Source organism: Rhineura floridana, chromosome 13, assembly GCF_030035675.1.
Source record: "Rhineura floridana isolate rRhiFlo1 chromosome 13, rRhiFlo1.hap2, whole genome shotgun sequence".
Classification (NCBI taxonomy): Eukaryota; Metazoa; Chordata; class Lepidosauria; order Squamata; family Rhineuridae; genus Rhineura; species Rhineura floridana.
The window spans coordinates 4,618,911-5,195,626 of record NC_084492.1 but is presented as its reverse complement, the minus strand read 5'-3'; the positions used below and the strand labels follow the sequence as shown (position 1 = coordinate 5,195,626).

The following is a 576,716-nucleotide window of genomic DNA, read 5'->3' as shown; positions in this document are numbered from 1 at the left end:
AGCCAAAGTAGGAATTGAGCACTTCTGCCTTTGTCATCTGTTATCATTTTGCCATCCCCATTGAGTAGCTGTGCCACCATTTTTTTTCTCTGTCTTTTACTATGGACATACCTGAAGAAAGTTTTTTTTTTGCTTTTAGCATCCCTCGCTAACCTCAGCTCATTCTCAGCTTTAGCCTTTTGGAGATGGTTAGGCTGTGCTGGCTGGGGCTGGCTGGAGAGTGTCAGCTCTATCTCTGCTTCCGGGGCCAGGAGTCCTCAGGGCTCCAGGTAGACTCTTGTGCTTTGAGCACTGCCTGGTGGGGAACTTACTCAATGGATTCCATCGCCCCCTTTCATTGTAGGTAGGGATGAGAAGATCTGTCGGTTTTGCTTCTCTCAGTTTCTCATTTTTCTAGTCTTAAATTCAGTTCTCATTTCTGCAGCAATTTGCGGATTTTTAAAAAAAATTCTCATGAAATTCTTCAGCATTTCAGTGTGAATTTCTCCTAATAAATACATGCTTGTATGCAGTTTTGACTAATGTACACATTTCTCCAAGCAATTTCTCCGAATATAAGCATTTTATATGTAATTTTCACTAATATATTCATTTTTATGAACACTTTCTCAATATACATGATTTTTTAAAAACTTTGGTTGGAGAACTGCATCTCAAAAATTGGATAAATTTTGAAGGATAGCTGCTGTGTTTCGGTTCTGATAGTGTTTAGGAAAGTGTGAATTTGGTAAATTTGGCTTTAAATCCAAGCCAAATCAAATTTCTCCCCCAACCCTGCACAGACTCCAGTGTATTTATTTTGTTCATATACACTGTGTTCTCTCCTGTCTTCCATTATCCGGTTCTTCTCCTGGTTCCCTTGTATAGGATCCCCTCCTGCCTACCTTTTCACCCTTCTCCCTCTTTCTGGTTCACCACTGTAGATGACTTCTCTCTCCTATTCCCCTTTCCCTTCTTTGTTGTCCTCGATAAGGCAGCCCAAATTCCTTTTGTAGCTCATCTCTTTTCCCTCCACCTCCTCCTCTTTATTTCCTTATTAATCTCTCTTTCCAGTCTCTAAGCAATCCTGGTTTCCTTGTGTTTCTCATCTGTCATCACTCCAGTCCCCTTCCTCCTTCTCCTCCCTGCTGGGACTCTCCATGACTGTTCCCAGACAGTGCCTTTTTCTCTCTCAGCATCCTTATCTACCGCCACGTCCCACTCTCACTCAGCTGTGTGTCACTCAGGGAGTGCCAGCATCTGTCAGAGTCCTTTCATGGAGATATAGTCCAAGACACATCTGGCAGGCATCAGGTTGGTGCAGATGATAATCAGCTAGATAGATCAATGGTCTGACTTGGAATAAGGCAGCTTCTTACATTCCTAACTTTTTCTGGTGAGGCTGCAAGAGCTCGAATAATCTGACCTCTAATAGAAAATAGAGCAACAAGGCTATTACCTGGTGCATGTTATACAGAACACATTCTGTTAGGGCTTAAGAAACTGCACTGTGTACCAGTTTGATTTGGGGCATAAGCCAAAGTGCTGGTTGTGGCTTTGAAAGTGCTAAAAGTCTTGGGTCCAAGGCATTTGAAGGACCTGCTGCTCCCATATACAGTATGAATCTGCATGACCCTGCTCAGGCTGCCCCCATCTTTTAAGCAGAGCTTGGAAAAGTTACTTTTTTGAACTACAACTCCCATCAGCCCAATCCAGTGGCCATGCTGGCTGGGGCTGATGGGAGTTGTAGTTCAAAAAAGTAACTTTTCCAAGCTCTGCTTTTAAGGTATGCCAGGCAGGTAGCAATGTATAAGAGGTCCTTTGCAATGGTGGTGGCAGCTCTCATCAGATCATGAAAAGAGCCTGCTGGATCAGGCCAGTGGCCTATCTAATCCAGCATCCTATTCTCATAGTGGCCAACCAGATGCCTATGGGAAGCCCACAAGCAGGACCTGAGCACAACAGCACGCTATGCCCTTGTGGTTCCCAGCAACTGGTATGCAGAGGCATACTGCCTCCAACAGTAGAGGCAGAGAATATAGACATTTTGGCTAATAGCCATTAACAGCATCCTCCATGAATTTGTCCAATAAAGATATCCAACTTGGTGGCCATCGTTACTTCTTGCAGGGAATGAATTCCATCGATGAACTCTGCACTGTGTTAAGAATAATAGAATAATAGAGTTAGAAGAGGCCTATAAGGCTATTGAGTCCAACCCCTCTCTTAATGCAGGTATCCAAGTTAAAGCATCCCCGACAGGTGGCTGTCCAGCTGTCTCTTGAAGGCCTCCAGTATTGGAGAGCCCACCACCTCCCTAGGTCATTGATTCCATTGTTGTATCGCTCTAACAGTTAGGAAGTTTTTCCTGACACGCAGTTGAAATCTGGCTTCCTGTAACATGAACCCATTATTCCATGTCCTGCACTCTGGGATGATCAAGAAGAGATTCTGGCCCTCTTTTGTGTGGCAATGTTTAAATTACTCAAAGAGTGTTATCATATCTCCCCTCCTCTTCTCCAGGCTAAACGCGCCCAGTTCTTTCAGTCTCTCCTCATAGGACTTTGTTTCCAGCCCCCTGATCATCCGTATTGCCCTCCTCTGAACCTGTTTCAGTTGAAGATGAAGTCTAACTGGTGCTGAATAGAGAGACTAGTACTTCATGCAATTTGGAAACTATTCTTCTGTTAATGCAGCCTAAACTTTTTATAGCCACATCGCACTGTTGACTTGTGATCAGCAACATTGCTGAATATTGCTGAGCCAAGTATCCCCCATCTTATAACTGTGCATTTGATTTCTTTTTCCTAGGTGTAGAACTTTGCACTTATCCCTGTCAGATTTCATTTTCTTGTTTTCAGCCCAATGCTCCAACCTATCAAGATTCCTTTGAATGTTGTTTCTGTCTTCCAAGGTATTAGCTATCCCTCCCAATTTGGTATCACCTGCAAGTTTGATAAGCATTCCCTGCACCTTCTCATCCAAGTCATTAATAAAAAAGTTGAAGTATTTTCTTTTGTCTGTTCTGAATTTTCCAGCATTGAGCTTTATTGGATGTCCCCGAGTCCGAATTCTAGTGGGAGAAAAAGAGAAATCTTTTCTCAATCCACTGTCTCCATCTCCTGCATAATCTTCTTTGGAACTCCTTTCTCCTAATCCTCTGCAGGGTACCCACTCTCACTGCATTTAGGGAACAAGTAAATACATTATTTTTAAAAAAGTTTCTCAAGTTTTTCATGGTATTCATCTTTATTGCTGTTGATTAAGTCTGTTCTAGTATTGTATTGTTTATTTTCATTTGAGTAGGCGATATTCAACTGAGTTGTATTCAACTGAATTGTACTCAGAGACTTGACCCACTAAAATCAATGGACAAGTTATTTAGAAAAAAAACAATAAACAAAGAATGCAGTTTTGGGAAGGTAACCAGTTGCTCCTTCAAGCCAATGTTAAATAAACAGGCCCCAACAACATCTCACACCATGCTAGTAATGATCTGCTCAACCTGAAATAAAGCTTCCATATATTTCAAGAAGAGAGAGAGAGAGCAAGAGAGAGCAGAAAATTCTGGTTTCTTTCAAGAAAGGCAAAAGAATCCACAAGGTATTTGTGAACTAGATGTGTGAACTTTTGAACTGCATTCTTGGTTGAAGTATGTATATATAAAACTGATACATATGGTACTAGCTTTGAAAGATACATTTCAAAATTTGTAGATGAGATCAAATTACAGCAAATCAACCCCCATGTCTCAGAGTCTGGAGGTGTTAGATGGATTATTATGCTCTGGGACTAATAGTTGGCAATTGGAGATAAATGAAGACTTTAAAGTCTCAAGAGCAGGCAAGCAACAGAAGAAATAGCTATTATATGAAAAGCTGTGGCAGCAGTTCTTCTCAGGGAAGATGAATGAGAATCACAATGGGAATATTGTGCAGGTTTTGTGGGCGTGCATTCACAAATGAAAAATGCAAACAAGATCAGATTGCTGAAGGGCATGGTAAATAGAGATAAGCACACTGGCAATTTTACTGGAGGCCACTGGCTCGGTATCATAGATACGTCAAGAGTTGTATATGTGTGGGCAGGGAATATTTCCAAGGTGGGTGTTAGTGGAAGAAGACTGGACTGAATTTATATGGCTGTGCATATATCTCCAGAACATGCAGGGGAAGGCCGGAGCAGGTCTGAGCAAGAAAGAAAGGTTTTCCTAAACAGATAAAGGCCTGTTTTTAAAAACCCATACCATTAAAGAAAATGGCAGAAATCCCATTCTGGTGAAAATTGACTTCCTTAAGCTCTACTGAAATTAAGAGAGCCCGTATCTGGAATGCCCTCCCTCGGGTAATTCGTGAGACAGAGAGAGTAATGTCATTTAAACACCTTTAACATTTAATTTTTGTTTTATATACTCCTGAGTTTCATTTGTGATATACAATTGCATTTTATTTTATATTTCTTACTCTAGTTTTCAGGAATTTTTATTGAATGTTGTTCCACTTTTAATGTTTTTATATGAACCACTTACATCTTCATTATATTAAGCATATACTTTTTAAGACATAAATAATTGTGCACACCACTCACCCTACCTGGTTTGCACATAACACTAAGCCATGGTTTACTGAACTATAGTTTGTTGTTATACTCCAATTCCTATCAGCCCCAGCCAGCATGGCCTTGGTCAGAGGTGATGGGAGTTGAGGTTCAACAACTTCTGGAAGGTACAACTCCTCCCTGGCATAGCTTTATGTGTGAACCTCGCTCAGCTGCTTAACTGTGATTTGTTTACTGCCAACAAACCACAAACCATGGTTTGTTGTTGACTTATGAACCTCTGTTTATTTTAACTATGTCTTGGTATTGTGTACCAGCACCCTTCTTTAATTGTGGTTTTTTTGGTACTCACCTCACCCTAGGTGTTTTCCAAGCTACAGAGGATTGAGCTAAGAGCAGGGCCACCAACAAAAGGTACATGTATACTGGGTCCCAATTATGGATGGGGGAGAAATTCAATTCGGTTTGCATTTAAAGACAAACATCAAATTTGCACATTCAGCAACGATATGAGAACCAAAACACAGCAATCCTTTGAAATTTGCACTTATGCAAATTTTGCAATGCAGTTCTCCAATGCAGCAGTGTTGACAGAAATGCATATATTAGGAGAAAGTGTGCACAACATGAATATATTGGTGAAAATAATATACAAAAATGCACTCTTCAAGTACTTGAAAGGTTATCACACAGATGAGGGCCAGGTTCTCTTCTTGATCGTCCCAGAGCACAGGACACTCTGTTTAATAATGGGCTCAAGTTACAGGAAGCCAGATTTCAACTGAACATCAGGAAAACCTAACTGTTAGAATGGTACAACAATGGAACCAATGCTCTAGGGAGGTGGTAGGAGCTCCAACACTGGAGGCCTTCAAGAGGCAGCTGGACAGCCACCTGTCGGGGATGCTTTAATTTGGATTCCTGCATTGAGCAGGGGGTTGGACTCGATGGCCTTATAGGCCCCTTCCAGCTCTACTATTTTATGATTCTATTAGGATGGATTGTTTGCAAAAAATGTGCACATTAGTCAAAACTGCATACAAAAATGTATTCAGAAATTTGCACTAAAATGCTGAAGAATTTTCATGAGGATTTTTTTTAAAATCCAGAAATTGGTGCAGAAATGTGGAGAATGGGATTTAAGATTGGAAACATTAGAAACTGAGAGAACTGAAATTGACATATCCTTCCATCTCTAGCCCCAAGAGAGCGGGGGGGCCAGACTCTCAGCTTTCACGTTTTTTAAAAATACCTCAATTAGACATTTCTAAAGAATGTTAGAAAGCAAAATGCAAAGGCAGCAGTAAGGCTTCAGCACTTGGAGATAGCAACATTGCTAAGGATGCTTAATCCCAGAGCAGCAGAAAAATCAGGAGAAGCTCATTGCTGTTGCTGGTAACCTGGCACTGGAGGAAACAGGAGAATCTGCAGTACAGGCATACCCCGCTTTAACATTCGCAATGGGACCGGAGAGTATACTTTAAGTGAAAATCTACTTTAAGTGAAGCAATTGTCTTCACTTGTACTGCACGCAATCAACACTAGATGGCAGCAGCGTCATGCCAATAAAATGTACTTTATTGCAAAGCGAGCAACATTAAGCGGGGTGTGGGGACGTATGGAGCATGTATGTTATAGCGAGGCAACGTTAAGTGGGGCAACGTTAAGCGGGGTATGCCTGTATTTTTTTAAACAGATTCTTCCACATGGACATTATGTCATTCACTCCTCAAGTGTGTGCGTTTACAGAATAAAACACAATTGGCTGGCTTTGGTATGTTTTACTCAAAAGTAACTCCCTTGAAATAAACAAGGCTTCCTTCCTACTGAGAAAAAAGTATGATATTGCAATCATCCCTCCAATTTTCCATGTCCCCACACAGCCACTCCTGATCTGCTTGCCAACACTGGGCTGTTATTTATTAATATACAGTAACTATAAAACAAAAATATAAAATACAAATACAAAATGAATCACCAACCACCTACAGCTTCAGCAAGTTAAAATTCCTACAGACTGTACTTTAACATGAGGATTTTGTTGTTGTTTATCTAGGCTGGCAAAATGTTTTGGGTATGTGCATGTGTTTTGCTGAGAGTTGCGTAACTGCACACATTTCTTCCTTGTTGTATATTTTTATCATGATTTGTATCTTGATTTTCCTCCCAGGAGCTCAAGGCTGTGTGTTTTGTCTTCCGCTTTTATCTTCACAACAGCCCTGTGAGGTAGACTAGGCTGAGAGTTGGTAGTTCAGACACCAAAGTTGTGAATCAGCACATATATAAGAGTATTTTTATTGTTATTTATCAAGGTTGGTAAACTCTGGGGGAGGGTTCTATATTTTGTGGCAAATAACAGGACTATGAAATGTTGCAGTTAGAGCAAGGGAGCTGCTGTGAATGACATATATATTTGTATCTTGCTTTTACACTCAGGAGCTCAAGGTTGTGTACATTATCCTCCCCTCTCCACCCCACTTTACCTCTGCAAAAGGACCCACCCTATTCCTGTTACTGTAATTTATTTTTAACTGTTTTTAATAATGAATTTTATATTGTTGCAACCCATAATAATAATAATATTAACAACAACAACAGCCCTGTGAGGTAGGCTAGGCTAAGTTAATATATCATAAAATCATAGAATAGTAGTTGGAAGTGGCCTATAATGCAGGAATCCAAATCAAAACATTCCCGACAGATGGCTGTCCAGCTGCCTCTTGAATGCCAGCAGTTCTTGCCAATAGATTGCATGGGGTGGGAATGCAGGGGGCCCAATCCACCTGCAGGCCCAGGAAATCCTGTTGGCATTCCTGGTTAAGAGCAGCTGGAAAACAAACAACATTTTTGAGAAAGAAGCCATTCTTTGTGTGTGAGACAACTCATGGCTTGTTAAACAAACCATTGCTTAGCATTATGTGTAAACCAGGCCTTTGAGTCATAGTTGGAAAAATATTGCTTTTGATGGGGTTGTTTGCCTTAGAAAGGCTTATTACAGCAGTGGTTGCTATCCGGTAGCCACCATACCTGTTCCATCAAGAGGCCACTTGCATCTAGGCAGCTGTGCCCTTTGCAAACTCAGACTCAGCAGGTTCGCAGTTTGGGTGTGCTGCTGGACTCAGCTTTAAATTTGGAGGCCCAGGTTTCTGCGGTGGCCAGGAGTGCTTTTGCACAATTAAGATTAGTGCGCCAACTGCGCCCATTCCTTGAGTCGTCTGATCTGGCCACGGTGACACATGCCTTAGTTACATCCTGCTTAGATTACTGTAACGCGCTCTACATGGGGCTGCCTCTGAAGACTGTTCGGAAACTTCAGTTGGTGCAACGTGCTGCAGCCAGAATGTTAACTGAAGCTGGTTACAGGGACCATACGACTCCCCTGTTACAAATGCTCCACTGGTTGCCACTCTGTTTCCGGACACAATTCAAAGTGCTGGTGATGACCTATAAAGCCCTATATGGCTTAGGTCGAGGCTATCTGTCAGACCATATCTCCTTATATGAGCCTGCCCGGGCCCTGAGATCCTCAGGAGAGGCCCTTCTCTCAATACCTACGTCCTCACAAGCACGACTAGTGGGGATGCAAGATAGGGCCTTTTCAGTGGCTGCCCCGAGGCTTTGGAACTCCCTTCCTAGGGAAGCAAGAATGGCCCCCTCCTTGCAGTCCTTCCGTCTGCAAGCAAAGACTTTTTTATTTCAACAAGCCTTTGGAACTGAAAGCTGTTAAGGACAGGACTTGAAGGGTGCTGCATTGCTATTGTCTAATTGTATTATTTTAAACTGAGTTTGAATTATTTTAACTGTATGTATGAATGGCTTTAATACTGTAAATTGTTTAGTTTGATTTTAATCTAGACTTTTGTATGTTTTTAATTATATGTGTGCTTTTACCTGGAAGCCACCGTGAGTTCCAGTTTTGGAAAAAGGGCAGGGTAAAAATAATGATAATAAAATAAATAAATAAATAAATAAATATTGAACTGTTGTTTTTCATTGTTCAAGCGGATTTTAAAAACAATATTTTAATTTCTTTTTGTTCCATTCTAAGCCATGTAGAGGGTTATGTGACAGAAATGTGACCTGTCAATCCGAAATAAATCAGCCATCCTTGGAAGGTTGCTCATACAAGTTGCACTAAAATGTTAGGCTGTAGTTTGAGGTGCATTTACTGAGGAATGAACCTTAGTGAACTTATGCATGAGACTGGGCTCTTAGATATTTGTGCTTGCATTCATATTCCACCCTTCCGCCAGGTAGTGTTTCCTCCCCCCACCCCCCTTTTATCCTAAGTTCTGTAAGTAAAGTTTGGGTGAGTCTTGTAAGGTTTGGTTGACAAGGTCATGGAGTGGAGACTGAAACCCAGCTCTTCCCAGTCTATGGCTGACACGTGGCTCCCCTGGACTTTTCAGTTCAAGGAAAAGCATACAGCACCACAAGGTATAGTTCCAAGTCAGATAACCACCATGCATCTTGACTTTATTGGCAAGGCTCTGGATACTAGGGCTGCGTCCCATGTTCAGCCAAGACCCGAGCCAAATCAGGCCTCTTCAAAGGCATTTGGGCCTTGGCCGAGTTGGGTTCAGACAACCAGAGATCGCTACAGGTTGGGTTGGATGACCCAGAGCAAGGTCTCTTTTCCCCACTCTTCTCTCTGCTACATGCTTAATTAGGGTTTTAAAACCCTAATGAAACTTTAGCCCTGCCCCAAAACTTATTTGGGAGTGAATCCAAGGTGTGGCAGGGGGGTGGTCCTGAGGTCAGCCTAGAGCCGGTTGGTCTGATGACACCCCCCCAGGGTGGGTAGAGGGGGCTGTGCACAGCCCTATTGGATACCATCAAATCCTGCCTGGAGATAAAGGCTTAGTTGGATCTAGTAAGGACTCTTCCTTAGATCAACCCCTGGTAGGGATGGAAGGATCGGTTCATTCCAGCTCTTTCAGTTTCTCATTTTTTCAGTCTTAAATTCAGTTCTCCACATTTCCCCAGCAATTTTGCATTAAAAAAAAATCCCCATGAAAATTCTCCAATGTTTTAGCATGAATTTCTCCTAATAAACACATTTTTGTATGCAGTTTGACTAATGACATATTTTCGCAAGCAATTCCTCATAAGAACATATGAAAAGCCTGCTGGATCAGGTCAAGGGCCCAACCTTTTCTCACAGTGGCCAACCAGATGCCCATGGGAAGCCTGCAAGGAGGAAGTGAGTGCAAAGAGCACTCTCCCATCCTGCGGTTTCCTGCAACTGGTATTCGGAAACATACTGCCTCCGGTTGTGGAGACAGAGCATAGCCATCGTGGCTAGTAGCCATTGATAGCCTTATCTGCCATGAATGTGTCTAATCCTCTTTTAAAGCCATCTAAGTTGGGGGCCATCACTGCCTCTTGTGGGAGTGAATTCCATAGTTTAATTGCACACTGTTTAGGGATGGGTGAGAAATCAAATTCAGTTTGCATTTCAAGCCGAATATCTATCAAATCCACACTTTCCAACACAATACGAGAACCAAAACACAGCTGTCCTTTGAAATTTGCACTTATACAAATTTTGCAATGCAGTTCACCAGCCAAACAAGGTTTACAAAAATTAGGGGAAAGTGTGCATAAAAATGAATATGAGTGAAAATAACATACAAAAATGCATTATAGAATGAGAATTTGCTTGCACAAATGTGTACATTAGTTAAAACTGCCTACAAAAAAGTGTTTTTAGAAGAAATTCACAATGAAATGCTGGCAAATTTTCATTAGGATTTTTTTTAATTTGCAAATTGCTGCTGAAATGTGGAGAACTGAATTTAAGTGTAGAATAATTAGGAACTGCAAGAACCAAAATTGACAGATCTTTCTATACCTAGTGCTGGGTGAAGTTCTTTTTTTGTCTATCCTGAACCTTCCAATATCCAGCTTCATTGGATGTCCATGAGTTTATGTTAAAGGCTTAGATCTGCTCTGTGGCATTCTGATTTGATTCACTTCCAAATCTGATCTGTTAAATCCAAAGCCCTGTTTTGTCCCTGTTGACTATCATAATTATTCTAAAAATGACTATACCTTTTTTCTTTTTCACCTAACTAGGTGAATTTTGCAGATAAAGGAGCCCCTGCAGAATGGATTAAGCCTGCCAGATTTCAGGAAGATCTATCCAGAAGTTTTTATGCAGGGAACTTTTAATATTTGGTTTTAAAAAAATGAAGAAAAAAGTTTCTAACTTTTCTATTTTCTGCCAGAATTGGATGAAAATGGCAAGCATGATTTGCCTCATTATTCGGGGTACACACATAGCTGATATGTACCCCTTTTTACCCAGCAAATCAAAATGCATTTTAGAATGGCTGTATGCAATGACACTATAGCCGAAATGACTTTTACAATAAAAGGTTATCCTCATTAAATCATAAACTCTGCCACAAGTCATGGTTTCCCCAAGAGTGTTGCTCTCTTCACTGGTGATTATGCCCTGCATGTTAGCTGGAAGCAGTATAACAACAGCAATCAAAATATTTCCTCCTTAATTGAGACCTGTCTGCATTCCCTCACAAAAGTGAAAATGTTTTTGCTACAGAGTTAATTGCAAAAGAAATAACACACACATATGGAGGTATGAATCGGAGGTTATGTGTATGAGACATAGAAAGTTTTCAAATAGGAGCCAGGAGCAGTATTGACATGGGAGGGGCCCATCTGTTAAGGCTACAAATATGTGCCCACATTAAAAAGTGCTTCTTTCCATTATTGGACCACAAATGCAAAATTGGATAAAATGCATAGCTCTGTCCAATCACTCTGCAAACTCTGGAAGAGGTCACAAAACAGGGAATAAGTTGTTTACCCCGAAATGATTAAGAAACTTTCACTACAGCGAGACAGCGGAAAACTCACAATACATAACCTCATAATTGTTTATTAGCTAGAACAGGGAAGAGGAACCTGGTGGCCTCCAGATGTTGCTGAACTGCAACTCCCATCATCCCTGACCATTGGCCATGCTGGCTGCTGGACCGAATGGAGATGGAGCACAGCAACGACTGGAGAACCAAAGATCACCCATCCCGTTAGAACCTCATATAGTTTAGTACCTCACAATAGTAGTCCAAGGGACAAAAGGCTGGAGGAGGGGAGGTGGCTGACTAGTGTAGCCATCGGGCGGGATAGAAATATTTTAAATAAATATAAATAAATAAATCAATAGATGAGGAGAGACAATAAGAAGTGGTAGCCCCCAAAGGCATGCTCTAACACCTTTGGGTTTGGGGATTTTTACTTTAGAAAAAAAATTGGAAAGGATGGACGTAATAAAGTTATATAAAATTATGCATGGTGTGAAGAAAGTGGAGAAGTTATTTTCCCTCATAATTATTAGAACCCAACAGGGACTATCCAATGAATGTTGGAAGATTCAGGATGCAACATAGTTAAACTCTGTACGTCACTCCCACAGGATGCAGTGATGACCACCAGCTTGGATGGCTTCAAAGGGGAATTAAACAAATTCATGGAGGATAAGGCTACTAGCCATGATGGCTATGCTCTGCCTCCATAGTTGAAGGCACAGTTTCTGAATACCAGTTGCTGAAAACTGCAGGAGGGGAGAGTGTTCTTGCACTCGGGTCCACTTGTGGGCTTCCCATAAGCATCTGAACAGGATGCTGGACTAGATGGGCCATTGGCCTGACGCAGCACAGCTTATCTGTTCTTAGACAATACAAAGGTGATTATCCTTCATAACAGTGACCATTATTATTGTTATTGTTATTATAAATGTAATAATAATAATAATAAATTGTGTAGCTTTCTACCCAAGACAACTTTCCCAATAAACAAATGCATACTGAAAACAAACAACAACAATAACTAAAAGTGACCAGCACAGAACAAACCAAGTTATACGGCCATCACAATTTTCCAAGCCCTTAGCTATTGGCCAAGCTACTGTGATGATGTCCTGTCCTCATCTTGAGGATACTACACAGCATGATAGGAAGCTGCTAGTGAGCAACTTGCTCCCAGTGGATAGCTTGGCTTCAGTGACTCATGTTTTAATAGCCTCCTGATTGAATTAGGAGTTTGCTCTCCATGAGGCTTCACTTGAAAATGGTCCAGAAGCTGCAACTGGTGCAAAATGTGGCTGCCACCATAGTGTTATGTTGAGCAGCTAGATGGGACTATGCACCACTAGCCCTGAAAGCATTGCCATAGAATAGTAGAGTTGGAAGCATGCCCGACAGGTGGCTGTCCAGTTGCCTTTTGAAGGCCTTCAGTGTTGGAAAGCCCACCACCTCCCTAGGGCATTGGTTCCATTGTTTCACTGCTCCAACAGTTGGAAGCTTTTCCTGATGCTCAGCCAAAATCTGGTTTCCTGTCACTTGAGTCCAGGGTGATCAAGAAGATCACTTGCGCTCTAGGGTGATCAAGAAGAGATCCTGGCCCTCCTCTGTATGACAACCTTTCAAGTACTTGAAGAGTGCTATCATATCTTCCCTCAGTCTTCTCTTCTCGAGGCTCAATGATCAACTGGTTTGACAATAAACTATTATATGGGGTGTATTTTTACACCTGCAAGTGTGTCTGTGTGTGTATATGGACCCTTTCCAACAACCCTGTGAGGTAGGGTTGGTGATTGGAAAGCAAGGCAGCTCACAATAAGAAATAAATCCCTTTAAAAACCAATAACCATAAAACAAGTATAAACAGTTGCAAAACAGCTTAAAGTGGCATGATTCCAAATTTTGGGTTGGGTGAATGAAGTTTATTTATTTATTTTTATTTATTTATTATTTGATTTATATCCCACCCTTCCTCCCAGTGGGAGCCCAGGGCGGCAAACAAAAGCACTAAAAACACTTTAAAAATAATAAAAACAGACTTTAAAATATATTAAAACAAAACATCTTTAAAAACATTTTTAAAGCTTTAAAAACTTTTTTTTAAAAAGAAAAGGTTTACAAACATATTAAAAAGCAATTCCAACACAGACACAGCCTGGGATAAGGTCTCAACTTAAAAGGCTTGTTAAAAGAACAAGTTCCTTATCACTTGAGGGTACAGTTTTCCCTGGTTGAGTAAGCCCCATTGAATACATTGGGACTTGCTTCTGAGTAAACAAACATAGGATTGCACTATAAATATCTTTAAAGATTGTGTAAATAATGAACATATTTGATAGTCATGCTTATATAAATATTTTGTCATACTGTGTCCCAATAAGTATCCGATTTCACACTATGGTTGTACAATACTTCCTCTACATTTTAAGTATGCCTTCGGGTAGTCATGGTTCTCCATTGTTTTCATCCTGAGGGACAGATAGGCTTAGAGATGGTGAGTAGCCCATGGTCACCTACTACAGTTTATAGCTCATTTCCATTTTGAAAAATTAATTAAAAAATTTACATGCAGGCAAAATTTATTAAGTGGATTCACACAATATGTTTAAAGCACATCCAACTCGAATTTAAAGCACACGACTTCCCCTAAAGAATCCTGGGAAGTGTCGTTTCCCCCTCACAGCTATAGTTCTCACCACTCTTAACAAACTGCAGTTCCCATGATTCTGTGGTGGGATACATGTGCTTCAAATAGGTGTTGAATGTGCTTTAAATGAATGGTGTGGATCTGCCCTAGGAATGATGTGCATTCAAGAGTGAATTGAAAAGAACAATCTTAAAAGATACTTCTTACTCTTACTCATTTCTCAGGCCTCTTTCTGAAGTGAAGGGTCAAATCTGTAAAGAAGTTTAGAGCAGCCACATTAAACGATCAGGGCAGGGCATTCCAGGCAGGGGGTTGCCAACCGTGCTTGGAGATGGATGTCTTTGCAGAGGATCCCTAGTCAAGCTTTACCAACAGCACAATCCAGACTACATCTACTCAGAAGTAAATCCTGTTGAGTTCTATGGGGCTTAATCCCTTAGTAAGTGTGTTTAGAATTGCAGCCTTTTATTTTATTATTTATTTTATTTTATTTAATTTATATACCGCCCTAAGCCCGAAGGCTCTCTTGGCGGTGTACAAAAAGATAAAACAAGCAATGTATAAATACAATAAATACAATAAATCAAAAAACAAAACAAACAAATAATACTCCCGAATGCTCCCATCTAACATCTCCACAACACTAGGCTCCTTTCTTCCTACAGTGGCCTTCTGGTGACTGGCCTGGCCTGAAGGCACTTAAACCCTTCTTGCCGAAAGCAAGTAGGCTAGATTAAATGTTCCCTACCCAGGCTCCATCTTTTAGCTAAGATGTCTAGCTTAATTTTCAGTCAGATTTCTTTTTTAATTGTATGCTCCAAGCAACTGTGATTGATGCTTAATGTATCATGCTTAATGACATCACTTGGGCCCGCCCTGCGACATCACTCGGGCCCGCCTCCATGACATCACTCGGGCCCGCCCCTCAAACCTCAGGGTTTGGGATGCTTCTGACCTGGCAACCCTAAGGCACAGTTATGAGGTTTTACTCATGCCCGATCAGCCTCACAGCATGTCTTTCACCACTGGCGCTCTAGCCATAATTCAGCCTGTTTTATTGCCCTTAGCTCACTGGTATAGCAAGGTGCAAACTGGGCTCTCAATGCTTGAGAGGGCACTCGGGGCAACCATGTCAAGAGCCTGATGTGCCTCTCTGTTCCACAGCATGATAAGATCTTCAACAGGATCACCTGCTCTATCTACTGGGAACTCCTCCAGGGCTTTCAGGAATCTAGTGGATTCCATTAGTCTCCAGGGGCGGACCATCTTAATCTGTCCACCACCCCTGCAAAGAAGGATCGGAGCATGGATCCCCAAGATTTTAACAACTTTCGCCCAATCTCAAACTTACCATTCGTGGGCAAGGCGGTTGAGCGGGTGGTGGCAAAGCAGTTGCAAGTGCAATTGGAGGAAGCGGATTATCTGGATCCATTTCAGTCGGGTTTCAGGCCTGGACATGGGGCTGAAACAGCCTTGGTCGCCTTGGTGGATGATATGAGGAGAGCGTTGGATAGAGGTGAGTGCACCTTCCTCGTCCTCCTAGACCTCTCAGCGGCTTTTGATACCGTTGACCACGGTATCCTTCTGGATCGCCTGGAGGGGTTAGGCATAGGGGGTACTGTATTGCAGTGGTTCCATTCCTTCCTTTCTGATAGGCACCAAAGAGGGGGATGAGGTTTCGGATCCTTGGCCTCTCACTTGTGGGGTGCCACAGGGCTCCATCCTCTCCCCGATGCTATTTAACATCTATATAAAGCCGCTGGGGACTATCATCAGGAGATTTGGGCTGCAGTGTCACCAATATGCGGATGACACGCAGCTCTATCTCTCATTTAAATCCTCACCAAGGTTGGCTGTAGAAACCCTATCCAAGTGCCTGGAATCGGTGAGTGGCTAGATGGGAAGGAATAAGCTGAAGCTGAACCCTGACAAAACCAAGGTACTGTTTGTGCGAGACAAGGGAAAGTTAGGGGATTTGGACCTGGTGCTCAATGGGGTACAATTGCCCCTGAAAGACGGGTCCATAGCCTCGGGGTCATTCTTGACTCCCAACTGTCCATGGAAGCTCAGGTTTCGGCTGTGAGCTGGGCAGCGCTGTACCAACTCCATCTGATACGGAGGCTACGCCCCTACCTTCCCAATCATCTGCTCCCATTGGTGGTACATGCCCTGGTCTCCTCTCGCCTAGGCTACTGTAATGCGCTCTACATGGGGCTACCCTTGAAAACGGTCCGGAAGCTGCAACTGGTACAGAATGCGGTGGCGCACCTGATTAAAGGCAGCCGCCGGCGAGATCATATCACTCCAGTGCTAAAAGAGTTGCACTAGTTACCAGTTGCTTTCCGGGCCCAATTCAAGGTGCTGGTTTTGACCTTTAAATCCCTATACGGTTTCGGCCCAGTCTATCTAAAGGAGCGCCTCCAGCATCATCAGCTATGTCGCCCAACAAGATCAGCCTCAAAAGACCTCTCCATCCCATCAGTCAAAACAGCCAAACTGGTGAGGACTAGAAAGAGGGCTTTTTCATTTGTGGCCCCCACCCTGTGGAACTCCCTCCCAAATGACCTCCGCCATGCCCCTGCCATGATGAGTTTCCTCCAGGCCTTGAAGACCTGGCTCTTCAGGCAGGCTTCTGGGGTTGGCTAGATTTTATCTTCATTGTTTTTAGATTTTTAATGTCTAGGTATTGTATGCCTATTTTATACGTCGCCCAGAGTGGCTGGACAGCCAGCCAGATGGGTGACTAAGAAATTCAATAAATAATAAATAATAATAATAACTCCTCCCCGCCCCCGTCCCTGCAGCCTGTGCTGAGGTTGCACCGAGTATCCAGGTGGGCAAAGCTGGGTCAGATCAACTCTTCCCAGCTCACCCACCCAGGTCTCAGTAATGCACACCAAATTGGCACCTCCAGCCATGACCAAATCATGAATGTGTGTAGTCTTATTGTTTATTGATCTGGTTTTAAACAACACACACAGGCCAGCGGGCACAGCAGATGAGCAATGAGGAACCCATCCATGAGATGAGTGGGAGCGAGGAACAAGGCACAGATAGCCTTGACCTTGTCTTCTATGGTAGTCCACCACCTCCCCACAGCTATACTTCCCTCTACCCATGATCACTGAAATTGGGGTGGCATCACCCATGTTCCTCCTTAGACTCCTCCTAAACACCTGATATGGACCCAACAAGAGCCCACTAACAAAATCTACCTGAACCAGCTATCCCAGTAGGCCTCTGAGAGAATTGGGAACAGTCAGACCCACTCAATATGTTTTACACTGGGAACATCTACTCCCCCCCATCTCACACCCAGGGAGGGCCAGCCTTCTGCCAGTTGCAGACTCTCACTCTGAAGGCATCTGGCGACTTTCTCCTATCATTCAGTTCACTGCACAGGCTCTCACCCTGCACAGGAACTACACATGTGCCATATGCAATCCTCACTACGAATCTCCTCTAGATTGGTTAAAAAAAAGAAATACAAGGGGTAGCTCTCTCGCCCTCAGGACTTCCCAAGGGGTGACCCCCTTTGGTGGTGACCCTACCAACAGCAGACCCACCATGCAAGGGCCCTCAGCCACGGCCCAGCCTGGCTGCCCTTTGGCGCCAGCCCTGGCCAAAAGCAATTAAATTGCACACGTCAACCTGGGAAAGGGGGTCTCTCATGTGGTATGGGTCAGTTCCTTGGGGGTTGGCTGTAGGCTCTTGGGGTACAAACTGCAGAGGTCCTGATGCTGGAGTCCCTTGCTCAAAAGCTTCTGATTCAGTGGGCTCAGACGTGGTCATGGAAACTTGGATTTTGAGCACCCTGCCTCCGGTGCCACAGTTCTTATGGGTCTGGCTGGCTCCAAGTCAGAGTCCAGGCTGCCTACAAAGGATGGGAGTCCTGAGGGATTTCATAGAACGCTGACACCTTGTGAGGGGGAGGGCTGGGATGTTGCCATCAGGGCTCCCTGAGGGATGGAAAGCCTGTTTTTTTGTAAGGGCGCTGTGGTGAGATGAGACCATGAAGGTGATGATGACACAATTCAGGAACAGGAGGGCTTCATTTTGTGAGTAGAATGGTTGCAGAGATGTGTGAATGGTTAGTATTCACATTTTAATTCAAAATCAGTACCCAGATCTTTGTAGGCAGGTATCTACTTCAGGATAATTTTGGTTATGTATCTGACTATGCCATTTTTTCTGTGATATTATTCCTGCCTCCATTTTTTTTATTGCATCAAAACCTGGAGAGGGTGGCTCCATGTCTACCAAATACTCCAGAGTGGATCCCTGATTGCATCAAAATCTGTGTTTGAGGATAAAAATCTGGATGTCTAATATATTTGATGGCTGCTGCACACCTGGAAAATGGAAAATGCTAGATGGTTTGGACTTGGACCTATGCTATTGCAATGTTTGGATCATAGCGATGGCTGAAAGATTGACCCACCTTCTAAGAGCACTTAGGGGCAAGTTTTACAGTATATGACATAGGTTTATTGAATCTTTTTTATTATTTGGATCTGTATCATGCCCCCTCTGCAATGCAACGCCAAGTTTGGTTAACAGCTTGATGGGCGTTCCTCGATTGTGACTCCGGATGGAATGGCAGGGTCTCTTTCTGGTTAGTGGATCCTTGGCCTGAAAGGCAGTGGAGGAACAGAGACTTATAGTGACATTTTAGCAGTTGGGATCCATGTTGTTCTTTTCCCCCCTCTTTATTGCAATACTATGGGTTGGGTTTTTGTATATGTAAAAGCTGCCCACCACTTTTTAAATATATTTTATCTTAATTTGTTCTTTTTTAAAATAAAAAAATGAAGTTATTTAAAACTTTAAAAAATCTGGGCAGGTAGCAGCAACAATGTAATAATGTTGTAAGCACTTGTTCTGTAAGCCTACTTCCCGTTTTAATGAAAATGAAGATTATTTCATTCCTTTAATAAGAACTTCAAAGATACAATATGCACAACAGAATACAAGTTGGAATCTCAGAATATTGGCTTCATATTTTTGCAAAGAGAGAAAGGTAAGTAAGATAGGACATATACATGCTGCACATAATTGACTCATACATTATGTTATCCAGACTAATGTAAATGGAAGAGCATCCTCTCCAACCTTGTATTGTGCCTTGTCCAATTCGTACTGCCATTTCTGCAGTGTCTTTCGAAAGGTGCTGTGATGCGGTAATTACTAGGCCAATCAAATGGATAGGAAAGACTTTTTATATCCCCAGAAGAAACTGGCTAAAATCTGTTCATTGCTTGTATATATTATCAGCTAGCAGAATGCCATGCTCTGCACACACAGATTGCACTCCTTGTGAGATCCCAACAGGGCCAGCCCATTGCATATTGATGTCAGAGGCAGAAAAGGAAATAATGTGCTCCCCCCAGCTCAGCTGGCCAGCCATTCTCTTGTCAAGGTGTAGAATACTTAACGCTAGCCAAGATACTTTTGCACCTGAGACAGAAATCTCTCCTCCCTCGGAGTAAATATTTACAGAATATATTTAAAAAGCATATATTAAAACAATAACTCAAAATAGCAATATGACAAATCACTGAGGAAAACTACGAAATAACTAAAAGCTAGATGTAAAAATCAGCAAATCCTTGATGAGAAAGATAATAGAATCATAGAATCATAGAGTTGGAAGGGGCCTATAAGGCCACTGAGTTCAATCCCCTGCTCAGTGCAGGAATCCAACTTAGGATAAGTCTATTAGATGCTGGAACACTATTAAGGATGGTGCCTGTTATACTTCAGCTGAGGGAGAGAATTTGAAAGGCTGGGCACCACAACTGAGAAGGCCCTCCCCCTTGTTTGCCACAAGATGCACAGGTATGCAGGTGATGGAACAACCAGGTAGGTCTGATCTGTAGATCCTGATGAATAAGCAGGTCAGTTACAGGAGGAGGTGCTCCCTCACGTAACCAGGAAGCCTTGTTGAGGGCCTTGAACATCAACAACATTACCTTGAACCTGGCTTGGTAACATATTGGCAGCAGGGTTGCCAGGTCAGAAGCATCCCAAACCCTGAGATTTCAGGGGCAGATCTTAGTGATGTCATAGGGGGATGTGCCCTAGTGATCTCATAGGAGGCAGGCCCTAGTGATGTCATAGGAGGTGGGCCCTAGTGATGCCATAGGAGGTGGGCCCTAGTGATGTCATTAAGCATGATACATTAAGCATCAACCACAGTTGCTTGGAGCATACCACTCAAACAAAAAAAATCTGTGATAGGAAATTAAGATAGAAATCTTAGCTAAATGAGGGTGTTCCCAGGTGCAGCTGAAGTGACAGGATCATTCCTTCTCACCTGCTTATGGAGCCTGGGTAGGGAACATTTAATCTAGCCTACTTGCTTCTGAGTGCCCTTGGGCTAGACCAGTTACCAGAAGGCTGTTGTAAGAAGAAAGCCTAGTGTTGTGGACAGAGCTCAGAAAAGTTACTTTTTTGAACTACAATTCCCATCAGTCCAATCCAGTGGTCATGTTGGCTGGGGCTGATGGGAGTTGTAGTTTTAAAAAGTAACTTGTCCAAGCTCTGGTTGTGGAGATGTTAGATGGGAGCACTCAGGAGTAAAGATGGATGCCCCTGAAGGCTGCAATTCTAAACACACTTACTAAGGAACTAAGCCCCATAGAACTCAACAAGACTTACTTCTGTGTAGATATTGTTAGGATTGTGCTGTTGGTAAGGCTTGACTAGAAATCCTCTGCAACAATATCCATATCAAAGCAGGGTTGGCAACCCCCTGCCTGGAATGCCCTGCCTGCCTTTTAACGTGGCTGCTGCAAACTTCTTTACAGACTTGACCACAAGAGAGAGGTTTGAGAAATGAGTAAGATTCTCTACTCTTTCCTGCCTACTTGGTGGGCTGCTATAAACTCACTTTGACAGCCAACCCAATTCCAGTGACTAATAATTGACAGAGGAAAAACACACATGGTTTGGTCTACCTTCACAGCTAGTAGATTGGGAACAACAGCAATTGAAGCCACACTTCCCAGCATGTAAATTCTCTTTTACCACTATTAGGCAAGAAACAAACCATCATGTAACCAACAAGGTGCATCATCAGTTGGTTGAGCTGGCCACATGGAACCACTGTTGTTGCTTCTATGAATGTAAAGGAGTAAGGTCAGAGGTAAATGAAATGCAAATAGAAAAAGAAAAACAAAAGACAGTGATGATTTCCTAAATGCAATACCATACCAACCACAACAAGATTCCTATGAGCAAGGTAGAAAACTCAGGATCCCACAACCAGTCAGGATTCCTAACCAAAAACCAAAACTGAAAAAATCCTGGCAGCCAGTCAGCCAAGGTCACAGAAATCCCCATACAGCACAACCTGACCACAGGGGTGCAGTTAGTACAGAATGCTGTGGCACGATTGCTGACATGAGTGAGACCCTATCAGCACATAATATCTCTGCTCTGAAATCTGCACTGGTTACTGATTTGCTACCAGGCCAAGTTCAAGATGTGCTTTCCATGTTACATGGAACTGTGGCCCTTGCATCTCTTTCCTCTTTTATACTGAGTCAGGCAATTTGGTACTATCTAGCTCAGTACTGCTGACATGGATTAGCATTGGCTAACCAGGGTTCCAGGCAATAGTCTCTTCCAGAGATTGAATTTTGAACCTTTGCGTGCAAAGTATATGCCCTACCACTAAGCTACACCCCTGTTTTAAAAAGTATCTTTTAAAATTGTTCTTTTCAGGTCACTACCAGGGCAGATCCACAGCATGCATTTAAAGCACATTTAACATACATTTGAAACACATGAATCCCATCACAGAATCCTGGGAACTGTAGTTTGTTAAGGGTGGTGGGAACTATAACTGTGAAGGGGAAACTTCACACGGGAGAGAAAGATTTACAACACAATCCTTTCCTATGTTCGCTCAAAAGTCCCACTGATTTTCAGCACAGTCTTAACCATATCTACTCAAAATTAAGTCCTACTAAATTCAGTGGGGTTAATTCCCAGGTATGTGGAATTAGTATTGCAGCTTTACCCCCAGAAAAGCTTCATATTGGGAATGTTTTCAAACAAGTTATGAATAAGACAAATAAACTGCCCCCTTCAACATTCCAGTAAAATTTAATTATGTTTGACTCCTTAATTAGAAAAGTATAAGACTGCAGCATGTACACTTTTTAAACTTCTGCTCAAAAATTATTTGAAAGACAAAATATATATGCCATTTTTGCAAGTAATTAAAAACCCCCTGCATGTACACTTTTATGCCTACCAAGACCCTTCTGTGATCTTCTGTTGTAGTGCAATCCTATGCATGCTTACTCAGAGGCAAGTCCCAATCCTATACAGGGAAAGTACTCTTTATGCTGCTGAAAGCTATATATTTACTGAATTCCTGATGTGAGACAAGCAGAAAAGGAAACTGTTCTCAGGACTTGGAATGGGGTTTAGGGATGTGTGTGTGTGAACAAATCTTGTCAATCACAACCCCGATTTCTCTTCTTGGCTAAAAACCTAAAAGGGCAGGGATTAGAGCAGCTGGGACTAAGAGAAATTGGGGTGGGGTGCTGCTGCAGCTGACATTTTGGTTTATATATTTTGAACCAGACCACCTAGAAACTTAACTTTTTAAAAAAGAAATGAAAGCTAAGAGTCCAGAGATTAAATCGACTCACCCGGAGACCTGGAGAGGACCCGCAAAAACCAGAGTCTCTGTGTGAAAACTGGACACCTGGCAACCCTAATCCCAGTCCATGAGGGTTGAATTAATCAATGCCAAGAGTGGAGGGTAAGTTTCCTTCTCATTGTTACAGAGTTCCTGAATATGCACTCTTTAATTTTCTCTCTTTGACAGCAAAACTGACAACAATTCCTTTATGTGGGAGAAAATGAAAGGGTATGTTAGTGTGGGATGCGGGGTGGGGGAGAGTGTCATCCAGCTCCCTCTCTCTGGTCACCCCAACCATCAGTTATCAAGCTTGTTCAGTTATTCACTGCAGAGGACTTCCGCCATCTCTCGGAAGAAAGAGACTGAAGAATAAGAGCGTCACCAAAAACTTAGGCTGTGCACACGCAATACATTTAAAGCACACAGGCTCCCAAGTATTGTGGGAACTCTAGTTTACACCTCACAGAGCTACCCTTAACAAACTACCCCTTTAACAACCCTTAGTAACCCTTAACAAGCTACAGTTCCCAGGATTCTTTTTGGGGGGTGTACTTTAAATGTATTGTGTGTCTATGCATAGACAGCCACAGAGGGAACTTACAGGTTGCTCCCATCTTTTCTTGTCATCACTGTTCCTCCTCCCCCCTTGAAATGTAAATTTGGGGATGTAAGGAGAGAAGCAAACTTGGCAGCAGGGAAGACTGGAGATGGCGAGGGCCAATGCAAACTAGTTACAAGCTGAAATTACCTTCAAAGGGAAGGATATTCCAGAGTTTGTGAGCTTGTTTTATACGCAGACAGTTCAGATGCTGCCAACCTCCCTTTGCCCTCTAGCAAATGAGGAAGAGAGCATGTATCCACATTAGCAGCATTTATTTAGCCAGGAGCTAAATGTTCCCTTTGATATACATGGTTACCCAGGTTGACATTTGCTGAGGTAATGTGAACATTTCTGTCTTGCATCTGTACTACAACTTTCTATAAAAATAATAAAAGTGAGTGGTGTACAATCAGTAAAACAACTGTAATACTGTAAATTCAAAACCAATGACCTAAAACACATCAGCAACATAAAACAACCTAAAACACATCAGCAAAAATGGTAAACGCAGCAGCAAAGGAACCCTTGTTGAAAGCAGCAGAATGCTGGGAAAATGTGCTTAAATAAAGTTGCCTTTGTTATTTGTGGAAAAGTGAGTTCCAATGGGGCTAGGCAGAAATCTCTTGGAGGTTGGGGGTGCTCCAACTGTAAAGGCCCTGTTGCTGGTGCTCACTGCCCTCACACTCCAACAGTGGGGCCTCTGGAGTGGAACAAAGAGCTTTTATAGGGAGAGGCAATTATTAAGATAATCGGGAGCATACTTAATTTGCAAACACCTTCTCACCTTGGATGTCAATAGGATTTCTTTTTTCTGGGAGGAGGTGGGCAAAGTATAAAACACTGATAGGAGGAGCAGGCTAATTTCTCACAAACAAATTAGAACTATAGAGCCTGAACATCTTAGCTTATCTCTCAAATTCTACAAATGCTACCCCCCCCTTTTAAAAAAAAGTTGGGAATCTGAGGATTATGGTTCGTTGAGGGGTGGGAATGGACTCTCTTGCCCCCACCCCTCATGTAGGTGTCCATATTCCCACTTTCACATTAGTTTGGAGTCGCAGAATGTGTTTGCCTCCTAGGAACACAGCGGAGTGTTGCAGCAATAGAATGCTCAGCCTGTAACCCAGAGGTCAATAGATTGAAAGGGGTGGGGGAAATAGATGAATAGTATTATTTATTTATTTAGTCTATTTCTGTACTGCTTAATATATAAAAAGATCTCTAAGCAGTGTACAAAAAAAATAAAGCACCTACAAGTATTATAAAAAAATGCACAATAAAACCATAATATTAGGACTTTGTTAGTTTGATTTTTTTTCTTTTGTAAAGTGTATTGTTTTTATTTGTATTTTGTATTTGTATGTTTATTTGTGTGTAAGCTGCCTTGGGGGCCTATTTGGCCGAAAGGCGGCCTAGAAATAAAACGTAACATAACATAACATAACATAACAACATAATACAAATAATACATACATAGCACATATTATTAATAAATAAATACCAACACAAATTCCTTCACACTTCCCCACTCAACATCGCTCACTGTCCTGGCTCCCACCCAGGATCTGATCCATCCATCCTGGCTCTCAGGGCTGCCGCCAGAGGGCGGCCAGGTCGGGTCCTGGCCAAGGGCCCCTGAAGGGCCCCTCCTTAGGGTGGGTGGGTAGCCCTCCCTTCCACAATCCACGGCAGCATCGGCTCCCAACCTTGCCACCGATCACAGAGAGGGAGCTCCCAGGCACCCCTCTACTACTGCGCAGGCCTGGCCCGCACACCCCACCTACCTTTCCTTTGAAGGAAATGCTGGCTGTGGTGTGAGCACATGTCTGCCATCAACCAGGATGGTGCCTGAGGCTTCCCTAAGGGGCTAATGCCCCTGCCACCAACTTGGTTGATGGCAGGCATGCACACACAGCATTGACTTCAAAGGAAAGATAGGTGGGGAGTGCGGGCAGGTGCTGGGACCTGGAGCAGGCTGGTGCCCAAGGGTCCTGGCATGCTTGGCACTGGTGCTGCTGGCTCTCACCCAGAGCCCAAAGACACACAAATCTCCTCAATGTCTCACAAGAAAGCAGGTTCCCAGGGGATCCCAAAGGTGGCATTCGGGACCCAAGTTTGATAAGCCTGGGAACCGCAGCATAGTAGAGCATATGCTTTGCATGAGGAAGGCTGAAGATTCAGCCCCTTAGCAAAGATCCTGGATACCAGACGTGCAAAAGACCCTGGAAAGCTGCTAAAGGTCAAAGGAAACAAAACTGCGCCAGATGACAGGTTTGGCCTGGCAGATTCTTATTCATGCTGTTACACAGAATTTTGCTGAGGAACACAGCCCTTGAGTAGGCTTTGCCCATATGTGTATTTCAGATTTGTAGATGTTTTTTCCTTTGTAATTGTGCTCTTTGAATAAGTTTTAAGTGCCCATGACAACAAACTACACACAGATGTTTGTATGGAGTGTGTGTGTATGTGTGTATAGTAGCATAGAATATTCACACAATGGAAAAACCTTTCAAATGCTGGATGACAAAGCACCTGGGCCTGCAGCACAAAAGATATAACCTTGCCATTTCACTCTGTACAGTCAATCCCCTTCGCTAAAGTGACATTCCATTTGTCCTGTAAATAAAACATTGAAACTCACAAGACTCTCATCCAATAAAATGAAGAAGGTGGCAAGGAAGTGGGAGACTATCAATTTTTGTGGTGGCCAATAATACTACAGATCTAGCAGTCCAATCTTACCTATGCTTTGTTGTCTAGCGGCAGGAGGAGGAGATGTCATCTGGCACAAGGCTTCCAACACTGACACCAAGCACTTAGGGATAGGGTGGGGTGGGGTGTGGAGAAATGTGGTTCCGTTCATAACTGAACCCCTAATTCACTCTTCCCGGAACAGTATGTGAACGGAATGCAGCAGCCCTTCAAAACGCACAATTTTGAGTTTTGTAAGGCAGTTCCCCCATTCAAATAATATGCACAAAAATTTGTATATTAGTCAAAATAACATACAAAACGGCATTATACTAGGCAAAATTACTGGCAGAAGTCTCTATATTACACAAAGCTATTAGACAAAATAACATATACAAATGTGCAATTAATATACAAAAAGACTGAAGAATTCTTGTGAGTTTTATTTTTGAAGTCCAGACTACTACAGAATTGTGGAGAACTGAATTTAAGACTGAAAAAATGATTGATAGATTTGTTCATCCCCAACTCAGGTGCTGTAGCAGAGAGTCACAGGACTTCTCTGGTTTCCAGTAAGAGCAGATACTGCTCCTTACTTATAGAGCATAACTGTTATCTGGTAAAGAACATCTTTTGCATGCAAAAGGTCAAATGGTGTCTCCAGGCGGGGCTGGGAATGTCCCCTGCCTGAAACCCTGAAGAGCCATTGTCAGTCATTGTTGATAATACTGAGCTGGAAGGACCAATGGTCTGACTCGGAATAAGGCAATTTCTGTGTCTCTGTGTTTATTTTAATATAAAACATGACTGAGGCCTTTGCAGGGATGTGGGGAACCTCTGGCTTGCAAGTCTAATTAGGCTCAATGGATTTCCCCATTAGGCCACGCCACACCCACCTGCTTTACATATATGACATCAGATGTGGGTCAGGTAAAGCCAGGACTTTGATGAAAGGGACTTTGCAGGCACCACCAATCTGCTGATGGATGGGACCTGCAAAGCCCCTTGTGCAGCACACCCCAAGCTGACATGTCAGTGCTTGGGAAGGATTGCACACACTTTTTAAAACTACAATCAGTGTGGGCCAAAATCGGTCGCCTGATGCCACTATGATGACTGGTGAATGACTGGTGGACAGCCCCCCCCCGTTAAACCTGAGCCATGGGGGTGTTATGGAGATACGGATCTGGACTGCTGGCCATATGGAGTTCCTTACCGCTGGCTTTAGCAGGACTCTCCGGAAGACCCATAATAATTTTGAGGAAATATGGTGTACACAATTATTCCCTTAAGGACCTATCTCTCATTCTAGCTTCCTGCATATCTCCCATGAGAAAGTTTACCGTGTACAGGACAGCCAGGTGCAATGGATAAACTAATTAGAGATAGTCAACCAAAACTGAGAATGTAGCCAAAGCATGTAGCTGATAGCTTGATGTAGGCATGAGTTGGCAAAATGTATTGAAATTGATGTCAGACATATAGTACCCAATAGGGTTTCTAGGTCTCTAGTTTTCACCCAGAGACTCTGATTTTTGGGGGACATCTCCAGATCTCTGGGTGAATCACCCCAATCTCTGGACTCTTAGATTTCATTTTTTTAAAATTAAGTTTCTAGATGGTCTGGTTCAAAAGATATATACCAAAATGTCAGCTGCCCCCCACAAACTCTGTTAGAAGTTTTGGGCTTTTAGCCAATAAGTGAAGTCAGAGTGGTGATTGACAAGAGATTTGCTGACCTCCAGGCAACAGCTAGAACCCACTGCAAATCTTGAAAATAGTTTTCTTTTCCTGCTTGTGTGCACATCAGAAGTTGAGTAAGTGTACAACTTTCAGCAGCAGAAAGACTGCCTTTCTACAATTATATAGCAGGAAATCTAGAACTGAAGATTACAGCAGCATCTTGGTAGGCATGCACAGTAAACAGTTTCAGTTATGATTATAATAAGCGTTCGTGCAGTTTTTTAAATTACTTGCAAACGTAGCATATTATACCCATTATACAAATAATTTTTGAAAAGAAATTTGAAAACGTGTACATGCTAAAGCTTATGATGCCATTGTTATACTTTTTATAACAATTGTTATGAGTCAAACAAGTTTAAATTTTTGTGGGCTGTTTAATAGAGCAGTTTATTTGTCTAATTCATAGCCTATTATGAAAACCTTCCCAATATGAAGATTTAATCCTATACTCACTTTTCTGGGAGTAAAGCTGCAATGCTAATCCCACATTCCTGGGAGTAAGCCTCATTGAATTCAGTAGGACTTACTTTTGAGTAGTCATGATTAAGATTGTGTTGTAAATCAGTGGGACTTTTGAGTGAACATAATAATTTATTTAAAAGCAATTAGGCAGAGAGTAGCTGCTTTTTTGTTGGAAACTAATACCAATTTTTTTTTAAAAAAGTTCTGCAATGGCCAACTGGTTTTGACACTAAACTATTATATGGGGGTATGCCCTTTTATATCTCCAGTGTGTGTATATGGAATCTTTCCAACAACAGTGTGAGGTAGGGTTGGAAACCAAGGCAGCTCACAACAAGAAATAAACCCATTTAAAATCCAACAGCCATAAAACAAGTATAAAACAGTTGCAAAACAGCTTAACGTGGCATGATTCTGAATGCTGGGCTGGGTGAATGAAGTTCCTTATCACTTGAGCTTGCAGTCCTTGCACGCTTCCCTGTTTGAGTAAGCCCCAATGAATACATTGGGACTTGGTTCTGAGTATTCATGCATAGGATTATAAATATCTTTACAGGCTGTGTAAATAATAAATATCTTTGACAGTCGTGTTTATAGAAATATTTCTTCACACTGTGTCCTGATAAGTATCTGATTTCACGCTATGCTTGTACATTATTATTTCCTCTACATTTTAAGTGTGCCCTTCTTCCTTAGCATGGTCATGGTCCCCCTCGGTTGTTTTCACTCTGAGAAGCAGATTAGGTGGGATTCATGTGCTTCAAATGTGTGTTGAATATGCTTTAAATGCATGGTGTGGATCTGCTCTAAGTATGCTGTGCATTCATTAGTGAATTAAAAAGAACAATGTTAAAAGATACTTTTTTAAACAGGGGAAGGGCTGTAGCTCAGTGGTAGGGAACATGCTTTGCATGCAAAGGTCCAAAATACGATCTCTGGAAAAGACTATTGCCTAGAAACCTGAAGAGCCAATTGTAGTCCATGTCATCAGTACTGAGCTAGATGGTACCAAATACCTTTGATCCTAAAATAGCCTTTGATCCTAAAAGAGGAAAGAGACCCAAGGGCCATAGTGACTCTGAAATTTATTTATGTATTTTACTTACAACATATACATCACTCTCTTACATCCACAGAAGCAACGACAGTGGTTCCTCCAACCCCCTTAAAGCCATAAAGCCTTGTTGTTTGAATGATGCTTCTTGGGATGGGAGATACTTGGCTCAGCAACATGTGAGAAGGATCTTGGAATTGTTATTGATCACAAGTTGAATATAAGCCAATAGTGCAATGTAGCTATAAAAAAGGCAAGTGCTATTTAAACTGCATTAACAGAGGTATGATTCCAAATCGTGTGAAGTACTAGTTGTTCTCTATTTGTTACTGGTTAGGCCTCATCTTGAGTACTGTGTCCAGTTCTGGTCTCCACACTTCAGGAAGGATGCAGACAAACTGGAACTTGTTCAGGGGAGGACAAGAAGGATGATCAGGGGACTGGAAACAAAGCCCTGTGAGGAGAGGCTGAAAGAGCTGGGAATGTTTAGCCTGGAGAAGAGAAGACTGAGGGGAGATATGATAGCACTCTTCAAGTACAAGAAAGGTTGTCACACAGAGGAGGACCGGGATTTCTTCTCAGTCATCCCAGAATGCAGGACATGGAATAATGGGCTCAAGTACGGGAAGCTAGATTTCAAATGAACATCAGAAAAACCTCCTAACTGTTAGAGCCATAACACAATGGAACCAATTACTTAGGGAGGTGGTGGGCTGTCCAACACTAGAGGCCTTCAAGAGGCAGCTGGACAGCCACCAGATGGGTATATTTTAACCTGGATTCCTGCACTGAGCAGAGGTTGGACTCGATGGCATAGGCCCCTTCCGACTTTGCTATATTTCTATGATTTCATGGGATCATACAACTGACCGTCCCATTCCTCTGGCTTTGTAGTGAAACTATAAGCTTCTGAGCAAGTTCAATGTCTGCAAGATAGGCAAGGAATTTGTCAATGTGCTCAAGATGACGCAGCCATCCACTTTGCTGGATCACACTTTTCAGATGTTTGTGGAAAAGAATGTTTTCTTTAGCACTGCCCCAACACTTCTTTCTCTGTCTTCAAAATTTTGCATTGTAATTAGAGTATTGATTGTATGTTCCAAAACTGCCCTTCTGGTTCATCAGCCTTGGGTTTCTTCTGCTAAGCCAGTGTCACCATGGTGCAATGAACTGGAAGAAGAGGTCTATAAGCAACCCACTACCAAAAGTCAGCTAAGCCAGCCTTCCTGAACCTGGTGCTCTCTGGATGTTTTGACTACAACTCCCATCAGGGAGAGTGAGGCGGTCTCCTCAGGCGTTTGGTTCTGGATGTCTTAAAAGGGCAGCAAATACTGTAGTGAGTTGTAGGAAGTGATTTTTATGGGATTTTCTGCAAAACTGGGCCAATCTTTTGACTATGCACCTGGACAGAACATTTCTCTGCTGTCTGAGGCAACCAAATGTCTGAGGCTGGCCCTGACTCCAGCCTGCAAGGCACCTGACAAACCCACAGTTTTTGCTGGGGATGGGAGAGAAATTTGATTCAGCTCACACTCAAAGCCGAATCTATCAAATTCATGCTTTCCAAAACAGTATGAGAACCAAAACTCAGCCATCCTTCAAAATTCACACTTCTTCAAATTTTGTGATACAGTTCTCCAACCAGCCAATGTTTACAAAAGTGCATATATCTGGAGAAAATGGGTGTAAAAATGAATATATCCGTGAAAATAACATAAAAAGGTATTATATTAGGATACATTGCATGCAGAAGTGTGTACATTAGACAAAACTGCCTACAAAATGTATTTGTTATGAGAAACTCACACTAAAGTGCTGGAGAATTTTCATGAGGATTTTTTAAACAAATTGCTGCACAAATGTAGAGAATTGAATTTAAGAGTGGAGAAATGAGAAACGGAGAGAACCAAGGTGGACAGAGCCTTCCATCCCTAGCTTTTGCCATCCTGCATGGAGGAGAGCAAATGTGGTCAGTTTATCACGCTCCTTAGAGAGCCTTCACGTGTTGTTCATGGCATGGATTTAGTTTGAAAAGTCACACGTCAGAAAGGCCAGGGGCAGAGCATCACCAGAAGAGCCATCAAAGTTACAAAATCACTTTTCCTGAAGATTTTGAAGAGGAGACTGGCTGATGGACATGGGCATCTGACAGTAGTGATGACAATGAAAGCGAGCAGAATGTTCCCATTGCAGAGAGATGAGTGTGGCGTCTCTTTCAGTTTATGGCTTCCACATTCCAAAACTCACTCATGCACAAAATATATGTACAACATGAACACATGCTGCAAACATATACATTTATACATCTCATGCAGGAATACATTGTGAGTGATGAGAAGTTTCATAAGAGATGTCCTTTATTCAAACTTAGGATCACAGAGTTTTAGGAACCAGCTCTGAAATGAGCTCCTCATATGGGGTAAGTATATAATTTCAAGCATATTCTTCACCGAGTGGTTATAAAGCACAACAGTTTACTTTCTTTGCCTCATAAAGCCCAGAAGCCCTTCATGACACAACAATGACCAATAATACCATCCTAGGCATATTTAGTCATGTTGTTCAGCTTGTCCTACTCATAGCCCCTCCCACTCCTCACATAGTCAGTGAATACACAAGGAGAGGACTGAAGATGTTTGCAAATCTCTTCCTAGAAACAGATGGCCAGAAATATACCTTCTGAATGGTTTTGACACTTCCGGAATGCTAAGATTTTGAGTGAATATAGCTAAAGATGCATTGATACAAAGCAACTCTGAAAACTGGTGAGGAAGCATGGCCTTGAGCTTCCTCAGGGAATCCAGGGAAGCACTGTATTCATGACGAGGGGTGATATGCTTTGCATTTATTGCCTGCAGATAAACCTGTCTGTGACATTCGGGGAAAAGGGTAGAACATCATGACAAACAATGACTGTGTACCCAGAAAGCAGAAGTGGTTAAAGAAATTTTTGTAAGAATGTAACAGTTTTCAGAAATAAGTGGAGTCATCAAGAGAAGGTGGTAAACATGTTTATGTGCTAAGAAGAGTACCCCAACCCAACTGTTAAAGACCCTCTGAGTTTCCTGGATGTCCTTGTAGAGTAGGAATTATACTGTATAATCCTGCTTCCATATATTATAATCTGTTTATGAAATGCTATGAATGTGTATGTAATGGGTCAAAAAGTAGAGAGAGAATGGGAAGTCAACATTTTATTTTTTTTGTTTAATCATTTTTGTTTTGTTTTGTTTTTTGTCTTTGAATGTTTTATGATTTTGTTTTGTATGTTTTATGAAAATTTGAATAAAAATTATTGTAAAAAAAAAAAAAGTAGAGAGAGATTTTCCACTAGGTGCTCTCTCTCTTGATGGCCATCAGTATTATTTTCTTGCAATAAACATCTGTCCAATTGAGTTTCTCCTAAATTCATTGTGAAGAGTTTTTCTTCGACACTGGATAATCCTGGATTTAACCATCTTGTTTTCACAGAAAGTATGGAACTTCTCCCAATTATATAATCTCCTGCTACCAATTATATAATCAATTGGATTCCTATATTGACCATTTGGTGATGTCCACGTGTACAGTTGTCTTTTTGGTTGCTCAAAAATGTGTTTGCAATGAACAAATGATTGGCTTCACAGAATTCAATAAGTCTTTATCCTGCTTCATTTCTGTCTCCTAGGCCCCATTTCCCCACAATTCCTAATTCTTCTGTGTTCCCTGCTTTTTCATTCCAATCCCCCATGATTTTCAGCACATCTTGTTTTGGTGTGTGATCAATTTCTTCCTGTACTTCTGCGTAAAATCTCTCCAATTCTTCTTCTTCTGCATTTGCCATCAGAGCATAGACTTAGATGATGGTTATGTTGATAGGTTTCCCATTTAATCTCATTGATATAACTCGCTCAGACCTTGCGTTGTAGCTCCTAATAGCTTCTGCTACATCACTTCTCACTATTAAAGCAACCCCTTTTCTTGATTTCTCATTTCCTGCATAAAATATTTTGTAGTTGCCTGACTGAGTATGTCCCATTCCAGTCCATTGTAATTCACTCATGCCAAGTGTTGTAATGTTGATACACTCCAATTCTTGCTTGACAATTTCTAACTTTCCCTGGTTCATGCTTCTCACATTCTATGTTCCTATTGTGTGCATCGTACAACTCTGGACTCTCCTTTTGCATCTGTGCACATCAGCCTCTGGGCTTCCTTTCAGCTTTGACCCAGTTGCGTCATTAGTCACAGCGCTACTCGTACTTGTCCTTTGTTCTTCCCCAGTAGCTTGGTGAGTGCCTTCTGACCTGGGGGGCTCATCTTCCAGCACTATCTCGTGTTGCATTTTGGATACTCTGTTCACAGGGTTTTCGTGGTAAGAGATATTCAGAGGTGGTTTACCATTGCCTTCCTCTGAGTTTGGATGCTTAGTCTGGTGTTTCAGCTTTGACCATTCCGCCTTGGGTGTCCCTGCTAGGAGTCTAGCCTCTTGGTCTAGACTCCTGATGGCATTGCTCTCAGCTTCTTCAACACTCTCAAACCCCTCACCACATTAAGGTGTGCATCCTAGAGGGGGATTTGACATAGGCAGCACAATTCTATACATGTCTATTCAGAAGTAAGCCCCACTGGGATCAACTGAACATGCTCCCATGTATAGGATTGCCAGGAACCTGCCGGCTCAGAAGTCCACCTCTGTGTAGTAGCCTCACCATTTTCTGGGTAGCCTGCCCTGTTCAAGCCTATATTCCACAACAGTCAAGCCTATGCTGTTTTGCACTGGGCATGGCGTTTGGCGGGTGGGGAGGAGAAGTGTCCTGCCTGGGATTTGCTCTTCTCTTGTGTTCAGTGGCTATGAAATAACTTGTGTTTACACCAGGTTTGGTATAACTGTGCATGCCTAGTGTAGCTCTGGCAGTGGGCTTAGGTTCTGGTGGGGGTGGGCACCCTCACGGTACATCCATTTGCTGTGCCAGCAGAAGGTCCCTGGCTCAGTCCCTGTGTGTCATCTCCTGGCAGGATTGGGAAAGAACGCCGGCCTGAAACCCTGTGTTCCCCTTTTGATTATTCAATATCCCTACTCTTGGTTTAAATTTCCCTTTAATTTCTCTAATCTTTTGGAATAGGGCTCTTGTTCTATCCTTTTTGTTGTCCTCTTCTATTTGTATACAATAACTATTGTAATAGTTCTCCTTGTCCCTACGTACTAGTCGCTGTGTTGTTGCATTTAGGGTTCTAACCATGTTTCTGTCTCCTTTTGCTTTCCTTGTCTTTTTAAGCATTTTAAGAGTTTCTTCAGTCATACATTGAGGTCTTTCTCTCTTTTTAACTGGAGGTATTGTCTTTGCTCTTAAATATATGAAGGGTGGTGGACATGGTAGTACACATCAGTGGAGACAGAGCTAGCACACGTTCCCTTGCTCTCCCTCATGTGATTCCAATGTGTAAGGCCCAAAGGGGGCTTATATGTGATCCCTATAACAGTGGTACAGTGGAGCAAGGACAAAGTACCATCACTTTGTTACTGCCTGGACATCTATCTAGTGGACGCACAGGGATGAGGGTTCTGCATGTACTTCCTAGGCTTATGTCTACCCAGAGTCTTATATATCAAATGTTGTCCTCACCTAAATAAGTCCTGTTATCAACAGTGGGTGACTGGGGTAGATAACTCCAGAAAAAAAATCCTACCCAAGTTCCTCTTGGGGCTGAGGATGTATCAGGAAATAAAGGTAGGATTCCTCAGTGGAAAATATAAATATAATATTTTTATTCCTATTTTAAGGACTGGTTCAGACTAGACGTACAAGTATCTGGCTATAGCCAGTGTGTAAAGTGTCCGTACAGACTTAAAGAATATATGGCCTTAGCCAGGGCATAATGCATAGACAGATGTAAAGCTGGCCGCAGCCAGGGCATAATATTTAAATAGACATACAGTATATAAGTTCACTATTCAGTGCTAAGCTTTAAGGCAAATAACAGTGTGTTCATATACATAAGCCTCTTACTCATAACAACCTTAAACGCTATACAGCATCCACTTTATCTCTTTAAGGTATCCAAAAATTCAACAAGGAATGTTTACTTACAATAAATTATGCCTTTCTGTTTCCAACCTTCCAATAGGACCAGATCCCAAGTACTGGTCTCAAACAGCTCCATTCCATCTCTTTTATAGGAAACGCTCAAGGCTGCACCCAGGGTGGGGGCTTCCCCAAAGCTTGACAAGGCTGGTTCCTGTCAACCTCTAGAGGGTGACTAGAGGCTGTACACTCTCAGAGGCTCAATGCTTTTGTATACCGTTGCTCCCTGAAAGCACCACACAAATGCTTATCTTTCCGCTTGGCGGTCTTCCCAGACTTTCTAGTGGTCATCCTAGATAGCTTCATAAACAAAGACTGTTATCAGAGTGGCAGGAGAGAGAGTGGGAGAAGAAGAAAAAATAGGACTCTCAGCATTCTCTTCTCAGGCAGTTGATCTGTTCAGCTTCAACACACATTTGCAGGAGAAATAATGCTGCTTTTACAGGAAAATAGACACCAATAAGGGCTAACCCACAACAACTTATTCACAGCAGGGACGATGATGTGATCTCCTGAAGTGCTATTTGTCAATCCTCTGCATCCCAAACATATTTTTTTCTCAAAGAGAAACCCACCAAATAAGTTAAGCAGAGGAAGGTTGCACTAGCATCCATGGCAAAGGGTTAAACTGCCACTTTTTGTTTTGAAAACATCCAAAATCCCTTTCTTGTAGCCAACCAGATACCACAAATTGAGAGCAAGCATCTGAGACCACCAGAACTCTTCATCGGGCTGGATGTTAAGCCTAGCGGGAAGGAGGGGGATGTTGAGGAAACTCTGGCTTGGTATTGAAGCTATAATGTCTGCATTGGTCAAAAAATTATTTCTGTTGTATCATCTCAGAAGGGGTGTGGCTATGGGGGTTGTCATGAAGAACACTTGCATTTCAGAATTTACCACTCCAGCACAGTCCTGTAATGTTTAGTTCCTGAAATATGCAACATGTGTTTTCCTGTCCTACATGAATGGCTCCATGGCATTATGATGTCACACATTTCGGGGAGAAATATTACAGGCAGAACAGAACTCAGGTCTCCTGAGCCAAATCTATCCAGTACATTGCACCATTGCAGTCTATCCTCCTTAAAGCTGCCTTTGAGTTCTTCCTCTCTTGGTTTGGGGTGTTTTCACATCTCCTCATTAGACCCTTTAGTGTTACTTACTGGCAATCGCTCCTACATCTTTCTAAGATTTATGCTTTGCTCCAATATCTGTCAGGTAGTCTCAGCCTCTATCACAATCTTAGGAATGTAGGAAGCTGCCTTATACTGAAATCAGACCATTGGTCCATCTAGTTCAGTATTGTCTGCACTGACTGGCAGTGGCTTTCCAGGGTTTTAGACAGAGGAAATTCCCAGCGCCACCTGGAGACGCCAGGGATTGAACCTGGAACCTTCTGCATGCAAAGCAGGTGCTCTACCGCTGCATTGTGGCCCTTCCCCAATCTTGCCTGGCTCCCATTTATTGTAGCTAATCCATGTAATAGAATCAGTGGTGCCTGCTGCTCATTGAAACTGGTGGGGCGTAAGGCAGGGAGCCCAAACAGTAGGCAGAGCCAGAACCAATGACAAGCGGAGCCAACTTAATCCAGTTTTGCCACCATCCTCTGCTCTGCTGTGTTTATTTATTTATTACATTTATACCCCACCTTTCTTTTCATGATTGAAACCCAAGGTGGCTTACATATGGTTCCCATCCAGGCACTGACCAGACCTGATCCTGCTTAGCTTCAGCAGGGAGCTGGCCTGATGTGCCTTCAGTCCATAGCCTGTGTTCGTCACGGGCAACACTGAGACTAAACAGACAGTAAGTGCCACACTCCAGAATGGTTATAAGTAAGAAGGCGGGCAGGTGGTGGCTGGCTGAGGGCAGACTGAGGTTGGTGGGGGAGTGCCATCAATTCACCCAAACAGACTAGCCTCCACTGGTTAGAACACTTTCCCCCTCCATTTAATTTTCCACTGTATTTTTTTGACACCTTCCTACTCAACATCTCCTCACATTATTTCATCACTCATCTTTCCAAAGACCCATGTACTTCAGCTCAACAGTACTTTCAACAAAGGGGGGTCATCAAACAACACCTATAGCTGATTGCAAAGTATCAGCAAAGCAGACAATGTTGCACTCTTGAGATGTTGCTGGGCTCCAGCCCCATCATCCCTGAATACTGGCCAAGCTGGCTGGCTCTGCTGGGAATTGTTGTCTAGAATATCTGGAGGGCACCACATTGGCAACCCTTGTTCTAGGGTTTTTGTTCTTGTTCTGCCTTTTTGGCAGCTGGTCAGAGGCTTTGGATCAGGTAGTACCATCATAGTATTTCTTCCCACAATTAGCTATGAACTTGCCGCTGAGCTCCTACTGGGAGGAAGGGTGGGATATAAATCTAATCATTAATAACAACTTTTGCATGGATGCTATCCCAAAAGTGAACAGTATGAAACCCCTGGAGCTTTTCAAGACTGCTTCTTCCCAGCTTATTCCAAAACTCAGATTTTACACTCCTTTCCAAGTCCAAAGTTTCTTTCCAGGCATCACCCCATCAGGCTGTTAGTACATTACTGCTCACTATATAAAAATGGCTACCTACTAATTAGTTAGTGATGTTTTAACTTGACACAACAACACAAAACACAACACAACAGTTACAATGAGTTAAAAAGTGTTCTTAGGACACAAATGTTTACTTCCACAGTATTTTCAACACTAGCTATTGTTTAAATCTCATATTTTCCCCTTTTAAATTGCAAATGAGTCCTTTTGAAATTCTTGCCATACCTTGCCCTGGCTTCAGTGACTCATGTTCTAATAGCCTCCTGATTGAATTAGGAGTTTGCTGTCTATGGGATTCCTTGAAAATGGTCCAGAAGCTGCAACTGGTGCAAAATGTGCCTGCCATAGTGTTATGTTGGGCAGCGAGATGGGACCAGTTACCACCGGCCCTGAAAGCATTGCCATAGAATAGTAGAGTTGGAAACATACCCGAAAAGTGGCTGTCCAGCTGCCTCCTGAAGGCCTCTAGTGTTGGAGAGCCCACCACCTCCTTATGTAATTGCTTCCGTTGTTGCACTGCTCTAACTGTTTGGAGGTTTTGGAGGATGTTCAGCCAAAATCTGGTTTCCTGTCACTTGAGTCTATTATTCCATGTCCTGCACTCTGGGATGACCAATAAGAGTTCCTGGCCCTCCTCTGTGTGACAACCTTTCAATTACTTGAAGAGTGTGATCATTTCTCCCCTCAGTCTTCTCAAGGCTCAACATGCCCAGTTCTTTCTGTCTCTCCTCATAGTACTTTGTTTCCAGTCCCCTGATCATCCTTGTTGCCCTCCTCTGAACCAGTTTGTCTGCATCCCTCTTAAAGTGCAGGGTTCAGAACTGGACACAGTGCTCAAGATGAGGCCTAACCCGTACCGAATAGAGGGGAACTAGAACTTCATACAGTTTGGAAACTATACCTCTGCTAATGCAGCCTAAAATAGCATTTGCCTTTCTTGTAGCCATATCACACCATTGACTCATATTCAGCTTGTGATCAACAACAATTCCAAGATCCTTCTTGCATGTAGTATTGCTGAGCCAAGTATCCCCCATCTTATTACTGTGCATTTGGTTTCTTTTTCCTAGGTGTAGAACTTTGCACTTATCCCTGTTAAATTTCATTCTGTTGTTTTCAGCCCAGTGCTCCAGCCTATCAAGATCATTTCAATTTTGTTTCTGTCCTCCAGGGTATTAGCTATCCTTCCAAATTTTGTAGCATCTGCAAATTTGATAAGCATTCCCTGCACCTCCTCATCCAAGTCATTAATAAAAGAAGCAACCATTGGTAAACACTCTTTGATTGAGTGATTCTGTAGCCAACTGTGGATCCACCGGATAGTTGTTCCATTCAGCCCACATTTAGCTAGCTTGCCAATCAGAATATCATGGGGCATTTTGTCAAAAGCTTTGCTGAAGTCAAGATATATTATGTCCACAGTATTCCCACAGTCTACAAGGGAGGTTACCCAATCAAAAAATGAGATAAGATTAGTCTGACCAGATTTGTTCTTGATAAAGTCAGGTTGGTTTCTAGTAATCACTGCATTGTTTTCAAGGTAGTTACAGATTGACTGGTTTATAATCTGCTCCAGAACTTTCCCAGGGGTTGGTATCAGGCTGACTGGTCTGTAGTTCCCAGATTTCTCTTTTTTGTCCTTTTTGAAGTTAGGGACAACATTAGCCCACCTCTCATCATCCAGAACTTCACCCATTCTCCACAATTTTTCAAAGGTAATAGACAGTGTTTTAAAGAGTTTTTCAGCCACTTCCTTCATTACTCTAGGATGCAGTTCATAGAAACCTGGAGATTTGAAGTAATAAGGTATTCCTTGACCATTTGTCTATCAGTTTCAAGCTACAATCGTGCCCTTTCAGCTTCACATTTCCCAGGAGGGTCATAGACCCTCTGTTGGGAGAAGACTGAGCCAAAGTAGGAATTGATCACTTCTGCCTTTTTTTTGTCATCTGTTATTTTGCCATCCTCCTTGAGAAGCTGTACCACCATTTCTTTTCTCTGCTTTTACTATGGACGTACCTGAAGAAAGCTTTTTTGTTGCTTATAGCATCTCTCGCTAACCTCAGCTCATTCTCAGCTTTAGCTGTCCTGATGCCATCCCTGCAATTCCATTCTACCTATCTGTACTCTTCATTTGTGGCCTGGCCTTCCTTCCACTTCCTGTATGCTTCCTTTTTTGTTTTCAGGTCATCTTTAAGCTTTCTGTGACATCTTCTGATGTCTTCCACCTTTTCCCCTTGTTTGCAATTGTTCCTTTAGAATTTCCTTTTTTAGAAACTCCCACCCATCTTGGACTCCTTTTTTCACTAGGGTTGCTTGCTATGGGACCTTACTTACCATTGTTCTGAGTTTATGGCTGCTTGTGAGCTATGAGGCCCAATTCAAGGCTTTGGTACTAGGGCACACAGCCCTGAATGGGCTGATGCCTTGGTTCTTAAAGGAGCTCCACCTCCAATATCTACCAATCTGCAATTTTAGATCAGTGGTGAGGCCCTGCTGGTGGCATTACCAGTTGGTATGGTCATGGGGTGGTGGCTTGAAGCTGGGCCTCTCTGTGACAGCACCTCAGTTGTGGAACTCAGTCCAGGGAACCGTGGACCATACCCTGCACTGATGACATTTAGGCACAAATAAAAGATGTTATTTTAAGGAATATTTTTATGATGTAGCATTACTGCAATAATATTGTTGTGTTAGTAGGGGAGGAAGGGCGGGTTAGAAATAATAATAATAATAATAATAATAATAATTCAAAATTTTAATTAGAATTTCAAATATGAGTTTGAAGTGGAAATGCTTTAAACGTATTGGCATTCCTTGATTGCCTGTGAAACCTCCAAAAATTGAAACAAAATCTCATAAGCTGTCAGCTACCAAAAACAGATCAGTAATCAGATAGTGACAAATATGACATAGCACTGGTTTTCAAAGTGAAATGAAATGAAATGAAATGAATCTTTATTGCTCAGAGCCATAGGCTATCACAATTGGTGTTCAAAGTGTTTTGGGAGGAATCTGTGTGTCACGGAAAGTAAGAATTGCAACATGCTAAATTTTAGATAATTTATAAGTCTGCATTTGACTTCCTTTGTTTTGCATAGAGTCCCATCATTTCTAAGAGGCAGAAGTGAATGTTGCAACCAGGTGTTGTACCTTGATTTTGAACTGCAGTTCATGCCACTGTGTCACTTTCATCAGCAAAGTCCAGAAGTATATCTCCTGTCGAGGGCCTTCAGTTGGAGTTAGCAAGAGACTGTGCTCCCTGGATTTCACAGGAGGGCAGAGGGAAGGGCTATTTATTTTTTACCTACAATCTGATGCTATGGCTGTTATGTAAGGTATAACCTACTTGCCCCTTTTAACTACTAGGGATATGGTCAGAAGTTAGAGAACCAACATTTTCTATGTTTATGTCTTTGGCTACACTTCTAGGTCTGGTGTGGTTTGTTAATTAACCTGATTTATTGGTTAATTAATTAAGCTGGTGTGTTCTGATCTGGGCAGAATCTGATTGATCATATGTCACCCCATGTCAGTGCCAACTTACAGAGACAGAATGCTAACCGTCAGCAAATGTTCAGGTGCATAGAGATTGGAAACTGGCAGACACCCCAATTAGATGTCTCCACCAGAAGGATCCAACTGCTCTTTAAGGCAGTCTTTGGTGGCAGCTATTGATACTTTGGATGTTTTAGAGGTGATAAAGCCTCAGTGGTGCAGGTGGAGCAAATTATGCACCCATCTAATTTGGCTTACCTAGTCTGTGGCCCCCACCCCCTGGGTGCCAGAGTAAGGAGAGGTGAACAGATACTCCCAATTAGCCCAGGGACATCATATAATAGCTCTTTTGGAAGTTTATAAGAGTTTCCTTAATGGTAAGATGAGTTATGGTGGACAGTGCTCCCTAAAAGGTAGCTCCCCCTCCCCCTCCTTTGCAGGAGAATGTTTGGGCTGTGATTGAGGGTGCACTTTTTGTTCACAGTGGGTAATGAGCCCTGGGTGAACTGTGTGTGCACCCCAGAATGTGCCCCAGAGTCCTATGCACAGACCTTGGCAGCTAAGTGCCCATGTTCCCTGAAGATAGATATTTCAACGCAATAACATAAGATTCCAGAGGAGTAAATGCGTTGGTTTCATATTGCAAAAACACAAGAAACTTGAAGGCAGATGCTCAATCCAGTGATGGCTGGTGCCCATTGAGACTGGTGGGACGGAAGGCAGGGAGCTCAAATGGCAGGTGGAGCCAGAGCCAATCGGAGGTGGAGCCAATGATTTCTGGTTGTGTCCCCATCCTCCCCCCCCCCGCTGAGTCCTACAAGGGCAACCCTGAGACCGAAGAGGAAGAAGCCAAGAGTCAGGGCTACCCCCTGGACTGGTTGTAAGTAGGAAGGCAGGCAGGTGAGGGCTGGATGAGGGCAGAATGAGGTTGGTGGGCAGCACCATATTTGCCCAACTGGGCCAGCCTCCACTGGCTGTACCACTGGTCTACAGTGAGACCATGGAAGTCCATATCCCCAAATCTTTCTCCTGGGCTTCCTTGAAAGACTCATCTCTCTTTTCTCTCCATGTGCCTCCTGCCCTGCCCCCCCTGCAGCTATCCAGCCCTTGTATCCCACTATTTTGCCCTTGATCTGGGCAAAGCTATGCTGAGCAAACTCTGTTGCAGGAAGCAGTCCGGACTGGCAGAGGGAAGGCCACATTGGACTTTCAGAAAGTGTGAATTTGATAAATGTGGCTTGAAATGCAAACTGAGTTGAATTTCTCACCCATGCCTAGTCAGAGCAGACCAATACTGGACTCATGGGATGACTTCTTATCTTCCTATCTGAATAAGTGCCTTCTGGCTCATAAAATCTAAAGCCACAATCTATTTATGTGTGGTTCCAAACAGGGACTTAATCTGGAAACAGGTCACTGAAACTGAGATATTACAAATGGGCCATTGGCAACAGTTTCTTTTTTAACTTTTAGAGGTTTCACTGGAAATGGTAAATTCGGAATTAATTTGGAGGTGGATGGGCTGGCACATTTATGTCAACAGCATTGTACGGATGCTGCAAAAAATATTGCATGTATGAGGAACACCAATCTCACAATAAACACCTGTCTGGAAGTGCTCTTAATCTTTAAGCATTTTAGTTGTCTTCGATAAGGCATTGTGATTCAACTGTCAGTATCACAACCACATACTAAATAATACAGTTGCAGTCCAAATACCAAACACTGAAATCAAACATAAATGCAGATAGGAATGGGAGAGAAATTAATTTAGGTTCTCATTTAAAGGCAAACTTATCTAATTCACATAATCTGAAACAAGGTGTGGACCAAAACACAGCCATCTTCTCCAAATTTTGCAATGGAGTTTTCCAGCCAAATAATGTTACAAAAATGCATATAGTTGTGTAAAGTATGCATATGAATGCCTATATTGGTGACAATAACATACAAAAAGGCATTATATTAGGGGGAAATGTTTTGCAAAAATGTATATTAGGGAAAATTGCATACGAAAATTTGTATGATAGGACAAAGATGCACTAAAATGTTGATGAATTTTCATGAGGACTTTTTTTTTTAAAAAAAATTGCAAGCTGATATGGAAATGCAGACAACTGAATCTGAGATTGGTAAAATGAGAAACAGAGAGAAACCAAAACTGATGTATTCTCCCATCCCTATATGCAGATTATATATAAACAGGCAGGGAGAATCAGGAGAACATTCAAGATTGAATTTCCACGATTGGGCATTTGGACTTTAAAGAGGCAATTTGTTTCAGCTTCTGCCAACTGTGAAAGAGTTAATGTGTTTGCCAGCCCATAATTCCTGGTCCTGTTGAATGTGGGAGGGAGAGAGAAAAAGAGCAAGAAGCAGCAATCACACCATGGCAGAGGCCATCACATTGAATATGCAGAGAATGCCTCAGGCAAGGCTTAACTGATCTCCAAGAAGTCTCTCATTGCCCGGCAATAGAATTTTATTATTCCCCAATCAAACTTTAGAATCATGGAAACTGTGAGCATTTAAAAAGGCCTCCCTGCCAGGAGCCAGCCTAGCTTACTCTCATCCTAGCACGGCTGGCCCTGCCATTAGACACAGTGAGGTGGCTGCCTCAGGCAGTGGATGCCGATCCCTCTGCAGGGAGCATCAGCAACTTGTTGGAGGGCAGTGCTGTGTGCCATGGGGCTTGCCTCTCAGCTAGCCGGCTGCCCTCAGATGTGGTGGTGGGCACTGTCTTGCCATTGCCAAAGATGAAGTAAAAAAAAAAAAAAGATTCCACTGCCCATCTGGTTGGCTTCTGTGTCCATGGGATAGGAGGAGGGACGGGGTGCCATTTTTTCCTGTCTTTTCAGGCAGCAACGTGGTTTTGTCCAGTCTTGCATCCCAGTCTGTGCTTTCTGGATTTGTGAGCATAGGAGGAGCTGGAGGACCAGCTCATTTTCAGGCAGAGGGAGTTGTGATATTTCGTGATCCATGATTCCACCCTTCCCTGACCCGGTGCCCTCCAACTATTTTGGACTATGGCTCCCATCTGGGGCTGGCAGGGCCAATTGGCACTTTAGTCCAAAAGTTCTGGAGGGCACTGGATCAGGGAAAGCTGCCTTGATGGATACTTGCTTTTCAAACTTTCTTCATTTAGGAAATTCTTTCCACGTTGACTTCTCTGTTAATGCAGATGATTCTAAAGCACACACTCGGGGTCAAACTAGATGATAGATTAGATCCCATAAGAGTAGATTATTTCTTTACTTGTTTGTTTACACATATTGCAAACATGAGTCCCCCAATTTTTATTGGAACCTTAACGTAGAAGGCTTTTACCCTTTACTCCCTGCTAGGGTCCTGATTCAGACCAGTAGGTGCTGCATCAGCAAACTGCATAGGGGGCAAAGCTTCAGCTGAAGTGAATGGGAGCCCCCCATGCAAATTGCTGGCACAGAGCCCGTGTTACAAACTGGGACCACAGGAGGAGCAAATGGATACAGCCTTCATGCCCCACTAGAGTTCCAATCTACATATGTATTCTTAGCCTCCCCCACATTGTCAATTTCTATAAAAAACCAAAACCAAAGCCACGCACTCAAGGGCACCGACATGGAATTAATGTCTTGTGTAGTCTGGCTCAGAGTTCATAGAGGGCACTGTTAAGGATGTGCCATGGGAGACAATTGGCATGGATGAGCTTGCCTGCCATTATTTACCTTCTCACAGATAAAGCCATGTTAAGCTCCCAAGGAACCCTAGGATTCAGTGTCAAGACTGCTGGGTAAAAAGCTCTCAAAGCAAGGAAGTGGGAAACTGAGCTAGCCCTGTCTTCAGGTTGTGAAGGCTTGAAGGCCTATCTCAGAGGACAGAACCAACCACTGGAAACTAAGGCGGGTGTGAAGCTGCAAAGTTTTTAAAAATGTGCAAGCAAAAATACATACACTTAGCCACTTCTTAATTGTTTTAAGGCAAGAAAGAGCAAGAGGCAAACCCTGCTCCCCATTCCCTCACATGGGATTGTGGAGGAAGTGAATCCCTTTCCTTCTCTCAGAAAAAGCCCCTGGACCTATTTCTTTGAAATTTGGCAGGCTTAATCCACTCTGAAGGGCTCCTGAGCCTGTAAATGCCATCCACTTTGGCCAAAAGGGGGGAAAAGTTATAGTCATTTTCAGATTCCTAAAAATAATGAATGGAGAACACAGATTCCGTTTATACAGAGCAGCTCAGAGCAGAGCAGAGAGCAAATCAAAAACAGATGGGATTTTTTTTTTTTTAAAAAAAGCATAGATAAAGTTAGAAAGTGAATCTTGGGGCAGATTCATACTCCTAGTTTCTGACACTAACATCTGAAGCCACTGGTTTGCTATTGCAGGGTGCCAGCTTACATTGCTCAAGAGATGAATCTTAAATTCAGCTTAATTTTGCAAGCAGCTGTGGTACTAGTACCTGTTTCCTCTGCCCTGCCGCCTTTTGGGGCAGTTTTGCAATAACTTTTCAGAAACCTGTTGCTATTTGGGGGGACAGCCTTCCATAACTATGGATATGCCATTTAACTTTCAGAAGTAAAGCTAGAAGGTATTTGCTACACAAATGAGTGTGCAGAAGACTCTTGTTAAAGAAATTAACACCTCCAATAACAATGTACAAGCTGGGAAAAAGGGAAAAGCTGAAGTGCGGAGCCTCTCACTTGACGACCCAGTTACATTCTCCTCGTGCTCTATCATATGCATATTAATGCATATGATTAAAAATAGTGTTTTCATTTAGTTTCAAAGGGAAATGGATGTTGGCAAGACTGCCTATGCTGTGTGCCAAAAATCAGATGTCTATGCTCCAAACATATTATGCAAACTTGCATGCATTGACTTGATTTGCATAATGCCTTCTGATTACAGTCTTGTTTTTATTTTGGAAGAATTCCAAATATATCAACGACTGATGTATCCTGAAGAGGTCTGCAGCATGCTGTTGTCATGTTCTCTAGCCTTAATCTTCCCTCTGGCTCAGTGGAAGAAGAGGAGGACATATCACATGAGGGGCCATTATCCCCCACTCCAGGACTGTCCACGCTTTAACTGACTCCTCAGATTCGGAAGGCACCTTCCTGCAGTTCTCACCGCTCCCACAGCCATAGGAGCCAGAAGTGGTAGAAGCAGGCAATAGCCTTTAAAAAGCAGACAGCTCCTCTGAGTGAGTGGAGGTAACAGGAGGTCCAGACCTGACATCCTTCATAAGTTCTCAGCAGAGCTTGGAAAAGTTACTTTTTTGAACTACAACTCCCATCAGCCCACTCCAGTGGCCATGGTGGCTGGGGCTGATGGGAGCTGTAGTTTAAAAAAGTAACTTTTCCAAGCTCTGGTTCTCAGTAAGCTACCGAGACAACAGCACTCCTTGGGAGAGTTCCAACCAGTTCCTGCCACAGTGACCTGTCCAAGTTCTGACAGATCCTTCCCTTCCCTTTCCTGTTCCGAATGTGCATCAGTAAGTGCCACTGCTTCAACTTAGCCTCGCTTTGGTGCCTTGAGCCAACCTAGGACACAACAGCAGCCTCTAATGGTTGTGGCAGTCTGATGGCATGAGGCTAATGGTGAGCAGGTCTCCCCCTCCCTTAGTACTTCTGCTGTCACTCTCAACTTTACATTAAATGTCTGGGACAGAAGGGAGGCCACAGAGTTCTTCCTCAAAAGGCCCAGACCTTTTCACCCCTCTCCAGCATGGCTACAGTAGTCTGAATGGAGTGATGCTGGGTGGGAGGAGACACTCAGGTGGAGCCGCCGTCTATGAACCAAAACCTTCCCTTCGCTACTTAAGCCAGTGTCTCCCAAGGCACAACTGCTGAGTCAACTCTCCTCAAACGCTGCAGAGACTGCTTAGCTAGGATAGTTAGGGAAGTAATGAGTCAGAGTAGACAGGTATATGAAGCGCACCACTTTGGATGTATCTATAACTTTAATAAAAAGAGAAAAAGACATCACCACGCCTCAGTCTGAATCCATCACCTCTGGGCAGGACAAGGATGGGAGTTGAGGCCTAAGGCCATATACTCAAGGTTATTTAGCATGCATATGATCCCCTGGTGATTGTGGACTGGTGAAGTGATCTATACCTGTTCCATGCCACTTTTGCATACTTTCACCCTTACGCAGCTGTCCCTAGCTTGATGCCGTCCAACTGTTTTGGATTGCAGCTCCCATCAGGCTCAACAGCATGGCCATATGGGGCTGGGACTAAAAGGATCACGGCCATGCTGGCTGGAGCTGATCAAAGTTGTAGTCTAAAACAGCTGGAAGGCACAAGGTTTGGGAAGGTTGATGTACAGTATCTGCTAACTAGAGAAGGATAAACTGCCACTTGCAGGATGGACATTGATTCTAAACTCTGTCTTCTTGCCCCACAGTTTCAAAATCCACCCAGCATTCTGTTACGCAGTCTGATCCTATAAATGTTTACTCACAAGTAAGTCATGCTTATCTCAATAAGTAATTGCATGGGATTGCAGCCTTAGAAACTACTTTCTACTAAACATTTGTAGAAATTGGCAAAGAAAGACAATAGCAGGAGAGACTGTGGTACAGGCTAGGAAACTGGATCAACTGTTCAAATATCAAGAGGACACTGTGACACTGTGCAAGCAGGTATCAGCTGAGCTGCTTTAAAATAGCGTTATTAAACACGTTAACCTTGGGGACTTGCCTTTGTTTCTTAGGGTGCTAAGCAAATAATAATTTGAAGATTGAACCATAATGGTTTGCATTACACCAAAGGTGGTATTAGAAGGGCTAATATGGCCTGCCCTAAAATTGAAGTTGTGACTTTCAGAAACAAGGACATTATGAGCACTTCATCTGGTGGTGGTTGTGGTTGTTGTTGGTATGTGTCTTCAAGTCCATCACAATTTATGGTGACCCTATGAATCAGTGACCTCTAATATCAATAGTACCCTGTTCAGATCTTGTAAGTTCAGGTCGGTGGCTTCCTTTATGGAATCAATCCATCTCTTGTTTGGCCTTCCTCTTTTTCTACTCCCTTCTGTTTTTCCCAGCATTATTGTCTCTTCTAGTGAATCATGTCTTCTCATTATACGTCCAAAGGATGATAAACTCAGTTTCATCATTTTACCTTCTAGTGATAGTGCTGGTTTAATTTGTTCTAACACCCAATTGTTTGTCTTTTTCACAGTCCATGGTATCCGCAAAGCTCTCCTCCAACACCACATTACAAATGAGTTGATTTTTCTCTTATCTGCTTTTTTCACTGTCCAACTTTCATATCCATATATAGAGATCAAGAATACCATGGTCTGAATGATCCTGACTTTAGTGTTCAGTGATACGTCTTTGCATTTGAGGACCTTTTCTAGTTCTCTCATAGCTGCCCTCCCCAGTCCTAGCCTTCTTCTGATTTCTTGACTATTGTCTCCATTTTGGTTAATGACTGTGCTGAGGTATTCATAAATCCCTGACAAGTTCAATGTCCTTGTTGTCAACTTTAAAGTTACATAAATCTTCTGTTGTCATTACTTTCGTCTTCTTGACATTTAGCTGTAGTCCTGCTTTTGTGTTTTCCTCTTTAATCAGCATTCATTTCAAATCATTACTGGTTTCTGCTAACAGTATGGTATCGTCTGCATATTTTAAACTATTGATATTTCTCCCTCCAATTTTCACACCTCCTCCATTTTGGTCCAATCCCGCTTTCTGTATGATATGTTCTCCGTATAGATTAAACAAATAGGGTGATAAAATACACCCCTGTCTCACACCCTTTCCAATGGGGAACCAATCGGTTTCTCCATATTCTGTCTTTACAGTAACCTCTTAGCCAGACTATAGGTTGCACATCAGGACAATCAGATGCTGTGGCACCCCCATTTCTTTTAAAGCATTCCATAGTTTTTCATGATCTACACAATCAAAGGCTTTGCTGTAATCTATAAAGCACAGGATGGTTTCCTTCTGAAACTCCTTGGTCCATTCCATTATCCAACATATGTTTGCAATATAATCTCTGGTGCCTCTTCCCTTTCTAAATCCAGCTTGGATGTCTGGCATTTCTCGCTCCATATCTGGTAAAAGCCTTTGTTGTAGAATCTTGAGCATTACTTTACTTGCATGGAATATTAAGGCAATAGTTCGATAATTACTGCATTCCCTGGGATCCCCTTTCTTTGGAATTGGGATATATATTGAATGCTTCCAGTTTGTGGGCCATTGTTTAGTTTTCCATATTTCTTGACAGATTTTAGTCAAAATTTGGACAGATTCAGTCTTAGTAGCTTGTAGCAACTCTATTGGTATGCCATCTCTTCCTGGTGATTTGTTTCTTCCAAGTATTTTAAGAGCAGCTTTCACCTCACATTCTAAAATTCTTGGTTCTTCATCATACAGTTCCTCCATGAATGAATCTGTCATCCTTGCATCTCTTTTATAGAGTTCTTCAGTGTATTGCTTCCATCTTCCTTTTATTTCATCTCGGTCAGTCAGTGTGTTCCCCTGTTGATTATTCCACATCTCTATTCTTGGTTTAAATTTCCCATTAATTTCTCTAAACTTTTGGAATAGAGCTCTTGTTCTACCTTTTTTGTTGTCCTCTTCTATACAATAACCACTGTAATAGTTCTCTTTGTCCCTACGTACTAGTCGCTGTATTGTTGCATTTAGGGTTCTAACCATGTTTCTATCTCCTTTTGCTTTCCTTCTCTCTTTAACCATTTTAAGAGTTTCTTCAGACATCCATTGTGGTCTTTCTCTCTTTTTAACTAGAGGTATTGTCTTTTTGCATTCTTCCCTGATAATGTCTCTGACTTCACTCCATAGTTCTTCTGGTTCTCTATCAGTTTAAAGCCTCAAATCTGTTCCTTATTTGGTCTTTATATTATCTGGGGATATTATTTAAATCATATTTTGGCATTATGATTGTTTTGTTGTTCTTTAGCTTTACTCTGATTTTTGATATGACCAGTTCATGATCTGTACTGTAGTCTGCTCCTGGTCCTGTTTTCGCAGAAAGTATGGAACTTCTCCGTCTTCTGCTTCCAATTATATAATCAATTTGATCCCTACATTGACCATTTGGTGATGTCCATGTGTACAGTCATCTTTTTGGTTGCTAAAAAAATGCGCTGACAAGAAACAAATTATTGGCTTCACAGAATTCAATAAGTCCTGCTTCCTTTCAATCTCCTAAGCCCCATTTCCCCACAGTTCCTAGTTCTTCTCTGTTCCCTTCTTTTGCATTCCAGTCCCCCATGATTATCAGCAGGTCTTGTTTTGGTGTGTGATCAATTTCCTCCTTTAGGTCTGCATAGAAATTGATCATCTGGCAGAGCTCAGTAATTGCTTAATATTTTTACATGGATCTGTGCTCTGAGAGGTTTCTGTAATCCTACTGAGCTATAAATGAATGAAACCTCAAAAGCACCAACTAGAGCAAAATGGCTAGGATCTTATTCACCGAAGATGAAGGTGGCAAGAAAGAAGGTAAGATTGTACAGTTAAGGAATGCAAACACACACATCACCTAACCATGAGACATCATGAGAAGATGATTTGACTAAGACAAAGCAAAGTTCTGCTACTGCTGTATGGAGGATCCAGTGCAGTTTCTGATTCTATCACATTTTGAACAGGTTGTAACATCCTCCCCCAGCTTCATCTGCAAATAAGGCTCATGTGCCAAGTGCAGGCAAGACCTCAAATAGATGGCCCTTGTGCTGAAAAAGATTCCCCATCCTTGGTTTAAGGTCTGATACTGCTTCTACCTGATACTGACTCTCCTTTGGTTACTCATTTTGTCTTGTTAGTTCACAGATGGTGGTGAATTTTAAGGAAACCAAACTTCAGAGATTAAGATCGTGACAAGAAAACTGAATATATTTGGTGATTATGATAGCACAGATATAGCAACCAACTCTTCATGTGGTTTATTAATTCATTTGCAAATGCCAATCTTATGAATGCAAATGCTCTAATAATACAATGGTTCACAGCCATCAAATGTGGAACATTTGTTGGTGCTCACTCTAGCCATCAGACATGGCAGAGCTTCCTTTTCCATCATTAAGGCAGTCTTCCCCAAACCTAGTGCCTTCCCTCCAGGTGTTTTGGATTGCAGTTCTCAAACATCTGGAGGGCACCACTTTGGGGATGTCTGAGCTAAGGGTTGGATCATAAAAGCATACACATGACTTAATTTTACAACATGCAACAAAATGCAGATGAATGTGTAATCGGTTGGGGTCATAGCTCGGTAGAGCAACTGCTTTGCATTCAGGTCCCAGGCCATTCCCCAACATCTCCAGGTAGAGTTGGGGCAGAAACTGGCTCGAAACCTTGGAGAGCTGCTGTGAGTCAGTGTAGACCAGGAGTGGGATCCTGTTTGGTTCTATAGGCCAGATCCCTATCAGCATCTAGCCTCATAGGACAAATTTGACAGGTGGGCAAGGCTGTCTACCAAGTGGGTTCTTTGAAGTTCCAAAGTTAGGATTTCACAGCACCACACACAGTCCAGGCATCTCTGCCATCAACTAAGATGGCAGCAGCGGCTTCAGTACCTTAGGGAAGCTGCGGCCACCATCTTCATTAAGGGCAATGCTAAAAAGCCGGCTGACAGGTAAATGGGGGGCGTGGGGGGGTGCGGATTGTGGAAGGGGAGCGGAGGGCCCCTCAGGGGCTCCTGTAGCTCCGGGGCCCTCGGGCCAGTGCCCAACCTGGCCACCGTTTAGAAACGGCCCTGGGTACAGACCTCAGAATAAGACAGCTCCACAGCCATCATTTTCTCAGTAATGGGTAAAGTAAAACAATATCCTTCTTAATTATCAAGGCTGCTGGTTTGCACAGTAGTGCAAAAACTAAAGTCCATGCCGTACATTTAAAGCACTGTTACACCACTTTCAAGTCATGGAGAAATCTGGGAAGTGTAGTTTGTTAAGGGTGCTGGGAATTATATATATGTGAGGTTAACACTCTTCACAAATTACAGTTCCCAGGATTCTTTGGGGGGGAGCCATGACTATTCAAGTGGTATAAGCGTGCTTTAAATGTATGGTGTAGAGGTGACTTAAGGTGGCAGCTAAAGAGGCCCAGACCTTCTGCTATCAGAGATTAGGTAGTGTTGACTGGAGAAAGGGACTTGGATGGTGTCACCCTGTTCATCACAGAGCTAGAAAATGCCTTGAGGGTCATTCTGAGGCCCTGCTCAGAACATTATCTGCAATGCAGGATGCAACTCTATCATCCCTGAATGAAGGCTATCCAGCCTTGGCTTAAATATCTCAATTCAAGGACAGCCCACCACCTCTTGAGTAGGGGTGCTCAAGGAATTTGTTTGCTCTGCATTTCACAATGAGTAGACCTGACCTGCAGCTCCCTGACTAATGTGAAGATTGGAACACTTTTATTTTCTGGATTTTGTACTTCCCCAAATTTCTGCTGTGTTTTGTTGAAGTACTTACATTTACAAGGTGGTCCAAAGGCTGCCTTAAAAAATAGAAAAGAACAGGTAAAATAGCCACTTCCAAGAAGCCAACAAGCACAGTTTCTGCCACATGTGATGAAAATGGGGCTACAAATGCAAGTGATGGGATGAGATGCAATGACTGGCCATCTCTCCCAGGGATAAATTATAGAAAAAAAGAAAACTGGCGCCATGGACACACAGGGGAAGCCATCCCTTTTCTGTATAATGTCCCTGGGAGATGGCCCTTCATCACTTATCATAATTTCCAGGGGTATTTGCCACCCTCTTTTCAAAACAGTCATGGCGGAAAGCCAGGATGTAAGCTGCTTGGAGAGACTATTCTGACTGTGTTTTTAATAAATAAATAAGCAATAATTAAAAAGACATGAAAATTTAAAATGTGGCCCTCAGACCATCTTGAATCAACATAAGTACCATATTTAAATGTGAATTTTAGTGCAGGTTTGTTCTCTCCCTTTCTAACCATGGAAATTTTTGTTATAAATGTAGGCAACAAAACACACACAATGTTAACAACAAGGATCACTAAAGCAATATTAGAGACTTGCTGATAATCCTTATCATATCATGCTTTTGGAGTAACTAGCTCACTGACCGTACAATATATGCTATACATGATGTATGATGTTCAGAAAAAGAAAAATAGGCACCTGTATGAAACTGGAATTTGATCAGGAGCAGGCAGAGCTTTCACACAGGAAATAAACAAAAACATGGAGGCATGAAACTTTCTTCAAAAAGAGGATTCCTTTGCTTATTTTGCTTGCTGAGTAAATTTGCACATAATCATAGACAGTTGCCTTTAGTTGGCTGCATTTGACGCTGTTTACTTGTTTTGATGGTTGCTTTGGAGACTTCCAATTACAAGCTATACACAACTTTGCCCCTGTGTACTCTTGCTTAAGAAGGTCTTTCTTTAGGAATCCATGGTCATTAGGTTCAAAATGATAGAAAAGATGTAGAGATTAGCTGCAGTCTAATGTGTAGAAATTCCTGGCAGTAATAATCAGCAACAGGTTCCAAGATTTCTGCACCATGGGGTGTTCTCAGCAAACATGAAAGTGTGAACCAATCTAACCACACCCTTTTGAACAAAACTGACTACAGTTTGGAAAGACAATCTGAAGGCTTGAATGTGGCATCTACAGAGAATTTATATTGTGCTTTCTTTATATTAGTGTTGATCAATAATTGTGAAAGAGCTCCAGATATGCCACCACCAATCATTTTGTTCCAAAGACTCCCCTAAGCCTGTTGGTGAGGCTCATTTAACATCGACATGAAATCAAGCCTTCCATGTCGTTGGTCCAGTTCTCTGGGATGCTCTGCCAACAGAGATTCAGCAGACACCTTCTGTTTTCACTTTTAAGCGCCAGCTGAAAACCTTTGTTTCACCAGCCTTATGCAGGCAATTAAGAAAATGCTCTTTCTTCACAACAATTGACCTTTGTTTTTATTGTATTTTTAATAGGTTTTTTAAGATTCTATGGTGGTGGTGGTGGTTTTAAACATGTTGTAAACCATGTTGATGTTTTTGAGGAAATAGCAGTATACAAATTTGTTATTTATTTATTCTATTTATTTATTAAATTTCTATACCGCCCCATAGCCGAAGCTCTCTGGGCGGTTCACAACAGTCAAACATCAAATACAATAAGCTACATATTGTTATTGTTTTGTTATTGTTGCTATTGTTATTGTTGTTAATGTTAATGTTAATCTTAATGTTAATAATAATAATAATAATAATAATAATAATAATAATAATAATAATAATGCTGTCCACAAACTATGAATGAATGAATGAAACTTTATTTTTACCCCGCCCTTTTTCCAAACTGGAACTCAGGGCGGCTTACAAATAAAACTACATGTAATTAAAAACATAGAAAAACATACAATTAAAATACAATTAAACTGTGCACAACCTTAAAACCGTAAAAGGCACTTAAAAATCTAAAAACAATTTAAAATAATACAGATAATAATGTAAAACAATAAAACAAGCCTTGTAAAGCCCAATTCTAAACACCTTCTATCCCAAAGTCCTGTCGGAATAAAAAAGTCTTTACTTGCCGACAGAAGGATGGCAAGGAGGGGGCCATTCGTGCCTCCCTAGGAAGGGAGTTCCAGAACTTAGGAGCAGCCACCGAGAAGGCCCTATCTCACGTCCCCACCAATCGTACTTGTGAGGGTGTTGGGACTGAGAGAAGGGCCTCTCCTGAAGATCTCAGGGCCTGGGCAGGCTCGTATAGGGAGATACGGTCTGACAGATAGCCTGGACTTGGGCCATATAGGGCTTTAAAGGTCAAAACCAGCACTTTGAATTGTGACCGGAAACAAACTGGCAGCCAGTGGAGCTGTTGTAACAAGGGAGTTGTATGGTCCCTGTAACCAGCCCCTGTTAATACTCTGGCTGCAGCTCTTTGTACCAGTTTAAGTTTCTGAACAGTCTTCAAAGGCAGCCCCACATAGAGCACGTTACAGTAGTCTAAACGGGATGTAACTAAGGCATGCATCACCATAGTCAAATCAGGCATTTCCAGGAACGGGCGCAGCTGGCGCACTGGTCTTAAATGGGCAAAGGCACTCCTGGCCACGGCCAAGACCTGGGCCTCCAAGTTCAGAGCTGAGTCCAGGAGCACACCCAAACTGTGAACCTGTGTCTTCAGGGGCAGTGTAACCCCATCCAGCACAGGCTGAATCCCTATTCCCTGATCTGCCCTTCGACTAACCAGGAGCACCTCTGTCTTGTCTGGATTTAATTTCAATTTGTTCGCCCTCATCCAGTCCATCACTGATGCCAGGCACTGGTTCAGGACCAGGACAGCTTCCTTGGCTTTAGATGGAAAGGAGAAATAGAGTTGGGTGTCATCCGTATACTGATGGCACCGAACTCCAAACCCCCGGACAACCTCTCCCAGCGGTTTCATATAGATGTTAAACAACATGGGGGACAAAACTGAACCCTGAGGGACCCCATAGATCAATGGCCAAGGAGTAGAACAGGAGTCCCCCAGCACCACCTTCTGAGTTCGTCCCTCCAGAAAGGAATGGAGCCATCGTAACACAGTGCCCCCAAGTCCCATCCCAGCAAGGCGGTCCAGAAGGATACCATGGTCGATGGTATCAAAAGCCGCTGAGAGGTCCAGTTGAACTATCAGGGACACACTCCCCCTGTCCAGCTCTCTGCGAAGATCATCCACCAAGGCGACCAAAGCTGTCTCTGTCCCGTAACCAGGCCTGAAACCAGACTGAAATGGATCCAAACTATGATGGCTATATTGTATCTCACTGTTCTTCAATCTTGGATTCTCAGATTTTGTTGGACTACAGCCCCCATCAACCCCCAGCCAACCTAAGCCGATGGCCAAAGACGATGGGAGTTGTAGTCCAAACAACTATCTGGGGATCCAAGGTTGAAGAACAGTGTTTATCTCCAGTACTGAGAGTACTCAAACCACTATACCACACTGGCTCTCTTCATTTTTCACGGAGAGTGGTATGCCTCTTAATACCTATTGCTGGGAAATAACACAAAGGGCGAGTGCTCTTGTGCTCAGGTCCTGTTTGTGGGCTTTCCATTGCCATCATGTTGGCCACTGTACAAACAGGATGCTGGACTTGATGGGTATTTGGTCTGATCCAGTATCAGGGCTCATCTTATGTTCAAAGATTCTCTCCTATGCTCATACAAGAGTGGGTTCTCTTCCAATTAGGAAAAAGCACATCTGCCTTGCATGCAGAAGGTCCCAGGTTCAGTCCCCAATAGCTGCAGGTAGGGTTGGCAGAGACTCCTGCCTGAAACCCGGATAGCTGCTGTCAGTCAGTGTTGACTATACTGAGCTAGATGGACCAGTGATCTGACTCAGTATAAGGCAGCTCCCTGTGTTCCTAATTGGGATGGGGGGAGGGATTTGATTCAGTTTGCATTTAAGGGCACAATCAATCAAATTTGCACTTTCCAAAACAATGTGAGAACTGAAACACAGCCAGCCTTTGAAATTTGCACGTATCAGAATTTTGCGATGCAATTCTCCGGCTAAACAAAATGCATATATTCAGGGAAAGTGTGCATAAAAATGAACATATTAGTGAAAATAAAGTATGAAAATACATTTATATTGGGAAAAAATTGCTTGTAAATGTATACCTTAGTCAAAACTGAATACAGAAATATGTTTATAAGGAGAAATTCACACCAAAAGCTGATGCGTTTCCTTGAGGATTAAAAAAATTGGCAAATTGCTGCATAAATGTGGAAAACTGAATTTAAGGTTGGAAAAATGAGAAACTGAGAGAATCAAAATGAACAGATACTTCCATCCCTACTTCCAATAATGACATTTTAAAATAGATAAGTAAATCACAAACTGAAATGTAAACAGAATGGAGTGGAGCAGGCTTGGGAAATGACATAGACTAGGAGTATCTATACATCCTGATTTCTAAGGAAGTCTGCTTTGTGCTACCACTCTAACAGGTCCCTTCTCAAAATGGGGGGAGGTAACAAGGGGGGTACTGCAGGGCTTGGTCCTGGGCCAAGTGTTCTTCAGCATTTTTATTAATGACTTGGATGAGGAGGTGCAGGGAATGCTTATCCAATTTGCAGATGATACAAAATTGGGAGGGATAGCCAATACCTTGGAAGACACAAACAAAATTCAAAGGGATCTTGATAGGCTGGAGCACTGGGCTGTAAAGAAGCCAATGAAATTTAACAGGGTTAAGTGCAAAGTTCTACACTTAGGAAAAAGAAACCAAATGCAGTTATAAGATGGGGGATACTTAGCTCAGCAATATTATATGCAAGAAGGATCTTTGGATTGTTGTTGATCACAAGCTGAATATGAGCCAACAATGTGATGTGGCCGCATGCTATTTTAGGGTGCATTAACAGTAGTTTCCAAATCATGTGAAGTATTGGTTCTCCTCTATTCAGTACTAGTTAGGCCTCATCTTGAGTACTGCATCCAGTTCTGGACACCACACTTTCAGAAGGATGAAGACAAAGTGGAATAGTTTCAGAGGAGGGCAATAAGGATGATCGGGGACTGGAAAGCTCTATGAGAAGAGACTGAAAGAACTGGGCATGTTTAGCCTTGAGAAGAGGACTGAGGGGATATATGATAGCGCTCTTCAAGTATTTGAAAGGTTACCACACAGAAGAGGGCCGGGATCTCTTCTCGATCGTCCCAGAGTGCAGAACATGGAATAACGGGCTCAAGTGACAGGAAGCCAGACTTTGACTGAACATCAAGAAAAACTTCCCAACTGTTAGAGCAGTACGACAATGGAACCCATGACCTACGGAGGTGGTGGGCTCTCTGACACTGGAGGCATCCAAGAGGCAGCTGGGCAGCCACCTGTCCAGGATGCTTTAAACTGGATTCCTGCACCGAGCGAGGAGCTGGATTTGATGGGCTTATAAGCCCCTTCCAACTTCTATGATTTAGGAAGACCTTCCTCATATTTAGCCCAAATATGCTTGCCTGCAATTTTGACCCACAAGTCGCAAGTGCTACATCCACACAATCTCAGGTGCTGGCTGAGGCTGAGGAACAGCATATGCAGCGCCACTTTGCATGCATAAATCCCCATCCAGATAGGCATGTAGGCATAGAAGCCTCTGTCTTTCTGCACGTGTCCCCTGGCTCCATTGGTGCTCTGATGCAGCAAAATGCCAGCATTCAGAATTGACTTTTTGAAGCATGAAAGTGCTCAAATGTTGCCTTTCAAATCAAACCTTTATATATTTATTAAAATTTACATCCCACGATTCATTGCAAGCAGTCCCAGGGCAGGCCATATTAAAATAAAACTATATAAAGCCACATAACAATGAAGCCAGTCTTGGAATGATAAAAGCATCTCATACCTAAATCGTGCAGTCATAGAATCATAGAGTTGGAAGGGGCCTTGTAGGCCATCGAGTCCAACCCCCTGCTCACAGCAGGAAATCCACAGTCTGCTTCCCACAGTACTACCAGTTGGGATCACTTGGTTTAGACAATCGGTTTATGTGATTTAGGCATGAAATGGCTTTATTGTTTTGAGGGATGTTTTGTACACCTGTGTAGTAACCATATACAGGGTGTGCCATAGGTGTACAGTCCACACTGATGGGTAGCCAGCTCTCCAGGGTTTCAGGCCGGCGTTCTTTCCCAATCCTGCCAGGAGATGACACACAGGGACTGAGCCAGGGACCTTCTGCTGGGAAAGCAAATGGATGTACCGTGAGGGTGCCCACCCCCACCAGAACCTAAGCCCACTGCCAGAGCTACACTAGGCATGCACAGTTATACCAAACCTGGTGCAAACACAAGTTATTTCATAGCCACTGAGCACAAGAGGAGAGCAAATCCCAGGCAGGACACTTTCCTCCCCACCCGTCAAACGCCATGCCCAGTGCAAAACAGCATAGGCTTGACTATTGTGGAATATAGGCTTGAACAGGGCAAGCTACCCAGAAAATGGTGAGGCTACTACGCAGAGGCGGACTTCTGAGGTTCCTGGCAATCCTATACATGGGAGCATGTTCAGTTGATCCCAGTGGGGCTTACTTCTGAATAGACATGTATAGAATTGTGCTGCCTATGTCAAATCCCCCTCTAGGATGCACACCTTAATATGGTGAGGGGGGTTGAGAGTGTTGAAGAAGCTGAGAGCAATGCTGTCAGGAGTCTCGACCAAGAGGCTAGACTCCTAGCAGGGGCACCCAAGGTGGAATGGTCAAAGCTGAGACACCAGACTAAGATGCATCCAAACTCAGAGGAAGGCAATGGTAAACCACCTCTGAATAACTCTTACCACGAAAACCCTATGAACAGAGTATCCAAAATGCAACATGAGATAGTGCTGGAAGAGGAGACCCCCAGGTCAGAAGGCACTCACCAAGCTACTGGGGAAGAACAAAGGACAAGTACGAGTAGCGCTGTGACGCAGCTGGGTCAAAGCCAAAAGGAAGCCCAGAGGCTGATGTGCACAGATGCAAAAGGAGAGTCCAGAGTTGTACGATGCACACAATAGGAACATAGAATGTGAGAAGCATGAACCAGGGAAAGTTAGAAATTGTCAAGCAAAAATTGGAATGTATCAACATTACAACACTTGACATGTGTGAATTACAATGGACTGGAATGGGACATATTCAGTCAGGCAACTACAAAATATTTTATGCAGGAAATGAGAAATCAAGAAGAAACGGGGTTGCTTTAATAGTGAGAAGTGATGTAGCAGAAGCTATTAGGAGCTACAACGCAAGGTCTGAGCAAGTTATATCAATGAGATTAAATGGGAAACCTATCAACATAACCATCATCTAAGTCTATGCTCCAACGGCAAATGCAGAAGAAGAGGAATTGGAGAGATTTTACACAGAAGTACAGGAAGAAATTGATCACGCACCAAAACAAGATGTGCTGAAAATCATGGGGGATTGGAATGAAAAAGTAGGGAACAGAGAAGAATTAGGAATTGTGGGGAAATGGGGCCTAGGAGACAGAAATGAAGCAGGAGAAAGACTTATTGAATTCTGTGAAGCCAATCATTTGTTCATTGCAAACACATTTTTTGAGCAACCAAAAAGACAACTGTACATGTGGACATCACCAAATGGTCAATATAGGAATCAAATTGATTATATAATTGGTAGCAGAAGATTATATAATTGGGAGAAGTTCCATACTTTCTGTGAAAACAAGACTAGGAGCAGACTGCGGTACAGATCATGAACTGGTAATATTGAAAATCAGAGTAAAGCTAAAGAACAAAAAGCAATCATAATGCCCGAATACAATTTAAATAACATCACAGAAGCATATAAAGATCAAATAAAGAACAGGTTTGAGGTTTTAAACTTAGTTGACAGAGAACCAGAAGAACTATGGAATGAAGTCAGAGACATTATCAGGGAAGAATGCAAAAAGACAATACCTCTAGTGAAAAAGAGAGAAAGACCTCAATGGATGACTGAAGAAACTCTTAAAATGGTTAAAGAGAGAAGGAAAGCAAAAGGAGACAGAAACACAGTCAGAACCCTAAATGCAACAATCCAGCGACTAGTATGTAGGGACAAAGAGAACTATTACAATAGTTACTGTATAGAAATGGAAGAGGACAACAAAAAGGGTAGAACAAGAGCCAAAAGATTAGAGAAATGAAAGGGAAATTTAAACCAAGAGTAGGGATGTTTAATAATCAATAAGGGAACACACTGACTGACTGAGATGAAATAAAAGGAAGATGGAAGCAATACAATGAAGAACTCTATAAAAGAGATGCAAGGATGTCAGATTCATTCATGGAGGAACTGTATGATGAAGAACCAAGAATTTTAGAATGTGAGGTGAAAGCTGTTCTTAAAATACTTGGAAGAAACAAATCACCAGAAACAGATGGCATACCAATAGAGTTGCTACAAGCTACTGAGACTGAATCTGTCCAAATTTTGACAAAATCTGTCAAGAAATATGGAAAACTAAACAATGGCCCACAAACTGGAAGCATTCAATATATATCCCAATTCCAAAGAAAGGGGATCCAAGGGAATGCAGTAATTATCGAACTATTGCCTTAATATCCCATGCAAGTAAAGTAATGCTCAAGATTCTACAACAAAGGCTCTTACCAGATATGGAGCGAGAAATGCCAGACGTCCAAGCTGGATTTAGAAAGGGAAGAGGCACCAGAGATTATATTGCAAACATATGTTGGATAATGGAATGGACCAAGGAATTTCAGAAGGAAATCACTCTGTGCTTTATAGATTACAGCAAAGCCTTTGATTGTGTAGATCATGAAAAACTATGGAATGCTTTAAAAGAAATGGGGGTGCCACAGCATCTGATTGTCCTGATGCGCAACCTATACTCTGCACAAGAGGCTACAGTAAGGACAGAATATGGAGAAACCGATTGGTTCCCCATTAGAAAAGGTGTGAGACAGGGGTGTACTCTATCACACTATTTATTTAATCTATACGCAGAACATATCATACGGAAAGCAGGATTGGATCGAGATGAAGGAGGTGTGAAAATTGGAGGGAGAAATATCAATAATTTAAGATATGCAGATGACACCATACTACTAGCAGAAACCAGTAATGATTTGAAACGAAGGTTGATGAAAGTTAAAGAGGAAAGCACAAAAGCAGGACTACAGCTGAACGTCAAAAAGACTAAAGAAATGACAACAGAAGATTTATGTGCTTTACAGTTGACAACGAGGACATTGAACTTGTCGAGGATTATCAATACCTCGACACAGTCATTAACCAAAATGAAGAGAATAGTCAAGAAATCAGAAGAAGGCTAGGACTGGGGAAGGCAGCTATGAGAGAACTAGAAAAGGTCCTCAAATGCAAAGATGTATCACTGAACACTAAAGTCAGGATCATTCAGACCATGGTATTCTTGATCTCTATATATGGATATGAAAGTTGGACAGTGAAAAAAGCGGATAAGAGAAATATCAACTAATTTGAAATGTGGTGTTGGAGGAGAGCTTTGCGGATACCATGGACTATGAAAAAGACAAACAATTGGGTGTTAGAACAAATTAAACCAGCACTATCACTAGAAGCTAAAATGATGAAACTGAGGTTATCATCCTTTGGACACATAATGAGAAGACATGATTCACTAGAAAAGACAATAATGCTGGGGAAAACAGAAGGGAGTAGAAAAAGAGGAAGACCAAACAAGAGATGGATTGATTCCATAAAGGAAGCCACAGACCTGAACTTACAAGATCTGAACAGGGTGGTTCATGACAGATGCTCTTGGAGGTCACTGATTCATAGGGTCGCCATAAGTCACAGTCGACTTGGAGGCACATAACAACATGTCAAATCCAGCCAGTGAATATTTAAACACATAGCAATTACATAGCAATTTTCAGATGTAGAGCTTGTTCTTTTTCCTAATACCCCGTTCAACACCATTCATAATTCAAAATATGAAAATAACAATGAATGAAATGGCTGCAAGACTGATGTATCTGGGGTGCAGTTTGGAAGCTGACAATTAGGAGGGCTGCTGAATTTGTTGGGTCCCATGAGGTGGGTCTTGTTGTTTTGCTGGGTTTTTTAAATTGTTTCTTGTCTGTTCTTGCTTTATAGTTTTAATTTTTATCATATTTTTATGTAAGCCCCTGAGTCTGGGAAAGATGATATAAAAAAAATTTTTTTTTAAAGCAATCAAATTTGGATTTTTGCAAATACATTTTGGACTTTGAGAACTCCCTTCCACCAGATTTTCCTTTCAATTCTTCCCCTCTTACTGGCTAACCATACTCTAAGCAGATCATGTGCATGTTTAATTTATTATTTCTCCATGGAGACAAGCAACACAGCAGACCTTTCAAGCTTCAATAAAAGTGGATTCTGCTGCAAGTCTCCTGTCCCCTACTGCAATAAGCAGCAAGGTGTTTATTGGAAAAAACTGTACCCCACTAAACAATGTTGAAAAAAATCATTTTGGGGAGACCAAGTGCGGGACCTGGGCATGAAATCATTTTTCGGCAGTGGCAGATCAGTCGATAGTTAAATAATGTGCAACATGCAAATTCACAAAGGGAAATTAGCCCTAATCAGGTATTAGCCTAATCTGGAAATAGCACGTGGGGATGGTGAGAGTGAGGGATGAGTGCGCTGGCTCTGTCCTACCACTTTCCATAATTTGGAAGGTGGATGTCTGCAACAGGGAACCTCCGGCACTTCTGGGTCCCCTCACCTGATGTAGAACCATGAACAATGGAGTTCTGCATCACCCAAGAGTCTGCTGGAGTCAAATTGGCTCCTCGTTGCAGACAGTGGTTTGGATTACATGTCAACAAGCGTGCTTGTAGTCTACTCATTTTAATGACGATTTTTATTTGTTGCTGCTAGTGACGGAGGGATCTGTCAGTTTTCGTTCTCCAAGTGTCTCATTCTTCCACTCTTGAATTCATTGCTCTACATTTCTGCAGGAATGTGTGGATTTATTTTTTAAAAAATCCTCAGGAAAATTCTTCAACATTTTAGGGCAAATTTCTCCCGATAAATAAATTTTTGTAGGCAGTTTTGACTAATTGAAAGTGGGACTGGACCAAGATGATGGAGGTGTGAAAATTGGAGGGAGAAATATCAATAATTTAAGTTATGCAGGCGATACCATACTACTAGCAGAAACCAGTAATGATTTGAAACGAAGGTTGATGAAAGTTAAAGAGGAAAGCACAAAAGCAGGACTACAGCTGAACATCAAGAAGACTAAAGTAATGACAACAGAAGATTTATGTAACTTTAAAGCTGACAACGAGGACATTGAACTTGTCAAGGATTATCAATACCTTGGCACAATCATTAACCAAAACGGAGACAATAGTCAAGAAATCAGAAAAAGGCTAGGACTGAGGAGGGCAGCTATGCGAGAACTAGAAATGGTCCTCAAATGCAAAGATGTATCACTGAACACTAAAGTCAGGATCATCCAGACCATGGTATTCTCGATCTCTATGTATGGATGTGAAAGTTGGACAGTGAAAAAAGCAGATTAGAGAAAAATCAACTAATTTGAAATGTGGTGGTGAAGAGCTTTGTGGATACCATGGACTGTGAAAAAGAAAAACAATTGGGTGTTTAGAACAAATTAAACCAGCACTATCACTAGAAGCTAAAATGATGAAACTGAGGTTATCATCCTTTGGACACATAATGAGAAGACATGATTCACTAGAAAAGACAATCATGCTGGGAAAAACAGAAGGGAGTAGAAAAAGAGGAAGGCCAAAGAAGAGATGGATTGATTCCATAAAGGAAGCCACCGACCTGAACTTACAAGATCTGAACAGAGTGGATCATGACAGATGCTCTTGGAGGCCGCTGATTCATAGGGTCACCATAAGTCATAACCGACTTGAAGGCACATAACAACCCATTTTTTGCAAGCAATTTCCTCTAGAGTAATACATTTTTGTATGCTATTTATACCAATATATGCATTTTTATGCACACTTTCTTCTACTATATGCATTTTGTACACATGATTGGGCTAGAGAATGCCACTGCAAAATTTGGAGAAGTGTGAATTCTGAAGGAATATATATTGGTATATTCTCTTGAAGTGTGATCTGAGTAGAATTTCTCACCCATGCCTAGTTGCTGCTGCTGTGAGAATTGCCTTAATTTCTTCCCACTTGAGCTCTTTTTATTGGAATGTACGTCTTATTCTGCAGCTTTTAACTTTAAATCAGGAGTGGTGGTGGGGAACCTGGTGCCCATCTCTTGCCCTCTGGATATTGCTGGACTACAACTCCCATCATCCCTGGCCATTGGCCATGTTCATCGAAGGTACATAGGAACATCAGAAGCTCCCATTGGCCCATCTAGCTCAGTACTGTCTTTTTCTGAGGGGGGTGAGACAGAATGCCGATTATACAGCCATGGGAGTGGCTGAATACTATAGTCAGCATAAATACCCCCCATGCCATTCTGATGCTTCCCATAAGGTCATTTCAAAATAATACCTTACATAACTTATAGTCCTGAACTCAGAAACGCTTGCTTAACACCCTCTAAATTTTCATGGCGATACACAAAACAGTCAGAGAGAATAGAGAGTTCAAAGTGTAAAAAGAGAGAGAGAGAAAACAGAGCCCTTTTGGACTTTTTTCTGTCAGAGTTCTCATAATCTGTTGAAATTCATTAAAAATCAGCCATGTTCACAGAGTACCTGTAATCCTATTACTGACCTTGCCCCATACTCTGACATTCATCTTCTGCAGTTTAAAAGTAAAAAAAATGCCTGACTGATTTTTAATGAAAGAAATGTAGCAAACTGTCAGTGTTCTAAAAGCCAGACTCACAGCTGTTTGGCTTGCCTAATCAGGGATCCACACCCACACCAGACTTTCATTTCATGTGAGACAGTCCTGGCTTCCCCCAAAGAATCCTGGGAAATGTAGTTTGTGGAGGGTGCTGAGAGGAGACAGAGCTCCAGTGGCCAGAGGAGTCAGTCGCTCTGATTGAAGGTCTGTGAGGGGAACAGGGCCGTTTCCAGAAATTCTCAGCATCCTTCACTAACTCCACTTCCCAGGATTCTTTGGGAGAAGCCATGACTGCCTAAAGTGAAATAATGGTCTGGGGTGGATGTGGCCAGGGACAGCTTTGGTTTAAATTGGGTGGGAGGCTATATGTGCCTGCTGTAGAATAAAAAGGTGGGGGAAACACTGAAAAAGAATGATACTGTTCCCAATGTTTTCCTTTTGGAAAGGAAAGGGGCCTAGTGCCCACCCATCCAATCCCCTCCCCCTCTTTCCTTGCCCCTTCCCCAAGTCAGTTTCACCTATCTTTAAGCATCATTGTACAGGAGTAAATCCCACTGAACTCATGCAAATGATCAAACCTGCCCTCCTGTCTTCCTCCCTCCTATCTCCTCCCTCTTGCCCCTTCCCTCCCCCTTCCTTCCCCCTCCCTTCCCCCCTCTGCCCTCTGCTCTCCCCTTCCCCCATGGTCAGTTTTACATATCCTAGGACTGCGATCCGGGAGACCAGGATTCGAATCCCCACACACCCATGAAGCTCACTGGGTGACCTTGGGCAGTCACTGCCTCTTAGCCTCAGAGGAAGGCAATGGTAAAACCACCTCTGAATACTGTTTACCATGAAAACCCTATTTATAGGGTAGCTATAAGTCGGAATCTACTTGAAGACAGTCCATTTCATTTTCAAGCATGATGGCGCAGGAGTAAATCCCATTCAACTCAATAAGCAGGCAAATGATCAAACCTACCCTACCCTCCTTCTCCCTCCCATCACCTCCCTTTAGCTCCTTCCCTCCCCCTTCCTTCACTCCTATCCCCTCCCACTCCTGCTGCTCTCCTCTCCCCCTTCTTCCCTCTACTCTCCCCTCCCATGTTCAGTTTTATCTATCCTATCCGCAAGACTTGCACAGGAGTAAATCCCATGGAACTCAATAAGCATGCAAATGATCAGACCTTCCTTTCCCCTCCTTCCTCTCCTCCCCTCTTCCTTCTTCCTCCTCCCCTGCCCACTCCAGGTCTCACTCCCCATGGTCAGTTTTACCTATCCTAAGCATGATTGCAGGGGAGTAAATCCCACTGAACTCAATAAACATGCAAATGATCAAACCTGCTCCCCTCTTCCCCCTCCTGCCTGCTCCCCTCCCCCTCCTCCCTTCCCCATCCCCTGTGTTCAGTTTCACCTATCCTAAGCATGACTGCAGGGGAGTAAATCCCACTGAACCCAATAAGCATGCAAATGATTAATCCATTCTCAGCAAACTTGCACGGGATCCCATTTCTTACCTCCCCGGTTAAAAAGCAGAGAAATTCACTAATAGGTGAAAAAAACCTTGCAGTTTAAGAATGTACCTATAGTCAACAGATATTTTTATCAAACTTTAAAAGGCAGGGAAATTGGACAGCTATAGTGAATGCACCAGGGGAGCAGGAGATCTGACCTCTTCTCTGAGATATTGTACTGCCCTACCAATTGGTCAAAATGCAAACACAATTTGGGTTGGTCTTTCACAGTCCAATCCACTTCCTGTGTAACATGTGCCTCTGAGCATATGGTGAGTGAAATATCTGTTGGCTATAAGTACATTCTTAAACCGCAAGTTTTTTTGCCTATTAGTGAATCAATAAATACTTCTGACAATTCATTAGACAACCAAATGTCTTTCCATTCATGGGGAGATCTCATTGTACCAATATCTGATGAAATGGAGAATGTTTTGTATGGTAACAAAGTCTTTCCTTCTTTCACAGGACTGAATTACACCACACAAAGGCATGTCTCTGTGGCAGCAACCTTCCAGATTCTGGACTATTCATAAGCTCAGTATTGTCTACACTGACTGGCAGCAGCTCTCCAAGACTCCAGACTGGACACATTCCCAGCCATACCTGCATATGTGGTGGACTGAATCTGGGACAGTCTGCACGTGACGCATGTGTTCTACCATTGCGCTACGGCCCTTCCCTAATGATTGGATGGCAGTTGGAAATCCAACAACTTCTGGAAGGCACCAGGTGCTTTAAACTCTACTTTTAATCATATTAATTTTTATAGTGTTGTTTACTGTTTTTATTTATTTTATATAAAATATCTTATACCACCTTTCATCAAAATATCTCATATATATATATATAAAATATCAGTACCAAAATCAGATAAATCAACATGCTGGCATTAATGCCCAGCAAAGGCTGCCGTGGGATTTTTCAGAAAAGATGAGAAATAGAAGTTTTAAATTAAAAACAGCTACATACACTCACTCACGTACATATACACCACCTGTTATAATGCTGGACACATTGGTAACAGCAAGAAGGAGAACAATGTATAGCAAGAGCTGAAGTGGAGAATATTTGCACATCCAACTTTCGAAAAACAGAGAAATGCTTACAGATTGGTCTCTGTGTTAAGATGCTGTCTTTGGCAACTTGAGAAAAGGCGAAGGTTCAGTGTGCTACATATTCTAATGGCTAATGGTGGGAGGAAACCTGGGAAGGGTATAGCTGTATTAGCTTCCCGGATACCCTGAGACGGCTGGTGGCTCCATGTCAGTGGGGCAATGGAATCAGTTCTGGGTTGTAGTCTGAACTTTCAAGCAGATGTCCAAGGTTTGTCAGCCAAAGGTGTGCTAAAAGAGCGAAAGGAGCCTGCAGAGAAGATGACTGGATTATTTTCATCTGTCTAAATATGGGAGGAGATAGGACAGATCTGTGTGCCAGAACTAACTGGAAATTCTAGGCCTTTTTGGAGAAATTAAAAAAGGACAAATCACCAGGTTTGGAGGCATCCACCTGAGAGTTCTTAAAGAACTCAAATGTAAAATTGCTGATTGTCTGTGATAGCACCCAAGCCATCAGGTGTTCTTGTGGAGACACAGGAAAGAGTTTTTGTTTTGTTTTGTTTTGTTTAGACTGATTGATAAAGGGCAGCCTTGTAGATCCTCCCCCCTTTCATCTGGTGGCAGCAAGTTCTTGATAAGGGAAGGATGGGCTGAGCAGAGAGGTACACTCTGTGTTAGCCAGGAGCTCCTTTTCCTCTGATGGCACACACAACCCATGGTGCCTGGGGTGCCATAACAAGAAGATGTAACTTGTGCCTAAGATCAGCCTCCATGGAATACCTGAGGATTAGAAATTGGCCAATGGCATCCCAATTTTTAAAAAAGGGGTCCATGGGAGTTCTGACAAAGTACAGGCTGGCCAGTTTAAAATCTGTTCTGGGGAAACTGGTGGAAAGTATTATTAAAGAGAATTGCCATGGATATAGAAGAAAAAATCTTGCTGAAGTACAACCAGCATGGCTTCTGTAAGGGTGAGTCCTGTCTCATTGACCTTTTATCATTCTTTGAGAGGGTCACTATAAGGGTAATGACCCAGTGAACACTGTGTATGTAGACTTTCAAAAAGCTTTCAGCAGAGTTCCTCATCAAAGACTCATAAGTAACCTTAATTATGGGATATGAGGACAGGAATCAAAGAGTGGGAAGACAGAAGCAGGCAGCAGAGAATGGGAACAAACAGCCAGTTATCTCAATGGAGGGATGCAGGAAGTGAAGTTCCCTATGGATCAATATTGGGACTTTTATTAACTTGTTAATAAACAACCTAGAATTAAGAGTGAGCAGTGAGGTGGCCAGGTTTGCTGATGACACAATATTTTCAGGGTGAAAGCAAAAAGTAATTGTCAGCAGCTCCAAAAGGATCTCTCGTCATTGGGTGAATGGGCATTACAATGGCAAATGCATTTCAATGTAAGCAAGAATAAAGTGATGCACATTGGGGCAAACAAATCTTAATTTCACATGTATGCTGATAGGGTCTGAACGGCTGGTGACTCACCAGAGAAGAGACCAATGAAGAAGTGGCCCCTATGTGCAGCAGCTGTGGAAAAAAGGCAAAGTCCACCTTAGGGATCACTAGGAAAGGACTGAAAATGAAACTGTCAATATCATGAGGATGTTATAAAAACCTATGGTGTGACCACAGGCCCGCCCTTAGCATGTGCGGGGCCCGGGGCAAAAGCATAGTTGCCCCCACACACATTCTTTCTCTATATATATTTACACACACACACACACACACACACAGAGAGAGAGAGAGAGAGAGAGAGAGAGAGAGAGAGAGAGAGAGAGAGAGATGGCCCCTCCCCAGCTAGCAACAGTGTTGGACATTCAAGGGGTGGAGGGGAGAAAAACATACATAATACCTCCTATCCCCCCATTTTTTTGCTAAACATTTGTAGTCAGCTGCAGGGAACTCTTCCATTTCTCAAAACACCAAAGGCCTTAAACAAAAATCTGCTTCCACATCCCATCCCAGAGAAACAACACAACACAAGCTGGGAAGAAGGGGGGAGGTCAGGGTTCTCCCCCCCAAAAAAACCCCTTAAGTTAAAAAAAAACCTTTATCCAACTACAATCTTTTTCATATATTTTTTTTAAAAAGATTTTTTAAAAAGGAAGAGAAAACAACAGGGGGGGCTTATAGATTTGTGGAGAGGGGAGAAGACCTGGAAAGGGCCCCCCACCCTCTATAGCAGCCTTTCCCAACCAGTGTGCCTCCAGATGTTATTGGACCACAATTCTCATCTTTCCTGGCCATTGGCAATGCTGGCTGAGGCTGATGGGAGTTGTGGTCCAACAGGCACCCTGGTTGGGAAAGGCTGCTCTATAGTATAGGATTTCTGAGAAACAGCATCAAAAGGGAGGGAAAGTAACGATTATTACTCTAATTTTCTAAGAGAAGAAAATGAACACCAGTGTTGTTTCTGCAGCAATGAATCAGATCCGTGGGGAAGTGGGGGGGACCCCCCCAAAATCTCCTTATAAAAATTAGTCAGGGCAGGAAATGCACAGCTCAAGGAACACACCGGGCCTCAAAGTAAGTTTAGCTATTAAAAGCAGCCTGCCCAGAGCTTCATGGCCACGATCCCATGCACCTTTACTTGGAAGTAACCACCCTTTAACACAGCGGGGCTTCCTTCCGAGTAGGCTGCAAAATCCTAAGTGTCTGGGGCAGGGGATCCCACTTACCTCCGAGTAAATGCACAGAGGGCTGGGCTGCTAATGGGATGAGCCGATGCAGAAAGTTCACCTTGGGAGGCGAGGGGGGGCTTCTTTATTTCCGATTTCTGCTGGGATTTGCTTGGGAGTGAAGAAGCCCCCACGCCACGGGACTTACTTTAGAGTAACGATGCAGCAGATCCGGGTGGCGCAAAACTCTTTCGAGCATAAATTTCCTGGGGAAAATAACGCCTAAGCGCTTCATGCAGTCAAAAGCAGGACTGGACCCAACCTTGGCCAGAGTAGGCCTGCTGAAATCAACAGGCACGACTAGGCTCTGTTAGTTTCAGTGGGTCTCCTCTGGAGTAGAACTTTCCTGGAGGCCAGCCAGTGGCCAATCACACATTTCCCAACTCTAATTCGAGGGAGACTGCGCCACCCCAACCGTGCCTACTTGGAAGTAAGCCCTCTTGACTTCCACTGGGCTTACTCCCAGGTAAGCGAGGTCACAAGCGCCGCCCCAGTCAGGCTCAGAAGGGACAAACACACACACACACCATTTGAAACCAAACTCACTCTATATACCCTGATCACCAAGCGCAGGCCCCCCAAAGCGTGGGGCCTGGGGCAACTGACCCGCTTCCTGGTGCCTAGGGGCGGTACTGTGCAACCACACTTGGAACCCTGTACTGTATACCATTTTGGTCACCTCACTCAAAAAGAATATTGTACAGCTGGAAAAGTTTCAGAAAAGGGCAACCAGTTCCTTCAATACTCTAGGATGCAGTTTATCGGGCCCTGGAGATTTGAACTCGTTCAAAGTGATTAGGTATTCCTTGACCATTTGTCTCTCAATCTCAAGCTCCAATCCTGCCCCTTCTACTTCATGTTTCCCGGGAGGGTCACAGATCCTTATTTGGGAGAAGACTGAGCCAAAGTAGGAATTCCCTCTGCTCTGAGGAGTCAGGAAGCAGACATATGAGCTATAATATGGGGAGCAGCTTCACAGAAAGTTTTTTTAGAATCAAAAGCTTCCACTTTTAGCTATTGCCTTGCAAAACATTGTAAAACAGTGGAATTATACAGCCACAACAGTGGCTGTATACTATAGCCATAGATTTTTCACATCCCCCATGTTAAATTGAAGATACCCCCATGCCATTTTGTGCTTCCCATACCCTCATTTGAATGAATGAATCATAGAATCATAGAGTTGGAAGGGGCCTTGTAGGCCATCGAGTCCAACCCCCTGCTCACAGCAGGAAATCCACAGCTAAAGCATCTCCCGCAGATAGCTGTCCAGCCTCTGCTTGAAGACATCCAGCGAAGGGGATCCCACCACCTCCCTAGGCAGTCGGTTCCATTGCCGAACTGCCCTTACTGTCAAGAAGTTCCTTCTAATTTCCAATCTGAATCTACGCTCCTGCAACTTAAAACCATTAGACCTAGTCCTACCCTCTGGGGCAGCAGAGAACAAGTCTGTACCCTCCTCCATGTGACAGCCCTTCAGGTACTTAAAGAGTGCAATCATGTCACCTCTCAGCCTTCTCTTCACCAGACTGAACATGCCAAGTTTCTTCAACCTTCAAAATAAATAATAATTTATTTCGGTCAAAGACCAGCATATATACCCTCATTTCAAAACAAAATCTTACTAGTCCTAAACTCAGAAACACTTGCTTTACAATCATGTAAGTTTTCATAGTGATACACAAAACATAGAGAGAATCTAGAGTTCAAAGTATAAAATAAGAGAAAAAAAATCTAGACTCCTGTTGGACCTTTCTGTCAGTGGTCTCATAATTTGTTGAAATTAATTAAATATCAGCCATGTTCACAGAGTACCTGTAATCCTATTACTGACCTTGCCCCATACTCTGACCTTCATCTTTTGCATTTAAAAAATGCATGGCTGATTTATAATTAATTTAAGAAATTTAACATTGGAGTCTATGATAGCACAGGCATATTCAGTAAGAACCAACTGTCATTTTTCTAAAAGCCAGACTCAGCTGTTTCGCTTGGCTAATCAGGGGACCACACCCATGCCAGACATTTATTCCACTTTAAATAATCATGGCTTCCCTGAAAGAATCCTGGGAAATGTAGTTTGTGAAGCATGCTGAGAGTTGTTAGGAGATTCCTATTCCCCTGACAGAGCTCCAGTGGCCAGAGTGGTTTAACAGTCAGCCCCTCTTCTGGGGATTGTATCTCTGTGAGGGGAATAGGGCATCTTCTAGCAACTCTTAGCACCCTTCACAAACTACATTTCCCTGGATTCATTGGGGGAAGCTATGGCTTTTAAAGTGGAATAAATGTCTGGTATGGACATGGCCAAGGACACCTTTGGTTTATATTTGGGTGGGAGACTACATGTGTCTGCTCTAGAATAAAAAGGTGGGAACCCCCCCAAATAATAATGCATTTAACAATGTTTTCCTTTTGAAAAGGAAAGGAGCTTTTCCTCTGCCCAGTGCCCACCTACCCAACATTAATTGGTTTATAAATGCTTTTAAATAAAATCAATCAATGCACACTGTTGTGTGCCACCGCAATCTCTCGCAGGCTAGCTTAACAAAGGGAATTAGTCTGAGCAGTAGACCAGTTTCTTGCTTGCATATCCCAACTTCAGATACAAGATCACAGGCTTGAAGAGGACCCAAAGAAATCATTTATCTCAATCTTCAGTCCCATAACAATATTTAGAAAGGCCTTCCTGGCTGGGGCTGGTGGAAGCTATAGTCCAAAACAGCTGAAGGGAAGCAGTTTGGGGAAGGCTGGCGCGGGCAATGCTGAACTAATGAACCATTGGTCTGACTCAGCAAAAGGCAGCTTGCACACCACAAAATCCTGGTAAAAATGTCACACATTGAAATTGGCAAATGTGTTCAGAGACTAACCAGGAGAAGGCATGACATGAAAGTTTCCAAAAGGAGACATTTTGAGAGCAAAGTTGTATCAGCATTGCTGGCAAGGGTTCTCCTCCTGAGGTCTTGAAACAACATCCCGCTAGCCCTTTTGCCCTCTGCAGACCTTCTAATGAGCTAGCTACCACCACCATCAGCCCCCTTCTCTGATGCATGTTCATTATCTGCAGATACCCTGTGTCTAACAAGGGCTCCCTCATGGCACATCCGCTTAACTATTCTTCATGGCAAAAAAGAAGGTTAAAAAGCAGACAGAATAAAACAGACCTTCAATGGAGTCCACTCAAATATTGTGCTAGTGGACTGGAAAGATTTTCAGACACCAGCTGGATGGAAGCTGAGTTGAGCACCAGCAGCCACGAATCCATCAGCCTTTAATCAGTCACCAGGAAGAGGACAAAGGCCTGAATGCTAAGTGTTGCCTTTAAAAAGACTCAGACATTAAATAAATAATTAAACCAGGGATGAGCCTCACCTGAAAGGAGAAAATGGGGAGCAAATGAAATGGAGAGAAAGGGAGATGAATTCCAGCAACGGGTGAAATCATTTTACCAGAGCCATTGTCTCTTTGCCCAGGAATCAGACAAAGAAGGCATGGGGGGGAATTATTGAGCCTAACATACTTAGATGCCTCCCTCTGGTGCTGAGACCTCATTCTCCTCTATCTCCAAACCACTCCATTGAAGTTGGCTTGATCATGGCAAGCAAGCGCATAATTGCTCAGCCAGCATCCCTGACGAGTCTGAGCAGTGAAGTCACAAAGCAAGAAAGAGGCAGCCAGGTTATGCAGCTGGGAGATTGAATTTGTCACGCTTCACATCTCCGGACACCCAGCTTCCTGATTTTGCTCTAAAATGAAAAATTGCTAGGATGAGGGGCTGGAAGTGGATGCCTCATGATCTCTGTCCCATTTTTTAAAAAGTGGATTTGTTGTGCTGAGGCAACATTGCCCTTTAATCCACTTTAATTGCATGAACTGAAAGGGTTGTATTCAACTAAATCCTACTCAGAGCAGACCCATTGAAATTAGTGAACATAAGTTAGCTTCGTCCATTAACTTCAGTGGCTCAACTCTGAGTAATACGTTTGTTGAATACCTCCCAAAGTTCTGGTATGCACTGGAATACCTTCCTGCAAAATACTGAAAGTCTGGCAGCATCCAATGCCACTGGAGAAAGTGCCTGAGCCAGGTCCAAGACTCACCAACAGCAAAAGCTTCATAGAATCAATTGCAGAGGTGCTAATAAGAGTAATGAAGAGTTAACAGCTAATAAATCGTAATTAATATTTTAAAGTGAAGCGTCACCCAGTGTGGGAGGCATCAATTAACACATAGCGGTGTGCCATTCAGGCCTGCTAAGAACTTTTGTATACACGAGGCAGACAGAAAGCTCAGCCTGTTAAATTTAGAAAATGCTGGACAGGATCCAAACATGACTTTAGGCCTTCCCTGAGGAGCTTTCAACTTCTTTTGGTAGGGGAGCAGCAACCTCAAGTGCCATCCTGCTTTTTAGTACTTTCCTGTCTCAATAATGCTTGTCCATGTGGCTCTCGTGGGAATTGCTGTTTGAGAAACATAAACCCCGTCCACCCTCTCCCTCATGTCTTAGGCTGCAATCCTTAACACACTTTCCTGGGAGTAAGTCCCATTGAACTCAGTGGTGCTTGTTCCTGAGTTCTCAGTGCAGAGGGCTGCACTCCTAGCCGCATGTTTCTCTGGACCTAGCCAATTATCTTAGCCATGTGACCATGAAGGATGGGTGAATTTGCAAATTTCAGTTTCTCTCAGTTTCTCATATTTCAAATTTAAGTTCAGTACATCAGATCTCTGCATTAGTTTGTGATTTTTTAAAAAAAGATTCTCATGAAAACTCATCAGCATTTTACTACATGTCTATATATAGATATTTTTGTATGCCATTTTGCCTCGTATACGTTTGAAATGGAGAAGTGAGATATAGAAATATTTTGTATAAGCATTTCTATTGGCCTGAATTCAGGTAATGCTTTTAGTCTCAACAGTGTTTGAACCTGGATCATAAACATCCCGCCCTTTTTAAAAATGCGGCATCAAATCTAACTTTCACTCTGGGAAGAAGCCACATTAACTTCTCCTGCACATGCTGGGGCTTCTGATCTTGCCTTCCCAGTGCAAGAAGATGAGCAGTTTCCATGCTGTCAAGATGCAATGAATAAAGGGCCCTGGAGGCTAATGAAGAGTCCTGGGTCTTCTGGAGTCCCAACATGGTACAACCCACCAACTGTTGGCTTCTTGGCTCAACAGTGGCCACTCAAGCCCAATAATCTTTCAGTGGAATTTACATTGGATGCAAACAATTTTGAAAACAAAAATATTAAATAGGTCTGATTAACAATTCATTATTATAATATAACCTGCCCTTACATCTAGGCATTGTGGCTGAACAGATAGCAGGAGAAGGAAGGATGTTAGAGGGGTGGGATGTAGCTGAAGCCCATCCAGGCCAGACTCCCACTTTGCAGGATCCATCACACGTCAGGCAATTGCAAAGCAGAGGGGAGCAAAGGAAATCTGGGCTGCTGGTGTGTGCCTGGCAAGTTCTGCACAAGCAGGCAATAAGCAAGAAAAACAACCGCAAAGATACACTGAACACCCGAATGTAAATTGCTTCCTGAGGAAGAGCTTACACAATCACGTTCTACAAGACTGCATGGTGTTATGTACCCATCCTCCTTGTGTGGTTGATTTTCTTTTCTTTTCTTTGGAAGGTGACCTCATGTGGCCAGATTTATATTTCAATGTGATTTTAACTGCTTTAAAAATAAGCTACTAAAGACCACATGGGAAAAGATCCATCTGATTCACCTTCTTCCTCTCTCTGACATCTTCCCAAGGAAGCCTAACGATGGATCTCAGAAGCAGGACGTACATATGTGTTTATTTGTGTTAAGGTGTGTGTACCCTCTCAAATACTGCACCCTGAAGCCCTCCCTGCAGTTAATAATATAGTATGGAACAGTTTGAATTAGACACATCAACAGCAGCAGAATGACAGAAAAACCTGCCTTAAGTTAAAGAAATATTAAAAGGAAGGAAAGAAGGAAGGAAGAATATTTTTAACAGTATTAAAACCTATGGCAGCTGGGATTACACATTGTCCAACAAGAAGACAATACATTGCCAAAAAAGGGCACTGATTTGCATCAAATCTACATATGCTAATTTGCTCTTCTGCTGCTGTTTTTATGGCTGCCTGGTTTTAATCTGTGGTTTTTGTGATATTGTGTATTCCATTTTAATGTATTGTTGTTTTTCTCCCTTGTAAGTTACTTTAAATGGTCAGCAAGCAAAAGAGTGGAGTAGAAATAATGTATTATTATTGTTATATATTATTAATACTGGACTCAAGCAAATACAAAACTGCCAGGTCATCAAGCTGTGAAGCAAGCAAGATCAGGTAGACTAAAATTATTTATCTGTTTCATTTTTTTAATCCCCTCCTTTTCCCAAGGAGCTCAAGGTGGTGTTCATGCCCCCCCTTTTATCCTGACAACAACCCTGTGTGGTGGGCTAGGTTGAGAAATATTTATTTATTTATTTATTGCATTTGAATACTGCCCAATAGCCGAAGTTCTCTGGGCAGTTTACAACAATTAAGACCATTTTTAAAAAGATACTGATTGGTTCAGGTCACCCAGTGGGCTAAGTGGGGATTTGAACCTGGAGGTTGTATTCAACTAAATCCTACTCAGAGCAGACTTATTAAAAATAATGGCCCTCAATTAGTCATGTCTATTAATTTCAGTGGGTTTACTCTGAGTAGGACTAGCACTTAATGCCACCCTGGGTTTCCTTGGTTTTGATCCAGCACTCTTACCACTTCACCATCCTGGCTCTCAGGCTGAAAACCCAGGAACAGGTGGGATCCTGTAGTGCCTTGATGTCTCCTTACCCCTGCAGAGCGGGTGTCTTCAATGCCAGTTGTTAGCCATTGGCAATGGGCTGTGGGCTGAAGTCAAGATGAGGGCTGCCCATCAGCTCTCTTATAGCATGTGGGCAAGGGGGGTTGGCTGCAGCTGCTCCCAGAGTTCTTTGTGTCTTTCAGCTTTACAGCTAATCCTTTTTTAAAAGCGTACACCTTAATGTGACAAATACCATTTGGAAACATCAGCATCACTCAGGTAAACTGATCAGAGATTGCCTGTGACTCCCTCTAAATGGTGCCTCCCCTTCTGTAGAATATTGTCCCCAGTGAGGTCCACCTTCACTGACATATTTTCAGTGCCAGGTGAAGACTTGCCTCCCTCCCCTCCCCAGGCTTTTGATGGACTGAGATGATGCCTTTTTCCTATTAGCATGTTGCCAAAGCTTCCTGTGGCTGTTCTGGGGTGGGGTGGGGGTTGTTTATGCATTTGTATTTCCCCCCCCACACACACACACACAAATTGTAGGTGTTTTGTATGATTTCTTCTAATGGTATAAGGTATTCAGGTTTTTAAATGTGTTGTAAGCAATGTGTGAAGCTGTTCTACTTTGAAAACCCGGAGTACCATTGTTGTTGTTATATAATGATATACCACTTAATGCCAAAATGGGCTTTTAAGTGGTTTACAAATTATAAAACCACTTACACAAACATTAAAATATAAACATCCATAATTAAAACATGCAATAAGACAGTTCAATTAAAACAGCACAGCAATGACTTCAGTACCTTAGTCCTTGTGCTAAAGGTAGCCAGCATGATACCCGCCAGATGTTGTTGGTCTAAAACTTCCATTATCTCTGACTATTGGCCATGCCGGCTAGGGATGATGGGAGTTGAGAATCCAACAGGGTAGGGCACCATGTTGGCTACCTTGGCAAAGAGGCTAAGAGACCGAAGTCACTTATCAAAAAGAATCTATACTATGTATTCACTAGGTAGCCTGAGCTCACTTGCAATATGGCAATAATGATACTTTTCCAGAATATCAGACATGAGATCAACATCTACCTTACCGCTCCTAGGGGCCTTTGGAGACATGGCAGCGTTTATATCGTCTTCTCTCTGGCGTTTCAGGCCTCCTGCTAGATCCTGGTGAGGGTTTGCTTGAGGTTCCAAATTTTTAGCACACTGTACGCTCTCAATCATCAGAAAGGCAAAACACCTCTTTGTGAAATTCGGTTGAAGGCTTGGGTGGTTTAAAAGCTTGAGAATTAGTCCCGAGAGTAGCGGAGAGCAGACCTAAGGCGCCATCCTTGTTGGGTGACGTCACCACCCCCTGGCAATAATAATAATGACATACCTACCTCACAGGCTTGTTGTAAGGATTACAAGAAGACAATGTATATCAAGCACCAAGTTAATACAAAAACAGAAACAGACTTGTACCATGGACAGCGACAGATTTTAGGTACCTTTGTTCTTACAGGCAGGCTCTGTGAGCAGAACACGAATTTACTAGCACTTGGAATATGAATAGTGAAATGTCCTGCAGGTAGTAATGACAGCCTGTTTCCCACATTGATCCCTTTTCTTGTGAGACAGCCAACAGTTTGTGGGCCCCTTCAAGGACTTTGTTTTCGTGCTCAGAGCCTGACATTTCCCTTCTGCTTATGAAACCAGCATACCAAGATGAAATTAAATGCTTCCATAGATGTAAGAGAATAGTTAAAATTGTACTTCCTCTGTGCAATATTATTTCCAGGGAAAGATGGTCCCAAATGCTTTATTTATTTATTTATTTATTTATTAAAAATACTGTATTACTTTCCTTCTTGCATCTTTCCTGCTCCTGTGAAAGGAAACATGAGTGTTTATGCCAGGGATGGAGCAAATGAGGATGCACATTTTGTCAGCTTATGCACCCAAAGCACAGGAACCACATAGTGGCATCCCTCCCCAGCCCCAGTTCCCTAGTAATGTGTAGTTGGGAAGAAAATGACATGATAGAACCCTTTCACATATTTAGACCTGTAGGAACATCAGAAGACCCCTGCTGAGGATCAGAACAGCGGCCTAGCGGCCTAGCTAGTCCAACATCCTGGCCAACCAGACACTCAATATGGAAACTTCAAGCAGGACCTGAGCACTACAGGACTCATTCCACTTGTGATTCCCAGCAACTGGTATGCAGAGTAGGATTTAGTTTGCATTTAAGGTTGGATTTATCAGATTTGCACTTTCTGAAACCAAGTGGGAACCAAAACACAGCTGTCCTTTGAAATTTGCACTTATCCAATTTTGCAGTGCAGTTCTTCAATGAAACAATGTTTTGGGGGGAAAGTATTTATTAAGGAAAAATATGAATAAAATGAATATATTAGTGAAAATAACATACAAAATAGATTATATTAGGAGAAATTCCTTGCAAAAATGTGTGCGTTAGTCGAACCTGCAGACAAAATATTTATTAGGATAAAGTCTCACTAAAATGCTGAAGAATTTTAATGAGGATTTTTTAAAAACAAAAATTGCAAATTGGTGCAGGAATTGGAGAACCAAATTTAAGATTGTAAAAATGAGAAACTGGGAGAAACTGAAATGGACAGATCCTTCCATCTCTAATTCAGAGGCATCCTGCCTCTGACAGTGGAGGTGGAACATCGCCATCATGGCTAGTAGCCATTGATAGTCATTTCCTCCAGGAATTTGTCTAATCCTCTTTTCAAGCCATCCAAGTGAGTGGTCATCCTTACCTCTTGGAGTGAGTGGAGTGAGTTCCATTAACTATGCACTTTGTGATGAAGTACTTTCTTTCATCTGTCCTCAGTCTTCCAACAGTCAGCTTTACTGAATGAACTTTTCTGTTTCCACTTTCTCCTCACCTGACATAATTTTATATATCTCTATCATACCTTCTCTTACTCACCTTTATTTTATTTTATTTTATTTTTTAAAAGCCTCAAGTATTGTAACTTTTCATCATAGTCAGTTGCTCTAACTGCTTTGGAAAATATTTCTATAATTTTAATAAATAAATAAATAAATAAATAAATAAATAAATAAAGAAAGAAAGAAAGAAAGAAAGAAAGAAAGAAAGAAAGAAAGAAAGAAAGAAAGAAAGAAAGAAATACGGCTCAGCAGTGAAAAATGCAATGTCACTGACCTTGAACTTGTCCCAAAGACTGGGTGAACAAATACAGATACGATGCTTGCAGGAGGCTGTGTTCGCCCGGTCCTGGTCTCTTCAGCAGCTGGAGAAAACATATTTCAAAAGGATCCAAGTCATCCATGTGACAAACCCATCACCTTATAAGAACATAAGAAGAGCCTGCTGGATCAGGCCAGTGACCCATCTAGTCCAGCATCCTGTTCTCACAGTGGCCAACCAGGTGCCTGGGGGAAGCCCACAAGCAGGACCCGAGTGCAAGAACACTCTCCCCTCCTGAGGCTTCCGGCAACTGGTTTTCAGAAGCATGCTGCCTCTGACTAGGGTGGCACAGCACAGCCATCACGGCTAGCAGCCACTGATAGCCCTGTCCTCCATGAATTTGTCTAATCTTCTTTTAAAGCCGTCCAAGCTGGTGGCCATTACTGCGTCTTGTGGGAGCAAATTCCATAGTTTGACTATGAGCTGAGTAAAGAAGTACTTCCTTTTGTCTGTCCTGAATTTTCCAACATTCAGCTTCTTTGAATGTCCACGAGTTCTAGTATTATGAGAGAAGGAGAAGAACTTTTCTCTATCCACTTTCTCAATGCCATGCATAATTTTATACACTTCTATCATGTCTCCTCTGAAGATGGACAACTGCCACCTGGTTTCTTTATGTGTATGGGCTTACAGTTACTGTGTATTTATGTGGACCTTTACATTACTGACTTATACGTTGGACATGTGAAGAAACACTGCTGAAAATGATATGGGATTTTCGAGGGAAAGAAACACAACATCTCCCATTGACTTGCGTGGATGAGATGGACTTAAAAAGCCATTTTTCTTGCAATCCCCAGAATCTGTTGCCTGCATGCTGAGCCTCCGCTCCCCCAAGAGGGCCAGGGAGGGGGAAGACATGAGTTTCAGGTTTCCCAGCTGTCAGAAGGCGCGGAAGATCCAGGAGTTGTTGAGTCTTAGCAAGACCTTGGGAGGGGGAGTGAGGTTGAGTTTGGGCCAGTTCCCACAGATGGTGCGGTCTCCGAAGAGGAGACTGCGCCGCCCCCAGACAGGTCAGATGAGCCGTTGGAAGTTGTTTCAGAGCGCGCGTTGACTCCCCTTTTACCAAGCAGCTCTCGAGATGCCCCGAGCGCGTCACCGCCCCCTGACCTCGAGCCGGTTGCTAAGGTGACGGTTCTTTCGGACGAGCCATTGGAAGCACGCCCCCTGTCACCCCGCTCTCGACACCGCAAGAAATAGACAGGACAGAGGCAGGACTTGCGAAGAAGTCAGAGATTATGATCTAAAACTTTCCCTACTTAAGACTGCAGCTCTCTGGTTGGAGCTGCTGAGTCAACTTTCTTCACACGTTGCAGAGCATGTCTAGAGTGCAGTTAGGGAATTCTAGGGAGCTAGCTTAGAGGTTTCCCTGAAGCGCACTGCTTTTGATGTATCCATTACTTTAATAAAACAAGATTTAATTGCACCTGCGTCTCAGCCTCATGAATCCCACTCTGAACAGGACACTGCCTTCTCTTGATATGATTATTTCCATTCAGAAGAATTATATTTTCTAATGAAATACAGGTTTCTCAGAGGGAACAGACTTTCACAACGTTAAAAGAAAAGCTCATTTTTCTCTGGCAATTGTGTGAAAGGTGGGCAGGCATTTCTTCCTCTATGAATCAGAGCCTTCTATTCTTATCGGAATGCAGTTTCTATCAATATTTGATGCAATAAGATAACACCTATCTTCGCAAAAGGACTACACTTTGGGCAGATGGCTGCATCAAAGGAGATGACATTGGGCATCAGCATGTCTTTGCTTGTTCCATGGCTTGAAGTTTGCTGACGTTAACCATGGTTGACCACCCTTTTGTTGCTTCATGTTCTCTAACAGTGGATGGTGTAGATAGATCAGGTCTCCACAATTTGTGATGCACCAAGCTAAATGCATCTTTCAGCCCTATCTTATGGCCTGCCCCAAGGACTGGCACACACTGCCCCTCCTCTGCTGTTTCCAAAGCCTCACACAGGCAGGAATACCAAGAGGCTTACCACGATCCTGTTCTAGCCCGGAGGAGGAGCCCACAGGGCACAGTGTAGCAAGGTCATCACAGCCACGAGGAGAGCTCCAAGTGAGCAACTTGCTCTGACAACATCTGCCACACAGCTTGGAAAAGTTACTTTTTTGAACTACAAGTCTCATCAGCCCAATCCAGTGGCCATGCTGGCTGGGGCTGATGGGAGTTGTAGTTCAAAAAAGTAACTTTTCCAAGCTCTGATCTGCCATCATACTGAAGCTTTTCCATGACTTCCCAGAATGCAACCCTCTCTCACATTTTGCCACATCCTTGAGAAGTGGAAGGCCTTAAAGGGGCACTGCTCTGGCCTGGAGCCTAGCATTCTGGCATCTCTTTGGCATACTGCTGCTTTGGTTTACTGGCTCTATGGAACATGAGGCTCTTGGAGGCAAGTAGTCTGACCCCTTGTGGGACCTGGGCTTGTGATTTGCAGTCTCTAATCCAGGAGTCTCTGGCTCAAGGGCCTCCAGCTTCTGGTCATGGAGGCCTTTGGCATTTTGACTTGGGGGTTTCTGGTTCAGTGCTGGTGCTTGGCCCCAGTGCCCCTTCCAGTGCCTCTTCAATTGACACCATTGGTCTCTGAGCCCCAGAGTCTGTGTATGGGTCACTGCTAGACTTTGAGTCATCAGGACAGGTCACCATCCATGGGTGGTGGGCTACATTCAGGATGGTGCATAACAACTTATGTAAACTTAGATTCAAGAGAATTTGTAGAAGAAAGGACCTACTGGAATGTTTTTCTGAATGTTATTGTAGATTGTTTTGTGACATAAAACGTCAAAGGAAGATAGTGACTAAATGGTCAGATGGCTGCCTAGTTCTAAAAGCATCAAGCTGAACCACCATCTCATCTTGTTCTTCTTGTGATAATGGTCCATGCCCCATGAGCTGGGATCTAGTTCATGGGCATTCAACAGAAATTACACTAGAAATTATTCAGTCTGGAAAGATGAGCTTCAGCTGTGCTGAACATTTCAAACATTTCCTTTTGTTGAGGGAAAGATCATGGGGTGGGAGGAGGGATTCCCCCCCAACATTTTTGCAACTGGGTTGCTGCTTAACTTACTCAATTTACCTTACTTAACCTTAGGAAGTGCCCAAGATTTTTCCATTTCCTTTTTGTTTTTTAACTTTTAAACAAAGCCCACCGCTGTTCATAGCTTCCCACCAGCTGAACTTTCTGGAATGCATTAAGTGAGACACCATGCCCCATTGCATCATGGCACTTCAAAGGCATTGTGGGAAGAGTAGACAGCAGGAAGGGAAATGGGACTCGCTCCACAGCTTGCCACCATCCTCACTTCCTAGTGAGACACATAGTAAAGTAAATGGCAACCCTCTCCTGAACAATTTGGATAAATCTCCCAGCCCCACCTCATAGCAGAGGCCTGGCCCTTGTTTCCGTAGGGGGAGAATATAGTCAGGTACTGGGGGAGAGGAAAGGATTAAGGATTTCAGTCCTTCTAGGTTTCAGCACATATATTGCAAATTTGATAAGACCTCCAGTTCAGTTCCAGAAGCATTTTACCGAAAAACACATTTCCTGGTTCCAAAAAAGGAGCCTTTATTTAACACTGCATTGGGGTAGATGCAGAGCTTGGAAGATTACTTTTAAAAAGTAATAAATTACAGTTACAATTACTTGGCCCAAAAAAGTAGTAATTACCGTTACAATTACAATTGCTCTGAAAGTAACTGATAACTTTTTCTCAGAATTAATCACTACAATTACATTTCAGTTACTTTAAAAAAAAAACTCCTACAAGGTGCTGGCCTTGGCTGCTGCTCATCTAAGAAGCCTAAAACAATATTAAAAATAAACACACACACACAGGGGGTAGTAGAATAAAAAATTTTATCCATAAGATTAACATAATGGCATAACAGAATCTCACATCCCCCCAAGCAATGAAGATACCCCAACTCTTGAAATCAAATTTTACACTTGAAATGCTTTTATAATATGTTTCTGTTATGTCTCAAAAGAACAAGATGCTCAAAGAGCATGTCAGACAAGGAATGTCTTTTTACAGTCATTACGTTGCCACCAGTACTGAACAGGCGTTCTACTGCGGCGCTTGAAGGCATGCCTGTGTTGTGCTGCAAAAAACACTGCAGCACACGTGGAAAGCCATGGAGTGATGACACTTCCCTGCTGGGAGACCTCAGGTACCTCACCAGTTCCTCCTCAGCAGTGTCCACTGCTGACTTCTTGCCCTGGGGCAGAAAGTTAAAGAAGTCATCTTCTAAGTCATCTCCTTCCTGGTCTTTATCTGAAGACTGATCACTGTCCTCATTAAGTACACCCATCTTTATTTCAGCTTTCAACAAGGCTTCCATTGTGTATCTAAGAAAGAGAGAGGATATGTTAACACATATATGTTAGGAAACCATCATCTGCTCTTCATTTCCTGATGCTTGTCATGTCCCCTGGTTCAGGGTCCAGCCTGAGCCTGTGGATGATGACATGGAAGGTAGGAAGGTGACCAAGTCACCACACTCATGGGGCAGCACAGCACACCCTTAAGGATTACCTGCAGCAACCCAAGGTTGTGATGAGGAGCCCCAGGAAGAAAAGGCCCAGCCCCTGCCTACCACCTTAAGCCCTCTGATGCCTCCCTTGAGACAACATTTCCCTTGGAGTAATCCACCCAAAGGGCTTCCCTAATGTTCTTACTTGTTGGTATGGGTGGCGGCCTGACACGATTCCAGCCAATTTAGTTTGAAGCGAGGGTGTAGGCAGGCTGCCAGAAGAAGCCTCTTGTCCTCCCAGATAGCTGCAAACCGCTTTCTTAGGGCTTCGCGCACACCTCTCAGCAGCTGAAAACAGTATGTGTACCTTTCAGGTTTGTTTTCCAGTCCTTCTAACTTGCGGTCCAGATTGCAGAGCATTGGTAGCAAATACCCCATGAACATGCCGTTCTCCCGTTGCAGAATATCTAGGGACTGGGCTAGTGGCTCCACAATCTCTGTGTATTCCTGTACCACTTCAATCTCAGCAGCTGTGATCCTGGACAAGGAGCAGCGGTCCATTATGGCATGCATTTTTAGTGGCACAGTTGACAGGAGCTCATGTAGTTGCTTCAACGCATCAAAGGTGGAATTCCACCTGGTCTTATTCAGTACCTTCAGATACACACCACATTGCGCATGGATATACTCAGCAATCTGTGCTGACTGGTTCTGCTTGGACCACAACTTGCTGCACTTTCCCATCAAGGAACGAAACTGTTTCTTGAAAGGACCAAGAAGACTACTTTTGGAGGAGTCAGAAAGCATGGCCTCTATGTCTTGCGTTGCCACAAGGTTGAGGGTGTGGCTAGCACATCTCTGGTGTGGTGGTAAAACAAAATCCTCTCCTGAGTCTGCAGCTTCTTCCTCTGCCTCAGGTCCTGTGTCCAGGATCTCACAGATAGGCACAAACTCCACCTCAGCCTCCTCCTCCTCCTGGTTATCACCATCATCGTCACTGGTGCCTGCAGCTTCCACTGGTTCTTTGGCCATGAAAACTCTGAATGCTTTCACAAAGTTGGAGCCATTGTCTGTAGTAGTGCACATAACTTTGTTGTGGATCCTGTACTGCACATGTACATCATGCAGTGCTTTTGAAAGGACATCGTATGTATGGCGCCCCTTCAGACGCTTACAAGCCAAGGCCCCGACCTCACGTTTCAGGGTAGTTGGGTTGATCCAGTGGGCTGTTACCCCAAAGTAACTCTTCTTGCCATTGGTCCAACAATCTGCAGTGGTTGCTATATATGCCACAGCACCCATTCGGTTTGCAAGAGTTTCTTTCATGTGGCATGCTCTCTTCTCAATTCTGTCTCTCAGAGTCTTGGCACATATGATGGTGAGATCTTTGGGGATTCCAATGCGAACCAGATTAATGAATGATGGTTTGTCCACAGTCTGAAGTGGTAAGGTCTCCTCTACAATGAAATCAATGATTCTCCTGTCGTGATTGCTCTGGGTGACAGGCTCCCTGCCAGATCCCCACCTCTCAAGGGTTGTCTGCTGCTGCTTCAGCATTTTGGGAGGAGGGGTATGCATTGGTTCAGGAAGGCCACGTCTCCTTGCCTTTATTGCTTCTTCAATTGCTCTCAGCTTCTCAGGGTGTGCCCTCTGAGGAAGAAGAACAAAGCATGAATCCAAGAAAAAATGGAAGAGGAACTTCACAATTTAAACATAAATAGACAATGGACACTCTTTGAGGACCAGCATGACAAAGGCTTACCTCAAAATGTTTCTTCACATTGGATGAGGAGGAAACAGCTGATCTCAGATTTTTGATCCTTGGAAGGCAGTAATTGCATCGTACAACATTTTCCCCACTCTGGCTCACAAATGTACAAGCTTTCTCAAAGCCAAACCATGGTACTTGCTGTTCTGCAGATGTGGCTGTGGGCAACTGGCACTGCTTCATGCCCTCCTCCTCCTCATGCACAGGGCCTCCTTTCTGAACCTCACTTTCTAGTTTTGCCTCCTCAGGATCAACAAGCTGTGACTCAAGTGGCTGCACTAACTGACTGCTGCTCTCAGCAGCAAAACCTGCAACAGGCGTCTCTGTAATAAACAAGAGATAATGCTCCTATATGGGTGAACTTCAGCTGTGATGTGCCCCCATCTCTTCCCCATGCTGCAAGATGCCCCAGTCAGAGTGGAAGTAAGCAGATCGATAGCACAATTAAAAGAGATCCTATTTGCATCATTTTTGCTCACTGAATAACCCTGCCTGGGCCAGTCTAACCTACTATCTCACAGGGTTGTTGTGAGAACAAAATGAGACTAGGGTTCAAATCCCCACATAGCCATGAAGCTCACTGGGTGACCTTGGGCCAGTCACTGCCTCTCAGCCTCATGAAAACCCTATTCATAGGGTCACCATAAGTTGGAATCAACTTGAAGGCGGTACATATATTTTTTATTTATAATATGATGATTATGATAATAAATATGCAGCATTTCAAATTAATTCTGTATGAGAAGCATTCCATGCCAAGCTTGGAAAACCAAGGATGAGGTATAAAATGTAGACAAAAATACTTTTGACAAAATGCCGTTTATCTTTTATATCTATATCTATAATTAGCAATACAGCTGAATGATGTATGTAAAGTATTTTTTCTTTCCCTTTTCTTTTTTATTAATATTTTAGTACTACTGCTAAAGTTCTGATGAAAGAATAAAGCATTCATTAGCCAAATTCAAATGATTAGAACACATCACATAAATTCCACTGAAGTTGGAGTTTTTGCCATAGAAAATGAAAAAACATATAACCTATGATAGCCCAATAGACAATCAGAACTAATATAAAACCCTATTGCTTCTCATTTGCAAATCTTGCAAGATCTAAGGTAACTCTAGATCATGTGAGTTCAGGTGATGCATGTTATGTACATATGTATAGATATTAGCAGAGATTGTCAACAGTCTATCTCTCTCTGGGACTGGGAATCTCTCTCTTTCTCACAGAACATGAGTTTGAGAGCTGGGGGACTGAGAGGAGGAGCTGCAAGGACCCTACTTCTCACCTCATCTCTGCCAAGAACAAAAAAATCAGCCTTAAGCCATTTATTATACGCCTAATGATTTTTTTATTATTATTATTATTACTGAGACAGTTTTTGTCCCACATACAATTCAGTCTTGTGATTAAACAGGACAAAAATACAAATAAAAAGAAAGATGGAGTTCAAATAAATATACAATAAAAAGCTAGCCGGCATTTTAAAAGGCAGGAGTGCTCTGTCTGGATAAATACAGCACACAGGTAGGCATGGGAACAAGGGGGAGAGTTCAAAAAGGGGGGGGAAGGAAGAGAAGTAGGCCAGAGCTTGGAAAAGTTAATTTTTTGAACTACAGCTCCCATCAGCCTAATCCAGTGGCCATGTTGCCTAGGGCTGATGGGAGTTGTAGTTCCAAAAAGTAACTTTTCCAAGCTCTGGCCTACTTCTCTTCCTTCCCCCCCCTTTTTGAACTCTCCCCCTTGTTCCCATGCATACCTAGGCAAGGAGAGGCAGTGGGGGGGGCAGAAGGGGCCACGGGGGTGCGCGCGCGCGCGCGCACACACACACACACACACACACATCATCGTCACCTCCACAGCTCTTCGCCATTCTGCTGCTGCCTTCTCCTCTGTTGTCCTTGCCCTGGCTTTTTCCTCCGGCGTCCATTTTTTCCTCTCAGACGCTAGCAGGCCCTGCCTATTCACCTCTTCCCTCGTGCCTCCTAACACAGATCACGAGCGAAGAGACAGTCTGCGCAGAGGTCCAATCAGTGTGAGGCACATGTCTTGTGTTAACCAATCACTTCCAGGAGCTGACTTCCCCTTGTTCCCGCCCCCAAGTATCGTCCAACCTAACGTGGAAACGTTAAAGTTGCAGCTGAAAAGTAGGGAAATTACTAGTCATTCCGTTACTTGCCAAATGTAATGGAATTACCCACTCATTATTTAAAATTGTAACTAATTACAAGTAACTCGTTAAAAATAACGAGTTACTTCCAAGCTCTGGGTAGATGAAAGAGTGTTCCTAACATATGGCAGAGGGAGGGAGACTAGGTGGCCCTTTGATTCTTCCAGTTTCTGTGATCCTACAAAGGGTGCCATTGAACAAAGATAGTGTTCACATAATGATAGGTTGGCTGGGCTGAATACATCTGAACGTTGGAGAAGAAGACACTTTACTAGGCACATTATGAGATCGGGGAAACAGGAGCACTAACATTGGTGAATTTGAAAGACTGCTAAGCTCTATTCAGAATGTGACCGAAGCAAGGCATTTTTAAGTAATAGTTGGGTGTTCAAATGGACACCCAGTCCTAGCTTTTGGACACATAAAATTTAATGAATGAGCCAAGTATCCAAGTCACTTGTATTTGAATGCTTCATATTGTCAATATTGTTCTTTAGATGCAGAATGCACTTGCAACCTTATGAGCTATGGCCATCTGGAGGATTCTTGGGAGTAAATGGATATTTGTCCCAGAGGGAGCCATAGAAGAGAAGAGTCAATACCTGTTTCACTAGAGGCAAAATCCCCCTTTGTACAGTGCAATAGAGCTATTGGTGCCATCTTTTGGCCACTACGGGACCACTCAGTCAAGAGACTTAACTTGGCTGGTTAAGCAGCAGCAGCAGATTGGGCCTATGCCTCTTTTATGGAGTGGGTCTCTTGGTTGTAAGTCTCTTTGATGGTCACCCTCCCAAGTTGTAAGGTATTGTTTGTTTGACTAATGAGTGATTATCTGATCTATAAGAAGTGAACCAGAAGAAAAGCATTCCACCCCATCCCCTTCTTGCTTTTTCCTTTTTGGTTAAGGTTACTTTCTATGATATGGGAAGGGAATTCTGTATGTGCTCTGAGGCCAGGCCTTAATTCCTAAGGGCTCAAAATTTAAAGCTCCCTGAAGACCATGCCATCTGCCCTGGAAACCCTGCTGCTTAATTTGCTCTAATGTATAGGTCTGTGGCTGTTAACTTGGGTGGTGGGGGGAAGCTTGGCTTCTGAATATGCATAGAGGGTCCAGAGGGATTTTATTGTTAGTCAGTCAATTTGGTATTGAAATCGCATTGCTCCAGGACTAAAATCTGTCATGAATTAAGCCCATACAAGTTCTGAGAGAAATGATATACTCTGTGTGCATCTGTGTGTCCAGCTTCAACTGCAAAGCCTTGCTCTTCTAAATAGATATGGAGGGGGGCAGAAAGAGAAAGGTAAAGTATTGCTCTTTTACAAAACATAATAATAAAATAAATATTTTCTTTTCAGTCCTGTCCAATCGCAGGACTCTCACAAGTCTTCTTTGATCTTAAAGTTCTGGCATTAGAGGATTCAGTGTTTTTAGCTTTTATTGTGTGCTGTGTAGTTTTTTAAAAAATACCTTCCTTAAGTTATTGGAAAACAAAAATAAACAATCCCTAAATATATTTTTGTAATACCAGAACAGTTGTGTTTTTAATCAGTTTTTCTAACTTCTGAGATTAGAGTTTTAGAAATGGTGATGGTTTTTATTTTGCTTTTTGATTCATGTATTTACTGGTGAGTTTAATTCATGTACTTACTTACAGGCTAGTAAGACTTTTGCTAGGCTAGTAACTTGTGTAAATGCATTTGCAAGGCTGTATTCCCCCCCCTTTTTTCAGTTTGAACTACTTTCACCTCAAGCCAAATGTCAGGAGTTATACATGGTAGAGAATTTTCCATGTGCAAGCCATTTGAATGAAAAAAATAGAAACCCACTAACAATTCCTTAAAAATGCTCTGAGCTGAAGCATAGTGACCGCATTCAGATGTAATAACGAATTGTGGTTTGTTGTTATGAGAATGAGTTGTGGTGAGCCTTGGGCTTGTGTGTTCTCCCCTCCTCCTCTTCTCCTCTCCTTTCAGCAAAGATTAGAAACTTCATATCTAATTTGGAGGAAAGCATAGTTGTCCTTGTCTGAATGCACCAAGTTCTGCTTTGTGCAAACTATAGTTCGCAATCAAAGTAGGATGTGAAGTGACAGGGTTGTATTAGACTAAGTCCTACTCAGAGCAGACCCATTGAAATTAATGAGCCTAAGTTAGTAAAGTTCATTAACTTAACGAGTCTACCCTGAGTAGGACTTAGATGAATACAACCCACAGTTTCAGATTCTGGTTTGATTGCAAATTATGGTTTGTGCAATCCAAAGTTTTTCACATTTGTGATGAAACTGCATACAAACATTTGCTACAAATAAGAAGCAGAAGCATCTACTCTTCTGGGAGTAAGTGCATGAGCCCAAGGCTTGTCATTATGTATGAACAGAGCTGGTGACTTGCTCCTTCACTTTTCCTTTTCTTCCTCCTCAGAATGAAACAATTCATATAGAGCTGTTCATAAAAAAGATTTCCCTGTTGAGGAACCTTGATCAACAAATCCAGCTGGCTGAAAGTGATGCAACCTAGCAGGTCCTAGGAAATGATCTTGAAGATAGGGCTAATCAAAAATGGACTCTCAAAATACTCCGCCATGGGCAGTGACAACTGGGTGTGTGCATATAGGTGGGGATTTTGCCAAATATTGTCCGGAGGTGGTGCAGACTTCTCCAACAGTTAAGGGCCCTGAAAAATAAAAATAATCTGAGAAATTTCAGCTCATTTAATACTGAATGAAACTATAATTGTTAGTTCAAGAAGGAAGGGGAGGGAGTCCAAGGCTGCAATCTTAACCCCACTTACCTGAGAGTAAGCCCCACTGAATTCAGTAGTACTTCTGAGCAGACTTGGTTAGGATTGCAGCCTAAGAAACGACAGCTGGAAGGAATGGGGGCCAAGCCCACTGCTTTCTTCAACAATATTAAAATGATAGTAAACAATACTAAAACTAAATCCACAGTTGTGCCCAAACGTCTCTGACATATTTTTAAGCAGAGAAGTTAGGAGGGGGCATTTTGTCAAATATTGTCCAAGGGGAAATGAAATTCTCCAGAGCGGACTCAAACAAGGAATTTCTAAGAATTCTTCTTCTTTTTTGCCTGGTTCTGCTTGGAGATGTGCCTGCTGTCATCATAGAAGGAAGAGCAGGGATGTCATTGTGGAGGGTTCCTTGCTGTAATACAGCCTTTGCCAACCTGGTGCCCTCCAAACATTGTGGCTGGGGCTGATGGGAGTTGTGCACAAAACATCTAGATGGCATTGTCATTGACTTCTGAACCTGGCCCCTCACTCACACTATACTGAGGAAGATACAGTTGAGGAAGAAATATAGGATGCTCCGTGTGTGGGTAGGGGGGGTCCTCTTCACCTCACCTTGGGCCCTCCTAGCCTGTAGTCATAGCTCTCCTGTCTTCCTCAAACTCAGAGGACACGTCCCCAATGACATCCACCTCCCTTCCACAGTGTAGAGGTCAACGCCTGCAAAATTGAACAAGGGCCCTGTTGGTCAGCATAGCCAGCTCCTCAAGGAGGAAAGGTCAACTGCATTATAGGCTTTGGCAGCCTACAGAAGGCCTCAGATGGCCCTAGCTCAGGGGCAGTCACTTTTTGGGCCTAGGGCATATTTGGAGTTTTGAGAGAGTGCTCTGGGTTGTTTCTCCCTACCTCCTTAAAAGAGGGGGGCTTGTGCATTCTTTGCTTTTCCAAAATCTGAGACAAAAAAGAGGGAAGGGAGACAGTTCAGATGCTGTAAATGAGCCTATATTGTGAGCCCAACATGTTTTGTAAAAAATCCTTTCTCAAGGGCACATTTTTAGAAATACTTCTAACATACCAAGGGTGCCACAATAACTCCTGTAACAGGATTTACAAGTTTGGTTCACTATAAATGCTAATTTGTGGCACCTGGACTTCTTTCCCTCCCCTTATTTTGCTTGCTAGTGGTGCCGCCCCATTTTTGTGGTTGGTTTTGCAAGGTCTGAGTAGTAGTCAGGTCCAGATGGATCCAGGGGTGCATGATTTTACACAGGGTTCCCCCAAGCCACCATCAAAGGAGAGTTTACAGTGGTAGATTGCACAGTAAAAAAAAGAGAAAAAACACAGATCCAGTGCTTCTCTGCACCACAGAAATGTTGATCCACAATGTGGATCCCAACAAATTCTCATAATTTTTATACATTATGGCTCAGGACACATTGGTATGCACAGAAGTGATCTATGACTTGATGGTAGTTTTGAGCTGATCCTTTATAAAGATGATGAGTCTCCATAAGGATCTGTGCCTCAGATCCATAATTTTGTGCCATTGCAGAATTGGAAAGCATTGGATCCATGATTTTTACAGTTTAGCCAATGGAGACAGATATATTTGTAATTTTTTGGTGGCCAGGGTTATGTAATTTCAAGAGGTTTCATGTTACTGGATTCAACTTGTGTGTGTCTGTGTGTGTGTGCGCTCACGCACATGCCTTCTCGCTCCTGATTCCTGTGACACCTCACTTTCTTCACTCCCAGTTGCTACCCTGGTCTCACAGTTCACTCCCCTTCCCCTCCAATCCTCTCAGTTGCTCATTTTCTATTTAGATATTTAGATGCTGATCTGAGCCTAGAAAAGCACACCGAGATGTAAGAGGAAATGTGAGAGAGACATGCTTTCCACTTCTTCTTCAGCTATGTTTAACTTGCCTATGTGCTTTTCAAGGCTCAGATCAGCAGCTCAGGCGCCAATCTGAGCCTTGGAAAGTATGGAAAGATGGAAGAGGAAGTGGGGGAAAGTGTCACTCTTCCAACTTCCTCCTTTAACTTTGTACTTTTCAAGGGGCAAAAGGTAACCCTCGCTACCTCATGATGACAGGGACATTAAGTGTGGGTGCATGTGGAGATGTGGATGGGTGGATGGGGATCCCCATGGAATGTCCCCAAGGGTGCCATTACATCCAAGGGCATCATGCTAGTGACCTCAGCCCTATCTCTCTGCTGAGACAACTCCTTCCTAAGCTCAGCCAGCAGGGCTGTCCAGGGTCCTGATCTGCTTAGAGAGACTTGCTTTAACCTGCTTGCCTCACCAGACTTGACCTGTGACCTGTTTGACTTGTTTCTTGCTTCTGCTTCCCCTGCGAGCCCCAAGCACCAGCAGAACAGGATAGGCACCGTATTAGGGGAAACTGTTTTAATGCTAACCACAGAAGTGTGTTCAGTTCAGGCAAAAAAAACCCTACACCAGCTCTTCTCCACCCATCAGTAAGGTTTCTGCCACAATTGCCCATTGACAGTCAGTCTGAGCTGCTGCAACACACTTTATTTTTATTTTGCTCACCAGTCACTTTTCATTACATTTCTTCGTGTTGGATCATGATGAGTGACACAGAACTGTTGATGTAATAATGTAGAGATGTATGGGGGAGAAAAACACCAAACTTTTACCTTCTAACACCTGAATATTCCAAGGAAAGAGAAAGGGTAAAATGACATTCCAAGCACCTCTAGCTTAAGCTATTTGTGTTGTTAAATTGCTTTCACATATTATAAATGGTTCAAGGATATTAACACAAAGTGGCATGGATGGCCATATGACTAGGCAAACCACTCCTTAACTAGTCCAGCCTCATGTTCTATGCAGGATCTGCAATGCAGGATGCAACTACAGCATCCCTTACATGTGGAGGAGGTAAAGATCTATCTTATAACAGGGTGCAGCTTTCCAAACTGTGGAAATTCATACCCTGAACTCCCTCAATTCAGAATTCACCACTATTACAGAGAGACAATATCTTTGTTTCCTACCTTCTTTTAGTCAGATTCAGAAGAACAGGTGAACCAAACTGGCATTTGTTTTGGTGATTGAATGAAACAGTTGGACAATCCAGGAAAGATGAATAGAAAAACCAGCAAGATTTATTTCTTTTTACATGCACCACACATTAGGCAAACCTAAAAAAGTTTATGAAATATAGTCTCTTTTCCGATTTGTTATAGAATTATAAAATTATAGAGTTGAAAGGTATCTCATAAGAGCCTGCTGGATCAGACGAAAGGGGGCCCATCTAGTCCAGTACACTGTTCTCACCGTGGCCCAACAGATGCCCATTATGGGAAGCCTGCAAGCAGGACCCGAGTGCAAAAGCACCTCTCCCCACTTGTGATTCCCTGCAACTGGCATTCAGGGGCATCGTGCCTCTGACCATGGAGGTAGAACATAGGCATGGTAGCTTGTAGGATAGCCTTATCCTCCATGAATATGTCTAACCCTTTTTGAAAGCCATCCACGTTGATGGCCACTACTACTTTTTGTGGGAGCCAATTCCATAGTTTAACTATGTGCAGTGTGAAGAACTTTCTTTTGTCTGTCCTGAATCATCCAATGTTCAGTTTCATTGGATATCCAGAGTTCTAGTGTTGTGAGAGAGAAAAAAGCTTTTCTCTATCCACTTTCTCCACACCATGCATAATTTTGTACACTTCTATCATGCCTCCTCTCGCTTGCCTTTTCTCTAAAGTGAAAAGCCCGAAATGTTGTAATAGAGGAGCTGCTCTGTCCCCTAGATCATTTTGGTTGCCTATCCCAAACCTTTCCCAGCTCTACAGTATCCTCTTTTAGGTGAGGTGACCAGAACTGTATGCAGTTTTCCAAGTGGGGTCACACTATAGATTTCTATAATGCCATTAGCAGATTTCTTTTCAATCACTTTCCTAAAGTTCCCTAGCATGGAATTTGCCTTTTTCACAGCTGCCACACACTGGGTTGACATCTTCTTCAAGTTATCCACTATGGCCCCAAGGTCTTGGTCCTTCTCAGTCACTGCCAGTTTAGACCCCATAAATGTATACATGAAATTAATATACTTTTGCCCCAATGTGCATCACTTTACACTTGCTTACATTGAACTGTATTTGCCATTTTACTGCCCATTCACTCAGTTTGGAGAGATCCTTTTGGAGCTCTTCACAATCTCTTCTTGCTTTAACCACCCTGAACAATTTGGTATCACCAGCAAATTTGTCACCCCTAACTCTAGATCATTTATGAACAAGTTAAGAAGCCCAGGTCCCAATACTGATCATTGAGGGACTTTATTTTCTACATCCCTCCTTTGGGAGAACTGTTAATTTATTCTTATTCTCTGCTTTCTGTTTCTTAACCAGTTACGCATCCTCTTATTCCTTTATTGCTAAGCTTACTCAGGAGCTGTTGGTGACATACTTTGTCAAAATCTTTTTGAAAATCCAATTACGCAATTTCAACTGAGTCTCTTCTATATACATGGTTGTTGACTCACAGAACTCTAATAGGTTAGTGAGACAGGACCTACCCTTGCAGAAGCCATGCTGGCTCTACTTCACCAAGCCTTGTTTTTCCATGTGCTTTGTAATTGTATGCTTTCCATCGGTTTCCTGGATCAGATATTAAGCTAACTGGCCTGTAGCTTCCAGGATCCCCTTTTTAAAAATTGGTGTTACGTTGGCCACTTTCCATCCCTCAGGTACAGGGGCTGATTTTAGGGACAGTTTTGTCAGCAGATCAGCAAATTCACATTTGAGTTCTTTAAGGACTCTTGGATGGATACCATCTGGATCCAGCAATTTGTCCATTTTTATGTTGTCTCTGAGGCCTTCATCTCTCATCACTACTTCATCTCTCATCACTACTATCTATCTGAAACTCCCTTCCTGCAATAGTTAGCTCAGGCATAGGGATCTACCCTGTATCTTCTGCTGTAAAGACTGATGTGAAGAATTCATTCAGCTTCTCTGCAATCTCCTTATCCTGCTTTAGCACACCTTTGACTCCCTGGTCATCCAAGGGTCCAACCCTCTCCTTAAATGGCCTCCTGCTTTTCATGTATTTAAATATTTTTTTGTTGTTGGTCTTTAGATTTTTAGCTGTGTGCTCCTCAAATTCTTTTTTAGCATCCCTTATTCTCTGCTTGCATTTCTTTTGCCAAATATTGTGTTCATTTTTGTTCTCTTCATTTGGACAAGACTTCCATTTTCTAAAAGAAAACCTCTTGGCTGTAATAGCTTATTTGACTCTGATCATTAACCACACTGGCATCCTCTTGGCCCTGGTGGTACCTTTCCTGATTTGCAGTATACATTCCAGCCGAAAACGTCTAATATTGTGTTTTTAAACAACTCCCAAGCATTTTGGAAAGATTTGACCCTCTTAACTTCCCTTTCAGCTTCTCTCCCTTTCAGCTTCTTTTTTACCAGTCTCCTTATCATGGGAAAGTTTCCTCTTTTGAAGTCAAAGGTGACCATGTTGGATTTTCTTTGCAATTGTCCATTGACATATATATATTGAATTTGATAGCACTATGGTCGCTGTTCTCAGTTGGTGCAACAACATGTATATCTCACACCAGATCCTGAACACCGCTTAAGATTATGTCCAGAGTCGCAGTCCCTCTGGTCGGTTCCATGACCAACTGTTCTAGGGTGCAGTCATTTAGGGTGTCTAGTATTTTACCTCTTTGTTGTGACTGGAACACACCTGTAGCCAGTCAATGTACGGGTAGTTGAAATCACCCTATTCTCTTTCTTGGGTGCCTCTTTGATCTCATTCTCCATGTCAAGGTCTCCCTGAGCATTTTTATCAAGAGGACAATAATTTGTTCCCAATACTAAATTACTCTTGGGGTGCAGGATCACCTCCCACAATGATACTGTGGTGGAGTCTGCCTCTTTTGGAACTTCTGCCTTGTTGGAATTGATGCCGTGACCGACATACAGAGAGATACCACCTCCAGTATGCCCTCCCCTGCCTTTCCTATCAAGTTCATATCTAGATTTAACCACGTCCCACTGGTTCTCTCCATTCCACTAGATTTTCTTGATGTCCACTATATCAATGCTGTCCTCTAAGACTCAGCAGCTTGCCCATCATGGCTCGGAGGCTTCTACCACTTATATACAGCATCACTCTCCAAGTGTCTTTCTTTGGCACTTGCATTTTAATTTGCATTGCTTTGGCCTCTCTGAATTGCTATCATGTGCCTCTGCACTTTCAGTGTCTAGTTTTACCCCTCCCCCTATTTAAATTATCATTTTTCCACCTTACTCTTTATCCCAGAGGATTATTCTGAAATGGATCCTCCTCAGCTCTTGTTGGCTTTCCAACTGCAATCAGTTTAAAAGCTGCTCTGACACCTTTTCTCTTTTAAGTGCCAGCAGTCTGGTTCCATCCTGGTTCAAGCCATTTGTATAGGCCCAGCTTGCCCAAACTGTTGCCTAACAAATCCAAACTCCTCCTTCTGACACCACTGTCTCATCCATGAATTGAGACTTCACAGCTGTGTCTGTCTCATTGGCCCTGCACATGGAACCGGTAGCATTTCAGAGAAAATTATCTTTACATTCTTCGCTTTCAGCATTCTATCTAGCAGCCTAAATTTCACTTCCAGAACCTCATTACTACATTTCCCTGTGTCATTGGTGCCAACATGCACCGTGTCCACTGACTGGTCCTCAGTGCTATCTCCTAGATCTCACAAGCTGTCTGGTTCAACTTTATGCTAATGTAGGACACCCACCACAACAGCATCCCTGATAAGCAGCCATCCAGGCTCTGCTTGAAAATCTCTCACAAGAAGGAAAAGTCCACACCTCCTTCTGAGGCAGTCTGCCCCACTGCTGACCAGCTTGCACCATCAGGACATTCTTCCTAACATGTAGTCTAAATCCTTCTTTTTGTAATTTGAACCCACTGGTTCGGGTCCGGTTTTCTGGAGCAACAGAAAATAAGTCTGGTCCATCATCTGTGGGCCAGTCCTTCACATGTTTGAAGGTGGCTATCATATCACCTCTTAATCATCTCCTCCAGGCTAAACATATCCAGATTCTACAACATTTCCTCCTAGGACTCTCCAGGCCCCTCAATATCTTTGTTGGACACATTCCAGTTTGTCAATATCTTCCATAAACTGTGGTGCTGAGAACTCGGCTCCCTTTGGGAGGAAGGGTGGGATATACATTTAATAATAAAAAAGTAAATAAACTGGGCACAGTACTCCAAATGGGCAAATTTTCTTCACTTCTGAGTCCACCCCCCCCCCCGAATTTCTTCTCTTTCTGGCAATGCGATAACCTGCTGTTTCTAAGGCCAACTAATATAACCTTCCTCTTTGTTTACTTTCTTGTTTCTATTTTCAATTTTTATTTTATTTTTCCCCACTTGCCAACTGGCAAAAAATATGTTTAGGTTCCTCAGGGTGAAAAGCTTGCAGCTCCATCTCTAATACTGGGTATATTTCAAATTATTGTTTGAAAAGTTTAGTTTGTTAACCTCATAAACAGTACCATGGTATGTGCTAGTTGCTAACAAAGTTATATCATATAACCTTAGAACCATAGAATAGTAGAGTTGGAAGGGGCCTATAAGGCCATCAAGTCCAACCCCCTGCTCAATGCAGGAATACAAATCAAAGCATTCCCGAAAGATGGCTATCCAGCTGCCTCTTGAAGGCCTCCAGTGTCGGAGAGCCCACTACCTCTCTAGGTCATTGGTTCCATTGTCATATGGCTCTAACAGTTAGGAAGTTTTTCCTGATGTCCAGTCGAAATCTGGCTTGAGCCCATTATTCCATGTCCTGCACTCTGGGATGATTGAGAAGAGATCCCGGCCCTCCTCTGTGTGGCAACCTTTCATGTACTTGAAGAGTGCTATCATATCTCCCCTCAGTCTTCTCTTCTCCACGCTAAACATGCCCAGTTCTTTCATTCTCTCCTCATAGTGCTTGGTTTCTAGTCCCCTGATCCTCCTTGTTGCCCTCCTCTGAACCTGTTCCAGTTTGTCTGCATCCTTCTTGAAGTGCGGAGACCAGAACTGTACGCAGTATTCAAGATGAGGTCTAACCAGTGCTGAATAGCGTGGAACTAATACTTCACACGATTTGGGAACGATACTTCTGTTAATGCAGCCCAATATAGCTTTTGCCTTTTTTGCAGCCACCTCACACTGTTGGCTCATATTCAGCTTGTGATCAATGACAATTCCAAGATCCTTGGACTTGCACTTTATGTTCCATTGCACTTTATGTTCCTAAAGTGGAAAATGAAACTTAGGGCACCAATCCCATGCACAATGACTTGTTAGGAAAAAACCTCATTGAATTCCATGGGACTTACTATTTTTTTGCTGATATCAATATTTCACATTGAGGAACAGTGGACAGTGGAACCATGTGAGGAGGGCTTAATAAATCAGGAAGTGTGATAAATAACATCTTGCCACGAGATTAACTTAACCTTTGAAAATTACTTGAAAACAGTCACTGTTACAGAATGTAGCTGCTAAATTATTATTACCTGGAGTTTATTATTTTTTTATTACCTTTAAGTCCCACCTTTCCTCCAAGGAGCTCAAGGCAGGGTATATAGTTTCACCAGTTCTCCCCATTTCTATCCTCACAAGTGAGGTAGGGCAAACGGCCCAAGATCATTTAGTGCGCTTCATGGCTGATGTTGGTATTTAAACTTGGATGTTGGAATTTAAACCTGTTCTGACTAAGTCAGCAACCAAACTGAGCAACCACACTGGTTTCACCTGAAGAACATTTCACCAATTGTGCCGCAGTTCCACTGTCTTCCAAAGGGGTTTCAAGTTCAGTTCAAAGTGCAGTCTTGACTTATAAATCTCTAAATCAGCCTTTCCCAATCTGGGGTTCCCAGATGTTATTTTATTACAAGTCCCATCAATCCCAGCCCCAGGGGTGATAAGAGTTGTTAATGTGACAACACTGGGGAAGGCTGCCTTAAATTGTTTGGGCCCTGTATATTTGAAGGACAGTAAGATTCAGTAACCCTTTTCCATATGCCATTCGTTTATTTCTGTCTTTCAAGTTGGTGCCCAAGATTGTCTTGTAATTGTTCCATCAAGTGTTTGGGGATACAACAACAACAACAACAGTTTTTGCTGATGTTGACATTTCTGGTGTTTTGAAGTGTTGCTCCACATTTTATGTTGCTTGGATTATTTCTCAGTGTTTTCTGTTGGATGTTAGAGATTGGCATATTGCTTGATTTCTTGATTTGTTTGTTTATTTAGATATGTTTAGGCTTTCTTTCAGGGCAAAACTCTTCCCAAGGCAGCTCACCTAAATATGTAAAAATCAGATACCATCACTGATAGCCAACTAAGTCATTCTCATAGAACCATAGAATAGTAGAGTTGGAAGGGGCCTATAAGGGAATCTAGTCCAATCCCTTGTTCAATAGTCATACTGTATGGTGCATAGTATGTCCCACTGAATCTGAATATGACACACTGAAATCAAGGGGTTGTATTCAACCAAGTTTTATGCAGAATAGCTCCACTGAAATTAATAGATCCAAGAACAGGCGGGTCTTCAAAGTTCATTTCAAAGCCAGAGCAGACAAGGCTAGCTGTATATATCCTTTGAGAAACAGTGTCCGAATAAGAAGCCACTACTGAAAAGGCTCTGTCTCTGGTGTCTACTTTGTTGTTGTTATATGCCTTCAAGTTGATTATGACTTATGGTGACCATATCAATCAGTGACCTCCAATAGCATCTGCTTTAAGCCACCCTGTTCAGATCTTGTAAGTTCAGGTCTGTGGCTTCCTTTATGGAATCAATCCATCTCTTGTTTGGTCTTCCTCTTTTTCTACTCCCTTCTGTTTTTCCCAGCTTATTGTCTTTTCTAGTGAATTATGTCTTCTCATTATGTGTCCAAAGTATGATAACCTCAGTTTCATCATTTTAGCTTCTAGTGATAGTGCTGGTTTAATTTGTTCTAGCACCCAATTATTTGTCTTTTTCGCTGTCCATGGTATCCGCAAAGTTCTCCTCCACCATCACATTTCAAAGGAGTTGATTTTTCTCTTATCCGCTTTTTTCACTGTCCAACTTTCACATCCATACATAGAGATCGAGAATACCATGGTCTGGATGATCCCGACTTTACTGTTCAGTGATACATCTTTGCATTTGAGGATCTTTTCTAGTTCTCTCATAGCTGACCTCCCCAGTCCTAGCCTTCTTCTGATTTCTTGACTATTGTCTCCATTTGGGTTAATGACTGTGCCAAGGTATTGATAATCCTTGACAAGTTCAATGTCCTCGTTGTCAACTTTAAAGTTACATCAATCTTCTGTTGTCATTACTTTAGTTTTCTTTACTTTCAGCTGTAGTCCTTCCTTTCTGCTTTCCTCTTTAACTTTCATTAGTATTCATTTCAAACTGGTTTCTACTAACAGTATGGTATTGTCTGCATCAGTGGCGTCACTAGGGTTGGTGTCACCCGGTGCGGTAACTCATGGTGTCAGCCCCATGGACCTCCTCCCGTACCAGACCATACAGAATCCTTAGTAATGTTTTTTGTACTAATGTTACTCGTAAATTGTAATTCCCGTATATCACTGAATGTAATAGCACACACGCACACAGAGCCAGCTGTGGGTTCGTCACACAAACAACCTAGAACATTTTTCCCTTTCACAAGGACATGCAAAAGATTGAACCCAGGACCTTCTGCATGCAAAGCACATGCTCAGCCTACCACTAAGATATAGGGTAGAAAAGCACTCACTGTTCTGCTGGCCTGGGGATAATTCTGAGGGCCAGTGGGAACCACAGATGTGATGGGAGGCAGGGAGAAGTGAGTGGGCAAAGAGTGCAGGTGCAATGCCGAGGTGCCGTCTCAGCAAAACTGACGCCAGTCCTAGTGGGTAAGCCCCATTCAACAGGGTGGGATTTTCTTCTGAGTAAACATGCAAATCCCCCCTCCCTCAGCCCCAACTTAGCCCTTCCCTACTTTAAAGTTGACAATGAGGACACTGAACTTGTCAAGGATTATCAATACCTTGGCACAGTCATTAACCAAAAGGGAGACAATAGTCAAGAAATTAAGCTAGGACTGGGGAGGGCAGCTATTGGAGAACTCACATGCAAATATGACGCCCCTGGTCTGCATATCTTAAATCAGTGGTTCCCAACCTTTATGAGCACAGGACCCCCTTTATAAGCTGAACAAAAATTGTGACCGCCTCCCCCCAGGGAGGCAGGCTGGCTGCCAGGAAGGAAGGGGGAAAGCAGCCTTTCTTTGCAGGCTTGCTTCTTTTTGCTTCACAAGAAGCCCTCTCCTCTCATTCTAAGCAAGGGCGTTGCCAGTAGCGGCAGTGCAAGGAGACGGGCATCAGTGATAGTAATCCCCTCTTCTTCCTGGTAGCTCCACCCTCAGCCTCCTTTGGCATCTGCCATGTATTTTATAGGCAGATGCCTGCCCTTAGTGCACCTGACAGACGCTCTGGTGCTTCAGCAAAAGGCCTCCCCTCTCGTTTGGAGCAAGGGGGAGGTGTCATCTGCAGCGGCAATGGGGAGCAGACAGTGTCCAAGGAGTGAAGACTTCTTTAAAAAATAATAATAAACAATTCATTTCTTTACTGTTCACGGCCCCCTCTGGATTACTTCGCGGCCCCCTTGGGGGTCCTGGTCCCCAGGTTAGGATCCACTGTCTTAAATTACTGATATTTCTCCCTCCAGTTTTCACACCTGCTTCATCTTGGTCCAATCCCACTTTCCGTATATGTTCTGCATATAGATTAAACAATTAGGGTGATAAAATACACCCCTGTCTCATACCCTTTCCGATGGGGAACCAATCGGTTTCTCCATATTCTGTCTTTACAGTAGCCTCCTGTCCAGAGTATAGGTTGAGCATCAGGGCAATCAGATGCTGTGGCACCCCCATTTCTTTTAAAGCATTCCATAGCTTTTCATGATCTACACAATCAAAGGCTTTGCTGTAATCTATAAAGCACAGGGTGATTTTCTTCTGAAATTCCTTCGTCCATTCCATTATCCAACGTATGTTTGCGATATGATCTCTGGTACCTCTTCCCTTTCTAAATCCATCTTGAACAGCTGGCATTTCTTGTTCCATATCTGGTAAGAGCCTTTGTTGTAGAATCTTGAGCATTACTTTACTTGCATGGGATATTAAGGCAATAGTTTGATAATTACTGCATTCCCTGGGATCCCCTTTCTTTGGAATTGGGGTGTATATTGAATGCTTCCAGTTTGTGAGCCATTGTTTTCTTTTCCATATTTGTTGAAAAACTTTTGTCAAATTTTGGACAGATTCGGTCTCAGTAGCTTGTAGCAACTCTATTGGTATGCCATCTGTCCTGGTGATTTGTTTCTTCCAAGCATTTTAAGAACAGCTTTCACCTCACATTCTAAAATTTCTGGTTCTTCATCATACAGTTCCTCCATGAATGAATCTGTCATCCTTGCATCTCTTTTATAGAGTTCTTCAGTGTATAGCTTCCATCTTCCTTTTATTTTATCTCGGTCAGTCAGTGTGTTCCCCTGTTGATTATTCAACACCCCTAGCAAAATACATTAAAGAAACAGAGGTACACAATGGGTCATCTGACAAGAAGCATGGCATTGGATCCCATGTTCCATTGTTGTCTCTGATATTGGAGGGGTAGAGCTGATCTACCAGCCTCTGGGATGCTGTTCCCAGGGATTATTATACAGCCACGAGAGCTGGAAGAATTTGGTAACATGTGCCTCTGAGCATATGATGAGTGGTGGCAACCTAGCAACCTAGCAACTTGTGAACCATGCATTCCAGGTTCCAAATTCCAAATTCTTCCAACCTACACAGGAAGTGGATCGGAATGTGAAAGACCAACCCAAATTGTGTTTGCATTTTGACAAATTTGTAGGGCAGTACAATATCTCAGAGAGGAGGTCAGGTCTCCTGCTCCCTCTGTGCTTTTTAATTTCCCTGCTTTTTAAAGTTTGATAGAAATATCTGTTGGCTACAGGCACATTCTTAAACTGCAAGGGTTTTTGCCTATTAGTGAATAGAATTCTCATGTTAGAAGAATAAAGAGGAAGCATCAGTTTTCCTGATTTATCAAATCCTCCTCTCCTCATTTCCCTGCTGAATAGATATCTTTCCGTGAATTAGTCAGTTCTGATTTTTTGAAAAAAGTTTTTAGGTAATGTGAAAAATTAAAAATAGTATAAATGTGGCTCACCAATGGCCCTCCAGATGTTGATGCATTCCAGTTCCTTTTAGTCCCACCAAGCATGGCCAATGGCCAGGGGTGATAGGAGATGTAGTTCAGCAACATCTGGAGGGCCACCAATTAACCACACAAGAATTAGAGGAAAGAAGCGAGGAAAGAAAAAGAAAGTATAGTGTTAAAAGGATTAAATTGGGTGGAAAGAGAAAAAAAGCACAGTTTCCAACAAAGTGTTAATATTCAGTTAAAGAAAATTTCTAGGAAAAACATCCCAATTGCACTGAATGTCTCTTATTTATCCTCCCTGCAATGCATGGTTCACAAGTCACTAGGTCTTCAACCCAATTTTCAGCTAGAGGTGAAGAATGAGGCATCCAGAACAGAAGAATAATATGCTACTCTTCAAATAAGTCTCTGAAAATCCAGGATATTGTAGACTTGGGGAGCTTCTAGGTCACAGGGATTTATATCTGTCTAAGGTGATTAAATGAAACTTCTTCAGCCAAAAAAGGCTCCCAGAGGGGCTTATGAATGTCCAAACCCTGAGGCTTCCAATCTAAATGACACAACAGAAAAGGAAAAGGGATTGTGTGGGAGGAGGAAGGAAACTCATGCATTATTTCTTAGTTATGGAGATCTTGTAATGACTTGCTAGAAGGGAAATATTTCAAAGAGGAGGAGCTACAAGTTGCTGATGCCTCAGCAGAACTGATGGAGGGGCCCTTCAGTCCCAGCTCTCTTCCTCCACTGTAGCCTGATAGAATGGCTGCTGTAGATGATGTCAGCCAAGGGCAGGGTATGATGGAGCTGATCTTTTGACATAGCTAGGTGGAATGGCTGCTGATGTTCCCTCTCCTCATCTGCTTCCTTCTTTCTTTTGGCAACTCCCACATCTAATCTATTTTTCCTTCTGCCTTGTTCCAGCACACCTTTCCCCTTATATGCTCCGCCTATTGACTCCACTCCCCACCCTGGCTTCTCTGAGTGCTACACTTATCCCCATCCCAGCTCCTTCACTGAGGTTCCCATCTCCATGCTTTCCTGCTGTGCCTTGAGCTGCCTCTGGGCCCTTCCTGTGGCCACCTCCCACAGCTTGTACTCCTTACTGGCCTTAAGAGGGAGAGAGAAATTATTTGGTATTTCTGGCTGTCAAGAGGCTGTTGACACAAGCAGAGCCAAACATCTGGCATATGTATTTGAGAATCTGTTGAATCAAGCAGCAAATCTGCACAGAAGGGTGCCTCATTAGCCCTAAGCAGGTGAGACGAATAGCTGAAATCCCACCATCACCCCACTTTTTCAGCCAGACTTTGCATTTGCATGGCACACGTCTGGACTTTTCCCCAAGGTTACAGCTGTGTGCAAGTATAGACCCAAAAGATGACATGAGATGTGCAAGCCCACCTGGCCTTTAAGACTGCTTTGATTATGGGACTGTGCACGACTGGAATGGGATAATTTAATTTAAGTGAGCTTAATCTGCCCAGTCATGGAAAGGAAGCAACTTTACCATGTAACCGAGTAAGCAACATGCACAAACTCAGGCTGCTCAGTAGTAAAACAAACCTGCATTGCCATGAAGCTCACTGACGACCTTGAGCCATTCACCTCTCCCAGTCTCACCTACCTCACAGGGTAGTTGTGAGGGTAAAACGCTGCTGCTGCTACTGCTGGGGTAATGAGCTATGGGCACGGGGTACTGCCCTTTGGAGGAAGGGTGGGATAAATATTTCATGTGTACATACATACATACATATGGAGCAACCAGTTGCGAAGCACTTCAGTTCAGATTATCACAGCTGCCCTGATTTGTCAGTTATTGCAATTAGGGATGGAAAGATCTGCCCATTTAGGTTCTCCCAGTTTCTCATTTTTTCCACTCTTAAATTCAGTCCTCCACTTTTCTGCATCAATTTGCATTTTCAAAAAATAAAAAACCTCCTGAAAATTTTCTAGCACTTATATGCAGATTTCTTCTAATAAACACATTTCTGTAGGCAGTTTTGACTAATGCACAGATTTTTGCAAGCCATTTCTCATCATGTAATGCAAAATTTGAATAAGTGCAGATTTTGAAGGATGGCTGTGTTTTGGTTCTCATATTGTTTTGGAAATTGTGACTTGCATGCATTCGGCTTCAAATGTGAACTGAATTGAAATTCTCACCCAGTCCTGATTGCAATAAAGATGCCATCTGATCCAATAACATTGAAAACTTCGAGGTATATAAGCAGAAGTGACTCGCTTGGTCAGGTGGAGCCATGATGCAGGTGTGTCGCAGCTGGTTACTGGGAGGGAGAAGAGAAGGGGTGAGGTGGCAGAGAAGTTGGCACGGTGTGGTCACACCAGCTGAGCTAATCCAGTACTCCTGTGCTGACCAGAGTTGATGGAAGATGTAGTCCCAAACATCTGGAGGCACTAGGCCAGTGAAGTCTGGGTAGGTGATACTGAGTTGATGGGCCTGTGGAAGCCTCCGGTGGACCTGTGTCTCTCAGCTGCTCAGCCACAGCCATCCTATCTTGACCCCAGAGCCTGGGCCAGTTGCAGAGCTACATTTCCAGTTGTGGATCTTCAGTTAAATTAAAGTCTGTCCCCCACCCGCAATGTCTGCCTAAAAGGAGATCCAGGCTTTCATAGATGCTCCTGTGACTAACAATTACATTCCACTCCTCATTTTCTGCTTGAGCATTTTCTGTCTGAGTTCCGTAAATAGCACGGAATCGTTCATAAGGAGTGGGCAGGAGGTTGCGTCCCATCAATATTTCAAGCATAGTTATCAAAATCAGAGGAACCCATGACTTTCTGCTCCAGCTTTGTGTTTTTAGGTTTCAGATTTTATTTTGACACTTTAGCCTTTTTCTGGGCATTTCTGAGTGCCTAATGTTTTATTAAGTGTTCCATCAGACGGACAGGTACTTTAATATTTATTAATTTTATGAAGAACGAAGCAGTTTCCCCCTTTTCCCCCCATTTAGAATAAAGAGTCACACTTCTCTTCTATTTGTGGGCTGCTGACGTAATGTGTGAAGATGATGATGGAAGGCACCATCTGTTCCATCCCCCTTTTTCTCTCTGCTCTGTTGTCTAGAGGTGAATAAAGACACAAGATAAGATGAACGTCTCTGCCATTCACACACAAAAAAGGGGTTGTGATTTGTTTTATTCATATCATGCAGGAAGAACAAAATATCTCAAGAGTATTGATGCTTCTTAGCCTTTATTTGTGTCCGTGTGTGTCATTTTTATGGTTTTGTCTTTCAAGATTTCAACATCCTTGGACAGGTATGGGGAACCTGTGGCCCTCCAGATGCTGTTGGGTGTGATGGGAATTGTAGTCTAGCAACATCTGGAGCGCCACAGGTTCCCCATTCTGGTGCTAGCTCTCCTTTTCATGTTTACCACTTGATCAAAGCCATTCCCGTCCCTAGGTCAGGGGCAAATTTGCCCCACCCTTATACTTCCCTCCAGTGGACCAATCAGCAGGGATCTGGTGTGCTTCCTTTAAAGGGCTGGCACTCCCACCCCAGCTGCTTCCTCTTCCTTCAACACATTGCCCCACCCCACACCCCACCCTTGGGCAGTGTGGACTTCGCCAGTGGGGATGTGCCTCAGTTTCCTCTTCCACACTGTCCTTATCTGTTTGGTTCCTGGTAGGTTCAGGTTCTTTGATCTGGCTGATTGGCAGTTAATTTCCATTTGGCATTTAGTGTGAGCAGGCAAGTAGATTAGTCTGGATACCACCAGTAAGCACCCAGAGGCACTCTTCAGTGAAGGCCATTTCTCCAACCACCTTCCATTGTTGACCACCTTGGTCTGGTGCTTGGTCTGGCGCTTTGGGGGCCTGAGGTATCTCTCCTGCTGAATGATGCACAGCAGTGGTGGGGTGCACACATCAGGTCCTGCACACTCACTGTGGAGATGGAAGCTCATGATGATGCGGCACTGAGCTGAGATGGTTTTGCCCTGGGTGCTAGAACATCTGGTTTCCCCCTTTTTGTCTACGCAAAGCCCACCCATCCGCACTGAAATACTTTGGTTTATTTGCTGCTAGAGAGGGGGGCAGGGGAGAAATTCGATTCAGTTCACATTTAAAGCCGAATTTGCACTTTCCAAAACAATACTTATTTATTTATTTATTTATCTATGTATTACATTTATATGCCACCTTTCCTCCAACAAGCTTCCTGTTTTATCCTCACAGCAACCCTGTGAGGTATGCTAGGCTGAGAGACAGTGAGTGGCCAAAGGTCACCCAGTGAGTTTCTTGGCTGAGTGAGGATTCAAACCCTGGTCTCCCAGGCCACAGTCCAACACCCACCCTGGCTGAGAACCAAAACACAGCCATCTGTCAAATTTCACACTTATCTGAATGGATTTCCACAAAAAAAGTCCATCTATCCAGATGAAAGCTGTTGCAGTAGCTCAAGGGGAGAAGGGAGGGCTTGATGTACTCAGTAAACCCATAGAGGTCTTCTGTGCACAGTTTCCACGATGCAACACAATTGTGAATCAAATGTCCATAGCTGAAGTATCCAGGCCCTCTCTGTCGAGACTACAGCTCCCATCAGCATTGGTGGAGGCTAAGGCACTGGTGAGAAGCTGCTTCTTCCTACTGCAGGCCACGCCAGACACCATGATGATTAGGATCTTGTACAGTGTTTGTCTTGCTAATTTGCACCCCCAACGAGTTTTTTTGAAGATGAAAAAGAAGCGATCAGGGATGTCCTCAGTGTAAACCCCTCCTCCACCCCAGCTCTGCAAGGGGAAAAAAAGGCAAGAGAAGTGTCTGCCCTGTTCTTTCTTTCTTTCTTTCTTTCTTTCCCCTGTAGGCATTTTGCAGTTAGGATGTAATTCTTCTGTCTGTCTCTACAAAAGATTTGCACTTGGAGGGGAGGTGCATTAAGAGGTTCGCATGCTACTTAAATTCAAGCAGTCCCATTGATTTTAATAAAAGGATTGTGGACAGCAGCCAGTTTTCGTATGTGATCTGACAATAATTCTATTCCCCACCTGCCCCGCCCCATTGCTCTTTGCCCTGCGCTTGATTCCTTCTAAAGGAAGCTTCATTCTGCACCTCTTATAGAAGCAAATGTGGACATAGCAGTGGTGGAATGAGGGGAACATCAACAGGAAGCAAACTAGGGATCGATCTACAATTCCCGCTGGGTCTGGCAACAGTCAGTGGAAGCAAGGCTAAAAATGGCAAGGAGGAAGAGGGGAAAATCCAGCTTTGGCAGAGAATAAATAAGAGAAAGCGCAGCAGCATCTCTTGAAAGAAGGAGTGGGTTTGGGAGACAGCAGGGTTTGGCTGAGCGTTGGAAAAAGGACAAATCAAGGGAGGCCACCTAGTTCAACCCCCCACACACAAACACTAGAAATATTAATGATTTCCTAACAGTTCTCCACCAATTATGTAAGATTGCCAAGGCATGATCCTGAAAGGGCTCTTACACTTTTAAGAGTTGCAGAGAAGTAAATATTCTACCTGGCATGGCTTCTCCCACTGTAATGGGGAAAATTCAAAAATGGCACAATTTGGCCTTTTATGCATGGGGGGGGAGGATTGCAAAGTTTTATAGAGGATATGCTTTTAACTTTAATAGCTAAACTTGGAATCTCCTTGTTCAAATGCAGCATATCCCTGATTACTAGGCACTGGAGACAAATGGGTATCTTCCATCACACCTTGCCTGTGAGTTTCCCAGGGGCATCTTGCTGGTTAATGTTGGAGGCAGAGTGGTAGACTGGATGGGCCCCTGTCTGATCCAGCAGAGGCGTTCCAGTGAAGGAGTGCTCCCTCTTGCTCTGGACTTTGGGTGACACAGACTTACAGAAAAGGGAGGGAACCAACAGCTTGCATAGCAGAAGGAACCCAAAATAGTAAGAGGCCATTTCAATTTCATCCAAGCATTGCGAGCAGAAGACTGCACGCAGCTCACATGCCACTCACAGCTGCATCTTGGGCAAGGAGGAGCCATTGCTCAGAGGAAGAGCACATTCCTTGCAGGCAGAAGGTCCCAGCTTCAATCCCGGCATCTCCAGGTAAAACCCCTTGTTTGAAGACCTGGAGAGCCACTGCCAGTCAGTGTTGGACCATACTGAGCTAGATGCATCCAGTAGTGGCTGGCTGGCAGGGCCGCACGGGCAGAGCAGCTTTGGTCACTTGGCTTCCCAATGCTGCACAATGCTACTGGTTATTGAGAAGGGCAAGGAAGTGGGGGTCCTGGCAGGCTATGGTTGGTGCGCCAGAGCCAAATGCTCTCCGAAACCGCAGGAGCACACAGTGGTGGGAAGCCAGATGAGCAATGCCACTGCACCTGTGCTGCCCGGCCAGCCACTGCTCGGTGGACCAATGATCTTTATAAGGCACCTTCCTGCAAGTTAATTTATTATAAAGATGTTTTGCGTAAAGTTTGCTAAATACACATAAGCTGATTGGGCAATAGTTGGGTCAGATTTGGATCCTTTTTTAAAAATAGGAACAATTATGGCAATACCCCAATCTTCGGGCAATAGCCCTGTAGAGTTAATAAATGAGAATGCAGCTGCCAGCAGAGGAGCCCACCAATCACTATTAGATTTTAAAAGTTCCGGAGGTAAAAATCGATGCCTGGTACTTTGTTATTCTTTAGCTGTAAGATAAGGTTCTTAACTTCAATTACAGAAACTGGCAGCTAGTCCGGTAATTTTTCTGGGACATCCAGTGTTTGGTTCTCCTTAATTCTATGGTCAAAGAATAGTGATTGATAGTGCTGCTTCCATTCGTTAGGACTGATAACACACAGTGGAGTTATACAACTATTCTCTAAGAAACCCGATATTGTGCGCCAAAAAATGCAAGTGTCCCTGTCATTAGAAGCCTTTATTAGGGTTTGCCAGGCATGTTTTTCAAATTGCTGTTTTTTCCCTTTTATCAATAGTTTGTACTTTTGCCTGTATGCACCTTTCTGTATTTGTAACAACTCTACTGGTGTGTGGCTTGGCTAAAATGCCACTCTAAGCCCTCTTGCCAGAAGATACAACCCTAACAGACAGACATCAAGGCAACAGGGGTTTTAAAAGTGCATTTTACAGGGCTTTGCATGGTTTTATTATATTTTTAAAATCTGAACTCTACACCGAAGTGAATTTACACAGAGAAGTGATTGAAAAATATGATCATAGCACACACATGCTAAGTAAAATGCCACTTCATACCAAACCAAATTAATATGGATTATTAATAGGAATGTAGGAAGGCAGCTTTTACTGAGTTGGACCTGTGGTCCATCTAGCTCAATACCATCTACACTGACTGGTAGGAGCTCTCCAGGATTTCAGACAAGGCTTCTCTTCTAGCTCTACCAGGAGTTGCTAGGGATGAAACCTGGGACCTTCGGCATGCAGAACAGATGCTCTACCACTGAGCTATATTATTGCAATCTAATTAAGCTACGCTATTGCTAAACATTTTACCAATGTTAAATAGCAGGTACCTGCTACTATCAACCTTTGCAAGGAAGATTCTCAAGAGAGTACAGGAGAGCAGCTCTGCCCTAGAGACTACCTGTAGCCCCAGCTCCTGTCAGAGCTTTGGTGGGTCACCTGTCCTGTGTGAGGCTCAGGAGGGGGCTCCAGGACCGGCTTGTGCCGTGACATCAAGGCAGGATTCCAGCTCCAGTGGGAGCAGCTGGCAGTGGCCACTGGCCACTTCATGCAAGCGTATTGCCATGTTGTGAACTGTGGGCTGTGTGGCTTTAGATACTGTCCAGTGTGTGCTGGATGAAACTGTCCTGTGATTGCTTCGGCATGCATGCCAATATTTACCATACCCACTTCCAGCAGCTTTGCAGAGGCAACGTTAATTGTGGTGTAGTGGTTAAGGTGTTGGACTACATTTGAATCCCCACACAGCCATGGGGCTCACTGGGTGACCTTGGGCCAGTCACTGCCTCTCAGCCTCAGAGGGAGGCAATGGAAAACCCAATTCATAGGGTCGCCGTAAGTCAGAATCTACTTGAAGGCAGTCCATTTTAATTTCCATTTTTGGCTTTTGACACCACTGACCACATTATCCTCCTTGACCGGCTCTGTGGGATGGATATTGAGGGCACTGTGTTAAATTTGTGGCTCCTACCTGCAGGGCTGTGTCCAGAGAGAAGCACTGAGGGATTGTGTCTTGGCCTCACATCTTTGTGCTATGCTGTGCTCCAGGGCACAATCCTGCTGCAAGTACTGTTTAACATCTGTATGAAGCCACTGGGAGCAGTCACTGGGAGTTTGGGAGCAAAGAGACATCAGTATGCTGCAGCTGTTATTTCTCAATAACGTATGAAAGGAGAGGCTGGGCATGGTCTGGAGGGTTGTCTGGATGCAGATGTAGAATGGATGAGGGCTAATAAATTGAACCCTTGAACCCTGGGAAGATGGAGGCACTGTGCATGGGTGGTTTCAGTGTCTGGGAGATTGGCTGTTTGCCATTTCTCGATGGGGTTACTCTTCCTCTGAAAAAACAGGATTGCAGTTTGGGGGTGCTCCTGAATGCATCTTTGTCACTTAAGGTTCAGGTTGCCTCAGTGGCTAGAACTGCCTCTCACCAGATGCAGCTGGTGTGCCCAATCTGGCCATTCTTGGACAGGCATAGCCTGGCTAGGGTGATTCATGCTTTGGTAACCTCAGTACTTGATTATTACAATGCGCTCTATGTGAGGCTACCCTTGTGCCTGGTCTGGACGCTCCAGCTGGTGCAAAATGCTGTGGCCAGGCTGTTGATGGGGACAGACAACTGCTAGCACATAACTACCTGATCCCTTATATGCCAGCCCAATCACTGACATCTTAGGGGGGATCTCTGTGGTTAGTGCCCCATGGCTCAGATGTGCTGCTTGTAACGACTAGAAGCCATGCTTTCCATGTAGTGGACTGAGCCTGTGGAACTCCCTCCCAACTGAGATTAGACAGGCACCCTCCTTGTTGAATTTCAGGTGCATGATAGACTTTTGTTGTTCTGGCAGGCATTTAAAGGTAGTGCTTAATTTTAGAATGATGTTATTGTTTTATTGTTTCATTCTATGTATCACTTGTTATGTACACTGCTTAAAATGCAAATGATTAAGTGGGATATAAATGGTTAAAAAAAACAAAACCTAACTTCTGCTACACAGGCTGAACAGTTTACCAAACTGCTCAACCCCCATTTACCTGATGCACCTGTTTCATTGTATGTACCAACCTCAAGTTTTGTAAGTAAAATGCACTGTAGGATATAGATAATTCATTTATTTGGCATACCAAGAATAATCAACCAGTTTACTCCTCGCTGAATTGATCCCATAAGGCATATTTCACTGTGTGAGGCCTTGTATTAAAGATGAGACATGAATCAAAGTCTCCTTTAAACAAACACATTTACTTTATGGCATGTTTTCCTAAAGCAGCTCCTGCAGTAGAACTGATAGAATCCTCCATAATCCAAAGACCAGTTAAGAGAGAGTTCTATTGTTTCATCCAGGCCGTGCTGAATGCAAAGGAAAAGGGCCATAGCTCAGGTGCAGAGCATCTGCTTTGCACACAGAAGGTCCAAGGCTGAATCCCCAATGGCATCTCCAGGTAGGGCTGGGAATGTCCACAGTCTGAAATCCTGGAGAGCTACTGCCAGTCAGAGTAGACAGTACTATGCTATGTGGACCGAGCTTCTGATTTCAGAGACATTTTCCTATAAGAATGTAGCACTGATGGATGCAAAATTATGTCCTCTAGAGTGGACAGATTTGCTCATGCATGATATCATTGTACTCCATTGCCACCTGTCCCAGAACTTTTGTTTATAATTACGTTTCTATCCTGCCTTCCTCCCAAACGTGATAAAACATCTTAAAAACAATTCCAATACAGATGCAGGCAGCAGATAATGATAGATAGATCGATAGATCAATAGATCGATCTACACACAGAAAAGGAAAAAGGATCTAGACCAAGGGTGGGGAACCTGTGGCCCTCCTCATACCACATAGCCATCAGTGTCTAGTAGCCCCTGATAGCCTAACCCTCCATGAATTTGACTTACCCCCTTTTAAACTCATACAAGTTGGTGGCCATCACTACAATCTTGTGGGAGTGAATTCCATAAGTTAGAATAATAGAATCATAGAGTTGAAAGGGACATATAAGACCATCAAGTCCAACCTCCTGCTCATTGCAAGAATCCAAATTAAAGCATACCCAACAGGTGGCTGTCCAGCTGCCTCTTGAATGCTTCCAGGCTTGGAGAGCCCACTACCTCCCTAGGCCATTGGTTCCATTGTCATACTGCTCTAACAGTTAGGAAGTTTCCTGATTTTCAGCCAAAATCTGGCTTCCTGCAACTTGAACCCATTATTCTGCACTCTGTGATGATCGAGAAGAGATCCCGGCCCTGCTCTGTTAAACTATGCAGTGTGATAAGAAGTACTTCCTTTTGTCTGTCCTGAATTTTCTAACAATCAGCTTCACTGAATACAGGACAGGATGGTCGGGGGGGGGGGGTGTTGGTGGAGAAATTATTCCAAACAGGTTATCAGATGAAAATTTGTCACAAAGTGTTTGCATATCCATCCATCCCTCTCTCTGCATGCCCTTATTAATATGGGTCACAACAATCCATTGTGCCCACTGATGGGTGAAATTTCTCTGACCTTCCATTTTGTTCCACACAATGGCAACCCAAACCTGGTACCTGAACAAGCTGCCTCCCTCCTGCCCCCCCCCCAGGCAGAGCCACCTCTCTCAGTAGTGAATTAATTTGCATTGAGGGATGTTAAGCCTGACCACACCAGCTGACCACAAATCCTGCCCTTAATCCCCACACTTTGGGGGCTGGCTGTGGCCATGCAGGGGTGTGAGAAGGCTGCTCTGTCCATGGTCAGAAGTAAGAACATAAGAAGAGCCTGCTGGATCAGACCAGTGGCCCATCTAGTACAACATCCTGTTCTCATAGTGGCCAACCAGGTGCCTGGGGGAAGCCCACAAGCAGGACCCGAGTGCAAGAACACTCTCCCCTCCTGAGGCTTCCGGCAACTGGTTTTCAGAAGCATGCTGCCTCTGACTAGGGTGGCAGAGCACAGCCATCACGGCTAGTAGCCATTGATAGCCCTGTCCTCCATGAATTTGTCTAATCTTCTTTTAAAGCCGTCCAAGCTGGTGGCCATTCCTGCATCTTGTGGGAGCAAATTCCATAGTTTAACTATGCGCTGAGTAAAGAAGTACTTCCTTTCGTCTGTCCTGAATCTTCCAACATTCAGCTTCTTTGAATGTCCACGAGTTCTAGTATTATGAGAGAGGGAGAAGAACTTTTCTCTATCCACTTTCTCAATGCCATGCATAATTTTATACACTTCTATCATGTCTCCTCTGACCCGCCTTTTCTCTAAACTAAAAAGCCCCAAATGCTGCAACCTTTCCTCGTAAGGGAGTCGCTCCATCCCCTTGATCATTCTGGTTGCCCTCTTCTGAACCTTTTCCAATTCTATAATATCCTTTTTGAGATGAGGCGACCAGAACTGTACACAGTATTCCAAATGCAGCCACGTAGCTGCTATTATTTTTTTCACAAGCTGCAGGGCTGAGCGTTTACCCCGTCCCCTTCCCCCAATTATCCCAAGCTCCCCCAAATGCAGTTTATTTATTATTACTTAGTTAAAGCATTTGTTACTCCACCTTTCAGACAAAATAAGACAGTCCCTACCCTCAGACGTGCAATCCAAAAGGCCTGTCACAAAAGGGAAAAGGAAGGGGGGGCATCTCAGGCATTATTTTTTCATTCTTGAAATGACCAGCTAGAATGGCAAGATTCCAAGACAGGGGGAGGAGTCAAGAGTAGCTGCAAGAGAGCACGGTTGTTGACAGTGGTGAAAACACCAGGCTCTAATGCTTGGCAATAGTGGGATAGTACACCAGCATATATGACCCCCACCCCTCACGGCCATTTTCCTTGACTCCAGGGCTTGGGAACTTGCCGCTCTCCAGAGGCTGTTGGACTCTGAATCCCATCATGCCCCTGCGGGCTGGGGCTGGTGGCAGGGGGAGTTCAACAGCATCTGGAGGGTCCCCAGAGGACTGCCATCCCTCCTTTCCTCCAAGGCCTGGGGTCAGGCGTCTGCGAGCAACAGCCATCCAGGGCTGGCGAGGGACATGTGCTCTCTGGGGTTCCAACTTCTGTCAGGTGCCTTGAGGTGGACACCGTTCTCTCTGTAGTTTGGGGTAAGTTTTTATTAGTGGGGCTAAATGGAGGGGGAGGGTCAAGGGGGTTAATTAGGCAAGGTTAAGGATGGGTTACCACGGCCACAATGCCCACCAGAGCCCCCTCCCCCCTGGACATCCCCCTCTGGTGATCTGACTGCCTGAGAAAGGAAGTGGCTGTTCTGCTCAAGGGAGTGGTCAGCTGTCCATCTCCTCTGCAGGCCCCTCAGGCCCAGCTGGCCGCCCCGCTTCTTGGTGCTGACTTTGCCTTTCCATTTCATGCCGGCTGCGTCAGGCATTTGCCCTTTGGGCTTCTACTCACAATCACGCCCCCTCAGGGAGACCGATCTGGGCTTCTTTGCTTTCATAACAGTAAATCAAAATTTAGTTAACTGTTAAACTGGGAGGTGGCGTTGCGAGGAGAGTTATGTCTGGAATAAAGTACAACCAATTCGCTGAGCTTTTTCTGCTCCCAGCTAAGACATATTTTTCTGCCCAGGTAACCAGAAACAAACTGCAAATCCCCTTGGGATTGCCTTTCTTGGGATTTTAAAAAGTTTCTTCCGTCAGTGCATTCTGGGTTATTTTATCCTGAAGCTGAATGGCAAGTCAGGCAGGTACTGCTAGAGATTTTTCAATATATATATATATATATGCATTTTGACGGGAAACACGTATATCTATGAAACTACCTCCCATCAAAATTAATTTCTTTTATAGGGAATGATTTAATTATTATTATTCAGCAGTTTCTTATATACTGGGGGGATGCTACATTTATATAAAGAGTATTTCATATTTTACATGTATTTTTAATAAACAACCCCCTTTGATCAAAATTAATTTCCTTGGTATCCAAAATATAAAAACAGTTCAAGCCATGTTAGTATTTTTGTAAAAAAACCCAAAAACCCTTCCTCCTTTAATCAAAATCCATTTAGTTTCTTCTGCAGTCAGAGGGCGAGATGTTTCCCCTTAAATACTGACATGGAGATGGTCAGAGGCAATCTGATGATCGCGCCGCAGATCCCAGACCGAGCGCCTTGCGCCTGCCTCCGGGGTGGAGAGGGCGGAACGGGCCCAGAAGACAAACTTTGCCGGGGTTTGAATTTGCCGGCGGCTCCTCCTGCTCCGAAATGAAGGGCTTGTCTCCATCCAGCCGGTTCTTGGCAACTTTGGGGCGAACAAGATCTGGACTGTGCGTGTAAAAGTTGAGAAGAAAGGCGTGGGGCCGTTCGCCCGCCTCCCCTCCCCTCGTCGCCGGGCGCTGCCCCGGCTCTTTCCCTCGCTGGGAAGAAGCCCCAGCCAGGGTCCGGCGCCGCGTCTCCGGTCCGCCGTCGGAGGGCCGCCTTGCCCCGCTGGGTCCCCGCACCTGCTCCTCGCAGGCTCGGCGTCGCCAGGTTTGTAGGGACGGGAAAGAGGGAGCGGCGCGGCACCACCTCCCGCCGCATCCCGGCCCGGAGGACCGGCCGGAGCACCCCGCCCTCCACAGAGGAGAGGCGTGTATTTTTCCGGGGGGCTCCCAGCCTCAGTCCCCCCTTTTCCTCCCTCCCTGCCTCCCCTGCCGGGGGGGGGGGTTGGCAGCTTTCCTGCCATGTTGCTATGGCGGAGACGAGGAGGCGGCGGAAGAAGCCTCGGCTGGGCTCGGCTCGGCTCTGCCCTGCAGGCGGGGGGAGCATCACTTCGCCGGGAGCCGAGGAGGAGAAGGAGGAGACGGGGCGGGCTCAGCGGCGGCGAGGAAGGCAGGGACGCAGCGCAGCCCAGCCCGGCTCCGCTCCGCGCGTGCCGGGCTCGCCCGCGGAGTTTTCCCCCTTGCCGAGTGCCCGGAGGCCGGAAAGGAGGAGAGAGGCTCGTCCAGGTTGCTGCCGCTCCGCACGAGGAGGTCCCTGCGCCGGCCCGGGCTGCGCGGCTGAGCGCTGGACTTGCGCGGCGGCGGAGACGCTCCGCTCAGGTCAGTGGCAGCTCCGTCTCGGCGAAGGGGATGGGCGGGGAGGGGCGCCGGCCGGGACTTGGGACTTGCAGCCCGACTGTCTCTGCTGCGGCCGCCCACTCAGCCGGGCCACGGAGCTTGGTCCCACGAAGCGCGCATGGGGGGGGGACTATTAAGTCGCATCCTCTCCCCCCGAGGCACGCGCCCAGCCCCACCTCTCGTTTGTAAGGGAGTCGGGCTGTGCATTCCCGCTTAGCTGGGACCAAGACCCGCTGGAATTCAGGGGCTCACGTCTGATGGGCAAGGCTGCATTGTAAGCCCCGCGGACCTCCGTGGAACGCACGCACAGGATCTAGCCGTGAAAAGAGAGGTCCCGGGGCTCGTGCTCAGGTGGGAGTCAAACCTTCCTGATGGGGGGAGGCAACTCTGCACGCGCCCAGAGGCTGCGCTCTCTCTTCGCCCTCTCCTCTCAGAAAGGGGCTTTCTCGGCTGGACTAGGCGCGGGGACTCGGGCGCTTCCGGGACTCGGGCGCGGGGCTCCCGTTGTGCCCCCGCGGCTCCCTCGCCCGGTGTTTTGCCCGACGGCAGAATCGGGCCAAGGGCGCGCGAGGTGAGCCACTGGGCGCCTGGCCTGCGGGGATGGGGGGCTCCCCACTTGCGTTTCTGACCGGAGCTGGCGGGGGGCAGCAGAGGGAGAAGCGGGGGGGCTGCACGTGTGGAAAGAAGCCCGACGGGGCAGGGATATTGTGCAAAGAAAGTTTGCAAGGGCAGCTGGAAAGGTCGGAAAGGCTCAGGGGCTTCCTGGCCACCCCCATTCATTCCCCCCCCAAAAGTGCCCAACCACTTGTCCCGGAGGGCCCCATCCTAGCCCGACCCGAGCGCGTTCGTGGCAGGGTGTGTGTGCTGTTGTTTGGCTACCGGAGAATCCTCAGAGAAGGCGAGGAAACCTTGATGCCCACGACGCCCTGTTATCCTTCCAGGGCCGGAGGAGAAGTCTTCCGCTCCGGAGTGTGCCCTCCTAGGGCAGAATTGCATCCCCTTCCCGCCACCTGGGGAGGCAATGTCCCCCAATGCTGTCGATTAGGCATCTTTTGGAGGGTTGCCTCACTGGCGCTTATCCCCAGCCCCCAAGCAACATCTACACAAGGCATCACAGGTGGCTGCTTTGGTCCTTTAGGGTCCGTGTGCGGTGGGGGGGGGGAGCCAAAAGTTACGGTTCCACCACCCCATGGTTAGGAAAGCAATGACATTTCGATACAGAGGTTTAGAATGTGCCATTATTTTGTCATCCTTAAGACAACCCTGCAAGGGAAGGTCAATATCATTATCCCCATATTGCCTCTGAGGGGCTGAGGATGGCTTGCTCAAGACTTTCCCAACTTGGTGCCTTCCAGATGTTTGGGACTCCCATCAGCCCCAGGCAACATTGTCATGTTGGCTGGCAGAAACATCTGGGGAGTGCCAGTTGAGGAAGGGTGCATTCGTGAATTCTTGGCACTGAGAAAGATATTTGAACCTGATACATTCCTCAGTCTTTACTCAAAAGTAAGACTCGCTATATCCCTCCATCCCCGCATCACACACACAATTTTCTTAGTTTTTCATTCTGAAGTAGGCGCTCCATTGCAACATTTCCCCTTTCTAAATGCATAGCATGTACTAGTAAATTCAGAAGTGCAGGGTCCCTTCATGTTGATCACAGCAATGTCCCCTCCCCGCATTTGTTGCTGCAGGGTTGAGAATGAAATCCTTGTTAATGCTTACGAACCAGTAAGCATGAAAGAGGAGAGAGTTAGCACTGAGAAGAGTCTTCTCAGTGGTTGACTCGCCTCCTTTCACTAGGGTTGGCTCCAATGAGTGGGAAAGGACAAGGAAGCATGTTAGAAGACTCTTTTCAGTGGCTAATACACTCCTCTTTCTTGCTGATTGGCTTGTAGGGTGCTAGAAACATAGGGGCCCTTCAGGGACCCTGCTCTCAAAAAAGTAAAGGGTCTAAGACACCCCCCCGAGACCCCGTGTGTCTACACCCTTGCATATATCAATGCAACATTTCAAAGTTAATGTACATTGGAACTTCAAGGGGTTGGGGCCAAGGGAGGCTGGTCCATTTGGGCACATGGGGCCACCAACCTCAGTCTGCCCTCGCCCAGCCCCCACCAGCCTGCCTTCGTCTTACTTACAACCACCCTGGGCTCCTGCTGGGAGGAAGGGCGGAATATAAATCAAATAATAAATAAATAAATAAAAACCAATCAGGGGGTGACTGCCTGTCATGTTATGGAAATATGGAGAATAACTCAGCAGTCGGATCTGCATGTGTGCCAGTGTGTGTATTTACCTAAGAAGCAGGCTTTTACCCTGCATTTAGATTACTGAGACTAAAGACGTAGTAAAATAAGAAAAAGCTACTTTATTTACAGAAATACATAGTAGATAGGAAAGACATACCTAGTTCTAACTAACTAGCTAAGTTGGAGTCACAATACCCAGACGTGGGTCTTGCCTTCATGGCTCAGGAGAGAGCAAAGATGGAGATTTCTCCTCTCTTCTCGGACAGTCAAAGAAGACAAAGGAAGGAGGGGCAGGTCCGTTTACAAAGGAAGGAAGTTAGGTAGAGAAGAGCACAGGTAAAGGCAGGCAAGCCTAGCCAGCTGGAGGATTCCATCTGGAATACAATAGGGTCCCTCTCATATGGGCCCTCGACGCCCAAAAAACACCATAAAAATGGAACAAGCACTGTATGAGAGGGGCCTTACTCTAATTGAAAGCCACCATATTAGCGGAACACTGCAAAGCAGACTGCCAAAAAGCGGGGCCCTACTGTACAAACAAAAGAACCCAAACAGGAGTTGCTCTTGCCCCACTTCCAACATGTCATCGGTTCTGGCTCCACCTACTGTTGATTTTCCTGCCTTCTGTCCTACCAGTTCCAATGGGCCCCAGTCACCACTGGTTAGGGCAAGTGGTGTAGTGGTGAATTCAGAAGTGCAGGGTCCCTTCATCTTAGCCACAGTCCTGCTCCTTCCCCACTTTTGTTTTGCTGCAGGGTTGAGAATGAGATCCTTGTTAATGCCTAGGAACCAGTAAACATGAAAGAGGAAAGTGTTAGCACTGAGCAGAATCAACAGGACAGGACAGGACAGGACAAAGAAGCATGTTAGAAGACTCTTCTCCGTGGCTAACGCACTCCCCTTTCATGCTGATTGGTTTGTAGGATGCTGAAACATAGGGACTCTGCTGGGATCCTGCTTCCCCAAAATATTAAGGGTCTAAGAACTCGTGAGACCCCCCACGACAAACATCCCTGGTTAGGGCACAATGGCACATCTGTGAAGGGGAGTGTTCCTGCTCCAGCCCCATGGAAATGAATGGGGTTTGGGCAATGAGTTCTTGTGTGCTCTCATTCATTTCCATGGGGCTGGTGTGGGAGTCATCTGGGGTCATCTGACATTATGCTTCCTTGTAATTTCCCCCAATTGTGTGTGTGTGTGTCTATCTGCATGCTGCAGCCTCTCATGTCTGATTGGTAGTGTGAATATTTTCACCAAAAATTTGAACCTCAGCAAACATTTTTTGCAAATACATGTAACTGAATTCCAGCTGATTGTTCCTTTTCCCCTCCAAGAAAAGGTGCTTTGGGAATGGATCTGTTTGGAGCAAAGAAATGTTGTCAAGAGAAGAATTGCTTAACCCCCCCCCCCGCGCTTTCTGTGGAACCGTGTGTTTGGCCTGCATGTAGATTTGGAGCAGAGCAGTGGTGGCTGGAAAAGGGTTATGGCACTCCCTCCCTTTGAGGCTTCCATATTCCCAAAACCTTTTTGTGTGCATTTAATAAGGAACTGGCTCTTCATTGGCTAACTAGAGGAGAGTTTAGTGGGTTGATTTCACAAAGGTTTCTCACCATCAGACGTTAAAAGGGCATAAATAGTTTCTTTAAAGAACAAAGTAATGGAAGAATTTAAAGGTATTGTTGGAGTAGAATGCAGTCTCCTGTATGTGTGTAGCACTGGGGTTGATGAGAGTTGTGATCCAAAACAACCAGAGAGCATCAGGCTGGCGAAGGCTGTGATTAGGGATGGACTGATCTGTTCATTTTGGCACTCTTTCTCATTTTTTTCAGTCTTAAATTCAATTCCACATTTCCTCAGCAATTAGTTTTTTTTAAAAAAAAATCCACATGAAAATTCATCAGCATTTTAATGGTAATTTCTCCTTATAAATACATTTTTGTATGTGGCTTTCACCAATATACACATTTTGAAGCAATTTCCCCTAATGTAATAATTTTTGAATGCTATTTTAAATAATATATTCATTTTTATGCACACTGTCCCTTAATATATGCATTTTTGCCAACATTGTTTGGTTGGAAAACTATACTGCAAACCAGATAAGTACCAAAGGATAGCTATATTTTGGTTTGCATATTGCTTCAGAAAGCACAAATCTGGTAGGTTTAAATGAGAACTGAATCAATTTTTTCCCTGGACCCTACCTGTGATAGCCCAGGCTCAGTGTTGCTGCAACAAGCAATGTTCAACACTAGAATTGGAAGGGGCCTATAAGGCCATCAAGTGCAACCCCTGCTCAGTGCAGGACTCCAACTTAAAGCAATATCTGACAGATGGCTGTCCAGCTTCCTCTTGAAGGCCTCCAGTGTCGGAGAGCCCACCACCTCTCTCGGGAATTGGTTCCATTGTCATACTGCTCTAGTAGTTAGGAAGTTTTTCCTGATGTTCAGCTGAAATCTGGCTTCCTGAGCCAATTTTTCCGTGTCCTGCGCTCTGGGATGATCGAGAAGAGATCCCTACCCTCCTCTGTGTGGCAACCTTCCATGTACTTGAAGAGTGCTATCATATCATACCTCAGTCTTCTCTTCTCAAGGCTAAACATACCCAGTTCTTTCAGCCTCTCCTCATAGGGCTTTGTTTTCAGTCCCCTGATCATCCTCATTGCCCTCCTCTGAACCTGTTCCAGTCTGTCTGCATCCTTCTTGAAGTGCAGTGTCAGAACTGGATGTAGTACTCAAGATGAGGCCTAACCAGTGCTGAATAGAGGGGAACTAGTACCTCACACAATTTGGAAGCTATACTTCTGTTAATGCAGCCTAATATAGCATTTGCCTTTTTTGCAGTCATATCACACTGTTGGCTCATATGCAGCTTGTGATCAACTACAATCTCAAGATCCTTCTAACCTGTAGTATTGCTGAGCCAAGTATCCCCCATCTTATAACTGTGCATTTGGTTTCTTTTTCCTAGTTGTAGAACTTTTCAGCTATCCCTGTTGAATTTCATTCTGTTGTTGTCAGCCCAATGCTCCAGCTTATCAAGGTCCCTTTGAATGTTGTTTCTGTCTTCCATGGTATTAGCTATGCCCCCCAATTTTGTATCATCTGCAGATTTGATAAGCATGCTCTGTACCTCCTCATCCAAGTCGTTAATAAACATGTTGAAGAGCACTGGGCCCAGAACCGAGCCCTGTGGTACCCCACTCGTTACTTCCGCCTTTTTGAGAAGGAACCATTGATAAGCACTCTTTGAGTATGATTCTGGATCCAACTGTGGATCCACCTGATAGTTGTTCCATCCAGCCCACATTTATCTAGCTTGCTAATCAGAATATCATGGGGCACTTTTGTCAAAAGCTGTGCTGAAGTTGAGATATATTATGTCCACAGCATTCCCAGTCTACCAGGGAGGTTATCTAATAAAAAAGTGAGGTAAAGTTAGTCTGCCAGGATTTGTTCTTCATAAATCCATGTTGGCTTCTAGTAAGCACTGTATTGTTGTCAAGGTGCTTACAGACTGTCCGCTTTATAATCAGAATTTTCCCAGGGATCGATGTCGGGCTGACTGGTCTGTAGTTCCCTGGTTCCTCTTTTTTGCCCTTTTTGAAGATAGGGACAACATTAGCCCTCCTCCAGTCATCCTCCATGATTTCTCAAAGATAATAGACAGTGGTTCTGAGAGTTCTGGCCTTGAGTAGCTGTACCACCATTTCTTTTCTTTGTCTTTTACTATGGATGTATCTGAAGAAAGCTTTTTTTGTTGCTTTTAGCATCTCTCGCTAACCTCAGCTCATTCTCAGCTTTAGCCTTCCTGATGCCATCCCTGCAATTCTGTACTCTTGCTTTGTGGCCTGGTCTTCCTTCGACTTCCTGTATGTGTCCTTTTTCATTTTCGGGTCATCTCTAAGCTTTTTGTGAAGCCACATTGGCTTCTTCTGTTGTCTTCACCATTTTTTCTTGATGGAATTATTTGCCATTGTGCCTTTAGAATTTCCTCTTTTAGAAAATCCCACCCATCTTGGACTCCTTTTCTCATTAGGGTCACTTGCCATGGAACTTTACTTACCATTGTTCTGAGTTCATTAAAATTGGCTTCCCTGAAGTCCAGGGTGCACGTATGGCTGCTCTCAGCTTTTGCTTCCTTTAAAATCAAGAACACAAGTATAGTGTGGTCACTTTCTCCCAGAGTTCCTGTAACTGCCACTTCATCCACCAAGTTATCTCGGGGCCAGTGCCAGAAGGCAGCTAGGTTGGGCCCTGGCTGAGGGCCCCTTGGGCCCAGAGGGGTCCCTGAATAGGCCCTCCTTAGGGTGTGTGGGTGGTGCTCCCTTTTGCGATCTGAGGCAGTGTTGGCTCCCAACCCTGCCACGGATCACAAAGAGGGAGCTCCCAGACACCTCCCCTACAACCATGCAGGTGCACGACATCCACCTGCACGCCCCAACTAACTGTCCAGTTGGGGTGAATGCTGGCTTCACTGCACATATGCCTGCCTTCAACCAAGATGGTGGTCGAGGCTTCCCTAAGGGGCTGATGTCTCTGCTGCCCTTGTGGTTGATAACAGGCATGCACGTGAGCGTATGTGCATGCGTACCATCAACCAAGATGGCAGTGGAGGCATCAGCCCCTTAGGGAAACCTCGGCCGCCATCTTGGTTGATGGCAGGCATTTGCATGCAGCGTACCCAGAATTTACCACAGCAGGAGACGTAGGTGTGGGTAAGTGCCATGGGCCCAGGGCAGGCTGGTGTCCAAGGGCCCAGTCATGCCTGGCACCGGCCCTGAGTCATCTCTGTTGGTTAGATTCAAGTCAAGGGTAGCTGAACCTCTAGTTGCTTCCTCCACATTCTGTAGAAGAAAGTGATCTCCAGCGCAAACCAGGAATTTCTTGAAGGGGCCGTATTTGGCAGCATTTGACTTCCAATAGATATTGGGATAATTGAAGTCCCCCATTACTGCTACATCATCCCTCCTTGAAACTTTGGCAGTTTGGTTTGCAAAAGTTTCATCCTTGTCTTCTCCATGATTGGGTGGTCGGTAGTAGCCTCCAACCACCATGTTCATTTATTCCTTGCCCCATTAATTTTAATCCAGATACTCTCAGTGGAGCTACCAAGCTCATCCTCCTGTATTTCTGTGCAGGGATATTCTTGTTGGTCCATGGAATTTTGCTGCTTGGAGTACAGCTGAAATATCCTCCCATCTTGCTGTCCCATTCAGACACCAGTTCATCCCCCCCCCTTCCCCCAAGTGCTGCTTTCACCCTGATAGATGGCATGGCTGGCTCTACAAAAACATCTCATGTAAGTGGAACTTGAGTCCTTTTTGCATCTTTGGGATTGTCTTCTGTGTGTTCAGTGAGCACATGCTTGGGATCAGGGCTGGATTTAAACTTCTTGTGGCCGTAAGCTAAAAAATGAGTGATGCCCTTCCCTCTTCAACAAATAATAAAAATTTTACATGCAAAATACGGGCTGTACAATTAAACAAAATTTGATAGCCATGTAATATAGGTATTAAAAATGCAAGTTATATGTGTGAACATTCTTTATTTAGGAGTTTGTCAAACACATAACACAATTAAACAATATAATTTAAGGTTATAATATATAAATTAGACATAATATAATTTATATATATACGCGGGCTGTTTTCTGCAAGAAGCCAATAGGCCGCATGTGTACGATGTTCTATAGAATTGTGTACTGTTTACTGTTGTCAGCAAGCGAGCCACAACATTGATATTCAATACCTACCAAAAATGATCTTCATTTTGTATGATGTTTATAGTTTCCCGGTGGCAATGTTGTAAACGTCTTTCTTGCTTGCTTGCTTGCTTGCTTGCTTGCTAACGTGAGGCCCCTCGTAATGCGAAGCCCTAAGCTGTAGCTTATTTAGCTTGTACGTAAATCCAATCCTGCTTGGGATGGATGGAAGAGAAATTTGGTTCATACCTAATTCACATTTGCCAATCTGAAATGCAGCTGTCCTTTGAAGCTCACACTTATCTGAACATTGTGATGCAGTTCTCCAACCAAACGATGTATACTAAAATGTACATATTAGGGGAAAATGTGAATAAAATGCATATATTAATGAAAATAACATAAAATGCACTAAGGGAAAATTATTGTAAAAATGTGTTTATGAGGCAAAATTGCATATAAAAATGTGTGTATTAGGAGAAATGTGCATTAACATACTGATGAACTTTCATGTGGACTTAAAAATGAACACAAAATAAGGCAAAGTGAACTAGAGATTGGAAAAACGAGAAGCCAAAATTAACAGGCTTGTCTGTGCCTAGGTGCAGCCTGCAGCCACAATGATGCCTCCACTCAAGATACATAAGGGCAGCTCAAATATAGAGATGACTCAGATCATAAAAAGGGAGCATTATTGCAGTGTGAGCTTTTATACAAAAGTGCCTACTTTCATCTGATGCATGAAGTGGCATTAGTTTTAAATAAAAAGTATTGTTATAATGCATTTTTTAAAAACATACACATACACACACAAACAAATAGTTCGCTATCTGGATGTGCTGATTTCATGAATTCTTCCAAGAGCCAGTATGGTGTAGTGGTTAAGGTGTTGGACTACGACTTGGGAGACCAGGGTTCGAATCCCCACACAGCCATGAAGCTCATTGGGTGACCTGCCTCTCTTCCTCAGAGGAAGGCAATGGTAGACCCCCTCTGAATCCCGCTTACCATGAAAACCCTATTCATGGGGTTGCCATAAGTCAGGATCAACTTGAAGGCAGTCCATTATAGTATTATTATAGTCCCAGAGATGGAGATGGATAGTGGGCAAATTGGGCTGATACTGAAAACACTAGGATATTTGTTTTTCAAGGATCTTGATGGAGAGATTCTGTATTTATAGTTGAACATCTCCTCATAGTTTCCTTGCTTGAGTCATGTGGGGTCCATCTCGTCTAATCACCCCAATGGCATTTTTACATTTTACATTTTTACCCTTACATTTATGTTTCATTTAGTTATTCTGTCGTGCGAGTATATTTGACATCTCTTTTGTGTTTTATCCAGCATGAACTATATTTAAGCATGACACAGATAATAGAGGAGAGGCACAGCATTGTTGCAACCTTAGTCTGCTGAGATAAGAAACAGTCAGAGACAAGAGGGCTGCTCTGATTCAACACCAAAGGTGTGATGGAAAATATGTGTCTGTGTTAGAAAGTCCGGTGTGGTTCAGAGTATTTTTTTCCTTTTACTCTCAAACTACGTCTTACCTTGAACAGTGTCAACTCTTCTAAAAAACAAAACAAAATTATTTTATGCAGCAGGGGCATCCAGTACATCTCCTGGCAGCCTCAGCTAGCATGGCCCAAGATTAGGGATGATGATGGGGGGTGTAGTTCAACAGCATCGGTGGGGGGGCACACTGGGCATCCCTGTCCTGTAGTATCTTTGGATATAACTCCTCTTTGCATCACGAGAGATACAATGCTGATGGATCAGTTTGAAGTGTCTGCTTATACTGACGATCAGATCTTTCATTCTCTGCCTCTTCCATGTGAGACTTGAACCATTTGGAGCTGCCTGAAACAGTAAAAAGTGTGTTTAATAGATATGTAAGAAGTGGAGTGTTTCATTTCACTAAAAAGGTCCAACTGCAAGTGATGTTAAGCATGTAGTTTCAATGTTAGACACATCTTTTATTTACTGGAAAAAGCAGCCACTGGCACCCCCAATCAGGGACAGTCAGGAGTCAGGACTGTGATGTACAAGTATGGTCCTGATGAAAGTCACCCCTCCTAAATGGCTATTTGCATTTAAAAGGAAACTTCAGGGACTGCAGTGGAACTCCTTTCCTGTGTCACACAGGTAGAGATGGGGAAGAAATGATGGGAATTGTAGTCCTGCAACATCTAGGGACCCAAAAGTTGGGAAAGGCTGGTGTAGAGAATACTGAACTAGATGGACAAAATAGTCTGAGCTGGTACAAGGCAGTTTCCTAAAGCTGCTTTGGTGCGTGTGTGTGTCTCAGTCTAGTTAAGCAGCTGAGAGGGAAGGCACTTGCCATCACATCTGGAACTATGTGGGGTGCAGGGGGGAAGTGGGAGGAGCTTTGTGGCAGAGAATGGTGGGTGGCTAAAGGGCTGAGCATTTCCGCCCTCTGCTGTTTATCCCTTCCCGCATAAAAAGGCACTTCTGTGCCATTACCTGTATTTGTATGGAATGTGGACGGAGACTCTTGAGCTTCTTGCGTGCTCTTTCCCTTTGCCACATACGTGAGGCCTGTGGATGTAGGGGCCTTTGGATGCGCTTCCTCTCCTTAAATAAATAAAATAAAAATAAAATAAAACAGTCTCCCACACTTCTGAGACCTAAGGCAAAGTGTTTTTCTTTTTCTTTTTTGAAATAAAATTTGGGGCAAGAATCCATTGTGAACATAAAAAAGCTTATGCGTTTTTGTGTGAGTCATTAATCTGGGCATGAATCCCGATTGGATGGAGGCAAGTCCAGAGCAGTGATTCAGTCAGAGGCACAGCGGACAGCCTTCTCTGAGGGCAGGTACTTATTCAGATGTGGCTGTGCAACATAATCATCTGAATAATATAATCCCAAAGATTTGGCAGAATTGTCTTCTCCCAGAGAAGCCTGTCTGGAAAGCCTCCGGGGTACAGTTCAAAGAGGCTGTGTGCAATCCCGTGTGTGTGTGCGCGCGCCCGTGCGTGCGTGCATGCTCACAAGATGATTTAACTATTAAATCTCTTTATTTCTCATGGCACGCAAGCAGCTCTCCTATGCCACACTAGAGCATGCACTTGGCACACAGTTGGGGAAATCACTGACCTAAGCAAAGCTCTCCCAAATTAGAACAGTCCTGGCCAAATCCTTGTTATTTATTAGTGACGCTGCCATTTGATGAAAGGATCTCATTTTGTTCGACAAGCACCTTCTCATCAATTCCCTTCATGTCTGTGGGATTTGCTCTTTATTCCGGGAGAAGGCCTTGAAAAGCTCTCTGTGCTGGAGAATAAGCTCTTTTGAATTCATGGTTTTCCAAATTAAACTTTGGCTGACACCTGCCGCCTAGCCCAGGAGAGGAGATTGTCACTGCAAGAGTTATGGACTGTGTTTCGCTTGCATGGCAAAGTGCATTTTTTAAAAAAATCAGATAATTATGCAAAGCAAAATGCATAGACAAAATGTTTGAGTCGTAGAAATCATACACAGGCTTTAACAGCTGCTTCAAGAAAAAGGGGGGGAAAGCTTGGAACAAGCTTGGAACTCCTAGGAGGCCTTATGAAGAGCTGCCTAATCAATAGTAATCCAATAAACTAAGTAAAATCAAACTTATTACAGCATATGTATAAACAAATATTGGCAGCCCTTTGCTTTGTCCTGCCTTCCCGCAATGTGAAAATTTAGTATATGTTAGTTCCCACTAGATTTTAAAGAATTTAGACAAGACAATAACATAAAGTTGAAGCTTAATTATTTACGGGAGGACATCAGTCAACATGTGTAGATGATTTATTTATAAATTGCCAGGACTGTAATGTGAATGGTGATTTTGCTTTCCTTTTTGGTTGAAGCAGGTTGTGTAACGGCGACATGGGCTACAAGTTACTCGCCCTTTGGAAAGTTCTCTACGGGCTGAGGTGTGTGTGTGTGCATGCACACATGCATGACATCTCCTAGCCATGATGATGATACTTTGGTAAATGTTTTGTCTGCTGTGGAACTGAATACTTGCTTGTAGGGATGTGGGAGGCATCCACCCTACGTGGATTCCAAAGCAGACTCACCTGATCCAATCGGGGAACATCATGATTCGAATTGGATCAGTGGCCCACTTCGGGATTCCATTACAAGGGCACAAGAGTTGCGCACTGCCTCCATTGCCCTCAAAGCAAATCTCGAAAACAACTTAGGAGGCATTTATATCCAAGCTGTAGTCCAGCCCTCATTCCCAGGGGGACTTGCTCTATGTTCATTCAAGTGTGTGGTGGCAACAAGCCTCAAATGCTAGCCACTCAGCAAAGAACAAAAAGCTAAAAACATGGGTGGTCGGGAGGAGGCAGGCAGGCAACCCTTGGACCACCTCAGAAGGTTTTTTTTTTAATCAATTATGAGTTGTTTTTAAGGTGGGCTTCTGGTTTGATTTTAAAAGATTTCTCCATAAAAAACCCCCTGGAAATGGGATGAGGCAGACTTGTTCCATCTGTTCTGAGGACATGGATGGACCAGACTTCAGTGGGACCGTCCATCCCTAGCTGCTTGTCACAACGTTCCTGGAAATATTTAATTTTAAACACTTCTACCATTCTTATTCTTATTATTCTTAAAGTTTCCTGTACAAAGATTAAAAACAACAACACGGTAGGCCTACAGTTTAAAAGGCATGACACAAAAGGAAAGAGGCTTGGGGAGGAAAGAAGAAAGCAAGTGAACCCTAATTCTTCAAGTTGCACAATTGTTCTTGTAATGGCCAGCCTGAATGGAAGGGGAGGAGCTGAATGACAGCTGGTCTCTCAGCCATGCTGATGGAATGAGCCCCATTTTTTCATCTCTCCATTTGGTCAGGTTGAATTTTTTACATTTACCCCAAAATAGTTCTGATATTTATTGATTTATTTAAAAACTTGCTGTATGGCATTAGTAGGTGATATCCAGAGTTCAGGGTGATGGCCACTCCAAGGTTGCTTGGGCTTGTATTACAGTCTAACAGCTATTCACTTCCAGTTAGGAAAACAAGTTTCTAGCCCTTTTGAGGCTGAAGTAGACTTCACAGGGATAGCCACTTTTTTTAAAAAAAATAATCTGTCTTTGTGTTAAGATTTGCTTTTAACACGAGGGAAGGAAATGAAAGGGGGAGGAACAGAACCTTTCTCTGGCTAACCTCCCCACAGTCTGTCACTTCACACACTTTTATCCCAGTATTGGAGCTGGGCTGGGCAACACATGCCTGGAGCTGATAAAGTATGCCTTTAGATATTAACATGGAGACTGCTCCCCATTTTATATGCGAATGGGGCAGACACATGAACAGCAGATGGGGGTGAGGTGACTGGCAGCCCAACAACATCACTTTCCCCACTGGGGACCCATAGATTGTCCTTGTCCTGCCCAGGGTGCAAATCACAAAATGGAGGTGAGACTGGAATTAATTCCTGTTTTATTAGAGTAACATCAAAGGCAAGGCGTTCCATAGACTTAGCTGTGCTAACTCACTACAGTCTCTCACTAAGCTACCTAGGGATACTCTGCAGCGTGTGAAGAGTGTTGACTCAGCAGCCGGGTCAGGGGGGCACCGCCTTAAGTAGGGAAGGTCTTCGCCTGCAATCTCTGACTCCTAGGAAGTCCCACCTTCTTGTGATGTCTCGTGCGGGGCGAAGGAGGGCGAGCCTCCACTGGCTCATCTGACAGTACAGGCTCGATAGATGCCTCAGGAGACGGGAAAGCATTTGAAGTGCCAGGCGGGGAATCCTGGGGGGGGTGGAGCTGGCGCGCCCGCCTGGTCATCCCTCAATGGCTCTGTTGGGGCGTCTGTTGGAGGCGCGAAGTCTGCTTCGGCGGGAGAACTGTCTGTGGGAACTGGCAGGCTGTCAACTACTCCCCCTCCCTCATTGTCCTCGAAAGTCTCATCTACCTCTGATTTCTCCCCCTGCTCTATCTGAGGAGGCTGGGGCTCGGCTGGCTGCCCACCCTGATCCCCTTGGGAGATCTGGGACTCAACATCCCTTCTCCAACCTGGTGCCCTCCAGTTGTTGTTGAGATACAACTCCCATCATCCTTAACCTTTGGCCATGCTGGCTGGGGCTGATGGGAGTTGGAGTACAAGGTCTCTGGAGAGATACCACTTCAGGGAAGGGTGATCTAGATGTTACAAAGAAGAGAGGAAGAGGAGAGCCAGGGGATGCTGTGTTTGGTGCAGCACCCTGTATTTGCCAGCATGTGTAGTTGTTTCACCCAAAGCAGGAAAAAAGGGGGGCAGAAACCAAGATGCTAGAAAGGTAGAAATTTATTGTTTGTAAAAACCCAACTCATTTCAGGCTGTTGATTTTCAGGCCTTCGTCAGGGGCTATAAATAAATGAAACAACAGGGACAAATTACTTACATTACTTTGTCCCTGTTGTTTCATTTATTTATAGCCCCAGACGAAGGCCTGAAAATCAACAGGCTGAAACGCGTTGGGTTTTTACAAACAATAAATTTCTACCTTTCTAGCATCTTGGTTTCTGCCCCCCTTTTTTCCTGCTTTGGATGCTAGCCACTTTCTGTTGTCATTTCGCCCAAAGCACCAGGACATCCCCAAACAGCTGCAACACAGTGACAAAAATGTTATGCAAATCCTTTAAGAAACTGAAGAAGCTGCTCTGTAAAGAACCTCTGAGCATTGCTGGAAATCAGCTCCAAAAGACCATCCTCGGGTTTTCTTACTTGGGAAGTGAAGACAGCCAGCCTTTTCCATCTCACAATTAATCCCCCCAATCAGTGGCCAACATGCTGAACTGATCACAAGCAGGAAGGCTCTGCAAAACCATTTATAGCTATCTGGTGAGAAAACGGCATCAAATAAGCTGGCTCTAGTCTAGCGCTTTCTGGGCAGACAAGGGCACAGGACTATCTTTTGTGCAGGGAAGGTTAATCAAACCAGTCCCCATCACAATTTGCCGAGTACTTGGGAGGAAGTGTAGTCACATCACATATTTTCCAATTTTGACTTTGGGGTCAAAATTAGCAATTTTGATGAGGTAGCTGCAGGAAGCTGTCTTCTACCAAGTCAGACCATTAGTCTTCTAGCTCACTTACACAGACCTGGGCAGAAGCTCTCTAGGGGTGCAGATGGGGGACATTCTCAGGACTACTTGGTGCTCCACTGCTGAGCTACAACCCTTTTGCCCTTAACATGGAATCTAATAATCAAAAGACATTTCACCCAATAAACACCATGCAAATATTGACTTTCCCCAATCCCACTAAGCACCATTGTTGCTGCTGCTGGTATGTTGGTGTGATTTCTTCTGTGGCTGCTGCTCTTTCCTGCTTTAGTCTGCAGTCCTGTTCACATGTCCCTGGGAGGAAGCCCCATGATATACCTATGAGTAGGCATGCATAGGCTTGCACTGGCAGCTTCATAGGTGATCCCACCCAATCGAGAGACCACCCAGTAGGGATGGGCAAATATGTCTGTTTTGATTTCTCATTTTTTCAATCTTAAGCCTGGTTCTCCACATTTCCCCATCAGTTTGCAATTTATTTTGAAAGTTCTCATGACAGTTCATTAGCATTTTGTGCAGATTTCTCCTGCTATGCACATTTTTGCATAGTATCTTCCTCTAATATAATGCCGTTTGTATGTTATCTTCACTAATGTGTACATTTACATGCTCACTGTACCCTAATATATGCATGTGTGGCTGGAGTGCATTGCAAAATTTGAAGATGTGTGCATTTTGATAGATGGCTTTGTTTCGGTTTGCACACTGCTTCAGAAAGTGTGGATTAGTTATGTTTGCCTTTCAATGTGAACTGAATCGAATATCTCCCACATAGCGAATGGCATGATATCACAATGCTATATATCCAATCCGGTTTGGCTAGATGATGATGTCACTGAGGGCCAGTGAAGGCAGCAAAGAATGAGTGAGCAAACAGAGCAAGTGAGAGCAATGCAAATGAATAGATGCACGTGCTTACAAGGATGCAGAAAAATGATTTGAAAAGGGAGGGGCTTTATTGGCAGTGCCAAAATGTGCACAAAAATCGTCCCTGAAGAGTTCAAGCCCTCAAACCTTCCAAGGGTCTGGTGGTAAGATATCAAGAGTTACTTCCCTTCTCCCTGAAATGTTTTCTTGAAGGAGCATCACTGGGTGTAATTACAGAGCAGGATTCACCCAACCATCCTCAGTCAATTCGAAATGTGAACTGCATCTTGTTTGTTTCCTTGAGCTCTAGAAATGTCAAGATTAAATTAGCTGTGGAGGAGAATGAAACGTGAAGAAGGGGCAGGAAAAAGGGGGAGACAGCAAAGAGGAAAGATAGGGAGGGAAGACAATCTGCAGAGAAAAATGCATGACAAGTAGCCTTGGGTCTCTCTCTTATTTTTAAAAACTAATAGAATTGAAAGGGACCTTGCATGTCATTTAGTCCAGCCCCCTGCTCACTGCAAGATCATCATACATTTCTTTATTTCAGGGATGGCCAATATTTGCATTCTCTAAGCTCCACACCAGACCACCATCTGCAGGGGACCCCTGGGACCATATTTGCAACATAAATTGCCCCGTTTCTCAAATGGTCAAGCTTTAGAATATAGTTGGCACCATTTAGAAAAAATGGCTTCATGGTTCATTACTGATCCATTATCTTATTTGTGAAACTTTATTAAGATTTTTTTAAAACAAAACAAAATCTCTGCTGCCTTATTTCCCAAGGGAACACAAGGCAGCTAACAGATGATTATGATTCCCCACTTTAACAAGAATAATATTGTATACATACAATAAAACACCAATTTAGAGTCATCCTTCCAGCCCAGACCAGGTGCTCAAATCAAAGTGACATGCAGTAATGGAACAGTAGAAGATACATAACAACACAAGACAGGCAGCTGAAGAAAGAGCCCACTTTCCAGCTTCAGACAAAGAAAAGATGGCACAAACTGGAATGAACTGAGTTGTCAGCAGAAGGAAAGCAGCCTTTGCTACTCTGGTGCCCTCCAGGTAGTTTGAACAACAACTCCCATAATCCCTGACCATTGGGCATGCTGGCTGGGGTTTCTGTGAGTTGTAATCAACAACATCTAGAGGGCACCAAATTGGTGAAGGCTGGTATAAAGGAAGGAGCCAATCAGAACTCTCTTGAAAGTGAATGCCAAGTAAGTGCAGCCACCACCTAAAAAGCCCTGCTGCACATTCTAACAGAGCTTACTGAGCTGACAGATGGAAAGTGCAGCAGAGTAACACCTGTTGAACTTGGAATGGGGGGGGCATAAAGGAGAAGGTGCTCCTTTCAGGTATGGAGGACCCATGTAAATAATGTGCTCAATCAAGGCTTGGAGGCATTATGTAAAAACTCAAAGGACAGAACAAAGCCCTATGAGAAGAGAGTGAAAGAACTGGGCATGTTTAGCCTGGAGAACAGAAGACTGAGGGGAGATAAGAACATAAGAACATAAGAAGAGCCTGCTGGATCAGGCCAGTGGCCCATCTAGTCCAGCATCCTGTTCTCACAGTGGCCAACCAGGTGCCTGGGGGAAGCCCGCAAGCAGGACCCGAGTGCAAGAACACTCTCCCCTCCTGAGGCTTCCGGCAACTGGTTTTCAGAAGCATGCTGCCTCTGACTAGGGTGGCAGAGCACAGCCATCATGGCTAGTAGCCATTGATAGCCCTGTCCTCCATGAATTTGTCTAATCTTCTTTTAAAGCCATCCAAGCTGGTGGCCATTACTGCATCTTGTGGGAGCAAATTCCATAGTTTAACTATGCGCTGAGTAAAGAAGTACTTCCTTTTGTCTGTCCTGAATCTTCCAACATTCAGCTTCTTTGAATGTCCACGAGTTCTAGTATTATGAGAGAGGGAGAAGAACTTTTCTGTATCCACTTTCTCAATGCCATGCATAATTTTATACACTTCTATCATGTCTCCTCTGACCCGCCTTTTCTCTAAACTAAAAAGCCCCAAATGCTGCAACCTTTCCTCATAAGGGAGTCGCTCCATCCCCTTGATCATTCTGGTTGCCCTCGTCTGAACCTTTTCCAACTCTATAATATCCTTTTTGAGATGAGGCGACCAGAACTGTACACAGTATTCCAAATGCGGCTGCACCATAGATTTATACAACGGCATTATGATATCGGCTGTTTTATTTTCAATACCTTTCCTAATTATTGCTAGCATGGAATTTGCCTTTTTCACAGCTGCCGCACACTGGGTCGACATTTTCATCGTGCTGTCCACTACAACCCCGAGGTCTCTCTCCTGGTCGGTCACCGCCAGTTCAGACCCCATGAGCGTATATGTGAAATTAAGATTGTTTGCTCCAATATGCATAATTTTACACTTGTTTATATTGAATTGCATTTGCCATTTTTCTGCCCATTCACTCAGTTTGGAGAGGTCTTTTTGGAGCTCTTCGCAATCCCTTTTTGTTTTAACAACCCTGAACAATTTAGTGTCGTCAGCAAACTTGGCCACTTCACTGCTCACTCCTAATTCTAGGTCATTAATGAACAAGTTGAAAAGTACAGGTCCCAATACTGATCCTTGAGGGACTCCACTTTCTACAGCCCTCCATTGGGAGAACTGTCCGTTTATTCCTACTCTCTGCTTTCTGCTTCTTAACCAATTCCTTATCCACAAGAGGACCTCTCCTCTTATTCCATGACTGCTAAGCTTCCTCAGAAGCCTTTGGTGAGGTACCTTGTCAAACGCTTTTTGAAAGTCTAAGTACACTATGTCCACTGGATCACCTCTATCTATATGCTTGTTGACACTCTCAAAGAATTCTAATAGGTTACTGAGACAGGACTTTCCCTTGCAGAAGCCATGCTGGCTCTGCTTCAGCAAGGCTTGTTCTTCTATGTGCTTAGTTAATCTAGCTTTAATAATACTTTCTACCAGTTTTCCAGGGACAGAAGTTAAGCTAACTGGCCTGTAATTTCCGGGATCCCCTCTGGATCCCTTTTTGAAGATTGGCGTTACATTTGCCACTTTCCAGTCCTCAGGCACGGAGGAGGACCCGAGGGACAAGTTACATACTTTAGTTAGCAGATCAGCAATTTCACCTTTGAGTTCTTTGAGAACTCTCAGGTGGATGCCATCCGGGCCCGGTGATTTGTCAGTTTTTATATTGTCCATTAAGCTTAGAACTTCCTCTCTCGTTACCACTATTTGTCTCAGTTCCTCAGAATCCCTTCCTGCAAATGTTAGTTCAGGTTCAGGGATCTGCCCTATATCTTCCACTGTGAAGACAGATGCAAAGAATTCATTTAGCTTCTCTGCAATCTCCTTATCGTTCTTTAGTACACCTTTGACTCCAAGGGTCCAATCGCCTCCCTAGATGGTCTCCTGCTTTGAATGTATTTATAGAATTTTTTGTTGTTGGTTTTTATGTTCTTAGCAATGTGCTCCTCAAATTCTTTTTTAGCATGCCTTATTGTCTTCTTGCATTTCTTTTGCCAGAGTTTGTGTTCTTTTTTATTTTCTTCATTCGGACAAGACTTCCATTTTCTGAAGGAAGACTTTTTGCCTCTAAGAGCTTCCTTGACTTTGCTCGTTAACCATGCTGGCATCTTCTTGGCCCTGGTGGTACCTTTTCTGATCTGCGGTATGCACTCCAGTTGAGCTTCTAATATAGTGCTTTTAAACAACTTCCAAGCTGAAAGGTTGCCACACAGAGGAGGGCCGGGATCTCTTCTCAATCATCCCAGAGTGCAGGACACGGAATAATGGGCTCAAGCCAGATTTCGACTGGACATCAGGAAAAGCTTCCTAACTGTTAGAGCCATATGACAATGGAAGCAATTCCCTAGAGAGGTAGTGGGCTCTCCGACACTGGAGACATTCAAGAGGCAGTTGGACAGCCATCTGTTGGGAATGCTTTGATCTGGATTCCTGCATTGAGCAAGGGGTTGGACTTGATGGCCCCTTCCAACTCTACTATTTTATGATTCTAACATCAAAAATGGAATATTTATTTCTTAGAATGTTTGAAAGGCATGTTCTTTCTCTCCTGAACAGAAATATGTTTTATACACATATTTTCACACATATTTAGGTGGAATTTTTCAAATAGATTTTTTTTTAAAAGAATTGTGAGCACTTTTATATATAGTCAAGAAGAAGAAGAGAATATTTTGTTAGGGGCAGGATCTGGCCCAATGGGGACCGATAGGCCATCGCTGCCTTTTTCTAGGCAAGTTCCTCTTATTGGAAGGTCAGCAGTTGCCACAAATCAGCCTGTTAAGACCACTATGAAGGTGACAAAGAAAAGTTAAGTTTTATTCACTGAGAACATATTGTACATAGCCCTCTCTCTGAGTAAGAGAGCTCAGAGAAAGCACATCCTCACAAAATGGAGAGAAAACAAAGGAAGGATGTGTGGTCAAACAAATAAACAAGTTATAAGGTGATCAGTGAGAGGAACACAAAACCTTTATGTCTAGCACCCCCCCCCTGGTTCAGGTGACTAACTGCAAGTGTTGTTGCTTCATTCCAACACCTCTGTTGTTCATCTGAGTCAGGTGTGGGGCAGGTAGATGCGAAGAACTTGGACAAAAGGGGCTTTGCAGGCACTGATGATCAGTTGATGCCTGCAAGTCCCCTTGCAAGTCATTTGTGATGTCATTGTGACATCGGGTTGTTGGCAGGTGGGCAGTCCCACCCACCTGTCAAATGTGACCTGACTGAGAGGGTGTGTGGAGATAAGGATCTGGCCCATCAGCTGGATCCAGTTCCCCATCCCTGAGCTAAATTAATCTAATTTTGCCTCTTCTTCCTGCAGCCCCCTCTCCTGTGCCTGGAATAAGGATGGAGGGAGAGTTCATTTGATCTGCATTTCTCTGTAAACCAACATGATCTGATGCTTGCAGATCAGAATGCAATGCCCAGTTGGATTATGTGGTTCTTTGGATTTTGTGGTGTAGTTTCACTGCATAAAAAGTGTAGACAAAAATTGGTATTTTACATACATAGGATGCATATTTTATGGAGAAATACTGTATATTGAAAAGCATGGGGGCGGCATTGATTTCCTCCCTCCTCTTCCATGGACTACACCTCCCTTGAACAAGGCAACAGATCAAAAAGACTGATCTGCACCTTCCTTCACCTGTCCGTGTAATGGCATTGAGATGAAGGACACCAGAGAGCTGCGTTCCTCACCTTGTTGTCTAGTGTTGGGCGGGATGCACTTGCCAGTGCTCCAGACGTACTCTCTTCCCCATTTCTGCCCCTCAAGTTGGCCAGCAATGAGTGGTAGGTTGGGGAACGTCACCCTACCATGTAGGTGCTCTTGAGTGCTCACCAGGGCAGCTAAACTACCACCCCCACTTCTGCTCCCATTCCCTATCAGTGTGACAAATTAGTCCAATCAGGTAAAGAGCAATGCTCTTTCATTCCCGGATTGATCAATAGTCTAGAGTAGGCAAAAAGGTTGTCCTTGAGGCCAATCAGAAAACACCCCACAAAATTCTTATTCAGCCCTGAGATAAAAAGGCGTCCAGCTAGCCCCATGCTGCAAAGCAAATGGATGCCATCTCAGCAAGTGAAGAGGCAGAAGCCAGGGGCAGGTCATAGAGCCAGAATCACATCAACTCACTGACATGGCTTCTGTCTACATGCAAGACTCTCAGATCTCACGAGACTCCATTTGAAGGCAAGGCACATATAGTTCTCAGTTCTAAAAAATGCATCAAAATGCATTTAAAAAGCCATATTAGTACTGCTCATTTTGAGCAGAAATGTGTTTTTAAATAATTTTAATGCATATCTGAGTGTACATTTCCAAATGGATATATAAATATAGCCCTAGCTAGAGATGCCGGCGATCAAACCTGGGGACCTTCAACATGCAAAGCAGGTGCTCTTCCCCTGAGCTATGCTCCTTCCCCCAAACAGAGGGGCGTAGCATCCATAACTGCAAGAAACAAAGGCTGCATTTCCCTTTTTGTCTCGTTCAGCTGGTGACGTGATGACAAAGCAGGTGTCAGGCAAACCAAGGCACAAGATGGCAGATTCCATGGATTAGTCATGGCCCAAGTTGAGGATTTCACACCTCCTGCTGAACAGGCGTTAAGGGATGAAACACCACCAAGTGATTAGTGCTCTTCTAATTGAGTGGAATAATAAATGTGTGAGAATTAGTCACCAGGCAGGAACTGGCATTTCTCTCTGCCTTCAGATGAAAACACACACACACACAGAGAGAGAGAGAGAGAGAGAAATATGTTCCAATCAAGCTGATTTTCTAGCATCCATAAAGATTTTGGCAAGGGAAGCCCACTGAGAGGAGGTTGATGCAATATCACACACCCATATGAAATTGGCTCCATTTGTGGGTTTAGGACGCAACTCCACTTTGCCAAAGCCTCTAGACTCAGGAGCAGAGACCTTGAGGAGGGGAGGGAGAGAGTTGTGGGGGCGGAAAGCAGCAACCCTGCCATAGTGGGAGTGAGTGGCTAGTTCTCCCAGGCAAGCAAAACACTCCTGCTGCAACAGCCTGCACTCTTTGTGAGTTGCAGCCAACTCGTGAATCAAAGGCTGCTTAAAAGTAAGGGCCTACTACTATTGAACAAGGCAAGAGAGACAAGAAATGGGCATGGCTGGGGAGCAGAGTAGAAAAAGGTGGTCTGTGAATTCTTCTAGTGCAGCCTTCCCCAACCTGGTGCCCTCTAGATGTCTTGGATGACCACTTTCATCACCTCTGTCCATAGGACATGCTGGCTGGGGTGGATAGAAGTCACACTCCAAAACATCTGGAGAGCACCAGGTTGGGGAAGGCTGCTCTGGTCAGAGAGGGAGCCTCAGAAGAGAAGGAGCTGGGTGACAATTCCCCCCTTCCTTCTGATTGCTGTTAAAGGAGCTCAAGGCAGCCCTGCACTCTTTCCTTGCACATTTTGCTTGCAAACCCTGAAGCTCCAGTAGGTAGAGCTGTGCATGGGTGGCGGGAGCATTGTCTTCCATATGCAGCAGCGACATGTTACATGTTTACCAAGCTAGGAGACTTGCTTTTCACCGGTGATGCTTTTGCATTGGAGTTCCTCATAAAACATGAAGCTATAGATCCAGGATACAGACTGAGAGATCCTGCAAGAAAGTGACAACACAAGTGGTAGTTCTGGACCTCCAACAAATGTGGTACTGCTCCAGAGAAACAAGCCCCACAGAACAAAGAGGAACTCCCTCCCAAGGAGACATGCCGCGAATTCTCAAACTGCGGCTGGTGGCATGAATTATTAGAAATTAAATGGCAGAGGGAAAGGAAACAACGTATGTGTAGGAGTGTATCAAAGGAAGTCAAAGATAACTCTAGTTCTGTACATTAGGGCAGTGATCCCTAGCGTGGTGCTCTCCAGCTGTTTTGGACTACAACTCCTATTCGCCTCAGCCAGTGTGGCCATGCTGACCATGTGAATGACCAACCTGTAGATAGGGGAAGGGCTGCACATAACCCCACCCCAATATCCCCAGGCATGGAGGCTGAAATGTGTGAAGGTCTGAAGGGGGGCATTTCCAAGCACATTATGTTCAACACACTTAGAAATCTCTGCAACCAGGAATCCTGGTAAGAGAGACTCCCTATCAACTGAACATGACTAGGGAAATTGGGGTTAGGGCTTGTACACTTGCCCATGCCCCCAACCGCAGTTGTTGGACAATAATGTTTATACTGATGGTTGAAAGAAGCAGGGAGAGGCTAAGCAGCTGATGCCGACCTCTTTCAGTCTTGCTGGTGCTCAGTCATAGGTCCATCCCATCCTGTTCTGTGTTCTCTTTTAAAACACACACACACACAAGTCAGCATTTAAATTGTGCCTATTTTGTTTGCATAAACATAAAATACACATTTTCAGTGCATTCATCTGTAAAATATACATCTTGTATGCATCTTTTACATGCAATATTTATTTTTGCACACACTCTTTTTGCATGGAAGCTGAATTGCAAAATTTGGAACAGTGCACAATCCAACTGGAAGTTCCATTCCAATATGCAACTAAGTTTGGAGCCTCAGGTCAGGTTGGTCCTCTGTGAAAAGTGGACCAACTGTGAGCTCCTTCCTATCTCTAGCAGGAAGATAGTGGGGTTGGAAGAAGTTGGGAGCAACCTTATGTCTTCCTTCAACACTATTAAAATAATATTTGTTATAGTTTTAAGTTATTTTGTATCTGAATAGTTTTTTTAAAAAAAGTACTTTAAGTTGCCCAGAGAAATTTATTTTGAAGGGCAGTAGACAAATGGCACTAATGAAATAATATAAAAATTATTCAGTATTAAAACTGGATCCATAGTTGTGTCCAAAGTTCATGGATGATGAAATTGGATCTTCATGGAATATTCTCCAATGTATTCTCCAGTGACTGAAATATTATCCAGTAGTTCAAAAGGAGCTCAGAAAAGGGGGAAAGGGAATAAAATTTGTCAGACAGTTACACTCTGAAAATCTCAGCTCAGCCTTGGGCTTCCCATGGGCATCTGGTTGGCCACTGTGAGGACAGGATGCTAGACAACATGGACCTTTGGTCTGATCAAGCAGGGCTTTTCTTATGTCAGGGGAGAACTTCTTCTGGACCCCATCCAGATGATAATCCTTTTTTTTTTTTTTACAATAATTTTTATTCAGATTTTCATAAAACATACATAACAAAACCATAAAACATTCAAAGACAAAAAACAAAATCAAAAATAGTTAGACAAAAAAAAATAAAAAGTAAAATATTGACTTCCCATTTGTCACAGATCAAATCAGTTATAGGTCTACAATGTATAACAATCCTGTCTCTTAAATCATATTATAAAATCACTTTCCTCCAGTAGTTATCTTACTTAATCATCAAATCTCATAAACATTACTTTATTCTTTCCACAAAAAGTCAAAGAGAGGTTTCAATTCTTTAAGAAATATATCTATCAATTTTTCTCCAGAAAAGCATGTCGATTAATCCATCTCATTAATAATTATAATAATCTTATTGTCATAACCATAGTCAAAATAAACATTTCGATTAATCCATCTCATCAGAATCTGTTAGGTTCAATAATTTCAATAGCCATTATTCTATTATCCCTATTAGTTCCATCTTCCATCTTCCATCTTCAATAGTCTTGTTAAGTCCAGTAATTTCAGTGTCCAATCTTCCATTATCAGTATTCCGTAATAATCTTGCTGTCATAACCATAGAAATATTAACTTCCCATTTGTCACAGATCAAATCAATTATAGGTCTACAATGTATAACAATCCTGTCTCTTAAATCATATTATAAAATCACTTTCCTCCAGTAGTTATCTTACTTAATCATCAAATCTCATAAACATTACTTTATTCTTTCCACAAAAAGTCAAAGAGAGGTTTCAATTCTTTAAGAAATATATCTATCAATTTTTCTCCAGATAAGCATGTCGATTAATCCATCTTCCATCTTCAATAGTCTTGTTAACTCCAGTAATTTCAGTGTCCAATCTTCCATTATCAGTATTCCGTAATAATCTTGCTGTCATAACCATAGTCATATAGTAAGAGTCTAATGGGAATTTCCTCTATCCCAAATATTTTCTTGCCATCCATTCTGAATAGGTTGCTGGAATACTGCAGTAAAATCATATCTCTGTTCTTTTTTACAAAATGTACTGGCTCATCTCTTGAAAGTTTTTCCCTTGTCACATGGCTGCAGTTAATTCCATAGGTTTTCTCTATATTAGGCTCCATCACATCATTCCAGTCCAGAAGATTGTCCATGCCATTGATAACTTTATCTCTAATATCTTCATTAATTTCTTCAGAGATAACATTGAATTCCAAACAGTAGATTTTATTTCTAAAATCCATAAATTCCAAATCTCTTTCCTGTTCCACGTTTGTTCCAGGCTCCAGGGTCTCCTCTCTCACAGGGACCCCTATTTCTTTAAACTCCTGGATCATTTTGCACAATTCAATTTTCAGCTCCTTACAACCCTGTCGCAGGGTTCGTTTCGTTATCTCAATCTCATCCATTATTTTCTGAAACCTAGTTACTTCCAGATTCTCAGCCACTTTCTTGATTGCCATTTTAAAAGAAAAATATAAGAGAACCACTTCTTATTTCAGCAACAATTGGGTTAATACTCCAAACTTGATGACATCACAGTATAAACAGAGCAGCCAGCCTTATCTCACTATGCTTAGGAAAACAAAATGTAGTTCCCAGGATCGAAACAATTAATGGCGTCGTCAGGAAACAGATTCGTCAAAATAAAATAAACCAAAAAGAGAGTAGTCTCAGACAATATAATATTCTTCAGAATAGAAATCAGGAATAGAAATCTCTCTTCTGTGTATATCTTTAGAATGCAAATCCAGGACAGCTTTTTGCAACAAAAACAGAGATAAGCTGTTAATTAGTGCATAGCAGAGAAGAGTTATAGCTCACCGGAAAGATGTCCAAAGCCGATCAATCTGGCAAATCTCCTTTTACTGCAACAGTTTAAGTCAAGTAAAAAAATATAGAAAGAAGGGTGCTTGCCTGTTAGTCCGTTCTCTCTCTAAAGAAAAGATGAACGTGTCGCTTTATCAGATAGAGCTTGTTGAAAATCCGTCCTCCTTTGTCGGCTGGACCACGTCTCATAAATCAATGAAATCTAGTCCTCCCAACAAAAATAGGCTTTGAGGTTAATCTCTTCGTTTCTCCCTGCCCGGGAGAAGTTTCATCAGTCAAAAAAAAAAAAGTTTTGACTGATTTATATCTGAATAAGCTTCTTTTGCGGCGGGAGCCCGTCCCAAAAGCAGGCACAGGCTAAGTCACCCTTCCCGGAAGTCTCCATCCAGATGATAATCCTGATGATAATTGACACTTTCCCAAGCAAACATGCCCACAGTCCTGCCTTTTCAAGATTTCACCACCAGTGGCCTCCAGAACATCCTGCTACACAACTCTTCAGACTCTGCCTCCAGGCCAGACTGATTTGCTAGGAGTTTCACAGACTTTCAATTTGCCGGATCTGGTATCTGCTGGATCTCACACACACACACACACACAGAGGGGGGGAGTCTTATGCACATGTATAGCTTATGGGACACCTCTTCTCAAGACTGCTCAACACAGGGCTGCTGGGGGTGGAGACTGTATTCTTAATCTGGAGCCAATGGGCAAATTTAAGTAGTCCTGCAATAAAGTGATTATTACAAACTCTGTCCCCACTCTCTGAGGAAAACTGTTTGGCCTGCGCCTTACTTTGCAGGCCCCGGTTCTGGTGAGGCTGTGAAAACTATGTGAAGTGATAGCGGAATGTCAGCTCCAACTTTTGGAGTTTGGCAAGATCCCTTTTGTGGGCTCCCTCATATATTCATTTTTATGCACCCTTTCTCTAACATATGCATTTTTGTAAACATTGGTTGGTTGGTTGGCAAACTGCATTTCAAAATCCAGCTAAGTGCAAATATCAAAGGATGGCTGTGTTTCGTTCTCACATGGTTTTGGAAAGTGCATCCTGAACTGCAAAAGAAATGGAATTTCTCGTTCATCTCTAATATACATATTTATTATGGGTCATATTTTTTTATATTGGGGGAAAATATTTTTGAAGGTTGGTGTGTAAACACTATTAGAAGGAAATAAGATTTTCAGTTAGACTAGAGAAACATCTTCGGGATGTCTCACCTTTCCATATAAGTCTTGCCAGTTTTGCAGGTCCTGAAGCTCCAGAAAATACAGAGGTTTCCCTCTTCCAGCTGGGATTGGCTGCACAAAGCTCCTTGGCCCCACCTGACTTTCTCTTCCCACTGCTTCAAAGCAAATTGGCATATTTGATTTGATCTGCAGGAACTCCCAAGAAATAAAAAGGTTTGTCTCCATGTATATAAAAAGATAAGCTCTAGACTGATGTGAGAATTTGTCATATTTATCAAACCTTTCAGTGCCGTTTTTCAGATCAGTAATAATTTGATGTCCTGGATAGGTGCTTGGTATCAAGTTCATGTCAAAATCTTATTAGCCAAACACATTTCTGACAATGTTTATAGCCAAAAAGGCCATTGAGTATGCCAAACTGTTAACTGATACACCTTTCAAAACACTTCATTTGAAATGTGTATCTCAGGCCTAGTTCTCAGGGAAGCAATACACTTTTCTCTAGGGATCCTTGAGGAATTTGATTGTTGCCACTTCAGATGCAAGTAGACCTAATCCATACATTTTAGACACATGCGCAAATCAGCACTGATCTCTCCCACCAAATTTTGCATTTCTCCAAATGTACTCAGCACTCGTTCAAATGCATCAAAATACATATATTTAAAAGTTAATATTCTGAGAGAGAAAAACATTTAGAAATGTGTATTTTGAAATAATGTTGGAGATATATATTTAATATAGAAATGGGGTGGAGGATAATGACAAATATAACCAGGGTTGTTGTGTTATGCTTAATCTTCATACAGTAATATGGAGCAGTCTAAACAAACTGTAATTCTGACATGCATTAGAAGGAAAAAGAGGAAGAGAAGGAGTAATATTATTATTATTATTAAATTTATTTATATACCGCATTTTCCACAAATACACATGTGCTCAAAGCGGTTCACACAAATAGTATAGATATATATATACACATCAAAGCATAAATGAGCATAAAGGTCAACAACAAAGCCAAAGCAAAAATATTTAAAAACTAACCCCCAAATTGATACAAAAATCTCTTCCATTTCCCAAACCCCCATAGCTCAACCCAAAGGGCCAGAAAGTCTTCTGAAAGAAGCTGCATTTGAAGGCTTCCAGGGCTGGAGGGTGGGGCAAGACAGGTGGAAATAGCCTCCCCTGATGACAAACTGAGTCTCTCCTCTCATAGTACTTCTCCTGAAGGCAGCTGTCTCAGTTGGTCTACAGGTGAGGAGATATAAGCAAGCCAGCTTTCCATGATCGAGCAAAAAGAGCGAGTGAACAGGGAGAGCAAACAGGAGTTTGACAAAGGAGCTGTAGCAAGGAAAGGAAAAAGGTTAAGAGGGCTGTGAAACCATGTGCTCTAAGCCGTGTGCTCTGAAGGGCTCCATAGCAGCTTGATTGGAAGGGGTGTGGCCAAATACCTATTGGCTTAAGGGCATGGCCTGAGAACTGCTGATGGCAACAAGCAGCAGCTATGTGTGCGGGGACTCTCTTTTTGCTTCCTGACTCCTAACAGAGCAGAGCAGAGGGAGCTGTCTCAGCTGGTCTACAGGTGAGGAGATATAAGCAAGCCAGCATTCAGAGAGTGAGCAAACAGGCAGAGCGAACAGGAGTTCGAGAAAGGAATTCAACAGGGGAGGTCAAGGGGGAGGTCCCTGAAAGAAAGAAAGAAAGAAAGAAAGAAAGAAAGAAAGAAAGAAAGAAAGAAAGAAAGAAAGAAAGAAAGAAAGAAAGAAAGAAAGAAAGAAAGAAAGAGAAAGATTACTAATTCCCCTTGTGCAGTGCAGCACACACCAGTGGGACTCTGAAGTTTACCCTGAAGTAGGACAGGACAAAGCACAGGCCACTCCGAAAAAGCAGTTAGAAAGAAACAAAAGGTAGAAGAGAGAATGAATGGGAAGGATGCTCCAGTGGTTGTGACCTGCAAGGTGTGTGCCATGTTTGTTTCCTTGCCTGAGAACAACATGGCATACATGTGCAACAAGTGTAAGCTCGTGGCATTGTTGGAAGCAAAAAATTGAGAGGCCTGGAACAGCGGGTGGCCACACTGAAGACTATAAGAGAAGATGAAGAGTTCATAGACAGAACGCTGGAACAACAGCAGCAAAGAGAAGTGGAGGTGGAAGAGCAACAGCATGTGGTAGCAGAAGAGGAGGCTACTTTGGAGAGGAGCAACAAAGTGGAGGAAACTCCATGGGAAAGGGTGACAGGAGCGGAAGAGCTAGAAGACACCCTTCACCAGTGGAACTATGGAACTGCTTTTAACCACTTGAGGATGAGACTGGAAGACAGCCAGTGGTGGAAGAATTACAGGAGACCCCATGGGACAACGAGCAAGAGGCTGGAGCTCAATCAAGCAGGGGCAATGAAACCACACCCCACAACAAGAGAAGGAGTACTACTAGTGGGAGACTCCTTACTGTGTGGGATCGAAACCCAAGTATGCCGAGAAGATCCGTGGACTCGCCAGGTATGCTGTCTACCAGGAGGACGGATTAGAGACGTGACAGAAGGGTTGCCATCACTCATCAAGCCCACTGACAGGTATCCCTTTCTCCTCATCCATGTGGCAACAAATGATACTGCCAAACAGAGCTATGAAGAAATCACATCAGACTATGAAGCTCTAGGAAGGAAACTCAAGGACTTTGGGGCCCAGATTGTTTTTTCATCCATCCTTCCAGTACTTAGAAGAGGAGTAGAAAGGGAAAGAAAAATACTCCACGTGAATGAATGGCTACGAAGGTGGTGCCGACGTGAGAGATTTGGATTCTGGGACCACGGGCTATGCTTCCTGGAAGATGGACTGCTGGCAAGTGATGGGCTGCATTTCACAAGGACTGGGAAGAATGTGTTTGGCCACAGCATGGAGAAGTTCATCAGGAGGGCTTTAAACTGAATCCTAAAGGGGAGGGAAACGTAAACTTGGTGGTAACGACTGATGAAGGCTTGTGTATAGTAATGGGAACAGAGAGATTGGCTCTAATAGGGCCCAGTAACAGTCCTCAGAAAAATGTAGTAAGGAAGCCAAGCCATAAATTACATGGTCTTCAATGTCTGTATACTAAAGCGCAGAGCACGGGAAACAAGCAGGGCGAACTTGAACTCTTAATACAGGAGGGCAATTACGACTTGATAGGTATAACTGAAACTTGGTGGGATGACTCCCATGACTGGAATACAGCAACTGAAGGATATAACCTGTTCAAAAAGAACAGAAGGAATAAAAAGGGACGTGGAGTCATGCTATATGTTAAAAATATATATCCCTGCACAGATAATTCAGGAAGATCAGTTTGGTAACTCCACCGAGAATATCTGGATTAAAATTAATGGGGCAAGTAACAAAAGGAATGTGGTGCTTGGAGTCTACTACTGACCACCCAATCAAAGAGAAGATGAGAATGTAACTTTTGAAATGCAAATTGCCAGTGTTTCGAGGAGGCATGATGTAGTAGTAATGGGGGACTTCAATTATCCCGATATCTGTTGGGAGACAAATTCTGCCAAACACTGCCCCTCCAAGAAATTTCTGACTTGTGTTGAAGATAACTTTCTCCTCCAGAAAGTGGAGGAAGCAACCAGAGGATCAGCTATCCTGGACTTGATTCTAACCAATAGAGATGATTTGGTGGATGAAGTGGCAGTTACGGGAACTCTGGGGGAAAGTGACCACACCATACTTGAATTCTTGCTTTTAACAGAAGCAAAAGCTGAGAGTAACCATATGCACACCCTGGACTTCAGGAAAGCTGATTTTAATAAACTCAGAACAATTGTAAGTACGGTTCAATGGCAAGCGACCCTAATGAGAAAAGGAGTCCAAGATGGGTGGGAGTTTCTAAAAAAGGAAATTCTAAAAGCACAATCGATGTTTTGATGTTTTATATGTTTTTGCTTTGTACGTCGCTCAGAGTGGCTGGGTAACCAGCCAGATGGGCGACTAATAAATAAATAAATAAATAAATGGCAAACAATTCCAACAAGGAAAAAAGGGGGGAAACAGCAGAAGAAGCCAATGTGGCTTCACAAAAAGCTTAGAGAGGACCTGAAAATAAAAAAAGACACATACAGGAAGTGGAAAGAAGGCCAGGCCACAAAGGAAGAGTACAGGCAGGTAGCACGGAATTGCCAGGATGGTGTCAGGAAGGCTAAAGCTGAGAATGAGCTGAGGTTAGCGAGGGATGCTAAAAGCAACAAAAAAGCTTTCTTCAGGTACATCCATAGTAAAAGACAGAGAAAAGAAACGGTGGCACAGCTACTCAATGAGGATGGCAAAATGATAACAGATGACAAAGAAAAGGCAGAAGTGCTCAATTCCTACTTTGGCTCAGTCTTCTCCCAAAAAAGGGTCTATGACCCTCCCGGGAAACATGAAGTAGAAGGGGTAGGATTGGAGCTTGAGATTGACAGAAAAATGGTCCAGGAATACCTAATCACTTTGAACGAGTTCAAATTGGCAGGGCCCAATGAACTGCATCCTAGAGTATTGATGGAACTGGCTGAAGAACTCTCAGAACTGCTGTCTATTATCTTTATGAAATCGTGGAGGACTGGTGAAGTGCTGGATGACTGGAGGAGAGCTAATATTGTCCCTATCTTCAAAAAGGGCAAAAAGGAGGAACTGGGAAACTACAGACCAGTTAGCCTAACATCAATCCCTGGAAAAACTCTGGAGCAGATTATAAAGCAGTCAATCTGTGAGCACCTTGAAAACAATGCAGTGATTACTAGGAGCCAACATGGATTTATGAAGAACAAATCCTGCCAAACTAATCTCAACTCATTTTTTGATCGGGTAACCTCCCTTGTAGACTGTGGGAATGCTGTGGACATAATATATCTCGACTTCAGCAATGTTTTTGACAAAGTGCCCCATGATATTCTGATTAGCAAGCTAAATAAATGTGGGCTGGATGGAACAACTATCAGGTGGATCCAAGGTTGGATTCAGAATCGTACTCAAAGAGTGCTTATAAATGGTTCCTTCTCAAATTGAGCGGAAGTACCGAGTGGGGTACCACAGGGCTCGGTCCTGGGCCCAGTGCTCTTCAACATTTTTATCAACGACTTGGATGAGAAGGTGCAGAGCATGCTTGTCAGATTTGCAGATGATAGAAAGTTGGGGGGCATAGCTAATACCGTGGAAGACAGAAACAAAATTCAAAGGGACCTTGATAAGCTGGAGCATTGGGCTGAAAACAACAGAATGAAATTCAACAGGGATAACTGAAAAGTCCTATACTTAGGAAAAAGATACCAAATGCACAGTTATAAGATGAGGATACTTGGCTCAGCCATACGACATGTGAGAACGATCTTGGAATTGTCGTTGATCACAAGGTAAATATGAGCCAACAGTGTGATGTGGCTGCAAAAAAGGCAAACGTTATACTAGGCTGCATTAACAGAAGTATAGTTTCCCTCTATTCAGCACTGGTTAGGCCTCATCTTGAATACTGTGTCCAGTTCTGGTCTCTGCACTTCAAGAAGGATGCAGACAAACTGGAACAGGTTCAGAGGAGAGCAACAAGGATGATCAGGGGACTAGAAACCAAGCCCTATGAGGAGAGACTGAAAGAACTGGGCATGTTTAGCCTGAAGAAGAGAAGACTGAGGGGAGATATGATAGCACTCTTCAAGTACATGAAAGGTTGTCACACAGAGGAGGGCCAGGATCTCTTCTCGATCATCTCAGAGTGCAGGACACGGAATAATGGGCTCAAGTTGCAGGAAGCCAGATTTCGACTGGACATCAGGAAAAACTTCCTAACTGTTAGAGCCATATGACAATGGAACCAATGACCTAGAGAGGTAGCGGGCTCTCCGATACTGGAGGCCTTCAAGAGGCAGCTGGACAGCCATCTGTCTGGAATACTTTGATTTGGATTCCTGTATTGAGCAGGGGTTGGACTTGATGGCCTTATAGGCCCCTTCCAACTCTACTGTTCTATGATTCTATTCTATGATATAGCCCTTCCCAGATGACAAACCGAGTCTCTTTCCCCTCATACAATATCTTATGTACATGCTGCTGTTGGTATAAAACTGTATTCACTGACTTTGCAGAGAGATGAAGAACAGTCATGCGAATAAGTAAGATTAAAAAAATCTGCTAAATTAAATAATTTAATTTCACTTGATACAAGAAGGGACAAAGATGGCAATGCTCAACAACTCCTGTTTTTCTTCCATGGGAAGGATATTTGCTTCAGCTACCTTCACCATCCTGTTGCCCTCCACCTGTTTTTAAAATTGGCAAATACGTTGTGTCCAAGAGGCAAGGCAAGGAGCAGGTAATAAAAGAACTTTATTCTAAGTACAAAGCAACACAAGCATAACGAGTCTACAGTACCTAGGCCTAGACATAATTCACTGTTGCTTCCCACCTCTTTTTAATAGGCTACATCCCTTCAGCTGACCTTCAGCTGGCCATTACTCTCAGCTGTCTCTGAGAAGTCTTAAAGGGGAACTCACATTTCTCCTTTTCATAAGAAACCTACATACTCTCACATCCGCATAATATAATCCTTAGTCCAAGTAGGTGGTCGCCTAACTCGGACAGGCTGTCTTTCTGGTTCACTCTGTGGTGATGCATGAGTTATTGCTGTCCATCCCTGGCCCCCAATACAAATCTCTCAGTCTCTGTTTAGTTCTAACAGTTCCTTGAAAATAAATAAAAGGCCACCAGACTGGCAAAGGCTGCGACAGCAGAGCACTTCCAAAATGTAAAGGAAGGAAGCATTTTTTTCTTTTTAAATGTCTCCATTCTCTCTCTGCCATCATTGCTACAGCTTCTGCCTTTGAACAGATCGGCTTCTGGTCTTAAACACATACTCAGTGCCACAGAATTCAAGGAAAGATAAGAAAAGAGTACTTGGACCTGCTGTCTTGTTCTCCACATAGATGTAGATATATTGATATGCTGCCCAGCTGCCCAACAGCAGGCCACTCACAAAGATAAAATGATAATACGATATGAAACATTAAAAATACAACTGAACCATAACATTTCATAGAAGCAGTGGGATAAAAACAGCACACACACACACATTTATATTCATGCATAACACATTAACCATAAGAAAGGTACATAGTTATTTGGTATGTAGAGTTCTGATATTCCTTTTCAAGATCTGGTAGATTTGCAAATCCAGAAACCAGCCTAATGTCATTCCAAAATGTCTCACCCAGAATTCCCAGGATTATTTGGGGGAAGTCATGTGCTTTAAATGTGCTTGAAATGTATAGTGTGGTTCAAGCTGGTTGGACAGGGTTCTAGCTTAATTGGGGACTTGTACTAAGCAAAGCATCCAAGGACAGCAAGTCACAGACCCCTGGTACCTGTTCCAGATCTGGGAAGAAAGTCAGGTCAAGTTCCAGAAAGGCAAGGTCAGACAAAGCAGTAAAACAAAGCCCTGTGAGGAGAGAATGAAAGAACTGGGCATGCTTAACCTTGAGAAGAAAAAACTGAGGGGAGATATGATAGCGCTCTTCAAGTACTTGAAAGGTTGCCACATAGAGGAGGGCCAGGATCTCTTATCGACAGTCCCAGGGTGCAGATGTGAAATAATACACTCAAGTTTCAGGAAGCCAAATTTTGACTGAACATCAGGAAAATCTTCCTAACTGTTAGAGCAGTACAGCAATGGAACCAATAACCTAGGGAGATGGTGGGCTCTCCACCACTGGAGGTTTTCAAGAGGCACCTGGATAACCACCTGTCAGGTATGCTTTAGCTCAGATTCCTGCATCGAGCAGCTGGTTGGACTCGGTGGCCTTATAGGCCCCTTCCAACTTTGCCATTCTATGGTTTTATGATTCTATTCTATGATTTTATTAAATAAGCCCAGTGGGTAGCACCTTGGATAGCTCCAAGTGTTGCCTCTGATAGCATTCAGACAGGGCAGGCTTGAACTTTGCTCTAACAACCAGCAAGCCCAGACTGGCCCTTAAATAAGACTGCAGCTTCCTTTGAGCAGCTAGCCCCACTCCTGACGAGCAGATCCCCTTTGCTTAAAGGGGCTCAGTCTGTTTTAGGGGCCATGGGACTCCAGTGGTACAGGAGAGGCTGTGGCTGTCGGAGTCTGAAGATGTCTATACCACCACTTCAAGATGGATTGGTGCTGGCACCACAGACTCCCTGGTGTTGAATGTCTGAGGAGGGAGAGAAATCACAGGCTAGTTTAAAGAGCACATTCTCCTGCTTGTCAGCTGTATCCTCTGAATCCATGGCCTCTTCCCCTGAGGATGGGAAGTCAGACCATTATTTATTTAAAAGCATTTCTAAACTGCTTAATATTTTAAAAAATCTCTAAGCAGTATACAAAAATAACATAAAAACAATAAAAGGGCATCATAAAATGGTAAACTGCATTATAAAAACAGGAACAGTAATCCAGAAGTAACACTGTCAGATCTTATCAGTCAGGGTAAACCTGGGTAAAAAGATATGTCTTTACAAGCCTTCTGATCTGAACCAATTCATAGATGATGCTTCATATGCAGCAGAGGGAAGGGCATCCTACAGGGCAGGAGCGCCTTTTCAGGTCACTAAAACATGTGCCGTACTATGTGTTTATCCAAGGGGCTCAGAATGGCACGTGTAGTTTCCTCCCCTCATTTAATTTTGTTCCCAGAAATGTGGCTAAGCAAGAAGATAATTTTAGCCCAGGGTCACCCACCAACCTTCTGGCTGAGCTGGTGTTAGAATCCAGATCTCCTTAGTCCAAGCTAATACATTGCACTGGTTAGACCCCACAGAGGTTCAAATGATTTATAAGCGAAGGGGGGTAAATGTAAGGTTGCTTGGGAGCAGGTGCATTCCTGGCTTGATTTCCTTTGGCAGGAAGCAGAGTGTTGATTTGCTGAGGATTTGCCATTTCTTAGGAGTTACAAAATAATTAATTTTGGAAAGGATAATAATTTAACACAACAAAAGGGAGGAACAGGAAGGTAGAATCCAGGCCAATAAAACATTTGTGCCTTGAGGCACCACCAAAGCCAGAACATCATGGGCCCATCCTTTGTGCTGGGATTTAGAAGTGTAATTACATTTTTCATTTAGCCAGGTGCTAGGAATGAAAACAAAAGACTTTTTCATAACACGGCTGCTTGGATTCCAGGGAGCAAAAGAGTGTTGACTTGGTTGTTCAAGAGATGGATTGAAGATTCCTTTAGAACTAAGTCTGGGGCTGTCACAAGACAGGACCCACAGAAAAAAAGGGGAAGAGCTGGGGGTGAAGAATTGATAAGAGTACTGACTGTAGGCAGATTGAACCCCTGAATGAGAAGGGTCTGGGTAGGACTGGGTTTGTCAGGAGTCTGGCAAGGAGGAGAGAAAGGGCTGCAAGGAGTGAATGAAGAGACCCAATGGATAGAGTAAGGTGGCCATGGGCCTGACTTTACAGAGGGCAGACCTCTCCCTTGGAAGAGCTGTCACAATTCTCCTGTTTCCTGTTCTCTACCCTGACCCAGTGATTAAAGGTCTGGCCCCTAAAAGGGTCGTCCTCCCCTCCCCTCCCATTTTTCTTTTCTGATGCTTCTCAGAGAAAACTGTGAGCAAGATTTCAATCAAGATGCACCCTGTAACAGATTCCATTCAAATTCCATTCAAAAGTGAGTTAAGGTTTCATGGTACTGCTCCTAGAATATGTTGAATGTAGCTTCACCAGGGCTTGGCTGCTGTCCAGTCTTTTGCAATTTATAGCTCTCCTAGCTAATTCTGGCAGCGACCTTGGCACCTCAGCGTCGCTGTCTAGGCTTCTTTGAGAGTTCACATACTGTTCTTGTTCTTTAATGAAAATTTCAGCAGAGAATCCCCTCTTGATTAGGCAGCCTGCAACTAATAATATGATCTCCCCCCTTAAATAAACAGCAAACTCCTCAGGCTACAAGAACAGAGAACAAGACTGAGGAATTATTCATATTTCTTTTACAAGCGCACACGCACGCACACACACACACAGAGCAAAGTCTTATGTCAAGTAATAAAATAACAAAGCATGGTGGTTAAGTGACAAAAATTACAGCCTATCTTTGAGTTATGAAGCGTCTCTGTTAAAGAGTTTAAATTAAACCAGCATCTCCTACTGAGAGCGCTGCAATGGAGCTATAATTTTGACCTCCCATCAAGTGCTGTGGCTAAATTTGATGGAAATACAATAAATGAAGAGGTTTTTTTTTTAAAAAAATGATAAGTCATACTGTATTATTTGTCTTATTTATTTACCTGATGCTGTAGGCCCTGTGGAGCACTGGAGTCAACATGATTTTTTTAAAACTCCAGACTAGACAGTAAAATTAAGTGAGCTGGCTGGGGCTGTCGGGAATTGTAGTCCAAGAGTTCTGGAGGGCACCAGGTTGGCAAAGGCTCTTCAGTAACAGTGTCCAAGAAGGGAGAGAGTGTGTGAGTGACCACATCTGTTTATCTTCCTCTAAACTGCAGAAACACCAGTCACCAGCACAGGAGGACAGTCGTCAGGAAGTAGAGAGGGCAAGTAATGGGATTTTTCAGTGGTGGTGTGCAGCGTGTGCCCGTTTACTTGGAAAATAGCCCCTTGGGTGCTCCATCTCCATCTTCTGGGAACAGCAGCATAGAAAAGACTCTCACTGCACAGTTAAAGGTAACTGTGACATTAGCAGCCAGTACACCAATCCTCTGTCTCTCCCCTCTCCCCTCTTTGCATATTTGAATATTTTTCTGCTCATTTATTTATCTATCTATTTATTCATTATTTGATTTATATCCCACCCTTCCTCCCAGCAGGAGCCCAGGGCAGCAAACAGAAGTGCTAAAAACACTTTAAAACATAATACAGACCTTAAAATACAGTAAAACAAATCAATGTTAAAAACATTTTTTTAAAAAAGCTTTAAAAACATATTTTAAAAAGGGTTAAAAACATTATTTTTTAAAAAATGCTGATAATGTCAAGCACAGTTTAGGGTCAGCCCTGCCATCAGTAGCAGTGTGGGGAGGGGGTGATCATATGACCTCTTGGTGCCTCTGTCACTGCTGCTGCACACCAGGACAGCAAAGGGGAGGGGAGAGGCAGTGCCAAAGTCAGTGCGGTGCAAACACACCAGCGCAGCCAATCTGTTGCTGCCACCTCGGGTGCACTTGCACTACACTGACCTCGCCAGCTCCTCCCTCTTCCCACCCCAGAATGCAGCAGCAAGGTGGGCAACCAGAGGTCAGGTGAGCACTGCTGCCCCACCCTGCCATCCGCTAATGCCTGCCATACAACTAGATGAAGCAACATGATTTGTGCAGCACCACAAGATGGGCAGATGGGCAGGAATTGCTAATTTGAATGATACAGCAAGACTTTTAAGAAAGCGAGTCCTATCTGGGCTCTGCTTCAGGCAGCAAAATGTCTCGATGACAGGAACTGCTTACTTTTGCCCCATGCAGCTACTATGTGAAATATCAAGAACTACTAACCACTGCCCCATGTGGGAAACTATGTCACTGCGGTTGCTTACTGAAGAACCTTCTGGACTATCTCCTCCTGGGCTGGCTATTGACTCCTCCTGGGGAAGGAGCATGAAGGACCTTCCTGTCTCAAAGGAACTTTGTTTGAGCACTAAGGTCTACCTGAACTCTGGTATGCTTGGCCTTTGTTCTTTGGGCCTGGCTTGCCCTCTGAACTGGGTTATTCCTAACTCACTCCACACTGCTGCCCTGGCCCAGTCCAGGCACGTAGAGTAGAAGTGGCAAGGTCATGCTTTGGATCTCAAAATGGTGCCTCATCAACCCAGCTGACAGTGACGATTGAAGTAGCATATAAACAGAAGCCACAGTCCGATCTTCACCTGCAGTTTGAGCCCAGTTTTGACACAATACCAACAAGTCAAATACTTGTTATGCCATTAGTTGGTCCCAATCTTCATGCATCAGATGGGATGTCTGCCTGTCTGATATTTTAAAGTGGCACATATGCATTTGGATTTGTTTTCATATTCACCTTGTTAAAAACAAAATAAAACGTTGCAAATATTTTTTTACAACATTGCAACACTGCTCTAGAGATTGTGCATGCAAATGTTGATGACATCACAAGCACTTGCAGCATTGTGCATTACATTTCCCACAGCTGGTTTTCTCTGGTCCAGGTGCATCAACCTTGTCAAATTGCCCCCCCCAGCTTGCTTCAAGAGAGGAAAAGATACGTCTGAACTGAACATGTTGAGAGCAATTTCAATTTGATCTTTCAAGGATCAGAAATGCTGGGTTGAACTTGAATCAGAGAGATCAAGGTTCAAAGCCCCATTCAGCCATGAAGCTCACTGGGTCTGCATTTCTCAGCCTAACCAAGGGGTAGGGACCCTGGGACCCTCCAGATCCTGTTGGGCTACAACTCCCATCATCCCTGACAATTGGCCATGCTGCTATGATTATTGTTATTATCAAGCATATGTTATCCACCCTCCCTCACAAAGAGCCCAGGGCACAATAAAACAAGACTAAAATACATGATCTCACCAAGATAGTAATACAAATAAAGATGCCCATAATGAGAATATAACACGAAAATTCACAGAAACAAATTATTATTGTTAGTGTTATTTACATATCTATCCTGTTCTTCCTCCTAAAGGAGCCACGGGGGTTCCACAATCAGGGTACATAGCAGAGAAGGCTCTTTGACAGGTTACTCCATTGCAGGTGTTAACAGCCATGTTACTGTATAACTAAGAAGGTCTCCTCCAATGATCTTAATCGCAGGCAGGGTTGGTAGGGTGTTCCCTTAAGTATTTAGGTGCCATGCTGTTTAGGTCTCTGTAAACCATCACAAGGACCTTGAATCTAGCCCAGAAGCGTGCTGGCAGCCAAAGCAGTTCTTTCAGGACCAGTGGTAGACAGTCGAAATAAGAAGAGCCACTTAACAACCAAGCAACTGTATTCTGCACTAGCTGTAGCTTTTGGACCGTCTTTGAGGGTAGCCCCATATAGATGGGAGTTGTCTAACAACATTGGGAGGTCAGAGGTTCCCCTCCCCTGACCTATTTCACAGGGTTGTTGTGAAGATAAAATTAGGGTGGGACTGTATCTACTTCTCTGAGATCCTTAGAGAGAGAGAAATGTGGGATAAAGATGTGAATAACAATGCTTTTGTGTTTAGTGCCCTCTGAGAAATGTGATCTGAATGGATATGTCCTCCCTGGATTCCTTGACATTACAATATTAATCACAGATCAAGTCTCAGAATGAGGGGGCCTGACAATGGGGAGTGACTTGCTAGACCTGCCCTAGGAACAGAGCTCATCCTACTGTTCTTGGAAGGCACACAGGAAGAAGAATGAGGTTTTATTCAGTGCGGCAAAGCACTTGAATTTGGCACCATCTGCATAATCCCTGCTCTATATCACTTCAAATAGAGCGGATTTTGGGACTATGCCAGCGACCGAGTGTCTGTGATTGGCTGACTTTATAGCATCAGCTGCACAGCGGGGAGTTGTAGCCTCCCGAAGGTAGCAACAGGATTCCCCAAGTGATACCCACATGTGTTCAAGCCAACTGGATTGCTGCTCAGTGGTACCTTGAGGAATATGAGCAAATTGTTATTTGCTGTTGATATACCAGGCAGTCTGCTCTGTGCTTCCTTGCAGCTGTCCAGCAGGCAAAGGGATTCTGCTGTGGGGTTGGCTGGATTCCACTCCATTTCCAAGGAGACCAAGGGATGTTGTGTGTGGCAGGGAGGGGGTGGGAGGTTGCATCCAAAGAGATTCTGGAATCCAGGTTCCAAACACATTAGTCACTTATCCTACAGAGATAGCAAATGTCCTCAACAGGAAGGAGGGCTCCATCTGCTGCTACGTTACTGGTGTAAAAGACTGGATATTTTCAGAAGACAAAGTTCAATTGGCTTTTGTATGTCATTCAGCTGTCATTCATCTCAGTGACTCCTCCCTACTCCACCATTGTTTGGGCCCAGAAGTTAAGTTTTTCTAGACAAACCAGGCCCACTGTTTTCATGTGTGTGTGTGTGTGTGTGTGTGTGTGTGTGAGAGAGAGAGAGAGAGAGAGAGAGAGATTTCCTGCATTGAGCAGGGGGTTGGACTCGATGGCCTTGTAGGCCCCTTCCAACTCTACCATTCTATGAGAGAGAGAGAGAGATTCATGCCCTAAAAGGAGATCCTAGATCCAATGGGGCAGCCACTTTGTCACAAAAGTGTGGCAACTTTTCAGGTTCTTCATACCCTTCATCACAAATGTTGTTTGTAGGGTCAGTTCCAAGATGGAGACTGCAGGCTGAAACAGATTGCAGATTGAGTCAGCGCATTCTGGAGATGACCTTCCCTCATCTTATACCATAGCAGCAGAGGAGGGTGAGCTATGCAGGATCTACAGACCTGCTGCCAAAGAGACCAGCTAGCTGCCCATAGGTTTACTTGGGAGGGAAGTGCATGGACACGCTTGTGTGGGTCAGGGCCTGATTGACAACCAGGAAGGGGTGGAACCCCACACCATCCTCCAGCCTTCCTGACCTGGGGAAATAGACGGGTTACCCAGTATATTCAGTAAAGCCTTCTTAGTCTGCAAGTTGCACATCAAGAAAACATGTAGACTTGGCACTGGAGTTCCTGTCCACTTCCACTGTACACAATTAGCTATAAGAAGCAGACATTGGCACAGAGTAGTCATTAGGATTTGAGTTGGGTGGCTCATGTCAGTGACTTGCATGGCATACCTAATCATGGCCAGAGTAGAAGGTTTCTGATAAGAATGGGCTATGAGTATACTCAAGGCTGCATCCTCTTCTACAGGAACAGCGGTAAGACTTCTTTAGTTTGCATATTTGATATTCAAAGATCAATTTGGTGCTATGATTTATTCCATACTTTCCATTCATGCCAGACACCTTGGATCTCCATGTCATACTGGGATAACTGCAATTGTCATCAGAGGTCCTTCTCTATGTGCCTTTTCTGAGGAAGGCCCAGAGGGTCCAAATGCAAGAAGGGGCTTTTTCAATGGTGGCTCCTTGTTTGTGGAAACACAGCTGGCACCATCAGTGTCAGCTTTTAGGCACCAGGCTAAGACCTTTCTCTTTCCCCAGACTTTTGGTTATTAATTTGGATCTAACTTTGGTATGACTTCCGGCCTGTTTTATGGTGTTCATCTTTTAGTAGCGCGGGCTAGGATTTGTCCTGTTTAGAGTTATTGTTGGATGAGCACTTTTAGGAATTTTGTTCTATTTTGTCTGTGTATTTAGTTTTTAAATAATTGCCCAGCTCTTTTGTATTTTATGGACTCCTAAGACGCTTTGGAACATCTTCTTGTGGAAAAAGATGTAGTAGTAGTGGTGGTGGTGGTGGTGGTGGTGGTAGTGGTGGTGGTAGTGATGACGATGATGATGACAGATGACACAGGGATACTAGGATCATGCTAAGGACGATATGAAAGACCAATACTCAGCATTGCATGCTTTTAGCCATCATAATAATCATAACTCTTTTAACCTACCTGACTCTATGAATCATCTCAAGGCAAAGTCCTGCCAGTCTTCCTGGTATTTGATTCATGTTGGGAGACAGAGAGCATAAATTGTGGATATTGAAAAGAGGATGGCAGAAAGAGAAGGATCCAGCCTTGGGTAGCAAAATGGATCTGCCACATAATCCCTCTTTAATATTTGCGTTAACATTGAATTGATTATTGATTAGAAGGCCATGGAAGTGCATTTCTTTAATTCAGGTGGTGGTTCTTCCATTTCCTCCCATCTCTTCTATATTTTCTCTCTTTCCTCCAGTTCTATATGTCAAGAATTAAAGCTGCTTCATATTTTATAACTGGGGGGGGGAATCCTGAGTATAAAATGCACAACATGGAATAGCACAAATTATTAATCTTATGTTAATTTGGTTAATGTCACATCCAAGAACTTGGATATGCCCAATGGAATTTTTAACTTTCCCTCTTTAAACAGCAGACATATGTGCCATGTTGCAAACTGCTTTTGAAACTCCCTGTTTGAAACTCCCTGTTTAATAGATCATAGAATCATAGAGTTGGAAGGGGCCTATAAGGCCATCAAGTCCAACACCCTGCTCAATGCAGGAATCTGAATTAAAGCATACCTGACAGATGCCTGTCCAGCTGCCTATTGAAGATCTCCCGTGTTGTAGAGCCCACCACCTCCCTAGGTCATTGGTCCCATTGTCATACTGCTCTGACAGTTAGGAAGATTTTCCTGATGTTCAGTCAAAATCTGACTTCCTGAAACTTGAGCGCATTATTCCACATCTGCACTCTGGGATGATCAAGAAGAGATCTTTGTGACAACCTTTCAAGTACTTGAAGAGTGCTATCGTATCTCCCCTCAGTCTTCTCTTCTCAAGGCTAAGCATGCCCAGTTCTTTCAGTCTCTCCTCACAGGGCTTGGTTTCTAGTCCCCTGATCATCTTAGTTGCCCTCCTCTGAACATGTTCCGTTTTGTCTGCATCCTTTTTAAGGTGTGGTGTCTAGAACTGGATTCAGTACTCAAGATGAGGACTAACCATTGCTGAATAGGGTGGAACTAATACTTCACGCAATGTGGAAACTATACTTCTTTTAATGCAGCCTAAAATAGCATTTGCCTTTTTTGCAGCCACATCACACTGTTGACTCATATTCATCTTGTGATCAGCAATAATTCCAATATCCTTCTTGCATGTAGTATTACTGAGCCAAGTATCCCCCATCTTGTAACTGTACATTTGGTTTCCTTTTCCTTGGTGTAGAACTTTGCACTTATGTCTGTGAAATTTCATTCTGTTGTTTTCAGCCCAATGCTCTAGACTATCAAGATCTCTTTGAATTTTGTTTCTGACCTCCAGGGTATTAGCTATCCCTCCCAATTTGTATCATCTGCAAATCTGATAAGTATGCCCTGCACCTTCTCATTCAAGTCATTAATAAAAATGTTGAAGAGCACAGGGCCCAGGACTGAGCCCTGTGGTACCTCACTTGTTATCTCCTTCCAATGTGAGAAGGAACCATTGATAAGCACTCTTTGAGTACAGTTCTGTAGCCAACTGTGGATCCACCTGATAGTTTCAAATAGACAAAGCCTTCAAATATTGTCCTCTGAAAACCCCTCAAATAGAGGACTGCCCTCTGTAAAGTCGGACACATGACCGCTCTATCAGGCAGCTTTCTATGTTCCATTTTACATCAGCACAAAACCTGGAGCAGTCTGGATGTGGCCTGGATCAGATCTGGGAGGCAGACTCCAGAAATGCAGTCCCCATTCCTCTAATATTCAGATTTCATTCCATCACACTATTTCGCACTCCAGTCTTTAATTCTATTGTATTTGCACAAGAATGAGCTAAGGCCAGTCTCTGCTCTGTGCTCCTTCTCACGGCCTTGTCAGTATCCTTGCCCCCTGACACGGAAGTCATTTTTATGTTTTCATCTGATGGTTAACTGCATTTTTTAAAAGAATCCCATATATATATATACACACACACACACACACACACAGAGAGAGAGAGAGAGAGAGAGAGAAAAGACAGAGAGAGAGAGAGAGAGAGAGAGAAAAGACAGAGAGAGAGAGAGAGAGAGAGAGAGAAAAGACAGAGAGAGAGAGAGAGAGAGAGAGAGAGAGAGAGAGAGAGAGAGAGAGAGAGAAAGACAGAGAGAGAGAGAGAGAGAGAGAGAGAGAGAGAGAAAAGACAGAGAGAGAGAGAGAGGCAGTTCTTCCACTCAATATTTTGTGCCTGTGTGAGAATTAAGGGTTGAGTTGTGCCAAATTGTTCCTCAGGCTTGTTCTGTACTCTTTACATTTCCTCCGTGTTTTTCAGTAAAATGAAATCATTAAATACGCCACACAAATTACTAAACCTGTTCCATAATCACACACACAAATAATTGACAGCGTAAGAAGCTCAGATCACAGCAGTGCATGTGGTGTAATGCTTCTGGCTCATTCTTCTCCTCCTCCTCAAGTTTAAAGGTCAACAAGAATATTTTTCTATAATTTGACAGGCACACGAGAAGTAACGCGGCTCATTTGTGGTCAGGTAATTCACAAAGAAATCTATAAATCAAGCTAAGAGGAATATTAGATCATGCTCATATCTGAACCCATCTGGCTTGGTTCACAAAAGAAATCAATAAGAGACAGGACATTTGGAATGGCCAATGATTTATGCCCTTGTATCTTGGGAAAGGAACACTTGCAGTTTTAAAGGCTCATCTGCTGAGGGATGGCCTGATTGCCCAAGTAGTCACTGGGGGGAAAGGAAGCATTTTTAAAGGTGCCAATGGCAACTGTGCAAAGTCCCAGCTGGTGTGCCCCAGGACCTCTTACAGTGCTCCCAAGGATGTTCAGGCACTCCTCTCAGATCATGTGGCATAGCTGCCTGAGCGGCATAATGCCATCCCTGCACTGAGCAGGAACTCAATGAGATCTCACAGGTTGTGGAGGGGTATCAGCTTTCCATCCCCCTGTCTACTGTATTTATTTAATCATTTTAATCCTACTCTTCAGACAAAAAATGTTCTGAGTGGCTTACTAAAAGCCACTAAAAATAAAAGAAAAATGAGGCAGTCCCTTCTCTCATGCTTATAATTTAAAAAGACATGACACAAAAGGAAAATGAATTGGGAGGGAGGAGGAAATATGTAATCTCAGTTTCATTTTCTTAGTGCCCAGTTCTTCTATTGACCAGCTTGAGTGGAAAAGTTCAAGGAGATGAGGTGTCAAAAGTTGTTGATCTCTCAGCTGCACTGATGGAGTTGCCCTGTTTCCCTTCCCTGTGGGTGAGGCTGGTCCCACTCAGCATTGTAGGATGGTGTATTGTGGTGCAGTGGCAGCTGTGGGTCGGGGAGCAGTAGGGCAAAATGCACTGCCTTCAAGTCGTTTCCGGCTTATGGCGACCCTATGAATAGGGTTTTCATGAGGCTGAGAGGCAGTGACTGGCCCAAGGTCACCCAGTGAGCTTCGTGGCTATGTGGGGATTCGAACCCTGGTCTCCCAGGTCGTAGTCGAACACCTTAACCACTACACCACACTGGCAGTAGGGCAAGGACTTAGAAATGGTTTAGAAATTGTTTAGGCTCTGATTTGTGTAAATGTCCCAAAATGTCAAAAATGATATGTGGTATCAGTGTGTGTATATGTGGCTCTAATTTTGTGCCAGGGTTAGAAAATTCTGTTGCCTGCATCCTGAAATGAGATGTTTTTACAACATATTCACAGGGAACTAAATTTAAAGAACAGTTTTTGATTACAGCTGCTGGTGGAGAGACCGTTTGTGCTGTGCTATTCTTCTCTGAATGACTCAGTGCTCTTGGGACCAAACAAAATGTGATCTGGGAGTTCTATGACTGGAATCCATTCCATCGTCATTTAATGCAAGCATATCAGATTTGCCCTTCTTGAACCAATACACAAACTGAAACACAGATTTCCTTTTAAATTCACCCTTCTTCAAATTTTGTTAATCAGTTCTCTATAGAATGCTTACAAATATGTGTGCCATAATACCTCAGTTAATGAAGTAGATGCATTCCTGGACATTTGGTATCAGAGGTAGGAATCACATGGATAGAATAGGGATGGGTTCCTACACCACAAAAAAGAAGAGCAGTTCAATTTCAGCAAACTTTTTGTTCCAAACTAACAATATGCATGTTGGAATATGTGGTTCAACTCCAACTTGTGGGTTGAGGCTGCATGAGGTTAAAAAGGGTAGTTAGAGAGGAGACCTCCTGACTGCTAGGCTAATACCTATCCTTTGATCTCCTGCTGTCTCTCCCTTCCTGCTAGACTGATATGCAGAGGATGTTGACCACATCTTCTTCCTTTTTCTTCTTTCTCTTGAGAGGGAAAGCAGACATATTCTCTTTGTCTCTCCCTCTCCTCCAAGCGTGAGGGCAAACACTACGCTTAGTGTTTGCATCTCCAACTTAGCTAGATGTAGAACTCTTTCCTATCAAGTATGTACTTCCAGAATAAAGTAGTTATTTCTTATTTTAAAGCTTAAAGACTCTGTCTGACTAATTTGCAGGGAAGGTGTAATCTTTAGCAAAGATTCAAAACACATAAATGCTCGCTCAGTCTCTCCATTCCCAATTTCGCCACTCTGCGACAATGCATGTCTGAAATGAAAGAACCAGGTCGCATACAGACCACTTGAGGGCTTCTTCCAAAATGCTTCCAGGAATGCCTGCCTTGCCTTTTTTCTTTTATCATGTAGTATCTTGCTATAGCTGTAGCTCTGAGCACAGTTCTCCTCTCTGTACACTCAAGCAGGCAGACAAGGGGCAGCTACCACCCTGTACTTGCGCTCTCTCGCTCTCGCTCTCTCTGCCATCCTCCCCTACACTCGAGCAGACATGTCTACAGACTACAATAAACAGTGCTTCCAGGATACCCAAAGCACTATTTACAGCAGAGGCACCACCTGACAAGGAGCACCATTCCAGCCATGTGTGAGAGAGCTGCCTGCAGCAGTTGCAATCCAGCAGACAAGGAGCCACATTCTGACTTTGTCAGAGTGTGCACCCCCCACTTCCCCCACACTCAGAACAGACTTTGCTAAAAGGAGTTTCTTTCCTGGAGGATTTGTTAACTGAGGTATTACTGTATATTAGTGAAAAGTGCATGTAAAAAGTGCATGTATATATTAGTGTAGATAATGCACAGAAATGCATTCTATTGGGGGAAATGTTTGCAAAAAAATGATGAGTGAAGTCTAAAATTGTGCATGGTATGGAGAAAGTGAAATAGGGATATGTTTCCTCTTTCTCCACTAATACTCAGGGACATCCAGTGAAGATAAAAGAAGGTTCAGGACAGACAAAGGAAAGTCCTTCACGCAGCGCATAGTTAAACTGTGGAATTTGCTCCCACAAGAGGCAGCGATGGCCACCAACCTGGATGGCTTTAAAAGAGGATAACAGAAATTCATGGAGTAAAGATCATAGAATCATAGAATCATAGAGTTGGAAGGGGCCTTGTAGGCCATCGAGTCCAACCCCCTGCTCACAGCAGGAAATCCACAGCTAGAGCATCTCCCGCAGATAGCTGTCCAGCCTCTGCTTGAAGACATCCAGCGAAGGGGATCCCACCACCTCCCTAGGCAGTCGGTTCCATTGCCGAACTGCCCTTACTGTCAAGAAGTTCCTTCTAATGTCCAGTCTGAATCTACGCTCCTGCAACTTAAAACCATTAGACCTAGTCCTACCCTCTGGGGCAGCAGTGAACAAATCTGTACCCTCCTCTATGTGACAGCCCTTCAGGTACTTAAAGAGTGTAATCATGTCACCCCTCAGCCTTCTCTTCACCAGACTGAACATGCCAAGTTCCTTCAACCTTTCGTCATAAGACTTGTTCTCCATACCGGCTATCATCCTCGTCGCCCTCTTCTGAACCCGCTCTAACTTGTCTATATCTTTCTTAAAATGAGGCGCCCAGAACTGAACACAGTATTCCAGATGAGGCCTGACTAATGCAGAATATAGTGGGACTATTACTTCCCTCGACCTGGAAACTATAGCTCTGTTTATGCAGCCCAAAACCGTGTTTGCCTTTTTTGCCGCAGCATCACACTGCTGGGTCATGTTCAACTTGCGATCCACTACAATTCCAAGGTCCTTCTCACATGCACTACTGCTAAGCCGGGTATTTCCCATCCTGTACCCGTGCATTTTGGTTTTGTGGCCTAATTGCAGAATCCTGCATTTGTCTTTATTGAATGTCATTTTATTAATTTCAGCCCAATTTTCTAGTCTATCCAGGTCCCTTTGGATTTTATTCCTGTCTTCCATTGTGTTAGCTATCCCTCCCAGTTTCGTATCATCCGCAAACTTCATAAGGCTTCCCTCCACCCCATCATCTAAGTCATTGATAAAAATGTTGAAGAGTATTGGCCCCAGGACAGAACCCTGTGGCACTCCACTTGAAACCTCCTTCCAGTCCGAAGCAGAGCCACCGACGACCACTCCTTGGGTATGGTTTTCCAACCAGTTGTGAATCCATCTGACAGTATTTCCATCTAGTCCGCATTTGACCAGTTAGCTAATCAAAAGGTCTTGGGGGACTTTGTCAAACGCTTTGCTGAAATCTAGATAGATGACATCTACAGCATTTCCACCATCTACTAGGCTAGTGACCTGATCAAAAAAAGAGATGAGATTAGTTTGACAGGATTTTTTCTTGACAAACCCATGCTGGCTCCTACTAATCACAGCATTGTCATCTAGATAGTTGCCAATGGACTCTTTTATTATCCGTTCTAATATCTTTCCCGGTATTTTATTTTATTTATTTATTTATTTTATTACATTTCTAGACCGCCCTATAGCAGAAAGCTCTCAGGGCGGTGTACAACAAATAAAATCAGAAGTCAGACTGACCGGCCTGTAATTCCCTGGATCTTCTTTTTTACCCTTTTTAAAGAGCGGGACGACGTTTGTCCTTCTCCAATCCTCCTGCACCTCTCCCGTTCTCCAGGATTTCTCAAAGATGATGGCAAGAGGTTCCGAGAGTACATCAGCAAGTTCCTTCAATACTCTGGGATGCAGTTCGTCAGGCCCTGGAGATATGAACTCATTTAGGTTAACTAGGTATTTCCTGACTATCTCCTTATCAATCTTGAACTGCAATCCCGACCCCTTACTGAGATTGCTACCGATGCAAGGTTGCACACTGGTGCACACATGGCTATCAGGTTGCACACATGGCTATCAGTGGTTGCTAGCCATGGTGGCTAGGTTCTGCCTCTACTGTTGAAGGCCATAAGCCTTAGCATACTAGTTTCTGGGAACTGGAAGTGGGGAGCGTTGCTGCTGCACTTGGGTCTTATTTCCTGGCTTCCCATAGGCCTCTGGTCAGTCACTGTGAGAACAGAATACGGGTCCAGATGACCATGATTTTGTTATGATGTAGAGGAAGTAGATTCAATGGCTACTAGCCATCATGGCTATGTTCTGCCTTCGTGGTCAGCAGTATGCTTTTGAATACCAGCTGTTAAAAACCACAGGAGAAGAGAGTGCTGTGCACTCAAGTCCTGCTTGCAGACTTCCCAGAGGCATCTGGTTGGCCACTTTGTGAACAGCCTGCTGGACTAGATAGGCTGCTGGCCTGATCCAGCAGGCTCTTCTTATGTTCTTACCAGAACCTAGAGTCAGGATAGGCAAAAGGAAATTCTTCACACATTACATAGTTAAAACTATGGAATTTGCTATCACAAGTTGTGGTGATGGCCACCAGTTTGGATGGATTTTAAAAGGAATTAGAAAAAATCATGGTCACTAGTCATGATGGCTATATACCACTTCCAGTATGAGCCAACGTTCCTCATTTTGGGATCACAAGTTAGAATGGGTTGTTGCACTCATGTCCTGCTTGTGGGCATCCCATGGCGCAGGAGTGGAGAAAGTCAGACCCACAGATCACATGTGACTCTCCAGGCTTTCTGTGTGCCCCTCACCAGACCTGGTCTAAGCCCATCTCTGGTACTTGAACTGTGATAATGCTTTGCCTGGGTGGAGGATGGAGAGATGTGCCCATGTGTCTCTGTAATATGTAGAAACCTTCTACTTGTGTGTGGTCTTCTGTACAAAGCAACACCTGTTGCTCTGCCCGCTTTTGTGCCTCTGGAACAACTTGCCATTGGCATGTGGCCAGTGATGGCGGCTGGTAGACTCTGGGCTTGGTAAGGCTGTGTGGAGGTATGGCCAAATAGGTTTCAGAGGTGTGGCCAACTGTTCTGGATTTCTCCCTGTCCTCCCATTCAAAGAAACTGTATTGTAGACACTTAACATTGCAGTCATACAAATACTTGCACCTAACTTTAACTGAAAAGTATTTTAGAATAGGTCTCTGCTGTCACAATTTCTGGTGTGGGTTCATGTCAGAAGTAAGCTCCACTTAATCCCATGGGGACTGCTCCCCGAGAAGTATGTACAGGAATGCGCAGTCCGAACTGGTTAGCCTTAAAAATGCCACTACCATTCTCACTTGTAGTTGCAGAGTGCCTTGAAAGATGAGAGGCAGCATCAGCACATTTCTGGTTTTCATGTCTCACTTACTCCAGGTTGAAAAGGAACCACTGAAGGTGTCGTGTTTGAGGTAGGATGGTTTTTTTCTAACCTTATGTTCCATTCACATTTCTGCATTGGTTTGCAATTTAAAAAAAAATAAATCAACATTTTAGGTACACATCCCAACAGACACATTTGTGTCTGCAATTTTGCTTAATATAATCATTTCCCCTAATTTAATGTGTTTTAGATGGTGTTTTCATTAATATGTTTATTTTATTTTTATTTATTATTGCGTTTACAATCTACATTTCCTGCAAGGAGCTCAAGGTGGAGTACGTGATTCTCCCCCTTCTCATTTAAACCCCACAACAACCCTTTGAGGTAGGTTAGGCTGAGACAATGACTTACCCAAATTCACCCAGTGAGCTTTAAGGCTGAGTGGAGACTTGAACCTGGTCTCCCAGGTCCTAGTCCAGCACTCTAATAACTTCACCATACTAGCATATGCATTTTTTGCACACTTTCCCGTAATATAAGCATTTTTACACATGTTTTGGTAGGAGAACTGTATTGCAACATTCAGAGAAGTGTAGATTTTGAAGAAAAGCCGGGTATCTGTTCACATACTCTTTTGGCAAACTGAACTAAATTTTTCTCCCAGCTCTACTCGAGACCCCCCAGATCCTGAAGTTAGCACTGCATTGAATTCATTCAGTCTAAATTGCCACATGCCTGTTTATTGTGCCACGGGACTTTGGGCTGGGTTTTTTCCAAACACAGGACTAACAGTGTAAATACGGCAATTACAGAAGGCCTTCCTTTCTTTAAAGTTTGCCATTATGAGTTTCCCTAATCCCCACAGCTGAAAAATGTACAATCCAAATTTAATCCTACCCCATGTCTTATCAGACACTGAAGCTTTTGATCCACTTCAGAATATACAGGATTTATTTGAAAGCTTTTTGATGTACACCTCACATCTCTCAACTTAATAAAAATCTCCAGCTGGCCTCAGGTTTAGCCTTCCCAAGAGGCAAAAAGAGAAGTGCCAAATTGTCTTGGTGTATTCTTGGTCATGCTCAGGAGACAGAAGCAGAAATTGGGTGGAGGAGGGTGAGAAATTCTTCCAAGCAATCAGTGTATAGAGAAGGAGGGTCTCTATGAGCTACAGGTGGGTGTAGACAGACAGAAAGACACATGGGAAGAGAGAAGAGAGGGAGTGGAGACTGAGAGAGAGAGAGCTGTCGAGAAGAAAGGTAGGTTGAAAAGGGAATTAATTTTGATGTGAAAATGTTAGAACTGGTATGGGAGCCAAGGTGCTTCATTTGCTTAACAACCATGTTATAACTGAGAAATAATGCCCAAATTTGCTTTTTTCCTCCTCTCTCCAAATCCTGTTTTCTTTTGTGACATGTCTCTTAGACTGTAAGCTCTTTTTTCACTGACATTTGTTAGCTACTCTGGGAGACCTTGGGGAGTGAATAACAGGATAAAAAGTAGGACTGTGCACAGACCCTCCCCTTGACCTGGGCTGACTAGGGGACCACCTGTCTCACCCCAGATCCAGTCCCAAATCAATTCAGGGATGGAGGCTAATGTTTAATGAGGAAACCACCACAACACCTCATTAAACATATGGTCAGAAGAAGGGGGGCAGGAAGTTCCATCCTTTGGGGCGCTCTTTTGTAAGAGGCTTCCTTGTGGGAGCACCCTGAAAGATTGAGTCCTTTGCATGAGCCTCCTCTCCTTTATCCTGCCCAATGCCCACCTCATTTCCTGCCTCAAGCAGCACCCTGCAGGATCAAATCTTCCACTCAACATCTGCAGGGTGCTGCTTCAGGGGGCGGCGTGTGGGGCAGAAAGAAGAGTCAGGCATCGGACAGGAAGAAGAAGAGGTTGGGTGGGAAAGCCGCCGGTGAAAGATCACCCTGCACTCTGCATCCAAAAGCATCCACCCCCTCCAGACGCCTAACTTCTCCCAGAAAGAAGCAGCCAGCCTGGTAGGTCCCTCCGACTCTCCTCGGCCTTTTCTTTCACTGCTTCTCCTTCTTCCTGCCCAACATCCCCCCTCGGCTGCCCCAGATTGCTCTGGGCGGCATAACCCAACCCACGGGGATCTGGGACTGTCTCCATCTGACTCAGGCGAAGCCTAGAAATACCCCCCCCCAATTGACCCAATTTGGTTAGGGAGTCAGGCTTCGGCTGAATCTGGTGCACCGCCCTAATAAAAATATTTTAAATAAATAAATAAATGTCGTTCAGTGGCAGAGTGCCTGCTCTGGATGCAGAAGGTCCTGGGTTCAGTCCTTAGTGGCATCTACAGAGAGGACTGAGAAGAGCAACACTGAACTGGATGGACCCATAGTCTGACATGAGGCTGTGTTGGATCAGTGTGCCAAGTGGATTATAGCAATAGAGACTCTGGCTACATGTTATAGATCCTCAAGTGGGAAGCAGCCAGCTCTGACTGTTTAGAATACCCAAAGTCTCTGGCTCAGTTCAGAAGTAATGCTAAGCCATAATTTGACCATTTGTGAATGAGCCCTGTGCTCACACTCACGTCTTCCTCCTCTTTTCGTGTGCTTGGATTTCCTCTCTCACTTGCAACTTAGCAGCAGACAAGAGGTGGGTTTGCAATACCGCTTTGCACAGCCCACCATTTGCCTGCTTCAGATATAATGGTAAGCTATAGTTTGCTGCTACATCATCAGAACCTAAAGAGGTTCTGAGCTGACCCTCCCATGACTATTGTGACAGGAAGAGAACAGTGAAGTGGCTTAAAGCATTGGCTCCAAACTTGCCTTTCCTTGAACTCCCAGGACATAAAAAGAGCTCTGGAGAGCCAAAGGAGTTTGCTACGTGTGGAGCTGTTAATTCCTGTATTCAGGGCTGGCACCAGATTGTAGAAGGCCCTTGCCCAACCTGGCTGCCCTCTGGCACTGGGCCTGTTCAGATCCCTGTCTCAAAGAGCTGTTTCAGGTGATGCTCAGGCTGTTTAGTTCAGCCTGTCCCTACTTAAAGAAAGAGTCATCTGCAACCTGTTGATTAATTTGCTAGGTATCTTATAAAGTTAAATGTATTTGGGTTGACATGGAGACTTGGTGCTTGATAGCAGTAGCTGAATGGATGAAGTTCAGCAGGGCTGGCACCAGGCATGCCAGGGCCCTTGGGCACCAGCCTGACCTGGGCCTTGGCACCTGCACACATGACCCACCTACCTTTCCTCAACCAAGATGGCAGTAGGGGCATCAGCCCCTTAGGAAAACCTTGGCCACTATCTTGGTTGATGGCAGGCATGTGCCCGTAGCGCAGCAACCATTTACTTCAAGGGAAAGGTAGTTGGGGCAGGCAGGCAGGCACTGCAGGCCTGTGTGGTAGTGGGGTGTGTGTGCCTGGGAGCTCCCTCTCTGGAATCTGCAAAAGGGTCGGGAGCTGATTCTGCCATGGATCGCGGAAGCGCGTGCTACCCACCCATCCTAAGCAGGGGCCCTTCAGGGGCCCTCGGCCAGGGCCTGACCTGGCCGCTCTCTGGCGCTGGCCCTGCCTGAATTGCAAGTCTTTCCTGATCCTTCCCCCTATAAACTCTGGAAAGTTTAACCACAACAACAGACAAGAAGGGGCAACACAACACCATGACCCCTTTTCCATAGGCAAGTTGCTATTCATCCTCCTTGAATTGGGTGGGGGGCAGGTATGAGCCTCATACAAATCCAGCTTCCTCTGTAGGATTCTAACCTGAACATGGGAGCAGCTGTATCCCATCAAATGAATGTGTAAGGGGGTTGCAATCCATGCAATGCTGTTTTGCCTCTCCGCCTCCTGCCCCCCAGTAGTCCTGTGCTCAGCGACCTTGTGAAGGGGTGTCATATGTGTATCTAACATGTGTGCATAATGTTGGGGCCAACCAGATCCAGCAGCAGATTGAAGGTTTGTGAGACAGACTTCCTTGGCAAATAATCCTGGCTTGCATGCAGAGTCTGAAGAGTTGCATGGCATGAAGTTCTGGAGGCCACTGGTGATGAAATCTTGAAAAGGAAGGACCATGGGAATATTTGCTTGGAAAGGTATAAACTGTCATCAGGACAGAGGTCAAGAAGTAGTTCACCCCAGAGACATAAGAATTGCCCTACCGGGTCAGGCCAGTAGACCATCTAGTCCAGCTTTTGTCCTGTTCTCAGTGGCCAACCAGATGCCCATGGGAAGCCCACAAGCAGAACCCAACATCACTCTCCCCAGCAACTGATATTCAAGGGCATATTGCATCCAACACAACTGATACCCATTTTGCAGTTACTCAGATCCAGACAGACAGCAAGGTTTTTATTGCACATGGATCAAGTGTGCTTGTCAAATACATATTTGTAAAATTAGGTGAGTAGTGAAAATGTGGGGAAAGAGTATGATTTTCCAATGGATCCATGTCAGGAGCTTCCAGAGGTGGATGATTTAGCAACAAGCAGACATTGCTATTCTGTTTAAGCTAAAAGCAGAATGGCAGTTCTGCTTCCAGATGTTTGGAATTGAAATGACATTCTCCTGTCAGGTGGGCAGTCCCCATTTCCCCAGCGCCAATTGTGAGGGTGAATGGCTTTCATTGGTACCTCTCTCTCTCTCTCTCTCTCTCTCTCTCTCTCTGTGTGTGTGTGTGTGTGTGTAAAGAGTTAAAGCCCTCCCTGCACACACAGTCATGACTGCCCCCTTCATTGCAATTTGTGGGGGAGAAAAGAAAAGGCAGGACTGTTTGGAAAAGGAAGACTTAAAGTGATAGAGTTGATTTCTTGAGAAGAGAGATGTATCACAGAGAAGAAAGGGGTTAGGGCAAACTGCTACAGGTCACAACCAGCAAAAACAAAACCCCACTACCAAACAAGTGCCAGCTACACCAGGGAAATTGTGCAGCAATTCCATTGCTGAAGACGTCGGATTTTCTGAGTTCTAAAAATAAACTGAAGCTGAAGAGGGAAAACATGGGAGGAGGATGTTTTGTTCACGGTGCCATGCAGATGAGCCATAAAAAGTAAGCAAATGAAGCCAGGCTATTCCACAGTCAATGCCCACTGTGGAAGCAGGAGATTATTCTAGAGTAAGAACAACATGCAATTAAGGACTCAGTTGAATTTTTGCTGCATTATGAGGGCTTCTCACAGGCATCTGGATGTTGGACTAGACAGGCCTTTGGTCGCATCCAGCAGGGCTGCTTATGTTCATGAGATACTTAACTCATGAAGAAGCACATATTCTGAGGGTTGCTCTTAGTAAACTTTTCAGGTGTAAGAATGAAGTATGCCACCAGGTGTGTGTGTGTGTGAGTGAGTGAGTGGGGGGGGGATACCTCAACTTTCAGGTGTTTGGGTAATAATGGTCAGGTGCCCTTTTTATTCCTCTTTGGATCAAGAAATACTTTCAAGAAAAGTCAGCATGAATACAAATGTAAGTCATCTAGATTTTTTTTTTTTAAAAAAAAGTGATTCCATCACTTTCGACTCTTGTGATACTACCAAAATACTTTGTCGAACATGGAAGCTCCAAATCTCTCTTTCCTCAGAGTTTATACACTGTTTCCAGCTGGCTGACTATCGAAACAACACTCAGTTCTCTGGGACAAGAGAAGGGCAAGAAAAATGAAAACTTCCATTTCATTTCCTGTAGAGGAGAAGATTATCTAGGAAATGAATTGTACACTTTTCCTCTAGCCAATCTGTGCATTATGTAGATTAGACAGACAGACAGACAGACAGACAGATAGATAGATGTCAGCTCGGTATAAATTTTTATGAGACTTCTTAGGAATATACTATGGGATTTGCTTAATCCTATTATTATGAACCCTATAAGAACAGTATCATAAAGAGGTGACATAGTTCTCCTTGTCCCTCTTCTGTCAGTTCACACCAAGGACACCATCCATCACAAGATTTTCCTGCACAGTCCCCACTGAAATGAATGGAGTTCTGCAAGAGCTGTGCAGATCACATTTGTTTCAAGGGAGATTGTGCAGAAAAGCGATCTAGAGCAATGTGCATTAATGTCATAGTGCGCTAATGTCATCGCTGTTTTCTTATTTTAGAGGAGATCATTTCTGCCCAGAGAATTGTGGATTTAGGAAACTGGTATGACTGTAGAATTGTTTTGGATCTGAGATGGATCAGCTGTGCATGCAAGCCTACCCAGGCATGCAAAATTGAAGTATATTTTAATCTGTAATTTTAGCTGAGAGAGTATACTTTTAACTGTTGATTTTATTCATTTTGCTTTTTAAAAAAAATTGTTTCTAACTTTGATTTTTATTGACAATTTAATTATATTTTATATTCTCTGTAAACCACTTAGAGCAGGTCTACAGAAACTTTGGCTCCCCAAATGTTGTTAGATTCCAACTCCCATCAGCCCTGGCTAGGGATGGGTGAGAAATTAGATGCACTTTGCATTTCAAGCTGAATCTATCAAATTTGCACTTTCCGAAACAATCTGAGAACTGAAACACAGCCATCCTTTGAAATTCACACTTATTAGAATTTTGGGATGCAGCTCGCCAACTAAACTATATTTACAAAAATGCATATATTAGGGAAAGCGTGCATAAAAATGAATATATGAGTGAAAATCGCATGCAAAAATGCATTAGATGATGAGAAAAGGCTTGCAATAATGTGTACACTAGTCAAAACTGCCTACAAAAATGTGTTATTGGAAGAAGTATGCACCAAAGTGCTGAAGAATTTTCATGAAGGTTTTTTTTAAAAAAATTACAAATTGGTACAAAAATGTGAAGAACTGAATTTAAGATTAAAAAGTAAAGGTAAAAGTGTCCCCACACTTGTAGTGTGAGTCGTTTCCGACTCTTAGAGTGACGTCTTGCGCCGTTTCCTAGGCAGACCGTATACATGGGGTGGGATTGCCAGTTCCTTCCCCTGCCTTTCTTTACCCCCCAGCGTATGCCGGGTACTCATTTTACCGACCATGGATGGATGGAAGGCTGAGTGGACCTTGACCCCTTTTACCGGAGATTCAGCTTCCTCCTTCCATTAATAGACAAACGTTTCACTTTCTAGCCCTGGCCATGGGTCATGCTTGCTAGGGCTGATGGAAGTTGTAGTTCAGCAACATCTGGAGTGCCAGTGGTCTCCTACTTCTGAGGTTTTATTTACAGTTAAATGGTATCCATTTTTCAAAATATATCAATAAATAAATAGGATACCTCTGTATTGCTTGTATGTTTCATGCAAATACCTATAGCTTATTTAACCAGGTGGCATAAACTTTTCAAAATGCTCCAAATTTAAAGGTGCCTGGCATCAAAACTGTTGGACTCATTCACCAGAAATTTAGCAGACTTTGTCTCTTCAGATGGGGTTACCATCTCAGTAAATTTCATCCAATTCTGTTTTTCTGAAATGTAACCGTTGTAAATGCACTGTGATTCCCTCCCCCCCAATTTAAATAATTGAATCATCCATATAGATTTCCCAGCCCCCGTTTTTGGGAAGAAAACATCCTTTTAGTTATGAGGATTTGGTGGGGTCATTAGAAATGGAAAGCTTTCTTTTCACTGAAATGCAGCAAAATGTATCATATCAAAATTTCCATAACTGACATCCTCCTGCATTGTGTAGACATGTCCTCTATATTCTTTGTTCTGTTTTCTCATCTTCATCATATATTACAGGTGTCACTTTGGGGAAGGAAAGCAGTGTAATACAAATTAACATTTTTGGAGTGAGGGGAGCTTTCAAGTTCTGTTCCCTCAAATATCCTTGATTGTATTTTTTTTCTATAGCTGTTTATACAGGAGTGTAGTGGTCCAGGGTCTCGGGGGGGTGTCTTAGACCCCTTACTTTTTTGAGAGCAGGGTCCCAGCAGGTCCCTATGTCTCCAGCATCCCATGAGCCAATCAGAATAAAAGGGGAGTGTGTTAGCCACTGAGAAGAGTCTTCTAACATGCTTCTTGTCCTTTCCTGCTGATTGGAACCAATCAGAGTGAAAGGAGGTGAGCCAGCCACACAGAAGAATCTTCTCAGTAGCTAACACTCTCATGGTTTTTGGCTCCTAGGGATGTCTGTTGTTGTGGGAGAAGGCATTAAGAAGGATCTCATTCTCAACCCCACAACAAAAAAGGTGGCTGTGACTATCATGAAGGGACCCTGTACTTCTTAATTTGCTGTTGTGCTTCTGGTTTTATAATAGTTATTTTCCCAACCTGTTGCTGTTTGAGCATATTTTTTTAGACTTTCTCCATCTCCAAGTAATTCCTGCCAATCAGGGATCATGTAATTAATGTGATGCTGTCAAGATGCTACAGACAATGAGGGCTCATCTACACAGGGTTTTGTACACAGGCATCCCCTTTTAATTTGCATGGTTCACATGACTTTACTGGCAAACAGAAGCAATCACAGTTTCCCCCCTATAAATCTGTACAAACCCAATCCTCTGATAATCCGAAAAGGGAAGGAAAAAAGTCTCCACTCTGTATCTCTAGGGCTTGCAGACTCTGTGCTCTGATGCTTTTAGGTGGGTGTGTCAATCGTTCCCTTCTCCACGCCTACTCCTTCCTCCTCCCTTCATTCATTTTATTTCCTGCAATTTACAGCTGCTCTCCCCTGCTCTGCAATGCTTTTTTATGTTGCTGCAAATGGTACCTTTATTTTCTTTCCCCCTCTAACTTGTGCACAAAAGCATAACACTGCTCGTACAAAAATCTGTATTTCAGTTGTATTGTACTAGAGAAAATACAAATAATCACACTTTAAAAAAAATGAAACTTACTGGTAGAACAAACTGAGCATGCTTGGTTGCCAGGTAACAAGAGGGAGTGGGAATGTTAAATTAGAGGGCGTGGTCTTTAGGAAACTCTGCGATTGATGCTTCCCCTCAAGTGTGACTAGAAAACACCATGTTTGCAGCTGTTATTGAGCCCTTACTGTGGACAGTGCAAACAGAAAATGGAGGTAAAAACAGCATCTTTAGCACGAAGTTATGCTCCCATGTGGTAAGCCCTAAGATCTGGCTATATAATGACTTCACTAATCCCACTGAGAGTGAGGGCAGGAAAACACTTGCATTTCTTCTTGCAGCTTCTCCAAAATCACTAAAATGTGACCTGCCTACATTGAATGGATGGCCGCATAGGCAGTGCTTTTTGTGGTAAAAAATGAGGTGCCAGTACTCATATCTTTATAAAAGAGCCATGGGTGCCAGCACAAAATGGCTGCTTTGGACAGCAAAAAATAGGTGATAGCACTCTGTGTACCACACTGCTCATAGGCATTCAAATGTGGCTAGGTGTTGGCATCCCAAACCCAATTCAGAGTGGGGGTGATGCTTTCTGTCCTCCCTTTGGGCAAACATTTTGGCCAATATCTTTTTTGTCCAGGCCCCTTTAACACTGTCACCAAAAATAGGGTTACCAGGTATCCGGTTTTCACCTGGAGACTCTGGATTCTGGGGGGCCTCCCCAGGTCTCCAGATGAGTCACCTTAATCTCTAGACTCTCAGCTTTAATTTAAAAAGAAATATTAAGTTTCTGGGTGGTCTGGTTCACGAGATATACACCAAAACATCAGCCGCCCCCTCCCACAACTTCTGTTAAATCAGCTTGAGGAATGCTGCTCTATCCCTGCTCTTTCAGGTTTGTAGTCAACGAGTGAAGTCAGAGTTTTGATTTGTTGACCTCCAGGCAGTGCCTAGACCCCATTATAATGCCAGAAAATGGTTGTTTTTTCCTGTTTATCTGAAAATCTCATAAATTGAGTAAGTATATAGCTGTCAGTCTTTTCCTCTCTTGTGTGCAGAAGTCAAACAAGTTTAAATTTTCCTGGCCTGTTGAAGAGGGCAGTGTTTTGAAAACCTTCCCAATATGAAGCTTTAATCCAGTACTCACATTTCTGGGAGGAAAGCTGCAATGCTAATCCCACATACCTGGAGTAAACCCCATTGAATTCAATAGGTCTTACTTTTGAGTAGACATGATTAGGATTGTGCTGTAAATTAATGGGACTTTTGAGTGAACATAGCAAAGAATTGTGTTTGTGTTGTAAATCTTTCTCTCCCCCTGCAATCCTATTTTTAAAGCAATTAGGCAGGGCTTACTTAGGTTTCACTGTTTTTATTACGTAGGAAACTAATACTGATTTTTTAAAAATGTTCTGCAATGACGAACTGGTTTGAAAATAAACTATTATATGGGTGTATGTATTTTTACATCTTCAGTATGTTTGTGTATATGGAGTCTTTCCAACAACCTTGTGAGGTAGGGTTGGTGATTGGAAACCAAGGCAGCTCACAATAAGAAATAAATCCCTTTAAAATCCAGTAACAATAAAAACAAGTATAAACAGTTGCAAAACAGCTCAAAGTGGTATATAAATTAAATTAAATAAAATAAATTAATAAAATAAATTAAATATAAATATTTCTTCATGCTGTGTCCCAATAAGTATTTGATGTGTCACACTATGGTTGTAGATTATTATTTCCTCTACATTTTAAGTCTGCCCTTCTTCCTTGGTGTAGTCATGGTTCCCCTCTGTTGTTTTCATCCTGAGGGGCAGATTAGGCTGAGAGATGGTGAGTAGCCCATGGTCACCCAGTACACTTTATAACTCATTTCCATTTTGAAAAAATAATTAAAATTATTTACATGCAGGCAAAGTTTATGAAGTAGATCCACACAATACATTTAAAGCATATCCAACTTGCATTCAAAGTGCCTGACATCCCCTAAAGAATCCTGGGAAGTGTAGTTTACCCCTCACAGTTATAGTTCTCACCACCCTTAATAAACTATAGTTCCCATGATTCTGTGGTGGGATTCATGTGCTTCAAATGTGTGTTGAATGTGCTTTAAATGAATGGTGTGGATCTGTCCTAGGTATGATGTTCATTCATTAGTGAATTGTAAAGAACAATTTTAAAATATACTTTTTTAAACAGGGGAAGGGTTGTAGCTCAGTGGCAGGGCATATGCCTTGCATGCAAAGGTCCAAAATTCAATATCTGGAAAAGACTATTGCCTGGAATCCTGGAGAGCCAATGCTTGTCCATGTCATCAGTACTGAGCTAGATGGTACCAAATGTGGGAAGAGACTCAAGGGCTACAGTGACTCCAAAATGTATTTATGTATTTTATTTACAACATTTATATACCGCTTTATTGTAAAAAATCTGAAAGTGGTTTACAGAAGGAATTAAAACAATGAAATTATTGGCAAAAGCAGTTAAAGACAGGTATTAAAAACATTCAAAATAATAAAACCAACAAAGACTTAAAAACAGATAAAAATCACGCAGGCCTGGATAGGCTTGCGTGAACAAAAATAATTTTAGCAGGTGCTGAAAAGAGTACGATGAAGAGTATAATGTCAATAGGCAGGGAGTTCCATAGCGTAGGTACTGCCACAATAAAGGACTGATTTCTTACAAGAGCAGAACAAGTACTATGTGGAACCCATAACGTGGAAAGCACACCTTGAACTTGTCCTGGCAGCAAATCAGCAACCACTTCAGATTTCAGAGAGGTATTATGTGCTGAGAGGGTCTCACTCATGTCAGCAATTGTGCCACAGCATTCTGCACTAACTGCAGCCCCCCGGTCAGGTTGTGCTGCATGGGGATTTCTGTGACCTTGATTGGCTGGCTGGCTGCCAGGATTTTTTTAGTTTTGGTTTTTGGTTATGAATCCTGACTGGGTGTGGGATGCTGAGTTGTCTGCCTTACCCATAGGAATCTTGTTGTGGTTGGTATGGTATTGCATTTAGGAAATCATCACTGTCTTTTATTTTTCTTTTCTATTTGCATTTCATTTACATTTAACCTCACTCCCTTACTTCTATAAAAGCAACAACAGTGGTTCCATGCACTCAGCTCAACCCCCTTAAACCCACTGATGATGCACCTTGTTGGTTGCATGATGGTTTGTTTCTTGCCTGATGTAAAAGGGAATTCACATATTTGGAAGTGTGGGTGCAATTGTTGCTGTTCCCAATCTACTACCTGTGAAGGTAGACCAAACCATGTGTGTTTTCTCTCTGTCAATTATTACTCACTGGAATTGGGTTGGCTGTCAAAGTGAGTTTATAGCAGCCCACAAGGTAGACAGAAAAGGGTAGAGAATCATCTTACTCTTACTCATTTCTCAGACCTCTTTCTGAAGTGAAGGATCAAATTTGTAAAGATGTTTGGAGCAGCCATGTTAAAAGAGGAGTTGCCAACCCTGCTTGGATATGGATATCTTTGCAGAGGATCCCTAGTCAAGCTTTACCAACAGCACAATCCAAACTATATCTACTCAGAAGTAAGTCCTGTTGAGTTCTATGGGGCTTAGTCCCTTAGTAAGTGTGTTTAGAATTGCAGCCTTCAGGGGCATACATCTTTACTTCTGTTTGCTCCCATCTAACATCTCTACAACACTAGGCTCCCTTCTTCCTACATTGGCCTTCTGGTGACTGGCCTGGCCTGAGGGCACTTAAACCCTTCTTGCCAGAAGCAAGTAGGCTAGATTAAATGTTCCCTACCCAGGCTCCACCTTTTAGCTAAGATTTCTGTCTAAATGTAATTTAATGAATGGATGCATGAATCTTTATTGCTCAGAGCCATAGGCTACCACAATTCAACACATGTAAAAGGAAAATACAAAATACATATTAAAAATACATATTAAAATACAAGTCATATTTTAACAAAATACTGTTCAACATACAGTAAAGGAACAACAATACATTTCAAATAAAATTTCCTGTCCCAAGCTAAAGATACACTGACCCACCCCATGACTTAGTGTATATAGGCACTAATAGGCAAAAAACCTTGCGGTTTAAGAAGGTAGCTATTCTGAGGCACATATTACCAAATTGTTCCAAGCTACACAGAAAATGGATTAGACTGTGAAAGACCAACCCAAATTGTGTTTGCATTTTGGCAGATTTGTAGGGCAGTACAATATTTCAGAGAGGAGGTCAAGTTTCCTGCTCTTCTGGTGCATTCACTATGGCTGCCCAATTTCCCTGCTTTTTAAAGTTTGATAGAAATATCTGTTGGCTATAGGTACATTCTTAAAATGCAAGGGTTTTTTTGCCTATTAGTGAATTTCTCTGCTTTTTAATGCAGGAGGTAAGAAATTGGATCCTGTGCAAGTTTGTTGAGAATGGATTGGTCATTTGCATGCTTATTGAGTTCAGTGGGATTTACTCCCCTGCAATCATGCTTAGGAAAGATGAAACTTACCACAGGGGATGGGGAGGGGAGGACAGAGAGGGGAGCAGGTAGGAGGGGAAGGAGAGCAGCTTTGATCATTTCCAGGTCTGATGATAATAATAATAATAATAATAATAATAATAATAATAAAATTTTATTTCTAGGCCGCCTATCTGGCCGAATTAACGGCCACTCTAGGCGGCGTACATAGACTAAAATATAACATAGAGTAAAATATAACATATAATACAAAACAACAATAGAGTTCAATGGGATTCACTCCTGTGCAATCATGCTTAGGATAGGTAAAACTGACCATGGGGGAGGAGGAGGGGGAGGGGAGAGTAGAGAGAAGGAAGAAGGGGAGAGGGGAGCAGGAATGGGAGGGGAAGGAGGGGATTAGAAGGGGAGGGGGAGGAGTGAAGGAAGGGGCAGGGAAGGGGCAAAAGGGATGTGATGGGAGGGAGGAGGAGGGAGGGAGGGCAGGTTTCATCATTTGTATGCTTATTGAGTTCAGTGGGATTTACTCCCCTGCAATCATGCTTGAAAATGAATTGGACTGCCTTCAACTCAGTTCCGACTTATGGCAACCTTATGAATATGGTTTTCATGGTAAGCGGTATTCAAAGGTGGTTTACTATTGCCTTCCTCTGAGGCTGAGAGGCATTGTGGCCCAAGGTCACCCAGTGAGCTTCATGGCTGTGTGGAGATTCGAACCCTGGTCTCCCATGTCATCCTAGGATAAGTAAAACTGACCATGGGGGAGGAGGAGGAGGAGGGGAGGGCAGAGAGGAGGGGAAGGAGGGGGTTGGAAGGGGATGTGGAGGGGAAGAGAGGGATGAAGGAAGGGGGAGGGAAGGGGCAAGAGCGAGGGGATAGGAAGACAGGAGGGCAGGTTTGATCATTTGCATGCTTTTTGACTTCAGTGGAGCTTACTCTTGTGCAATCATGCTTAGGATAGGTGAAATTCACCTGGGAGAGGGGCAGGGAGGGGAGGGGGAGGGCAGGAAGGGGAGGGGAAGGGCAGGAAGGGGGAGGGAAGTGGGAGGGAAGTGGGAGAGGAGGAGATTGGGTGTGTGGGCACTGGGCAGAGGGGAAGCCCTTTTCCTTTCCAAAAAGAAAATATTGTGAACAGTATGATTCTTGTTCAGCGTTTCCCCCACCTTTTTATTCTACAGCAGGCACATGCAACGTCCCATCCAAATTTAAACCAAAGCTGTCCCTGGCCACATCCACACCAGACCTTTATTTTACTTTAGACAGTCATGGCTTCTCCCAAAGAATTCCGGGAAGTGAAGGGTGCTCAGAGATGCAAGGAGAGACCCTGTTCCCCTCACAGAGCTTCAATCAGAGCGGCTAACTGTTCAACCCCTCTGGTCACTGGAGCTCTGTCAGGGGCATAGGAGACTCCTCTCAGCACCCTTCACAAACTACACTTCCCAAGATTCTTTGGGGGAAGCCGTGACTGTCTAAAGTGAAATAAAGGTATGGTGTGGGTGTGGCCTCCTGATTAGGCAAGCCCAGCAGCTGTGAGTCTGGCTTTTAGAACACTGACACTTGGTTCTTACTGAGCATGCCCGACATTATCATTCAGTTCAAGCCACAATTTCTTAAATTAATTAAAAATCAGCCAGGCATTTTTTAAACTCTCAAACTGCAGAAGATGAAGGTCAGAGTATGGGGCAAGGTCAGTAACAGGATTACAGGGACTCTGTAAACATGGCTGATTTTTAATGAATTTCAACAGATTATGAGAACTCTTACAGAAAAAGTCCAAAAGGGGTCTGGTTTTTCTCTCCCTCTTTTTACACTTTGAACTCTCTGTTCTCTCTGGCTGTTGAAAACTGGCCATGAAAATTGAGAGGGTTGTTAAGCAAGCACTTCTGAATTCAGGACTATACATTTTGTAAGGTTTTGCTTTGAAATGAGCTTATGGGAAGGATCAGAATGGCATGAGGGGTATTTTCAAATTAACATTGTAGAATGTGAAAAATCCATGCTGACTATGGTGTACAGCCACTATCATGGCTGTATAAAACTATAGTCATAACAGCTTCAGGACACATATTAATTTCCCATCAGAGAAATATATTTGTTTGAATTGTATGCTCCAAGCAACTGTGGTTGATGCTTAATGTATCATGCTTAATGACATCACTTGGGCCCACCCCTGAAATCTCAGGATTTGAGATGCTTCTGACCTGGCAACCCTAAAAGATGGGGTGATGTGTTTCACAGCTGATGAAAGCTTTCATGAAAAATATTCCCTCTCCTTTTGGCTCTACATTAGATAAAATAACATTTTAAAAGGTTTGTTCTGAAATCCCAGATAAATAGTTCAAATCTTTCTGTCAAAAATACTCTTTTCCCATGCCATCAGATCTGCAGGACTAGTTTTATGTTTGTCGATTTATTTCCCCTTTTCTAGCACATATTTAAACTCATGAGGAGTCCTTAATACAGTGAACAGCTTCATAATCAGGAAATTATGACAGAGGAACTAGTCACTTCAGGAAGCGATTTCTGGAAAATATAATTGGAAAATAAAACATATTTGGAAAATATTTGAGATTCAGACTGCAATCCTACACATCCTGCTGCTAGGAAGTCCCATTGAACTCAGTAAAAATTAGAAGTAATGTCTACTCAGAAGTGACATGAATAGGATTGTGCTGTTGGAGAATATAATATTGTACTTGTGGCAGTCAAGCCTCTGGCAGTGATTGGCTAAGCTAATGTGTGGCATGGATGTTCCTTTGCTGACGGAACTGAACAGCTGCAGTCCAGCTTCTTCAAAGGCAGGAAAAGCTGTCAGTTTGGCTTGGGACAATATCTTTACACAAAGAGATAATAATAATAATAATAATAATAATAATAATAATAAACTTTATTTCTACCCCGCCCTTTTTCCAATAGGACTCAGAGCAGCTTACAACTAAAAACAACACCATTAAAACATACAGAGTATATTATTAAAAAAGAATTAAACTATGAGAAAAATTAAAACCATAAAATATAGGTTAAAAACAGCGGACAATTTAAAATAATAAAATCATATAATGTAATCGCCAAACCTATGACACTTAATCCTGGTCGTTCTCTATCCCAAATGCCCGGTGAAATAAAACAGTCTTTACTTGTCGCTGGAAAGACGGCAAGGAGGGAGCTGATCGCACCTCACTCGGAAGGGAGTTCCACAGCCTAGGGGCGGCCACCGAAAAGGCCCTATCTCGTGTCCGCGTCATATGTGCTTGCGAAGGTGTGGGGAACACAAGAAGCGCCTCAACTGAAGATTTCAAATCCCAGACAGGTTCATGTAGGGAGATACGATCTGTCAAATAGTCTGGACCTGAGCCGTATAGGGCTTTGTAGGTCAAAACCAGCACTTTGAATTGTGACTGGAAACAAATTGGCAGCCAGTGGAGCTGTTGTAACAGGGGAGTTGTATGGTCATAAGAACATAAGAAGAGCCTGCTGGATCAGGCCAGTGGCCCATCTAGTCCAGCATCCTGTTCTCACAGTGGCCAACCAGGTGCCTGGGGGAAGCCCGCAAGCAGGACCCGAGTGCAAGAACACTCTCCCCTCCTGAGGATTCTGGCAACTGGTTTTCAGAAGCATGCTGCCTCTGACTAGGGTGGCAGAGCACAGCCATCATGGCTAGTAGCCATTGATAGCCCTGTCCTCCATGAATTTGTCTAATCTTCTTTTAAAGCCATCCAAGCTGGTGGCCATTACTGCATCTTGTGGGAGCAAATTCCATAGTTTAACTATGCGCTGAGTAAAGAAGTACTTCCTTTTGTCTGTCCTGAATCTTCCAACATTCAGCTTCTTTGAATGTCCACGAGTTCTAGTATTATGAGAGAGGGAGAAGAACTTTTCTCTATCCACTTTCTCAATGTCATGCATAATTTTATACACTTCTATCATGTCTCCTCTGACCCGCCTTTTCTCTAAACTAAAAAGCCCCAAATGCTGCAACCTTTCCTCGTAAGGGAGTCGCTCCATCCCCTTGATCATTCTGGTTGCCCTCTTCTGAACCTTTTCCAACTCTAGAATATTCTTTTTGAGATGAGGCGACCAGAACTGTACACAGTATTCCAAATGCGGCCGCACCATAGATTTATACAACAGCATTATGATATTGGCTGTTTTATTTTCAATACCTTTCCTAATTATCGCTAGCATGGAATTTGCCTTTTTCACAGCTGCTGCACACTGGGTCGACATTTTCATCGTGCTGTCCACTACAACCCCGAGGTCCCTTTCCTGTGGTCCCTGTAACCAGCCCCGGTTAGCACTCTGGCTGCAGCTCTTTGTACCAATTTAAGTTTCCGAACCTTGTAGGTAAAGTAAGTATACATTGCTTAAATGAAAATATAAATCATTTCCCAAGCATCCTGAGAAAAAGGCAGGAGAAAAAAATGCTATCCTTTTTCACATAAGTGAAGATTACCTAAACATTTGTGGGCAGGATTTGGAAGAATGCAAGCTGAACGCAGGAAGGACAGTTTGATGTGGAGGGGGAGGGAGGGAGGGGGAGAGACTGATTGGAACAGGGTGACTTGAGCAAGTGGTTGCCAGGGTTAGACCCTATAGGTGGATTCGGCCAGTTATCGCTTCCAGCATTGTGGCAGAAGTGTGAGCTGGAATCCTGGCAACCCAAAGGGGCTAGCAGGGCTAAAAAGCAGGCATGGGTAGTGTTGGTGAATGTCGCCTCTTGATTTGAGCCAACCAATCAGTTCAAATATGGGGAATACTTCATATCATTCACAGAAGAGAATTTTGAGAGGGATTTTTAGGAGAGCGCTTGCTTGCTTTAGTTCTGCCACTGCAGATATAGTTGCTGTGATGAGCTCTCACAGCTGTCACATTCAAGGAAGAATGATTTAGTGACCCTCAACTGGAGTGGGATGCTTATTCCCCCAGTGGAGAGGTCATCATTTCCACCTTGTTCAGCCAGTGGCATGTGCTCATAGTGCTGAGATTGGCAGGCTCTTTCCTAATGACAAGGTCTTTCTGCCCTGGAGGTCAGCATCATTATGTCTTCATCAGGCAGCTCTTCTACAAAGATCTGCTTGTTTTAAGGGTAGCCAGAAAAGAAACTATCCACTATTAAAAGGAACCAATGGCATTTGGTTTTTCCAGTGGCAAAACAAATTTAAGTGGTGCAAGGGGGCAGGAGTGTGAGATGAAGAGGGAGACCTTTTTCTCCATAGAGTTAATTGGTTTATACTTTCATCAGTATGTTCATTAACTAACACTTGAATGAGAGCTCTGCAAGAGCTTATGCAGGAGAACTTCCCACTAGATTGGAGATGGGGAGACTCTGAGGGCCTCCATATGTTCCTGGACTAACACCCATCAGTCCAGCCAGCATGGCAAACGGTCAGGGATGATGGGAGTTGTCCAGCAATTTTTGGAGGAATACTGATGCTTCCCCATGCATACACTAGATTGTGCCTTTGAGCTGATTTAAATAATTAAATAATCAGCGACCAATTTAAATACCTATGAGCTAAATTTCATTGATGGGCCCATGCGTTAAGAGCGTCGCTTTTTATTCTTGAAGTCTTGGTGTGTTGCAGTAATAGGGAACTGTATTCAAGATGGATTTTCTTTCTTAACAACAACTCTGTTCAGACAGCATGCTGAGTGAGCAAACCTATAATAGTAAACCAGCCGCTTGTCTGTTTTTGTTTTCCATCCTTTCTGTTTACTCCTATCTCTGTAATGCAACAGCCTCCAGATGTGACACAATGACCACAACTGTGTTTTGCCAATTCAGATACGATGCAAACCATGATTAAGCTGCTCTGACAATGGTTTGTCATGACATACAGTGAGCCAAAGAGCTTTTTAAATTGCAAGTTATCTGAGAAAGGCACTGATATTGAGGTTTTGGTAAGAAATACATGCATGTAAATTTATCAAATAAGCCACTTGATTAATCAGCTAAAAGGCAGGTGATCAAAACTAAAGCCCCAATTTTTCTAAGTACTCTTGCAATTCTGGGAGGCTCATTAATAAAATATGAAAACTGGTGTTTGGAGGACTATGGCTAGTTTATTCTGGATTGTGGATAAAAATTCCCACTCTTCAAAAGCTGGTAATTCTGTTTGCTAGTTTTGACCATCTGTTCCCGGAAAGGTGTTGCTGTCATTGCTGTGCATGTATAGTGATGACAGTTTCCAGATTGTTTCCTTGGCAAGCTGTGGTTGAATTTCCTGCAGGGCTTCCTCCCCATCCTGGGTAGCTGTCAGGACTTTGGAGGGGCTTGACAGCTTTGGCTTGATGGGGACCAAATGGCCTTCATGATGTTACCCTCACACTTGGTTCTTTTGGAGAAGCCACTAAGGAAGGAAGGGCCAAGGATCCAACCCTCACCCCTCAAGGTAGTCTTCTTCCCAAGACACCATTCCCCGACCCCTTGAATGTGCCCCTAGGTTAGCAATTTGTGTTGCAGAGAGCAACTGGGGACCCCTATTTCCTGAAGCTTGCCATCAGAGGAGGGCACAAACAGCTAGCAAATTCCAAAGGAAAGTTTGCAATCCAAAATCCAAACAGTATCCACGTCTGAGGAAGCAAAGCATGAGTTCTGCAGCTCAGGGACTTGAAGCCGGAGGTCAAAGTGCAGCAGATAGACTGTGCAGCTCTGTTGACCAGGCAAGATCAGAAAACCAGGCAGGCTTCTACCCTTGATACTAGGCCTGGCTAATCTAGGGGATTTATACTGTCTGCCAATCACAGACACTGTGCCTGAAGAATTCTCTTTGAAGCCTGTGCATACACAGTCCATGATCACCCAAAATCCCAAGCCAGGGACCCAAGTCTATGTTTCACTATGAGTTTGCCAGAGAAGGAAGCTTCTGGCCTACTCCTCACCATGCTGGAGTACCACCACTGCACCAGAGGTGACATTACAGCTACCAGGTGTACCAGGGGGTCAGGTGATACAAGGATCAAAGAGACCTCTCCCATGATGGCTGCATGACTTGGACATGGCTCAGGCACAGACTGAGCTGCTCTTAGATTGTCTCTGCCCACCTGGCTGACTGACAGCTGCTTCCTCTCTCAGCTTTTGGGTCTCCCTCAGAAGGCAAAGCCTTGCCTCGTGCTAGCTCAATTGACCTGTTCCCAGCTGAAGAGGTTTCTGGCTCATACTCCAGAGCTCTTGAAAAGAGGCAAAGTAGAAGAGGTTGAGGGAAATGGTGTAACATAATTTTGTTTCCAAACTACTGGTTACCTTCCCTCCAACAGCCCTGATCCAGAGACACATGCTGCTGTTGCAGCTGCTTTAAAAAACTCCTCTAAGCCAAATAGAATCATGTATGCACAAAACCAGCTTTATTGCAGGCCACGAGTTGCGCAGAGCAAAGAGGAGGAATTTGGTCAGTTTGTTTTTTGATGTGAACCTACCAAATTCATGCTCCCCCCCCCATAAAAATACACAAAGAAAAATGCAGCTACCCTTTGAAACCCACCCTTCTCCAAATTTTGCCACTCAGTTCTCCAACCAAAAAATGTGCCCAAAAATGCATATATTAGTGGGAAAATGCATCATGTTAAGGAACACTGCTTTCAAAAATATTAAACAAAATGGCAAACAAAAGGCATCTATTAGGTAAAATGCATAAAAATGCATCTGAATTTTTGTGGTGACTTTTTTTTTTTTAAAGGAACAGCTTGTAAACAGATGCAGAAATGAATTGAAGTTTAGAAAAATGAGACACTGAGAGAAACTGTAATGGACAAATTGGTCTGTCCTTAGTTATGAGTGCAGCTGGTTGCCCCCGTTGTGCAGGTGCACTCCCCCACCCACAGCACATCAGACAATGCAGCCATCCAGTTTGGGAGAGAAAATTAACATTGCAGTGTGCATCTCCAGTCACCAGTGGCTGCATGTGTGGCAATATTCCACACATGGATCTTCCTTGGAAGAAAGGGCAAGGTGGATTGTGACCAATTTGTCCTGCAGTTCTCATCTGACTGCCAATCCCACCATGTAGCTGGGAGTCTTTGGAACTGAGTTGATGTTTGCTCAGTTGCTCAGTATTTGCATGCGGCTGTGACTTTGCATCCCATCGCTAAGCCAACTATATGCAGAGTCACACGGCTTCTTGGGCGCCCAGCTGTAAAGTGAATGTTCAGTTCACCTTCTTTTCTTTGTCCTCCACCATTAATTAAATCTGCTCTTTTCTCCTGGGTGACAATTAAACATCTGCAGGATGAGGGGAGTTTTAGCACTGGGCAGGGAAGAAGCACTCTTTGCCTTTTTCTGTTCTTAGGATAATTGCTTGGTTTTTAATGAGGAAGGTATTTTTTAAAAAAACCTGAATGCTTAACTATTGCTGCTTTGGCTTGCAGGATTATTTGCATATCACTTCATCAAATGAAAAAGGGTGTGAAAATGCCACACTCTTTTTCTATCCCTCTGCTTGGTTTTAATGAAGGATAAAGTTTCTTGCTAATGATGGCAGGGAAATTAGTTTCAAATCCCTGAGGAGTCATGAAAGAAGCACCAAGGATAGCAAAAGGACAAAGAGAAGAGGAGGAAAAACCTGAGGCACGACAGATGTCATGAAGGCATTTGGGCGTTGCCACCCAAGAGCCTGCTTAGTTTTTTCTGATCAGGTAACTGTCAGGCTGCTCTGAAAGGAATACTGATGATGATCTGACCGATAACTAATGCTAAAAAGTACACTGATGTAATTAATCTCTAGCCTTTCTAATATAAAAAACGACTGTGTTTTTCTTCACTACTTCCTATTATACTTGTAATCACAAGAAGCAGGAGTTCTGATTAGTGTGCCTTTTGGCAGCCTCAAATTTATTTTATGTCTATGTTTTGCATCAGGGTCTGGTCTAACTTAACTATCCAAGTTCAGGTAGCCAGTAGGAGCAATACTGGTGGAGGCGGATCTGGTGGGAGGGGGCACCACATCCAGCTGCCGCTTGGAGGCCTCTGGGCAGGGAGGATGCTAGCTGCACCAGTGGGGTGCAATGGAAAGAAACAAAATACATGTTTCCTGCCACTACCCATTTTCCTGGCATACTGGCTGCCCCGACGGAGAGCCACAGGAGGAAGCCAAATGGGACCTGGATATCGTGCAAGTCCACCCCCCTCAGCCCCTCCTCTGGCATGCCCCTGGAACGCCCCTTCTGCAGGCCTTTCACCAGCTTCCATCAGCTCCCCTTCTGTGAGGCTGGGTTTCCCTGGTGGACCTTTGGCTCAGGGTTGAGGGGCTTATGCCAGTGTAGCCCGGCTGAGCCAAGGCCCAGCCAACTCAGCTGGAGGTCCGCCATATCCCATTTGCCTCAGCCCAGAATACTCTAAGGGACAAACCTGACATGACCCCATTCATATAATTAGCATTTTTTAAATAAGTAAATTGCAAGCGTTGGGCCTCTCTGATCCAGAGCAGGACCCTGACAAGGTAGGGGGGAATAGAGGATCTTTAACCTTTTGCACCAAGTTGTGATTTCTGCTTGGTCCTCATCAATGTATTGTTTTAATATTTCTTTATGGTTTTTTAAATGGATCAATATAGATTATACAGCCACGAGAGTGGCTGTATACTATAGCCAGCATGCATTTTTCACATTCTGCAATGTTAAATTGAAAATACCCCCGCATGCCATTCTGATGCTTCCCATAAGCTCATTTCAAAACAAAACCTTACAAAACTTATAGTTCTGAACTCAGAAACGCTTGCTTAACAACCCTCTCAATTTTCATGGCGATACACAAAACAGTCAGAGAGAATCGAGAGTTCAAAGTCTAAAAAGAGAGAGAAAAACCCCAGAGCCCTTTTGGACTTTTTTCACTGAGAGCTCTCATAATCTGTTGAAATTCATTAAAAATCAGCCATGTTCACAGAGGACCTGTAATCCTAATACTGACCCTGCCCCACACTCTGACCTTCATCTTCTGCAGTTTAAAAGTTAAAAAAATGCCAGGCTGATTTTGAATTAATTTATTAAATTTTGGCTGGAACCCTATGATAGCATCGGGCATGCTCAATGAGAACCAACTGTCAGAGTTCTAAAAGCCAGACTCACAGCTGCTGGGCTTGTCTAATCAGTGGGCCACACCCACACCATATTTTGATTTCACTTGAGACAGTCATGGCTTCCCTCAAAGAATCCTGGAAAATGTAGTTTGTGAAGGGTGTTGAGAGGAGACTCCTGTTCCACTGAGGGAGCTTCAGTGGCCAGACTAGTTTAACAGTCAGCCACTCTGATTGAAGTCTGTGAGGGGAACAGGGTGTCTCCTAGCACCTCTTAGCACCCTTCACTAACTACACTTCCCAGGATTCTTTCAGAGAAGCCATGACTGTTCAAAGTGAAATAAAGGCCTGGTGTGGATGTGGCCAGGGACAGCTTTGGTCTAAATTTGTGCCTGCTGTAGAATAAAAAGGTGGGGGAAACGCTTAAAAGCAATGATACTGTTCACAATGTTTTCCTTTTGCTCTTTGCTATCTTTTTGGCGCCTTTTGAAGACTTTTCCTCTTTTAACAAGCCTTTTAAGTTGAGACCTATCACAGTCTGCATCTGTGTTAGAATTGCTTTTAATATGTTTTCTTTAAAGATCTTTTTAAAGCTTTAAAAAAATGTTTTTAACTTTGTGTTGTTTTAATGTATTTTAAGGTCTTTTTATGGTGTTTTAAAGTGTTTTTATCATTTCTGTTTGCTGCCCTGGGCTACTGCTGGGAGGAAGGGCAGGATATAAATCAAATAATAAATAAAGAAAAGGGGCTTCCCTTCTGCGCAGTACCCACCCACCCAATCTCCTCCCCCTCCCCTCCCTGCCCCCCAGGTCAGTGTTGGACTACGACCTGGGAGACCAGGGTTCGAATCCACACACAGCCATGAAGCTCACTGGGCGACCTTAGGCCAGTCACTGCGTCTCAGCCGCAGAGGAAAAAAGGTAAAGGTGTCCCCGCACTTATAGTGCGAGTCATTTCCGACTCTTAGGGTGACGTCTTGCAATGTTTACTAGGCAGACCATATATATGGGGTGGGATTGCCAGTTCCTTCCCCGGCCTTTCTTTACCCCCCAGCATATGCCGGGTACTCATTTTACTGAAGGCAATGGTAAAACCACCTCTGAATACCGTTTACCATGAAACCCCTCGTCATAGGGTCAATGTAAGTCAGGATTGACTTGAAGGCAGTCCATTTCCATTTTCAAACATGATTGCACAGAAATAAATCCCATTGAACTCAAAATGTATGCAAACAATCAAACCCACCCTCCCTTCTGCTCCCTCCTATTCCCTCCCTCTTGGCTCTTTCCTCCCCCTTCCTTTGCCCCTCCCTCCCCATCCCCAACCTCTTCCAATCCCCTGCTCCCCCTCCCCCCTCCTCCCCCTCCCCTTCCTCCTCCCCATGGTCAGTTTTACCTATCTTGATGCAAGCTACACAGCAAGTGGATTGGACTGTGAAAGACCAACCCAAATTGTCTTTGCATTCTGACAAATTTGTAGGGCAGTCCAATATCTCAGAGGGGAGGTCAGGTCTCCTGCTCCCCTGGTGCATTCATTATAGCTGCTCAATTTACCTACTTCTTAAAGTTTGATAGAAATATCTGTGGGCTGTAGGTATGTTCTTAAACTGCAAGGTTTTTTGCCTATTAGTAAATAATTCTATGTTCTCTTTAATGCTACTATTTTATTATTTATTTATTTATTAAATTTATATACCGCCCGACTAGCAATAGCTCTCTGGGCAGTGAACATAGAAATACAAAGCATAAAAAATACAATAAATAACACAATATGATACAAAATAACACAATCTAAATCAATGCAGTAACATTTTAAATTTAAATCAATTTAGATTAAAATGCTTCAGAGAATAAAAAGGTTTTAACCTGGCGCCGAAATGAAAGCAGCGTCGGCGCCAGGCGCACTTCCTCAGGGAGACCATTCCACAGGTCAGGGGCCACCACCGAGAAGGCCCTAGATCTTGTCATCACCCTCCGGGCATCCCTATGGGTTGGAACCCGGAGGAGGGCCTTCGTAGCTGAACGTAGTGTACGGGCGGGTTCATATTGGAAGAGGCGTTCCGCAAGGTAACGTGGTCCCGCACCGTATAAGGCTTTGTAGGTTAATACCAACACTTTGAATCTAGCCCGGAAACATATGGGCAGCCAGTGCAGGCGGGCCAGGACAGGTGTTATATGCTCAGACCGCTTTGTTCTTGTTAGCAGTCTGGCTGCCGCTTTTTGCACTAGCTGTAGCCCCACCCAGGACAGGGCATATATCCACCATCCGATCAGAGAACCTGTCCACCAACAGCATCTCAGTCTTATCTGGATTGAGATTCAGTTTGTTAACTCTCATCCAGTCCATTATCGCAGCCAGGCAGCGGTTCAGCACATCGACAGCCTCACCTGAAGAAGATGAAAAGGAGAAGTAGAGCTGCGTGTCATCAGCATACTGATGACAACGCACTCCAAAGCTCCTGATGACCTCACCCAACGGCTTCATGTAGATATTAAAAAGCAAGGGGGATAGAACTGACCCCTGCAGGACCCCATATTGGAGAACCCACGGTGTCGAGCAATGTTCCCCGAGCACTACCTTCTGGAGACGGCCCGCCAAGTAGGAGCGGAACCACTGCCAAGCAGTACCTCCAACTCCCAACTCCCCGAGCCTCTCCAGAAGGATACCATGGTCGATGGTATCAAAAGCCGCTGAGAGATCAAGGAGAATCAACAGAGTCACACTCCCTCTGTCTCTCTCCCGACATAGGTCATCATACAGGGCGACCAAGGCTGTCTCGGTGCCAAAACCGGCCTAAAACCCGATTGAAATGGATCTAGATAATCGGTTTCATCCAATAGCGCCTGGAGCTGGCCAGCAACCACTCGTTCCAAGACCTTGCCCAGGAATGGAACATTCGCTACTGGCCTGTAGCTGTTAAGATTGTCTGGGTCCAAGGAAGGCTTTTTCAGAAGTGGTCTCACCACTGCCTCTTTAAGACAGCTAGGGACCACTCCCTCTCGTAAAGAGGCATTTATCACTTCCTTGGCCCAGCTACCTGTTCCATCCCTGCTAGTTTTTATTAGCCAAGAGGGGCAAGGATCCAGTACCAAAGTGGTTGCACGTACCTGTCCAAGCACCTTGTCCACGTCCTCGAGCTGAACCAACTGGAACTCATCCAACAAAACATGACAAGACTGTGTTCCAGACACCTCACTAGGATCAACTGCTATAACTTGAGAGTCTAAGTCCCGGCAGATGCATGAGATCTTATTCTGGAAGTGATCGGCAAACTGGTTACAGAGGGTCTCCGATGATTCCACCATGTCCGGAGGGTTTGCATGAAGAAGCCCCCGGACAACTCGAAAGAGCTCCGCTGGGCGGCAGAGAGATGATTTAATAGTGGCAGCAAAATGATGTTTTTTAGCTGCCTTCACCGCTCCTACATACAGCTTTGTCGAAGCACTAACCAGCGCATAATTGTATCCGTCGGGAGTTCGCCTCCATTTCCGCTCAAGCCGCCTCCTCTCTTGCTTCATCGCTCTCAGCTCCGGAGTATACCATGGAGCTGTATGAGCTCTACATAGGAGAGGGCGTGCAGGAGCGATCGTGTTTATAGCCCGGGTCATCTCCGTATTCCACAGAGCGGCCAGGGCTTCAACAGGAGCGCCAGTCCTATCAGCCGGAAAATCCCCCAGAGCCCTTTGAAAACCTTCAGGATCCATTAGTCTCCGGGGGCGGACTGTGATGCCCTTCCCTGGCTCTCCGTCAGGTTCCTACCTTCGCGTGGCTACTGCCTGTCACTAGGCACCACCAGGGACTCCACCAGTCCAGACTGTCCTTTTTTATTGTTTCTCTCCCTGCTCTAGCACAGATCTCAACAGATCCCCCTGCTATGCTGTACACCGCCCTGAGAGCTTATTGCTATAGGGCGGTCTAAAAATGTAATAAAATAAAATAAATAAAATAGGCAACCACCAGTCACATCCTAATACTAGTATTCCCAGAGACTCTGAATACTGGTATTGTTATTCTCTTCACCGTTGCCACCATTTGTTACAGTTTCCCTTCAGCCTTGGTCATTACCTTACCCTCCCTTCTGGTCTGTGAAACCCCAGCCAAGGATCATGCCTTTGGTAAACCAAATTAAGTATTTATTAAAGATAACAAAGCTAACAAGATTAACAAGATTTCTTCTTAAGGCACATAAGCATATGGTTTTACTCAATACTAATCCGAACTCCACCCCCCTCCTCCACTCTCTCCTGGCAAACAACTCTCTAAACCCCACCAAGCACCCCACTCAGTTCACCTCATCCACCACCACCACCTCCCAGATTCCACTGTCTCTCTTCCTTTTATACGTTCAGCCATTTTAAACACTCAGTCAATCATCTAGCATTCTACTGCCCATTCAATCCCCCTCCTCTTTCACTCCACTTACCATGTATCTTCTAAACAACCAACACTTACCATATATACATTAATATAGGAACATCACACGGACCAATTTAATAGGTCCCCCACCCTTGCAGAGGGAAGAGGTTACTGAAAGTCTAAACTTCAGCAAGCAGTGATCTGTCCATGACAAAGGGAGTGTTTTGAGACTCCCCACATCCAGATCACTATCCCCATGTCCAGTAGCAAAAACAAGGTCTAGAGTGTACCCCGATGCATGTGTTGGACCACTAACATATTGAGACAGCCCCATGGCTGTCATGGAAGCCATGAAGTCCTGAGCCGCGCCAGACAAAGTAGTCTCGGCATGAATGTTGAAATCCCCCAGTACTAATAGTCTGGGGGATTTCAGCAATATATCCGAGACCACTTCTGCCAGCTCAGTTAGGGAAGCCGTTGGGCAGCAAGGTGGGCGGTACACCAAAAGGATTCCCAGCCTGTCCCTCTGGCCCAGCATAAGGTGCAAACACTCCAGGCCAGTAGTTGCATGAACATGGTGCTTGGTGAGTGAGATGGAACTCTTATAGACGACAGTAACCCCACCTCCCCGACCCTCAGATCTACCATGATGCTGAACCAAGTACCCCGGTGGGCAGAGCTGAGAGAGACCAACTCCTCCCTGCTCGCCCACCCAGGTCTCGGTTATACATGCCAGATTGGCTGCCTCGTCCACAATCAGATCGTGGACAAGGGAGATTTTATTATATACCGATCTGGCATTTAAGAGCAGCAACTGGAGATCTGAGAGTTGGCTGAGAGGACTACTAATGATCTTGCGGGTGTGGGAAGGACCGGAACATGTCTAGAGACTCAGTGACCCAGGCTGTTGCTCTCTGCTCTTCTCTTCCCACATTAAGGACAAGGTGACTGACCCTAAGAAAGTCAGAATGCATTTAGTGACAAAGAATTTAGCCATGGGGTTGTAGAGGGGCAGAAAAGCAGTTGTTAATTGCCTCTTAAGGGATGTCCTCCCAGACAGTCACCCACAGTCTTAGGGTCAGGAGTGACAACTATACATGTAATGTGGAATTGCAACATTCTGCCCTGATTACTCATACCATCTGGGAGATTCTGTTGCAGGGACACATTTGCAAAAAAAGGAATATAAGTATATAGGTAGCACATCTGTCAAATTCTGTTCTCTCAGTTTCTCATTTTTCCAGTCTTAAATTCAGTTCTCCACATTTCTGCAGCAATCTGCATTAAAAGAAATTTCATGAAAATTTGTCAGTATTCTAGTGCAAATTTCTCATAATAAACTCATTTTTTACAGTATGCAGTTTTGACTGATGTACACATTTTGCAATTTCCCCTAATATAATGCATAATATAATGCACTATGTCCCTGTTTAGTCACTGAGATTATCCAAAGGAGCTCTATTAGTTGTTCCCGAGACCTCACTGGCCTCACCTAGAAGTCAGGCATTTAATATTGCCAGTCGCATGCTGTGGAACACTCTTCCAGCACAGATTCAGCAGACATCCTTACTTTTGACTTTCAGTCATCTCTTGAAGACCTTTTTACAGCTGTTTAAAAGTTTTGATTAGCCAGTCATCTTAATGATTATTTAGTACTGTTCTTAATGGTGTTTTATATTTTACTGAATACATATACCGCTGTACGCTGCCCTGATATTTTATGAGATGGCGGCATATAAATATTTTTATAAAGAAACAACAAGCAAATATATACATTATTTTCACTAATACGCATTTTATGCACATTTTCCTCTAATATATGCATTTTGTACATATTGTTTAGTTGGACCACTACATTGCAAAATTCAGAAAAGTGAATTTCACAGAATAATTGTTTCTGTTCATGTATTGGTTTGAGAAGTACGAAGTAGGTAGCTTCTCATTAAATGCAAACAAAATTCAATTTTGCCTCCATCCTACTTGTATATGTGTGTGTTGCAGGGACAGCGGTATAGCTATAGTTTTCCATTTTGAAACTTGATAAATGGGAGCCTAAGCAATGAACAAAATGTTGGTGGAGAAGCCACCATCCCTGTTGTCCGGTTCTGGTTCTGCAGAGTTCATGGGACATGGCGGCCAGGCTTGCCAGTTGTTGTAGCACCAAAGAGAATTCTTTGTGAGCTACTTGCTCCAGCAAACACTGGAGGTGAACTAAGGCATTTTGAACCTCTGCCTCCAGCTCACCTCTCCTAGACTCTGCCCCCTTTTGGAGAACTAGAATCTCTTCAAGGCCGACACTCTGGCCTGAAGATGGGCACTCCTGGCTGGTGCTCTCCTTGTGCTGTTGGACGGGTGGTGTAGTTAGGGGGCACAGCTCCTTGGGCACAGGAAAAGGCACCCATGAGGATCCTGGTTCTATGATCCCTGGTGCTGTGGTATCTGTTTAAATGGGTTCCTGCTCCCAAGCCTTGGGTTTAGTGTATCCTGAGCGCACTAATGTTCCTGAGCATTAGGCTAGAGCCAGGAGCTCACTCTGTCTCCTTAGCCAGTGATACTGTATTCTTTGTCTCAGTATCCTGATCATCCTTGCACACCATGGTCACGATGCATATGTCCACATTGCACAAGTGTGAATATAGGAAGCCATCTGTTTGGCCCAGGTGCATCAGCTCTCCAGAGTCTTGCAAAAGGCCTCTTAAGATAAATAAAGGGACAGATTCTAAAGCAAAACACACCAACACACACTCCAACTGTGCTCAATAAGAAAATTATACCTAGTTATTTGGGGGAATCTCAGCATGATACTCCAGACACTCCCAGATGTATGCAGTAAGCAATCTTCAGGACAAAGCTGTAATTTCCACCCCAGGCTGTGTGCCTAACTTCAGTCATTGTCACTCCCTGAAAAAGGCTATTGAGCTCCAACATGGCTATCTGAAGCCATGGGAGCTCCTGTAATAGCTTCTCTGGCTTGTGGCATTAAGTATGTGCAACAATTCACACTTCCCGTTTGCTCGGCATCCAAGTTGGGCCACTCAAACTCAAACTTAGGCCCCCTGCTCACAGTGGAGATTGCCATTTATTCAATTTATTAGTCACTTGGCACCCAAATGTCTCCAAGCAACTTACAACACTTAAGAACAAAAACAAATACACCACTCCATAAAAAACCAATTAAACAGCAACAACAACAACCTCCATACAGCCACAGAAATCTTTGGCAGCACACTAACTCTACTGCTATTAACAATAGTATCATCCTAGTCTATGAAAAGCCTGGGAGGAAAGATTAGTCTTTACCTGATGCCGAAAAAATGTCAAAGAAGGTGCCAGACTGGGGAGTGCATTCCACAGGTGGGGAGCCACAGTGCCAGCTCCAAGTTCATGGGTCCCCCCCTCTTTCACTGAATCCACCTCCCTTGTATCATAAATATATAAGAAAATCAGGCCCATTCAGTCCAGCATCCTGTTCGCACAATAGCCAACCAGATGCCTATGGAAAGCCAGGAAGCAAGGCCTGAGTGCAACAGCAACTCTCCCCACTTCCAGTTCCCAGCAACTGGTATGCTAACACATACTGCCTGCAACAGTACAGGCAGAACCGAGCCATTAATGATAGTCTCATTCTCCATGGATTTGTCTAATCCTCTTTTGAAGCCATCCAAGTTGGTGGCCATCACTGCCTCTTGTGGGAGCGGATTCCGTAGTTTCATTACGGGCTGCGTGAGGAAGGCCTTTCTTGTGTCTGCCCTGAACCTTCCAACATTCAGCTTCACTGAGCTTCATCATCCCCAACTGTTGTTACTCCTCCTCTTCCTCCTCACCATTGTGAACTACCTGCTTGCTTGCCAGGCAGAGAGCCAATGAGCAAGGCGGCAGTGGCATCTCCTCCTCTTCCCTCTCACCACCACTTTTGTCTGGACCAGAGCAGAACAAGCAAGTAGGATGCAATGGAGAAGAAGAGGGGCAGGTCTAGCAGCCTTTTGCTGGTATGCCCCCAGCCGAGGTGCGGGCCCTCGGAACCATGCTGATCCTTGATGCCAGGCCAGGAAGATGGTGTCAAGAAGAACCCAGTGAGCTAATTTGCCCTGCAAAGCCATATGTTGGGTGTGGCCAAGGAGACAAAAGAGAGTACCTTGAAGTATAGGCAGGGCAGTGGCACCCCTTGGAGGACAGAGAAGGAGGGAATCTGTCTCTTGAGAGTGGTAAGGATAGTTCCTGTCTTCTTTTAGATGTTTTCTGAAAACTGTATTGTTCAGACAGGCCTTTGCAATATGATTTTTTTTCCTTTGATCCAGTGCTTTGGAGCAACTTGGATCAGGACTCCAGACTATTTGGAAGCCTTGCACAGTCATAGGATTGGGAGGAGAAGAAAGCATGCCTCTCCTCCCCTTCCCCAAATGGTGTTTTTAATCAGGGTTTTAAATCTTGTAGGGGTGAGTGGGATATGTGTACAGGCTGCCTGTGCATGTCCTCCCTCCTTCCCTTGTGTCACCAGACCCCCTCCCCCATTTGACAGCCCTGGATCAGCTCCAGGTAGACCTGTTCCAACCCATAATGATCCAGGACTGCCTCAACTCAATCCGGCCAAATCCCAGATCAAATTGAATTGGCCTGATTCAGTTTAGGATGTGGGATTTGGCCAGATCTGGCATACAGCGCTATTGCAAACCCCCACCCATCCCCGATGAGAAGGCATCCAAGGCCAGCAACTATACTTTGGCACCTGAAGCAGAAAATACCACAAGTGCCTCTCTCTCTCCTTAGCTGAGAAAATGAAATAGTAATAACAATTTGCTGCCCTTTCATGACACCCCAAATCAGCAGTTGTTGCCTCACTCTGTCAAATGGTAGAGCTGGCCTTTTTTGATGTTGTTGTTGCATGCACACATTTTGACTGAGTATGATCAGCAACAGGGTGTGAATGAAACGATGTTGGATTCCCTGTTAACTGAAGACAACAGCAGTTAGCATCATATGATTCATGGGAAGCAGAAGTTTGAGAGAATGAAGCGGGAGAGATGTAGTGGGAGGAGCTGAAAATCATACAGTGACTTTAAAAATAACCTTTGGCTGTAGATCACAATTATAGAATCATGCATTGAAAGGCTTAAATTTAGCATCTCCAATGAACTTTACAGCTTGTGTAGCGTCAGAATATGATAAAGTCATGCAAGCTCAACTCACATCCAGATTTTTTATTAGCGCCAAATTCGCAGTCAGATTAGAAGGACCTCACACCACAAAAAACATTGTGATAGCAAATGTTGCTATTCTGTTACAACTTACATTTTTTTACTTGCAGGAGGACCAAGATGATGTGGCATTAGTTTTGAAAACATGTTAATGACATACCCAGTTAATTATGAGGATAACTCTGTGGGCATCACATGGAGGGGTCAATATAAAATCAGGCATACAATTACTGGACTGGAAGCATGTTCCAGGATTGGACAAAATGTGCACTGAACTACAGAACACATGACGTCAAACTTACTTTGTGTCCATCCAACATTCATAGGGAGTAGAGTGTGGAGCACTGCCAACAAGGCTCCAATTAGAAACCCTTCTGGGTCCCCACCCACCAAGCTGCCAAAAGGATGGAAGGATCTGTCAGTTTCAGTTTTCTGTTTCTCATTTTTCCAATCTTAAATTCAGTTCTCAGTTCTGCAGCAATTTGTGATTTTCTTTTTAAAAAAAAACTTAGGAAATTACTCCAGCATTTTAGTGCTAATTTCTCCTAATAAACACATTTTTGTGTGCAGTTTTGACCAATGTACACATTTTTGTAAGCAATTTCTCCTAATATAATTTATTTTTGTATTTTGTCTTCACTAATATTTTATACATACTTTCTCAAGATTCAAGTTTTAGTATATAAAGCCCTATGCAGCTTGAGATCAAGTTACCCAAAAGATTACCTTACCCCTTATATACCCAGTCATTCACTGCGCTCTGCAGTGAGGGCCTCCTGCAGATACCATCTTACCAGGAGGTCCATTCCACACAACATAGGAAGTGGACCTTTAGTGTTATGGCACCTACCGTTTGGAATTCCCTCCCCTTAAATATTAAACAGGCGCCATCTCTGTTATCTTTTCAGCGCCTTCTGAAGACCTTCCTCTTTCAAGAAGCCTTTTAAGTATAGACCTTATCCCAGTCTGTAGTTTTGTTGGAATTGCTTTTTAAGATGTCTTTGCAGTTTTTTTAAAAAAAATATGTTTTCAAAGATGTTTTGTTTTAATATGTTTTTAAATATGTTTTGTTTTAACATATTTTAAGGTCTGTTTTTAAGATGTTTTTGAGTGTTTCTAGTGTCTTTGTTCACTTCCCTGGACTCTTGCTGGGAGGAAGGGTGGGATATATTATTATTATTATTATTATTATTATTAATATTAATAATAATAATAATAATAATAATGCATTTTTGTAAACATTGTTTTGTTGGGAAACTGCTTTGCAAAATTCAAATAACTGCACATTTTGAAGGTTGGCTATGTTTCTGTTCTTTTATTGTTTCAGAAAGTGTGAATTTGATTCAGCTTTAAATGTGAACTGAAACTAATTTGTCTTCCATCCTCAGCTACTACCAAGTGTGGTAAGCTGTTGATCTTCCAAGCACCTTGTGAGTGACTTAGTGCAGTCATTCATTTGCAGCTGGAACTTCCATTCATCTTGTCATTAGCCTCAAGCAGCTTGTCGTTCCTGGGATGCCAGTGGACAGGCTACTCCCAGGAGCCTGGGAAACAGTTGGCAGCAAGTTATAGTGTCTGTGTGTCTTTGCATCCAGGAGGGGGGATCTGCTGAGCTGTGGAGTGCTGGGAAGAGGGGTGGTGCACTGTGCATAAAGAGGATGGAGAAACTGAGTTCAATTTACATTTTAATGTGTACTTACCTAACTTGCACTTCCAAAAACAATACACAGACCAAACTGCAGCTATCTTTTGAAATGTGCACATCTCCAACTTTTGTGATACTGCTCAAACTAAAAAAATGTACAAAAATGTGTATACTAGGAGCATGTGTGTGTAAAATTAGTGAAAATGGCATATAAAATGTGCTAGAGGCAATTCACTGCAAATATTATATATTGGGAAAATGCATTTAAAAATGATTAGAAGAAATGCATACTAAAAGGCTGACAACTTTTGTTTGTGAAAAAGATGCACACTGATGCAGAAATGACACAAACTGAACTTAGGATATGAAAAGATAAACTGAGAGAGACCAAAATTGACAGATTTCTTTATCCTTGAACCTATGCATGAAGACAGTTGATGAGAGAGAGGAGAGGTCTGTAGGCAATGCTACATATCCCAATTCCTGTGACCCAAGGGTGGATTTCAATACTAGTCCTACTCAGAGAAGACCCATTTAACTTAATGGACATGATTAACCCTGGTTCATTAATTTCAAGGGGTCTACTCTGAGTGGGCTTCGTTGAATACCATCCAAAGGGTGCAGAGTTGTGCCCTTTATCATTAGAGCTGATTCAAACCCCAAGCCACAGATTCATTGCAGACCTATCTATCAGATCTGAAAGTTCAACTTGCTAAAAAGGTAGTTCTTGTGGCAAGGTACATGGATAATATATACTGGATAAAAATATTTTTTAATGCCTCATCTCAGAACATCTAAAATGTTTCTTCATTATTATTCTGTGGGCTTAGTATTGTCAGCAGAGCCATAACCAGCAGCTCCCTGCCACGCTTCTTGCTGAAAAGAAATTGAGTGTGCAAATAGTCTTTCATCATAATCACCTTGGCGGTGCAAAGTAATTCATAAAAGAAGTAGGAATATATTGAGATCCCAATATTGCTTTAGTCCCAATCAATATTAATAATTGTTTTGCATTTTGAGTGCAATATACAATTGAAAAATGTTCAAAGATCAGCCAGTAGTTTCCAGCACAATAAATTCCCTTATTATACTTAAAGGCACCATAATTTAACTTTCAAATGTTCCTCTAAAACAAAAAATTGCAAAATATGCCATTGATTTGTAGAAGAAAATTATATTTTATGTATTTGAAAAATGTTAGGTCCTGTTTTAATTATACATGAGCTAAAAAGGTCAGTAACTATTTTATTAAGATCTGCAAGTGTAGAATTCAACAGTTCCATATGAGTTTTATATCTACAGTGCCAGCCTGCAAAGATCTGCCAAACCTTCAACTGCTTATGAAGGCAGAAGGTTATGCACACATTAGCAAAGGTTAACTCTGAAGTATCAAGGGGAGTGAGACCTTTTGCGTCCTCGACAACAGAAATTGCTTTAGAGTTTTCAGATGGGGATTTTTCTATTTGCAATTACGGAAAAATTCTTAACAGAGATGGCCTTTACTTGAAAATACATGAGGAGAAAGCGTACTCCAAAGGTTAAGATTCAGAAACTTTCAGTAGTGCTACAAACTTTCGACAGGTTATATTTGGGGCTATTTTCTAACACTTTGCATTTAAGCGATGTCAGTTGATAGTTTGTAAAAGGACAAAGGGAAGAGTGAACCCAAGCTGACAAAAGTTAGCCACACCTATACCCCACTGAAATTTACTAGTAGGAAATGTTATGATTAGTGTTTGGTCTTGTTTTCAGTTTCAGTGAGTGGGGTGAAAATGACCCCAATAATCTTTGGGGCCTTGCCAAATTCTAATACTTTTGTGAGGGAGTGATGTAAAACTACTGATGATACAAAAAGCAAAGGTAGCTGGGTTGGCCCATAATGAAAATTTCAAAATCCATAGCAGAGCAATACCTTTCTTAGGCTGACCAAATGCCACAAGAGTGTCCATAAGAGTAAGAGTTTGTTGTTTGATGCCCCATGGCAGCTACGACTCTGTCTCTCAGCTGCTGTTGTCGTTTCTGTGGCTGTGTTTGTATTCTTCCATCGCTGCTGCTGCGGTTGTTGCTCCTTATTGGTGGCCTATGCTTTTTGCAACCATTGTCATCTGGCCGTCTCAGGGTGGTATCCCCTGTGAAGAAGAGAGATCTTGGAGCTGGCTTATATGCGCACAGAGTGCGAGACTATGCTGGTGTGTCGATGTGATTTGAGGTGAATGGGTGGTTGGCTATATGAATGTATGTGTGAGTGAGTGCGTATGTTTATATGTTGTATGTATGGTTGTTTTTACATGTATAATTGTTGTATATTTTAGTTTTATTATGTGCTTCGGAGAGAGTTTCATCTATCAGGTGGGGAGACTTGAGGGGGCCCCAATTACCGTAGTGACGGGCAAAGGAAGGTATGGCGCTGTGAGAAGGATGTGCCAGTTAAGGGGAACGCGGTCCAGACATATTGTGGCTGTGCCTTGTTCCGGTCCTTCCCACACCCGCAAGGTCGTTGGTAGTCCTCTCAGCCAACTCTCAGATCTCCAGTTGCTGTTATTAAATGCCAGATCGGTATATAATAAAACCTCCCTCGTACATGATTTGATTGTGGATGAGGCAGCCGATCTGGCATGTATAACCGAGACCTGGGTGGGTGAGCAGGGAGGAGTTGGTCTCTCTCAGCTCTGCCCACCGGGGTACTTGGTTCAGCATCATGGTAGATCTGAGGGTCGGGGAGGTGAGGTTGCTGTCGTCTATAAGAGTTCCATCTCACTCACCAAGCACCATGTTCATGCAGTTACTGGCCTGGAGTGTTTGCACCTTGTGTTGGGCCAGAGGGACAGGCTGGGAATCCTTTTGGTGTACCGCCCACCCTGCTGCCCAACGGCTTCCCTAACTGAGTTGGCGGAAGTGGTCTTGGATATATTGTTGAGATCCCCCAGGCTATTAGTACTGGGGGATTTCAACATTCATGTCGAGACTACTTTGTCTGGCGCGGCTCAGGACTTCATGGCTTCCATGACAGCCATGGGGCTGTCTCAATATGTTAGTGGTCCAATGCATGTATCGGGTTACACTCTAGACCTTGCTTTTGCTACTGAGCATGGGGATAGTGATCTGGATGTGGGGAGTCTTACAACACTCCCTTTGTCATGGACAGACCACTGCTTGCCGAAGTTTAGACTTTCAGTAACCTCTTCCCTCTGCAAGGGTGGGGGACCTATTAAAATGGTCCGCCCCCGGAGACTAATGGATCCTGAAGGTTTTCAAAGGGCTCTGGGGGATTTTCCGGCTGATAGGACTGGCGCTCCTGCTGAAGCCCTGGTCGCTCTGTGGAATGCGGAGATGACCCGGGCTGTTGAAAAGATCGCTCCTGCACGCCCTCTCCTATGTAGAGCTCATACAGCTCCATGGTATACTCCGGAGCTGAGAGCGATGAAGCAAGATAGGAGGCGGCTTGAGTGGAAATGGAGGCGAACTCCCAACGGATACAATTATGCGCTGGTTAGTGCTTCGACTAAGCTTTATGTAGGAGCGGTGAAGGCAGCTAAAAAACATCATTTTGCTGCCACTATTAAATCATCTCTCTGCCGCCCAGCGGAGCTCTTTCGAGTTGTCCGGGGACTTCTTCATTCAAACCCTCCGGACACGGTGGAATCATCGGAGGCCCGCTGCAATCACCTCGCCGATCACTTCCAGAATAAGATCTCATGTATCCATCGGGACCTAGACTCTCAAGTTATAGCAGTTGATCCTAGTGAGATGCCTGGAGCACAGTCTTGTCATGTTTTGTTGGATGAGCTCCAGTTGGTTCAGCTCGAGGACATGGACAAGGTGCTTGGACAGGTACGTGCAACCACTTCGGTACTGGATCCTTGCCCCTCCTGGCTGATAAAAATGAGCAGGAATGGAACAGCTGGCTGGGCCAAGGAAGTGATAAATGCCTCTTTACGAGAGGGAGTGGTCCCGGGCTGTCTGAAAGAGGCAGTGGTGAGACCACTCCTGAAAAAGCCTTCCTTGGACCCAGAAAATTTTAACAGTTACAGGCCAGTGGCGAATGTTCCATTCCTGGGCAAGGTCTTGGAACGAGTGGTTGCTGGCCAGCTCCAGACGCTATTGGATGAAACCGATTATCTAGATCCATTTCAATTGGGTTTTAGGCCGGTTTTGGCACCGAGACAGCCTTGGTCACCCTGTACGATGACCTATGTCGGAAGAGAGACAGAGGGAGTGTAACTCTGTTGATCCTCCTTGATCTCTCAGCGGCTTTTGATACCATCGACCATGGTATCCTTCTGGAGAGGCTTGCGGAGTTGGGAGTGGGAGGTACTGCTTGGCAGTGGTTCTGCTCCTACTAGGTGGGTCGACTCCAGAAGGTAGTGCTTGGGGAACATTGCTCGACACCGCGGGTTCTCCAATATGGGGTCCCGCAGGGGTCAGTTCTATCCCCCTTGCTTTTTAATATCTACATGAAGCCGTTGGGTGAGGTCATCAGGAGCTTTGGAGTGCGTTGTCATCAGTATGCTGATGACACGCAGCTCTACTTCTCCTTTTCATCTTCTTCAGGTGAGGCTGTCGATGTGCTGAACCGTTGCCTGGCCGCGACAATGGACTGGATGAGAGTTAACAAACTGAAGCTCAATCCAGACAAGACTGAGATGCTGTTGGTGGACGGGTTCTCTGATCGGATAGTGGATATGCACCCTGTCCTGGATGGGGTTACACTCCCCCTAAAGGACCGGGTTCGTAGTCTGGGAGTCTTTTTAGACTCTTCCCTTTCACTTGAGGCTCAAGTAGCCTCGGTGGCTAGGAATGTGTTTTACCAACTTCGGTTGGTAGCCCAGCTACGTCCCTATTTGAGTAAAGAGGACCTTACATCAGTGGTACATGCTCTGGTAACCTCACGGTTGGATTACTGTAATGCGCTTTACGTAGGGCTACCTTTGAAGACAGTTCGGAAGCTACAGCTAGTGCAAAATGCGGCGGCCAGATTGCTGACAAGGACCAAGCGGTCCGAGCATATAACACCTGTTCTGGCCCGCTTGCACTGGTTGCCAATATGTTTCCGGGCCAGATTCAAAGTGTTGGTATTGACCTATAAAGCCTTATACGGTGCGGGACCACGATACCTGGTGGAACGCCTCTTCCGATATGAACCCGCCCGTACACTACGTTCTGCTACGAAGGCCCTCCTCCGGGTTCCAACTCACAGGGAGGCCCGGAGGGTGGTGACAAGATCTAGGGCCTTCTCAGTGGTGGCCCCCGAACTATGGAACAGTCTCCCCGAGGAAGTACGCCTGGCACCGACTCTGCTCTCCTTCCGGCGCCAGGTCAAAACCTTCCTATTCTCTGAAGCATTTTAAGCTAAATTGATTTACTTTAAAAATGTTATTGTATTTGATTTTTGACTGTATTACTAGTATTATTCTGTTATTTATTGTATTTTTATGCTATTTTTATGTTCACCGCCCAGAGAGCTATCGCTAGTCGGGCGGTATATAAATCTAATAAATAATAAAATTAATAATAATAATAATAATAATAACAAAAAGGATCCCCCCAACAAAAAACAAGCTGTTAGAATCCCTGCTATATAGTAGTTCAGATACAGATGTGCATATGCAAATCATTCCAATATAGGTCCTGTGGGGTACAGTAAGTATTTGGCTCTTGCCCCCGGCCTTAAAATTTATTTTATTTTTCACATTCTTATTGAAAAGCATTTCTAAACCACTTAATGTTTTTAAAATCTCTAAGTTGTGTACAGTATGTACCATATCCATTAAAACAAAAATACAACCAAAAACCAATAAAACAGTATAAATATATATAGAACCAAATAAAACAGAGATTCAGGGGACTCATACACATAAATTATAGGTCAGAGAAAGCCTGGGCAAAATAATAAGTCTTCACAAGATGTCTGAAGCAATTGATGGTTTGGGGGTCATCATGCCAAAGGTCTATTCAGGAGCAGCAGACCTTTTTTTCAGGTAACCTGGTCCAGAGCTGTTTGGGGCTTTTTATCTTAACAAGGTCTTCAAGATGATCTGGGGCCAGGTTGAAAGAAGAAAAAGAAAAGGGCTGGGGCCAGATTAACATTAACATTCTAACATTAACTTTCTCTGTATTGTAAAGTAGCTGTTGAACATTTCCCAAACTAGTGGAGACAGAACAGACAGTGTATTTTCTGGTTGAAAGAACATGACTGTTTTGGTATTTATTTTATTTATTTATTTATTTATTAAATTTATATACCGCCCGACTAGCAATAGCTCTCTGGGCGGTGAACATAAAATAATGATATGCCCAATGAGTAATCTTGCCATATCCCATAGAGGCAAATAGCAAAATCCCTTTCAATTTTTATTCTTCCAAGACATACACTTCAAAATTTAAAAATAGGACCGCTATCTGTATCCACTCTTATAAAAAGTATCCATTTTTATCATATCACTAGATTTTCCTAGGAGTTTACAACTGTGTATATTACAACTGTGTACGATGGCTATCTTAAAGACTTCTTAAAGTTATAGCAGTTGGTCCTAGTGAGGTGTCCGGAGCACAGTCTTGTCATGTCTTGTTGGATGAGTTCCAGTTGGTTCAGCTCGAGGACGTGGACAAGGTGCTTGGACAGGTACGTGCAACCACTTCGGTACTGGATCCTTGCCCCTCTTGGATAATAAAAACTAGCAGGGATGGAACAGCTGGCTGGGCCAAGGAAGTGATAAATGCCTCTTTATGAGAGGGAGTGGTCCCTGGCTGTCTGAAAGAGGCAGTGGTGAGACCACTTCTGAAAAAGCCTTCCTTGGACCCAGAAAATTTTAACAGTTACAGGCCAGTAGCGAATGTTCCATTCCTGGGCAAGGTCTTGGAACGAGTGGTTGCTGGCCAGCTCCAGACGCTATTGGATGAAACTGATTATCTAGATCCATTTCAATTGGGTTTCAGGCCTGGTTTTGGCACTGAGACAGCCTTGGTCGCCCTGTATGATGACCTATGTCGGGAGAGAGACAGAGGGAGTGTAACTCTGTTGATCCTCCTTGATCTCTCAGCGGCTTTTGATACCATCGACCATGGTATCCTTCTGGAGAGGCTTGTGGAGTTGGGAGTGGGAGGTACTGCTTGGCAGTGGTTCCGCTCCTACTTAGCGGGTCGTCTCCAGAAGGTAGTGCTTGGGGAACATTGCTCGACACCGTGGGATCTCCAATATGGAGTCCCGCAGGGGTCAGTTTTGTCTCCCATGCTTTTTAATATCTACATGAAGCCGTTGGGTGAGGTCATCAGGAGTTTTGGAGTGCGTTGTCATCAGTATGCTGATGACACGCAGCTCTACTTCTCCTTTTCATCTTCTTCAGGTGAGGCTGTCGATGTGCTGAACCGTTGCCTGGCCACAACAATGGACTGGATGAGAGTTAACAAACTGAGGCTCAATCCAGACAAGACTGAGATGCTATGGGTGGATGGTTTCTCTGATCGGATGGTGGATATATACCCTGTCCTGGATGGGGTTACACTCCCCCTAAAGGAGCGGGTTCGTAGTTTGGGAGTCTTGTTAGACTCTTCCCTCTCACTTTTGAGGCTCAAGTAGCCTCGGTGGCAAGGAATGCGTTCTACCAACTTCGGTTGGTAGCCCAGCTATGTCCCTATTTGAGTAAGGAGGACCTTACATCAGTGGTACATGCTCTGGTAACCTCGCATTTGGACTGCTGCAACGCGCTCTATGTAGGGCTACCTTTGAAGACAATTCGGAAGCTACAGCTAGTGCAAAATGCGGCAGCCAGACTGCTAACAAGGACCAAGCGGTCCGAGCATATAACACCTGTTCTGGCTCACTTGCACTGGCTGCCAATATGCTTCCGGGCTAGATTCAAAGTGTTGGTATTACCCTATAAAGCCTTATACGGCGCGGGACCACGGTACCTGGTGGAACGCCTCTCCTGATACGAACCGGCCCGTACACTACATTCTACTACGAAGGCCCTCCTTCGGGTTCCGACTCATAGAGAGGCCCGGAGGGTGGTGACAAGATCTAGGGCCTTCTCAGTGGTGGCCCCTGAACTGTGGAATAGTCTCGCCGAGGAGGTGTGCTTGGTGCCGACGTTTTCTTTTCGGCGCCAGGTTAAAACCTTCCTCTTCTCTGAAGCATTTTAATTTAAGTTAATTTAATTTGTAAAATTTTGTCAATTGATTTTTGACTGTTTTTATATGTTTTGCTGTATCATATTGTGTGATTTTATTGTATTCTTTGTGTTCACCGCCCAGAGAGCTATTGCTAGTCGGACGGTATAAAAGCCTAATAAATAATAAAAAATAAATAAATAAATAAATAAATAATTAAAAGCCTTCATCTCACCTACCCATGATTCATTCATCACACAACTGTCTGTAAGCTGCTTGGAATGTCTAAGGTAGTGTGAAAAACACAGAGAAAGCCCTTCCACCATTGTCTCCTGATCTCCCAATACCTTTGCACACCCCAATTTAATCAAGAAAGAAAACTTTGGACAGCACTAAACATATTGACAACTGGCTTGATTCTGGAGACCTTGCTAGATCTTGCACATATCGGGGGGGTGGGGGAAGCGGGAAGGAAGGGTGGACCAGCTTTGATAGTTACACACAGGAAGTGCTGGTAACAATGCTTGTAGTGTTTTCCCCTGCTTCCATCCCAATATATTATACAACACCTGAAACCACTTTAAAGTTCTTCTCTTCCTGGAGACTTGGTTCCATTGCTTGCAACTGGATTGTGCAATGTGTAAAGATGGCCTCAGAACAGCTTCGTTTGTGCTTAGGGGACCTTAGTATTATGGTTTCTTAGGAGCCATACCATACCATATCATACCGTACCATACCATACCATACCTGTCTGTCTGCCTGCCTGTCTGTCTGTCTGTCTGTCTGTCTGTCTGTCTATGCACAATTATTCCACTAAATGTAACTCAAGCAAGAAGAAGCCAGTATTAAATGTGTACAAGTGTTCATGCTGCCACTCAGTGTCTCTGTTTCTTGTTAACTCGTGGGTGGCTGATGTGTGAAAGGCAGACTGAGTTTTCCAGAGCTCTTTTTAATTAGAGGTTTCACATTAACAGCTCAAATGAAGATTAGCGGGGGATAGCTCATCTCAGAATAATGCATGAGAGTTGAAAATCACCTTGACAAAACAGATGGAGCTCTCAGTCATTAGGGAGAGAGTGTTTGTGCTGTTTCAGTGACAGGCAAATTAGTCACCATGACTTTAAAGATTAAGAGGACTAGTATTGGGTGCAAACAGCCTTGATGCACTGGGATATGAAAGTTGATAAAATAATAAAAGAATTGTACTTTCTCCACTTTGTCTACTGTGCTGCTTTCTTAAAGCTTAGGAAGCTGTTTTCTCCCCTCTATGCACACTAGAGATGTGCTAGAATTCCACCAAATTAAGATTTGGGACCAAATTTTCTATTAATTCACTTATTTGCTATCATTGGGGATTGGATTTTTATGTTGTGATTATCCGCAACTATTTTCAGAATTTTTAATTAAATCCACATCTGTTAATGTTAGTATCAATAATTTTATTGATATTTCCTTCAGTTTATGTTATTTCCTCGTAATCTATCAACATTTCCTTTAAAAATATTGATATTACTATCAATATTTTTTCTGAGAAAAAGTGGATCAGTAAAAGCAGTGGCTAGAAGATGAATAATGAACTTGAATTGATAGCAGCCTGTTGGATCGATGCATTGCTTTTCAACAGGCACTGGCCAATGACTCCCACCCCAAATACACACCCTCTCTTGAAATAGGGTGACAAGATGCAAAAGACAAGATGAAACTTACTCCAGCGATGTTCCAGGGAGTGGTGTTTTGTGGTGGCCCTGGATCTATTGCCCTTTCCCTGCTCCCCTTTTATAACCTTCAAAAATATTATATTTTAAAGTTTGTTTAACTTAATTTTGCTTTAAATCTTCTTTGTTTCAAACTTTGCTTATAGGGTAGATGGGCACACTGCAAACTGCAGTGCTTGTGAACACCCACAGCTGCCAGCTTAATTTACTCAGAGGCATCTATACATGCAAATGAGCATAGGCAGATTTTATACAGATTTGTGTAATAGGCCTGTGCCCCAAGTCCTTCAAGTGTCTAGCAATGTACCAAAGGTGTGATTAGTCAGTAAGAGAGCTGACCTGGGATTATTTATTTATTTAAGGCATTTATATACTGCTTTCAAGTAGACCTCACAAAGTGGTTTACATAAGATTGTTTAAGAATAATCTGTTACTGCGTCTTCTCTCCCTTCAGGTCAAGATGGTTCTACTGCAGATGCCCCTGTGGTGACAGTTGGGGGAGGGATGGAGGGGCCACCAGGGCAGCTGGATAGTGACAGGGCCTCAGCTTCTTCTCCTTTCTCCTCAGGTCTCAGATTAGGTTCTGGATGGGGAAGGACTCCTCTGGACATGTAAGTTTGCAATCTGGGAGGTGTGCCTGGAGTAGCCCCCATGGCCAGGAATGTTTTCCTCAGCTTAGGCTTCTGTGCCAGCTGACTCTGGTTCCTGGAAACATCAGATTTCTAGATGGAGACATCCTGGTTAGATTAAGTGTCCTCTCTCAACCTAGCACCCTCTGTACTGATAAAAGTATAAAATTATGCATGGCATGGAGGAAGTGTATAGAGAAAAAAAATTTCTTCCTCTCTCAGAACACTAGAACTTATGGCCATCCAATGAAGATGAATGTTGGAAGATCCAGGACAGACAAAAGAATTCTTCACACAGCACATAGTTAAACTGTGGAATTCGTCAGTGATGGCCACCAACATGGATGGCTTTAAAAGACAATTAGACAAATTAATGGAGGATAAGGGTATCACAGGCTACTAGCCATGATGGCTATACTTTGCCTCCACAGTTGGAGGCATTATGCTTCTGAATACCAATTGCTGGAAACCACATGATGGTTGGCCACTGTGAGAATAGGATGCTGGATTAGATGGGCTGTTGGCCTGATCCAGCAGGCTCTTCTTAAGTTTTTATGGGTACCAAGTTGCAGCAGGCTGGATTACTGCAATGTGATCTGCATGGGGCTGCCACTGAGGTGTCCAGAAAGTTTGACTGGTCTAGAATGCAGTAACTGGAGTATTACCTGGAACCATTTCTTGGGTATATGCGACTCCTTTGCAACAGCAGCTGTGTTGGCTTCTGGTCAATTTCCAGGAACAATTCAAAGTGTTGGTCTTAAAATGCTTAGGTAGGACCATGCACTTACTTGCTTATTACGATCTACTGGGAAGGTGCTTAATAGCTGACCTGTGGCTGGTGAAGACACTGGAAAGGCCCTCTGTGGCTGTGCCTAGGCTAGGGATAAGTGAGGTGTTTGGACACCTGGAAACAGGAATCCCTGGGGTCCTAAAGAGCTGCTATTTCCTCCTCCCTTTTATTGTATTTTTCCAGCTTCTCTCTCCCCCGTCCCCCAGCAGTACTTGGAATCTCCATAGTTTGCCCTTCCTTTTTACCTTGCATCCAGGATGCATCGTTCTGTGTTAGGTTTGCCTCAGATCAGGTAGTGCCTAGAAATTATTTACCGAAAATACTACTACCCAATAAGAATCCCCCTCCCCCCCCAAAAAAGACAAATGTGAACCTTGCAAAGAGGCTTAGACCATGTCTCCTGCTTTGCAGGACCTAAAGACCAGGGGCTCATTAAGAATTCACTGTAAAGTTAATTTACAGTACAATGGTATACATGTCTACTCAGAAGTATGTCTCTTTGTGTTTAATGGGTCTTAGTGCCAGGAGAGTGGGTACAGGATGGCAACCTAGACTTTGGTTTAGGGTTGGCATTGGGGGAAAACAGGCAGAACATATGACAGGCAGAAATTCAGCAAGCTTTTGCTAGTATGGAAATACATTTATGGGAAAAGCTTCACTGTGACTGCTCCCTAATCTTGTGTTATGCCATGTCTGCAAGGCAGCCATTTTGTGACTGGTGTCCCTAGCACTCTCTCACAATTTGAAATGTGCCCTCTGGTCCAAAAAGGTTGGCAACTCCTACTATAAAAGGAACCTGTGTGCCTGGCGATGGCGCCAAGGCAGCTGCATCCTTCCCTTCTCTCTGCTGTGCTGAGTTGTGGAGAGGAGAGGATCCCCCTACCCCTTTTCCCTTCCATTATTGCACCCATGAGCAGCCTGTAGCCCTTGAGATGCTCCTGGACTCCAGCTCCCATCATCCCTGGATATTGGCTATTCTGGCTGGGGCTGATAGGAGGTGAAGTCCAGAAACACCTGAAAAGGGCCACAGGTTCCCCACCCATTTTACTGATCTACTGGTGTGCCATGTGCTGCATTCATTCCTCCTGAATTCCAGTTTAACCAGGAGAATTTCCCAAATTAACTTTGGCATTTGAGCTTACACAAGTTTGTTTGTTTTTTTGCAGTGCTTCATCAGCATGCATTGGCAAACTTTGCGTTATGCACAGCATTGCATCAAGATTCTTCTAAAACAACATTAAAAATAAACACAGAGACAGAGAGATAGTAGAATAATTCTTTTTATCCATAAGATAACAGCGGTGGTCTCTCTGCTGGTAAGGGAGACGGGAAGGGAGGCAAAGGCCACTACTCAGATCTTTGCACGTCAAACCAAGTACAACCACACACACATAATGTCAGCCAGCAAGCATGATCTCTCTCACTTAACCACCTCCCGGACACTGCCCTGCCACCAACTAAGGGACACCCACCCAAACAAACATTTCCCCCCAAAATGCAAAAATGTTAAAACACTGCAAATGCAGCAAAGTAGCTAAGGGAGGGCAGTGGAGGCCACTTTGTATGCCAAGTGCAAACACAGTATTCTCACACATGCTTGCACATGCGCACACACACATGTTGTCATCTTTCACCTCCACAGTTCTTCATCTCCATTCTGCTGCTACCTCCTTCATCCATGTTCTTGCCCTCTGGCTCCTTTCTCCCTCCACTCCATTCTTCTCCACCACTATCCATTTTTTTAAACAATTGTTTTCTCCACTCCACCCACATTTCGCTCTCCACCTCCTCTCTCATCACCCCCTACTCACCCACAAAGCACGAGGGAAGAGCAATGCTGCGCAGAAGCCCAGTTTGAGGCACATAATTTTCATCCATGAATCAGAGCAGCAGCAGACTTCCCCTGCCTCCCCCGCAAGTAATGCCCAAAAGTAATGCTGGAAACATTACAATTACTACTCAAATGTAATAAAATTACTCCTCATTCTATTACAATCAAAATGTAAAGAAATTACCCACTAGTTCCTCAAAAAAGTAATGAATTACAAGTAATTCATTTTTTGTAACTAATTACTTCCAAGCTCTGAAAAGACTATTAGTGAGTTTGTGCTTCTCTCCCCTCCCTCCCAGGTGATATTGGAGTGGAAAGCCAGCTGAGATAATGACTGCAACTTCTGCTTTGGTGACAGAAGGCATTTTCTCCTTTCTGTGGGCCCAAACTGGATTGTTTTGAGGACATCCATGATGAAGCTGACCTGCATGTTCTCCTTCATCCTGCTGTTTGGAGCAGCTGGGCTTGTGGTCTTTATCCACCTGCAGGATCCAGAAGAAATTGTTCATCAACAAACACCAGGTTAGTTTTTTAAAAAAAATATTTTCATGCTGTTTTGCCTGAACTATTTGTTTGGACAAAATCATTCATACTGGCAAGAAACACCCTCGTTTGTTCTTTGTGACTGAGAGGCCTGCATTCATCTGTTGGAAATGTTCACATTATCAGGTGAAGAACGGTTCTGGAACTCCCTGCCTATTGACATTAGGCAGGCGACTTCACTATACTGCTTTGGACACCTGCAGAAAAGTTTCAGCAAGCCTATCCCAACATGATTTAGTTACATTTGTTTTAAACATTTTATTGATTTTATCCTGTTATGCATATTTGCTTTTAGTCGGATTTGTGCATTTTAGTCACATTTTATATATAATCAAAATGTAAACCACTTAAAGAAACAAATTCTGATGAGGTTCATGTACAGTCACATCAGGAGCCTTCTTGAAGGGAGGCCCATTCCCTGCAAGCAATGCAGTGTTCTGGTTCCAGAGAAAGAGCTGAAATCTTGGATGTAAGCTAGAGTTCTAGAATTGAACTGCAAATATCTGCAACCTGTTGTTATTACAACTGTCTGTGTACTTCCTTGTGTTGTCCATTCTGATCATGGCTACATGGTGAGCTAAATTTAGAGGATCCTCAATTATTTGTCTAGCACCCAAGACAGAATATGTCTGGCAGCTACTTTTCATTAGTGGACTGTGAAGCCTGCAAAATAGATCCATTTTCAAAATGAAAGGCAGGTCCCCATATTCCAGGTTTAAACTGTAACAAACAAAACAAGAGCTGAGCTCAAACTATCCATGAAGTTGCATTTTAATATTTAGTGACAAACACTACTATCTTCTGTCCTCCTTTCCACAGCCCTCCCTGTGGGCAGGATGGTGAAGGACTCACACAAGGTATATAAAGGGAAGCTGCAGAGGCTTTGATGAGTTGGGCTGGTGAGTTTTCATTGGTTTGCATACCACTCCTGGAAACCTTTCAGAACAACTCTTTGGGACTTTCTGCACAAGTTCGTGAACCTGCAGTGCTGATCAAGCTTGTGAAACCATTTCAAGTGGCTCACTGGTGTCCTTCCTCCCAGTCACAGGGCTGGGCTGGGAGGACAGCCTGCTTTTTTTCACCCATGCAAATTAATGGAGAGTTCATTCTTACCATGAACTTGCAGGGGGGGGGAGGATGCACCATCATTCCCAGCATGTACTCTGTTACCCTCAGTATCTCTGGTGTGGAGTGGACTTCTCAACCCCATCCGACCCCCCAGCCATTTTCAGGGTGGTAGCCTCTTCCACTTCCTATGTAAGTTAATGGAGATATTGGTCTTGTCATTAATCTGTATAGGGTGGGAAAAAGAAAGAGTGCATTCCCAGACATGGCTGGTGTGTGTGTGTGTGTGTGAGTGTGATCTCAGCCCCCGCCCCCCAGAGCAAGGACACTACTGAGCAGAGCTTTGTGTTCTATTCTAGGCTTATTTTATGATTTGCAAACTTGTTTTGATGAAAACATATCCTGTTGAAAATGAAATTTCAATATAAAAAATGAAACTGACAAAAATTCAATTCACCCTAGCTGTCACTGGAAGAAGTGGGCTCTGTCGCCTCTGCACTCCCTAAACACGATAGTTCTCCATCAAGTGATACCAGTTAGAGGAGATTGATGGGTATGAAAGAACCTCAACTGTCCCCTGGTAGGTTCAAGCTCCTCCTTTGGTAGCTGAACAATTTTACACTGCTTCCAAATTCTATCTAAGCAGCTGCCTCAAAACTAGATGCACTCATGTTTTCTGCACACCCCACTTCCTCAAAAGCAGAGTAGAATTATACTCTTGAGGAGAGTCGTTGCTCATTGTTAATGCATTCCGTCCACTTTAATTTGAGATGGTGTAGCTTATAAGACACGGTTAATAAAAGATGGTCCTGCTTCCTTAGCATTCTCTGTCTGCTCTAGAAATGGTTCTTTATTGGTTTTAGCTTCAGCAACCATGATATGAAACTCTTGATGTACTACTTAAGTCAGAATAAAACAAGAGTTATAAAACTTTAAGTAATGCTTACATTACTTTCCGTCAGCAAAGTGCTCCTGACAGTAGCTGTTTGTGTTGATTTCTTACCATTCATTTATCCTTTCCTGGTGCATCACACTGCAACCTAATTGTGATCCTGTACTGAGAAAGCAATATCAAAGTAATTTTCCACAACATTAGTTACAATTTTCTTCTGATCTTTCAAGTGAAACAATCCCATCATGTTGGCTTCTCTGAGCATATAAACCTTGATTACATTTAAGTTGGAAACGAAGGCTTGCTCTTTCTCTCTCTCTCTCTCCATATGCGTTCACCAGAATGGCGGTGGTTGTATATTTTCCCTCCCCTTTTTTCTGGTAGTTGACAAACATTCCATGCTGATATGTAGATGCAATACATGACATTCACTCTTAATAGACACAATTTATGATTGGCAGCCCTTTACAAAGAACAAAACAAATCTTGTGTGCATCTGCATTAACCTAGTTTACCAGTTTACCAGTTTAGCAGGGTGGGTAGCTTCACCCATAGCAGACACTTGCAGGGATGTTAGTATAAATGTATATTGGAATGAATGTGTAGGGCTACATTGAATGTTCTGTAATTTAGATATTTGCTTCAAAAGTTATATATTGGAGGCAGCTGAAAAGCCAACCAAAAACAAACCCCAAAACCTTGCCCCCTGAATAGTTGTAAAGCTTCATCACACATTACACTAACGCAGGTACAAGCTATCTCTACACATGTACGTGTGTTTGTGTGAAAGTGTGTGCTTGTGGATTTGTACAGCTCAACCTTGTGTGTGTGTGTGTGTGTGTGTGTGTGTGTGTGTGTGTGTGTGTGTGCGCGCACAGGTGCACAAACTGCACCTTCATTGAAGGTAATGTCTGACCACCCCCTTACTGCCTTGACCTGCTGAGACTTGCTGTTGCTTCTTGGCCCTGAGGGCTCAGGGCCTCTTTTCCCACACTGTTGCTGGTCTTGTTCATCCTTGATGGCATCACTTTAGATGTAGTGTTGTGACATTATCAACAAAATCACAAGGAGTGTCAATAGGATTAAGTGGATTAAGAGTTATGAGGAGAGGAAGGAGGGAAATGGAGAGAGAGAGAGAGAGAGAGAGAGAGAGAGAGGTGCTTTTCCACATGAAATGAGGTAAGACAGAGTTTCAATTTTCTCTTAGAAATTAATGCTGAGACTGGTAAATATGAGATGGTAACGGAAGTGGAAAGAGAGAGGAAAAAGTAACAGCTTTGTGATAGACTTCTGCAAATTCTCCTATCTGCAGTGGGAATTGTTCAGTCCAATACATAAAATATTAACTGTGTGTTCCTAGATTTTAGTCTCTATCTTTAATGGTATCTTCCTTTAAAAACAATAATTTTCCTTCTCTTTCTCTTATTGTCTCCTTTATTTTCTCCCCCCCCCCTCTTCTTATGTCTCTATCCCACTTTCTTCTATCATGGAACCCAAGGCCGTGTATATGTGGCTCCTAGGCAGTCATCCATTCGAAATACTGACCAGATACAGACCTGCCTCATATGGCTTCAGCCCACCAGTTGAGGCAGTGTTGTGTGTAGTGGTTAGTGTGTTGGAGATTCTGGTTCAGAATGCAATTCAGCCATCACTCTTACTGAGTGGCCTTGGGCCTGTGGCTACCTCTCAGCCTAACCAACTTCACAAGATTGTTGTAAGGATAAAGTGGGGGAAGGGGGGCATATGTACACCATCGTGAACTTCTTGGAGGAAAGATGGGATGTAAATATAATTAAGGATGAAAGAAAATGCTTCATGAACTTCATTCATTATAGACTCTCTGCCGAATGCATACACTTCCAGGTCTTGTGAATACTCACTTATTCTATGCATCTGACAATTGTGTTTAGAAGTTTTTTTTAAAAAAGTGCCAAATTTGCATGAAGCAAGACATTTAATTAATTAATTAATTGTTAAGTTATGTTGTTTTATTTCTAGGCTGCCTTTGGCCAAAAAGACCCGCAAGACGGGTTACACACAAATAAAAAAACACAACTATAAAATACAAATAAAAACAATACAATTTACAAAAAATCAAACCAACAAAATTATAGCATTTCTAAAAAGCATCAACAGGTATCCAAAAGCATTCATTTTCCTGATGAGGGACAGTCCCCAGAAAAATGTCACTGAGAGCAGAGGTGGGGGGGGGGCAAAGCAGGTGGAAAAGCATGCTGCTTGATGGTCCCAGCACAGTCTCACCCCTACCTTAATTAATCGATTGATTGATTGATTGATTGATTAATTAATTAATATCCCACTCTTCTTCCCAGAAGGAGCCCAGGGCAGCAACAAAAAACTAAAAGCACTTTAAAATATCTTTTAAAACAAAAGATTTTAAAACATATTAAAACAAAACATATTTAAAAACATACTAAAACAAAACATCTTTAAAAAAAATCTTTAAAAACCTCTTAAGCATGTTCAGCACAAACACAGACTGGGATAGGGTTGCCAGGCTCAGGGCCAGGTCTTGGTTGCCCAAGAGGTCTTCTGTATCTTTAAAGGTTGTGCAGGAAGAAGGGGATATTCCACCTTGTGGTTTTTCCCATTACAGTGTTGGAAGAACACCTGCACTTGGCTGACTTTCTCTTCTCCTAAAGATACAGGATCCGTCTCAGGCCCTGAGCCTGGCAACCCTAGACTGGGATAAGGTCTCTACTTTAAAGGTTTGTTGAAAGGGGAAGGTCTCTTTTGCTAAATTGTGGGAAATCTGTAAAAACTTGTCAAAGGCTGAAATATTAAAATATATATTTTGTAAGGAACAATGAAAAGGCAATTAAGCAAAGTCAGGGGGGAAAGGCAAAGAAGTATCACAGAGGTGTCTGTTGTGAAGATAGGAGAACAGGTGAATGTGCAGACAATCAGATTTCACTCAAAGGTTACAAGCCTTGACAAACGTTGAGGGAGGGAGGAAGAACAATAAGAGGAATCATGAGCAAACATCTGTTCATACAACTGCTAGGAGTGCTAAGGAATATTGCTTTAAGGCTAGTGTCTGTTTCAAAGGAAAAGGGTCTATAGATGGGGAACAAATTCATCTACCAAATTTGTACTTACTGAAACAATACGCAAACCAAAACACAACTGTTCTTCACAATTCACACTTCTCCAAATTTTGTGATGCACTTCCAGCCACTGTGTACAAAACATGTATATTAGGGGGAAATGATAAATTACTATATTAGTGAAAATAACAAAATAACAAGCAAAATGCATTATATCAGGGGGAATTGCTTGCAAAACTGTGTATATTGGGTAAGAATGTATACAATATAATAATGTGCATACTAGCACTAACATACTGACACATTTGTGTGAGGACTTTATTTTTAAAAAATCAAACAGATGCCGAAATGTGGAGAACTGAATTTAAATTTGGGGAAAATGAGAGAAACTGAAATTACCAGATTCACCATTCCTGTTAGGACAATATTGAAGTATTAGCTGCCGACTGTGTGTTTTTCTGCCAGTATTTCCTAGAACAGGTCATGTGAAAATCTGCTATCATGGAAATCCTTTTAGGATTAATCCCACTGATCATATGTCATAAGTAGGATTAAAGCCTGTGTAAACATCTCCTGTGTAAACATTTGTAGAATGAGCTATGTGTGTATGGATGAATTCACTAATAGGCAAAAAAAAAAACAACCCTTGCGGTTTAAGAACATACTTATAGCCAACAGATATTTCTATCAAACTTTACAAACCAGGGAAATTGGGCACCTATAGTGAATGCACCAGGGGAGCAGGAGATCTGACCTCTTCTCTGAGATATTGTACTGCCCTACAAATTTGTAAAAATGCAGAACACAATTTGGGTTGGTCTTTCACAGTCCAATCCACTTCCTGTGTAGCTTGGAAGAATTTGGTAACATGGAAGGGGATTGGAAGGGGATGTGGGAGGGGAAGGGAGGGGTGAAGGAAAGAAGAGGGAAGGGGCAAATGGGAGGGGATAGGAGGGAGGAAGACAGGAGGGCAGGTTTGATCATTTGCATGCTTTTTGAGTTCAGTGGGATTTACTCCTGTGCAATCAGGCTTAGGATAGGCGAAACTGACCTAGGGGAGGGGTGGGGGAGGAGAGGAGATTGGGTGGGTGGGCACTGGACAGAGGGGAAGCCCCTTTCCTTTCCTTTCCAAAAGGAAAACATTCTGAAGAGTATCATTCTTTTTCAGCGTTTCCCCCACCTTTTTATTCAACAGCAGGCACATGTAACCTTCCACCCAAATTTATACCAAAGCTGTCCCTGGCCACATCCACACCAGACTGTTATTTCACTTTAGGCAGTCATGGCTTCTCCCAAAGAATCCTGGGAAGTGTAGTTAGTGAAGGGTGTTATGAGTTGCTAGGAGATGCCCTGTTCCACTCACAGAGCAGCTGAATGTTAAACCACTCTGGCCACTGGAGCTCTGAGGAGGGAATAGGAGTCTCCTCTCAGCACCGTTCACAAACTACACTTTTCAGGATTCTCTGGGGGAACGATCCAGCGACTGTCTCACATGAAATCAAACTTTGGTGTGGATGTGGCCCCCTGATTAGGCAAGCCCAGCAACCATGAGTCTGACTTTTAGAACACTGACAGCTGGTTGTTACTGAGCATGCCTGACATTATCATTGAGTTCAAGCCAAAATTTCTTAAATTAATTAAAAATCAGTCACACTTTTTAAAAAACTTTTAAACTGCAGAAGATGAAGGTCAGAGTATGGGGCAAGGTCAGTAATAGGATTATAGGTACTCTGCGAACATGGCTGATTTTTAATTAATTTCAACAGATTATGAGAACTCTGACAGAAAAAAGTCCAAAAGGGGTCTGATTTTTCTCTCTCTCTCTTTTTACACTTCGAACTCTCAATTCTCTCTGGCTGTTTTGTGTATCACCATGAAAATTTAGAGGGTTGTTAAGCAAGCGTTTCTGAGTTTAGGACTCATTTGTTTTGAAATGAGCTTATGGGAATCATCAGAATGGCATGGGAGGTATTTTCAATTTAACATTGCGGAATGCGAAAAATCCATGCTGACTATAGTATACAGCCACTCTTGTGGCTGTATAATTAGAGAAATAATGTCTTTATGTTGCTCTTTCTCATTCAGTAGTAATGGTGAGAACACACAAAGGGCCTTCTGCAAAGTTTGATGGAAAACATTTTCTGTTACGGGCCTTAAGTGTTATGGTTCCCACATCTGCTAACAAGATATTTACACAAGGTCCTCCTTTGCATCATAGGTGTTGAGGTGCCCAAAGATTTTACATTTACAGCAAAGTATTTGGTAATTGCCTGCACTGTTCTCATCTAGGTGTCAGCTAGCACTCTAGACTGGCCATGATTATTGCACTCAGCAGTGAAATCTCTCAGAATAATGACGGTTCCTCTAAATATAAGGAATTTATAATGAGCCAATCAACATCTCTCCTTTGCTAGCCAGTACTGAGCCCCCTTAACACAGAGACCTGACATGACTGCTGCTGTGCAGTTAGGGCAATCTGAATGAGGCAAAGCACTTTTAAAGGAGAGTGAAGAGTTCTCAGAAATTTTTAAAAAGTAGTTTTTCTCTGTTTTTTCTGTGGCCCCATCTGCACTATACATTTAAATCAGTATCATACAATTTTAAACAGTCATAGCTTCCCCCAAAGAATCCTGGGAAGTGTAGTTTGCTAAGGATGTTGAGAGTTGTTAGGAGACACCTCTTCCCCCCATAGAGATACAATTTCCAGAGTGGTTTAACAATCAGTCAATCCCTTTTCCCAGGGAACTCTGATATTGAGTATGGAGAATTTGCTGTCCAAAAACGATAGCAGTACGTTCATTGTCGATCACTCATGACAGAGTAACATTGTCTTCCAAAACAAAGTCTTTAACAGTGGGTCTGTAAGTGACTGTGAAGGCCTGTCCTAGATCCACACAGCCTCCCATAGTGAGGACATAGGTTTCCAGATGGAAGACGGTTGCAATGAGGATTTGTTTGGCATGCCTTTCGCTTGGCTCATTTGTCCCTTTCGCTCTGTATTCATGCTTCTTCAAAGTCCATAGCACCTTTGATAATAGCCAACCTCCGTTTGGGACGCTCATGGGCCAAGACTTCCCAGTTCTCAATGCTCATGTTACATTTTTTAAAATTATTTTTAAGATCATCTTTAAACCTCTTTTGCTGTCCACCGATATTCTGTTTTCCATCCTTAAGTTGGGAGTAGAATAGCTGCTTTGGAAGGTGGTGATCAGGCATTCGAACAACATGGCCAGTCCAGCAAAGTTGATGTTGGAGGATCATTGTTTCAACACTGGTGGTCTTTGCTTTTTCCAATATGCTAACATTAGTCCATCTATCTTCCCAAGTAATTTGCAGAATTTTCCAGAGGCAGTGTTGGTGGAATCTTTCAAGAAGTTGGGAGTGGTGTTTATAGATAGTCCATGTTTCACAGGTGTACAGTAAGGTTGGTAGTACAATGGCTTTGTAAATAAGCATTTTGGTCTCCCTGCGAATATCCCGATCCTCAAACACTCTACACTTCATTTGGCAGAATGAGGCACTTGCAGAGTTCAGACGATGTTGAATTTCAGTGTCAGTGTCAGCTTTTACAGATAGATGGCTGCCAAGATAAGAAAAGTGATCAACATTCTCCAGTGTCGCACCATTAAGCAGTACTTTATCTTAGGGTTCACATAGCCTTTCTCAACATAATGTAATATGCAAAGGCTGTGCTGGTTGGGGGTGACAGGAATTTGTACTCATAGAATCATAGAATAGTAGAGTTGGAAGGGGCCTATAAGGCCATCAAGTCCAACCCCCTGCTCAATGCAGGAATCCAAATCAAAGCATTCCCGACAGATGGCTGTCCAGCTGCCTCTTGAATGCCTCCAATGTCGGAGAGCCCACTACCTGTTTAGGTAATTGGTTCCATTGTTGTATGGCTCTAACAGTTAGGGAGTTTTTCCTGATGTCCAGTTGAAATCTGGCTTCCTGCAACTTGAGCCCATTATTCCATGTCCTGCACTCTGGGACGATCGAGAAGAGATCCCTGTCCTCCTCTATGTGACAACCTTTCATGTACTTGAAGAGTGCTATCATATCTCCCCTCAGTCTTCCCTTCTCCAGGTTAAACATGCCCAGTTCTTTCAGTCTCTCCTCATAGGGCTTTGTTTCCAGTCCCTGATCATCCTTGTTGCCCTCCTCTGAATCTGTTCCAGTTTGTCTGCATCCTTCTTGAACTGCAGAGACCAGAACTGGACACAGTATTCAAGTTGAGGCCTAACCAGTGCTGAACTAGTACTTCACGCGATTTGGAAACTATACTTCTGTTAATGCAGCCTAATATAGCATTTGCCTTTTTTTGCAGCCACATCACACTGTTGACTCATATTCAGCTTGTGATCAACAACAATTCCAAGATCCTTCTCACATGTTGTACTGCTGAGCCAAGTATCCCCCATCTTATAACGGTGCATTTGGTTTCTTTTTCCTAAGTGTAGAACTTTGCATTTATCCCTGTTGAATTTCATTCTGTTGTTTCCAATGCTCCAGCCTATCAAGGTCCCTTTGAATTTTGTTTCTGTCTTTCACGGCATTAGCTATGCCCCCAACTTTGTATCATCTGCAAATTTGATAAGCACGCTCTGTATCCTCATCCAAGTCGTTAATAAAAATGTTAAAGAGCACTGGGCCCAGGACCGAGCCCTGTGGTACCCCACTTGTTACTTAAGCCCAGTTTGAGAAGGCATCATTGATAAGCACTCTTTGAGTAAGATTCTGGAGCCAGCTGTGGATCCACCTGATAGTTGTTCCATCCAGCCCACATTTAGCTAGCTTGCTAATCAGAATATCATGGGGCACTTTGTCAAAAGCTTTGCTGAGTCAAGATATATTATGTCCACAACATACCCACAGTCTAGAAGGGAGGTTACCCGATCAAAAACTTCCAAAACTTCTGATGGGCATCAGGTTGGGGAACGCTAGTTTACAGTTTTTGTTCACTCTGCTTGAAGAAGCACAGAATTGCCTCCTTATAGAAAAGCAAATAATAGACGGAGACAAAACTATCAGCTTCAGCTATAAAGTTACACTATAGGGAAAGTAATGCACAGCTTTCCATGTTCCTGGCATCAGCCTGTATCTTGGTTTTTGAAGTACTTGAGTCAGCTTTCAAGATGCGTATTAAAATTAAATATATATATATGATCTTGCAGGAGACAATCAACTCTAAGAACGATGATTAGCAAATACTTTTATGCAAGAAATGTCCACTTCCTGTGTTGACCTAACCATCATTCAATTTAACTTCAGTTCAAAAGTTAAGAGATACAGTTTTCCTAATAGCTCTAATTAATCTGATCATAACAACCTAAGTTCAATAATTTTCCAGGAGTTTTTCTCTAGCCCATTAATCACATGTAGGATATTCAACAATTTAAGTAGTACTGGGGCTATATTTCTTGCCTCACCCTTGTCATCTCATCACTTCAACAACCACATGTTGACTATGATTATCTGCAAGGCAACCTCTATGTGCAAGCACCTGCTCTCATCTAGGGACTCCTCATGACTGGAACACCAATTGCACAGGGTTCTTCATAATATGGAGCCCCTGTTCATGAGCACTTGCTTGCATACACAGTTCCCTTGCAGTTCAATATGTGGTTGTCAGAGGGTGGAGTTAGTGTGCTGATGTGATGATGTCAGGGGCAGGATGAAGAGTGTGGGCCCACTCCAGTTTAAAATTGTGAGCGCTCTACACATGAGTAGTGCATGAATAGGGCTTATCTCTGCAAAGGCTAGCCGCTTTTGTAAAATAGCTAGAACAATATCTCTTCAGCAAACAATAAAATTGTGTGCACTTGACGCAACTTCTACCTGATAAAGCAAACTTTGATTAGAATGGGTAACAGACCTTGTGTGCCCAACAGAAATCACCAGCATCCTGTGAGCCTTTCACCGAGCTAGACTAAAACTTCTGGCATTAGGTCAGACTCAGTCAGAAGGTCATAATTTCAATACATTTCTAGAGATTCCTACCATTATCCAGTCTCAGTTTTTTTGTGTTCATTGATGTTTGTCAGCTGTGTTTGATCCACTGACTTGAGAAGTGATTTTTTTACCATGTAAATGGCTTCCTTGGAGGCTGAATTGTGTTGTCAACAACTATGTGCCCAATCCCCAGCCCATTGGGTCCATATAAAATACTGTTAAGATGACGAGAGAACCTGAAAGTAAACCTGGGGGTTCTCAAAAACCATCAGGAAAGTTGATTGGAGAGGACATTTGCACAGATCCCAGATTGGCTAGAAGTGTCATATGGCAAAATAACAGCCAGGTGACTATGGACAATTGTTTCCTCAGGGCCTCCAGCAGCCAACATCCTAAACTCCTGCACCACTCCAGCAAAATAGGAAGATTAACATACATGGCTCAAGGTTATGCACTAGGCTTCCATACCAGGCTGAATACTATCATCTGATCCCAGAAGCCAATTAAGACTCACCAGGGCATCATGTCTCATGCCTCAGGGTCCTAGTGTCAGCCTGAGGAGGACTTAGATTCAGATTACTCCCTGAAATTGGAATCCTGAAAATTCAGATTACTGGGGGTTGGGTGGGTGAAGCCCTCAGCAGCCTCTTCTACACCACCCCAGCCTAAAGTTGTGGCTCTGGACCCAGACTCTGAGAATGGGTCCCTTGCAGCTTTTGCTGCTCCACAGCCATGCAGGAGCATGCAGTCACGGAATCAGCTGTGCGCACTTTAAATATTGTACACATGTCTCTCAAGGAAGTGGAGCCAACTGTCAACCATCAGAGGATTCTGATTCTTGGTTGAGACAATATATTCCATATTTCAGACAGTGGGGCTCTGCAGGGAGATGTCTAGAGTCCTGATTTGCCTTGCCTTGAACTCTGGTAATCGTTACCATTTCTATAGCGGGCATCAACCCCCAGAAGATTTTAAAGCCCTTACTCTCCTCACGCTGAGCAAGTTGTCATTGGACAATGCTACTGAATAGATTCGCCTTATTTTATCCCACTCCTTAAGTCAGTGGTTTGCCTGCTCCAGAAGCCATCACTACCCTGTCTCTGACCACATCCTCTGTGTCTGTCCTGTTGGATCTTGGTCTGCCTATGCCCAAGCTGGACCTCTAGCCATGGCCTGTCTCTGAGCTTGGATGAAGGGTAACAGAACATTTCATTCTCCACAGCTGGCTATCAGCCACTTCCTGCTTTGCTATATGGTTTGTGAATTGCCCTGCGTAAAGGTTTTGAAGGCAGGAATTCCCAAACTGTGCTTGGGTACACCAGTATGGCTGGAAGAAGACTGGTGAGAAAGAAATGCAATAAACAAAGGCTCTGTGAATCCAAAGTCTGTTGCCTTTCTTGTTTTGGAGGAAGGCTCAGTGGCAGAGCATATGCTTTGCCCACAGAAGGATCCAGGTTTAATCCCCAGCAGCTTGACAAGACTCCTACCTAAGGATGGACAAATGAGCCGAGGTCCATTCAATGTCTGTTTTGCTGGTGTTCAATCATAAATCCATTCCATTCTGAGTTTTGTGGACTTTCCAAAAGAACACATGAATTTTATAAATTGTACACATTCCGTATGCACTTGTCTCATAAATGTGTACCTTTTTATATAAAATGCACATTTTTGTGAAAAACATTGGGAACTGAAACTGCATTGCGAGTCCATTACAAGTGTGCAACCCATGTGCTAGATTCAGGTCTGTTCAGATTTTTACACCAATTCAGGAATGCCAGATCAGATCAGTCTGCTGCAAAAAGCAACCCAAGAAATTCTTCCTCCATTTCTATTGCTGCCTGAAGCCCTGGAGAGCCGTTGCCAATCAGTGCAAATAATACTGAGCTAGGTCAACCAGTCACCTGACTTGGTATAATGCAGCTTCCTATGTGCTGTCCTTCCAGACAGCCTCTGCTGAGCCTGAGTGATTCTACCCGGCCTCTGCTTCAGGTGCCATCAGATCATTCATTCTCTCCCAGAGGAACAGGGATTTACAATGAAATGGAAGAGATGGCCTCCTCTGAGGATATCTAGGTCATACTCCTATACACTTTGATCATAATAAACCTTTTGATGTGTAAGAGTGGTGTGCCTCTGAGTCCCATTTCAATAATGTGCTCCTCACTGAGGTAGCACAAGTCTCAGAGATTCTGAGCCAATGCTTGAGCCAGATTGGGCTTGCAGATTGAACAAAGAACAGCCATGCAGCTAAAACTAGAGCAAGCTGCCATTATAGAGAAAACTCTCCAGGAATTGTGTCATTTTCCCCCTTTCATACTGAAGAACTCAGATGTTATCAGATATCCACAGTTGGTTTTTTTAAGTATATTTAGAAACAGAGCACTCATAGAAATGCATCCTGCAAAATCAAAACATCACATGTGACTACTGGATTGGGGTGAACATTTCCTAACTTCTCTGGCCAAAAGAACTGTCAGGAAAGTTGTTTGTTACATTTCCCTTTTTTCACATAGCTCAGGGTAGCAAATGTAATTCTTCCCCTCCCCCTACCTCCATTTTATCATCATAACAAGGTTAGTCTGAGAGACAGTAATGTGCCCAAGGCCACCCAGTGAGTTTCATGGTGGAGTAGGAAATTAGGCTCAGATCTCTCTGCTTTTAATTCAACACTATTGTAGTCTTTAAGTTAGATGCACAGCAAAGAAAGAGTTAACTTTCTCTAGAGGGTATTACACACCGTAGGGGGAGCTAGACTGATTTAGTTACTGGAGTTAGTTAGTCAGTGTTGTGTGTGCTGGGTGAGGCTTAGCACAGAACAAGCTCAGATGTTTTACTGTTTAAGCATTACTAAATAAAGAAGCTCTATTTTCTTTTTGGTCTCATCCTGATCAATATAGCATGGTGTAAGAAGTTAAGAAATCCTCATAGTGTCTCCAGAGTAGCAGAGCTCCTGGGACAACTGGGGGGGGGAAACAAAGGAAAACAATGGCAAAGTTTTCCCCACCAGAGGCCTTTGATTTCACCCAGCCTGCAGCATGGCCAGACTGGAAGCAGAGGTTTTCCAGATACCGCATTGTTACAAAACTGAAGGAAGAAATTCAGATATGTTCCTTAATTTATGCCATGGGCCAGGAAGCGGAGCAGATGTTTAAATCATTTGAGTTTGCTGCTGTAGAGGACCAGGATAACTATCTCCTAGTCCTGGGGAACTTTGATGAATATTTTGTGCCAAAGAAAAATCTCATTCATGAGAGAGCATGCTTTCACCAGAGACATCAGAAACCAGGGGAATCTACAGAGGCCTGCAAAAGATGGCTGCATGAGAAAGCTGATGAATGTGTGTTTGGGGACACCAGGAGTGAAATGCTCAGAGACCAATTGGTAGTGGGAATTTTGGATAAAGACCTGTCCCAGAAGCTGCAGATGGAATCCAGTCTCACTTTGGAGAGGGCTGTGGACATGATAAGAGAGCTTATAAAAGGCCAGGTCCAAGACCAGAGTGCTTTAAAAGGGCTGCAATAAATAGCCAAGAAACCCCTGCAGAAATGGAAACCCCAAACTCCAAAATATCAGAAACAAATATACAGCCAAACATCTAACGCTCAAATAAAAGCCCCTAGATGCACAAGATGTGGGAAAGGGCATACACAAAGAGCAGTCTGTCCTGCAAAGTCTGCAGAATGCCACAAATGTAAGAGGATAGGTCATTTTGCCACTGTGTGCCGCACTAGAATGGTGAGTGAAACTGTGGTGCAACATTTAGATGAGCTTTCCACAGACATTCCTGACACAGTTAGAACTTTGAAGACACCACAGTACAGATAAGGCTCAAATAAGGGGCTGTACCTTATGATATTCATACTGCCTGAGCAATATCAGTTCCACTGCTACCCAAAATAAAGGCAGAACTGGATAGAATGGTTCACTGTAGAGTCATAGAACCTATCACAAAACCTACTTAGTAAGTGCCAGTGGTTCCAGTACCAAAAAAGGATGGAACGGTACACATGTGTGTGGATCTAAAACAACTAAATAAAGCTGTCAAGCGGGAAAAGTACATTCTTCCTACTATGGATGATATCCTGCCATAGTTAGCGGGTGCCCGCATATTTTCATTGCTTGATGCTACAAGTGGATTCTGGCAGATTCGCCTAGCTGCTGGCACTGCTAAATTTGACTACATTCATCGCTCCATTTGTGAGGTACTTCTTCAAGAGATTGCCATTTGGAATTTCAAGTGCACCTGAGCTGTTTCAGAGAGAAATGTCGGAGCTGTTACAACACTTGGAATGCATTTCAGTGTTCATGGATGATGTGTTGGTTTATGCTGCCACAATGGCAGAACATGATGAGAGATTGGCCAAAGTCTTAGCAACAGTAAAGGCAGCAGGGTTAAGACTTAACAACAGGGAATGCATCTTATGCCAGAAAGACCTTACATATATTGGACACTGCACAAATGAGCATGGTGTGAGTCCAGATCCTAAGTAGAATCCATTTCCACAATCAAACCTCCAGACTCCATCACAGGACTGAAAAGATTTTGGGGCATGGTACATTATTTAGGACGCTTCATGCCAAATTTGGCAGAGAAACTACACCCATTAAATACACTTTTGAAAGCAGACAGCACATGGTGCTGGGGTCCAAGCCAAGAAAAGGCCTTCTCAACAGTGAAAAAACTCTTAACAGAGGCTCCAGTACTCACTTACTATGAAGTTAACCAGCAGACCATAGTGAGTGCTGATGCCAGCAGTTATGGCCTGAGACGAGTACTACTCCACAATCATGATGGAGAGTTGAAACCAGTGGCCTATTGCTCGAGAACGCTAACAGAAGCTGAGACCCGATAAGCTCAGATAGAAAAGGAATATCTAGCTGCTGTTTGGGCTTGTGAAAAATTCTCAAAATATCTCTCAAGGCTAGTATCATTTATACTCTGTACAGACTTTAAACCCTTGATACCACTGATAAATTGCAAAGACCTGGATTGAGTACTAATATGATGTCAACAACTCCTTTTACACATGACGAGGTACAATCCTCAAGCAGAATACAGACAAGGCAAGACTCTTGTTGTAGCAGACACACTGTCAAGAAATCCACTGGAAACTCCAGACCTTGAAACAACCCAGTTAGTTGAGGAAATCAAAGTCTATGTAAATCTTCTACAAGCTTCTAAACCAATATATACCACACTCCTTCAATGCATCAAGCAGCTACCAGCACTGACCCAGACCTTTCAACGGTGCTGAAATTTGTCAGAACTGTTGGCCATTGTACATGTCTGAAGTGACAACTAACCTTAAATCTTTCTTTGCAGAAAAGGGAAGCCTTAGAGAGTTGGAAGGAACAGTTCTATTTGGAGATAGAATTGTCATTCCTGCTAAAATGTGACAGGAAATGTTGGGAAAACTGCATGAAGGTAATCAAGGAATCACTAAATGCAGAGAACGTACAAGAATGGCTGTTTGGTGGCCACAAACAGGGCAAGACCTCAAGGCAATAATAGCAAACTGTGAGTTTTGCCAGACAAATTAACCTTCACAACGGAAGGAACCACATTACCACTCCATTGCCAGATAGACCATGGAAGAGAGTGGGAGCAGACATTTGTGAGTTATAAGGACAAAAGTACTTAGTCGCAATAGACTATTTTCCCTGATACATAGAGATTGCATACATGCCTGATTCAACAACCTCTACTGTTATTAGTTGTCTGAAGAATATCTTTGCCAGATGGGGATGCCCAAATGAACTGGTAACAGATCACAGACCACAATTTGCAGGGAAAGAGTTTACTTTGTTCACAAAGGAATATGACTTTTGTCACATTACAGCCAGTCCCCATTACCCATAAGCCAATGGGGAAGCAGAGAGAGCAGTACAGACAGCAAAGCAAATCTTATGTCAGGTAGATCCCTTCCCGGCACTGCTAAGCTACAGAGCAACATCTATCAACACAACGAAGTACAGTCCTGCACAACTGATAATGGGAAGACAATTAAGAACACCAATTCCAACCTTAGAAGCAAATTTGTATCCTAAGTGGCCTGATTTGGGAAAACTCCATGTCACAGACAACATGGCTAAAAGAAACTACAAATATTACTATGACGGACATTATGCAGTGAAGACACTTCCAAAATTACGGCCTGGTTCACAAGTAAGACTGAGACTGGATGACCAGAAAGGATGGTCTGAACCAGCAACAATCCAGAGCCAAAGTCAAACTCCAAGGTCTTATGTTGTCACTACCAACAATGGAACATTCTGAAGGAACAGGAGACATCTACAGTTGGTTCCCAAACCACAACCAATTTCACAACTAATTGAGAATTCAGTGGCAGAAATACCAGAAGAGCAGAATTTATTGCCAGAACAATCTCAAAAGACTGAGAACAGACAAATTCTTGTGAGCAAGCATCACCTGCCAAAGACAGCCTGTCTCTTGAGAGTCCGAAGAGAGTGACATCCAGAGGAGGAGTAATTTGAAAACCAGAACGTTATAGAGACTAAATGTTATTCTACACAATGTTTGCTGGGGGAAAAAAAGTTAGAAGTCAAAGAAAGGGAAATGTAGTGAAATGTGTCTTTAAGTTAGATGCACAGCAAAGAAAGAGTTAACTTTCTCTAGAGGAGTGCTAGACTGATTTAGTTACTGGAGTTAGTTAGTCAGTGCTGGGTGTGCTGGGTGAGGCCTAGCACAGAAGAAGCTCAGATGTTTTACTGTTTAAGAATTATTAAATAAAGAATTCTGTTTTATCCTTGGTCTCATTGTGATCAATATAACACCTATTACCACCATTGCCCACACTGGTTTCCCCTAAAACTGTGTAGGGGCTACAAAGCAGATTTGTGCCCGGTGAATTGACTCTATATGGCAAAATAGTGATTGGATTAAGGGGTATCTATTGGTTGTCTATTTCCTGTGACATCATCACTGTCTCTCCCCTGGAACAGTTTTGTAATGTTTGTGAAATGTTTGCAATTTGGGGGGTAGGGAGGTAGGGACAGTAATAAGCATTTATGTGTATACAAGTTCAAGTTCCACTTCAAATTTAAATGGTGTAGGACTCAATTGCTTGAAGGAGTGCCTTCCTCAGTACCAGTCTACCCAAGTTCTGTAATTTGCTGGGAAGGCCATGCTTGTGGTGCCCTCAGGAAATGTAGCCGAGGTCTCAGTGGTGACACCGTGGCTATGGAACTCCCTTCCTGTAGAGATCAGATAGTCTCCCACACTCTGTTCATTTAGGTGGCAGCTTAACACCTATTTGTTCTGGCAGGACCATTTCTGTCACTTCTGGCATTTGTATAAAGTCATGTTGATTATTACATTGTGTTTTGTATTGTGGTTCTACTTCTGATTTTAATCCTGTATTTTTATTGTTAGCCACTCTGGGCTCTCATAGGAGGAAGGAATGATAATAAGAAATATATTTACACAATCCATTTTAAAAGGTGAGAAAGCCTCCTTGATGTGTGAGGGATGGGGCAGACTGTGACGTCCTTCCCCTGGCACCATCTGTGATGCTCTCACTCGTGGCTACCAGCAGTCACGATCGCCATGTTTATTTTTACCTCTCTCTGCTCTAGCACAGATCTCAAAAGATCCCCTTGCTAGGCCACACTACCCAACACTCTGTGTATCCAGTATAGCCTCTAGACTGTGCCTTAGTCTCTTCCTGGCTATTTTGATACATTGTGTCTCTGTGTTTAGGTAATTCCCAACCCCCCTGAAGCCTATGAAGCTCACAGCTCTGGGTTGCTCTGTGGTACTGAATGCTGATACAATATCTCCTCCTTTACCGCTGCCACCATTAGATACAATTTCTTCTTCAGCCTTGGTTACCCTGCCTTCCCCCCCGGTCTGTACACTCCAGCTAAGGAATCAGGCTTTAAGTAAACCAAGAAAATATTTATTGATAACACTAGGAATAACAAGATTACTTATAGATTTTGTTGACAAGCGTATGGTTTCATATATGATTCTCTTATGTTCTTAATTCTTAATATATGTCTCAGAACTCCTAATCCAGTCTCTCAACAGCCACCTTCTCTCTACAACAACCTTCAACAACAACCACCTTCAACCAACCCACTACTCAACAACTCCCCCACTCAACAACCATCCTCTCATTTATACCTTCAGCCATTCAAACACACAGCCAATCATCATCCAGCATTCTACAGCCCATGTACTCCCCCTTCTCACTCACTCCTCTTACCATATTTCCTATAATAAACCTGCACTTACCATATTTACATTATATTCACATACAGGAACATCACACAGACCAAGGACTCACCCTCCAGTCCTGAGTGTGAGAAGTGACTCACTGTATTGAGGCTAGCCGTGTTCCTGTGCCAGTAATGCAAGAAGGGCTGGTCCCAGCTATGTTGCTGCCTGAGGTGGAGGACAAGATGGCACCCTCTCCCATTCCATATACAGTATCCAACTAGCCTGGCAGTTGACTCTTCCTTCCAATGGAGGCTAGTCAATTTGGACAAATGGGGCGCTACCTGCCAACCTCATTCTGCCCTCATCCAGCCTGCCTTCCTACTTACATCCAGCCTGCCTTCCTACTTACAATCAGTCCAGGGGGTGGCCCCGACTCTCGGCTTCCTCTTCCTCAGTCTCAGTGTTGCCCTTTTGGGACTCAGCAAGGGGGGGAGGAGGATGGGGACACAACCAGAAATCATTGGCTCCGCCTCTGATTGGCTCTGGCTCCACCTACTGTTTGAGCTCCCTGCCTTCCGCCCCACCAGCCCCAATGGGCACCAGCTACCCCTACTTCCTTCAATATTAGCAATGTGACAACATCCTTCCCCATACCTGATGACAGCAGGCTAGCTTAGGTGCCACAGAGCAGGGGACTCTGGGGAAATGTTGGGGGGCTGCTGCTGCCCCCATCATCTGTCACCTGAGGCAGCTAACTCAGTCTGCCACATAGCAGAGTCAGCCCTGAATACCAGCTGCAAAGCTGGAGTCGTAAACAACTGGTGCCATGTCTGTCTTCATCCTAATCTGTTCAATCGGCCTCATTCAGTCTGTCTGAGAAAGAAAAGGGGCATAGAGTTTGTCATAAGCAGGATGACCAGAGATCAGCTCCCTTGCAGTTTATTCCTTACAGTGTATCAGAGCTGCTTGAGCGGCTAGACTACATCAGTGCTGCCCTGCAATTCCTTATTCCAAACACATGCACACATCATGTTAGGTACAAATTACAGAGTGGTGTACACAACTCAGCGATAACTGCTCATCTCCATAATGCTCTCCCACTCTACAATGCACAGCTTGTTATCTTTACAAGAAACTTTTAAAAAATCCTTGACAAAGCAATTGAGGATAAATGGGAAGCTATATGCAGTTTGGAAGAAGCTTATACTTTTTTAAGCTATCAGAAATAACAAGGCAGCTTTGCTTGCCATTGCTAATACCATCAATACAAGTGACATCGTCCAGAATATTCCAGGATACAAAATGAGAAAGAAATTACATTTTTTTAATTGGAGTGAACTTATGTGTGTGAAACAGAAACAGAGTGCAAATTTGAAAACGGTCATGTGAGCCTTCCAAGCAGGAATAAAAATCAAAGGGGTGGTTACTTAAAAGTGTCCAAGAAGGGAGCCTTGCCTGGCTACTAACCAGGGGCTCAGGAAACCTCCTGCTTTTACTGTCTGCCTGGCTGTTAAGCACTCAACAGAGCAGAACTGAAGAATGCTTAAGCAGGTCACAAGTTATGAAATCCTGATCAGCTCTCTGGGGCAGGCCCTTGCATTTTTTTCCTTATGTTTTTATGTACATTGATGGATGGATGCTAATGGCACTTACTTTATCAATAGGTTATTGACCGAACAATCAATCATTCTGCAGCAAGTTTATTTATTTTTTAATCTTACATTTCTATCTTGCCTTTCTTCTGTCATGGAACTGAAGGCAGTGTGCATGTGGTACCTGAGTGGTCTCCCATCCAGGCACTGGCCAGATCCGAACCTGCTGAGCTTCAGCAAGATGGTGGCCTCCTGTGCCATAAGACCCACCCTGGAATGCCAGGTCCCAGAAAATGCTTTTCTCACCAGAAGCAATGTGATTCCCATTTTGCTAATCCAGTGTTGCTCTGTCTGGTCTAGCCGTTGCTCCTTTCTGCGGCATTATGCCTGTAGTGAGCTGCAGTGCCGTTGTTGAAAGGCCTGGTGTAAGTTTGATTTGAAGCTTCCTTGCACATTTTTCTCCTTTCCTGACAGTGCCCTTTGTCTTTTTGACAGAGATTTGTTAAAGAGGTGTTTGTTTTCTTCAGTCAATTCTATTTTTAAAGCCTTCAGAGTCTGACACCTCTTTGTTGTTCATGGCAAAATCAAAAGCAGCGTGTTGTCAGGCAGCTCTATTTCTGATCGGGCACTAGGCAAGATATCACAGGCAAAAGAAACAAGAGTGCTGTGATGTGTCAAGAAAGATCAACCGTCTCGAGTTAGAGGTTTAAATGAAGCATCCTCCTAAAAAAAACCCTCTCTTTATAGTTTCATTCCAGTAGTTGAGAGACCTGTGTAGTCCTTCTCCTTTACTGTTTCCAACCCTGGACAGGTATCCCTTCACTGGATGAGTGGATAAGGAGAATATAGGAAGTAGTAAATATGGTGAAACTAACTAATACATTCTAGGTAAGGGAGGGAATTTAATAATGAATGTATTAGAAACTGGGGCTTATTTAACATAAGAACATAAGAACATAAGAAGAGCCTGCTGGATCAGGCCAGTGGCCCATCTAGTCCAGCATCCTGTTCTCACAGTGGCCAACCAGGTGCCTGGGGGAAGCCCGCAAGCAGGACCCGAGTGCAAGAACACTCTCCCCTCCTGAGGCTTCCGGCAACTGGTTTTCAGAAGCATGCTGCCTCTGACTAGGGTGGCAGAGCACAGCCATCACAGCTAGTAGCCATTGATAGCCCTGTCCTCCATGAATTTGTCTAATCTTCTTTTAAAGTCATCCAAGCTGGTGGCCATTACTGCATCTTGTGGGAGCCAGATTATTTATTATGTATTGGTATAAGGCTGCACAAGAAAATAGCCAAACCCTACACATTATCAGGTATGATTATATATTGGTTATTTAGAAGTGTTAAATCGACAAATGTTATTTATATTATGTGTACGGCTCTGTTCATTTGTCTCTGTTTCCATTCTATTAGCTATTGTTATTTGATACTACTACTGCTACTGATAATAATAACTTTTAAAATACTGAATTGGCTCAAGGTTTCACAGGAACATATTATTACGTATTAAATGTATATCCCGCCCTTCCTCCCAGTAGGAGCTCAGGGCGGCAAACAAAACCACTAAAAGCACTCTAAAACATCATAACAACAGACATTAAAATATATTTTAACAAAACATCTTTAAAAGCATTTTTTTTAAAAAGGTTTAAAAACATCTTATAAAGCAATTCCAACACAGACACAGTCTGTTACTTCAGTTTCTAATCACAACTAAACTCAGTGGAAGTAGAGTCCAGTCTAGAAATCAGCGAATGCGTCAAACCAGAATATCATGTTTCATTTCATTTTCATTTCATTTTTAATTTGTGTCCTGCCTTCCTACATCACTGCACTCAAGGCGGTTTACAACCAAATGTTGTAATGTTGAAGTGCTCCCTCAATTTTGTTATGCTTTAATATCTCCATATGGAAAGCTTCAAAAGCCCAGACACCACCAGACAGCTAACCAGTGGGAGGCTGATCACTGGCATCTCTTTTGCTGAAGAATGCAGGAAAGCAAGTAGGTACCTCCTCCATCCTCATGGGCAGCTCTGCGTAAGGGCCAAAGTTGGGTGGCAGAGCATTTGCTTTCTGTTCCTAGCATCTCTGGTTAAAAATAAGTGCTGAGCTGAAATGGCCCTCACCGTTTTGCCACCCTATTCCAGGGCAGAAAAACTGAGCTGGCCACTTCTGCTATTGGCAGGGTGTGCGTACTTCCCTTTTAATGCCTTCTTTCTCCCCTCTCAGTTAATCCCCCTCTCTTTCCCACTGTGAAAGGAGCGGGAGGATCTTCAGGACTGCCAGCTGTTGGCCACCATTATTCTCCCAGAAGATGCTGGGATTGCACAGTGCCTTGCCTTAAGACATGGCCTTCTGGGTGGAGAGAGAGAGAGAGAGAGAGGACAAAATGGTGCCAGGTGACTGAAGAGCACTCTCCCAGGGCTACTCTCTGGTCACAACCTGGCAGGCAGGAATGGAACCACAGCAGCACAGTGCCACCAGTACCCATTCCACAGAGTCAGCCCAGAAGGATACCATGGTCAATTATCAAAAGCTACTAATAGATGAAGAAGAAGAAGAAGGGTTGCACTCTTCTTGTCCTTCTATCTATAAAGATCATCCACTTGGGCGACCAAGGCTGATTCAGTCCTAAACCTAGGCCTGAGCCCAGACTGGAATGGATCCAGATCATCAGTCTCAGCCAGGAAGGTCCGCAGTTGTTCTCCCACAATCTTTTCAATCATATTCCCGAAAAGGGGGGTATTTGCAACTGGGCACTAGTTGTTACAATCCATTAGGTCAAGGTCTGGTTTTTAAAAATATATTTTTATTATGTTTTTCAAAACAAAACAGTACCTGGTGTAAGACAGGAGGCACTACTCCTTCACGCAATGAAGCATTCACTGCTTCCTAGACCCACCTTATCACACACACCACCTGCAAAGCTTGATTTCACCAGCCATGTTGGGCAAGGATCCAAAGAGCATGTAGTCAGGTGCATAACTGCCAGCACCCTGTCTACATAATCAGGTTGCCTAAGCTGAAAGTGATCCCAGAAAGTTGGACAAGATGCAGCCGTGGAGACCCCCTATTTCTAGACCACCCCTCACCCTGCTTGGAGCAAAAACCAATTCAAGGGTATGTCCTGCTCTATGCATCAGGCCAGTGACAACCTGAGACAGTGCCTTGGCTACCATGAAGGCCATGAGATCCTGAGCTGGACGAAGAGCAGCCTTGGCATGGATGTTGTAGTCACCCAGGATGATCAGCCAGGGTTCCTCCAACACCACGCTCCAGACTACCTCAGCCAGCTTGGTCAGGCAGGCTGTTGGGCAGCAGGTGGGTGGTACACCAGCAGCATCCCTAATCTGTCCCTGAGACCCAACATCAGATGCAGGCCCTCTCGTCCCACTTCAGACAGAAAAGTTTGATGGTGAAGGTGAATGAAGTCAAACTCAGATGAATCACCCAGGTCTTAGTAATGCATGCCAGGTTGGCATCTTCATCCATGATTCAATTGTGGATTATTGTAGTTTTATTATGTACCAACCTGGTGTTCAGCAGTGGCAGCATGCTATTGGGCCCAGTGGAAGAGCATCCAGCAGTTTCACAAGGCTGTGGGGAGTTGGAGATAGACTGCCTCTGCCGTCCCCATCCTTGCCCATGCCACTCAGTCACTGAGATTCATATCAATGTGTCCCAGCCCTGTTTATCTCACCCCAAACACATGCTGTGTATGCAGTCAATCACCACACACAGCAACATAATTTTAATAATAATAATAATAATAATAATAATAATAATAATAATAATAAAATTTTATTTAGCAGACGCCCATCTGTCCGACTGAACGGACACTCTGGGCGACGTACAATATAAAATACAATATAAAATACAATCTGCTCATATACATAATCATCACATTATTAATATCATAACATCTCATCTGAAGACCATCTTACATTAATACAGTGTAAAACATAACCCACCCCAGAGATCCCATAGGCCTGCCTGAAGAGCCAGGTCTTCAAGGCTCGGCGAAAAGTCAACAGGGAGGGGGCATGCCGAAGGTCAAAGGGAAGTAAGTTCCAGAGGGTGGGGGCCACGATCGAAAAAGCCCTCTCCCTGGTCCGCACCAACCTAGCTGTCTTAGTCGGTGGGACCGAGAGAAGGTCCTGTGAGGCTGATCTTGTTTGGCGGCACATTTGGTGATACTGGAGGCGCTCCTTCAGATAAACTGGGCCGGAACCGTATAGAGTTTTAAAGGTTAAAACCAACACCTTGAATTGGGCCTGGTATACAACTGGCAACCAGTGTAATTCAATCAACACTGGGGTGATATGATCGCGGCAGCGGGTCTGCTTTATTAAGCGTGCCGCCGCGTTTTGTACCAGCTGGAGTTTCCGGACCGTCTTCAAGGGTAACCCCACGTAGAGCGCATTACAGTAGTCTAATCGAGAGGAGATCAGGGCATGTATCACTCGTGGGAGCAGATGTATGGGAAGATAGGGTCGCAGCCTCTGTACTAGATGAAGTTGGTACCAAGCTGCCCGGCTCACTGCAGAAACCTGAGCCTCCATAGACAGCTGGGAGTCCAAGATGACCCCGAGACTGCGGACCTGGTCCTTCAGGGGCAAACTCACCCCATTAAGTATCAGGTCAAAATCACCCAACCTTCCCTTGTCCCCCACTAGTAATACCTCAGTCTTATCGGGGTTCAGCTTCAGCCTGTTCTCTCCCATCCATCCACTTACGGACTCCAGGCACTTGGACAAGGTATCCACAGCAAACTCTGGTGAAGATTTAAATGAGAGATAGAGCTGCGTGTCATCCGCATATTGGTGACACTGCAGCCCAAAACTCCTGATGATGGCTCCCAGCGGTTTCATATAAATGTTAAATAGCATGGGAGAGAGGATAGAACCCTGTGGCACACCACAGTTGAGGGGCCAAGGGTCTGAAACCTCATCCCCCAACACTACCCGTTGATATCTACCGGAGAGATAGGAACGGAACCACTGTAAAACAGTGCCTCCTATTCCCAGTCCCTCCAGGTGACTCAACAGGATACCGTGGTCGACAGTATCGAAAGCCGCTGAGAGGTCCAGGAGGACAAGGAAGGTATGTTCTCCCCTATCCAACGCCCTCCTCATATCATCCACCAGAGCGACCAAGGCTGTTTCAGTTCCGTGTCCAGTCCTGAAGCCTGACTGGAAAGGATCTAAATAATCTGCTTCCTCCAAGTGTGTCTGTAGCTGCTTTGCCACCACATGCTCAATTACCTTGCCCAAGAACGGTAAATTGGAGACTGGGCAAAAGTTGTTTAAATCTTGGGGATCCAAGGAGGGCTTTTTCAGAATAGGTCTTATCACTGCCTCCTTGAGGGGCAATGGCATTACACCCTCCTCCAAGGATGCATTTACCATTGCCTTGATCCCATTGCCCAGTCTCTCTTTACAGCTCATAACGAGCCATGAAGGGCAAGGATCAAGTAAGCAAGTGGCTGGTTTTACAGTAGAGAGCACCTTGTCCACGTCATCAGAGAGAAGAGGCTGAAACCGATCCCAGCAGACCGGATTGCAACTGGCCGCCTCTGCACCCCTACTTGTAACCACGACGTACGGAATCTTGTCCTTTAGGTGCTCGATTTTATCGGCAAAGTGTTTAACAAATGTGTCACAGGAGGCTTTTGATTGTTCCATAGGTTCCTGCGCTACTGGACCGACCAGGCTTCGGACCACTTGGAACAACCTCCTGGGACAGCACTCTGCTGATGCAATAGAGGCAGCAAAGAATTGCTTCTTTGCTGCCTTTGTTGCCCGCTGGTAGGCCGCTATTGCCGCTCTAACCAGTGTCCGATCACCTTCAGTGCACGATTTCCGCCATCGGCGCTCTAGTCGTCTCACTTCCTGCCTCAGACTGCGTAACCGTGGTGTATACCAGGGTGCAGTCTGAGTTCTATTCAGGAGAAGAGGACGTTTCGGTGCCACCCGGTCTATTGCCCTAGTGATCTCCCTATTCCACTCCATCACCAGGGCTTCGACCGGGTGGCCTTCAGTTAGCTCCAGATCACCCAGCGCATTTAGGAATCCAATAGGCTCCATCATGCGTCTGGGGCGGACCATCCTAATAGGTCCTTGTCCCCTGCGGAGGGTGTGCAGCACAGAGAGATCCAATTTCACCAGGTAGTGATCTGACCATGACACAGGGCTAGAAGAAACAGTCCCCATCTTCAGATCACTTTCCTTCTCTCCCGCGACAAATACAAGGTCAATGGTATGGCCGGCTACATGGGTGGGACCCATATTACTTAGGTGCAGTTCCCATGAAGTCATGGTTTCAATGAAATCCCGAGGGCCTCCAGTGAGAATGGCCTCGGCATGCATGTTGAAATCCCCCAAAACCAATAAGTTCAGGGTAAACAACCGTACAGCTGCGACCACCTCGAGCACCTCGGCCAGGGAGTCTGCCGTGCAGCGGGGTGGGCGGTACACCAGCAGAATTCCTAAACTGCCCTTTGGTCCCAACCTCCAGTACATACAATCAACAAACTTGGTCTCGTGGAGAGGAGGTCTGGCGAAAACCAAGGACTCTCGATAAATAACTGCCACACCCCCTCCCCGCCTACCAATCCTCGGCTGCTGTGCATATCGGAAACCCGCTGGACACATGGCCTCAAGTATAGGAGCCGAGGCCTCGTCCAGCCAGGTCTCCGTGATGCACGCCAGGTCTGCATGCTCATCCAGAATAAGATCATGGATGAGTGATGTTTTCTGAACTACAGACCTGGCATTACACAACAGCAGTCGAAGGTTGGATGGAGTCTTACATCCCCCAGTTCTCTTCTGGTTTAGGGCAGGCCCGGAACAAGGGATGGGTACAATACATCTATCCCTTGTTCCCCTAACCTGGCGTGGCCTGCCACCTCCGCCCTTCCAGGGTCTGCCGCCAAGCCTCACGATACCGTGGCTCCCCACATTATTCCCCTCCGGCTTACACATGTCCCCCTCCCCGTCTGCCGATCAGGCAGGCCCCCCACCCCTAAAATTAGCTTAAAATTAAAAAATCAAAATGAAAATAAAAATAAAATAAAATAAAAAATATAGAATAAATTAAAATAAAAATAAAAATAATAATTTTAATAATTTTAATTCTAATGTTTAACAATATTTTAACATCTCAATTTATTTTTAGCATTTTAGTATGCTAGTATATTTGTATTTTAGTGTGTTTAAATTGTTCTATAAGTGGTTTTGATTGTATTTGATGTCTTGCTTGTTGTGAACCGCCCAGAGAGCTTCAGCTATGGGGCGGTATAGAAATTTAATAAATAAATAGACAAACAAACATGTCATGACAATCAGAACACAGCAGCTATCCAATAAACTAACCAAGGGCTTATCCATACTGGAGCATTACTTTGTACTAAAGAGGTTTGCTTCAATGCCATTTAACTGGAACGAATGGTTACTGAAGTTCTGTCTAGCATTTCACAAACGTCTTCCCACATGTACCCATACAATGCATGCATAATATGCTAGCCTTTAAGGTTTCATAAAACCACTGGGGTTGTTTGTTTCTCCATTGCTTTGCAACCATCCATCATCATAATAAAAGATACCTCCGAACATGTGTGGAGTTCTGCATCCTCCTCATTTGAGATACATAACCAAGCAATAGGGCTAAGTCCAAAGGATTGCTTCCCAGTAAGCCTGAACCCCTAACATCTCTCTTTTTGAGAAAACTGTCTCTCATTAAGCAGGGTGGTATTAGTCAACTGTTCTTGCTGTCCTTTCTACTTCTGAAACAGTCATTTGATTTCTTTTAAAATGCATCCTTGCTGCTTTGCACGACGCATAAGCCTCTTGGTCTACAAGCCAGGCTTTAATGTGGTTTCTGTTTAGAGTTTATACTTTTTTCAATAAGGTCTCCGGAGAAGCCTTCCCACAAAATGAAGATGCTACACAGAAGCCAGGGGAGGGATGAGACGGGTGGCTCCGTGGGCTGGTCAAAGCACACACTCCTCCAGGAGGGACCTTAGAGTAACCTGGAGACTGCCCCAGGCTCTCGTTGAGCACACCATGCCCCACACACGGATGCTCCAGAGAGGGAGAGGGAAATCCGGGGGGGGGCACAGAACACAGCCTCAGGCTCTCGTTGATGGTTGCAGGTCCCATTGCAGGTCCAGGGTGGGGGGAAAAGCCAAGGGGAATAAAAAAACAAAAATCCTATCAAAAGGGGGGCGGGGCCTATAAATCACTATTAAGTTGATATAAATGGGATGGTGTCTATAAATTGATATTAATGTAATATTAATTTGATATCAAAAAGCAGGGTTTATAACTTTATATTAAATTATAGGGCAGGGCCTATAAAAGTATATTAAATTACTATCACAAGGGGCAGGGCTAGGGGTGGGACACAGAGGGCCATTCTTGCTTACTATTGGCTGAGGGGTTGTCAATTCCTATTGGCTGATGGGACCAGGCAAAACTGAGATTGAGTGCTATGCTCTGTTTCTTCTTTTGCCCCCTACTGTACCTCGTTTGAACTACCCGTGGTCTTCATGGGCAAATGAATTGATTTTATTCCTGTTTTAGCAATTATAATACGCTGTGCTAAATGATCTATGACTTTTAAGTTTATTTGTATCGCTGCTATTATTTCTGCTTTGAGTTCTTATATATTGATACTTTTTTCATTGACACAAAAGCTACTTAAGTGCCCAGCAAGCAGAGATTGAAGGGCGAGTCTCCTAACACATCACTAGATAATCACCTGCCTTTAGATATGTTAAATCGGGTACCCAGCATGGCAATTACAAAGAAACTAGCTGGACAAGTTTATTTTGAGTTGATACAGCTGACAGTGCAAACCTTTTTTTGAGCAGTATTGCACATTTGCGCTCAAGTTGGGGGGGGGACTAAAAACTACCTCCTCACTCTTTTTAGGTGTTTGCAGATGAGGGAGAAATAGGTGATACCACCTTATGTGAGTAGCAGCAAACACACAGTAAACCTCCATACTACTAACATGGCATTAGTACTAACCCAATTGGCTGATTATTTTTTATTTTGAGTTGATAAAGCTGAAAGTATAAACCTTTGTTTGAGCAGTATTGCACCTTTGCACACAAGTTAGGGGGAAAAGAAAAAAAATAAAGGCACCTTTCATCTGCCAAGAAGCAGGGGTGCTTGTTTCAGTAAATAGCTGTAGAACACTGTCAATAGTCTGCCCCCTATCACTGTTTGCAGCAACATAAAAAAAGTCAACAGAACTGAGGAGAGCAGCAGGAAGTTGCTTGTCAACCAACAGAAAACAAAATGAAAGAAGGAAGGAAATAGTAGGTGTGGAAAGGGGTGTATGAAAATTAAAGATTGACAAACCCATCTAAAAAGTGTGACGCAAAGTGCCTGCAACCACTAGTGGAGCAGAGTGGAGACATATTATTCTCCACTTTTCATATTATCAGCGGATTGGGTTAATACGTATTTACAGGAGGAAAACTGTGTGATAGTTTCTGTTTGTCGGTAACGTCATGTGAACAATGCAAATTAAGAGGAGATATGAGTAGCAACAAACACATAGTAAACTACTGTATAGATAAACCCCAACACACAATAAAAAATAACCATACAGCACATTATGCAGCTTAAAAGGGAGGAGGGAAGAAGACAGAAGAAGAATTCTTAGGCGACCTATGGCACCTCTCACCTTCAGTGTACAATTTGCCCACCCGTTTCTCACCTCAGGATGTTGACTCCCAATAGACTCTCAGTCTAGAAAAGCACAACTGCTGATGTGCAAGAAAATATAAAGTTTAAGGGAGCTGTTGCTTCAGCACAACAATTTGCAAGGGGATGGCCCCAAATAAGAAAAGTATCCATATCCACAGAGGTAACCTTTGTCTGTGTTTATACCCAGATTCTAAATCAGGAGCTTTAAAAAAAAATCTAATTATCTAGTTAAGCTTGTTTGATAGCTTCAGTTTATTTAGCTTGGGATACAGTATTGCCCTGTAAACAGAAGGCATTCTCCAGTAGTTACATAATTAACACCGGGAGAGAGAACTTTCTGCATATATAAGATGTAGTCATGTAGTTAGCAGTCATGGAATAAGAGGAGAGGTCCTCTTGTGGATAAGAAATTGGTTAAGAAGCAGAAAGCAGAGAGTAGGAATAAACGGACAGTTCTCCCAATGGAGGGCTGTAGAAAGTGGAGTCCCTCAAGGATCGGTATTGGGACCTGTAGTTTTCAACTTGTTCATTAATGACCTAGAATTAGGAGTGAGCAGTGAAGTGGCCAAGTTTGCTGACGACACTAAATTGTTCAGGGTTGTTAAAACAAAAAGGGATTGCGAAGAGCTCCAAAAGGACCTCTCCAGACTGAGTGAATGGGCAGAAAAATGGCAAATGCAATTCAATATAAACAAGTGTAAAATTATGCATATTGGAGCAAAAAATCTTAATTTCACATATACGCTCATGGGGTCTGAACTGGCGGTGACCGACCAGGAGAGAGACCTCGGGGTTGTAGTGGACAGCACGATGAAAATGTCAACCCAGTGTGCGGCAGCTGTGAAAAAGGCAAATTCCATGCTAGCGATAATTAGGAAAGGTTTTGAAAATAAAACAGCCGATATCATCATGCCGTTGTATAAATCTATGGTGCGGCTGCATTTGGAATACTGTGTACAGTTCTGGTCGCCTCATCTCAAAAAGGATATTCTAGAGTTGGAAAAGGTTCAGAAGAGGGCAACCAGAATGATCAAGGGGATGGAGTGACTCCCTTACGAGGAAAGGTTGCAGCATTTGGGGCTTTTTAGTTTAGAGAAAAGGCGGGTCAGAGGAGACATGATAGAAGTGTATAAAATTATGCATGGCATTGCGAAAGTGGATAGAGAAAAGTTCTTCTCCCTCTCTCATAATACTAGAACTCGTGGACATTCAAAGAAGCTGAATGTTGGAAGATTCAGGACAGACAAAAGGAAGTACTTCTTTACTCAGCGCATAGTTAAACTATGGAATTTGCTCCCACAAGATGCAGTAATGGCCACCAGCTTGGACGGCTTTAAAAGAAGATTAGACAAATTCATGGAGGACAGGGCTATCAATGGCTACTAGCCATGATGGCTGTGCTCTGCCACCCTAGTCAGAGGCAGCATGCTTCTGAAAACCAGTTGCCGGAAGCCTCAGGAGGGGAGAGTGTTCTTGCACTCGGGTCCTGCTTGTGGGCTTCCCCCAGGCACCTGGTTGGCCACTGTGAGAACAGGATGCTGGACTAGATGGGCCACTGGCCAGATCCAGCAGGCTCTTCTTATGTTCTTATGTTCTTATGTAGCTTGCTTTCATCTCCTGATGGAAACTGAACAGTGATTTAGAAGGAGAGCTGGGCTTACGTGGGTCCCTGTTCAGTCCCACCAGGGACACTCCTCTGATTTGCCCTCAGGTAATGCCTGCTAGGCCCATGGGAAGGATGAGCATTCTGTGTGAGGGCTCACTTCACATTTCAAGGGAGCCACTGAGAACATCTTGCCTGTGGACCCCCTAAAATAGGGGTGGGGGATTTCAGGCCAGGAGCTGAATGCGGCCCTCCAAGTCTCCCTTCCAGGCTCTTAGGACTGTCCAGGCCATGCCCTCCAGTCCACACCCCTCACTGGCCTTACTCTGCAAATCCTCCTCAGGGGTGATTGCCTGGCTGGAAAATATCTTTGGGCTGGGATGATGCCTCTTGCTTGCCTGGATGGAAAGAGGGGTGTGGGCATGCAGAAACCTCTGACTTTTGCATGGCTGGGATGCAGCCTACAACACAAGCAAGAGTGACATCTTGTGTCTTGCCAACTTTTGCCTCTGGCCCTGCCCACCCCTGGAAGATTGCCCAAGGAGCAGTGTGGCCCTTTGGCTGGAAAAGGTCCCCTACCTGCCCTAAAACCTAATCTGGCATTGGTTTGTTCCTGGTCTCAGCTGACGAACCCCTGGGTCTCTGACTCTGGGAAACTAAGTAACCCAGTCACATGTATTCCTCTCTCAGCTGATGGCAGTGCTTTCCACTGAAATTACAAGTTCCTTGCCATTGTCACATGGATTCCTTACCCATGGAATGACATGGGTCAAATAAAACCTCGAGTCACGCCACATTTCAGAAATGCTGGTGTGCACAGTTGGGTTGCTTGAGGGTTTTGTTTGATCTGTATTTCTAAGTCAGCCTTAGTCAACTTGGTGCCCTCCAGATGTTTTGGCAGCAGAGGACTGCATGGTCAGCTCTGTCAGGGAGCTACAGACCACTCCAGTCAGCCCTCCCCACAACAGTGTCCCCAAGTGCAGTGCTTCCTGTTTATGGCATCCATTAATGTATACAGGATAAATGAAAGGGGTGTAACTAGTAACATCATTGGAGTTGGGGTCTCAGCCTGCTGCCTGCCTCAGGACAGGAGTCAGCTTGGCTCACCAACCTTCACCCTCCCATCCCAAGCTCTATTTCTTGATATTGGACAGTAAAAGGTGAAACAATGTTGGGAACTGGCAATGACAGATTGATGGATGGATTAGATTTTTTAAAATTGCATTCCCAGCTTGTTGGTCCTTGCTAGGAGCTCTTGGAAGCAGAAGCCCTAAATAAGGTGCTGGCTGGATCTGAGAATACAGTTTAGACAAATGTATATGTTATATAAATCAGGATCAGGCCAGCATAATTAAATTTTGAGCAAAAAGACCCATTACTGTTTCTCTTCTTTTCTTTGTACTTCAAATGTGGCGGGATATTGCCAGTACCATGACTAATGTGAGGAGTAAATCACGTGTGATTCAAGCTTTGAAGTCAGAGATGGAAGAAAGAGTCAAATTTGGCTTGGCTTTCTCCTGCATAAATTCTGCAATTTCATGGAAGAAGGAAACCGTGTGACTGATTTCCCTTCGCAAGATAAGTGTGCCTGGCTTACCTGAGAGCTTCAGATGTTGTTATCTTTCCTGGATAAACAATGAAAAGCCCATTTTGCTATGGAGGGGGAGAAATATAATTTCCATAGATTAGGGTAATTTATTTTCAGTTGTGGCCTATTGAGGACAGGAAAGCACATGATGTTCCTTCTCCTCTCCTTCTCCTGTGCATGAGGAAGTCACACAAGCCAGGTAGGAGATGGGCTGATGCAGAAACATACAAACATTCCTCTTAGGTTGACTGGTACCTGGTTCACACATACAGGGATGAAGCAATAGTTATTACTCACTTGTATCACTTCTGAAGGTTAAATGGTCCTCCAAGGTGTGGAAATCCCTGAACTTGGAACATTAGTGTGTCAAAGAGAAAGCTAAGCTAGAACGCTTCTCCTTTACTCCATGTGCGTGTGCGCGGGCATGCACACACGCACGTGTTCATCCGTGCAGATAGCAGCACGATCATACGATGTCCCGCCCACATCCAGAAGTGGTACAACCAGAAGCAATGCACTTTTTAAACATCTTCTACTGCTGTCATTCCCAAACAATGTGCCACGGCCCACTAGTGAGCTGCTAGAGAACTGCTGTTGTCCTGTGAGAAATAATTAGCTTCTTATTACTTCAGTGTGGAGAAGGAATCTGCCCATTACCTCTCTGCATGACTCAGTGCTCTGGCTTAGACTAAGCAGCCTCTGCTGAGATGTGATTCTGCTTATCTGTGCATCAGTTGTGATTGGATTATATAACCTCTCTAAATGCAGAGATGCAACAGTTACCTATACTTAGAAGAGTATGCATCTCTACATGAGTCAATGTTCTGAGTCAGAAAGCATCCTCAAATCATAGAATAGTAGAATTGGAAGGGACCTAAAAGTCCATCGAGTCCAAGCCCCTGCTCAATGCAGGAATCCAAATCAAAGCATACCTGACAGGTGGCTGTCCAGCTGCCTCTTGAAGGCTTCTACTGTAGGAGAGCTCACTACCTCCTTAGGTCAGTGGTTCCACTGTCATAGCACTGTAACAGTTAGGAAGTTTTTCCTGATGTTCAGTTGCAATCAGTGACTCATGCAGAAATGCATGTAGCAGGCTCCATGGATGGCAAGTTATATTTACTCTATCATATTCTAAAAGCAAACCTTTTAAGGGGTAAGAGTGAAGGTGTGTTTCCAATTTTAATTTGGATAAAAACAGCTATGTCAGATGTTTGGGGGGAAAAACAAGTAGAATAAACCACCTGGTCGGTATCCATATTTTAGCTCAGGAAAGAATTTTGTCCCAGGCCCAGTTGGCTAATGGATCTGAGTAATTGGGGGGGGGGTTAAATCTCCCTTTCAGATCTTAATTATGGCTCACTTGACTCCTACCATCCCACCCTTACTATGACAGGGATTACCACCCTGGCACCTAATTATTCAATCCACTCTTAGCACATGGAAACAAGCTGCAGGTGTTACTGGGAGTGGTGCAAGTGCAACCATACTGCTCTAGCTAATGCATAAATGGATCCTAAGGGTAGTCTGCAAATCTACACCCAGAGAACTGAGACTACCTTACATCCCATTTTCTATTCTTTCCTATTTTGAATTATCCCCCTGCCCTACTGCAAACAAATCATGGAAGTTATGTGGTTTGGAAGTTATTATCTCGTTATTTGAACACGAGGTGCAAAGCTACACATTGCCCCACAATATGTAAGATGGGAATCAGATCCTTTCCCCCAGCCCTTGTGCCCAGAGTCATTGCAGGGATGTATAAGATACAGAGTATAAACCCCCTTGGCATATTAGCATTCTTACAGAAATGATAAATATTAATAATAACAGTGATTATGCCCTTTATTTCCACTGGGCCTCAATTAAGAAGTGGAGCCAGTGCCTTCAGAGCAAACAACAGGAGCACAATGGAAATATACTGAATACATAATGGGATCTGTGGATTCCAAACTAGAAGAGGAAGAATGTCACAGGCATTAAGACTATTTTGTGTCTCCAAGCATAGAATGTAACTGGATCGTTATATTGCTGTGGACATTTATTGCCTGTTAAAATTGAAGTTGGCTGTGTTGAAATTCAGCAAAGCTTCATATTGGTTTCACTTCCCCTGCTGTCATCATTTTATCACCCGTGGGAACATTTAGCAATACAGGTTTCTGGGCCCATGGTCTGTTGACATTAATTTGGGAACTACAACTATTAGGCTTCTGTAGCTTAATTTAATTACCCTTTTTTTCTCCTGGTTTTTGTCATGTATTCAGCTTTCCTTTAACATGTGCGTGGCAAACCTGATCTCTGTGGATGAGTGTCTCTTTTCATTTCTTTATGAAAAACAAACATTCACAAAACCATTCGTTATAGAGGAACAAAGACATGCGGTTATAATACAGAGTGTTTGTGGGGGGGGGGTGTTTTAGGGATGGATGGATCTGCTAAGTTTTATTCCATGTCAGTTTTGCATGCACTCAGGGCTCATCTACACAGTGGTTTAGCGTGTGTATGGTGCTACTGACATTTTAATTTGTGTGGTTCACGTGACATTACTGGCAAACAGAAGCTATCATGCAGTTTCCCCCCTGTAAATCCGTACTAACCCAATCCGCACTAACCCAATAATACGAAAAGTTTAGAACAATATGGCTCCGCTCCACTCTATACATCTTTGAAGGCAGTTTGCTTCAATGGTTTTTAGTGGGCAGGTGAATCGTCACTTTCAGCTGTTCCCCTTTCTCTACCCACTAATTCTCCCATGAATTCTATTTTGTTTCCAGTGCTTTACCTAGCAACTGCCGACTGCTCTGTCCTCCCCCCTTCACTGTTTGCTGCAGCCCTCCCTTCTTTCCTCCCAACAAAACTTCCTTCACTCCTTGTAACTAGCGATGGGAACTGCAATTAGACTTTATCATTCTTTCTCATATTCTCTATCTTTGCAGAGAGAATTTTGAAGTAACGTCTCTCTGTGCCTGGTTTCTGATTTTTTTTCTAAAAAATCTAAAGTGGATTTTTTAAAAGTCATGTCAAAAATATTAATATCAAAATTGGTATTTCCTGAAAATATCAATATCACTATTGATATTTTGAGAAAATACCAATACTGATATTTTGAGAAAATACCAATATTTATATTTTGAGGAAATATCAATATTGATATTTTATTTAAAATATCAATATTATATTGATTTATTTTTCCAGTGGGGAAAAATTGAGAAAAAGCAAGGGTCAGTGGAGAAACGGGGGGCAGATGACCCCACTTCTTTTCAACTGCCAAACTTCAGGAAGTGGGGGGCAGGAGGGAGTGGAAATACTGCTCAGGTCAAAAATATTTGCACATGCCCAATAACTGAGCAACTGGAGGAAGTAAAACTGTAAAATTTGAGGGCAGGGTAACAAGGAAACAGTGACTAATCCTTCCCAGAGGAATGTCTACTTGTGTGAATGGAAAACAATGGATTTGAACCGACCATTGAGCATGAAGTGTGGACCTTGCAAATCTATTACAATGGTAAAAGCTGTGTATTTGCTACGAATAAATGTTCCCATGTGGATAAGCCCTCAGTCACAGGTCTTTTCTGTTCTGCTTTTCTGAGGATTTTTTTATTTTATTTTATTTATTTTATTTAATTTATATACCGCCCTAAGCCTGAAGGCTCTCTGGGCGGTGTACATAAAAGATAAAACAAGCGCAGTGTAAAAATACAATAAATACAATAAATCAAAAACCAAAAACAAACAAACAAAAAAGAACCAAACAACGTCCAAAATGCAAAATAATAGTGAAATACAGTTAAAATACACTTTAAAATGCCTGGGAGTATAAAAAGGTTTTCACCTGGTGCCGAAAAGATAGTAACATCGGCGCCAGGCGCACCTCATCAGGAAAACTGTTCCACAGTTCGGGGGCCACCACTGAAAAGGCCCTGGTTCTGGTCACCACCCTCCGAGCTTCTCAATGGGATGGCACTCGGAGGAGGGCCTTAGATGTTGAGCGCAGTGTACAGGTAGGTTCATATTGGGAGAGGCGTTCCACCAGGTATTGCGGTCCCATGCTGTGTAGGGCTTTATAGGTCAAAACCAGCACTTTGAATCTAGCCCGGAAACAAATAGGAAGCCAGTGCAGTCAGGCCAGAACAGGTGTTATGTGAGCGGACCTTCTGGTCCGCGTCAGCAATCTGGCCGCTGCATTCTGGACTAGCTGTAGTTTCCGAACAGTCTTCAAGGGCAGCCCAACGTAGAGCGCATTGCAGTAGTCCAATCTAGAAGTTACCAGAGCATGAACAACTGAGGCGAGGTCGTTGCCGTCCAGATAGGGACGTAGCTGGGCTACCAATCGAAGATGGTAAAAAGCATTCCGTGCCACCGAGGCCACCTGGGCCTCAAGAGACAAGGAAGGATCGAAAAGAACTCCCAAGCTACGAACCTGTTCCTTCAAGGGGAGTGTAACCCCATCAAGAACAGGATGAACATCCACCATCTGGGCAGAGAAGGCACTCACCAGCAGCGTCTCAGTCTTGTCTGGATTGAGCTTCAGTCTGTTAGCTCCCATCCAGTCCATTATCGCGGCCAGGCAACGGTTTAGCACGTTAACAGCCTCACATGAAGAAGATGAGAAGGAGAAATAGAGCTGCGTGTCATCAGCGTACTGATGACAACGCACCCCAAAACTCCTGATGACCGCACCCAGCGGCTTCATGTAGATGTTAAAAAGTATGGGGGACAGTACTGATCCCTGCGGGACTCCACAATGGAGAGTCCAGGGTATCGAGCAATGTTCCCCAAGCACTACCCTCTGGTGACGACCCACCAAGTAGGAGCGGAGCCACTGCCAAGCAGTACCCCCAACTCCCAACTCCGTGAGTCTTCCCAGAAGGATACCATGGTCGATGGTATCAAAAGCAGCTGAGAGATCAAGGAGAATCAACAGAGTCACACTCCCCCTGTCCCTCTCCCGACAAAGGTCATCATACAGGGCGACCAAGGCTGTTTCAGTGCCAAAACCGGGCCTAAAACCGAATTGAAATAGATCAATATAATCAGTGTCATCCAAGAACCCCTGGAGCTGGCCGGCAACCACCCGTTCCAGCACCTTGCCCAAGAACAGAACATTCGCCACAGGTCTATAGTTGTTCAGGTTATCTGGGTCCAAAGAGGGTTTCTTCAGGAGCGGTCTCACTACCGCCTCTTTTAGGCAGTCAGGGACCACTCCCTCTCTCAAAGAGGCATTTATTATCTCCTTGGCCCAGCCGGCGGTTCCGGTCCTGCCAGCTTTCACTAGCCAAGAGGGGCAAGGGTCCAGCACAGATGTGGTCGCCAGCACCAGTCCAAGGATCTTGTCAACATCCTCAAGCTGCACAGACTGAAACTCATCCAATAAATAAGGACAAGACCGTGTTCTGGATGCTTCATTAGATCCCACTGCCATAATATTGGAGTCTAAGTCCCGGCGAATGCATGCGATCTTATCCTGGAAGTGCCTCGCGAACTCATCACAGCGGGCTACAGATGGATCTATAATATCCCGAGGGCCAGAATGTAAAAGCCCTCCGCTGGGCGGGAGAGAGATGCCTTAATTGTGGCAGCAAAATATCTCTTTTTTGCTGCCCTCACCGCTACTATATATCGCTTAGAACAGGCACTTACCAAGGCATAATTGCATTCGTCGGGAGTTCGCCTCCATCTGCACTCAAGCCTAAAATGCAAGAAAATATGCATCTATGTTGTATGCATTTTGTATACATTCTTCCCTCAAAATTCATATTATTGAGCAATTTATTTCTGTAAAATGTTTTTTCTGTGCATTTTTAGAACCAAAACTGCATAATCTGATTGACAGCTGCATTCCAATCTGTATTTAAATCCAGGACTGGCAAACTAGGTTGGTTCACTTCAAAATGCAGACTGAAATCTCCATCCCGAGGGTGTCTCTTGAACCCTGATATTGCTAAATAATTAAGCACATGTGGAGTACTGGTTTAAGGAACAGTCCAACTCATTGGCGGCTGGTGGAAGCAGAGCCAGCAGAAGGGACCGCCACATCTCATCTCCGTTCAGAAGCTCCTGGGGTGGGGGAGGCTCACTGCACTGGCAGGGCTCAGTGAAAGGAGCAAAATGCATCTTTCCTTCTGCCACCCCTTTTCCCGGAGTGTATAGAGGACCAAGCCAAACAGGCTCAGGATGTAGCGTCAGTCCCCCCAGACCTTCTTCAGGCCTCCCACCACCTCCACTTGCACTGGTCTTGGCTGAGCCAGCTGGGCCCTGGCTAAGCCCAGGTCGCAGCGGAGGTCTCTGGTTGCCCCATGGCGACACCCGGGGGGCAGGGCTCTGACACCCTTGCTCCTCTGCTGCAGCAAGGGTGGGGGAAGGGTGTTGGCTCTGCCAGGCTCCACTGACAGAAGCGTAACTAACAGGAGGGTTGCACCCATAACAAATGCCAGTGGATTACTCCAAAAGGCATGTTATCGTTGCCTTTTCTCTCATGCACTGCGGCTGTGATCCAAAGCTCCACAGAATACTTAAAGGGTGCAGTGGGCAGAGCTTGGAAAAGTTACTTTTTTGGACTACAGCTCCCATCAGCCCACTCCAGTGGCCATGCTGGCTAGAGCTGATGGGAGTTGTAGTTTTAAAAAGTAACTTTTCCAAGCTCTGGCAGTGGGTAGAGGCTAGGGATGAGGGGGAAATTCAATTTGATTTGCATTTAAAGCCGAATTCATCAAAATCACAATTTCCAAAACAATATGAGAACCAAATCACAGCCATTGTTTGAAATTCACACCCAAATTTAGCAATGCAATTCTCCAACCAACGTTTACAAAAATGCACATATTGGGGGAGATGGATAGATAAAAGAGTGAAAAAAGGATACAAAAATGCATTATATTAGGAGAAATTGCTTGTGAAAATGCGTGTTTAGTCAAAACTGCATACAAAAATGTGGTTAGTAGGAGAAATGTGCACTAATGTGAAGAATTTTCATGATGATTTTTTTTAAAAAAAAATGCAAATTGCTGCAGAAATGAGAGATGAATTTAAGATTGGAAAAACGAGAAGCCAAGAGAACCAACAGTGACAAATATTTCATTACCTATAGGGACTGCCCACATCTGTGACCGATCAGCCACCTATTGGTTGACTGCAGCAAAATATTGTCAAATATTTCAAGAATGCCACTGTGGAGCTAGCAGCTTACCTATTCATTTCATTATAGTGTCATTTAACCCTCATCAACCCTCATCCTCCCATGCACACCATCACCATTAAAATGTAGTTCCTCTCCCAGGCTGGATATCATTTTTTAAGAAAGCGGAAAGTGGCTGGATAGAGCGATTGGTTCCCAACAAATATGCACACTCATATTTCTAATTTCCCAGTGTGGCCTCTGGATGAACAGGCCATGTTTTTCAGACAATGCAAAAACCTGCTATCCAGAGGCGAAAGTGAAATGAATATACACATAAGCCACACATTTATCTTACAAATGACATTAAGTCTCTGGCCTGTTCAGATATCACACCAACTCATGGTTAAGGAAGCTTCATTGTTTGGTGTGAGGACTGAACTGAGAAACCATAGCAGCCATGCTCAGGCATTTGCTTCAGCATGTGAACAATGGGGAGGGGGCAGGCAAGCTCTCTGCATTGCCCTCCATTCCCAGTTCACTTGAATGCAAGCTGAATGCCTTGCAGGATCTCAGAGAGCCTGCTTTATAACCTGCTTGGGAAGTGGCTTTAACAAATAGAGAACTCTAGTGAAAAATTCCTTTTATAATCTTATATTTCAGTATCAGTGAACCTGTCCTTTTGCACTTAACTTGTAATTTACAGAGCAATACCCATGGGGTACATGTGTGTGTGTCTCAGAGAGAGAGAGAGAGAGAGAGAGAGAGAGAGAGACCAAGCAAAAGAAGAGACCTCTTAAATGGGCCCCAAGATCAAAAGATCCATATTAACAAGGCTATTAAATAACAGTTGGTATCTGATGAATAAAACTGGTCCAGAGTTTTCTAGTCACCCTCCTGGTGATATGAAACCAGCCCAAGCATAAGAAAATAGTTACTGCAACAGCAACCCTATGTGAGGGTTTGTGAGTTTTTTAATGGATGATTTATTTTAATGACACCGTCATCTTGAAAACATCTTGAATGAATTGCTTCTTAGGGGTGGCATTTTTTGCAGAGTGCAGAGGGGGGTTGGTCCCCTTTGCACTAGTTAGACTATCTTTAGAAGCATCAAGAAAATCAGCACTATCAAGCATAGTTAAAAGTAGTGACTGGCGTTTTTGACAGCTGTGAGCTTCCCGGATATGGCAGGTAGTGCAAATGGTAACCATGTAAAGCAAGAAACCATTCAGGGAACAACCTTCATATGGGGGGAGGAATTCAATTCAGTTAGCGTTGGAAGATGAACCTACTCATGTTGTAGCATATTGTAACAGGGTGTTGCTGTTGTTTATTACTAGTATATGAGTCTGTTTCACATGTGTTTTAATGTGTTATTGCTGTAATGTACTATAGTTCCTCAATAACATCCAGTACTGACTTTGTTGGTGTTTTTTGTGTTATTTGGGGTCCCTCTCCTTTTTGCTTGTGCATTTGATTGCTTATCCCTGCCCTCTCTGGTCCACTGCTAAGATCATTGGCCCATCCACACAATTTTCTGTTTCCCCCGTCAGTGACTCATCAACACCCCCCCTCTCGATTCTGCTGTATATTTTTCTAAATAGTCACTGTGCATTTACATCTGGATCTGGCATCTGATTATATTTTTATTTCAATCGCTGATGCTTGATATTTGGCAGCATTTGCTGGTTAGTGGCTGCTGATTCTTTCCCCTAGCCTCAGTGCTTCCTCCTCCTTCTCTTGTTGCTTCGGTCATATTCAACCCCAACACAGCATCCTTGGGTGATCTGGAAGAGGATGGTCATGGGGCTGTGGTTGCTAGAAGACCACAAGCTGTGCTCCCCAACTATCTCCATGCTGGCCACAATCTGGTGAAGGAACATGCTTAGAACTGTTTATCCTGCATTCCAACCTCTGCCTTCCCTAGAGAAGCAAAACGGTAGCCAAGCCAGACTGTTTTTCAGAGGAAATGCCAGGCACCTGGCTTGCTTTGGCACCCCCTTTAGGAAACAGATGCCCAGGCTCAGCTGTTGAATGGATGAGATAGTTCTACAGAGGGTTTCAATCAATGTCAGGCTCAAGCCTGTGAGGGGTTCATGGAGTCCTCAATACACGTTTAATTATTATAGGATGGTCTGCCTTTTACTAGATTTTGTCCCTACACCAAACTAATTTATTTATTTATTATTGATTGATTGATTTAATTTGTATCCTGCCCTTCCTCCCAGCAGGAGCCCAGGGCGGCAAACAAAGCACTAAAACACTTTAAAGCATCATAAAAACAGATCTTAAAATACATTAAAACAGCATTAAAAACATTTTAAAAAAACAACCTTAAAAAGGGTTAAAAACATTATTTAAAACTTATTAAACAATTCTGACACAGATGCAGACTGGGATAGGTCTCAACTTAAAAGGCTTGTTGAAAGAGGAAAGTCTTCAATAGGTGCCGAAAAGATAGCAGAGATGGTGCCTGCCTAATATTCAAGGGGAGGGAATTCCACAGGGTAGGTGCCACCACACTAAAGGTCCGTTTCCTATATTGTGCAGAGCGGACCTCCTGATAAGATGGTATCTGCAGGAGGCCCTCACCTGCAGAGCGCAGTGATCGACTGGGCATATAAGGGGTAAGACGGTCTTTCAAGTGTCCTGGTCCCGAGCTGTATAGGGCTTTGTATGCCAAAACTAGAACCTTGAACTTGGCCCGGTAGCAAATGGCAGTTTCTTCCAACAAAACCAAATAAAGAACAATCTTCCAAGGGTGTTAATATTAGAAGACTACAAATCTCTAGGGAAAAGGATTACCTTCTGCCCATAGAAGCTTCCTCCTGCCCCAATGCCAAATGGGATTGTAACACGAGAGGAAAGGGTTGATATCCCTCCCCCATGACTGCTGCAGTCTTGATCAAGGGGCCTTTGTGATTGCTGTTTATCATTTTTGTAAAAAGTTATATGGCATGTGAGACCACACATTTAATGTCTTATGAATGCTATGGAACTATCAGTGCTGGACTACCATGTGCTATGTGATGTGCACTGCTGTTTTATCAGAGTAAATGGGGAGGGGAATCCCATGGGACATGTCCCTGACATTGCCCAAGTGCTCTTTTGCCTCCTGACTGTGCACTACAAGATGCTACAGTACCATCTGTGGCACTTCTGGCTTTGTCATGGACCATGTAATGTGTGGGTACATCCCTAATCTCTCCTCCAGCTCTGTATCTCACCGTTTCTCTGCTACTCCTAAGGAATGAGCTTTAAGATCCCACATTGCTGAGTGGGTAGTGTGCTTGCTAGCTTCCTCCAAAGTATCTTTTCCTTGCAATGCACCTTAGTACACAAGGGAAAATGCAATAGAGGGGAAAATTGCTAGTGGCACCTTAGACCTCACTGTTCCCTCTGTTACTACAAGTTGTAAAAAGAAAAGCCAGCCTGGACAGCTCAGCTGTTGCAACTTGTATCTGAATGTGGACAATAATACTGAAGTGCCTTGTGGGCATTTTAAAAAGGGCTGGCCTAGCCCATTGTCCCAACCCCAAGTGCCTGCACATCATATTATTAGCAGCACACCCAGGAACCTTTGCCAGGAGGGCATGTTGATTTACTTGCAGACTTCCAGTACTGCTGCCTCAAAAGACAGTTTGAGTTGTGACCACTTCCGGCAGAGGAGCAATATTAGCCTGTTTTGGCAAAAACCACAGTCTGGTTATACCTTACAGATTGGACATGCAATTCTATGGCCCCTGAGAGGGCAACCCATGGGCTGTCAGAAGCATCAGATATCCATCTGCAATGGTGGGGAGAGTAAAGAGTTCCACCTTCAGAGAGGAAGGTCCAGTGTTGGATGCCTCATTCTTGCTGCCATGGATATACTACAGCAGCCCTTTCCCAACCAACTTTAGACCTCCAAGACTGGAAAGGGCCATAGCTCAGTGGTACAGCAGCTGCTTAGAATGCAGAAGGTCCAGGGTTCAATCCCTGGCATCTCCAAGTTTGGCTGGGAGAGAGCCCCTGACTGAAATTCTGGGGAATCTGCCAGTCAGCATCAACAGTGCTGAGCTACATGGACCTGACTAAGTATAAGGTGGCTTCCTATGTTCCTAGGACTGAAAAGGGTGTGTGCTGGGGATGTATTGGGGGCATAACAGGCAGATTGGGGGCAGGCACAAAGCTAACTCTAGACTTCCCATTTCCCAAACAGACCTCCTAAACCAGGGGGAAAACTACACCAGCCCTGGAAGGAAAATACTTTAAGAAAGAATATCTGGAAAAAGGATAGAAGAGAAACTAGGGAGGTGGTGGGCTCTCCAACACTGGAGGCCTTCAAGAGGCAGCTGGACAGCCACCTGTTAGGGATGCTTTAATTTGGATTCCTGCATTGAGCAGGCCTTATAGGTCCCTTCCAACTCTACTATTCTATGATTCTGTGATTCTATGAGAACAAGAATCCTGGTTGTATCCATGTGAACCCAGCAGGGCAAAGGATGAAGCACTTTAGTGTCAGCTCTACACTGCGTCAGCAGGGCCGGTGGGGGGCTGGAAATTCCTGGGTGGTTGGCAGGGAAGCAAAGTCCTTAGCCGGCAGTCTGGTCATAAATCTGCCAGGTCTAGGAGGAGGGGAGCTGATAAGGGCCAGGCTTGTCCGAAGTGTACTTGCCGAGTCAGGAGTCCAGAAGTGAGGTCAGTAGAGGTCCGGGATCAAGTGCCAAGGGGTCAGTCCGAAAGAGGGTGCCAGGAAACTAGGAACACACAAGCCATGCCTGATGTTGCAGTCAGCAACAAGCTGCAGCCAAGGTGTGCCTTATAAAGAGCAAGGTTGACAGCAGGTGTGAGTCCTCAGCGTTTGGGCCTTAAGGAGACAGGCCTGCCCCTCTTCTGCCTGACCTTCTGCTGTCTACGTTCTGCAGGTGAGGGGGGAGTATCTTGTTCACTGTCTGTGTCTGGCTGCAGGGACTCTGCTGTATCTGGGGTGCTCTGCAGCTGAGGGGGAGAAGGAGCTGGATTCTCAGGAGGCTCCTCCGTGTCTCCTTCTGCGTCTGCTGCTCCTGGGTCTGCTGCTGTTACTCCCAAGTCATCCTCATCTGAGGTGTCCTCTGACGGGGCCATGACACTTAGCCACCTCCAGTCCTCTCTGCCTTCCCTCCTTAGGACTGCAGCCTTAACATAGTGCAAGCTTTCATGGGTCAGAGCCCACTTTGTCCAACAAATGATGGTTGTGCATAGGGAGATTTGCAGATGCAAGAAGAGTTTGGAGACAGTTTAAGAATTGTGGTGGTAGCTTAAAAGCACCTGCATTTGGTTCAATACAAACCTACCCCTCTTTATCCTAGGAAAACAGTTAAAAAGAAACAACAGTTCCACAATTGTTTTGGTGTGGTTCAGTTTCAACTGGGGAAAATCTGACTATGGAAGACACCTATTGGCTAGTTCCAATTACATTACGCACACTTCTCCATTCTCATTGGAGCAGTTTTGCACTGCTTTCAAAATATCTGCTGTGACCACTATTAAGATGTCTTTATTCACTTTCTCTGGATTTGTCTGCTCAAAACCTTCTGACTTTTAAACACTAGAATGCATAAGAAGGACTTGGGAGCAGGAATCATATAATAGAGCCACAATCAGACCTGAAAATCAGGATGAGAGCTCTTGGCAAAATTGTTATGGAATGGTATATTTTGAAATGAAAAGTAAACTGGATGTGCAGTTGCCACCTTTTCCCTGACAGAGGTTCTAGTCTTGTACACAGGCGCCCTCTGTGGTGCAGAGTGGTAAGCAGCGGTAACGTAGCCGAAGCTCTGCTCACGGCCGGAGTTCAATTCCAACGGAAGGAGGAAGTTGAGTCTCCAGTAAAAGGGGTCGAGGTCCACTCAGCCTTCCATCCATCTGTGGTCGGTAAAATGAGTACCCGGCATACGCTGGGGGGTAAAGAAAGGCCGGGGAAGGAACTGGCAATCCCACCCCATATATATGGTCTGCCTAGTAAACGTCGCAAGACGTCACCCTAAGAGTCGGAAACGACTCGCACTACAAGTGCAGGGACACCTTTACCTTTTTTACACAGGATGGAGATAAGGCAAACATTCAACAAGCGCAGCTTTCTCTTGCTAGGCATGGGAGAGAAATTCGATTGGGTTTGCATGTAAAAGCAATTTTTTCAAATTTCCAATGTAATATGAGAAATGAAATACAGCCATTCTCCAAATTTTGCAGTGCAGTCCTCCAACCAATGTTTACAAAATGCATATATTAGGCAGAAGTGTGCATAAAATTAATATATTAGTAAAAACAACATACAAAAATGCATTGTATTAGGGAAAGTTGCTTGCAAAAATTGTGTACGTCAAAACTGCATACAAATGTCTGTTTATTAGAAGAAATTTGCATTAAAATGCTGATGAATTTTCATGTGGATTTAAAAAAAAATGCAGATTGCTGCAAAAATGTAGAGAACTGAAATTAAGACTAGAAAAATGAGAACCTGCCAGCTCCTTCTATCCCTGTCCCTTGAAGCACCTGTCCATGCTCTGGGCTGATCCTCCATACATGTGGGTTAAAGGCACAGAACCTTGGTCAGAAAAATGGTGGTAACCCTACTCCTTTCCATGTGTCAGAAGGAAAGAAGGTGACTCGGCTGTGGGCAAGATTTGTAGAGCTGGTGGGCCACAGTGTCTAAGAGAGGGATCTAAGAATCAAGAGGCTCCTGGGTCTGAATCCGACATCTGCAACAACCTTACTTATTATGCAATCCCTTCTTTCTCCTCTTCAGCCCTGTATCTGCAATCTGGGATAAAATATTGATCTGCCATACAGAGGTGAGAGGCAACTCCCTTCTCCCTCTTCTAAATGGCAAGCTATTTACCTTGGGTAGTCGCTGTTTCTTGGAACCAACACCAGGTACATTAATATTCCTATTGTGTCCCTATTTTTGTCTTTTGGTAAAGCCTGGCTGCTTTTTAAATTTTATTTATTTCTTTTCCATTTTTTTAAAAAAGATTAAATTGACATAACATAAGTACTACTCCCAAAAAATAATAGACAGCTTTAGCTTGTATAGCATAACTTATAATACTGTTATGGGTTTGGGAGTTGAGATAAATGATTTCTATGAGTCCCTTTCCATTCTCTGGAACCCTGCACGCTGCAGAGGAGAAACCTGTTCTACTGGTCAGATGAGTGGCCAGGTGGGCAAATGGGTCTATCAATTGCCCATTAACTGGTGAATGGGCCAGGAGATCCTATTGTTGTTGTTATGTGTCTTCAAGTCAATTATGACTTACTTATTTTATTTATTATTTGATCCTCCCAGCAGGAGCCTTATGGCAAGCCTATGAATGAGTGACCTCCAAGAGCATCTTTCATGAACCACCCTATTTAGATCTTGTACTTTCAGGGAGATGCTATTGTTATTTAAACTCTTCAGGAGAGCCCCCCCCCTCCCATGGGCCTTGTGTTTTTAGTAAGTCTGAAAAAGGGCTGGGAACTGGAGATACACAGAGAGGCTTGCTCCCTGCACAACGACATCAGGATGCCTCCTATAAGCCTGATGGAAAAGTATTGGGCTGCTAATGCGTTGTACCCTCCATCTTATGCTCAGGTTGTGAATGTGTGTAAATAAACCATATATCATAAAGACACCATAGACATTACTGACCTTCTTTCCAAGGAAATCAAACCCTGGGAAGCACAGGAACTCCCGGAGAACTCTCACAACTCTGATTGTGGTGGTACAGAACAATACAAACAAATTAAGAGAAAGGGAAGAAGGGAAGAAATCAAAATACAAAAAGAATCTCATAACCACACGTTTTTAAATATTGTTGTTGTTATATGCCTTCAAGTCGGTTATGACTTATGGCGACCCTATGAATCAGCGGCCTCCAAGAGCATCTGTCATGATCCACCCTGTTCAGATCTTGTATGTTCAGGTCTGTGGCTTCCTTTATGGAATCAATCCATCTCTTGTTTGGTCTTCCTCTTTTTCTACTCCCTTCTGTTTTTCCCATCATTATTAAAAAGAAGTTATGTTAGTGTAAATGAACTAAATGGAGCTAATTCACCTGTTCCAAAATTGTATAAGCAAGGCCCATCGCTTTATGTGAACTTATTTTGATAATTATGATAAACCGCATTCCTGTTATATGTCATTATTAGTCCTGTTTCTCAGGTTTTTCTCAACCATTTGATCAACGTGGGGGTTTGTTATTCTTCCAACATTGGGTAATATTGCTGTAAACCGCCCAGAGAGCTTCGGCTATGAGGCGGTATACAAGTGCAATAAATAAATAAATAAATAATACATATTTTCACTTCTTTGGGCAAAGTTGCTACTAATTGAAAGTCCATGTTTGTAATTTACAGATGGAACATACACAAGAGAATTGTTGCAGGATTTCTTGATATTATTTGTCCTGTCATTTTCTGAATGATGTCTAAAATTGGGTTCCAAAATGGTTTTATTTTAGCACAGTTTGGCCATGACTAACAGATCCAATAATTTCAATAGGTCTACTCTGAGTTCTAAGTTCTACCCAACTATCCAATGCTAGTTCTACTGAATATAGACCTATTAAAATTAATGGACATGACTAACTTGGGTCCATTAATTTCAGTGGACTTACTCAGAGTAGAACCTAGTTACATACAATCCAATGTTCTTAACTTTTTGTAAATAAGTTTTAATTTTATTTTTAAGTGCATTGTTTTTCTGTGTAGTTTGCTGCACTGGTATCCTTTGGGAGGAAGGGAGGAACAGAAATGGAAATTAACAACAACAACAATAAGCATAGCAGGTGTCATCTTGGAAGAGGCAGCACCTCTTCCTGTGTATGAGAGAAGTGAGAGTGTTTTGTTTAGGATACTTTACAGAGGAGAATCCGTATTTCAAGGGCTGCCCATGTTCAAGTCTAGTTAATAAAGAACTATAAAAAGAGTGAGTAGGAGCCTTGAGGTTACCCATTGATGGCTGGCATCTAGACAGCAGACTGAGCAGCACACAGGCCGCAGTAGTCTGTTTCAGTTTAGGTTATGGAAATTATTTCTTAATTTGCATCTATGCATCTATAAATCATCATACGTGCATTTAATGTACGCCTGTGCCCTCTTTTCCCCTCTTTCTGGGCAGTGCAGTGGCTGCCCTATCCTATCCTATGCAAAAGCCTCCAAATCTACAGTCAAGGGCTATAGTCCTCCAGATTGTAGATGAGGTCTCAGCTACTGAAATGCTTCACAAGACAAAACAATTCCCTGAAAAATGGCATGTCAGGCAAGAGACTCAGCAAAAGGTTCCCAGACCTTTTTTCCCCATGGACCACTTGAATGTCGCCGATCGTCTTGGTGGACCACTTAACGGTTTTTCTGCCTTTTGTGGCCATTATAATGCCCTGTACCAGATTCTGTATTATTTTTAATTCTGTTTTTATTGCTTCTTTCATCTCTTTCATTGATTTTCATTGTATTATAGTTTGTATTCTGTGAGTTAAAATTTGTAATACAATCTATGAAATAAAGGAAACAATGAAAATACAACTGAAAATCAATTCATATATTGAACGTAGACCTGCCATGGACCACCTGCATGAAGTCCACGGACCACTGGTTTGGGAACCTCTGGGCTCAGCTATTACCTTTTTTTGTAACATACTCACTTTCAGGTTGTAGAGGATTTCTGTGGAGGAGCATTCCGTTCTATGATCCCTTCATTCTGAATAGTACATTCCAGGTAGGGGTTGACCACCTCTATAAGGACCAGGAGAAATTTTCACTGTCCATAAGATGATCCTAAGGCAACTCACTCAGGAAAATGCAAGTTGCCCCTTAACCAAACAACAGGCTCTAACATGCATTGACAGTGTTAACAATTCATAAATGCACCAAGGAGAAATAAAAGGCTTAACAGCTCTGCTGAGTCTTAGAGGCATTGATTAAGCTCTGGTCATGCTGGTCTGTCATTGTAGCAGTTATTCAATAAGCTCAGGGTTTGTCTGTAAGTTTCCTTTGTCACTGTCTTGGCTGCCCTTCTCCATCTCAGGCTGGCAGCAATTCCAAGAAATGAACTGCTGCTATGGGGTAATCAATTAATAAAGCTGTGGACTGCTTGACCAAGCCTTTTAATGAATGTTAACATGAAAACACTGCTCTGACATGCTGCAAACCACAGCACATTATGCATTCACTACTTTATGCACTGGGGTGAGGGTGGGGCACAATGATAAATGGGTGCCTTGGATTGTGGATTGTGCTAGCAAGGAAGCATAGTGGAGTTGGAGATAGGGCAGCTCTGACCCAGGGGACATAATCCCCAGGGCAGTAGAAGAGCACAGTGCTGGGCAGGTCAAAGGTTGCATGTCCAGACCCCAACATCTTCCGCTACAAGGGAGTCGGATAGCAGGACGAGGAAAGGCCTCTGACTCTGCATTTATTTAACACATTTACATCCTGCTTTTCAAGAAATAAATATTCCCAAAGTAGTTTATAAACCAATACCAAACATCCACAGACCGGCTGGCCCTGCTCAGTTTCCCAAATCGGACCGGAAGAGGCTTGGTCAGGGCAGTATAACGACAGGTCAATACCAAACATATCACAAAATATGATTTAAGATGACAAAACAAACCGTCAAGTTCTCAAAATAATATTTCAAAACATTACTAAAAGCCAGACAGCCAACACTCATCCAGCATATTATGTCAGGCAAAAATTGGGGAGTTTTACCCACTCAGATTAAATTAGTTGCTAAAAGCAGTGGCATAAAGAGGTAGGGTTTTAAGGCCCATTGAAAGACTTCAAGACTTGTCAGATGTCCCCTGGAATCAGATTCCACTACTGAGTATCCCCCTAATGTGTGTGCTTGCTAATCTAGCTTCCTTTTTAGGTGGGCACCTCAGTAGGGATTCAGATTCAGATACAAATCCTAAGCAGTGGGCAGGTTGGCATGGGTGCAGACAGTTCTGTAGGTAACCCATCCCAAACTGTTTAGGGCTTTAAAGGTCATCACAACCAAGAGGAGTGGAATCTATTGATTTCAGTTTCTCTCAGCTTTTTGTTTTTCCAATCTTAACTTCAGTCTTCCACATTTCTACATCATTTACATGAAAATTCATCAGCATTTTAATGTGAATTTCTTCTAACATGTTTTGCATGTAGGGTTGCCAGGTCAGAAGCATCGCAAACCCTGAGGTTTCATGGGTAGGGTTACAGCAGCCAGCCACGAGCTCATTTTACAGAAGTTGGGAGGGGGGGGCTGATGTTTTGGTGTATATTTCTTGAACCAGACCACCTAGGAACTTAATTTTTTTTAAAATGAAAGGTGAGGGTCCAGAAAGTCTGGAGACCCAGAGAGGAGCCAAAACATCTGGAGTTTCCAAGTAAAAACTGGAGAGCTGGCAACCCTATTTGCATGAAATTTTGCCTAATATACACATTTTTACACAGGACATTTGCCTAAAATGATGCATTTTCTATTATAATTCCCCAATATAAGCCTTTTTATGGACTCTTTACCCCAATAACTGTAAAGCCAAGTAAACTGCAAACTATGATTCTTGTGTTATTTCAGAAATTGCGAATTTGGTAGGTCTGCCTTTAAATGCAAACTGAGTTGAATTTCTCCCACTTCCTTATCACCAACACTTTAAATGCAGGGATTTTAGAAGACTCATCTCTTCCAGTTGGCTTTTGTGGCTTTTTTGTTTAATATCTTTCTGGGCCGGACAGTGGCTACTGCTGTCATGGCCCCGTCAGAGGACTCCTCCGATGAGGACGACTCGGGAGTAACAGCAGCAGACCCAGGAGCAGCAGGAGACACGGAGGAGCCTCCTGAGAATCCAGCTCCTTCTCCCCCTCAGCTGCAGAGCACCCCAGGGACAGCAGAGGCCCTGCAGCCAGACACAGACAGTGAACAGGATACTCCCCCCTCACCTGCAGAACGTAGACAGCAGAAGGTCAGGCAGAAGAGAGGCAGGCCTGTCTCCTTAAGGCCCAAACGCTGAGGGCTCACACCTGCTGTCCATCCTGCTCTTTATAAGGCACACCTTGGCTGCAGCTTGTTGCTGACTGCAACGTCAGGCGTGGCTTTGTGTAGACCTAGTTTCCCTGCAGCATCTTTTTGACTGACCTCCTTGGCAATTGATCCCGGACCTCCACTGACCTCGCTTCTGGACTTCTGACTCGGCAAGTACGCTTCGGATAGGCCTGGCAGATTTACAACCCGACTGCTGGCTAAGGACTTTCCTTCCCTGCCAAAGACCCAGGAATTTCCAGCCCCCCCTGACACTGCTGATGAAAAATCCTTTCTTGGCTGGCTGGTTCTTATTCTTTGTGGGATCTGATCATTTTCATTTTTGTATTGTTGTTTTCCTTACTTTGTATCTTCAAAAAGTTACTATTGTTTTAAGCTCCCTTGGAAAAGTATTGTCCGGAAAGATGGCTCAGGGCACAATCAAACTGCTGTTTATGCTGGGCTGAGGGGACTTGGATATGGTGGGCCTCCAGTTGAGCTGGCTGGGCCCTGGCTAAACTGGCCTATGCTGGCATAAGTCCCTCATTCCAGCTCAGCAGAAGATCCTCCAGAGAAGCCCAGCTCGGTGTAAGGAGCTGGCATAAAACGGTTGTTCTGGGGTCGGGTGTAGGGGGAGGGATTCAGGAGGGACCTACGTTACATCCAGGTACCATTCTGCTCTTTCATGTGGCCGTCTGTTGCAGCAGCCATGATGCCGGGAACATGTATTTTGTTACCTTCGGCTGCGCATCCTCCCCTTCCAGAGGCTCCTGAGCAGCAGCGGGATGTGGCAGCCTCTCCAGCCGGCTCCGCTCTTGCCAGCCTCCCATGTGATAGAATCATGCTGGATATTCCATGAGGCACTGAAGCAATCATGGGTTAGTTGCCCTAAGCAGCTGCCTCGACAGAAGGCCTTTTCTTCAATGGAAGTACCAATGACGTGAACTTCCAGGTCCTGTTCATTCCAGCAAGGAATGTGCTGATGAAGAACTTCCTGGCATGTTGTGCTCCATGTTCAGTTGTGTCGTGTCTGGGATCTTGTTTTATTATTTAAAATTTATACTCCCTCCTCTCCCCCTCCTCACACTCCCAGGGCAAGCTAAACTCGTCAGAGGATGACAATAAAATCAAAGCAATATATATATAAAAAACTAACGCAGCAACTAAACTCTACACAAAATAGCAATAGCAGCACTAAAAATAACTAAATTACAAATTACAAATAATTAGGGTGGACAGGTTTAATCAATCAAGTATAAATTTACCCAATTATGTAGTGATGAGCCAGTGTGGTGTAGTGGTTAAGGTGGTGGACTAGGACCTGGGAGACCGGGGTTCAAATCCCCACACAGCCATGAAGCTCACTGGGTGACCTTGGGCCAGTCACTGCCTCTCAGCCTCAGAGGGAGGCAATGGTAAAACCACCTCTGAATACCGCTTACCATGAAAACCCTATTCAAAGGGTCGCCATAACTCGGAATCGACTTGAAGGCAGTCCATTTCCATTTTTTAAAAAATATAGTAATAATATAACAATTGCAGGTGGTTCAGAAGACCATCTGAGGAAGTTGCTTTATACAGAGTCAGACCATTTACATAGACTTAAAGCAGTTCTCCAGGGATGCAAGCAGGGGACATTCCCAGCCCTACCTGCAGTTGCCAGGGATTTGAACCTGGGAACTTTGGCACACAAAGCAGGTGCTTTGTGGCCCTTTTCACTGAGCTGTGGCTCATTGTGTACCTTGGCAGGAAATTATGCTTCAGAGCACTGAGACCTGCAAGTAGGGATGAATTTTGGTTCTCTCAATTTTTCATTTTTCTAATCTTAAATTCAGTTCTCCACATCTCTGCAGCAATTTGCAATTTAAAAACATCCTCATGAAAATGTCTTGTGAACCGCCCAGAGAGCTTCGGCTATGGGGCGGTCTATAAGCTAAATGAAATAAATAAATAAATAAAAATCTGTTTCTATTTCCTAACCCCTAGCAGAGAGAGCTGTATCAGCTGGTCTAGAGGCCATACAAGCAAGCCAGCTCTCAGAGCAGGGCTGGATTTAAACTTATTGTGGCCCTAAGCTATAACATGAGTGAGGCCCTTCCGTCTTCAAAAAATAATAAAAATTTTAAATGCAAAATATGGGCTGTACAATTAAATGGAATTTGATAGTCATGTAATATAGTTATTAAAAATGCGTTATATGTCTGCACATTCTTTATTTAGGAGTTTGTCAAACAGATAACACAATTAAACAATATACTATAAGGCTATAATATATAAATTAGATACTTCTTTCTTTCTAATGCGAGACCCCTCATAATGCAAGGCCCTAAGCTGTAGCTTGTTTAGCTTGTATGTAAATCTGTGTCAGCTCTACACTGAGACAGCAGTGCAGGCGGGGCTGGAAATTCCTGGGTATTTACCAGGGCGGGAAAGTCCTTAGCTGGCACTTGGTCATAAATCTGCCAGGCTACAAGGATGAAGTGAGATAAGGGCAAGGCCCTTAACAAGCTTACGTGCCAAGCCAGAAGTCCAGAAGTGAGGTCAGTAGAGGTCCGGGTTCAAGTGCTAAGGGGTCAGTCCGAGATCAGGTTCAGGGAATCTGGAAACACACGAAGCCATGCCTGATGTTGTAGTCAGCAACAAGCTGAACCCAAGGTTTGTCTTTTAAGGAGCAGGTTTGTCAGCAGGTGTGAGCCATCAGCATTTGGGCCTTAAGTGGACAGGCCTGCCCCTCTTCTGCCTGACCTTCTGCTGTCTACGTTCTGCAGGTGAGGGGGGAGTATCCTGTTCACTGGCTGCGTCTGGCTGAAGGGCTTCAGCTGTGTCTGGGGTGCTCTGCAGCTGAGGGGGAGAAGGAGCTGGGTTCTCAGGAGTTTCCTCCGTTTCTCCTTCTGGGTCTGCTGCTGTTACTCCCGAGTCATCCTCATCTGATGAGTCCTCCGACGGGGCCATGTCAATCTGACCCTGTCTCAGACAGCGAGCGAACAGACCAAGCTAACAGGAAAAGCTAACAGGAGTTTGGCAGAGGAGGTGTAGGGAGGAAGAGAGAAGGATAATGAGGGCTCTGAAACCATGTGCTCTGAAGGGCTCCATAGCAGCTTGATTGGAAGGGGCATGGCCTGATAGCTGTTGAGTCCAACTAGGAGCAGCTGTGTGTGCTTTGAGTTTTCATTCTGTTTCCTGACTCCTAACTGAGCAGAGCAGAGGGAGCTGTTTCAGCTGGTCCAGAGGATATACAAGCAAGTCAGCTCTCAGAGAGCGAGCTAACAGAACGAGCTAACAGGAGTTTGGAGGAGTTCGATGGGGGAAGTCAAAGGGGAGGTCCCTAAAAAGAATTTTTTCCTGTACGGCACACCACATACCAGTGGGACTCTCCTATTTATCCTGAAGGAGGACAGGACAAAGCACAGATCATTCCAACAAAAGCAAAAAGATACAAATGGCAGTAGAGACTATGGACGGGAAGGAAACTCCAGTGGTGGTGACCTGCAAGATGTGTGCAATGTTTGTTTTCTTGCCTGAGAACAACATGGCATACACATGCAACAAGTGCGAGCTGATGGCGCTGTTGAAAGAAAAAGTGAGAAGCCTGGAACAGCAGGTGGCCACACTGAAGAGTATAAGAGAAGACAAAGAGTTCTTCAATAGAACAGGAAAGAGAAGTACAGGAGGTGGAAGAACAGCAGCATGTTGAAGCAGGAGAGGAGACTATTGTGAACAGCAACAACAAAGTGGAGGAAACTCCGTGGAAAAGGGTGACAGGAGAAGAAGAGCGAGAAAGAACCCATCTCCAGTGGAACTATGGAACCGGTTCCAGGCACTTGAGGATGAGACTGGAGGACAGTCTGCAGGGGAAGAATTATAGGAGGCTCCTGTGACTGCCAGCGAGAGGCTGAAGTTTAGTCAAGCAGAGGCAATGAAACCACACCCCATGACAAGAACAAGAGTAGTAGTAATGGGAGACTGCCTACTGAGTAGGATTGAAACCTAAGTATGCCACGAAGATCCATGGACTTGCCAGGTATGCTGTCTACCAGGAGGATGGATTAGAGATGTGATGGAAGGGTTGCCATTGCTCATAAAGCCACTGACAGATATCCCTTTCTTCTCATTCATGTGGGAACAAATGATACTGCCAAGTGGAGCTACGAAGAAATCATGTCAGACTCTGATGTTCTGGGAAGGAAACTGAAGGACTTTGGGGTCCAGATAGTTTTCTTGTCCATCCTTCCAGTACTTAGAAGAGGAGTGGAAAGGGAAAGAAAAATACTCCGGGTGAATGACTGGTTACGAAAGTGGTTCTGATGTGAAGGATTTGGATTCTGGGACCCTGGGCTATGCTTCCTGGAAGATGGACTGCTCGCAAGTGATGGATTGCACCTCACAAGGACTGGGAAGAATGTGTTTGGCCACAGCATGGAGAAATTCATCATAACAGCTTTAAACTAAGGTTTACCACTTGGTGGTAACAACTAACAAAGGCTTGTGCACAGTCAGAGGAACTGAGAGAATGGGTTTAATGGGGCCCAGTCATAGTCCTGATAAAAATGTAGGAAGGAATCCAGGCCGTAAATCACAGTCACACTATATGTTAAAAATATATATCCCTGCACAGAAATACAGGAGGATGAGTTTGGTAGCTCCATTGAGAGTATCTGGATTAAAATTAATGGGGCAAGTAATACAAGGAATGTGGTGGTTGGAGTCTACTACCGACCACCCAATCAAGGAGAAGATGAGGATGAAACTTTTGAAAAGCAAATTGCCAATGTTTCAAGGAGGCATGATGCAGTAGTAATGGGGGACTTCAATTATCCCAACTCAGAATAATGGTAAGTAAGGTTCCATGGCAAGCAACCCTAATAAGAAAAGGAGTCCAAGATGGATGGGAGTTTCTACAAGAGGAAATGGTAAAGACACAACAGCAAACAATTCCATAAAAGAAAAAAGGGGGAAGACAGGAGAAGCAGCCAATGTGGTTTCACAGAAAGCTCAGGGATGACCTGAAAACAAAAAAGGACACATACAGGAAGTGGAAAGAAGGCCAGGCCACAAAGGAAGAGTACAGGCAGGTATCACGGAACTGCAGGGATAATGTCAGGAAGGCTAAAGTTGAGAATGTGCTGAGGTTAGCAAGTGATGTCAAAAGCAACAAAAAAGTTTTCTTCAGGTATGAAAAAAAATGGACTGCCTTCAAGTCGATTCTGACTTATGGAGACCCTGTGACTAAGGTTTTCATGGTAAGCTGTATTCAAAGGTGGTTTACCATTGCCTTCCTCTGAGGCTGAGAGGCAGTAACTGGCCCAAGGTGAGCGTCATGGCTATGTGGGGATTCGAACCCTTGTCTCCCAGGTCATAGTCCAACACTCTAACCACTATGCTATACTAGCTGTCTTCCATAGTAAAAGATAGAGAAAAGAAATGGTGATGCAGCTAGTCAATGAGGATTGCAAAATGATAACAAATGACAAAGAAAAGGCAGAAGTGCTCAATTCCAATTTTGGCTCAATCTTCTCCCAGATTTGCAGAAAATACAAAATTGGGAGGGATCGCATGGCAGACAGAAACAAAATTCAAAGGGATCTTGATAGGCTGGAGCATTAGGCTGAAAACACAGAATGAAATTTGACAGGGATAAGTGCAAAGTTCTATACATCTAGGAAAAAGAAATCAAATGCACAGTTATAAGACGGGGGATACTTTGCTCAGCAATACTACATGTGAGAAGGATCTTGCAATTGTTGTTGAACACAAACAATGTGAGCCAACAGTGTGATGTGGATGCATAAAAGGCAAATGCTATTTTAGGCTGTATTAACAGAAGTATAGTTTCCAAATCGTGTGAAGTATTAATTCCCTCTGTTCAGCAATGGTTAGGCCTCATGTTGAGTACTGCATCCAGTTCTGGACACTGCACTTAAAGAAGGATGCAGATAAACTGGAACAGGTTCAGATGAGGGCAACAAGGATGATCAGGGGACTGGAAACAAAGCCCTACAAGGAGAGACTGAAAGAACTGGGCATGTTTAGCCTGGAGAAGAGAAGACTGAGGGGAGATATGATAGCATTCTTCAAGTACTTGAAAAGATGCCACACAGAGGATGGCAAGGATCTCTTCCCAATCGTCCCAGAGTGCAGAACACAGAACAATGGGCTCAAGTTGCAGGAAGCCTGATTTCAGCCAAACATCAGGAAAAACTTCCTAACTGTTAGAGTGGTATGATAATGGAACCAACACTGGAGGCCTTCAAGAGACAGCTGGACAGCCACCTGTTCGGTATGTTTTACTCTATTTTTTTAAAATAATGTTTTTAATTTTTTAAAAAAACATACCGAACAGGTGGCTGTCCAGCTGTCTCTGGAAGGCCTCCAGTGTTGGAAAGTTTTTACTTTGGATTCCTGTGTTGAGCAGGGGGTTGAAGTAGAAGGCCAACTCTATGATTCGATGTGAATTTATCCAAATAAACACATTTTTGTATGCAGCTAAACACATTTTTGTATGCAGCTAATACTCAATTATGATAAGTCTAAGATCTTAGTATTTACACGCAAAAGGCTCAAACATCGCTGACTATTAAATGATCACCCTATTGAACAAGTTTCCCTGTTTAGATACTTGGGAATTATTTTCCACTCCTCGGGCTCTTGGAAACCCCACTTGAGCAATGTTGTCAAAACTGCTCAGAGAAGTATTAGGGCGCTATTGGCATTCTTCTTTTCTAATGGGGGCCAACATATTCCCTCAGCTATGATGGTGTTCAACACTAGAGTGGTGTCCCAACTTCTTTATGGCACCCAGCTATGTTCCCAGGGTAATTATGCCCCTCTGGAATGTGTCCAATCTAAATTTATCAGGACCATTTTAGGTCTTCCAAGCTGTGTTCCAAACGTTGCTCTCCGCTGGGAAGTAGACACCCTGCTGATTGAGTCTAGGGCTTGGGTCCAGAGGTTGAATTTGTGGCTAAAGTTAACTTTTTCTCCCGTGGGACTTGCTCCGCTAACTCTCATTGATACTTACCAATCTAGATGGAAAGTTGCAGTGATCTCCAAACTCCAGTCACTTGGTTTTTCTCAGGTAGCAGTATTACATCTTGGGTACTTCAAGGCTAAAGACCTTATTTCACAACGTATTAGGGATATTGAACTTCAAAATAATCTGGTTCATCTGGCAGCTTTCCCTAATACTTGGGTCAGTGTAAATGTACCTACTTCGGCAGGCTATTTATCTAATCTGTGTATCCCTAAGTATAGAAAGGCATTTACTCTAGCAAGATATAATGTACTCCCCTCAGCCTTATTGGAATGGCGGTACAAGAGAGTGCCTTATTCAGAACGATTTTGTATTTGTAATTCTGGTGCGGTGGAAACCGTTGAACATGTAGTATTGCACTGTGCCCTTTACTCTGATTTACGTACTTTGTTCATTGCCCCGTGTCTTCTTAAAAGAACTAGAATATTAGAAGAAAATTCCTTCCACGCTCTACTTGAGGATCGTGACCCATTCATTACTGATATGGTATCTAGATTCTGTGTTGCGGCCATGGCCCGCAGAAAGAGCTTGGTCTAATCATTTTAATCCCTGTTCTTACCATTTTAATATGTATTTTACGGATTTGGAAACGTTTGTTTTATGTTTTTTGTATGCATTTGTTTTGCTTGCTGGTCATGGACCGAAATAAACATTCATTCATTCACAGTATGCAGCTTTGACTAACATACACATTTTGCAAGAGATTTTCCCCAATATAAATGCATTGTTGAATGTTATTTTCTCTAATTTTTTTTTTTTTATATAGTTTTTATTCAAATTTTTCCAAAAAACAAACAAAACAAAGTAAGAAAAAACATAACAATACTACAACAAAAAATAAAAATAAAATGGTTGACTTCCGATTTGTCACAGATCAGCTATAAGTATATAATATACATCAAACCTGTCCCTTAATATGTACATACAGAATCCCTTTTCTCCATAAGCTGTCTTAATTAATCATCAAATCCCAGTATCATCATTTTATTTTGATCTTTCGACAAAAAGTCTAAGAGAGGCTTCCAATCCTTAAGGAATGTATCTGTCGATTTTTCTCTAAGTAAACACGTCAATTTATCCATTTCTACTAAGTCCATTAATTTCAGTAGCCATTCTTCCATTGTTGGTATTGATTCCATTTTCCACTTTTGTGCATATAATAATCTTGCTGCCGTAATCATATATAATAATATTCTTCCATATTTCTTTTCTATTTGTTTATCCATAAAACCCAGTAAAAAAAATTCTGGTTTTGACTGAATATTTATCTTTAAAATTTTTTGCATCTTCCTACCTATCTGTGCCCAGAATAATTTCGCCTTTTTACATGACCACCACATATGATAAAAAGATCCTTCTTGTTGTTTACATTTCCAACAAACATTAGAGACATTACTATACATTTTTGACAGCTTTTCTGGAGTCATATACCAACGGTACATCATTTTATAAAAATTTTCTTTAAGATTATAACATAATGTAAATTTCAAGCCTTTTTTCCACATATTTTCCCATTGATCCATTTGTATGTTATGACCAAAATTTTTTGCCCACTTTACCATGCACTCTTTTACTTGTTCTTCCTCCATATCCATTTTCAATAAAAGTTTATACATTTTTGCAATTATGTTTTCATCATTTGTATACAAACCTATTTCAAAATCAGATTTACTTATTTCAAACCCATACATTTTCTTGTCCATTTTATATCTTTCTAACAATTGTAAATAGGCAAACCAATGAAAACTATATCCTTCCTTTATCAATTGTTCTCTCTCTTTCATTGTGTATTCTCCATGTACATTTTCTAATAGTTCTTGATAAGTTAACCATTTCTCTTTTCCAGACATTTCTCTTCTATAAAACGCTTCTTGACTTGAGACACATAATGGTATTTTCGAATAAAACCTTGGTTTGTATCTATTCCATATTTTCAACAGAGAACGTCTTATAAAATGATTGTTAAAGTCTACGTTTACTTTTACTTTGTCATACCATAGATATCCATGCCATCCCCACTTCAGATTGTGGCCCTCCAAATCCAATAGTCTTTTATTCCTCAATAAGATCCATTCCTTTATCCAGACTAAACAGCAGGCAGCAAAATAAAGTCTCAAATTTGGTAATCCCAGTCCTCCTCTTTCTTTAGCGTCTTGAAGTAATTTAAATTTAACTCTTGGTTTTTTTCCTTGCCATACAAATTTAGAAATATCTTTTTGCCATTGTTTAAAAGGTAAATCAGAGGATATTACAGGTATTGTTTGAAACAAAAACATCATTCTCGGTAATACATTCATTTTTATCACAGATATTCTACCCATTAATGACAGTTGTAGTTTATCCCATCTTAGCAAGTCTTTCTTAATCTCTGTCCATAATTTTTCGTAATTATTATGAAACAGCTTTGAGTTTTTATTTGTCATGATGATGCCTAGATATTTCAACTTTTTTTCTATTGTAAAATCTGTCTTGTCCATTAACTCTTTCTGTTCCCTTAAAGTTAAATTTTTCACCAACATCTTTGTTTTTTGATTGTTGATCTTAAATCCTGCTAACGGTCCAAATTCTTTTAATTTGTCCATCAATATATGAATTCCTTCCAAAGGGTTTTCTAGTACAATTATCAAATCATCAGCAAATGCTCTCAATTTATATTCTTCTTTTTTTATTTTTAATCCCGAAATCCTTTTATCTTGCCTTATATCTCTAAGCAGCACTTCTAAAACCAGAATAAATAAAAGGGGAGATAATGGACATCCCTGTCTTGTACCCTTTTGTATTTCACATGAATCCGTTAAGTCTCCATTAACAATTATCTGGGCCTTCTGTGATGTATAAATCGATCTGATCCATTTTATAAAGTTGTCTCCAAAATCCATTTGCTCCAAAACCTGGAACATAAATTTCCAATTCAAATTATCAAATGCTTTTTCAGCATCTAAAAAAATCAAAGCTGCTTGTTTATCATTTCGTTGTTCTAAATATTCCAACACATTCAAAACATTCCTGACGTTGTCACGTAATTGTCTTTTAGGTAAAAACCCTGATTGATCTTCCTGAATAAATTGTTGCAATTTTCTCTAATTTTTAATGTTATGCACACTTTTTGTAATATGTGCATTTTTGTAAATATTGGTTGGAGAACTGCATCAAAATTTGGATAAGTGCAAATTTCAAAGGATGGCTCTGTTTCAATTCTCATATTGTTTTGGAAAGTGTGAATTTGATAGATTTGCCTTAATGCAAAGTGAATCAAATTTCTCACCCATCTCCTGTTTCAAACAAGATATGTTTGCTGGGGAAGTGCCAGGGGAGGAAGGAATCAATTTCCCAAGGCTTTAAAAATAAAAATCTCAGAAAAACTCAAGTTTTCCTTAGGTAAGCCCAAGGCACTAGATTCATTTAACTATTTTGTAAAATAAATTGCAAGAATGAATCAATAAATGAATGTCCACCATGACAACTAGATACACACACACACAGGGCATAATCTCAAAATAGACCCATTATTATGTAGCTTTGTCTGTCTTCCCCAGTAAGGTGCAAACCTGCTGCACTGCCAGAAAAGGTCTTCATGGTGATTTCTTTCTGGGTATACAATTTACTTACCTGTCTGAATACATTATTTGGACTGATTCATGCATTGGCAGAAAGTGCTTTTCCTAAAAGAAATAAAATATATTAGTAAATCCAATTTTGGTTTTTCTGCACACACAAAGTGGACTTCTGGAAAGTAGCCTTTTGATTTTAATTGAAATTGATTTTTTAATATCATTGCTACCTGTCTGGAGTTTATGGGACTCTGTGACTGACGTAGCTGCCAACCCATCAGATTCATCTCTCAGATTCCAGATTTGCAAAGTGTTGATTCATGAACATTTGTGAAATCTAGATGCAGGGATAATAGTATTTACTTCTCCACAAAGGAGATGAGTTTCTGTTATATACTTCTTTCATATGAAGCATTTACAAAATGGCCACAAATGGAGATTAGGTCTTGGATTGCATGGAGTGGTATATTTTAAATGTGTTTGCTGTGATTATTTTCTTTCTTAACAGCAAGTAATAATTGTATCAATGTTATTAACATATGATAAACCTTTTTTACAGCAAAGAGCGTCGAGCTTTTGATATGCAAACCTAGTACCATTATTATCATTATTATTACATCACATCCAGAGTCTCAAAGTGACTTAAAAAGTTGCCCATTTAATGCCAGTGTAGAAATAGGGAGCTGCTCTCTGGAAATCACACACCGAGGATTGTAACCAACTAAACTGTGTTCAGAGTAGACCCATTGAAACTAACTGAGTTAAACTAATAATTGCTAACTCATCGGCTTCAGTGGGTCTATTGTGACTCAGTTAGATATATCACAGAGTGGGAGAAGAGGTTGCCCCCCTGTTGTCTGTAAGTCAAGTGTGGGGAATCGTTGGCCCTCAAGATGTTGCTGAACTACAAAACCCACCACCCCTGCCCATTGGCCATGTTGCTGGGGCTGATGGGAGTTGCAGCTCAACAAGGTCTGGCCGGCCACAGGTTCACCACACCTGCTCTAACTGTTGCCCTTGATGGAAGATGCCGCCAGTTCCTATGGATGTTAGTTGTGTTTTGTTTGTTTGTTTGTTCTGGTTGCTCACCACCTTATGGACAAATCTCCAATCTCTTAACTGAAAATCAGCTGGCCATCCGTCCTTGGTCAAATCTGCCCAGCATGTGTCCTCCTTGCTTTACCTTCATAGCCTCCTGCCACTTTGTATCATTTTATGCCATTCATACTTCTCTCCTTGACCACTACTCTTTTAAAGTTTTAGATGACAGCTGAGTCACCCATCCAGGCTTTTAGTGAGACCTGATGCCACTACTGATGTTTTCAGTCACCTGGTTGTGATTTACCTACAATTTTTTTTTAAAAATCCTGCATGGAAATTTGCAATTAAATATGTCTTTAAATACACATTTTGTCTCAAAATAGCATTTCTAAATGCATGTTGCAGGTTTTTTTGTTAACAATCTATTGACAGATTTTTAATTTTATACATAAACCATTTTTGTTTCTCCTTTCTCGCTATACCTCATCCTTATATATAAATTTTATAAGTAGTTTAGTTTGAAGTGTCCCATGTTATACAGAATTTTAACAAATATCAGCATCTCTAACCTACCACCCACATTCACTCCATCCCTGTTCCCTCCCAGATTAATTGATTCCCCACCACCCGTGCCTTACTTGTAACGTAACAGGAAGGAAAACAGAACAGAAAGAACAAACCTCTTATTAAGTGGAATATTTCGTGTATGGAATCCTCGATTGTGCCCTTGTTCAGGGTCAGCATGTCCTGTGACCAAGTATAGTAGGGATGGGTGGATGGATTAGTCAGTTTCCAGTTCATGTCATTTTCATATATGCTCATTCATAAATCCATTCCTCAATCTGCTTTTTAAAAAAAACAACACTAAAAACTAGCCATACAGAAATGTGTATTTAAATATGTATATAATAGGGCTGTGCAACTGATTTGTCTCAAATCCGGATTTGTAATTACAGAGCAGGTCAGGTTGTCTCAAATTAATGTGTACCAATTTGTGCTAATCCAGAATGGGGGTGTGTGTCTCTTTAAACCCAGGCTGTCTCCAAAGTGTTGCAATTATTAATATATTCTAGTATATTCATTTTTATGCACACTTTTTATATGCATTTTGTAGACATTGTTTGGTTGGAAAACTGCATCAAAATTCACATACACGCAATTTTCAAAGGATGGCTGTGTTTCCGTTCTCATACTGTTACAGAAAGTGTGGAGTTGATAGATTCACCTTTAAATGCAAACTGAATTGAATTAATCTCCCATTCTGAGTGAAGAGTTCCAAAAAAGTGCTCCAAATCTCTTTGAAGCTTGACTTTTTATGTAGTGTATAGAGCAGGATATTCTCATAGGCTTCTAGTTGCAGGAGGTCTTATACCCAATTTTCCATGCTTAGTGAGGCCTGGGCTTTCCAATGCTGGAGGATTATTCCTTTTGCTGCCAGTGTGGCTTGGTGGAACCAGATGAACATTTGCTGCAGGAAGAATCATGTAACGGAGAGGGAGGATGGCCTGGTATGCACCACCCCTTCCAATGTGTCAGCTACTTATTTGCAGCCCTCCATGAGTTTATTTATTTATTTATTTATTTATTACATTTATATCCCGCCTTTCTTTTTTATGAAACCCAAGGTGGCTTACATATGGTTCCAGGCAGGCTCCCATCCAGGCACTAACCAGACCTGACCCTGCTTAGCTTCAGCAGGGAGCTGGCCTTCTGTGCCTTTAGACCATAGCCTGAGTTGAAGGGAAAACCTTTTCAGTGCGGGAACCTGCTGGACTCATGAATGCTCCCTATGCTATGGAGATCCCTAATTATGCAGGATCGCATAAGGAGCCTTCACAAGTTTCCCCTTCAACCATGGGTGTAGTTGTCCGGTGTCTCGGGATCTTAGACCCCTTACTTTTTTAGGAGCAGGGTCCCAGCAGGATCCCTATGTCTCCAGCATCCTGTGAGCCAATCAGCATGAAAGGGAGTGTGCTAGCCACTCAGAAGCATCTTCCAAAATGCTTCCTTGTCCTTTCCTGCTGATTGGAGCCAATCAGAGTTAAAGGAGGTGAGTCATTCACTGAGAAGACTCTTTTCAGTAGCTAATTCTCCCTTTCATGCTGATCGGCTCCAAGGGATGTCTGTTCTTGTGGGAGAAGGCATTAACATGGATCTCATTCTCAGCCCAGTAGCAAAAGTGGGGATGAGAAAGAGGGTGTGGCTGTGACTGTTATGAAGGGACCCTGCACTTCTGAATTTGCCACTACACTACTGCCCAATTCATGGAAGGCCACAACCAAGGGGAAATATGCCACAGAGGGCAGATAATTTAGTTTATCTTTATTGTTTCATTATATAATTTTACTTATTGTTTTGCTTATTGTTTAAATTATTTTTATGTACATTTCCTTCTGACGTTCTCTTGAAAAAAATGGGTGGCTATGTGCCTCCAACTCGACTACGACTTATGGCGACCCTATGAATCAGTGACCTCCATCTGTCATGATCCACCATGTTCAGATCTTGTAAGTTCAGATCTGTGGCTTCCTTTATGGAATCAATCCATCTCTTGTTTGGCCATCGTCTTTTTCTACTCCCTTCTGTTTTCCCAGCATTATTATCTTTTCTAATGAACCATGTCTTCTCATTATGTGTCCAAAGTATGATAATCTCAGTTTCACCATTTTAGCTTCTAGTGATAGTTCTGGTTTAATTTGTTCTAACACCCAATTATTTGTCTTTTTCTTAGTCCATGGTATCCGCAACACCTTTCAATTGAGTTGATTTTTCTCTTATCCGCTTTTTTCACTGTCCAACTTTCACATCCATACATAGAGATCGGAAATACCATGGTCTGCATGATCGTTACTTTAGTGTTCAGTGATACACCTTTGCATTTGAAGACCTTTTCTAGTTCTCTCACAGCTGCCCTCCCCAGTCCTAGCCTTCTTCTGATTTCTTGACTATTGTTTCCAATTTGGTTAATGACTGTGCCCAAGGTATTGATAATCCTTGACAAGTTCAATGTACTCATTGTCAACTTTAAAGGTACATAAATCTTCTGTTGTCATTACTTTAGTCTTTTTGACGTTCAGCTGTAGTCCTGCTTTTGTGCTTTCCTCTTTAACTTTCATCAACCTTCGTTTCAAATCATTACTGGTTTCTGCTAGTAGTATGGTATCGTCTGCATATCTTATATTATTGATATTTCTCCCTCCAATTTTTACTCCTCCATCTTGGTCCAATCCTGCTTTCCGTATGATATGTTCTGCATATTTATTAAACAAATAGGGTGATAAAATACACCCTTGTCTCACATCTTTTCCAATGGGGAACCAATCGGTTTCTCCATATTCTGTCCTTACAGTAGCCTCTTGTCCAGAGTATAGGTTGCGCATCAGGACAATCAGATGCTGTGGCACCCCCATTTCTTTTAAAGCATTCCATAGTTTTTCATGATCTACACATTCAAAGGCTTTGCTGTAGTCTATAAAACACAGGGTGATTTTCTTTTGAAATTCCTCGCTCCGTTCCATTATCCAACATATTATTATTATTATTATTATTTATTAAATTTATATACCGCCCGACTAGCGATAGCTCTCTGGGTGGTGAACATAAAATAGTATAAAAATACAATGAATAACAGAATAATATTAAAATACAATCAACAATACAATAAACATTATTAAAATTAGATCAATGTAACTTAAAATGCTTCAGAGAATAGGAAGGTTTTGACCTGGCGCCGGAAGGAAAGCAGAGTCGGCGCCAGGCGTACTTCCTCAGGGAGACTGTTCCATAGTTCGGGGGCCACCACTGAGAAGGCCCTAGATCTTGTCATCACCCTCCGGGCCTCCCTGTGAGTTGGAACCCGGAGGAGGGCCTTCGTAGCAGAACGTAGTGCACGGGCCGGTTCATATCGGAAGAGGCGTTCCGCAAGGTATCGTGGTCCCGCACCGTATAAGGCTTTATAGGTTAATACCAACACTTTGAAATATTGCATATGTTTGCAATATGATCTCTGGTGCCTCTTCCCTTTCTAAATCCAGCTTGGACATCTGGCATTTCTCATTCCATATCTGGTAAGAGCCTTTGTTGTAGAATCTTAAGCATTATCTTACTTGCATGGAATATTAAGGCAATAGTTCGATAATTACTGCATTCCCTGGGATCCCCTTTCTTGGAATTGGGATGTATATGGAACGCTTCCAGTCTGTGGGCCATTGTTTAGTTTTCCATATTTCTTGACAGATTTTTGTCAAAATTTGGACAGATTCAGTCTCAGTAGCTTGTAGGAACTCTATTGGTATGCCATCTATTCCTGGTGATTTGTTTTTTCCAAGTATTTTAAGAACAGCTTTCACCTCACAGTCTAAAATTTCTGGTTCTTCATCATATGGTTCCTTCGTGAATGAATCTGTCATCCTGGCATCCCTTTTATAGATTTCTTCAGTGTATTATTTCCATCTTCCTTTTATTTCATCTCGGTCAGTCAGTGTGTTCCCGTTGATTATTCAACATCCCTACTCGTGGTTTAAATTTCCTTTTCATTTCTCTAATCTTTTGGAATAGGGCTCTTGTTCTACCCTTTTTGTTGTCCTCTTCTATTTCTATACAGTAACTATTGTAATAGTTCTCTTTGTCCCTACGTACTAGTCGCTGTATTGTTGCAGTTAGGGTTCTGACTGTATTTCTATCTCCTTTTGCTTTTACTTTCCTTCTCTCTTTAACCATTTTAAGAGTTTCTTCAGTCATCCATTGAGGTCTTCCTCTCTTTTTAACTAGAGGTATTGTCTTTTTGCATTCTTCCCTGATAACATCTCTGACTTCATTCCATAGTTCTGGTTCTCTGTCAACTAAGTTTATTTGATCTTTGAATGCTTCTGGGATGTTATTTAAATTGTATTTTGGCATTATGATTGCTTTGTTAGTCTTCTTTAGCTTTACTCTGATTTTCGATACGACCAGTTCATGATCTGTACCGCATTCTACTCCTGGTCTTGTTTTCACAGAAAGTATGGAACTTCTCCATCTTCTGCTATCAATTACATAATCAATTTGATTCCTATATTGACCATTTGGTGATGTTCACGTGTACAGTCGTCTTTTTGGTTGCTCAAAAAATGTGTTCGCAAGGAACAAATTATTGGCTTCACAGAATTCAATAAGTCATTCTCCTGCTTCATTTCTGTCTCCTAGGCCCCATTTCCCCACAATTCCTAATTCTTCTCTGTTCCCTACTTTTGCATTCCAATCCCCCATGATTATCAGCACATCTTGTTTTGGTGTGCAATCAATTTCTTCCTGTACTTCTGCATAAAATCTCTCCAATTCCTCTTCTTCTGTGTTTGCCGTTGGAGCGCAGACTTGGATGATGGTTATGTTAATAGGTTTCCCATTTAATCTCATTGATATAACTCGCTCAGACCTTGTGTTGTAGCTCCTAATTGCTTCTGCTACATCACTTCTCACTTTGAAAGCAACTCCATTTCTTCTTAATTTCTCATTTCCTGCATAAAATATTTGGTAGTTGCCTGATTGGAAATGTCCCATTCCCATCCATTTTAGTTCGCTCACACCAAGTATTGTAATGTTGATGCGTTCCATTTCTTGCTTGACAATTTCTAACTTTCCTTGCGTCATGCTTCTTACATTCCATGTTCCTATTGTATACGTTGTACAACTCCAGAGTCTCCTTTCGCATCTGTGCACATCAGCCTCTGGGCTTCCTTTCGGCTTTGACCCAGCTGCATCATTAGTCACAGCGCTACCCGCACTTGTCCTTTGTTCTTCCTCAGTAGCTTGGTGAGTGCCTTCTGTCCTGGGGGTCTCATCTTCCAGCACTGTCTCGTGTTGGATACTCTGTTCGTAGGGTTTTTGTGGTAATAGGTATTCAGAGGTGGTTTACCATTGCCTTCCTTTGAGTTTGGATGCCTCTTAGTCTGGTGTTTCAGCTTTGACCATTCAGCCTTGGGTGCCCCTGCTAGCCTCTTGGTCTAGACTCCTGACGGCATTGCTCTTAGCTTCTTCAACACTCTCAAACTCCCTCACCACGTTAAAGTGTGCATCCTAGAGGGGGGGAAAGCAATAGATAATAGGTAAACAAACAAACTGGAAACAGACTTGTGAGTATTTACACTCATTTTGGTGCAAGGCCAGCTTGGATTTCATTCCCTTTCCCCCATTCTCTGCCATATCAATGTTATATATATAGTTTTAGTAGCTGCTATTCCTTGTGTGCTCTGTATTTTTCTTTGGGTAACATTTATAGCCTCTATAGTACATGCCGGTCAAGGACTGCCCATCCCATCCCTGCAACCTTCTCTGTTATTAAGGTAATTGCTAAACGGCTACTGTGATACAGGCAATTGTCAGAAGGGGGAGAGTGCCCTTCTCCACCTGCTCTCAACTTAATCCACCGTTATCCTCAGGCTGGAATGGTAACTTGTATTTTAGCCAATAAATAGCTAGAGTTTAGAATCATTATTGCTAATCACAGGGGGATTTTTTTCCCATTGTTTTGACTGCTGCAACGTATTTATATCATCATTGCCTGCCATGCTTGCCTTCTGTCTGGGCTTAATTTATAGAGGCAATATCATTAAACGTCTGTGCCTTCATAGATTTCAGCAAGGTAGGAGAATCCCTTGATTGCAGAGCAAGAAATATGCTGGAAGGAATTGGAGATAGTTACTATGGCTTGCGCTGATTTTATTTCCCTAGATACATGAGGTTTTTTTAAAAAAAGATAGTAGTAACTTTAGAAATGCATTTCTATAGTATTTTATCTTTATAGAAATCAGTGCTTCCAATGGGAAAGTTAATCTATTTCCCCACACAGAGAGAAATAGAGAGAAATCATCTAAATTATCCAGACCCATTCTGTACATCTACTAATTACTCAGTTTCAATTATTGTGGCCTGAGGATGTGGGGAAACTGATTGAACCATCTCTGTCACTTGAGGCTCGGGTAGCCTTGGTGGCACGGAGTGCCTTCTGCCAACTTTGGCTGGTGCCCCAGCAAAGTCCCTATCTGGACAGGGATAACCTGGCTTCAGTTGTCCATGCTCTGTTAACCTCTAAATTAGATTACTGCAATGCATTCTACATGGGCCTGCCTTTGAAGATGGTTCGGAAACTGCAGATTGTGCAAAATGCAGCGGCCAGATTGGTAACAGGGACCAGACGGTCCAAACATATAAAACCGATCCTGGCCCACTTGCACTGGCTGCCTTTATGTTCCAAGCTTGATTCAAGGTGCTGGTATTGACCTATAAAGCCTTACACGGCTTAGGACCGCAATACCTGATGGAATGCCTCTCCTGACATGAACCCACCAGTACACTACGCTCAACATCTAAGGCCCTCCTCTGAGGGAAGCTGGCTGTCTGGCAACAAGGGAGAGGGCCTTTTCAGTCGTGGCCCCCAAATTATGGAATTATGTACCTGATGAGGTGCACCTGGCGCCAACACTGTTATCTTTTCGGCACCAGGTCAAAACTTTCCTCTTCTCCCAGGCATTTTAGCATGTGTTTTTAAATTGCTTATTAATTTTTTTTTAAATTGTGTTTTTAAATAGTTTTTTGTGTTTCATAATTCGTATATTTGTTTTTATTGTTTTTAATTGCTGTAAACCGCCCAGATAAATAAATAAACTGAAGAAGTGTGGCCCAACACCTGCCCCGTTGACCCTTGCCCATCCTGGCTGCTGAGAACTAGCCATAGGGGACTGACTGGGTGGATCCAGGGAGTGATTATGCTTCGCTGGAAGAGGGAGAGGTGCCATCTGCCTTGAAGGAGGCAGTGGTGCGTCCTTTCTTAAGAAGACCTCCCTGGACTCAGAAATGTTAAACAACTATCACCTAATGGCAAATACCCCTTTTTGGGCAAGTTGGTAGTAGTCCAGCATCAAGCATGCTTGGAGGAAACTGATTACTTGGATCCATTCCACTCTGGCTTCAGGACTGGCCATGGCACTGAAATTGCCTTGGTCACCTTGGTTGATGACATTTGTTGGGAGAGAGATCGGGGGAATGCAACCCTGCTTGTTCTCCTTGATCTCTCAGCAGCTTTTGATACTGTTGACCATGATATCCTTCTAGAACAACTTGAGGAGGTGAGGATTGGGGGCACTATGTTTCAATGGATCTGCTCATACCTCCAGAGCCCCTTCTAAAAAGTAGTTATGGGAGGCTACTGTTCAGCATCATGGGAACTATCCTGTGGTGTTCCGCAGGGTTCAAAACTTCAGTTGGTCCCAAATGCAGCAGCCAGATTACTAGCAGGGGTTCCTTTTAGAACTCATATAACCCCTGTTTTAAAACAGCTGCATTGGTTGCCAGTTCATTTCTGGGCCCAGTTCAAGGTGCTCACATCAGTGTTTTAAAGCCCTAAATGTCTTAGGTGCTAAATGACTTAGGTCTCCTTCCCTACAAACCCTCTCGGGTGTTGAGATCAGGAGATGGCGCCCGTTTGGTCATTCTGCCATCCTTTGAAGTTTGGGGGGATGGCCCAGGAGAGGGCCTTCTCTGTGGCAGCCCCTAGGCTGTGGAACTCCCTCCCCACCAAGGTGCGTCTGGCAACCTCATTGTACACCTTTTGGCAATTGTTGAAGACACGCCTCTTGACCCTGGCCTTCAACACCTAAGATGTATATTTTTTAGGACACACACTATTTTCTGTGATGTTTTTAGGCTTTTTTCACTGTTTTAATTATGTTTTGAAATTGTTGTAACCTGCCCTGGGACCTCTGGCTGAAGGACAGGTAAAATAATAATAATAATAATAATAATAATAATAATAATAATAATAATAATAATAATAAATAGTAGTAGTAGTAGTAGTTTAGTGTGTTTGTAAGGAATCCAGTAGACCTAGTGCCTTCCAGATGTTTTGGACCAGAAGTCCATTGGCCATGCTGGCTGTGGCTGTCAGGTATGCCTTAATTTGGATTCCCGCATTGAGCAGGGGGTTAGACTCTATAGCCTTATAGGTCCCTTCCAACTCCATGATTCTATGGTTGGTGTCAGGGCATCAAGGTGGGTGAGACTGCAGTAGACCATCAAATCAGCCCTTTGGCCAGCCTTCCACATTTAGGCAGGGCAGCTACATTTCTAGGTGGGGTGAGAGGTGCATAGTGCCAGTCAATCCCCCCTGCACTGGTGGAGAGAACGAGGGCCAGGCCAAGGTAAGGGAAAGGCAATGACCTTCCCCCTCATTCCTCCATCCAGTGTGTGTTAACATACAGCATGGGCTATATAAAGGTCAAGTTAGTATGAACACCAGGAATTAAATGACTGGCATCTTTTTTTGTTTCATATGTTAAAGGCACAGTGTGGATACCAAAAGGTGTAAAAGAAACAAAACCCTAACCCTAAGAAGTTAATAACTAGTGTGGAGCTTGTTTTCTCAAAAAATTAGTTTTAATCTTGTATCAACATCAATATGAAAAAAAATAAAGTTTAGAAACAGAGTAAGGCAATCAGTCAAGCATTTAGGAAGAGCGATGCTGAGAACAATATGTGTAACTTTCTTGTTGAAATCAATGAGATTGGGTCCTTAACTTTGTAGAGTATTTACTGCATAATAGACTACCTTTCATAAATTTATAAAAATGCTTGATAAACATGCAATAAATCTTTCTGAATGGCAGGTTCAAAATAACTTTTTCAGAGGCAGAAACAATGCATAGCACGTAAAAAACTTTAGAACAGTTGCAGCTTTAGGTTTTTTCTAGAATTAAAGTAATGTAAACATTTATCAAAATTAAGATTAGTTCTCTCATTTTCAAATGCAACCCCCCCCCCCATTTGTTAAATGCTTGTGAGTCACTTAACCCTGAAAGGGCCTCATGTTGAGCTGTGCACATTGGGAAAATCAGAAATTATACCTGAATTACAGCCTAAGGGGCCGGCCAGCCGGCCAGGCATCTAACTGTGGTGTACACTGCAATGTTTCTATTCCTCTGGGGCTGTTTTCATCCTTTGCCATCAAGTACTCAAGAAAAAGAAGAAAAAATAGCCACTATGATTGCAAGTATAGTGAGTGCTTTAAAAGAGGAAAGGGTAACTTAGGGTTAGATATTTCTTCAGATCACTTTATCTCTATATTTTACCCTTTAGCAATATGCACCCAATCCTGCTCTAATCATTATAACTGCAGAATAAACATACCCTTACTTCTTACTGCAGGTAAACAAACATGCTTCTTTATTGCTGGCTGGGTAGAGATCACAGCTGACACTGAAAACCAGAGTGAAGGAAAATCCAAGGGATGGAGTCTAATTCTAGCCCATAATACACAATTCTAATATTTAACCCTTCAAAGCTCATGTTAATATACAGGCTGCTTTGCTCAGGATCACTTAAGTAATTGTAGGGTAATAGTGAGCATGAAAATTCTGCCCTCATTTAGGAAAGTCTTGAGTGATCAGACATGTGGAGGGGGCTCTTCCAGATGAGGCTTTTGTTGTGTACTTGCCCTGCCTTATTCACTGAATTTTGCAGAGGGTCCTGTTCTTAAATTGCTCCTGTTCTAGAAACAAGCTATCATTCTTTAAACAGATGTTGTTATTGTCTGTCATGCCAGAAATTAAACAGAAGACAATCCCTCCTGTCCAAAAAGATCTAGGAGTATGTGAAGCACAGCTGCATCAAATTTAACCCCTGTCTTGAACCAGGACATCCTATTCCTAAGGTGTCCCCATCTGGTCCTTGTCCAATCTTTCCTTTAAAACATCCAAAGAGGAAAGGCTGGCCCCAAACATTTTCTGGCTTCATAAGTTGCACAGAGAAGTGCCCCCCCCAACCACACAAAATTCTTTGCAGCAGCACAGAGGATGCTTCTTGTCTCCTAACTTCAGGACCACAGGGTACAGTAAGATTGGAAAAGACAACCCATTAGAGAGTAACTTGCTGCAACAAAAGCTGGAGGGCCTTTCTGGGACCTTATATCTCCCTTAGTCCAAGTTACCTCTCCTAAGCATCTGAAAATTAACTTACTTTAACTTTCTCTTGGATTGGATTGTTTGTTTTGGGATGTTTGCATGTGTGATTTATATTGTAATGGCCACCGGCTACAAACAATTCAAACTTTGATTTACTGCATGTGCCAAGAGTTGGATCTCTTGCCATTTTACAAGTGCTACATACATGTTCATTCCATACTTGCAAGAAATCCATCCATCATTATGGCATCACCTACACTTTGGAACTCCCAGCCCACTGACATCAGGCATAGATGCCTTGGCTGTACTGTTTTTGGTGCCTGCTTAAAATGTAAGCATTTTTAAGCAAGTCTACCCAGAGAGGCATGCATTTTACTATGTAATTTTATTTTATATTTTATTTTATATATATATATATTAAAAAAACTGCTGGGTTTTTTTTGAAAAAATGTTAGGCTAACTTGTTTTTAACATCTATCAGTTATTTTAATTCATATTAAAATTGTATAGGTTTTCAAGATTAAAATGTATATAAACCCTGTTAAACCAATAAAAATGTTAAATAACATTTAATTCAACATTTAAATTTAAAATAAATAAATTAAAAAATAAATGTATATAAATGTTAAATAACGTTCATCAGTACTCCTGAAATATTGATGCACCAGATGATCATTTAAGTTACTTCTGTAGGTGGAAAGAGGCTCCACACACTCCAGTGGACAGTTGTGCCCAAATGTGTTCTGTCAGTTAGGGAGCCCATCCTACTTAGTATTAAAGCCTGTATGTCTATTCTCATGACAAGCATCATTATTCCATTGCATGGGCTCTATAAGAGCTTGGAGCAGCTCAAAGCAGGTTATCTTCGTGCCAATCCAGATGCAATGTTGTTATGTGTAAGCAATTAATATGCTCACTTTAAAAAAATTAAAGCCACTGGGATTGGGATTGCAGCACACAGAAGGAGGAGTTTTCATTTGCTCCAACAATGGCTAATCATCTCTTTAATTTTTCCATACAATAAAGGTTCCATTGTCTCTGCATGGCTGTTTGTTTGATTACATTTTTATCCCCCCCCCCCCAGTTCCTCCTAAAGGAGTCCAAGGCAGCAAACAAAAAAACAGCAAAGCAATATAGTTAAAAAAATGAAACATGAAAAAATGAAACATTTTAAAACAGTCGCATAGCCTCACAACTAATGATTTTAAGGTTTCCCGGAACCCTGTGAAATCCAGTCAAGACCCAAACATGTGTTCCTCCTGTACATATGTTGTTACTGACATGTGTAGATGAGGATACTCTTTTTGTCCTGTGGCTGTCCAAACGTTGTTGTTTTGTTAACATTTCAAAACTTTTTTTTGCAGGGGAGGGGTAATCCACTTTTTGGGAAATATTCTGCTTTGAACCTTTGGGGAAAGTGGTGAAACAGCAACAGCAATGGGTTCTGAGTGATTTCCATCTGCCCAATGAGACGTGCCTCTTCAGGCTGGGATCAGGCCACACAGTTTTCATGACAGATATCCAAACTATTTATTATTCATATTTTTAGAACTGTGGGATTCCAGGGCAGTAAACAAACAAATTAAAGCAGCGATAAAACAGTTCAACCCAGCACCAAACCGATAAAACAATTCAGCAGCTAGCATAAAAATACCCATACCTCTTTGCAGTGAACTACACACTACAACATTTTTCTCTGGCCTGGGAAAAAGCGATCCAGTTATTGAGATGCCATTGCATGTCCTATTGTATATTTGCTCTTCCCTGGATGACACATAGTGTTATAGTGCAGAGCATTCTTGAGGTCTAGAGAGCCCAAAAAAGGGTTAAAAAGAAACTCGTCTCTCCTTGTCCTCCCACACTTATTTTGTGAGCATGAATCTTGTTCACGGAAGAGCTGTCAAGTCAGGCAGCAACACAGGCCTGCTTAGCTCCCTTGATAATCCCCAACTGCTGTTCTCCATGTATCCGGGGTGACAGCAGCAAGATGAAAATCGAAATGAATCGCTCAACAAATGAGACACTTTTCAGCTTTGACTTTCCAAATGTGACAATGGCGTTTGTTTTCTCTGTCAGAAACATTTAAAGACTTTCACAAGCTTAAGCTTGTGTCAGAAAGGGGCTTGGGAGGGAGGGGCAGCAGGGTGGGGCTGTGTGTAAACGAAACATTGCAATTCAGAGTCTGTGCTTTAATCTCTGCCCATTGACATTACTGACTCTCACACAGAAGAACCCACCTCTATTTCTAAGCACTAAGTAAGGGGAGAGTTTACACAAGCAGTCGTGACAATTGAATACCTCTGCAACCCATTTTTCTGTGGTTAGTTATGTGTATAAATGCACCAGCCCTATGATGAGATAGAGCAGAGGTCAACAACCCCATGCCCATGGGCCCACAAAGACCTTCTATGTGATCCCAGGATGAACCATAATCCCCCAATTGCCAGCTTTCAATTTTTTAAAAAAGTAGGTTTCTAGTATTTTTAGAACCTGAGATATGAGGTAAAACAGACAGACACCATGCTTCCCATTGTTTATGAGAAAATAGCTTGCTCCCCCTTTCAGGGTTTTACTCCCCCCCACCAAAAAAAAAGCCCCTAATATTCCTGCAGAGATGTGTATGAAACAGGTGTGGTGTGACTACCTTGCATATTTTTCCTGGTACTGAGGAATGGTCCCTGTTATAAGACAACAACAGAATCATTGTGTGATGTGCTGACGGGTCCATAACAGTTGGCCACCCCTGAAATATAGAAATAATCATGGTGAATTCTTTGTTTGTTTCTTCAGCAATCAGCAGCCACCTCCCGTTAGCCACCATTTCTCCCACCCCAGTAATGCTCTGGATGTTGGAGCACTCTAGGGGGAAATGGTAGCCACCACAAACAAATGGTGGCTAGATTAAGGATTAACAAATATGTCAATGTTGGTTTCTCTCTGTTTCTTGTTTTCCCAGCCTTAAATTCAGTTCTCCACATCTGTTTGTGAATATACAGCATCTTAATGCATTTTTGTGTGCATTTCACCTGAAGTACACATTTCACCTGAAGTACACATTTCACCTGAAGTACACATTTCACCTGAAGTACACATTTTGTATGCCATTTTGCCTCAGTTGCAATCTGGCCCAGGAAGAAGAGGGTACATCTCCAAAACTCCAGGGGGTGCAGAAGCCCTCCCCGCGACCCTTGGAGAAGCACTCCAGCTACCATTCTAAAATCTGGCAGGCTTCATCCCCTCAGAAGGGGTGGCCATGCCTTCCAAGGTGCATCCAATTCTGGCAGAGAATTGAAAAGCATTTTTTACAGAACCCTGCGCAGCTCTTCATAAATTTATCTGCCTACAATCTGGCAGTCTTAATCCGCTTTGGAGCGGTGCCTTTAGCCTGCAAGTTTGTTTCTAACAGCTCTAACTCAGTCCCAGATAATGAGCTGAATTAGAAAGATACTGATTTAGCTGCTTCCCAGAGCTAAGTCAAACCTTGTGGCCAGTGCACATCCGAAGTATTAACTTAGAAGTATTCAATCCACAGTATTAACTTCAAAGTAACTTCGAAGAACACCCAAAGTATTGGTTAGAGGTATAGAATGTATTTTCTGTATGTAAGTCATATAGTAGCATTGGCAGAGAATCTTATAGCAATGTTCTCTAAATTGCAACATTTCTTGAAATCTTTGTTCCAAGTGAGTAGCTGCTTATGAGCTTGGATTAGTAACTTCATTTCAAGTGATCCTGCAGGTAGCAGTAAAGAGGATTGGCCTGTTTCAGGCAGCATAACAGTTTTTCGCCAAATGGCTGATAATACTTGAAACAAAATTGTCTGCTTAGCTCCCAAACTCTCATAGATCCCGACTGTTAAGGGACAGCCATAGAAAAGTTCCTTTTGCTTTGTTTTCACGTGATTGGAGCTGCAACACCATCGAACTAAAATGTTCATTGGCTGAAGTGGTACCTGTCCAGGTAAAGACTGAGCAGCCAGGTTCCGCAAACATATTCAATTGCCCAGATGATCATTCATTTTGAAGACAAAACTCTTTTGGCAGTTTCCCAGTATCAGCAGTTGTCATGAGGCTAATTAACTCACTCACTTGTTGATTTCTCAATCCATAACCTCCACATTTTCCAGCCAGCTGCAGGGAATCTTGGTCATAAAAAAACCCAAGGTCAACAACTTGGATTCTGTGCCAAAGGCTGGTGAGAAAACGTATGAAGAACAGAAGCTGAATAAAAACTCTGAGAATGGGCGCTGGTGAAACAGCAATCCTGCAGACGCTGCCTGCCCCTCCTTCTCTCCGCCACCACCTGAACACACCAGATCTTGACAGCCACAGATTGCTTCAGGTGGACTGCCCACGTCAACCTGATCCAGCCAATTTGGTTCAGGATCTGGGCTTCATCTGGATCTGGTGCAAAGCCCTGCTATTCAGCGGCGTACAGGAATATATATTTATCTGACTCCGTAATTCAGTACTCTCAAACCGTACTTTCCCTAAGAAATTTATTTACCATAGCTTCCACTTCTATTAAAGATGTTTTAAAAAAAACAGCAACACAAACATACTCTTTGGCCAGTGTTTCAATAATTTGAACATTATTGTAAATTATTACGATTACAGACATCAATTGCATGGAGAAGAAGGGCAAAGAACAGTCCTTCTCCCTCTTTCTGTTGGCTCTCTTTGCTTTCCCGTTTGATGTGAGGCTTGTGAAAAGCTTCATATCAAATCCACACATCAAATACATCATCCTCTCATTTCTTCATATTCAAAGGATAAGACTTTGTGTTTGCTTGTTTCCAGCAATCTATTTTACTCCATTTCCAGTATGTCTGTTGCTGTCATTGCCTGCTCTTGAGCTGGTAGCCGCACTGTTACTTATTCAGAAGGGGCAGGGTTGCCAACTCAAAATTTTAAGATGAAAAACCAGTGGGCAGAACCAGGGATAGAGCGGCCATATGTCCTAATTTATAGAGGGCAGTCCTCTACTTGAAGGGCTGTTGAGTTCAAGTCTAGTTTAAAGATAAGGAACCTAAGAAGGGAGAAGACTTGAAGGTGCCCCTCAAGAGCGAGCACCTGGATTGCAGACTGAGCAGACACACAGGTCATCTAGTCACAGCCTTCCCCACTATGGTGATATGTATTGTATTTATATTTTAATTATAGTAATTATTTCTAATGTGCATCTAACATACACTTGCATATGCAAAATGTATGCAAATATGTGTCATCCTCTTTATTTGATGATGAATTTCCTCTGTTGGCAATGCATGTCACCATAACTAGGGATGCTTTTTATTGATCAGGGAGAGGAGTGTGGCTGTCCTTGGATGGCCAGGGGACATGACCTAGCTGATTTGGATGTGTTTGGAGACAGAACATAAAAGATCAAGGTGTGGGATTCAAGAGAAAAAAGATTAAACCCTTCCCGCTCAAAATACTGGGTTTATTCATATCTAACATTGAATCAGAGGCAAAAATATTAAATGCAAAAATAAATTAACTGACGGTTGACAACTCTATTGGGGGAGGGGTCTACATAGACTGTTCTACAGACACTCAGATCAGGAACCAAAACTGTGCACCCCTGCCTTGAATCAGTCAAGAGCCAGGACTGAAAACGAGGAGCCAGGTCTAGGGATGGAGGACAAATTTGATGCAGTTCACATTTAAAGCCGAATCTATCAAACCCACACTTTCTGAAATAATATGAGAATCAAAACACAGCCATCCTTCAAAATTCACACTTATCCACATTTTGCAATGCAGTTCTCCCCTCAATGTTTACAAAAATGCATATATTAGGTGGAAATTTGCATAAAAATAAAAATCAGTGAAAATAACATTCAAAAATGCATTATATTAGAAGAAATTAGTTGCAAAAATGTGTACACTCCTCAAAACTGCATACACAAATGTGTTTGGTAGGAGAAATTCACACTAAAACGCTGAAGAATTTTCTTGAGAATTTCTTAATACAAAGTTTGCAAATTGCTGCAGAAATGTGGAGAACTGAATTTCAGATTGGAAAAATGAGAAACTGAAAGAACTGAAATTGACAGATCCTTCCATCCCTAGTCAGGGCCAAAGACCAATCCAAATCAGAACGCAAACAACCTAAAAGGCAGGAATGGAGAACAAGCCTGGATCTGAACAGAACAAGAAAGACCAGAAACATCAGACACCCATAGCTGGTAAGACAACAGACCTCGTTGCTCAAGCAAAGTTCTAGTGAGGCAGGAGGAAGCCCTCTTATCCACCTTCCTGTCCAGGAGGAGCCAATGGCAAGAGTGGATGGGATCAGTCTGGAACATTATTCCCTGAGAAAGTGCAGTGAGTCTGCTTGCCACATGGGGCAGTGGTCAGAAGTTTCTGGAACTTTATCGTGTTGCTACAGTGATGCAGCTTGAAGTTGTCACACGGTGCAGCAGTTCCTGACCCAGACAATATGAGAGAGAAGGAGCTGCTTAAGGAGCCCAGAATGGAGGATGCTGGAGGAAAAGAGCAAATTGGGCAATAGTTTAAAAACCAGGACCCTGAACAGAACGTAGCCAGAGTGGCAGAGAAGAAAGGAAGGGAGTATTGATGGGTGATGGGTGGAGGATGCAAAGGGGCCCAGGAAAGCAGTATGAGGGAGGGGAGGAAGTAAAGAAGCAGGAAACACATGGACAAGAATGCATAGGAATGAGGAGTCTGAAGAGGACTGAAGGGACCCACATTTGTAAGCTGAGCAGCGTCTAGTAGAAATTCTGTTTTCTATTTCTATTCCACTTTGAAATGCCAAATGTTTTTTTAAAAATCCAGTCAGGTTTTTGTTTTGTTTTGTTTCCAGAATCAGATCTACATTGAGTGAGACAGCGAGGTGTGCTAAAAATAGCCACTGCCTGCCCCCCGCTGCTAGACCTTTTGGCCTCCCTGCCTAGCACCACAGGGCCTAATTACCAGCCCTGCAGTAGGTGCTTCTTTTGCTACTGAATGTTTCACTGTCCCGCATTGATATAACAGCTCTTTGAATTTGGCATCTGCCATTTGGAAACCGTCATCTAAGCCTCAGTATTTGCGTATATCAAAATGCTAAGCAGATCAATAAGATCTGAGACCTTACTCCAAGAGGAATAGAGAAAAGGGTGTTCCAGCATTAATTGAGTCATAAGATGGACAGCTAATCATTGTACATGCAGTGTTCAGAATTCTATATACAACCTCATTTTTGTTTTCAAGATGATCCTGAGAAGAAAGGAGATGTTGCCTTAGAAATCCTCTTTAATATAGCTTCATACTTCCACACTTTTTTGGATAAATGGAGCTGATACAAGTTGGATTCTCCAATTTCTGTTCCACTACCACCCCCAATTCTTCTTTGTTGAGATATCCCCAGATATTAGCTCAGTGCTCAAATATCTTCTCAATATTCCCCAGATATTTTCTGTCTTTTATACAGTAGGGCCCCGCTTATACGGCGGGTTCCATTCCGGACCCCCACCGTAAAGTGGAAAACGCCATAAAGCGGAATCCCATTGACTTTAATGGGCCGCGTCACGTGAAAATGACGCAAAAATGGCGCAAAACATCGCAAAAGAGAAAAAATAGCTTTTAAATTAAAAACGAAAGCCGCCGCATCTGCGGAACACCTTAAAGCAGAACGCCGTAAAGCGGGCCCCTACTGTATGTGGTATTTGATAACATATGGAGCTGACATGTAATGCTATTCAGTGTCTGACTATTTAATAGCTGTGTAGAAAAAGGGGGTCAAAGACCAGAATGCTGAAGTATTTTATAGAAAACTGGTTTTATTGCGAGATTTTTTTCAAAGGAGCCCAAACTGGTTTTATTGCAGAATATTTTTCAAAGAAGCCCAAGGCATTTCAGCCTGTAATCACAGGTCTTCATCAGGGGATAATGAACTTTTACAATGGTTAACCGAACAATTTTGGTCCTGTATTGTACTGATAACAATCCTCTTATACTTCAGCATTCTGGTCTTTGACCCCCTTTTTCTACATATCGAATTGGATGCTCACCACTCTTTACCTATTTAATAGCTGGCCTGTAATAGCATTTAATTTCTGATAGGATGGTAAAAGTTTTGCCCACTTTAAGGATTTGCCTGTGAAACTCGGCATGCTGCCCCCCCTCAAAAAAGGTGTCGTCATTAGGAGAGCTGGGAATTGGAGAGTGGTCCAGTTTGGGTAGGGTCACTTACATGAGCAGCTTCTGTGTTTCCTTCTTCAGATGTTTTTAAATCTTCCACATGCTAACCCAACTCCCCCAAGAAGGACTGGCCTCAGTCCAATCTGTGCGCTCAGTCAATAGGCCTTCCCCAACCCTTTTGTTGTGCACTTTCCAATAAAGTGCATACTACAACCACATGTAAATTTTACAAATTTTGTATGCATTTGGCACACTCTTTCCACATAAAATGCATATTTTTAAAATGTATTTCAATATTTTTAATGCATCCCCCCCAAAAAATTACACATTTTGTATGCTTTTTTAAAAAAAGTAAGATATGTATTTTTGTGTGCACTTTTTGGTAACAAAACTTCATTACAATACAAAGAAGTGTGTAATCTGACTGATAGTTGCATTCCAATCCACAAACAAGTTCAAGAGCATCGAATCAGGTTGGCCTCCTACAAAAAGCAGACCAAACAAATTCCTCTGCCACCCTTATTACCAACATGCCTCTAGAATACAATTATTTAATCAGGTTGTAGACCGAAGTTAATTATGCTTAGTAATTTCAATGGGCCTATTCTGAGTAAGGCAATCATTGGCTGCAACCCATAAATGTTGCTTTATTTTTATTGTAAAGCAGAGGTAGTCAATGTGGTGCCCTCCAGACAGTGCTGGACTCCAGCTCCCATCATTTCCAGCTCCCATCTGTCATGCTGGCTGGGGCTGATGGAAGGTGGAGTCCAGTAACATCTGGAGGGCACCATGTCGGCTAGCCCTGGTCTAGCTATGTTAAACATTTTCAGCTTTTTTCAGTTCAGTAGCAGGGAGGTTTCTTCTGAGAAACACTTGCATTGTATGAATGTCCTCCCCTGTTTATGCTGCTTGAGGTCTTTGCTTCCCTTTGAGGAGGCCTGCTGATGCTGCTTCCATACCTTTTCCTTCCTGCTTCCTGGGTTAGTCACCTGTGTTACATAAGCAGTCAGGGTTCACATACTGAGCAGGATGATATCATGATACTAGACAGCCGTCTAGATGACATCATTGAATGAAGTCAATTCTAATGAATTAGAAAACCATTTTTTCAACGTGCTAAAAAACTATTCAAAAACTGAGGTGTCAAAAATGTTGGTCTACAAACAAAACATTCATTAGGCACAGTGTTGTTCCATGACAAATGTACCAAGGGCTTACAAATCTGTTGGCTGTGCTGAATTCTACAAGGGAGAGTCACTTGTAAATTGTACCTTTTGACCTGGAAGCATTTCCTTCTATGGCCAGATGTGGAAGGCCTCCTTTGCTTACACTGGTTAGGTGGTAGCACTCTGCCTTCCCTGTTGCTCCACCTGTCCTGCAACTGAGACCAGACACTCCAGGAAGAATCGGGCCACGTCCCTATCAGTCTTCTCTTACAGGAAGCTCTTTATATCAGTATCAGAAGAAAAAGGGTCAATCTACTTTGTTGCAAAGATACTACTTGAAAAAAAAGATGACTCCAACTATTTTTGTTGCAGCATTGAGAGAGAGAGAGAGAGAGAGAGAGAGAGAGTCTATTTTATTTGCCATCAGGCTATAAACAAGGAAATATGATTCTCTACTAGTCACATTGCTATAGGTTATACATTATCTTAAATTATTCACTCCCATTTAGGACTTTAAAAAAAAAGACTGCCCAAGCACAGTGTGGTTACCATAGCAATAAATTTTTAGAAGGGGATACATTTTCCATGAGAACATCCTCAGGAGATTTCCCTTTTGCTCTTGGGCTGCTCATTAAAGCCAGGAGTAGGAGTGATGGAGCTCTACTTAACCACATCTCTCTGGATCCTGACTAGCTAGACAGGCACACTCCATCTCTGGACAATAGCAAAAGGGCAGCAAAGACAGAATCAGGGACGCTTCTTCACCACTGTTGTTGGCACATACTACTGTAACCAGGGCCAGAATTGCTGGCATGATGCCATCGAGATGCTGGCAACATTTCACTAGTGGAACAAGAGGCAGCCACCACCTTTGGCACAAAACAAACTGGACTTGGAAGGCTGAGGAGAAGATTTTATTATTATTATGAGAATTATTCCGTATAACACTTAATACATAAGCAGTTTACAGAAAAACACGAACACAATATGGATATGTAAAAAACTACAATCCAACCCCATTAAAACCAAAAACATAGCAGCACATTCTGAAACATATTTAGTGTCAGGGATCCCTTCCCTCTCCGCCCACTCTCTCGCCAAGCCCCATCCTGGTTTACAACACACAACACTCACCCGACTAACAGACACAACATACCAACATTCTGCCTTACACAAACCATACAGTTCCTATTACTCATTCAAGCGCACTCATCCCATTCTACTCCCACATCTCACACACATCCACCAGTGCACACAGACACACCCTCCACTCGATGTCTCCCTCTCAGTCACTAAAGCACAATCGCCAGTCACTCCTTCCATGTGACTAAAATGGACTGCAAAAACACCAGAGAGACAATGAAGCCATTCACTTACACAACCAGGCAAACACTGAAGACAAACTTAATAAAATTAACATTTGTGATAAATCTCTATCATGCAGGGTCCTCAGAGATGCCACTGATTTCTTTGCTGCTATCGTTGTTGTTGTTGCATAACAATGTTTGATATTTTTCTTTCTATTTGTAATCCACCTCAAGGTGGTTTAGCACAAGATGGTAGGATAGTTGTGTTAATACTTCTGCTTTGTTAATATTATTTATTTAAAATATTTATATACCACCTTTCAGTTCAAGTCATCGTCAAAGGAGGATACTTTGGCTGCACGTTAATGACTTGCTCAGGTCAGGACCTACCATCAGATGGAATAAAGTGGCCACCTCAGACAACTGACTTGAAGTGTTATGAAACAGCAGCAAAATGTCAATTAATTTATTTATTAGTAGTATATTTTTACTCCCAGAAACAGGTGCTTGTGGGATTTTCTCCATCAGGTGCCTAAATAACTGGCCCAGCTTTGGGACTATGCACCTGTGGAGGGGGCACCATTTGCTGATATTTCTGTGCAGCAAAGAGGAAAGACACTCATTTCTTTATTGCCAAGATGGAGCCTTTCCCCTTCCAGGAGGTTGTAGATTGTCATAGTGACATCTCTTTGTACCTGCACAAAGCTGTTTGTGGAATGCAATGAATGCTATCAAAATCTTTTCTTCCATAACTATAGGCAAAACTCATAGGCGCCTTCTGCATATCAAACCACAGTAACATTATCAACACAATCAAATGTTAGACCACAGCTGGAGCTGCATTTAACGTTTCTGTCTGCTTCTGTGCCTTTAAAGCATTGTTTTTAAATTAAATGTTTACATTCAACCTGTCTGGAAAAAAGCATGAGCACCCCAGTAAAATATTATTGTTCTCGTTAAGATTATTTTAAAGATCCAGTTTGATTCTGTCAGCCTTTGAGCAGCTAACAGAGCCTTCTTGTGCCACGCTTGGGAATGGGAGTGGAAATTTGAATTTGGTTTGGGTGTCCCTCCTCTACCCAGCACTACCAGCTAGGAGGGCTTCCCAGCAGCCACTGCCAGTAGAATGATGCGAGCATTGCTCCCTTAGTGTGCCACACTTCCTGCCACCCAAAGAATGGGTGGGCGGGAAGGAGGCTGGCACAGTGATCTTACAGTCCCCCCCTTCCACCCCAGCCACTGAGCACAGTAAGGCTGCTGATGCAGTGTTCACCTTGCTGCTCCATAAAACCCCACCAGTTGAAGGGGGGGAGGATTTGGACTACAGCCTGAGAGGATATATTTTACAACTGCATTGCAAAATTCAGATAAGTGTGAATTTCAAAAGATAGCTGCGTGTTGGTTCTCACATTGTTTTAGAAGGTGTGAAATTGATAGATTGCATGGCTGAAATGTAATGTAATGTACAAAAATAGGAGTCACATCTAGTGCTCCAGCCTCTTTTGCCTCTGTTCCCGCCCACCATTGCTGCTGCAAGATGGAGATGAAAGGTGAAAGTTGATGGGCTGCTTGCTGTACTTATCCCATCTCCTACCTACGTAGGTAAGTAGTTGCTGGGAAGAAGCCATAGAGCCCTTATTCATACTGACTGTGATCTTGCTCTCTACTTGGCCCCTTACAAGTCTGATCCAGTGACATCCTCCTCCAAAACCGGCACACGAAGAAAGAGGCTGGCTCTCAGGAGACTGGGGCCTTTAAAGGCCCGGGTCTGGCTCCACCCCTTGGCTGCTCTTGCGAGACTGCCCAGGATTGTGGGTGATCTCATGAGAGCCAGGTCATAGATGGAAGGGTTCTAACTCCTCCCTCCCGTCGCTGCCTGGGGAGTGCTGCACCCCACAATTAGCGCCCCGTGCGGAGGCTTGAGGCTTGTCTTGCGGTACAGCTGATTTCATTGTTCTGTACTTGCTTCGCAACCTACATTGAAGTTGTTCTATACTTCAACAAGAATAATTATTCTGAGCTTCTGTTAATTGGTGTATTGAAAGAAGTGGTGGGCATTCTTCCCCTTGCCTTCCCTTGGAAATAGATTGCCAGTGATGAATGTTTTTAGACATTTCTTACAAATCTTCCTGCCATCCAGTTTACCCCCACCCCTGCAAGTTTTAAATTGAGATAAATGTTTACACTGTTTCTCTACTGCCCAGCAGATAGGAGTGATGATCTAAGGGATCGTCAAGTATTCTTCAAACAGAAGTGGGGTTTTTTTTTCAGAGTGAGAATCTCAGCTCATCACTGGGCTTTATCTTAAGCCTGGTGTCGCCAGTGTGGTGCACACGGGCACAATGATTCCTTTGACGACTGCAAAGCCCCTCCCATCCACCCCAAATGTTTGTTTATTTTCGGTGTGGGGAATCTTTTTTATATGGAGTTGGATAAGTCGGTTAAGGGCCACAGCCAATGGTGGGTGGAGCTATATCTCATGGTGGGCAGGGTCAGAGCCAAAAGTGGGTGGAGTCTGCAGTACTGCGGGGTTGCATTTTTAATATGTAACCCTTTGGATGGTTCAGTGCCTAGGTGATATAAGAGAATACTGCCTAGGCACTGAACCATCCAAACGTTGGTTGGTTCTGGCTCAAGTCCCCACCCAGGAAATCTGGGTCTCTAATTTGGATGTCTTCTCTCAACACACACACTCTTCAGATCTGTGCAAGCAATGGTATTTATTTAGTCAAAAAACAACTGTGAATCAACAAGAGATTAGCAGCATAGGGAAAATTATACAAGTAACTTTGAGTCAGAGCTTGGCAAAGTTACTTTTTTAAACTACAACTCCCATCAGCCCCAGCCAGCATGGCCACTGGGAAAGTAACTTTTCCAAGCTCTGCTTTTAGTCCAACACATTCCACCTTCTCCCAAGGTCCAGCTATGCCAAAGGAAGTCTGTGCCCTTAGACCTTACTCACAGTCAGTTTGGGGATGAGGCCAATGAGTTGGGTTCTTCTACGAGCAGAATTTGAGAGTGTTGTAATATCTTGTTCCAGCACAGAGTCTGCAGCAGTAACAAAGATGCATTGTAATAGGGAACTCCAACTTGCAGGTGGCAGCAGGAAGGCTTCTGCAGCTCCAAGTCTACAGGAATTGCTAAGCCAGGTCCAAAGTACTAGGTGGGTAACTCTAAGCCTTCCCTCCTGGTGTGATTTCAGCTGGCAGTGATTCAGCTTAGGATCTTTATAGCAAAGCATAAAAAAAGGTTAAGGTGTCCCCACACTTGTAGTGTGAGTCATTTCCGACTCTTAGGGTGACGTCTTGCGCCGTTTACTAGGCAGACCGTATTGTATGGGGTAGGATTGCCAGTTCCTTCCCAGGCCTTTCTTTACCCCCCAGCATATGCCGGGTACTCATTTCACCGACCACGGATGGATGGAAGGCTGAGTGGACCTCGACCCCTTTTACCGGAGATTCGACTTCCTCCTTCCGTTGGAATCGAACTCCGGCCGTGAGCAGAGCTTTCGGCTGCGTTACCGACACTTACCACTCTGTGCCATGGAGGATCTATAGCAAAGCATAGCAATTCCCTATTTCAAACTTTCCACAGGAGAACAGTTCAGCTCTTCAACCTTCTCTCCCCTTTATAAATAGAATGAGTAGTACCCAATCTCTCTAAGTCTCTCCCTGACCAGATCTGTGACCCCTGCTCTCCAGAGGCCACGTGTTCAGCATCTACCAGCACCCTTACTGAGGGTAGCTAACTGATGAGAAGGCAGAGGTGGCCTAATCACCCTTCTGTTTGTTAAACTAATTCAACAGTTACAGAAAAACATAAGAGTGTGAGTCTATCCAATATGCATATGGCATGCTGGCTTCAGATGTGAACTTTTCTCTGTACTTTCTGCATCCACCATTGGATTGGTGGGGTATGCTCTCCCAGGTGGGAAGCCTGTGTCCTTCCAGTTGTTGCTGAACTACAACTCCCATCAGCCCCAGAAAGTATGGTCGATGGTCAGGGATTATTGAAGTTGTAGATCAGTAACATCTGGAGGATCACAGGTTCCCCACTCCATATAGATGTATGTCTGCCACCCCACTCCCAGAAGGATGGCTCAGAGAGCAAGAGAGGGGCCACAGTGTTCAGAGGGTAGCATGAAATTAGGGCTCCAGGTTTCCTAGCACCATTTTTAAAAATTATTTTTGTCCCAACTTTCCTATTTCTGAGGTAGGTTGCAAATCAGCATAACATTCAAACAATCATGGTAAAAGTGAATGAAAAACAAAACTAACATTTATCAAATATCCCAATTAAAAACTTGTCACCAAACCATCAGTGGCCCAGTAAAGAAACCCAGACTCAGCAACACCAGAGTGAGCTTCCAAAATTCCTTTTCAAACTGGTGAGTTTTTTCAGGTAGTTTTGGGAGCCTCAAAAGGGAAGTACATTTGTGGTCCTCCTGTGGAAGTTTGTTCTTCAGCCACTGCAAAAGGGATGGAGAACTTGTGGCCTTCCCGATGTTGCTGGACTCCAGCTTCCATTATCCTTCATTATTGGACATGCTGACTAGAACTGATGGGAGCTGGAATCCTAACATCTGGAGGACCCTCACAGGTTCCCCATCCCTGCTCTATAGCAATGGCAGAAAAAGCCCCTGCTTTGGACCTTTCAGACAATTGCCACTGTCAGCAGGGTCCTCCCTTCTTGATCTTAACAAATACGCCGGGGATTCATACAGTTTGCCTTTGCAAGCCCCTAGTCTTTGCACATGAACTAATTTTTATCTCTTCTCTTTAAAAACTAAAATAAAAAACTTGTGACAGTGGTGCTAGTCCAGGCAAACTGATTTCAGCCCTGGCCTGTAGGTTTGAATGCAAGTAGGTATGTTATGCTAATGTTATGTTAATGTTTATTTATACCCCGCTTTTCGGCCAAATGGCCCTGAAGGCGGCTTACAGAAAAAATAAAAAGAAAAAATATCCAGGAAAGGCATTCCATCTCGCCTTAACTTACAGCTATTTCAAGGGGCGGTACACCAGTCCAAAATGGTGCAGGCCTGTGGCTCAGGCCAGGAGTAGTGCAGCTTAATGCTGGAGGTCTCCGTCTGCATGCCCTGGGCCCAGGACGCCGACACCACTGGTAAAGTGAAAACAGGGCAGCAGCAACCGGCAGGCCGACCAACTGGTCTGGCCCGCGGACCTTCCGATGTTGCAGCAGTAGCTCCCAGGCCTCATAGTCTTGCAGCTCTTTCGGGGCGGTGGGTGCAACCATAAGTTCCTCTCGGGCTGTCCGAACGACTCCCCGGCGACGTGTGGCCTGTTTTTTCTGCCCGAGTCCATCCTCCGGTGTGTCCTGCATTTCTTAGTTAGGGAGCCCTGGCTAGGCAGAGGTGGGTCTTATCGGAAGAGCAGCGGGTGGTGAGCTTCTCTGTTGCTGGGCAGCCTGTGGAAGCTGTTGTGCAGCAGCCCATTATGCAGCGAGCAGGTGGGGGCAGCTGGAGGTCCTAAAGCCACCCCCTGCCCTCTCAGCAGAAGGTGACCCCGCCCAGCCCAGGCTGCCTCCAAGGCCCTGCCGAGCTCTGCCAGGCAAGGGAGGAGGTGCTCCTACAGGGCTTTGCCACATTTTCAACGGCCTTTGCTATAAAGCAGCAGAGGAGCTGCTTTTAATGTCGATGTTTTCGACAAAGCAACGGATGCAAACACGTTCAGGGATAGCGAGGCAGATATTCCCCATCAGGGGCGACCCCCGAGAGACTCTCCTGCTGTTGTTGGCCCCGCAAGGGTGAAGGGTGGAACTCGGTCCGAAGAGCCCCCCAGGTTCAAAGCCTCCGGGGGGCGTAGCCGATGCCCCCTCCTCTCTTTCCTGCAACCTTTCCAGGAGGAACGGAGGAGGAAGGCAGCCATGGTGGTGATGGTGGTGATGGTGCTGCTGCTGCCTGCCGGTCTTTGTTGAACTGTGTTGAACTGGAAGCTGAATGCTCCAGATAATGGTTCCAGATAATGTAGGACAAAGGACTGCAGGTCGTAGGCAATTGTCCACTTGTTTCTGCCATGGCAGCATCCTCCCATCATCTCTTCTAGTGCCATAATGCACATTTAGCATTTCACACACATTGGAATGTGCCTGGTTTGTTTAGTTTTTTCCACTTAAATCTTCTCCATATAGAAGAAATACCATATATGAAGGAACTTTGAATGTCACTTGGCCATTATCCACTAAAGTGAAATATATTTCATCCCAGTGCTATAAGCTCTCTTCACTGGCTCCTTATGATCTTCTAAACACAATTAAAAGCACTGCTTAGAATAATCTGCAAAGCTCTAAACCACTCAAGCCTGCCATTAGTTAGAGACCATGTCTCCCCTTGTGCCTCTTTATAATCCCAAATATCTACTGAGGAGACCTTCTTAATGGTACAATCTTGTGTCAGGTTCAGCCAGCAAGGGTACAAAAAAAGCCATGGCCCTCAGGGTGTGCCCACCACCAACAGTATGAACAGTGGAGACTGGTGGCTCTGAAATCAGTGGGCCAGTGAATACACTCTGGGTTTTAGTCTGAACTTTTGAGGAGCTGTCCAAAGTCCTGAAAGACTAAATCCTAAAGCAGATTCACTGTCCCACTGGCATTGGAGCCACCAGCCTCCACCATGTGGAATTCCTTCCCATTGCAGACCCACTTCCTCCCACCTCCATATATGTATGGTTGACAGAACAAATTTCATGTGCGCATTTTACCTTTTTGTCCTTAAAATAACGTTGAGGCTAAAAATTTGCATTTTTGCTGCATTACAACTTTGAAGTTCAGCAATAATGAGTGCAATCAGGTGCCAAATGATTCAGCTCCAGAGGGAACCATAATCTAGCATGTACAGTGGCAAGACTCCAAAGAACTGAATCTATAATACAATTAGTATAAACCCACATTTTTAGCACGACATAGTAATTATGCAATTTGCTCAATTGGCTTAGCACAGAGAGCTTCCCATAAAACATTTTAAAAGCAGCCTAATTTGATCAAAATTAGAACTGAATTATCTTTGCATGTAGCTGTTCAACATTTGATTTGCTGGAAAATACAAATCACCGTAACAAAGAGCATGGTTATTTGGATGGATGTTGCTGCAACATGATTTACAAATTACAAGAAAATAAACAGAGAAATGGTGTTATCATTGGTGTACTCTCACTTTGTACACACACACACACATGCTGCCTAGTTTTGATGTCTAATAATAGAACACTTAGCAACCATTATAATATTGGCCAACCTTATTGCAGTGGGGGAGAGGGGGAAGCTCAGTGGTAGAGCACATGCAGTGAAAGCTGGTCTAGGAGGATGAATGGGGCACTGTCTCACCAAACTCAGGCTGCCCTTAGCCAGTCTGCCTTCTTGAAACCAGTCTAGCATGCCAGGTTCCTTAGCAGGGAGGAGGATGGGAGCAAATCTACTATTAGCTGGCTCTGCCTGTCACTGGCTCCATCTACTGTTGGCCTCCATGCCTTCTGCCCATCCCCCCCAGTCCCAATGGGCACCATCCACCATTGAGTGCATGGTCTGCAGACAGAAGGCCCAAGGTTCACATTCCCACATCTATCCAGCTAAAAAAAAGACTCCTAACCCCTGAGAAATAGTGCTAGTAACGAAACAACGGTCTGACAGTTCAATACCTTCTTAAGAGTTCTCAGTGCATAAAATGCCTCTAGTTTGGGAAGGGCGCAACGTCAGTAAATTATTTCATTTGGTCCCCTGTTGGCCTACATTGATGAAAACCAGAGTGGCTGTCCTGCCCTGTGGTGTCAGACCCAGGAACACTGGACTATTTCTTCTTCCTTTCTTTATTGAAGAACTTAAAGTGAACATGGTTCATACAGCAAATAACAGATCATACCGTTTCTAAGTTCCACTCAAGCATCTCTAGGCATGGCTACACACAGAGAGACATTTTCACAACAGTTGGACACATCCCCAGAATTACTTTAACTAGAACTGGGGAGGAGACCCCACTTGTGTGGGAGCTGTCTCTTGGATCAGGACAGGGCGAGCAAAGGCTTTGCTTCTATGGGTAGGTTGAACAGCAGGTTCAACCTGTATGCACCTGTGCATCCTGCAACACATCCTTGGTAACGGCGGTAGGGTCGTCCCAGTCAGCTTGTCCAGCAGCTACACCTCCACACTCTCTTGCCACTCAACCAGCACGTCTCACCAGAAGGTGGATCAGGAGCAATTTGGGAAGCAGAGAACTCTCTGGAGGAGGGGTGGAGGGACAGTTGCCTATCTCATGGGCTTCTGATATAGCCTGCCCAACAGATCACTGGGCCCTTTCCCAAAGTTGCCAACGTCTTGCAGATCGCTGGGACCTTCTCCTGGATCCCATCTCTCTTTGCCGACCCCCTCCTGCAAACCTGGAACCTTCACTTGGATCCCAGCCTTCCTCCTTATTGGAGCCTCTCTGTCAAGAGTTCTCCATGGGGCTCATGACAGTGGCTGACTCCTCTTCATCAGCACAGAGTTACTGTGTGAGTCAGAAACTATACAAACCCCTTTCCAGGACTCTCCACATGCCTCTGGATGCCAGCCACATCACCCAGTCAGAAATCTTATTTACACCCCAAAGAAGAAATCTCTTAAAGGTTGAAAGAAAGGTGTTTATGTGTCCTATTTTAAGAGGACAGCCCCCTTTTCAAAGAGCTGTGTGAGAGGACGGTCCTGTGCTTGAAGGCATCCTCCATTTGAAGGGCCATCTGGTCCAAGGTCCATTTTAAAGAGAAGGGACTCTTACGGAGGGAGAGGATCAAGGGGCTTTGAAGTTGCCTGTCCACAGTGAGCACCAGGACAGCAGACTGAGCAGGCACACAGCAGGTCACCTGCTCACAGGTTTTCCTGCTAGGGTGAGATGTACTGTATTTCTGCTTAAATTGTAGTAATTACTTCTAAATGTGCATCTATACATATAAACTAGTGTGTACATATTGTGTGCAAACTGGTGTCCCCTTTTGCCCTTCCTTTTGATGATGTGTAAGTGGCCACGTTACCTGAAACAGAACCACAGATAATTTGCAGGGGCTGAGTTTGAATGCCTGGAAATAAATAGGGATTTTAACATGGTCATTCTGATCACTCAAAAAGCCTCCACAGGCTTTTCAAACATTCATTTATAACCACTGGAAAATTTCAGTTTTGCTGCCAAACACCCCCTCTGTGCCACCTCCTTCCCCAAGCTCCAAAAGCTTTACCTTAGTGAAGGGGGCTGTAGGCAGTGTTCAATTGCCTCAAAACAGGAGAAACCTCCACAAGGTAAATGATGCAAAGGAGCGTCATTTCCCTCCCCCCCCCGGCATCCTGGAGCTTTACTGTGAGAATTCTGCCACCGTCTTCTTCCTTTTCCTCACTATTTTTTGCTTGGGGAAGGAAGGTGGACTGGCAAGTAATAGCAGAAGTCATCTACAAACCCAAGTTTAGGGATAGGCCTGCTCACATGAGAAGCTGCGAGTCCACCTTGAATTGGGGTTCTATTTGAGCAGGGGAGGGGATGTTTAAATATCCAGGTACCCCCATTTTGCATACTTGCCCTGCTCCTAGACTAAATGGAAGGGAAGAGGAGACCATTTGTTTCCCCCATGCAAGGCATTTTTAAGGAATTGTTAGTGGCTGTCCATTTTTTCACTTAAATGGCTTGCACATGGAAGCCTCTCTACCATGCACAAGCCATGACATTTGGATTGAGGCAAAAGTAGATGAAACAGAAAAACACACACAACAAAGGGAGTGAATACAGCCCTGCAAATACATTTAAATGCCTAGCAAAAATCTTATTAGCCTGCCCACCCACTAGTAAATACATGAATTAAAAAGCAAATGAAAATTAAAAACTGCTGCACATGACCCACACCAAACAAACAACAAAGATACAGAGATCTAGACATCAAAGTCTATAGGGAGAGAGACATTATTAAGATACTGTTTTTCAGAAAGACTGGTGGTTTGTCATAACCTTATTTATTTATTTATTAAATTTATTAGTCGCCCATCTGGCTGGCTGTCCAGCCACTCTGGGCAACGTACAAAATAAAAGCATACAAATACATTAAAACATTAAAAATCTCAACAACAATAATAAAACCTAACCCACCCCAAAAGCCTGCCTGAAGAGCCAGGACTTCAAGGCCCGGCGGAAGCTCATCATAGAGGGGGCATGGCGGAGATCATTTGGGAGGGAATTCCACAAAGTGGGGGCCACAATTGAAAAAGCCCTCTCCCAAGTTCTCACCAGTCTAGCTGTTTTAACTGGTGGGATAGAGAGAAGGCCTTTTGAGGCTGATCTTGATGAGCGGCATCCCTGATGATGTTGGAGGCGCTCCTTCAGATAGACTGAGAGTTACTGTACACTGTTCTACTGTTTCTATTCAATTTCACTACTTTCATGCCTCTAGTCAGTGTTTCAGTGGTTTCCAATATGAATTTGTGTTCTTGGTTCATTGATTAAATTACATGTGTCCATTTGTGTCCGCTGGGTGTCCAAAAGCTAGGACTAGGTGTCCATTTGGACACACAACTATTACTTCAAAATGCCTTGCCCCCATGCTATTCAGAAACACTCGCGCCTGTTCACTGTTGGGAGACAAGATGCTGAGCTGTGAAGATCCCCAGAGCTGTAGACTGTAGCTTCTAGACTGTAGAAGGCCCTCAGCAGTGGCAACATAGCACACTGGCACACTAATGTGGCAACACAGGAAGTGGCATGGCCAGGCCTATTTTAAGCCCATGCTGGCAGGGGGAAGGGTGTTTCCTAGGAGGGTGGTTCCTTTTCCGCAATCCATGCTAGCATCGTGTTGCAGGGTGCATGATCCATGACCCGATGCTATCATGTATCTCAGAGCAGGAGCTACATCTACCCATCCCCAGCATCAGGGGCCCCTCTCAGCCACAGGGGCGCTCAGCCAGTGCCCAGCCTGGCTACCCTCTGGTGCTGGGCCTGTATGTGTGGACAGTGATTCCACAAAAGTGCATAAAAGCCATACAATGTGCTAATGGCAATTAGAGATTTGGGAGAAATTCAATGCAGTTTGCATTTAAAGCTGAATTGATCAAAGTCACACTTCCCAAAACAATATGAGAACTGAAACATCCTTTAAAAGTCACACATATCCAAATTTTGCAATGCAGTTTTCCAAACAATGTTTACAAAAATGCATGTATTAAGGAGAAATGTATATAAAAACAAACATATTAATAAAAAAACCCACAAAAGACATTGTATTAAGATAAATTGCTTGCAAAAATGTGCATATTAGTTGAAACTGAAGACGTAAATTTGCCTATTGGGAGAAAATGCTAAAGAATTTTCATGAAAAAAATGCAAATTGCTGCGGAAATGTAGAGAACTGAATTTAAGACTGGAAAAAGGAGAAATTGAAGAGAACCAAAACTGACAGATAGAATGTTGGAACAACAGCAAAGAGAAGTACAGGAGATGGAAGGACAACAGGAAGTTGAAGCAGAAGAGGAGACTGTTGTGGAGAGCAACAATGAATATGAGGAAACTCTGTGGAAAAGGGTGACAGTTTGGAACGGAAGAGCTATGAGACACCCTTCACCATTGGAACTACAGAACCACTTCCAGGCACTTGAGGATGAAACTGGAGGACAGTTTGCACAGGAAGAATTACAGGAGACCCCACGCGACAGCAAGCGAGAGGCTGAAGCTCAGTCAAGCAGGGGTAATGAAACCACACCCCACAACAAGAAGAGTAGTAGAAGTGGGAGATTCCCTTCTGTATGGGATGGAAACCCAAGAATGCTGATTAGATCCATGGGCTCACCAGGTATGCTCTCTCCTTGCAGGTTGGATTAGAGGTGTGACGGAAGGGTTGCCATCACTCATAAATCCCACTAACAGATATCCCTTTCTTTTCATCCATGTGGGAGCGAATGATAATGTCAAGCAGAGCTACAACAAAACCATGTCAGACTTGGAAGCTCTCGGAAGAAAATTCAAGTACTTTGAGGCCTAGAGAGTTTTCTCATCCATCCTTCCTTCCGGTACTTAGAAGAGGAGTAGAAAGGGAAAGAAAAATACTCCAGGTGAATGACTTGTTACGAAACTGATGCTGACAAGAGGGATTTCGATTCTGGGACCACAGGCTAAGCTTCCTGGAAGATGCACTGCTTGCAAGTGATGGGCTGTATCTGACAAGGACTGGGAAGAATGTGTTTGGCCACAGTATGGAGAACTTCATCAGGAGAGCTTTAAACTGAATCCTAAGGGGGAGGGAGATGTAAACTTGGTGGTAACAACTAACAAAGGCTTGTGCACAGTAAGAGGAACTGAGAGAACAGTTCCAATGGGACCCAGTAATATAGGGCTCATCTACATGGGAGCATTTCTTCATAGGAAATACACTGCATTTACCTTCATAAAAGATTTGTACCATCAACAGTTCCTGCTCAATGTTAGCTGCCAATCACTTTTTCCCATTCACACAAGTAGAAGTTCCTCTGGGAAGGATTAGTCTTGCTGTTTCCTTGTGGCCCCACCCTCTAATTATACATTTCCACTCTTTCTGGTTGCTAGGTGACTGAGCATGCTAAGTCTGTTCTACCAGCTGCAGTACATACCTTTAAAAAAGAAACAGAAGTGCGAATATCTGTGTTATCCCTGCCAATGGTGGGTAGGAAACAGCTGAAATACAAATCTTTGAGCAATGTAAAGGTTTTGTGCATGAGTTAGGGGGAAAAGAAAATAAAGGACCATTTGCAACGACATAATAAAGGCCAGTAGAAAGGAGGAGAGCAATCGGAAGCTGCTTGCCAACTCTGGGGGAAAGTGATCATGCTATACTTGAGTTCTTGATTATAAAGGAAGCAAAAGCTGAGAGTAGCCATATGTGTGCTTCAGGAAAGCCAATTGGTTTTCACCAGACCTCCTCTCTGTGAGACCAGGGTGGCAGATTGCATGTACTGGAGGTTGGGCCCAAAGGGCAGTTTAGGGATTCTGCTCGTGTACCGTCCACCCCGCTGCACGACGGATTCCCTGGCCGAGGTGCTAGAAGTGGTCTCGGATGTACGGGCGCAGTCCCCAAACCTTTTGGTATTGGGGGACTTCAATGTGCATTCGGAGGCCACTCTCACTGGGGCACCTCAGGACTTCTTGGAAACCATGGCTTCCTGGGAGCTGCACCTTATTTCTATGGGGCCCACCCATGTAGCCGGGCATGCACTTGACCTTGTGTTTGTCTCGGGAGAGGAGGGAAGTGATCTGAAAATTGGGAATACTTCCATCATACCCTTGTCATGGTCAGACCACTATTTGGTGAAGGTAGACTTTTCAATGCCACAAACCCTCCGTGGGGGTGGAGGACCCATTAAGATGGTCCGCCCCAGGCGTTTGATGGATCCTGATGGATTCCTGAACGCGCTTGGGGATTTATTGGAGCTGGCACACAGCCACTCGGCTGAGGCCCTGGTGGAAGGTTGGAATACTGCAATCACCGGAGCATTAGACCGGGTGGCTCCAAAACGCCCTCTCCCCCTGAATAGAACTCAGACGGCACCGTGGTTTACCCCACGGTTGTGAATTCTGAGGCGGGAGGTGAGACGGCTAGAGCGCCGGTGGCGGAAGTCTCGCTCTGATGATGATCGAACACATGTTAGAGCTGCAGCGGCAACCTATCATGTGGCAATAAGGGCAGCAAAAAGAGATTTTTATGCTGCTTCTATTGCATCTGCAGAGTGCTGTCCCAGGAGACTGTTCCAAGTGGTCCAGAGCCTGGTCGGTCCAGTTGCTCCGGAACCAATGGAACATGATAAGGTCACCTGTGACAAATTTGCAAAGCACTTCACGGAGAAAATCGATCGTATCAAAAGTGCTATTCCATACGCTGTGGATACAGTGAGTGAGCCAGAGGTGACCAGTGCTGCTCTGGTGGTGTGGGATCGGTTCCAGCTTCTTCCTTCTGATGAAGTGGACAAGGTGCTTTCAACCTTAAAGCCAACCACCTGCTTACTTGATCCTTGCCCATCATGGCTCATTATGAGCTGTAAAGATAAACTGTGCGAGGGGATCAAGCTGGTGGTAAATGGTAGGTACTTTATTGCAGAATTAGCCATAGGCCATGTGCAAGATACAAACAAGAATAAAATGCAAGGTATATACATATATAAAATTTACAAAACATGACATAACGATTCATGTAGAGCTTGGCTGGGCATTTGTCTTTTCGGCGAAGGACTCTCTTAGTTTGAGAGCTGCAACTGCAAAATTAGCGGCCGCAATGGTCACAAAGTTGGAATCATCAGATAAAAGCGCAAATATCATTTCTCTGTCAGAACAAGGTCTTAAGAGATTTAAAATGGGAAAAAGAAATTTCTGTCTAGGGTCATCGAAGAGTGGACAGTAAAGTAAGTAATGAACGATCTCTTCAATGTCATTGCAGCCATATATACATTGGCGCTGGATTACTGGAATACCCCGAAACCATCCCTCAAGATAGGCCGTAGGCATGGTTTGAAAGCGGAGAGCTGTAAAGGCTCTTCTAATGAAGGGTCTATCTATGGCTGCTAAATAATTTGACATGTAGTGGTAAAGTTTGATGGTAGGATACCATCTGGAAAAGGAGGCCAACTCAATGGATGTTCGATCCTGAGCTGCATCATGGTTGAAAATCCAATTGCGAAGAGCGGTGTTACTGAGCTCCACTAGCTTAGCAGGGGAGAGGTCGTATTTGGAAAAAATGGACAGCCACTCTGTGGCAGCTCCGACAGACTGCATTTGTTCTTGCCAACACTGCTTGGCCAAAGAGGCGCCGTCCATGTCATTAAGACGAAGCCAGAATCTTAATAATGCTAGATCTATACGTGCTTGTATTGAAGGCAGACCCAATTCTGCTCTGAGATGGGCTGCCGGGGTCCCCTGTGGGAGGCCCAGCAATTGTCTCAAAAAAATGTTCTGAATAGATTCAAGTTTAGTTCTGGCCATGTTTCCCCAAAGTTCAACTCCATATAGGATTTTGGGGAGTATTTTTGCTTTAAATATTTTGATCAGCGGGGGAATAAGTTGCCCCCCCGTGTAAAAAAGAACTTTTTAGCTGAACCTAGAGCTCGAGACCCAACTAGAGCCGCTGCCTTGATTTGTAAAGTCCAGGATAATCTATTGGATAAGTGTACACCCAGATATTTAAAGGTGGGAACTTGTTCAAGAGTGACCCTGTTTAAAGGCCAGCTATTTTTAACTTTCCTAAATTTCCCACAGATCATAACTTTAGATTTGGACTGGTTGATAGTAAGATGCTTCACTTGAACAGGGAGTAATGCCATCAGCATCAAGGAGGCAATAATAAAACCACTCTTAAAGAAGTCCTCCTTGGACCCTCGAGATTTGAATAACTTCCGCCCAGTTTCAAATTTGCCATTCTTAGGCAAGGCAATTGAGCGGGTAGTGGCAAAGCAGTTGCAAGCGCACTTGGAGGAAGCAGATTATCTGGATCCATTTCAATCGGGTTTCAGGCCTGGACATGGGACTGAAACAGCATTGGTCGCCTTGGTAGATGATATGAGGAGGGCATGGGATAGGGGCGAAGGCACCTTCCTTGTCCTCCTCGATCTCTCAGCGGCTTTTGATACCGTTGACCACGGTATCCTCTTGGACCGCCTGGAGAGGTTAGGCGTGGGAGGCACTGTATTGCAGTGATTCCACTCCTTCCTCTCCGGTAGGTACCAAAGAGTAGCATTGGAGGAGGAGGTTTCGGACCCTTGGCCTCTCACTTGCGGGGTGCCACAGGGTTCCATCCTCTCTCCGATGTTGTTTAACATCTATATTAAGCCGCTGGGGGCGATCATCAGGAGATTTGGGCTGCAGTGTCATCAGTATGCGGATGACACGCAGCTCTATCTCTCATTTAAATCTTCACCGAGGTTGGCTGTAGAAACCCTGTCCAAGTGCCTGGAGTCGATGAGTGGCTGGATGGGGAGGAATAAGCTGAAACTGAATCCAGACAAAACCGAGGTACTGTTTGTGGGAGACAAGGGAGGGTTGGGGGATATAGACCTGGTGCTTAATGGGGTTTGTTTGCCCCTAAAAGACCAGGTCCGCAGCCTGGGGGTCATCCTTGATTCCCAGCTGTCCATGGAAGCTCAGGTTTCGGCTGTGATCCGGGCGGTGCTGTATCAACTCCATCTGATATGGAGGCTGCGCCCCTACCTTCCCAACCATCTGCTCCCACCGGTAGTACATGCCCTGGTCACCTCTCGCCTAGACTACTGTAATGCGCTCTACGTGGGGTTACCCTTGAAAACGGTCCGGAAGCTGCAACTGGTACAGAATGCAGCGGCTCGTCTGATCAAAGGCAGCTGCCGGCAGGATCATATCACTCCAGTGTTAAAGGAGTTGCACTGGTTATCGGTTGCTTACCGAGCCCAATTCAAGGTGTTGGTTTTAACCTTTAAATCCCTATACGGTTTTGGACCAGTCTATCTGAAGGAGCGCCTCCAGCATCGGCAGGGATGCCGCTCAACAAGATCAGCCTCAGAAGACCTTCTCTCGATCCCACCAGTTAAAACAGCTAGGCTGGTGAGTACCAGAGGGAGGGCCTTTTCAATAGTGGTCCCCACCCTATGGAATTCTCTCCCAAATGATCTCCGCCATGCCCCTTCTATGATGAGCTTCCGCTGGACTTTAAAGACTTGGCTTTTCCGGCAGGCCTTTGGAATGGGTTAAGTTTTACTGTTGGGTTCTTAAATTTTAATTTTTTAATGTTCAATGTATTTTATCTTGTACGTCGCCCAGAGTGGCTGGTCAACCAGCCAGATGGGCGACTAATAAATATAATAATATAATATAATATAATATAATATAATATAATATAATATAATATAATATAATATAATATAATATAATATAATATAATATAATATAATATAATATAATATAATATAATAATAATAATAATAATAATTTTAATAAACTCAGAACAATGGTAAGTAATGTTCCATGGCAAGCAACCCTAATGAGAAAAGGAGTCCAATATGGGTGGGAGTTTCTAAAAAAGGAAATTCTAAAGGCACAATGGCAAACAATTTCATCAAGGCAAAAAAGGGGAAGACAGCAGAAGTAGCCAATGTGGCTTCACAAAAAGCTTAGAGAGGACCTGAAAACAAAACAAAAAATGACACGTATAGGAAGTTGAAGGAAGGTCAGGCCACAAAGGAGGAGTACAGACAGGTAGCATGGAATTGCAGGGAAGGCTAAAGCTGAGAATGAGCTGGGATTTAGCAACAAAAATGCTTTCTTCAGGTACATCCAGAGAAAAGAAATGGTGGCACAGCTACTCAGTGAGGACGGCAAAATGAGAACAGATGACAAAGAAAAGGCAGAAGTGCTCAATTCCTACTTTGGCTCAGTCTTCTCCCAACAAAGGGCCTATGACCCTCCCGGGAAACATGAAGTAGAAGGGGCAGGATTGGAGCTTGAGATTGATAGACAAATGGTCAAGGAATACCTAATCACTTTGAACGAGTTCAAATCTCCAGGGCCCGATAAACTGCATCCTAAAGTATTGAAGGTACTGGCACTGTCTATTATCTTTGCAAAATCATGGAGGACTGGTGAAGTGCCGGATGACTGGAGGAGAGCTAATGTTGTCCCTATTTTCAAAAAGGGAAGAAAGGAGGAACCAGGGAACTACAGACCAGTCAGCCTGACATCAATCCCTGGGAAAATTCTGGAGCAGATTATAAAGGAGTCAGTATGTAGGCACCTGGAAAACAATGCAGTGATTACTAGAAGCCAACATGAATTTATCAAGAACAAATCCTGCCAAACTCATACTCAAGGAGTGTTTATCAATGGTTCCTTCACAAACGGGGGGGGAGGAACACATGGGGTACTGCAGGGCTTGGGCTTGGGTCCAGTGCTCTTCAACATTTTTATTAATGACTTGGATGAGGAGATGCAGGGAATGCTTATCAAATTTGCAGATGATACAAAATGATAGCTAATATGTTAGAAGACAGAAACAAAATTCAAAGAGATCTTGATAGACTGGAGTGGAGCATTGGGCTGAAAACAACAGGATGAAATTTAACAGGGATAGATGCAAAGTTCTACACCTAGGAAAAAGAAACCAAATGCACAGTTATAAGATGGGGGATACTTGGCTCAGCAATACTACAGCCTAAAATACCATTTGCCTTTTTTGCCATGAGATGTGGCTGCAAAAAAGGCAAATGTTATTTTAGGGGCCATTAACAGAAATGTAGTTTCCAAATCGCATGAAGTATTCGTTCCTCTCTATTCGGCGCTGGTTAGGCCTCATCTTGAGCACTGCATCCAGTTTATTTATTTATTTATAAATAAATTCTGGACACCACACTTTAAGAAGGATGCAGACAAACTGGAATGGGTTCAGAGGCCAGTGAGGATGACCAGGGGACTGGAAACCAAGCCCTATGAGGACAGACTGAAAGAACTGGGTATGTTTAGCCTTGAGAAGACTGAGGGGAGATAGCACTCTTCAAGTACATGAAAGGTTGTCACATAGAGGAGGGTCAGGATCTCTTCCCAATTATCCCTGAACGCAGGACACAGAATAATGGGCTCAAGTTGCAGGAAGCCAGATTTCAGTTGGGCATCAGGAAAAACTTCCCAATGGAACCAATGACTTAGGGAGGTGGTGGGCTTTCCAACCCTGGAGGCCTTCACGAGGCAGCTGGACAGCCACCTGTTGGTTAATTTGGATTCCTGCATCAAACAGGACTCCTCCTTTTTAATTTACCGGATAGTGGCAGGGAAGGAACAACCAAAAATCAACAAATGGTAGGCAGAGATCAGAGAAAGCAGTAATATTCAGAACCTGATGTTGCTATTACTGTTTGTTTTCTCATTATTTCCATATTCTCAAGGCTGCCAAAGATGGAGATAATGCATAGCATTCTAATTTGTATGTAAAATAAAGGCCTGCCATACTGGATAAAAATCCCATGATGCACCTCTGTCTCCCATTACACCCACTTTGTGTGTAATTCTTTTTTTGCCGTTATAATTTTCCATACATTACTCTACCATAATGCTATATTGAATTTTTCTATAGATTTCCATTTCTGTGGAAAAGATAATCCAGTGGCTTTTATAAGAAATATAAGCAGCTCCATAGAGCTTCACTGTTCTTTTCTTCAGCCCTCTGTGTCCCAAAGTGGCTGGATCCCAAGGCTTGGCCAGGGAAGGCAGATGAGTGCTGAAGTCCAACTTCCTCTGGAGGGCCACAGGTCCCCTGCCCCTGTACTATAGCCTCAAATGCTATTTTTTAATGGAATCAGTTCTCACAGTCAGTTGCCAGTCATCAAGTGTTCGGCAGGTGAGGAGCGAAACCATGTGCTATGCATGTGCGAAGCAGGCCCTGTTTTCAGTGGGTGTGGAGATCATCCCTTCAAACATTTTCTTTCTGATTTCCTTTTGAATATTTGAAAAGCCCTGTTCAGGGTTGCAACCAACCAGCCACGCAGTCTTCTTCCGGGATATTCCATTCCATTTCCCTTACCCCCAGCCTTCTCCTTCAATAGAATTCCATGTCCACTGAGCATATTTAGCCTGCATTGGATTGGTTTTTGAGGCACCCCCCCCCTATTTTTTATACAACAAGACTTGGGGTTTCCCAGCAAATCTTTGTCTTCCATATGGATCATGTGGTTTTGGACACATAATGATCCACACTCTAATAATTGTCCCCTGCCCCCCTCCAAGCTAGATGCACTTGGATGCTTGCTCTTAGGACTCACCTTCTATAATCTCTCACAGCCTTGGAGTTCAGCTTTCTTCCCAATTGACCAAGAATCACACCAACTTTTATAGCGGCAACTCAGAGCCAAACGGTGACCTCCATATGGTTTGAAAAGCAGTGGTCCTCCTGAGAGCATTTCAATTTCCTGTTAAATTTCACAGAACTACCTGTGGAAAATAATACGTGCAGCAATCAGGCTGCCTTCTGTATTTCATGCTTCTTTATTTCTTAATGCACAGGTGTGTGCTTTTGTCCATGTGGAGATGAGGTGTCAGATAGGCTGTAAATCCATGTGTTAACTTAAAGAGGGGGTGCTTGAGAACCCGTGGGATGTGGTGGTTGCTAAGACAACCACCATGCTGCTACTCACAAAGACAGTGATCATGCAACTCATCTTGTCATTTGCTCACCAGTTCCTAATTTGTTCGAACAGGGGAAGAGCGGAACCCCTCCTGTGCCACATCCCACATGATGATATCTGGAGTAAGTGGGCAGCAATCTCTAGTACATGGATAGATGGATGCCTCATCTGGTCAGAAGGAATAGAAAGACCAGGCACTACCTCCTGCTAAGCGGCCAGGTACAAATCAAAGTGCTTTAAAAAAAGTGCTAAGCTTCAGTATATTGGATGACAGGGCACTCCAACCACCATGTTCCTTTTATAACTTGCCCCATTAATTTTAATCCAGATACTCTCGGTGGAGCTACTAAGCTCATCTTCCTGTATTTCTGTGCAGGGATATATATTTTTAACATATAGGAGAATGGGATACCTGTTGGTGGGCTTGATGAGTGATGGCAACCTTTCCGTCGCATCTCTAATCTGTTCTCCTGGTAGGCAGCATACCTGGCAAGTCCATGGATCTTATCAGCATACTTGGGTTTTGATCCCACGCAGTAGGGAGTCTCCCACTACTAGTACTCCTTCTCTTGTTGTGGGGTGTGGTTTCATTGCCCCTGCTTGGTTGAGCTTCAGCCACTTACTCATTGTCACATGGGGTCTCCTGTAATTCTTCCACTACAGGCTGTCCTCCAGTCTCATCCTCAAGTGGTTAAAAGCAGTTCCATCATTCCACTGGTGAAGGGTGTCTTCTAGCTCTTCTCCTGTCACCCTTTCCCACAGAGTTTCCTCCACTTTGTTGTTCCTCTCCAAAGTAGCCTCCTCTTCTGCTACCACGTGCTGTTGTTTTTCCACCTCCACTTCTCTTTGCTACTGTTGTTACAGCATTCTAAGAACTCTTCATCTTCTCTTAAAGTCCCCAGTGTGGCCAGCCGCCATTCCAAGCTTCTTACTTTTTCTTCCAACAGTGCCATGAGCTTGCACTTGCTGCACATGTACGCCGTGTTGTTCTCAGGCAAGAAGACAAACATGGCACACACCTTGCAGGTCACAACCACTGGAGTATCCTTCCCATTCATACTCTCTTCTGCCTTTTGTTTCTTTCTAACTACTTGTTTTGGAGTGCTCTGTGCTTTGTCCTGTCCTACTTTAGGGTAAACCTGAGAGTCCCACTGGTATGTGGTGTGCTGTACAAGAAGAATTAGTATTTTTGAAAAAAATTAGGGACCTTCCCCTTGACCTCCCCTGTCGAATTCCTTTGTCAAACTCCTGTTTGCTCTCCCTGTTTGCTCTCTCTCTGAAAGCTGGCTTGCTTGTAACTTCTCTCCTCTGGACCAGCTGAGACAGCTCCCTCTGCTATGCTCAGTTAGGAGTCAGGAAACAGAATGTAGTTGGGCTTTACCTACCACCATCTCTAGCAGGGCCGGATTTAAACTTGTTGTGGCCGTAAACTATAAAATGAGTGAGGCCCTTCCCTCTTCAACAAACAATAAAAATTTAAATGCAAAATATGGGTTGTACAATTAAATGGAATTTGATAGTCGTATTAAAAATGCAAGTTATATGTGTGCACATTCTTTATTTAGGAGTCTGTCAAACAATAACACGATTTAACAATATAAGGTTATAATATACAAATTAAATATATTTTCTTTCCTTCTAACGCGAGGCCCCTCATAATGTGAGGCCCTAAGCTGTAGCTTGTTTAGCTTGTATGTAAATCTGGCCCTGATCTCTAGCCAACATAGCCAATGGTCAGGGATGATGGGAATCATAATTCAACATTCATCTGGAGAGCACTATATTGGCAATCTACTTCTGGGTTAGATTGAGCATCCTGAGTTCAATTGTGACCAGTCAGATGCATTTGGGAAGGGCATAAGCAGGTCAGAAAGGCAACAGCCCCACTTATTGTTTGTCTTCAGCATATGACACTCAAAGGTATACTGCAGTTGAAAATGGCGGCTCTGTATAGCAAACATGCCTAATAAACATTGATAGCTTTATCTTGCTCTATAAATTTTCTGATGCTTTTAAAAGCAAGTTTAAGAAGCCATCTTACAAAGTGGCCATCTTTACATCTTGTGCACAGCCTTTGACTGAATTCTGGTGATGTTTACAGTGATTTTATATTAGCTACTGATGATGTTCTTAATTATTCAGTTGTGGGGTGTTTGCTTGTTTTTTGTATTGGCCCTTTTTATTTTTATCAAGGGCCACGTGAGCCCTGAAACCCTGAAAAGTAATTATAAAAACATGAAAGAAATACAATAATAAGTCATTAATTCCATGTACCACGTTAGTGACACATTGTGTGAAAAAGGGAAGGATGCTGGTAGGTCCACAGGAAATTGTTGATGAAATGAGGAAGGGCAAGGGAGGAATATTTGTGGCTATTCAGTGGTGAGGGAAACAGTTATATACCAAGATTTATTTGTTCATTTTTGCTTGTTTGCGCACGCTGCATGCCATCAACCAAGATGGCGGCAAAGGCTTCAGTCCCTTACGGAAACCTCGGCCGCCATCTTTATTGATGGCAACCGTGTGCGAACAGGAGAGAAAGGTAGGTGAAGTGCTGGGGATGGCGGGGGATGGCGGGCGGTTCGGAAGCTCATCTTGTGATCCACAGGATCACGGAAGGGAAGCAGAGAGACTTGGGGCAGGCTAATGCCCAAGGGCCCCCGCATTCCTGGAGCTGGCCCTGGGCCGGAAGTACCTGAGTCTGGATTATTTTGTCAGTTCCCTGCTTTGGACGGGGTCGTACTCCCTCTTAAAAAGCAGGTTTGGAGTCTGGGGCTGCCTTTTTAAAGGAAATATCAATATAAATATATTAAAGAAAATATTAATAAACAAGAGAAAAATCTATAAAATATTAATATTAATATCAATATTTTAGAGGTGTGTGTTTTTTTTAAAAGTTTTTGAAAATAGCTGTGGAAAATTGCTACATAAAAATCCAATCTGACAGAGAACAAGCAAATTAATGGAAAATTCAGTACCAAATCCAAATTGGGTGGAATTCTAGCATCTCCCTACTGCATATGCACATGGCATTTTCTTCTAGTATCAATGAATATGGAGTTCTTGTTTTTTCCTCATAGTCCACTCCCAATCTTATTGCACATTTTTAGCCCCTGAAAAGCACTTATTGACAAACTGGTTTCATTCTGAAAATAAAAGCTCATTGCAGATTGATTCTGCATTACCCCACAGTATGCACACTTAAAAACAGTTGTAGGCAGCCCCAGCAATGGGTGTGTGTATCCACACCTGCCCAATGACGTTGTGGGTGGGCATATACCAAGATTGCAAAAGGAGTGTTTTCAAATACATATCAAGTGATTGCAACCACCCATCTGGATGGTGGGATCTACAATCAATCTCTTTTTTTTTTCCAATTAATTTTTATTCTAATTTTCAAAACCAAAATGATACAAAAAGAAAACAACACAAATCAATAACTAATACAATACAAAAAATATATATACATATATATAAAAAAATAATATTGACTTCCGATTTGTCATAGTTCAGCTATAAATCTATAATATATAACAAACCTATCTCTTAATAGATTATAAAATCACCTTCCTCCAGCGGTTATCTTAGTTGGTTTCAAATCTCATTAACATCATATCATTTTAATATTCCACAAAAAGTCAAAGAGAAGTTTCCAATCCTTGAGATATATGTCAATCAATTTTTTTCTAAATAAACATGTCAATTAATCCAACTCATCAAATCTACTAAATCCAGTAATTTCAAAACACTATAATTCAACTATAAATCTATAATGTATAACAGACCTATCTCTTAATAGATTATAAAATCACCTTCCTCCAACAGTTATCTTAGTTGGTTTCAAATCTCATTAACATCATATCATTTTAATCTTCCACAAAAAGTCAAAGAGAAGTTTCCAATCCTTGAGATATATGTCAATCAATTTTTTTTTCTAAATAAACATGTCAATTAATTCAACTCATCAAATCTACTGAGTCCAGTAATTTCAAATCGCTCTTCTGTCATTATCCATATTGGGTCCGTCTTCCATCTTCCATCTCTACGCACCCAAAAATCTTGCTGTCATAGTCATATAATAAAAGTCTAATAGGAATTTCCTCCATCATAGATATTTTCTCACCATCAAATCCAAACGTAACACTGAAGTATTGTTTCAAAGCCGCATCTCTGCTCCTCTTTGACACATGATACACTAGTACATGTCTTGAAGGTTTTTCCATTGTCACAAAACAGGGATTAATTCTGTTAACTTTCTCCATTTCGAGTTCCATCAAATCCTTCCAGTCCAGGAATTGTTTTGAAGCGATAATATCTTTATCTCCAGTCTCTTCAATTCCTTCAGAGACAGCGCTGTATTCCAAACTGATTTATCTCCAGGATCCGTCACAACCAGGAAATCCAAATCTTTTTTCATGTCCATATTTAAGCCAATCTCCATAGATTGAACCTTGCCTTTAATTTCTCTTTCATCCTTTTTTGGTTTTCCAGATCTATCTTTATTCTCCTTTCTCATAGAATCCTGAGTTTCTTTCAGCTCCTGTCTCATTTCATGAAATTCAGTTCTCCACGCTTGTCTATTATTTCTCAGTTCTTGTTTTATTGAGTTGATCCCATTCATTATTTTCTGAAGCATGTCTAGAAATAAAGTCCCTTCTTGTATATCCATGATCTTCTTAATTGTCATTCTTAAAACCAAAAGAACAAAACTCCTTCAATTTTCAATGTCCCAAGCAAAGAGCAGTTTATTTCTTTATCCAGTTACAAAGGAGTTAATCTTTCCAACCGACTAACGTCACACGCTAGACAGTCCTTATCTCTTAAAAGCCCAGAAGTGCAAAAACAGCTTTTAGTTCACAGCGTCCAAACAACTAGTAGCAGAGAGAATGAGCAGATTCGTCAAAAAAAAAAAGTAGATCAGAAAAAATAGTCCCTTACATATATTACGCAAAAGCCTTATAAATCAAAAAGATTTCTTATCTCTCCCAATCAGAAATCTCTCATCCGTTGTAAACTTTAAAACGCAATTTTCCATGTCAGCTTTTTGCAATAAAAAAAAGATAAGCTATTTATATTTTCTTCCCCCTTAGTTCCGTAAATAAAGAAGGAAAGTCTTACCTCATCTAGGTTAACCTAATTGCTGTTACTTTGACAAATCTCTTTAGCTGTATAGATAAGAAAATGATAAATGTAGGAAGGAGAATATTTGCCTGCTAGTCCGGTAAAAAAAAAACGGGTCACTTATCCAGCTGAGCTAGCATAAAAATCCTCGCTCTGTCTGAACTGCTGGAAGACAGACAATTCTGACGAATTCCAGACTCCAACAATCAAAACAAAACTATGTGGCAGATCTCACGCTTCTTCCTTATCCGGAAGAAATCATCTCCAGTCAGAAAAGTCCCTTCTGACTGAATTTAAAACTGGATAAGTTTCATCCAAGACGGAGCTCGTCTTAGAGGCTGCACAGGCGTAAGGTCCTCCTGGGAAGTCCGGGATCTACAATCAATCTCGATTGAAAGCAGCATGTTGAGGATGAGCATGAACAAGCCCAGAAAAACAATATTTATGTGCTACACATGGGTAAGTGTGTACGCAGTCTGAATGATTCAGCCACTTGGGCCCAGCCAATTCCTTGGGAGCCTGACACAGAATCAGCCCTGTGTCAGGTATACTGATTCAAGTAGAAAGATTGATTCAGTGCTGCTCTTGCTACTTTGCATGAAGTATTGGTTCAGCACTGGTTAGGCCTCATCTTGAGTACTGCGTCTAGTTCTGAACACCACATTTTAAGAAGGATGCAGACAAACTGGAACAGATTCAGAGGAGGGCCATGAGAATAGTATGACAATGGAACCAATGACCTAGGGAGATGGTGGGCTCTCCAACCCTGGAGGGCTTCAAGAGGCAGCTGTCAGGTATGCTTTACTTTGGATTCCTGCATTGAGCAGGAGGTTGGACTCGAAGGCCTTATAGGCCCCTTCCAACTCTATTCTATGATTCTAAGTGGCTCACTTGAAACATTTAGCCAGCTATGCAGTCAGTTGCATGGATGTTTGCTCAGGAGTTTTCCCATCTCATTTCCACATTAATCTGCATTTTAAAAAAACTGCATGAAAACCTACATTTAAATAGTATTTAAATATGTGTTTGTAAATGTATTTTCTCTCAAAATACACATTTTAAAATGTAACTGCTTTCTAAAGAGACCTTCTAAACTGCATTTGGCTTAGTCAGCTTGGCTTGTTTTTATCTGCCTCCATCTGTCTACAATGTTGTGAATGTTGTTTAGTGTATTGCATTTACAGTTCTTTTCATGCCTTTGTATACCATATCAGTTTCTGTATAGATGAAGGGTGAACTTAAAAATGCTTTTAATAAAGAACATATACAACTTCGGGTACTTTTGGGAACCAAAAGCTGCGTCAGAAGTTCATTTGGGGAAAGCAAATGCCAGGGGATAAGTATGGTTGCAATCCAAGACCCAGCAGCAGGGCTTGGTAGAGTGGGACTGACATCCAGCTCCCAGGCTGGTTTAGCAAAGAGGCCAGAATTGGGCCTGTTCCCATTATGTGATGGCAGCAGGGCTGTCCTAAGATCCAGTGGATCCTCTGTCAGTCCAGATCTCCCTCCTCCCTGCCCAACATCCCAGTTGGGAGCTTGTGTTCATCTGCCATTTGGGTGGGTGCACTGGGGTGCTTCTTGCTGGTGGCGGCAGCTAGACAGAGCTGGGCGGAGGAACACCTCTGCCTCACCAAACTCTCTCCAAAATGGTTTGCATCACTCCATAAGTTTGGATCCTCACATTAGCTAAGGCAGCCTTTCCCAACCTTTAGGCCCCCATATGTTACTGGACTATAATTCGCATCATTCTGACCATTGGTCATGCTGGCTGAGGCTGAAGGGAGTTGTAGTCCAACAACATCTGGGGACCCAAAGGTTGGGAAAGGCTGGGCTAGGGCAGTCTTCACCAACCTGGTGCCCTCCACATGTTTTAGACTGAAACTCTCTTTATCCCTAGCCAACATGTCTGTACTGACTTCTCCAACAGGGCTGTGCTGGCGGGGTTGAAAGGGGTTGTAGTCAAAAATGTTTGGAGGGGAAAAGGTTGTCAAAAGAAGGTGTAGAAAGGGCCACCCAGGTCCATTCATCTCAGAATCTGCAAAGATCAAATTTTGCAAGCATCCCTTATTAAGAATCTCCCATGTAGCTCAGGGTAACATGTAAAGGGCACCCAATCCTTGTTCCCAGTTCTGTCTTGCATCATAACAGACATTCTTCATGCATTCAAGAGATAATTAGTGCAAGCCAGACGTGTCTGCATTAACACTGATAACAAGCATCTGCAAAGGAAAGACTGAAATAGTGTCATGGATTAGAGCTATAAAATTCAGGTAGCAGGGCATCTGCTTCTTCTAATCCAGAGCTTGCTTTTGCAGATCATGAGCAAGGGGAAAGGTGACATGCAACAGTTTTGCTTATTCCCACGTGTTTTTTTGAACAGTGTTAAAATGCATCCTCACATCTGGGCCACCCATGACAGGCGGCCAAAGGGATTTGCTCCCTTATTATGACATCCTTCCAGAATGACTCTTCTGTATTTTCCTTGCAGTGCCCACAAGGCTTGTGGAGGATATAATATGATGGTGACATGGTTTGCATTATGAATGATCCATTGTGAGGTGCAGCTCTAAAGTCTGAACAGTAAGCTTGTTGGTATCTCTCCTCCTCCCCCCATTAGCCTTGAAGAATGTGCCAAAGGGACCAATTTTGCTGCAAATTCTCTTCCACTCCCTGAAAAATTACCTTCTGTGAATTTTGATCACAGACATCCATGGAAGGGAGAGGAGGTGAATACAATTGCCTTATACTGAGGGATGGGTGAAACTGTCTTTATTTACATCCTGGCTACATTCACACCACACATGTATCCCACTACTGTTCCACTTTAAGCATTTATGGCTTCCCCCAAAGAATCCTGGGAAGTATTGTTTGTGAAGGGTGCTGAGTGTTGTTAGGAGACCCCAGTTCCCCTCACAGAGGTACAATTGCAGGAGTGGTTCAACAGTCAGTCCCTCTTCCCAGGGAATTGTAGCTCTGTGAAGGGAAAAGTGGAGTCTCCTATAGGGTTGCCAGCTCTCCAATTTTTACGTGGAGACTCCAGATTTTTTGGCTCCTCTCTGGGTCTCCAGACTTTCTGGACTCTCACCTTTCGTTAAAAAAAAATTAAGTTCCTAGGTGGTCTGGTTCAAGAAATATACACCAAAACATCAGCCCCCCCCCTCCCAACTTCTGTAAAATGAGCTCGTGGCTGGCTGCTGTAACCCCACCCATGAAACCTCAGGGTTTGGGATGCTTCTGACCTGACAACCCTAGTCTCCGAACAACTCTCAGCAACCTTCACAAACTACACTTCCCAGGATTCTTTAGGGGAAGCCATGACTGTTTAAAGTGATATAACAGTGGAATAAATGCATGGTTTGAGTGTGGCCCCTGTGTCAGTTTCTCCTAGAGCAGGTCTGTGCCACCCTGTTTATATGCAGATTTTTAAAAAGCCTTTGATCGACTGTGCTCAGTATAGGGATGGAAGAATCTGTCAATTTCTGTTCTGTCAGTGTCTTGTTTTTCCAATCTTAAATTCAGTTCTCCACATTTCTGCAAGATTTTAAAAAATCCTCATGAAAGATTTTCAGCATTTTAGAGCGAATTTCTGCTAATAAACATGTTATGTTATGTTATGTTTTATTTCTAAGCCACCTTTTGGTCAAAAAGGCCCCCAAGGTGGCTTACACACAAATAGAAAAACACAGACACAAAATACAAATATATATATATATATATATATATATATACAATTTGCAAAAATGCAAGCCAAAAAGCAACAACAGCTAAAAACCAAAAGCACTCATCTTCCTGGTAAAGAAAAGTCCCCAGAAAAATGTCACTAAGAGCAGGGGTGAGGGGGCAAGGCAGGTGGAAAAGCTCACCCCTGATGGTCCCAGCACAGTCTCACCCCTGCAGTTTTGACTAATTGCAAGCAATTTTCCCTAGAGTAATGCATTTTTGTAAACATTACTTGGCTGGAAATTTGTATTGCAAAATTCAGAGAAGTGTGAATTTTGAAGGATGGGTGCGTTTCAGTTCTCCTGTTGCTTTGGAAAGTGCGAATTGGATAGATTCAGCTTGAATGTGAACTAATTCTAATTTCTTGCCCCTCCTTAGTCTACAATGACTGGCAGCTGCTTGCAGAGTTGTCAGACAGGGGCTTCTTCCAACCCAAGCTGGAGTTGCCAGGGATTGAACCTGGGGCCTTTTGCGTGAGAAGCAGGTGTTCAGCCACTAAGCTATGGCCCTTCACCATGATGGGGGAAGTTATGTGCAGATTGCAGCTCACCGTTATGCTGATACAGTTGTTAAATGGTAGCCCTTGCAATTGTAATCACCCTCTGCTGTCCTCATAGCAGGCCCTGTCTATTAATAAGCAATATAGCAAACATGGTTTCTGCTAGTACCTGAAATAAATAGGCTGCTTTCAAAGTGAATAAAGAATGCCTTCTGTGCCCCTGAGCCACATGACTCATTTCCCAGAAGAACAAACAGTGTTCCTTCCTGGCTGGAAATGTGATGGTGATGCATGTTGTCACAGACGGTATTAATGACTGTCTATTTTTTATATAAAGACAATGGCTGAGCCTTTCCTTACCTGTCCCTTGAGAATTTGGCCTTGGCCTGTTTTCTTTTCCAAGAGAAACAGCAAAAACACGGCATGCTGGTTCCCCCTTGGATATGCTTTCCATTTTGTGTATATATATATATATATATATATATATATATATGAAAAACTAGGTACGTCTTGATGTAATTTGTGTTTATTAGCAAGTTTCCTACCTTCCTAATTTGTTATGCTTAACATTCCACTGTGGAGCAAGAAGCCTAATTCAAGCTGGCAGTACACGATCCACTTAAGAGATGCCATCACATCTTTGCATATGTGACTGGCAGGTTAAAAAAAAAGAATAAAAGTGGAATAGCAGGAGCACCATCCACCTGAAACGTCCTCCCTTGCCTAGCTGCCTCTAAAACAGTGGCGTCACTAGGGTTGGTGTCACCCGGTGCGGTAACTCATGGTGTCAGCCCCATGGACCTCCTCCCGTACCAGACCATACAGAATCCTTAGTAATGTTTTTTGTACTAATGTTACTCGTAAATCGTAATTCCCGTATATCACTGAATGTAATAGCACACACACACACAGAGCCAGCTGTGGGTTCGTCACACAAACAACCTAGAACATTTTTCCCTTTCACAAGGACATGCAAAAGATTGAACCCAGGACTTTCTGCATGCAAAGCACATGCTCAGCCTACCACTAAGATATAGGGTAGAAAAGCACTCACTGTTCTGCTGGCCTGGGGATAATTCTGAGGGCCAGTTAGAGAGGCTTGGAGGGCCACATTTGGTCTCTGGGCCTGAGCTATCCTCCCTCCCCCCATTCTAATGAGCAGCCACAAGTGAAGCAGGGCAGGGGGTGCAGAAATCCTGATTCAATAGGTCCCTTTCCCAAGTCTGCACAGTTTTGTTTTGGCTTCAGAGGATCTCCAAATCAAGAATAACAGGGACAGAAGAGGCAATGTCATTTCCACACAGAATTGAACTGAAACCTATCTTTTTTTGAGAAATTAAGCACTGGGGATCATATTGCACCAAGTCTAACAGCAATGGTAAATTTCTACAATTAAAAAAAGTGCCAAAGCTCTCGGGTGCTTGCTAGCTCTGTACCCCTAAACCAAGGGATGTAGTCATTCATTGGTCGGGGGGGTTAGACCCGCTGATTTTTGGAAGCAGGGTCCCCACAGGGTCCCTATGTCTCCAGCACCCTACAAGCCAATCAGCCTGAAAGGAGTGTAAATTACTGAGAAGAGTCTCCTAACATGCTTCCTTGTCCTTTCCTGCTGATTGGAGCCAAGCAGAGTGAAATGAGATGAGTCAGCCACTGAGAAGACTCTTCTCAGTAGCCAACACTCCCCCCTTTCATGCTTACTGGCACCTAGGGATGTATGTTGTTGTGGGAGAAGGTATTAACAAGGATCTCATTCTCAACCCAGCAGCAAAAAGGGTGTGGGTGTGGCTGGGAGTGTCATGAAGGCATATTCTATTGTAAAACGCTTTGAGATCTTTTAGACAGTAAGCGGTCTATCATCATCATCATCATCATCATCTTTACTCTAAAGCAGGGGTTGGAAACGTTTTTTCAGCCCAAGGGCCACAGCAGACTGGCCAGAGAAGTCTTGATAAGACCGGCACATGAAATTTGGATAAACTGGTATTTATCCAAAAAACTATACTGAAATGGTTGATTGATGGAGATATTTTCATGTATAAATGCACCCATTAATATTTGCACACCGAGAGTCAGTGGGATGAAGATTCCACACTTTCTTTGTAACATCAGGAATATAAGAGGATCACTCATGCTGTTGATAATTGTCCTAATATATAACACACCAGATTACAGTAAAACAAAATCCCCTGCTATTTGGGGGGGAAGTGAGATGCATATAGTGGGTTACATTTTCTCTAACTTTCTTGTAAGAGTGCTGTCATATTAATTTGGAGATGGTCTGGCTGTAGAGATGGAAAGGTGCAAGAAAGGGCAACCAAAATTTAGCAGGCAGCTGGATCAACTCCCATGTGAAGAAAGCTTACAATGTCTGGGGCTTTTTGGTTTAGAAAAAGGGCAAGTAAGCTAAGGGGGGTCATGACTGAAATGCATTACATTACGCATGGTGCAGAGAAGGTGGATAGAGAGAAGTTTTTCTTCCTCTTAACACTAGAAACTGGGGTCATCGAGCGAAGCTGAATGGTAGAAGATTCAGGACAGACAAGGAGTACTTATTCACACTACTCACAATTTTACTACCACAAGATGTGATGACCACCATTTTTAATGCTATAGACAAATTCATGAAGGATAAGGCTGTCAATGGCTACTAGCCATGTTGCTTGTATATTACCTCCAGGATCAGAAATGGCATGTCTCAGAATACATGTTGCTGGGGGGAGGGCTCTTACCTTCATGTCCTACTTATGCAGAAGTTCCCAGGCATCTCCAAGGAGGTCAGGGAAAAAGAAGCCTGCCTGAAACACTGGAGAGCTGCTGCTAGTCACTGTAGACAATGCTGTGCTAGATGGACCAATAGTCTGCCTCGGTATAAGGCAGCTTCTTATGTTGTGGGCCTTTTATTGGTTTCTGGCTGATTACTGTGGGATATAGAAGACTGGACTACAAAGCCCTTTAGTCTGATCCAGCATGGCTCTTCTTGTATTCTCATGTCTTTATTTCAAGTCTCATTTCTATCTTAAAATTATTATGGTTTTAATTACTATTAATATGCAAGGAGTACACTGGTTCCTGATGAAGGCTGGTGGCTCCATTATCAGTGAGTCAGTGAATCCTTTCAACAACCCATCCAAGGTGCTTTAAGCTTGAACAGCTCCTTGATAGTTCAGACTAAAACCTGGGGAGGATTCACTGCGCCATTGACATCAGAGCCACCAGCCTCCACTGTTGGTTCCTGTTCAACCGACACTTCATAATTAGACTTATATTTCCAGTATTCTGTCCTCCAAAGGAATCTGATTTTGAAGTGGCAATCCTGAAATTCTTACTGCCTGGATAAGTTGACACTGATGGTGGTGTGTGGGTTAATCAGAAGCATCACTATGCATCCTTTGACCTCTTGTTTAAGTGATTCTTCCCAAATCTGCCTACCCAAGATGACACTAGCAGGCTTTAGCATCATGATAGAATATGATCTCATACAACAAGGGTGGCTAAGCAGTGACTTTCCAGATGTTGTTGGATGCCAGCTCCCAACAGAACCATCCAGCATGGCCAATGGTCAGGACAGAAGGATGAGAGTTGTCATCCAGCAACAAACAGAGGGTCACATGTTCCCCAAACATACCACAGAACTAGCACTGATGTACAAATGTTCCTTGGGTGACTGAGCCTAGGGCTTGTACCTAGAGCTTGGAAAAGTTACTTTTTTGAACTACAAGTCCCATCAGCCCAATCCAGTGGCCATGCTGGCTGGAGCTGATGGGAGTTGTAGTTCAAATAAAGTAACGTTTCCAAGCTCTGCTGTACCTGATAAAGAGTTAGCAAGGTTCTATATGTGCAGGTTTTAGAAAAACACATGTAAGCAAACTCACATGTACAAATCTACATCTAGGCTGGACTTCCGGGAAGGGTGACTTAGCCTGTGCCTGCTTTTGAGACGGGCTCCTGCCTCAAAAGAAGCTTATTCAGATATATCAGTCAGTTTTTTCTTTTTTTTGACTGATTAAACTTCTCCCGGGTAGGGAGAAACGAAGAGATTAACCTCAAAGCCTATTTTTGTTGGGACGACCAGATCTCATTAATTTATGGGACGAGGTCCAGCCGACGAAGGTGGGACGGATTTTCAACAGCAAGCTCTATCTGATAAAGCGAACGTACATCTTATCTTCTAAGAGAGAACGCACTAACAGGCAAGCACCCTTCTTTCTATATTTTTCTTTTACTTGACTTAAATTGTTGCTGTTTAAAAGAGATTTGCCAGATTGATCGGTTTTTGACATCTCACTGGGGAGCCATAACTTCTCTCTGCTACGCACTAATTAATAGCTTATCTCTGTTTTTGTTGCAAAAAGCTGTCCTGGATTTGCATTCTAAAGATATACACAGAAGAGGGATTTCTATTCCAGATTTTTATTTTGAAGAATATTATATTGTCTGAGACTACTCTCTTTTTGGTCTATTTTATTTTGACGAATCTGTTTCTTGACGACTGCCATTAATTGTTTCGATCCTGGGAACTGCATTTTGTTTACTTAACTATGGAGAGATAAGGCTGTCTGCTCTGTTTATACTGTGATGTCACCAAGTTTGGAGTATTAACCCAATTGTTGCTGAAATAAGAAGTGGTTTTCCTATATTTTTCTTTTAAAATGGCAATTAAGAAAGTGGCTGAGAATCTGGAAATAACTATGTTTCAGAAAATAATGGATGAGATTGAGATAACGAAACAAAACCTGCGACAGGGTTGTAAGGAGCTGAAAATTGAATTGAGTAAAATGACGCAGGAGATTAAAGATATAGGGGTCCCTGTGAGAGAGGTGACCCTGGAAGGGGTCCCTGTGAGAGAGGAGACCCCGGAGATTGGAACAAACGTGGAACAGGAAAAAGATTTGGAGTCTATGGACTTTAGAAATAAAATCTATTGTTTGGAGACACAGGAGATTAAAGATATAGGGGTCCTTGTGAGAGAGGAGACCCTGGAGACTGGAACAGGGGTCCCTGTGAGAGAGGAGACCCTGGAGACTGGAACAGGGGTCCCTGTGAGAGAGGAGACCCCGGAGATTGGAACAAACGTGGAACAGGAAAAAGATTTGGAGCCTATGGACTTTAGAAATAAAATCTATTGTTTGGAACTCAATGTTATCTCTGAAGAAATTAATGAAGATTCTAGAGATAAAGTTATCAATGGCATGGATAATCTTCTGGACTGGAATGATGTGATGGAGCCCAATATAGAGAAAATCTATGGAATTAACTGCAGCCATGTGACAATGGAAAAACTTTCAAGAGATGACCCAGTGTATTTTGAAAAAAAGAACAGAGATATGATTTTACAGCAGTATTTCAGCAACCTATTCAGAATGGATGGCAAGAAAATATTTGGGATAGAGGTAATTCCCATCAGACTCTTACTATATGACTATGGCTTTGACAGCAAGATTATTATGGAATACTGATAATGGAAGATTGGATACTGAAATTACTGGACTTAACAAGACTACTGAAGATGGAAGATGGAAAATGGAACTAATAGGGATAATAGAACAATGGCTACTGAAATTACTGAACCTAACAGATTCTGATGTGATGGATTAATTGAAATGTTTATTTTGACTATGGTTATGACAATAAGATTATCATAATTAGTAATGAGATGGATTAATCGATATGCTTATCTGGAAAAAAAAAATTGATAGATATATTTCTTAAAGAATTGAAACCTCTCTTTGACTTTTTGTGGAAAGAATAAAGTAATGTTTATGAGATTTGATGATTAAGTAAGATAACTATTGGAGGAAAGTGATTTTATAATATGACTTAAGAGACAGGATTGTTATATATTATAGACTTATAACTGATCTGATCTTTGACAAATGGGAAGTCAATATTTTATTCTTTATTTTTTATTTTTGTTTTTTTTTTTTCTTTTTTTCTTTTTGTTTAACTATTTTTGATTTTGTTTTTTGTCTTTGAATGTTTTATGATTTCGTCTTGTATGTTTTATGAAAATTTGAATAAAAATTATTGAAAAAAAAAAAAAACAAATCTACATCTAGGCTGTGACTGAAAGCTCTACATGTTTTAAATGTTCACTCACATTCTGCTTGAGATCTGCTGGAGGGGCTCTGCTGGTAGTTCCAGGTTTAAGTGAAATCCAAGGGTCAGTTACCTGGGCGAGGGTCTTGTTAGCAATAGCACTCCATCTGGAAGTTAGGCTGGTGGCAACATTGTATAGCTTTAGGCACCAGGTGAAGATCTGCCTCTTCATTTCAGGCTTTTAACAATTGCAATCTTGGCCTGTAGCTTGGGACACTGACAGATTACTGATGTGATCTGATATGTTAATATTTTGTTTTATGTACATACTTGCTGTAACCTCGCCTGCGGTCCTGCAATGAAGGGTAGGCTATACTTTTTTTAAAAAAATTCTCATCATTGTCAGACAATCATCCCTGTGTATTGCATCAGGGTCCCTGGATATGCTCTGGAACCACTGGACAAGGAAAATGATGATTTGAATAAATTTATATGCAAGTGGAGAGCTGCAAAAAATTGCTGTTTGTGTGTGTATGTATTCTGTGTCAATTCCCTGCTCACATCTTACATTGATTCAAATTCACCCCCTCATTCAAACTACTACAGTGAAGTCATCCAACTGCTGCTTTATTTATTTATTTAGTCATCCATCCGTCCGTCCGTCCATCCGTCCGTCCATCCATCCATCCATCCATCCATCCATCCATCCATCCATCCATCCATCCATCCATAAGAACATAAGAACATAAGAAGAGCCTGCTGGATCAGGCCAGTGGCCCATCTAGTCCAGCATCCTGTTCTCACAGTGGCCAACCAGGTGCCTGGGGGAAGCCCGCAAGCAGGACCCGAGTGCAAGAACACTCTCCCCTCCTGAGGCTTCCGGCAACTGGTTTTCAGAAGCATGCTGCCTCTGACTAGGGTGGCAGAGCACAGCCATCATGGCTAGTAGCCATTGATAGCCCTGTCCTCCATGAATTTGTCTAATCTTCTTTTAAAGCCGTCCAAGCCGGTGGCCATTACATCCATCCATCCATCCATCCCATTTATGAATTGCTTCCCATGAGAGATCCAAAAATGATTTACAATATAATAAAACATATATAAAACAGTTACATATACAAAGACAGTTAATATATATATATATATATATATATATATATATATATATATATATATATATATATATATATATATATATATATATACACAGAGAGAGAGGGAGGAAGGGAGGGAGGGAGGGAGGGAGGGAGGGAGGGAGATTTAAACAATAATAGCACGTACATAAAATCAACTCAGATCCAATACAGGTATGCACAACACCAGGGGTAGGGAAACTTTTTGGCTCCCTGGGCACACTTTGACAGGTGGACGGGGCAACCCACCAGTCAATCACATGGCTCCATTACGACATCACACAATTTACAGGTGGGTTGTTCTGTCAAAATCTCTTGCCCTTTGGGAGTCTCCCTGTGTTTTTTCTTTCTATTCCCAATGTCAGCGGTGGAAAGGAGCTGCACAGGGCAACTTCAAAGAGCAGCGCTGGAAGGGAAAAGCAGTCTTCATTGAATGGAAGGCATGCTCCTGCTGCCCATCAGCTGATGGGTGTTTGGGAGTGCACCTTGGTCCAGCAAAGGAATGATCAGGAATGACTTTAAGCTTCCTGTTGTTCCTTTGAAGCTCTGCCCTTACCTGCCTCAGACCTGGTGCTATGTATGACATCAGAGGTAGAATGGGTGGATGGGGCTTCCCCAAAATGGCCTTGTGGGACAAATGGGGAGACCTGGTGGGCCAAGTCTGGCCCACGGGTCAGAGCTTCCCGTCCCTGTACTACTTAATACACTAAGAATATGAGACACCATCAACTTGTACTTTGTGATCCTCAGGGCAGCTCTCCGCCTGTTAGTTTCCTTCCTGCTCTTCCCCCGCGCCTTCCACGGCTATGCAGGCTTCCTGCTTTTCCCCCGTGTGCCATGCCGCCGCCTTCCACATGTTGTTAGCGCGGGCAGGGCAGCTCTCTGCCATAGATTTATATCCCGCCCTTCCTCCCAGTAGGAGCCCATGTTCATAATACTACATAGTAAATGTGTGTGAGAGAGAATATATTTTAACTGATGGATCTGTTAACTGTAGCTAATGTATTTTTACCTAGTTTAATATTTTATTGTGTTTTTAGGTACTGTGCACGATTGCCTTGTGAGCCGCCCTGAGTGCCCACCCCATTGTGGGGTAAAAGGGCAGGATATAAATATTTTACATAAATAAACAAGCTTTCCCACAATGAAGAATGAAGCAAAAGCAACTATGAATTGGATCCAACCCTTCCATTAACCCGTTGCATTATTTAATTTTTCTGCTTTGTTTTTTATGGAATGTATTTGTATTTTATTGTACGTAACCCAGAGTGGCAGGATAACCCCTGCCAGATGGGCGTCTAACAAATTTAATAAAATAAATAAATAAATAAATAAATTTAATAAATAAATAAAGGATGGTGCATGTATGGGAGTTTTGGCGGGCTGTCCCAGCCACCGCCCCCATTTCTCCCCTTCCCTGAGGTGACACAAGGAAAGAGAAAGTTGGTCTCCCTTAGAGCGCCGCTCCCGGCGTTTTCGCTCAGGCACATATGCCGGCATTTCCTCAGGGAAAGGAGGCGGCAGCGGGGGCACCTCATCCAACCCCGCCCACTCCTTGCTTTGGCACGTCTCCCCCTCGTCCCCCCACATTCATTAGGGAGTGCGCACGTGAGATGGAGGGAGGTGGGAGAGAAAGAGCATGTGGGAACGAGCTGTGAGGGAGTGCAAAGGAGCCAGCCTGTGAGGTGGCAGGGCGGGCGCTGAGGGAAAAGGGCAGTCGCTGCATTTGCTCCTGATCTCTCTGTCTCTCTTCTCCTTGGCCACACCTGCCGCTTCCCGGCAGCGGTGCCTAGGGTGGGGAGCGGCTCTGGGTGTCACCCCCATCTCGTGGTGTCACCCGGTGTGGCCCGCACCCGCCGCACCACCCTAGTGACGCCCCTGCTCTGAAATGGAGTGAAGTAAAATGAGATGAGCAGCATGATAAAACCCTAAACTTTCTCCTTCAGTATTCACATTGTAGTTAACAAATTGGTGTTACCAAATCAGAGTACCAACCCTGGCAATTCAGAATCCTTATCTTACATTGGGTTATGCCCCTTCAGTTTTTCCTTGCTCAGATTTTAATCTCCCACCCAATACTTAGTTGGCAGCAGTGGTTGCAATGGTGGCCTCAGAGGCCCCCTCTCCCCTCTGTGACAACAGTGGCAAGGATGGAGGCCGGTCTCCCCACTCTTGACTTCCCTTTTGTCCCTGGCACCTTGCATGTTCTCACCTGGAGGGTGTTCACCAACACACACCACTAGCTGAAAAGAATAGGCAAGGATATGGTAGTGGAATGGAACAGTGTGCTCCACCCGGCAGTTCTCTTAAACAGGCTCCACTGAAATTATGGGCACTACACAGAAGAACGCAAACAGTCTTACACTGAAGTTCTTATTCATTCCATTTATTCCTATGAAGTTTGTGCAGGAGAACAGTCAAGTGGATTGTACTCTCTCTCTCTCTCTCTCTCTCTCTCTCTCTCTCTCTCTCTCTCTCTCCATCTATCTATCTTCTTTTTGCTAGTAGGGCTGTTGTAAGAAATTCCTGCTTGCACAACCATTAATATGATCTGCTTTTCACTCAGACATATTCTTAAGTGGTCAAAGACGCAAATACCTCTTTCTTTGGTTTGGGGAATTAAGTCTGTAACCTCATGCTTTCCTGTCAATCGCATCCATTTGCAAAAAGGGGTCATGAAAATTCATATCTGTCTTGGGCATCCTCTGTATAAGATGACATTTATCTCCATTGGGTCAGCTGAGAAACAAGTTGATATGAAAGTAAAATAATGTTATGAGTTTCAGCAAGGGCAAAGGGAGAAACTGCAAAGGGAATAAGATAGCAGGAAAATTCAGTTGAGAAAATAATGCTCAGAAGTTTCTGGCTTTTGGACCATCGGGACTGTAATATTATGAGGAACAAAGGAGTCAAAAGGCAATTAACTGTTCCTGCAATCCCACTATTGCAGGTAATAAAAGTTTGGGACAAGTGAGAAACCGCTGGAGACTTCCCCTCAAGTCTCCTCACCTTGATGAACATGACTTGGAGAAAAAGCATGTGACTCAGACATATGGTCAGCTGAGTTGCAGAAACTGGATGAGGTGGACAGCAGCTGTAGGTGGGGCTGGAGAAGTGCTATCACAGGGGGAAATAACACCTACTGCCACCCCATAAATGTATTAGTATTGTGAAGTACTTTAAGGGCAAAGTCACTCATATCCATTTCAAACATGATGACACCATTGGGGCAGACCTTGGGGAGGCTACTGGAGCATTGTCTGGTCTGCATTTGTGGGAACAGTTTCAGTTGTTGTAGCCTGAGGATGTGGACAGGACACATGCAGGAATTAAGCCCACCTCAGGAACCATCCAGTTGCTTCTCCTCAAGCTCTCCATAGACATGAATGCCATCCTCCTTGAATGATGCTATGCATTGGGGGTAGGAGGCACTGGTGTGCAGTGGGTTCACTCCTACCAGCAGGGCTGCTAACAGAGAATGGCAATGGGAGACTACTGTTTGGACCGATGGCATTGATGCTACGGGTTCCTCAGGGATCCATCTTGGCTCCTATGCTGTTTAAAATCTATAAGAAGCCACTGGGAAGAGTCTTCTGGAGATTTGGAGCATGGGGGTACAAGGTTGCAAAGGACATCCATCTTGATCTCTCTATTCCATCTGAATCAAGAGAGGCTGTTCAAATGCTGAACCAGGGTCTGGGAGAAGTGATGCAGTGGATAAGAGCCAATAAACTGAAGCTGAATCCTGAGAAGTTGGAGGTCCTGTGAGTCAATGGTGCTCAGGTTAGGGAAGTGGGAGGATGGCTTGTTCTAGACAGGGTAGCACTCACCCTGAGTAAGCAATACACAGTTTGGGGGTACTCCTCAGTTCTAAGCTGTTGCTAGAGGCACAGGTGGCCTCAGTAGTGAGGAGTGCTTACATCCATGGGCCATGGGCCAGTGGTTCCCTACTGCTCTTTTACCTGAAAAAGAGGAATCCCAAAATTTCCTTTAAATGTTGCCAAAGGTGGCCTTTCAGTGGCAATGGGCTTCAGTGGGCATCACAATTTCCCTTCTCCATACAGTCAGGGAAACAAAACAAAATCCCAAACACTCACCGGTTTCAACTCTGCTTTGCTTCCAAGTGATCTTTGTGAGCCTGAGCTAGTTCTGCTACATGAACTAGCCTTCCAGGGTCATGTGGACAGCAAAGGTAAAGCCCAGCTCTGGGCTATAAAGACATGAAAGCAAAGCAAGCATTAAGAAAAAGCATTACTGGTAAGCTATGCACATGCTCAAATTTTTACAAAGTGAACCTTTAAGTGTAGACTCCTGCTGGCTCTGTAATGTACTGATATTTTCTAGAATATAAATTAAAATAGCCAACTAATTTTGTTCACTTGCCAACAAACAGTCCATTCTCCATCTTAGATTGGTTTTAGCTTATGACTATATTATTATTCACTAATAGACAAAAAACCTTACGGTTTAAGAATGTACCTATAGCCAACAGATATTTCTATCAAACTTTTAAAAGAAGGGAAATTGGGCAGCTACAGTGAATCCACCAGGGGAGCAGGAGACCTGACCTCCTCTCTGAGATACTGTACTGCCCTACAAATTTGTAAAAATGCAAACACCATTTGGGTTGGTCTTTCATAGTCCAATCTACTTCCTGTGTAGCTTGGAAGAATTTGGTAGCATGTGAGTTCAGTGGGATTTACTCCCCTGCAATCATGCTTAAGATAGGTGAAACTGACCACAGGGGATGGGGAGGGGAGGAGGCAGGAGGGGAGGAGGAGGAGGGGCAGGTTTGATCATTTGCATATTTATTGAGTTCAGTTGGATTTACTCCCATGCAATCATGCTTAGGACAGGTAAAACTGACCATGGAGAAGGAGGCCTGGAGTGGGCAGGGGAGGACGAAAAAGGAAGAGGGGAGGAGAAGAAGAAGGGAGGAGGATGGAAGAGGAGAGGGGAAAGGCAGATCTGATCATTTGCCTGCTTATTGAGGATTTACTCCTGTGCAATCTAGCTTAGGATATGTAAAACTGACAATGGGGGGAGGAGGAGGAGGTGAGGGGGCAGGTGAAGGAGGAGGGGGGAAGGAGGAGGGAGGAAGGAGGGGATTGGAAGGAGATGGGGGAGGGAGAGGGAGGGAAGGGACAAGAGGGAGGGGATAGGAGGTAGGAGGAGGGGAGGGGAAGTTTGATCATTTACATGCTTTTTGAGTTCAGTGGGATTTACTCCTGTGCAATCATGCTTAGGAAAGGTGAAACTGACCTGCGGGAGGGGCATGGAGGGGAGGAGGAGGGCAGGAAGGGGAGGGGAGGGGAGGAAGGGAGGGAGGAGGGGGAGGGAAGGAGATTGGATGAGTGGGCACTGAGTAGAGGGGAAGCCCCTTTCCTTTCCAAAAGGAAAACATTGTGAACAGTATCATTCTTTTTCAGCGTTTCCCCCACTTATTCTACAGCAGGCACACGTAGCCTCCCACCCAAATTTAAAACAAAGCTGTCCCTGGCCACATCCACACCAGACCTTTATTTCAGTTTAGACAGTCATGGCTTCTCCCAAAGAATCATGGGTAGTGTAGTCAGTGAAGGGTGCTGAGACCTGCTAGGAGATGCCTTGTTCCCCTCACAGGGCTTCAGTCAGAGCAGCTGACTGTTCAACCCCTCTGGCCACTGGAGCTCTGTCAGGGGAATAGGGGTCTCCTCTCAGCACTCTTCACAAACTACACTTACCAGGATTCTTTGGGGGAAGGCATGACTATCTAAAGTGGAATAAAGGTCTGGTGTGGATGTGGCCCCTTGATTAGCAAAGCCCAGCAACTGTGAGTCTGGCTTTTAGAACACACTGACAGTTGGTTCTTACTGAGCATGCCTCGCCTTATCATTGAGTTCAATGCTAAATTTTTTTTCAATTAATTTTTATTCAAGTTTCCAAAACCAAAACAATACAAAAAGACAAAACACAATTCAACAACTAATACAATAAAAAAAGGAAAAAAAAGAAAAAAAACATAAAAAATATTGACTTCCGATTTGTCTTAGTTCAGCTATAAATCTATAATATATAACAAGCCTGACTCTAAATAGATTATAAAATCACCCTCCTCCAGCGGTTATCTTAATTGGTTTCAAATCTCATTAACATCATATCATTTTATTCTTCCACAAAAGGTCAAAGAGAAGTTTCCAATCCTTGAGATATATGTCCATCAATTTTTTTCTAGATAAACATGTCAATTAATCCAACTCATCAAGTCTACTGTCCAGTAATTTCAAATCGCTCTTCTTCCATTATCCGTATTGATTCCATCTTCCATCTTCCATCTTTACGCACCCCATAATCTTGCTGTCATAGTCATATAATAAAAGTCTGATAGGAATTTCCTTTATCACAGATATTTTCTTGCCATCCATTCCGAACGTATCACTGAAGTATTGTTGCAAAGCCACATCTCTGTTCCTCTTTTTTACATGATACACTAGCACATCTCTTGAAGATTTTTCCATTGACACAAAACAGGGATTAATTCTGTTAACTTTCTCCATTTCAAGTTCCATCAAATCCTTCCAGTCCAGGAATTTTTTTGAACCGATAATATCTTTATCTCCAATTTCTTTAATTCCTTCAGGGACAGCGCTGAGTTCCAAACCATAATATTTGTCTCCAGGATCCATCACAGCCAGGAAATCCAAATCTTTTTCCATGTCCATATTTAATCCAATCTCCATAGTTTGAACCTTGCCTTTAATTTCTCTTTCATCCTTTTTTGGTTTTCCAGATCTATCTTTATTCTCCTTTCTCATAGAATCCTGAATTTCTTTCAGCTCCTGTCTCATTTCTTCAAATTCAATTCTCAACGCTTGACTATTATTTCTCAGTTCTTGTTTTATTGACTTAATCCCATTCATTATTTTCTGAAACATGTCTAAAGATAAAGTCCCTTCTTGTACATCCATAGTCTTCTTAATTGTCATTCTTAAAGCCAAAGGAACAAAACCCCTTCAATTTTCAATGTCCCAAGCAAAGAGCAGTTTATTTCTTTATCCAGTTACAAAGGAGTTAATCTTTCAAACCAACTGGCGTCACACTCTAGACAGCTCTTATCTCTTAAATGCCCAGAAGTGCAAAAACAGCTTTAGTTCACAGCATACAAATAACTAGTAGCAGAAAGAGTGAGCAGATTCGTCAAAAAAAAAAGTAGATCAGAAAAAATAGTCCCAGACTTATGTTACACAAAAGTCTTATAAATCAAAAATCTCTTCCAATCAGAAACCCCTCATTCGTTGTAATCTTTATAATGCTATTTTCCATGTCAGCTTTTTGCAATAACAAAAAGATAGGCTATTTTTATTTTCTTCCCCCTTAATTCCGTGAGTAAAAGAGAAGGAGTTTTGACTCACCCAGGTTATCTTAATTGCTGTTCCTTTGACAAATCTCTTTAGCTGTATAGATAAGAAAGTGATAATCGTAGACAGGAGAATGCTTGCCTGTTAGTCCGTATTTTTTTAAAGAGAAAAAAAACCGGATCACTTGTTCAGCTGAGCTAGCTAAAAATCCTCGCTCCGTCCGAGCTGCTGGAAGACCTTCTTTCACAGACAATTCTGACGAATTCCAGTCTCCAACAATCACAACAAAGCTGTGTGGGAGATCTCACGTTTCTTCCTTATCCGGAAGAAATTATCCCCAGTCAAAAAAAACCTTTTCTGACTGGATTTATAGCTGAAAAAGTTTCATCCAAGACGAGAGCCGTCTCAGAGGCTGCACAGGCGGAGGGATCCTCCTGGGAAGTCCAATGCTAAATTTCTTAAATTAATTAAAAATCAGCCAGGCATTTTTAAACTTTTAAACTGTGGAGTATGGGTCAAGGTCAGTAATAGGATTACAGGTACTCTGTGAACATGGCTGATTTTTAATGAATTTCAACAAATTATGAGAACTCTGGCAGAAAAAAGTCCAAAAGGGGTCTGTTTTCTCTCTCTCTTTTTACACTTTGAACTGTCTATTCTCTCTGACTGTTGTGTGTATTGCCATGAAAATTTAGAGTGTTGTTAAGCAAGTGTTTCTGAGTTCAGGACTATAAATTTTGCAAGGTTTTGTTTTTGTTGACGATAACTAAATTGTTCAGGGTTGTTAAAACAAAAATGGATTGTGAAGAGCTCCAAAAAGACCTCTCCAAACTGAGTGAATGGGCGGAAAAATGGCAAATGCAATTCAATATAAACAAGTGTAAAATTGTGCGTATTGGGGGAAAAAATCTTAATTTCACATATACGCTCAGGGGGTCTGGACTGGCGGTGACCGACCAGGAGAGAGACCTTGGGGTTGTAGTGGACAGCACAATGAAAATATCGACCCAGTGTGCGGCAGCTGTGAAAAAGACAAATTCCATGCTAGGGATAATTAGGAAAGGTATTGAAAATAAAACAGTCGATATCATAATGCCATTGTATAAATCTATGGTGCGGTCGCATTTGGAATACTGTGTACAGTTCTGGCTGCCTCATCTCAGAAAGGATATCATAGAGTTGGAAAAGGTTCAGAAGAGGGCAACCAGAATGATCAAGGGGATGGAGCGACTCCCTTATGAGGAAAGGTTGCAGCATTTGGGGCTTTTTAGTTTAGAGAAAAGGCGGGTCAGAGGAGACATGATAGAAGTGTATAAAATTATGCATGGCATTGAGAAAGTGGATAGAGAAAAGTTTTTCTCCCTCTCTCATAATACTAGAACTCATAGACATTCAAAGAAGCTGAATGTTGGAAGATTCAGGACAGAGAAAAGGAAGTACTTCTTTACTCAGCGCATAGTTAAACTATGGAATTTGCTCCCACAAGATGCAGTAATGGCCACCAGCTTGGATGACTTTAAAAGAAGATTAGACAAATTCATGGAGGACAGGGCTATCAATGGCTACTAGCCGTGATGGCTATGCTGTGCCACCCTAGCCAGAAGCAGCATGCTTCTGAAAACCAGTTGCCGGAAGCCTCAGGAGGGGAGAGTGTTCTTGCACTCGGGTCCTGCTTGCAGGCTTCCCCCAGGCACCTGGTTGGCCTCTGTGAGAACAGGATGCAGGACTAGATGGGCCACTGGTCTGATCCAGCAGGCTCTTCTTATGTTCTTATGTTTTGAAATGAGCTTATGGGAAGGATCAGAATGGCATGGGGGGTATTTTCAATTTAACATTGCGGAATGAGAAAAATCCATGCTTATAGTATATAGCCACTCTCATGGCTGTATACTCAAGTGTTTTTCTTCATTCTGTATTACTAGAATTACTCCTTCACCCCACCCCCTGATTTACTAAAGAGCACTTGAGGATTCTTTCTGTAGATTTTGCAGGCATTTCTGTTGCAACTGTTTTTCAGTGCCAGGTCAATTCGCATGACTTATTATCTCTGACAGTGTCACTTTCCATTACAGGCAGCCTACCAAGTGGCTGCTTTTGCACATGTTCTATATGGGTCGCCTTAAATAAAAATTGACATCCTCAGCAAATCAAACCAAGTGACATGAAAACAGTCACTGAAAGGTCCCGGTTATAGGCATGAAGCAATTTCAGACGGCAGGAGTCAGGAATTTTCACTTAGTGATGCTGGACTCCCCTACTGTTACTGGAGTGGAAAATGCAGAAACGAAAAGGCCAGCCTGGAATGAGACCACTGTCAGCCACAAGAACCACCCATTTAAAACAAAACAAAAAGCAGCCAAAAGTGTTAATCTTTAATAACTTGGGAAACCGCTTTCAAACTGACATCAAGTAGAGATAAATTAAACAGTGAACAAGCCAGGTTTTCTTCAAGGCACTCAAGAGCCCCAAGAACTCTAAGCAGTTCTAGCTCCAGATTTGGGGGGGGTGTTCTTGGGGAAAGGCAGAGCGTGTGCAAAGTGAGAATTAGAGCTAGGCAAGAAATTTGATTCAGTTCTCATTTACAGCTGGATTTATAAAATTCGCACTTTCTGAAACAATCTGAGAACTGAAACACAGCCATCCTTTGACATTCACACTTATTAGAATTTTGGGATGCAGTTCTCCAGCCAATGTTTACAAAAATGCATATATTAAGGGAAAATGTGCATAAAATGAATATATTAGTAAAAATAACATAGAAAAATGCATTGTATTCGGGGAAATTGCTAGCAACTGTGTGTACAGTAATTAAAACTGCATAGAAAAATGTGTTTATTAGGAGAAATTCACATCAAAATGCTGAAGAATTTTCATGAGGATTTAAATAAACAAAGGAAAAAGCAAAATTAGAAATGGAGAGGACAGAAATTGACAGATCCTTCCACCCCTAGTGAGAATCCTTTGCTCTGGGCAAAGGAAAAGTGATGGTGCAGCTAGGGAGCTCCAGGAGCTCCAACAAATACTCATCCTCATCACCCTCTGGAGCAGCCCTTCTTCCTTGTGTCCATACCAGCAGTTTTGTCATGTTTCAAATCATAATAACAAAAGAAGAGTCCTGCTGGCCGAGGCCAAAAGCCTATTTCGTCCAGCATCCTGTTCTTACAGGGGCTGATCAGATGCCACCTAAGGGAAGCCCACAAGCGGGACAAGAGCTCAACAGCCCTCTCTCACTTGTGATCCCCAGCAACTGATATTCAGAGGAATGCTGCCTCCAACAGTAGAAGCGGAACATAGCAGCGGTGACTAATAGTCACCAACACCCTTGTCCTCCAGGAATTTATCTAATCCTCTTTAAAAACCATCCAGGTTGTGGCCATAACTAGTCTTATATTTGAAGGAATCCTCTGTTGTTTCACCCAAGGTCCATTTTAAAGATAAAGAACCCTAAGAAAGGCAAACATGAAAGGGCTTGAAGGTGTCCATCAACAATTAGCACCTGAACAGCAGATTGGGCAGGCACACAGCAGATCATCTGCTTGCAGTCCTCCCCAGTAGAGTGAGATGTGTTGTATTTCTATTTAAACAGTAGTGATTTTTTAAAAATGTGCATGCAAACCTGTTTTTTGTCCTGTCTTTTTTTCTTAATGCATCTCCTCTTTTTCAGTGATGTAAAGTAGTCAGCCTAGTTGTGTGAAGAGGATCTTCCTTTTATCTGTCTTGAGTCTCCCACCATTCAGCTTCACTTCTTGTCCCATGTTTCAGGACAAAGTTTTGGACAGAGAGACATTTCCTCCTCCCCAAATTTCTGGCATTCCTCCCCCTTCCATCTTAATAAATAATAATAGCACAGCTCAGTCCTTCATTTGTCTGCTGCAGCACAGGAGGCAGACAGGCCAGGGAGCTCCAATGTGAAGGGGGCTGGGGGCTGCTGAAGGCAAAAACACTTCATTGGAGGGGTTTGTGGAGTCGGTTGGAAGAGAAGGGGAGATTGGCCATGGAGGTTGGGAAAATACAGGGGCAGAGAAAGAGAGAGGCCAAAAATGCTCTGAATCTCCTATGTGTCTCTCTACCTTGTGCTTCAGTTCTTTAACTGTCAAAAGAGGTTTTCTACAGATGCTTTCAGTTAGAGCTGAAACAAACTCCCCCCCCCAAAGGAAATCTCAGAATTCTCCTCTGTGAACATTCCTCAAATATTCTCTAGGTGTGTGAATATTCTGAGAATACTGGATATTCATCATGTGTATATTTTGTTTATTGATTTATATTTGTACATTGTATTGTTATAAGCTGCTTTGAGATTTAGATGGCGAAAAAAGTATATAAAATTTTAAAATAAATTAATGGAATAAATAAATTTGACCTCTGATGATTTCAGATCATATCTGACTGATTCCCTGCAACAGAATTGCATGTTAACTTCATTTGTTCATTTATCCAATCAAAACAGTTTAATTTTAATTTAGCTCGGCAATTTGAGAATTTAGAGGTCCTTCCTGTATAACATTTCTGCATAAAAATCTGAATGGCAACATTTTGAAAAATTAGTGTACCTGGGAGGCCCAGGTACATATGTATGATAAGGTTGTGTTTATAACACACTTTCCCTCTATGTGCTCAAAGCATCTCATAATCACACACATTATTTCAATGATCTTTACAACCCTGTCTTACTATCTCTGCAGTGAAATACCCATCATTGTGACAAGGGTGTGGAGAGTCTAGTTTCAGTTAAACCAGCAACATTTCTTGTGGGATGTTGGAAGGGCTCCACACATTGTCCTGAGGCATAATTTGTGCCTTTTAGTTTCACCTCGCTTTTTGAACTTATTTAGATGTTGGTGGAAACGGTGCCTTAGCACTGTATCTAATAAACACAGTGTAGGTGAAAGAAAGATTGACTGAAAGGGCTGTTCTATCCAACTCTAGTAAGTGTTGAAACAGAGTGTTTTTCCCCATACAGCCAACTACCTCTACATTTCAAACAGAATGTGCTGCTCATAGGGAAGGGGGAGAAATTAAATGCAGTTGGCATTTCAGACCGAATCTACATTCCAAAACAATATGAGAAGCAAAACTCAGCCATCCTTCAAAATTTGCACTTACTCAAATTTTATAATGCAGTTTGCCAACCGACCAATGTTTACAAAAAACGCATATGTCAGAAGAAAGTGTGCATAAAAATGTGTGGATGAAAATAGCATTTTTAAAAATGCATTATATGATGAGGAATTGATTGCAAAAATGTGTGTCTTAGTCAAAACTGCCTACAAAAATGTGTTCATTTGGAGAAATTCACACTAAAATGCTGGAGAATTCATTTTCATTGAATTTTTTAAAAAATAGCAAATTGCTGCAGAAATGTAGAGAACTGAATTTAAGATTGGAAAGACTGAGAAAGTGAGAGAATCGAAACTGACAGACCTTTCCATCCCTCGCTGCACACCAAACCTTGATTAGCAAATGATCTTCCTCTCTCTCCCTCCCTCTTTCCCTCCCTGAAGAAAAGTTTTTGTTTGCTTTGGAAATTATCAAGAATTGACCTGCAATATGAATCAGCTGATAGCCCCAAATCTCCTTGCCAGACATTTTTACCGATTAAAATAAAGACAGACAAGACTTGGCAAGAAAGAGAAATATTTTGCAACAGGCTATGAAGCACAAAACTCTGTTAAAGGAAGAAAAGTTGGTGCAAAAGTTGGTGCATGTACCACATGCTGCCTACTGGAAGCAACTTTTTTTAAAAAGTTTGTATCTCTTGTCATTTGTACAGAGCTGTACCAAATCAAGGAATCTAAGACGGCCTTGAACTGGTGCAGCAATTCAGCAACAGTATTATTATTGTCGTTATTACTATTTAAAATTTATGTATTGCTCAAAAGACCACTGGGTGGTTTAGAACATAGAACGTAATAAATAATATAATATAAATACATATAATTAAAACAGTTATATAAATGCAATTCAAATAATAAGCAATACATAGTGATAGATAATACATAGTGGTACATAATACATGAACAATTCATACTTAGCAGCATATCAAATTATACACTATATCAAACCTGCAATAAACTCCACAACTGAACCCCTGCAAAATGCAGAGTCTCATAACACTCTTACTACCTACTCATGTCAGGTGCAACTATAAAAAATTATTTATTTATGTATAAAAATGTTTGTATACTGCTTTATTATAAAAAAAACCCAAGGCAGTTTACAACAATCATACATATTGTATGATTGTTGAATAAGAACCACGTAAAATATTTAAAGTCAGAGCTCATCACCGAACTATTACAGATAGACATTTTGCCTGCATAAGCTTGGTGACATAGGCCACATTTACACCACACATTCCACCGGTATTCCACTTTAAACAGTCATGGCTTCCCCCAAAGTATCCTGGGAAGTAGAGTTTGTGAAGGGTGCTGAGAGTTGTTAGGAGACCCCTATTCCCCTCATAGAGCCACAATTGACAGAGTTATCTGGGAACCAACTGTTAAACCACTCAAGGAATTGTAGCTCTATGAGGGGAATAGGAGTCTCCTAACAACTCTCAGCATCCTTCACAAACTATCCTTCCCAGGATTCTTTGGAGGAAGCCATTACTATCTGAAGTGGAATACATGTTTGGTTTGAATGTGGCCATAGAAAGGTTTTCAACAGATGTTTCAAGGTTAAAACCGAAGGTGCCTGCTGAATCTCTTTTGGAAGAGCATTCCACAATACTGGGCCAAGCTAAAGGCTTGGTTACTTGTCGCTGTTAGATGAGCTACACCAACTTGGGGATAATCTCATTGCAGATGATCTCATAATACATTGATAGATGATACATACACACACACACACACACATATTCACCCAAGGAGATCTCCCCTGCCTCTCACTCAGGGTTCTTCTACCAAACATCTGCCACTTTTAGGGGGGGTGCAGTCCTTGGCCCACCATGGATGTTCCGCTGCCTGAAGCATGCCTGGCTTCTCTTTCCCCATCCCAAAACACACCCTCAGGGCAGGTAGAATCCAGTTGGTTTGCCTCTGTGCAGCAGTAGTTAATTTTCCTTAGGGCATGTCTGTGCGGAGAATTTCTTGTGAAATTCTGCCACGTTTGGTAGCATAAGCTATCCACTTCTAGTGGTTCTCTTCTGACTGTTGTCTTACCATCTGCTGTTTCTGGTTGAACTGGTAACAAAGGATCATGTAGTGTGACCCTTTAAGTGTGATCCCACCCTCTTGGGTGGGGGTGGGCCAACTCCAGACTTTGAGGTTCATCAATTGGAGCCTAATGCAAAAGCTATACATACAGAATGAAAGAATCCTGAGCCAAGGAAGTTCTTTGGGGTACAAAAACTGAATGAATCATCCATCTTTACAAAAATATAGTCCTGTCTTAGTTACTCCAGGCTGCCTTCATTTCAGCAGTGTAATTTGTGGAGGTGAAATCATTTTCTCACAGCTGTCATTAAACAATTGGGAGTTGGAAACTGTTGCTGATCTACTGAACATCACCCAGAGATCTACCACTAGCTCATGTTCTACCTTCTTCCCACCTCTGCTCCACATGGCAGTAATGGGTATGATCCAAAGAGAGTGTGGCCACCCCACACTCTCATAGACACCCATATACCCCCATTCAGAACAAGATGAAAACACCTACCTGGGCAAAGAAACAACCCACCAACAGTATCCCCATTTTATCAGGATTGAGCTTCAGTTAATTGACTCTCATCCCAATCACTTTGAGGTGGAGACAGGCACACTCAAATGGCTGGATGGAGAGCTGGAGTGAACAGTATATCCATTACTGGACATATGGAGTAGCATCAGGCAATGTGGACAAAATTGATCCAATAGAGGAGGGAAGGAGAGCTGAAATGACCTTATGCTCAGCACTTTCAGGGTCCACTGTTCTGCCTTGTTCTTTCATTTTCCTTGGTTATTTTTGCTTCAGTGCTTCCATTAGCAGATGCGGCTGGTGTCAAACAAATAAGTCCCCTGATACGTCGCTTAATGTTACAAGAAGAACCTAATTAATGTGATCTAGTCAAGCAGTAAAGACTGACATGTTTGTGTTTGCTAAAAGTTAAGCCATTATCTTTATTTGTGAAGCTTGAACCCAGGGGCTTCCAGTGTATAGCTTGGTGTCTTAGCCACTACAACTATGTCTCACGTTCCAGCTGAGACTCAGTCTTATGGGCTCAGCAAACTGTGTGTACATGTGTCCCCTGCTCCTGTACCCTCCACTTTCCTCTGTGCAACAACACATGCACATGCAGTCCTGCTTTTTTCTCCTTTTTGGTTTTTTCTACTGCTAAAAAAAAAGTTTTACCAAATTCTGCAAATCGAGCCTGCTGATGCCGCCCTAGATTGAGGCATTTTGTCTGCATAGGGTTCCCACGCATCCCCAAACATCACTCATGGAGAGAGTCTAGGGGCTCATCCAAAGGACGGTGCCATGTGCAATAGGATCGCGTTGTGTATTCATTCATTTTCAGTGGTCCACGTGACGTCGTCCGTTTTTGTGCATTTTCACACTTTTAAATCCGCATTTGCAGTACTGCGAAAAATGCGATATGCTTTTTTAAATTGGGAATCATCCGCTGTACCTTAAGGTGCTCGGATGCAATACCACAGACTCAGAGCTTGGAAAAGTTACTTTTTCGGACTACAACTCCCATCAGCCCCAGCCAGCATGGCCACTGGATTGGGCTGATGGGAGTTGTAGTTCAAAAAAGTAACTCCAAGCTCTGCACAGACTTTAGAGCTGTGGGTGGTCCATGGGCGTTTCCCCAGACCCCTTCCCTCGTTCTCAGCCAATCATGTATTTCCACTTTTGCACATGTGCGCGAATGTCCGCAAAAAGCACAGGAAAACTGAACCAATCAGAGCAATGGGGTGCTGGTGGGGGGGCTCTACAACTTCTACTGCGCAGAAGCAGCTACAGCCGTTTATTTTTAGCCAGCCTGCTCCGGGTGAGATCTGTAATTGTGGTTGTTTGTAAAGCCCCCCTTTTCCTGGCTGGTCTCGCTCAAGTACGGCTGGTCAGTGCAGGGAGCTGGCTTTGCTCCTTCCTCCTCGCTCAGACACACGCACAGGCACACACGGAGGAGAAAAGGGAGAGCCTGGAGCTTTGCAAAGGGCCATGGGAAGGAAAGGGAGAAGGAGGGGGGTGAAGGCAATGGAGCATCAAGTTTTGCCCAAAGTAGTTGGGAAGCTGCTGGGGAGGGTGGCTGTTCCCTGATGGTGCTGCCACCTCCTCCACTCCTGCCCTTAGGGACAGAGAGACGGGGAAAGCCAATTCAAGAAACAGAGGATGGAACAGCAAGGGTTTGTCTCTCTGGATGTTGGGGGCCAGGAACCTGGCAGTGGAGCCAGAGGTCCCAGCTGGCATTCCTGCGTGGTATTCGATTCATTGGACATTTGGGGAGGGGAATCAAAGGTACAAGGACAACTTAGTAGAAATAAGCTTTTAGTCATTTGAATTGAGAACGCACCTGGGTGGGTGTGCGCAAATATGCAGAGTCACAAAGCTGCCGTGCCACCCCACGAAAGTTGGTGCTGTAAAAAGGGGGGTGCTCCTCATTAAATGCTCTGCTTTCCTGCCATTCTTTACAAAAGCAGCAAGTAGTAGCAGCTCCTCAGTGCGCCAATACCTCCCCTTACGCACGCCACTGTAAGGCATTGCTTCCCTCTTTAGCAAACAGCCCAGAATTAAACGGACCAAAGTCCCTGTTCAGGTACATCCCTGTTCTTCAGAGAAAGGAAGCTTTCCAAAAAACTATTTTTGTTGCTGGTGCAGCTTCACCAAGTACAATTTTGGAACGGTTTTCCTCTCTCACTGGGAGGGAGAAGTGCTCGTTTTTGCTAGAGCGTCTGGGCCACCCACAACCATAGAGACTGGTGGTCTACCTTCCTAGACATGACACATCGTTACTTGCAGTTCTGGAGAAATAAGTGGAATTGCCAGCCCTGTGTATCTCCAGAAAGTTGAATATGCATAAAGGCAAAACCACATACATTTGTTTTTGCGAAATATCGCAAATACAAGCAAACAAAAATACAGGAATGATTGGCATGTTTCTTTTATCAGAGGGAACACCGCAAAGCCTGTGCTTGGCGCTTCAGCGCAGATTGACACAGCAGTGCGGCTGTTTGCCAGCATTCCCTGCCTGAGCCCAGAGCCACCACCTGCCGGGGGGCTGTTTGCTTCCCTCATGGGCACAATTCCTGCAGCCGAGCCGCACAGCGCTCCGGGGCTGAACCCTGCAGTGAATGAGCCTAGGGAATATGGGGGGGGGGATTTACCCAGCGATTACAAGCACTGATCTCTTGCACCACCCACAATCCCCCTGGATGGTCAGGGGCACCTGGAGACCCCCCCAGCTGGCCCGCTCTGGAGTGGCGAGCGGCAAGGAAGGCGCGAGCCGCGCTGGCAGCAGCTTCCAAGGGCATGCCCTGGGCTTTGCTTGCGCCTCAGTGGGTGGGAAATCATGGTGTTGGATGGTGTGAGAGGCAGCTGCGTTCCCCAGCAGTCCAGGGCAAACTGCTGGCGTCCCGCTCCGTCCATAGCCTGTCTGCCCCACCTGCAACTGACAGCAAAATGTCGCACTCTTGCATCCAAGCGCCTGTGCGTTAGTGTGCTTTGGTGCAAGGGGGGGAGAGCACACGCCATGTTTTGCGGACCAATTGCCTCACAGGGGCAGAGTGGGGTGGGGCTTTGGGAAAAACTGAAAATAATGTACGGGTCTTCCCGCCACATGTGTGGGTGTGAAAAAAGCATATTTTTTGGCTCTGAAAAGAGCGAACAAACAGGCTGAGTGGGGACTCTCAGATGACAAAGCGAATATGGAAAACGTGGATTATTCGGGTCAGTTTGGACAAGCCCTAGGTATGCTTTTGGAGCCAGTTTATTTATTTATTTATTCTTGGATTTATTAGTCGCCCATCTGGCTGGTTACCCAGTCACTCTGGGCGACGTACAAAACAGAATAATACATTAAACATTAAGCATACCATAAGCATTAAAATATTAAAACATACAGTAAAAGTTTCAACCCATCCCAAAAGCCTGCCTGAAGAGCCAGGTCTTTAAAGTCCGGCGGAAGCTCATCATAGAGGGGGCATGTCGGAGATCATTTGGGAGGGAGTTCCATAGGGTGGGGGCCAATATTGAGAAAGCCCTCTCTCTGGTCCTCACCAGCCTAGCTGATTTAGCCGGTGGGATCGAGAGAAGGTCTTGAGAGGCTGATCTTGTCGAGCAGCATCCCTGACGGTGCTGGAGGCGCTCCTTCAGATAAACTGGGCCCAAACCGTATAGGGTTTTAAAGGTCAAAACCAACACCTTGAATTGGGCTCGGTAAACAACCGGTAACCAATGTAACTCCTTCAAAACTGGAGTAATATGATCTTGTCGGCGGCTACCTTTGATCATACGAGCCGCCGCATTCTGTACCAGTTGCAATTTCCAGACCATTTTCAACGGTAACCCCACATAGAGCACATTACAGTAGTCTAGGCGAGAGGTGACCAGGGCATGTACCACCGGTGGGAGCAAATGGTTGGGAAGGTAGGGGCGCAGCCTCCATATCATATGCAGTTGATACAGCGCTGCCTGGCTCACAGCCGAGACTTGAGCCTCCATGGACAGCTGGGAGTCAAGAATAACCCCCAGGCTGCGGACCTGGTCCTTTAGGGGCAATCGTACCCCATTGAACATCAGGTCCACATCCCCCAACCTTCCCTTGTCTCCCACAAACAGTACCTCGGTTTTGTCAGGATTCAGCTTCAGCTTGTTCCTTCCCATCCAGTCACTCACCGAGTCCAGGCCCTTGGACATGGTTTCTAAAGCCAACCTCAGTGAAGATTTAAATGAGAGATAGAGCTGTGTGTCATCTGCATATTGATGACACTGCAGCCCAAATCTCCTGATGACTGCTCCCAGCAGCTTTACATAGATGTTGAATAGCATCGGGGAGAGGATAGAACCCTGAGGCACCCCGCAAGTGAGAGGCCACGGATCTGAAACCTCCTCCTCCAGTACTACTCTTTGGTACCTACCAGAGAGGAAGGACCGGAACCACTGTAATACAGTGCCTCCTATGCCCAGCCTCTTCAGGTGGTCCAAAAGGATACCATGGTCAACGGTATCAAAAGCCGCTGAGAGATCAAGGAGGACAAGGAAGGTACCTTCGTTCCTATCCCATGCCCTCCTCATATCATCTACCAAGGCGACCAAGGCTGTTTCAGTCCCATGCCCAGGCCTGAAACCCGATTGAAATGGATCTAGATAATCCGCTTCCTTCAAGTGTGCTTGCAACTGTTTCGCCACCACCCGCTCAATCGTCTTGCCTAAGAATGGCAGGTTTGAGACTGGGCGGAAGTTGTTGAGATCATGAGGATCCAAGGAGGGTTTCTTTAAAATAGGTTTTATTATTGCCTCCTTAAGCGCTGATGGCATTATTCCCTCTTTGAGCAATGTGTTAACCACCATCCTGATCCTCTCACCCAGTCTATCTTTACAGCTCATAAGGAGCCACGATGGGCAAGGGTCGAGTAAGCAGGTGGTTGGCTTTAGAGTTGAAAGCACCTTGTTCAACAGAAGAGCATATATTGTGCCTGCCAAAGGTCCCAAGTTCAGTGCTTGGCATTGCCAGGCAGGGCTGGAAATGTCCCCTCTCTGTCTGAAACTCTGGGGCCCACCACCGGTCAGAGCTGACAATACTGAGCTGGATGGATCAATGATCTGACTCAGTAGAAAGCAGCGTTTGATGTTCCTTGGGCTGTAGCTCAGTGCTAAGGCACCTGTTTTGCATGCAGGAAGTTCCCGGTTCAGTCTCTGGCATCTCCACCTCCTTTCTGAAATCCTGGTAAGCTGCTGCCAGTAAGTGTCAATAATATAGCGCTAGATGGACCAACAGTCTGAGGTGGTATAAAGCGGCTTCCTGTGATCCTCCCAAGCCACATTGGTTAATTAGTAATGAACAGGGAGAGAGGGTTGGTTGCACTTCTGAAATATCTGAGGCCTTTCTTCTTCCGCTGCTGTTCTTTGGTTCACTGTAGCGGCGGACTAAATTGTGCAATTTAGATCTTCCAGGAAGAACGGGGGAGCTGGTGGATGGATGGCTGTACCTTGCAGCAGAATTTTGACTAAGTGGCCTTTTAGCCCCTTCATCCATGTGATTCTATAAAAGACACTGAATTATTAATGCAACGTCTACTGCCTGTTTTTCTTCTTTATTACAGAGTCTGTCAATAGTTGCATATGGAATTGTAGAGATTCTGCTTGGCTAAAAATCATTTAATGGTGAATTATTCTGACCCCAGCACACTGAAAGCCAACATACTGGCTCTCAACATGCAGAGCAGGAAAACCAAGAGATTTTTATCTGAAATTTCGTAGCTGTTTGGTACCTATGATGACATCTTCATCCTCAGCAGGTAGAAAGAGCAGATGGCAAGTAGTCTACAGCTTTGGCTGTTCTAAATTAAATCAATCAAAATTCCACTTGCTTCAAGTAAGTGGGTGTTAATCACATCCGTCCTTTACATTGCTGACAGATAATGTGCATTTTGGTAATAAGCAAGCCGAAGAATGCTGCAGGAGAGGGAAATCAGTTTGAAATTCAGCGGGAGTAGTCGATTTAGCATCCAGAAAGTCACTGAGCCAAAGGTGCTTTGTGCAACATTTGAGTCCAGAAAAGTAGGAATTTTTGCAGCAGAGCCCATTGGATAAGGTGGTGACATTTTGTTTTATAACTGGCGAGATACCCACCGAAGTATGGGGATCTGAGTGGCAATGTGGTCACAAAGCTGGTGTTGCCCTGCCTTTTTAGCCCTTGGCCTCTGCATTCTCCTTTTCCATCCCTTGCAACTTTTGCCTATGCCCCTGCTTCTTCAAGTCCCACACTTTTATTCCATTGTAGAGACAGACAATAGCTGTGCTGTTTATTGCTCACCTCTGTGTGCTCATATTAACTCTTGATCATTTGTCTCCAGGCCTATTGAACAGGACAGCATTTGCCCATGTGTGTTGATTGCTAAGCATACGAATAGGTCTGAGAAGAAAGGAGGAGCGAGAAAGCAGCTGCTGATGTCACAAAGGCACTGATGCATCCCTCAGGGGCGTCACTAGGGCGGTGCGGCAGATGCGGGCCGCACCAGGTGACACCACGAGACGGGGGTGACACCCAGAGCTGCCCCCGCAGGCACCCCCAGGAAGCGGGGCAGGCAGGCGGAGAGCAGGAAGCCTGCGCAGCCGTGGAAGGCATGGGGCGGGGGAAGAGCAGGAAGATAACAGGCAGAGAGCTGCCTTGCTCCTGCCCCGCGCTAACACGTGGAAGGCGTGGTGCGGCGGCTCGCTCACCTCGCTGTTGGCTCTCGCATTGCACAGAGGCTAGAGAGGAGAGAGAGCAAGCATGCAGCACCCACCACCCAGGAGGAGCCTCAGCAAACACAATGCGGCACCAGCACAGCCCGCCGCCGCTGGTGCTGCCACTGCTGCTCTAGGAGCATCACTCGTCACTCAGCCCAGGCTCCAGCTAGGAAACTTTCTCATCTGCTGCTTCACTTTCGCCTCAGTCCCTCCAGCATTTCCAGGGAGAAGGAGACACCAACATTTACCTTCCTTCTCCTCTTCCACCACCACACACGCGCGCATATACGCATGCCCTCCTTTCCCTTCCCCTTTTTTTATGGAAGGGGGGAATGGTAAGGATGGAAAGGCAAGGGGAGAAGGAATGGATCTGAGGCTGCAACTTTTCTCCTCTTTGGCCCAGCAAAGGAGGCTCTTTCCCCTTCAGGCAGCAGATTTCGGGATCCCACTCCAGGATCGGAGAGGAAGACAGATCCCACCCGAGAAGCGAATGATAAAGCGGGGGAGGGTTAAGGAGCGGGGAAGGAATGAGGGAGAGAATAGCAATTCCCTCTTTGAGGGAGTGCAAAGGATCTTTAAAACAGATAAATAGAATAAGGTGCTGGGGAGCATGCAGTCACCCTGTAGTGGATTGGAGGTGGAACTATAATTCCTCGGAAGAAGGAAGAAAGCCTGGTTAGGAAGACAGGAGGCTAATCGCAGATGCTCTAGAATAGGAGAGTAAATGTGGGGGGGGGGAGAGAAACAGATGACAGGACTGGTGACGAAGCCCCCAGGATGAAGGATCGCTGCCAAATGAGAGCACTTTGCTTTGTTGGACGAATGACAGATTTGGGTGGGTGGGTGGAAGGGAGGGGTGATGGATTGGGAGGAGTGATGGATTAGGCGGGCCGCCTCCCCCTCCTCTAGCCAGGGGCATCACTAGGGCGGCATGGCAGGTGCGGGCCACACCAGGTGACACCAACCCTAGTGACGCCACTGGCATCCCTCAAGCAGGGAAAACATTCCTCTTCCCCTGTGCAGTACTTAAGTGGAAAGAGTATTTGGAGGGGTTTTAAAAGAGGATTAATTGAGGATAAGTCTATCAAATAGCTACTAATAATGATAGCTATATGTTGTTATGTTATAGTTTATTTCTATGCCACCTTTTGGCCAAAAAGCCCCCCCCCAAGGCAGCTCACAAAGAAAACACACTAATACAAAACTCAAATAAGAAAAGAACAATACAATTTACAGAAATTTAAGGCAACAAAATTTTAACATTTAAAAAAAGCAACAACAACTAAAAGCCAAATATATCAATCTTCCTGGTAAAGGGCATTCCAGAAAGACATCAAAAAGAGCAGGGGTGAGGAAGCAAGGCAGGTGGAAAAGTTTGCCCCTTGATGGTTCCAGAATGGTCTTATCCCTCTAGCATCAATACAAGTAAGGCCTGGCACAAGCAGGCAGCCAGATGGGGCATGGGCCAAGGGCCCTGGCCATTCCAGAGGGGGCCCTGCCTAGCTCTACAGGCTGCGGCTGGGAGGGTGGAGCTCCATGATTTGCGATGGCATTGGGCCATGTAGCAAATCATGGCCAGCAGTTCAATGCTGATCGTGGATCACTCCCGAGGGCCCCTTTCTACAGGCTGAGGCTGGGAAGGTTGAGCCACAAGAGCATCAGGTCAAGGAGCACGATTTGCAGTGGCAAATCATGCCTTGCAACCTGACACTGATCACAGACTGGGTGCTCCATCACTCTCCCAAAGCAGCCCCTCTTCCTGTAAAGCTAGTGCAGGCTTCCACATTGTGACATCGGCATGTGCTGATGCCACAATTCAGGAAGCAGGGAGGCCTCAGGAGGGGTGTTAGTGCCCAAGGGCCCTCCCCAGTACCAGTTGCTGGGGAGAATGCTGTTGCACTCAGGTCCTGTTTGCAGGCTTCCCACCGGCATCTGGTTGGCTACTGTGAGAACAGGATGCTGGACTAGGTGGGCCACTGGCCTGATCCAGCTTCAGGGTTCATCTGATATTCTTGCCTCTTCCACCTAGGTCAGCAAAGTGGTTTAGGGGGGACAAGAAAAACAAACGTACTCACAGAAATGTGGTAAGTTTATATGTAGTTTTGGTATAAAGGGCACAAGCAGCCCAAACTGTCATCTGGGACAGCAATATTTTAGGGGTGTTCATGAAGTAACATGTGACCTTGAGGGGCACTGCAGTATCACCTCTGACCTCACTTCCTCATGGATGTTGTGCAGCACTGCAATTTACAGTTTGCCTGATCCATCCCACATATTAGATTTATATCCTGCCCTAATCCTAATGGCCAAATTGGCAGCTGATGGTTATATAGCACTTTAGAGGGATGAAAGCTGATCACAGTATCTCTTGTAATAATCCTGTAGGATTTATCAATATTCTTTTCCCATATTGTGGGGTAGGAGTGGCAGAGAGGTATGTTTAAGGACCTATTGGGTGTATAGTTCAGGCAAGATTTGAATCTGGGACTTCCTTGTTTATAGCTGAGTTCTCTTAGCCACCAAACTACAGTAGAGGTGGAAGCTATCTCAGCCTCCCCACCTTTTCTGTTGCACCTGCAGAATATCAGCCTGTCAGAGGAGTCAAAAGATTTGGGCAGCTAGCTCTAACTAAGAAGAGTAAGAAATTTGCCACAGCTGGGTCTGGTTTCCATGAGGGAGGGGAATCCTATTTATTTGGTGGCTGCCAAGGAAACGGTGGGACTGCTGCTCAATGAGGATGGCAAAATGTTGACAGATAACAAGGAAAAGGCAGAACTGCTCGGACTTCCGGGAAGGGTGGCTTAGCCTGTGCTGCCTCTGAGTCGAGCTCTCGTCTCAGAAGAAGCTTTTTCAGTTCTAAAATCAGTCAGAACGTTCTTTTTGACTGGTAAAGATTTTCTCCCGGGCAGGGAGAAACGTAGAGATTAACCACAAAAGCCTGTTTTTGTTGGGAGGACTGGAATTCATTAATTTATGAGAGAAGGTTCAGCCAGCAATGCGGACGGACTTCCATCAAGCTCTTTCTGATTAAGCGACACGTTTATCTTTTCTTCAAAGAAAAACGGAACTTAACAGGCAAGCATCCTTCTTTCTATTATTTTTTTATTTGGTTTAAATTGTTGCAGCAAAAAAGAGATTTGTCAATGAATCAGCTATAAAGAACATCTGGTGAGTTATAACCAGAGCTTGGAAAAGTTACTTTTTTGAACTACAACTCCCATCAGCCCAGTCCAGTGGCCATGCTGGCTGGGGCTGATGGGAGCTGTAGTTTTAAAAAGTAACTTTTCCAAGCTCTGGTTATAACTCTCCTCTTTTACTCACGAAATTAAGGAGGAAAGAAATCGAAAAAAGCTTATCTTTGTTTTTATTGCAAAAAGCTGGCCTGGAGGTGCATTCTAAAGATACTAACGGAAGAGGGATTTCTATTTCGAGGAGGGGAAAAAATAAATAAAATTGATTTATGAATTTTGGAGTATTAAATGTCTGGGACTATTTTTTTTTGGTCTATTTCATTTTGACGAATCTGCTTGTTCACGACGCCACTAACTGTTTGAAGCTGGGAACTAAATTTGTTTTGTTTTCCTGAACATATAAGAGATAAGACACTGATGTCAGCAAGCCTGGAATATTAACCCAATTGTGGCTGAAATAATTTTTTGTTTTTGTGGTTCTAAGAATGGCAACCAGGGAAGTGACTGAGACCATGGAAGAAATTATGTTTCAGAAAATAATGAGTGAGATTGAGATAACGAAACAAACCCTGAGACAGGGTAGACAGGAGATGAAAATTGAATTTAGCAAAATGATGCAGGAGTTTAAAGAAATAGGGGATTCTGTGAGAGAGGAGTTTGATGGGATTAGAGATGAGAAAGGAAAAATTAAAGGGAAGATACAAGCCCTGGAGACTGGAACAAATATGGAATTGGAAAAAGATCTGGAGTTTACGGATGTTAGAAATAAAGTTTACTGTTTGGAATTCAACGTTGTCTCCGAAGAAATTAATGAAGATATTAGTGATAAAGTTATCAATGTCTTGGATAATTTTCTGGACTGAAATGATGTGATGGGGCTTGACATAGAAAAAATCTATGGAATTAACTACAAATATGTGACAATGGAAAAACTCTTAAGAGATGAGCCAGTGCATTTTGTAAAAAAGAAGAGCAGAGATGTGACTTTACAACAACATTTTAGCAACATAATCAGAATTGATGGCAAGGACATATTTGTGATGGGGGAAATTCCCATCAGACTCTTGTTATATGACTATGGCTATGACAGCAAGATCATCATGGGATACTGATAATGGATGAATGGATACTGAAACCACTGGATTTAACAGGACTATTGGAGATGGAAGATGGAATTAATATTGATAATGGAAGAATGGTTATGGAAATTATTGGACCTAACAGATTTGATGAGATGGATTAATTGATATGTTTATTTGGACTATGGCTATGACAACAAGATTATTATGGGATACTGATAATGGATGAATGGCTACTGAAATTACTGGACTTAACAGGATTATTGAAGATGGAAGATGGAATTAATATAGATAGTGGAAGAATGGCTATGGAAATTATTGGACCTAACAGATTTGAATCAGATGGATTAAGTGACATGTTTATTTGGAGAAAAATTGAAAGATATATCTCTCAAGGAATTGAAACCTCTCTTTGACTTTTTGTGGAAAGAATAAAGTAATGTTTATGAGATTTGATGATTAATTAAGATAACTACTGGAGGAAAGTGATTTTATAATATAATTTAAGAGACAGGATTGTTATATATTGTAGACCTATAACTGATCTGCGACAAATCGGAAGTCAACATTTTATTTTATTGTTTAATTGTTTTTGTTTTGTTTTGTTTTTTGTCTTTGAAAATTTGAATAAAAATTAATGATAAAAAAAGGAAAAGGCAGAACTGCTCAACGCCTATTTTGCCTCTGTTTTCTCCCAAAAAGGGAACAGTGATAAGGAGATAGTCAGGAAATACCTAGTTAACCTAAATGAGTTCATACATCCAGGGCCTGATGAACTGCATCCCAGAGTATTGAAGGAACTTGCTGATGTACTCTTGGAACCTCTTGCCATCATCTTTGAGAAATCCTGGAGAACGGGAGAGGTGCCGGAGGATTGGAGATGGACAAACGTCGTCCCGCTCTTTAAAAAGGTTAAAAAAGAAGATCCGGGGAATTACAGGCCGGTCAGTCTGACTTCAATACTGGGAAAGATATTTGAACAGATAATAAAAGAGTCCATTGGCAACTATCTAGATGACAATGCTGTGATTAGTAGGAGCCAGCATGGGTTTGTCAAGAAAAAATCCTGTCAAACTAATCTCATCTCTTTTTTTGATCGGGTCACTAGCTTAGTAGATGGTGGAAATGCTGTAGATGTCATCTATCTAGATTTCAGCAAAGCATTTGACAAAGTCCCCCACGACCTTTTGATTAGCAAACTGGTCAAATGCGGACTAGATGGAAATACTGTCAGGTGGATTCACAACTGGTTGGAAAACCGTACTCAAAGAGTGGTCGTCGGTGGCTCTGCTTCGGACTGGAAGGAGGTTTCGAGTGGAGTGCCACAGGGTTCTGTCCTGGGGCCGATACTCTTCCAACATTTTTATCAATGACTTAGATGACGGGGTGGAGGGAAGCCTTATGAAGTTTGCGGATGATACGAAAACGGGGAGGGATAGCTAACACAATGGAAGACAGGAATAAAATCCAAAGGGACCTGGATAGACTAGAAAATTGGGCTGAAGTTAATAAAATGACATTCAATAAAGACAAAAGGCCACAAAAACAAAATGCATGGGTACAGGATGGGAAATACCCGGCTTAGCAGTAGTGCGTGTGAGAAGGACCTTGGAATTGTAGTGGATCGCAAGTTGAACATGACCCAGCAGTGTGATGCTGCAGCAAAAAAGGCAAACGCGGTTTTGGGATGCATAAACAGAGCTATAGTTTCCAGGTCAAGGGAAGTAATAGTCCCACTATATTCTGCATTAGTTAGGCCTCATCTGGAATACTGCATTCAGTTCTGGGCGCCTCATTTTAAGAAAGATATAGACAAGTTAGAGCGGGTTCAGAAGAGGGCGACGAGGATGATAGCCGGTATGGAGAACAAGTCTTATGAGGAAAGGTTGAAGGAACTTGGCATGTTCAGTCTGGTGAAGAGAAGGCTGAGGGGTGACATGATTGCACTCTTTAAGTACCTGAAGGGCTGTCACATAGAGGAGGGTACAGATTTGTTCTCTGCTGCCCCAGAGGGTAGGACTAGGTCTAATGGTTTTAAGTTGCAGGAGCGTAGATTCAGACTGGACATTAGAAGGAACTTCTTGACAGTAAGGGCAGTTCGGCAATAGAACCGACTGCCTAGGGAGGTGGTGGGATCCCCTTCGCTGGATGTCTTCAAGCAGAGGCTGGACAGCTATCTGCGGGAGATGCTCTAGCTGTGGATTTCCTGCTGTGAGCAGGGGGTTGGACTCGATGGCCTACAAGGCCCCTTCCAACTCTATGATTCTATGATTAGCAGTGAGCTGCCCCAAAGGGTGAAAAATAAAATGTGATCTTTAGATCTGTCCTTTGGGATGTGGGGAGAGCAAGGGTACTTCTCAATAGGTGATTGCAGGGCCGGCCCCAGGCATGCCGGGGCCCTTGGGTACCAGCCTGCCCTGGGCCCCTCCCCTCCCTCTCCGCGGTCTGTGGAACTTAAGCATCCACGGACCACAAGACAGGAGCTTCCACACCGCCTGCCATCCCCCCACTATCCCTACGCTTCACCTACCTTTCCGTTGTTTTTTGCAGCTCGCACAGGTTTGCCATCAATCAAGATGGCGGCCGAGGTTTCTCTAAAGGGCTGAAGCCTCTGCCACCAACTTTGTTGATGGCAGCAACGCGCACGTGTAGCATGCATGTGTGCCATCAGCCAAGATGGCGGCAGAGGCTTCAGCCCCTTAAGGAAACCTCAGCTGCCATCTTTATTGATGGCAAATCTGCGTGCTGCAAAAGAAATGGAAAAGTAGGTAAAGCTGGGAGATAGCAGGGAGATGGCAGTCCGTGAATGCTTCTGCTGATCGCGGAAGGAAAGCAGAGGGCCCCCTGTAGCTCCAGGGGCCCTCAGGCCAGTGCCCCACCTGGCCGCCCCTTAGAACCGGCCCTGGGTGATTGGTTGTGAATGGCCTTGCTCTTAGGTGAGAGACTGGAGCAGCTGGAAGATGGGAGTTAACCTGGCTTCCAAGTAAGAGGTGAGCAGTATGTGGGTGAGAAGCTACTTGCAGTTCACAATGTGATTAGTGGTTATTTGGTAAATTCTGCTACTTTATATGTTTTGATTTATTTATTGTAACTTTTCTATTCATATGCTGTTAACTACTATGGGGGTTTGGGGGGCCAAATGTGGTAAATACATGAACCATAACATGAGATAACATAATATGAGCATGGGGGCTCCTGATGTATTTGTGGGGAGAGACTGCTCTAAGTTTGAGCCAGTCCCTGGTTGTTCACCACCGCCACCCCATTCCCCACATCAGACCTCTTCAGTCCGAAAGAAGCACAAGCAATTCTGTGTAGGTAATGTATAAGCCAGAGCAGGGGTTGCCACCTGTAGAGGCCTTCCCTGGTGGTCACAGGGTTCCCTCTCCCTCCCAGTCCCTTGCTGAAATTAAGTGTGAAAAAAGCAGAGCTTGGAAAAGTTACTTTTTTGAACTACAACTCCCATCAGCCCCAGCCAGCATGGCCACTGGATTGGGCTGATGGGAGTTGTAGTTCAAAAAAGTAACTTTTCCAAGCTCTGGAAAAAAGCACTCTGTAGAATAGGTTGTGTGATCTGTGCTTGGTTGTAGGGTGAGTGTGAGTGTGGTGCCTACAACTTTATCTCTGGTTTGCAAATGTGCCCACAGACTTACAATGGTTGATGACCCCTGGGCACATCAACTTTACAAACCTGTATCAAAGAATCCTCAAAATAGTGATTTGGTTAGAAGAGAGAGAGAGAGAGAGAGAGAGAGAGAGAGAGAGAGAGAGAGAGACCCTGGGGAAAAGGAATGGCTGTTAAAGCAGTTTCAATCTGCAGCACAGTCACATGACTGTTTGGTTATTGCTTCTTTCTGTGCTTTTACCCAAAGAGCATCTCTCAAGCCCAGCCCTACCACTGGGCAGAGTGAAGTGGCCACCTCAGGGAGCAGATGCTGGGAAGCAGTGAGGTGTTGGACAGAGTTGTCATATTCCAGTGCCTCAGCTCTGGGCTGGCTAATTTGGGATTATGCAAATTATTTGCTAATTATGCAGAATAAGCTTATTAATGGTTGTATTGTCCAGTTGCTTTGTGCCTAGTAATTACCACCAAAAACTGGGAGAGGATGTGAGGAATCTTTTTTTGAAACTTACATTTTCAGCCTTAAATGCCTAGAGTCGACTCTAGTTTTGAACTATGGAATATTGATAGTTTGAGAGGATTTATATCCTCAGTGGGAGAGAGTTAAACTCTGTTAGAGTAGATGAGTGCATAACCATGCCTGTGACATATCATGCACAGAGCTTTGGGTGTGCTAAAATTACATGTCAACAGTTTTCAGTGCCTTTGGGCTTTTTCTATTATCTTTAAATTTTTACAAGTGTTATTCCATTAAAAACAATTTCCACATAAACCTTCACATTTGTTTGACTTTAATTTTGAAACCACATTAAGTGTACTTGATTAATTTTTTTCCTAATCAAATATTTCTGCTCAAATACTTGTGGCTTAAAATTAACATAGGGCACTTCTTAAGTGCTGTTTACCAGTTATGAATCTAAAAAACATGCTAAATCAGATCACACTGTATGTAGGACATCAGACAATTTTCCTGAAAACCCACTTCACTGCTTAAGTGACATAGAGCACTAAAGAGCTTGTTTTGTCCAGGCTTACCCCAGAACTTCTCTCACTACTTCTCGGACGCTACCCTGTACTTAGTGTCTGAGCATGTGAGAAGTGTGGATTTTCACATACCAGATCAGGGAGAGGGGAAATGCAGCCTTCTGTGATAAAGGCTTAAACTTGAAGAAGATTTGAGTGCTGTGTCTTTTAAAAAAAAATGCAGAGACTTGGCAAGCTGTGCTTACATTAGACAGGGCAGCTTATAGTGAGAAGGGGGCTGTACCTGACCCACCCAGCCATTTTCTGCCTTCCATGAATAATGCTGGTTGTGGTGTCCCTTGAAGGAGCTGAAGCCCCAGCCTGCATTTTCCCTCAGGAACCTGCCATCGCAGTGGGAATGGCAAAGATCTCAGCCACTGCCGGGGCAGACATGGTAGCACCAAGAAGGGGAAAGAGTAAGCAAATAAACTTTTCCCAGGGTGGTAAGTGTGGGGTGTACGGTTGCCAGGCTCAGGGCCTGAGACTGATCCTGTGTCTTTAGGAGAAGAGAAAGTCAGCCAAGTGCAGGTGTTCTTGCAACCCAGTAATAGGAAAAACCACAAGATGGAATTCTCCTTTCCCCCTGCGCAACTTTTAAAGATAGAGAAGACCAATTGGAGGCCAGGCTGTCACCAAAGTCACCAGCACTTACCAAAGTTCTACAAGGTCCGGTTGTGTACCAAGAGCAGAGCGGTCCGCCCCGGGTGGAAGCAATAAAGGGGTGCTGCACCGGCCAGATGAGGAGGAGGAGAAGGCAGCCGCTCAACGGGGACGCACTCGCCACCGCCTGTCCTGTTCCTGCAGCTGCAGCTGCCGCCACAGTCAGCCTTCACCAGGCCAGCGCTCGGGCGTCGCCTGCTGGAGGTCCAGGGGCGCTATGCCGCAGCTGCTGCAGTGTGGCAGGAGCAGTGACCTGGGAAGGAGCGTCGTGGTGGGCTGCGGGTGAATAGGCAGCTCGCTGCAGGTTGCAGCAAGGGGCCCCCTCCCTCCGGCGGGCAAGCTGAGAGGGTGCAGTTTGCCTGCAAATGGAGCCCAGCAGGGCGAGGAGGCCCCTGGTGGCGGGCACCAAGCGAGCCCAGCATTGGATGGTGGCGCGAGGGGTGCACCAGGGCTGCCGGTGGGGGGGTCATCCAAAGTCCCACTCAGCCAGGAAGCTCCCTGCGTGACCTCAGGCCCATCGCTCAACCAGCAACAGGGTTAGGAAGCTGCCTTCTATGGTCAATCTAGCTCAGGCCTCTCTGCACTGACTGGCAGCAGCTCTCCGGCATGCCAGGCAGGGGAGGTTCCCAGCCCTGCCTGGAGATGCCCCCGGGGACTGAACAGGGAGGGGGCAGCTTCTGCATGCAAAGTTGGGGCTGTACCGCTTAGGGGAGAATGTTGTGTGCCTCCTGGGGCTCCTCGGAGGAAAGGCAATGGTTTCATGTAGTAACAAATCGACAATTAAAAATTCCTGTCAGGGCTTCTGGCTTTTCAAACACTGCACTGTGTCACTGCAGTCCAGAGCCCTGAGAAGCAGCTGCTTTGCTTTCAGTTGTGCAGACACAGGTATTACCGTTCTTGCCCCAGAGATCCACTGAGCACATGTAAACCTGCAAAGCTGCGCTTTGTCACTGAGAGAGTAAGAAGGAGCCAAAGAACATTGGAAGACTCCGGCTGCTGGACGAGGCCAAAGTTGTGACTTGTAGCCATGGGCAGCCTGTATCCATGAACTTGTCCAGCCCCCATCTAAAGCCACCCAAGTTGGTGGCCATCACTGCCTCGCGTGGGAGCACATGCCCTAGTCTAACCATGGGCTGTATGAAGAAGAACTTTCTTTCCTGGCTCCCCAAGTGGCCTCCCCTGATCCCAGGGACAAGGGGAAGCAGAGCTGGGCAACTTCAGCATACTGCTGGGACTGAGCGTCAGATCCCCTGGGGACCTCCCTGCAGCCGCTTCGTAATGGGTGTTGAAAAGCAAAGGGCTCAGATGGAGCACTGCGTGACACCACTGCTGAAACGCCTTGGGGTCGAACAGAAGCCCCCCCTGAGTGCCACGATCTGAAACCAGCCCTGCTACCATCACTGATGGTGTCAAACGCTACATAAATCTTCTGTTGTCATTACTTTAGTCTTTTTGACGTTCAGCTGTAGTCCTGCTTTTGTGCTTTAACTTTCATCATCGTTACTGGTTTCTGCTAGTAGTATGGTATCATCTGCATATCTTAAATTATTGATATTTCCCTCTCCAATTTTCATACCTCCTTCATCTTGGTCCAATCCTGCTTTCCATATGATATGTTCTGCGTATAGATTAAATAGTGTGATATAATACACCCCTGTCTCACACTCTTTCTGATGGGGAACCAATCAGTGTCTCCATATTCTGTCCTTACAGTAGCCTCTTGTCCAGAGTATAGGTTACACATCAGGACAATCAGATGCTGTGGGACCCCCATTTCTTTTAAAGTATTCCATAGTTTTTCATGATCTACACAGTCAAAGGCTTTGCTGTAATCTACAAAGCACAGGGTGATTTTCTTTTGAAATTCCTTGGTCCCTTCCATTATCCAACGTATGTTTGCGATATGATCTCTGGTGCCTCTTCCCTTTCTAAATCCAGCTTGGACGTCTGGCATTTCTCACTCTATACATGGTAAGAGCCTTTGTTGTAGAATCTTGAGCATTACTTTACTTGCATGGGATATTAAGGCAATAGTTCGATAATTACTGCATTCCCTGGGATCCCCTTACTTTGGAATTGGGATGTATATTGAACACTTCCAGTCTGTGGGCCATTGTTTAGTTTTCCCTATTTCTTGACAGATTTTTGTCAAAATTTGGACAGATTCAGTCTCAGTAGCTTGTAGGAACTCTATTGGTATGTCATCTGTTCCTGGTGATTTGTTTCTTCCAAGTATTTTAAGAGCAGCTTTCACCTCACATTCTAAAATTTTTGGTTCTTCATCGTATGGTTCCTCAATGAATGAATCTGTCATCCTTGCATCTCTTTTATAGAGTTCTTCATTGTATTGCTTCCATCTTCCTTTTATTTCATCTCAGTCAGTCAGTGTGTTCCCCTGTTGATTATTCAACATCCCTACTCTTGGTTTAAATTTCCTTTTCATTTCTCTAATATTTTGGAATAGGGCACTTGTTCTACCCTTTTTGTTGTCCTCTTCCATTTCTATACAATAACTATTGTAATAGTTCTCTTTGTCCCTACTTACTAGTCTCTGTATTGTTGCATTTAGGGTTTTGACCGTGTTTCTATCTCCTTTTGCTTTTGCCTTCCTTGTCTCTTTAACCATTTAAAGAGTTTCTTCAGTCATCCATTGAGATCTTTCTTTTTAACTAGAGGTATTGTCTTTTTGCATACTTCCCTGATCATGTCTCTGCCTTCACTCCATAGTTCTTCTGGTTCTCTGTCAACTAAGTTTAAACCCTCAAACCTGTTCCTTATTTGATCCTTATATTCTTCTGGGATGTTATTTAAATTGTGTTTTGGCATTATGATTGCTTTGTTGGTCTTCTTTAGCTTTACTCTGATTTTCGATACGACCAGTTCATGATCTGTACCACAGTCTGCTCCTGGTTTTGTTTTCGCAGAAAGGATGGAACTTCTCCATCTTCTGTTACCAATTATACAATCAATTTGATTCCTATATTGACCATTTGATGATGTCCACATGTACAGTCATCTTTTCGGTTGGTAAAAAAATGCCCTCAATCCAACAGATAGATATTGGTAGCAGTTTTATTTTCAATTCTGTCTAATTAAGAAATGAAAATATTTCCCAATCAACCTTTTTGTTTCCCACTTTAATAAATAAGTACATTGGATGACATCCATTGTCAGTCATACTCTGAGTGGACCCACTAAAATCAATGGACTTAAGTAATTTCAGTGGGTCTGCTCAGAGTATGACTAGCACAGTATGTTGCCCTTCGCTTTTATATGATGCTTGCAGTCTTTCCCAACCTTTGGGTTGCTGGACTACAGTTCCCATCATTCCTGACCATTGGCCATGCTGCCTGGGGCTGGTGGGAGCTGTACTCCAGCAACATCTGGGGACCCAAAGGTTGGGAAAGGCTGAATATGCGTGTCATTATCTTGGAGTCATCCTTACAACAGCCACTTAAGGTAAGTCAGTAATGTTGTCTCCATATTACTGACAAAGGGTTGAAGCTGCCATCTAGTGGGAAGGGGAGAGAAGGGGAGAGGGCTTTCCAGCTTTGCCAGGTGCCAGGCTGCATGAGTATTTCCAAAATCTAATAAGCACTGGATCTTGCTGGAAATGTGCACAGCTTCCTCTGTCCTGAATTTTACAGGAGATTTGCAAAACCAAAGGGAGAAGTGCTTCTATGTCTGCTTTTTGCTGCTCCTTATAAACTTCGGAGAAAGAGACACCTGCTTTGTCCTCAGCCCACCCTTATAGCTGCAGCTCTGACTTACGTTCAGAATGTCCTGCTGCAGGGTTCCATCTTATCCCCAATGCTGTTTAACATCTATATGAAGCCCTTGGGAGTGGTCATCAAGAGATTTGGGACAAAGTGTCAGCAGTATGCTGACAATACCCACCTCTATTTCTCTTTAATTTCTGAATCAGGACAGGCCGTGCAAGCCCTGGACCTGTGCCTGGACTAAGTGGTGGGCTGGATGAGGGCCAATAAACTGAGTCTGAATCCTAGCAAGATGGAAGCGCTGTGGGTTGGTGATTCCTGAGTTAAGATAATAGGTCAGTTGCCTGCTTTGAATGGGGTCGTACTCCCTCTGAAAGAGCAGGGCCGTAGTCTGAGGGTGCTCCTGGATCCATCTTTGTCACTAGAGGCCCAGGTGACCTCAGTGGCTAGGAGTGCCTTTTACCAACTTCGGCTGATAAGACAGGATAGGACTGGGATAGTCTGACCAGTGTTGTCCATGCACTGGTAGCCTCCAGGTTGGATTACACTAATGTGCTCCATGTGGGGCTGCCCTTGAGGTTGATCTGGAAGGTGCAGCTGGTGCAAAATGCAGCGGCGAGACTGCTCCCTGGGGCAGGATATCACCAACATGTCACCCTGCTGCTGAATTAATTGCACTGGCTAACTATTAGCTACTGGGCTAATTTCAAGGTACTGGTTTTGGTGTACAAAGCCCTATACAGCCTGGGACCAGGATACCTGAAAGCCCATCTTATCCCTTATATACCTAGTCGATCACTGTGCTCTGCAGGTGAGGGCCTCCTGCAGACTCCATCTTATCAGGAGGTTCGTTCCGCACAACATAGGAAACGGACCTTTAGTGTGGCGGCACCTTCCCTGTGGAATTCCCTCCCCTTAAATATTAGACACTATCTCTGTTATCTTTTCAGCACCTACTGAAGTCCTTCCTCTTTCAACAAGCCTTTTAAGTTGGAACCTCATCCCAGTCTGCATCTGTGCTGGAATTGCTTTTTAATGTTTTTAAACCTCTTTTTTTAAGATGTTTTGATAGCTTTTTTAAAAAAAATGTTTTTAAATGTTTTGTTTTAATGTATTTTAAAGTCTGTTTTCAGGGCTGGTGCTAAAGGGTGGCCAGGTTGGGCCCTTGAGGGGCCTCTCAATAGGGTGGGGGAAGAGTAGCACTCCCCTTCCATGATCCGCAGCAGAACAGCTGCCACAGATCGCAGGGAGATAGCTTCCCATCTACCTGCCCATTCACTGCCTCCACCTACCTGTCCCTCCTGTCCTTTGCTGCTGTGTGGGCTGCACACAGAGGGCTGCCATTAACCAAGATGGTGGCTGAGGTTTGCCCTGCCGCCATCTTGGTTGATGGCAGGGATGCACGCATGTAGCACACATGGATGCCATCAACCAAAATGGCGGCAGAGGCTTCAGCCCCTTATGGAAACCTCTGCCACCATCTTGGTTAACGGCCGCCCTGCATGCACAGCCTCCAAAGACGGGAGAGATAGGTAGGTGGGGTAGACACACACACATGCGCATGCCAGGCCTGGGACAAACTGATGCCTGGCCCTGGCATGCCTGGCACAGGCCCTGTCTATTTTTATGATGTTTTAAAATGTTTTTAGTGCTTTTGTTTACCGTCCTGGGCTACTGCTGGGAGGAAGGGTGGGATATAAATCAAATAATAAATAAATAAATAATAAAACTTGACCACATAGAGAAATCCAATAGCCCAGGCATTGGCCATATGCTTTCCCTCTGCTCACTCTTTTTAAAGAAGAATCAGAAAACAAATGCCATCCATCTCATCTAGACTCAGATATCCCTTGAGCATGGCAGTACTTGAAGAAATCACATTTATGACTCTCTGTCTTGCAATCACAGTTCATAAGCTGTGTCGGACATCTTTGCACATGAAGTGGGATTAGTTCAGGAAGCTCAAAATGTCCCCTTTCCAATCAACAGCAATCACAAAATGTAGTTACAAGGAATAAGTAATTGTCATGGGAGATAAATGCTTCACTTGTGTCTGAAAATAAGCTTGGTTTTTGTCAGGTTTCCCCACTGGGCTCTGAAATCACTGGTGTGGTGAATTTTCCTGCCCTCATTTTTGTTAAACATTCCACAACTGAGATGCAAGAGACTGAAAGACAGGTGGGAACTTTCACAAGATTAGACCACATACTAAACATGAAAAGAGTTATCAAGCTGAAGTGTCCTTGGAAGTGAAAAACAGCTCACAGAGGATTTTTCCATAGCACATGAGTGGAACCCTTCCTGTAGGCATTTGTTACAGATGTAGTGGTAGCCATCAACATGGATGGCTTTAAAAAAGGGATTAGCCAAATTCACGGATAATGGCTACTAGCTATGATGCTATGTTCTTCCTCCCCTGTCAGAGGCAGCATGCCTTGGTATACTGTGCACCATTTGCTAGGAATCCCAAGTGGGAAAAGTTTTGTTGCACTCAGGCCCTGCTTGCGGGCTTCCTCTAGGCACTTGATCGGCCACTGTGAGAAGAGGATAGTGGACTAGGTGGGCCTTTGGTCTGAATGAACCATCTAAGGTCAAACACCATAAATAGCACCTGTGTCACCTCAAAGTAGGCAGTTTTCAGTGGTGCCAGTTCACACATTCCACTGCTAGCCATCAGGTATCAAAATCGAGGCAGAAATCAAGGTATAGAAATCAGATCAGCCCAAGTTATGCACTCAGGTGCACATTTGAGTAGAAAGGGATGATCTACTGGTCTTATGCCCATCTTCCATACATTCAAGAATTCCATTTGCAGATATGTTTGGGGCCACAGCAATAGGCTATGTGGAAACAGGATCCTTGAATACTTGAAGGCTTGGGTGGAAGTCTCCTTTGGCTACAACTGATGGGAGTTGTAGTCCAAAACACCTAAAGCAGTGGTTTCCAAACCTTTTTTCCCATTAATCACTTGAAAATTGCCAAGGGTCTTGGCAATGATTTTCTGCCTGTTGTCACAGTTGAAATGCACTGTGCTAGATGCTGTAGATTTTTAATTGCATTTTATTGTTTCTTATATAATGTATCTGTTATTGTATATATTATGCAATGTAAGAAATAAACGAAGCAATAAAAACAATTAAAAATCAGCATGAATATTTCATGTGATGGTGTGCCATTTCTCGTTTTCAACCACAAATCCGCAGACACACCACAGGCCACCTGAATCAAGCCTGCGGGCCAGTGGTGGTCCATGGACCACAGTTTGGGAACCTCCAATGTGGACACCAGGTTGGAGAAGGCTGCAGTTCAGCTTCTGTTGTCCACTGCTCTGTTTTGATGGAGTAGGATGATTTCATCAAAAACCCTTGAAAAGGAATTGAGCATTTCTGCTCATTGCAATGGGAAATGAGACTTTGAACACCACCATGCTAAAAACGATTGTCTGTCTCCAGCTTAAGGCTATATGGCTGTGAAACTTATTGTATCACCTCACTGCAACAGGTTGAAAGTGGGAGGGATATCAGAAGCTCTGCTAATTTTTTGTAATAAGAGAACATAGCCTGTGGTCTTCTCTGTCAATCATTTGGGAAAGATCAAGAGACCAAGCAAATTCCGACTTAGATCACCTTCTGGAAAGAGAATTACTGCATTTTAAAAGATGCTTGACATCTGCAATTATATGTGACTGAAATCAACAGGTGTCATTGCATTTGGGCTTCCTTTGTGCTTTCTCGTCTTCTTCCTGTAATGAAGAAGCTGCTCCTAGCAGATGGAAACAGAGCAGCTTCTACGTTAATGCTTTCAGTCTGTTACTTGCTTTAAGCTCAAGTGCTGTTTGACTAGCTTCATAACTTTTATTTCCTGAATATTTTAGTCCTCTCCTTTATTGGAAGCTGTGTACACATTCAAAGGTGAAGATGTATCAGCTGTGCTAAATACTGTATCCACTACCTTAACAACAATAGAACACTGAAAGTCATGTTGGGAACAAGTTCGTTATACAGCCACAAGAGTGGCTGTATACTATAGTCAGCGGGGATTTTTCACATTCCGCAATGTTAAATGGAATAGAATCATAGAATCACAGAAGTTGGAATCATAGAGTTGGAAGGGGCCTATATGGCCATCGAGTCGAACACTCTGCTCAATGCAAGAATCCAAATTAAAGCATCCCTGACAGGTGGCTGCCCAGCTGCCTCTTGAATGCCTCTAAGTGTTGGAGAGCGCATCACCTCCCTAGGTCATTGGTTCCATTGTTGTATGGCTCTAACAGTTAGGAAGCTTTTCCTGATGTTCAGTTGAAATCTGGCTTCCTGTAAGTTGAGCCCATTATTCCATGTCCTCTGCTCTGGGACGATTGAGAAGAGATCCTGGCCCTCCTCTGTGTGGCAACCTTTCAAGTACTTGAACAGTACTATTAGTTCCAGATATTTAAACACTAATTCCTGGCTCAAAATAGAATTGGGCCAACTTGCTACTGAAATCCTTCCACAGTAGATGAGATAGTAAGAGTAGCAATATGATGGCAAAGTAGTAAAAGTAGTATCAACAGCAGCAGAATGGTCTCCAGCAGAGTTGTGGGAAATGACCTCTTGAAGATCTCCACCCTATTTGAAGACAGAGGAACTGCGGGGGGGGGGGAGGAACCATTTCACAGACTTTCTCTAGGCCGTGGGAGGATAGGTTGGCACCCTCATTACATTGTTGTAGATTTGTAATTTTTTTTAATACCCACACAAATAAACAAACAATCAAAGAGCTTCTTGCAGTGGGAGTTGGCATTAGCAATGGCAGGAGCACACTTTTTTAAATTGTTGTTTCCAAAGGTTCCCCACCACCACTGCTATTTGTCAGCAGCAGCAGCTCTGCTGGCAGCCTGGCTACCATTTTGCAATCTCCACAACTGTAAAATATATAAACATATAGGCTGGTTTCATGGGACTGATGGCATTAGTTTAATGGATTAAAAATGATAGCGCTTCTGTCCCAATTTCAAAAATCCCTTTCACACTGCAGTACCTCTTGCATTAAGGAGCAGCAGTTTTTTCAGCTGATATAGAGGCATTTCACGCAACTGTCTTTCACACAGCTTATTTTCGTCCCTCACCCATTGTACACATGCACACTGTTCGCCGCTGTGTTCTGTCGGCATGCAAGCCTCCCTTTAGGATCTGACGTTTAAATTATTTTAGTTGTATCAACACAGGTGTGTGTGTGAGAAATGCTGATGCTACCCGCGCCTACGCCAGAATACCAGCACCATTTTCATCAGGCAAAAAAAAAGTGCCTGCCTAACGGGTGGGAACACACTGCATGCTGGGATGCCTGTCATGTGAGCAGCTGCAGCTAGCAAAAATCTCCCGTGATCTTCTGGGTTCCCAGCCTTGCTAATGGGTTATTTTTGGTATCATTTATCATAGAAATTTGCGCTAAACTTGCACTGCATTCCACTAGAATTGGAGAGCTAGCTTGCATGTCATGTGAAAGATCAAATATAATGTGCAAATTACCAGGTAAGAAATCATCAGAATAATGGAATAAAGTGCAATGTGAAAAGCAGCCATATTTTACATCTATTCATATAAATAAATATCAGAAAAGTACTTCTTTATCTCACTTATAGGCCACTGACAATTAAAACTAAACGCTCCTAAAAATGTAATGGCCAGACATGTTTCTATGTTTAATCTTCTTCAGTGGCCAAATATTTATGGTCTAAAACAAAAAAAAATGCACAAATAATAATTGTTAGGACATCCGATAGGGAAAACATTGTTTGAGAAAGAATCTAAAATTGCTCACATTTGTGATTTTACTATATTTCATTTTCTAAAATGTTTTATTTTAGACCAAAACTATTTGGCCACTGAAGAAGACAACATTGAAACATTAAGGTGCCTTTCAAAGTTCTCTGAAGTCCTGACTTCAGGGCTTCAAAGCTCCTTGCAGATGATACCCCACTCTCCTGTCAAATTTGGTCAATGAGGCTAATCTTCAAAAGGTTCTCCATCCCTGGGTTCGATGTCAAAATTCCCCATGTAAGATGCCATTAAACTATCATTAAGTAGACGAGAAAAGATAAATAAAATACATAGAAATAATAAAAAAAATGTATGAAAATAAATTGAGAAGGAAAATAAATGTACATAATGATAAAATATTATATTAAGGAAAAAGAGTTATATGGAGAAATATTGTTTGTTACTTTTTCATTCCAATATTGGATAAAAACAAGGCTCATCTCTCAATAATTTATCTTGCTGGTTATTGCATAAAGCTTTCCTTTGATATGTTACCTTTGTCATTTCCCAGATTTTTTTCAGCCAATCTATTATAGCCAAAGGGTTTTAATTTTTCCATTGTTGAGTGATACAAAGTTTTGCACTAGAGGAGGATGTACCAGTGGCAATAAAGTTGTTTGAAACCAAATCATTAACCCAGCTTCAATATGGAGAACAAATCGGACCTTATTCCAGTTTTAAACCTCTGGAAGTAGAACAATCCAAATTTTTGAGGACTGTCTTCCAAGTACCCCACTGTGTTCCAAATGTTGCTTTACGACTGGAGGCTGGCCTCAAGAAGGTCAAATCTAGGCCCTGGCTCACCCCCTTTAACTTCTGGCTGAAACTAATCTTTTTGCCAATTGGTTTAGCTCCACTAACATTACAGGATGAGTTACAGTCAATATGGAAGCAAACCTTGCCTCAAAAACTTCAGTCATATGGACTCTCCTTGGGTTATCTCATCTCCCAAGGATATGGTATGGCTAGAATGATAGACAACACATTGCTGATGTTGAACACCAATATGATGTGGGCTTAACCTCCAAGTACACCTCAATTGACAGAGCACTCCAGCCTAATAAACCTGCAAACTACCTTTTTGTACTCTCGGTTCAAAAACATCACAGAGCTTTCACAATGGCACATTTTAATATCCTTCCTTCAGCTGTTATGAAGGGAAGATATTGAAAAACACCCTACTATGATAGTAAGTGCCCTTGTGACTCTGGAGAGGTGGAAACGGTGACCCATGTTCTCCTGTACTGTTCATTCTATTGTGATTTATGTAGAACTCTAATTGAACCTCTCCTCCTGAAATCCCCAGCACTGTCAGAGGTGTTCTATGTTTCTTTACTCCTTTCTGAGTATCAGTGGTGCCAAATTTTGTGCCGCAGCAAGTAAAACTTGCCAGGAAATGACCCTAGCCATCTTGTAACTTTCTTTCTCCCTCACCCCCCGGAATTGTATAATCTTATGTTTTAACAATCTTATCTTATCATTTTAAGAATTTTATCTTGTATTTTCTTACTCCATTTTATTCTTCTGTATATTAAGATAATTTCTCTTATGAGAGTTTAATGTTTCTATTTTATGCTGGTCATTGACTGTAACAATAAAGATTTGAAAGTTTTGAATCAATCAGTAGGCTTCTTACCACTTGGAGATCTACACTTCTTGGTTCTGACTGTAACATACCAAGGACTACTGTTTTGGGGTTCCTGGGTAATACATAACTTGTGATTTCCTGTGTTATATTCAGTACTGTGGCCCAAAAGATTTCTTAAATATTTTTTGCACAGCTTCAAAAGATGTACACATAATCAGCTTTGTTCCTCCTACACCTCAAACAGAGCATATTTTGGTGATATATATTGTTCATTTTATGCAGGGTATGGTACCATTGGCAGGTTGATTTGAATAAATTTTCAAATTAGCACTTAGTGTTGTTGGTATAGATTTAAACAACCATTCCCATTCCCATTGTTGTATTGTAAGATTATAATTCAGGAAGTCCTTTCCCCATATTTTTCAGTATGTCGGCTGTAACTGTTCCTTTTTAATTAGAATTAGATATATTTTTGTCTTTGATTTTCTTTAATCAGTTTGTGACCCAAGGTTTTCAAATGGAGTATAAATGTGTGGTGTGCCGTATTGTGTTAATAATTGTTCAGCTATGTGTCCCAGTGGAAAAAATGGGGAAGGGGTGTGTGTCTGGTTCAATGGAGTTACTGCTTGATCATAGAAGACAATATGCCCTTCTTTGATCCATTTACCATGATGGAGCAAATGTTTCCATGTTGAGGGGCTGATGGTACTTGACCTCCCATAAATTCATTGTTTAGGGCGAAAGTCAAGGAGACAAACCTGGAGCAAGTTTCTGTGAACAATTACACCAGACTTTAAGTATGGCTTTAGTTGATGTTTAGTTGGTGTTTGGGATATTATGCATTTTTTCAGTTTATACCAGAGTAGCTCCCATAGTTGTATAGTACTTGTTCTGCTTTTATTAAGGTAAGTGTCACTGTTCTCAAACCAACCAAAAACTGATGGTAATCTTATAGCTTGATAGTATTTCCAGTCCTCCACTGATCATCTTTTGATATTAATTTTCATTTGCCATTCTATTTTGCTTATTTGACAAAACACATTTATTTTCTTTTGCCACTGCTTAAAATGGAATGTTTCCATTTTCAATGGAAATGTGATGCGTAGAAAAAGAACCTTTGGTAGGACCACCGTAAACATTGCTGCTATTTTCCCCAGCCGAGATAAATGGAATTTTCCCCATTTTTAAGAGCATTTTCAATCTGTGGTTTTTTTTTGAAGTTGTATTCTTTGTACATTCCGATGCAGCCGTACTTCTTGTAGGTGTTCTTCCATGTTATGTCTGGATGATCACACTGATTGCGAAACATTCAGGGATTTGACAACTTTATGCCCAGAAACTTCACTATAAATATTTTTATTGTTATTTTTAGAATTTTGTTAATTGATATTTAAGGTTGCATTAAGATCAGTGCTATCATTTTGAACTCTTCATTGCCGTATGTAATGACTGGCATTTCTGTGAGATTAGCTAATGGTTCAAAGAAGAGTGGGAACAACAGGGGAGATAATGGGCACTTTATCACGTGCCTCATTCTAGTTTTAATGGACATGGATAGATGATTACTTTAGCCAAACAGGTTAGATAAAGTAGGGTATATTCAGGGATTTGAATGTCCCGTTCAAATTCATTTGTTGTAGAACTTAGAATTATAGAATCGCCTCCAGTGTTGGAGAGCCCACCACCTCCCTTGGTCATTAGTTCCATTGTTGTACCATTCTAACAGGAGGTTTTTCCTGATGTTCAGTCTAAATCTGGCTTCCTGTCACTTGAGCCCATTTTTCCATGTCCTGCACTCTGGGATAATCAAGAAGAGATCCTAGCCCTCCTCTGTGTAACAACCTTTACTTGAAGAGTACTTGAAGAGTGCTATCATATCTTCCCTCAGTCTTCTCTTCCCAAGGCTAAACATGCCCACTTCTTTCAGTCTCACCTCATGGGGCTTTGTTTCCAGTCCCCTGATCATCCTCACTGCCCTCCTCTAAACTTCTTCCAGTTCGTCTGCATCCTTCTTAAAGTGTGGTGTCCAGAACTGGATGTAGTACTCAAGATGAGGACTAAGCAATGCCAAATAGAAGGGAACTAGTACTTTGTGCAATTTGGAAACAATACTTCTGTTAATGCACTCTAATATAGCATTTGCCTTTTTTGCAGTAACTTTGCACTGTTGGCTCGTAGTCAGCTTGTGATCAACAATTCCAAGATCCTTTTCGTATGTAGTATTGCTGAGCCAAGTATCCCCATCTTATAATTGTGCATTTGGTTTCTTTTTCCTAGGTGTAGGATTTTGCACTTATCCCTGTTAAATTTCATTCTGTTGTTTTAGCCCAATGCTCCAGCTATCAAGATCCCTTTGAATTTTGTTTGTCTTCTAAGGTATTAGCTATCCCTCCCAATTTTGTATCATTTGCAAATTTGATAAGATTTTACAGCATATTCTCATCCAAGTCATTAATAAAAATGTTGAAGAGCACTGGGCCCAGGACCAAGCCCTGCAGTACCTCACTCACCTCCCCCCCAGTATGAGGAGGAACCACTGAGTACCTCTTTGAGTATGATTCTGTGGATCCACCTGATACTTGTTCCATCCAGCCCACATTTAGCTAGCTTGCTAATCAGAATATCATGGGACACTTTGATGAAGTTGAGATATATTATGTCCACAGCCTTCCCACAGTCTACCAAGGAGGTGATTCGATCAAAAAAATGAGATAAGATTAGTCTGGCAAGGATTTGTTATTGACAAATCCATGTTGGTTTCTAGTTATCACTGCACTGTTTTCAAGGTGCTTACAGATTGACTGCTTTATAATCTGCTCCAGAATCGATGTCAGGCCAACTGGTCTGTAGTTCCCATGTTCCTTTTTGCCCTTTCTGAAGATAGGGACAACATTAGCCCACTTCCAGTCATCCAGCACTTCACCCATCCTCCACAATTTCGCAAAGGTGATACAGTGGTTCCAAGACTTCTTCAGCCAGTTCCTTCACTACTCTGGAATGCAGTTTGGTGGGCCCTGCCGATTTGAACTCATTCAAAGTGATTAGGTAGTCCTTGACCATTTGTCTATCAACCACAAGCTGCAATCCTGCCCTTCAATTCCGTGTTTCCTAGGAGGGTCATAGACCCTCTTTTGGGAGAAGACTGAGCCAAAGTAGGAATTGAGCACTTCTGCCTTTGTCACCTGTTATCATTTCGCCATCCTCATTGAGTAGCTGTACCACCATTTCTTCCCAGTCTTAGTTACAGTCCTTGTCCAATGCATTAACCCCCAACCCAGATCTCTCCCCACGGGCCAGCCTCAGAGGAGGGTTTAAAAAAAAAAAGACTGGGCAAGCATTTGCCAGGAATTCTTTTGGTACAAGATCTCCTCTGAGTCTCCTGTAGATAGATTGTTATCGATCATTTAAAAAATCTGTTAAGGGAGCTGACTCTTCTGTCTTTGAGCAGGGAAGTGAACTAGGTGGTCCCCTGCTTTCTTTCCATCTCTATGATTCATAGCCATAACTCAGTGTCAGAGCACATACTTTGCATGGAGAAGGTTTCAGGTTCTGTCATCTCCAGCTAGGCTGGGAAGGACCCCTTTCTCAAACCCTGGAGAGCCACTACCAGTCGGGGAAGGCAATATTAAACTAGATAGACCAAAGATCTGACTCAGCATAAGGCAACTTCCTGTGTTCTTATTCTACCTTGGATGAGGAACAAGGACAGCAAAACATCATAATTCCATTTTATTGTCAAGACTTATTTGTCACAACACGTGATACAAGAATTTATATGTATAATTCAATGAAGTAAAAGGGGGGAGCAGCCACAAGTAGCAGCACTAAGCAAACCAGCATCATTTTTCATAGTTGTACATCTACATTATTTCTGAAATATCTAAGATTATGTCTTCTGTTGCTGCAGCATTACTTGAGCTTCTGTTTCCACTAGGAACAGATGGGCAATTTTGTCTTGAAGTGGCCAGAATCTAAATTAGACTTCACCAACCTGGTGCCCTCCAGATGTTTTGGACTACAGCTCCTACCAGCCCAGTCCGCACAGCTATGCAGGTTAGAGCTGATGGGAGCTGTACTCCAAAACATCTGGAGGGCATCAGGTTGGAGAATGATCTAAATATTTAGCTCTAACATCTGCTGTTTTACCTTCACAAATATGGTGACTCAATTCACGATGTCCCCTAAATAGCAAGTCTCATGCAGAGTGAGTGTCCATATGACATAATTATCTTCCTTATGACAAGTCATTGAAGATGCAGAAATTAAGAGACTGAAGCCTGGTTCTTACCTGATGGAAGTGAATGGGTTGCTGCAAGCCACACTACTCCCAGGAATGGAAGAAAGCCCCTTCATCTGCTCTCTAAGGCTAGCAAAGAGCAGGTGAGGTGGTAAAAATGTTCCTGGGCTGCAGGTGTGAGTGTGGGAGGGTCCCTTGGGACCAAATGCGCTGCCATATGATATAAAAGGTCAATAGCATGAACATTTTAGAAACATACAAAATACCAAAGAACAACTATGGATCACCAGTAAAATGTGTTTATGAGTCTTTCTCAAGTTCATGTAATTGATTGATGGCTTCTTTCCTTGGGCTTTTGGAATGAAGACATTTTCAGCTTCAGAATATACGAAGAGCCTGTCTGCTGGATCAGGCCAATGGCCCATCTAGTCCACCATCCTGCCCCAATGGGAAGCCCTCAAGTAGGACCTGAGTGCAAGAGCATCACTCTCCCCACTTCAGATTTCCAGCAACTGGCATACAGAGGGATATTGCCTCCAACAGTGGAGGCTGAACATAGCTCCTGTGGCTAGTAGTCATTGATAACCTTGTCCATTAATGTGTCTAAGCCTCTTTTAAAGTCATCCAAGTAGGTGGCCTTCACTACCTAAATATGGCACTGTCCATAAATTAACTATGAACTGTGTGAAAAAGTACTTTCTCTGTCCTGAATCTTCCAACATTCACTTTAGTGTTATAAGAGAGGAAGAAAAACATATCCACACCTTGCATAATTTTAATCACCTCTATCATGTCTCCCCTTACGCACCTTTTCTCTAACCTACAGCCCTAAAAGTTGCAGCCGTTCCTCATAGGGCCGGTGCTCCTTCCCCTTGATCATTTTGGTTGTCCTTTTCTGAACCTCTTCTAATTCTACAATATCTTTGTGAGGCAACCAGAACTGCACACAGTATTCCAAATGCAATTGCACCACATTATATTAACACTGTTATTTTCAATTTCTTTCCTAATTCCCTAGTCTGGAATTTGACTTTTTCATAGTTGTGACACACTGGGGTTGACATCTTCATCTAGGTACGACTCATTCCTGATCAGTCACAACAAATTCAGATGAACGTATGTGTGACATTTACTTTTTTTTTTGCCTCAATGTGCAACACCTTTTTACACTTGCTTACACTGAATTGCATGTGCCATTATACCTCCCATTCATTCAGTTTGGAGAGTCCTTTACAGCTCTTCATAATCCCTTTTTGTTTTAACCACCATGAAAAAATTAGCAATGGCCACCTCACTGCTCCACCGAACTCTAAGTCCAATGGGAGAATTGTCCATTTATTCCTACTCTCTGCCACCTATTTCTTAATGAGTTCCTGATCCACAGGAGAATCTCTCCTCTTATTCCATGACTGTTAAACTTACTGAAGCATCTTTGGTGAGATATTATGTTAGAAGTCCAAGTACACACCATCAGCTGTATTGCCTGTATTGATAAAGAGGCTTTGATGCTCTCAAAGAACAGCTCAGTAGCTTGCATTTTATACAGAATCATAGTTAGTAATAAGAAGTAAGTTATTGTAAAGTGGAGCTGGGAACCTTGTTCTGCTAGAGGACTGTATTATCTCCAGGGCAACTATTTGGGGACACATCCCATTGGGGGGTGCCAGAAGCAAAGATGGCAGAGTAACAGCTGTAACTCTTACTTGGGACTAGGGATGGTGTGGAATATTCACGAAATCTGATTTGGCATCAAACTCTGGGAAATCCCACAAGTCCGTCTCATCATCGAAGAGGCTCCCACTCTTTGCGTGAGTTCTCAGCTATTAATGACACTGTAATTTTTTTTAAAAAAATCTGCTGCGAGAATTATGTAATTATTATTTTTGTAATCTGCTGCAGCTGTATACATTATATAAATATGCAGCAGCATAAGGAAGAATGGAGAAAATTATGTAATTTTTCAGAAAAATAATGGGAAAAGGGAGAACTGGGAATCGTGATGCAGAACATGTGAATAGGAACTGGCAGCCCATTTGACAAACTGAAAAATGGAACGGAATCAGATAGCAAACCCCATCCCTACTTGGGACACACAAACATATGAACATTTTACAAATACTCAGGAATATTTTATAATACTAAATCCCAACTGATACTATTACAATTGATTCATATTACAACGAATGCTGTGAACCACTAACTACTGGCAGAATCAACGTCACCAGACAAGTTTTCTGCAGTTGGGTTTACATTTATGCCATAAGCTGCAACCAAAAAACATGGCTTCCGTCTGCCAGCAACCCAAGTTCTTCTCTTGAAAGCAGTCCAAGGTGTCTTTGAAGTACTTTAAATATTGTATCTGTTTTGGTTTCTATATGCACACCACTTTCCATCCTGGCAGACAAGTGTTGTTATCCCAGATCAAGGACATATTCCAACCAGGCGAAAACACTTGAGGAAGCTCAGGAATGTCACCTGGGGAAAGGAGGCAGACCCTGAGGGGACTGGCAAGGGAGCAGCCTAGAGGGCTGCATTCACACACACATGTCTGAGTTTCCCAGGCCCTACTGTAAAGAATGACACAGCAAGTTTGGACATTCAACAGCCATCTTGGGGGAAAGGAGTGCTTGTTATTGATTCAAGCTGGAAACTGATAATTTACCCCAAGAAATCAGAAGCCATCAATCACTTGCATGAACCTGAGAAATCCTGGCAGTTCATCATATTTATTGTTGTTTACAATACTGTTTATTTATATATATTGCAATTATTTATTTATTGTGTGGATTGTTGTGAGACAGGAACACAAGGTCTAGCCCAGTCATGGATGCCACAGTGGGTGGCACACTTGAGACTTGGATTGTTCCTTTGGAGACTTGAATGTTTTGTGGGTGGGTGACAGGTTGACCTCACATTGCAGCACCTCTCCCCTGAGACCAGCTTCCTTCTTGACATCATTGTTTTCTATGTGCAAAGTTGTTGTTGATGATGATGATGTTACCACTACCACTACTAGTACCACTACTACGAGGAGAGTGTTCAAGCACGAAATTTCCACCACCACCAGCCTGCAGTTTGGAACAGTCTGATCCAGGGACAGCTTTTAACAACCCCTCCACTTTTTGTGTAGACTATGTTATTGTCACATGACCAGGAGCAGCACAGAATGCAACAGCTGTGCAGGTCTAAACTATTCTAGTTTAAGCACCACGAACAGCTCCCTGGCAGCATTACAAGCAGCCATTCCATCCATTTGAAAATGTAACTTTGCACATTTAATTATGCATAACTGATGTGAGTGCCACCACCCTTATGACAGTTTATATCTGTGTTTATTTATTTATTATTTGATTTATATTCCGCCCTTCCTCCCAGCAGGAGCCCAGGGCGGCAAGAGCCAATTCACACATTACAATTGGGCCTTTTGGGTTGTGTGTGTGTGTGCGTGCGTTTCAATTTTTGCAAACACCCAAACTGCAAGGGCAATGTCAAGATTAATTTAAATCAAATGATGAAGGATACAGTGCCCTCTCCTTTTGACTGGAGCTTAACGGTTGCAAATAAACAGTGACTGCAAAAAGAGATACTGCTCCTAACACTGGTATCTGTCAAAAGAAGAAATGCAATGAGTTACATATTCTATTAGGTTAGGGACTGAAGTGTTGGAGGAAAGATCAGCCAAGAGAGATGGTGTTTAAAAATACATCATTAATATTTTTATGCAAAGTTGGTGCAACCCATAATTTATACTGCCTTCCCTCTGTGGTACTTCTTTTACCTTGAGTATCTGACACCATTTGAGTAAGCAAATAACGTTTCACTATTCTACTGTCAACAGTTCAGTTAAACCTGAATACCAAATGAGAAAATAACATTTCTGCATAATTTGAATCAGAATTAGAAAACATTGGGTATATTGTACTAGGCAAGATGCCTGCATAAACTTTCATAGAATGAGTGGGGGGTGGACTGAGTGGGGGCTTGGACAAGTAAGGATTTTCCACTGGAGAAGTGCCTGGTAGATTTTGCTAACTGTTCCCCCCCCCTCACTTAATTGCATGAAAAAATGTTCCTGGATATATCCATCTGGGGAACAAAATTATGAAAATATCAAAATTCTGGAACAGATCAAGTATTTCACATAGACAAAGACAGTTAGTCTTTGGAATTTTTTAAATGGCATCTTCCTCACCTGTTAAGAACTTTTAATTACATGCTGATAGCTGTAAGTTACATCGAATTCAAACCTCAACCGATGCAGGGACTCTGCAACTGCACAGCGGGCTAGCAAGTGCTGGCAAACAGCTGGCCTCATGTACACAGAATAAGGACTTCTAAACACGTGCCACTTGTTCAGAAACTGGGCTTCATCTCTAAACTTTGCAAATATCACTAAGGAAGATGGTCTACACTTGAGAAATATAAACTGTGTAAGTAATAAAAACAGGTTGTAATTATTAACTTACAAGATGCAAGGATTTAACATCATATTGCACATGTAAGATATGGGAAGAATATGAACGCTTTGTGGGCAGGAGGGTTAGTATGTATATGCCATTTCTTTTATTTCAGGCATTTCTAAGGCACCTTTCAAGGCAATTGCCTTCTCAAAGTGGCTTAGAAGGGTAAAACAATGGATGTAGCATATATTAGGGGTGGCACAGTGGCCAGAATATTCACCTTGTACCTGTATCTGTAGCGTTTGGAAGCAGCCTGATCTTTTTTGAATCTGATCTGTGTCATTCCAGTGAACTTGGGCTGCTCAGAGGAAGGGTGCAATATAAATAAAATAATAAATAAATAAATAAACTTTGTTATTCAATGCCCAATCCAGTCTGTTAAATCAAAAGCTCTGTTTTCACCCTCATTGACTATAACGAGGAATCTAAAAATGGTGTTAACCTTTTTTTTCCCTTTTCACAAAGTGGACTGAATTTTCAGTCAAAGGAACCCCTCCAGAGTGAATGAAACCTTCCTAGAAGTACTTTTTATGTTTGTTAAAAAAAAATGATTGAGAAAAGAAGCAGAGGCCATCCCAATAGTCCAACTCTGCCATCTATGGCTTGCTGTCAGAGCCTAAAGTCTGAGGAGAATGATAGGTTTACCTCAGTATTGTTGGAAGTGGGGCAAGAGCAACTCCTGTTTTGTTCTTTTGTTTAAGCTCCAGAAGGAAGATACAGCTAGAGTCCTCCAGGTGGATAGGCTTGTTTACCTTTACCTGTGATGCTCTGACTGACTTCCTTCTGTCGCTAGACTGTTCTGTCTTTAGGGAAGCTTACCTGCCCCTCCTCCTTCCGCCCTTTCTACTCCTTTGTCCTCCGGCTGTCCGGGAGAGAGGAGACATCCCTTTGTCTCTGCTCTCTCCAAGCATGGGGCTTTCTCCTACACCTGGGAGTTATGCCTCCAACTTAGCTAGTTAGTTAGAACTAGGTATGCCTTTCTATCTGCTATGTATTTCTATAAATAAAGTAGCTTTTTCTTATTTTACTAAGTCTCCAGTCTCAGTGATGCTGATGCAGGGTAAAAGCCTGCTTTCATAGGCAAATGCATGCACACGCTGGCACACTCGCATTTCAACATCTACTGTTTCTCTCTGCTGCTGTGGTGCTGCTTTTAAACAAAATTTAACCACAGGGCCCTTGGAAGTTTCAGGAGTCCCTCATCCATCTCAACATACCTTGCTAATGTCACAACTTAGAAGTTTGAGAACCCTCCCTGAATCACCCTGATTCCCCTCCTAATCCACGCAGAGCTGATGCACACCTCTAACATATACAACGTATGAAATTTTAAAACCACAAAATTACCAATTTCAATACCAGATTAAAAATGTCTGCTGGAAAAAAAAGGGGGGAAAAACACTTTAAAACCCAGGCTAGAAATGTAGACAAAACCAACAAAAACATGTACAATAAAACCTCCAATTAAAACTTTTTATTTAAAGCCAAGGAAAACATTAACTTTAAATCCCTCTTAAAAACCATGAGTATTAGAGCCAACTACATATCTTTTGGGAGGAAATCCCAAAGGGTAAGAGCCACTACTGAGATAAAAGATGTACTTGTGATACCAGAAAAATAAATTCACTTTATGTGGAAGAATTTAAAAAGCATTAATTTTGAGGGGATGATCCAGTCCCCTGCCTCATCTCTCCCTCCTTCAGCAGATGGGGATCCCCCACCACTGACACACACACCCTGTCAGGAGATCTCCTGGGGCTGAGATTAACATTCACAGGAGGACTGAAATTGCTGGTTAGGGACTAGGGCCACTTTCACACCAGACATTTAGGCCAGTATTATTCCAGCTGAAACAGTCCTGGCTTTCCTAAAAGAATCCTGAGAAGTGTAGTTTGTTAAGAGTGCTGAAAGTGGTAAGGAGACCCCTAATCTCATCACAGAGCTACACTTTGCCAGAGTGGTTCAAGTGTCATTTCGTTTTCCCGGAAAACTCTGAGACAGAAACAGGAATCTTCTGACAGCTTTCAGCACTCTTAACAAACTACACTTCCCAGGATTCTTTGAGGGAAGCCAGGACTGTTTCAAGTGGAATAATAGTGGAATAAATTCAGTCTGATGTGAATGTGGCCTAGATTAGACATATGGAGTCTTTGGTGGACAGAAAGATTTTTGTTTTCTGTCATTTTACCTGCAAGTAGGGATGGGCACTTTCTGTTGGGATTTGCAGGAAGGTGAGCATTCGGGATGGGTGAGAATTTCAATTCAGAACACATTTCAAGCAGAATTTATCAAATTCACACTTCCTGAAACAATATGACAACTGAAACACAGCCATCCTTTGAAATTTGCATTTATTAGAATGTTGGGGTGCAGTTCACCAACTAAACAATATTAATAAAATGCATATATTAGGGGAAAGTTTGCATGAAAATGAATACATGAGTGAAAATAACATGCAAAAAGGCATGATGTGATGAGAAATGGGTTGCAAAACTGTGTACCTTTCTCAAAACTGCCTACAAAAATGTGTTTATTTGGAGAAATTCACACTAAAATGGTGGAGAATTTTCATGAGGATGCTTTTTTAAAAAAATCACAGATTGCTGCAGAAATGTAGAGAACTGAATTTAATATTAGAAAAGTGAGAAACAGAGAACCGAAATTGACAGATCTTTCCATCCCTAGTGAGCGTGTACAAAATATTAATTTTATTTCCACATGGTAGTACGCAGCAATCCTGCAGTGTCTGCTCCTTGTTGCAGGCTGGAGTGCTGTGTTGAAAGTGGAGATGGGGAGAAATTTGACTTAGTTTGCATTTGAAGCCAAATGCAGGAGTGCAGGGTCCCTTCCTGATAGTCTCACCATGCCCCAACAGCCACACCCCCAGGATTCACCATCTCGTCTACAATTACAGGATTATAGAACCAGAATAAAACTGCTGTGTGCTTAGGCTTCCCCCAGCTCAATTTCTCTCTCTAGGGACTAAACATAGCCAGAAAAGTTTTGATGCTAAGAATTCTGAAATGAAGCTCTTTTTTTTTAAAGGGTTAAAAACATATTAAAGAAAACATCTTAAAAGCAATTCTAACACAGATGCAGACCGGGAGAGGTCTCAACTTAAAAAGCCTTCAAAAGGCGCCAAAAAGATAGCAGAGATGGCACCTGCATAATATTTAAGGGGAGGGAATTCCACAGGGTAGGTGCTGCAACACTAAAGGTCCGTTTCCTATATTGTGCAGAATGGACCTCCTGATAAGATGATATCTGCAGGAGGCCCTCACCTGCAGAGAGCAGTGATCGACTGGGCATATAAGGGGTAAGACAGTCTTTCAGGTATCCTGGTCCCAAGCTGTGTAGGGCTTTGTACACCAAAACTAGAACCTTGAACTTGGCCCGGTAGCAAATGGGCAGCCAGTGCAATTCTTTCAGCAGTGGGGTGACATGTTGACGATACCCAGCCCCAGTGAGCAGTCTCACCACTGTATTTTGCACCAGCTGCAGCTTCTGGACTAACCTCAAGGGCAGCCCCACACAGAGCGCTTTACAGTAATCCAGCCTGGAGGTTACCAGTGCATGGACAACAGTGGTCAGGCTATCCCGGTCCAGAAACGACCGCAGATGTCTTATCAGCCGAAGCTGGTAAAAGGCACTCCTAACCACTGAGGTCACCTGGGCCTCTAGCAACAAATCCAGGAGCCCTCCCAGACTACGGACCTGCTGTTTCAGAGGGAGTATGACCCCATCCAAAGAAGGCAATTGACCAATTATCTGAACTTGAGAACCACCAACCCACAGCGCCTCCATCTTGCTAGGATTCAGACTCAGTTTATTGGCCCTCATCCAGCCCACCACCGAGTCCAGGCAGCAGTCCAGCTGTTGCACGGCCTCTCCCAATTCAGATGTTATGGAGAAATAGAGCTGGGTATCATCAGCATACTGCAGACACCTCACTCCAAATCTCCTGATGACTGCTCCCAAGGGCTTCAATAGATATTTAACAGCATGGGGGACAAGGTGGTACCCTGTGGCACCTCACACCACAACTGCCAGGGGGGCGAAAGACAATCACCCAATGCTATTTTCTGAGAGCGACCTTGGAGATAGGATCAGAACCACTGTAAAACAGTCCCTCTAATACCCATCTCACCAAGTCAGCCCAGTAGGATACCATGGTCAATGGTATCAAAAGCTGCTGAGAGATCAAGTAAGAATAACAGGGTCGCACTCCCTTTGTCCTTCTCCCAGTAAAGGTCATCCATCAGGGCGACCAAGGCCGATTCAGTCCCATAACCAGGCCTGAACCCAGACTGGGATGGGTTGAGATAATCTGTTTCATCCCAGCGTACTTGCAATTGCTGCGCCACAACCCTGTCAATCACCTTCCCTAAAAAGGGGGTATTTGCAAATGGTTGGTAGTTGTCACAAACCAATGGGTCCAGGGTGGGCTTTTTCAGGAGTGGTCAGATCATCGCCTCTTTCAAGGCGCCTGGAACCATTCCCTCCCGCAATGATGCATTCACCACACTCTGGATCCACTCGGTCAAACCCCCTCTGCAAGCTTTAATAAGCCAAGAAAGGCAAGGGTCAAGAGGACACGTTGCTAGCCACATCATTGCAAACACCTTGTCTACGTCATCAGGCCACATCAACTGAAACCGTTCCCAAGAAGTTACAGCAGATGTTGCACTGGACACCTTATTGGGGACTACAGTAGATGTAGAGGGGGCATCAAGACTGCTACGGAGGTGAGCAACTTTACTCTCAAAGTGTCCTGCAAACAATTCACAGTGGGCCTCCAAATGGTCTAAAACTCCATTTCCTGGAGTTGATGTCAACAGACTCCTGACAATACGGAAAAGCTCCACCGGACAGCTACTTGAGGATGTGATACAGGCGGAGAAGTGGGCCTTCTTTGCTGTCCTCACCACCACACAGTAGGCACAGTTATGATGTTTTACTCATGCCCGATCACACAGCACATCTTTTGCCACTTGCGCTTTAGCCATCATCTGGCCTGTTTTATTGCCCTTAGCTCACAGGTGTACCAAGTTGCAGACTGGGCTCCACAATGCTGGAGAGGGCGCTTGGGGGCAACCATGTCAAGAGCCTCACGCGCCTCACTGTTCCACAGCGTGACAAGGGCTTCAACAGGGTCACCTGCTCTGTCTACTGGGAACTCCCCCAGGGCATGCAGGAATCCAGGGGACGGACCATCTTAATCTGTGCACCACCCCTGCAGGGAAGGATCGGAGCCATAAGTCTAAACTTCACCAGGAAGTGATCTGACCATGACAATGGGGTGACATCCACCCCCCATCTCCAGACCACCCCTTCCTCCATCTGGAGCAAAAACCAAGTCGAGGGTGTGCCCTGCCCTATGTGTCGGGTCAGTGACGACTTGAGACAACCCCATGGTCATCATGGAGGCTATGAAGTCCTGAGCCGGAACACTAGAGGCAGCCTCAGCATGGATATTGAAATCACCCAACACTATTGTTCTGGGCTCCTCCAACACCACAGCCGAGACAGCCTCCGCCAGCTCAGTCAGAGAAGCTGCTGGGCAGCAGCATGGATGGTACACCAGCAGCAACCCTAGTTTACTGTCTCCTCTGCCCGACACCAGGTGCAGGCCCTCACAGCCAGCTCCAAGACAGAGTGGTTTCCTGGTGACAGAATGGAAGTTCTGTAGACCACAGCAACTCCTCCCCCCCATCCCTGCAGCCTGTGCTGGTGTTGCACTGAGTATCCAGATGGGCAAAGCTGGGTCAGGTCAACTCCTACCAGCTTACCCACCCAGGTCTCAGTAATGCACACCAAATCGGCACCTTCATCCACAATCAAATCATGGATGAGAGTAGTCTTATTGTGTACTGATCTGGCGTTAAACAACAACAAACACAGGCCAGTGGGCACAGCAGATGAGCAACATGGAACCCATCCATGACAGGAGTGGCAGCAAGGAACAAGGTGCAGATAGCCTTGCCCTCGTCTTCTACGGTAATTAACCACATCCCCACGGCTATATTTCCCTCTACACGTGATCACTGAAATTGGCGTGGCATCACCCATGTTCCTCATAAGAACATAAGAAGAGCCTGCTGGATCAGGCCAGTGGCCCATCTAGTCCAGCATCCTGTTCTCACAGTGGCCAACCAGGTGCCTGGGGGAAGCCCGCAAGCAGGACCCGAGTGCAAGAACACTCTCCCCTCCTGAGGCTTCCGGCAACTGGTTTTCAGAAGCATGCTGCCTCTGACTAGGGTGGCACAGCACAGCCATCACGGCTAGTAGCCATTGATAGCCCTGTCCTCCATGAATTTGTCTAATCTTCTTTTAAAGCCATCCAGGCTGGTGGCCATTACTGCATCTTGTGGGAGCAAATTCCATAGTTTAACTATGCGCTGAGTAAAGAAGTACTTCCTTTTGTCTGTCCTGAATCTTCCAACATTCAGCTTCTTTGAATGTCCACGAGTTCTAGTATTATGAGAGAGGGAGAAGAACTTTTCTCTATCCACTTTCTCAATGCCATGCATAATTTTATACACTTCTATCATGTCTTCTCTGACCCGCCTTTTCTCTAAACTAAAAAGCCCCAAATGCTGCAACCTTTCCTCGTAAGGGAGTCGCTCCATCCCCTTGATCATTCTGGTTGCCCTCTTCTGAACCTTTTCCAACTCTAGAATATCCTTTTTGAGATGAGGCGACCAGAACTGTACACAGTATTCCAAATGCGGCCGCACCATAGATTTGTACAACAGCATGATGATATCGGCTGTTTTAATTTCAATACCTTTCCTAATTATCGCTAGCATGGAATTTGCCTTTTTCACAGCTGCTGCACACTGGGTTGACATTTTCATCGTGCTGTCCACTACAACCCCGAGGTCTCTCTCCTGGTCGGTCACCGCCAGTTCAGACCCCATGAGCGTATATGTGAAATTAAGATTTTTTGCTCCAATATGCATAATTTTACACTTGTTTATATTGAATTGCATTTGCCATTTTTCTTCCTCTCTCGTTACCACTATTTGTCTCAGTTCCTCAGAATCCCTTCCTGCAAATGTTAGTTCAGGTTCAGGGATCTGCCCTATATCTTCCACTGTGAAGACAGATGCAAAGAATTCATTTAGCTTCTCTGCAATCTCCTTATCGTTCTTTAGTACGCCTTTGACTCCCTTATCATCCAAGGGTCCAATCGTCTCCCTAGATGGTCTCCTGCTTTGAATGTATTTATAGAATTTTTTGTTGTTGGTTTTTATGTTCTTAGCAATGTGCTCCTCAAATTCTTTTTTAGCATCCCTTATTGTCTTCTTGCATTTCTTTTGCCAGAGTTTGTGTTCCTTTTTATTTTCTTCATTCGGACAAGACTTCCATTTTTTGAAGGAAGACTTTTTGCCTCTAAGAGCTTCCTTGACTTTGCTCTGTACTAAGATTCCTCCTGACACCTGATATGGACTCAACATGCGTCCACCAACAAAGCCTGCCGGAACCGATTATCCTAGAAGGCCTCTGCGAGAATTGGGAACAGTCATACCCATTCAAACTTTTTCACACAGGGCCCATCTACTCCCCCTCCTGTCTCACACCCAGGGAGGGCCAGCCTTCTGCCAGTTACAGACTCTCACTCTGAAGGCATCTGGTGACTTTCTCTTACCATTCAGGTCACTGCACAGGCTCCCACCCTTTACAGGAACTACACATGCACCACATGCCCTCTCCACCACCAATCTCCTCTAGATTGGTTTAACAGAAAAATTAAAAGAAACAAAAAAGAGAGGTAATAGAAGGGGGGTAGTGCCCTCACCCTCGGGACTCTCTAAGGAGCTCCCCAAGGACAATCCCCTTTGTTTTTTCCCCTTCGGTGGCGACTCCGGCGGCAGCAGACATGCTGCCCAAGGACAGCTGGGCTTTTATGCCTCCTGACCCAGCCAGCAGTTAATCTTGCAGCCTCTCTCTGGAGTCAGGGTCAGGCAGGGGGTCCCAGTCCTTGCAGCACTTACCAGGGACTTCAGCTGTCTTGAGAGACAGCACCCCAAAGGAGCAAGCAGCAAGCACCTAGATGCTCAGATACTCACTCCCAGGGCAGGTCTTCTTCAGTCCCCTAGTGCTGCAGCTTCAGTCCCCTAGTGCTGGCACTCAGCGAGCTACTGGGGAAGAACAATGGACATACGAGTAGTGCTGTGGCCAATGACGCAACTGGGTCAAAGCCAAATGAAAGGCCAGAGACCGATGTGCACAGATGCGAAAGCAGAGTCCAGAGTTGTACGACATACATAATATGAACATGGAATGTGAGAGCCATGAACCAGGGAAAGTTAGAAAACATCAAACAAAAAATGGAACGTATCAACATTACAATACTTGGCGTGAGTGAATGAAAATGGATGTGAATGGGACATTTTCAATCAGGCAACTACAAACTATTTTACGCAGGAACTGAGAAATTAAGAAGAAACAGGATTGCTTTAATAGTGAGAAGTGACATCGCAAAAGCAATTAGGAGCTATAATGCAAGGTCTGAGCGAGTTATATCAATGAGATTAAATGGGAAGCCTGTTAACATAACCATCATCCAAGTGTGCGCTTCAGCGTCAAACGCAGAAGAAGAAGAATTGGAGAGATTTTACGCAGACGTACAGGAGGAAATTGATCACACACCAAAACAAGATGTGCTGATAATCATGGGGGACTGGAATGCAAAAGCAGGGAACAGAGAAGAACTAGGAATTGTGGGGAAATGGGGCTTAGGAGACAGAAATGAAGCAGGAGAAAGACTTATTGAATTCTGTGAAGCCAGAATTCAAAAAACCTGTCTCACTACCTGCCTAATACACATCCACCCCTCACCCTCTTCAACTAAAAAACCCCAGAACCGTACTCCCCTCACACCAACTGTTATCCTCCCCTTCAAACCCCCAGACACCCAGCCAATCACATCACAGCATTCCACAACATTCCATCACATATACTCCCCTCCCAACTTACTCTACTTACCATATTTACACTACAAAACCCGCACTTACCATAAAGTGGTTAAAAAGAGAGAAAGACCTCGATGGATAACTGACGAAACTTTTAATGGTTAAAGAGAGAAGGAAAGCAAAAGCAAAAGGAGATAGAAACATGGTCAGAACCCTAAATGCAACAATACAGTGACTAGTACATAGGGACAAAGAGAACTGTTAAAGTAGCTATTGCAGAAATAGAAGAGGACAACAAACATGGTAGAACAATAGCCTTATTCCAAAAGATTAGAGAAATTAAAGGGAAAATTAAACTAAGGGTAGGGATGTTTAATAATCAACAGGGGAACACACTGACTGACCGAGATGAAATAAAAGGAAGATGGAAGCAATATGCTGAAGAACTCTATAAAAGAGATGCAAAGATGACAGATTCATTCACAGAGGAACTGTATGATGAACAACCAGAAATTTTAGAATGTGAGGTGAAAGCTGCTCTTAAAATACTTGGAAAAAATAAATTACCAGGAACAGAGGGCATACCAATTGCAGTTGCTACAAGCTACTGAGACTGAATCTGTCCAAATTTTGACAAAAAATTGTCAAGAAATATGGAAAAGAAAACAATGGCCCAAAGACTGGAAGCATTCAATATGCATCCCAGTTCCAATGACATAATAATAATAATGCATTTTTGTATGCTGTTTTCACTAATATATGCATCTTTTTGCACACATTCTTCTAACATTTTATTTTTTGGTTGGAGCAATGCACTGCAAAAAATTCAGAGGTGTGAATTTTGAAAGATGATGATGATGATGATGATGATCCGTTCCTGGAAATGCCTGATTTGACTATGGTGATGCATGCCTTAGTCACATCCCGTTTAGATTACTGTAACACGCTCTACATGGGGCTGCCTTTGAAGACTGCTCAGAAACTTAAACTGGTACAAAGAGCTGCAGCCAGAGTGTTAACTGGGGCTGGTTACAGGGACCACACAACTCCCTTGTTACAACAGCTCCACTGGCTGCCAGTCTGTTTCCGGTCACAATTCAAAGTGCTGGTTTTGACCTATAAAGCCCTATACAGCCTAGGTCCAGGCTATTTGTCAGACTGTATCTCCCTATATGAGCCTGCCCGGGCCCTGAGATCTCCAAGAGAGGCCCTTCTTTCAGTCCCAACACCTTCGCAAGTGCGATTGGTGGGGAAGCTAGATAGGGCCTTCTCGGTGGCTGCTCCTAGGTTCTGGAACTCCCTTCCTAGGGAGGCACGAATGGCCCCCTCCTTGCCATCCTTCCATCAGCAAGTAAAGACTTTTTTATTCCAACAGGCTTTTGGGATAGAAGGTGTGTAGGATTGGGCTCTACAAGGTTTGTTTATTGTTTTATGCTGTCATTTGTATTATTTTAAATTGTTTTTTAGTATTTTAAGTGCCTGTTTCATGGTTTTAAGGTTGTGTATAGTTTAATTGTATCTGGCGGGGTAAAAATAATCTTTCATTATTATTTTTATTATTATTATTATTATTACAAATAAACAAATGCAGAATACACATCAAGAAAAACAATACAATTTACAAAAATTAGAGTATTAACATTATTAAAAAGCAGCAATAACAACTTTCAGATGGCTGCAAACATAACGTGAACTTATCTAATTTGTACTTCCCACAACAATACATAGATAGATGTTGTTTTGGGAAGTACAAATTAGATAAGTTCACATTAAAATGAGAATTGAACCAAATTTCCCCCCTTATCCCTGGTCTGCACTAGCAAAGATTGTGCCATCCAAAAAAAGGAGCTGCCAACAATTTTACAAGCAACTGACAATCAAATTTATAGTCAGAAGTAGGAAAAAAAGTAACAAGTTGCTGATGCTAACATGGCTTCAGGGCAACTTTCAGACTGTGAAATATGTAAACTGCTAAACAGTCTCTCCACAGGACTGTAGCATGATAATTTGGGGAATTAACAGAATTTTCCATTGAGCGCTTTGTATTTGAAATTTAATTAAGAACATCACAAAAAAGGCACTAAAGCAGTTCAGATATAAAACATTTTGAAATGTGGCAAAAAGGAGAGCCTAAAATGTGTGATAGTTCCTTTTATGTCTGTTGATGCCATAGTCAAAGCCACAATGCTTTGGTGTATATCTTTTTCTCTCCCTCTTCACAGGTTTAAAATCTAGGGAATCCCATATCTTACATCCGGCTTCTCTCTCTTTTGTTGGGGTGATAGCAAGGAATGGATCACACAGCACTCACTTTTAAAGTCTGTTGTGTCGACTTTATGTTAATTTGCTTTTGAATTTCAATGCCTTGAGCCAGAAGGCCTAAAGCAGTATAGAATTTAGTACTGGATAAAAACCTAGCCTTTTTTCTTTGACATGAACTCCTCCAGGGCTCAGAATGCAGGCCACCATTTCCTATGAGCTTCCACAGCACAGTGATATTGAAAATGGGCATAATCCAGCAGGAAAAGGGCACAATCCACCAGAGAGTGTCCTTGAACAGCTTACAGTGAGAACTGTTAAAACAATTGACCCAAAATTGCTCACAGTTTTCCAGAAGTGTTAAAAACACTTTTCCAATGACTTCTCACTAGCGCTTTGGTGAAATGATGCTCAGTCTAGTCTAGCCTAGTCTAGACATACCACATGCTCAGGGCCTGGCTTGGAAGGGCTCCATCTTTTGTGCAGAAGCCTTTGAAACAGAGCCATGCTCTGTGGCAAGGTCTCACACTTCTTGGAAGGCTGAAAGGCCTGGCAGCTAATGGGGGGGTGTACGTTCTTGTCCTTCAGTGATAGGGTTGCCAGGTCAGAAGAATCCCAAAACCTGAGATTTCAAGGGTGGGCCCTAGTGATGTCAGGGAGTGGGCCCGAGTGATGTCACAGGGGCAGGCCCTAGTGAAGTCACAGGGTGGGCCCTAGTGATGTCATTAAGCATGATACATTAAGCATCAATCACAGTTGCTTGGAGCATACAATTAAAAAAAATTCTCTGATTGGAAATTAAGATAGAAATCTTAACTAAAAGGTGGAACCTGGGTAGGGAATATTTAACTTGCTTTCAGCAAGAGGAGTTAAGTGCCCTTAGGCCAGGCCAGTCACCAGAAGGCCATCGTAGGAAAAAAGGAGCCTAGTGTTGTGGAGATATTAGATGGGAGCACTCAGTAGTAAAGATGGATGCCCCTGTAGGCTGCAATTCTAAACACACTTACTAAGGGACTAAGCCCCATAGAACTCAACAGGACTTACTTCTGAGTAGATATAGTTTGGATTGTGCTGTTGGTAAAGCTTGACTAGGGATCCTCTGCAAAGATACCCATCTCCAAGCAGGGTTGGCAACCCCCTGCCTGGAATGCCCTGCCCTGATCTTTTAATGTGGCTGCTCCAAACTTCTTTACAGATTTGTCCCTTCACTTCAGAAAGAGGCCTGAGAAATCAGTAAGAGTAAGAAGATTCTCTACCTTTTCTGTCTGCCCTGTGGGCTGCTATAAACTCACTTTGACAGCCAACCCAATTCCAGTGAGTAATAATTGACAGAGAGAAAACACACATGGTTTGGTCTACCTTCACAGGTAGTAGATTGGGAACAACAATTGCAGCCACACTTCCAAATATGTGAATTCTCTTTTACCACTATTGGGCAAGAAACAAACTGTCACACAACTAACACCATCAGTGGGTTTTAGGGGGTTGAGCTGAGTGCACGGAACCACTGCTGTTGCTTCTATGGATGTAAGGGGGTGAGAATAAAGGTAAATGAAATGCAAATAGAAAAAGAAAAACAAAAGACAGTGATGATTTCTTAAATGCAATACCATACCAACCACAAGAGTAAGGCAGACAACTCAGCATCCCACAACCAGTCAGGATTCATAACCAAAAACCAAAACTAAAAAAATCCTGGCAGCCAGTCAGCCACGGTCACAGAAATCCCCAACCTGTCTCAAGGGCTGTAGTTAATACAGTATGCTGCAGCACAATTGCTATGTGAGTTCCTAGCCTCAGAGGAAGGCAATGGTAAACCACCTCTGAACACTGCTTACCATGAAAACCCTATTCATAAGGTTGCCATAACTCAGAATCGACTTGAAGGCACCCCAGTGCTTTTGTTTGTCAACATGGTCTCCTACTGCAAGGAAGGGCAGGATATAAATCAAATAAATAAATAATAAATAAACTTCATTCATCCAATCCAAAATTCGAATCATGCCATTTTAAGCTGTTTTGCAACTGTTTTATTGTTACTGGATTTTAAAGGGATTTATTTCTTATTGTGAGCTGCCTTAGTTTCCAAACCAACCCTACCTCACAGGGTTGTTGGAAAGACTCCATACATACACTTACACATGTAAGTGCAGATGTAATAATACACACCATATAATAGTTTATTGTCACACCAGTTGGTCAATGCAGAACATTTTTTAAAAATCAGTATTAGTTTCCTACATAATAAAAACTGTAATAGCCCTGCCTAATTGCTTTAAAAATCGGATTGGAGGGAGAGAGAAAGATTTCCAACACAAACATAATTCTTTGCTATGTTCATTCAAAAGTCCTATTAATTTACAGCACAATCCTAACCAATCTACTCAAAAGCCCTATTGAATTCAATGGGGTTTACTCCAGATAGCATTGATTTACTCCCAGAAAAGCAAGTATTGGATTAAAGCTTTCTTATTGGGAAGATTTTCAAAGCACTGCCCTCTTCAACAGCCCAGGGTTTGGCTCATGCACACAAGAGAAAAAAACCCTGAAAGCTATATACTTACCCAATTTATGTGATTTTCGGATAAACGTGGGAAACCACCACTTTCTGGCATTGCAATGTGGTCTAGGCACTGCTTGGGGGTCAAGAAATCAAAACCCTGGCTTCACTTATTGGCTACAATCCTGAAAGGGCAGGGTTAAAGTTATGAGCTGCTATAACAGATCTGTTAAACAGATTTAAAAGTTGGGGGGCTGATGTTTTGGTGTATATCTCGGGAACCAAGACCACCTAGAAACTTTTTTTAAAATTGAAGCTGAGAGTCCAGAGATTAAGGTGAGTCACCTGGAGAGGACTCGAAAAAACTGGAGCATCTAGCTGAAAACCAGACACCTGGCAACCATATTCACCTAGCTCCTGAGTATCCTCTTGCAGTTGCAGTTTCCTTTTCTGCCCCCCCACTCCCTTTGCCAGTGTTGTCATATGTAACAGAATGTTACTGTGTCTCCAGTGGCACTTTACCCAGGCCCCCAAGGAAGCCGTGTGCACCCCTTGCCCCATGGGCTTTACCTCTGCCCCTTGTCAGCTGTTTTTAACCAGCAAAAAAGCTGACAGTGTAATTATCACCAGATTATGTTCCTAGTTGAATAAGATCAAGTGTTGAACTGGGCAGTTGTGGAGCATATACTCTGCATACAGAAGGTCTCAGGTTCACTCTGATGTCTCCAGGCAGGGCTGGGAATACCCCCTGCCAGACATCCTGGAGAGCCATTGCCAATCAGTGTAGACATTACTTAGCTAGACGCGGCAACAGAGGGAAGTTGCTGTGGGCCTCAGGAAGAACAGAGGGAGGCAGCTACTGCTGCTCACTCACCCACCCCAGCCATTCATTCATTCATTGGTGATCACTTGTGACTGAGTAAGATTGTCTTGGGTCTGTAAGTGACTGTGGAGGCCAATCCTAGATCCACACAGCCTCCCACAGTGAGGACATCGGTTCCCAGATGGAAGACGGTCGTGATGAGGATTTGTTTGGCGTGCCTTCCGCTTGGCTCATTTGCCCCTTTCGCTCCGTATTTGTGCTTCTTCAAAGTCCATAGCACCTTTCATAGCCCACCTCCATTTGTGATGCTCATGGGCCAAGACTTCCTAGTTGTTGATGCTCACGTTTCATTTTTTAAGGTTATTTTTAAGAACATATTTAAAACTCTTTTGCTGTCCACCAATGTTCTGTTTTCCATCCTTAAGTTGGGAGTACTGCTTTGGAACACAGCTATCAGATATTTAAACAACATGGCCAGTCCAGCGAAGTTGTTAGAGGATCATTGTTTCAACACTGGTGGTCTTTGCATCTTCCAATACACTAACATTAGTCCTCCTATCTTCCCAAGTAATTTGCAGAATTTTCCGGAGGCAGCATTGGTGGAATCTTTCAAGAAGTTGGGAGCGGTGTTTATAAATGGTCCATGTTTCACAGGTGTATAGTAAGGTCGGTAGTACAATGGCTTTGTAAATAAGCATTTTGGTCTCCCTGTGAATATCCCGATCCTCGAACACTCTATGCTTCATTTGGGAGAATGCGGCACTCACAGAGCTCAGACGATGTTGAATTTCAGCATCGAAGTCAGCTTTTACAGAGAGATGGCTGCCAAGATAGGGAAAGTGATCAACATTCTCCAGCGTCACACCATTAAGCTGGTGCTACAGAGGGACTATTTCGCACCTGTTGATGAAGCACTTTGGTTTTTTTAATATTAAGTGAGAGCCCAAGCTTTCCATATGCTTCTGCAAAGACATTTAGGATAGTTTGAAGATTTTCCTCTGAATGTGCAGAGACTACATTATCATTGTTAGGTCCAAACCCAACACGCAAGCCGCCCTGTCAACCCCAACTCGCTTATTACACCCGGGAAGAGTGCGGAGTTGAGTGCAAATGAACCCACTATCAGAGATCAAGTAGCACGAGACAAAAACCTTTGCAAAGGGGACCCAATACTTACAAGCCAAAGCAGGCCAGCATGGGAACCTCGTTTATTGGTGTTCAATGGTTTATATAGGCTTACCCCGAAGTATACAACATCAGGTTCACGTCATAAAATACAAAAGAAGCAATTGCCAACTGTCATAGCTTTGGGGCATATGTAAGGTGGTAAAGGGGTACAGGGGGAAGGACAAAGTGGAAACATCAAGACTATCTCTCAGACTCTATGTCTGCATATTTTGCATGTCCTTGAGATAAGCACTATGCAGGAACAGACAAAGGCAACTATTGAGGGGAGGCCCAGCTGCAACCGGGCGCCCCCTAAACTGGAGACAGACATGATATTACTCTGCTTACATATCAAAGGAGTATTACAAGTCAAGGATATGAGGGGCATTAGAATAGCGTTTGACATTTCTATGCAATGCACGTTTGTAACAATAAGCAAGGCCATAAGCATAAATGTGATACAGAAATGCATAGTAGGGAAGTTTCCAGCTTAAACCGGCTTTTATTATGTGAGCCACTGGAATGTAGGTAAGGGTCAGGTCACCAGGAAATAAACCGACATTTTATATCAAGAGTCATATAAAGGCCACTTTGGTTCTATTTCCCATGAAGCCCAAGCTGGTTTAGGTAAGACAAGTGAATTATAGTTTTACTGGCACTGGGGGTTTCAATTTATCCCTAACATCATCAACATACTGAAGTTCTACAACAGAGGTTGACATTACCTTACTTTTTGCTTTCAGCCTCCTGGGATTAAAAAGTTTTCTGTTCGATATGTGATTTCCACACCAGTGGGAAGTTTCCCCTCAACAAGGTGTAGAATCATGGCAATGAAAATGGCAAATAAGGTCAGAGCAATGACGCATACCTGTTTTACGCCTGATCCCACTCTGAGTGGATCGCTTTGAGAGCCATTGTTAGCCAAAATAGTCACCGTCATATTGTTATGGAGGAGTCGCAAAATATTCACAAACTTATCAGGGCAACCAATTTTCAGAAGGATGGTCCAGAGGGCAGTTTGATTTTCATCAAAGGCCTTAGTCAGATCAATAAACGCCATATATAGAGGTCAGTTTTGCTCTTGGCATTTTTCTTGAAACTGTTGTGCAGGTAAGATCATGTCCACTGTCCCACTGGAAGGGTGGAAACCATTTTGGGATTCAGGGAGGATGTCTTCTGAGATAGGTAGGAGATGATTTGCAAGGATCCTTGCAAGGATTTTACCTGCAGTAGCAAGACGAGAGATACCTCGGTAGTTCCCACAATCTGTTCTATCAACCTTTTTAAAAAGAGTGATAATTATGGTGTCCCTAAATTCTTCCTGGATCTCCTCCCTCATCCAGATCTTATGAAGTTGTTGTGTAAGTTCAGGCCCACCATCTGTAAAGACATCAGCAGGAATCCCATCAGATCCTCACAGTTTTTCTGTGCTTTCATCTGTAGTATGGCAGCCTAGAGTTTGAGCTGCAAACCAGGAAGTCATTGACTTCAATCTTCCCTCTGCGATCAACTTCCCAGGTGGCTTGAAGCAAGTCAGTCTCTCTCAGCCTTAATCCCCCACACTTTACTTGCAGGGTTGGCTTACCATACAGGGTTGCTTTAAGGATTTCAACTACATATTAAGTGCTTTTAACATTTGAATGTGCTCTACTAATGTTTAAATTATGATGGTGATTATTATTGATGATCAGGATGCTCAGGGGACTGGAAACAAAGCCCTAGGAGGAGAAGCTGAAAGAACTGAGCATGTTTATTCTGGAGAAGAGAGGACAGAGGGGAGATATGCTAGCACTCTTCAAGTACTTGCAAGGTTGCCACACAGAGGAGGACCAGAATCTCTTCTCAATCATCACATATCTAATCTATGTATTAATCTGGGAGGTGCAAATTAGATCAATTCACTTAAAAATGTGGAGATCAAATGAAATTCTCCTCCATCTCTATTTGAAAGGAACCACCAGTATGTAAAACCAGTGAGTTAACTGATGATTGAGATACAGAGAATGGTGCCTGCCCTAGGATGACCAGATGAAATGGAATGTCTACGATTCTTGCTTTGGATGGTGGTGATGGGGGTCCTATTAATTCAAAAGGAGCAGGAGGGGGCTGGGCTGCTGACATTCATACTGAGTAGGGCTATGCCAAATATTTTTAGGGGGGGATAGCCCATTTCCACCCCATTTTAGTCCATTTCCATCTGCTACCACTATTATCTCTTTCCAGCATTTATCACATAAGGGATCCCACCCAGTCAAGGAACACACAATAAATGGAATGACATCAGAGCACTATATAACCAAATAGTTTTGACTATGCAATGACATCACTGAAGGCAAGTGAAGAAAATATAAGGAAATTAGCAAACATTTTCTAGAGGAGCGCTGAAAAAATCAAAAGGGGAAGGTATTTTTTCACACTGTTAAAAATTTCACAGGAAACATGAAGAGGTTTTTGCTTAGCTCTCATTCTGAGCCCAAAGACAGTAGTAGAATTAAGAAAAAGAAGCCAAATGCTGCATCTCTCCCTTCCCATTTGCCCTCTCTCCCCATTAACTCAAAGATCATTACAAGTGTGAGCTTGATGAAATTTTGTGAGAGCAGCCTTGCCTATTTAAGTAATGAGATACCACTAGAGAGTGGATCATAAATGCAGGCATCAAAGACACCTGCCAGCCATTATTAAGCATTTTCTTTTAACTGCAGTCTAAAGAACCTCCCCTATTTCTTCATGCAATGAAAATTTAAAACAATGTGATTAACCTTCAATGTGTCATTAATACAACAGCTAATCTGGAAGGAGGTGCTGGTGAGTTTCTGCAAACCTGTCACTCCCTGTCCATTGGGCACAAAGAAAAAATGTTTTAAAATCCACTGGATAGGTTACACATGCACGTGAGACCTCCTTCGGCTCATCACATAGGAGAATGACTGTGAATCGCCATCTTTAGATAACAGATCAGAAAATAGTATCTAGACATATTCTAAGAACTAAGTTAGAAAAACCAAGAGCATTTAACCAGTGCATTCAACTCCCATCGGACCCAGGGTCGTATGGCTGTACTAGGTGAGGCTGATGGGAGTTGTGGTGCAAAACATCTGCAGGGCATCAGGTTGGGGAAGGCTAGTCTAGTGGTTCAAGTTGTCAGCTTCCCAACTCTTGTTAAGAGTGCCTTATATGAGTGATTCCAACTCTCCAAGTAATCAATGTCTTCACAAATACTGTTAAAAATATTGGTAACAGCCATTACAATTAGAAGCCAGAGGAGTATCAATCAAGGGGCAGCATTAAGAAAAACTGTGGAGTAATTTATGATGCTCTCCTGGAATATATAATAACAACAAACTATTTCCAGAGGTGCACATTATATTATTTTGGCACTAATGCAACTCACTGATCACTATAACTCATGAGCTTGTGTTAATGAAAGTTTTTGCAGGTCCTATAACTACATGAAAATAAATGACACAGGTATGTTTTGAGTACATAAACTAATTGTAATAGCTTTCCTTTTCCGCATGCCATCTCTCCTTCGGAGCCAAAGTAATGATCTGTGTTATCAGTAAAGTGCCACCACTAAATCTTTTGAAATGTCAGATGAGAGCTAATATTTACATCAGAATAATAACTACAATTACTTACCCATTTTCCAATTCATTTGGAGTCAATTATTCCTTAGTGCTGTATGAAATCAAGCTTTACTAGAATACTGGAATGAGTTTAATTAATCCTGTTCCACATAGGGCAGGCTGATAAATGAAATTCAGCTGGTAATTCGAGAGCTTGGGGAAACAGTATGATGTGAAGGGGTGCCATGAGTGATTGACAGTTTAATTTATTACCGAGAACAGCTTTCTTTCTCAATGTGGCATTTATCCTGGTTAATGATTTTAACTGGGGGAAGTCTTGCTTCCAAGACTTGTCCTGTTTGGTTTTATGGACTTCTTTTTTTATCATCTCCTATTATTTATTAAACACCACTGGCCGCCTTCTTTCATAAAAATGAGGATTAAAGAAAGGGCTGTAAAATACCAGAAGCTGTATTGCAAAGTTTTTAAGAATCTGAGGAATATGTTAGTTTTTTTGAGCCAATCTTTCTTCTTGCTGATATATTTTCATCATCAGGGAAGGGAAAGGGAATGATTGGATTTAAATGTCAAGTTGTTCCCTGGACAGAACTGAAGTTTCACATCACTTTTCAGCCACTGCAGCTGTGGATGGGTGGTTGATGCATTTTTGTTTTGATGTGTGTTTATGAACGTTACAATCACCTGTCACTAAAGAAGATGGGGAAAATCCTGTGCTAAATCCAAAATTAAAATCTCAGTGCAAATGCACAGAATTGCCTTATACTGAGTTAGAACTTTGGTCTGCTCGAAGGACCCAACCACACATTGACGACATGATGAGCAATCACACTGTGAGTTCTTTGAAATTAAATAGTGTAGTGTAGGGAGTATTAAGGTTTCTTTCCCCAGCCACAATCCTGGTAACCAACTGCTGAGCCCCAGCTCCCCCAGGTAGACCAGGGAGAGGTGTCGGAGGAGGAGGAAGCTTTCCAGGGCATTGGGGGAGGGGGAGATGGTGACAGTCCACAAGTTCCCACGGACAGCCCTCCCGTCAACACAGATCCCACTTTGTCTACAAGCACTCCAACAGAGCCTTTGGGAAGCGACCATGCCAATTCCCCCTCCCCCAGGGATTCCCTGCCTGGCACTTCAGACATTTCCCCGCCAACCTGCTCCCCAGCCTCTGAGGTTGAGTTGGCACCTAGTAAGCCTGTGCTGTCAGATGTACAGCCGGAGGATCATTGCCCCTCGCCCCGCATGAGCTGACACGAGAAGCAGGACACTGAGAAGGTGGTACTTCAGAGGAGTCAGAGATTACAAGTGAAGACTTTTCCTATTTAAGGTGGTGCCCCCCTGATTGGGGTGCTGAGTCAACTTACTCCACACGCTGCAGAGCATGTGTAGGTAGCTCAGGTAGAGACATTAGTGAGTTAGCATAGACATGTCTATGAAGAGCACTGCTTTTGATGTAACCGTTACTCGAATAAAACAGGAATTAATTCCAGCCTCACCTCCTTCCTGTGATTCACGCTCTGGGCAGGACAGTTTCACTCAGCCACCATCTCTCTTCCCTGATGCTTCCATAACTGACAACATGGAGACTAGCAGCGGTGCCAAAGGAGGACTCCCTGTGACCATTGAAGCCTTATATGCTGCAGAACCTCCAAGCCGTGACCCAGCCTTCGAGCCCTGATCGCCCAGGGAGGCGCACCACCGGCAGCCGCACTGCCCACCAGAATCAAGTCTCCCGTGGGGCTACCCTTCTGTTATGGTGGCCAGAGTGACCAGTTCACCACGTTCCTTGCCCAGTGTGAACTATACATACCAGTACATCAAGCTGAGTTCCGACGATGACTCAAAGCTGGCTTTCATCATCAGTATTCTGGAAGGGGAGGTCGCCAAATGGGCCACCCCATACTTGATCACAAATGACTCCGTCCTGGGCCAATATACCACCTTTGTCGCCACCGTGAACGAAATGTTCTGTGATCCTCAACGGAAGGAGACGGTTGCCCACCTCTGAAACAAGGGAAGGGATCCGTAGGGGTCTACACTAATACCTTCCATGTCTTAGCCCAAGAGACTGAATACAACGACCCAGCACTGATGTACTTTTATCTGAATGGTTCGGAGGTGCTGGATGAGGACTTTGTCGGAGTTGATCCAGTTGTGTTTACAGATTGTCGTCTTGGGGGCCATCATTTGGAGCACAAATCAGAGCCAATCCATTCCCAGGCACTGCTACCTCTCCGTTCACTGTCCTCTGAGTGTGGGAACCTCAACCTCGTCAGGGGTGGAGCTCATGGAAATTGGCAGGGCTCGACCACGTTTATCAGAGGAGCACAGGAGGAAGGGGCTATGTCCATATTGAAGAAAAGGGGGGCATCTGGCCCGAGAATGCCCTTCCAAAACCAAAAAAGCCCCAGTGCTGGAAAACTCCAGATCCCAGCTCTCGTAGAGGCCAAAGAATTGGGAGCCGAGTCAACGAAGTAGCCTCATCATCAGCCCCTTCCATCGCAAGCCGCTCTACTCATGCCAGTTCGACTGACTCTGCCTACTGGACAGAGTTTCCAAGCCAACACCATGATTGACAGTGGAGCTTTGTCAAGTTTCATGGACTGGGACTTTGCCCATGAGCATGGTATACCCCTTCAGATGCTTGCACAACCCTTGTCCATTGAGACCATTTATGAGTGGCCCCTAAAGTCTGGAACTGTGGCCAGGGCTACAGAGACACTAGGGATGGAGATCCCGGGGCAAGTGGAGGGACTGTCATTCTATATGGTGTCCTTGCCCCATTTCCCCATGGTGTTGGGGATGCCATGGCTGGTCCAGCACAACCCAACAATTTTCTGGGACAAGGTAGTGGTGGTGTTCACCTCGAAATACTGCCATCAACACTGCCAGCCTAGAAAGAAGCCCGACCCTGGTGTCATGGCTGGAGTGGTTCAGCAAGAGGAGACTCCTTTGCCCAAGAAATATGAGGAGTACTGGGATGTGTTTGACAAAAAGGAAGCTGACTAATTGCTCCCCCCCACCGCCCATACAACTGCGCCATCAACCTGATGCCATGGGTGTGCATCCCATCCAGGAGGATCGATTCCCTGTCGGAGCCAGAGCTGGCAGCGCTGAGGGAATTTCTGGACACAAACCTGAAGAGAGGGTTCATTCAACCATCTCAGTCCCCGGCAGGAGCACCCTTGCTGTTTGTTAAGAATGGAGAATTACACCCATGTAATGTCTACCGGGTGTTGAATCAAATCACCATCCCCAACATCTACCCCCTACTGCTCATCACGGAGATGCTGGAGTGGTTGCAGTCTGCCAAGATCTGTACCAAGCTGGATTTGAGGGGGGCTTACAATCTGGTGCGAATAAAGGAGGACAAGTGGAAGACCACATTCAAGACGCGTTACGGACAGTTCGAGTATTTGGTGATGCCTTTTGGATTATCCAGTTCTCTGGGGGTCTTCCAAGACTTCATGAACGACATCTTTAGGGACTATTTGGATCAATTCATCATCATGTATTTGGACGATATTCTGATATATTCGGACTCTCCAGAAGATCACAAACATGTGCGGGCAGTGCTGTCTGGGAACATTGTCTCTATGCCAAGTTGGAGAAGTGCGGGTTCGACTTGACCACATCAGACATTTTGGGATATCACATTTTGCCAGCCGGAGTAGAAATGAATCCAGACAAGGTCCGCTGTGGCAACCTCCCAGAACCAAGAACGATCTACAGTGTTTCCTGGGGTTCACCAACTACTACCACCGGTTCATCGCTAATTACTCTGACAAGACGGTGCCCCTCACAGACTTTTTGAAGCCACACAAAGAGCCTTTGAAGAGTTGAAGGGCGGTTCACCTTGGAAACCATACTACAACATGCAGATCCCACATGCCCCTTTATGGTTGAGACAGATGTGTCGGACGTAGCCATTGGAGAGGTGCTTTTACAACCAGTGCTAAAAGGGGGGTTTAAGACCCTACGCCTACTTCTCGCAGAAGTTGACAAGTTCAGAGCAAAACTACACCATGTGGGAAAAGGAATTGTTGGCCATCCAGGATGCCTTCAAGACTTGGCGACATCACTTGGAAGGAGCACAGCATGAGATTGAAGTGCACACCGATCACCGGAATCTGAAGAGCCTTCACACCGCCCGCAAGCTGAACCAAAGACAGGTGCGCTGGGCTCAGTTCTTCACGCGCTTTCATTTCAAAATTCACTACATCCCTCAAGCACAGAACAAGCAAGCAGACACATTGTCCCGTAAGCCAGAATACCTAGAAAAACCAATCCTGAAACTGCCACAACCCCAGAGAAGATAGTAGCAGGAGCGTGCCAAGAATCCTGGGTGACGGATCTGCATGCAGCGCAACAGCAGGACCCATTCGCCAAAGAGAAAAGCTCCGAGTTGGCGACATCTCCAGTCGGGGATAATGAGGACTTCACGCTGAAGGAAGGGGTGCTGTATCACCATGACGCCATGTATGTACCTCCTGGAGAGATGAGAGCCAAGGTCTTTCCCAGCTCTGTCCACCAGGTTTTGTCCAGCAGCCTAGATCCATGGGACTGGGAGGCAGAGTCACAAGTGTCTAAAGGGAATGCATCTCTCCTGACAGGTATCTTGTCCCTAACACCTCCAGCTCTGAGTGTGTATGCCTGGCGTTAGGTCAGAGAGACAGAGTGAGGATTCTGTTGATGTACCGTCCATCCAATCGGGCTTCAGGACTGGACATGGAACTGAAACAGCCTTGGTCGCCCTGGTGGATGATATGAGGAGGGCGTTGGATAGGGGAGAATGTACATTCCTCGTCCTCCTGGATCTCTCAGCGGCTTTCGATACCGTCGACCACGGTATCCTTTTGGATCGCCTGGAGGGATTAGGAATAGGGGGCACTGTTTTGTGGTGGTTCCATTCCTATCTCTCAGACAGGCATCAACGGGTAGCATTGGGGGATGAGGTTTCAGACCCTTGGCCTCTCAATTGTGGAGTGCCACAGGGTTCTATCCTCTCCCCCATGCTATTTAATATCTATGTAAAGCCGCTGGGGGCCATCATCAGGAGATTTGGGTTGCAGTGTCACCAATATGCGGATGACACTCAGCTCTATCTGTCGTTTAAGTCCTCACCAGAGTTGGCTGTGGATACCATTTCCAAGTGCCTGAAGTCTGTAAGTGAATGGATGGGAAGTAATAGGCTGAAGCTGAACCCCGACAAGACCGAGGTGCTGCTCGTGGGAGATAAGATAATGTTAGGAGATATAGACCTGGTGTTTAATGGGTAAGGTTGCCCCTGAAAGACCAGGTCCGCAGTCTCGGGGTCATCCTTGACTCCCAGCTGTCCATGGAAGCTCAGGTTTCGGCAGTGAGCCGGGCAGCTTGGTATCAATTACATCTAATACAGAGGCTGCGACCCTACCTTCCTGTCCATCTGCTCCCACGAGTAGTACATGCCCTGGTCTCCTCTCGTTTAGACTACTGTAATGCGCTCTACATTGGGTTACCCTTGAAAACGGTCCGGAAACTCCAGCTGGTACAGAATGCAGTGGCACGTTTGATCAAAAATAGCCGTCGCTGTGATCACATCACTCCGGTGTTAGAAGAACTACACTGGCTACCAGTTGTGTACCGGGCCCAATTCAAGGTGTTGGTGTTAACCTTTAAAGCCCTTTACGGTTTCGGCCCAGTTTATCTGAAGGAGCGCCTCCAGCATCACCAATTATGCCGCCTGACAAGATCAGCCATGCAAGACCTTCTCTCGGTCCCACCAGTTGAAACAGCTAGGCTGGTGCGGACCAGAGAAAGGGCATTTTCAATTGTGGCCCCCACCCTCTGGAACTCCCTGCCTTATGATCTTCGCCATGCCCCCTCCCTGGTAGGCTTCCGCCAAGCCTTAAAGACCTGGCTATTCAGGCAGGCCTACAGGATTGCTGGGGTGGACTAGGGTTAGCTGTATAGATGGGCGGTTTTAGATTTTCATCGACTGTTGTTCTGGTTAAATGTTGTATTTTTATCCTTTTATCTTTTTATGTACGTTGCCTAGAGTGGCCGTTGTCGCGGCCAGAGAGGCGACTTAAAAATAAAATTTATTATTATTATTATTATTATCCTGCTTCCAAACTGTCTCCCTCCTTGAGTTTGTACAGCTGCCCTCGGTGTTGGTGTTGGGAGTCCCCCAGGCTGGTTGTCCTGGGTGACTTCAATATACACACTGATGCTGGGCTCACAGATCTGACTCAGGACTTCATGGCCGCCATGACAACCATGATATCATCTGAACCAACACATGTGGCAGGACACACACTTGATTTGGTGTTTTGTTTGGGACAGGGTGATTTGAGGTTAGAGTGGATCTGATTCTGTTGTCCTGGTCAGATCACCACCTAACAAGGTTTAGGCTTTGCACCCCTGGTAACCTTCACAGGGTAAAGAGCCAATTAAGATGGTCCGTCCTCAGAGACTTATGGATTTGGATGGTTTCCTGAATGCTCTGGAGGATGTTCCCAGCATGGCTGGCAATACTGTTAAAACCCTGGTTAATCTCTGGAATACAAAGGTGACCCAGGCTTTGAACACTATCACTCTGAAGTGACCTCTCCCACTAGGGAGGGCTTGTAACACGCCTTGCTTCACTCAAACCTTGGGCCTGATGCATCAGCAGGGACGATGGCTAGGGAGACAATGGAGAAAAACTCAGTCTGCTTCCAACCTAAACACAGGCTAGAGCTCATTTTTGAGCCTATCATGTGGCAGTGATAGCAGTGAAGAAAGCTCACTTCTCTGCCACCATTGCATCCACTCAGTGTCATCCGGTGATGCTTTTCCAGGTGTTCCGGGGTCTTTTGGGCTGTAGCCTACACTGGATCCTGAGCCATCAGCTGCTTGTTGTGACATGTTTGCGAGGCACTTTGCAGATAAAATCACCCACATTTGGAGTAACTTGGACTCCTCATTAACTACAGTTGTGCCAGATGTCCCTGAGGCTTCCTCTGGTCATTTTTCTATTGATACTTTTTAGCTTGTAAAGCCTGAAGACGTGGACAGGACTCTGGGAGAAATGAGGGCCACTACTTGCTCTCTTGACCCTTGCCCAGCCTGGCTAATCAAATCTGCCAGAGGGGGAGTGGCTGGCTGGTTGACATATTTAATTAATACCTCCCTAAGGGAAGGTTCTACGCCAACATTGTTGAAGGAGGCTGTGATAAGACCTCTATTAAAGAAGCCTTCATTAGACCCTGCCGATCTTAACTTCCGCCCAGTTTCTAATCTTTCCTTTTTGGGCAAGGTGATTGAGAGGTATCTAGACCCTTTTCAATCAGGCTTCAGGCCCGGTCATGGGACAGAGACTGCCTTGGACACCCTGCTTGATGACCGATGCTGGGCATCAGAGAGGGGGAGTGCATCCCTACTGGTGCTGCCGGACCTCTCAGTGGCTTTCAGTACCATTGACCATGGTTTCCTTCTGGGCCGTCTAGCTGGGATGAGATTGGGAGGCACCGTCCTACAGTGGCTCCAGTCCTACCTGGCGGACAGGTCCCAGAAAGTAGTGCTGGAAGGCTACTGCTTGACCCCCTGGCCGCTCTTTAACATGTATATGAAACTGCTGAAATAGGTCATCCAGAGATTTGGAGAACAATGTCAATGGTAAGACAGCTGCAGTCATTTCTGGACCGGGATAGCCTGACCACTGTTGTCCACGCACTTGTAACCTCCAGGCTGGATTACTGAAATGCACTCTGTGTGGGTCTGCCCTTGAGGTTGGTCCAGAAGCTGCAGCTGGTGCAAACTGCAGTGGTAAGATTGCTCACTGGGGCAGGGTATTGTCAATATGTCACCCTGCTGCTGAAAGAATTGCACTGGCTACCTATTAGCTATCAGGCTAAGTTCAAGGTTCTAGTTTTGGTGTACAAAGCCCTATACAGCTTGGGACCAGGATGCCTGAAAGACCATCTTATCCCTTTTATACCCAGTTGATCACTGCTCTCTGCAGGTGAGGGCCTCCTTGCAAATACCATCTTACCAGGAGATCCGTTCTGCACAACATAGGAAGAGGACATTTAGAGTTCTGGCACCTACCCTTTGAAATTCCCTCCCTTTAACAGGCACCATCTCTGTTATCTTTTTGGCACCTACAGAAGACTTTCCTCTTTCAACAAGCCTTTTAAATAGAGATCTTATCCAGTGTGTGTCGGAATTACTTTTTTAGATGACTTTAAAGCTTTTTAAAAGATATTTTTAAAGATATTTTGTTTTAATATGTTTTAAAGTATTTTGTTCTTAAGATGTTTTAGAGTGTTTTTAGTGCTTTTGTTAAATAAATAAGCATCCCTTCAACAGAGGAGGAGCTCCTGCCTGCTGTATGTCCAGCTCCAGCAACTCATCTCAAGGACCCTGGGCATGCTACAGGTGTGCATGTGAATAGGGCTATGCATCTCCCCACCTCAGGCAGTCCACCCTTTTTGACCCACAGGCTCTCTTCTCTCAAGCAGAACTGTAGAAGAGCAACCACTGGCTATGACATCCTTCTCGAGTAACTTCTGTGCCAAAATGGATACCTAATCTCAAGTTTTTCCCTGTGGAAATTAACAGGAAACTTCCATAGCAGAGCAAGTCAACAAACTTCTAAGTAACAACAAACTCATTTATCTCTGATTTCATGTTTGCCCTTTCTAGGCAGTGCATTAAGCAACTGCATGGTGCCTCAACTTCTTAGTTTTAGCAGGCACATCTGTGCAGCTCAGACTAAAGGTCATTTTGCAGGTCACTCCATCTTTGCTTTGAAAGCTTCTGAGACAACCAGATGTTCTGTTTTATTCCCCCAAACTCAGATTCTGTGGCCTTGGTGTTGTCATTGCCATGCATATTTGTTCCCTGGAATCACTTCAAAGGCAGTTTGTCACAGAGTTCCATGTCAGGATCATGTTTGTGATCTCTACAGACTTCCCTTGGGTCAGTGCATCAGTTGAGATCTTCTCCATTTTCATATTAATACCCCCCAGCCATTCTCAAATGGAGATGTAAAATATTCATGTATTCAGGATGTATTGTTCAGTTGTTTATTACAAATGTTGGTTCTTCTGTCCCAAATGTCTTCTTCTCTGGAGGTGGTGAATGTGATCAGACAGCTTAATAATCAACGCAGACTTAATTCCAATAAGAGTGATCAGTCACAGAGTTTCTGTTTATTTGTTAGACAACAAATATGACACAGCATTAAACCTTTAACGCATGCACTTGCACTCGCACACACACACAACACACACACCTGAAAATAGTGCTTACATATCAATGCTTTTAAAAGTAACTACCTTGGGAAAACTGTGCTGATTATACAGCAAATGCAATCACTGTTAAGTTCGATCCTGTTGGAAGAATTAAAGGTCATCTTCATGTTATAAGATTCTGTTCCATCTGTTCAACAGCAGGATGTGGAATATCTGATCTGAGGCTAATAGAAGCATGTGGTTCTTGATTATTTTTGAAAGACATTATCTATGACAGCCTTCTTCAACCTGGTGCCCTCCAGATGTTTTGGACTACAAGTCCCATCAGTCCCCAGCCAGTACATATATGATGCTGGGGCTGATGGGAGTTGTAGCCCAAAACACCTGGACAGCATTGGATTAGGAAAGGCTGAACTAATCCCAATTATCAGGAGGCGGTTTTGACAAGAGAGCAATAACCAAATACAGAGTGATTGAAAATGTAACCGTTTAGCTTGGACAGCATGAGGAAAAGAAGGGCAAGCTGCAATGGGCTAAGGTAGGAATTGTAGGTGACTGTGAGCTGGTTTGCATGTAATGCTAAGCCAAACCATGGCTTAGCACGAATGTGTGAGTGTCCCCAGACAGAAGGTCACAGCCACTGAATTCCTCCTCCAGGCCTGCTACTGCTCTGAGTTAAGCCTGGTTTGGCTTAGTGTGTTGTCCAAACTTGGGCTCATGGTTTGTTTCACGAACAGGTTGTGATGACATGCTACTTCAAACCATGGCTTACCTCACAACCGCAGAGCCCTCACACTCCCATATTTGTGCTATAGCTTGGTTTAAGATTATGTGCAAATCGATACTGCATATCTTGAATAACTGCATCTGCTGGCCTTTTAAAGGTAGAAGTTTCATAGGAGTGGATAAACTACTCCTATGAAAAGGCCTCCAGATGGCAAAATTGCAAGTTGCAACATGCTGAAAACATATACAGCAAGTCCTTTAGCAGGTTCTGAAGTTTTGCCAAGTAGAAGTGCTTTCAGAAGACACCTCTAAGTGACTTCCGTTTAGGGTTTAAATTGAGAGCCACATTTTTGTGACTTTTGATTTTTTGGCTTTTAATGTGCTTGTTCAGTGATGCAGACTTTTTCCTTGAACATTATTTCTCTATTTTTCATCCTTCCTGGATACTAATTACAGCTGGATACTGTTGCGCACTACCCCAATCTCGAAGCAGTGAGAGATTTCCAGGGGTCCCTGTGCTTGCCCAGGGTTTGGTTTCCTTGGAAAGAAGGTCAACGGAGACTGTGGTGTCTTTATGAAATATGGTTTGCTTATTTACAAACATTCCAACCTGAGCTTAGGATGGAGGGGGTTTAAGGCATCAGCAGTCCAGTTTTTCCATCAGGGTTACAGGAGGCACCCCAAAGCCATGGTGCAGAGAGCCAGCCTCTCTGCCTGTCTCCAGCTCCCAGGTTTTCTCCAGACTCAACTCCAAACACAAACCACTCCTAGACAAAGGAAGGAGGGGGAAGGCTCTCCTGAAGAGTTTTAATAACAATAGGATCTCCCTGGCGCATTCACCTGTTAATGGGCACTTGATAGACCCATTAACCCACCTGGCCACTCCATTAGATTAACAAAAGAAACTCATCTGACCAGCAGAGCGTGTTTCTCACCCCCAGGTGCAAGGGTCCAAATCAGAGGCTGGGACTCATAGAAATATCTATCTCAAACCCAAACCCATAACAATACTAATTAAAGAGATGCATTAAAGCCCTCTGACAATCTGATTTTTCACAGCTTTAAGAGCAGTCCATATGGCACAGTCCTGGAACAAAGGAGCTTTGCAGCTCCTGACCTCCTCTGAATAAGCTTGCAGCCATTCCCAAATGGATGGAGCAAAAGCTGTCCACTGTCGCATCTGCAGGAAGAGGGCAGGGGGCTTTCAAAAGAATTCCACCTAAGCCTTTAGGTGCACAATCTCAGAAGTTGTCCAGCTCCCCTGCTCCCAAGGCTTGCAGCTTCTCTGAGCTGCATCCTCACTCAAGAACTCCACCATCAGGGCCAGCAGAGGGAGGCAGAGTGCTTCAGGAAGCAGATGCTTGGGGGCCTGGAGAAGAGATAACTATGTGTGCCCTGAAGACTGTCCTGTGGTTCCTACACTAGCCCACTACCCTCAGTGCTGGTACCACCAGTGTTCAAGTAAGACTGCCAATATGGCTACTGTACATGGAATGGGCAGCGCACCATCTTGTTTGTTGTCTCCATTCCCTGGAAATGAAAAATAGGTAATAGATAATGCCTGATGATCTGAGAGCATGTCCTCAGTCTTCAGCTGAAGGTGTTACAAGTAAGGAGGCTCCAGCATAATTACAGTGGAGATACTCTGCTTCTTGCCATTCAAAAGTTAAGGTCAAAATTATATATTTAATACCAAATGGGTTTTCCAGCTGAATATTCCTCCACAGTATTTGGAGCAGCTTCTCTTTTTCAGAGTTATCTTTTGAGTAATGCTTAATGAATTTTTAAAATGTGTTAAAATGTGTTATTGCTGGAAGCTCATACCAAATTATTTTCATTGCTCTCAATATTAACATGTGTCATGTTAACATGTCTCTCTCTTTCAAACCAATGTTAAGCTTGTTTGGCTGTGCTGGTATTTGGCAATTGTTCAGATACTCTGATGTATATGAGGGTATGAGGGACAAGTGCTCCTGCTGGGGGGACATAAATCAAATTATACAGCCACAAAACTGGCTGCATACTATAGCCAGCGTGGATTTTTCACATTCCACAATGTTAAATTGAAAATACTCCCATGCCATTCTGATGCTTCTCATAAGCTCATTTCAAAACAAAACTTTACAAAACTTATAGTCCTAAACTCAGAAAAACTTGCTGAACAACACGCTCAATTTTCATGGCGATACACGAAACAGTCAGAGAGAATTGAGACTTCAAAGTGTAAAAAGAGAGAAAAAAACCCAGAGCCCTTTTGGACTTTTTTCTCTCAGTTCTCATAATCTGTTTAAATTCATTAAAAATCAGCCATGTTCACAGTACCTGGAATCCTAATACTGACCTTGCCCCATATCTTCATCTTCTGCAGTTTAAAAGTTAAAAAAATGCCTGGCTGATTTTTAATTAATTTAAGAAAGTTTGAATTGAACTGAATGATAATGTCCGGCAGGCTCAGTAAGAACCAACTGTCAGTGTTCTAAAAGCCAGACTCACAGCTGCTGGGCTCGCCTAATCAGGGGGCCACAGATTTTGTTTTCATGTGAGACAGTCATGGCTTCCCCCAGGGAATCCTGGGAAGTGTATGTGAAGGGTGCTGGGAGGAGACTCCTGTTCCACTGAGAGAGCTCCAGCAGCCAGACTGGTTTAACAGTCAGCCACTCTGATTGAAGGTCTGTGAGTGGAACAGGGCATCTCCTAGCAATTCTCAGCACCCTTCACTAACTACACTTCCCAGGATTCTTTGAGAGAAGCCATGGCCGTCCAAAGTGAAATAAAGGTCTGTGTGGATGTGGCCAGGGACAGCTTTGGTTTAAATTTAGGTGGGAGGCTACATGTGCCTGCTGTAGAATAAAAAGCTGGGGGAAACGCTGAAAAGCAATGATACTGTTCATAACGTTTTCCTTTTGGAAAGGAAAGGGGCTTCCCTTCTGCCCAGTGCCCACCTACCCAATCTCCTTGCCTCCCCTCCCTGCTCCTCCCCCTGGGTCAGTTTTGGACTACGACCTGGGAGCCAAGGTTCGAATCCCCACACAGCCATGAAGCTGACTGGGCGACCTTGGCCAGTCACTGCCTCTCAGCCTCAGAGAAAGGCAATGGTAAACCCCCTCTGAATACCGCTTACCATGAAAACTGTATTCATAGTGTCAACATAAGTCGGGATTGACTTGAAGGCAGTCCATTTCCATATTCAAACATGATTGCACAGAAATAAATCCCATTGAACTCAAAAAGTATGCAAACAATCAAACCCACCCTCAATTCTACTCCCTCCTATCCCCTCCCTCTTTCCCCTTTTCTCCCCCTTCCTTTGTCCCTCCCTCCCCATCCCCTTCCAATACCCTCCTTCCCCTCCCCCTCCTCCTCCCCTATGGTCAGTTTATTCTATCCTAACCATGATTGAATAGGAATAAATCCCACTGAACTCAATAAGCATGCAAATGATGAGAACTGCTTTTCCCCTCCTTCCCCTCTTCTCTCCCTTCCTCCTCTCCTCCCCTCTTCCTTCTTCCTCCTCCCCTGCCCACTCCAGTCCTCTCTCCCTCTGGACAGTTTTATCTGTCCTAAGCATGATTCCACAGAAGCCAATCCCACTGAACTCAATGAACATGCAAATGATCAAACCTGACTTCCTCCTCCTCCTGCCTGCTCCCACCCCCTCCTCTCCCCATCCCGTGGTCAGTTTCATCTATCCTAAGCATGACTGCAGGGGAGTAAATCCCACTGAACCAATAAGCATGCAAATGATCAATCCATTCTCAGCAAACTTGCACAGGATTCCATTTCTTACCTCCCAGGTTAAAAAGCAGAGAAATTCACTAATAGGCAAAAAACCTTGAGGTTTAAGAATGTACCTATAGCCCACAGATATTTCTATCAAACTGTAAAAAGCAGGGAAATTGGGCAGCTATAGTGAATGCACCAGGGGAGCAGGAAACCTGACCGCCTCTCTGAGATATTGTACTGCCCTACAAATTTGTCAAAATGCAAACACAATTTGGGTTGGTCTTTCACAGTCCAATCCACTTGCTGTGTAGCTTGCAAGAATTTGGTAACATGTGCCTCTGAGCATATGGTGAGTGGTGGCAACACCTGTCATCTCCAAAGATAGAGAATTATATTTTTGTATGTTTGTTGGTGTTCTTCTTACTTTGCTTCTTTCCTGTGTTACTAATGTTTCTACAGAGAATCTAAATGAGAAAATTTTATTTCCCTCATTATTCATCCTACAAATCTGTGTGAAATTTATTTTTATTAATTTCAAAGTCTTTTTATTGGTCAGTGTCATATGATGGTGAAGACAGCCTTTTGTGTTTCAAACTGGAGGTTATTCTATTTCATAGAATCATAGAATCATAGAGTTGGAAGGGGCCTTGTAGGTCATCGAGTCCAACCCCCTGCTCACAGCAGGAAATCCACAGCTAGAGCATTTCCCGCAGATAGCTGTCCAGCCTCTGCTTGAAGACATCCAGCGAAGGGGATCCCACCACCTCCCTAGGCAGTCGGTTCCATTGCCGAACTGCCTTTACTGTCAAGAAGTTCCTTCTAATGTCCAATCTGAATCTACGCTCCTGCAACTTAAAACCATTAGACCTAGTCCTACCCTCTGGGGCAGCAGAGAACAAATTTGTACCCTTCTCTGTGTGACAGCCCTTCAGGTACTTAAAGAGTGCAATCATGTCACCCCTCAGCCTTCTCTTCACCAGACTGAACATGCCAAGTTCCTTCAACCTTTCCTCATAAGACTTGTTCTCCATACCGGCTATCATCCTTTGCTGGATGTCTACAAGCAGAGGCTGGACAGCTATCTGCGGGAGATGCTCTAGCTGTGGATTTCCTGCTGTGAGCAGGGGGTTGGACTCGATGGCCTACAAGGCCCCTTCCAACTCTATGATTCTATGATTCTATAAGACACTCCTGAGGTCCACTGGAGACTCTTCTGCAGAAGTCAGTGCCATTATTCCACAATTATGTTTGGAGTTTTTTTAGCGTAAATTTTGCAGTGTTGCTGTACCTCACATACTCACAGAAATAGAAACAAAAGAAAATGATTTCCTATAGGAAACTTCACTAAAATTGCAAAGTAAATCAGACATATTTAAAGTGACCATCTGAACTATATCAACTGTCTTAATAATGTTGCTTCCTCCCTGCAAAAACAGCATAGCACATGTCTTCTTTCTATTATTTGGGCTGATTGCAGGTGTTGCTGCCACTCACCATATGCCCAGAGGCACATGTTATCAAATTCTTGCAAGCTACACAGCAAGTGGATTGGACTGTGAAAGACCAACCCAAATGGTGTTTGCATTTTGACAAATTTGTAGGGCAGTATAATATCTCAGAGAGGTCAGGTCTCCTGCTCCCGTGAGTGCTCACCAGATCCATCTAGTGAACGTTTTTCAAGTTTGATAAAAAAAATCTGTGGGCTATAGGTACGTTCTTAAACTGCAAGATTTTTTGCCACTTAGTGAATTTCTCTGCTTTTTAATCCAGGAGGTAAGAAATGGGATCCTCTGCAAGCTTGCTGAGAATGGATTGTTCATTTGCATGTTTATTGAGTTCAGTGGGATTTACTCCCCTGCAATCATGCTTCGGATAGGTAAAACTGACCGGGAAAGGAGGGAGGAATGGCTGGAGTGGGCAGGGAAGGAGGAAGAAGGAAGAGGTCTGATCATTTGCATGCTTATTAAATTCAATGGGATTAAGCAATCATGGTTAAGATAGGTAAAACTGACCATGGGGAGGAGGGAGAAGGGAAGGGGGAAGGAAGGAATTGGAGGGGGAGGGGAGGGGCAAGAGGGAGGGGATAGGAGGAAGGAGAAGGGAGTGTAAGTTTGATAAGTTTCATACTTTTTGAATTCAATCGGATTTATTTCTGTGCAATCATGTTTGAAAATGGAAATGGACTGCCTTCAAGTCGATCCCGACTTATGGCGACCCTATGAATAATGGTAAACAGTATTCAGAGCAGAGCTTGGAAAAGTTACTTTTTTGAACTACAACTCCCATCAGCCGCAGCCAGCATGGCCATTGGATTGGGATGATGGGAGTTGTAGTTCAAAAAAGTAACTTTTCCAAGCTCTGATTCAGAGGTGGTTTTACCATTGCCTTCCTCTGAGGCTGAGAGGCAGTGACTGGCCCAAGTGAGCTTCATGGCTGTGTGGGGATTCGAACCCTTGTCTCCCAGGTGGTAGTCTAACACTGACCCAGGGGAGGGGGGGAGGGGAGGAGATTGGGTGGGTGGACACTGGGCAGAAGGGAAGGCCCTTGCTTTTCCAAAAGGAAAACATTGTGAACAGTATCATTGCTTTTCAGCGTTTCCCCTAGCTTTTTATTCTACAGCAGGCACATGTAGCCTCCCACCTAAATTTAAACCAAAGCTGTCCCTGGCCACATCCACACAGACCTTTATTTCACTTTGGACGGCCATGGCTTCTCTCAAAGAATCCTGGGAAGTGTAGTTAGTGAAGGGTGCTGAGAGTTGCTAGGAGACACCCTGTTCCACTCACAGACCATCAATCAGAGCGGCTGACTGTTAAACCACTCTGGCCACTGGAGCTCTGTCAGGGGAATAGGAGTCTCCTCTCAGCATCCTTCACAAACTACACTTACCAGAATTCTCTGGGGGAAGCCATGACTGTCTCAAATGAAATCAAAGTCTGGTGTGGGTGTGACCTCCTGATTAGGCAAGCCCAGCAGCTGTGAGTCTGGCTTTTAGAACACTGACAGTTGGTTCTTACTGAGCCTGCCGAACATTATCATTCAGTTCAATGCAAACTTTCTTAAATCAATTAAAAATCAGCCAGGCATTTTTTTAACTTTTAAACTGCAGAAGATGAAGGTCAGGGTATGGGGCAAGGTCAGTAATCAGATTACAGGTACTCTGTGAACATGGCTGGTTTTTAATGAATTTCAACAGATTATGAGAACTCTGAGAGAAAAAAGTCCAAAAGGGCTCTCGGTTTTTCTCTCTCTCTTTATTTTTATTTTTATTTTTTATTTTATTTTAAAATAAATAAAAAATAAATAAAAAATAAATCTCTCTTTTTGGACTTTGAACTCTCTGTTCTTTCTGACTGTTCTGTTTATCGCCATGAAAATTGAGCATGTTGTTAAGCAAGTGTTTCTGAGTTCAGGACTATAAGTTTTGTAAGGTTTTATTTTGAAATGAGCTTATGGGAAGCATCAGAATGGCATGGGGGGCATTTTCAATTTAACATTGTGGAATGTGGAAAATCCATGCTGGCTATAGTATACAGCTGCTCTCATGGCTGTGTAATATTAGTAAACACAACATACACAAATGCATAATTTTACAGGAAATTGCTTTGTCAAAGTGTGTACATTAGGCCAAAGGACATACAAACATGTATATTAGGAGAAAATCACATTAAAACACTGATGCTTTTTCATGAGGCCTTTTTTTAAAAAAAAAAATCACAAACGTGGAGAAACAGCGAAAGTGAGATTTCTCCATCCCTACTTCCAGCTTTTGGTCTTGTGTCTTCCTTTCCAGGCTGTGGGGGCAAGGGCTGATTAATGCTCAGGAGACAGGTAATAGCAGACCACTTTCTTCCTGCCTCAGCCCACTAGAGATGAAGCGGCAACTATATGAAGGGACTTATTATGAACTCCATAGCCATGGGTGCCGTTTGCTTTTGTGTTTCAGCATGTGAACAAGCTCTGGATCAGAGAATGTGCACTGGATAACATTTGGAGAAAAATTAGATTGAAAATTAACTCTTTTAAGTGGAGGCAATTGGAAAATGGATTATTTTAATAAATATAATAAAAATCAAATATTTTAGTGGTATTTAGAATTCAGGCTGATATGTACAACCACCAGTAGCATTAGTCAGGGCCAGCCCAAGGCATTTTGCTGCCTGAGGCAAAGGACAAGATGGCACCCCCTCCCATTCCATGTACAAAATCCAACCAGATTGGCAGTTGAACCTTTCTTCAGTACTGGTGACAGGGCAGCATCCTCCACTGTACCCAAGGACAGCAGGTTAGCTCAGGGGCACACAGAGCTCTGTCTTGCAGCAACCAGCATCTGCTGCCTCAGACGGCTGCCTCACTCTGCTGCTGCTCAGCCTCCAGCAACAACATTGATTCACACAGTCACTGATTGTTACCTGTGGTACCTGCACAGCTCAGCTATTTGTGAACGCAGCCACACAGACAGTAAACTCATTGAGCACAGTCCTAATGCTATGCTGTCTCTGTAAACAGTATCATAAACTCAAATACAATTAGCACCTCCTAGTTTAATTAAAATGATTCATGCAGTGTTGCAAGGTTAGGTGTGAAAACATTGTCTGCAAGCATTACCTGAAAGAGTTCTATTTTCAAAAGCATAGGAACTATTCATCCATTTTTCTCCATACTAGCAACATCAGGGTTCCTCCAAGCCCTATCTGGAGATTAAATATAAGTGCTTCTGCATGCAAAGCACAGGATCATAGAATGGTAGAAGGAGCCTACAAGGCCATCAAGTCCAACCCCCTGCTCAGTTCAGGAATCCAACTCAAAGCATACCTGACAGGTGCCTGTCCAGCTGCCCCTTGAATGCCTCCAGTGTTGGAGAGCCCACCACCTCTCTAAGTCATTGGTTCTATCCTCATACTGCTCTAACAGTTAAGACTTTTTCCTGATATTCAGTTGAAATCTGCCTTCCTGCAACTTGAGCCCATTATTCCATATCCTGCACTCTGCGATGATCGAGAAGAGATCCCGACCCTCCTCTTTGTGACAACCTTTCTTGTACTTGAAAAATGTTATCATATCTCACCTCAGTCTTCTCATTTCAAGGCTACACATGCCCAGTTCTTTCCTCAGAGGGCTGTTTCCAGTCCCCTGATCATCCTTGTTGCCCTCCTCTGAACCCGTTCCAGTTTGTCTGCATCCTTCTTAAAGTGCAGTGTCTAGAACTGGACACAGTACTCAGGATGAGGCCTAACCACTGCCAAACAGAGGGGAAACAACACTTCACACAATTTGGAAACACTCTAATACATCTTTAATGCAGCCTAGAATAGCATTTGCCTTTTTTGCAGCCACATTGCATTGTTAGCTCATATTCAGCTCATGATCAACAACAATTCCAAGATCCTTCTCACATGTAGTGTTGCTGAGCCAAGTATCCCCCATCTTATAACTGTGCATTTGGTTTCTTTTTCCTAGGTATAGAACTTTGCACTTACCTTGTTTTCAGCCCAATGCTCCAGCCTATCCCTTTGAATTTTGTTTCTGTCCTCCAGGATATTACCTATACCTCCCAATTTTGTATCATCTGCAGATTTGATAAGCATTCCCTGCACCTCCTCATCCAAGTCATTAATAAAAGTGTTGAAGAGCACTGGACCCTGTGGTACCCTGCTCATTACTGGTACCCCCCAGTTTGAAAAGGAACCACTGATAAGCACTCTCTGAGTACGATTCTGTAGCCATCTCTGGATCCATCTGCTAGTTGCTCCATCCACCCCACATTTAGCTAGCTTGCTAATCAGAATATCATGGGGCACTTTGTCAAAAGCTTTGCTGAAGTTGAGATGCCCACAGCTTTCCCACAAGTTACCAGGGACGTTACCTGATCAAAAAAATGAGGTAAGATTAGTTTGGCAGAATTCATCATAAATCCATGTTGGTTTCTAATAAACACTGCATTGTTTTCAAGATTCTTACATACCATTTTATAATCTGCTCCAGAATTTTCCCAAGGATCAGTGTCAGGCTGACTGGTCTGTAGTTCCCAGGTTCCTCCGTTTTTGTTCTTTTTGAAGATAGCGGCAACATTAGCTCTCCTCCAGTCATCTGGCACTTCACCCATCCTCCATGATTTTGCAAAGATAATAGACAGTGGTTCTGATAGTTCCTCAGCGAGTTCCTTCAGTAGGATGTAGTTCTTCAGTCTTTTGGACTCGTTCAAAGTGTATAGGTATTCCTTGACCATTTGTCTATCATTTGCCCATTTGTCTATCTGCAATTTATTTGCTTTACCACCAAGTTGTAAACAATCCTGAAACAAAATTGGGAAAGAAATGTAAAGTTGTTATTTTACTTAGAACTGGATGTCAACTCTGTTTGTGGGCTACAGAAATGTCTAGCTATTGTATGGGCTAAAGAACAGCCTTCCCTGCCTCCTGCTTTTTGGCACTCAACTCCCATCAGCCCCAGCCGGGTATCTGTTTTCACTATGTCTGATGGGCATTGTGGTCCAAAACATCTGGAAGGCAGCAGGTTGGGGCAAACATTAGCGGTTGTTGTTGAGCTTTTCTGTGATCTGTTGAGGAATATATATCAAGTCTTCCATGTAATCTCCTGCTAGAATAACTAAGCTATCACCCCAAGTAACATAGCTGAAATTCCACCAATTAGAGGTGTTCTTAAAATCTGCTTCAAAGTTGTGTATTCATTATGCTGTATTAGCTGTAATGTCAAAAGGGGGCTGGCATGGAAGACGCACAAACCTTTGAAAAAGTTCAGACCCCTGACACACACACAACTACCTCTTATTCTACTTTCAAACATTGTATAGAAGGGTCTAACTTGTCACATTTTCTACTAAAAACATCCAGGTGTTAAACGCTGCTGTTTGAAAAATTAGTCTTGAATGTATCTATGAATGGCCCCCCAAACCCTGCAGAACGTCCTGCAGAAACCTCTTTACCACCCTCTCACTAGTATCTGAAATACCCTCCCTGTACCCATTAGGCAAATACACTGTAACTTAGCTGTTGTTGTTTTTCTATGAAACAAAAGTCATGAATCCAAGGGCTGTTCTTTTCAATTTTTCATTCTTGAATCCAGCTTGTCTAAACACTAACATTTGCCTGTCACTTTGAAATTCTGCACTCTTCATTCTGGACCGTGCAAGACTGGGGAGCAGGAGAGCCCAGATGAAATGAGACAATCTTTTAAGACTGCATATATTCATGTCGGAAGGAAAGATCTGTCCACTTCAACAAATCAAGCAAGCCACACAATGTGAAAAACAGTCATTTCCAGCACTGCAGCACTTTTCATACAAGCATCTTCGATGTGCACCCAAGAACGAGCCACCACTCAGTGGCAGAAGGCACAATGTCTGTGATGAAGATCCCTGGTTCAGTCCCTGTCATCTTCAGTTAGATGGATCAGGTAGCAGTTGATAAAGACTGCTAGTTCTAGTAGGCAATTCTGAACTAGATGGACACATGGACTGACCTGATATAAGGCAGTTTCCTTACCAGAACAAAACGTTCCTCTCCCCCCCCCCAAGCTTTTAGGAAGATATCCAAAAGGGGAGTTTATGCAGATACAGCTGCACGTGAATCGACTTCCATCCTGATCAGTGTTATGTAAATTTGTAATATATTGAGCAGAGATTGAGATGTGTGTGTGCCAGTGTGTGCATTTACCTAAGTGGCAGGCTTTTACCCTGCATTGAGATCACAGAGACTTAAGATTTAGTAAAATAAGAAAAGCTACTTTATTTGTAGAAATACATAGTAGATAGGAAAGGCATACCTAGTTCTAACTAACCAAGTTGGAGGCGCAATGCCCAGACTTGGGAGTTGCCCTCGTGGCTCAGGAGGGAGAGATCAGAGACAAAGGTGTCTCCTCTCTCACGGACAGGCGAAGAAGAGAAGAAAGAAAGGGCAGAAGGAGAGGCAGATATGCTTCCCTAAGCATATCAGTCTGCGATGGAAGGAAGTCAGCCAGAGCATCACAGGTAAAGCCTATCCATCTGGAGGACCCTAACTCTATTTCCCTTCTGGAGCATTAACAAAAGAACAAAACAGGAGTTGCTCTTGCCCCACTTCCAACAATCAGGACACCTGGGTAATTGGGGTTCCTAACTGTGTGGAGAGCCTACATCAGGTTTTGTAAAACAGGCACCCTCCTGATGTTTTCATCAGCCCTAGCCAGCATTTATTTTTATTTATGCAGTTATATCCCACCTTTCTTCCAAGGAGCTCAAGATGGCTTACGAACATAATTCTCCTCTCCCAATTTTACCTTCACTACAATCCTGTGATACAGATTAGGCTGAGAGACTGTGACTGGCCGAAGGTTAACCAGAAAAGCACCACTTAGTAAACAAATGTCCCCTATAAATAATCCCACCGTAAGTAATTTTCATCAGAAGGGAGCAATGTCACTGCCCCCCTACACACACATACACTTCTGTTCTAACTCAGAAGAGAGTGAAGCTCTCGAGCTGATGGTAATGCTGTGAACTTTAAGCCAGTTGGTAGCTTCAGAAGACCAGTTCCGGAAGCCTGGAAATTGCATGCAGTTGACTTATCTTCAATAAGAGTAACTTGCAAAAGCTTGCAATTCCAAGTCTTTCATTTTTATTTTTTTGTAGGAGGAGATGTGTCTTTCAAAGACAGAAAAAAAGGCTTCCAATATTCATTTTCCAGTACAGCACTTGTTGCCTTGTCAAATTCACTTTGAAGGCACTCTTGCCCAGTCTGCTGCATCTACCGTGGGCCTGGATTTGCCTCCAGATAGCCGGTGTTATTGGTGACATGTACTGCATTGGCAAAGACTAGCAGTTACAATGCAGCTGCATCACTCTGCTCTGGAAATTTGCAAAGTGGGATTTGGCAAGACAGGGCAAAGGTGATGGAGGAGGAAAGCACAATTCTGTTGCTTGACTGAGTAGAAAGCTTTTCAGTCCACCTCCCCTTTCTAAAACACACAATGATTGCAGTTTGCTGGAGAAGCGAGAACAAAAGATAAATTAGAAATTAGAAAGGAGTACACAGGTGGCATAGACTGTCCACTTGGACCTCACAACCCTGTGAGGTAGGTTAAGCCCTATTGATACTGGAGGGGGAGCAGGGGCATGGGGGGACAGACCAGGCAGTCATCAGGAGAGCAAGCGGGCACTTGGTGGGCAGTGGTCTGGATGAGCTGCTATTCATAGGAGGCCATGTGGTGGTTGCGTGGGGAGGAAGAAGGGTAGCCAGTCGAGACCAGATGGTGAGTGGGAGAGGTAGCAGGAAGTTGATGGCATGCATGATCTGCCATTCATGGGACAGCAGAGAGAAAGGGTGGGCAGGCGAGACTGGGCAATTTATTTATTTTTTTATTTATTTAATTACGCTTTTAAACCGCCCTATAGCAACAAGCTCTCAGGGCGGTGTACAGCAAGATAAAACCACATTTAAAAACAAACAAGTGTGGATTAAAACATGCAATATAAAACATATTTAAAAACAAAATTAAAATACAAGTAAGATAAAATACAGTTACAGTAAGTTTAAAATAAAATTAAATTTAAGTTTAAAATGCCTGGGCGAAGAGGTAGGTTTTTACCTGGCGCCGAAAAGATAACAAAGAAGGCGCCAGGCGTATCTCATCTGGGAGGGCATTCCATAATTCGGGGGCCACCACTGAAAAGGCCCTAGATCTAATTGTTGTTCTCCGGGCCTCCCTATGGGTGGGCAATGAGTGGGCAGTGGCAATGGGCAGCAGTGTGGGCAACCTATGGAGAAACAAGCTGGGGCAACTCCTCAGTGGCAGGAGACCATGAACACTGCTGCAGAGGTGTGTGGGCCTGTGCCACCTGTCCTTGTTGTGCGACTCACCCCCACCAACCACTTCCCTCCTCTGCTTCCCTTCTCCACAGGAGAAAGTCTAGGGTGGGGACCTAGCCTTGGTGACCTAAAGAAGGGGGAGAAGGAGTGCCTTGCTGACATGGGGAGGGAGAGGTAGGGGGGCTTGGCAAAGGTAAAAATGGTGTGCACGTTCAAAGGAGGTGCAGACTACCAGGAGGGAGGAAAATAGGGATTGTCTGTGTACAAAGAGTAGCTGAGAAAAGGAGGGATGGGAAAAGGGATGAAAATAAAATTTGTGTTTCTGTGCAAAGGAGGAGGTGTAGAATAGGAGAAGGGAGGCCGCATGGAAATGGAGGTGGTCTGTGTCCAAGGGGGTGTTGATCCCTGCCCTTCTTTTTGCACCTGTGACATGGGGGAGGGGAAGAGAAGTGCAAAGAGGATCACAAAGTGTTTCACAATCGGGGGGCATTGGTGAGGTCTCTGGGCTGGGGGTAGGCAGGGCTGGGGAGCAATGTGAGCAGGGGCACAGCCCCTAGTATCCAAATAACTTCGTGTATATTCATCTGAACACATAGAGATAATGTTGTAGCTGCCTGCTTCAGATGGGAGTGGCTCCCATACAAAAGCGTCACTGGCACACAATCAGATAAAGAGTAAGTCTGGTACATGTGTGACTGGCAGGAGTCATCCAGTTCGTTGAGAACTTACGGCTCACAAGGGAATCACAGTGTCTGGTCAAGAGTCTTAATCAAGAGTCTCAATCAAGAAGAGCCGTCTAGGACCTTGGACAGCTCCAGGAGTCCTTGTTGAAATGGCGTGATCAGGCCAATGGCCCACTTAGTTCCCCAAAGCAAGCCACAAAATTCCACCAAATGCTCATCTATCAGGGAAGCTTTAATGAACCCCTGTGTTCACTTTTTGTGAACACAGAGAAAACACTTTAGCAGTGATCACAGTATGGGCTTAACCTGGAAAATGAGCCTGACTTCATCGTTTGATTTACATTGCCACAAAAACACTGCATTAGCTGTGAGTAGTGCCCCTTCCCTCATGTTTGTGGTGAGCTGTCAAAAAATTTAAAGCAGAACCAGGGCTGCAGCTTTCAGTTAACTTTAAATTACACCTTTATTAAATCCTTAACAGTTAGGGTGCTTTTTTGTTTTTTAATAGGTATTGACCAAGTAACTCTTGACAATGTCCTGGATTCTGAAACCCATAAATCCCCCCCATCTCTGGTCAATGATAAGGGTCTGAATAAAGCCCTTTCCTGCTGGGGATAGTCCCAGGCAGGAGGGAAAGAATGTACATGGAACCCATTTCTGGAGACATCTTTTGAGATTGGGAGCAATTAGGGGTCCCCAGAAACATGCAAGATTTACTTACATAGCCCAGGGGTTCTCCTTGCCTGTAGCAATCTATTCTGGTCTTTTCCCTGATAAGAATACTATTTTTATTTTATATACCACTTGGTTGTAGAAAACCATTAAGAGGTTTATTCAAAACATTAAAATGATCAGTAAAACAAATAATTATTTTAAAAAAACAATTAAAACAGCAACACACAAGAAACACATCAACATATACATGTCTGGATAGTCTTGCCTAAACAAAAAATTTTTAAGCATGTATCAAAAATACATGAAAGGTGCCTGCCTGCTGTCAATAGGCAGGGAGTTCCGAAGAGTAGGTGCTCCCACAGTAAAAGAACCATTTCTTACAAGTGCAGAATGAGTAATATGTGGCACCTGTTCCAGGGCCAGTTCCGTAGATTGAAGTGCTTGAGTGGGCATTTATTGGGTAAGGCAGCCCCACAAGAAAACTGGGCCCAAGCTGTTAAGGGCTTTATGTACCAATAGTAACCTCTTGTACTTGGCCCAGTAACAAAATGGCAACCAGTGCAGATCCCTAAGCAGGGCATTGTACACTGACAGTAGAATGCTACGGGCTGTAGCATTCTGCACTAATTGCAGTTTCTGGATCAAGTGCAAGGGAAGCCCTACATAGAGTGCATTATAGTAAACCAGACTTGAAGTCATCAGTGCCTGAACTACTGTGGTCACACTCTCCCAGTCCAGGAACAGTCATAGTTGCCTTTCCAGGCACAGCTGATAAAAGGCACTTCCAGCCACTGGGGCTATCTGGGCTTCCAGGTAACCAGTAAGCAGTAAGCAACTAGTACATAGAGTACTTACTATATATATATATATATATATATATATATATATATATATATATATATATATATATATATATATATATAGTACTAGCAGTATTACAATATGTATAATGTTCCAACAATATAAGAGCTAGCATTTTAGGCACGTCCTTCATAGGCACTCAGTTTCTTTGGGATTGATTTGAATGATTCCTGTACATCAGGGCACCTGAAGTACTGGATGAACATATTAGAGCTTCAAAATAAATGCTTCAGAAACATAGGCAAAGAGTCCATAACTTTGGCCCCTTGGGTGACAGGAAGCATTATCCCATCACACCACATCCAGAGAACTATAGAAAAGATATGTGATGCCCTTGATTTTTCTTGTAAAGGTGACCTTTTGCAGTCATCCGGTGGATGGAGATCCCTCTGGATGTGATTCTTGCATGTATTGTGTCAAGGTGATAACCATCTCTGTCTAAGCTTGTGTATAACTAGCAGAAAGAAGTCAACATTGTTCACGAATTCTAAGAAACCAAAATATACTGAGATACATAGATACTTCAAGTTTTTAGTTTCTTAATGAAAAAATTATGTATTTTCATTCTAATAGGCAAAAACCCTTGTGGTTTAAGAATGTACCTATAGCCCACAGATATTTCTATCAAATTTTTATATGCAGGGAAATTCAGCAGGTATAGTGAATGCACCAGGGGAGCAGGAGACCTGACCTCCTTTCTGAGATATTGGACTGCCCTACAAATGTGTCAAAATGCAAAGACAATTTGGGTTGGTCTTTCACAGTCCAATCCACTTCCTGTGTAGCTTAGAAGAATTTGGTAACAGGTGCCTCTGAGCATATGGGGAGTAGTGGCAATACCTGCCATCTTCAAAGATGGAGAATTACATTTTTGTATGTTTGTTCGTGTTTGTCTTACTTTGCTTCTTTCCTGTGTTACTACTGTTTCTACACAGAATCTAATCTTAAAGTGTATTTTAACAACATTTCTGTATTTTGGTCGTTGTTTGCTTCTTTATTGTTTGTTTGTTTTGTTTCTTGATATATTGTATTTATTGTATTTATATATTATGCTTGTTTTTATCTTTTTGTACACCGCCCAGAGAGCCTTCGGGCTTAGGGCGGTATATAAATTAAATTAAATAAATAAATAATCTTGAAAATTTTATTTCTCTCATTATTCATCCTAGACACCCATGTCAAATTTATTTTTATTAATTGCAAAGCCTTTCTATTGGTCAGTGTCATATGATGGTGAAGACAGCCTTTTGTGTTTCAAATTGGAGGTTATGTTCTGTTTCTATTTTGGGTGCATTAACAGTTGAATCTGAAACTGCAGTTTGATGTAAAATCAGACTGATTACAATATGGTGCTACTTCAGCAATGACTCTAGCTGTTCGAAAAAAGAGGATGCATGTTTTCAGCTTTAAATGAAACCACTTCATTTAAGGCAAGGTAGGCATGGTCAAATAAAAACATAGAGCACGCCTAGATTTTTGCTAGAATATATTTCCCCTCCCACTGTTTTATCTTGTGCAAACTGAGACACTCCTGAGGTCCACTGGAGACTATTCTGCAGAATAGTCAGTGCCATTATTCCACAATTATGTTCGGAGTTTTTTAGTGTAAATTTTGCAAAGTCTTGCTGTACTTCACATACTCACAGAAATAGAAACAAAAGAAAATTATTTCTTTTAGGAAACTTCACTAAAATCAGACATATTTAAAGTGATCATTTCAACTGTCTTAATAATGTTGCTTCCTCCCTGCTAAAACAGCACACCACATGGCTTCTTTCTTTTCTTTGGGCTGATTGCAGGTGTTGCCACCATTCACCATATGCTCAGAGGCACGTTACCAAATTCTTGCAAGCTATACAGCAAGTGGATTGGACTGTCAAAGACCAACCCAAATTGTGTTTGCATTTTGACAAATTTGTAGGGCAGTACAATATCTCATGGAGGCAGTTAGGTCTCCTGTTCCCCTGATGCATACACTACAGTTGCCCAATTTCGCTTCTTTTTAAAGTTTGATAGAAATATCTTAAAACCCAAGGTTTTTTGTCTATTAGTGAACTTCTCTGCTTTTTAATCCGGTAGGTAAGAAATGGGATCAAGCTTGCTGAGATTGGATTGATCATTTGCATGCTTATTGAGTTCAGTGGGATTTACTACCCTGCAATCAAGCTTAGGATAGGTGAAACTGACCACAGGGGATGGGGAGGGAAGGAGGAGGAGAGGAGGAAGGGCAGAGGGGAGGAAGGGGATGGGAGCAAACAGGACGGGGAGGGGAGGAGAAAGACAAGTTTGATCATTTTCATGTTTATTGGGTTCAGTGGGATTTACGCCCATGCAATCATGCTTAGGATAGGTAAAACAGACCAGGAGGGAGGGAGGGCTGGAGTGGGCAGGGGAGAAGGAAGAAGGAAGAGGGAAGAGGAGAAGGAGACTGGCTTTCAGAGGCATACTCCCTCTGACAGTGGAGGTAGAACCTAGCCACTGTTGCTAGCAGCCATTGATAGCCTTGTCCTTCATGAAATTGTCTAATCTTCTTTTAAAGCCATCCATGTTGGTGGCCTTATAGGAACCAATCCCATAGTTTAATTATGCACTGTATGAAGAAGTACTCTATTTTTTCTTTTCTGAATCTCAACATTCAGCTTTATTGGATGTCCCCAAGTTCTAGTATTAGAGAGGGAGGAAAAACTTTTATCAATCCATTTTCTCCATCAGCGGTGGCTGGTGCCCATTAGACCTGGAGGAGTACCTTGGTAGCCACAAAGACCACATGGGTGGAGCTAAGAAGAAGATCAGGTTTTTCTCTTCCATTCTCCTTCCTCTCAAAGATACTGTAGACACTGAAGCACAAATACTGAGCACTGACCTAAACTGAAAATTAAAGACCCACAGAACACAGTGACAGTGGGGTTTAATTCAGATTAAAAGGTTGTAAACTATGAAATACTTACACAAACTCTCACAGGGGCTCAATGGAGTGGCTGCCTGTGTGTGGCAGGCAAGTTTTCTCACTTCACTAAAAAAAAAAAAAAAAACCTATAATGGCTAGCTGGCTAGCTGTCTCAAACATACTCTCTTCTCCCACTTCCCACCCACATCAAAATGCAAAAACAAATCACAACCCTTAGAAAATGCCCTCCACAGCAGGCTGCCGAGCAATGGAGAAAACAATTAAAGCCATTTCTGTTCCCCCTACATCCTCCAAGCTTTCCATACCCCCATCATAATTTTTTCCCTCCACCCTCCTGGGGAAAAAACCGTTAGTAATTTTTAATATATTTTTATAAATTAAGCATCAATCTATATATTGCCCAGAAGTGGCAGCAAAAAGTCAGCTATCAAGAAAGAAGGCATCCAAAAAGGGGGGAAAGGGGAGGAGTAGAAGCTGTTACAGAATCCATGGTCATGCATAGATCAATGGGGGTGACTGTTCACGCCCTGGTTGATTTATTTATTTATTTATTTATTTATTAAATTTATTAGTCGCCCATCTGGCTGGCAATCCAGCCACTCTGGGCGATGTACAAAATTAAAACATATAGTTACATTAAAATATTAAAACCTCAACCAATAATAATAAAACCTAACCCACCCCAAAAGCCTGTTTAAAGAGTCAGGTCCGGCAAAAGCTCATCATAGAGAGGTCATGACAGAGTATAGTCAATAAAATAAAACCACCCAGAGTTTTTGCTTTAATTTCTCCAGTAGAGCAAGATGCAATACTTGGCTCAGCAATACTACATGTGACAAGAATCTTCGAATTGTTGTTGAAAACAAGCTGAATATGAGCCAACAGTGCAATGTGGCTGCAAAAAAAGCAAATGCTATTTTCCGCTACAGTAACAGTAGTTTCCAAACCATGTGAAGTATTGGTTCCCCTCTATTTGGCAATGGCTGGGCCTCATCTTATGTCCAGTTCTGGACACTGCACTTTAAGAAGGATGGAGACAAATTCGAATGGGTTCACAGGAGGGCAATGAGGATGATCAGGGGACTGGAAACCAAACCCTGTGAGGAGAGACTGAAAGAACTGGGCATGTTTAGCCTGGAGAAGAGAAGACTGAGGGGAGATATGAGAGCACTCTTCAAGTACATGAAAGGTTGTCACATAGAGGAGGGCCGGGATCTCTTCTCGATCGTCCCAGAGCGCAGAGCATGGAATAATGGGATCATGTTACAGGAGGCCAGATTTCGGCTGAACATCAGGAAAAACTTCCTAACTGTTAGAGTGGTACGACAATGGAACCAATGACCTAGAGAGATAGTGGGCTGCAGGCATTCAAGAGGCAGTTGGACAGCCACCCATCAGGTATGCTTTATTTTAGATTCCTGCATTGAGCAGGGAGGTTGCACTCAGTGGCTTTATAGGCCCCTTCCAACTCTATGATTCCATGGGCATACTACTTGTCCAATGAGATGCCACAGAGAGCCTTCCATTCCGTTGCTATGGGCAGCAACCAGCAACAGTTGGATGAGCTCTTTAGATGTAAGGTCTGTGTTAGGTCCTGTGCATATTCCAAGAATTTGCTGGGTTCTGTCTTTTTAGTGATCCTTTCAATTATGGTAAAAATCACTTGCCAAAAGGGTATCACCCTTGCATATTCCCACCATATATGGAGGTATGCCCCAATGGCATCACACCACCAGCACAAAGCAGAAGAGTCACATCGAATATGGAAATATTGTATTATTTGATTCACACAGCAAGTTAACTTCACATTCGTTATTCTTGTCTTTGCAACATGCTGATGCTGGCTGGCTGGCTAAAATGAAAGCTCTCTCTCACTCACTCACACACACACACACACACACACACACAGAGAGAGAGAGAGAGAGAGAGAGAGAGAGAGAGAGAGAGAGAGAGAGAGAGAGAGAGCAAGCAAGTCAACTAGTTAAGACAATGCTGCAGCAAAGCTTTTATCTGGTAAACTCATGCTAAACACTGAGGGGGAAAATGACTGCACAGACTCAGAAGGAATGCATGATTCCAATTGGCTCACTAGGGCTTCAGAGCCAATGGCATATCTCCTTTGGTAATGTTGTGCAGATGTGCTGCATCTGTACCTTGATTGGCACTAAAGTTTAGCTAAAGAGGCATTACTAACTGCATGTATTTTTTTTGTCTGGAGATGCGTGGCAGGGACCACCTGGCCCTAGCAATGGTTTTTGCTTGGGACTGGGTGAGCAAAGAGTGGAAAGAGCTGGCCACAGAAAGGGAGATTGACAGAAACATCTGCAGGAGTTTAAATGGAAGGCTAATGAGTGTGTGGGGAACAGAAAATAGTGGCGTTTCACAGGGTTTTTTAATTTTATTTTGGAGAAACCTTTTCTTGGCTTTTTTTTTTTTTGGAGTAGGGAAGTGCCCCAGTTGCCCTAATGAACCAGCCTCTACTGCCGTGCATGTTTTACACCTCTATCATGTCCCCCCTTACCCACTTTTTTCTAAACTACAAAGCCCCAAATGTTACAACCTTTCTTCCTAGGGGAGTTGCTCCACCCCCTTGAGCATTTTTCTCATGTTTTCCAGCTCTACAACCGACTTGTGGGCCAGAATCTGACCAGCTCAGTGGAAGACCAATGAGCTAAAAGTATGGCTAGAGCTTGGTGCTTTGCTACCTGTTCTCCCCCATAAACTACAGGTAACAGAGCATGATTCTTGAAGTGTATTCATTTATTAACCTTCATATAGCTTCACACAAATCTTAAAACTTAAGTATAGATTGCAAATGGTGAATTCACCATGTTATATCCAGGAGAGGGGAAACCCAGCTGTCATGTAAAAACAGATTTGGATCATGAGCCATCATCTGGCATCATGAAGGCCTCTCCTCCCCATCACAAATATTAATAACATCATAATCTTCATTAGTATGCAAATCTTTGCCATCTGACAACCTCTTTTTTTTCTGTAGCTCCTTTGTTGTTCCAACTGCATGAATTTCATTATGAAAATAGATTATTATCAAGCACTGTGTGGGTGAGGAAGAGAGAGAAAGGGAGTGTCATGGAAATTTCAATTTGTGCTCTTAAAAATGTATCCAGTAACAGATTTCATATATATAATATATACACAAAAATTTCCTCATTTTGTATTATTGTGAGACATGCAGAGGCAAATGATATTCTCCTGCACGTCTTCCTGAAATTAATGAGACACCATTTCAGTGAGGCTTGTGCAGGAGAATGTGAAAGTGCCCTGTACTTTCAGCTCTACGGCCTGCAGCAAGGGGCATATGAGTAAACTACACTGGAGGCTTACTGCTATTTGGTCATGATAACCTACAGTGTGGGAATATAAGCAATATTTGTAATATCTCAGCTTTGTTCCAAGCCCTGATAGGGGTCTCAAACTACTGGACACCACTGCAGGGTTGCTTTTCAACAACTCAGAGCGAGACTTGTAGTATTCCTAAGCTACTCTCTTCCATCCACTAACTTGTAAGTCTTTTATAAGCCATTCTTTCTCAACCACATCCTCTTCCAAGTTTACAATAGAAGAGGTACTCTTTGTTGTAAATGTGTGGATGGATGGTAAATATGGCAACAATTGGTTTGAAATTTACATTAGCCGGGAGCAGGGTGTTCTTCACAATTTTACTTCCACCAGTACAATTTTCTAGGAGTCCAGAAAACGGACCATTAAAAACACCCTGGCAGGACTAATTTAGCCTGCAAGTTCATCACTGCTTTACAGTCTTGTGTGATTAAAAACAGGTTTCTGCTTTCAGTTGTCCTGCACTTTGATAATGGCTGTCTGCACCTACCTTGCCAGTCCTTTCCCACCAAAGGCTTTGGATTTCCATGTTTCATTCCTTTCCTTTGTTGCAAGACCATGCTGGAAAGCCTTGCTGAAATGAGTAATTGCTAGGGATGGCAAGAAATTTGATTCAGTTTGCATGACAAGCTCATATGTACCAAATCAGTACCATATGTACCAACCTGGACCCTGCGCTCAGCATCAGAGGCCCTTCTTCGTGTGTCCCCTCTGAAGGAGGTGTGGAGAGTGGCAACACAAGAACAGGCCTTCAGTGCCCCCCCCCATTTGTGGAACACTTTTCCCAGCTTTAGGCACCAAGCAAAAACATTTCTCCCAGGCCTTTGGCAGGCGTTTGGAGGGCTTCTGTTGTGTAAGCTTTCTTAAGAAGGGTTGCTCCACCACCTTATATACTAGCGGTTTTTTTAAATCTATCTATAGCTATCTATCTTTTAATTGTTTTTAGCTGTAAGCCACTTTGTGCACATTTGTGTAGAGAAGTGATTAACAAATTTAATAAAATAAGAAAGAACACAGTTTCCAAAACAATATGAGAAAATAGCCATCTGTCTCAATTTGCATTTATCTGAATTTTGAAATTGAGCTCGCTAACCAAACAATGTTTACAAAAGTGCATATGCTAGGGGAGGTGGGCATTAGTGACAATAACATACAAAAATATGCATATTGCAAAAATGTGTACATTAGTCAAAACTGCCCACAAAAATGTGTTTTATTAGGCAAAATTCACACTAAAATGCTGGAAAATGTTCACGACTTTTTTTCAAAATTGCTGCAGAAATGTGTAGAACTGAATTTAAGATTGGAAAAATGAGAAAATGAGAGAACCGAAAATGTCACATCATTCCATCCCTACCACTGAGGGTTAGAGCTGATACTTTGATCAGCCTTGACCACCCCTTGGAGAACATGGTGCTCATATATCCTCAAGTGGTTCTCATTCCTGACATTTGCAGAATGCTCCTATGTTGGGGCTAGTCTTCACCTCCTTCAAATCATGGAGGGGTGGCAAAATGATTTTAACAAATACATTTTAATTAATCTTTTGAGGTATGTGGATGATGCATTCTGAATATTGTCATCAGTGTTGTGGTTAATGTATCAAGCTCATTCAAATTAACATCGGATCATGTAATTATACAGAGCTGGGACTGCCCAGGTGTTACTATCAGCAACTACAGAGGGACTCATTAAATTATGTAGTTGAATGGAACTAGATGTTATCAGAGGAGAAGCTTGATCCTTTTCCTCGTAAAACTAGGATGGACATCAGGGCCAATTGGTTTCTGGAAATGGGACAGTATAGTCCAATGCAGTTACAAGAATGGCCACATGGTACACACAGCTTATCTACCAGTTTCCCAGGATTAGCCACCTAAAATGGCCACCTCACAATCCCCAATATTAGGGCAAGCAAATGCAATTTCCACCTGTTAATACTTTCTTACTTGCCCCCGTCCTCTCATTTGCCTTTCCTTGGTAAACAGGAATCTGGAGACCACACATATGATGAAACAGCATGCAAACCACTTTTAAACTGCAATATTGAGCACAATTACTTGGGAATAAGTTCCAATGAACATACCAGGATTGGTTTGCTCATTAGGTTTTCTTGTCAAAAAAATTATATCTTTCATTTTGTAATTAAAGTAGGTTTTAATGATGGAGAAAGGAATTCCATTCTAGCACTATCACTTTAAAATGTGGGGAAAGAGGCAATTTCATCTGACGAAAGAAGTCTATACTTAACAACTATTACATATCTTTTCAATAAAACCTTGGTTTTAATATCCTGCAGTCTGCCGCTATCATAATGTTTCACATTTTCAATATCTAAAAGTATATGATAAAATTGTTAATTATTCAGGGGCTGTATCTACTGAACTTGTAAGGCCAGGTATAGCACTCATGCTGAATCCTGAAAATCCACTGTTTATAACACATTTTAAAACAACTTAAATAGCAGATGGCAGAGAGCTGAAAATTTATTTTTCATTATGAACATATTCACCCCTGTCAGGAAATTGTGGGTAAATGTGACGTCCTTCCCTGGTTCTCCCTGTCAGGTTCCCACCTGCTTGTGGCTACTGCCTTTCACTAGGCACCACCAGGGATACCACCAGTCCGGACCGTCCTTTATATGGTTTCTCACTCCGCTCTAGCACAGATCTCACTAGATCCCCCGCTAGGCAGCACCACCAGTCACGTCCTGTAACCAATACTCCCAGAGACTTTGCCTGACTCTCTCTAGCTGGTTACTTTTGTGACTGCGTGCTTATGCTGTTCCCAACCCCCTTGTATCTTTATAGATAACGCATACAACTCTGGGTTGCTCTGGATACTTGACTTGTTACAATATCTCCCTTCACCGCTGCCACCATTAGATACTGTTTCTGTTCAGCCTTGGTAATTACCTTGCCCTCCCTTCTGGTATGTATATCCCCCAGCCAAGGATCAGGCCTTTGGTAAACCAAATAAGTTTTATTAAATATCAGAAATAACAAGATTAGTTTTAGAATGTTTCACAAGCGCATGGTTTCATATATGGTCACTCTTTATGTTTCTGTTCAAATATATCCTCTTTAAATATCAGCCAAATCCAATCCAAACTTCCCTCAGAACTCTGCCAACCAACTCATCAACCTCTCTCATAACTGACTCTCTCTCCCACCTTCCAACCGACCCCCTCCTCATCACTCACAAACCTCCATTTATACCTTCAGCCAGCCAGCCACTCAGCCAATCATCATCCAGCACACTTCAGCTTCTCACCCATGTACTCCCCCTTTCTCTCTCAGTCAATTACCATACATCACCTAATAGACCTGCACTTACCATATTTACAGATGCTAACTTACAGGGACATCACAGTAAGTGCTGAAGATCTGGCGCAAAACAGTTATCTCTAGAGAACACTGAAGTTCGGTTCATCCATTTAAAGGAGGGGTGGGAAACCTCCTTCAGTCTGAGGGCCACATTCCCTTCAAGAGAATGCATTGCCATTGGTGGATATATATATATATTCACTAATAGGCAAAAAACCTTGCGGTTTAAGAATGTACCTATAGCCCACAGCTATTTCGATCAAACTTTAAAAAGAAGGGAAATTGGGCAGCTATAGTGAATGCACCAGGGGAGCAGGAGACCTGAACTTCTCTCTGAGATATTGTACTGCCCTACAAGTTGGTCAAAATACAACCACCATTTGGGTTGGTCTTTCACATTCTAATCCACTTCCTGTGTAGCTTGGAAGAATTTGGTAACATGTGCCTCTGAGCATATAGTGAGTGGTGGCAACACCTGCAATCTTGAAAGATAATTATATTTTTGTATGTTTGTTGGTGATCTTCTTACTTTGCTTCTTTTCTGTGTTATTAATGTTTCTACAGAGAATGTGAACTAGAAAATTTTATTTCCCTCACTGTTCATCCCAGAAATCTGTGTCAAATTTATTTTTATTAATTTCAAAGCCTTTTTATTGGTCAGTGTCATATGATGGTGAACACAGACTTTTGTGTTTCAAATTGGAGGTTATGTCCTATTTCTATTTTGGGTGCAAAATAGTGGAATTTGGACCTGCAGTTTGATGTATAATCAGACTGATTCTAATATGTTGCTGCTTCGGCAATGACTCTAGCTGTTGGAAAAAAGAGGATGATGTTTTCAGCCTGCTATGTTTAAACCATTTCATTTAAGGCAAGGTGGGCACGGTCAATTAAAAACATAGAGCACACCTAGCATTTGGCTAGAATATATTTTACCTCCCACTGTTTTATCTTGTGCAAATTGAGACACTCCTAAGGTCCACTGGAGACTATTCTGCAGACGTCAGTGCCCTTATTCCACAATTATGTTTGGAGTTTTTTTAGTGTAAATTTTGCAAAATGTTGCTGTACTTCACACATTCACAGAAACAGAAACAAAAGAAAATGATTTCCTATAGGAAATGTCACTAAAATTGCAAAGGAAATCAGACATATTCAAAGTGACCATCTGATCTATATCGTCTTAATAATGTTGCTTCCTCACTGCTGAAACAAGATCAGCACAGCACACGTCTTGTTTCTGTTATTTGGGCTGATTGCAGGTTTTGCCACCACTCACCATATGCTCAGAGGCACATGTTACCAAATTCTTCCAAGCTACACAGGAAGTGGATTGGACTGTGAAAGACCAACCCAAATGGTGGTTGCATTTTGACAAATTTGTAGGACAGTACAATATCTCAGAGAGGAGTTCAGGTCTCCTGCTCCCCTGGTGCATTCACTATAGCTGCCCAATTTCCCTTCTTTTTAAAGTTTGATGGAAATAGTTGTGGGCTATAGGTACATTCTTAAACCACAAGGTTTTTTGCCTATTAGTGAATTTCCCTGCTTTTTAATCTGGGAGATAAGAAATGGGATCCTGTCCTGTGCAAGTTTGCTGAGAATGGATTGATCATTTGCATGTTTATTGAGTTCAATGGGATTTGCTCCCCTGCAATCATGCTTAGGATAGGTGAAACTGACCACAGTGGATGGGGAGGGAAGGAGGAGGGAGGGGACAAAACACAAAGGGGAGGGATGGGAGCAGGTAGGGGGGGGGTGGAGGACAGGTTTGATCATTTGCATGTTTATTGAATTCAGTGTGATTTACTCCCGTGCAATCATGCTTAGGATACGTAAAACTGACCAGGGGGGAGGGGGGAAGGCTGGAGTGGGCAGGGGAGGAGAAACAAGGAGGAGGGGATGGGAGGAGGAAGGGAGAGGAGAGGGGAAGGAGAAGAAAAGCAGGTCTGATCATTTGCATGCTTATTGAGTTCGATGGGATTTACTCCTATGCAATCATGGTTAGGATAAGAAAAACTGACCATGGGGAAAAAGGGGGGGAAGGAGTATATTGGAGGGGAGCAAAGGAAGGGGGAGAGGAGGGCAAGTTTGATCATTTGCATGCTTATAGAGTTCAATGGTATTTACTTCCATGCAATCATGCTTAAGATAGGTAAAACTGACCACGGGGAGGAGGAAGGGGAGGGGGAGGAGGAAGGGGAGGGGGAGGAGGAAGGGGAGGGGGATGGGAATGGGGAGGGAGGGGCAAAGGGGCAAGAGGGAGAGGATAGGAGGGAGGAGAAGGGAGGTTGGGTTTGAACATTTGCATACTTCTTGAGTTCAGTGGGATTTATTTCTATGCAATCATATTTGAAAATGGAAATGGACTGCCTTCAAGTCGACCAGACTTATGGTGACCCTTTGAATAGGGTTTTCATGGTAAATGGTATTCAGAGGTGGTTTTACCATTGCCTTCCTCTGACGCTGAGAGGCAGTGACTGGCTCAAGGTCACCCAGTCAGCTTCATGGCTGTGTGGGGATTCGAACCCAGGTCTCCCAGTTCATACTTCAACACTGACCCAGGGGAGGCACAGGGAGGGGAAGAGGAGGGGGAGGTGAGGATATTGGGTGGGTGGGCACTGGGCAGAGGGGAACACCCTTTCCTTTCGAAATGGAAAACCTTGGGAAAACCTTGTGAATACCATGGAAGACAAACAAAGGGACCTTGATAGGCTGGAGCATTGGGCTGAAAACAACAGAATTAAATTCAACCAGGATAAATGCAAAGTTCTACACTTGGGAAAAAGAAATCAAATGCACAGTTATAAGATGGGGGATACTTGCAAGAAGGATCTTGGAATTGTCATTGATCACAAGTGGAATATGAGCCAATAGTATGATGTGGCTGCAAAAAACGCAAATGCAATTTTAGGCTGCATTACCAGAAGTATAGTTTCCAAATCACATGAAGTATTAGTTCCCCTCTATTCAGCACCGGTTACACCTCATCTTGAATACTGCATCCAGTTCTGGTCTCCGCACTTCAAGAAGGATGCAGACAAACTGGAACATTCATTACATGCCACAAGGGGTTTGGAGTAAGTTTAAAGCAGACTTTTTGGAATCTATTTGTGGCACTATCCTGAAGAGCAGGTGTTTAACAAGCAACAGTAAGAGTCACATGATGACACACTGAACATTTAACAGACATAAATTTTATAATATTTATTGATAAATCACCTAGTATTTAAAGGAAAGGACTGAATTTAGAAGTTAAAGGCTGTAATTCTATGTTCACTTTCACTTCAAGAATAAGCTGCAATAAACTCAGTGGAACTTACTTCTGGTGATGTGTGTGTGTGTATGTGTGTTCCCCCCCCCCGCTGTCTCCCACAGCCTGCCCTTTCCATTGGCTCAATCACCCTGCCCCCACCCACGCTCTCTCCCACTGCCTGCCTTCCCCACTTGCTGAATCTAGCTTGAGGGAAGGAAAGAGTCAAAAATGGGGGGGGGGAGCTTTGAAGGACTCTGCAATTTTTTAAAAGTCTATTCAGAAGCTCTGCTCCACTTACCTGGGAGTAAGCCCCACTGAACTCAATGGGATTTACTTCTGAGTAGACAATTTTCCTCCTTCCTTCCCTGAAGCTCATTGCTAGCACACACATGCTCCGCTCCACTTACCTGGGAGTAAGTCCCACTGAACTCAGTGTGATTTACTTCTGAGTAGACTTTATCCTCCTTCCATTCAAAATCATGTGCAATCAATCTAGCTTTAAAATCTTTCACAATAATTGCGCAAAAATCTAAAATGTAGCTGCTGCACCCAGATATATTGGGTTGCATCTATGCTTGCATGTGTGTTCCTGACCCCATCCCTGGTTTAACCCTTCATGTGTTAAGAGGAATGCCTAAACACAGCTAAATAAGTATCTGCGTCTAACATGGGAATGGCTAAAGGTGTGTATATTCACAAGAAAGACAAATCATATAAAGACCACAGTTCAGCTAGGAATGGGGGAGAAATTTGATTCAGTTCACATTTAAAAGGAAATGTACCTCATTTGCACTTTCCAAAACAATATGCAAGCTAAAACACAGTATCCTCTGTTGCTGGTATGATTTATAGGTGTACCCCAATTACTTAAACCTGTTAACATGGGAATCCACAATTTTCCTTACTTGATTTATTTATTTTATTTATTTATTGTATTTATATACTGCCCCATAGCCGAAGCTTTGATGATTTAAAAAGAAGCCTGTAGGTTTCATGAGAGTTTACTTTGGAAACCAGTACATTTCTCCAAACCAATCTTATGTTACACTGGAAATTCATTCTAGCTGTAGAAGCACAGCACCGTTTAATTACACAAGGCAGAATCAAGAAAAGCAGGTTAACGTGACCTTCTGGAGGATCCAGCTAGCAAGACTTAGCTGGGCTCTAGGTCTTCTTATTTGTTCACTCTGAAGCACATCAGACTGGAAAAAAATATTCTAAACTTTCCCACTCACCCGCATTCTGCTGCTGCTTTCTCCCTCCATCGGCCATTTTCTCTCTCTTGCTTCCTCACACAGAGCATGTCTGTTGCCCACCAATCACAGGAGCAGACTTCCCCTGCTTCCTCCAAGTAACTGGAAGAGGAAGGGGAGGGGGAGTGAGAGTGAAACCGAAAGAACTCTAATACGCATGCGGTACGTTATCACCCACTACAATACATTTTTAAAAAAATTAATTAAAAATAAACCATGCCGTTTTTTTTAATTTAAACCTACTTCAGATGAAGTACTGTGTTTGGGGCAAGCTCGGGCAATTCATTAGGGATAACTTAGAGTCATCTCTGAGTTGTAATCAAGGACAACAGATTATGTCAATTTCAAGGGAAAAAAGTCCAAACGGCTTCTAGGTTTTTTTCCTCCCATTTTTCACTTTAACCTGTGGATTCTCCGTGGGGGGGTTGTGTATCACCAAGAAAACTTCCAGAGTTGTAGAGCAACCGATTCTGAATCCAACAGTATAAGCCTTGTTTTTGTTTTGAATTGGAACTACAGAAAGCACCAGAAAGGGGTGTGGGGGTATTTTCATTTAACATGGTAGAACGCGAAAAATCCCTACTGACTATAGTATACAGCCACTCTCATGGCTGTATAATAAGACAGTTTTGAAAGCAACAAACAGAACTTCACTCAAGCTTGCTCTGGATCTCTATAAGGATTCCGTTAATCACCTAAAATATATATATAAACGTAATTGTGATTAACCAAACAGAGGTTTTTATTATCTTAACAAAACGTTCAGCTTCCGCATTCATCAGCTGCTAACATAGAAATGCTGTTACCAAGGTGGCAGTTATAGAGCTTTGAGGATGGAATGCTCTCAAAGGGAGAACTTTTGGATTTACTCTCTGGACACATTGGCACCACATGGCCTGAACCTGGAGGACAGTACCAGCATCACTTAGCTTCTGCAAATGAAGCCCCTCTGAGCATTCCATCCTCAAAGCTCTATAACTGCCACCTTGGTAACAGCATTTGTATGTTGGCAGCTGATGAAGGCGGAAGCTGAAACGTTTTGTTAATACAATAAAAACCTCTGTTTGGTTAATCATAATTATGTTTATATAGTATATAAGGTGGTACAGCAACCCTTCTTAGGAAGGTTAAACAATGTCTAGAAGAGAAGCGGGAGAGGGGAACTTTTCCACTATCCTCACAGGTTCAGGGGAGAGGGCATTCTTTATAGCAGCCCATAAGTGGTGGTCTTCCCTCCACACTTCTCCTAAAGAATCCTGGAAAGTGTAGTTTCCCCCTCACAGTTATAGGTCCCATTACCCTTAACAAACTACAGTTCCCATGATTCTGTGGTGGAATTCATTGACCCTTGCTTGGTGAAGGTCTCCCATCCCTGCATTGGATTCCTGCATTGAGCAGGGGGTTGGACTTGATGTCCCTATAGGCTCCTCCCAACTCTGCTATTCTATGATTGTATGATTCCTGCCTGTTAAATTAAGGCATGTAGTTAAGGCTATTATACAATATTAACCACAGGAATTGCTCAACTTTGCCCATCCTGGCATGTTGGCAGTCACATTTTCCTAGCCATAACTTGTTGCCTTAATTCTACCCAATGCACTTTTCTAACCATTAAGTATTCTCCAGACATAGCCACTTAAATGTACCATTTTCTCACATTTTCCTATTAAGTAAATCCAGAAATTTTGTCAGATGGAAGTCAAACAAAAAGACGGTACACATTTCCTTTGTTCTGATCCTCATTAAGGAAAGAACTGTCATTAGGCATATCTATTTAAAGGTGGCAGAAAAATGTGTTTGGACTTTGATTACGGCAATTAAAAACCTCGGCTGTTCGTAGGCAGTGGGTTATATTTTGTAACAAACATTCCCAATCTTGGAACACATTTTTACTACGGGAGACTGTTAATTTAGGTGATAAAAGGTTACTTTTTTGTCTGAAGTTGAAATATGTAACCATTATTTCTTATCTGTCTTGAACGTGGAAGGCTTCCATATCATATATTTTAAAGGGCTCATTATCAAAATTCCCCAGACTTCATAAAACAAACAAATGCTTCACTTCTTGGCCTTGTTTAATCCAAACTTGATTTATTTTTGTTTTTTCAGCCAGGGGGGAAGAGGGGACTTTTTTTGATGTTTGACAGGGAAAGATGTCTTTTCATGTCAAAATTGCACAAAGTGCAGTTGGAAAACTGTAACAGCTTCGTTTTCATTGCATGAGAAATAGTTGCCAGGAATATATTTTAAGAGGAGAACTCATGCATAAAAGGGAAGACAAACAAGGCTCTCTAGTTTGTTTAAACACAAGACTTGGATGGAATTGAAAATTACCAGCTAGGTCAAGTCCACAATACAGCTGTTCTAGATGTCATTCAATTGCCTCTTTTTTGCTTTCCACTGAATAGTCTCATAATAAAGGCACCAGTGATAGCTGGGGGTGTGCAGAAACCTAGAGGTTTTCCTGTGGGTTAAATATGTGGGTCAGCTACATATTTTGACTCTGGTACAGGAGAGAGAGGACAGCGATACAAGCCAAAAACACAAAAATAGAGGCAGGGATGCCAAGGTGACATGAAATGAAAGGTGTTCTGTTGGATTCTAAAGCTGGGGTGTGAACCTGTGGCCTTCCAGTTACTTTTGGTCCATACCTTTCATCATCCTGGACTATTAGAAATGCTGGCTGGAACTGATTATCCCAAACATCTGGACGTCACCAGGTTGTGGTTGTGGAAGACTGAGAGCCTGTCCACTGTGGCAGAGACTAAAAATGTACCCAGATCTTCTTAGGATAGCTTTGTGGGGCAGGCTGAGGGACTGGGTAAGGGTGTCATGATATGAAAAGAATGGGCAGAGAGCCCAGGGAAAGGACTGGAGAAGGAGGAGGGGGCTTGAAGTGAAAGGAAGAAAGAAGATGAAGAACTGAGGTATGGCAGGGATAATGAGAAATAATGATCAAGTCATTTTATTTATTTATTTATTTAATTTAATTTTTATACCGCCTATAGCGAGGCTCTCTGGGCGGTGTACATCAAATATAAATATATAAACAGTCAATTTTAAAACCACCTAATAATCAGACAACAGTTTAGACACAACAAAGACAAAATTAACATAAAAACCCATATTAAATACAAATCAAAAGTAAAAAATTCAGAAAAGATAAAACATATAACTATCTTTACAACATTAATACAAATACTAAAATACTAAAAGATAGAAATATTAAAATATTAAAATGCCTGGGCAAAGAGGAAGGTTTTCACCTGGCGCCGAAAAGATAGTAAAGTAGGCGCCAGGCGTACCTCGTCAGGAAGGGTGTTCCATAGTTCGGGGGCCACTATTGAGAAGGCCCTCTTTCTTGTAGTCGCCTTCCGGGCGTCTTTCTGTGTAGGCACCCGGAGGAGGGCCTTCGATGTTGAGCGTAGTGTACGGGTAGGTTCATATCGGGAGAGACGCTCCATCAGGTATTGTGGGCCCGTGCCATGTAAGGCTTTATAGGTTAAAACCAGCACCTTGAATCGGGCCCGGAAACATATAGGCAGCCAGTACAAGCAGGCCAGAATAGGTGTCACATGTTCCGACCGTTTGGTCCCGGTTATTAATCTGGCCGCCGCATTCTGCACAAGCTGCAGTTTCCGAATCGTCATGAGGGCAACACGCACACTCTTCGTCTGAAAGGGCCCTCCTAGGTATGTTTAGGTGGAAGGAGAGATGGGCCAGTGTGCCAATATTGGTTTCTCTCAGTTTCTCATTTTTCCATTCATAAGTTCTGTTCTCCACAACACTACATTATTTTTTTTTTAAAATCCAAAAATTAATCAGCATTTTAGTGCGAATTTCTCCAAGTATGCACATTTGTTCAAAGTACCCTTCGTAATATAATGCACTTTTGTATGAATATATGCATTTTATGCACATTTTACCCTTTTTTGTACACATTTCTTGACTGCAGAACTACAAAATTCAAAGGTGAATTTTGGGAATGGCTTCTCTGAGTTCTCTTATTGCTTTGGAAAGTGCAAATTAGGTATGTTCACTTTTAAATACAAATCAAATTGGATTTCTCACCCATCCCTACTTCAAAGCGCCATTGTACTCAAAGGGACTTACTCCCAAAAGGTGTGCCTGAAACTGTATTTACAGTGCAATCCTAAACATGTATATTTGGAAAAGACCCCTGTACTTACCTGCAAATTGGTATAGCACAAAGAGGAGAAGAAAAAGGCATAGAAAAAGAGACAGCAAGCAAGGAATGTGTGTGTCTGTGAGAGAGGGGGAGGATTGTGAAATCCTACAATGCTGCTAGCTCCACCCAGGGACGGCGCTGCCACCTGACTGTTCCTTTGGCTCCAATGGCCTGTCACAGGAAAAAGGTTCCCCATGCTCTATTTAGACAGAGGTGGCTGTTCTACCACAGGGGTGGTTGGTTCTGTCATTGCAGCATTGTTCTCTGACAACCAGAAGTACTGTTAGGGCTGGCTGGGGGGGGGGGTTGCAGCGGGCCCTGAATTTATTTCTTCTTCTTTTAGTAAACATTAAAAATGTGTTTTGTTTTACTATGCTTGTACAGCAAAATGCAGTGCCCCCCCTAATTTCTCAGAGATATACATTTAAATCTGTACAATACAGATACACAGTAAAATTTATGCAAATTTATGTCACAAGCCTCTACTTTGAGCCCTTCAAGTACTGCAGCTGACATCCTGAGGTGGCCGAGAGGATCAAGAAGTGGTACTTGGGGCTGTGTTTCTGAATTTCATGGCAATATAAGTTAAGCAGCCAATTCTCAGGCTGCTGGAAGATTTTCAGCACTTTAATATTTTACTAAGAAATATTCTGCCAATGTCATATTATGCAAATAAAGCCAAATTTACATTATGCCTTTTCCTATATTTGTGAATATTGTTTAGTTCTTTAAAGCAGCCAAAATTAAAACAATTTGCAACTCATGCTTTATTGCCTTTGCAGTTAAACATTGATCTTAAATAGACCATTATAGCAAAGATTATAGTGTGGTAAAGATTTATTTTTTACAATAGGATCCAAAATGCAACAATCACAGCTTAATTATTCTCTGAGCTCAAAATATTTCATCAGGCTTTTTTGCTTTCAGATTAAACTAAATAAATCAGTACAAATGTGCTTATTTTCTATAAATGTATCCACGTTGTAAATTCATTCTGATCTTGATTAGTTTGTTTTTGGAGTCTGGCTATGGGTTCTGTGGGTGGGAGGATCTTCAGTTCCTTCTTGAGGTGCAAGAAGTGACACTGGAAAGCTGCATAAACAATGGGCAATAGGGGTGCTGGTTAAGGCATAGGGCCCCTTCACACTGCCTCTGAATGTGCAACTTCTGGGGGAGGATGATCACCATATGCACTGGGGGCAGGACTAGATGATGCAAGCTCCTCAGACATGTTTTCAACACGTGAAAAAGTTTGATTGAAGCACCTTTTGTCATGAAAAGTTCAGAACTTCTTTCCTCTGCAAACTGAAGCTCTATTCTAGGGGTGGGGAATCTTTTGTCGGTCCAAGGGGCCTTTGCATGGGCAGGATGGGCAAGGCAGTACATGCTACTTTCTTACCATTGCATAGTAAGCTACATTCCAGCCAATGCATAAGACAGACGGCTGCAGCCAACTAAGTCCTATTCCAAGTAGACCCATCAATGTCAGTTGATCTCTTCTGGATAGGAGTAGAATTGGATACCACCCTGAGGTTTCTGCACTCACAAACATCTCACCACCCTCACCACCATGCAAGAGGCATCATCATAGGCCACTAGGGATGTAAGATCTCCGGATTTAGCCAGGAGATTCCAGATTTTGAGGGTGCTCTCCAGGTCTCCAGGCAAATCACCTTAATCTGCAGACTCTCAGCTTTCATTTTTTAAAGATTAAGTTTATAGGTGGTCTGGTTCAGACCACCAAAACATCCAAACACCAAACACCAAAACATCAGCCACCTCCCAACTTCTGTTAAATGAGCTCGTGGCTGGGTGCTCTAACCCCACCATGAAGAGGGCAGTGTTTTGAAAACCTTCCCCACATGAAGCTTTAATCCAATACTTGCCTTTCTGGGAGTAAAGCTGCAATGCTAATTCCACATACCTATTGGATTCAGTTGGACTTCCTTTTGAGTAGACATGGTTAGGATTGTGCTGTAATTTAATGGGACTTTTGAATGAACATAGCAAAGGATTGTGTTTGTGTTGTAAATCTTTCATCCTCCAATCCTTTTTTTAAAGCAATTAGGCAGGGCTTACATATATATCACTGCTTTTATTATGTAGGAAACGAATACTGATTTTTTAAAAAAATGTTCTGCAATGGCCAACTGGTTTTCACAATGAACTATTATATATATTTTTACATCTCCAGTTTGTGTGTATTTTGTGAGGTAGGGTTGCCAACTGGGAACCAAAGGAGCTCACAATAAATCCCTTTAAAATTCAAACTATAAACAGTTGCAAAACAGCTTAAAAAGGTATGATTCTGAATTTTGGGTTGGGTGAGTGAAATTCCCTATCATTTGAGGTTGCAGGTCTGTGCATGCTTCCCTGTTGAAAAAGGCCCATTGAATACATTGGGACAATTCTAAGTAAACATGTTACCAAATTCTTCCAAGGTACACAGGAAGTGGACTGTGAAAGACCAACCCAAATTGTGTTTGCATTTTTACAAATTTGTAGGGCAGTAAAATATCTCAGAGAGGGGGTCAGGTCCCCACCCTTCCCCTACTGAACAGTCAACTTTGCACTTTCATTGAAGTTACTTCCAGATAGGGAAGGGCAAATCTTGTGTTGTTTTTGTTTCTCTCAGTTTCTCATTTTTCAAATCCTGTTCAACTCTCCACATTTCCATAAGAGTTTGATTTTAAACAAAACGCATAAAAATTAATCAGCATTTTAATGCATATTTACACATTTGCCATAAACTATATATATATTTCTGAAAAGCCATTTCCCTTAATATAATGCATTTTGGATGCTATTTTCCCTAACATGCGCATTTATCTGCACATTTTACCCCACTATATGCATTGTGTACATTCTACGTGGCTGGAGAACTGCATTGCAACATTCAGAGAAGGATGAATTTTGAAGGATGGCTGTGTTTTGGTTCACATGTTTCAGAAAGTGTGAAAAGAAATCTGCATCGGCAAGACGCAGCTCCTAAACACTGGAGTAATGGCTCCCAAATTCAGGCCACACAAAATAGAGCAACAGTATTTAGAGGGTGTTTCAGTGCAGCCTTAATTTTGAGAGGCCATACTTTTTAAAATACCATTTGCATATTTAAACATGTGAAAGTAAAACAGACCTGAAATAGATATAGCCATCCATCTCCAGATAGTTGACAACGGTTGGAAAGAAATGGGGTGTACATAGTCATAAAATTTAGAATTGATACAGTCTTTTTAGCTGATTCATGCTGTTTGTTTATTCTTACATTTATATTCCACCATTTCTCCAAGGAGGTCAAGGTGGCATACTTAGTGATCCTCACAACAACTGTGAGGTACATTAGGGTCTAAGAGGCAGTAACTAGCCCAAGGTCACCCAGTGGCCATCATGGCAAGTGGGGATTTGAATCCTGGTTTCCCAGGCCTAACCCACACACCACTGCACTATACTGTTGGGGTTGCTGCTTTTGTTGTGGCCTGGGGAATCTTTTATTTATAACTTTTTGTTTCAAAACAACTGTTTCATAACAGGTGTTAGGTTGTTTGGTTCTGATTTTGAGATGCAGTTACTTACTGCAAATGTTGTACTTGCGATTCTGTACATTTTTGTACATAATGTAGCGCAGTGGTTCTCAAACTTTTTTGGTTTGCGGCGCACTGTAAAACATATAAAAAATTTCCGGCACACTCCTATGCAACAGGGGAGAGGAGAGGAGGGGAGGGGTCTCCCATCCCAGGCAGGCCTAGCAAGCCCTGGCACCTTTTCTCTCCCCCTTAGTCCCCCACAACCCCCCCCAAGTTTACCACTGTCCTCTCCCTCTCATCCTGGCCAGCTTCAATCCACTTCCTTAGGGGTCAGCCCCACAAGAAGAGCCAGTGGGGCTGATTTCAGCATAGGGCTCCTTTGAGGGTGCCCCCAATGAGCCCCCTGGAGCCCCCACCTGCCTCCTCTTCCCCCGGGCAGGCAGGCAGGCTCCCTCCTTCCCTCACTTCTGGCTCTGAACTGGGCCGGCGGCAGGGACAGCTAGAGAACTGGTGGCGGCACGGAACACGATTCCCGCTCCCTCCTCCTCCTCCTCCGCTGCTAGGCCTCAGAGCGTCGGCCTCGCGTGAGCTGCTCACTCAGCATGGGATGGCCCAGCCCACAGTGGTTCCTCAGGACAGTCGCGTGAACAGCCGCACCAACCCTCCCTGTCCCCTTCCCTGCTGTCAGGTGACTGGTGGCCGCCTCGGTCATAGAGACCCAACCATCTAGAGCAGCATGCTGCGGCTGCCCATCCTGAGTGAAGCCGAGGAGGCCATGTCTTTTAAGGGCAGGTTGCATGCCTAGGCTGCAAAATTACCTGCGAGTAATGGATTGATTCTCTAAGGGGCGTAGCCTATCATGGATGTAATATTCGCGGCACACCTAGCCACCTCTTGCGGCGCACCAGTGTGCCGCAGCGCACCATTTGAGAATCACTGATGTAGAGGCTCTAGCAGAAGTGATACACAGATAGTAATTAAATGTTTTGAGCAATGGTCTCAGCAGTGCAGGACAGCTCCATGTAGTGCTCAGGCTCGTGACTCCTTTAAGCAAATCTCAAATATTGCTTCAGCACCCGTCATCCTCAGGCTGAGTTTGAAGCAGATGCTGCAGCTCAATCTCATTTGCTAGCTCTGCCTTTGGTGGCAGGAGTCTTCATTTAAAGTTATTGAGTCACGTGGAATAGCAGAGACTAGGGCTTCTGAGCTGGAATACTCCACATCTCTGAGCTGGAAAAGGGCCCCCTCTTGCATAAATGCCTCTGGTTGGTTATGCATATCTAGGTCTAGCCCCCCTGAGGGCAGTTCTCCCTTCCACACTAAATCCCTGCACTTACTCCTTGAAGAAAGGATCCCTTGACCCCAGGGTCATGAAATTGAACAGGTGTTTCAGATTTTTGCATTTTTCCCCCAAAATCTGTTTGACCGGAACTGTTGGACACAAGAAAGATGTCGTCGTCCATTGGAAGTGAAAACTCCTCAAGCCATAGTCACTCAACATTCTCTTTAAAAGAATTCTCTGTCTGAGAGGCCAAATTGATGGGTCCCTTCTTGCCTAATCATACTTTCTAGACAATATACATGCTTTTAATCATGTTAACAATGGCTCCTTCTTGCTCTCAAAGGACTTTTAAAAGCTTTTATGCCAGTTTGCTTTTCAGTGTTACCACAGAAGGATTATACTTGGAGGGCACATAAGTGTGCAAATGTCGTATATTTTTCTGAGTCATTACTGCTGCAGAAGCAGCCATTAGAAGGACCCATGAAAGTATTAAATAAGGTTTATATTTATCTCCTGCATCTAAAGGATTCTAGTTGCAGTATTTGTTTATTGCTCAGCCATGCTTTAAGAGCTGATGTTTTGGAGGATTCATTTAATATTCAGATCACTCACTGGGGTTCCTTTAATTTTGTAATATTTTAGTAGCATAACCTGAATATGTTTCTGGGTTTGTTTGTTTGTTTAAAAACCCTTTTAGCGTGTGGCAGGCTCAGAAACAAATTCAGGGGCTCATTAAAGCCCACCTCAAAACCAAGGTACATTTTGCAAGACCCCAAATTATCTACTGGTGAGATCAGATTTTGATCTGAGCCAGAGATGAACTTCTGGACTCCTTCCGTCCAACTCCCCGCCTCACCAGTGACAGTGAAGGCCCTGGAGGAGCAATAGGAGCAATGGCAGAGGAGCAAATGGGAGGCATCCGTCTTCCCTCCTGACATGATGTGCATTTGGGGAGGGCTATAGAAGCCTTCTTTTTATGGGCTCTGTCACTCCTGTCGCCCCTGGTACTGTGGCTCCAATGAGAAAGGAAAGGATGGCTTGGGGACTTGGGGGAGGCAGGGATAGCCTGGAAGACTGGCAAGAAGGGTGAGGCAAGCACCTGTCTGAGCAACCTCCAACCTAGGAAATATTTTTATTCTTTATGTTCCTAGAAACCTCAGAAGAATCACAAGCCAGTCTGAGGAGTACCTCAAAGGGCTCGGCTATCCCTTTTTGGCCCACCAGCTCCTCCTTCAGTCTCAGCAGTCTGTCCTTGAAGTGGAGCTTACATAGATGACCCTATTTAAATGGCTGCAATATTTCCGTGCGTGCGCACCCACGCACAATATCACAATATGGGAGGGGGAGATCCCATACCAGTAGGTGTGTGTGTGTACATGTGGGGGGCTTAATGCAGTGGTAGGGTAACACACACACACACACACAGTTGAGGAGATTGTGGACCAGTGCCAGTGAGGGGTGTGCTCCTGATGTGTGTGGCTAGGGGAGAGGGCCAGATAGAGAGGCCTACATGGCCACATTTGGCCCCCAGGCTGGAGGTTCCTTAACGATGCACTAAGACACCCCCCCCAAGTACATACTCTCTCTCTCACACACACACACACTATATTATGTAAAAAGGCAAGAGTCACATCTGCTGCTTTGCAACTCTGGCCCCATCCACTACTGGCAGGCAGTCCCCAGAAAGTTGTGCCTGAGAGAATGTGGCCCTTGCGTTGAAAAGTATCTCTCTCTCTCTCTCTCTCTCTCTCTCTCACACACACACACACACACACACACACACACTGCCTTAGTGTCTCTGAGTTCAAATCTAGGAGGTTGTGTTCATTAAGCTGATATCACTACAGGTGTGTGATCTTGTGTATTGGTTTCATTAAACAGTGGCGGACAGAAAGGTATGCTAAGCTCCAGCCATCTGAGAAATACATAAGCGTATCCAGGCTCACTATCCCACTGTCTGCTGAAATGCTTGAATGATGATTTTCACATTCATACCCATTCTTTATTGACTGAAGCACATTTTTGTGCATGTAGAAACCAGACAGCATTCAACCCTTGAGATAGTTAGGAAAAATTAATTTTTCTCATCTCACGTTCATATAAAAGAGGGCAACTTGAATCAGGGTAAACTCCCAAGGCAGCTCTTAAGCAGTATCAAAATGTGGAGAGTCCTTCTGTATGTGCGTGTGTGTGTAAATTATTTTGATCAGACTTTCTTCTAAGTACAGAAAAAGTGATTCAGATACCAAAAGGTCTGTATAACTCTAAATGTTGCTTTTCATTTTATCCCTGCTTGAGGATAAAGTTTCCAGTGATTAAGCTCAACATAAAGACCAACTGCTTTTCACATGCATATGAGTTCTGGCTTTAAGGTTATACAAATCTCTCCAATCAGACCTCAGTGCTTGGTGCAAAATTTATTCATTTAAGCTTAAATGAAATCCTTTTGGTCAGTCTGAACACGGGGGAATGAAAGGCAAGGAGAGAAAACAGGCAACACAGATAACTGATCGAGATTAGGGACAAATTTGACCCATTTCACATTTAAAGGTGAACCTACCTAATTCTCAGTTTCCAAAGCCATATCCAAACCAAAACACAGCAACCCTTTGAAATTCACACTTCTCTGAATTAACTAGATCATCCCTAGAAAAGGGGGTGGGGTGGGGGGAACACTTAAATTTTTATGTCAATTTTATTTCACAATAGCGGTTAAATTATGAAAATACATTGAATTTTGAATTCTGCTTGGAATTTCAGTGCAGTTCCGAGGGTATAAAGTATATGATGTGCATATTCTCCTTTTTTATTATCATTTTTATTTTATTTATTTAACAAAATTTAACTGCTTGATTGTAGAAAACCTCCAAACAGTATACAGAAAACAGAATTATCAATAAAACAAAAACAAATAATTAAAAACTCTTTATATAACAGCAATAACTAAAAAGATTAAAATGCATCAACATTTCTGAAGTTTACCAAAACAAAAAAGTTTTAGGCACCAAAAGGAATACAGCTAAGGTGCCTGCCTGATGTCAATAGGCAGGGAGTTCCAAAGAGTGGGTGCTACCACACTAAAAGAACCGATTCTTACATGTGCAGAATGAGTAATACGTTCACCTGTAACAGGGCCAGTTCCACAGATTGAAGTGCTGAGGTTGGGTCAGTAAGGCCTTTCAACTGTGCGGTTCTCAGGGGTGTCATAAACCAAGGGAAGGGGACATTGCAATGCACTCTACATCGGACTGTCCTTGAAGATGACTCGGAAACTTCAACTATTCCAAAATGCAGCAGACAGATTACTGCCGGGGGTTCCATTTAGACCTGATATAACCTCTCTTCTAAAACAGTTGCATTTGTTGCCTATTCGTTTCTGGCCAATATAAGATGCTCACATTAGTGTTTAAAGCCCTAAATGACTTAGGCCCCAAATCTCACAGCGTCTCCTTCTCTACAGACCATCTTGGGTGTTGAGATCAGCAAAGGGGGGGGGGCTTCTTGGTAGTCCCACCACACTCAGAGGTGTAGGGGATGGTGGCCCAGCAAAGAGCTTTCTCTGTGGCAACCCCTAAATTTGTGGAATTCCCTCCCTACAGAGGTGCGTCTGGTACCTTCACTAGACAGTTTTTGGCAAATGCTAAAGACACACCTCTTTACCCTGGCCTTTAGCTCCTGGGGTGTATTCTAGAATCCTCCCTATGCTTGTGAATGAAATGTGTTTTAACTTTAATTTTGTATCTTAGATATTGTAACCTGATATATTGATACTGATACTACTAATTATAATTGCCGTAAGCAATTACTCCTCAGGAGCACCTCTGAGTCTGGGTTTCCATAACCTGCTGCAATGCACCCCATACCCCAGCATTTCCCAACCTGTACTTTAATGTTTTGGATTATAACTCCATCAGAACCAGCCAACATGGCTAATTCCAGGGATAATGGAAGTTGTACTCCAAAAACATTGGGAAAGCACCAGGTTGGGGAAGACTGCTGTACGCTGTCTGTGCCTACCAAGATATAAAACCCTTTGTTTAAAAAAATAAAGACCAGTAAGTGTTTGACTGCTATGGTAACATTGCTTAAGTTATTATGTGACGCAACTTGCAGCATTCCTCCATGGCAAGCACTGCGGAGCAGCAGAGTAGACTTTTCAGCTTGGCACATTCATTCCATCATGAACTTGATCGCTGAACCTAAGTGGAAGTGTGAGCAGCAGAAATGGTGTCTGCAGTCAGCAATTTCAAAGGTGATAGGATCCTTCATTTCCCATGCTCGTAGAGAAGTTGCAAAACAGGCCAGAGCTGGAGTTTGTAATGGGATTTGAGGCCTTTAATCTCTCAGGTCAGTGGTTCAGAGCCAAGTCAAGTCTACAGTAACTACCAGCCATTATCGCCCAGTAGCTTCTGCAGAAGGTTATTTCAGTCTTTTCTGCAAGGGTGGGGGAGGGCATCTGATGAACCACCCGTCCTGAACAGAGACACCCTCAAAGGCTATCTCTGTCCCACTTTGCTTTTGTTCTGGTCAGATTCACGTTTATTGTCACGGCTAACCACTGGTCATGGGCACTAAGAGAAGATTTGCAGACACTGGACAGCTGACAGCAATAGACCATGCACTTTGCATGGGGAAGGTCCCTACAGGTTCAGTACCTGGCAGCCTCTCCGAAAAGAATCTGAGGGAAGCAGTGATGGGCAGTGACGCCTGCCTGAGACTCCAGAGAGCCACGGCCTGGGGCTTCTGATTAGCTGAGATCCATTTGTTGGTGGTGTTTCAACTGCATTCCATCAAATTGACATGCTCTTTCCTCTATTCGCTTGTTGATCACTGCCTTCTGCTATTCCTGGTTTGATTTTTCTCCTCCCAAATAATAAAGGAAAGGGGCTGCCTGCCCACCCATCCAGAAATGGAGGGAGAGAGAGCGACATTCCTAACAAAACTTTTCCCCCTTTGCCAAGCCAGTATCACTTCTCACAAACAAAACAGAGACAACCCCAAAACCCTCCATGCAGTGCCAGCAACAAGGAAAGAGAGGAGTCTAACCCAACTGCAACTATGCACACTTACTTGAAAGTTAGTCCTGTTTACCTCAGTGAGACTTCCTTCTGAATAGGAATATATAGAGTGGTACCTCTTAATAGTTTGGCTCTTTCTCGCTCTCGCTCTCGCTCTCTGGCTCCCCGCTCCGGGCTAGCCTCCTCCTCCTCCTCAATTCTCTTTGATCCCTGGCCCCTAAAAAAGCAAATAAAAGGCAAGTCAGTTTCTCTATTACTTAAAGGAAACGGCAAAGCAAAATGCATTAAATATAATTGCTGTGGGGGTTTTGTCTCTGTGTGTGTCAGGAACAGCTGTGGAAACTCACAGCATAAAAGATAGGCTCAACAGATAGTGAATGTGCAAATTATGGAGGAAATCCTGTACCAAATTCGAATTCAGCTAAATTCTTAGCATCCTTACCCTTGATGCTGGTGGTTCCAGGTCTGCCACCCAAACAGCTCTGCAATTCTCACCTTCAGTGGTGGAGTTAGGACAATAAATCCTGGACAATAGTTTCATCCGCCCCCCCCCCTTGAAATAGAAATGGACTGGCTTCAAGTCGATCCCGACTTATGGCGACCCTATGAATAGGGTTTTCATGGTAAGAGGTATTCAGAGGGGGTTTACCATTGCCTCCCTCTGAGGCTGAGAGACAGTGACTGGCCCAAGGTCACCCAGGGAGCTTCATGGCTGTGTGGGGATTCGAACCCTGGTCTCCCAGGTCGTAGTCCAGCACCTTAACCACTACACCACACTGGCTCTCTCCCCCTCCCTTTAGATGTATGTATATTATATTATTATATATTCACTAACGAAGCATTAATGAACCTTCCTCTTTCAACAAGCCTTTTAAGTTGAGACCTTATCCCAGTCTGCGTCTGTGTTGGAATTGTTTTTTAATATGTTTTAAAATCTTTGTTTAAAAAAACAATATGTTTTCAACCTTTTTGAAAAGATGTTTTGAAAGCTTTTTTAAAAAAATGTTTCTAAAGATGTTTTTTAATGTATTTTACAGTCTGTTTTTATGATATTTTAAAGTGTTGTTTGCCACCCTGGGCTCCTACTGGGAGGAAAAGCAGGATATAAATAAGAACATAAGAACATAAGAACATAAGAAGAGCCTGCTGGATCAGGCCAGTGGCCCATCTAGTCCAGCATCCTGTTCTCACAGTGGCCAACCAGGTGCCTGGGGGAAGCCCGCAAGCAGGACCCGAGTGCAAGAACACTCTCCAATCAAATAATTAATAAACAAACAAACACAAAATTGACATTTCTCTTCATTCCTGATATGTTGTGGGGTGGGGGGCAGACGAGCGGACAGTTTCCCAACCTAGTGGGTTTGGATTTTTTTAATGAAATACTCTCATCAAGTGCCTTTTAAACTTACTTAAATCATAACATAACTATTGTAACTACAGGGATAAAATACAGTTGGCTTCTGCTGCCCTAAAGCTAATTGGGAACAAGTAATATTTTGTTGGGAAAAGGATATATATATATTTAAAGTTTTAAAAAATGAGGATCTCTAAGCATGTACATGGTCAGCTAGGTGCCCCCTGATTATAAAATGTTAAAAAAAGAAACGGAAGAATGTGGTGCCAGCTACCAACCAGGGTCAGACAGAATGGCCCTGGCATGCCCATGTTGGCCCAGGTGCTGACATGGAGCCTGTTGGTTGCTGTCCCCATCATCTGCCACTCTCTTGGTGGTTATCAGGGAGGAGCCTCAGCTGTGGGACCCTTGTGCTGCAGAGCCCTGAAGTCCAGCCCTAACTACATCACTGCTCACCTTGCACAGAGCACTAAAAAATTCAGAAGCATAAGGAGAGACAATATTAGGTTTGCAGCTCCTGCCTCTTCCAGATTGGCCCCACAATCCTGGATCTTGCAGTACCTGCCCCTCCAGAAATGAGGAGGTTACACTTTGTTTATACCAGTAAAGTTTGCCATGCTCAGGCCCTAGAAAGGAGCTTTTTGGGGCCTCGGAAATTCTTGCCTCAAAGGAAAGAAAGCATTAGAGGCATCCAATTTTTTCTCTGGTTTAAGACTAAAATCCCCAGTACATGCCCTGCTCTGAAGAGCTGTTTCCAGAAAACTGCTGCTGGAGGTCAAAAGCACCTCCGCACACACTAGGGTTGCCAGGTTCAGGGCCTGATCCTGATCCTGTATCTTTAGAAGAGAAAGTCAGCCAAGTGCGGGTGTTTTTGCAATTCTCCCTTCCCCCTGTACAACTTTTAAAGATACATATTTCAAAGCCTTTCCAATTTATTTTCTTTAGTCTTCGATAATCTCTTTGGCTCTGTCAGTGTACCTGTCAGCAATGGACAAGTGTAAATGTGTAAGTGTAAACCTGTGATTTGCTCATTTTAATTTCATCACAGGCCAAGTAACACATGCAGGGCTTTCCAGAATTGGCAAATATGGGGCTGGGAAGCCATGAAAACTGAAACCCAAAATGAATGCAACATTAATTTTATTTTATTTATTTAGTTAAAAAAGTGATATTATCCCCATCAAGAAAAGAAGAATGGTATAACTAAAGAACAAAATATATTTTATGAACAAGAGATTCACCTCTCTGAGGGGTTTACATAGAAGCAATAAAAATACAAAAATAACCAGTAAAATCAAGAGAAAAACAAAATGAAGATATATATCATAGGTAAAACTGAGCAGTGTACAATACAGAGAATTAATATTTTGAGAGTCAGAGTCCATGAAAGCTTGAATAAACCTTTATGTTTTTAAGAGGCTTTTTAAATATCATTACTTTCTCTGCCTCATTAATTATTGTATTTATTTGTTTGTTTATTTATTAAATTTATATCCCACCCTTCCTCCCAGAAGGAGAGGAAGGATCAGAAGGATGGCTCTGAGGAAGTGGACTGCAGACCAAGAAATCACGCCATAATAAATTTGTTAGTCTTCAAGGTGCTACTAATGTGCTTTTTGTTGTTTTGTTACAAATGCAGTACGAGCTACATTCTTCTTCTTCCTGTTGTTGTTGTTGATGATGGTGTTGATGATGATGATGATGATGATGATGATGATGATTATCTTACCCTTCCTCCCAGAAGGAGCCCAGGGCAGCAAACAAAGGACAAAACACTAAAAAAAATTAAAATATCTGAAACACAAAAACATCTTGAACACTTTTTGAAAAACATCATTAAAGACATCCTAAAAAGTAATTCCAAAACAGACTCTGACAGGAATAAGGTCTCTACTTACACAGCTTGTTGAAAGGGTTGTTGTGAGGATAAAATACTAATAAAAGAGTTTAACAACTTTAAAATTTAAACTAAGGTCATGCAAATATGCAGAGACTACATGGAGTACATGTGCATAGAATAATAACAGGATACCAACATGGCATTTAATAGAGGAAGTCCCTCCAGCTACTGGAGGAGCTCTGTCAACAGCAGATTAATTAATGAAGGGAAAAAAAGAGAACCAGGCTTCATCGTCTAGTGTTGGAATACCCCTAGCAAGGGACCAACATTTTCCATACCAGTTGTCTAATTTTCCTCTTTCAGACTGGAGGCAGATGGTGGTAGCGCTGCAGTAATCACTTGACTTTGCTAATCCAGATCTCAAGTAGGTGCACAGATAAAATCACTGACATTCTTCATCCTCAAGATGCACAGATAAAATCACTGACATTCTTCATCCTCAAGATGATACCTTTATCTTTAATTAGCAAAAGACATACATGTTTATGCAGAGAAGGGCAGTTTCACCAGATCATTTGTTGGAACAGCAAAGCATTGGAAAGTGAAGGCTGCCCATCCTCAACACCTCAACCACAGAAAGATCAAAGAAACATCAAGTATTAGTGCATCCCAGCCTACCAAACCCAATCTTTGCACACGGCGATGACCTAAAACAGTGGCTTTCAAACTTTCTAGCCTCGGGGATCCCTTTCCATGCTGACATGTCTGACACACAACACCTGTGACTTGCAGGACATTGCTGGCAAGGATTCTGGGAAGTATGCCCTGTGCTGGTAATACCTATTCAGCTTCAGCAGCTTTCTGTGCAAACTAAAGTTTCTATGTGCATACTGGGAATAATTGGTAATTAAGACAAATGGTCTTTCAACAGTATGTCCAATGGTGGCAGGTTCCCACTCGACTTGGCAGGGCTGTTGGAAGTCATGGGGATGTGTCTTCCATCTCTCTGCTATCACCAAACACACTGCCAATAAAATAAAATAAATGTGGCCACGGGGGTGTGGCCAGGGATGTGACCCCCCCTTGCAAAGATGCTATGGACACTGAAGCATTGCAGTTGTACAAATACTTAGCACTCAACTAAACTGAACAGCGTCTTACTTTGGTTCAGAAGGGGCCCTTGCTGTCACAGTTGCTTCTCTGCTGGAAGAAACGTTGTGTGGCCTCCACCTCTTTTGTTCCTTCTCCTGTCCTCCTCCTTTTCAAATAAACTGTGGCCATTTATCAACACTGCAGTTGTATAAATACTTAGCACCCAATTAAGTGTCTTACCTTGGTTCAGAGTTGCTGCGACAATTTCTAGTGTGGGTACTTGCCAAACCAACCATACATTACCCAGAAGTGAGCCCCATTCAATTCCATGGGGATTGTTCCCAGATAAGTACATATAGGGTTGCAGTCTGGTCAATCATAAAGGGGACACATAGGACTGTTAACAAGAGCCCCCATAAATGTCCAGACCTAAGGGAAAGGTTTGTCCCCCCCAGCTTGTTCACTTCTACTTTCCAGAATATAGACTAGGACCTGGTAAATCAGGGTTAAAATCATCACCCAGCCATTAAGTTCACTTGATGGCCTAACCTACCTCACAGGGCAGTTGTGAGGATAACAAGGGGAAGAGAACCATAAATACCACCTTGACCTCAGAGAAAAGGTGGGTTGATATAAAATAAACACTGATAAATAATGAAACATAATAATAAAAAGACTATCTCCTGTCAGCTTGTCCCTGATTTTTAATTGGGGAAGATTTGTGCATATGTATATATTCTTGTGTGTGTGGCCAAGTTTGGAATTGTGAAAAATCCAACTTAAAAATCAAATAGAATCTGGGACACAACCAGGATGTTCAGGGCTTCAAACATTGTCTGCTGGGGCAGGCTTGCTTGGGGTGCACAGGCCAGGTGTGTTCTGTTTTCCTGTATTCCATATGGTATTCACTGAACTCAATCATCAGTGCAAGGACTTTTTCCGCACAATGGTACTCTCACTGTGCACCCCTCAAATCAGTCATGGCGTTTTCCCCGCCCTCCAAATACTGGAGCAAAACTCCTGGTGCTAATGGAATGAGTGCATTGGATACTGCCTTGAATTTCTACTATTTGTAGAACCTGAGACGGCAACGTGTACTACATCTCCATTTTTGGTGTTTTTATTCCCTCTTGAAATGATGAGATAAGGTGGGTGGCTCCCAGGGAAATGCAAGTAACTTTTCATGTGGCTTTCTTTTTAAAAAAAAAAAAAAAAACCAGAATGATGCAGAATTGGGAAAAATGATAAACTGAGAGAAACTGAACTTGACAAGCTTATGCATCCTGATTCATAGGCCAGCCATATGGCAAAGCCTTAAAGTTATCCCATAGTTATCCTTGCTATCTGTAGGGAGCAAATATATTTCCTGAAACCACGTGTGTTGTGTTCACTCTGCTTATTTCCTCTTTGAGTGGCTCGAAGTGGCAGAAATGGAAGACAAAAAACCTGGCCTTTAAACCTTGACATAGCTCTGCAAAACTACAGTGGTCCCAATGGACGATATCTACCCTGGCAGGCCCTGGAATTATTTTTAGTAACTTTAATACTTCCTTCTCATGACACCTCCACAGGGTACAGCTGAAAAAAGAACAAAGCCAGTTCAGTCTCTTGTTGGATTCATTATTTCCATTTTCAGTTAAGTATCTTGTTGCATTCTCCGGGGCAGCTGACAAGGAACAGCCAAAAGCTGAAGCTTGAATTTTTCATAAGAGTGAGGTCAAAAACCAGACAGTGTCAGAGACTAGGCACGTAGGCAACAGCTAAATTTCAGGCTTAGGTTTTTTGGACATCTAGGCACTCTGCACAGGATGGATGCAGCAGGAAAATTTATTTCGCTGTATTCTGCTTGTGTACTCAAAGCGACTTGGTCAAATGAGCAATAATTAATATAACCATTATAAACCATATCTATAACAATCACAAATAAACATAATGTCAAGAAGCAAAAAAATAATTAAAAAATCTTGTCTCTATATATACACAAATGTAAGCCCTTGCACAGTAATGCTGTCGTGACATCACAGTGTGACGGTGGGGGTCAGATGGGGTGGGCCGGGCCAGCAACCTGTATGGCAGCTAGGGTTGCCAGGTCTCCGGTTTTCTGCCGGAGTCTCCAGCAAAAGTGGGCCGTCTCCGGCCTCCAGCCATATTTGGTGTGAAGAGGCTGATCTCCGGCTTTTGGACGTCCCCCTCAGGCACGCATGCGTGATTGACACGCATGGCTGCTGGGTGGGAGGAGCGGCCGCGATGAGCGTTTCTGGCTGCGGTTTGCATCGCGGCCGATAGAGCAGTTTGGAATCTCGTTTGGAAGCAGAAGGCTGCTGGGTGGCAGGAGCTGGAGCAGGTTGGACTGCGGCTGATTGCAGAGAGAGAGAGAGAGAGAGAGGCCTGAGAGAGAGAGAGAGAGAGAGAGAGAGAGAGAGAGGCCTGAGAGAGAGAGAGAGAGAGGCCTGAGAGAGAGAGAGAGAGAGGCCTGAGGGGGAGAGAGAGAGAGAGAGAGGCCAGAGAGAGAGAGAGAGAGAGAGGCCTGAGAGAGAGAGAGAGAGAGAGAGGCCTGAGAGAGAGAGAGAGAGAGGCCTGAGAGAGAGAGAGAGAGAGGCCTGAGAGGCCAGAGAGAGAGAGAGAGAGAGGCCTGAGAGGCCAGAGAGAGAGAGAGAGAGGCCTGAGAGAGAGAGGCCTGAGAGAGAGAGAGAGGCCTGAGAGAGAGAGAGAGAGAGGCCTGAGAGAGAGAGAGAGAGAGAGAGAGGCCTGAGAGAGAGAGAGAGGCCTGAGAGAGAGAGAGAGAGAGGCCTGAGAGGCCAGAGAGAGAGAGAGAGAGAGGCCTGAGAGGCCAGAGAGAGAGAGAGAGAGGCCTGAGAGAGAGAGGCCTGAGAGAGAGAGAGAGGCCTGAGAGAGAGAGAGAGAGAGGCCTGAGAGAGAGAGAGAGAGAGAGAGGCCTGAGAGAGAGAGAGAGAGAGGCCTGAGAGAGAGAGAGAGAGAGGCCTGAGAGGCCAGAGAGAGAGAGGCCAGAGAGGCCAGAGAGAGAGAGAGAGAGGCCTGAGAGAGAGAGGCCTGAGAGAGAGAGAGAGGCCTGAGAGAGAGAGGCCTGAGAGAGAGAGAGAGGCCTGAGAGGCCAGAGAGAGAGAGGCCTGAGAGAGAGAGAGAGAGAGAGAGGCCTGAGAGAGAGAGGCCTGAGAGAGAGAGAGAGGCCTGAGAGGCCAGAGAGAGAGGCCTGAGAGAGAGAGGCCTGAGAGAGAGAGAGAGGCCTGAGAGAGAGAGAGAGAGAGGCCTGAGAGAGAGAGAGAGAGAGGCCTGAGAGAGAGAGGCCTGAGAGGCCAGAGAGAGAGAGAGAGAGGCCTGAGAGAGAGAGAGAGGCCTGAGAGAGAGAGAGAGAGAGGCCTGAGAGAGAGAGAGAGAGAGGCCTGAGAGAGAGAGGCCTGAGAGGCCAGAGAGAGAGAGAGAGAGGCCTGAGAGATGGGGCTCAGCAGTCTCTGGCCATCACCACACCTTGGGGGAGGAAATTCCATCACACACACAAACACACTCTCACACCCTGGGCCCCCCCCTTCCTTTTTTGATTGTGGAAAGCTGGTGGTTCCATGTCTGCCACTGCTCCTTGGATTGTTGAAAACCAAAATGTATAGCAGGATGAGGTTGCCATGTGATTTTTCCAGCTGGGTTTGTGTGTGTATGGAACTTCAGCAGGTGAACAGGCCCGTCCCCTCATCTCTGTGACAATGAAAGTTCTACGTCTTGAATTTCTGGCTGCCACCCAAAGAAAGCTGGCAGCCCCGGGAACAGGTGGGTGCAGAGTGGGTCTTAAAATAAAGAAAGAATCTTGCAGATGGAAGGCAGGGAAAACCAGGCCAGGTTCCCCAGGAACAATATCTGTTTCCTAATCCCTGTCTCTGATAAATCACAGTTTCCATTTTAAGCATCACTTGTGTTGGAATTGTGGAAATGCAACTCGATTTGGGTGTTTCCATGTCTGGAGGGAGACAGAGAGGAGACCTCCAGGTTGCTAGGCTGTGCCTTTCCTTTGGTCACATGCTCATCTTCCTTCCTGAAAACTGATACCTCTTAGGAATGCTGACCACACCTTCCAACTCTCTCCTTCCTGCTTCTTCGCTGTCTCTTGAAGAGAAGAGATGTCTTTGCTTTATCTCTCTCACCTGCAGCATGAGGGCAAAGGCCATGTCAGGTCCATGAACCTCCAATGCAGGTAGTTTACTAGAACTAGAATCCCTTTCCTATCTATTGTGTATTTCCTTCAATGAAGCAAGCTGTTCCTTATTTTACTAAGTCTGAATCCTCAGTTATTGCTGCAGCGTAAAAGTCTGCTACTTCACAGGGAAAGTCTCTCTCTCTCACTCACTCTCTCTCACACACACACACACACACATACACACACACACACACATCAGCGCTGGGTCTGCTCTTGATCCCAAACCTAACTCTGCTAACAAGTTTCTAGTCTTTTTTCAGCATTGAGTTGCCTCCACTCAAGACTCTGGAAGTTAAACCTCTCAGTGTGCGTGCAAAGCCCCCCGCAGCAGAGTAGGAAGCCTCTTTTTGTCTGTCAAGAGCCATTGACCACCAACAGCCAAATCAACCTGAGGCCCCAGCTGGCTTTGTCTGTGGGTCAGTGGCCTGAGGAGATGCCTTGGGTCAGCTGCCAGCTTGCCCAATGTGCACTTTCAAAATTCTCCTCAAGCAGAGACTGCCCAGTGCTGAACACCCTCCCGCCTGAGAAGAGCCTGTGGAGCAGGTGATATTGGGGGACCTGCAGGCCAGAGCCCATCCCCCCCTTTTAAATCAAGGGAAGATGGCCGTAACTCAGTGGTAGAGAACATGGACAGTCGCTGCCAGTCGCTGTAGACAGTGCTGATGCTGAACCAGATGGACCAATGGCCTAACTAAGTATAAAGCAGCTCCCTGTTTAAATCACCCTTCATTCAGAACCATAAGGACTAGAATCTTACTTTATTTTTAGGGAAACTGTTGCACATGCAGAAGGGCCCAGGTTCAGTCCTCAGCGGCATCTCCAGGTAGGGCTGAGAGACACCCCTGCCTGAAGCCCTGAGAGCCGCTGCCAGTGCAGACAGCACTGGGCTAGAGAGCACCCATGGGTCTGCATCCAACATTCCTGGGTAAATGAAGCGGATCCTCGCATCTGGTCCAATCCTGCCTCAGGCCAGGGCTCGGAGTCTTAGTTTGCCTTGGCCACCCTGCTTCATCCGCCCGTGCTGGGAGCTGCACAGCAGGAGTTGGGCCCATCTGTTCTCCTGGTACCTTTCAGTAGTTTTCAGGTTCCCTTAAGGACGTAAGAACATCTAGTTCCTCACCCCAACCGTAATAGGAAGCCTGCAAGCAGGACCCTTCAGGGAGGAAGGGCGGGATATCAGTTTAATAGATAAATAAAATAAATAAGCGCAACTGGCCTTCAGAGGCATATTGCCTCCAAATGTTAATGCAGCTTCAAATAGCATTTGCCTTTTTTGCAGCCACATCACACTGTTGGCTCATATTCAGTTTGTGATCAACAACAATCCCAAGATCCTTCTTGCATGTAGTATTGCTGAGCCAAGTATCCCCCATCTTAATAACTGCATTTGGTTTCTTTTTCCTAGGTGTAGAACTTTACACTTATCCCTGTTAAATTTCATTCTGCTGTTTTTAGCCCAATGCTCCAGCCTATTAAGATCCCTTTGAATTTTGTTTCTGTCTTCCAGGGAATTAGGTATTCCTCCAAATTTTGCATCATCTACAAGTTTGATAAGCATTCCCTGCCCCTCCTCATCCAAGTCATTAATAAAAATGTTGAAGAGCACTGGGTCCAAGACAAAGCCCTATAGTAGCCCGGTAGTTACCTCCCCCAGGTTGAGAAGAAACCATTGATTAGCACTCTGAATATGATTGTGTAGCCAACTGTGGATCCACCCAATAGCTGTTCCATCCAGTCCACATTCAGCTAGCTTGCTAATCAGAATATCATGTGGCATTTTGTCAAAAGCTTTGCTAAAGTTGAAATATATTCTGTCCACAGCATTCCCACAGTCTATCAGGGAGGTTTGTTGTTGTTGTTATGTGCCTTCAAGTCGATTATAACTTATAGCGACCCTATGAATCAGTGACCTCCAAGAGCATCTGTCATGAACCACCCTGTTCACATCTTGTAAATTCAGGTGTGTGGCTTCCTGTATGGAATCAATCCATCTCTTGTTTGGCCTTCCTCTTTTTCTATTCCCTTCTGTTTTTCACAGCATTATTGTCTTTTCTAGTGAATCATGTCTTCTCATGATGTGTCCAAAGTATGATAACCTCAGTTTCATCATTTTAGCTTCTAGTGATAGTTCTGGTTTAATTTGTTCTGACACCCAATTATTTGTCTGTTTTGCCTAGAATGCCCTCCCTTGTCCTTAACATGGCTGCAACCATATCTACTCAGAAGTAAGTCCTATTGAGTTCTATGGGGCTTAGTTCCTTAATAAGCATGCTTACAGTTGCTGCCTTCAGGGGCATCTATCTGTGCTCCCATCTAACGTCTCTGCAACACTAAGCTCCTTTCTTCCAATCATGGGCTGGCCTGAGGGCACGTAAACCCTTCTTCCCAGAAGCAAGTAAGCTAGATTAAGTGTTCCCTAAAGGCGTTGAACTGTGACCTGGCAGACCAGGGTTTGAATCCCCACACAGCCATGAAGCTCCCTGGGTGACCTTGGGCCAGTCACTGCCTCTCAGACTCAGAGGAAGGCAATAGTAAACCACCTCTGTCTGAGTACTGCTTACCATGAAGACCCTATCTGGGATCAACCTGAAGGCAGTCCATTTCCATTTTGCATCACCCTAAGCTTGTGAGAAAGAATGACCTTGTCACTTCAGATGGACCTAGGAACACCCTATTTTAGGTAAGATTTCTATTTTAATCTCCAGAGAATTTTTTTTGAATGGTATGCTCCAAGCAACTGTGGTTTATACAATGTATCATGTTTAATGATATCACTAGGGCCCGCCCCCTGATGTCACTAGGCCCACCCCCTGATGTCACTAGGGCCCGCCCCCATTTTCTCAGGTTTTTGGATGGTTCCGACCTGGCAACCCTAATGGCAGCCTAGGCCTGGGCCTCAACACCGGCCTGGGCCAGTGGTGGTGGTGGCAGCAGCTGCAGCCTAGATGAGAGACCAGATGGAAAGTTAATGGTGGTGGAAGCCACAGCAGCTTGGAGGCTGGGTGGCAGGACTGGTGACCTGTCGAGGCGCAGAAGAAGTTTCGGAAGCCTGTGGGAGCTGAAAGAACATCTGTGGCCTGGGCCTTGTAGGCCCTGGCTGTCAAAGGCTGTGGCCTGGGTGAGAGGCCAGTGGTGGCAGCAGTGCGACCAGCAGCAGTGCAGACTCCAGTTAGCAGGTTTGATGACCGGGGGGGCAGGGGGGCTTCAGTGGTCCATGTGTGGGGAGTCGGATTTGCAGGTATCCTGTTTTTGCTTGGAGATGCTGGACTTTGATGGTCCTCTCCAGGTCTCTAGGTGAGTCACCTTAATCTCTGGACTCCCAGCTTTCATTTAAAAACAAAAGTTTCTAGGTGGTCTGGTTCACAACATATACACCAAACCATCAGCCGCCGCCCCTCCACAACTTACAAATAAACAAATAAACTCTTGTTTTTCTAGCATTTTAGTTTCCTTCCTCATATTCCCGATTTTACTTGCTAGCCACTTTCTGTTGCTGACCTCGAGGCCGTGCCTAGAACCCATTGCAAGGCGAAAAAATGGTTGCTTTTTCCTGTTTATCTGAAAGTCTCATGAATTGAGTTAGTATATAACTTTCAGCTTTTTTCTCTCTTGTATGCAGGAGTCAAACAAGTTTAAATTTTCCTGGGCTCTGTTTTGAAAACCTTCCCAATATGATGCTTTAATCCAGTACAGTAGGGCCCTGCTTCTTGGCACCCCACTTTTCGGTATTTCGTTAATACGGCACCAGCAGGGCGATCAGCTGGAGGGGGGCTGGAGCTCTCCATGCTCCAGCTGATCTCACCGGAGGAGGGAAAGATCAGCTGTAGAGTGCTACTGCTGATCTCCTCCTGTTATGGTGCAATCAGACTCCCACACTCCAGCTGATCGCTTTTCCGCGGGGGTCTGGAACCTAACCTTCCATATGAGTACTGTACTTGCTTTTCTGGGAGTAAAGCTGCAGTTCTAATCTCACATAATCAGAGTAAACCGCATTGAATTCAGTAGGACTTACTTCTGAGTAGACATAGTTAGGATTGTGCTGTAATGGAACTTTAGAGTGAACATAGCAAAGGATTGTGTTTGTGTTGAAATCTTTCTCTTCCCCACCAATCCTATTTTTAAAGCAATTAGGCAGGGCTTACTTAGGTATCAGAGTTTTCATTATATAGGAAACTAATACTGTTTTTTAAAAAAACATTCTGCAATGACCAACTGCTTTGACAATGAACTATTATATGAGGTCTGCGTATTTTTACATCTCTGTATGTCTGTGTGTATGGAGTCTTTCCAACATCCCTGTGATTGGAAACCAAGGGAGCTCACAATAAGGAATAAATCCCTTTAAAATCCAATAACCATAAAAACAAGTATAAACAGTTGCAAAACAGCTTAAAGTGGCATGATTCTGAACTTTGGGTTAGGTGAATGACGTTTCTTATTACTTGAGGCTGCAGTTCTCTGCACGCTTCCCTGTTTCAGTAAGCTCCATTGAATGCATTGGGACTTGCTTCTGAGTAACCAAACATACGATTGCACTATAAATATCTTAATAGGTTGTGTAAATAATAAACATCTTGGATAGTCATGCTTATATACATATTTCTTCATACTGTGTTCAAATAAGTATTTGATTTCACACTATGGTTGAAGATTATTATTTCCTCTACATTTTAAGTGTGCCCTTCTTCCCTGGGGTGGTCATGGTTCTCTTCTGTTGTTTTCATCCTGAGGGGCATATAGGCTGAGAGATGGTGAGTAGCCCATACTCACCCAGTACACTTTATAGCTCATTTCCTTTTCAAAAAATTAATTAAAATGATTTACATGCAGGCAAAGTTTATTATGTAGATCCATACAATACATTTAAAGCACATCCAACTCACATTTAAAGTGCATGACTTCCCGTAAAGAATCCTTGGAAGTATAGCTTCCCCCTCACAGTTATAGTTCTCACCACCCTTAACTAACTACATTTCCCATTATTCTGTGGTGGGATTCATGTGCTTCAAATGGGTGTTGAATGTGCTTTAAATGAATGGTGTGGATCTGCCAGCTCAGGGTTTTAGCTCAGTGATAATGCATATGCTTTGCATGAAAAAGTCCAAAATTCAATTTCTGGAAAAGACTATTACCTGGAATCCTAGACAGCCAATGCTAATCCATGTGATCAGTACTGCGCTAGATGGTAACCAAATGGCCTGAGTTTTTATAAGGCAGATTCCTTTGTTCCTAAAAGTGGGAAGAGACTCAAGGGCCATAATGACTCCAAAATTTATTTATGCATTTCATTTACAACATTTATATACCACCTTATTGTAAAAAAAATCTCTACAGAAAGAATTAAAACAATACAATTATTGGCAAGAACAGTTAAAAGACAGGTATTTTAAAACGTTCAAAATAATAAACCAAGAATGAGCTAAAAACAGATAAAAAATACAATAGCTTCTTCCTGTCTGGGTTGCCTAAACAAAAAAGGTGCTGAAAAGATGTGTCTGCCTAATGCCAATAGGCAGAGAGTTCCAAAGCATAGGTGCTGCCAGGACTAAAGGACTGATTTCTTACAAGAGCAGAACAAGTACTATGTGGAACCCATAACATGGAAAGCACACCTTGACTTGGCTGGGTAGCAAATCAGCAACCAGTGCAGATTTCAGAGCAGAGGTATTATGTGCTGATAAGGTCTCACTCACATCAGCAATTGTGCTGCAGCATTCTGCACTAACTGCAGCCCCTGCTTCAGGTTGTGCTGCATGGGGATTTCTGTGATGGCTGACTGGGTGCCAGGATTTCTTTAGTTTTGGTTTTTAGTTATGAATCCTGACTGGCTGTGGGATGCTGAGTTGTCTGCCTTACTCATAGGAATCTTCTTGTGTTTGGTATGGTATTGTATTTAGGAAATCATCACTTTTGTTTCTTTTCTATTTTGCATTTCATTTATCTTTAACCTCACTCCCTTAAGCATTGGGTGAAATACACACAAAAATGTTTGGTTTAAAAATGAAATAGGAACATTATGTAGTCCTATTTCATAACAGAAGTAATTTAATTTGGAACAAAAGTGGATTTTGAGAATCAACCAACCCACCTTTCCCTCAAATAACAACAGACACAGTCAACTTTCTTAGCTTAAAAAGAGATAAAGAATATTTACTCATGACCTCTCATATGTCCAGGAAACATAGGCTCTAGCTTAGATGAAAAAATAGGAGTCTTAGTCCATTTAGTATTTCGTGATGATGCTCTCAGGAAGAGCATCTGCCATGCTGCCTCTGCTAGAGGTTAAGCTCAATTATGGTGGATTTGCAGGAATCTACTAATCCCTTTTACAAAGGAAAGAAGAAAAGCCAGGTAACCCCACCCTTTAGGATGTTACATCATGGTAAACAGGTACATAGAGATATTCCCCAAATATTAGTTAGAGGGAACATCTCTCTATCAAAGGGGCGGCATGCAAGCCTGCTTAAACCCAATAAAAATGTGTATGAATTACCATGCAGACGTTTTTTAAAAAAGCAAATTGATGTGGAAATGGAACACTGAACACTGAGAAAATGAGAGAAACCAACATTGACAGATTAATCCATCCCTAGTCACCCCATCTTACTCTAGATGTCGCTCTTTCAATCTCCAGCTGAAGCAGAATGAAAGGCTTCCCTGTGGCCTTTTCACATACCCCACCACCACCACTTGCTGTGTCAAGCAGGTGGCCAGGTGTGCTGTACAGTGCTGATGGGGGAACACACCATGCCATACTGTCAAGCAGAGCTTGGAAAAGTTGCTTTTTTGAACTACAACTCCCATCAGCCCCAGCCAGCATGGCCACAGGATTTGGCTGGTGGGAGTTGTAGTTCAAAAAAGTAATAACTTTTCCAAGCTCTGCTGTCAAGGTACCCTTCAAATTGCCATGTGGAAAGTGAGGATGACTTGGAAGGATACCAGTTTTCAGGCCATCTGTGTTTTCCATGAAACATGCTGTTCCAAGGACATTTTCTCTTAAAAAGAGTCAGGGAGGAGGAATCTTTTTATCACTTCCACATGGTTCCTTTAAAACTCTCCCTCTCTCCTCTCCCCTCACCCCACACTGCCACTGGGACCATAAAAGCAACATTCAAGTATTCAATGTGTGTCTCTGAGATGCAGTTTTCCTTTCCCCGGTAGGAAAAGCAGGCAGCAGAGGTTCATGCTATAGTTGGAAATTAAAAATAAGGAGTTTTTTTTACCATTTATGAAACTGTCATAGACGTTTCAAGAAATCAGATACTTGAATCACTCATGAAGAAAGCAAAATGTGCATGGGGCTTCTGGGGGAAATTGCCTTTATTTCATGGTGGAAGTCTTCTACGGTGCACTTCAGGACAGCTGAATGACACCCACAAAAGTTAGTAATTTGTGTAGTATGGGCTCTCTGATGACTTCTGTATTATGAAATGCATAGCGAGCAGCTTTCTTGCCTATGATTATGTTGCTGCCTCCATGCAGAAATCATATTATGAGGACTCCATATAATGAGGAATCCATGTTGTAAACATCCAAACCTTTCATCAATGGTGCTTTTTAAAAAGTGACAAATTGCGAAAAGAGAGAAAAAGAGTCAAAGCAGCTAACGGTTTTGGCTTAGCTCTTGCACATATCGTTTGTTAGCAATTTCTGTTGAATAAATGGCACATTAATAAGTTGGGTTAAAGCTGCATTTTGTTTCATAAGAGCAAATCATATGGATGTTTTCCTTTTTTAAAAATCCCAGAACAGCTTACAATTAGTCAAAGAAAAAAAGAAAAGCCCAGGACCTCAAATTACAATGTAGAAAGACACATAAGGAAAATGGATTTGGGCTCAAGATCTAGATATAAGTAGGGATGGAAAAATTCAATTCATTTTCCATTTAAGGGCAAATGTATCTCACACTATGCATACTGAAACATCCATCATTAAAAATTTTCATTTCTCCAAATTATGCAATGCTGGTATCTCCAGGCAGGTTATTACAAAAATTAGTATGCTAAGGTAAAGTGTGTATTAAAATGCATATATTAGTGAAAACAACAAAAATGCATTATATTAGGGGGAAATTATTTGCAGAAGTGTATATATTAAGCAAAATCGCACAGATAAACGTGTATATTAGGAGAAATTCACACAAAAATGCTGATAAATTTCCATGAGGAGTCTTTTTTTGAAAATCACAACCAAATGAGGAAATATAAACCAATTTCAGAGTGGAAGAATGAGAATGTGAGGGAAACTGAAATTGCCAGATTCGCCCATTCCTGGAGCAGGAAAATTCAAGGAGAGGAAATGCCAAAACACGGAGTTTGGTGATGGGAAGAGCCAGGCATGCCCCAGGGCCCTTGATTACAACCTGAGTCAGAGAGATTGTTGATAAAGGGCCAAAGGTGCTATTCAAGGATCTTAAAACGTTATGGCTGTTTGAATAGAGAAATCACATTTTAACGCACTGCTTGTTAAAATGTTATTTTCATCCAGTGCATGCATTTTTAAGTGAAATGGGGCACCACGGTGAGGGAGCCTGTTCCAACCCATCTGTCTCTGGCTCTGACCTGGCTATCACTTTGGGACTGGGGTGTTTTGGGGTTTTCAGTTTTCTTTCAGACATCTGCAATAGCTAGCTAGATAGCTAGATAGACAGACTGATTGATAGATTGATAGATGTAGATATAAATATAGATATATGTTTTCCACCCTATTTCAAAAAATGTTAAAAGCTATGTTTTTGTTTTGCGTTGCTTCTCATTTTTGATTTTTGTTTTGGCCTCTCCACATCCACACGAACAGAAATCATATCAATACACAAAAAATTCAGGCAAACAGTTTGACCTTTACTGCTGGGAGTCCTTTTATATGCCAGCTTTTCTCAACAACTCACCCATTTTCCTTTGCTTTTGCCTTGGTTTTTCCTTTAAAGAGCGCATGCTGTGCCAAAAAATTAATTCCATGTTTTTCTGACCATTAATGAAAAGAGAAATTGCATTCCAAAATTATCACAGGGAAACTTGCACTGAAATTCTCATTCTTGGGCTGTTTGCCCATGCTTTGTGGAAGCCTATTATTTCGTTCCTGTTAGTTATTAATTTATATATCTCCCCAAAGTGGCTTCTAGCACCGATTAGAGAAAATTGTAACATGTAATTACATAATAAATAATTCCATCAAAACATTAAAATGAAACAGCACAGCAATTGTGGGTTTGCCTGCATTGTTCATATCATATTGCCCTCCATCAGAACCCATCTCCCCTTTTTTGTAGAGTGAATCCTGGGAAAATCAGAAAAGAAAAGAATGTTGAAACCCAACTCACTGTTGGCTGCCTGTCTGGTGGGCTACTCCTGTTTGCATTCTCTTCAGTTAAGGTGGTACCAAAAAGACCTATTTGATTTGACGGAAGAGGGGTTCTGCTTTCTTCCCCAGTTCTCTAACAGTATGTCTAAGCACTGGGGGAATAATGTCCTTGGCTGGGTTGTCTACCTTACAGGTGTTTGGTTTTTTTAAAATAAAAAAGTGAAAAGGTTTGTTTTATACTTTTAAAGAAATGTTAGAAAACTTTTTGAAAGGAGTTTCCTTAAAAAATAAAAAAGTGAGGGAATCAAACCCTGGCTTCTCATGCTTCAGTAAATGCCAGAGAATGCCCATGGGGCTTTTTTAGACCAGAAAATAGAGGGAAAGCAGTGAGACTGCATAACCATGCAAAAATGTTTAATGAAAAGTCAGTGAGACACACCACCATCATTCAATGATTATAAAGCAATCCTAAATGCACCTGCAAACAAAGCAAAAAAATAGATTTGGGGGGGGGAGAAAACTTTTGAGGTTTTGGCATAGCACTACATTTTTTCATATTTTTCATATTTCATATGAGGGTGGCAATATTCGGAGCATATAGAGAGGGCAACACATATGTACAAAATCCTGAAATAGAGCGCCAGCAACAGCCTCAGTGTGGCCAGCTGCCATTCCAGGCCTCTTACTTTTTCTTCCAACAGTGCCACAAGCTTGCACTTCTTGCACCTGTACAACATGACACACACCTTGCAGGTCACAACCACTGGAGTATCCTTCCCATTCATACTCTCTTCTGCCTTTTGTTTCTTTCTAACTACTTGTTTTGCAGTGGCCTGTGCTTTGTCCTGTCCTACTTCAGGGTAAACCTGAGAGTCCCACTGGTCTGTGGTGTGCTGCACAAAAAGAATTAGTAATTTATTTAATTTTAGGGACCTCATCCTTGACCTCCCCTGTGGAACTCCTTTGGCAAGTTCCTGTTTGCTCTCTCTTTTTGCTCGCTCTCTGAAAGCTGGCTTGCTTCTATCTCCTCTCCTGTGGACCAGCTGAGACAGCTCCCTCTGCTCTGCCCAGTCAGGAGTCAGGAGACATAATGAAAACTCCCCGCACACACAGCTGCTGCTTGTTGCCCTCAGCAGTTCTCAGGCCACACCCTTAAGCCAACAGCTATCAGGCCACACCCCTTTTAATCAAGCTGCTATGGAGCCCTTCAGAGCACACGGCTTAGAGCACATGGCTTCACAGCTCTCTTGGCCTTTTTCTTTTCCTCACTCTCTGAAAGCTGGCTTGCTTGTAACTTCTCTCCTCTGGACCAGCTGAGACAGCTCTCTCTGCTCTGCTCAGTTGGGAGTCAGGAAACAGAATGAAAGTGATTGGAAACCAAATCAGCTCACAATAAGAAATGAATCTCTTTAAAATCCAATAACCATAAAAGTATAAACAGTTGCAAAACAGCTTAAACTGGCACGATTCTGAATTTTGGGTTAGGTGAATGAAGTGTATTTATTTATTATTTGACTTATATCCCGCCATTCCTCCCAGTAGGTGCTCAGGGCGGCAAACAAAAGGACTAAAAAAAGAAAAGGTTTAAAAACATATTAAAAATCAATTCCAATACAGAAGCAGACTGGGATAAGGTCTCAATTTAAAAGGCTTGTTGAAAGAACAAGTTCCTTATCAATTGAGGTTGCAGTTCTCTGCACACTTCCCGGTTTGAGTAAGCCCTATTGAATACATTAGGACTTGCTTCTGAGTAAATAAACATAGGATTGCACTGTAAATATCTTTACAGGTTGTGTAACTAATAAACATGCTTCTATAAATATTTCTTCATACTGTGTCCCAATAAGTATTTGGTTTCACACTATGGTTGTAGATTATTATTATTAATTATTATATTTATACCCCACCTTTCTTTTCATCATGGGAGGGAGGGATATAAATCAGATAATAAATAAATAAATAAAATCATAAACCCAAGGTGACTTACATATGGTTCCCAGGCCTTGACCAAACCTAACCCTGCATAGCTGACTTCATGTGCCTTCAGACCATAGCCTGGGACAGATTATTTCCTCTACATTTTAAGTGTGCCTTTCTTCCTTACCATAGTCATGTTTTCATCCTGAGGTGCAGATAGGCTGAGAGATGGTGAGTAGCCCATGATCACCCAGTACACTTTATAGCTTATTTCCATTTTGAAAAATAAATTAAAACAGTTTACATGCAGGCAAAGTTTATGAAGCAGATCCACAAAATACATTTAAAGCACACTTTCTGAAGTGAAGGGACAAATCTGTAAAGAAGTTTGGAGCAGCCATGTTAAAAGATATGGACTGAACATTCCAGGCAGGGGATTGTCAACCCTGCTTGGAGATGGATGTCTTTGCAGAGGATCCCTAATAAAGCTTTACCATTATCACAATCCAAACTATATCTACTCAGAAGTAAGTCCTGTTAAGTTCCTTAGTACGTGTGTTTAGATTTGCAGCCTTCTGACTCTCATCCATCTTTACTCCTGAGTGCTACCATCTAACATCTCTACAACACTAGACTCCTTTTTTTCCTACAATGGCCTTCTGTTGACTGGCCTGGTCTGAGGGCACTTAAACCCTTCTTGCGGAAAGGAATTAAATGTTGCCTACCCAGGCTCCATCTTTTAGCTAAGATTTCTATCTTAATGTCCAATCAGAGAAATGTTTTTGTTTGAATTGTATGCTCCAAGCAACTGATGCTCAATGTATCATGCTTAATGATATCATTAGGGCCTGCCCCTGTGACATCACTCAGGCCCACCCCATGACATCACTAGGGCCCACCCCTGAAATCTCAGAGTTTAGGATGCTTCTGATCTGAACATAGGCCTATCCTAAAACTTACATCTAAATCACTGGCTTATAATTATTTCATCCCAAATTCTCTTTCCAGATTTGTTTTCAGTTAATACACTGTTTGATTGAAACAGCAAAGCATAGCAATATGTCTTACTAATTAACAAACTACCAACTAACAAACTGAAAGATTATTCATGTCTGTGATTTCACAAAAAGGATTATTATAAAAAATACAAGATATTGACAGAGTTGCAGCCTATTGATTTTCTGTATATATCAAATGGGAAAATATGTCCTTAGCTATGAACCTCTGAAGTATGGTAGTTGTATGTCTGTAGTGATGGAACTAATTATTCTATTGAGACTAATGCTAGAGAAAATTCCTATAAGCTGTTGTGTATGTGGTGTCAAAGTAATACAACATGAAGAATTGAGTTTGTGCCAGTTCACAATGATGGAGGTTTAATTCCATTTTAGACTTTAGGTTTATCTAGGGGCCATGTAAAAACAGTGGATTGAATCCAAACTAATTCAGTTGCACAGAGTTCCCACTAGAATCAACAGAACTGTAGAATTATACAACAGTAGAGCTGCAATGAGCCTATAAGGCCATTGAGTCCACACACCGGCTCAGTTCAGGAATCCAGCTTAAAGCATACCTGATAGGTGACTGTCCAGCTGCCTCTTGAATGCCTTGAGTGATAAATTCTGGATAGATAAGAATTTTAAGTAAATACAGAGAACAGGGTTGCACAGGCTAGGATGGGGAAGGTGCCACATCTGAGGCAGTAAATATGTCACTGATTATTCCACTGCTAGAAAGCAGGGTCTGTTCATCCCTGCCTTTCTGTTGCTACCAAAGGCATTTGGGACAAGCATGAAAATGAACTGGATGGGAAATGGCGACGAACTGTAGAAAACCTACACAAACATAGTATTTTTTGTGACTTTGCCACATGTTTGGCTCTGCATTGTGAGTAACAGCACTGAATATTCTTTAAAATACACTGTCAATATTCAAGCCCCACACCCACCCCACTCCTGTGCTATCCCCATACAAACTAACATTTTACCATTCTGTTTTGATCATAACAAAATTTCCTATGTTTGATTTTTTTAGAATAGACTGTGTTCACTGTATAGTGAAGAATTCAGTGTAACATTGTTTTACTCTTTTTTTAAAATCCAAGTTCATTAACCCTTGAGAGCAAATCAATTGCCCCGTTTGGCCTGATTGGCCTAGGCTGCGGGCTCAAGGATACATGGTTGTTTTCCAAAAGGCAAAATGACTTTCCGGCTGCCAACCAGGCCCAGCATGGATCTAATTTCCCTGCCAGCAAGCATTAAGCAGGTGAGGCGGTCGATGGGCTGAACCGTTGCCTGGACGCGACAATGGACCGGATGAGAACTAACAAGCTGAGACTCAATCCTGATAAGACTGAGATGCTGCTGGTGCATGGTTTCTCTGGTCAGACGGTGGATACATACCCTGTCCTGGACGGGGTTACACTCCCCCTCAAGGAGCAGGTTCGTAGTCTGGGAGCCGTTTTAGACTCTTCCCTGTCACTTGAGGCTCATGTAGCCTCGGTGGCACGGAATGCGTTCTACCAACTTCGGTTGGTAGCCCAGCTACGTCCCTATCTGAGTAAGGAGGACCTTACATCAGTGGTACATGCTCTGGTAACCTCACGTTTGGATTACTGTAATGCGCTCTACGTAGGGCTACCTCTGAAGACGGTTCGGAAGCTACAGCTAGTGCAAAATGCGGCGGCCAGACTGCTAACAAGAACCAAGCGGTCTGAGCATATAACACCTGTTCTGGCCCGCCTGCACTGGCTTCCAATATGCTTCCGGGCTAGATTCAAAGTGTTGGTACTAACCTATAAAGCCTTATATGGCGCAGGACCACGATAACTGCTGGAACGCCTCTCCCGATATGAACCGGCTCGTACACTATGGTCTACTACGAAGGCCCTCCTCCGGGTCCCAACCCACAGGGAGGCCCAGAGGGTAGTAACAAGATCAAGGGCCTTCTCAGTGGTGGTACCCGAATTGTGGAACAGTCTCCCCGAGGAGGTACGCTTGGCGCCGACACTATTATCCTTTCAGCGCCAAATTAAGACTTTTCTCTTCTCTGAGGCATTTTAATTTAAGAATTTAAGTAAATGTTGTAATTTCATTTTAGATGGTTTTTTATGTGTTTGTTATATCAGATCCTGTAATTTTATTGTATATGTTTTTATGTTCACCGCCCAGAGAGCTGCTTGCTAGTCAGGCGGTATATAAGTTTAACAAATAATAATAATAATAATAATAATAATAATAAAGCAGCCATTTTCCTTCCTCTCATTTTCCTTGAAGAACTTTCACCTTATTTTCTTTGGGAAGGAAGATGCTTTGGGACCTGATGCTGTTATAGACTTAGAACTAGTGTGCGCAATTAAGCAAGTACCACTTAAATCCTAAACTGGACTAAGAGCCATCTTTTAGGTTTTAATCATCATGAGCACACCTGCACCACATAGTAAAGAGATGTAAAGTCACCCCAAACAAGAAACAGGAAATGTAGGAACTGGCGGCTGAGGTGGATGGAGCAGCTTCACTTATTTTACTGTAGCATGGAAATGTCATCTGGAGCACTTCATATGGCAATGAGATGTTGTCCTTGGATATGGGATTACAGTGTCATTTCTAAAATGGCACCTTTCCTGTGGACGTTAGCTATTGGCTATAACCAACCACCTTCTAACTGTAACCAATTACAAACCATTGTTAATTCAAATGTAGGCCCAGCAGCTCACCCAGACCATAAAATCATAAATGAAAGCCAGTTTTCTTTTGAGAGAACATTTCAAAATTGTCCTTATGGAAATTTCTCCCCAGATTTTGGAGTTTCAAAGTAGACTGATTAATAAGGAATTCTTCATTATTCCATTAATTCTTCTTCCAATAATTAGAATTTGAATTTTTATGTTAAAAACATGATGGAAAACAGAAACTGTTGTAAATTGTGAATTGGCAAATGACAAATATTGGGTTGATTTAACCAAGGTTTAATCAGTGAGAAATTCAATTCTGTTTGCAGTTAAAGGCAAATTTATCAAATTTGCACTTTCTGAACCAATATGAGAACTGGAACAACAGGCATCCTTTTAAATTTGCACATCCAAATTTTGCAATGCACTTCTCCAACTAAGCAATATTTACAAAAATGCATATGTTAGGCAAATGTGGGCATAAAAATGATATATTAGAGAACATAAAAATACTTTACATTGCATTAGAAGAAATTGCTTGCAAAAATGTGATACATAGCTGCATATAACATAGCTGTGTATACATAGCTGCATGTGTTTATTAGGAGAAATTTGCACAAAATGATAAAAGAATTTTCATGAGGATTTTTTTAAAAAAATGCAAATTGCTGGACTTCCGGGAAGGGTGACTTCGCTTGTGCCTGCTTTTGAGACGGGCTCCCGCCTCAAAAGAAGCTTATTCAGATATAAATCAGTCAGAACATTTTTTTTTGACTGATGAAATTTCTCCCGGGCAGGGAGAAACGTAGAGATCAACCTCAAAAGCCTGTTTTTGTTGGGAGGACTGGATTTCATTAATTTATGAGAAAAGGTCCAGCCAGCAATGCCGGACGGACTTCCGAACAAGCTCTATCTGATTAATGCGATACGTTTATCTTTTCTTCAAAGAGAAAACGGACTAACAGGCAAGCACCCTTCTTTCTATTATTTTTTTTACTTGGTTTAAATTGTTGCAGCAAAAAGAGATTTGTCAAATGAATCAGCTTTAAAGAACTTCTGGGTGAGCTATAACTCTTCTCTGTTATTCACGAAATTAACAGCTTATCTCTGTTTCTATTGCAAAAAGCTGTCCTGGAAGTGCATTCTAAAGATATAAACAGAAGAGGGATTTCTATTCCGAGGAACATTATATTGTCTGGGACTATTCTCTTTTTGGTCTATTTTATTTTGACGAATCTGCTTCTTCACGACGCCACTAACTGTTTTGATGCTGGGAACTAAATTTGTTTTGTATTCTTGAACATAGAGAGATAAGGCAGGCTGCTCTGTTTATACTGTGATGTCATCAAGCCTGGAATATTAACCCAATTGTTGCTGAAATAAGAAGTGGTTCTTCTTTATTTTTGTTTTGTTTTGTTTTCATGGTTTTAAAAATGGCAATCAAGAAAGTGGCTGAGAATCTGGAAGTAATTATGTTTCAGAAAATAATGGATGAGATTGAGATAATGAAACAAACCCTGCGACAGGGCAGTAAGGAGCTGAAAATTGAACTGAGCAAAATGACGCAGGAGCTTAAAGAAATAGGGGATCCTGTGAGAGAGGAGAATGAGATCAGAGATGAGAAAAGAAAAAATAAAGGGAAGATACAAGCCCTGGAGATTGGAACAAATGTGGAATTGGAAAAAGATCTGGAGTTTATGGATATTAGAAATAAAATCTACTGTTTGGAATTTAACGTTATCTCTGAAGAAATTAATGAAGATATTAGAGATAAAGTTATCAATGGCTTGGATAATCTTCTGGACTGGAATGACGTGATGGAGCTTGATATAGAGAAAATCTATGGAATTAACTGCAGCCATGTGACAATGGAAAAACTCTCAAGAGATGAGCCAGTGCATTTTGTAAAAAAGAAGAACACAGATATGACTTTACAACAATATTTCAGCAACTTATTCAGAATTGATGGCAAGAAAATATTTGGGATAGAGGAAATTCCCATCAGACTCTTATTATATGACTATGGCTATGACAGCAAGATTATTATGGAATACTGATAATGGAAGATTGGACACTGAAATTACTGGACTTAACAGGACTATTGAAGATGGAAGATGGAATTAATATGGATAATGGAATAATGGCTATTGAAATTATTGGACCTAACAGATTTTGATGAGATGGATTAATCAATATGTTTATTTGGACTATGGTTATGACAATAAGATTATTATTATTATTGAGATGGATTAATCGACATGTTTATTTGGAGAAAAATTGATAGATATATTTCTTAAAGAATTGAAACCTCTCTTTGACTTTTTGTGGAAAGAATAAAGTAATGTTTATGAGATTTGATGATTAATTAAGATAACTACTGGAGGAAAGTGATTTTATAATATAATTTAAGAGACAGGATTGTTATATATTGTAGACCTACAACTGATTTGATCTGCGACAAATGGGAAGTCAACATTTTATTTTTTTGTTTAATCATTTTTGTTTTGTTTTGTTTTTTGTCTTTGAATGTTTTATGATTTTGTTTTGTATGTTTTATGAAAATTTGAATAAAAATTATTGTAAAAAAAATGCAAATTGCTGCAGAAATTTGGAGAACTGAATTTAAGATTGGGAAAATTAGAAAGGGAGAGAACTGAAACTGACAGATCTTTCCTCCCTTCTCAAAGTACGCTCATTGTGCCCATTCATTTCAATGGGTCTACTCTAAGTAGCATTGGATACCATCCCCTCATTTTGGACCCACTTCTAGTATGGAAGGGCGTGTCGATGTACCTTAGTTGTCTAATTTATGTGGGAAGTCCTGTCAGAAGGACCCACAAGGAAGTTGGGCAAATTATTTTCAAACTAAGCTCTTGCAGCTGCAAGCTTGTAATTTTCTCTGTAATTTGCTCAGCAGTAGGAACAAGAAATAAACTATGCAGGAGACAATTTCAGTGGTCAGCAGGGAACGGCTCCTATGACTTTGCCTGCACAATATATTAGCAAATGACATCTATTAGAAAAAAAACAAGGGCTGAGCAAGAAAGGTGGAAGATGCCAGAATGAGGCTCCAAAATGTGAGGAGGCTGCAACGTATTGCAATTTTGAAGCTTGCAGACGGGGGCCAGAGCACGGGGGGGGATGCACGAAATCCAGATCTGTTATGGCCAAGCTTTGAAATTTGGACAAAAATGATCATCCAGTACCTCAGTTGTAACAATCTACTATGAACTTACCAAGAATTTGAACCAAATCACCAGGATACATTGAAGACTGTGATTATTCAGATTCTCCTAGCAATGCTCTTTAATTGTAATTTTTAGTTTTCCTTTCTTCTTTATGCTTAAAATGATGAAGAGTGATAGAACACTTGTCATAGCAATCTTAGCAGTGGAAATGAATGAGTCCAGAGAATAAAGACACATTTTCAATAATTTATTATTACATTCTTCAGTAAAAACCTAGGGTTGAATTTTCCTTTTAACGCAATTGAAAATGTAATGAGCTTCTTAATTTATGACTTCAGTAAGTTTCTCTGATTTGAATTATAAAACTATTGTGCATGCTACATTCTAACTGCCCGACATTCTAAACTGTTTATTTAGTTTTCATTCCAGCATTTAATCTAAATAAATTAACAAATAGCAGTTTCTGACCCAAATTGTTGTCATATCTGAATAAATGGGGTTTTTTGGGGGACAGATACCAAGTTATTAAGAATAGTAAACTTTCCTTTATCTCAGACCTCACAGTTATTTTTTCATAGATGACAGCGTTATTAGCCACAAGTGCAAATTTGAGCCAACCGCCTTAAGCCACAGATGGGTTGAGGCCATTGTAGCAGCCCCCTGGTTTATCCTCAGCCCCTGTTGGGATGGAAGGATCTGTCAATTTTGGTTCTCCTTTTTCAACAGTAAATTACACATTTCTGCAACAACTCCTGTGGAATGCTCTGACAACAGAAATTGAGAAAACATCTTCTGAGGCAATATGTTTCTGCAATAGTTAATTGATTCTGATTTTAAATTTCTACATGGTTTATTCTTTGTTTATATATGTTGTAATCTAAACCGCTATGCCGTCAATAAATAAATGTGATTTGAAAAAAATTCTAATGAAAAGTTTTCAGCATTTCAGTGTGAATGTCTCCAAACACATTTTTTTAACTATTCATTTTTATGTACACATGCATTTTTGTAAATATTATTTGGAGAATTGCATTGCAAAATTTTGATCTGTCAGTTTTGAAGAATGTCTGCTTCAGTTCTCATATTTTTAGAAAGTGTGAGTTTGGTAGTACCGTGAATGCCAGCGCAAGATGGCTGCCCTGGGCAGTGAGTATTGTCACAATAAACGCCCTTGTGAGAGCAATACACGAAATGCATTATATTTGGGGAATGTGCATAGAAAATATGTTATATTGGGTTTAAACGCACACAAAACATGTACAAATTTTCATGAAAACTTTTTTAAAAACCATAAAGTGATGCAGAAACGTGGAGAACTAAGGCTTGCAATCCAAACCATGTCCATTCAGAAGTAAGCTTAATTGGGTTAATTACTCTCGTGTGTATTGGATTGCAGCCTAAGATTGGAGAGAGAGAAACCAAATCCAACTGCAGGCTAATTGTGCTTTTCTTGTGGACTGGGTATCATAAGACCATATGCCTTATGCCATATTTTGGAAGCACATTTCCTTCCAAAAGAGTCCTGGTAAGGGTGCTGGTACCTGTAGTTCTGTGTGGCACACACTACAGTTTCCTGGACTCTTTGCATGGGGGGGGTTGCATTAAAGGTATGGTGTGTATGCAGTCCTGATCAAAATCCAAAAACAAAACTAATGGAAACAATGAGGAGGTGCTGCTGTGCCACTCTGTCTGGCATTCATGAGATGCCACCCCACCACCACCATGTTGAAAGCAGGCCAAATTATTCAATTCTGGGGGGAAAATGCATTATTTGGACGTTATTTTAACTCAGATTGCATGATTTTTTTTCTATGAAAATCTTACCAAAAGAGTTGAAAAGCTCCCTTTGTTAACAGGTGTATGGAAGGTACTCAAACTAGCCAAATGGAATGAGGCTAGATCTGCCTCAGCAAAAAACTGCTGCAGGAACCAAAAGGCATCACTTTGCCAACAACTGATAACTGGACTGTTTTAACTACATTTTTAGCCACAGTAGTTTCAATAGCCACACAAGTGATGTGTGTGGCTCCTGTCTAGTTTGTCCTTGGCTGAGTGCCCCTGTTGTACTATTCATTAGTTCACTCTGCTTCATAGTGGAGAAATAATTTAAAGGTGTGTTTTCACTCATGGCTTTGCTTAGCTCAGTGAAAGTTTGGGGCAATGGGTTGTATTTTTCTCATCCAAAGGTGGGTACCCTCCATAGGCTCAAGTACACCTGGCATGGGTCCCAGTACAAGACCGTTTTCCTCAAACTGTGCTTCCATCTGACCTGATGTTAGCTCTGACATCAAGCCCCTTTGAACTTTGACAGGTTGGTGGGCTCTGGGGCTGATGGGAGCTGTGCTCCAAAGCACCTAGATGACACTAGGTTTGCAAAAGTTGCCATAATGCTTCTGAAATTACATTGAGAATCCACCACATCACTTTGATCTGATCTGAGTACTTCTTAACTTGCCACAGATAGACTACTGCCCCATTCTTAAAGGATAAGAGCATTTCTCAAGAGGAAACTGTGGTGAACAGCAGACCTCCTGCCCCTATGGAGGCAGAAAGCAAGCAAGCAGTCTGAGGAGGCCAAAAAGAAGGGCAAAGAAACCATCAGGCCTAACAATGCAATTTATCACTGCCTAGACTCACAGGTGATGTCGGATTATAAAAGGGACTATTCAAAAGGTTAAGGATTTGTCTGCAGTATCTGAAAAGGATTTCAAATTGAGATTTATCGCACACTCCTGGGGAAAATAAACATTCACAGCTTTGATGAAAAGGAGCTGACGACCATATCAGGCTCTTTGATACTGCCAGCTACATTGCCACTGGCCCCTGTGAGGAGTATCAGATGCATATCCACAGTTAAACAGCATGATGGAAATGCTTGGGAATCAGGCTGATCTGGTGCTGGTGGGCGGCTGCACCACACTCGAGGAATATTGTAGCAGGAAGCTCCTCTTTCAAGTCTCATCTCAGACATGTTAGTTTCTCTTTGCTTCTCATTTTTCAATCTTGTTCAGTTTGCCCAGTTTCTGCATCAGTTTGAGTTTTCTTTAAAAAAATGATCTCAAGAAAAAATGACAGCATTTCTTGTGCAGTGTTGCCAGATATACACATTTTCCTTGCAATTTCCCCTGATATAATGCATTTTGTATGTTATTTTCAGTACTTCTTAGGCCCTACTATTGGCAGATGAGACCTTGCTGGTGGTGACATTGAGGGCCTTTTCAGTGGTCACTCAAAATCTGTGGAATGCCCTGAGGTGAATCTGTCTCCCTCTTTATTGACACTGAGTAAGAATTTAAAACCATTCATAAGAGCTTGCTGGATCAGGATAATGACCCATCTAGTTCATTTTTAGCCTCCCATTCCTTCAAAGAGATGAGGGCATTGCTCATGGATTCACTCCACTACTTTGCCCTATAATGCTATAATGGAGGTTAGGCTGCGACTGGCCTGGATTTGAACCCAGATCTCCAAGTCTATGCACTAGTGACAAGTGTTCTTCCAACACTGGGATAATAATAATAGTGGTTACAGACACACACACACCTACATGCAATACAAAATTTTATAAAAAGCTCACAGTTGGCTTTCTGGGTAGCTGTCAGCATTTTCCTTTTTATATCCACCTAATGACATTTTAAAGAGCTGTTGATCTGCAAAAATCAATAAAGAAATAATGAGCTACAAGTGAAAGCATAAACCCACGGTACTTTCAGATTCTTGCCACTGAAGTAATTTGAGCACATTACCAAAACCGTAACTGCAGATCAAAACTCAACACAATTCATGCTCAGTGCTTGTTTTTTTTTTATCTGGAGGGCACCAAGTTGGGGGAGATTTGTCTGTCAGCAGTTTTCCAGGATCTCAAGCAGGGGTATAAATAGTCTAGAAGTGCTGATCTGATATCCTTTTAATTGGTAGAGCATGCACGGACTATTCATACAGAGCTTGTGTGCACACCACAACTGAAGACAGTATAACCAAAGAGTAAAATCCTTCTGGGTATGATGGAGGCAGTAGCTCTCCCCAGTTAAAAGCTTCCATTTCAAAGGATGGCTGTTTTCAGTTTTCATATTGTCTGGGAAAGTGGAAATTTGATAGATTCAGCCTGAAACGTGAATTAATCAACTTTCTCCCTACTCACAACCTTTCAAGTGCATTGAGCTCAGACTCACTCTGCAGGTGAATTGCACGTTCTATAATTAAGAAATGTCACATTTGTTGTCAAGATACTGGAATAGTAACTCAAATGGGCCAAAGTCACAGCAGCAGTACTCTCTGGGTTCAGGCCTGTCCAGACTTCAGACTTCAGGTGGGGAACAGGACCCCGCCCCAAGCAGATCTTGACACTAATAGAGATCCCTGCCCTCAGGACTGGAGATTCCTGGCCAGTTCTCAGGCCCCCTCAGAGCCTCCCTTATCATCTCCAGGCATGCAGGAGCAGAGAAGATGGCAAGCTAGGCAGGAGCTTCAGGGCCATCACAGAAGGACCTGGCTAGCTACACATGAAGCTACACAGAAAGAGGGGGGATGTATATGCCCCTGCCTGGAACCCTTAACACCGAAGGGTTTACTCCTCTCTGATATTGATGCCTTTGTCTTTTGCCTTTTGTCGGGAACACAGATGTGCCATTTGAGTTTGTAGCATACCTTCTCACCGTGTAAAGAAAAGGTTATTATTTGATTTATAACCCGCCCTTCCTCCCAGCATAAAACAATAACTTTATGTTTAAAGAGAGGGAAAAGTCAGCAGTAGGGATGGGGAAGAAATTCAATTCAGTTTGCATTTAAAGGCGACTCTGCCTAATTTGCACTTTTTAGAACAATGCAACACAGCCATCCTTCAAAATTCGCATTTCTGAATTTTACAATACCATTCTTCAGTAAAGTAACAGGTACAAAAAGGCATAGACTAAAGTGTGCATAAAAACACATGAATTAATGAAACTACATATAAACATGCAAAGTTTTAGAGGAAATTGCTTTGTTAAAATTTGTGTATTAGACAAAAATTGCATACAAAGATGTATATTAGGAGAAATTCACACTAAGATGCTGATGAACTTTGGACTTAAAAAATAGCAAAGCAGGATATCCTGGACTGAGCTCAAAAGACCTTAGGGGGGCCTCCCAAGCCTCCCCCTAACAATGCCCCTGTTCAGAGCCAGTGTTCCGACACAACATTTTTGGACCTTCCAAATCCTATTGGATGTGATAGACTTTCAAGAACTAGAATTTATTTTTATGAAATCAATAGTATATAGACCCCTCCAAATTCAAAGTGCAGAACAGTTTAAAAACAGTACGAATATTTCTTCTGCACACAACCTTGACAACTTTATATATGCAGGGCACAAATCTTTAAGGCATTCCCCAAAAGCTTTCTGGGAATATTGACGCATATAAACAAGCATTCTAAAGAGCTGCCTTTCTCTCAGCGAATTTGACTTATTAAGAACAGAGCTTGGTAATTTAAAAACTTGGATGGAATTTTTAACTGTTACTGTCATTTTTATGTTTTTTGTGATATGATGTATTTGTATGTATGTTTTAAATATGTTGTAAGTAGCTTGGACGAGTGACTAACAAATCTAAATAATACTAATGCTAATACTAATATGGGATTGGCTAGCAGTCTATTGCAGAAAAACAAAAAATAATATTCTGATTCCATAAAGAATCACAAAGTCCATAATGAATCACAAATAAAACAAACCTAACTGATGCACTGTAAGTTAAAAGATATTATAGATTCAAGGGTTTTTGAACAGAAAATGAGTATCACAGTTTGACGCTGTTTAACTGTGATCTGTCTACCGCATCAAAATTTACCTATGTGTATATTTTAACGTTGTAAGGATATCAGAGAGCATAAAGATTACACTCTGCCACTGAGGCAAAGACAGAGTTGTACTTCATTTTTCAAAGCCAAAACATTCACACTGTCCTAGCATGCATTCAATTTTCAGCCTACTACACCTGGTAAGATAACCATTGCACCCCATTGGAAATGTCATACCCACTCATCAGCAAAGATATGCTTGGCTTTAACTTTAAAATGCAAGAAGTCCTAAAGGAAAAGTTGAGGGTTGGTAGAAGGCTATCCAGTTTTAGATTGACAGTAACACACAGCTCCTTATGAACAGAGATCAAGAAACATATATCTTCTGCATGGTAAAGTGGAAGACTCAACAAATATCTGCTTATACTAAACCTAAAAGCCCTACCATAGCCTTTGCGAACCTGGTGCCCTCCAGATGTTTTGGGCTACAACTCCCCGCTCCCAAGCAGCAATGGAGGCTAGGGTGCATGCCACAGGAAGACTCCTTCCTACAACCCTTGACAGAGATGCTATTATTGGGGTATGAAAAGCTGATTAACCTTTCTGAACTGCCAGTTTAGGGGGCTCATCAAGCCTACCTAAAAGTACAGTGAAAGATTTTCATGCCTTAAATTCCTATCCAGTTTGGATTAAAATCTTAGCCTACAAGGAATTCCCATCTTTCCCTCCCACCAAACCCCAACCCTCCAGCCAGAACCGGCCTTACTTTACTTACCTAAATTTACTTGTTATCATATTAGCTGCTCGCTGCACATTGCTGGAAAATTACATCTATTTTTCTCTAAGTCCGGGACACTAATTGTGGCTCAAAGAGCTAAGCCAGAACCCCTCCTTCAGGAAGAATTCTGAAGACTCCACAGAATTAGGGGGTCATTTGTCTGAGCTCTGTCTGAACAGCAACTGGTCTCCAGGACTTCATCAAAAATAGAAACATTAAAAGCATTCTGCACATACGTATCAGATACTGTTTTTAAATTCTGAGCCAAAGGAAATACTGGTTCATTCACATTACATCAGGACATGAGCTGAGCAAATTCATATTCCAAACCATTACTAGTATTTTTTTAATGAAAAGTTGGCAACCTCACCATGCCACCCTCTGCCTGCCCACTCTGCAACAGCCACTTGTGTGGCACAGCTGTGATGCACCAGGTTTCTCTTTCTCCAGTACTGGGAACAAGTTTTACAACCATATTCACCAGGAAGACAATGAAAAGTGGTTGCTTAGGGAGTAAGCTGCCAGGTCTCTGGATTTAGCCCGGAGACTCTGGATACTTGGGGTCCTTTCAAGATGAGTCTCAGTTTCTAGGTGGTCTGGTTCAATAGATATACACCAAAACGTCAGCTGCCCATACCACCATTTCTATTAAATGAGCTCATAGCTGGCTGCTCTAATGCCACCCTTTCAGGTCTGTACCCAATAAGTGAAGTCAGGGTTCTGATTGACAAGGGATTTGCTGGCCTCCAGGCAAAAGCTAGAACCCACTGCAAGGCCAGAAAACAGTTGTATTTTCTTGCTTGTCTGAAATCCCATACAGTAAGCCCCCGCTTTATGGCGTTCCGTTTTCCGGCGTTCCGCTGATGCGGCGGCTTTCAATTAGGGGAAATTCCTTGTTTTAAAGCTGATTTTGCGATTTTGCAGCATTTTCGCGCAACGCGACCCATTATAGTCAATGGGTTCTGCTTTACGGCGATTTCCGCTTTACGGTGGGGGCCTGGTCCCTAACCCGCCGTATAAGCGGGGCCCTACTGTAAATTGTTTGCAGGTCAGTAGATGTAGAACAAAAAAGATCACAGCAGGATCTTGGTAGGCAATTGTTTACTGCAAACAATTTCAATTATGATGATAATAAAAGTATACATGCAGGCAGGGCCAGCTCTAAAGGGCGGCAAGGTTGGGCCCTAGCTGAGGGCCTCATGACCCTGAAGGGCCCCCTTTAGTGTGGGGGAATAGCGGCAGAATTGCTGCTGCAGAGAGCATCGCCCCCATGTTCCCTCGCTCCGCCTACCTTTCTTGTGTTTTGTGGCTTGTGCAGCCCTGCGTGTGCGTAGCATGCATGTGTGCCATCAACCAAAATGGCAGTGGAGGCTTCAGCCCCTTAGGGAAACCTCGGCCGCCATCTTGGTTAAGGGCAGTGCTGCACACGAGGCACAAAGCACAGAAGAGAAAGATAGGTGGAGCGAGGGAACAGGCGAGTGGTGCAATCCACAGCAGTGTGTGCCGGGGCCTGGGGCAGGCTGGAGCCCAAGGGACTGGAGCCAGCCCTGCATGCAGGGTTTTGCAAATTGCTTGCAAAAATAGCATATTATACATTTTATGTTTCGAATAAATTTGGAACAGAAATTTAAAAGAAGTGCACATGTAGCTTATGCTATTACAGTGTATTATACCTTTCTAATTATGAGGAGTCAAACAAGTTTACATTTTCCTGGACTCAGAAAGAGGGCACTTGATCTGTGTAATTCAAAGCCTGTTTTGAAAACCTTCCCAATATGAAAGCTTTTCTGGGAGTAAAGCTGCCATGTTAATCCCACATACTGGGAGTAAATACAATAGGACTTACTTTTGAGTAGACATAGTTAGAATTGTGCTGTAAATCACAGGGACTTTTGAGTGCATGCCAAAGGATTGTGTTTGTGTTGTAAATCTTTCTCTCCCTCTCCAATCCTATTTTTAAACCAATTAAGCAGGGCTTTCCTAGGTGTCACTGCTTTTATTTTCTAGGAAACTATTTTCTAGGAAACTAATACTGATTTTATTTTATTTTGTTTTGCAATGACCAATTGGTTTTGATAATAAACTATTATATATTTTTACATCTCCAATGTGTATGTATATGGAATCTTTCCAACAACCCTGTAAGGTAGTGTTGGAAACCAAGGTAGCTCGCAACAAGAAATAAATAAATTTAGAATCCGACAAGAAATAAATAAATGTAGAATCCATTAACCACAAAACAAATATAAAACAGTTGCAAAATAGCTTAAAGTGGCATGATTCTGAATTTGGTTTGGCTGTTGTTTTCACCCTGGGGGCAGATTAGGCTGAGAGATGGTGAGTAGCCGATAGTCACCTAGTAAAATTTGTAACTTATTTACATTAAAAAAAAATGCAGGCAAAGTTTATGAAGGAGATCTACACAATACATTTAAAGCACATCCAACTAACATTTAAAGCACAAGACTTTAGTGTAGTTTCTCCCTCATAGTTATAGTTCCACCACCCTTAACAAACTCCAGTTCCCATTATTTTGTGGTGGGATTCACGTTCTTCAAATGGGTGTTGAATGTGCTTCAAATGAATGGTGTGGACCTGCCCTAGGTATGTTGTGCATTCATTAGTGAATCGAAAAGAACAATTTTAAAAGATACTTTTTAAAATGGGAAGGGCTGTAGCTCAGTGGTAGGGCGAGGGCAGTGGTAGTGGCAGTAATGTGTTCAAAGAGTGTTCAAAGTGTTGTGGAATTTTCTCCTGAATGGAGTCCTTGTCCAGGAAACGACACTGAGGCAGGTTGAAGCTTACAGCTGTTTATTATACTTACAATTGCAAAGAGTCCCGGCCAGCGTGTGCCATGGCGGGAGACTGCCTTCTTCCTCACATCAAGGGTCTTTTATAGCTTTATACAAGGTACAGTCATGTGTCCCAAGCAGAGCTTGGAAAAGTTACTTTTTTGAACTACAACTCCCATCAGCCCCAGCCAGCATGGCCAGTGGATTGGGCTGATGGGAGTTGTAGTTCAAAAAAGTAACTTTTCCAAGCTCTGGTCCCAAGGTACCCAATAAGGTGCTTTACCTGTTTCCCGCTTCCACCTGGCTCCATGATTCATCAGGTAATTCTCCATTACTCTGAAGTAAGTACTCATCTTTTGTCTGCCCTGTCCTGTCGCAACATCCGTCCCGTTCCACCTTATCCACATTCTAATACCAACGACCCTATTAGATATACAGTATTATCACATCCTTACAAATACCTTCAAAAATGGGTAAGTATTTTCCCATATTGCTGATGTGGAGCCGGGGGGGGGGGAGAGAGACTTCATGTCAGAGGTAAGACTTGAATCAGTGATGATTTCCAGACTCACAGCTCTGTCTCCAAAGTGGAAGCTGAAAGTGGTTGTCAAATCATGGTGTAAAATGCAGTCAATGTCATTATCGTATTTCACTACAGAGTATTTTTCATTATGATTAGTTACTTGCTTTACTCTTTCAGGGAGTGCAGAGCAACATCTGAGGCTGAGAGAGAGTGATTTCCCCAAATCAATATATGAAGCAGGCAGATTGTGACATCGAAATATAATACTCTAGCCCAGCCTGGTGCCCTCCAGATGTTTTAGACTATAGCACCCTCTCCAGCAGCCACGCAGGATGGGGAGTAGTTGTCCAAACATGTGGTGAACATCACGTTGGGGAAGGCTGCTCTCGTTCTTACCCCTCCCCCACTCTTCCATAGGGTGGCAGTTCTGCAGCTGCTTATCAGGTGGCTATGTCCCAGGTGTTTCAGTTGGAGTTACTTGCACATAAATGTGTGCAGACATGTAAAATATTCCTGTGATTATATAATCTAAGAAGCCTAATGGAAAAATCTATCAGTCACCTAAAACAGCTTTAAATCTCCTTTGCAGAGAGAGAGAGACAGAGAGAGAGAGAGAGAGAGAGAGAGAAGACAGAGAGAGAGAGAGAGAGAGAGAGATGCTTTTCACATTTGGGGGTAGGAGATTATGAGTGGATTCTGCCTCTCCTAGTCTCGTAGCTTTAGCCCAAACCAGTTTCTTTATCTATCTATATCCTTGGGCTGCACTTTGACATGCAGTTGCATCCACTTGAAACAGATTGCTTGCAGCAGTGGACTGCATGGCAAAGGCCCTTTGAGGCAAGTACCTGCTTGCCTACCAAACATTGGGCTGATATTTGCAAATGAGAGCAGCCAGTCCAAAGCAAAAGCAGCAGTGATGCCTTCCTGAAGAGGCCTGGAAGCTGCCGCCTGGCAATATGCGTCCTAGCCCCAGTTGAGGTTTGGGAACTGTAATGAGATCTGACTGGTTTGCATTCCTGCTGGCTTTGCCATTCAGGGGCAGCGTACCCCAGTGTCTTTGCTCTAGTTCAGCTCAGCTCAGCACTGCTTTCTCCATTGCACAATAATAGCCAACACAGGCATGCTAACAGATGCCTGTTGTTTTGCCAGAGGCAAGAAAGTTCAGGATTTCAAATACCATGAAACACACTTGTAGAGATTTAGTGCTTTATTGAAGCAATGCTAATGTTTCTAGGCAGACAGGCAACGAAAACACTTCTAGAAGCAGCTAATGAATGCAGTTGTTATCTTACATCTCCTTTCAGCCGTTGGGAGCCCCAGACAAGCAACAGCAGAGAGATTCCCGGCTGGCCCCTACACAGCACCCCCAGCCAACTAGGTCTGTGCTGAGGCTCTCTGAGCAGGACTTAGGGACCCTTATTGATACCCAAAAGAGGATCTGTGACTTTAACTAGCTATACCTGTGGGGATTTTTTTTTTATTTGAGTCTCACGCTTCTGCCTTTGTTTATCAATTTTGTTGGTCACTGTTGCCTGCTTTGTAGCAGCCTGTCATCGCAGCTGCCTTCGAAGGCCAAGTTCCATGGGCTTAGCGGTGTGTGTGAAAACATCCTCCCTAATGATATGTTGGCATCCACTATCTATTTTTGCCAGTTAAGGCCCTCTCTTAAGTCATCTGTGTTACATCAACAAAGCTTCTCAGACTTATGTACCATTGTATTCTACATAGGGTGAGAAAGATAGCAACAAGCCCACCTGGCTGGGATATAAGGGCATGAGACAGTAAATGAGATACAAGAAAGCTGCTTCCAGTCAGATGGCTAGATAGACAAATAATCTGATCTGCTATGAAACAGCTTCCTGTGTTTAGATGAGCTTGGGATCGGCTGCAAAGCAACATCAGGAGAGCCTAATTTGCAGAGATAGTGGATGGGTAAATAGTTGCTTAAGCCATGCCTGCCACTCTCCTATGGGGATCAGTGGAAGGGAAGAGAGCCTGCAGCAGTCGATGCCTTGCTATAGAGCAAAGGAAGGACTTTCTACCATCATCTGTTCCTCCAGACCCTGCCACAAAGATTTCTGAAGTACACTGCATTGCCTAGCCAACTACTAGAGCAGACCACAAGCTACAGGAGCTGGTGAGAGATCCCTGCTACAGCTGATTTCAGCAGGCCGTGCATGGGGACAAGACACTGTCAATGTATCGGTGCCAAAGGTGCAACTACCAAATGGTGGGATCTCTTTGGGGCAGACGAAGGGCGATAGCCAAGGTTTTAACATTTTAACCTATTTAAATTATTTCTCCTTTATTTTATTGCGATGTGCTTGGAGAGGGGACTTGCATGATGTGGCCACCACTAAAACAGGGGACAGGCTGGTCAAAAGCAAAGAGCTGGTTATCACTGCCCTCCTTGACAAGTGAGCATGTGTCATCAAAATCTGGTTGGACAGCAAGACAAGAGTCCCTCTTTCTCGGATGTGTCCTCCAGGCTCCACAGCACGGCACCCGCCAAGATTGGAGGGGAGGGGACAGCTGATCTTCAGGAATTAATTATAATGAGGAGGGGGTTATTTATTGTTTTGTTTTTATAGCATTTTTGTTTTTGTTTTTAACATTGTTATAAATATCTTGGAGACCTTCAGGTAACAAGTGGTTAATAAATCTAATAAGTAATGATGATAATGGTAACAATAATAACATGCACTGCCCAGCATATGGCCAAGGTTGAGTGTGTGCACTTTGCGCTGGGAATCCAAGACAAGATCAGAATTCTGTTGGTGTATTGCCTCCTTCCTGAACTCTGAGACTCTGATTTCTTGGGGGCCTTTAACATGCACACAATGCTCTTTGGTAGAAGTAGTTCAGGTTTTCCATGACAACCACGGACCTGTCTCAAATTACCACTGGTCCAATGCACAGGGGGAGGAGGGAGAGACATTGGATCTGAACTTCTGTAAGGACTGATGTGTGGAGCTGAGCTCCATTGACTTGGAAGATCACCACCTGATTGGTTTGATTTTACAGCCGCCTTTAACCGGATTTGATGGCCCATCCCAAAAGCTGTGCCAAGGCTCTGCTTGGAACAGAGAGATGACCTGCACTGTAAATCCAATCACTTCCACACAACTGCAGCCTGGTAGTTGGATAATGACAGCTCCTTATTATTCTCTGGAGCAAATAATAAATGGTTATCCAGAGTGCAGATGGCAGAAGACTCAAAATAAATATGCCTGAACACAGCTAGAATCCATTTGTACTCTTACTCCGAGGTGGTGATTGTGGTGGTGGGGAAGTATTTATTATTCACCACCATGTTTGATCGATGATGTTCTTTCATGTGGTGAAGAGTCTCCTCCTATAGACCTGAGGAATGAGTCTTAGGAAGCCTCAAAAGATTTATTGTAAGGAATCGGCTGTGCATATTGCAGATTAAGTTGCTTGCATCTGAACCAATTGGATGCCATAGTTGTTGAAGAGAGAGATGGTGGTCATATTATTATGCATACTGTTGAGGTACCTGATGATGTAGAGGGGTGAGGTCTCCCATTTGTCTTCTTCATCCTTGCGCATCCTGGCTTTTGAAATCTGCCAGAGCAGAGCTGGATGCATGGACCGCAGAGACTATGACTTTATTTGACAGTTGGATTAGTCCTTATTGTTTTTCAGGAGGCCTGGTTGAAAGAAAGCGGAAGTCAGACCCATTGGCTTTAGGGAAATTACCACCCAGTCTGAATTACCTTTTGGGGCACGGTGATGGAGCAAGTACTGGCTATTGATGTATTTTTACACCTCTGGTTATAATGTAGTAGTTATGGATTTTTAAAAAGTATCTTATTGTACCTGTCTCCCTGCAGGCCCCATTTTGGAACAGCTTTAGTCTCCTTAGGGGATGGCCTATGCTGGGGAAAACATAGGGCTTGCTGCTTCTGGACCTGTCAACAGTTATGGATACCATCCATAGTCTCCTTTTGGAGGATGGGAGGTAGAGTGTTATGGCGGTTCAAGTCCTTCTTGGAGAACTGGTCTCAGAAGGTGGTGCTGAGAGATTTTTGTTCTATGGGCCTTGCTGAACCAGAGAAAGCAGAAGCCCAGGAGAAAAAGGAGTTGGCAGCTTTTACACAGCATTCTCTGTGGAGCTCCACCTGTACAAGTATCCAAGCTCATGGCTCCATGCATTATGCCTGCCAGCCAGCATTGGGCAGCAAGGGCCAATTGGGAGTATTTTCTTCCTTGGCCTACGAGGCTGTGCCCTTCTGAACCACTCTAGGCTCTGCAGAGACCTAAAATCATATATTACACTGGTTTAATTGGATCTTGTTAGCATTGTGCTTTCTCAGAATATTAAATGTGACAGTGGAAAATAACTGTGTTAAGTAGAAACCACAAGTGCCAACAGAGCTGGAACACTAATGATGTTAATGGTATCACCAGGACCATAGAAGGACTGAGGGACACAAGAGCCTCAGCCAGATATTACTACATTCAGAAATACTGCTACCTTTTCAGTAATGAATTTATTGGATATCTCAAGGAAAATAGAAGAGTATCTAACGATTGACCAGGAAATTGCCTCATAAGGGGGGTAGATTATATGTTGTAAAAAAACACATGGGAAACTGTTTCAAGTTCCAGCTGATTACATAGGTAGCACCTACCTTTAATTGTAACTTTGGCAAATCTGCCCTCTAACATCTTTGAGAGTAAAATGTTGAAACGTGCCAACAGAACAGCTATCCTTTGATTGATTGATTTGATTTATTACAGTCAATAGACCAATCAGAAAAGACATACAAAATCACATAAAATCACATAAAAATATTAAAACAATCATAATACATCACTGTACAAAGGTATTTGAATTCATTAAAATCAATGTAAGATTTAATTATCGGTTAGTTGAGTCATTTTAATTTTCCTAATTTGGATGGCCGCAGCACTAAATTTGGCAACTACTAAAGACACCTCAGATAAATGATCACCTAAGAGATAGTTCAGATAAAAAGTTTGATCTCTGCCTGGAAATGATCGTAAAATGGGAGAAATTAGTTTGCTTCTCAAATCTTGATAGTATAAACAACAAAAAAGGACATGAGCATTAGATTCAGGTTCTGTCATATTGCAAGGGCATAATCTCTCTGAATAAGGGATTTTATTATATCTGCCAAAAAGAACAGCAGAGGGCAAGATATTTAATCTCATTAGAGTAAATGCTCTACGATATTTAGGGAGGTCTAGGGTAGTCAAATACGACATTAATGTACAGTATTTGGGGTTATGTCTTTGTTTCTTGATAAGAAGTAGATCCTTTGGAGATTTTTAAAAGTGTAGGTATGGCATATATTGATTCGAGGCAGACCAAGTCAGGCCCAGCAAGTGTGGTGAACAAGGCTCATTTGCTAAGGCGTGTAGCTCTTGGTAATCTATATCTAATGAATAGAGTATGTCCATGATAAGAATGGATTCTCCAGCTTCCAAATTGAGGCCAGTGTTAGGAATACATTTGGGCGTACCCAATATAGTTCTAAAGGGACTGAGTTCCTTCTAGAGAACATTTAAGCCCAGGGAACCTGATTGAGGCTCCAATCTGGTTGACAACTTTTGCTTTATACACTTGCAAAGCTGCTGGAACATATATGCTTCCAGGTCCTCATTTTGCATGGGAATTTGTAACCTTGTGAACTTTGTCACCTTCCACTCCTTTCTCCTATCTTCCTGTATTGGCCCTTCCTCTTTCCACACATACCTAGAAGGTTCTACCCCATTCATCATCATTATCATCATGCTGCAAGGTAAAGAGTTTATGAGATTTAGAAGGAAACAAGCATGGGAATGTCTTACCCTAACCTCTGGGGTATCCTAACCTTAGGCATATTCATTTGCATTTCACCTTACCATGCACAACACATATATACACAACATAAAAGCTGAAACCTCTCTCTCTCTCTCTCTCTCATACACACACACACACACACATACTATATCTTTTAGTCACTCACACACAGGCCCTTCCCTTTAACAATGTTTTTCTCTCTCTTTTCTCTTCCCTTACTCCTGGGCTGGAAAAAAAAACCCTCCCCCCTTTTGCTGCTGTGTTTAGAATGAGATCATTGTGAATGCCTTCTCCCAGAACAACAGACCTCTCTAGGAGCCAATCAGCATGAAAGGGAAGTGTATTAGCTAATGAGACAAGGCTTCTCATTGGCTGAGTCATCTCATTTCACACACTCATAGTGAAAAGGAGGTGAGTGAGCCACTACGAAGACTCTTCTCACAAGTTAACACACTCCTAACATGGAAGCATATTTAGAAGACTGTTCTTAGTGGCCAGTGCACTCCTCTTTCATGCTGTTTGGCTCATAAGATGCTGGAGACATAGAGAACTTGCTGGGACCTGGCTCCCAAAAAATGAAAAGGTATAAGACCCTAGATTTGTGCTCCCACCTGCCCTATTGGTGCAGAGCTCCATCTAGGACCTTGTTCAGTTGTTTAAACTTTTTCACAAAATCAGTCATTTTTATTACTATTTTTTATTTATTTATAATAATTTATTTATAAAAATATCTGTATAGAATTTTAATTTTCAAAAATCAAAGCAGTTTACAACAAATATCTACATACAGCATACAGTAAAACCATGCAAAAATGTAAATTGTTTAACAGCATTTGAATAGCATGTGTTCTAAATTGTCTATCGGTTTTTATGGGTTTTCATAGAATCATAGAAGAGTTGGAAGAGGCCTATAAGGCCATCGAGTCCAACCCCCTGCGCAATGCAGGAATCCAAATCAAAGCATTCCCAACAGATGGCTGTCCAGCTGCCTCTTGAATGCCTCGTGCTGAGAGCCCACTACCTCTCTAGGTCATTGATTCCATTGTCGTATGGCTCTAACAGTTAGGAAGTTTTTCCTGATGTCCAGTCGAAATCTGGCTTCCTGCAACTTGAGCCCATTATTCCGTGTCCTGCACTCTGGGACCATTGAGAAGAGATCCCGGCCCTCCTCTGTGTGACAACCTTTCATGTACTTGAAGAGTGCTATCATATCTCCCCTCAGATCAATTGTTTCAGTTAAGCAACCTGTTATGTTGTTCACACAGCCGACTAAAACATTTGTAAAAAAAAATTTTTTTTAATGTAATTAATTTAGCCACAATAAGTTGTGTGTTTCTTATGGTCTCTACAATGTTATGTATTTGTTATTGCTGGGACTTTTTTCCTTTTCAATTTACCACCCTGTTCGTCTCGGGTGCTAGAAAGGGCACTCCCAGTGCAGCTTAGCCCTCCCTGCAATAGTACACTGTGACTGAGGCCACCAAGAAACAAAAGGGAGGTATTGGCCTGCTCAGGGAAACCCCAGTTTTTGCAGAGGTACAAAATATATTTTATAAACCTAAGATGCCCAATGAGGACTAGGAATGGGAGGATCTGTAAAGCATACATTTTTGCAAGCAATATCCCATAATATAATGCACTTTGTGTATTATTTTCACGAATATTGTTACACAGATTTTCCCTACCGTATACATTTTTGTAAACACTGGTTGGTTGGAGAACTGCATTGAAAAATTTGGGTAAGTGCACATTTGTTTTGGAAGTTGTTAAATTTGATAGATTTGGCTTTAGGTATAAACTGAATTATATTTCTGCCCCATCTCTAATGAGGACTAAGCATGTCCAGGAACCACTAAATGTCAGTTGAAATATAATAATAAAAAAACACAAAACACAAAGCAGGGATGTGGGAGGAAGAGGAATTCCCTTGTTGAAGGGAATGGCTAGATGGAATCCTAACCAGGCACACTCCGATTAAGAGGGAGAATACACTACAACATTTTGTTGCAGTTCCTACTTGTAATAACTCTTTTATTTTTTTAGGACTGAGATGTAACATGGGATCACAGCAATCCAAACATGTAAGTTGCTCTTTTTAAAATGTTTTTGGGGAAGGTGTGTTTATGTATCTCAAATCTGAAATACATGGAAATGGGAGATGTGTAATGGCTGAAGAGACAGTCAAATTATTAGAGGCAGAGTGAGTGAAGAAGGTAGAATACATCACTATTTCCCAGAATACAGATGTTCTTTTTAAATTCTCTCAATTTGTTAGGCCAATGAAATGTAGTTTTTTGGGCTGGCTAAATCTGATGCACTTTTCCGGAGAAATATTCTCCATATTTTGACTAATAAAAATTCACTTTGAAGTCACTAAAAAATTATCAGCATGAACAACTTGGTGAAATTGCGCCATCTTGTGGCTGTTAGTTAATTGCAATGGCAGGAGGTGTCTTGCCAATCCCTTTGAAATGTTCAGGAATAATGCAAGAATTATGGGCACAAGGAGAAATTAGTCCCAGGTAAATGATTACCCTGAAATGCTAGCAATGGATTTATAATCTCAGTCCTGATATACTGCACCTCTGATTGATCCTGAACTCTTGCATGAGGACCAGATCTGAAGTCTGCAGATTTTCATTCAGTAAAAGCCCATCTGCAAAGATGTTTAATATCTTTCTGGATGAATAAACTAAAAATACATGGGATCAGTGAGACAGAGAGCTCTCAAGAGATTCAAGAAAAATCAAATGAAATGAGGTGCGTGAGAAGGACAAGTTTGTACATTAAACCTGCTAACCTGGTGCCCTCCAGATGCTTTAGTCCCCTCAGCCCAACAGCTGCTGTACACAAATCACCCTGTTCTTCTAAATTGTCCAGGTTTAGTAATAGCCCACCTTCAAGTTCAAAAAACAAATATTTGACTCCATTCAATGAGGGGGGAAGAAACGAAAAATTAAATAAATACAAAAAAGCCCACTAACTTTGCAAAACTTTTGGGAGGGAGAGGGAGAACCAAAGCCAGCTATCTCCTCCGAAATAAGACCCACTGAATTAAGCTTACTCCCAGGAAAACTTTTACACTAATCTGCTTTAATGTTCTCCCCTCAGCTATGCTGGAAGGAACATTTAATGGTATTGCATATGAGAACTGTGGTTGTTCATGTGGTAGTGAAGTGTTAGAAGTTGTACTAGACATTGTCTAATTTTTATAGAGACAAAAGAATAAGATTTATTTGTCCCTTGATTGCTCAATTCCCAGGATTGCCTTTCGAGTAGCATATATCCTTCCTGACTGTGGACACACTAACCTCATGTAACTGAGTCAGCTGCAAAACTGGTATTTCAAAATTGTTAAGGGGTTCGGTCCTTATTTAAATCTTAACATTAATCCCATGGTCCCTGGCAGAATGTCCCAGGGGCCATAGGACTCATGAGATCTGCCTCTCCAAGGGCAGAGAGAGGTCTGACTTCAGAGCAGAAGAGCCAACATTGGATGCCTCCCCACTGTGTCAACCCGCTTGCCCTACCAGTGATGGTGTTCTGATATCTGTAGGGCTAAGGAAGGAATGCCTGTGCCATTGTAGAGATAAATAGGATAAAGGGGGGAGTACGGCTGATCACTGAAGCATGAATCCTGAACCAAATTGGGCCAATTCAGGGGGATGCAGGCTTGGGTCAAGTTGAGCCAAGACAGCAGCAGATCACCCCAGGTCAGGGCTCTCAAGTGGTGGGGCATTGAGCATGAAGTCTGCAAGACTGAATCCTCCACTGAACATCTGTTGAGATGCAGCATTTCCTTCCCCTATCTTCCTCTCACCCATTACCCCCTGAACTTTTGCCATCACCCTGAGTCTGCAGTGAAATGTGGGCAATCTGAATTTAGCCATTTGCAAAGGCTTCCCACTTTCATACACAAGAGGGATTTACACAAAATAATTTTCCACTGAATATGCTCAGCTCACCCCCTCCTTAATTGAACAGAATGAGCAGGGCGCGCACACAGCAAGAACCATGCTCAGGTTTAGCCAGTCTTCTTGAAGGTGTTTGATCCAAACAGGAAATTCATTTAGGATTGAGGAAAAAATGGTAGCAAATCTACTTTAGAATCTAAGACAACACGTGTACACAGGCCCTAAGATTTGCCTTGTATCTCTGCATTTAAAACAACCGTTTCTGAATCACTGTATTGTGAGTTGCTCTGTTTAAAACAAAGCTCTTTATTCCCTATTCAGTCATGGGGATTCTAAATATGGCTATAACTTTTCCTCCCTTTTGTCAGAAGAAGATGAAATTAGCAGGCACAGGAGCGTCTCCTGAGTGGATTGCAGACAAAAAGATGCAAATTGTAGACACATAGGTCCAGGCGCTTTTGTGGGAGAGTCACTTCCCTCCATAATTCATATTAGAACAATCTCTTTAATAGGATTACTAAAACTCCAAAATCCATATTGCATATTTTCAGGGAAGTGGAGATTTATCTCTTGCCTTAAAATGATTAAGAGATGGGCAAGTGGTATGTTTTCATGCATATTGAAAAACAATAGCAGTGACATACCAATCAGCTTAGACATCCCAGGTTTGTGTGGGGATGTCCTCCAATAGGCATCAGAGCTCAGGAGGAATTTTTTTTCAAGCAGAGCAAGCAGTCCCATAGTGATGAATAAAAAGGTAAATTAAGTTTTTAAGTTGAAAAGAAAACAAATCCTCTGCTACTCTGTTTTTACAAAATCAAAATCAGTACTCTACAGGAAGCATTGAGACAGCCTCACTTCTTGCAAGGCCCATGGGCCTAGAGAGCAGGGGGAACACAGAAACAGAACTGGTGCACAGTAAAACAGAACACCAGGCTTTGGGGGGGGGCGTCAGCCTTGGGTCTCATCAGTTTGATGTAGGTAGAGGTGAAATCACCCAATTCAACTCATTATTCAGGCCCAGCACAGAGTGGTTTTACATTCCTAGTATTTATTTCTGCTTCAGCACTGAATCAGTGTCAGAGCAAATGTGAGAGTGGGTCCCAGTAGATGAAAACTTTTTAGTGTCACACATAAACTATGAAAGCTGTTTCCTAGCTGGTTCTTTCAGGTTTATCTCTGGAATTGATGTTCAAGTTAAGAACAATATATTCAAAAGCAGAAGGTGAAAAATCATGACTGTAGCACCAAAGCTGCATGTAAGACAATGTATTTCATTCCCTAGTTAAGCTGAACTAAAGTGGTACAAACAGTACGAGCCATTAAACTCTACAGCTTGTCCACGGTGATGAATGCTCTCTCACTCAGTAATTTCGTGGGCCTTTTCTTCCATTAGGACTGCACATCGAGCAACAATCAGGATGGAAAAATACTCTTGTATGCTGCTGATGAATTCCCAGTTGTAAACCAGAGGCCTTCATTACACTCAATGCAGAATGGACCTGTGCAGGAACAAGACACAAGCAGAAAGCAGAACATAGTAGTTGTGATTAAAGACCATTCAAAAAAAAATGCAGAAGCTAATTCTGCCAGGACTCATAAACGGAAGAGGAAATTTGTCATAAAAAAGAACCCCATCCTGATTGCTGTAAATGGGTCCTTTCACAACTTGCCCATGCTGAAATCAGAGTACAGAAATGACATCAAGTGGAAAAGCCTGTATCAGACACAAAGAGAGAGAAAGAGAATCATGAGAGATACTTGTTTGAAATATAAGAGCGACAACAAAAGGATCATTACACCTTATCATGTTTCCAGGATATTTGTTGAAGATAAGTACCGAATTTTATACTGTGAAGTTCCCAAAGCAGGTTGTTCCAATTGGAAAAGAGTGCTGATGGTTCTTAATGGTCTGGCTTCCTCAACCAAGGTTATACAACACAACACCGTGCATTATGGGAATTATCTGAAAAGGTTGGATGGGTTTGATCGTAAAGGAATCAACCACAGGCTCAGTACTTACACTAAGATGCTCTTTGTTCGCGAACCTTTTGAAAAATTGGTCTCAGCATTTCGAGACAAGTTTGAGCATCCCAACAATTACTACCACCCAGTTTTTGGGAGACCCATTATTTCAAGATACCGTGTTAATGCCACGAAGGAGGCATTGAGGACCGGTTCCGGGGTAAAGTTTAAAGAGTTCATTCAATATCTCCTTGATGTACACCGGCCTGTGGGCATGGACATCCACTGGGACCATGTCAACAAGCTCTGTAGCCCATGCTTAATAGACTATGATTTTATTGGTAAATTTGAAACCATGCAGGAGGATGCCAACTTTTTCCTGCATTTAATAAATGCACCACAAAATTTGACTTTTCCAAGGTTTAAAGACAGACATTCTGATGAAGAGCGAACAACCACTCAAATTACACAGCAATATTTTACACAACTATCTCCTTCTCAAAGGCAACGTAGTTACGATTTCTATTATATGGACTATCTGATGTTTAACTACTCAAAGCCTTTTGAAGACCTGTATTAACAGCAAGAGGCTTTGGGCACAATCTTTGTGAACTTCCTCATATGCAAATCTGTGTAAAATACTGTAACCCAAATACTGCACCCATTCACAAATAAACCAAGGGCATATCTACCCAACAAGCTTAAATGGGTTATGTAGAGAACCTGGAAAGTGTCAATTGGGGTGTGGGGAAAGTTGACAGCACAGTCACCAAACTTCAATTCCCAGGATTTTTTGTGGCAGAAACTAAGGCAATTAACGTGTTACAACACCAACAGGTTTGTAGTGTAGATTCAGTTAAATTAACTTTCACATTCAGGACAATTGCTGCTATGCTCTGGAAGACACCTTGTCCTCATATTTTTCAAGGATTATCAGTGACGTCCAATCTTGCAGTAATATTCCATGTGGTTGTTTTTAAATGATTTTGGAATTAATAAACAAAAATGGTCATCTTTAACAGGTTTGCAAAGTCAATCAAAAAGATGCATCAGTTCTCTGTGCCTCTTTGTGGTATATGCTAGCCATTTTGTAAGCGACAGCTGCAGAGGTATTGCACATGTGCACCACAAAAAAGGACATATTAAAATTAGGGACAAAAGAGGAGTCCTTTTTAAATGGTTAGGGATGGAAAGATCTCAGTTTCATGTCTCTCAGTTTCTCATTTTTCCAATCTTAAATTCAGTTCTCCATATTATGTGCCTTTTAGTGCAAATGTCTCCCAATACATTTTTGTATGTCGTTTTGACATTTTTGCAACCAATTTTTGTAATATTTTTATTTTCATGAATATTTTTTCACACTTTCCCCCAATATGTCCATTTTTGTCAACATTGGTAGATAACTGCATCACAAAATTTGGATAAGTGTGAATTTCGAAGGATGGCTGCGTTTCATTCTCATATTGCTTTGGAAAGTGCAAAATGTGAATTTCTTTCCTATCCCTAGGTTTTACACACAAAATTTGGAGGTTCTGACCCAATCGAGATTTGTCCTTGCATTGGAAAACCACTTATATATAAGCCGCTCATGCATTGTTGGAATATAAAATATTATATGCAAAATTATACACAAAATTATATGCAATTACATAAAAAGAATAACATTCCATGTGGTACTTTCTGCAGCACAATGTTATGTATATACGAATGTGCACTATGTGTGCTGGTTACAATAGAAAACCTGCATATACATATAATATGTGAGACCTTCATATTTTTAACTGAACTGTTAAAAAACTCCTTGCTTTTTGTTGACTAAGAATTAGAAAAATTCGCTGTGGCTCAACTCATCAAGGTTTTCAGAAAATTCCACCTTTGCTTATATATGTGCACCTTAAATGTCTCCATCACATTATAAATTTATCCATGATTTCTACTTTTGATATATTTATGTATCTAATGGCAGGGCTTCTAATAAAACACACAGGATTATGGGGCTTTTTCAAAGTGGTGTTGGTTGCATTACAGAGAAAGAAGGAGAAGAGAAAGATAGTTTTGTGATGTCCTTGTTTTTAATAAACAATCAACATTTTACAGAAATATGGTTAGTAAAATTCTGCTTTATGGAGCTGTTTCCAACTATCTTCTGGAAATACCATGGGGTGGAAATCTTTCCATATTAAAGTGTGATTTCAAGGATGCACGAATGGAAGGCAACTTATGTTTAATGAACACATGAGTGCAAATTTTAGCCAGATTTTACAATGTGCAGGATATGAATACATTTTTTCCCATCTACAGGTCCCTTATGGCACATTCATCTGACGGAAAACAAAATTCAGCACATTTACATCTTTATGTACACTATTAAAATTCTTTTAATCCTTGGCATTAACATAAATCTTTAGTTTAATCTATGCAGTCTCAGGGAATATCAAATGTTGCCTTTAAAGTAGCAAATAAATTTAGATACTGCTTCCTGCCCATCAGGGTCCTTTATTTTTAATGGTTACAGACAGTAAACTGCCCCCCCTCCACATCTCACAGCACAGTTCAAGGGGCTGATTTTGTCTTACAAAGCAACGGATTTGCCTGAGGCATCTGATCACATCTATGCAGCACACTTACCTAACACACTGCTTAGTTCAGAAGCCAGTGGATCCATTTCCATTCTCTCAGTTGCTACTGTTTCCAATCTTGTTCAGGTTGCATCCTTTTGGATTAAACAAAAAAGTCCTCATGAAAATCTACCAGCATTTTAGTGTGCATTTCTCCTTATTTGCCTAAAATGCAGAGTTTTGCAAGCTATTTCCTTAATTTTGATGGATTTTTAGGAGTGGTTATTTCCAGGTTTGGCTGCTGCACCCATTTTGGACTTGGCCACTGTACTCCATGTTCTAATAATCACCAGTTTAGTCTATTGCAATACCCTCTGCATGGAGCTACCCGTGAAAACAATTTGGAAGTTGCATGCATGCAGTAGCCAGTTTGTTAGAAGGGGTGACTGCAAAAAATGCATATGAACTGAAACACCTGCAGTAGTTTGCCTCCAAGGTGTAATTAAAGTTGTATTTGGGGCCATGAAAGACCACCTCCTTCCCTATATAGACTCACCTGGGGATTAAGATCAGTGGAAGAGGACCTCCTGAGTCATTCTGCTGCTCTCAAAGGTTGGGGGGAGTTATGAGAGTGCCTTTTCATGGAGGCCCAAAGAATGTGATACTCCCTTCCCACAGAGCTGCCTCTGGCACCATCTCTTTATATCTGTATTTGGCTTGTGGGCTGGATCCTTAGAGTGATGGTGGTAGCTTTTGAAGACTAGAGTAGTGGACCTTAGTTCTTGAAAGCTTATGCCATAACCTTTAGTGGACAGGAATGTTTTCCTGCAGGACACTCTGGAACACAGACCCATTACTTTTTTTGCAGCTTGCCCCCAGCCGGCCCCATACTGGAGTCTGTCTCTACATCCAATCAAGCCACCACAATTCCTTAATGCAGAGTGTATGGTTGTGTTTAAAAGCTACACCCTTTCCTCTTGCCAGAGAATCCGGCAAGGTCAGGAGTCACTATAGCTGATCAGCAGTCAGTGCGAATCTCCTCGCATGCTAATTGGTTCCCATCATCTATTGTTGTGGGGAGGAAAGAAACATGAGGAGGGAGAGAGTCAACAGGAGTTAAGAGAGGGGAGTTGCTGAGAAAAGGAGGGATAACCCAGCCTGATTTAAGAAGGGGTTTGCATCAGAATCTTACTACAACAAAGGGCTTTCAAACAGTCCCACACTCCTAGTATTGCCATAGCATCTTCAAGTGTTGAAAGCACTTCACACTTTGTAACACAGGAATCTACCTTATACCTAGTCGGCACTGACTGGCAGCAGCTCTCCAGGTTGAATTTCAGACAGGAGTCTCCCCAGTCCTACACGGTCCAATCCAACACGGTCACATTTGACTTCAAAAGAGGAAACTTCACAAAAATGAGGGGATTGGTAAAAAGAAAGCTGAAAAACAAAGTCCAGAGGCTCACATCACTCGAAAATGCTTGGAAGTTGTTTAAAAACACTATATTAGAAGCTCAACTGGAGTGTATACTGCAGATCAGAAAAGGTACTGCCAGGGCCAAGAAGATGCCAGCATGGTTAACGAGCAAAGTCAAGGAAGCTCTTAGAGGCAAAAAGTCTTCCTTCAGAAAATGGAAGTCTTCTCCGAATGAAGAAAATAAAAAAGAACACAAACTCTGGCAAAAGAAATGCAAGAAAACAATAAGGGATGCTAAAAAAGAATTTGAGGAGCACATTGCTAAGAACATAAAAACCAACAACAAAAAATTCTATAAATACATTCAAAGCAGGAGACCATCTAGGGAGGCGATTGGACCCTTGGATGATAAGGGAGTCAAAGGTGTACTAAAGAACGATAAGGAGATTGCAGAGAAGCTAAATGAATTCTTTGCATCTGTCTTCACAGTGGAAGATATAGGGCAGATCCCTGAACCTGAACTAACATTTGCAGGAAGGGATTCTGAGGAACTGAGACAAATAGTGGTAACGAGAGAGGAAGTTCTAGGCTTAATGGACAATAAAAAAACTGACAAATCACTGGGCCCGGATGGCATCCACCTGAGAGTTCTCAAAGAACTCAAATGTGAAATTGCTGATCTGCTAACTAAAGTATGTAACTTGTCCCTCGAGTCCTCCTCCGTGCCTGAGGACTGGAAAGTGGCAAATGTAACGCCAATCTTCAAAAAGGGATCCAGAGGGGATCCCAGAAATTACAGGCCAGTTAGCTTAACTTCTGTCCCTGGAAAACTGGTAGAAAGTATTATTAAAGCTAGATTAACTAAGCACATCGTAGAAGAAGCCTTGCTGAAGTAGAGTCAGCATGGCTTCTGCAAGGGAAAGTCCTGTCTCAGTAACCTATTAGAATTCTTTGAGAGTGTCAACAAGCATATAGATAGAGGTGATCCAGTGGACATAGTGTACTTAGACTTTCAAAAAGCGTTTGACAAGGTACCTCACCAAAGACTTCTGAGGAAGCTTAGCAGTCATGGAATAAGAGGAGAGGTCCTCTTGTGGATAAGGAATTGGTTAAGTAGCAGAAAGCAGAGAGTAGGAATAAACGGACAGTTTTCCCAATGGAGGGCTGTAGAAAGTGGAGTCCCTCAAGGATCGGTATTGGGACCTGTACTTTTCAACTTGTTCATTAATGACCTAGAATTAGGAGTGAGCAGTGAAGTGGTCAAGTTTGCTGATGACACTAAATTGTTCAGGGTTGTTAAAACAAAAAGGGATTGTGAAGAGCTCCAAAAAGACCTCTCCAAACTGAGTGAATGGGCGGAAAAATGGCAAATGCAATATAAACAAGTGTAATATTATGCATATTGGAGCAAAAAATCTGAATTTCACATATACGCTCATGGGGTCTGAACTGGCGGTGACCGACCAGGAGAGAGACCTCGGGGTTGTGGTGGACAGCACAATGAAAATGTCGACCCAGTGTGCGGCAGCTGTGAAAAAGGCAATTAGGAAAAAGGCAAGGGATAATTAGGAAAGGTATTGAAAATAAAACAGCCGATATCATAATGCCGTTGTATAAATCTATGGTGCGGCCACATTTGGAATACAGTTGTACAGTGTACAGTTCTGGTCGCCTCATCTCAAGAAGGATATTATAGAGTTGGAAAAGGTTCAGAGGAGGGCAACCAGAATGATCAAGGGGATGGAGCGACTCCCTTACGAGGAAAGGTTGCAGCATTTGGGGCTTTTTAGTTTAGAGAAAAGGCGGGTCAGAGGAGACATGATAGAAGTGTATATATGCATGGCATTGAGAAAGTGGATAGAGAAAAGTTCTTCTCCCTCTCTCATAATACTAGAACTCGTGGACATTCAAAGAAGCTGAATGTTGGAAGATTCAGGACAGACAAAAGGAAGTACTTCTTTACTCAGTGCATAGTTAAACTATGGAATTTGCTCCCACAAGATGCAGTAATGGCCACCAGCTTGGATGGCTTTAAAAGAAGATTAGACAAATTCATGGAGGACAGGGCTATCAATGGCTACTAGCCATGATGGCTGTGCTCTGCCACCCTAGTCAGAGGCAGCATGCTTCTGAAAACCAGTTGCCGGAAGCCTCAGGAGGGGAGAGTGTTCTTGCACTCGGGTCCTGCTTGCGGGCTTCCCCCAGGCACCTGGTTGGCCACTGTGAGAACAGGATGCTGGACTAGATGGGCCACTGGCCTGATCCAGCAGGCTCTTCTTATGTTCTTATGTTCTTAAGAAGGGGTTTGCATCAGAATCTTACTACAACAAAGGGCTTTCAAACAGTCCCACACAGATCCACAGCAGCCAATGCGGAGGGTAGTTGAAGACAGCCACAGTGGTGTGTGTGGGGGATGGGACTAAGAGTGAGGCAAAGCAGCATTTATTCAGAGAAGGGGACGAAGGAAGGAAGGATGAAAGAAGGGAGGCTGCTTGTATAATACAAGGTGCATTGCTTGTGAAGCATTTTTTTCTCCCTCAATGATGCTTTTTTCAGATTGTCTGGTTGAAAGTGAAGGGTGAGGAGAGAGAGACAAAGGGCTAAGAAGAGTGGGGGTATTTTACAGACATCACTGCATGAGATGAGCTCCTTCTCACAGCTGATCTACAAAAAGCAGGTTTCTTCCCCTTATAAAATTCAGACATCCTCACTCTTCTTAGCCCTTTGCTCTTTCTCTCCTTCCCCACCCTCTGCGAGTCTCTTTCTCCTGCTTTTTGCTTTTTGCAAAACCTGCTTTTTGCAGATCAGCTGTGAGAGATACCTTTCTTGCAGGCAGCAATGCTTGTAAAATACTAGCTTCTTTGTCCCCACCCCTATGGGGAGGGAAGGGAACAACCACTTTGCTAACTCTGTGTTTGGTGCTTTGGGAAATGCTGAGCACAGGGCAACAACACCCCATGTGCAGCAATTTCCAAGCACCTGCTTGCCAGCAGGATATTATTTCTTGGGAACCCCCTGCAAGGGGTTTTGATAAGTGGACTGGGTAAAGATGTCATGTGATTGACAGGTGGGTGCCCCCAGTCACCTTTCAAATTTGGTCTGTGAGACTGATTCTGATGACTTATGAACTCTAGACTTCTAAATTTGCCACTGCACTATTGTTGGTGGGCAACCTTCAGTCTCACAAAACCCACATTCGTTTAGGCGTAATCTGTTACTGACCATATGCCAGCAGTGTGTGGAACTATACCTAACGTTGTGCAGAGCCAGAGCCAAAAGTATTTTAGATTAACTAATTTGGAGTAAAGGACAGCATTGCCATTTTCACCATGGCTATTTTATTTAGAATTCCCAGTCCTCTGCAGGGCTACTCAGAATACTGCTGGGTCTGACAGGTTACTCTTAAGTATGTGCACAGAAGTGTTTTTGTTTTACTACAATGAAGCAACTGTTCTGGTAAGCAAGTGAAAGCAAATCTTGTCTGATTTTTATTGTCATAAACACACACACAGCTGAAGCCTACTCATTTGTTCTCAGATAGTTGAGAAGGGAGAGACTCCTTTTCCTCAGGCCATACAACCAGAGGGAGAGAAAAACTATTTTTATTTTTAAATTGTTATAAATAAAAAAATAAAATGATCACTATGGGGAAGGTGTAGAAGTTTTATGCAATATAATTTAAAAACCCTTCAAAAGCACCTCAGAATTTCCTGCTCAAATCTGAGGGCTTAAACATACTGTTATGAGCATGGGGGTTGGAATGGATGATCCCTGTGAGTCCCCTTTCCAGCCTCTGATTTTGAATCCTGTGCCTTGGGGCTGGCTCTGCTAGCCAGATGAATTTCTTTTGTTAAACAAATAGAGTGGCCAGGTAGTTAATGGGCCTATTAACTGATGAATGAGCCAGGAAGATCCTTTTGTCATTGAAACTCTTCAGGAGAGCCTTCCCCCCCCTTTCTGGAGCCTAGGAGAGGTTTGTGTTTTTAGTTGTGTCTAGAGAAAGGCTGGTGACTGGAGGCAGGCAGAGAAACTGGCTCTCTGCACCATGGCATTTGGGGTGCCTCCTACAACCCAGATGGAAAAGCTGGATATTGGACTGCTGATGCCTTGAACTCCCTCCATCCTAAGCTAAGGTTGGAATGTGTGTAAATAAATAAACCATATTTCATAAAGACACCACAGTCTCTGCTGACCTTCTTCCCAAAGGAAACCAAACCCTGGACGAGCGCAGGGACCCCTGAAACCTCACCGCTCAGAGATCGGGGAGGCGCGCAACAATATGTATCCCTGGTTTACGATCAAAGGGCCTAATTCTAGGTATATATGTATCACAGCATATTTTTAGCAGAACTATGCAGTCTAGAGTAAGATGCAGGAAATGAACCAGTTTAGACAGACTTCCTGTTGTTTTCCTGCCAAAATAGAAGGAAGTACTCTAATAAAAGTTGTGTGAGGTGATTTTTGAATGTATAAGTGGCTGATGCTTTCAGGTGCTGAGTCCCAATGTACTGAGACTCAAGGAGCTCTTCAACCTGCAGAGCTTGGTCCTTAGGGGAGTAAAGGAACATAAAGATATTGGTTGGGGAATTTGTTTTAATAGAAAGAGATTTCACTCAGATGCTGATTTCTACATCCCAAATTTGTGTTACTTAAAACATTTAAGCACAGGGACCTAGCTGGAGCAGCAGCCATAATACTGTTATAAAACAGGATGATTTGTGATTATATGTTTTTTACCAATCTTTTGCCTACTTGTAAGAAATTCAGCTAGGATTTAATTAGTTTCCTAAGACTGTCTCTGGGAAAGCCTTACTACAACAAACTTGGGCTGGAGATAACAGATGAAGACAGTTTGAAAGAAGGATCACTATTTGTGGTGGGTACACGTCTGCCTTTGGTTTTTGCATTGTTTGCAAAAACTGGGGGCAGGGGGTGGATTGATCATGTATAAAATAGTGCCACTCAGAGACATCCTTTGACTTAACACTCTTGAAACACATGCCTGCTAAGACATGCCATTGCATTCAATAAGACCTAGGGCTCATTCACACAGAAGCTAAACCCTGTATTAAAGATGAAGCTTTTGCCTTCGCAATAGATTTACAACCGTCACACTCCTACCTTCCAATCCGATGTTTTCCATTCATACTGAAGGGAAAGGATCAATCACACAGCTTCCTAATGACCATGCCCTCTTAAGGTCAAATGACCAATTCCTCTGGTTACCTTGGCAACTGAGCATGCTCAGTTTGCTCCAGAGTAAGTTTCATAAAAAAAGAAAACCTGAAGTGCACTTATTTGTATTTTCACAATCCAGCTGAAACACAAATATTTGTTTGAACAGTGTAATGCTTTTTTGCACATGTTAGTGGGGAAAGAAAAATAAAGCACTGTTTGCAGCAGGCTTGCAGAACGGAAGCCAGCAGGAAACAACATGAACAAAGGGAGGAGGAGGGAGTGGGCATGGAGAGGGGAATAATTGACACACCCACCTAAATGCATTGGAGCAAAGCTTCTGCAAGCTCCAGAAATACAAACTGGAGGCTCTTTTTCCTTCCCTTTTAGGATTATAATTGGATTGGTTTGATACGGGGAAACTGGGTGATAGCTGCAGATTAACTGCTGATTGCCTTCAATGTCATGTGACCATCCAAATTAAATAGGGATGCAAATAGCACCTATTTCACAGTAAGTCTCAGTGTGAACCAGCCTCCTTTTTCACACTCCTTTCACACTTTCACACACTCGTTTCACACATTCATCTCATTAAGGTAGAAAAATAACGCCTTGAATTGTGCCCAGTAAGTTTCTGGCAGCCAGTGCAGTGTTTTTAGGACAAGTGATACATGATCCCATTGAGCTCCCCCACTTTCCTGCACTAGTTGCAGCCTCTACACTGTCTTCAAGGGCACCCTACAGACAGCATCTTACAAATAGTACAACATGGAAGTCATGAACAATTTGCAGATTTAAGCCTAGCTGGAGGATCAGCCTAGGCTGGCATGAGCACTCCTAGCCACCAAAGCTACTTGGGACTCTAGTAATTTTGGAATCCCAGACTACTCCCAGACTACAAACACGTTCTTTCAGGAGAAGTGCAATCCCTTCTAGAACAGGTCATTCACCTAATTCCTGATCACAAGAACCGTCTACCCACAGTACTTGTGTCTTATCAGCATTTAGCCTCAGTTTGTTGGACCCCATCTCGCCCACCACTGACTCCAGACATCACGCCAACACCTTCACAGCCTCTCCTTATGGGAAGCGAGAGGAGTGTACAGATTGAGACCTTTTGGATAAAAGCTGCCCCTTAACTGATCTCAGACTTATAGTTTGACCCAAAGTCTGTAAGTCAGTTGGCTTCAGAAATGGCAAGTACTGTATTTCTCCGCAAAGATATATAGATCAGGGGAAGCTGCCCATTCCCTAACACTTTATGTGTTCAGAAACCTTGTTGAGCCAAATATATAAAATGCTACTTGCGGAGTTACCACAAGCCTATAGATTTTGTGGAAAACAGAAAATTCCCAAAGAGACATCTGTTCCAAGAACTTCTGTATTAATTTTTAAATGCCTGCTTAAATATATATCTTTCTGTAATAGTTTCTGATTTTAGATTTTTACCTAGATTTGATTGTATTTGATTACATATTATTGTTGTAAACCATTTGTGTTTTTTTATGAACAGCAGTATACAAATGTTTTTATAAATAAATAATAACCTCTGCTAAAACCAAAGACTCATCACACAAAGGAATTTACAGATGGCTCTGCACCCATCAAGTCAATGATATTCAACTCCCAGTAGTCTTGGAGGTTCTTTCTATAATTTGTGCTGGAACTGTCCAAAGGCACAAACATTCTGTCCAATGAAAGGGTTTAGATTGTTATCAGATATCCCACCCCATCTCTCTCTCTCTGTCTCTAGCTAACCCATGTCGCAAAGCGGGGCTATTGCATAAAGAGCCAGTTCATGATGTCAGCTAATATGGAAGTTACCCAAATCATTGGCAATCTCAAGAAGGTTTTGCTACATAGTGCTGTTCTATTATAGGATACAATTTGCACAAAACACTTGCTACAAGTGTGTAAAATGAATGGATCTGTACTCATTTTGCTGTTATTGCTTTTATTAATTTATGCACACAATTACTGGAAAATCTCAGTAAAAAAAATAACTGAGGACCCATATGGCTTCATGGGTGGGTCCAAATGTTTTGTATTCGTTGTTTTCCCTTCAGACCTTTAAGGGATTTCCGGAGAAATCCAAAGTCCTAGCTGGGAGCAGCAGGGAGCACATTGACCACCACATCTAAAGCCCTGTCCAGAGTTAAAGGTGAGGGGCAGTTAGTTTTACCTTTTTTTGTGGTGCCAGCTCTAGCTTGGCACAGCAGAGGGGCCCAGATGCTTGGATGAGCCTTCATGGAGTAGATCTCCCTGCATAAATTGAACTTTAGCACTCTGGGGAGAAACCTAGGATGCAACTTCTACCCTGACATTTTGAATATGCAGTATGATGTTTCACATGAGGTTGCTGGTGCCAGAAGAGCAAAGTTCAGCCATGCACATTCCTTTGATACCAAAGGTCCCAAAGGTGAGGAAGTTTTTCTTCAGCCTTCACCAAAGTATCTGGACGGCAACAGGATAGTGAAGGGTGAGCTAGTTGAGCAAATCTATGTCTAATCTAAGTTTCAAATCTAAGTTTCCCACTGAAATTTTTATGATAAAAATTCTGTTTTTTTTACAATAATTTTTATTCAAATTTTCATAAAACAAACAAAACAAAATCATAAAACATTCAAAGACAAAAAACAAAACAAAACAAAAATGATTAAACAAAAAAATAAAATGTTGACTTCCCATTTGTCGCAGATCAAATCAGTTGTAGGTCTACAATATATAACAATCCTGTCTCTTAAATTATATTATAAAATCACTTTCCTCCAGTAGTTATCTTAATTAATCATCAAATCTCATAAACATTACTTTATTCTTTCCACAAAAAGTCAAAGAGAGGTTTCAATTCTTTAAGAAATATATCTATCAATTTTTCTCCAAATAAACATGTCGATTAATCCATCTCGTTAATAATAATAATAATCTTATTGTCATAACCATAGTCCAAATAAACATATCGATTAATCCATCTCATCAAAATCTGTTAGGTCCAATAATTTCAATAGCCATTATTCCATTATCCATATTAATTCCATCTTCCATCTTCAATAGTCCTGTTAAGTCCAGTAATTTCAGTGTCCAATCTTCCATTATCAGTATTCCATAATAATCTTGCTGTCATAGCCATAATCATATGATAAGAGTCTGATGGGAATTTCCTCTATCCCAAATATTTTCTTGCCATCAATTCTGAATAAGTTGCTGAAATATTGTTGTAAAGTCATATCTCTGTTCTTCTTTTCTACAAAATGCACTGGCTCATCTCTTGAGAGTTTTTCCATTGTCACATGGCTGCAGTTAATTCCATAGATTTTCTCTATATCAAGCTCCATCACGTCATTCCAGTCCAGAAAATTATCCAAGCCATTGATAACTTTATCTCTAATATCTTCATTAATTTCTTCAGAGATAACGTTAAATTCCAAACAGTAGATTTCATTTCTAATATCCATAAACTCCAGATCTTTTTCCAATTCCACATTTGTTCCAATCTCCAGGGCTTGTATCTTCCCTTTATTTTTTCTTTTCTCATCTCTGATCTCATTCTCCTCTCTCACAGGATCCCCTATTTCTTTAAGCTCCTGCGTCATTTTGCTCAGTTCAATTTTCAGCTCCTTACTGCCCTGTCGCAGGGTTTGTTTCGTTATCTCAATCTCATCCATTATTTTCTGAAACATAATTACTTCCAGATTCTCAGCCACTTTCTTGATTGCCATTTTTAAAACCACGAAAACAAAACAAAACAAAAATAAAGAAGAACCACTTCTTATTTCAGCAACAATTGGGTTAATATTCCAGGCTTGATGACATCACAGTATAAACAGAGCAGCCTGCCTTATCTCTCTATGTTCAAGAATACAAAACAAATTTAGTTCCCAGCATCAAAACAGTTAGTGGCGTCGTGAAGAAGCAGATTCGTCAAAATAAAATAGACCAAAAAGAGAATAGTCCCAGACAATATAATGTTCCAAAGTTCATATTTTTTATTTTTTTCTCCTCGGAATAGAAATCCCTCTTCTGTTTATATCTTTAGAATGCACTTCCAGGACAGCTTTTTGCAATAGAAACAGAGATAAGCTGTTAATTTCGTGAATAACAGAGAAGAGTTATAACTCACCCAGAAGTTCTTTAAAGCTGATTCATTTGACAAATCTCTTTTTGCTGCAACAATTTAAACCAAGTAAAAAAAAGAATAGAAAGAAGGGTGCTTGCCTGTTAGTCCGTTTTCTCTTTGAAGAAAAGATAAACGTGTTGCATTAATCAGATAAGGCTTGTTCGGAAGTCCGTCCGGCATTGCTGGCTGGACCTTTTCTCATAAATTAATGGAATCCAGTCCTCCCAACAAAAACAGGCTTTTGAGGTTGATCTCTACGTTTTTCCCTGCCCGGGAGAAATTTCATCAGTCAAAAAAAAAATGTTCTGACTGATTTATATCTGAATAAGCTTCTTCTGAGGCGGGAGACCGTCTCAAAAGCAGGCACAAGCGAAGTCACCCTTCCCAGAAGTCGATAAAAATTCTGTTTTTGCATCCTTTGCATTTGTTGCTGGCCTTACTTTCTGGAAAGTTGCTTTAACAAGCCTTTCATCTCAAAATATGCCTTTCTAATGGCACCTTTTTAACTCAGGGAGAATACATTTTGCTGTTTTTGGCTGCTGTTTTTGTTGTTTTCTGAGGTGAATATATCTTGAATATTCAGCTTCAGGCAATACTAAACAAGCGTTAAAATGTTTTCAGAACCAGATACTCCACAATGAAGAAAATGCACTCCTTGTATTTGTTAGTGCTCAACAATCTGAAAGATCCAGCAACTGTATCAGAGGAAAGGAGGGCCCACATAATGCAAAGAACATGCTTCTAGGAGATGTCATTTCTAAAACTGTTGCTCATTAGCCAAACAGCATAGATCAAGATCTTTTTAACCAAGCAGCCCTGAAATAACATGAGAGGGCAACTAAAGTCAGCGATCACAATTTTTCCTGTAATTACTGTGTAATGAAACTAATTTCCTTTCACCCTGGATGCCTTTCACCTCTTGCCAGCAGCACTTTTGTAGAATATGACTATTAATATTGACGTGGTTGCAAACAGATAGTGCTTTAAGACTGGAGGCCTGACTTTTTAATAGTGTTCTGTAGATAATACCTACAATGCATGGATCATGCAAGTCCCTTACAAAATTCTTTGGGGTGGGGAGAATCAGATCCAGGGCCGGTTCTAAAGGGCAGCCAGGTTGGGCACTGGCCCGAGGGCCCCGGAGCTACAGGAGCCCCTGAGGGGACCCTGAGGGGCTCTCTGCTCCCGTTCCGTGATCCGTGCCCCCCCGCCCCCCGCTTACCTGTCAGCCGGCTTTTTAGCATTGCCCTTAATGAAGATGGCAGCCGCAGCTTCCCTAAGGTACTGAAGCTGCTGCCGCCATCTTAGTTGATGGCAGAGATGTGCGCGCGTAGCATGCACGTGTGCCATCAACAAAGATGGCGGCGGAGGCTTCATTCCTCTTAGGGAAACTGCGGCCACCATCTTCATTAAGGGCAATGGTAAAGACTAGACAGGTAGGGGGCTGCGCAGACATCCACCCACCGGGGGGCCAGGGCAAGCTGATGCCCGAGGGCCCCCGCATGCCTGGAGCCGGCCCTGATCAGATCACTACATATTTAGGACTATACTCTCTTTTTGACACTGATTTTGTATTTCACTGAAGAAGATTATATTATAATATTAATTCTAGCTCTCCTTATGAGACCTTTTCTCTCATAAGAAACTCTGTTCTGTTCTAGAAACTCCTTGCTGGGGAGGAGGATGAACTGGGAATTCTTTTCAGATGAATCAGCTGAGAATGGAGAAATATGTATCCTGTCTTGCCTCTTAAATCAGTGGTGAGGGAATTAATTTTTTTAATCAAGGAGCTGTCTTAAATTCTGTTGTCCCAAATCTATAGATGCTGACAGAATTCTCCCCAGCTGATTTTACCATGTACCTGGGGCTCTGTACGACCTTCTCTTGTTTGCAGAGTAGCACTAATACGTTAGCAGTCCAATGAGTCAGCAATCTGCCCTTCCTCTTCCTTTCTCCTTACTGGATTTCATTCACACCATCCTGGAGACATACGCAGACAGCCTCCACAGGTGCAACAGTCTGAATTAGCTTTTGCCAAATTGGTACCCTGCAGATATTTTGGACTACAACTCCATCCCGTTCCTTCTTCCTCCCATCATACTTACTGACTGGGGCTAATGGGAGTAAATGGCTTCGGAAAGAGTAAGCTAGCCATAGTTTTGTTTAATCATCCAGTAACCAGTCTTTACGGTTTGTAGTTAGCACAAGATGAACTACTGCAGAGATAATAAATAAGGTAATTGCAGTAAGATGCTTCAAGCAGGGATCTTCCGTGTGAGAACGGGGATGTCACAAGTACACAAAATTGTCCCTCTATATATGTTCGAGGAATGTGCTGTAAGTAGATATCAAGCGCTGTTAACTTACCCAGCTTAGAGGAAAATGGGCATGTGAGATTCCTGGGTAGTATTTATTTTAATGCAAAGGATGCCTGGACTAAAAATGTTTTTTAAAAGTATAACTAAAATCAAGATCTGGGCCTGTGAACCTGGAAGGAGAGGTGGGTTTGAAAATGGTTGTGGGGAATCCTTAGAAGTGGGATAAATTATTCACTTCTAGGGTTGCTGCTGTTTTCTTTCTCAATAAATGCCCCTACAGCAATTATAATGGGATTATTATAATTGATTTTGTTAATGAATATGTACGGGACAGCTGGGTCTTTTTATACTTGCTGCCCAAATCTACATTTGAGAAGCATATTGAAACCCAGGACAAGGAGCATGCCTTCTCTCCACTGGTATAATGTATATGATATAATTATGTGAGGTAGCGTTTTTGGCTCCTGGCAAAATACTTCTCAAATGAAAGCAAGGCACTGAACATAAAACGTCCCAAAATTCCTTATTCACCACCCCTATTTTCGCGTGTTTGTGTGTGTGTGTGTGAGAGAGAGAGAGAGAGGGGCGGGGGAGAGGGAGAGGGAGGGAGAGAGCTGGACTGAATCGATCAAAGATAATTTATTGAAAGACCAATAGACCAAGATTAACACTGTTTACGCCACAATAAATCTGTCAGTCTTTAAGGTCTCTCAATACTTGTCTTTACTTCTTCCTCAATTTGCCTCAGAAACCAAAATAGGAATGGGGTGGCGGTGGGGCGAGAGCAGGAGGCCTTGCTTTCAACCTTCCTCTCCTTTCCCAGGAGTCACAGGCTTGTTGCTGCTGGCTCTTCCTCCTGCGTCCTTCACTCTTTCTTGCCTGAGGGAAACGCCACTCTGGTCTTGTCCCTGTTTCCATGGCACTGCCACTGCCAGAGCCTTTCGGCTGAGGCCCTACTGTCTGAGGTGCCTCTGTGTGTGTGTGTGTGTGTGTGTGTGTGTGTGTAGTTATTGTTGTCCTTCAGTCTCTCAGTTCACAGTCGTCACTTCAAATAGGACCTGTATTTCTCTGTATTTCTGACAACAGGCTGCCATAAATTTCCCGTGACAACAGGCCGCCATAAATTTCCCGAGATTTAAACAGGCAACCAGTTATATAACAGAAAAATGCAACATGACAATTTTAGAAATCAAAATTACTAGTGACTGTGAATAGGTGAGTTACTCTGCAAGTTCTTCACTACTAGGTAGGGGTGCGGAGACAGTTCACATTTAAAGCTGAATCTATCAAATTTCCACTTTCCAAAACAATATGAGAACCGAAACAACAGGCATGCTTCAGAATGTGCACTTATTTGAATTTTACAATGCAGTTCTCCAGCCAATGTTTACTAAAATACATACACTGGGGGAAAGTGGGCATAAAAATGTATAGATTAATGAACATTTATTTATTTATTTATTTATTTATTATACTTGTATACCGCCCCATAGCCGAAGCTCTCTGGGCGGTTTACAGTAACTAAAAACAAATACAATTCAAGATACATCATTTTAAAAAACAATTTAAAACACAATTTAAAAATTTAAAACAATATAAAACACATGCTAAAATGCCTGGGAGAAGAGGAAAGTCTTGACCTGGTGCCAGAAAGATAACAGTGTTGGCGCCAGGCGCACCTCATCACAGCGATCATTCCATAATTTGGGGGCCACCACTGAGAAGGCCCTCTCCCTTGTTGCCATTCTCCGAGCTTCCCTCGGAGTAGGCACCCGGAGGAGGGCCTTTGATCTTGAACGTAGTGTACGGGTGGGTTCATATTGGGAGAGGCGTTCCATCAGGTATTGTGGTCCCAAGCCATGTAAGGGTTTATAGGTTAAAACCAGCAACTTGAATCGAGCTTGAAAACATAAAGGCAGCCAATACAAGCGGGCCAGAATCAGTTTTATATGTTCGGACTGTTGGGACCCTCTTACCAATCTGGCCGCTGCATTTTGCACAAATTTTGCAGTTTCTGAACCATCTTCAAAGGCAGTCCCACATAGAGTGCATTGCAGTAATCTAATTTAGAGGTTAACAGAGCATGGACAACTGAAGCCAGGTTATCCCTGTCCAGATAGGGACGTAGTTGGGCCACCAACCAAAGTTGGCAGAAGGCACTCCATGCCACCAAGGCTACCTGAGCCTCAAGTGACAGAGATGATTCTAGGAGAACCCCCAAGCTACGAACCTGCTCCTTCAGGGGGAGTGCAACCCCATCCAGGACAGGTTGGACATCCACCATCCAGTCAGAAGAACCACCCACTAGCAGCATCTCAGTCTTCTCTGGATTGAGCCTCAGTTTATTAGCCCTCATCCAGTCCATTGTCGCAGCCAGGCTCCGGTTCAGCACATTGACAGCCTCACCTGAAGAAGATGAAAAGGAGAAATAGAGCTGTGTGTCATCAGTATACTGATGGCAATGCATTCCAAAGCTCCGGATGACTGCACCCAACAGTTTCATGTAGATGTTGAACAGCATGGAGGACAGAACTGACCCCTGAGGAACCCCATACTGGAGAATCCAGGGTGCCGAGCAATGTTCCCCAAGCACCACCTTCTGGAGGCGACCTGCCAAGTAGGAGCGGAACCACTGCAATGCAGTACCTCCCAACTCAGCCAGTCTCCCCAGAAGGATACCATGGTCGATGGTATTGAAAGCCGCTGAGAGATCAAGGAGAATCAACAGAGTCACACTCCCCCTGTCTCTCTCCTGACAAAGGTCATCATACAGGGCGACCAAGGCTGTTTCTGTGCCAAAACCAGGCCTGAAACCCAACTGAAATGGATCCAGATAATCGGTATCATCCAAGAGTGTCTGGAGCTGGCCTGCAACCACTCGTTCAAGGACCTTGCCCAGGAATGGAACATTTGCTACCGGCCTATAGTTATTAAGATTTTCTGGGTCCAGGGAGGGTTTCTTCAGGAGTGGTCTCACTACTGCCTTTTTTAGGCAGCCAGGGACCACCCCCTCTCACAGAGAGGTATTAATCACCTCCCTGGCCCAGCTGGCTGTTCCATCCCTGCTAGCTTTTATTAGCCAAGAAGGGCAAGGATCCAGCACAGAAGTGGTTGCACGAACCTGTCCAAGCACCTTGTCAACATCATCAAGCTGCACCAACTGAAACTCATCCAAAAAATCGGGACAAGGCTGTGCTCTGGATACTTCGCTTGATTCACCTGCTATAACAGTGGTGTCTAAGTCCTGGCGGATGCTAAAGATTTTATGCTGGAAGTGCCTAGAAAATTCATTACTGTGGGCCTCAGATGGTTCTACCATGTCCCTGGGGCCAGAATGTAATAGCCCCCGGACAATTCTGAAGAGCTCTGCTGAGTGGCAGATTGATGATTTGATAGTGGCAGCAAAATATTGTTTTTTTGCTGCCCTTACTGCCCCTAAATACAGCTTACCATAGGCACTTACCTGTGTATAATTGCATCCACCAGGAGTTCGTCTCCATCTGCACTCAAGCCGTCTCCGATATTGTTTCATCACTCTCAACTCTGGGGTATACCATGGAGCCATACGAGCTTTACACAGGAGAGGGCGCTCAGGAGCAATCATGTCAACCGCCCGGGTCATTTCTGTATTCCACAGCTCAACCAGGGTTTCTACAGGAGCGCCAGCCCTATCAGCCAGAAAACTCCCCAGAGCCCTTTGGAAACCATCCGGATCCATTAGTCTCTGGGGGCGGACCAACTTAATAGGTCCCCCACCCTTGCAGAGGGGAAAAGCCACTGTAAGTCTAAACTTCAGCAAGCAGTGATCTGTCCATGACAGAGGGACTGATGTAAAGACCCCCACATTCAGATCACCAAATCTAAAGTATGCCCTGCTACATGTGTTGGGCCAATGGCATGTTGGGACAGTCCCATGGTTGTCATGGAGACCATGAAATCCTGAGCCGCCCCAGATACGGTGGCCTTGGCATGGATGTTGACATCCCCCAGAACCAACAGTCTGGGGGATCTCAACAGTACACCCAAGACCACCTCCGTCAGCTCAGCTAGTGAGTCTGTTGGGCAGCGGGGTGGGCGGTACACCAACAGAATCCCCAGTCTGTCCCACTGACCCAACATAAGGTGTAAACACTCCAGACCAGTAGTCACACGAACAGGGTGCTTGCAGAGGGATATGGAGCTCCTATAGACCACAGCAACCCCCCTCCCCGACTCTCAGGTCTACCCTGATGCTGGACCAGGTACCCTGGTGGGCACAGCTGGGAGAGACTGACTCCTCCCTGCTCACCCACCCAGGTTTCGGTTATACATGCCAGATCGGCTGCCTCATCCACAATTAAATCGTGAATGAGGGAGATCTTATTATGTACCTGATATTATGTATCTGGCATTTAGGAGCAGCATCCGGAGGTCTGAGAGCTGGCTGATAGGGCAACCAACAAACCTGCGGGTGTGGGGAGGACTGGAACAAGGCACAGTCGTTAACTGCTTGGGATGCGTTCCCCTTACCTGGCAAGTCCTCCTCACAATGCCATATCTCCCTCTACCCATCACTATGCTAATTGGGGGCCCCTCAAGTCTTCCCACTTGGCTCTGAGTCCTCTCTCCCAAGCACATGACTCAAGACCCACAAAAAGGGAGGCAAATCAGAAGCTGCCTCAGCCAGCCAGCTTATATATCCCCTCCAGAGAAGGGACAGGTTGAAGAAATCAACAACAGCTGGCTGAGTACCTGGGGCCTGGTCCTGCAAGGCATGGCACCTGCCAAGCAGAAGTCCAACAGGGAGAGGGAGGTGGTAGTGGTAGCCGAGCAGCAGCAGCAGCATAACTTTGAAAATCCATAATGTTAGGAGAAATTGCTTGCAAAAATATGTACATTTGTCAAAACGGCGGAGAAAAGGGGGTTTATTATTCACACAAAAATGCTAAACAATTTTCACAAGGTTTTAAAAAAACATTTGCACATTTCTGCAGAAATGTGGAGAACTGAATTTAAGATTGGAAAATTGAGAGAGTAAGAAAACTGAAATGGACAGAACCTTCCATCCCTACTGTAAGGGATGGACAAATCTATCAGTTTCAGTTTGTCACTTTCCCAGTCTTAAATTTAAACAATTTTGGTTGGTCTTTCACAGTCCAATCCACGTGCTGTGTAGCTTGGAAGAATTTGGTAACATGGTCTCCTGCTCCCCTGTTGCATTCACTATAGCTGCCCAATTTCCCTGCTTTTTAAAGTTTGATAGAAATATCTGTGAGCTATAGGTACATTCATAAACTGCAAGGTTTTTTTGCCTGTTAGTGAATTTCTCTGCTTTTTAATCCAAGAAGTAAGAAATGGGATCCTGTGCAAGTTTGCTGACAATGGATTGATTATTTGCATGCTTATTGAGTTCAGTGGGATTTATTCCCCTGCAATCATGCTTAGGATAGATGAAACTGGCCACAGGGGATGGGGAGGGGAGGAGGAAGGGCAGAGAGGAGGAGAGGGAGGGGAGGAGGAGGACGGAAGGCTTGATAATTTGTATACTTATTGGGATCAGTTGGATTTACTCCCATGCAATCATGCTTAAGATAGGTAAAACTGACAATTGGGGGAGGGGGGAGAGGAGGGCTGGAGTGGGCAGGGGAGGAGGAAGAAGCAAGAGGCGAGGAGAGTAAGAAAGGAGGAGGAAGGGAGAGGAGTGGGGAAGGAGGGCGGAGGGGGCAAAGGAAGGGGAGAGAAGGGAAAAAAGGGAGGTGAGGGGAGGGAGGAGGGGAGGGCAGGTTTGATTATTTGCATGCTAATTGAGTTCAGTGGGATTTACTTCTGGGTAATCATGTTTAAGATAGGCAAAACTGACCATGGGGGGGAGGAGAGAGGGGAGGGGAAGGAGAGGGAGGGGGAAGGAGGGGGGAAGGGAGGGGGAGGGAAGGGGCAAGAGGGAGAGGATAGGAGGGAGGAGGAGGGGAGGGCAGGTTTGATCATTAGCATGCTTTTTGAGTTCAGTGGGATTTACTCCGGTGCAATCATGCTTAGGATATGTGAAGCTGACCTGGGGGAGGGGCAAGGAGGGGAGGCGGAGGGCAAGAAGGGGATGGGGAGGGATTGGGTGGGTGGGCACTGGGCAGAGGGTAAGCCCCTTTCCTTTCCAAAAGGAAAACGTGAACAGTATCATTCTTTTCCAGCATTTCCCTCACCTTTTTATTCTACAGCAGACACATGTAGTATCCCACCCAAATTTAAACCAAAGCTGTCACTGGCCACATCCACACCAGACCTTTATTCCACTTTAGGCAGTAATGGCTTCCCCCAAAGAATCCTGGGAAGTGTAATTGATGAAGGGTGCTGAGAGTTGTTAGGAGATGCCCTGTTCCCCTCACAGAGCTTCAGTCAGAGTGGCTGACTGTTAAACCATTTCAGCCACTGAAGCTCTGTAAGGGGAATAGGAGTCTCCTCTCAGCACCCTTCACAAACTACACTTCCCAGGATTATATGGGGAAAGCCATGACTGTCTAAAGTGAAATAAAGGACTGGAGTGGATGTGGCCCCCTGATTTGCCTGGCTGAACAGCTGTCTGGGTTTTAAAACACTGAAAATTGGTTGTTACTGAGCATGCCAGGCCTTATCATAGACTCCAATGCTAAATTTCTTAAATTAATTAAAAATTGACAAGGCATTTTTTTAAAAATTTTAAACTGCACTAGATGAAGGTCAGAGTATGAAGCAAGGTCAGTAATACAATTACAGGTACTCTGTGAACATGGCTGATTTTTAATTAATTTCAACAAATTATGTGAACTCTGACAGAAAAAAGTGCAAAAGGGGTCTGTTTTTTTTCTCTCTCTCTTTTTACACTTTGAACTCTCAGTTCTCATTGATTGTTGTGTGTATCACCATGAAAATTGAGAGGGTTATTAAGCAAGCGTTTTTGAGTTCAGGACTATATGTTTTGTAAGGGTTTGTTTTGAAATGAGCTTATGGGAAGCATCAGAATGGCATGAGGGGTATTTTCAATTTAACATTGCGGAATGCGAAAAATCCATGCTGGCTATACTATACAGCCACTCTCCCACTCTCTTGGCTGTACTATATCTGTTAATCTTTTCCAACTGTGGGTTCTTACCTGAAAAATTAGACCCTCCCTCTGCAGCCACTCCTACTCATAGCAGACCCACTGAGATTTAAAAACCTATGTTTTTAATGTCCATTAATTTCAGTGCATGTACTCTGATGTAACCCATGGGTGTTGGTAGATGGTGAGAAAATGGAAGGACAGTTCTTTTTTAAATATATATCTGTTTGGTTTTTAAAGGCTGCTTTTATTGATGGATAATTAGAATTATTTTGTTGTTGTTATGTGCCTCCAAGTCGACTACGACTTATGGCGACCCTATGAATCAGTGACCTCCAAGAGCATCTGTCATGAACCACCCTGTTCAGATCTTGTAAGTTCAGGTCTGTGGCTTCCTTTATGGAATCAATCCATCCCTTGTTTTGCCTTCCTCTTTTTCTACTTCCTTCTGTTTTTCCAAGCATTATTATCTTTTCTAATGAATCATGTCTTCTCATTATGTGTCCAAAGTATGATAACCTCTTTTTCATCATTTTAGCTTCTAGTGATAGTTCTGGTTTAATTTGTTCTAACACCCAATTATTTGTCTTTTTCGCAGTCCATGGTATGCACAAAGCTCTCCTCCAACAACACATTTCAAATGAGTTGATTTTTCTCTTATCAGCTTTTTTCACTGTCCAACTTTCACATCCATACATAGAGATCAGGAATACCATGGTCTGAATGATCCTGACTTTAGTGTTCAGTGATATATCTTTGCATTTGAGGACCTTTTCTAGTTCTCTCACAGCTGCCCTAACCAGTCCTAGCCTTCTTCTGATTTCTTGACTATTGTCTCCATTTTGGTTAATGATTGTGCCGAGGTATTGATAATCCTTGACAAGTTCAATGTCCTCATTGTCAACTGTAAAGTTGCATAAATCTTCTGTTGTCATTACTTTAGTCTTTTTGACGTTCAGCTATAGCTCTGCTTTTGTGCTTTCCTTTTTAACTTTCATCAGCATTCATTTCAAATCATTACTGGTTTCTGCTAGTAGTATGGTATCGTCTGCATATCTTAAATTAGTAAGTAAATTTTATTGCATATAGCCAATAAGCTGGTGCAACATAGACAGGGAAAGGGGAAATATAAAACAAACAAGGTTAAAATCTTGTATACAGGATAAATATTTACAACTGTAAAATGTAGGCAAGACTCCATACAACTTTAGACAGTTTTAACAAGTGCTGCTCTTATCTTTTTCGCAGCCAATGCAAAGATGGCTACAGAGATTATAATGTGCTTTTGTGAGGCCGACAATAAACTAATTACTAGTTGATCGAAGGGGATCCCCTCGTTCAAACTTATGAAAGGAGCTATGAACTTCTCTCTCGGGAGATGATATAAGGGACAAATAAACATATAGTGAACTAGATCTTCAGGAACCATACAGCCGTTAATACAATAACGTTCCACATGCGGGGTGCCAGCATACCTGCCTTCAAGGAAAGCAGTGGGCATTGTTTGAAATCTCAATTCAGTAAAGGCCCTGCGAAGAGGGGCGCAAGTCAAGATGTCAAAATAGGGAGCCAGAACATAGTTGGGTTTAATATAGGAAAACCAAGGGGAAAAGGAAGCGACTACTATCAAGGCTTTATCTTGTTGAGCATCGTAATCAAAAATTCTATTATGCAGCTCAATGTGATTAAGGCCGAAAAGTTTACTTTGGGTGAGATCATAAAGAATCGCTAATTCATCAAATTTAGAAGCCCAGCCCCCTTTCTCCAATTGGTCATTCCAGCACAATTTTGCAAGGGATAAGTCCTCCGACATAGATAGCTTTTTCCAATATCTTATGTATGCGAGGTCAATCCTGGCCATTTAGGAAGGGAGACCAAGTTCTGCTCTAATGTGGGCTGATGGGGTGCCTTTAGGGAGCCCCATGAGCTGCTTCAAGAAGGTGTTTTGAAGGACTTCAAGACTAAGACGTGCAGAGTAGCCCCACAGTTCTGCCCCATAAAGGATTTTGGTGAGAATTTTGGCCACATAGAGTTTAATCATTGGTCTTATTAATTGGCCGCCACGAGAGTAAAAAAAATTCTTTAATTGGCCACTAGATCTAGAGGCCTGAAGCTTAATACTTTCCAGGTGGGAAGTCCACTGTAGTCTATTACTAAAACATATGCCTAGGTATTTGAAGGCATTCACCTGCTCGAGTGGCTGGCCGTTTAGTGACCAATTAGATTTTACTCTATAAATTTTCCCACAAACCATGATTTTAGATTTGGAATAGTTAACCTGTAAGTGCTGGACCTCACTATATTTGTGTAGGTGAGACAGCATTCTTTTTAGTCCAATCTTATTTAAAGAAAGAAGGACCAGATCATCCGCATAGAGTAATGCTGAGATCTTCCTATGCCTCAGTGATGGAGAAAAAAAAGCAGGAGAAACCATTGAGGGGATAATATTGTTAATAAAAAAATTAAACAAAAAAGGGGCCAAAATACATCCTTGCTTTACGCCTCTTAACCGCGATTTCGTGAGAAAGGGATCCATTCAGGCCTAAATGGATCTTTAGAGACGTGTCGTGGTGTAAGGCTTGAAGTAACCACAACAATCTCTTCTCGATACCCTCCTGGTAGAGTTTTTGCCACAATATCGTCCTGTCAACTGAATCAAAGGCAAAGGAAAAGTCGATAAATGCCAGATACAGGGACTTAAGTGCCCCTGTTTTGGTCTTATTTATAAGATGGTAAAGCACAAACGCATGATCGAGTGTACTTCTACCTTTCCTAAACCCCACCTGTTCTTCATGAATGATGGAGCGATTGTTATCCCAGTCTAATAGTTTATTTAATAAAAAACGGCCATATAATTTGGATATCACATCGAGCAAACTGATGGGTCTATAGTTGCGTGGATCAGTGGGGTCCCCTTTCTTGAATATGGGCACCACTATACTGGTGCGCCAACCAGGGGGGATGATACCGGTGGAATTGATATTTGTAAAAAGTATTGCAAGAATTGGACTCCACCATAAAGGGTCAAGGAGGAGTAATTCGGGCGGTATCATATCCTCTCCTGGGGCTTTACCTGAGCGAAGGGAGGATATTAAATCTCCGATGTCCACACAAGTGACTGGTGGCCAGGGGGCAGGTCTGAGGGGACTACATTAATATTGGGGAATGTTAAATCCATGTTCCCAAAGATTGAATGGAAGTGGGAGATCCAGGCTTCCGGGAGAACAGGAGGGACTGGCACAGAAACATTCTGTGTCAGACCTCCCCAAACTAATCTCCAGAACTCTGAATCATTCCCTTGAAGAACGGCTAGGCCCAGGGAGTGCCAACTATTGGCGATAAAGGCTTGTTTTTTCTCTTTGAGTAGTTTTTTATACTCCCTTTTTTGTAAGAGGAGATGGGAAACAGCTGCTTCTGAATAGTTACGTCTGGTGAGTCTTATCTGAGCACGTAATTCCCGTTTCTTAGTTTGGCAGGCCTTATCGTACCATAATTTAGAGCCCTGATGGGATCTAGTTGTAGCTGATGAGGAAACCAGAGGTTTAAGGGCTGCAATAACCTCCTCATACATCGAATGAATAGCATTAGGGGATGAAAGAGCCTTTTGGCATAACTCAGTTAACTTGGGAGCAGCCAGAGACTGTCTTATAATAGTCTCTATGTCTTGAGACCATTTAAGGTGTCTAATCCATTGCAGATCACCCAACAGCGATACCGATGACTGTGGGTTAGCATAGTAGGAGCAGGTTCGTAGTTTGGGAGTTCTTTTAGAACCTTCACTGTCACTTGAGGATCAAGTAGCCTTGGTGGCACGGAGTGCCTTTTACCAACTTCGTTTGGTGGCCCAACTTCGCCCCTATCTGGATAGGGATGACCTCGCTTCAGTTGTCCATGCTCTGGTAACCTCTAAACTAGATTACTGCAATGCGCTCTACGTGGGGCTGCCTTTGAAGATGGTTCGGAAACTGCAGCTCGTGCAAAATGCAGCGGCCAGATTGATAACGGGGACCAGGCGGTCCGAACATATAACACCGATTCTGGCCCGCTTGCATTGGCTGCCTATATGTTTCCGGGCCCGGTTCAAGGTGCTGGTTTTAACCTATAAAGCCTTATACGGCACGGGACCATGATACCTGATGGAACGCCTCTCCCGAAATGAACCTACCTGTACGCTACGCTCAGCATCGAAGGCCCTCCTCCGGGTGCTTACTCAGAGGGAGGCTCGGAGGGTGGCGACAAGAAAGAGGGCCTTCTCAGTGGCGGCCCCCGAATTATGGAATAGTCTTCCTGACGAGGTACGCCTGGCACCGACATTACTATCTTTTCGGCGCCAGGTTAAAACTTTCCTCTTTTCCCAGGCATTTTAGTATGTGTAAAAATGTTTATGTTTTTAAATTTAAATTTTAAGCTTTTAAAAAAACTGTTTTAAATATGTGTTTCATTGTATTTTATGCTGATTGTTGTGAACCGCCCAGGGAGCTTCGGCTATGGGCAGTATATAAATTTAATAAAATGAAAAAAAAATGAAATAGTAAAGAAAGATAGTTTCAGGGGGAGGCGGTCGCTATCTGATCTATCTCCCACAGACAACTCGCTTACAAGGCCAATCAATAAGGAAGACCCCAGTATATAGTCCACCACACTAGCTCCTTTGCCACAGATGTAAGTAAAGAAGCCGTTGGAGGAGTCCAGGTAGGTACCATTAAGGCAGATTAACTGGAATTTGATCAACATTCTAAACAAAGCAAGGCCATTTTTATTGGCGGACCAATCGTGGGAAACTCGGGGCAAAAGCGCTACATCACTGGGAGAAAAGTCAAGAATATAATAGATTTTCGGGTAGCTAGCGCCCATCCTGGCATTAAAGTCCCCTCCTATAAGCAGTGGGCATGAAGGGTATACACATATAAGATTGTCAATAAAGTTATCCAATTCCAGCCACATCGACATCACTTGTGAAGAGCGTAAGGGGGGGAGATAGACATTAATACAAATGAAGGGTGGGAAATCAGAAGATGGTATTATTTGAAGAGCCAGGCAAAAGTCGGGAGCCAAGCAAGGTAATTCCACAACATGCATGTCGGTGGACGTGGCACTCAAGGTTGCGAGGCTGCTACTACCACATCCCATATTGGCTGAACGCTTCGCCGGTTTGGACCAAGATTTAAAGCCGTCAGTTAAAATGGGACTTTCCTCAAGTAACCATGTCTCTTGCAAGCAAACTATATCAAATGATTGGAGATAAGTAACAAACTCCAGGTCAACCACCTTGTTATTCCAGCCTGCTATATTCCAGGAAATGAAATTTGTGAAGGGCGAGGGTGGAACTACACTGTCTGCAAGAGTCTTTACCGATGGTGGGGTCGCCTTGTCAGAGTACCGTTCTTGTCATTCCATAGCATTCTGTAGGGGAGTAATTTGGTCTATTTCCAATCTCCGAATGCAAACGTTGGAAAGTGGTGGACCAATGTAGCATGGCAAGGTTTTAGGTACGCAAGAGGGCTTTCCTGGGGAGCTCAATTCCTCTGGGTCTAGGCGACGCATGTCTGTCCAGGAAGGGCCATTAGAAGGCTTTAATCTAGCAGCGGTTGTAATCCTGTTGGGATGGGCTGTCCTATGGTCCGACCCTCCATGTTTAGATTGATTAGAATTATTAGCTTGCAGGGCTGACAATTTCATTCTGAGACGGTCCAATCTTTGGACTATTGCAAGCTGTTCCTCTCTAGGTAGATCTCCAAAGGTTTCCAGCAGCTGTAGGTCTTCTGATTCAAATGAATCTTCAGGAGAAGCAGTTAGAGGATCTTGAACTTCCAGCAGAATAATGGAGTGAGAAGTGACTGGAGAGTGGGTTACCGTGCTTGTTTCAGATCTAGCCGAATGAAGAATAGTCCTTCTCTTATGAATCAGAGGTGCCTGGAAAAGAGGATAAAGGGGCTGCAGTGGGGCCACATTTTCAAAATACCTCCGAATATATATGCCGGTACTTTCTAGCCGCTCCTTTAGACCGTAAACCATTTTTACAATAGAAGGCTTCTTGAAAGAGACAATTGCACTCACAGTCTTATGGATGTTAAAGAGGAAATAGATATGTGAGATATCAGAAGGGTGAAGCTGACCTGGAAAAAAGGGCTCCAAAAATTCCCAAGCTTGAAATTTACAAAGATGTTGCGATTGGTTTCGAGGAGGCTTGGGATAGTTAAGGAAAACCAATTTATTCTGAATCAAGATCAGATTCCAGAGTGATTTAGCTGGAAAAATGTGTGAAGACTCCTTCTGTAAAGCCCTAGAAAAGTTAGAACAGGGAACCGGGTTATGGAGCAGAGACCGAGCAGTTGGAGGGAAAGGCGGGTCGCTCACGTGCAAAGGAGGATTAATGGGGGCAGACTCAGCCAGTTCTTTCCCCTTAGCCTTTTCCTGTTCCTTAGATTTCACTGGAGAGCGATTCCCTCTAGAAGGGCAGGGGGGCTCATTAGATAAAGATTTCAGCAGGGCGAAAAGTGGCTTGTAATTTAGTTTCTTATAGTAAGGTAATTCTTAATGTTCTTTGGCTTCTTTTGTAGAGTGTCCCTTCGATGACTGAAGGTTGGATGTTGCTTAGCCGTTCCTGTCCTCGATTGAGGGAGCTGGGAAGAGGTCTTCTTTGACCTGACATTCAGCTTCCTTGGGAGTGTGTCACTGGCATCCCCTGCTTGATTCACATTGCCAAGGTTTATCTTCTTGGCAGCTGTTGCCAGAGTGTTCAGGAGAGCGTTGCACTCAGAAAGGAAGGCTTTGATATGTTGGAGTTCTTCTAAAATCAAGAGAGTCCATCCTATCAGGGACTTGTTATTGAGTTTTACTGCCAAGGGAGGAGCTGAGGAGTTTCTAACAGTCCTGCCTGTATCAGGAGGGGATGAAGTTATTCATGCCGGTTCCGTGATAGGCGTCATAGAAACTGGAGGAAGATGGCGGTCTGCAAGTGCAAGTTCCTTTGCAAGAGATAGGAAGGGAGAGTCTCCTTTCAGGTCATAAATATCATTTATGTGGTCTAGGGACCAGTCCAAAATTGGGGTCGAAGAGGGAGGTGATGTAAAAGACTCCACTCCAGGGAGGAGGGTGTCAGTTACTGTAGGTGGGAAGAACTGAGTAATCTTCGGTTGTGAGTCTATTAAAGAAGCCTCGTCTAGCTGAGGTTTCGCCTCCAGTTCTTTACACTTTTTCCTTATTAAAACCATGTCATGAAATCAAAGGAAGAGAGATATTCTATTTTGATTTATGGCTTTAAGATAAGATAAGGAGACGTCTTGGGCTCTTCAGGCTTCTGCTTGCGAGGATACTCAAACGCTGGATACTCCCCAAACGCTATGTTTAGTAGTGGCAGATTTACACCCGTTTAGTAATAAAGTTCTAGCCGACAAGTGAAAATTCAAGGAAGGGAAAACAGGAGAATTGCCAAGTGAGCTGACTGCCAGCTGCCTAAGCCCTTATTTAAACTCTTAAAACGAACTACTAGGAGAGCAGTAAAACAAGCTGCGTACCTGCCTCCATCTCGCACTATCTTAAATTATTGATATTTCTCCCTCCAATTTTCACACCTTCATCTTGGTCCAATCCTGCTTTCCGTATGATATGTTCTGCGTACAGATTTAATAAATAGGGTGATAAAATACACCCCTGTCTCACACCCTTTCCGATGGGGAACCAATCGGTTTCTCCATATTCTATCCTAACAGTAGCCTCTTGTGCAGAGTATAGGTTGCGCATCAGGACATTCGGATGCTGTGGCACCCCCATTTCTTTTAAAGCATTCCATAGTTTTTCGTGATCTACACAGTCAAAGGCTTTGCTGTAATCTATAAAGCACAGGATGGTTTCCTTCTGAAATTCCTTGGTCCGTTCCATTATTATTATTATTATTATTATTATTATTATTATTATTATTATTACTACTACATTTGTATATCCAACGTTATCCAACATTATCCATTATCCAATGTATGTTTGCGATATGATCTCTGGTGCCTCTTCCCTTTCTAAATCCAGCTTGGACATCTGGCATTTCTCGCTCCATATATGGCAAGACCCTTTGTTGTAGAATCTTGAGCATTACTTTACTTGCATGGGATATTAAGGCAATAGTTCGATAATTACTGCATTCCCTGGGATCCCCTTTCTTTGGAATTGGGATGTATATGGAACGCTTCCGGTCTGTGGGCCATTGTTTAGTTTTCCATATTTCTTGACAAATTTTAGTCAAAATTTGGACTGATTCAGTCTCAGTAGCTTGTAGCAACTCTATTGGTATGGTATTAGTGGTGGTAATTTTGGTAAGCCATTGCCTGATAGGTAGAAATAAAAATAAATCAGTCACCAGAATTTCTTTTAGATATGCTGGGCCACATCAGAATCTGAATCTTATGCTACATTATCTGATTGTTTCTTTTAGCCTAGAAGAGACAAGAGACAGCCATCTCATTGCATCTGTTTATTATCGTATTATCACAGACAACACTCAACCTCTTATTTACATTGTACCATCCTAAAATGTCCACACTATTTATTGTGTTACAACAATAGGAAAGAGTGGGCTCTATCATTCACAGAGTGAGGCAACTGCCCCAGGTGACAGATGCTGAGGGCAGCAGATGCTGTCAGCTGTTCCTCCTGAGCCCCCCCCCGACCATTCCTTCCTGTTGCCCCATGGCTTCTCCTGCGCCCCCTGGCTTCTTGCCTCAAGAGCAGTGGTGGGTGCTATGCCATCACCAGTGCTGAAGTAAGATTCAATTGCCAGTCACATCAACTTCTGTACAGTAGGGCCCCGCTTACCAGCGCTTCTCATTCTGGCATTCTGCTAATGTGGCGGCTTTCAGTTAGGGGAAATTCCCAGTTTTAAAGCCGTTTTTGCGCTTTTGCAGCATTTTGCAGCATTTTGGTGTCATTTTTGCGTGACACGCCCCATTATACTCAATGGGTTCCGCTTTACGGTGATTTCCGCTTTACGGCGGCAGTCCAGAACAGAACCTGCCGTATAAGCGGGGCCCACCTGTACATGGAAAGGGGTGTGTGCGCCATCTTGCCTGTCATCTCAGGCGGTATTCCGGGGGTGACCAATTACTTGATTAATTTCAAAGACAGAGCTTTTCCTGTAGCCTGCAAAGTGTAGCCTGCAAATAATCCTCTTGTAGATTATGATGCATCATTCCCCCCCACACACACATTTACTACATAGTTTCTATAACTGGACTGCAAAGCAATGATATGAAAAAAGCAGATTTTGGGGGAGGAAAAGAAGAAACGTGCATTATGACGATATTCTAGTGTTCACCATGAAGCAATAGTGGCATCCAGTGGCACAGTTTCATGAATAAAACACCATATAAAATGGTTGAAATGATATATATTATATTGTGCTGCCTCTTCTGATGGGGTGGTCCTGGCATGGGATTATTCTCCAAAATCCCTGAGGAAGGTTTCTGCATCTTAAAAGCTTTGCAGTCTCACTTCATTAACTTAATTATTAGTGGGATTTACAGGGTGAAGTGGGCATCCTTAAGAAGTCACTGATTATGTCTATTGCTTGTGCCACTGCAGACCTGTTCAGTTTTTAAGCCATCAAAGATAGCCACCTTCCCGGCTCTGCAGACATAGGATGTTTAAATAGAAGGAGATTTTGAAGATGAGGAAAAATAATATATAGAGTCAGCCTAATCACCAGCATGGCCCATCAGCTGGCATATCCAGCTGCCTGCTTCAACAGTCATAGAATCACAGAAGAGTTGGAAGGGGCCGATAAGGCCATCAAGTCCAATCCCTTGCTCAATGCAGGAATCCAAATCAAAGCATTCCTGACAGATGGCTGTCCAGCTGCCTCTTGAATGCCTCCAGTGTTGAAGAGCCCACTACATGTCTAGGTAAGTGGTTCAATTGTCATATGGTTCTAACAGAAATCTGGCTTCCTGCAATTTGAGCCCATTATTCCGTGTCCTGCACTCTCGGACAATTGAGAAGAGATCCCGGCCCTCCTCTGTGTGACAACCTTTCATGTACTTGAAGAGTGCTATCATATCTCCCCTCAGTATTCTCTTCTCCAGGCTAATCATGCCCAGTTCTTTCAGTCTCTCCTCATAGGGCTTTGTTTCCATCCCCTGATCATCCTTGTTGCCCTCCACTGAATCTGTTCCAGTTTGTCTGCATCCTTCTTGAAGCGCAGAAACCAGAAGATGTAGTACTCAAGATGAGGCCTAACCAGTGCTGAATAGAGGGGAACTAATACTTCATGTGATTTGGAAACTATACTTCTGTTAATGCAGCCTAATATAGCATTTTTTGCCTTTTTTGCAGCAACATTGCACTGTTGGCTCATAGTCAGTTTGTGCTCAACAACAATTCCAAGATCTTTCTCATGTCGTATTGGTGAGCCAAGTATCCCCCATCTTATAACTGTGCATTTGGTTTCTTTTTCCTGAGTGTAGAATTTTACATTTATCTCTGTGGAATTTCATTGTTCCAGCCTTTGAATTCTGTTTGTCTTCCACGGTATTAGCTGTGCCCCCCCCAATTTTGTATCATCTGCATATTTGATAAGCATGCTCTGTACCGCCTCATCCAAGTCGTTAATAAAAATGTTGAAGAGCACTGTGCCCAGGACCGAGCCCTGTGGTACCCCACTCGTTACTTCCACCCAGTTTGAGAAGGAACCATTGATAAGCACTCTTTGAGTATGATTCTGGGGCCAACTGTGGTTCCATCCAGCCCACATTTAGCTAGCTTGCTAATCAGAATATCGTGGGGCACTTTGTCAAAAGCTTTGCTGAAGTCGAAACATATTATGTCCACAGCATTCTCACAGTCTACAAGGGAGGTTACCCGACCAAAGAATGAGATGAGATTAGTTTGGCAGGATTTGTTCTTCATAAATCCGTGTTGGCTCCTAGTAATCACAGCATTGTTTTCAAGGTGCTTACAGATTGACTGCTTGATAATCTACTCCAGATTTTTTCCAGGGATTGATGTTAAACTGACTGGTCTGTAGTTCCCTGGTTCCTCCTTTTTGCCCATTTTGAAGATGGGAACAACATTAGCTCTCCTCCAGTCATCCAGCACCTCACCAGTCCTCCATGATTTTGCAAAAATAATAGACAGCGGTTCTGAGAGTTCTTCAGCCAGTCCTTCAATATAGCATGCATTTTATCGGGCCCTGCCGATTTTAACTCATTCAAAGTAATCATGTATTCCTTGAACGTTTGTCTATCAGTCTCAAGCTCCAATCCTGCCCCTTCTACTTCATGTTTCCTGGGAGGGTCATAGACCCTTTTTGGGAGAAGACTGAGCCAAAGTAGGAATTGAGCACTTCTGCCTTTTCTTTGTCATCTGTTATCATTTTGCCATCCTCATTGAGTAGCTGTGCCACCATTTCTTTTCTCTGTCTTTTACTATGGATGTACCTGAAGAAAGCTTTTTTGTTGCTTTTAGTCCATAACAAGTTACTTTGAGCAACATATCTCTTGACCCAAGACTTTAAAATCAGACCACAGACTTATATACCTCTTCTTGGAGCTAAAGAACAGAAAGCAGTTCTCAGCCCTTCATAGCCCAGAGTCTGTATTCCCCACATGATATTTAGACTTCAACAACAAAAATATTTATTTTGCCAGGCTTTTAGTGGTTGGTTATGTTGTGCCATAACCAGACAGGACAGCCATTTGAACCAGGATTGAGAATTCTACAAGAGCCAAATTACTTGCCATTTTCCACTCTTTTTAATTTTTTTATCTATATTAAAATGTGTATAATTTTTGCATTAAAAATTGCACTAGTGTTATGGAATGCACTCCATGATGAAATATGGAGAGGCCACATCTGCACTGGCTTTTGAAGCACCTGTTTACCTAGGTCAGATGCCCTTGACCTCTTGACCGGAGGCTCCTGTTAATTGCCATGTTGTCTTAATGAGATTGTTTTATTGCATATTTCAGTTATGGATGTTTATATGTTAATATTGTGTAACTGCATTTTATACTTTGTAAATGGCTGAGAAGCCTGTTTTGGCACTAAACTGTATATATATAAAAAAATAACAATAATAGCATTTATTTGTTTTTTATCCCAGAAGAAGCTCCCAGAGCAGCCTGCATATACTTGATAAAAAAAAGACAGACGCTAACACAGATCCTGATAGCAACCTAGGAGGCACAGGACCCACATAGTCTTGGTGATTGCACAGCCCAGTCCAGGGAGAAGCACACTGGAAATGAAATGGCACTGCTGCATGCAGATCCAGGTCCAGGAGCCGGAACTACTCTCCAGAGCACACAGCTGGTGTCTTTCAAGGAACCATCCCACGACCTGCATGATCACTCATTCTTTCTTGCCTGAGATGCCAGAGGAGCTGCAGTGTGTTAAAGGAGTTCTGGGTTAATGCCTGAGTGCACCCCTTTTGAGGAATCCCTCTTCAGCACGTTGGAAGCAGTGTCAGCTCCACCAGTATATGTGCCCTAGTAGACACTACAGTCCAGCAGAATGTGTCTAGTCAATCGTCTGTCTCAGCGTCTGCTCTTCCCTGGTTCTGCTATAGTCCTGCAACTGCTGATTTCCACGGATACCTTTGGCCTGGACCTGAAACCCTAGTCTGTCCCAGCAAACGTTTCTCTTAGCTCTGCAAACTGTGTCCAACATGTATGGATGGTGTCCAAAATGCCTCCCCTTTTTAATGATGTTTTGGCACTCCTTGTCAGCATCCTTATTTACCCTTAGTTGCCCTCAATGATCATGCAATGAATCTGGTTGTCTGTTATTTTGGTGTTATTGTAAAAGAGGTTGTCCCACACACCAGCTGATCCTAGATTCAGTGGGATGACATATGTGGCTCATTCCAGCAGCAGAAGCATTATGGGCAGAGATGATGTGCCAAAGTGGCTAGGAAACACAACAGGGCCAAACAGTGCTGCCAGGGGTGCAAGTATATCCAGCTCTTTCCAGTTTTATAGACCGTTTTGAAATGGGTGAATATTCAGTACACCCCTACAGTATATACATAGACAGCAATTTCTCTAGATATCTGCAAATCAGAGCCCTTCAGAAAATTAATTTCTATTGAAACAATGGCTAACTCAAAGTCTTTTATTAAAATGTTCCTTCAAGATTGGGTATTTCCCCCCACTTATGTCCACAAGATGGCAGCAGATACATTATTTGTATTTGTAAGAAATAGGTTACAGATAGAAGAAAAATGGTTAGAAAAAGTACCTTCCTGGATTTTCATGTAGAGAAGCAAAATATTTTCTTTTTAGAATCACACTCATTTTGTATAAAGAAAGCCGTCAAGGCAAGCTGATTCTGTCAAGGGTAATGCTGACAGCCTCCAGGCTCATTCTCAGTATATCCAGTCAGGGAGAACGAGGTGTCTTTTTGATATTGTTAAGCAGCTGGTTAACTAGCTGGTTACGTTTGGTTAACTTATGTCTATTGTTGAATCTGCACTTAAAGTTTCCCAGTCACTGAAACAAACAAAAATCTTACTACTAGCTCTTGTGTGAATTGTTTAGGAGCTATGATCAGACCAAGAAGGGGGTGCTTCTTCTTATCGTTGTTCAACATATAACACCATCAGGGTCCATGGCACTTTAAAGAGCTGATAGATCATTGCCCTGAGAAGACTGACACAGAGGAAGGAAAGGGAAGTGGAGTCAGGGGTAAACAAGGAAGCAAGATAAAATTGGGGAAGCCCCATAGCTCAGTGGCAGAGCACCTGCTTTGCATGCAGAAAGCCTCAGGTTCATCCCAGGCAGCATCTTCAGGTAGGGCTGGGAATGTTCCCGATTTGAAATCAGGGTAGGTTGTTTAGAGAGTGAACAGTTTTGTTTAGTTCACCCCTAAATCTTAGTAAAGCTTTTCCATTTATTTATTTGTTTGTTACATTTATACCTCACCTTTTTTTCACAATGGAACCCAAGGCAGCATACATGTGGTTTCCAGGCGGTCTCCCAGCCCAGACCTGCTTAGCATCAGCAAGTTGGTGGCTTCATGTGCCTTCAGACCATAGCCTGGGACCATTTGAAACCTATGATTTGACTGTGTTCTTTTGACAATCCAAGGACCTTTCCCCTTCATGCCAGGACATTCTTTCATGCTTTTTTACTAACTGGATTCATATCCAACGACAATTCAGGGTGCTGGCTTTGACCTATAAAGCCTGAAACAGCTTGGGACCAGGTTACCTGAAGGACCACTTTCATCCACATAATCCTGCCTGAGAGAACTGAGATCTTCTCAGAGGCCCTCCTCACTATCCCTTCAGGAATTTTTAAGATGGTGGCACACAATAGAAGGTCTTTTCTGTGGTAGCCCCCTGCCCATATTTGGAAATCCCTTCCACAGGAGTTCCCTGCTTATATTTAGGTAGGCAGTTAAAAAAATTATTTTTAAATCAGGCCTTTGCACTCCCTAGATATATTGGCTGCTGTGAGTTTTATCACTTTTTCATATTCTTTTTAATGTAGGTCACTCTAATCTCTTCCTCCTCTGCCTTTTCAAATTTTAGCCTAACCTGCAGAGAAAGAGATGAAACCAGTTACACAGTCATCTCAGACATTAAGAGTCCAGATTTTGAGATCACCAGTTTAAAAAAAAAGCAGGGGGAAGATCTGTGTGCAGAACAAGGACTTCACCTCTGTGGTAAGAAATATAGACAGATAGTAACGTGTGAACTTGTACAGATGGTCATGTGCAGTGTTATAGAAATTCATAAAGTGAATCATAGAATCAAGAATCATAAGAGTTGGAAGGGGCCTATAAGGCCATCAAGTCCAACCCCTGCTCATTGCAGGAATCAAAATTAAAGCACACCCAACAGGTGCCTGCCCAGCTGCTTTCTGAATGCCTTCAGGGATGGAGATCCCACCACCTCCCTCAGGGCCAGGGCCAGATGTGCCAGGGCCCTTGGGCACAGGCCTGCCCCGGGACCCGGCACTCCCCTTCCACGACTCATGGCAGGACTGCTGCCGCAGATCGCATGGCCAGAGCTTCGGAGCCCCCACCATTCCCTTGCTTCAACCTATCTTTCTCAGCTGTTGTGCAGTTGCGCACACAGCACTACCCTTAACCAAGATGGCGGCTGAGGTTTCCCTAAGGGGCTGAAGCTTTTGCCGCCATCTTGGCTCATGGCAGGAATGCGCGCGCACATATAAGCTACACACACACACACAAGTATAAATATTCAATTTGTAATCAATAAATCTAGTTGTTATCAAGAAGTGTCCTTGTGCAGCATCGGGATCAGCAAATCTGCTGAGATGGGCTCATGGCCAACCAGCCCCACCAAAATTGCAAGACAACCTCCATATGACCTTTTTGGAAATTATTTGATTATAGAAATAGTTACAGGAATAGTTAAGAACATCCTAGTTTCAAATGTTCCCAACAGTGCATGAGGAACCCATATTTTCAGGTATTGAATGCTTTAAAAACAGAATATCCAACTGGAGATTTGGGTGCATTGGATTCCTAGCCAGCTGTCTCCCAAAATGAAGTTATGAAACTGCAATGTTCTCTCTTGTGAGAAATAAGGCATTTAATGAAGCCACTATCCTAGCTGAACAAAAGCAGCCTCAATTCATGGGTTCTGGTAACCATTATTACTATTTTTTATTCCATTGGATACAAGTGTCATCATTCCTATTTACAAGAAGGAAAATGGAAACCAGCCCAGTAATTATTGTTCCTTTCCTCAATGGGTAACATCATTGCTACAGATTATGCTGAATTCTTATTGCACATAAGACATAAGTAATGCTGTTCCTGAAGAACAAGTTGGGTTTAGCGTGGGTTTTTGTATCATAAATTGTTGTTTTATTTCAGATCATCTTATTGTTAAATAATCTGTGCTGTCTTTCTTGACCTGAAGGCTGTTTTAGATTCTATTGTTTCTGTTCCAAACTTCTAAACACAAACTTGGATTGTAGATTGTGGAATTGCTTTAACCTGCTATTATTGTAAAGCAGCCAATGGGCTTCACGTGGTGAAGCGGGACGGTAATTTTACACTGTAAAAGTAACAAATGTTTGCAAGGGAAAGACAAATCTGCTTCCAGTTTTAATCCAGAAAATAAGAATAGTCAGATAACAGACATTTGGGAAGCATTGTGAAGGAACACTGAAAATCAGCACAGCATCTGATAGTTGTAAAGGGCATCTGATCATTATTGTCAAAGGTATAAAAACAAATGCAAGTGAGCCAGACGACGATGGGCCAATTTCAAAAGTCATCCAAGTTTGCCAGAAAATAGAATTGAACATGCAAAACTGTTTTGCACCAAACCTCCCTCTCCACCAGATGTCACACTTCTCTCTTTCCTCTCTCTTTCTGCTTTCATAATTTGTATATCTTCAGATCACATTTATAAAAGGAAAGGTACAATCCCTCAAAATCACTTGTCAATGTGTTCCAACAAGAGCACTTCATGAAGCATTGAACCTCCTTGTCGCAATAGTAAGGAATTTGCCTGGCCCATCTCAAGGCCCCTCTTCAAGTTGGGTCTCACTTTTGGTTAACTCTAGAAAATCATGGAGAATGTTTTTCAGCTCAAGAAAAAAAAAAACAAAGTCGTGTGCTAAATGGCAATTTGGAGAAAACTGAGTGATGAAACCTCAAGAGGCCATCCCTGGAATCATTACTGCCCGAGAAACATTCGCTGAAGTTGTCCAAGGGGGAATCACAGATGCAGAAAAATACTGGAATGTTAAACAGGAGGACCATAAATTCATTCAAGGAACAGAGATGGAAAACAGTGTTTGTTGTTGTTATGTGCCTTCCAGTTGATTATGACTTATGGCAACCCTATGAATCAGCGACCTCCAAGACGCTGTCATGAACCACCCTGTTCAGACATTGTAAGTTCAGCTCTGTGGCTTCCTTTATGGAATCAATCCATCTCTTGTTTGGCCTTCCTCTTTTTCTACTCCCTTCTGTTTTTCCCAGCATTATTGTAGTTTCTAGTGAATCAGGTCTCATGATGTGTCCAAAGTATGATAACCTCTTTTTCATCATTTTAGCTTCTAGTGACAGTTCTGGTTTAATTTGTTCAAACACCCAATTATTTGTCTTTTTTGCAGTCCATGGTATGCGCAAAGCTCTCCTCCAACACCACATTTCAAATGAGTTGATTTTTCTCTTATCTGTCTTTTTCACTGTCCAACTTTCACATCCATACATAGAGATCGGGAATACCATGGTCTCAATGATCCTGACTTTGGTGTTCAGTGATACATCATTGCATTTGAGGACCTTTTCTAGTTCTCTCACAGCTGCCCTCCCCAGTCCTAGCCTTCTTCTGATTTCTTGACTATTGTCTCCATTTTGGTTAATGACCGTGCTGAGGTATTGATAATCCTTGACAAGTTCAATGTCCTCATTGTCAACTGTAAAGTTACACAAATCTTCTGATGTCATTACTTTAGTCTTCTTTATGTTCAGCTGTAGTCCTGCCTTTGTGCTTTCCTCTTTAACTTTCATCAGCATTCATTTCAAATCATTACTGGTTTCTGCTAGTAGTATGGTATCGTCTGCATATCTTAAATTATTGATGTTTCTCCCTCCAATTTTCACACCTCCTTCATCTTGGTCCAATCCCGCTTTCTGTATGATATGTTCTGCGTACAGATTAAACAAATAGGGTGATAAAATACACCCCTGTCTCACACCCTTTCCGATGGGGAACCAGTCGGTTTCTCCATATTCTGTCCTTACAGTAGCCTCTTGTCCAGAGTATAGGTTGCGCATCAGGACAATCAGATGCTGTGGCACCCCTATTTCTTTTAAAGCATTCCATAATTTTTCATGATCTACACAGTCAAAGGCTTTGCAGTAGTCTATAAAGCACAGGGTGATTTCCTTCTGAAATTCCTTGCTCCGTTCCATTATCCAACCTATGTTTGCGATATGATCTCTGGTGCCTCTTCCCTTTCTAAATCCAGCTTGGACGTCTGGCATTTCTCGCTCCATATATGGTAAGAGCCTTTGTTGTAGAATCTTGAGCATTACTTTACTTGCATGGGATATTAAGGCAATAGTTCAATAATTACTGCATTCTCTGGGATCCTCTTTCTTTGGAAGTGGGATATATATTGAACGCTTCCAGTCTGTGGGACATTGTTTAGTTTTCCATATTTCTTGACAATTTTTCATCAAAATTTGGACAGATTCAGTCTCAGTAGCTTGTAGCAACTCTATTGGTATGCCATCTATTCCTGGTTATTTGTTTCTTCCAAGAATCTTAAGAGCAGCTTTCACCTCACATTCTAAAATTTCTGGTTCTTCATCATATGGTTCCGCCATGAATTATAGTGTTTTACAAAGCTAGATAGTTTGAAATTTTATTCTGATACTTCAAATGAAACCAAAAGAGGGCAAGAGTTTTCTTGTTGGAGCACCCTTCCTGGTTTGGGCCACCTTATTTGCTTTTGACCTGTTTCTCGCCCAGAAAAATGAGGACAACTTGATTGGGGGGAAATAGCTAAATACATAAGGGCCCCAATCCAGCAGCTTCCTTAAGAAAATAAGGATCTTGCTGGATTGCACCAAGGATTAAGGTTAGGATACCAAAGGCCTTTACAGTCCAGCATCCTGTTTCCAACAGTGGTCCATCACATGCCTACAAGAAGCCTAGTAGCCCTCTCTCCCACTGTTGTTCCTCAGAAGTTGGTATACAAAGGTATGCTGCCTCTGATCCTCCATGCTCTTCTATTAAAGCGATGCAAGTTGGTGGCCATCACAGCCTCTTGTGGGAGTGAATGCCATAGTTTAACTATGTATCGCTGTGTGAGGTACTTTTTTTGTCTGTCCTGTATCTTCATTGGGCTACTGTTATGAGAGGGGGAGAAAAACTTCTAACCACTTTCTCCACGTGACACATAATTTGAAAAGCCTTTAGTACCACTCACTTTTCTTCTAACCTAAAAAGCCTCAAATATTACAGCCTTTCCCTACAGGGGAATTGTTCCAGTCCCTTGATCATTTTTGTTGCCCTTTTCTGCACCTTTTCCAACTCTACAGTTTCGTTTTTGAGAAATGGCAGTTAAAACTGTACACAACATTACATGTGTGGTTGCTCTAAAGTCATTATTATACAGCCACAAGAGTGGCTGTATACTATAGCCAGAGTGGATTTTTCACATTCCGCAATGTTAAATTGAAAATACCCCCCATGCCATTCTGATGCTTCCTATAAGCTCATTTCAAAACAAAACCTTACAAAACCTATAGTCCTAAACTCAGAAACGCTTGCTTAATAACTCTCTAAATTGTCATGGTGATACACAAAACAGTCAGAGAGAATAGAGAGTTCAAAGACTAAAAAGAGAGAGAGAGAAACCAGATCCCTTTTGGACTTTTTCTGTCAGAGTTCTCATAATCTGTTGAAATTCATTAAATAAGCCATGTTCACAGAGTACCTGTAATCCTATTACTGACCGTGCCCCATACTCATCTTCTGCAGTTTGAAAGTTAAAAAAATGCCTGGCTGATTTTTAATTTAAGAAATTTTGCATTGAACTGAATGATAATGTCGGGCATGCTCAGTAAGAACCAACTGTCAGTGTTCTAAAAGCCAGACTCACAGCTGTTTGGCTTGCCTAATCAGGGATCCACACCCACACCAGACTTTGATTTCACTTGAGACAGTCATGGCTTCCCCCAAAGATTCCTGGGAAGCATAGTTTGTGACGGGTGCTGAGAGGAGACTCCTAGTCCACTGACAGAGCTCCAGTAGCCAGACTGGTTTAACAGTCAGCCACTCTGATTGAAGGTTTGTGACTGGAACAGGGCGTTTCCTAGCAACTCTCAGCACCCTTCACTAACTACACTTCGCAGAATTCTTTGAGAGAAGCCATAACTGTCCAAAGTGAAATTCACTAATAGGCAAAAAACCTTGCAGTTTAAGAATGTACCTATAGCCCACAGATATTTCTATCAAACTTTTAAAAGCAGGGAAATTGGGCAGCACCTGGTGAATGCACCAGGGAAGCAGGAGACCTGACCTCCTCTCTGAGATATTGTACTGCCCTACAAATTTGTCAAAATGCAAACACAATTTGGGTTGGTCTTTCCTGTTCCAATCCACTTCCTGTGTAGCTTGGAAGAATTTGGTAACATGTGCCCCTGAGCATATGGTGAGTGGTGGCAATACCTGCTATCTCCAAAGATGGAGAAATACATTTTTGTGTGTTTGTTGGTGTTCTTCTTACTTTGCTTCATTCCTGTGTTACTATTGTTTCTACAGAGAATCTAATCTAGAAAATTTTATTTCTCTTTTATTGGTCAGTGTCATATGATGGTGAAGACAGCCTTTTGTGTTTCAAATTGGAGGTTATGTTCTATTTCTATTTTTGGTGCATTGACAGTTGAATCTGAAACTGCAGTTTGATGTAAAATTAGACTGATTACAATATGTTGCTACTTCAGGAATGACTCTAGCTGTTGGGAGAAACAAACTTAGCCTGCCCAAGATGCATGTTTTCAGCCTGCTATGCTTAAACCACTTCATTTAAGGCAAGGTGGGCACGGTCAATTAAAAACATAGAGCACACCTAGAATTTTGCTAGAATATATTTCACCTCCCACTGTTTTATCTTGTGCAAACTGAGACACTCCTCATGTCCACTGGAGACTATTCTGCAGAATAGTTAGTGTCATTATTCCATAATTATTTTTGGAATTTTCTTAGTGTAAATTTTGCCAAGTGTTGTTTTACTTCACATATTCACAGAAATAGAAGCAAAAGAAAGTGATTTCCTATAGAAAACTTCCTAAAATTGCATTGTAACCAGACACATTTAAAGTGACTATCTGAACTATGTCAACTGTCTTAATAATGTTGCTTCCTCCCTGCTAAAACAAGATCAGCACAGCACATGTCTTCTTTCTATTATTTGGGCTGATTGCAGGTGTTGCCACCACTCATCATATGCTCAGACACACATCACCATGAGTGGGAATGTCACTTGATAGAATACCATCCTGAATATTCAAGTCTGTCACAAACTGACCTTTTATGACAATCTGGTTTGTGGAAGTTGCCTCTGAGATCTGTTTTCCTTTCAAAGACATGAAAATAATTTCAAATGAGCATCGACTGGTCTCTGTCATGTGTCTTCGGTGAAGACTGCACTTTAAAAAAAGAAACTGTCTTAAGAAGGAGCAAGCGGAAGAGAGGGTTTTTTTGTTAGCATGACCTGATATAGATGTTTTTGCCACACCTCCAGTCCTTAGAAGTTGACCAGAATGTGTGAAATGTCATCAGATTTATCTACTACAGACACACACAGTAGCATTCAATTTTAAGCTATGTTAAGTATTTCACATGGAGATTGTTTTTATGCATTCTGTAGAACCAGTCTACTAACTAATCCTAGAACAGCCAAATTGCATTGTCATGTACAGAGCAGGAATTGGCTGTTTACTACCTTTAAGAATTTGCATTTCTCTACCTTGCCAGTTGCCATTCAAGGCCAGTCTGCCAGACACTCTGGCAGTACTGACCTCAACAGGGCAATTTTCCCACTGTCTGCTTCAAAATGTAACTTAAAAAAATATTGAAGGCTTTGATATATCTGCAAGTTTCAGCTCTATAAATATGTTGCTAAGCCACTGACTGACATGACCTTGTGTTGAATTAATTAGTGTTCTGGACAACAAAACATGAGGTCTGCAAATTAAGATCCTCTTCGTGGAGAATTACTGGCATTTTTGAAGACACAGACTATATTTATTTATTTAAGAACATAAGAACATAAGAAGAGCCTGCTGGATCAGGCCAGTGGCCCATCTAGTCCAGCATCCTGTTCTCACAGTGGCCAACCAGGTGCCTGGGGGAAGCCCGCAAGCAGGACCCGAGTGCAAGAACACTCTCTCCTCCTTTTTTTTTTTAATAATTTTTATTCAAATTTTTCAAAAAAACAAACAAAACAAAGTCAAAAAAACATACAACAAAAAATAAAAATAAAATAGTTGACTTCCGATTTGTCGCAGATCAGCTATAAGTATATAATATACATCAAACCTGTCCCTTAATGTGTACATACAGAATCCCTTTTCTCCATAGGCTGTCTTAGTTAATCGTCAAATCCCAATATCATCATTTTATTTTGATCTTTCAACAAAAAGTCTAAGAGAGGCTTCCATTCCTTAAGAAATGTATCTGTCGGTTTTTCTCTAAGTAAACATGTCAATTTATCAATTTCTACTAAGTCCATTAATTTCAATAGCCATTCTTCCATTGTTGGTGTTGATTCCATTTTCCACTTTTGTGCATATAATAATCTTGCTGCCGTAATCATATATAATATTATTCTTCCATATTTCTTTTCTATTTGTTTATCCATAAAACCCAATAAAAAAAATTCTGGTTTTGACTGAATGTTTATCTTTAGAATTTTTTGCATCTTCCTACCTATCTGTGCCCAAAATGATTTTGCCTTTTTACACAGCCACCACATATGATAAAATGATCCTTCTTGTTGTTTACATTTCCAACAAACATTAGAAACATTACTATACATTTTTGACAACTTTTCTGGAGTCATGTACCAACGGTACATCATTTTATAAAAAAATTCTTTAAGATTATAGCATAGTGTAAATTTCAAGCCTTTTTTCCACATATTTTCCCATTGATTCATTTGTATGTTATAACCAAAATTTTTTGCCCACTTTACCATACACTCTTTTACTTGTTCTTCCTCCATATCCATTTTCAGTAAGAGTTTATACATTTTCGCAATTATATTTTCATCATTTGTACACAATCCTATTTCAAAATCAGATTTACTTATTTCAAACCCATACATTTTCTTGTCCATTTTATATCTTTCTAACAATTGTAAATAGGCAAACCATTGAAAACTATATCCTTCCTTTATCAGTTGTTCTCTCTCTTTCATTATATATTCTCCATGTACATTTTCTAATAGTTCTTGATAAGTTAACCATTTCTCTTTTCCAGCCATTTCTCTTCTGTAAAACGCTTCTTGACTTCAAGAAGTCAAGAACACTCTCCGCTCCTGAGGCTTCCGGCAACTGGTTTTCAGAAGCATGCTGCCTCTGACTAGGGTGGCAGAGCACAGCCATCACGGCTAGTAGCCATTGATAGCCCTGTCCTCCATGAATTTGTCTAATCTTCTTTTAAAGCCGTCCAAGCTAGTGGCCATTACTGCATCTTGTGGGAGCAAATTCCATAGTTTAACTATGCGCTGAGTAAAGAAGTACTTCCTTTTGTCTGTCCTGAATCTTCCAACATTCAGCTTCTTTGAATGTCCACGAGTTCTAGTATTATGAGAGAGGGAGAAGAACTTTTCTCTATCCACTTTCTCAATGCCATGCATAATTTTATACACTTCTATCATGTCTCCTCTGACCCGCCTTTTCTCTAAACTAAAAAGCCCCAAATGCTGCAACCTTTCCTCGTAAGGGAGTCGCTCCATCCCCTTGATCATTCTGGTTGCCCTCTTCTGAACCTTTTCCAACTCTATAATATCCTTTTTGAGATGAGGCGACCAAAACTGTACACAGTATTCCAAATGCGGCCGCACCATAGATTTATACAACGGCATGATGATATCGTCTGTTTTATTTTCAATACCTTTCCTAATTATCGCTAGCATGGAATTTGCCTTTTTCACAGCTGCTGCACACTGGGTCGACATTTTCATCGTGCTGTCCACTACAACCCCGAGGTCTCTCTCCTGGTCGGTCACCGCCAGTTCAGACCCCATGAGCGTATATGTGAAATTAAGATTTTTTGCTCCAATATGCATAATTTTACACTTGTTTATATTGAATTGCATTTGCCATTTTTCCACCCATTCACTCAGTTTGGAGAGATCTTTTTGGAGCTCTTCACAATCCCTTTTTGTTTTAACAACCCTGAACAATTTAGTGTCATCAGCAAACTTGACCACTTCACTGCTCACTCCTAATTCTAGGTCATTAATGAACAAGTTGAAAAGTACAGGTCCCAATACCGATCCTTGAGGGCCTCCACTTTCTACAGCCCTCCATTGGGAAAACTGTCCGTTTATTCCTACTCTCTGCTTTCTGCTTCTTAACCAATTCCTTATCCACAAGAGGACCTCTCCTCTTATTCCATGACTGCTAAGCTTCCTCAGAAGTCTTTGGTGAGGTACCTTGTCAAACGCTTTTTGAAAGTCTAAGTACACTATGTCCACTGGATCACCTCTATCTATATGCTTGTTGACACTCTCAAAGAATTCTAATAGGTTACTGAGACAGGACTTTCCCTTGCAGAAGCCATGCTGGCTCTGCTTCAGCAAGGCTTGTTCTTCTATGTGCTTAGTTAATCTAGCTTTAATCATACTTTCTACCAGTTTTCCAGGGACAGAAGTTAAGCTAACTGGCCTGTAATTTCCGGGATCCCCTCTGGATCCCTTTTTGAAGATTGGCGTTACATTTGCCACTTTCCAGTCCTCAGGCACGGAGGAGGACCCGAGGGACAAGTTACATACTTTAGTTAGCAGATCAGCAATTTCACCTTTGAGTTCTTTGAGAACTCTTGGGTGGATGCCATCCGGGCCCGGTGATTTGTCAGTTTTTATATTGTCCATTAAGCCTAGAACTTCCTCTCTCGTTACCACTATTTGTCTCAGTTCCTCAGAATCCCTTCCTGCAAATGTTAGTTCAGGTTCAGGGATCTGCCCTATATCTTCCACTGTGAAGACAGATGCAAAGAATTCATTTAGCTTCTCTGCAATCTCCTTATCGTTCTTTAGTACACCTTTGACTCCCTTATCATCCAAGGGTCCAATCGCCTCCCTAGATGGTCTCCTGCTTTGAATGTATTTATAGAATTTTTTGTTGTTGGTTTTTATATCCCACCTTTTCTCCCAGTAGGAGCCCAGGGAGGCATATATTCAGCATATCCTGCTCAGAGTGTGAATCATGAGGTGGAGGGGAGGATGGAATTATTTCTTGTTTTATTAGGATAATTGAAACATCGAAGGCAGCACGCTTGATACACTTGCTATGCTAACTCACTTCTATCCCTAACTAAGCTACCTAAGCATACTCTGCAGCATGTGAAGGAAGTTGACTCAGCACCCAGATTGGGGGGGGCACGGCCTTAAGTAGGAAAGATCTTCGCCCGTAATCTCTGACTCCTTCAAAGACTCTCCCTCTGGCTGAGGCGCTTCTCGTGGCATCTTGCACAGGGTGAAAGGGGGCGTGTCTCTGCCAGCTCATCTGACAATACAGGCTCGATAGGTGACTGCTCAGCTTCAGGGGGCGGGGATGTGTTTGAAGTTTCGGGAGGGGAGCTCAGGGGGGCTGGAGTTGGCGTGCGTGCCAGCACCTCCTCCAATGGCTCTGTTGAGGCATCTGGAGGTAGCACGAAGTCTTCTTCGGTGGGAGAACTGTCTGTGGGAATTGGCACAGAGTCAACCACACCCCCTTGCCCATGGTCCTCGAAAGTGTCAACATCCTCTGATTCTTCCCCCTTGCTCTAGCTGAGGGAGCTGAAGCTTATCTAGCCCCCTTCCTTGATCCCCCTGAGGAAACTAGGGCTCGACATTATCCCCCCCTCCATGCACCATTTCCCTCCACCCCCAAGGTCTGGGCTTGTTTGGATAAGCTTCATGGAAGTTTCTCACCAAGTCCGGGGCATGAACGTCCTCTGCTGTTTCCCAAGAGTGTTCGGACGGATTGTATCCCTTCCAATATATTAGATACTGGAGGTGGCCCCGGCGCTTCCATAAGTCTAGGATCTGCTCCACCTCGTACTCCTCCTGCCCATTCACTGAAAGAGGGGGAGACGGTTCCACTTGTGCTTGATGTGGGTCAGGAGGATGTTCCAACGTCAGCAGAGAGGAATGAAACACAGGGTGTATTTTGAAGGTGGGGGAAAGCCACGGGGTTGATTTACGCTTCCACCTTGAAAGGTCCCACTCTCCTATCCTGCAACTTGTGGCAGCGACCTAGCATAAGGAAATAGCACATAGACAGCCATACTCTATCTCCCACTTGGATGGAGGGCTCATCTTGGCGATGCTGGTCGGCGGCTCTCTTATAGTCCTCCTTGGTCTGATCCAACTGCTCCTTCAGTAGCTGTTGCATGGCTTGAAGTTCTTGTACAAACTCCTCTGCCACCAGGATGGATGGGTTGATTCAAAGGGTGGCAAAAGCTCAAGGTTGGTACCCTAGGTTGGCAAAGAAATGAATCTGTTGTGTGTGAGCATGCACAGCATTATTGTATGTGAACTCCGCCAATGGTAAACAGGAAGCCCAATTATCTTGCTAATAATTGACATAACAGTGCAAATATTGTTCTAGGATAGCATTCACTCTTTCTGTTTGCCCATCAGTTTGTGGATAATGAGCTGAAGACAGTCGCAGCTCACTCTGTAATAGTTGCCACAGCACACGCCAGAACTGCACTGTAAATTGTGTCCCTTGATCTGAGACCAGACTGTCCAGCAGACTGTGCAACTGGTACACATGTTGCACATACAAACGGGCTGTCTCTTGTGCATTAGGGAGTCCAGTACAGGGAATGAAATGAGCCATTTTCGTGAAGGCATCCACCACTACCAACACTGTGGTTTTCCCTTGCGAGGTGGGGAGATCTGTGATAAAGTTCATGGTGACCATCTGCCAGGGGCCCCGCGGAGTGGGGAGTGGTTCTAGAAGCTCCACCGGCCCTCCCATGGCGTGTTTGGCTCATGTTCAAGTGGGGCAGGATTGAATGTAGTGCTCTACCTCCTTCTTCATTCTGGGCAACCAAAACTCCCTGGTTACTGCTTGTAGAGTCTTAAAGACTCCAGAATGCCCTGCGGTGGGAGAGTCAGGGCACTGATGCAGCACTCTGGCTCACATTTCTCCAGGGGGCACATAAATGGCATCCTTATGATATAATACCCCTTCCTTCCAAGTAAAGCCCTCCTGCCCCAAATCAGACTGCGTGGCTAAGTCAGAAAGCTTTGCCTTGACGAAAGGGTCCTGCTTTTGTGCTACATGTAAATCAGACACCCAGGAGTCCTGACATGCACCGACTACCACCTTCTCAGGGGGAATAATGAACTGCGGCAACTTCGGGGTGGGATTCTCCAAGTACTCCAGTTTGCGGGACAGAGCATCTGCTCTCTTATTCTGGGCTTGAGGGATATAATGGATTTTGAAATGGAAGCATGCGAAAAACTGTGCCCAGCACACCTGTCTCTAATTCAGCTTGTGGGCGGTGTGGAGGCTTTCTAAATTTCGATGATCTGTGCACACCTCAATCTCATGCTGTGCCCCCTCCAAATGGTGTTGCCAAGTTTCAAAGGCATCCCAGATGGCCACCAATTCCTTTTCCCACACGGTGTAATTTTGTTCAGACTTGGTCAACTTCCATGAGAAGTAAGTGCAGGATCTCAGATCTCCCCCTCTCTGCTCTGGTTGTAAGAGAACTCCACTGATGGCTACATCTGACGCATCCGTCTCCACCACAAAGGGACGTGTGGGGTTGGCGTGCTGCAAGATGGGCTCCAAAGCAAACCGCTGTTTCAGTTCTTCAAAGGCTTGTTGTGCGGCTTCTGTCCAACAGAAGAGACCCGAGCCCTTTAGGCAATCCATGAGAGGCGCTGTCTGGTCAGAATAATTAGCTATGAAGCAATGGTAGTAATTGGCAAATCCCAGGAACCGCTGTAGGTCCTTCTTGGTTTTGGGGGGCTGCCACGTGAGAACACAGTGAACTTTCCCAGGATCCATCTCCACCCCCGCTGGTGAAATGCGATACCCCAAAAAGTCCAACGTGGTCAAATCAAAACCGCACTTTTCCAACTTGGCGTAGAGGCGGTGCTCCTGCAGCCTCTGCAATACAGCTCGCAAGTGTGCTTCATGCTCCTCGGGGTGGTCCGAATAAACTAAAATATCATCTAAGTACACAATCATAAAGCGATCCACATAGTCTCTGAAGATGTCATTCATAAAATTTTGGAAGACTCCTGGAGTGCCAGACAATCCGAAAGGCATCTCTAGATAGCGTGTCTTAAACAGAATTTTCCACTCATCCCCCTCCTTCATCCGCAGCAAGTTATAAGCCCCCCTCAAGTCCAGCTTGGTATATATCTTGGCGGATCGCAACCGCTCTAACATCTCCTTGATGAGTGGCAAGGGGTAGCTGTTGGGGATGGTGATCTGATTTAATGCTCTGTAGTCGTTACATGGGCGTAATTCTCCACTTTTCTTCTTGACAAACAACAGAGGTGCCCCAGCTGGAGACTGAGAGGGTGGATAAAGCCTCTCTTCAGGTTGGTGTCCAAAATTCCCTCAGCCCCGCCAACTCCGGTTCCGACAGGGAGTAAATCCATCCAACGGGGATATGCGCAGTGGGCATCAAGTTTATGGCGCAGTTGTACAGGTGATGAGGGGGCAATTGATCCGCCTCTTTCTTGTCAAACACATCCTGAAACTCCTCATACTTAGCAGGTAAGGATGCTTCCTCTTGAGGAAGCACTCCAGCCACCACCTCTGGCCTGAGCTCCTTCGATGGCTGACAGCATTCATGGCAGTACTTTGAGGTGAACAGCACCACTGCCTCATCCCAGAATATAGTTGGGTTGGGTTGGACCAACCAAGGCATTCCCAACACCACCGGGAAACTAGGTAAGGACGCCATGTAGAATGACAGTTCTTCCTGATGCCTGGGAATCACCATTTCTAATTTCTCCATTGCTCTGGTCACCCTCCCTGACTATAACGGCCGTCCATCTATGGTTTCAACTGCCAGAGGTTGTTCCAGTTTTCGGATTGGGATGCCATGCTCCCGAACGAAATCACTGTCCATGAAACTTGATGAGGCCCCACAGTCAATCATAGCCTTGGCTTGAAAGCTCTGCCCCGAGGACAGAGTAATTTGGATGGGCAGCAGCAGAGTGCCTTGTGATGGAAGGGGTTGTTGCGGATGCCGAGTTGTCACACTACCTCCGAACTCTTTGGCCTCTATTAGAGCTGGGATTTGTAGTTTTCTGGCAACTGAGGCTTTCCTGCCTTGGCGGGGCAGCCTCGAGCCAGGTGACCGCTTTTCCTGCAATATAGGCAGTCCTTTATGGCGCTTCTCCCTCTCTTCCTCCAACACGCATGGTCTGGCCCCGCCAATTTGCATAGGCTCCTCCCCCGACAGAGTCGAAGTTCCCACGCTAGGTGGATAGCAGACACGGGGAAGAAGTAACGGTGCCTGGATACGGGAGGTTTCCACCTCACGCTCCAGCCAGTGTCCTTCGAGCCAACTGTCTATTTGCATACACAACTGGATCAAGTCCTTCAGGGTGTCTGGCGGAGTGGAGCACGCCAACTCGTCCAGTACTTCTGAACTAAATCCATTCCTGTAAAAGTACATCAAGGCCAGGTCATTGTAGTCCGTTTCTTGGGATAATACATGGAATGTGTTGGTATACACCCCCACCAATCCCTTTCCTTGCTTCAAGGTTCCCAGTTGGTGAGCAACTGTCTCCTTCCGTTGAGAATCACGGAATGTTTCAGACATGGCAGTTGTGAAAGCTGTATACTGTTGCAAAATGGTCATTTCTGATCAGGTATGGGGTGGCCCATTTGGTCACCTCCCCCTCCAGGAGGCTGACGATGAACGCCACCTTCCCATCATCAGCAATACATGTGAGAAGGATCTTGGAATTGTCGTTGATCACAAGCTGAATATGAGCCAACAGTGCGATATGGCTGCAAAAAAGGCAAATGCTATGTTAGGCTGCATTAACAGAAGTATAGTTTCCAAATCGTGTGAAGTATTAGTTCCCCTCTATTCAGCACTAGTTAGGCCTCATCTTGAATACTGCATCCAGTTCTGGTCTCTGCACTTCAAGAAGGATGCGGATAAACTGGAACAGGTTCAGAGGAGGGCAACAAGGATGATCAGGGGACTGGAAACAAAGCCCTATGAGGAGAGACTGAAAGAACTCAGCATGTTTAGCCTGGAGAAGAGAAGACTGAGGGGAGATATGAGAGCACTCTTCAAGTACATGAAAGGTTGTCACACAGAGGAGGGCCAAGATCTCTTCTCAATCATCCCAGAGTGCAGGACATGGAATAATGGGCTCAAGTTGCGGGAAGCCGGATTTCGACTGGACATCAGGAAAAACTTCCTGTTACAGCCATACAACAATGGAACTAATGACCTAGAGAGGTAGTGGGCTCTCCGACACTGGAGGCATTCAAGAGGCAGCTGGACAGCCATCTGTCGGGAATGCTTTGATTTGGATTCCTGCATTGAGCAGGGGGTTGGACTCGATGGCCTTGTAGGCCCCTTCCAACTCTACTATTCTATGATTCCATGAAAGATGGAATGGATAAAAACTCAATACTAATAAATAATGATAATGATAATTCCCACCCTATACCCCCTTGTTTTGCTGGTTATGCGTTCCTGAGGTACTGTGAAAGGCAGCACAAGGCCATCCTGTGAGCAACAAAAATAACCAAGAAGTAGACTTTAGAAGTTAAGGTATAGAGATTCCTTGCCACATTGTTATCTCCCTCCCCTTTCTGTCCCTGGCAACAAAGCTTTGGCAAACTGTGGTGGCCATTGTGGCAGAGCATTTGGCCAAAGATGATACTGGATAGAGAAGGTTAACCCTCTAGTAGCCAGAAGCTACTAAGGGGATTCCCTAAACTGGGTCCCATCCATTCTGAAAGCCCTTGATAACACTTGTGTCTCCCTCCCCTTCCACAAAATACCTGGGCATGAAGCCTTGCAAGTAGCTTGAGCCGGTGGTGCTAGGCACTTGGGAAAGTTGGAAACGGGATTTGCACAGGGAAGGTTCAGTGCTCTGGCTGGCAGAGACTCCTAACTGGTTCCTGTCCCTTTAGATACTGCCCCCTTGTTTTTCCTTTTGAAAGTCAATCTGGGAGAAAAGACTGGTAGCAACAGCTTTACTCATGAGTGACTTGATCTGGGAATGTGGCATTAGAAGGTGGCTCATCCCTGAACTTATTTCAATATTAGGTTTGGTTGGTTGGGTGTGCACTGTTTTACTCTTTGCGTTTGGCTTTTGGTGTTAGAGACTTCTAATCTATGGCAAAAGAGGCAGCCATGGATGGAACAAAATGCTTTATGAGTCCGGTAGAGCGCCTATCGAAAATAGAGAAATGGTTTAATAAGAAAGGAAGGTGTGTGTGGGATGATGATTGTTTTAAGACAGATGACCCTATAAAAACAATGAATGAAGCATATGAGGGATACTGTAAAGAGTACAAGCTCTCAAAATCAAAGAAAAGTACTGCAGCTGCTTGGGGACTTTATAATGCATGTCAGGATTCGTCAGATCTGCTAAAGGAAGAAGGCAAGAAAAATCAGGAGTCAAGGAGTAAGTTGGCTTAGGCAGAGGAGGCATTTGAAAAGGAGTGTTTGGAGTTAAAAGAAAAGGAAAAAAACGAGAGTGAGAAATTTGCCTGAGATTTGCCTGAGTTTGACTGAGGCATTTGATCAGGAATGAGAGGCTTTTGCAAGAGAGCGAGCCAGTTTAAGTGAGAAATTTGAAAAATGCTCATCAGTTTGACTGAAGCATTTAAAAAGGAACGTGTGGATTTGAACGAATGGTGGAGAAATGATTGTGACAATTTTGGCCATGAATGAATGAATGCGGTAGCAGAAAAAATCAGTTGGGCTCCTTCTTTAAGACAAATGGAGAGGGAGCGAGACGAGGCATTAGCCCAGGCTGAGATGGCTCTAAGGACTTGAAAAAGAAAGAGGATGAATATACCAGGGCAAAATTAACTGCTGAACACCTGGTAGTTAGAGCACGAGAACAACGGATGAATGTTAGCCATGATGAGTGCCAAGCTCAAATTAAAGAACTGGAAAAACAGCTGCAGGTCCAACAAGGGCTGGTGGCCACAGTCATGCATGTTTCGGGGGATGGGGATGAAGAATAGAACTTTCCCCCCTCTCTATCTCCAGCCAGCCTATTCCTTTTGAATTGGGGGTGGTGTGTGTGTTACCAGGTTTGGAATAATGAGAGAAACCAAACGAAAAATCAAAGAAAAAAGAATTTGGGACACAACCAAGACATGAAGGACTACAAACACTGGACAAATTCCAGCAAATTCAATGTGTGGTTGTCTGCTGGGTCAAGCTTTCCTGTGTGGGGTGTGCAGGCAATCCATGCTCCCAGACTACGCATAGGCCCTGCATACTGAGTCCTCATCTGAAGCATCCTCTTCACCATCCTACCTTTTGCTACAGCTTTTCAAGTTTGCTAAACTGTTTTATCCTTACAACAACTCTGTAAAGCCAATCGTAGGGCAATGTTAACAAAACAACAACAAAAATTACTAGCACCTTCAAAACTAACAAATTTATTATGGAATAAGCTGTCTTGGGCTAGAGACCACTTCATCAGATGCATCATTCTGGGTAACAGGGGTGTAGTTGTCCTTTCACCCCACCCTGAGAGAGAGGAACGTGCTCACCGCCATGCTGGTGTGTGGAGGAGAGACAGAGCGGTCCTCGCCGCCGGGCACGGGGTCTTCTGCTCAACAACAGCCACCGCTGCTGCGTCCTCCTCCTGCTCCAGGCAAGGCCCAGGTCCTCACTGCCGCTTCTCGGCGCAGGGCCTCCTGCTCAACAACAGCCCAGTGCGGGGCCTCCTGCGTGGGGCCTCCTGGTGCGGGGGCCTTCTGCCCAACAACAGCCCGGTGCCTCCTGCCCAGCAACAGCCACTGCTGCTGTGTCCTTCTCCTCCTCCTGCTCCAGGCAAGGCCCAGGTCTCTGAGCCCGAGCTCCCGCAGCTGCCCACTGACATAAACCATCACCAGCACCACCAGCAGAAGCCCCGGGAGCAGCAGCTGAGCGAGCCCGAGGACATGGAGAGGAAGACAACATTGAAACAGCAAACAGCTTCGCTGTAACAAATGCCTGTCGCTTCTGCCTCTCGGAAGCTGCCACCCCCGCTAACACCACCTCCTTTTTCTTGGCGGTGCCGATAATGATAATGTTATTTGTTATTTAATTTTATATGTTATTATAATGTTATTTGTTATTTAATTTAATTTTTGTAAATTGTATTGCTTTTATTGTATTTTTATATTGTATTTTTATACCTGTGTTTATTTTTCTTTGTAAGCCGCCTTGAGGGCCTTTGGCCAAAAGGCGGGGTATAAATAAAATTTAATAATAATAATAATAATAATAATAATAAATAGTTGTCCAAGGTCTCAGGGGGTTTTAGACCCCTTACCTTTTTAGAAGCAGGGACCCAATAGGGTCCCTATGTCTCCAGCATCCTATGAGCCAATCAGCATGAAAGGGGAGAGTGTTAGCCACTCAGAAAAGTCCTCTAACATGCTCCCTTGTCCTTTCCTGCTGATTGGAGCCAATCAGAATGAATGGAGCCCAGACAGCCACTGAGAAGACTCTTCTCAGTAGCTAACATGCACCTGTTCTATGCTCATTGGCTCCTAGGAACATCTGTTGTAGTGGGCAAAGGCATTAACAAGGATCTCATTCTCCACCCAGCAGCAAAAAAAGGAGGGGGAGGGGAGGATCCGTGACGCTACACTACTGCTGGGTAATCCATGAAAGCTTATGTAATAATACATTTGCTAGTCTTTAAAATGCCACAGGACTATTGCTTCATTTCTGCTGTAAACCTTGGCAGGTTGAAAGTATATCAGAGTATTCATTTGGGAAGCTAGCTGAATGCTGCCTCCTGGCTTTTGGTGCTGAGCAGAGCTGGCGCAAGACTCAGCACCACCCAAGCTGAGCAGCTCCACTGCTATGGATGCCTTTCATCCTTGTCTTCCTCCCCTTAAAGAGCTTTGCCACCACTGATGTAGGGGCAATGCTGGCAGTCTCTCCACTTGGAATCTAAGGGAGGGGGTCCTTTTCAAAGTGCAAAGCTGCTGCTGTGGCTGCTTTTCTGCTGTGGCTTAAGAATTCTCTTTCAAATTTAAAGTCTGAACCTACCTGCTTTGCACTTCCTGAAATGCAGCTGCCCTCCTAATGTGTCAAAATTTTGCAATCAAGTTCTCCAACTAAATCACATATACAAAAATGTGAATATTAGTGAAAATGAATATTAAAAATGCATTATGTTAGATAAAATTGCTTGAAAAATGTGTATATTTGGGGAAATAGCATATAAAATGTGTATTAGAAGAAATGTACACTAAAATGCTGACCACAAACATGCAGAAATGTGCAGAACAGAACTTAAGACTGGGAAATGACTAACAAACCAAAACTGACATATTAATTCCTACTAAACACACACACACACACACGTGTGTGTATGGCATGATTCTTTTCCAGGGCAACACCATGCAAGGCTGATGTCCTTGAAAACTTATACATATTATTTGGACTTTGAATATTCCTCTCACACAGTACAGCCATGGAATTTCTGTTCTTCATGAACAGGGGTGAGCAATTTTCATCCCCCCTCTTGTGTTGTATTGGGGAAGAGGTGCGTGCAACTCAAAAGTTCATGTTTCATTTTGGACACAAGGCAACTTTAATTACAGATTTCCTTCTTTACTGTTTATTTCTTTAATGAAGAAGTTTTTATACTGCTCTTCTAGAACATTAACCCAACTTGCTCTTTCATTATTTCATCAGTTATATGTGATAAGCCTCTAAACAGATTGAGAAAAACCCCAACAACTTTGAATTCACAGTTGCGCAGACTGAGGGCAGAGCATCTATTTCTGGGAAGCAAAGTGTTAGTACAGCTCAAGGAGCCCTCTTGAGAAAGTCAACAATTGAAAGAGGTTCAGTGCACTTTGCAATGCAGTGTGAAAATCTAGAGCCTGCTGCTGCTATCGAGGTGTCTGGGTATTTCAACTATTTTCTACAGGTTGCATTCTGGTTCTCTTAAATCTCTTAATTGTTTTCATGCTCTTAGGTGTTCAAAGGTGAGGAAACAGAGAGCTTTCTATTAATCTCAAAATGTTGTTCTTGTTGTTCTTATGTGCCTTCAAGTCGATTACAACTTATGGCGACCCTATGAATCAGCGACCTCCAAGAGGTTCGTCATCCCACCGACGAAAACAGCTAGGTTGGTGGGGACTAGAGAGAGGGCATTTTCAGTGGCGGCCCCCACTCTGTCTAACTCCCTCCCGTTCGATCTTCGCCATGCCCCTTCCCTGGATATATTTCGCCGAGCCTTAAAAACTTGGCTCTTTGGACAGGCCTTTGGGATCTCCGGGATGGGCTAAAATTGTTTAAAATTGTCTATTGATTGCCCTATATTGTTCTATACTGCTGCTATTTAAAATGGTTATTGTTGACTGCATTGTATTTTATGCTGTATTTATATTGTATTTTATTGTATTTTAACGTGTACGTCGCCTAGAGTGGCTTCGGCCAGATAGGCGACATAAAAATTAAATTTATTATTATTATTATTATTATTATTATCTGTCATGAACCATCCTGCTCAGATCTTGTAAGTTCAGGTCTGTGGCTTCCTTTATGGAATCAATCCATCCCTTGTTTGGCCTTCCTCTTTTTCTACTCCCTTCTGTTTTTCCCAGCATTATTATCTTTCCTAATGAATCATGTCTTCTCATTATGTGTCCAAACTATGATAACCTCAGTTTCATCATTTTAGCTTCTAGTGACAGTTCTGGTTTAATTTGTTCAAACACCCAATTATTTGTCTTTTTCACAGTCCATGGTATGCGCAAAGCTCTCCTACAGCACCACATTTCAAATTAGTTTATTTTTCTCTTATCTGCCTTTTTCACTGTCTAATTTTCACATCCATACATAGAGATCGGGAATACCATGGTCTGAATGATCCTGATTTTGGTGTTCAGTGATACATCTTTGCATTTGAGGACCTTTTCTAGTTCTCTCACAGCTGCCCTCCCCAGTCCTAGCCTTCTTCTGATTTCTTGACTATTGTCTCCATTTTGGTTAATGACCGTGCCGAGGTATTGATAATCCTTGACAAGTTCAATGTCCTCATTGTCAACTGTAAAGTTACACAAATCTTCTGATGTCATTACTTTAGTCTTCTTTATGTTCAGCTGTAGTCCTGCCTTTGTGCTTTCCTCTTTAACTTTCATCAGCATTCGTTTCAAATCATTACTGGTTTCTGCTAGTAGTATGGTATCGTCTGCATATCTTAAATTATTGATGTTTCTCCCTTCAATTTTCACACCTCCTTCATCTTGGTCCAATCCCGCTTTCTGTATGATATGTTCTGCGTACAGATTAAACAAATAGGGTGATAAAATACACCCCTGTCTCACACCCTTTCCGATGGGGAACCAATCGGTTTCTCCATATTCTGTCCTTACAGTAGCCTCTTGTCCAGAGTATAGGTTGCGCATCAAATGCTGTGGCACCCCCATTTCTTTTAAAGCATTCCATAATTTTTCATGATCTACACAGTCAAAGGCTTTGCAGTAGTCTATAAAGCACAGGGTGATTTCCTTCTGAAATTCCTTGCTCCGTTCCATTATCCAACCTATGTTTGCGATATGATCTCTGGTGCCTCTTTCCTTTCTAAATCCAGCTTGGACGTCTGGAATTTCTTGCTCCATATATGGTAAGAGCCTTTGTTGTAGAATCTTGAGCATTACTTTACTTGCATGGGATATTAACGCAATAGTTCAATAATTACTGCATTCTCTGGGATCCCCTTTCTTTGGAAGTGGGGTATATATTGAACGCTTCCAGTCTGTGGGGCATTGTTTAGTTTTCCATATTTCTTGACAAATTTTTGTCAAAATTTGGACTGATTCAGTCTCAGTAGCTTGTAGCAACTCTATTGGTATGCCATCTATTCCTGGTGATTTGTTTCTTCCAAGAATTTTAAGAGCAGCTTTCACCTCACATTCTAAAATTTCTGGTCCTTCATCATATGGTTCCTCCGTGAATGAATCTGTCATCCTTGCATCTCTTTTGTAGAGTTCTTCAGTGTATTGCTTCCATCTTCCTTTTATTTCATCTCGGTCAGTCAGTGTGTTCCCCTGTTGATTATTCAACATCCCTACTCTTGGTTTAAATTTCCCTTTCATTTCTCTAATCTTTTGGAATAGGGCTCTTGTTCTTCCCATTTTGTTGTCCTTTTCTATTTCTATACAATAACTATTGTAATAGTTTTTACATACTAGTCGTTGTATAGTTCCATTTAGGGTTCTGACTGTGTTTCTATCTCCTTTTCCTTTTGCTTTCCTTCTCTCTTTAACCATTTTAAGAGTTTCTTCAGTCATCCATTTATTTTATTTATTTATTTTATTATACTTGTATACCGCCCCATAACCGAAGTTCTCTGGGCGGTTTACAGTAACTAAAAACATTAAAACAAATACAATATAAAACAGATCTTATAAAAACCATTTAAAACACAATTAAAAAATTTAAACAGTATAAAACACATGCTAAAATGCCTGGGAGAAGAGGAAAGTCTTGACCTGGTGCCGAAAAGATAACAGTGTTGGCGCCAGGCACACCTCATCAGGGAGATCATTCCATAATTTGGGGGCCACCACTGAGATTGTCAAGCAAGAAATGGAGCGTATCAACATTACAATACTTGGCGTGAGTGAATTAAAATGGATGGGAATGGGCCATTTTCAATCAGGCAACTACAAAATATTTTATGCAGGTAATGAGAAATTAAGAAGAAATGGGGCTGCTTTAATAGTGAGAAGTGATGTAGCAAAAGAGGTATAATGCAAGGTCTGAGTGAGTGATATCAACGAGATTATACAGGAAACCTATTAACATAACCATCATCCAAGTCTACATTCCAATGGCAAATGCAGAAGAGGAACTGGAGAGATTCTATGCAGAAGTATAGGAAGAAATTGATCACATACCAAAACAAGATGTGCTGATAATCATGGGGGACTGGAATGCAAAAGTAGGGAAGAACTAGAAATTTGTGAAAATTGGGCTTAGGAGATAGAAATGAAGCAGGAGAAAGACTTATTGAATTCTGTGAAGCCAATAATTTGTTTCTTGCAAACACATTTTTTGAGCAACCGAAAAGTCGACTGTACATATGGACATCACCAAATGGTCAATATAGGAATCAAATTGATTATTTAATTGGTAGCAGAAGATAGAGAAGTTCCATATTTTCTGCGAAAACAAGACCAGGAGCATACTGCGGTACAGATCATGAACTGGTAATATCAAAAGTCAGAGTAAAGCTAAGGAAGAACAACAAAGCAATCATAATGCCAAAATGCAATTTAAATAGCATCCCAGACGAATATAAAGACCAAATAAGGAACAAATTTGAGGCTTTAAACTTAGTTGATAGAGAACCAGAACAACTATGGACTGAAGTTAGAGCCATTATCAGGGAAAAGGCGATACCTCTAGTTAAAAAGAAACACCTCAATGGATGAGGAGGGGAGGGCAGGTTTGATCATTTGCATGCTTTTTGAGTTCAGTGGGATTTATTCCTGTGCAATCATGCTTAGGATAGGTGAAACTGACTTGGAGGGCAGGAAGGGGAGGGGAAGAGATTGGGTGGGTAGGCACTGGGCAAAGGGGAAGCACCTTTTCCAAAAGCAAAACCTTGTGAACAGTATCGTTGCTTTTCAGCGTTTCCCCCACCTTTTTATTCTACAGCAGGCACATGTAGCCTCCCACACAAATTTAAACCAAAGCTATCCCTGGCCATATCCACACCAGACTGTTATTTCACTTTAGGCAGTCATGGCTTCTCCCAAAGAATCCTGGGAAGTGTAGTTAGTGAAGGGTGCTGAGAGTTGCTAGGAGATGCCTTGTTCCACTCACAGAGTGGCTGACTGTTAAATCACTCTGGCCACTGGAGCTCTGTCGGGAATAGGAGCCTCCTCTCAGCACCCTTCACAAACTACACTTCCCGGGATTCTCTGGGAGAAGCCATGACTGTCTCATGTGAAATCAAAGGCTGGTGTGGGTGGCCCCCTGATTAGGCAAGCTAAACCAAATAATGCATGAAACACCAGGCCATCACCAACGTAACAGCTCAGATTAAACAGATAGGTACATACAGGTGGTGGGATGCACTGCTGGGATGGAGTGAAGGAGGAAAAGGAGGTTTATCCCTTTTAATACACTCCATTGTGGTGATTTTAGTGATTCTGCTCATCATCTTAATAGCCCTGGTAAGATGGATCCTGTCCGAAATGACAGAGTTACATCAGAAGAAAGAAAGCATCAGAGTCCAAAACAGAACAGAGGTGCATAAGGTGTGGAAAAAACATCTGAACTATTTGGGTGTTTTTCAACGAGGCGAGTTGTTACGAGAGCTTGGCTAACCCCCACTTTAGTTCATTTGGAGTCAAAGGAGTGGCAAGGCCAGGGCCGGCTCCAGGAATGCCGAGGCCCTTAGGCATCAGCTTGCCCTGGGCCCTGGCGTGTGTGTGTTTGCGTTTGTGTGCTATGCATGCGCATCTCTGCCATCAACTAAGATGGCAGCAGGGGCTTCAGTACCTTAGGGAAACAGCAGCCACCATCTTTGTTAAGGGCAATGGTAAAAGACTGCAGACAGGTAAGTGGGGGGCGTGGAGGGACCACAGATCACAGAAGGGGAGTGGAGGGGTGGCTGAGGGGCCCCCTGTAGCTCCAGGGGCTGTTGGGCCAGTGCCCCACCTGGGCCGTCCTTTAGAACTGGCCCTGGGCAAGGCCATGAAGCACTCTGGACCACATTTCTCACCCCACACCTTTTCTTCTTTTTACTCATTATGCATTCCTGCAGTACTGTGAAAGAGGACAAAAGCAAGGCCATTCCTTGGGCAACTAAAATAACTAAGAGAAACTGAAATCAATGTTATCTTCTTCAGGCTTATGACAGGCTTCCCTCAAGTTCCCTCAAGTTCAGCAGAATGATCCCATTATTTAAAGAAAACATTAGAAAATAAAGTAACCTGAGTTTTCTGAGTGCCAGCAAGGTACATACACGCAACATGGATCACCTCACACCCAACTTTTTTTTTTTACACAGAAGCATGCTAAAGTAAATACTTTACAGACTGAATGGGCAAATAAAATAAATAATAAAAATAATAAAATAAAATGTGTGAAGCTAGTGTTATAGCTAGCTTCAAAGCGGGGAGCTGAAGGAGAATTCTTATATTCAAACAATAAATAAAAATATATTCTTTGGGAATTATAAGATTATAATACTTTTAATAGTGTAAAAAATCCTTTCTTTGGTGTACTGTCTGTCCTGCCTGCTAAAGCTGAAATGCATA

General features: G+C 43.2%; 1 protein-coding gene across 7 annotated transcripts; it reads left to right on the top strand.

Moving 5' to 3' along the window:
• Positions 1-119,128: 119,128 nt before the first annotated feature.
• Positions 119,129-514,696, top strand: CHST8 (carbohydrate sulfotransferase 8). 7 transcript variants are annotated; one of them, XM_061594275.1, is made up of 6 exons: positions 119,129-119,441; positions 188,434-188,577; positions 215,821-215,863; positions 218,802-219,024; positions 510,069-510,106; positions 513,336-514,696. In XM_061594275.1, exons 4-6 carry the CDS (start codon positions 218,913-218,915, stop codon positions 514,482-514,484), a joined length of 1,299 nt encoding a protein of 432 aa, XP_061450259.1. In that variant the 5' UTR covers positions 119,129-119,441; positions 188,434-188,577; positions 215,821-215,863; positions 218,802-218,912; the 3' UTR covers positions 514,485-514,696. The 7 variants fall into 7 exon arrangements, 6 of the variants coding, with proteins under 6 accessions (XP_061450259.1, XP_061450255.1, XP_061450256.1 ...); XM_061594271.1 differs by lacking the exon at positions 188,434-188,577 and adding an exon at positions 171,088-171,122; XM_061594276.1 differs by lacking the exon at positions 119,129-119,441 and adding an exon at positions 172,258-172,293.
• The last annotated feature ends 62,020 nt before the right edge of the window (positions 514,697-576,716 follow it).

Coding starts and splice junctions, on each gene's coding strand:
- CHST8 (XM_061594274.1), top strand. CDS start 218,913: ATGATGAAGCTGACCTGCATGTTCTCCTTCATCCTGCTGTTTGGAGCA. Junction 219,025..510,068: donor TGTTCATCAACAAACACCAG/GTTAGTTTTTTA, acceptor TTATTTTTTTAG/GACTGAGATGTAACATGGGA. Junction 510,107..513,335: donor GATCACAGCAATCCAAACAT/GTAAGTTGCTCT, acceptor TTCTTCCATTAG/GACTGCACATCGAGCAACAA.